This window comes from Grampus griseus (genome assembly GCF_964374135.1).
Source record: "Grampus griseus genome assembly, chromosome: 18".
Taxonomy (NCBI): domain Eukaryota; kingdom Metazoa; phylum Chordata; class Mammalia; order Artiodactyla; family Delphinidae; genus Grampus; species Grampus griseus.
This window is the reverse complement of record NC_139012.1, coordinates 31329911-31906626: the sequence shown is the minus strand read 5'-3', so window position 1 is coordinate 31906626 and position 576716 is coordinate 31329911. Positions and strand designations below refer to the sequence as shown.

Here is a 576716-nt window from a genome sequence, read left to right as displayed (position 1 = left end):
TCTATTTTCCAAAGGAATTCGAGGTGGATTGGTATTGTTTCTTACTTAAACATTTGAGAAAATTCACCAGCGAAGTCTTCTGAACTTGGACTTTACTTTGAAGAAAGACGTTTAGTTACTAATTCAATTTCTCAATTTGTTATAGGTCTAGTCAGATATTCTATAATTATTGGGGGAGGGATATATAAATATGTGATTTACAAACAGTTTGTACTCACTGGTTTTTAGAACTGCTACATTTTTGTGATTTACAAATTGAGGAATTCTGATAAATTCTGTTTTGTGCAATTCCATCAAAAAAGGGAGAAAAGTGGGAAAAAACTATGGAACATTTATAATTGCATACACTGTATGTTTGAGTATGTTCCTGACAAGAGACAACTTCTGTTTTGCCTAAATGTTGGTGAGAACAGAAGCCTCTGTTTATAATTTTACTTTTCTGCTGTCTGTAAGGTTTTGCCACAGACTAGCTTCTGGTGCTGTATAATTCATAACTAAGTTCACTTCCACTATGCATATGCCTTCAGTGCTTGGTGCTGGGTACTCAGGTGCACCTTCATAAAATATAAGCTCTGGTCTAGATACCATTGTGTCATGATACCATGAAGACTGGAAAAATAGTCAGTAGGATTATTTATTGAAGTCAATTATACATTGAGCCTGGTAGTAATAATGTAACTATACACAGAAGTGATTACAAACCACGTAAAAACATCCCACAAAATCCAAGCTGAAATTATCCCCAACTCAATTTTCTTTTAGCTGTAAATGCCTGTAGCCACTTCAATGCCAACAAAAAGAGAAAAAGCATGACAGAATAGAACTGGAAAGAAACAGTTTTCTATACCAATTGTGATTAAATTATCTAAATTTTGCAAATGTTATAAAAATTTTGGCTCTGTGAACGTATTGCCTTTCTGGGTCCATCTTAGAGTCTTGGAAGGGGTCCATGCAAATGAGGGACTCTGAAATTCAGTATGAGTTTCATGATAAATGGGAAATCAACCTCTGGGTAAAAGAAAGACTGACTCCAAAAAGTATTGGGTTCCTAATCTTCTTGGCACCTTACAAGTTGTGTAACAAACCTATTGAATAAAACTACTGAGCTTTAATTTTCTCATGTTATATAAAATTAGCAACAGTAATTTTTGACATTATTAATCATTTCCTGCATGCTATGCACTTTAAGTGCATTATCTCAATTCTCACTACATTTTGAAACAGGCTTTGTTAAAAAATCCCCATTTTACAATGAAGGAAACTGGGTCACTTTCCTGAAACATACTAATGATTACCTCATATTATTGCTCTGTGCAGTTAATGTGAAAATAAATAATCAATGTACATTTTACACTCTGCAACATTACACCAGCCCCCAATAGAGAGAGCCCTTGTAGTGTGAGAAATTCATCAGCTCACCTGTAAGTCAGAGGACCATTAAGTGGCCAATCAGACTGAGTAAGTCAGGTCCTGGAGCATCTCCAGCCTACCATTACTACCCATCAAGATATGAGTCCAGTGGGCAGAATAATTGCACACACTATAGTGCAATAGTTTTCAAACTTACTCAACATTAAAATCATGAAGAGGAAATTGTGCTTGTTGAAATAAAGATTCCAGTGACTTATCTTCAGATATTTTGATTTAGTCGGTCCAGAATTTGGCTTCAAGATCTGCATTTTTATTAAGTATCCTGGGTGATTTTGACGTAGAGGTTCTTGGGTTAGAGATTAAGCACAGAAGAACTAGCTCTTAGTGAAAGAAGCTACTAGCTTACTTGGTGTTATTTTTTTCTTTATATCGTGACCTCAAAAAGAGAGAATGAAAGAAAAATTTGTTTACCACTTAACTTGCTGGTGCACCTAGGAACTTTGATACCTCTGGAAAGGTGATCTTGTATTGTTATACGTTATTTGTATTTTACTGTGACTGAAATTATTATGTTTTCTTGCGAGGGCAGGTTTTGATAGGAAGAGAATCTGAGGACACTAGGCCGTTGCAACTGATGAGATCTTTCAAAGGAAAGAAAAGGCATGCAGCTGGGAGAACAAACGTGCCAATTTCTTCATTTTACCTATACAGAGTAATGTCAGGCAAGGCCAGAAAGTAGCTTGTTACCTTATGGGACAATTACGGGTATATCATGGCAATAATTCTGCCAGCTTGCAATCCAACTAAAGGAATAGGAAGATCTGAAATTTAGGACCAATTATTAAAGTTGGAGCCTAAAAAACAGACTGAAAGTCACCATCAGATGGGACTATATGTCATATGTCACTAGATTAAGGATATTGATATTTTCTATCAAATTTGTTCACATATATTACTGTGACCAAATATCACTGAGGTACGTTGTCCTTTGAGATATAAATAAAATTAGTTGGACCATATTCCAGGTGAATTTAGTGAATTGGGAGACTCTGAGTTCTCTTCTTCATAGAGCAGGAGCCAGCAAATTTTTTCTGTAAAGGGCCAGAGAGTAAATATTTTCAACCTTGTAGGCCATACAGTCTCTGTCACATAACTCAACTCTGCCTTTGAAGCAGCCATAGACACAATGTAAACAAATGAGCGTGGCTGTGTTCCAATAAAACTTTATTCAAAGAAACAGGTGGCATCCAGATTGGGCCCAAGGGCATAGTTTGCAGACACATGTTGTAGAAGGTGGAGTTGGCTTACTGCTTACCCATATCTCTAATTCTGAGTTTCTGCTTCTGCTGAATTAGTTTGGTTTATTGGTCATTTTATCATCCCACGCACGTCTCCTTATTCCACCATTTGTAAGGCTAGAAATGGAGCTCAAGCAGCCTGTGCAGAAGCTTATTTACACTGAGACCCAATCAGGCACCCATGTCTAACCATGAGACATGTTTCTTGCTGGTAACTTGTTCGGCATGCTTCAAACTGTTATATAATTCTCAGGTGACTCACTGGTTCTGATGTGAAAAAACAGGTTGTAACACGTCATTCATGCTGAAGGAAGCAAAAGTGGAGCTGATTGCTTCTCAGCAAATTCTTATGATAGGGAGAGACATATGGGCTCCATATATTACTCTGTAAACCAACAGTGGTCAAGCAAGTGCCCCAGATTGGGCTGGTCTGCTATCAAATTGTCTCCTCCAACTGAGAGAAGTATGAGTTGCCCCATGACAGTTGGAATCCAAGAAATGTCACATTTCTGCATTTTGCTAAATCATATTAAAGACAAATTGAGCTTTTTATTTTCCATCATTTCTGAGAAGTCCAAACTCAGTGATTTTCAGTTCTCCTTTCTCTTGCCTTGGGCTATAGAAGGACCTCAAGAATTGTGGGGTAGAGAAAAATATAGGACAGCATCACTCCTCAAGTTCTGTGGGCTTATGGCTGCTATAGCCCATGTTTTAGTGGTTTGTTCAAATATGGGCAGCTGTCAGGCAGCCCCAGTTGTTCCATCCATGAGGGACTTGAGGGCCTTCACCAAAGCTCCCAGGATCACTGGGCTTAGTTTTCAGTCTTTCCAGCTGCAAGGGGCTGCATTTTTTTTTTTAAGGGGCTGCATTTTAACTGGCTCTGATCTATGTCTCTTGTCCAAACCGGTGCTCTTACCCACTTCAGTAGCAAGAATCAAACCAATTTTGCAGGAACTTGGCTGCTCCTTTTATCAAATTTTAAATCACCAAGACTCTGAACACCTTTGTTTCTCAGAAGATCAGTTTAATATTCTTGTTGGGTCCAGATGTCAGAGGTACAAGTTGTTTGTCTTCCATAGTGATTTACTTTGTTTTAATTGAACTTCAATACCCTTAGACTGGACATGTCATTTCCAGTTTTCAAGCCCTACCATTCTCTATTATCTTGCTCCAGCTAGCCTTATTTGTTGCTACTTGTCTGGTCTAGGAGGAATGGGAGAATAATTCTCTTGATTCTTCCTGAAGAGTTTATACTTAGTAGGAAATAATAGAATTTGTTTTCTCTATAGGGGATTTTACTACATAAATTTTTAAACAAACCACTCTTGTAAAGTTCTGTTTATTCTAGCCCACTACTTAACCACTTCTCAAGTTATGGGTCTTGGACTAGAAGTATCAACACCTCCTGGGAACCTGCTAGATATGTAAATTCTCAGCTCCGACCCCAAATCTACTGAAGTAGAGTCCTGGAAGCCCAGTAATCGACAAGCCCTCCAGGTGATTCAGATGCATGTGTTAAGTTTCAGAAGCACTGTTTTAGAATATGTGTTATACTGTGAAAGTGATAATCCACTAGAGAAAAATCTGTCATTTAGAACTAACAGTCATTCTCAGATGAGTCCTTTGTCCTCTGTCCTTTTCTTTCCATACTCTCTTGGAGTGCATATTCTCTCAAAGTTTTAATTGATGCCCTCTTGTGGCTATGAGAATTCCCAAGTGTGTAATTGACCTATTATCTTTCTTCTGGCTTTTTACTATTGTTTCATTCCAGCAAAGCTTAATTATAATGTTCTGACATAATTGGAAACTATATTCTTCATGTAGACCTCCCACACAAATTTTCCTTCCTTCTTTACACCTTAATCATCAAGGACCCTGTAGCAGGGCTGGACTTAGCTAGGGTAAGTTGAATGAGTCACTGACCTCAGGTGCAAAATTTAAGGGGACACCCAAGAAATAAACTTAAGCACTTATAATCAACTAATCTACGATGAAGGAGGTAAGAATATACAATGGAGAAAAGACAGTCTCTTCCATAAATGATGCTGGGAAAACTGGACAGCTACATGCAGAAGAAAGAAATTAGAACATCTCTAACACCATATACAAAAATAAGCTCAAAATGGGGTTTCCCTGGTGGCGCAGTGGTTGAGAGTCCGCCTGCCGATGCAGGAGACACGGGTTCGTGCTCCGGTCCAGGAAGATCCCACATGCCGCGGAGCAGCTGGTCCCGTGGCCATGGCCGCTGAGCCTGCGCTTCCGGAGCCTGTGCTCCGCAATGGCAGAGACCACAACAGTGGGAGGCCCGCGTACCGCAAAAAATTAAAAAAATAAAAAAAAACTCAAAATGGATTAAAGACCTAAATGTAAGACTAGAAACCATAAAACCCCTAGAGGAAAACGTAAGCAGAACACTCTGACATAAATCGTAGCCTATTTTTTTGGATCATTCTTCTAAAGCAAAGGAGATAAAAGCAAAAATAAACGGATGGTACCTAATTAAACTTAAAAGCACAGCAAAAGAAACCATTGACAAAATGAAAAGACAGCCTACTGAATGGGAGAAAATATTTGCAAATGATATGACCAATAAGGGGTTAGTATCCAAAATATATAAACAGCTCATACAACTCAACATCAAAAGGACAAACAACTGGATTACAGAATGGGCTGAAGACCTGAATAGACATTTTTCCAAAGAGGACATGCAGCCAGCCAACAAGCACATGAAAAGATGCTCAACATCGCTAATTATCAGGGAAATGCAAATCAAAACCACAATGAAATGTCACCTCACACCTGTCAGAATAGCCATCATCAAAATGAACACAGATAACAAATGTGCACGAGGATGTGGAGAAAAGAGAACCCTCGTACACTGTTGGTGGGAATGTAGATTGGTGCAGCCTCTGTGGAAAACAGTACAAAGTTTTCTCAAAAAACTAAAAATAGAGTTACTAGATGATCCAGCAATTCCATTCCTGGGTATATAGCTGAAAAAAACAAACAAACAAAAAATCTAATTTGAAAAGATACATGCACCCCGATGTTCATAGCAGCATTATGTACAATTGCCAAGATAAGGAAGCAACCTAAGTGTCCTTCAACAGATGAATGGATAAAGAAGATATGGTATAAATATACAGCAGAATACTACTAGGCCAAATAAAAGAATGAAACTTTGCCATTTGCAACAACATGGATGGACTTGGAGGGCATTATGCTAAGTGAAATAAATCAGACAGAGGAAGATAAATACTGTATGATATCACTTATATGTAGAATCTAAAGAATACAACAAACTAGTAAATACAGCAAAAAAAGAAGCAGACTCAGATATAGACAACAAACTAGTGGCTTCCAGTGGGGAGAGGGAAGTGGGGAGGGAAAATATAGGGGTGGGGATTAAGAGGTAGAAACTATTATGTATAAAATAAGCTACAAGGTTATATTGTACAACATGGGGAATATATCCACTATTTTATAATAACTATAAATGCAGTATAACCTGTAAATTATATAACATTGTACAGCAACTATATTTCAATAAAAAAATTTAAGGAAGCACTAAAAAACTCAATAATCAAGATAAATATTTTAATGAAATACTTTTTTTTGCAAAGTTAAAATTAATGCAAGAAAAGCCATGATAAACAAAATAAAAAATGTTTGAAAGAGAGGATTGGGACCTTATCGTACCAAGCCACATTAGCTTGAGGCAAAAGAAAAAATCAGTCATACTGTACTGATCCTGGCCTTATATAAAATTTTGATATTCTGTTCATTACAGATGTCTTTCCATAAATTTTTATTTTATTATGTCATAGTTGATACTTTGGTTTCAGAGGAAATAAAACACATTTTGGTTCCAGGTTCCAAAGGGGATACAGAGAAAAGGCTTGGATCCCGTAAGTCTCCCTCGTACCGGTTCAACGAGTGATGGGGCTCCTGGAGAGCAAGTTCCCAGTAAGAGGAGAGCTGAAATGGAAGGGAGGACTCTAGAGGAGATGAAAAAAATCACCACTTGCCCAGGGCTGATGGCTATCTTCTCACCAGTTCTCTATCAACTGCAAGCTCAGTGTATACTAAACAATCTCACACTTGTCACAGACTGCTTTGCAATCAGTCTCTAGATAAATCAGACCTGTATATTTATCTTCTCCAACTAGATTGCACTTCTTGATGTTAGGGATCATGTTTTCTCTCTTTTTTTGGTATTTTTTTCTTTAATGAGGATGAACTAAGTAGCCATTCCAGAAGCATCATCTTTGCTACGTTTGACTTCATTCATTCAGTCTTTTCTTTATTCAGTTCGCAGTACACTTGAGATCAAAGGGAATTGAGGAGATGTCACTGAATGAAGCAACTCAGCATTAGAAAAAGTTAAAAGCCTGGTTGCCTTTGGTGTGTACTAACTGTGACAGTTACGTGAAGATAATCTCAACTCTCCAGGAGCTTCTAAAGCTTGGAGATAGATGCGTCCAATGCAGACGTATATGCATAGTACATTACAAAATGACTTAAAACAGTAAATCAGTATATCCAAGTAAATTGACAGTTAAATCACATTCTTAAGGAATAGCAGTGTTTCTTTCATATGTTTCCAAACCAAATGCTACATGTACCCACAGTCAAACTCATGGGTCTTTGAAGATGCAAACATTCTGAGGACAAATTCACCTTTCATGCAAAAATTCCCAAACCCAGATCATAAACATGCCCTTCATAAATCACCAAATAGTCTCTTCAGTTGTAATACTATACCAATTAAATTGTCAAGAGTTTTTTCTTTTATAGCAATTGATTCAGTATCTTTTAAAGTCCTCAAAGCTGTCAGATCTCTAAAGTTTAAGCTCCAGTAAATAAACTTATGCCTTCCTTTCTATTTAGAAGTTTACAACGTAGAATTTCAAGCTCTGACCTGTTGACAAAGTTACCTTCATAGAACGAGATTTTATTACTATGGTAACTTAACAAGATAGAGGTATTAAGAGTAATTTTCCCTAGCACTTTCAGGAGAATTTGCCATTTCTGACTCGAAATCACTGTCTTACATTTAACAAAATGAGAGATTAGATGAATCATTTATTTTTATATTCTTTTACATTCTAGAATAAATGTACAAGTGTATTGAACAGAGTAAGTACCTTCTGGAACATTTTTTGCACTGATGAAAAGTTGTTCCACTACTGTGAGGCTTTGTGCCGCCAAGACAGTGAAGATGCCAATCCACTCTGCTTGGCTCAGCAATTGCAACAGGCAAGGAGGAAACTGTGTCAACTGCATGAGAACTTAATTTACTTTGAGCTGATGAATGGCCAAGGGAGATGCCAACGATTGACGGAAGAAAGTGATTCCCACGTCACTGTGAGTCCTAGGGATTCACCTAGAGAGTCACGTGTATAAATATCTTCTAGAGGATAATGCCCCATTGCTCAGTTCCCTGGGACATGGGACACACAGACCTCACTGCAGTTGCCCTCCAAATCCGTGAAACACAGGAGCACAAGCATACAAAGGACAAGATGTCGATTTCTATGTATTATATTTATAGAAGACTCGGTGGAAGGGCTCATGGTGGTATTACACACCTACTTTTCAAGTCTGTGAAACCCATGACCTGATGCAGGGAAGGTCCCTTCCAATTGCACTACTATCCTCCTGAGGAGATTTTGGGTCATACTAGGAAGAAGCCAAGGCCTTCAGAACCACCTTGCACAGGACTATGTATAAGCAAGTCACAAGACAACTTTGAATGGTATGAGGTTGAAAGGAACTTTTTATTTTGAACGTTTTAAAATGATCTCCAGGCATCATCACAGCAGAAACGGGAGAGAAAAATTAATAAAAATACTTGTGTGTGTATGTGTGCTTGCCTGTGTGTGTTTTGCTTGGTTCTGAGTTTATTCCTTTGAAAGTCATCCTTCCAGGGTTTGTTCGCTCTGACAATATCTGCTGAGGGTGAGTCAATTCCCTTTCATTTGGAGGTAATTTGCAGCCACATTATCCTGTCTAATAGGAACAAAAAAGCAGCCAGAAAGATTTCCTGAGGAGCAGCTGGCACATGCAAATGTGAGGCTGCTCATTTTAATTTTGGTTGTCATGACATTTCTTCAATTACCTCATTGACCTGAATCACACTTCCTTACACTGCTTTCAGCCTTACTGTCTGGAAGTTACAGACTTGTTTTCTTATTTGGATAGCCCAAAGAAAAACCATAAGCAAGTCTGGATGTTACAGTTCTCGCAATGTTGGACGTATGCAGAAAACATCATTTGAATTTGTAACGTACTGAGAGTATATCTGAACAAGCCTGCCAATCACACATTCGTTGGGTTTATTTCTTTGCCAAAGAGCCATTCCTGGATGATATCTTCATTTTACAAATCAAGAAAGATATGCTCATAAATGATAAATGTGGATGGTGGAAAGTACATATGGCTAAGAGAAATAATAAAATATAAAGATACTCATGTGAAACCTACCGGACAGCAAGGACATAAATTTATGTATGTTCTATAAAGCAATCTGCTCTCATTTCTCCGGGTGGATGCTTAAGAAATACTATTCCTCATCTTCACTATAGCTGGCATAAAAGGTTTGGTAATAGCTCTCAGTTGTGTTTCAAAACACAGAGCAGAAAAAGATTGGTCAGGGATTCCTTGGTGGCGCAGTGGTTGAGAGTCCGCCTGCCGGTGCAGGGGACATGGGTTCGTGCTCCGGTCTGGGAGGATCCCACATGCCGCGGAGCGGCTGGGCCCGTGAGCCATGGCCGCTGAGGCTGCACGTCCGGAGCCTGTGCTCCGCAACGGGAGAGGCCACAACAGTGAGAGGCCCGCGTACTGCAAGATTGGTCAAACCTTTGCAATCACTATAATTTGTCCTTAGGAAGACAGTACATATTCTTGCTTCTCTCTGATGGTAAATATCAAAGATTTTAGTATGCATTAGACACATTAAACAGTCACACATAAATATGAGAAACAAATTGAAAATATAAGATTTGTTTCATTTCAAGAGATATAGCATGGTTTTCAGTAATAAAGAAAGAAATAATTAGCCCTGATTGATAAGCACACGGCCAAAGAGTCATATATAATTAGCCTTTTGGGTAAGCATTATTGCAAAATAGATGAAATCACTGATTACAGTAATAATTATCTGCTTACATTATGAATGCATATGAAAAATTTTAATTTCTTTCCTTATTAGTAGTTTTCCACTGTGCATTGCTAATGAATGGAGTTTACTAAACTAGTTACTGGTGGAAATGTCGACATACAAATGCAATCTCTGTTCATTTTCATTATGTCCAACCCATAAGAAAATTCAGGCTGGTGTTTCCCAGAAGTGTTGAGGGTACATTGTGTCTGAGATCAGACGGTCAGGTGTGCAGCCTTTGTGAATAGGCCTGTTCTGCTAATATTTACCAAAGACCACAAGTTCCTGTAGCTGGAAGATCCAGGAGTTAGCCTATTGTTTGAGCAAACTGAAGCTTTCTTTGGAAAATCTTGGCAATGGGAAGTGCATTTGCGTATTTATTTATAAAAACTGTCATACAGTTTTCTCTCTAAAGAAAAAGAAGTCTTTAATTTCCTATTGAACTTTTTCAGTTGACAGAAAAAAATTTTTTATGCAGCAGGCTTATGTATAAAACATGAAACAGGAACAAACTGCTAGTACTATATGGAAATCTTCTGAAAGAAAGATCTTTTCTGGTTTGAGTCATTTACATTGAAAACACAAAGATGATCTTATTGAAAGCAGTGCCGTTATGAGGTGGATGGCTGAAATAATTTTCATGTTTCATGTCTTTAAAGGCCAGATAATAGGGTAGTAAATTGAAATAGGAACATGGTGATAATTTTAGGAATGGGTTTGCAACCCAATTATGACAACATTTCTTTCATAGCATCTCCTATGAAATATCAGAAAATACTAGAGAACTCATCATAAAGATATACAATCTATATTATCTGCATGACTTTTACTAGTTCATATGCAGCTACCAGCCTAATTCATTTCTTAGACTGTCTTGGTACTTCAGCAGTGTCTTAACATGCAAACTTGCTCATATGGAGATGCCATTTGAGGAAGGAAATCTAGCTTATCAGAGCACTCTAGCCTCAGTCTAGATTCTAGAAGGCTACCAAACCCCTTTAGTATTTCAGATGCTCCTGAACTTGCCTTACGGGCTACAGCCTGGTCTCTGGTTTCCACAATTACTCCTTTAAAGCTTTGGGATTGGCTCAAGCCAGAAAGCCTACAGTAATACCAGCAGGTCCTCCTGGCCTAATACCTTTTTAAGAAATTCAGAACACTGCTTATTTCTCTGCCCCCTGTGCCCATCATTAATTGGGACCAGAAGAAGAGCTCAGTATTTAGACCCAGGCTAAAAGCACATTTCAACAGTGACCTGGAGACCTAGAAATAAACCTACAGCCTCTAAAATGGACCTACGATTTCTGAGCAGGTCTTGGCTAGCTTGAGCAGCAGTACAAGAACTCTCTGGAAACAAAACAAAACAAAACAAATACAGTACTTTGCCAGCTAATTAGCTTTCTGATTGCTGATAAGGAATTTTAAGTTTCCATCTGTTTCTCCTCTCCCTCATGCTAAATTGGTCTGGTATTAGTATAGCCATATTATGGCAAAAGACATGTGTCTTAGCCTAGCTGTGTAAATATCACCTTCTGCCCGAGTCGATCAAATATTTTTATTGCATTCCTTCCATTGCTAGCACTGTGTGAGGTGCTGTGAGTTATACAAAGAGGCGGAAGATTCAATCCTGAGTTTCAGGTTTATAATTGAGTTGATAAGAGCAAATTACTGGAAGTCAAAAAAGCAATATACTGCTAAACTACCTGGTACTGAATTTAGCATGGTAGAAGTTCACAGAATAATGGACCGATGTGTGAGAGTTGAGTTGGTGGAGTTTCAATGAATAAAGTAACACTGGAGCTGTTTATGGAAGGATGGACTCAGGCAGAGTAGTGGAAAGACAGCTTTCCGGAAGTGGACAACAGCATTTTAGCAAATTCCCCCAAAAGGAATGAGCATCATAAAACCAGAGAATAGGGAGGACATCTACTTCACTTTTATTCCATATTTGTAAAAATGGAAGACAAGTCATACTTTTGTCCCAGACATAATTGTCTGTCTTAACGATGTAACTTTTCTTCCAATGCAATAATTTATTCCAGATATAAAATGGTCACCTGAAAGAGGAAGAATCTTTTCCTCAGCTTTTCTGAAATGTTAAGTGCAGTTTTTTTTTCCTTTAAGGCAGGGAAATGGTATGTTAAATATGCTAAACTTTCTTCTTAATGTAGAGTATGATTTTGGAGATGTAATCTTATCAGAGCCTAATACTTGGTAAATTATTGCATCAAGTTTTAAATTCCATGATGAAAAAGAACACATGTCTTATTAATTATATCAAAGTAAACTACCTTTAAAAGTACGTTAAGCTTTTCAGAGATCTAAAGGTGCAGAAGACGACTGTGATTGTAGTTCAAATTCCAGTTGTTCCCTAGAGTCCGACATACGTGCACTGTGCCGATGTGTTATCATGTCCTAGGCTTGGTAAAGCTGTGGCAACCTTCCCATGGCCAGTTTTTTGTATAAGAGCAGTGCCCCAAAAAAGTCAAAAAGCCTGGCTTCCTCATGTTTTTTTCACAATTGTAAAAGTCATGTGAAACATCACTAAGGATATTATAGTGTCATAGAACTTCAGAGTTTGAAGATATCATAGAGGACTTCCCTGGGTGGTTAAGACTCCATGCTTCCACTGCAGGGGGCATAGGTTCGATCCGTGGTCAGGGAACTAAGATCCTGCATGCCACGGGGTGCAGCCAAAAAAAAAAAAAAAGATATCATAGAGGTCATTAGCCAACCTTTCGGATCACAGTGAGGAAAGTTAAGGTGTATTAGAATTCCCATCTCCTCTGCTTTGCTGTAGGCTCTGGCCATGATGGACTCCCTTCTGAACCTCCTTATCTGTAGGTTCGGGGTGGGGGACAGAGACGGGGAGGCTTCTCTGTGCCTACTGACCCTGGGTAGAGAGTGGAGACCACAGCGCTCCCTGGTAGTCAACAAGAGAGGAAGCAGCTTAAGCCAATGCGTGAGTGACAGTGACTATGCTGAGTTAGAGGCCAGAGGAAGGTCCTGCTTTACTCTCTTTCCATGTGAAATTCAGTCCTGTGACTAAAATTTAAAAACACAAATCTTAATAAATATAGACGTGGAGGAATACTATCATTTAAAAGTTGCAATCGGGGCTTCCCTGGTGGCGCAGTGGTTGAGAGTCCGCCTGCCGATGCAGGAGACACGGGTTCGTGCCCCGGTCCGGGAAGATCCCACATGTCGCGGAGCAGCTGGGCCTGTGAGCCATGGCCGCTGAGCCTGCGTGTCCGGAGCCTGTGCTCCGCAACGGGAGCGGCCGCAACAGTGAGAGCCCCACGTAAAAAGTTGCAATCTATGTTCTACCTTTAGAGATAGAGGCTCAAATTGGTATAGCAACCTGGGAGAAACCGCATAATAGGCATTTTTTGTTATGTAAAAGGTAAAGCAGAACTATATCCTACTTCTTAAAGGGAAATTTGAATATAGAGAAATAAATTAAATTTAGATGTTTCCATCTGAGAAGTTAAGTTCTCTGTTTAACGTAAATTTGGTTAAAGTACGTTTTAGCAGTTGCTACCTAGAGGCCAATGTTTGGTTTTTTTCTGTGCTAAATTAGACTCTTCTGACATATTTATTATTGAGTGTCCTTGAAGAATGATTTCTTGTCTGAAGATCCCTTTCCCCCCACGCGCTCCTCAAGGAAAGTTGGAGCCATTTTCAGTGAAGAATGGCTTCAAATAAGGAAATATATTACTTTGGAGGCGTCAAGAATCTCATGGGGTTTGGTGGTATGCAACCTGGAAGAAAAGACTGGTGTCTACTGAAGACTGAATAAGCCAGATTTGGGAAAACAAATTAAAGTTGCAGTGCCATATATGGGTCAGGTTGAGTCCATAGGACCAGACCATACTCCTAATGATGGGAGTTGTGGTTTCCCCTAAAAGTAGCGGATGACCTGGTGTGCATCACCCTGGGAAGGGGCCAACCTTGAGGCAGCAAGCAAGAACTCAGGCTTGTGGGCTTTAGACTGTGAGGTTTGGGAGAGGTACTAGGGTCTTTTCTCCTCTCTCTGAAACCTCATGGAATCCAAGTAAATTAGTCATGCTAGAAGGCACCCCTGTTGAAGGGTGGTTGGCTGTCCTTTTCCAGATGGCAGCTGACTGGGAGGAAGGTAGAAGGTTATCATTTAGGAACTCCCTGAAGAATGTCATCCTGGCTTTGAGGTTGAGGACTCTGAGCACATCCGTGTGTAACTTGTAATTTATTCTGTATGTGGACAGTCCCTTCTATTTTCCATAAACTTTCAATGAAGACTGATTAGAAGTTACCACCTGGTGTCTTCTTTGCTGGAAGGAAAAAGCAGTGTTCCCTCTCAGAAAGAGCTCAAAGACACTTTGAAGTTGACTAATTTATGGTAAACAAATAGGTAAGACCCAAACTATCATTTTCGAAACTTTAAATGGAAATATGTTATTATTTTATATTTATATGTATCTGAGGCTTAAGCATTTAATTATACATATTTGTGTAGTAAGTACAAGAGACTGCTTCCTTCTTCTCTCCTGGTGATCATAGTAAATCATCATGTAACAGACCATTTTCTGGAATTTCTTGAATGATTTCCTTAGATAAATAAGTATAGGATGACTACTGGGCAGTCTTCACCTGGGTGAAGGGTATCATGGGAATTCTTTGTGTCCTGACCAAGGCTAGCTCCTCACCACACCTCTTTTTTTTTTTTTTTTTTTTTTTTGTGGTACGCGGGCCTCTCACTGTTGTGGCCTCTCCCGTTGCGGAGCACAGGCTCCAGACGCGCAGGCTCAGCGGCCATGGCTCACGGGCCTAGCCGCTCCGTGGCATGTGGGATCTTCCCGGACCAGGGCACGAACCCGTGTCCCCTGCATCGGCAGGCGGACTTTCAACCACTGCACCACCAGGGAAGCCCACCACACCTCTTAATTGACATCTTTGGTCAGTAGAGAGAAGTCTGATAAATTGTAGAAGGAACCTAGGGATTTTTTGAGAAAAAGGGCCCCCAGCCCTCTTCACCTCTTGGACCAGGACAGGTAGACCAAATTTTGCAAGAAGCACATGAGGATTCTTCAAAGAGAAGCATACAAAAAAAAAAAAAAAAGGATATGCATGGTTATCCTTGGCATATACCAGAAAAAGGCTATTTTAGAAAAAAAACATGTAGCTGAGATTGGCATGCATGTAAGATCTAGCTATGCTGGTACATTGTTGTGGTTTTGGAGCAAAGCCTGAGCATTTGAACATGTGATGCTTTTTGGTTTAGGTATAAGATATCATTGCAGGATGGACACACTTCCATGGCATGGAAGAGGGTTGCTTTTGAACAATGACATTCAGTGGTAGCAAAATGCAGAAGAGTAATGCTGGATCAAACTCTTTCCCCCATGGTACTGAGTAAGTCTTGAGCTCTTAAACTTAAAAAGGGTCTGAAAACGTGTGGGAGGGGAAGGCTTTCCAGGGGAAGTCTCAAGAGTGAGATGCTAGACTTCCCACTAAGAAGTCACATGGATAGTAACTGGAAAAATAAAAGAATATGACTGCTTTGTACCCCTGTGTTAATGAATCAGGGTATGCTTGCTACATTTGTAAAATTAAAGAGAAATCACAATGGTACATTGTGTGGGTAATCCCAAATCACAATACATACTGTGATTTCTCCTTTATGTTTATTAATTAATTGTTTTTATTTTTTAAAGTCTTTATTGAATTTGTTACAATATTGCTTCTGTTTTATGTTTTGGTTTTTTGGCCACAAGGCACGTGGGATCTTAGCTCCCCGACCAGGGATCAAACCTGCACCCCCTGCATTGGAAGGCGAAGTCTTAACCACTGGACCACCAGGGAAGTCCCTCTGTTCATTAATTTAAATGTGCAGTCCAGGGAATTTTACTTAGATCAGCAGAAACCCTAGAAATCTCAAAGAAGATTTGACCTCTTCTGGGAGGTCTATGAGAATAAGTCACAGCTAAGAAATTCCCTTGCATGGATCACTGCAGACTAATTCCTAAATCTCCCTTTCAACTGATTTCATTGGAAGTCTGAAAGAATATAATGTGAATGCTGAGCAATCTGTCAGCCTGTGGCTTCTCATTCTATAATTGATTCAATATTTTGGTTTGTTGTATTCATCTACCTCTTCATAACTGACGATGCCCTTTTGCATATATTATGTTGTTTGTGCCTCACGGCCACACTGATGGATATGCAGAGCAGTGACTACTAATTCCACTTAATACATGAGGACACTGGGGCCCAAAGGGATTAAATGATATAACCATAAATGAGTGCAAGAGAGTTTAAATTTAGAGAATAGATACTTGTTAATTGCAAAGGGAAAAATAGCAACTTTAGTGTGAGGACATATGGCAGACGCCACTTAAACCAAGTGATCAGGGTTAGCATGACAGGTAATGAGACCTATCAGTATCATGTGCCTCCTGATATTACGCACTGAGAAGGGCACAACATCACTTCTGTAGGATTGCTGCCAAAAATACTAACCTGAATCATGAGGAAACATCAGACACACTCAAACTGAGGATCATGCTCCCATATTGGCCGGTACTATTCAAAAGTATCAAGATCATAAAAGACAAAGAAAGACTGAGGACTGTTTCAGATTGTAGGAGACTGAGAAACCATGACAGCTAAATGCAATCTGAGAACCTGGATCTTGGGTCTGGAAAAGGACATTAGTGGGACAATTGGTGAAAATGGATAAGATCTGTAGATTAGTTAATAGTATCATTGTCAATGTTAATTTCTTGATTTTGCTAACTGTACACTTGTTAGGTAAGATGTTAATATTTGGGAAAGCTGTGAGAAAGGTATACAGGAATTTTGTGTACTGTCTTTGCCACTTTTTTAAGTCTGAACTTATTTCAAAAATCAAAGTTAAAGTAGAGAAATAAATAGATTTTCTCCTGCAGCCAAACCAATTTTTAAAAAAAATTGTATTGGAGTATTTACAGTGTTGTGTTGGTTTCAGGTGTACAGCAAAGTCATTCAGTTAATATTCATATACTCATTCTTTTTCAGATTCTTTTCTCATATAGGTTTTCACAGAATATTGAGTAGAGTTCCACCAATTTTTATCTTCAATGAGTATGTACATAAACTTCAAAACTCAACTAAATAAATGGCTTTTTCATTATTCAAATGAATAATTTGAATTTTTTAATTATTCAAATCCATGGGTGATGCTCCTAGGGAGCTCTTCAATGTTCTACTGTAGAATTCTGGGAGGATATAGAGCATGGTGGTACAAGACTATAGGACTTCGATTTGGAGAGACATCCCAGCCCTGCCAGTTTCTATGTATTTCAACCTCAGTTTCCCTATCTGAAAAATGGGGATAAGCAAAGGTATCATAGGATTGTTGTGGGATTGAATGAGTCGATGTATGCTAGGTCCTTACCACAGTGCTAGGTATGAGTTCTAGCTTTTGAACTATGATTGATTTAAATAAAAGGGTGAGAAATGATAGCTTCCTGAGCCAGTCATCACTTTGTGTCAGAATGCTTCCTTTGGTTGGTATTTCACTAACATAAATGGACACACTTCCTCAAAAGCTGTTTAAAGCGTGCTCATTACTGATAAAAAAGGGAAAGGATGTCATTTACAAAATTTCCCCAGGGATATGTTGAAAATGATAAGTGAATTGCTAAAAGCTTGCCATGGAAAAGATCTCAGCCATCACCACCGCATCAGTAGTCTGTCGGGTACCGTCCATTGAAGAGAGAGTGGAAAATGGGAACTCTGCCCAAAATTTCACAACCTGTGATGGAGAGCAGGGAAGAAACCACAGCTGCTCCAGGAGCCCAGCAAAACCTGCCTGAGTGGGCGGACAAGGCTTTAAACAACTTGGAAAGACTCTTCAAAGAACAATTAAAAACAACCTCCCGCGGTGGGAGGTGAAATCTGGCTGGGAAACTCCTGCTTTCTTTCTCCAGGGTAGAATTCCCAGGCTTCTGGATCCTGGTGGAGTGCCCTTGGCAGTGGACACTGATGTTCCCTTTACACTTTCCCGGGACTCAAAGTGATGGTTTTGAGTACACAGGGTGAAGAACATCTGGCTCTCCTGAAGCTGAAAGAGATTTGCAGTCAGCAGGCGGGGGGTGGAGGTTTATGAAAATAGTGGGGTGAAGTTCATTTTGTGGACCACTCTTGGCCCTGGGTGTTATTTATTTCAAATTTTATACTGCTGGGCTCCTGTGGGCTTATTACAGATCAATTCATAAACAAACACACGCTAAGTTGTGTCCTGGGGATGCATGATGAGTTTATGTGACTTTGGGGTTGTGTTTTAGAGGTAAGAGGGGAGCCACAGCTAAGAACTCAGTGTAATAAACTGAAATTCCAAGCTACACCCCTATCTGGGTAAAAGACTGAAGAGAAGTCCATGAACTATGCACAGGTTTAAGGCACTGAATTAATATCTTCAACATTTCTAAAAAGAATTACTGTGGACTGAGGCAACAAATAATCCCACAGAGCACCCAGCTTTCCCTAAGAGTATATGAAAAGATAAAATAAATACTTTGGAGACCTGACATGTTCTTTAAAATAACTTTAATATGCATTTGATATGAACTTAATTTAATATGTATTTCTAATAGTAATGACCTAAATCATCATTTATTCAATCATCTCACAAATATCTATCGTGTGTCTACTATATGCCAGAACTATATATAAGCCAAGATTCTAACTAATTTATGGTTAATATTTTTTGATGACAATAGTTATCCCTTCAAAAAAAGTTTCTATTTTCTGATGTAATGAGCATCGAGAGAAACCCTTCCCCACTCGAAATACATCCCTGTATAGCAATTCTGTGTGCACACACTGTTATCTTTGTGTGTTTAAAGTGGTGGAAACTCATCGGATGAAAGGATGAGTCATCATGAGAGGGTTATGTACAGCAGTCCTGTCTGAGCAGAGCCGTAAAAGGGAGGCTGTATATTCCCAAATTATACATGAAACTGAGAGATGTTTATTTCTCACTGTGAGGTCCATCTCAATGAGATCTCAGGAAGAGACACCATCATCAAAGAGGAAGAATCATGATTCCAGGAGATCATTTAGTTTGCAAGTCTAGTGTCATTTTGCAACACAAAATGTAATAGGTAGGCAAAGATATAATTGAAAGAGAAGAATGAGGGGAAGATTATATTGGAGGGGAAGAGAATCAGAAGACAGAGATTAAAAATAAGAGAAAACAGAAAAGTGGACATGCTTGGAAGGATGGAAAGTGCCCCCCGATACCTCCCCAGATGTGATGCAGTGCTGGTAACATAAGATGCCCTTCCTGCTTCCATCCCTCACCCTCCAGAGCAATTCCTGCCCAGAAAGAATGGTCAGAAGCTTTAGAAATGATACAACGCCAAGATATGACATTAAGATCAAGGAAATATCCCTCTATGGAACTGACTCTAGATGAACAGCAATATTCATCGAATCACTTTGCTGTCTGTGGAGTAACCCGGAGTGGTAAATGGTGTGTAACTGAGTTGCTGGGATCAGCATGGTTCTCAGTTCACTCAGTAGAACACTTCATTATATTATGATGTTTTCAGAATGAGATAATAGTGATTTTGATTACTAATAAAATAATAACTGTACAGTTAAGAAGTGGTTAGTGATGATTTAGCCTAGTGCATGGGAAAGAGGGATTCTATCTGACAAAAACAGTTACTCCAACCACTACAAGGGTGAATTTGGTACTCTGAACAAGAATTCATTCATTCATTCGTCCATTCTTTCTCTCTCACACACACACATCTTATATATCAACTGTATTCAATTTCTTCTTGCCATTACAGATTTCTGGTCTTCAACATCAGCTGAGTGTTCCCTGTTGCCTTATTGTTCTCACCACCTTCATTGAGTTTATTACTCTCACTACCTCTGCTTTTTTTTTGTGTGTGTGTGGTACGCAGACCTCTCACTGTTGTGGCCTCTCCCGATGCGGAGCACAGGCTCCGGACACGCAGGCTCAGCGGCCATGGCTCACAGGCCCAGCCACTCCGCGGCATGTGGGATCTTCCCGGACCGGGACACGAACCCGTGTCCCCTGCATTGGCAGGCAGACTCTCAACCACTGCGCCACCAGGGAAGCCCCTACCTCTGCTCTTGAACTACCCATCCTCACTGTTTGGGGATACTCCCTCTAATTCCTTAGCCCAGCATGTAAGGCCTCAGTCCTTATAGTCCTGTAGTGGATTTCATTGCCTGTCCTCCCCTTCAGTGTTACTGTTTGCTACAACTCTGTCCTGGGCTCTCTTCCCTCTGTGTGTTCTCACTTGGAAACTCATCTTTCCTCCATGGCACCCACGTATGCGCTCAGCACTCTCAAATGCAGACCACTGAACCGGTTTCTTCTCCATCATTTCAGACCAAAGTAAGTAAAACTCAACATGTCTGAAAATCAACCCATATTTGTCCTCCCAAACATGCTTCTGCCATCTTTCTTAGCTTGGTGAATAGTATGTCCATGCACTAAGTAACCTAGGGCCAAACTTGGGTTTCTGAGACTCACCTCCTCTGCTCATCTCTCATGTTCAAACCTTTACCTCCTTAACCTTTCCTAAATCTGTCTTTTCCATTCCATCCTCACTCCTAGGCTTCAGCTCAGACCCTTTTCATTTTATTTTGGAGAATTTTAATATTTTCCTAACTGATTTTCCTGCCTCTGTTCTTTCTACTTTTTTTAAGTTTTTTTTTTTTTTTTTTTGATGTGGACCATTTTTAAAGTCTTTATTGAATCTGTTACAATATTGCTTCTGTTTTATGTTTTGATTTTTTGGCCGCGAGACATGTGGGATATTAGCTCCCCAACCAGGGATCAAACCCACACCCCCTGCATAGGAAGGCGAAGTCTTAACCACTGGACCACCAGGGAAGTCCCTTCCTGCCTCTATTCTTGCATACCGCTAATTGATTACCCACACTTCTGCCAGAGTGACTGCTTTAAAATTCAAATCTAACTAAATTACTTCTCTAACTTGCAACCCTTAGGGGCTTCTCATTGCTTCATGGTTCTCCAATGCTCTCAGCATGATGTTTAAGGCCTGATACAGCCCGCCCTCTGCCTGACCCTCAGCCTCTTTTCTTCCCTCTGTCACAGGCTATGGTCCAGCCATAGCCCAGAATAAAGGTCGTGAACTGAACAGCTGGAGCAGAATATCCTACAGGCTTTTATCATGTCTAAAAAGATAGTCTTAAAGGCTAAGAATAAGTAGACTTGATATTTCCTATGCTTCCATCAGCATACACTGATTTATACATTTTGTTGAATTTTGTCATTATTGGATGTTCTTTCCATAGGCTTCGATCTTATCTATACTGCCTGTTGAGGGCTCATGTGTTGATCTTACACCATATCTGATATTTGCTCCCACTGAGTAAAGAAGACTTCTTCGTGTTCTAACAAAAAATGGAAACATTTCACATCACATTGCCAGGATCTGAGGATCTCTAGCAATAGCACATGTCATTAATTTCAGCCTTTGATAATCCAAGAAGTATGGAAAATTCCCACCTCCTACTCTTTTGCAGGATTCTCAGCTCTGCCAAGTTTTATAGCTCATCAGGATATTTACAAGCTATATGTTGAGCTGTGGAAAAAAGACATCTTCACATCTTTAGTTAGAAGCTTTACAAACAGCGTTCAAATCAAGCTTTGCGGTGAGGGAGGCGGAATACTGGATTCCACTTCCAGCTTTTCCGGGAGCAAGGGGTGTGATCGTGGACAAACTTCTAAACCTCCTAGGACTCAGTTTCCTCATTTGTTAAATAGCCTTGGCTGATCTCTAAAATTCCTTCCAGCACCAAAACAAAACAAAACAAAAACGTTGCCAATTTTCTTACAAATTCCTGCCCAGCTAGGTGACTATAGAATGTTTCCTTTGTGGGGAAGGAAAATATAAATAGGTTTTTGTTTTTTTCCAAACTAAATGGTCCTTCTTTAGAGCCCTCAGCCCTCATGGCCTACAAATCAAGTTATGTCCATTTTTAAGTAGTTGCTGAAAAATTGAGGGCACTTTTTTTTCTCACCAACTGACCCTGTGAATAACACCCTTTCACAAACACTGACAGTGTAATGTACAGCCTGAAGGGAATTTCTTTTGCTTGCTTAAAAAGGAAAATCAGCTTTTCATCTAGCTTTTACTACCCTGAATTTAGCGTGGAAAGATGAATGTTTAAAAAATTGTAACCAGGTTAGTGGTTGATCCTGATGAGTATGAGAAGTGAAAAGAGGGAGGTAAACCTAAAGGAGTGATTTTTCTAGAGGTTTTACCATGTCACCTTAACATCCTCAATTCTTCGACAATTCCCCAAGAAGAATACAGGGTTCACCTCTTTTCTTTCAGAAATGTATAGTGATTGCACTAAAACCAAACAGAAACCACAGCCAGCACCTCAGCCTCATCCAAAGTGGAAATCATGACATGCTCTGGGTGACTAGGTTTTCTCTCACCCGGAAATACAATTACAACACAATTTAATTATAAATCATTAATAAATATAATCTGAAAAAATCTCATACATTTGGAAATTAATGCATATAACATAAATAAATATAAGTAATTGTAATGTAAATGAGAAAATACTTAGAACAGAAATATTTAAAAATTACATATCAAAATTTGTGGGAAGAAACTAAAGAAATAATGAAAGAAAAATTTAATTTTAAATATATATAGAATGAAAATTAATGAGTTAAATGGTCAACTCAAGAAGTTAGAAAAAAATACAACTGGGTAAAACCCAAAGGAAAAAAAGGAAGAGAAGAAACAAAAAGAGCAGAAATTACTTTAATGCCTGAGAGAAAAACAACCAAATCGATAGCTTATCCTCTGAAATGTTAATAAAATAGACAAATATTTGGTGAGATGTCTCAAGAATAAAAAGGAGAAAAGAAATAACAAACAATATTGGAAGTAAACAAAAAAAGGTGAAGTATATCTGCAAATGCAAACTTGGTAGAAAATAATAAGAAAATACTATCAATAATTTTGTGTTGATAAATCTACATATTTGAATGAATGGACAATTTCCTGGAAAAAAAACATAACTTATCAAAACTGACTTAAGAATAAGTAATACATTTGAATAGTCTGCACCTCAACACACACACACACACACACCAAGAACTCTCCTGACCATTTTATGAGTTACACCAAACTTTCATGAATCAGATCATCATATCACATCCAGGGAACACTATAAGAGCAAAAGCTCCTGATACTTTGCATGGTCTCATGTAAAACTTGGTCCTTTAATCAGAAAAAGGTAATATTAGAAAAAAATTATGCATTTGTCTCCTCTGTCCTCATAAGTGTAAGCTTTCTTTTAAACAGAGTAAGCCAAAATCTAGCAATACATTTATTTAAATACATTTCACTACATTCACAGATTAAAAGAATAAAAATATATGATTATCTTAATACATGTAGAAAAAAATGGATAACATTTAGCAACTTCTGATCTGATGAATACTCTTAGCAAACCAAGGATAAGATAACATGCAACACTCTTCAGGCAAAATTTTCAGTGGGAGATTTTTATTAGTCAGGGAAGTGTCTTGGTGGCCAATTAAATTATAAAGTTCCCTTTGCTGCTGTTCACTCTCCTGCTTGGATCTGCCAAGCACTCTCTCTACTCCTGCTCTGAAAGAAAGAGTAGTCACAGAAGCTGAAGATTATCCACTCCTTTGCATGGGGTTGGCTTTATACCTGATGAGAAGCACAGGAGCTTCTAGCTAGGCATGTTCCACCTTAGCCTCAACCCCACTAGCCTAGAGAACCTGTCCCATTCCTTATGCTTCTCAAATGAAGCCATAGGTCAAGACTAAGATGGCAGCAGGGCTTCCCGGACAGCTGGTGGAACCTAGCCTTTCTGCTTGGCTCACAGACATGGCTGAGAGACAGTCCTCTTGTTCAGGATTGAGACTGTCCCTTTATCAACAGGCCCATGACTAGTGCTATCCGTGGGCTGTGGCAGCAACAGACATCTAATCCCAGAATCGAACAGTGGGGGAGAATGTAGTGAGCATTTCACTGTCTCTCTTGAAGCGTCTGTCTTCGACTGTTAAACGTCTTTCCTTTCTCTTTTTTTCCCCTCTATCTACAGTCCTTTTTTTCCTCTCATTCTCATCTGTATAAATCTTTCCTGGCATTTTCACTGTTTCATTATTCTCTATCTTTTTTTCTCTTACTTTTCATCCCCATTTGCTAACCTCTACTACCTCTCCCTACCATATTCTCCAGTTTCTGGGTATGTACCTGTGTCTCCACCAATTTCCCTAGGCTCTCTTCTTCCTGAACCTTATTCTTGGGCTCTTCTAGCATACACTCTTCTAAAACCTTTCTACTTATTTCATGACAATATGTAGGCCACCATTCTAACAGGAAGCCCAGCAGATGTGTGTAATAGAACAACAACATCATCCAGATGAGGGTCTGTGCTCCACGAACATCCAAGCTTCCTCCTCTCTTGGCAAACAGATTTCTTTATTTTCTTTTTTGTGTAGGAGATAATGTTTCAGATAACACCCCAGAGATTAATTACCATGAATTAGCCCAATGTAGTTTTTATAGCTATGTTTTTGATTATTTCATAGTTAATATTGGCTTAGTTAGGAATACAGAAACTCTCACCAGAACTCTATACCTAAAGGGTTCAAACAGAGTGAAGTAAGTCAGAAAGAGAAAAACAAACATCGTATATTAAAGCATATATGTGGAATCTAGGAAAATGGTACAGATGAACTGGTTTGCAATGCAGAAATAGCGACACAGATGTAGAGAACAAACGTATGGACACCAGAGGGGGAAAGCATGACGGGGACGTCTGATGAATTGGGAGATTGGGATTGACATGTATACACTGATGTGTATAAAATAGATAACTAATAAGAACCTGCTGCATAAAAATAAATAAATAAAATTTTAAAAAAACAAGGCAGTTACACAAATAACTGGATTCTCACGTGTGCTTATGAAAGTTGTAATTATTTATATGCATCTCAAGAAATTAAAGGTCAATAATTAGCCTGTATTTTGGAGGGAAATGATATCCTGGCTGATTGATTTGGAGAATCATTTCATTTTGTATCCTCAGTACCTAACAGTTCTTGGTGTCTAAGAGAATCTCAGAAACTGCTGTTAAAACAAATATTGGTTTCTATCCAAGGCATCCTCGTGGGATCCCTAAATACATAACTGAAATGGTCTCATATGATTATGGATTTCCACTTCTGCAACAAATAACAAAATTTGCACGTAAAAGACGAGCATGACTGAATTATTTCTTGGCGTTTGAATAGTCATGTACAATCGTAAGTCACTTGGTAGTTTTTTACAACAGTCTATTCATCATAAAGACTATAGAAAAGGGATTTTTACAAATCTACTGATGGAAAATCCAAGGAAGAAAAATTCACATAGATCTTCACTAGGGACAGTTTTCCCCTTAGCTTAAAAAAAATACTAAAGACATAAAGGAAAATGATCTACTGTGACATATTATACAAACTTAGCTTTTCTGAGCAAAGAAAGAACATGAACACATGGTATGAACAGGAAAAAGATATTAAAGCAACCCCAAGTAATCTCAAGAAATCTCTGGATTTGCCTAGAGCACTTGACTCCCAGCTTTCTCTCAGTTTCCCTCTGGATAACAAAAGACAAACAAAAACAAATAACAAAAAACTGCAAAGCCCAGGTGGGATTGCCTGGTAGTCACTATTATCATGTGCTGGGAGAACCAGCAAAGTAGAACTATTTTTTAAATTAATTAATTAATTATTTTTTTCCTGAGATATGCGAATTTCATTTTATTGCTGCTCTGAGAATACATCTAATTACTCAGAAGAACTATTTTTTAAAATAATATTTCAAAAAGACTTTCAAAATAGACACCCCAGGAATCAGAATTTTTTTCTTTTTTGGTCTTTTTTCCTATAGTTTATGGATTTTTAAATACATTCTAAATTTTATATAGCAGAGGGTGGGAGAGCTGGAGTGAGTGATAGTGTAGGGCATCTAAAAGGCCAGTCCAGGCAGGACCCAGTTATAAAACTTGGCCATTGTTTCCCCTCTAAAGGTTTTACTAAAATTTTTGTGCTTTGAGGAGACAATCTTACACATGAGCAAAAATGAAAAGGCCAGGTATCCATAAAGAGAATAAACAAAACTGCCAAAAATATTGATCTGTCCCATAATGAATACTACACACAATTGTTATAGTACTATTAAAAATATTAAGCAAAGATAGTGTGAGAGGGTTGGTGGACTCCAAAACCAGTCTTGCTCACAATTATGCCCAGGACCACTTCTGGCACTTAGCTCTCTCGTCCCCGCCCCACTATTATGAAGCTGAGACTGGAGATTTGCTAGCTAGGCTGATCCTGGGTGGATCACAGGACCAGGATGGTGGGGAAGAGGACAGCAGTGTAAAGTCCTAAAGAACAATGGGCTTAGGGGGTCCTGGCTCCTTTACTTATAAGCTAGCTGTGTAATCCTGGACAAAATTTTTAAAGTTCCTGACTTTTTTAGAGACAATAAGACCACCTCATAGAATTGTTGGGAAGCTGAAAGGCATAAAATATGTGGAGATCTAGAAAATATGTGAAAGCTGACCTGGTAGATTGAGTAGGTGTTCAATAAATGGTACCTGTTGCCACACAGTATTCACAGCTCGGTGACCTAGACAAGAAATCATTCATTTATTCAACCAATATTAATTGTGTACGTACTATGGACCAAACACTGAGTTAGGTGTTGAGATGGGCTGTAGATGATTCCTGATGTGGGGGGAAAAGTAGTATGGAAACTGAAATTGAGGAAAAGTTGTGTGATATACTAGAAATTTGCCCTCAGCCTCTTGACAGGGATAGTGAGCTATCTCTGCTTCTACAGGACAAATTATCAAGAATCAGAGGGTCTGTAAAGTTGCTGAACTCAACACTGGGTATTGGTAAAACAGGTATTTCCATTTCATGCATGATTTCCTTATTTTAAACTCTTCCTTTCATGAGTGAGTTAGCTCCAGTCATTTGGATGCTAAAACCAGGCTCCTACCAACTTTGGTTGGATCTCAGCTCCAAACAAAATTGATTGAGAAGAGAAAGGAAGAGAAAGCAAAGTAATTCCTGCCCATTCCCTACAACAGAGAAAAGTCTATGAAGATATTCCCTCTCTCCTGTGTCTTTGGAGTAGATAGGTCTACTTCAAAGAGAACAATCTAGTTGAAATCAAAAAGTATCTATCTATCTATATATCTTCTTCTACAGCCAGGTATTCTATCTGTTAGAATTTTTTTTTTAAGGTTTATAATCCAGTGCTACAAGAAACTATAGACTGTCAGCTATTACAAACTTAGTGTGAATTTATTTCACTACTTTCTCCATAATTCCCTTAGCCAACAGCTGAGGGAATGAGAGTTTTGCTGGAATGACAGACTTTATCTCCTATAAGGAACCTGAGAGCTCTAGATACCTTGGTGCAGGAGACAGAAGAATAACTCCCAAAGATTGTCCTAATCCTCAGAACCTGTGAATATGTAAACTTACAAGGCAAAAGTGATTTTGCAGATGTGCTTAAGTTAAAGATATTGAGATGGGGAGATCGTCCTGGATTACGCAGGTGGGCCCCATCTAATCACATGAGCCCTTAAAAAAAAATGGAGAGCCTTTCACAGCTGTGATAAGAGAAAGCCTTGTGACAATGGAAGCAGGGTTGGAGAGATGCTACATTGTTGGCCTTGAAGGAGGATGAAGGGGGCCACGAGCCAAGGAATATCTGGGCCCTGTAGAGCCTGGAAAAGGCAAAGAAATGGATTCTCTCCTAGAACACTTGGAAGGGATGTAGCTATTCTGAAACCTTGCTTTTACTTCAGTGAGACGCATGTTGGAATTCTGTCCTACAAAATTGTAATCAATTTGTGTTGTCAATAAACATTGTAACTTGTTATGTCAGCAATAGAAAATTAAGGCATAGGGGACAAGGAAGTGAGGACTCTAAGCAAAGAGGAAGGAAGAAGAGGTTCAAGACACCTCTCTAAAGATCTCTGTCCTTATTGTATATCACCATTGCTATTTATTACCTCCCTAGAGCTTCTCATGTGGTCACTATTTTGTTTCCTTTCTGGATTACTAGTTTAATACTTATTTCACATTAGAATACAAGCTCCCTTATCCCACATCCAAGTGCAAGGTCCAAGAACAAAAGGACTGCATGTATCTATTCACCATTGTGTTGGCATTGCCCATTCACTGAAGAATGAATGGGAATATTCCACCTGTCTTCTCAGCCAGTCATCACCTCCAGACCTCTACTGTCCTCTAGGCCCACATGGTCTACCATGGAATTCTGAGGAAGATAAGCATGAACAAAGAAGGAAGTTTGTCCTTCAGTATTTTATGGTCAAGGAATTAATTTTACAGAAGCTAAATCATTTATTAAAATGATTAAAGTTCATTTTGTATTGTTCTTTCGGGTTAACCTCGATATTCATATATGTGAACCATGGAGTGTTAACTTTTAATATGATCACAGAACAATTTTGAGAATCAAAACACTAAAATAGTCACCAGACAAGGGCAAGAAAATATCTGGTTTCATTCAGTGACTTAACATGACATTCAAAGTCCTTGAAAATTACAAGAAGATTGATCCTAAGGGGAGCCAAAGGCTAGTAGATTGGACCAGCCAAAGGTCATATATAAAAAGACTAGGTGGAGCTAGAAAAATATCTAGGACTCATGATTTTTAGTTTAGATGTTCTGGGTTGTTTTTTTTTTTCCTTAAGCAGCATTGTTTCCCAGCAGGCCTATTTGAAAGTGGGTGGGACCCAGAAAAATCCTGGTTGGCTTTTTTTTTTTCAATACTTCTCTCCCACTTCTCCAAAAAATATATTTATATCAGTGAAATTGGGTAAAATATTTATGAGCCTCAGTTCTTAAAAACAGTATTTAAGGTAGAGAGGTAGGAAGTGACCCCTCCTTCATCAAGCTGGGGCTGGTGTTATGAAGCCCCGCTCAACATTGTCCAAGAGGCCCATGTTTGGTCCTTTGAAAGATGACCAACACAGTCAGACTCACCCATAGGAATTAAGTATTTTGCTTTTCCCTTCTCTCATTTCCTCTCTGTCTTCTTGTTGGTGTCTCATGTTTGCCCTCAGACTGTAGTTTTGGTACCTGCCCTAAATCAGCTCTTGGCCTTTCTCTGTTCTAACTTTCAGAAAAGTGATTCTGGCCTTGCTGGACTACTCCACCTCTTGCTTCCCAGACAGGACTTGCTATTCCTCCCTGGCTTCCCAGCCAAGAACCAACCTGCTCCAAGTTTCAGTCTCATTAACTTAGCATGTGACAGGTTTGCTGTGCTAGGGACATCTCTCTGTTTTATTATTTTCCGTATTTTTCCACCTCCTCTGATAATCAATGGACGAGGTACTCATGATAGAATTCTTCTCTTTTCTTTCCTTAAAAAAATGTTTTTTCCTTAGAAACATAAAGTAGAATGGTGATTATCAGGGATTAGGGGGAAGGGGAAAAGGAGAGTTGTTTACCAGGTATAGAGTTTCAGATTTGCCAGAAGAAAAAGTTCTGGAGATATGCTTCACAACAATAATGAATATGCTTAGCACTACTGCACTGTAGACTTTTTAAATGGTTAAGATGGTAAATTTTATGTTATGTGTGCTTTTTTTAAATCACAATTTATTTTTATTTTTTATTGAAGTATAGTTGATTTTCAGTGCTCTGTTAGTTTCAGGTAAGCGACAAAGTGATTCAGTTATACATACATATATAACTATTTTTTTCATATTCTTTTCCCTTGTAGGTTATTACAAAATATTGAGTATAGTTCTCTGTGCTATACAGTAGGTCCTTGCTGGTTATCACAAATTTTTTAAAAAGGAAATTAAAAATTTACTTTTTCTCCTGAGTTCTGCTCTTTATGCTTTTGGGTGTTGAAGTGGGTACTAAATTGCGTCAAATGCCTATTCACCAGTTCTCTTAAAAATAGAACCTACCAAGGGGACCTATCTTGGGGTTTGCTCAAATCATGATTTCTTACTTCACAGACTTGATCCTAACAATACAGAAGTATACATTCCAGGAATAATAGTTGAGCGTCAACTATTTCCTAAGCACTGACAGAAATTCAAGGATGAATTGCACACAAGCCCCTACTTACTGAAGTTTATATACCTAAACAATAATAATGATAGTAGAGCTGCCATTTATTATGGTTACTCTGTGCCGGGAAATATACTATGCATTTTAATACATTACCTCTTTTATTCTTTAACAACCTAATGAAATAAGTAATTTTTCAGAGTCTCTAGTCTTTAAATGGAGCTGATATGTATGCACTTAGAAAGTAAAAATAAAATGAAGAACTATTTAAATGGAGTGAATGTGTATTAACATCTGTGTGCCAGGCAGAGTTCTGAAGAAACTTATACATAACATTTTATCTCCATTTTACAGATAAGGAAGTTGAGGATCAGCCAGGTTCAGAGACTTGCCAAAGGCCATTTAGCTAATAAGACAAACATGTGTTGAAACCAGCGTCTGGCAGATCCCCAAGGTCGCATGGATCATCTCACTTGGACTTCCTATTAGCGATAATATAAGTTGGAAAGTGGTTGTGTGCTAGAAGTCTACATGAAATAACGTAGGAAACAAGAGAAGAAGAGATTTACCTTTCGTTGGAGTTGGTGAGATGAAGAAGTAATCTAAGGGAAAACAACATATTTAAAGGAGCAAAAGGAAGAGTGCAGTGTTTGGATGTAGTAAACAAGCAGTACAATTGGCTGGAATCTTCCAGGTAAGAGGTAGAGCAGTAAGAGATCAGACCAGGAAACCACACAAAGGCCTGGGCCTCCAGAACCTGGATGTCTGTCTAAGGGATCTGGACTTCACTGTCTGTGTGATGGAAAACCATTGAGATTTTTCAAGCAGAGAAACTGCAGGACCAAGATCTATGTTCATTTAGCAAAACAGTGTATGAGATTAACTGGGGAGGGCTCAGAGGAGTGAAAAAAATCTAGCTAAACTTCTTTCTCCTTAATTCTCTTTTTAAGTTAACATTGGCCTTGACACTGAAAACACATTCTCAACATGTTGAAATCAAAGATTCAATAGTGTATTTGCCCGAAACTACTTGTTTTTAAATGAATTAAATATGATTTTTTTAACCTTTTCCCTTAAAAGTCTGTAGGTTTAAAACATAATTTGAAGTTCATTTTCCAGGGAGGAATCCAATTTGGCTTTTGTTGTTTCTGGTCAGATATTATATTATTATTTTTTTTTTATTGCAAGCCTTTAGAATGGTTCACAGATGTTGCTTCTAAAATAGATCCTCCTGGAACTTTTTGCGTTGAGGGAATCTTTGTTGCCATGGATTAAATTAATAGGAGACCTCATGTTTAAAATTCAAAACTGTACTCAAATTTAAGAAATAATAATCTTTCCTTAAATTTATATAAGACAGTCATGGGGACAAGTGACATATGGAATGCTATGCATAGGTCCACATCGTTGCACTTACAGTTGAGTTATACTTTGTTCAAATTAAAGACCATCTCTCCCAAGGAGAAGTGGTGGGATAGGGAAGGTGGGAGGGAGGGAGACGCAAGAGGGAAGAGATATGGGAGCATGTGTATATGTATAACTGATTCACTTTGTTATAAAGCAGAAACTAACACACCATTGTAAAGTCATAATACTCCAATAAAGATGTAAAAAAAAAAGAAATTCAATGTTCCTGCTTGGTCAGTTGTACTGAAGAAACATGGTTATTAAAAGAATACCTATGGCTTAAATTATACACATGGGTATGCTGAAATTTAACAAACCACTAAAAGTAATTTAACAAAATATGTTCAAATTTAAATAGCAACTAAACATCAATTGAGTCCTGCACAAACTGTCATCACACATAGGCAGCACCCAAAATGTGCTGGGTCTTCTCTTTCACTTTTCCTGTTAGTGAGCTCAGCCACTGCCACTAAGTTCAAGTCCTCGTTGCCACCCACATGTGAGGGATTTGCATGTCTACATCTCCAATCCTGACCTATCTCTCAAGATCCAAATCTATAACCTTCTATTATGCATCTTCCCATCAGGCATCTAACACTCAAGATGTCCAAATCAAATTTACCATTTTATCTACAATACCGTTGCTCCTACATCTGGTGCCCAAAGTAGGACCGCTACATCAGCATTTTCCAAATTGTGTTCCAGGAACACTAATCCCCAAAAAGCTTAAATTAAAAAAGACTTATGGTCAACTAAGTCTGGGAAATTGTACATACTATATCACAATTTCTTGGAGATTCACAATGAAAATTAAGCTTCTAAAAGCTCTTACATTTCCTGCAGTAGAAAACATATTTACCTTGTTTATCTTAGTATTCTATTTGATATGGGGGACCCCTTTCGTATACAACATCTATTAACATTCTGAAAAAACTCATGTTTACAAAAGATACGTTGAAAACTGCCACTATTGATCATTTTTGACCCATCCTGTCCCTTAACCTCTGCATAAAATTCATCACCTCCTTCTATAGTTACACCTAGGAGTACATCCAAAGTGAGACTGCCTCAGTTTACTACCTGGCTTCACCACTTAACCAGTTGTGAGATCTGGGCAAGTTACTTAATCTTTCTTTGCTCATGACCAGACTTCAAAATAGTTGACACGTCTTAAAGGATTGTAAGGATTAAATAAAGTAATGCATGCAATGCACTTTAAAAAGTACCTGGAACATAGTACCTGCTCAATAAATGTCCACTTTTATTACTATTATTGTTATCTCTAAAATGTCTCTCAAATATTTGCTGTTTCCCATTGCCTTTGACACTTCCATGGTTTAGGTACTCATCATTGTTTTCCTGGACCATAATAATAATAAAAGCAATTTGAGAAAGACAAATATCATACGATATCACTTATATGTGGAATCTAAAAATAAAGATACAAATGAACTTATTCACAAAACAGAAATAGACTCACAGACTTCGAAAACAAACTTATGGTTACCAAAGGGGAAATGCGGGGGGGAGGGATAAATTGGGAGTTTGGGACTGACATACACACACTACTATATATACAATAGATAACTAATAAGGATCTACTGCATAGCACAGGGAACTCTACTCAGTATTCTGTAATAAGCTTTATGGAAAAAGAATAGGTATATGTATATGTATAACTGAATCACTTTGCTCTATGCCTGAAACTAATACAACATTGTAAATCAACTATACTCCAATATAAAATAAAAATTAAAAATATAATAGTAAGAGCAATTCACATTTAGTTTTGTTCTTTATAAATTTACTTGATGTTTTCATATACATTATCCAATTAACCTAATAAATACTTTATTTACCATGTTCACAAAATTTCTACTTTGCAATTCATTCACCACATTGCCATTTAATTCTTTTAAAAACACAAATCTAATGATTCCATTCCTACGGGCAAGAGCATTTAAAGATCCTCCATTATCTAAGTAATAAAGGGAAGTAACAAGCTCATCATGGTGGACACACCCCTGACTTCGTACTCCCCAACACAGAGTTTTTTAATCTAGCCACACTGCACCACTCCTTGAGTTTAGAAGACACGATAGGCTCTCAGACCACTTGGCTTTGCTGGTGCTATTTTTTGTTTTGTCTTGAATACCCTTTCTTCCTTCTTCTATCTATTAAAGATCTTACTCTTCTTCTAAAGTCCACCTCAAATTTTACCTACTCCATGAAATATTTCTCACATCTACCCAGTTAGCATTCTCTTCGTAATTCTACATTTTTTTCAAAAAAATATAATTTATACAGTATTATGTTCCATCTCATACAATTAATTGCACAGAGACTATCTTCTCCATTAAATTGTGAGCTCAATGATAAGTGATGTCTGATTCATTCTTCTGTGCTTTCTGCGTCAAAAACAAAGCCTTACAATGTAGTAGGTGTTCATATAGAAACTTATTGACTAAATTTGCCTACATAGAGAGCGTCTTACTACTCATTAACGTATACCACATCTTAGACAAATATAACACTTAAAAGAGTCAATTGGCTGGTAATTCTTTCCTTACCAAAAGTTTCTACTCTTTACAAAAGAATTCACAGTAGGCATCCTTTAATAGGGAAATGAGCCAATATCTTTACAGAAAAACACAATCACATGGAATATTCATAAAACACACCTACAGTACACACCTGTATCCACCAACCATACCAGGATTCTGGCTTCTTGGGATAATACCATGTTTTTGCTGGGATTCTCTTGGAGTAAATATAAAAGCCAATTAATATACAGGCCTTATAATAATATCATGTCTTCATTTTTCCAATCAAGACTTCCTAGTTGGCTCTTATGTGAGCTAATCTATATATAGTCTTACTCCCTAATCTAAATTCACTTTCAGGTCAGATGTCCCCAGCTTGTTTCTGATTCAATGATCTCATCTCCTTCAAGGTAGCTACTCTTCCTTCAATGAGTGCTATTGGAAAATCACCCTGGAGACTTACCAGCTACAGAGACAAATTTTCCAGATCTGAAGGGCAGTATCCCCACTGTGCATTGTTCTCAACGTCTCCTTTCCCACCTATTGGTTGGTCTTGGAAATACTGGCTGGAAGTAGAGGAGTAACTCTTTAATAAACCTTCCATTTTCCTATAAGTGCATTTAATTAATCTGTTTCCCAAAGAAGTTTAAATGCTTATGCTTGAAAAGCCTATTTTCAAATCTCTTCTTACCCTATGACTACCACAGGACTCGTGTGGTAGGTTTAAATAGGAGATGTCTTTATGGCATGAAGAAGTTTGGGCCAGTGTTACACATCACATTCTCTTTATTCATCCTAATATTTACAGATACACACCTATTACGCTCGATTTAATTACTGCTTCCTATGACTTGGGTATTTTGACTCCATTTTGCTAGTTAATGATAAACTATTATCTATCCCTGCTACAACTCTGCCAAGAGCTTTCTTCCAGATATTACTTTACAGTTATTATCTAATCTTTATAAAACCATGGAGGAAGTTTTCCCATCTAACTGAGGGTAAATGATTAAGGAGAAGACAGTTAAATAACCTGCTCAAGGTGACATGGTAATTCAGCAATGAAATAATACTAAGTGTTCCCAATGCTCATTTTCTAACTGTTCATTTTCCATAGATCAATCTGTAAATCTCTTAATATTTTCTGAGTTGAAATTTGTTTATAGTTGCCTTACATTTCTTAAAAAATCAATAAATGACTAAATAAAATGAGAAGACGCATATGAATGTATGGAATAGAGTTCAAAGTGCTCTATAAAGAGTTATATGCTGATTCTATTATTGTTGTTCATTAACTTGACTGGTATTCCCATGTTATTTAAAATAATTTCTTGATTATGAAAGCAGTTACAACCATAGGTACAATTAAGTACATAAAGCTTTTAACACTTTTCCTGGAAATTTTATAAATTACCAAAATAACTTTGAAGGCTACATTTTACCTTTTTTAAATTAAAAAAATTGTAAATATTTATTTCTAGAATATATTTGTATTCACTTCAGTGGTACCTCTACTTTTTGTTAACAATTATAATTTGTTTTTTTAAATTTTATTTATTTATTTTTATACAGCAGGTTCTTATTACTTATCTATTTTATACATATTAGTGTATATATGTCAATCTCAATCTCCCAGTTTATAATTTGTTATTAGGTACTAAGAAAATGCTCAATTAGGGGTTATTTTCACAATTCTGATAGCTATTCATTATAGCAATACTTTGTACATAAGTAGTAAATACATAATTAGTAAGTGTTAAGTGTTTTTGCTTTTCTTTTAAACAAAGTTAATTTTATCAGACTTGACACAAATTTAATTTTATCAGATTTGACATGCTCCTCTTTTTTTTTTTTTTAACATCTTTATTGGGGTATAATTGCTTTACAATGGTGTGTTAGTTTCTGCTTTATAACAAAGTGAATCAGTCATATATAAACATATGTTCCCATATGTCTTCCCTCTTGCGTCTCCCTCCCTCCCACCCACCCTCCCTATCCCACCCCTCCAGGCTGTCACAAAGCACCGAGCCAATATCCCTGTGCCATGCGGCTGTTTCCCACTAACTATCTACCTTACTACGTTTGTTAGTGTGTATATGTCCATGACTCTCTCTCGCCCTGCTCCTTTTTTTTTAAAGAAGTTTAAAGAGCCTAAAATCATCTTGCCTTTTATAATTTATAATAGTACAGTTCCTTCTCATTCTACAAGTATTTATGAATTTGAACACTAGGCTAGATACTGGAATGTAAGCCCACAAGAATATAAGTCTCACAATAGTATGTAGCCTCCATAAACAAAGGGAGATGGTCATTCCTAATGGAGCCCCAGTAAAAAAAGGGCCTAGAATATGGTAGGTGCTCGATAAATATTTGTTGTATAAATAAACAATCTTGTGGGGAGGGAGAGAGGGATGCAAAGGTGAATATGATGGCTGCCTTATCTCCTAGGGTGTCTCAGGAGCATTTGGAGATGGTTTTACTATTGTTACTCAAGAGCAAATCAATTTTTTAAATATATATTTCATTCTACATTTTTTCAAACCAACAACATTTTGGTGTGTGCAGTTATAAACAGTGCATTTTTGTTTTAGTTTTAAGACACTAGTAGGTCTGTGACAAAGCGAGAGAGTGGCATGGACATATATACACTACAAAACGTAAAATAGATAGCTAGCGGGAAGCAGCCGCATAGCACAGGGAGATCAGCTCGGTGCTTTGTGACCACCTGGAGGGGTGGGATAGGGAGGGTGGAAGAGAGGAAGATGCAAGAGGGAAGAGATATGGGAACATATGTATATGTATAACTGATTCACTTTGTTATAAAGCAGAAACTAACACACCATTGTAAAACAATTATACTCCAATAAAGATGTAAAAAATAAAATAAAATAAAAAACTGAAAAAACAAACCAAAAAAAAAAAAAGAAAAGAAAAAGAGTCTATGCATTTTGTCTGAATGAGACAGAATTTTTCTAGTGAGACTGTTTAAATTATTGAATTAGAAACACTTACTGAATTGGTCTATAATATCATATCACTATGTAACATTGTGGGGACTTTTGAAGGAAATCAGATCAGTTACAGGAAAAAATCAAGAGAACACTTGTGGTTGCCAAGGGGGAGGCGGTTGGGGGAGGGATGATTGAGATTTTCTCTACACATTTTTCTCTACACATTGGAGTGTAGTTCAAGTACATTTATCGCCTCACTGGATATTTGTCATCATTTCTATTTTCTAGATAAGCAAACCAAATCACCAAAGTCAGAATTATATCCATGACACAGCAGACGTTAAACCTCTTTTCAAAGCTCAGCCCAGTGCTTTTTCTGTAGACTCTGAGGCTTCTTGTCCCCATATTTCATATTTACTACCCTGCTTGTGCCTTAGACCTCAGATGTAAACCTTGGACTCAGTTTTGGGATCTAGTTAGAACTGTAATGAGGGAGAGAGAGAACGAGTAAACGGTGTTTCTGAGGAATTTATCACAACACACACACACACACACACACTCATATAGATATGAACAGTAAATATTTTCTATTTACACATACACACAGAGACAAACATCGCAGGGTACACGTGTGCATGGGTACAAAGTGGTGTCATAGCATGTAAAGAATGTATTTTCATACCGATTCTGTGGAACTATGGATACCTGCTGATTTTCTTAGGCTTCGAGTACTTGTTGTTCCTGTGCCCTATGGCAGAATGTCTGAAGAAGAATGTGCTTTGTTTGCAAAATACTCTAGTCACCTGAGGTCCACCACTTCTAAGAGGGAGTGAAGGGTTCTCCCTTGCCTTGCCCTTAGAGAGAGATCCTTAGGGAGTACAAAACTCACCCAAGAAAAAAGAGAGTTAGGGAATCTAGGACCTGCCGCTGAGAATCATAAATGAGTAAAATCGCTGTTAATGGTGTGATATCTTGCAGCACCATGTAGATTTGCTTCTCTGAGCAACTTTATAAGACTGTGGGCATTCTTTCTAAGAATTATGTGGTCCTTGTGGGCTCAGCATAGCAAGGATGGCTCTCTTCATGTGGTGGGGTAATCCTCACAGCGGGTTTCAGCAGCTCTTGGCCAAACAAGGAAGTGAGAAACAGTGGCAACTCCACAGAAGATTGGCTAAAAGAAAGTGCTTTTATCAACCATTACTCAAAGGAGTCCACACAGAGGGGAACAGCGGCCACAGGAACTGTAAGTGGAGCCAATGGAGTGACTAAGGAGAATCACAGAGAGAGGTGGCTAGAGAGGACTTCTTCCCTATGGCTGTCTTTCAGGGTGGGTTTTACTTAAGAGAGAAGGAAGTCAGTCCACATTTTCTACTTATCATCATATTGGGGTAAAAAGTGAATTTTCTCATTAAAAAAATTGGTGGAGTTAGAACCTCAGAATCTCCATGTTAGAGCTTATGTCAGCATAGAGACTCTGCCCGCAGCATCTCAGCCTTGAGAGTAGCCTCGGGGAAAGAGTGCAGGATAAATATAAGGTGGTGAGTGGGCAATGGCTGCTTTTGTAACCTTATATTAAAATCAAGAGAACAGTCCTTTTCTTCTCCATTCAAGAGCAAACTGGAAATCTGTTGACTCTGAGGGCTTATTTTGAACATTGCTGCCACCTAAGAAAGAATATTTTTTAATAGTATCACTCCTGAAACAAAGCCAAAGAGCAGCAATCTCCCCAATTTCTAAGAAGCCCCAAAAGTTATGGAAAAAAAAAAACCCCAGCATATAAGAGAGGAGTGTTCAGTTACTATATTGAGTCTTACTTGACTTCTAAGGTTTAGGTATGAAATTCATCTGTGCCTCTGGTCTTTGTTCTTAGGTATAACCACAACTCTTGAATTACAGTGAATCTCTATCTTCTAATTGACACACATGTTTTAAACGTTAAGTTAGTATAACTTACCCTCAGACTCATTTTTCAGATACATTTTTTTCAAATTTTAACTATCTAAGAAGCCAGCACGTTCATGCTAAGCACAGCTGTACTTTTGCTACTTTGTAGGCAGTCTAACCACTTGGCAAGTCTCCCACAATCTTTCTGGGTTTTTTTGTATTTAATATCTTTTGACCCAATAGATTCGTTTTATAACGACAACCTGACTTAAGAAGAAATCTAGGAACAACAGCAATGCCCCTTTTGGAGTGCTTTAATCGCAGACTAAGCAAAGAATCAGAATCAAATTTGAAAGATTTCTTTATTTCTATTTCAGAAGCTGTTTAGTAAAATAAATCTCTGACCATATTTTTTATGAAAAATAAAGAAACTGGAAGCAGCAGCTCTTTGGACTATGGTGCTTGGCTTTGCTGAATGATTGGAGTCTGTGATTATACTGGCTCTTCAAACTCCAGGGATAGTAACCTTCATAGCCTGTTGCCTAAGGCAAATATTGTCCAGCAAGATCCTTTTTAAAAAGAGAAAGAAAATTCAGCCATTTTTCATGCAAGTTTCATTTTACCTTTCCCTCTGCAGCAATGAATTTCATGTAGAATAGATGTGTGCTTGATCCAATCAAATGACTCCTATTGATTTTTTCTTCTCAATATTCAAGAGAGAAATTGAGAGTATTGCTCACCTATCCTGATTACATATGGTAACAAGAATGTGAAATATGGTTGTAAGGGAGAGAAGGGCAAGTTTTAGAGCTGAATAGATAGAAAGACACTTTTAGGATCCACTGGAAACAGGAAGGGACACACTGGCCCAGATAGTTAAGTACATGGCAAAACAGAGGGAAAGAATATGGAGAAAAAGGGGGAAAGGATTTAAGTTTTCCTTCACGCTGGCAACTGTAGATGAGTCTTTGATGAAAAGTAAACTACATAGGCAAGAGCCACTGTGCAGTCTACGCTCTCCTAAAAGACAGGAAATGAAGCCACCACAGAACTCGAAAGGCAGGGAAGGAAAAAGGGCTACGCCAGTGAAGAGAAGAAAGCTGACAAAAGGGAGCTTAAGGAAGATCTCTGGCCACTTTTAAGACTTAGTGGATGCAGTTTGGTCTTGAGAAACTGGCAGACTGAACAAAGAAGGAAATATATCCTAAGGTCATGTGTTTGCTTGAGAAAAATAAAACGTCTTCAAGAACGGTGAATACGTTTTGCAGAATGAGAATTCTGAGGAATCTTCAATATTTGTATGTAACCTACTCCTTTCATGAGTGTATGTGCATCAGAAAGAGATGAATAATTGAAATATTCAACAAGGCAAAGTTAAAAGTAAATTCGTTTATTTGTTCAAAAATTTCTGATTCCCTACTACTTACATTCCAAGCATTTGGGACTCAGAAAAAAAATGTGACTTTGTATCCTATAATCTTATTTCTGCTTGCTATCTCTGTCAGGTTATGCTAGCTGCACATAATGAATGAACTACCATGTCCGTACTCTTATGTGCTCTGTAATAGCTTCGTTAACATAAACATAATTTATGCTAGAAAGATTTTCCAGAAATTTATCGTATCACCTATGGGGAAGTACAGGAAAAAGAGCAATTCTCTGACAACTTTGTTGATTTCTTTTCGTGGTTATTTGTTCCTTTGCTGTTTTGATTTTTCCATGCTTCCATTTTTTTAATTTATATATTTCCTGGAATAATTGAATATTCCATCAAGTTTTACAAATAGATTAACAAAGGATTGTGAAGAGTCTTCTTTTATAATTTTTAATTTCCTATGGGTCTGTGGTTATATCATCTTTCTTACAATCCTGTGTATTTATGAGTTTTTCTGTTTTTCTTGATTAAAACAGCCAGACTTTGTCTATACTTTTCACTGAAACTGATCTTATTATTTACAAATCCTAGTTATTTCTAACATTATTATTTTCTGCTTTAACATTTATAAATTCTTTTTCCCTGCTTTCTTTGGATTTATTTTGTAGCTACATTCCTAGCTTCTTGGGTTGAAATTTTAATTTATTTAATTTTATTCTTTCTTGCTTATCAAATAAAGTATTTAAATTTCTTAATACATATATCTTGGTTATGCCTTATCAGCATACATATTTTATATAGAAGTTTATACACAAACAAGCACAACTTCAAATGTCAGTTTTTGAGAAATGTACTTAAAAGCCTTATAAAAAGGATGTGAATATGTAAGAAAGTATGAATCATTTGAGAAGTACAGTGAAATTTCAATTAGCTATAACCAACTAACTGGAACAATCCAATTGGATTTGTATCTTGTTTTCTGCTTTTAAAGGCAAGTTGAATGGGAAAAAAAACCTCACAAAAGATAATATTAAAATTTCAAAAAATCCTCTAGGGGATTATTTGCATCAGTGCATGATTGATTCCAAATTCCCATAGCTTTTTTCAGTTCTTTATAATAATCAATCGTGTTCAGAATGCTATCCTGAGGCATTGTAAAATTATCATCAGAGATTACATTATTTTTACTGTAGTAGTCTTAGGAGATGTTATGAGTACATTTTTATAAGGATCTGGGTAATATTTATAAGAATTTTGATAAAAAGAACTTTCTGTATGATTCTTGATCATTCACAAAATACCCCACTTTCTGAACATTTAAATGAAACATGATGTATAGTCATTGTTATATACCAATAACAATAAAAATGCCTATATTTACTGAGCACTTACTATGTGCCGGTTTGCGGTCTACCACTTTTGGCAGAATTATCTTATTTAGTCTTCATAACAATATAAAGAGAAAGACAGTGTTGAGGAAACTGAGGAACAGAATCAAAAAGCATCAAAGTCAGGACTCAAACCCAAACTGTCTGCCTCTCAAGCCCATGTTCATAATTCTTTATTACACTACCTACCAATGGACTGAAAAAAGTAAGGCTACAAAATCACAAGAGAATTTCCCTGTGTAAATTTACCATTGGTGGGGATGAGACGGGACAACACGACCCAGCAACATGGCAGCATAACTCTTTTCAAAGCAACTTCACCACTGTGGGTGAGAGAGTGCCCCCGCCCACCCCCGGTGCAGAGACACAATTCCTTAAAGAAGGTCTGTGACACTTTTCCTGCCATCCCACGGAGGAATTATGTCCATGATCGCATTGGTATGAACACCTAGGCTGTTTCTGGATTGTCCTTCAAGTCATGTACAAATTTTACCATTCAGAGGAATCTAATCTAAAGGAGCCCTTGCCTCAGTCTGGTGCCACACCCAAGTATGCGGTTTTATTTGTCTGTGGCATCAGTGTTGGGAACCAGGTGCAACGTCCCTAGCAGATCTCAATGTGCCCTCAACACCGGCCACCCTCAACGGATGTTTTCTTTCACTTCCATATGTCCTTTCCAACTTGGCCTGGGATGAGAACTCAGGTTTGCTTCTCGAGCATCCTTTGTTTTTTAAAAGCTAAAAAGCATCCTTTGATTTTAAAGACCATTTCCTCATTTTCCTTGGCAAAAAATAAAACAACAATAATAGTAATAACACTTGGCACCAACAGTGAGAAGCCAGAGAGAGATTAAAAGTGGCAACTAATTAAGCTACTCTACTGGATAACTGCATTCAAAGGGACACGCTGAAAATTCAGTTAAAAATGCCAATCTGTACATAATCGCAAATTTTTCCATTTTCCTATATTCATCATGATTTTCCCACACTTCAATAAAAATTAGACTAAAGATGATGATCTTATTATGACTCTTATTCTGGATGACCTGTTAAGTTTTTGCCACAGCAGAAGTCTTTGCAGAGACCAAATGTGTGTCACTTTTATCATGCTTTCTACCTTTCCTGACAAATGCTTCTGAGTTTCTCTTAGTTCTTGTACTTGCATAGTCACATAATGTCTTTTTTAAGGACGAAAAATAAAGGAGCTTGAATAAAACAAACCATTGATACTGATCTAAGCTCACTACAAAGGAAAGTAATTAAAGGGTGGATCATTATTTCTCTGATGCAATTTTGAATCACCCCACAATAAATTCTCTACTCTGATTATCCAGCTACATTCAGAGATTTGGGCTCTTGTGTTCCAGGTTTCGTGCAGTATCATTCAATTGAATGACCTCATGAATGCGGTCAAAGCAGGTTTATTTAGTTCCTGTTTTAGTAAGTACTGTCTTAGTCGTCAGCTGTTTTTTGTTTTTTTTAAGACCCTGGACAAATAATTTCAATAATGAGAAACGGTTTACAGAAATGTAGCTGTGTCAACAAGAAATGAATTTCCATTAATTGTTCATCTAATTATGTTTCGTATTACTACATTGAATTCAAGTGAGAGGGAACAAAGTCTCCAAACCTAAGCTGTATCTATAGTAACTTTCCTATATTCTATATAGCAGAATAAAAATGCAGTAGTTTAAGTTCTTTTTGAAAGGAAATTAATTTTATCCCAGTATAACAATCTTTAGAGTATACTCCTCATTTAAGAAAAATAAAATTAAAATAAGTAGGAATTTTTGTTTTAATTACATTGATTTTCTGTTTATTGCCTTCTCTTCTAAATATTAAGCTACTCAAAATTTTGGAATAACAGCACTACATATTGTAATACAGCATTTTGTATTTAGTGTGGTTTCACCTCATTTCTTCATGTAAAAGTCTATTCTTTCTATTTTTATCATTAAATTATTTCATTCCTAGTCTAAGTACAGAACATGACTGCCAGGTTCTGCCACTTACTGTTCTTTGGATATGTTTTCCTGCTCAATTACGTTATAATCCCCTTGTAGCAAGAGAGACATATCTTTCCCTCCTTGTATCTTTATCATCTAGATCAGACCCCTAAACAATAGATAAACAAAAAATGTTTATTGATAATGATTTGGAATTTGCTCAATGAATATTATAAAAAAGAAGAGTGAGAAAATATAAATGTAATACATGTAAAATAGCATTAAAACAAAGAGGATCAATACTTGTAAAGCAAGTATGATATACTAGGCACTCTAAATACATTATAAGGTAGTTATTTATTAGTTTCATTTTTCAATGTGGAAATAGAGACTCAGTGAGGTGAGGTCAGGAACTTGGTCAGAGTCAGTTTAAGAGCTGCTTAGCCAGGTCTTAAGTCTGGCTGACTCCAGAGCATGACCTCTTCCACTGAGCCATGCTGCCTTTTATGAAAACATTAAAACACAACCTCTGTACAAAACCAGATCTTACACTCGGTCTGCAAGAACCAAAAGGTGTTTCTTCCTACCAAGGATGGCAATGTCTTTTCTTCTTCTATTGATGGTTAGAGGGAAAAGCAATATGTCACCATACTATGCCAAGTTAGGTGTACACTATAGACTATTAAAGGATAGTTTTTGAAACTGAGAGAAAAGAAACTTCTGACCCCCAAATCACAGAATTCAGTTGGGGAGATGACTCGATGAGGAAAAGAAATTCCCAGCAAGGAAATTGTGGCATTCTTATAAAGAAAGGATAATAGTATAGGAAAGAACTCATATGATGTTACTATTTGGGTAAAAAAGGAGGGGAGAGGAGAAAGGATATATATGAATGTATATAGAATATTTCTGGAAGCATCCATAAGAAATGTTGGCTGCCCCCAACATTGGATACCTTTAAAATGCCCTAGTCCCAGAATGAAATCAATGTTTTTATTAGATTATGAATTCGTTTGCTAGGGCTGCCATAACAAAGTACCATAGACTGGGTGATAAGTCAAGAACAAGAATTTTTTTCCTCACAATTCTAGAGCCTAGAAATCTGAAATCAAGGTTTAGCAGGGTTGGTTTCTTCTGAGAACTCTCTCTTTGGCTAACAAATGGCTGTTCTCCCTGTGTCTTCATATGGTCCATCCTCCATACAGGTCAGTGCTGAGCCAGGTCTTAAGTCTGGCTGACTCCAGAGCATGACCTCTTCCACTGCGCCATGTTGCTTTTTATGAAAACGTTAAAACACAACCTCTGTACAAAACCAGATCTTACACTCGGTCTGCAAGAACCAAAAGGTGTTTCTTCCTACCAAGGATGGCAATGTCTTTTCTTCTACTATTGATGGTTAGAGAGAAAAGCAATATGTCACCATACTATGCCAAGTTAGTTCAAATTTCCTCTTCTTCTAAGGATACCCATTGTATTGAATTAGGGTCTACCTTAATTACCTAATTTTAACTGAATTACCTCTTTAAGATCCCATGTCCAAATACAGTCACGTTTTAAGGCACTGGGGGGTTAGAACTTCAATAGGTGAATTTCGGGGGATACAATTCAGCCCATACAGATTAAGTCAGATTTCTTTTCATTTTAATGACAATACAGCTGAAAAGAAGAAAACTAACTACCACTTATTCTTCACCATGATGAAGGAGTGGTATGTTAGAATCAACTATAGCATTTTTCCAAAGTATGGTCTCTGTCCCCATCACCCACACAGAGATTTTGATTATTCAATATTCTCCCCCTGCCCCACTGGAGAGCTACCATTTTGCATTTTAAAAAGCTAACATTTATTGAATACTTACTATCTATCAGACACAGTTAAATGCCTTATGTGGATTATTTTTATCTAATCCTCATGAAATCTCTGTAAGAAAATCCCATGAGATATTAATATTACCCTCATTTTATAGATAAGGAATCTGAGGCAAAGAGAGGTTAAGTAACTAGCACAAGGTCTCAAAGCTAGTAAATCAAAGCACCAGGTTCAAACCCAGCATATCTGGCTTCAGATCCCATACTTGTAACCATCACACCATCTTCTCATCATAATGTACCTGAGATTCAGCAAAGTATTTCTCACAATGTCTCATGAACACAATGATAAAATGGAAACTGAATTATCAAATATTGAGGTAGGTCTATAACTTGTGAATGACTTTTCCTAAAACACATTAGTGAATTGAATATGATATGGAAACATGGTCTCCCCTTTCACACCACAGGCCATTCTCCTTGGTCCTGCTCTGGTCTATAGACTTACAGAAGAATATAAGAGTGTCAAATTAACAAATGAGATTAAACTGGGAAGGATGGAAAGTATTTGTATTTTAGAATGAAGATCTGTATTTCAACTCTACATGGGAAACATCTGTGAGGTAATACACAAAGGTGATCATTTCTTTGAGGGGTGAGGTCAATGGAATGGGGGTCACTTAGCCTGTGTGTTCTCAGAGACATTACAAAGGGAGGCCTCTAGACCTAGCTTGACGTTACCTTTGAGTCCTCCTGGTAGAAAGGTCATGAAGAACAGGAGGACATGGAATTAGGAGGAAGAGATATGAAAGAAGTGACTTAGTGAGGCTCGATATAGGCATAGAGGGATGAGGTCCACTTAACACCTCACTCATCAACCAAGATCTTAATTCTAAGACTTCTGAAGCTTTGAAAATTTCCCATGTTTGTTGTTGTTGTTTTCAATCATGTTTCTTTCTTTGTCACTAGCAGAAGGATTCCCAAACCCTTGAAATCACAAAGGGCCTATGTGATAACCTTTGAAAAGGGCAAGTAAAGGAGAGCCAAGGATGTGGTTTCTTGGTCCTCAAACTCCAGGGCAAGAATAATGGGAAGATCCCAGGGAACAGAGTGACTGGTGACAGGGGTCGTGTGTGAGGTCCGCTCACAGGCAAGAAAGGAAGGTCTGTGTACTGTCCAGGGCTGCGAAGGGCCCCCAGGACATAAAAAACAGAAAATCCGGGCTTCCCTGGTGGCGCAGTGGTTGAGAGTCCACCTGCCGATGCAGGGGACGCGTGTTCGTGCCCCGGTCCGGGAAGATCCCACATGCCGCGGAGGGGCTGGGCCCGTGAGCCATGGCCGCTGAGCCTGCGCGTGCGGAGCCTGTGCTCCGCAACGGGAGAGGCCACAGCAGTGAGAGGCCCGCATACCGCAAAAAAAAAAAAAAAAAAAAAAACCCCAGAAAATCCTGATAGGGCCTCTAATAATTAGAGTTATTCAGTAAAAGGACAGGAGTGTTTTTAAGGTAATGAGTTTCTTGCAGAGGATGGATAGAGTTGTAGAGAGGATTTGTGTTGAGGATAAGGGGTTGTTGTAGCTTCTATCATGAATCTATTGCTTCTGTTGTCTGTGGTCTATTACCTCTGAGGCATGGAAATTAAATATAGAGGGATTAATTATTTCAAAGAATAGTTCCAAGTTCATTTATTCATGTATTAGTTATGCATTAATAAAGTCTCCTCTATATTCCCAGACCTCTTTACAGTAAGGTGTTTTTACAGACTTTACATCCAATATTATCTCCTTTAATAGTCAAGTCACTAGTCAAATCATTCAATCTCACTCCTTCTACCAACCCCTTTACTGGATTATTTTCAATAAGTGACTTCTTGTTTTCTACATAAAATCAATGTGTTTTTTATTTTTATCTCACTAGATTCAAACTCTCTCCAATCCTGCCTTCCGTAATGGCACACAGTTCCAATTACATTCCTCTCTCTCTGACCATTCCTTCCTGATCCCCTAATGCTATTGCAGGCTCTTCTTGCATCTTAAAAAGCTGAGGCTCCTCGGTGTTTTATCCTTGCTCCTGTTTATTTCTCAAGCTCCAAATTGTCCTTGGACAATCACATCTAAACCCCTGGCCTCAGCCAACAACTAGTTACTGATGTTTCCCAAATATATCCAGCCGAGTCACTATCCCTGACCTTCACACCAGTTTTTCCTACTGTATGCTGAGCACCCTCACTTGCACATCCCAGAGGATTTTGGGACCTGGCATGTCTAAAGTGGAATGAATCATCTGGCCTCCTAATTTCCTCCTTGCTCCTCTCACTGTTTCCAGTGTTGTTGGATTAGAGCCTCGTTTCCCAGTTTCCAAGCCATTAACCTGGGGATTGTTCTGGATCTTTCCCTATTTCACACTCACAATCAGTCACCAAATGCTGTTGTTTCCTAATCATCTCTTGAACCTGTTCCCTTTCGCCACCCCCTTGGCTATTGCCATAACACTGACATTGACCATCTTTTGCTGGACAACTGTAATTACCTCCCGCTGCAGACTTAGATTTCATCAGCTGTACCTCCACATCACAGCCGAAGAGGGCTTTCAAAACCACACACCGTATGGTGCCACTGCTTTGCCGCAGTTGTTCACCATTGCCTTCAGGATTAACAAACTTTTCACTGGAGCATGGAGTACATTCTGACACATTTCTACTGTTGTACCTGACCACCCATCCCTCCTTCACAGACACCACATGCACAAGGCACATTAGGCTCTAGATAGTTCCTGATCTCATCATCCTCTGCCACATCTCTGTACACGTTATCCTCTCTGTCTTGACCATTTTTCTCATTCTCTCTTCTACTCAGCTCAGACATCACTTCCTTTCTGACATCTTCCTTAGCTGTTTCTTCCCCATGAAGAATTAAGACTTTTTCCATGCTCCTGTGGCTCCCCATGCAAAGCTCTATATTTGTACTTATTCTGTATTTTAACAGCCCACGTATGCCTCTATTTCTTTCAAAGATGTAAGCTCCTTGATGCCACGTTTCAATTCTCTTTGTGCCCCAGCAGTGAATACAGTGCCTGACTGATGGTGGATTGAAGACTTCTGTTGAATGAACAAAGCATGTTCTGCCTAGAAAAAAACTTAGCCAAAATTTAAAAATCATTAGGAAGCTGGGACAAAGTGAGAGAGTGGCATGGAAATATATATACTACCAAATGTAAAATAGATAGCTAGTGGGAAGCAGCCGCATAGCACAGGGAGATCAGCTCCGTGCTTTGTGACCACCTAGAGGGGTGGGATAGGGAGGGTGGGAGGGAGATGCAAGAGGGAGGGGATATGAGGATATGTGTATACGTACAGTTGATTCACTTTTATATACAGCAGAAACTAACACACCACTGTAAAGCAATAATACTCCAATAAAGATGTTAAAAAAAATAAAGTTCACACAAAATATTTACCAAGAAAGCCCATAATCTAGACCATAAAATATTCTTTTTTTATAAAAAATTTAAAAATCATTAGGAGACATGTATAAAAAATGATTGATTTCCATAGCAGAGCATTAATGCCGTTCATGCAGGCAGGCATGCCTAGATTGCATGAGATTAGTAATTTCTAAAATGCTCTCTGGCCTCTAATGATCACCTGGGTTATGTCAATGCCCTTGACGAACCTCCTAGATACCCCAAACTTCACCATTTTTGGCTTTCACAAGAGACAATGAAGAGGATAAATAAGGCACAAGTTTATAAAATGAGGTGGGAGGGGCACTTTGGAGATGCCCAACATAAGCAAACGTGCAGCAGAAGTTCAGCTCTCTAGAGAAGGAAGGGAACATCACGACCCATGGCCCCCAACTGCGAGGGGAGCTCAAAACATAGTTCACAAAACCAAGTCACAGATCCAGCAATGCCCCAGAAGGGACACGCTGCATGTCACCTGGCAGAGCAAGAAACTCAGAGGAAAAGTGGCATGGGCTTCCCTGGTGGCGCAGTGGTTGAGAGTCCACCTGCCGATGCAGGGGACACGGGTTCGTGCCCCGGTCCGGGAAGATCCCACATGCCGCGGAGCGGCTGGGCCCATGAGCCATGGCCGCTGAGCCTGCGTGTCCGGAGCCTGTGCTCCGCAACGGGAGAGGCCACAACAGCGAGAGGCCCGCGTACCGCAAAAAAAAAAAAAAAAAAAGTGGCTTATCTCACCTAAAAGTGGGTAATTCGTGACCTTAAAGAAAACTGCCCAGCAGGTCACCCTAGGCAACGACAGCAAGTTTATGGTGCAGTTGTCAGTTGCATGGTCGCTGTGAACCTTCTGTGGACAAACAGTCACAGTGCCTGTGGGAAAAACCCCATGGTCTATTTGTGAACAGTCTGTGAGCTAAAAGACTTTTTACATTTTAAAACTAGAGTAAAAAAATAATGAAGAGCATATGACTGCAAAGCCTAAAACATTCACTATCTGGTCCTTAAGAGGAAAACTTTCCTAAACCTTATTCTCCACTCACATGCAGAACAGTTTATAGAATGACATGCACTGGGATGAAGTTTTTTAAAATTATGCTCTCATTACATTATTATGGCCAACTTGGATTTCTCCGTGTAGAAGGTTAAAAAGGAGATGTTTTCTTGCCTCTATGGATCACCATTTGCAGACACCTCTATGTTCTAGTGGGGGAAAAGCATAGCACAGGAAGGGAGGCGATCCGGTTTCTGGTGACAACATCAGGACCTGTCTTGGATCTCAGGCAGCTCACTTTAACATTGCTGCGTTTTAATTCTCTAATCTGCAAAATAGGGATAATGCCTGCTTTGCTATCTTCACAGGTGTGAGGATATAGTGAGATAATAGATGTAGCACACTTCACAAAGTTGAAAGGAAGATACAAATCGAGGTTATTTTTATAGGTGATGACACCATCAACCATTAATTATGGCTACTTTGGGGGAGGATGAAAGATGAATAAACTAAGTCGTTGGTTGTTAACGGAACTTTCTACTCATTTATTCTTTTATCTCTTTCCTCATCAAATCTTTAATAAAACTAACAAGTGTCAGGATTGATTGAGTTTAAAATTTTTTTGTCCCTTCAGTCAATAAGTTTGTGAATTTGTTGATTGTGGATTGTGTGCTCAGTACCTTTGGGAGGAGGGAAAATGAGCCATCAATGGCCAAAAGACTTCATTAGAATTAGAGGAAGAAGGAAGCAAGAAACCTAGAAAGTTAAATAACAAAACAAAGGGAAAAAAACACTTTTATGTCAAAACCTATCTCTTGAAAGCTGGTTAGAATTATTTCCATTCAGGACTTAAGGTTAACCTGCCCAGCAGTGCTACGAACTCAAACACTGTCTGATTTATTCTCTTCTCTATCAGAGACAATGCATTTTTCACTACGCCCATGCCTTTCCCCTATCCTGAGCACACAGAAAGAATGCATTTTTCAATGTCCCTCGTGGTTAAGTTGGGACACATGACTAGTTCTGGCCAATGAGCTTAAGCGTAAGTAACAGGAGTCACTTCTAGGACAAGAATTAAAATGCTGTGAGTTTTCCAAGTACTCTCTTTTCACCTGCTCTGGAAAGTTCGTAGACTCTCCATATCAAGATGGCAGAACCATAAAATGGAAATCGCTTCCATTGCTGAGCCATTATTTGAAGGGACCTTCCTGGTGGGATGAAAGCATCCTTTTGTATGAAGAAGAATTTTTTTTCTTTTTTTGCATTAAGCCACTGAGATTTCAAGACTTGTTGTTAATGCAGACTTACCTAGCCTATTCTGACTAAGACATTTTCCCTCCAAGTTTGGTATCACAGTCCATATTATTCTTCATTGAAATACACACTTCTATATTTTAAACAACCCATTGTCATTACTGAGACTTTAGAAAGATTTGCTATTCCATGTATGCCTTGTACACAGAAGGACATTTCTAACACTAGACCCAATAAATCACAATTCTTTGTGGGTTAGAGCACGTTCAATGGCTGCATATATACACACACACACATATATACACAAACACACACACATATATATGTATATAAATGACTCCTGTCTTATATATAGTTATAAAAATACAAATATAAATTTAAATATATATATTTATAATGACTCCTGTCTTTAAGCCTTAGTTGTTTCCTCTGCCTAAAATGTACTTTCCCCAGATATGTCCTTGGCACTCCCTCATCTCCTTTACTTCTTTGCTTAAGTTTCATATTCTCAATGAGGCCTACTTTGACTTTTCCAGTGAATACTACAGCCTGCACCTACACACACACACACACACACACACACACACACACACACACTACAAATCCCTTGTATCCTACGGCAACCATGTATGCGAGTCTGGGAGTGGATCCTCCCTCAGCTGAACCTTCAGATGACTGACGCTCGACCAGCATCTTGACCTGGAGCCAGAGGACCCAGCAAAAGAAGGCCTAGATTCCTAACTCATGGAAGTAAAAGTTTGTTGTTTTAAATCACCAAGTTTGGGGCTAATTTGTTACATAGCTATAGATTAATATACTCTGCAAGATTTTGGCCCCAAGGACAAAGCATTGGCCATTGACTACTTATTTCCTCTATCTCTGTCCCACCTTTTCTCACTCCCTCTTGGAAGAGAGTGTATGGGATTTCCACCTCCTCCTCCTGAGTGCTCAGAACTCCTTTTATTGTCAATACTTCTTTTTTCTTAAGGCAGTGAGCCTCACGGTCAAGCTACCACAAGTAGGAAGAAAAGTTTCCCTACATTATGGCAGAAACTGAATAGTCCTTTTTTTTTTAATTGAGATATAATTGACTTATAACATTATATTAGTTTCAGGTGTACAACATAATGATTCAATATTTGTATATTTTACTAAATGATCACCACAATAAGTTTCGTTCACATCCATCACCACAGATAGTTACCAATTTTTTTTCTTGTGATGAGAACTTTTAAGATCTACTCTCTTAGCAATTATTCAATACAGTATTATTAACTGTAGTCACCATGCTATACATTACATCCCTAGGATTACTTATTTTATAACTGGAAGATTGTACCTTTTGTATGGTTCTTGGTAGATGGTCAAGACACTAGGAACCAAGGAGTGCTGAGGGGAGAAAAGGAGAATTATTTAAGAGCCTTAAAGTTCTCTCTCTCTCTCTCTCTCTCTCTCTCTCTATATATATATATATATATTTTTTTTTTTTTTGGTTGTGCCAGGTGCCTTGTGAGATCTTAATTCCCCAACCAGAGATTGAACCCAGGCCCACATCAGTGAAGGCACTGAGTCATAACCATTGACTCACCAGGGAATTCCCGGTAATATATTTATTATACCAGGAAAGATGACTTAGAGCAAACTTTTATCTGCTCAGGAATATACTCTAAAGTAAGAAGGCAGTTCTGTCCATAGAGAAAACATGAGTCAAATTTTCTGAGTCAGGAAACTATTCACTCTTTAACTCTATAATTATTTATAATTTCCTTCTGTCTGCCAAGCAATAGGTTAGGCACTGTGGACATAAGTCCATGTAAGTCTACATGTAATTAAGACCCCATCTATTCCCCCAAATCACTTATAATCTAGTGATAGAAACAGACAGGTAACCAGACAGTTACATTTTAGTGTGATATAATATGACCAGAGATGGATAGCACATAGGGGCCTGTGTAATACTGTCCTGGAGTCTAGGAAGACTTCCTGAAAGAGGGGACATCTGAGCCCAGCCCTGAGGGACTAGTGGGAATCAGTTCAGTAAATCTGTGGCAAGAGTATGCCAGGCCAAGAGAAAAACACATGCAAAATCCAGAGGGTTAGAGAGTGTGTAGCAAGCTTAGAGGCATGTGAGCAATTCAGCAAATTAAGATGTGAAGAGATGGAAGCATTGAGAGTTGAGTTAGAAAATTCTGGGGAATTTTCTAACACACTATGAGAAGAATTTTAAACTCTATTCTGAATAATAGAAACTCATAGAAGGGTTTTAAATAGCTTAAATCAAATTTAATTATAAATATATAAATGTGAATGGAAAACTCAAACCTGAAAAAACTAAATGTTTGAGAATATTTTCATGATAGTGGGTGGGGGAGATGAGAAGGATGTTCTAAAACAAGATCTCAAAGACCAAACCAGAAGGAGAACTAGTGGATTTGGTTGCAGCAAAATTAAAGATTTCCACTCAAGGAGGGATTGTGTAGGCAAAGTTAATGGGGAGAAAGAGATATCTGAAAAGGAGGGAGGGGATTACATGTAGAGTATATAAAGGGCTCCTGAAAATTAGCAAGAGAAATGCAAAATGGGGAGAGGATAAAAATGAGCAATTCAGGGGCTTCCCTGGTGGCGCAGCGGTTGAGAGTCCGCCTGCCGATGCAGGGGACACGGGTTCGTGCCCCGGTCCGGGAGGATCCCACATGCCGCAGAGCGGCTGGGCCCGTGAGCCATGGCTGCTGAGCCTGCGCGTCCGGAGCCTGTGCTCCGCAACGGGAGAGGCCACAACAGTGAGAGGCCCGCGTACCGAAAAAAAAAAAAAAAAAAGAGCAATTCAGAGAAGGGAATGCTGACTGGCTTGACCTCACTAGTAACTGGAGGACTGTACATTAAAAAAACTGTGAGATACCCCTTTTCACAATCAGATGGACACAATTTAGAAAGTTGAATTTGGTTATAGGTAAGGAAGAGAATGGAAATTCTCAGCCATTGCTGCTGAGACTGTGAGATGGTACTGCCATTTTGCATAGCACTCTGTTAGAATCCAGTGAGGTTAAATATGCTGACACCAATGCTAACACAGCACGGGAATCCTACTTCTGGCATATGTCCCAGAGACTTCTCCTTAAGTCCACAGGAGCTGCAGATGAGAGTGATGATTGCAATATATGGTGGTTTGTGGCAGCAAAGGGTTGGAAGTAACCTAGGTGTCTATCACTAAGGGTCTATATGCTTATCCGTGGTATTTGCTGATGATGGAATATGGAGCAATGAGAAGAAATTAACTAAATGGATACCAACATGGAAGGTCACAAACATAAAATAATGAGCAAAATAAATATGAAACAGAATGAGGTTTATAGCACAACTCCATTTATTTCCATTTAAAGACTCCGTTGGTATAAATTTAACACCGCATTTTCAAGGAGGCATACTTATCTAAAGAAGGAAAGTGGAATGGGAGAGGGATATGTATAAAATATAATTAAATATTGCCATCAATAGGAATGGAAGAGAATGGGAGGGAGGATAAAGGAGAAAAACAATAATGAAACTTAAAAATAACACCAAACTGAACTGGGTTGAATAGTACCCCTCCAAATTCATGTCCTTCCTGGACCTCAGTATGTGAGTTTATTTGGAAATAGGATCGTGGTTGACGTAGTTAGTTAAGATGAGGTCATACTGAAGTATGTTGGGCCCTTAATCCAATATGACTGATGTTCTTATAAGAAGGGACACAGAGAGACACAGAGAGAAGACAATGTGAACATACACAGAGTGATTGTAACAACGCCTCTACAGACAAGAAATGCCAAGGATTGCCAGTCACCATGAGAACCTAGGAAGAGACAGAAGGGTCTTCTCCTAGAGCCTTCAGAAAGAACATGACCCTGCTAACATCCTGTTTTCAGATTTCTGGTCTCCAGAATTGCGAGACAATAAATTTCTGTTGTCACCAAATTTGTAGTACTTAGTTATGGCAGCCCTAGCAAATTCATACAAAAACAAAATAAGGTCCTGCCTAGACCCATGATAACAACCATGAGCTGATATATATGCACCTGAATTACTAGAATAAATAAAGGCTACAGTAGAATTCTTTTTAGTCTGGGAGACAGTATATAATATTGGGCGACAATATTAACACCCACGTGAAAAGCCAATACTATGCTAAGACTTGTGCTGCATAGAATTGTTCTTTGCCAGAGCTGTTGTGTGATTCATGCTACCTCCGTGGTTGTGTAAGAGTAGCTGTCATAGAAGGGTGCTCCTTGCTCTGTATTTAGAAACACAGCCAGAACTTACTTAATTGGGGTATGAGTAGAAAAAAAATGTCTAGACAAGTTTGTGTCAATCATTTCTACAAGAGGTTCTTGGGTCTCTAACCACAAACTTTATTTCTGAGAATGGCTATTTTAAATTCTGATGAGGAACAAAAGCACTGGAACGGATCCCAAACCTCAGCTAACTGTTAGTGCTTAAAGAAAGGTAAGTGAGCATCTTAGATTATCCCCTGAAATCTGACTTGTTCTTAGAAAGAGTAGACACAAATTCCCCAAGAACTGATGCTCTGAGCATCTTCTTCTTTATAGCATTATTTGAGACTTTGGAAGCAGAGGGGGCTGCTTCACGACTGAGGACCTGTATTTGTTAATACAGCGGGTACTCTCTGTCCTGCTTCCAACCCCTTCCACCGCCTTTCAGATTCAGACGTCAGCAGTATCAGAAAGTCTCAAGACATATTCTCTAAAATGCTGGCTCTCAGTTTACTTTTTTCAGCTTTCTTAAGGTATAATTGACAAAGTTGTTAAGATATATAAAGTGTACAATGTGATGATTTGATATAAATATACATCATAAAAGGACTTTCCCCAACCAGTTAATTAACTCCTCCATCACCCCACACAGTTATCCTTTTTATTTGGTGAGAACATTTAAATTCTACTCTCTTAACAAATTTCAATCATACAATACAATGTTATCAACTACAGTCACCACGTTTTACAATAAATCCTCAGACCTTCTTCATCTTACAGCTGACAACGTGTACCCTTTACAAACCTCTCCCTATTTCCCCCACCAGATGGCTCTCAGTTTAGACACGCATAAAAGTCCTTACTGGGTGATTGTTAAGCTTTACTTCCTCAGGCTCACATCCCACCCCACCTGTCCCTCCCCCAACCAAAACCCTCCCTCTCCCGCAGAGATCTTCATTCAGGCGCTAAACTGGGGCCAAAAATCTGCATTTTATTAAACAGAAGAAATAAATACCTCAGGTGCTTCTAATGGAGGTTCTCTGACAATACTTTGAGAAACAGTTTTCTAGATTTTCCCACTTTCCTATGCCACCAATTCATGTGGAGTCTTGGGAAAGTGCAGGTTCAGATTCCCTGTGGGTCTAGGATGGGATCTGATTTCCAGTATTTCTTAAAAGTCCCCAGGTGAACACAGCGGGTCCACAGACAACACTTGAGGTGGGAAGCTCTTAAAATCCGATGCCTCAGCAGTATCTCAGACCACTTGATTCAGAATCTCTGGGAGTGGCCCCTGGTGTCAGTACTCATCTAAAGGCCCCAGATGATCCCAGTACACAGCTAGGTATTCAATACTAAGTGACAATGCCAGTAGCCGCTTGCAGATGGCAATAGTAGCTTCTAACTCACAGATTTTCTCCAGACACAGATTAACAGTAACTGATATTTCAAAAGAAGAGATGACTGGTTTCAAAGGAGTGCAATTTAAGAAAAATAAAGCCTTGACATAACCATAATATTTCTTATTTAACAAAATAATTATTTTTATACTTGTTTTACTGCCTCAAAGAACACTGGAATTTCTCTCAACTATATTATTTCCAGCTAATTAAAAATTGATAGTTATGGATAGACCTTCTTATGTTTTTGTCAGTTGAGAGAGTTCGTTGTGGTATTTTTCTTTTTTTTTTTTTTTTTTTTGCGGTACGCGGGCCTCTCACTGTGGTGGCCTCTCCCGTTGCGGAGCACAGGCTCAGCGGCCATGGCTCATGGGCCCAGCCGCTCCGCGGCATGTGGGATCTTCCCGGACCAGGGCACGAACCCGTGTCCCCTGCATCGGCAGGCGGACTCTCAACCACTGTGCCACCAGGGAAGCCCTATTTTTCTTCTTTTTGTCTGGATTTAATCCTGATTTCTGAGCCTCATATTGTACTGGTTAAGCTGCAGGATGGTGGTTCTGAGATGTGGCTAGACAGCCCTCCATCTACCCTCGTGCATTAATAATGATTAGAATGTGAGGGACACAGGGGCAGTCACTTAGTAGAGTTACCCCCCATTTTCCCCAATTTCCTCCAGCTGAGTACTCATCCCTGTCAGGAAATGCCTCTGACAGCACATATTCTGATTGTTCTACCCAAATCTGGAATCCTGGTTCCAAATCTTTTTTTTTTTTTCCCCTTTTTGTGACCTTTTTCATTCACCAAATGATTAACAAGGAAATGATTTCTAACATTAAATTCTGATTTCTAAATCCTCCACCTGTTTCTTCCAGGACATTTGCTTACAGGAGCCAACCTTCTTTTCTTCAGTTCCTGATCACTAAAGGGAATGACGTATGTAGAAAGTACCTTGTATTAGACTAGTTCCTCTTATTGTCGATAGCAGTAGTAACTCAAGAGAAGTCTTCTCTTGAGTCAACCAGGAGTAGCATTTGGCTGGATAATCAAAATATTTGTCTAAAACAAGGAATTGTTTTAAAATGATGTAAACTATGAAAATGTTATACTTTAACCTAAAACATTTGTAGGCACGGCTGACATTCAGCCAGCATGTGTAATTGTTTAAGTCTGAGATTCCTTTCTGATTATGACAGACATTTATTCTGATTGATCAGTGTCAAAGCCATACCAATTATTAAAATATTTGGATATAATCCCTCTATATTTATCAATCTTTTGACAGGATCAAAGTCACTTCTTTGAGTATAGGTCTTCTGATAGGAATTCTGATTCTTTCTTCCCATAAACCATGCCCAAAACATATCATGCTAAATTTCCACTCTCAGTTTCTTTGATGTACAGTGAGAATTAAAAATCACTTAAAATGCAATGCACTCTACAACCTTAAGATTCCCCTCCCCAAACTTTTAGAATATCTCACCTAAGCCTCAGTTAAAAGCAATTTTTAAATCTCACCATGAGTATTGACAAAGCATTCAATCTAGTTTTCACAGAATCCACCAACTTTCTTTCTATACTCATATTCATATTCTATGGGTCTACATAATATCTAATTAAATTATGCAATTACAGGAATAAGCACAACTGTCATAAAATGCTTAGGAGCAAATACAGTTGATTCTGGTCAACATAATTCAACTGGTGGGAGCAGAAGTTTGCAGACATACTAGAATGTAGCCCAGTAGCCCCATGGTTCAATCTACCAGGGTCACTGATATTAGGTAGAAATACTTGAAAATGCTGGTGTTCCATCATTTTTTGACCTACAAAACCAGCAATTCAATATGATTCAACCAGTATGTTTTACAGTCATGAAAAGCTGATCTGTGAGTTAAGTGCATGTCAACTAAGGCAGCTTCTATTATGATATTAAAAGAACAGAGATGCTTTTCAACACTGTGCTTCCTCTTTAATATTTTTTGAATTGCACTTATTCATGGTGCTCATTCTTCTGCCAAGTATTTCACAAAAGCTTCTCTCTGACCCCCAAAGAAAAGTTCTCTCCACCAAAATACTATTGTTAAATAAGTTTGGGGAACACCACATACCATACCCATCTAGGAGATTCATATTTCTCATTAGCATATTAAAGGCTCTGAGAAGTCCTGTAGCAAGGCCTTTGTTTAACTTTGTTTACCTTAGGGTTTCATAAATGTATTTGACAAAAGTAGGCCGTTTCATGTAACATCTAATCCTGAAAGGCTAATGTTTAATGAAACAAACGCACTTTAGTAAACACGACCCAACCAGCGTTAAGGACAGTATTATTCTGTTTTTGCAGTAGATTAAACAAAGACCATCTTAATATCCATTTGAAATGGCACAATTTGTCCAGGTGTCCCAAAGCACTATACAAATTTCACTTAGTGGTAATGTTCTCCTCTGGACAAATAGAGAAACAAAGGTATAAAGAAGCATTAGGTTGTTTGCCAGAACACACACAAGACTGAGACAAACTGGAACCAAAACCCTCATGTCTGAACAATGATTTCTAAGCTGTGTTTACAAACAGAACCAAATTGCAAATTGTAACCACTCACAGTTTCGAACCAGACTGAACTAAGTCAAGTTGTACCTTGGTAATTGGATTTTCACGTAGTGGATTTTAACTGGACGCACTTGTAAAATTCAAACATATATTAATTTTTGGTTCTTTTTGTTCACATATTTCCCTCTTTAGGGGTAGTCAACAGCTAGTCCCTTTTGTTAACAGAGTGGTAAGTTAGGTAGAAGGGAGCCTACCTCTTACTTACACATAAGTCTTGGTGGTGAATAGATGACATTTCTTCATGTTATTTTAACATGAAATCAATGAAAAAGATGAACTAAGGTAAAACGTGTGCTCCTTGAACCAGAAATATCAATAGAAGACAAGACTTTGGAGTTCAAGGGGCAGAGTCACATTGACCTGTAGATTTGATCGCTGGTGACTTCTATCAATAATCGAGAGCAGAGACTCCAAAAAATCTCTGACAGCTACAGAGATTCAAGGATCCACTGTCTTAGCTCAGAAGCTCTTCGAAAAAAACAAGACACGAATATATGGCTCTTTGTTGGCAACATTCCGACCTTGAGAGAATGAATCTCAGTCATTTATAAGGTTAAATAGATTTATGTGTTCTGAAGCTTGTCAGAATAATGGGTGTTTCCCAGCATTTGGGAATTGCACGATATGTGACAGGGGAATAGCTTTTAGAGCATACCTGCCCACCCCTCTGCCAGGGTGGGAGGTGGGGAACAGTGATGGGTGACTTAAGAATCAGATTTATAGACAGCTTTGCTCTGTATACATTATCTTTGAGTACTCTCCAACACCACAGGGCCCTACGGCCTCTGTCACAAACAATATCTGTTCTTTCAGAACACTGCAATGCTTTACTTCAAGGCCGAGCGAGAGTTGTCAAACAGAGATGAAGAGCCTTTTGGCAAAAAAAGTGCTCTTAAAATGTTTACCTTCTCATACCTAATGGTTTTAGATCATATCTTATTAGCCTAGGAGACCATTATATAAAGTACAATTAAGATCTCCTTGACATTTTCTAGGAGTTCCAATTCAGCTGTGCTAATGGCTATAACTTCATTGCTTTTTTTCGGTTGTTTTAATTTAATGCCATACAGTGCTGGAAATGCAGTTTACAATAACGTGGGCTACCCAGGGTGCACTTGCGGTAATTACACAGAATGTCAACAGCCTCTCAAGCTGGGTCCTGTGTTGATTGCTGCTTATGACGTTCACATTTGGTCAAATTGTTGGAATTACACCTCTGCCTGCAGGCGTCTGCCCCTCCAAGACTTCCAAAAGTGTTCTCCAAACTTTTAATTTGATCTCGACTATTAAGTTTCACATTCCCCAGATTGTAGAAAGAAATTAGAGCCAGGCCTCAGGGTAGGAGAATTGTTCCCATGGTCCATATCCCACCCATATTATCAGTAATTTTTGTTCCAGAAACATCTACTGAGTGTCCATTTTATATTCAGCCTTGTTTCAGGCACTGAGGACACACTTTTGTGCGGAGGTAAGAGAGTTCAGAAACATCTTTACACCCGCAAAAGAATTTCTTCACAGAAAAGAAATCCCACAGGAGTTAAAACTTGAGCCATAGAGTTCTATTCCATACTCCTTTTCCCTTTTTCTTTTACATGTTTTCCTCAGTGGGCCCATGCTATCCAGACCTCTGGTTATCAGTAGGCTTTAGGTGGTTCACAATTTGGTGAGTAAACAGCTAAAATGTATATAGTGCCCATGCTAAACCGGACTGTTATAACCTCTTATACACACCAACCCATTTAATCCCTACAATAATCTGTCCCATAAGACAGATATTACTATCTCCATGTTACAGACAAGTAGACTGAGGCACAGAGAGGTTTATTTTTTACATTTCACACAGCTGGTGAGCAGAAAATCTGAACTTTGAACCTTGGTTATTTGCAGTCAAGGACCTGATACATTCTGCCATTAAAAGGGAAGTGCTGATAAAGGATCAGTATGGTAAATTAAACAATATAGTCCCCAGAAGATGATTAATGCATGTCATAAAAACAGGATGGCTGAAAATGAAGAAGGTCAGGACAGGAACAGAACAAAGACTCTTCTCTTAGTCATCCTTGCTTCAGCTCCTATGCACCAATTCCTAAAAGAGGGATAAGGGTTAAAACAAGAACAGCCCTGTATGTGATTTGTAATTTGTTTTGAAGTTGCTAATATTTAGGTTAACTGCTTAGTGTGCTGTATAGTTGATCCTGTATGAGAGGTTCATTCAGTCAAACTAGCCACTTTTGTTCTATTTATAAAGTCTTGAAATAAAGGAACTTCTCCCAGTATTATTAAAGTAGAAGCCTGACAGATAAGGTGCACCTCATCTAACTGGTGCCGGGGTTCTAGGGAGGAAAGGGGGCAGACTAGGAAAGCCACCCCCTCACAGAATCTGATTGAACCAGGCTCATTCAGGTATAGAAAGACTCCATTTTGTATGTACAACTGATTATTTTGGTATTAAATTAAAAACAGGAAGCCAGAAGCAGGTCTGAATTATATTATTCTCCTAGTAGACTAAGGAGAGGCTGCACCTTTGGAAATGCCTGCCAGGAGCTTTTCCTGGGACACTCATCATTTTTCAGCCCATTCTGAATCTGGAAAGAAAAAGTGAATAGGCAGGTCAACTGCTCAGGTTAATGCGAGATCTCAGAAAGCGCTGGATTAGACGCTGGGAAGTGTTAGACCATTGATCAAAGAGATTCCCTGCTTGTTACCCAAGAATCGCCTTCACTCTCAAAGCCAAAATTGCTGGGGTTAGGTTTTCTCTTTACAGTATCGATCATATTTTTTACCTGCTTGACTGGTTAAAGAACAGGTTTGGTCTTGTCACTAGATTTCTTCACGGTTAAAACGTGAAAGAAATTTAAAAGAGTTGTGCCTATTTGAATGGGCTCCTATTTAGTTCTCATTGTCTTTAAAATTTATTATAGCTATTTATGTTCTTTTAAAGCTATTTGATTACCATTTTCTCCGACTACGAATTCATTTGAGCCTGGCTAAAATAAGCTCCAGTGTTTACTTATGACTCTTTTGGCCATTGAGTTAGACATTTTTTTTCTTTTTGGTCATGCTTTAGGTATTATCATGCTGCAAGTTATTGATTAGAAAACCTATGTGCATTCTCATCATTGTGTTGGTTAAAAAAGTTAATAATGTTTTATCAATATATTTGAAAGAGTCATAGATATATAAAAAGATAAACTGTTTTAAATTTTTTTTTGCCATGTATTTATATTAAAAAAGTCTCTTTACTATGTTTTATTATACTTCATTACAGCAGGAGGAACAATCTCTATGCTGAACACTGAGTTTTTAAAGTTTTAGTGCAACTTCTGAAACTTTCTATAAACTAATATAATGTGGATATATTTATAGTGTTAAAAGTAATTAAAAGGTAGAGTCTTATTACGGATGACACAGCAAATGTAAAATACTACCTTAAAGTATTCATTCAGATGAGATGAATTAACTGAAACTGTTAAGTTATTGCTTTTTGCTCTTGCATAAATGACAGAGTATATAGGACAAACAGATAAAATACGAAGAAAATATAATGTCATAGCGTCACTGAGATGTGCTATAATAGCATTTATGGTGAGAAAATGACAATAAAAACGCATGTTTCCCTGAACTGGTATATATATAGAATGGATAAACAACAAAGTCCTACTGTATAGCACAGGGAACTATATTCAATATCCTGTGATAAACCATAATGGAAAAGAATATGAAAAAGAATGTATATATATGTATAACTGAGTCACTTTGCTGTACAGCGGTAATTAACACAACACTGTAATTCAACTATACTTCAATAAAAAATAAATTTTTTTAAAAAGGTATGTTTCTCAAAAGAAACATTTAGAATTGTATGCCAAAAGTTATACATCTGTTTTGTTTGTCAAAACTTGCTGGCCTATACAGTTAATATCTGTGCACTTTACTACACATTAATTATTTCTCAAAAAATTATACATTGTTTCAAAACTTATGAGATGGTGGGTAGTATTACATGGTGAGAATTTTTAAATTTTATTTTTTAAAATAATATACAGTAAAAGTGTTTTATGCCATTGTATGAATCTTAACACATGGATAGATTCATGGAATCACTACCACGATCGTGATACAGGATAGTTCCATCACCCCCCAGAAACCCCTTCATATTACCCATTTATAGTCATAATTTCCCCACATCCTTAACCGTTGTCAATCACCGATCTATTCTCTCTTCCTATAGTTTTGTCTTTGGGAGAATGTCATATAAATGGAAGCATACAGTATGTAATCTTTTGAGCCTTGCTTCTTTCACTCAGCTTAATGCCTTTGAGATTCATCCAACTTGTTCTGTGTTTCTATAGTTCATTCCTTTTGAATTGCCGTATGGTATTCCATTGTATGGATGTACCATACATGTTTATCTATTGAAGCCACTGAAGAACATTTGGACTTTAAAATTTGGGGCAATTATGACTAGAACAGCTATAAACATTTGTGTGCAGGTTTTTGTGTGACCATAAGATTTGATGTCTTTAGGATACATGCCTATGGGTGAGATTCCTAGGTCATATGTATGTTTAACTTTATAAGAAATTGCAAACAGTTTTCCAAGGCAGTTGTTCTATTTTTGTATTTCCACCAGTTCCGGTTGCTCTGCATCCTTGCCAGTACTTGCTTTTTTTTTTTTTTTTTTTTACTTTAGCCATTCTAATAGATATGTAGTGGTAACTTGATGTGTTTTAATTTGTGTCTCCCTAAGGGTAAGGATCTTGAACATTATCAAGGACTATAAAGGTTTGAGATATTATCATGTTTACACATTAGCCTACCAGAGCTTCATGAATGCTGACAAAAGACATGCGACTCCTGGGTCAGAGACAAAGGAGCTCATTTATGTAGCGGCTGCAAACTTTTAGCTCTAAGTGAAATTTTCAATTATAGCATTATGAGAATATTTAAAATTAGAAGTATTTGCTTGTTGTAAATATTTCCAATTAGGACTCCTTCCTGGACTCCTTAAATTGTTTAAGGTAGGTGGTCTTGGTGGGAACAGACATCCAAAATTTCTACTGGATGAGCATCCGAAGTTGGACCAGAGGTATCTGCCTGCGTGGAAGAGTGCCTTTTCTAGGCTTCGTTGTAGCAATTGGCACAGACAATTCTGAATTGCCAGGGTGGTTTCAACTGTGCTCAGTCAGTTCCTTTCTTTTTTTTTTTTTTTTTTTGGCCAGATGATAGCCTGCTCTGGGTCACTGTAGAATATCCTTTGATGCTACTGCCACTGACCACATAAGTTATGTTGCCGATGTCCGTAGAATAATCCCTCATCAGTGCCCACTGATCATGTCCACACTACAGCTGTATGCAGTGTCTGTCCTGAAGCTATTCATGTCCAGGACATGGAGTTCTGTGTAAGGCTGTCTTTATCTTCCAGAGCCCCTGGCAATGTCTTTCGTCATGCTAACGCTGCTGGACCAGGGTTGCCACTTTGCACACTTAACATTCCAAGCAAATTTTAATAAATTCCTTTCCACTTATTCTGTTTTGTTTTATTTGATTTTGTGTCCTTTTCATTGCCACACCATGCCTTTTGGTCAAGTATTCTTTAGGAGCTAGGTCAAATATCTTAGTGGCAGACATGCGTGGTTCTCACAGTCTCTTTTCCCGCTCCAACATCAGCCCTGTGTCCTTGAGTCATTCTCTATTACTTAGGATAAGTCTTTTCATAGGATTCCTTTTAAGTCCTTCACTCAGCTTTAAAGGGCTCTCCTCTGTTATCCTGCAGACCTGTCTAGATTTGCTGAGTCCTAAGTGCACAGATCATCACTGGATAGATATATACATATATACTCCCAAGGTTAGTTACCTTTTGCATTTTTATTAGAAGTCAATAACATTCTCAGTAGACTTGTTTCCTATATTTTTGAATAATATAAGCTAATATTTATTACATACCTCCTATTTAACAAGAACTGTCCTAAGTCCTTTACAGGCATCATCTCATTTAATACTCTCAACCCCAGGTGGGAGGTGCTTTTGTTATCAGATTTACAGATGAAGAAAATGATGCCCCAAGAGGTTAAATACCTCATGATCATAGACCAAGAGTGACAGAGCTGAGTTTCCAACTCCTGCTGTCTGCCTCCAAAGCCTGCAGCGTGAAGCTCCACCCTGTCTCAGGCCACTAGAAGGATCCATATTACAGCTACACATGAAGTCTGTAAGGAGAGCCCCAAGATTGATTGAATTTTATTTTATTTTATTTTATTTTTTTATTTTTTTTTTTGCGGTACGCGGGCCTCTCACTGTTGTGGCCTCTCCCGTTGCGGAGCACAGGCTCCGGACGCGCAGGCTCAGCGGCCATGGCTCACGGGCCCAGCCGCTCCGCGGCGTGTGGGATCTTCCCGGACCAGGGCACGAACCCGCGTCCCCTGAATCGGCAGGCGGACTCTCAACCACTGTGCCACCAGGGAAGCCCTGATTGAATTTTATTTTAAATATTGTTTCTAAATTGACATCATTGTGTCTAATTACGGTTTTTCTAGGCTCAGCTTCGTCGTTCTCACGTTGTTTCTCAACTTATGTTGTAGTGCAGAAGAAAATTTTGGTAAAGAAAATATTGCATAAAGAAGTTCATATGGTAAAATTATATGAGTTCTTTCCAGAGTTTTACATCCAATTTGCCCCCATTTTGTTTAAATATGCTGGAAAATGCTCCCTTAGCTGGAATGAAATCGGTCTTTTAAAAAATCAGAGACAAATCCAGACAAATAGTTAAGCATTGCTTCTCTTTAAACTGCTAGTAGAAACCTCAGGTCAACCAGAAATGCCTCACTCTGGAGCTCCGTGGGGGAAATATGCATTGTGGGACTTGGAGGCGGCTCCTGACCACTTTAAGCTGAGCCAGGAGATGGGAAGTTCCTCTGGCCAGGTCTGCAAATCTTCCGTCTTGTTGTTTGGCAATACGTGTGTGTTAATCATTCACTTCAAGGATTTCTTAAAGAGTATTTATTCCCAAAATAGAGATGTGGAAGTGCACATTTACCACTGGGCAATAATTCCATCTCCTGTAACCTTCCCATAGGAGTAAATCTGATCAATGTCACTGTTGTTGAAATTATACAACTAGAGAGTGGAATTCTCCGCCCCCGCCTCCGGCACCCTCCCTCTTGTTTTCGTGTACTTTGTAACCTGAGGAGAAGTTTCCATGAGGAAGCAAAGTCTATATTGAGGTTACTGGGTGATGTATGGAAGATCTCAAACACAGAAGCTGCCTTTAGACTTTAAAAAGGAATAAAACTCTGTTGTGTCCACGATTGACCTGAGTAAGCAGAATGCTAAACGCTAAATGTTTTCCTTTGCAGAGGCATTGGCAAAGGCATTGGTTCGTTCCCTCACGTGAGGATCTTACAACATGCCCACTGTTCTCCATTCTAACGTCCCCATGGTGATAGGACTACCTAAATAACGCTGCCCATGAGGGACTTTCAACCCTTGGCAATGATACTCATTCATGATTGTGTGGGCAGCATTCTTTGATTTACGTAGGAAAAGCTTTCCTACTTACTATATAGATGCCTGCCTAAATATAAGATAGATATAAACATAAAATGGAGAAATGAGTTAATTATCTAGATATTCTGATTAGTATTTAGATTATTTGAAGCAAAAGTGAGTTTTTCTTTACTTTTTCTGGAGTATTTCTTCAAGACCATGCAACTTTGCATATGTAGTTATACCTGAGATTAAATCTGTTGAGGCTTTTCTCCCCTGTTTCTTCTTTATTCAAGATCATTTTTTATCTCTCCCATTTCAATTTTATTATGGAAATTAGTATCATCACATGAACACTTCTGAACCACACCATTTAATAGAATTGAATCAAGAAGAAAAATATTTTACTTGGAAGCATTGACATTTGACATATGATGTTTACATTTTATTTACTTTCTAAGAGAAATACCTGAAACCTAACTTGGGACTTAATTTCGAGGGTCTTGCTTTGGGTACTGGTGTTTCACCTCTGGAGCCAACTTGGTTCCAAACTGAGGAGAAATTTATGATCATAAGTACAGTCTACTTCCATAGAAATCAGGAACAACTCCTGGATCCCCACATGCATCACATAGGGGACTTTTTCCTACTCCTTCTGTATGAGGTGAAATTGCATAGAGGGAACTCAGGAGGGCGTTAAGGTGGGATATTGGATCCCTCGTTTATCTTGAATAGGCACCATGTACTGGGATCAGTCCCTCACACAGAAAAATAAAGGTTACCTGAATGAATAGGTAAAGGTTAAAACCATCTAAAGAAATAATCATTCATTTATTTAATTGTTAATTTATTTCATGTGTTAGATTTTGCCTGTTGGCATTTTTATTCTCAGATGAATGGTTATGTCATTGAATGGAAGCTGTTGTTCCCACTGGGAGCTAATGCTTATAGCCATAAGAGGGATAGTACCAGCTAACAGCAACCGGGTGCTCCAGGGCTACACACTTAACACGTAATCACTCACCTCATGCATGCAAACACCCTACAAAGTCGAAGTATGTTCTATTATAATCCTCATTCATAGAAGAGGAGTTTGAGTCACAAAGAGGCGTTTATGTTTTGAGTGCTCATTAAATTTGGTCGATGGGGAAAGTAGAACAGAAGGGAAATGAAAGTAACATGCATTGAGTTCCTGGTATACGGAAGGCATATTACACTCACCTTTTGATTGAAACCAAATGAATACCTAGAGGAAGGAAGTTTAACCCCCTTTTAGGCAGGAAAACTAAGATTGAGGAATCAAATCATTTTCTGAATATATTGATACTTAGCTAGAAAATGAAAGTAACGAGAGAAATCCAGGACTCCTCAGAACATGCCTATTCAAGACAAACAAGGGATCCAATGAGTAGTCCCCCAGTGCCTGGTGTGCAATTTTACCTTATACATAAGAAAGAAAGAGTCCCTGGGGTGTTGGATGTGGGGATCCAGGAGTTGTTCCTGATTTCTACAGAAATAGACTGCACTTATGATCATAAATTTTTCCTCGGCTTAGAACCAAATCAGCTATAGAGACAAAGTGTAAATGGAATTTGTATTCGCTTCCTAGGGCTGCTGTAACAACAGACCATAAACTGGGGGGCTTAAACAACAGAAACTTATTGTCTCACAACATATGGGATTAGGGCCCACTCTAATGACCTCATTTTAACTTGAGTACCTCTGGGAAGACCCTCTCTCTAAATAAGGTCACGTTCCGAGGTACTCAGAATTACAACACCAACATATTCTTTTTTTTTTTTTTTTTCTTTTTGGAGAAGAAACACAATTCATAACAGAATTTAATCTCAGATTTACAGAAAATGAGATATAGCAGGCCTGTCGTCTAGGGGCCTAGGACTGTGGAGGCTTATGAAGCATCTCACTTGGCATTTAATCCTGATATTCAGGCTGGGTTGAGAACTAACCCGCTAAAAACTGAGAACAAGAGAGATAAATGCAGAGTGCCTGGCTCCAGACACTAGAACACGTGTTATTGAATTGCTCTCCTAGCTGAGAGGTATGCAGAAGACCCCAGGAAGGAAAGGGACATCTTGCAAGTGTTCCCTCCCCACAAGTCCTGAGTCCCATTGCTACAGTGGTCGACATGCTTCCACACCCTGAAGCAGTGCTGAAGTGGGTGTCTACTGTACTCGGAGGGGCTCTGTTGGTCTGCTGCTTAAGCAGGAAGATCTGAACTGGTTTCTCTCCCTTCCGTTCTTCAGATAAGGCCCTGTAACCACTGGTTTCCACACCGCTGTGCTTATCTTTGGAACAGTGATAAGCTGTACCCCTCTTCCCTTAGAACCTTGGCCTTCACATTTTGCCTAGTCAGCATGTAAGATAAATATAATTTTGATCTTCATCTGATCTATTGACGTGGGACACGAGGAAGAATCCAGGAGACACCTTTAGTACAAAGATATTGAGGAGCAGGTTTACCTGGAAATATTTTCACGGATCAAAGACTGTGTTCTCTGTAATAAGATTCTGAAAGCTCACAAGAAAAAAGATAAAGATTTCTGAGGCCAAATTGGTGGTAAATATCACACTGTTATCTCTGCTGATAACACACGCTGCTTATTATGGGATGTGCGCTACAATGGTGACTGGGTAAGTGAGGAACTGAGAGAATATTGGAAAATGCTAAAATAAGTGAAGAGTTCTTTTTTTTTTGCATACACGTGTATGCCCATGTGAGCGTCAGAAGCAGGCGAGTGAGAGAGATAAGAGGAACCCTTTAGAAGTATTTTTGACACACTCATGGCCTACTCCTAGAATGCACAAAGGCATAATTAAGTCAACAAAATCCCCTGAGAGTCTTCAACCCAGAAAAATCTCAGTCTATTTTTATTCCAGGATCCGAGGAGCCATAGTTACTAAAGGGCAGAGATTTCCTAGTAGTGGGAACCCAGTCATAGATTCCTAAATCTCCCAAAATGTGGCTTCTCTCTTACCTGATATTCACTTTCTCGGTCGGTGTCCTATCTGGAGATCCATCTCCCCCTGGTGATGGACAGAAAGAATAACCTTTTCTTTCATATGAGATCCACTCCTGATTCAGTCACGATCATACTGATACTCCATAATCTCAGTGTCCTTTTCTACTCATTCTTTTTATTATTATTATTTTTTTGCAGTACGCGGGCCTCTCACTGCTGTGGCCTCTCCCGTTGCGGAGCACAGGCTCCGGACGCGCAGGCTCAGCGGCCATGGTTCACGGGCCCAGCCGCTCCGCGGCATGTGGGATCTTCCCGGACTGGGGCACGATCCCGTGTCCCCTGCATCGGCAGGCGGACTCTCAACCACTGTGCCACCAGGGAAGCCCTTACTCGTTCTTAATGTTGTTACTGTTATGGATTGTGCCCATTAGGTTGCTGGCTTTATGAACTCTGGCATATAAGGCCTGCTAAATGCCTTAGGAGGGATGGAAATATGTTCAGATTTAGAAGGGAAGGGCTCACGGACCAGGTGCTAAAGCCCACAGGATTCAATTGACCAGGTCTTAGAATCTATTGTGGATGAAAAGTGTCACCTATCATAGCAGTAAACAAAGGAAGTTTCTCAGACAACAAGCCAGCAGTCACTGCAGCCGCCCTGACTGTGCACCCTGAGGGGATTCAGAATGGAGAAAAGCAGGCTACTGGCCTAGATAGTTAAGGTGCATGTCAAAGGAATGATTTCAATGAGCCCAGACTCTTGCATCTTTCCATGCATAGAAAAGCACTAAATTCATAATGAGATGTCTGGTTTTCTTTAATGAACGGTCATCTTTTGATATTCCGACTACCTGGTTTTTTTTGCAAAACTCCTATACATCCTGGCTCCTCCCTTACCTCTTCTGAGCGGTCCCTCAGAGTCATCTGCGAGGCTGTCTTCCAGGCTAAAGTCCTCAGAGAATCCTCTGCACAAAACATAATTCTCAACTTTTAAGTTGTGCATCTTTTTCAGTTGATACTGTAGCACATTCTCCCATCTCCTGACCATCCACAGCTATCGGCGATGACCAGAAGAGAGAATCTAATTAACTCCTATTTCCCAAGATCCAGCCCCAACTCTTCTCTCTTCAGGCCTTTCCATTTTTAAAGCTGCTCATTTGCAGGGACTTCCTTGGTGGTCCAGCTGTTGGGACTTTGCTTTCCAATACAGGGGGTGCGGGTTTGATCCTTGGTCAGGGAGCTAGGATACCATATGCCTCGTGGCCTAAAAACCAAAACATAAAGCAGAGGCAATATTGTAACAAATTCAATAAAGACTTTTTAAAAATGGTCCACATCGAAAAAATCTTTTAAAAGAAATAAAATAAAGCTGCTTATTTTCATGTGTAAGTTTTCAGAATCACATGAGGGAGCACTAGATGCAGGGTTTACTCTTTCAGTTGTTTGTTTTAATGCAATTATTTGAAATAAGTATTTCTCTTTTTTATACAAAGCATATCAACACATCTGTACCCTTCTTGGAAGATGATTCCTATAACTGTACAGGGTTTTTTTGACTTCCTAATAATTTAATTACCTTATGTTTTAAAAGTTTCGAAAGCACTACTGGAGTATGAATTGATTCAGAAAGAGGAACATTGTCTCAACTTTTTTATTAACAGGATAAAAATATTTTTCTCTGTTTACCCAATTCTCCAGATTTCAACAGCTATTTAAATCGAATCTAATTAACTCCAGACTCTCTGTTAAGGCATGAGGGTATAAGAGAGCCGTGTGGTATAGAAAAAGGTATAGCAATAAGAAATAGTGACATATAACTGGTAATATGCTAAATTGTAGTTCAAGGGGGTTTTATGTGTTTCTGTGTCTATAAGTTTATCCAGCTTGTCTCCTTAGACACATTCTGGGGAAGTTAGGGATTGTGATTTATTATGCATTAAAGAAACTAGCCCATTGTTGGTACAAAAAGGATGCACAGGCATTTTCTTGTGTATATTTTGTCTAGCCAATAGAAAAGAACCTGGGTTTGAAGGGGATAATATTATTTACAAAGCAACCATATATGAGACTATCCTAAGGGGTATTTTTGATAACAAGCACCATTCCAGATCTGGGCACATAGCCCTGAAGATGCATAAAAAGAAAGTCAGTCTTGGCATAAGTTACGATGAGATGTAAATATTGAACAAAAGCAAAACTTCCAAGTAAAAACAGTTCGACAATATACAAAATGTAGGAAAAGCTTCACTAACTTCCCCCCCAAAAATGTAAAGGATTTAGGAAAAGAATTAATATACTCTTTTGTATGTCTTTTGAATCAGAATCTTCCATGGAAATGGAGTATGGAGAATTCAGAATATTTACACAATAAGGCACAGATTTCTTTATATTTTGGGTCAAACAATGATCTATGTTTTATAACCAGGGCATCTTGTCACTCAAAGGATCAACACAAGGATTAAAGAAATTGCAACAAGCTCATATTTTCAAAAATTGTGAAACCTAATAAAGTCTAAATTAATGCCATGTGAAAAGTGAGAATGAATCAACATTTACATCTGTTTCTATTGTGGTGGCAATCCACCCTAAGGGGACATCTGAAAGGATAGCAGCAACAGCAATAGGATAGGACCATAGGGTGGTAGATGTTGCTGTGATACCATACCCCTTTCCTCTGTACCTTATTCTTAAACAGAGTCACCATTATATGGATCTGTGAACTATCTCCATAGTTTACTAATGGCAAGCCAGACATTGCTTACTTTTTTAGCATTGTCTTTAATAGTACATAGCAGCAAGGCACCTCTACAGAATGTGAAGCTATAAGAAAGAAATTTGGAGCTAGATGAATAAGAAAAGATCTGTATCCAGGAATGAGAGACCCAGACAAGCCTGAAATTTCTTTGCAGCACTACTTACAATAACCAAGACATGGAAGCAACCTAAATGTCCATTGACAGATGAATGGATAAAGAAGATATTTTATATATATATATATATATATATATATATATATAATGGAATATTACTCAGCCATAAAAAGGATGAAATAATGTCATTTGCCCCAACATGAATGGACCTAGAGATTATCATACTCAGTGAAGTAATCCAGACAAACATCATATGATGTCACTTATATGTAGAACCTTAAAAAAATAATGATACAAATGAACTTATATACAAAACAGAAATATACCCACAGATATAGAAAACAAACTTATGGTTATCAAAGGGGAAAGAGGTGGGGAGGGATAAATTAAGAGTTTGGGATTAACATATACACACTACTATATGTAAAATAGATAACCAACAAGGATCTACTGCATAGCACAGGGAACTCTACTCAATATTTTGTAGTAACCTATAAGGGAAAAGAATCTGAAAAAAGAATAGGTATATATTCATATATATATATGTAACTGAATCACTTTGCTGTTCACCTGAAACTAACATGACATTGTAAATCAACTACTCTTCAATTTATAAAAACACAGTTAATTAAAAAACAAAAGAAACCAACTTGAATCTAAACTCTGCTTGTGAAACGCTCCTTGGAGAGGTCCATTAAGGCCACAGAGCTTCTAGGGACACCACCAGCAAACTCCAGTGTCACTGCCCCATGCTTGCTGCCCCCCAGCAGCTCCTCAGTAATGGGATCCCACCCTACCTGAAGTTGTATACATTTCTGTGATAAAATGAGTTTCCATGTCTGAGTGCACACCCACTAAAAGAAAATCAGAAATGTGTCGGATGTCAAAGGTAGACAACTTGCATTTAAAAATTGGAGATTTAAAAATTGGCCTGTACACAAGGAAAACATGGACCACCACGATCAGATATTGAAGGAGATACTGACCAACCGATTGTTTTAATGCTTCTGGAGTTTATTTTAAATTAATTCCTACCTAAATGCACTTAGAACTCACTTCAGGTGGCACTCTTAGTTTATAAGCCACAGGAGGCCCCCCAAAAGAGTAAGAGGAAAGAAAATCCTGTGTTTCTTGAGGAATGTCATATACAGGAAGGAGAAGGCACATACTCAGTACACACACCGTTAATTAGGACTTCATTAAAACACTGTGTTCACTTTGAGGTCTCATCAATGAGATGTAAATTGGAAGGCTGTGTAGTCAATCGTTTAAAAAAAAATCCTAGTGAATAAAAATTAACTTTATAGCTCTCATCTCCCATGGAAGCCTGAAAAAGAATGGAGGATATAAATTATTTTGATGTTACTCTGTTCACTGAAGGATAATTAAGTCAATGCAGTTTAAGAAATAATGCAAAAAAAGAAAGGCTAAGTCTTAGAGAGAATGTACTTGATTAATAGTTGTGAAATTTGGGTCTTTTAGTAAGGAACCTTATTTTTTGGAGGCTATTTAAGAAGCAGCTACTCAGTTGACGTTATGGATGGTTTTCATATACTTGTAATTTAAGGGAGATGGTGGGTTAGATGAACTCTTGTGTTATTTCCAACGCATATGACAAGTAAGGTTTAAATTTATAACAAAACACTGTAAGAAATACAAACATATGCAAATGTCCAGCTGGCCCTAGTAAAGTCATTAATTAAAGTAAAATTATGCCTTAATATTGCTGATTTATTTTAATAGGACCACTCTTGGAAGAGGTATTACCGTGGAAGGTTAAAATGGCCTGCTTTGCAAGCACAACTTAATAGTCTAGGGAAAATCCAACCACAGTCAATCCTACCTGATTTGGATGTTGATATTATGATTTGAGTTGGTATGCTGCAAATGCATCTTTGAAATCAAGAGGGTTTGCCAAAAGAATTAGAGGATGACTAAACGTGCTTTGGATTTTAATAACAATGTGAAGATTGAAAAAATTCTGGCCTGCAATGGTGTGTCTTTTTCTCAAGACTCATCTACTCAGGCCAAATATTATCAGCATCATCCATTCATTTATTCATTCAATAAGCATTTATTGACACTTACTATGAACCAAACACTATTTGCAGCACTGGAGCTTCAATGGTGGACAAACCAGCCCAAATCCCTATTTTAGACTTGTAGCTCAATTGGGAGCTGAAATACTTGTGAGAGAAGACAGCCAATAAATAATAAACTAGTAACATTATTTGAGAGTCTCATGGAGTCAATGAAGGAAAAAACAAGGTGATTTGATAGAGAAAAATTAGGTGAGGTCGGGGAGGTAGGGTCAGGGGCTACTAGATAGCGTGGTCCTGGATTGCCTGGGCTAGAAATCAGGAAGGCTGGATTTTTCACCCAACTTCTGCCACCAACCAGCTGATTGGCCTTAGACAAGGGGCATCTGTGGAATGAGCAGGTTGGTTAGACTGAATAATTCCAGAAGCATTTTAACAGCCTGTGGCAGAACAGTCTCCTTAAATATCACCCCCTCCCCATCTTCAGGCCCCCCTGGAACCTGTGAATAGATCGAGTTCCATGACAGGACTTTACAGAGGTGATTAAGGTTAAGGACCTTAAGGTGGGGAGATTATACTAGATTACCAGGGTGGGCTCAATCCAATCCCATGAGTCCTTAAAAGTAGAGAATTAGGGGGCTTCCCTGGTGGTGCAGTGATTGAGAGTCCGCCTGCCGATGCAGGGGACATGGGTTCATGCCCCGGTCCGGGAAGATCCCACATGCCGCGGAGCGGCTGGGCCTGTGAGCCGTGGCCGCTGGGCCTGCGCGTCCGGAGCCTGTGCTCCGCAACGGGAGAGGCCACAACAGTGAGAGGCCCGTGTACCACAAAAAAAAAAAAAAAAAAAAAAAAAAAAAGTAGAGAATTATATCTTCTGTTTACAGAAGAGGAAAGTACAAGAGAAATGCAGCTGAGAGATGGCAAGAAAGAGGATGCTGGAGAGATTCGAAGTGTGAGGAACTCTGCTGTTGCTGCAGAGGTCTGTATGGAGAGCATGTTAAGGAACTCAGGCAGCCTCTAGGAGCAAAGACCAGCCCCCGGCTGACAGCCAGCAAGGAAATGGGGTCCTCAGTGCTACAACCTCAAGGAATGGAATTTAACCCATGGCCTGAACGAGTTTGAAAGCAGATCCATCCTTGAATCTTTCAGAAGAGAATGGAATCCAGTCTTACTGGACTCTAAGCAGGGGACCCAGCTGAGATGCACTTGGAGATAAAAAATGGGTGTTGTTTTAAACTACTAAATTTGTGGTGATTTGTTGTGACAATAATAAAAAAAATCAACACACAGTCACTGAGCCAAAACATGGGAGTCATCCTTTAGTTCAGCGGTCCCCAACATTTTTGGCACCAGGGATAAGTTCCGTGGAAGACAATTTTTCCACGGATGGGGGTCGAGGGGAGGATGATTCAGGCGATAATTCGATGGGGAGCGGCAGATGAAGCTTCACTTGCTTGCCCAGCTCTCACCTCCTGCTGTGCGGCCTGGTTCCTAACAGGCCACAGACCGGTACCAGTCCGAGGCCCCGGGGTTGGGGACCCCTGCTCTAGTTCTCCATGACTTCCACCCTTCACACTCTCCCCCCCAAGTACAAAGGACATTTGCTACCAATTTTACCTCCAAAACACGTATTGACCCATCTTCTCATCTCCATAAAATTTGGCTTTATCTTTCAACTGAACTGCTCCCAACCTGGCCCTTCTACCTCTATCTTATTTTCTCTTAAAACTCAATGTGTCCTCCAAATTGTAGCCAGTAATTAAAAAAAAAATGTGACCATGACATTTCTTTTCACAAAACCTTTCAATATTTCTACTCAGCCAACAGATTCAAGTTCAGCCTCCATGGAACACAAAGGCATCCATGGCATGACTCTTATCTACTCCTTCCAGCCTCTTACCCCCCTCTTTGCCTTAGTCTCTATGCTCTCATAATGGAGAATTTGATTTCTCTTTGGTATCACTCTTAGATCTGGACACACAGGGTAACCGTTCTAAGACCTCTGTTCTTTAGGGCACATGGTTCTGGTGCTCCCTGGTCGTCTTCACAGTTGAGAAGTCCATGTATTTAGGGGAGGCACTCACTCGGAGGCCATGCTTCCTCCTTGCGGACCATGCTACTGGTCTCCCAAATTCCCTGGACAAATAACCCAAAGCCCTTCCAGCACCTGTATTGTTCTCTTCCCTGAGTTTAAGCTCTGAAGGATAGACCACAACCTTAGGCAGGTCTGAGGTGGGCTGGCCAAAGGGCAAATGTTAGCATTATTGCCAAAGAAAGGGAGGTGGGTGATGGAGCCAGGAATGAGAAAAGAGGAAGATGGGCCATGGGCTAGGGGCTGACTCTCTCCTCAACATCACATTTCTAGCCTGGAATTCCAATAAGTTCCAATATTCCAACTTACAGCCCAGCCTTCTAGAATGTTATGAAGGTATATTTGTCAAGATAGGAGGATAAAACTTATTTTATATAGAAGTTTGTTAGCTTCGTTAATAACTTCTAAATAGACATAAGGTATGCGGCCGCCATTTGCATTCTTGCCCTGATCCCTGCAAATGCCAAGGTTGTTTTGGTTTTTTTCCCCACACACAATGTCTTCATGCTGTTTCTCCCTGTTCCAGGCTCTTCCCACTGACTGGAAAGACCTGTGCATTATTCTTCCCCTAGCTGACTCTCACACATGGTTCAGGATTCAGCTCAGTGGTTGCCCCCTCTAGGAAGCCTTCAGTGGCTGCCCCCTCTAGGAAGCCTTCAGTGGCTCTCCAGTGCCCCTTCCCAGTCAACATCCCAGTCAACATGTGCGAATGTGAAGTTCTGAATTGTCTCTCTTATGCTCTAAGATGAAGAACACAGAGTTTTATTCATTGTCTTGTCTCATTACCGTGGTGTCTGGCCATTGGTTTAATTAAGTTTTATAGAACTGAAAAGTGAAAGCAAATGGTTCCTTTAGAATACATTCATCAGGCATTTATTAGGGAATAAAATAGCACAAAAGGAAGAAGAAAATGGGGGTGGGGGGAGAGAGCAGATGTGGCAAATTCCTTGTTTCAAGTCACATAATAGTAATAGTTGACATTTTTTAACACTATTTGCCAGAAATTGCACTAAGTATTTTACATTGAATTCTTGCAACTCTATGAGGTAGAAACTATCATTATCTTCATTTTATAAATAAAAAAATTAAGGCATAAGGAGGTTTGCTTAAAGACCCAAAACCAGTAGGTGATAGAGCCTGGAGGGGCTCCAAAGCCTGAACTTTGACCTTCAGAGCCTTCCCCTTCCTGATACACCCGTACAAGAAAAGGGAGCTGGACCCACAGTGCCTTTTTGAAAAAGACAAGAAACCGGTGGTAACCCTCAAGGGCATGTGTAAATGTTAGCTGAAGTGCATGTTAACTGCATGCACTTCAGGAACAAATATGGGAACAGCTGAAATGTGTAAATAACAATAACACTGTAAAGTAAGAAAGACAATTTGGATCAAATAATAAAATGATCATGTACTCTGCTGAGAGTGGGCTGGGGGTGTTTCCCAAAGGAAGCTGGGAGGTCTTGTTGAGAGGCCCTCAGTGCAGCAGAGTTTCTGGAAGCTTCCTGAGACAGGATGTAAGAGGGGAATGTATGGGGGCTGAGTTGGTGTTCAAGTCCAAAATGATATACCAACACAAGTTTTACATTAAAATGTTTTAAGACATAAATTGTTCCTCACAACAGTTTTTCATTTAAAAGAGGAGTTGCCATGTTTCCTAAAATGTTATTTAAGGGCATTTTACATGTCAAATAATTGGATTAAATTACTTTTTAAGTTGAATTCAGAAAAGAAACTCTTTTGCCATTTGGGGAAACTACACTCATGCCAAGTAAGCAGTAATATTTATAGTGGGCAAAAAAAGTCACCCACAAACTCTTTGGTGACAAGAAATTTCCCTATTTTGTTGTAACTGAACTTAATGTTCATTTCTATTCCCCATTTGGCCAAATGGTTGGAAATTTGATCTCAGTCTATATAATGTGGTCTCCTCCCTGTCTCCCACCTTCACCTACTCTCTGCTTCCCCAGGATTAGGCCTAAATTTAGGGTGACTTACAGGGTGTTGAGGCATGGGAAGGGCTGGAGGGGGGACAACATCCACCCTGGCGTCCATGAGGCACCCTGGTCTCAGCCTTGCCTCTGGTCATCAACTACCCCTGCAGGTTACTGCTGCATCCCTCCTCATTCACAACCTCAGACCCCTCTGACTCTCCCACTCTTGTGTCACATCCATCCCTCTTGGGTGCAGAGGTTCAGTTCATTGGTGTTGTGACAAAGAGTAGGATGCAGAGCTCATTGAGGCTGTTTGGGGCCTGTCTGCCCAACACTGCTTCTGCGTCCCAGCCATGAAAGCCAGAGCTGCTAGAAACTTGCTTCCTGTCCAGTGGCTGAGGACTCAGACCTGCTTTGGGATACTTGAACCTTCCAACTGCATCCTGGGTTTCCATAACACCCTCTCCCACTAGGTGTTTGGTTAAGGAAAAGCAGGTCACATGGTCCCTTCTCAGAAACCAACCATGTCTAAGCTCTCTGCATCTACTTTTTGAACTTTTCCTTCCTCATCCCAGATAATCTTTATCCAGCCTGGGGCAAGAAGCCTTGTTCTTCACATCATTATGCATTGCTCCAAAGCATTATGCATTGTGCCAGGAACTAGGCTTATGAAACCCCAAAACCAGGAATAGACTTTTTTGACTGTGATTTCTTCTCTCTGTGGACATTATGTAAGAAATTTCCAACTTGCCTAGGCTAAAGGAACAGCCAAGGAATGGGGGAGGGGGAAGGGATGTCCTAATACTTTCAAAGCACTATGTCACTGCCATAGTTCAGAAAAAAGCACCAGACAAGGAATCAGAAGATTGGAAGTTTGCCCGCAAGATCACAGAAAGGCCATTTCCTCTCTGAGATGGCTTCTTCATCCATATAATGAGAGTAAGAAAAGACAATTTTCCATGTTCTCTTCTGACTCTAGAAATGCTACTTTAACTGATTATTTTTAAAAGTTTTTATCTAGTTCTGTGCCTTTAAAACTCTGTGATCATGTGTTCACGGTAAGTAACATAGGGCACCGTGATTTACACCCCACTCCCGCCTCTTTGCAATACTTAGAAGTAGGATCCCTTGTAACCGGGTTCAGAAAGATTTAATGGAAGCTAATATCTGATTTCCATAGCTAAAATAAGTTTACATAATGGATTTGTCTGATGTACCTTAAAAGTTTAATTCCCTAAAATGTGTGAGCTTCAATATGTATAAGTTTCTCATCACTCTTTTTTAATGTGTTCTAATTAGTAGCAATATTTCTTGTTTACTTTCTATGAACTTTTTAGTTTCAAACGGGAAAAAATTTAACAAACTCAACGACTACCTGGCTGAGAGGCGTTTTACAAAAGAATTATATTTTTATGAATATCTGAAAAGTGTTGTTTTCAGAAATTGTGGACTGATTTAAACAAAATTTCCAATTTAAAAAATAAATGGGGCTTCCCTGGTGGTGCAGTGGCTGAGAATCCGCCTGCCAATGCAGGGGACATGGGTTCATGCCCCGGTCCGGGAAGATCCCACATGCCGCAGAGCGGCTGGGCCCGTGAGCCATGGCCACTGAGCCTGCACGTCTGGAGCCTGTGCTCTGCAGCAGGGGAGGCCACAACAGTGAGAGGCCCGCGTACCGCAATAAATAAATAAATAAATAAATAAATGACATAGTAATCCATCAGACATGGTCAAGTGTCCATGTGAGAATGTGTTCCAAAAATTCAAAGAGAAAAACATCCACCAAGTAAATAATGAAAGAATAATGGCTGGCTTCTAGGCCACCAAGAGAAGTAGGAGTGAAATTATAAATACCACGTAAAGCTCTAATCAGTGCTGCAGAAAGTCTCTTTATGTTGCCTGATAGCTCCCTTGTTATTATTTCACTCTTACTACCAGAGTTGGTATGTTGTATATAGTATATGTGCTATAAAACACCAAGGCCATGTTTTCCGTTTTCAGGCGGTATGAAAAGAAAATTCAAATAAAAGTCTAATTCTAGTGTTGATGCCAATTACTCCTGTCACTTTGAGGAAGTTCTTTAACTCCATTTGCAATAAGAGTTTTAAAAAGTGATTTCTAAGGGCAATGCCAGCCCTTAAATTACTCGATTCTGTACTTTTTTTCTTAGCTCTAAAATAGAACCATAATATTTGTATTATTTCACAGAGTTAAAATGAGAATGAAAGCTTTTTTTCACTCAATAGTAAATGTAATTTTGCATCCATGTAATTATTTGCTGAATGCCTATCACCCCCGGAGGCCATTAGCCCCCATGAGGGCAGGGGGAGTGTCTGTCTTACCCACTAATGTATTTCTAGGACGGTACCTGGCACATCACAGATGCTCAATTCGTAAGACTGTTGAGTGAAGCCTCAACCTAACATGGGTATTTATACAGGGCATTGAAAGCGGGTAAGCCACACCTCTACTCTGCTTTCTCAGAAGAAAAATTATAGAAACATGTGGCCATGTTTTGTATCAACCATTGACAAAAAACATATTACTTTTCTAAAAGAGAAATACCCTAAATTTGTGCTGCTCAAAGTATGGCCTGTAGACCATCACATCAGCATCAACTGGTTAGAAATGCAAATTTTCTTTCCCCACCCCAGACCTACTGACAGAAATTCTGGGAGTGGAGGCCAGAAATCTGTATCTTCACAAGGCTTCCAGTGATTCTAACGTACATGAAAGTTTGAGGACCACCGTCTCAAACAATCGTCTTTATGTATCTTCTTTACTTATTATGTACATATTTTTACTTCCCTCAGGTTAGCTTAAAACAGTCTGCTCAAAGTTAAGTTCTCTAGCCTCATCTTAGAAAATTATCAACAACAACAGTAATACTAGCTTACGCTCTTGAACACTTACTATGTTCCAGGTCTTGATTGTAGCACATAAGTCTCATAAAAATTTATTAGCTAATAATGGCTATTCTACCTACTTTATATATCAGAAAACAAAGATTTTATTAGATTTACCTATCACCAACAGCTTGAAATCTCAGGAGCCTGGTGCCACAGCTGGGCTTTTAACTACTGCATGACATGGACTAGCTCCTAGCTCCTGGCTGAAGGGAGACCCCTTATGTGTTGGACTCGAGCCATACAATGAGGGGCATGTGTGAGCAAGTTCATACAACTGACTCGACTCCACATTCAGATAAGGAGCGAAGCACCTTCCCAGGAGATGGTCACGGGATGTCTGATGTTGAGGTCAGATTTTTCCTTAGGAATGATCTTGGGATCTCTTCTCATGCAAGGGTAAAATTGTTTAGTGTTGTCTACGCAAACTTTGGTGAGTGCCAAAAACTATGATGATTTTCAGTTTGGCAGATTTGATACTAATCGGTTATTTCTGGAAATACTGAGACAATGGAATCCATTGTTTCTTGAGCTTTATTTTCTCCCTCATCAACCTCAAAAGAGAACCTAGAAAATGGAAGAAAGGAATAAATTGAGGAGGGATGTGGGAAAGGAGGGGGCAGGGCAGAATATGTAAGAGGAGAAGGAAAGTCCGATGGTGATGCTTTATCCTTGGTGGTCCTTAGCTACTGGTGTAGGAAGTGGAACCCAGGGATGAGTCAGGAGTGGGGAGGGGGACTGGCCCTGCCTGGTCAGAGGACTGTGACAGAGAGAGTGACGCAGAGGTGCCAGAGGCTGCCCAGTTCTGCGTGAGCCTGGGGAGACCTTGCCTATTCTACTGGCTGGAAGAAGTCCAAGGCTAAATGGCATCTGAAAAAGAGGCAAGGAAGGCAGCAATGGATAACACTCAGAGGCAGGAGCTGATGGCGTTTCCATAGAGAAGTGAGCTCGTGGCGCTGGCTGCCATGGGCTTCCTTGGAGAGCTCTCTTCCAGGACTTGTCTTTTCAACACCATCCAGGGTGCTCTCCTCAAGGGGCCCAGACCACGGCAGCAAGAGAACGCAGAGAACTACCATTGACTGAGAGCCCACCACGCAAGGCATTTTCCTACTCACTTTACGGATCCGAATCCAGTTAAGCCTCTCCACATATCAACAGGTAGGTGGTATTTTATCCCTCTTTTTACATACAAAGATTCTGAGGTTCAGAGATATTAATTAACTTGTCTAAGATCACCAGCCGGTAAGTAATAGAGCCCCTTAGCTTTCTCTAACTGTTTTTCCCTATCGGACATTGTCTCTTAAAATGATGGGAGAGAAGAGAATGGGAAATAGGAAATAGTTTTTAGGAAACACTGCTACTTCCTCAGGCTAAATAGGAAACTGTTGAGTAAGATTAAACTTCTCCATTTATTTGAGTTGTTGCCCTTTTGAGTGATTTTTTGGAACTTGATTAGGCCCCTGGTTGGAGATAATAAAAAAGTAGCCTGTGAATTTAAACAATCACTATATATAATATAATTTTATTATTTACATATGTATGAATATCATATATATTATATATATATATATATATTTTCTCTCTCTCTCTTGTTTATAAAACTGATCAGTGTTTTTTAAGCACATCAGTCCTGGGGTAAAAATGAGACCAGACTGATAATTTTTCTTTGCCTTTCCTAGTCACATACTATCATGGGCCCCCTCAAGGTCACCTTCAGTTATTATGAAGCGTCTCCAAGGGTGTCTCCTGTGGGCTCACTGATAAGTCTTCTTATCTACCATGTGGTATCCACTGATTTCTTCTTTCCTGCTCCCAGTGATGTCAGCTACTGGTCCTCTCAGCACTACAAGCAGAGAGGAGTTGCTTGAGTTGGGTTCACAATTCTCATGGCTACCCATGCCCACCTGGGGAGCACAGCTGGCCATCTGGTGCTCTCAGAACTGCCAGTGTTGCTGGCAACACTTCCTGTGCCACGGATCAGGTTGACCACTGCCAGGAAGCATGGATATGCCTGCGTTTGGCCACCAGGAGCATTCTTACAAGACGAAGTCCATGGCTAACATCTGTCTCAGGATGTACCTCATGCTTCCATCTAAGGAGACATTTTTCTTGCATGGATTTTTCCACCAGCTTGCCACATGTGACCAGATGTGTCTGAGATCAATAATGTATACTGCATAAGTTCAGAATGGAACACACCTGCGCGCGCGCACACAAACACACACACACACACACACACACACACACAGCACATTTCATATATAAGTGGTCTGGTATTGTTGGAAAGCTTTAAGTATAAGGAGAAATCAAGGTTATGTAAAATGTGAGGTAGTAATGACTGTACTTTCCAATCATATAATTACACTAACTTATCATTAACACTGAAAGACTTGGTCAAGATTTAGGATGATGAGGAAATCCTATTAGACTAGGACAAATAAAATACACAACAAGAAAATATTCAAAGGATATGCACTTTTGCTCCTCTTATAAGTTATGTTTTCTGCAGGAGGCATGAAGCGAGTTGTTTCTATGAAAATGGGATACTCATATACTTTGGATACTGTTATTAGGTATTATGGCCAAGGTGTCCTAGAATAGCTAGTGGGCCCAACCAGCCTTGGCTACAGTTCCCTTGATATTGATGGGACAATGGCAAACAAGGCAATGAAAGGTACAGTATTCTACAATGATATGCTGAGTCTGGGGTTGTGAATGCCAATGCCAACTTTTAATGAGCTATACGGAACCATGTAGAAGTCTCCTTTTTCCTAAATGAATAAAACATAAACATTATCTAAGTAAAAGAAACCAGACACAAAAGGCCATATATATATGATTCCATTTATATGAAATGCCCAGAATAGACAAATCCATAGGGACATAAAGTAGATGAGTGATTACCAGGGGCTGAGGGAGGGGAAATTGGGAAGTGACTGCTAGCGGGTAAGAGGTTTCTTTCGGGGTGATGGAAATGCTCTGGAATTAGATGGTGACAATGGTTCTTTAACATAGTAAATATACTAAAAACCACTGCATTGTACACTTTCAAATGGTGAATTTTATGTTATGTGAATTATGTCTGAATAAAACTTAAAAAATAAAAAGTTTTGGTTTTAAAGGAGACCACAAGGACTATTTTGTTCTCTTCACTCTGTCCCCTATTCCAAAGCCAAAACTCAGCTCTACCCCTATAATGGAAGGAAAGGCTAGAATCATGTCCTTCTGCCAGGAACAGGGAAAACTGAAATTAGAAAGAAAATAAACAGCAACAACAAAAATAAAGTGGAATAAAAGAAGCCTGTTTACTTGTGGTGTTCACAAACAAGTTGGCCTGAGAGTCTTTGGCTACCAAGCTAGAGGAAGAGAAAACATGAAAGGACAGCCAGAACCAAAACAAGATCCCAAGATCCTACATCCTCCCCTGAGGGAGCAGCCTGGCCCTTAACAGGAAGAGACAGACAGAAGGTGGCCATGTGGATGAGTCTGGTGATGCTTGTCCCTTAGAAGATATCTTTCACTCAGCACCTTGGGAGCAGACAGACCCAAATCAAAATTGCTCCTCCTTCGGGGAGGATTAAAGGAAGAAGATGGCAGAGATCACTTCCCTTTCTCCAGAGTCAAAACACACGTTGGTAACTGCAAGTAAAATAAATAAAGAAACTTACAGTAGAAAATAGAAAGGTGGGCTTCCCTGGTGGCGCAGTGGTTGAGAGTCTGCCTGCCTATGCAGGGGACACGGGTTCGTGCCCCGGTCCAGGAAGATCCCACATGCCGTGGAGCGGCTGGGCCCATGAGCCATGGCCGCTGAGCCTGTGCGTCCGGAGCCTGTGCTCCACAATGGGAGAGGCCACAACAGTGACAGGCCCGCGTACCGCAAAAAATAAAAAATAAATTAAAAAAAAAGAAATTGGGACAAAAAATTAAGACTCACCTTGGTGTTTTCTGTTATCCTTTAATCCTCTGAATTCAAGGGGCTGCCATGCTACGCTCCTCACATCAGGGAATGGTTATTAGCAGCAAGTTTTGACTAAAAGTGTAGGTCCTGAGGGAACTTGAAAGAATTCAGAGTTTAGACAATGTAGAAGAGAGAATACATAACAAGTCTCCACCCATCATTCTTCCACTAAATAAAGACTTCCTGCGTTGTAGGAAATATGTAGAACAGGAAGTCAAAGGAGAAGAATCTAGGTGCTGGTTGGTCTCTGAAAAGGACCCTGAGCTTCACTCCTTCTCATTTTGAGTAACATGAAGGTGGGGACAGCAGAGTCTTTTGAATGGGTTTTAGAAAACCTAGAGAAGAAGAAACCTGTGTTCCATTTTATACACTTACTCCAGAAGATGTCTTAGGATCCTCCTAAAGAAATAGCTTCCTCCTGTGTCTAAGTAGTATAAGGGAGCAAAATTTGCCACCCCAAAACGTGTTTGTTTGGCATGTGAAGGCCCAAGACTCAGGAAGAACCTTTGACCTTCCTCCATAACTGCCTAAAAGAATTTAGATAGAGGGCTCGTTCCCAGAGTCCTTCCTCTCCTGTGAAATCCCTGCTTTAGGACTGGCAGCCCCTTGAATTCAGACAAGGATTAAAGGGTAACAGAACATCTACCCCCAACATCTTTTGTCTTTAGCTGAAGATGGTATTTAAGTTGAGGGCTTCGGCCATTTTGGTGAGATACTCAGTTTTCCTGGTCTCTCCCAAGTACAGTTGCTCTAAAAGTTTTGTTTGATTTCCTCCTGTCTATCTGTCTCATGTCAGTTTAATTCTTAGACCAGCTAGAAGGACCTAGAAGAGTAGAGGAAAATTTCTTCCTCTCTGACAGTAGTTAGTGTCTTAGCCTCATTGGACCCCATACCTGAGTATGGCTTCAGTGAAGTAGGTTGGTTCCTGGAGCACAAATATGGCTCACAGAGCAGGTGGAAAAGGTTGAACCCAATGGAAAGGGACCTGTATAAAGCGGTGGTAGAGGGCCAGAGGGGGCAAGTGCCATCTCAGAGAGGACAGCCTTCCACAGGTGGTCAGTGCTCAGTCCTTATCTCACTCTTGCTACCAGAAGCACTGATTACAGCTTGTTGGCCCCTCCTTCTTGAGGCACTTTCTTCACTGGGTTTCTCGCTTTCCTCCTACCTCCGGAACCTATTCTTAGTCTTCTTTACTGATACTCCTTTTCTATTCCATCTGGAAAGCCCCAGGGATCAGTCTTATCTTCCCTTCCCTTTCTATTTGCATATCTATACTAATTCCTTCTGAGTACTCGCCCTTTCCTAGGGCTCAAATATCACCATATCAGAAAACCCTGTCTTGACTAACCTATCTTAAATAGTAGCTCCCACCTAGGATTTCCTGTCCCCATACACCCCATGCTATTTTTCTTCATAGCATGTATCTCCACTTAACAGTACATACACATGTTTACTCACATATGTATGTATGTGTATATTTGTTTCTATGAAAGCAGAAACTTTCCTTTGTTCACTGCTATATCCCAGAGGCTGAAACACTGCCTATCACACTGTAAGAGCTAAATAAATATTTCTTGAATGAATAATGAAAGAATGATGCCAGAGGACCCAAAGCCCAATTCTGGAGAAAAAGAGGTTGGAACCTCAGAGAAATTGCAATTGTTTTACCACTTTCCTGGTAAAAAGGAACTTGTATCAGACTTAAGATAAATAAATCCTTTTTCCTCTTGCAAATCTGAGTTGTGATTCATTTCATAATCACTCATAAATAAAATCAAAGTTCAGTTGAAACATATTTATATAGTACTGAATAGTTTTCAACTTTTTACTTTTTTAGTCCCAACACACTTGATAGACATAAAAAACATCCATCTGAAATGGTGGCTAGTTCTAAAATAAAGTTGGGTAGCGTGAGGAAATGGGAATCCCATAGACTCTCTTGATGAGGATATGTAGTTTGAAAAAGGCTTAATGATTTTGAGACAACTTGCTATACTGTTTGAGGATACTAGTCTCAGGATGGTAAGATGATTGATACAGGTGAAAATAAAGGCAAACCTCAAAATGCTTCAAAGTATGCAAGAAAAACGTAAAAGGGTGATGCTATAAAAACAGATTCTGGTGACACCGAAGGAGAAATTTCATATAATAGATAATCTTTTAAGAAATAATTTTAGGAGGGAAAAAAGACATCAAGAGAAGGTAAAAGTGGGAATAAAAAAAGGTTTTATGTGGGTAAAGTAATATACAGCATCTTATTTAATGTTAGCATGACGATGAAAGAATGAAGAAATGCACATATTCATTTAATAAGCATCTTTTCAGAACCCGCTCAGGCTCAATACTGGTGTCAGTGAGACTGAAGTGACCTCAGCAGGAGTCACAATCTAAATGGGAAGGCAGAAAAGCCCCAGGACAATGGCCATATAGTATTGGAGGATATGTATACACACACACACACACACACACATTGATCTGCACACACAGACAGAAGCACCTGTCATAGCCTTGGGGAGAAATTGGTGTTATACTTACCAACAAAAGCAAAGAACAAGGTGGAGTTAGCCCAAAAAAAATGGGGGAAGGTTAAGGCACGCTTGGGGTGGAGGAAAGTGGTTCACAGTATTCAACCAGGTAAAAAGTCACCCAGACCAGAGAAAGCAAATGACTTGGGAGCAGAAATTCCAGCAGAAGAGCAGCCTCCTGGGTTGGCTGACGCCATGGCTGAATTCCTTCTGAAGGGTTGCATGCCTGCCTGCCCACACCTTCAGCAGTTCTTTTCAACTGCAATGGGAAAAAGATGGAAACTACCAGTCTCCTAATGTAAGGGGTGAGGGTTAGAAAAAAGACAGAAGGAAGATAGTAGAAACAGATGGATATTGGTTACAAAATCATGTGACATGTGACTTTAAGGGATGGTGGCTTAGGGAAAATCATGGGATCTGCTTAAATAAGAAAGATGCGGAGAATAATATGGTTCAAGCAAGAAGGCAAACTAAGGTTTTCCATCTAGAGGGTTTAAAGCTGCAGGAGTACGGGGGATGTTAGACATGGCAGTGGGTGTGGCATCTCCCTTCTCAGAGTAAGAAATGCAGGAGTGCACAAGGTGACCCTCTCAGCTCCTAACTCTGGGCTCCATGTGTCCCCCCAGAGCCATTCTGTTACCAAACTTGATGTTCAAAAGCCAATACTTGAGAGAAGAGTGTTGGTTGGAAAGGAAAGTTTGCTTTATTCAGGAGGCTGGCAACCTGGGGAGAAGGTGGACTCATGTCCAATAACCAACTCCAAAGATTCTGCCCCACCATGAAAGTGTTTAAAGGGAGAAAGGGGAAGTTAATCACAGTTAATCATTTGGGGAGGGGGTGAGAGGCTTCGTTATCTTCCACTGTGTGCAGGCTTTCTTCTGATTGTTTGGTGGTGAGGTAGCAGGGCGGTGTTCCAGGAATCTTGTGCTCAGCCTGACTTTACCATCCTCCACCTGAGGGGCGGGGGCCTTAGTTCCTGCAGAAGAACTCAAAGATATTGTTATATATATATCCTTTGAGGAGGAGCCAGGACCCTGCTTTATCACTGTACTATTTATTTTTTCTTGACTGCTCCTCTGTGTTTCTGCATTTTCTTCCTTTTCTGATTAGCAACTGTTTGAATTTGCCCTTTGGAACTCAGGGAAGGTCAAGGGGACTGAATGAAGCCTATTTCCTACAAACAGAAAACGGGGGACATGGAAAGGATCTGCACCCGGCAGTGCTCCACAGGGTCCTGCTTTGTTTCAATCCTAAGGACACTGCTTGGGAAAGGAAAGGAAAGGAGGAAAGGAGAGGAGAGGGGAGGAGAGGAGAGGGGAGGAGAGGAGAGGGGAGGAGAGGAAAGAAGGAAAGGAAAGGAAAAGAAAAGAAAAGAAAAGAAAAGAAAGGGCTTCACTCATGGACACCATCCCCTTGCATCTTTGGCAGGTGATGTCATTATGCATAATGTTTAAATACATATGGGTGTGTATTTGAATGACAGTGACTAGAGAGATCAGGAGTCAGTTAAACCCAGGTAAATCCATCAAAGTGAGTGATAATAATATTGCAAATGGAAAAATGGAAGATGTGAGGATGTGTATATAGCCTGGACATATACTTTAAAAGGGAAGAAACAAAAAGAATCAGGAAAGCAGAAACAAACAAATGGGGAAAGTACCTAATGGTGGAAGGTGTGTGTGTGCAGGTGTGTTCCATTCTGAACTTGGAAGTTGCTGTAGAAAAGAGGGCAAGGCCGTCAAGCCTTTTCTGGTGCCAGGTCTCCACTGGACACCTGTTTTATGACATCTAGAGTTAAAGGCAGACGGTTAGAAGGAGGTTTGTGTGCCCGTGCCAGGAGAAGGAGGATTAAGAATGATGATTACAGGGCTTCCCTGGTGTCGCAGTGGTTGAGAGTCCTCCTGCCAATGTAGGGGACGCAGGTTCGTGCCCCGGTCCGGGAAGATCCCACATGCCGCGGAGCGGCTGGGCACGTGAGCTGTGGCCGCTGAGCCTGCGTGTCCGGAGCGCTCCTCAATGGGAGAGGCCACAACAGTGAGAGGCCCGCGTACCACAAAAAAAAAAAAAAAAAAAGAATGATGATTACAGAATTGTTTTATAGTTTAGTTTAATGAGACTCTCCTTCAACATTAGGAGACAATGACAATGTGTGGCAGTAGTGGACGAAAGATTTTTGAAGGCTTAAGAGCAACTTATGTAAAAATGTAGTGACTACCCTACTTCTCTGCCTTCCTTCTCTGAAATCCATGTCTCCAGGCAACACCTCTTCCCGGAGTCCACACCCATAGAACCGGCCACACCACGACAACCACCTGGATGTCACACAGCACCTTGTTCACCAGTCGGGCTCTCTTCCTATGTTTCCAGAAAATACCACCATGATCTAGTTGTGTTGACCCGAAAGGTCACTCTCCCACCCATTCAATCCACATACCTGGTCAACACTCAAGTGCCTTTCAACGGTCATTTAATGCTCACACCAACCACATATGGCTTACAGTTCTTCTACCCATTTTAAAGATGAGGAAATTGAGGCACAGAAAGGTTCCAGTTACGTGCCTAAGTATGGCTAAGTTAATTAGTAATAAATGGATCACAAAACATGCAAAACAGCTTCCATCGTACTCAGAGTAAAAGGTCTTTTAAATGACCTCCAAGAACTGGCCCTCTAGACGCCCCTGCTTGCTTGTCTCCTACTGCTTTCACATTCCTGCTCCCTGTTCCAGAGTCTAACCATTTTGCTGGTCTAAGAATTCACACTGAAGCTCCTGACTTGGTACCTGCTGGCTACTCATCCTGGAAATATCTCCCTGCTGGGTCCCCAAGCTTGCTCCATCATGGACTCTTGTGTCACTGTATTAAAGACCCCCACTGAGTTCTCTCTCTGAGACAGCAGCTCTCACCCAGGGCTCCCTTTTTCCTTCCCAGCTATATTATTCTACAGCACATTCCTCACCACCTAAAATTTCCCCCGAGGCATGATCTTTGGTAACTGTGTTCACTTTGTGTCTTTGGTACCTAGAACAGTTATTGCCATGGAGTGCACATTTTATATTGAACAAATGCGGATTCAGCTAGGCAAATGCCGCTTGGACCTTATCCTATCTTCTCATTCCCACTGTTCTGCCTTGGGTCAGGTCATCTTCATAGCTTTTCAGGGTTCTTGCCATGACTCTAAATGATCTTAAATGATCTCCCCACTTCCAGTCTCTGTTCACTTGAATCCATTATTCACTTTTATCTAATTTTATACTGGTGTCACAGTTATCTTCATATTATACAGATCTGAAATGTCATTTGCCTCTTCAGAGACCTTCAAAAGCCTCCACTGCCTACAGTAAAACCTGCATTTCTTACTTTGGGATTCATAGTGCTCTATCACTTTCCCTCTAATTCCCGTCACAAAAAATTCCCCCAGTAATATGCTGTGTTCCAGACACACCAAGCTGCTCACTAGTCTTTGCAAATATCATAGATGGTCAGATTTGTTGCATCCTCTACCTGCTGAAATTCTTCAAGAACCAGTGCAAAGTCACCCCCCACCCTCCGCCCCGGCAAAGAAGGATGTTATGGGATAATATTTGAAGAAAAAGAAAAGAAAAGGGAAAGTAAAAAGAATAAGTCTACTGATCTTAGGGCAAATGAGAACTAACCCATCCATGGAGCCAGGATTGGAAAAAAACATGGAAAAGGATATAAGAAACAGACTAAGAACATGTTGACTATAAGAGAACTGATACTGAACAAAAGCTGTGTGTGTTGACTGGCAACTTTTCAGTTTTCCTTTTATTATAATAATTACTGATTTATCTACCTTGTTTCAAAAGGTTTAAAGTTTACAATAGTAATGCAGTTTCTTAAGTGGACATATTTCTGGGCCAGCTACTTGGCTAAGATGCTTTGCATGCATTAACTTATTTAACACTCACAACATTATATGGGAGGTGATGGAACCCTTTTTTTTCAGTAGAGAAAAATGAGGTTTACATTATTTGCTCAACATCACAGCTGGTAAAGGGGAAATCGGTTTGGGGACCCATGACAATCTGAATGCATGATCACACCATGACACCCATGAAATTTGGAGGCATGTCCTGAGTAGTTCCTTTTTCTGTTTCTACCACAGTTCCTTTTTCTTCTCTTTCTTCTCTGGCAAAGCCATCATGTCCATGGCTTCACAGAGTAGCATACTTAAAAGTACAAAACTGTATTATATTGCAAAGTACAGAGCCACAAACCAGACAGCTAGTATCTTATTACCACGACTACACTGGAATTTCTCCTAAAAGGAGAAACTTCCCTGTCTTTACTCAGGTTGGCTTCAATTGTCCTCTTTTAGCACAAAGAAATAACAGCTCTTGTGCATTGCATAAACAACACCTAAATTTTAAGCAGAAATGCTGAAATGTATACCTAGTGGAATAATTTACATTTAGGGGATAGACTACAGTGAGGCTACTAAGTGAATCAGCTCTGGAGTCAGAGTGCCTGAGTTCAAATCCCAGCTGTGCTATGTACTTGCTATGAGACCAAGGGCAATTTTCTGAATTTCCTTCTAAGCCTCAGTTTCCCCATCTACAAACTGGGGACGATAATAGCACTTATCTGAGATTCAGACACGTCTGACTATGTTCGTTGAACTGGTAATATTGTCCCAAGGAGTCTTAGGGGGTAAAAAAAACCCCTCACAACGAAGGAAGGAGTCAGGTGAACAAGATTAAGTCACTGGTTGGAGCGTCCTGAAGATGAATTGATTATAAACTTGGATTCGTCTTCTGATTCAGTGTCCCTCACAACACCTCTACAACCAGTGGAACCGTGATTGGTGGGAATGGGAGGCAGGCCATATGGAAAATGTACAAGTGTGTTCTCAAAACACTATGAGACATTTGGTATTCCACTAACCAAGAGTGGAATTGTGAAAAGGGAAGGATGGCCTTCTCCCAGCAGTGCCACAAGACACTGGGTAGCTTTATGCCTGAAAGACTCTGCTGTACCAGTGATAAAGGAGTTAGATTAGCAAGCAGATTAAATGCCCATGAGGAGAGCAGCATCTGGTAGGTCTGGGATATCCAATGAGGGGAAAGGAGGCTGGTGCAAAAGGGAAAATATCTTCAAGTAGGAAGCAACTGAGAATAATGAGACACTCTTTGGGGGACCCCCAGGATGTACCCTCAGGACTTTATAGGGAGCTGGAGATCCTCAAATAGCAAGGATGTGAATGGTAAAGGATTATTGCATTATAGCCGTGGAAACTTAGTCAAAGAACTCTGAAACAATTTCCATATGAAAGAGACTAAGCTAGCCCAGGTGGTGGTAGATTACAAAAAAATGGTCACAAATTCTTCCCATCCATTTGCGATATGACTTTGAGCTCCTCCCATCAAAAGTGGAGTTTAGTTTCTCTGGTCCTTGAGTCTGGAATTGTCCATGGCACTTGCTTTGGTCAGTGTCACATTAGCAAACATGATGAAGGGAACAAAAAGTGCTTTCAGTGTAAGTAGCCCTGTTACACTGCTCTTGAGAACCCTACAACCTAGGCTAGCTCAGTTACCTTCTTCGTCCCTGCCAATAGCCAACAGGCAACCGAAAATGTGAGTGAGGTCATTGGCTTCCAACTGACAACAAAGCATGATTGACTCTAGCTAATACCAAATGGAACAAAAATGAGCTGTCCCAGCTGAAGTCATTCCAGCTGACCCATTGAATTGTGAGCTAAAAAAGGGTTGTTGTTTTAAACCACTAAATTTGGGGGTGGTTTATAATCAAGGTCAAGGTTATACTGATCGACGTCCATAGATCCATCCATGCATCCATCCATTCATCCATTTGTCTATCCATCCATCTACCTATTTCTTATTCACCTTTTTTTTCCAAAAGAAACATAAGATTGTTTATAGTAAAGGACTAAATATTCAGTAAGTTAATATAATAGAAATATTAGAAGATAGTGAAAGCATATATGCTGGTCATGAGGTGTAATAGGATTTCTGTTGATTAGTATTATATTTAACTCTGAACTTCCTGCAATCTAAAGAAAAAAATTAATATATGTGAGTAACGTAAAGAAGGTCAACCACGAAGTTCGAGTTATATGCTAGCATTTTATATATGTTTACTAATGTTTACAGCTTTGTGAGCTAAATATTGCTATTCCCATTTTTTTTTTTTTTTTTTTTTTTTTTTTTTGCGGTACACGGGCCTCTCACTGTTGTGGCCTCTCCCGTTGCGGAGCACAGGCCCCGGACGTGCAGGCTCAGCGGCCATGGCTCACGGGCCCAGCCGCTCCGCGGCATGTGGGATCTTCCCGGACCGGGGCACGAACCCGTGTCCCCTGTATCGGCAGGCGGACTCTCAACCACTGTGCCACCAGGGAAGCCCATGCTATTCCCATTTGATGGATAAGGAACTTGAAGACTTGAGATATTGCTCTACTCAGCTAATATGTGGAGAGCTGAGATTTAAACCGAGGATTATCTGATTCTAAAATCCATGCCCTTTCCAACTCAGGGCAGACAAGAAATTTTCTAACATTTTATATAGGGGACAATGAAGGATACTCTAAATCTCTTAAATATCTCTCTTCTTCAAATATTAATTACTTTCTTAGTTCAAGATCCCATCATTTCCTACAATATACTGCTGGGCTCACCTTATAACCAGTTTCTCTGAATCCAGTCTTACCCCCTCCTACCTATCCTCTACACTTCTGTAGGAATGACCTTTCTAAAACTCAGGTATGATTGTGTCGAGCTCCTGAATAGTTTTTCAATGGCTTCCCATTATCTTGAAGACCACAGTCCTCTATCCATGTCTGGAGTCCCATTTCCCACAATACCACTAGGCTTCCCCCATTTTCCAGCCATACTGACTCCTTGCCATTCCCCGGTTAGTCACCAGCTCTATTTCTTCATGCTCTGTGGTTCCAATTCCTTTTATTATTTCTCACTCCTCATCTGCCACTCAATTCTTCCTCGTTAATACTGCTACTTCAAGACAGCTCAAACATCTCTGAGATTCCCAGGCTGAATCTGTGCCTTTTTTAAAACTTGTGCTTTATACCACGTTATACTTTCTTGAGGAAGATGGTGTGCCTTATTCATCAGTTTGTCCCTAGCCCTTAGCCCAGTGTTTGGCACAGAGATTCCTTCAATAAGCATTTGTTGAGAGAAAGAAAAATTGCCTTCAACAACAGTCTTCCCAACAAATTTTACAGAAGCAGTTCTGTATAGCTGATTTGAAGAATAACCTCAATTCCTCTGTAAACTCTGGGCCCAATTACATTAAATATGGAAGTGATCATATTGCTTCAACTGTGTAGCCTTTCTAGAGCAAATACAAAAAGGGTACACTTTAGAAGGAAGGAAGGGAGGGAGGAAGGAAGCATTCCTGAATGAGAACCTTTTAGCTTTGGGCACTTTGACCTGCTTCTCTTGCACTGGCCACACCACCTTAGCTCCTTCATTGACCATCATGCCCCCGAATGATGCAAACCTACCTCTCCCGCTAAGTCCACCCTAGGCTTTCCATGGTCACACTTCCCATTCAGGGTCACTAGTGAAGCATCATAAGCCACTCCCCCTACTGAGGCACCTCAGAGAATCGTGGGAGAAAACAGAGAATTCTGGGACAGACAGAATTTGGGGAGAGAACGGAGAATTCTGGGGGAAAAAAGAGAAATGTGGGAGAACATAGAGGATTGTGGGAGAGCACTGAGGAATATGAGTGCCCACAAAGCACTGTGGGAGAAAGAAATGTGGATGAGAACAGAAAATTATGGTAGAGGGAATTACTGGAAAGAAGATAATGTGGGGAGAGAGAAGTAATTCACAAGTGCTCTTCTACCAGCGTTTCCCACAGGGTCCACCCCCATCACTTCTGGCCACTGCCCTCACAGTCTGTCTGAGTCAAGCCCTTCCCTCTGAAGCCAAGCCACCTTTACTCCTTCATGACCCTCCCCCTCCTGCCCCACAACTCCTGCTGGGGCCACACACAGTGGTTATCCATGGCCATATCCAGGACTCCATCATAGCTGCTGAGAATTGTAGTTGAGACCTGGAATTATGGGAGAAAACAGAAGCTTTAAGGAAAGAGAGAACTGTGGAAGAGAACAGAGACATGTGGGAGAGAATTGTCAATAAGAACAAAGAATTATGGAAGAAGGAAGGGCTTTGAGGAGAGACAAGGAATTGTGCTAGATATAAATTAATGGACTTCTGTGCTTCTCATGGTCTGGTAGGAGCCATATCCCCTCAGTTATGGCTACGCCCACCTCCGCACTCCCTCTAGACCATGCTCCCTCATGTCCTTAATTCTACTCCCCTCTGGGCGTGGCCACTGCCAGTCATGCCCCGGTGCTTCTTTATGGCCACACCCAACTTTCTGAGGCCATGTCTCTTGGCTCCACAGGGCCATGTGCTTTCTGGCGGGACACATTCCTTCTCCCCTGTATATCGTGCTTTTCTTTTCCAGACTAATCCTCTGTGCTTTGCCTTGATTCTGCCACAACCTCCCAGGCGAAGTTCTTTTTGTTCCTTACAGTATGCTCCCTACCTTGTATTACTCTCCTGTGGCCAGACTGGGTCCTCTGAATACCCATGCCCCTTGGGCCTCACTCCTTGTGCTCCATTGTAACCATGCCCCCTCCAACCCACCACACCCTTTTCACAAGGCCATGCCTCTATCCATTGGGTCTTGGCAAATACACTCTGTTCTAACCTCATCTCCTCCCTCACCCACCATTCCTTTCCCTCCAAGGCCACTTTGCTGGTTGGGCGCTGTGTTAGTCCATGGTCACTCCCCTCCCACCAGAATCACATCCCGTTCACTTGGCCTGGTAGTGCTTCTCTCAATCAGCATGCCCCTTCCCTAGTCTCTGCCACACTTCTCCAGCCAGGACCATTCCATTCTCTCCCCACCCACCACCTCCCACTTCATCAATGCCATATCCCTGCAATCTGTCCTGGCCACACATATACAGTAGGTGAGCTCTGTCCCAGCTCAAGCCCTACTGTAAAGGGCCATGCCTTGTTTTTCTCCAAAACCCTGTAGGGGGCAGAGTCTCCTGAGAAACCCACTCAAACCAGAGCTTAGGTCCAGTGACATTCATGGAGTGAGCTGAGGCTTGTGGACCCATGATCCTTGCTTTAAAAATGACTTTCTTCAGGTTTCTCCCAGCTCCAAAGACCACCACTTGATTGGCAACTTCATCAGTCAGTGCAGACAATGGTGGATGGGTTGTGGACTGTGTTTTATCCAGTGATTTTTCATATCCATGAAAACCATGTTCCTTCCAGCCAGGTTTCATCTTCCCTAACCCAACGTGTGTTCCTTCCAGCTCTGTAGTGGACCTTAAATGCTAAGCAGATGCATAGGGTAAGCACACACCTCTACTTCCTGAGTCTCTGCTAGATGACCTTTCCTAGGCACCTAGTGTCCTGTTGCTGTCTAGGATCTGTCAAGACAACGCTGCACTTAAACTGATCCTCTGGTTGCAGCCTGAGCTCTGAGATTATTCTGATATCCTTACTCCTTCCATTTTCAACTCTGGTTTTACAAGAAAACTATGAAGAGGTTATGACCAGCTTTCTTCCCTGTTCAGAAATCTCTGAAAATACTTAGTAATAAACTTAACCAGGAAGGTGAGAGACTTCGTGGTCTTTCAGAAGGGGAAAACTATATAGTTGACCCTTATAGATGAAAACTATAAGGCATTGATGAAAGAAATTTAAAAAGACACAAAAATGGAAAGATATCCCATATTCATGGATTGGAAAAATTAATATAGTTAACATGTCCATACTATCCAAAGTGTTCTACAGATTGCATGCAATCCTTATCAAATGTTTAATGGTATTTTTTACAGAAATAGAAAATTCAAAATTCATCTGAACTGCACACACACACAAAACCTGAATAGCAAAGCAATTTTGAACAAGAAGAACAAACCTGGAGACATCACACGTCCTGATTTCAAAATATATTACAAAGATACAGTAATCAAAACAGTATGGTACTTACTAGAAAGTTAAGGAAGGTATAGTCAGGGGCTGATAGGTGGAAGAAGACTGGGTAATCACAGATCTTCTTGATCCAATTAATAGAATTACTTTGGAGTAGCAGACATAGGAAGCTGATTTTATAATACTTACACTGTCTTTTACACAATAAATTCTCAATCAGTCTTCACTGAATCTGAAGAAAAAGAAGGAGGATGCAGAGGGGGAGGGGAAGGGAAGGGGAAGAAAAGGAAGATGCTTTCCTCTTTGATGAAGAAACACTAGTAGTGAGGTTTGTCACAAGTGTATTAGTAGCTAAAGTTCCAAATATTGAAAGCAAATTGCTTTTTAAAATAAATCAGAGTGGATTCACGATTATCACTATTATAGTGTCACTTTCAATCATTTGCTTTGTTAACCGTGGAGAGAAAGGGATATAGTTACAGTCTGTGAATGGGAATTAAACAGGATACAGTCATGGGAGAGTATCATTAAGGTGAGCTTCATCCAGCAAGTGCATGAGGGTCAAAAAAGGTGGAGAATTCTGTTTTGGATTATCTTCTCTACCATTTCTCTCATTCGGGCATTTGAAAGGATTATGCCAATAACAACTGGAAGTTACACTCTCTAAAACTGTATTTCATACAGAAGCTGGATCCCCATGCTCTAGAAACTAGAAGACAAGTAAAAAGTTAATATTCTACCTTCAAGTCAAGAAGCTAGATAAGCACTCCCTTAGCGTATTCGTTTTCGGTGGAAACCCTAAAAACTTAGTGGCTTAAAACAACACAAAATTTTTACCTCAAGTGTTGGAGAGTTAGCTGGGTCCTTGTTCAGGGTCTCCCCAGGCTGAAATCAAGGTGTCAGCCAGGGCTCTGATCCTATCTGAGGCTCTGGGTCTTTTCCAAGCTCACTGGTTATTGACAGAATTAGGTTCCTTGTGGGTCTAGACTGAGGCATTCAGCAACTAGAGCCCCCACAGTTCCGTGCCACAAAGCCCTCTCCGTATGATGCCAGTTTGCTTCTTTAAGACTGACAGGAGAGTCTCTCTGACTTCTTTAAGGGCTCACCTGGTAAAGTTAGGTGCAGGATAATCTCCCTAATTTAAAGTCAGCTGATTGGGGACTTTTTATATCTAAAAAATCCCTTCACAGCAGTACCCTAGATTATCATTTGGCTGAATAACTGGGATAATGTACATACTTAGAGTGAAGAATCTTGGGGCTCTCTTAGAATTTTGTTTTCCACACTTGAAATGGAAAACATACCCCTATTTAAATATGTGTTATCACTAGTGTTGCTGCTAAGATTCTTGAGGATCCAAGAATTGCCTTTCACAATTTTCATTTTTGGGGAGAAAAATTACCTCCACAAAACTAGTGCAAAGAACAGTTGCCTCTTCTTAGCTCCTTGGATATACTTCAAATTGAAGGAATTTAAAAAAAAGAAAAAGATTTTCTATGACAATTAAACTGTGGGAAGTCATGTGGGAAAATAAGACTAGTTAGTTGCAAGAAATGTAGATTATGAAAGGGACTCCACAAGAAGAGGTCAAGGTACCACTAATTAAGAAAAGATTGTGTTGAATAGCCAGTCACCTGGATTAAATTAAGTCCATTTCCTTGGATACAAGGCGCCTGGACTCTGACAACCAGTCTGTTCTAGAATCCCTCTGTGCCTTTTTAGTAACCCACAGAAAATTTGGTATTCAATACTTTGAGTCCATAAATCCATTAAAAAAAAATAAGAATGCACATTACTTTCTGGGAGGTCTGCTTGTTCTAATGAGCAAAGAATAAAATAATTATCTCACACAATGCTGCAGGTGTAGAATGTAAGAGCAACTTCAATAACTATATGTGCAATTGATAATAGGTCTCCAGTGAAAGAACATATTTAGATCTCCATTTTCTCATAGTTTCTTTTCTTGTGAAATAGCTAATGCCAAAATTAGTTCAATTGCTCTTTTTGGAAGCCTTCAAAAACTGCAGTCACATTATTGGTTCTTTTGTTTAATACATTCTATCCATATGCTGCTGGCTGGCCTATTCAGAGAGCTCAAACCTTTGTGTATGCCCTTGGGAAAAGATGTGTGGCCTCAATTTCTAATCAGGAAGTGCAGTTTCTCAACTTGACTCTGACTTATGTTCAATTGATTTGGTTCAATTTTTAAATGCCAATAAAGCTGAAAATATCAATAGTGTTCCAAAAATAAATTTATTTTTGTCCACAAATAATTGTGAAGTCCTTGTATTAGGATTATAAAGTCTAGTTGAATAGCGTTATTCAAAGATCTGTCTCTGATGTGATAAGCCACATGCAGAAATGGATTCCTTTGTAAATCACTGTCCTTTCAATAGTTTATAAAATGCCAATTGCTTAAGTAAAAAACAAAAACCAGAGAAAATTTTTTTAAAAAACTTGGCTCTGGACTTGGAAAAATTAGAAACAGAAGGTTAATTCTAAAAATGAAAACACTTTTACTGGATTAGCCAACAAGTAAATTGAAAAACAATAAAGATTATTTAAAACACTTTCACATTCTAGAAATACAATTACTAACTGCCTTACTGTCTAACTCTCCACCCCTCAGCAGATGATTTATTTCCTTCACTGAGAAAATAGACCATCCCTTCAATGTCCAGGCAGAATCCCTTCAAGTTCACTTCCCAAAGCTTCACTGCACACTTACCTGCAGGCACTTCATGAATGGCTGTTAGGAGAGGAATGGATGGATGAGTGCAGATCTTCACTCTTGACTCCTTTACTTTTGTCAAGTAGAAGAGATCCTCTCTTGTTACTTAACTAAGCCTTCTGAAGACCAAGTCCTCCTCCTGTTTTTTTGGCTCCATCCTCCAAAGAAGTTCTTGGATCCTCCCTCGTCAGGGACATACCTGGCTGCATCAGTCAATCCTTCTCTTATATACCTTCCATCTCTCCTGGATCTTTCTATTACCAAGTCCAAGCTCATACTGCTTGCTGTATGACAGGCCAATAAATCAAGATACAAGTTGTTGGGGCAAACAATAGTGACTTTATTCAGAAAGCCAGCAGACTGAGAAGAAGGTGGACCAGTGTCCCAAAGAACCACGTTACCTGAGGTAGAATTTAGGCTGCTTTTATACTAAAAGGGGAGAGGGTGTGGCTAGTTGCTGCAAACTTCTTGGTGCAGGAATTCTTTGTTCTTGCAGCTGTCCATGTAGGCCTGTTCATCATGTTCCTGTAAACCTCCAACAAGACAAATGTCATTCTCTGTTCTGCAACTATTCATCTCTATGTGAATGGAAAAGTGTTATACCTTTAAAGGTCAGAGCCTTGAGTATGGACTATCATGTGTATTTCAGGCTAGAGGCAACATTCTTTTACAAAAGGTGCAGAGCCAGCACGACTAAGCACAGGCAACAGAGCACAAGGCTTAGAGCTAAAGGAGTAGATCCAATGTGGAGTCAAGTTTGTTCTTCTCTGTTACATTTGCATTTTTCCATTAACAAGGAAACATGCTTCAGCTTTCCTTTCTCTGATGTGTGTGTCTGTGTGTCTCTGTACACGTATATACACCTTTATTACATTTACAAACGCATATGTCACATTGTATTTAGACATTCCCTTGTTGATAGCCATTTAGTTTGTTACCAAATTTTTGCCTTTATAAACATTTCCCTGTCTCCTTGCACACAAGTGTGACCATTTCTCTGGGATAATGGTCCTCAAGGGTCATATCCCAGACTTATTAAGATAAGATCTCCAAGCCTGTCTCTTAAAAGCCTTGCAGATAATCCTAATGAGCAGCTTTCAGTTGAGAACTACAGCTCTAGAATGAGAAGCAGAAAATCTGGGTAGGAAGGTATGCACACTTTACACTTTATTACATATTGCACAATTACTTCCCAATGTAATTGTACTTATTTTCTATCCTATTAGTATGGTAAGATTTTTTTTCTTCTTTCTTGCTACCATGTGGTATTGCCAGACTTTTTCATTTTTGCCAATCCAAGTATGAAATTCGATTTCAAATTATTTTTATTTTGATCTATCCCAATTACTAGCAAGTTGGATCATCTTTTTGTGTATTTTTCCATGCTGGTTCTTTCTTCTGTAAATTACCTGCTCATATTGCTTGTCTATTTTTCTGGTGGTGATTTGTCTTTTTCTTATTGATTTATAGGTGAGGTTCAAAATATATTCTGTGTAATAATCTTTTTCCTATATGTGCAAAGTATCTTCTCCAAGTGTGTTGCTAGTTTTTAAAACTTGTAGGGTTTGAGTGATGCTGCCTAAGTTCAGTTTCCAGCTCCACAGCTTCTGTTAAATTGTTCTTTTTTATAACTGGAATTGACTATTCTTAGACTTTTCCTCTTTCATATGGATTTCACTGCCTTTTTTTTTTTTTTTTTAAATTCATATCACTTTCTTCAGAATTAAAGCCCAGAAAGGAGTGTCATGTGTTCTAATCCTGGCTGCCAGGGGCATGGATCTTTTCAGCTTTGGAAGTGGAAAATGGGCCTGTTCTTCACCAGAACTTTTGAAATCAGAAACCCCCCAAACAGCAAGGGGAGTTTAGATGCTGAGCAGCCAAAAACATGAAAAAATCCATTGTAGCTTCTAAAATTTAACTAAAGGCAGTAGCATGCTAGTAAATATTTAACTGGCACTCCAGGGGGAAGAAGCATGGATTTGGAGCATTTGTCAATTTCTGGGGTGTATGTATCCCACTATAACAAATTTAAAGCTACCACTGTGATGTTTCTTAACATAGAGTTGGGAAGTGATGAACTCAATCCTCTCTCAAGAGCTGGTATGAGCCTGCTCCTGGACAAAATTGCAACAAGTATAACGACTGTTATAAGTTTGATTTCTCCTTAACAATAACAAAGAAAAAAAAATCCCAAGTTCCCCTTTAGTTACAGCCCTTCACAGATGATTGTCATGGAAGGATTGTCTACACCTGCTAACCCCACCGCCCCAAATCATTCATTCTTCATCTCTGCTCTAAGTCCGTACACTCTGATATATATTATCTAATTAGCCTGTGGCAGCTTAATTCCCTGAACACTTTCCTGTACTTTTGGAGCAATCTCTACCATGAACTTTTGTGTCTATCATGAACATTAGAGTCTTCAATACCGCATTCTTCTGTGGTCTGATAATCAACCTGATCTTTCTCAGTCTCATTTATAAACATCTTTTTTTCTGTCCTCCCCTTGAATGTCAGGATTCCCCAATTCCCCTATGGCTCTATCTTGACCTCTCTTCATACTCTACACCACCATCTATTGGGTTGGCTGAAAAGTTCATTCAGGTTTTTCTGCAAGATATTATGGGAAAACCCGAACAAACTTTTTGGCCAAATAGAGATTCCTGATTCTGTATCTTCAGCCCTGTCCTTTCCGTTGAGGTCCAGACCTATACAGGTAGTTCAAACTGCTTTTGGGCAATTTTATCTGGACGTCTTCTTGGCACTTCAAATGATATGCTTAAAACTAAACCTACCATCTTCCACTCACCTTACTCCTTGATCCAACCCCCTCCCTCTTCCACTATCCCAAGCCAAAACCTTCTCCTCTTCATATGTTTCTTATCAAAACCAGAAACATGTGAGTGGCTTTCAAGTCCTCTGTTTCCCTAACTCACAGCAAATCATCACCTAGTCTCTTAGACTCTTCCATTTGCCCTACTATGGCCTAAGATGAAGCCACCATTAACTTTTGATGAATGCAATATCTTCCTCATTGGCTTTCTTGCACTACACTACAAGTTATTTACCTCCAAAATCTAGTGTTCTTGTTCAAAGGCACATCTGATGTTGTGACCTTTCTACTTAAAATTTTTCAATGATTCCTGAAAGCCTGCAGAAAAAAATACTTTAGCAAGACATTCATGGTTTGTAGTGCTAATTGTGATTGACTCCATCCATTCCCAATCCTATCCTCCTACTATGCAGCAAAATAATTTTAGGAATTGACATTTGCTTCAGAGGCAGATCTTGCTTAGTCTAACCAGTCATGATGATCCCATCGCCCTCGCCAATAATGGATTTTGGAACCGAGGACTGAGGTAATTGATGCTGGACATTCCACTGGTGACATTTATTGATGGAGCTGTGGATATGGTGACTAAGGTGGTCCACTCTAAGACTGAAGTTAGGAAGTTTTATTCCACAAATAGGAGAGTTCTCTCTTCCCATATTGAGGTAAACAGTAAAAGGATATAACCTTGATACTCTTGGCTGCTATCTTAACAGGCTAAAGTTGATGCTGTGGAAGACAAAGCAAAATGATGGAAGAAACCAACCAACAATGAACATACTATAACTTACTTTTTTAAAGCTGATATGAAATCATCCTAAACATTATAAGGCTCTTCATGACCTAGTCCCTAATTACCTTTCCAGCTTCACCTCTTCTTATCTGTCTTCTTACACTCAGTGTGTCATCTGAGGACCAACAGCATTGGTATAACCAGAGAATTGGTTAGAAATAGGGAACTTAAGGTCCTACCCTAGACCTACTGAATCAAAATTTGCAATTTAATAATTTTTCTAGGTGACCATATGCACATGAGAGTTTGAGAAGCACTGCCTTTGCCAGTGGTTCTCAAAGTGCAGCTCCCAGACCAGCAGCATCAGGATCAATATCCGCTGGGAACCTATTAGGAATACCAATGCTCAGGCCCCCAGACCTACTGAATCAGAAACTCTGGGGGTGGTATTCCCAGCAATATGTGTTTTAATGACTTTCTCACTTCTCCAATACCATGCATAGGATTTGTATTTTTAGGTGATGCTGATACTGTCTGTCTCTAGACCGCTCTTTGAGAACTATTGGTCTACACTACTGTTTCCTAAACTTGGCTGCACGTTGAAATCACTTAAAGAGCTTTACAACTTACTGATGTCTGCATGACATGCCCAGAGAATCCTGATGTAATAGATATGGAGTACAACCTGGCCATTGGGTAGTTTTCAAAGCTCCCCAGGTGACTCTAATTTTCAGCAAATTTGAGACCACTGATCTACACCCTAACCATACTGAACTACTTCTGCTGTTTCTCCAAAACCACAGAACTTTCTTTTTGCTGAACCAAATCACTTGTTTCTCCCATCTCACCTTTCCATTCTTTACCTGACTGATTTGTATATGCCTTTTACAACTCAGTGCAGGTATCACCTCTTGCAGGAAGACTTCCCTGATGGCCAAGTTTGGATTAAGTGCTCTGGCCATATACTTATGTGGCAGCCAGAGCAATTCTCACACGGTAGTCCACTTTGTTTCTTCTGACCTATCTTCTTCATGGAATTAGCAGTCATTCTGAGTGCAGTAACTCAGCCATAGACACCATTTCATTCCTGTGTTTAACAAGACCTTGCACAAAAATGGGTGCTCAATAAGCATTTGTTGAATAATACACGTTAGGGCAGGAATTTTGTCTCCAACTTCCTTGGTGATGGTCATAGCTCTACAAAAAAATATTTATAGAATTTTTATAATTACTTCTTAAAGGAACTCTTTCCATTTAAAAGCCTCCAAATAGAAAATGCTATAGATGTAGGAAAACTAGGGGAAAATAAAACTAGGGAAACTTGGTTAACACCATCGATTTACTGCTGAATGAGGTCTGGACATTGTGTAAAAGTAGTTATTTTTCAATGGGCCTGGGATGTGGATTTTGACCAAGACTGGATTACCATGATGACTACATACAGCATCGATGTGATTAAGAGCTGGGTTGGGGGCAGAAAATTCCAGCTTGGCCACTAACTCATGATGTGTCTCTGGGCAGCTGCTTGCTTTCTTTAAGCCTTACAGTCTTTACCTCTAAGATGGGTAATGTTTGCCTCACAGGGATATGGAAAGCTTAAATGAGACAACATTTTTCAGGCACGTAGCACAATACCTGGTACATAATAAGTGCTCCATGAGTGGGAGCTAAGTGTTAAGAAGGTATTTCTAAATTCCATTTAGACTTGTGGGTAGAGTTTGGCACCATCTTTGCTGACCAAACTGTTTTTCAAATATAAGCTTGGTCTCTTGAGAATCTTTGCATTTTATATTGAACTCTTGATTACCCAGGGGAAAAAACAGAAACTGTTTCCACACCTAATCCTTCCCGGCCATCCTCACAAATATCCTCTTATGGATATTACTTCTTTCTCCCGAACAATAGCTGCATTACAAAGTAATGAAAACTCCCTTGAAGGGGGTTGAGGTGGGATGAATTGGGAGATGGGGGTTGACATATATACACTACTGATACTATGTATAGAATAGATAACTAATGAGAACCTACTGTGTAGCACAGGAGACTCTACTCAGTACTCTGTGGTGACCTAAATGAGAAGGAAATCCAAAAAAGAGGGGATATATGTATATGTGTAGCTGATTCACTTTGCTGTACAGTAGAAACTAACACAACATTGTAAAGCAACTCTACTCCAATAAAAATTCAAAAAAAAGTAATGAAAACCCCCAAAAGATGGCCCAGAGGAACAGAAGGATGGGAGGGCTTATTTGTGGATGATTGGCCCACAAGCAACAGATTATGGTTCTAACTGAAAGTCCCAGAAATGCAGACCTTCACAGCAGACGCCAGCCTATGTAGGAGGAAAGGAATCACAATTTACCTGGAGGTCGAGCTGTGTAACCCACAGCTATAAAATATAGCCCTACGTGTGTTAAATGCTGAACCAGGGCACATTTAGACAAGAAATGTTTATTTATAGGCATTAATAAAGTGAAAGCATAAACTGTATGGACAGAATTGGGCTGGTCAAGGGCAGCTAATTCCTGCAAGTACCTTGTTACTCATTGAAGGTAAATGATCTACTTCTGCATTTTATCATGTTTACACAGTGATATTTTGTGGTAGCTGCTTCCAGGTTTATGTGTATCTTTAATCTGGGAAAGTCCAGGGCTTATTCACTCTTATGTTGAATAAAAGGTCACTGGTAAAAATCAGGAACCAATCTAAAACAAGAGAGGGATGGGAAGTTTTGCCAAGTGTGTACATACCAAGTTATTTCAATATTTTCTTAAAAATCCATTGTCTCTGAACAAGACATGGCTTCTCATATTGCAAATAAAAAAATCAGACATTTCAATGAGGCAAGCAACTATACCAACAAAAACAATACCCTAAATAGTGCCCTCAGCTTTCATTAGAGCCACAGAGAGGTACCTTTGTGTGAATATAGTGGGTAAAAGGGGATAAGTAGAGTGAGGTGAAAATAAACAGAACCCCGAACTTCAGATATCGTATTTTATTTAAATGATCTAGCATCCTATGATGCTATGTGTTATCCCCATTTTACAGATAAAGAATCTGAAGACCAGCAAGTATGATTTACCTGCCTAAGACTCACATGGCTAGCAAGCCACAGGGCTGGTCACCAAGTCTGGGTTATTCAGCCTTGTCAAATCCTGAGCTTTCCTCTTTAATGTGATTTTTTTTGTTGTTTCTTCAGAAAAAAAAATGTTGTGAGTATGTGTGTATGTTTTCTTTATTCATCGTACAACTCAATATCTTTTTTTTTAAAATACTGAGAAGAGGCGTTTGGGGGTATTGGATTTTGTACGCTGAATAAATGTGTTTGACATACCTGAGAATATTTTCTACAGCTCTACAGCATGAAAATTCATCCCACTGAATTTCAGCTTATTAATATTATCACACTGAACATTCTGTTCAAGATGGAAAAAAAAATTGTGTTTCCCAAATGACAGACACTGAGTGGTTAAAGAAGTTAAAAAGGACACTGAATGAATTTATTCATAAGCTCATAAATATGACTTTATTCTTCATATATATAAAATCTGAAATCTGTTTTGTGATGCGACATTCCTAATGTAAATATTCCTGGCACGATATTAGCAAGTTTTTTAAAAAAGCTTTTAATAATCCTTTTGCTGCTTTGACCAGTTCTCAACCACTCCCCTGCGGGATATTCAATTCTCCTAGAAAAAAGAACGGGAGTTTACAGAAAAAAAAAGTACAGTTCTCCTAACCTATGCTTTTGCATTTCTAGTCTTCATCCCATTTGCTCTTTTGTTAAAAAAAAAAAAAAATGGCATTTGATAGCAGTTTGCAATCAAATAGCAGACTGAGTAGTGAAAACTATCAAATCAGATTTGATTTGCCCAGAACTCTCAAATAAGCGACATACCTTCAGTGAAGTAATTTGTAGAAAACTGTTTTTCTAAACATTTTCCATCTGTGTGTTGGATGGAATAACCAACCTGGGTATTAGATTGCATGGACTCCAGTGCATGAAAGTGTATTTTGACAAATCCCCCTAACTCAACAGGGACTAAGCAGATGAGTGACACGTTCTTTACTTCTTAGGCAGACTCACCCTGAGCAAAATTATAAGCCAGAAAAAGGTTATTTTCCAGGGCTCTTGTCTCTCCTTCCTGAACCTCTGCACAATTCTCTCCTTACCCCTTGCCACTTCTGTAGCTCCCAGCCACCGCAAGCAACCACAATGACCACCACAAAAAGCACACAATCACACGAGGGAGGTGTTTGTACTAACTTCATTCTCCTTCTTAATCTAAACCTGCTCTTGTAAATACATCTCCAGGCTCATTAATATTAAGGTGTGACTGTTGACAAGGCTACCACTTTTGCTCTTCAGGCTTATTTCATAAGTGATTAGAAGCCTTAGGGAAATAAATGAAGTCTAATGGGTAATTTCAAACACCAAGTGCATAAGTAGAGAATATACTTACTGAGGAGGTGGGTTAGAAGGGGTATTTTTAGCTGACCCCCAAATAAAGTAGCTAATAATCTGTGTATGCTTAAGGCAGATACCCTTTCATACTTAAGTAGCTGTGATCTCCTTTGTTCCAACATTTAAAGCCCACACTCACAAAATAAAATATCGCCTTTACCTTCCTGGAGATCGCAGGGAGATGGCCCCAAACTCTGCAGAAGACAATGATAATGATAAAGGGATCTTTGCTGTAGGTCTGGTTGAGAACATGGGCGTTCTAAGGGCAGGGTATCCTGAGAGAGGGAGAGGGACTGAGCCACCGTGTGTTCACTCTTTTAAAGTTCACAAAACGGAAAAGTTACTCCCACTCCTCTGGAGAGGAAACACAGAGGGGTGGAGAATGGCTGGGGTCGATCTTGCTGAACTTTCCTTCCTGTGGAGTCAAGTGGAAATCTCTTCCCTTTATGAACTTGAGGAACGGGGAATGACAACAAAGGCTGACTTTGGGCAGGCTCTGCACTGTCATTTTGTATATGTGATCCTGTTTATACCCCACAACACCCGAGAAGGCGGTGTTTTCTTTACCCCCAGTGTTAAGATGTGTCTCCTTAGGCAAGGAGCTTACAGGCATCATTCTGCCGGTAAACCGAATAACCAATATCTAAAAACACCCCCGTCTGACCTTAACACGAATACTCTTTCCATCGTGCCAATATTTTAAATATCTTCAACGTCTATGACACAAATGAACTTATCTACAAAACAGAAACAGGGCTTCCCTGGTGGCGCAGTGGTTGAGAGTCCGCCTGCCGATGCAGGGGACACGAGTTCATGCCTCGGTCCGGGAAGATCCCACATGCCGCGGAGCGGCTGGGCCCGTGAGCCATGGCCGCTGAGCCTGCGTGTCCGGAGCCTGTGCTCCGCAACGGGAGAGGCCACAACAGTGAGAGGCCCGCGTTCCGCAAAACAAACAAACAAAAAACAGAAACAGACTCACAGACATAGAGAACAGACTTGCGGTTGCCAACGGGAAGGGGGGAGGGGAGGGAAGGATTGGGAGTTTGGGATTAGCAGATGCAAACTATTCTATATAGAATGGATAGACAACAAGGTCCTACTGTGTAGCACAGGGAGCTAGATTCAATATCCTGTGACAAACCATAATGGAAAAGAATATGAAAAGGAGTGTGTATATATGTATAACTGAATCACTTTGCTGTACAGCAGAAGTAAACGCAACATTGTAAATCAACTCCACTTCAATAAATTTTAAAAAGCCTTCAACCTTCTGTAACAAAGACTAAGGTCGTAGCTCCACCAGTATATTTTGTCAAAAGTTTCTTTCTTAACCTCTGTCCTCAAAACACTCACAGTTCCAAACTTCTACCTAGATCCTCTGGCACAAATGGAGAAGAAGTCATCCGATTTGGGTAGGAAGTCTTTTTTTTTTTTCTCATCATGGAATCGAAAATGCCATCATTACACCATTTATCAACAACCGAGGCCAATCTCAGTCTTCTTTACGTTTATATCAAACATGTCCTATTTGTGAATTGATTCCAACAGCCAATGGCATTATTTTCAATCTAAGGTAGAGGAATCTTTCATTGATAATACATTCAAAAGAAGTAGGACTCTAAGAAATATGATGGGAGGGTCCTTTAGTTGATAAGGAAGTGAAGAGATGCCAAACACCAGTGCCTATGTGAAGCTTTACGGAGCAGTTAACCTTGAGACTTCACTGTATGTAAAGATTAAACTGCAATTTCTGGTTAGCAGGTTTATAGAGCTTTACAAATACCCTGGTTTCACTGTTTGTGCTTTTATCTACTTCTGGATTTTATTACTGCTTTCTGTCCAGTGATAGTCTTTATATACACAGAATGCCAAGAGATTAAGCAGTGAAAAGGAGTCAAAAGGTTTCCTTTGTCATCTTTGATGTCTTAAAGGTCTTGATAGAGAGATGCACCTTCCACCAGTTAGACAGCCATAGAAAATGCCACCCATCTCCCCTGCATGGGTGACAAAATTTTCATAAATCTGTCTCCACAAATAAAGGTAAAGAAAATGTTAAAATAGTAGCTCTCCAGGGTTATGGTGGAAAATAACTAGTCCCTGATTAGCAATTCACTGCATAGGCACAAAATCAAATTAAATACTTTATATGATACAGTCAGCATATTGGTAAATAATATATCACAGTTACATGTCATTAAAAAAGGGACTACGGTTATGGTTTTATGTGAATAAAGACAGCCACATCAGTGTAGAAAATGAATTTTTAAAAAAGGAAATGCAAAATTTTTAGACCCCATCTGGGCTGAATGATTCAAATATTAAAGAATCTTTCACAAAAGACAGGAAATGACAATGTTAGCATAAAATACATTAATATTGGAAGAAGAAAGAAAACATCCATTAACAATGTGAAGAGGTGGCCTGTTCCTACTTGCCCTGGCTATGATGAAGTATTGTGTATGCTCGGGCCTCCATGCTCCTGAGTTGTCTACTGTCACAGGGGCAAGCTACCAAGCCACCTGAATGCTATGACTTGAAGGTAAACATTTCTGACTAGAAAACTGTTTCTCAGCTACAGTTCTACCTGCTCAGCAAAAGCATTATAGTCAACGCATTTTTTTCACTTGAAGAAAACAATTTATTTTTTGATTGCACTGAATTCTGTATACCAGCTGTCATTCTGAGTTTCAAAATTCTTTATTATATAATATGTTTTTAAAACCCAACCCTAATCAAATGATCAAGTGAAAGCTATTTCTAAACAGAGACTCATACATGAGGTATGGTATCAATTTAGGGCTTACCGAATGTGCATTTTCTTAAAGGATTTCTTTGGAAAGATGCAAAAGTATTAAAGTCACAGAATTAAAAGACTTTTTTTATTGTCCTAAGACTCTGTGGATTGAAATAATGAAAAGGTAATCAGATGCTAATAAGCGTGGGCACTGGCAGAGTCTCAGCAGAAACTTTTAGGTAAATTGGCACCTTGTAATTTTCACAATATTTGAAAATTTCAAAATATTCTCTCCCTATAAAGTGCTTGGTAAGTTGATAAAATTCTATTTTCTAATTATTGAAAAAAGGAATTTTATGCTTTATAATTTTATACTTATACTTTACCATAAGCCTATATATATATATATATATATATATAAATTCCAGTGAAAGATTACAGAATACAAGTTGATAAGCCTCCACTGATGTTAATTTTAACATGTGAATAAGTTTTAAACTATCAGTTATTTTATTATGCTCCTTCTTTAATGGAAAACCTAATATATTTGTGTGTGTGGAAGTGTGTGTAAGGGAGTACATTTAAAATATGACCTAATTTTCAAAAGATTTATCAAAACATTCATTTTTAGGAATAATAATATTACTCTCTATTGCCTAAATAATAAAAGCCAAAGTCCACAATTTAGCCTTTATGGCCCTCTGTGATCTAGTTCAAAAATACACTTTCAATTTTACTGTTTCTATTCCCTCATTAAAATCCTATTTGTAAACTGGATCATTTACGTAGCCATCAAATATTTAACGAGTGCTTACCATGTTCCAAGCTTTGAGACCCAAATATCAATAAGGTACAATTTCTACTTTCAAACAGCTCGCAGTCTAGCAAAGAAGAAGATACGTAATCAGCTACTGACAGTATTAAAAGTGCAATATTTGATGTGTGTTAAAGGCACAAAAGGAAATGCCAGTCACTTCCTGGCTGGATAGATAACAGTCTTGGGGAATATTATATAGGCGGGGTAATGAGTAAATTAGAATTCACCACACAGAAAATGATGCTCTGTACACAGGCACACAAGTCTGAGATAGGAATGTAGATCTGTTCCAGTACAGATGTTTGACTATTTCTGGAACAAAGAGTGCAGGGGTTCACCATCTTCCAAATGCCATTTATCCATGAAATCCTTTGATTATGGCTCATCCTGCCATTTCTGCAGACTAGAGTAGACGATGATGGTTGCTTATGGGAGCCTAATAACTATGACATGACCTTGGACCAGAGTTGTTCAAACTTGGTACTATTGAGAGTTTGGACAGAATTCTTTGTTATGGGGGACTGTCCTGAACATTGTAGGATGTTTAGTAGCATTCTGGGATTCTAACCACTAGCTGCCAGTAGCATCCTCACTCCCAGTTGTGATAATCAGAAGTGTCTCCAGTCATTGCTCAATGTCATGTGGGGGAAAAAATTGTCCTCAGTTGAGAATCACTGTCTTAGATTTGTGTGTCCAAGTAATCACTTTAATATTGGTAAGGATTTTAACCCTACTAGATAGGAATGATTATAAGAAAAAAAATCATCACATTCGAAAGTCTTTAGGACTGTAAACAACCTAACTTCACACCTAAAGGAATGAGAAAAAGAAGAACAAATAAAACCCAAAGTTAGTAAAAGGAAAGAAATTATAAAGAGCAGAACAGAAATAAATGAAATAGAAACTAAAAAAAGAATAGAAAAGATCAATGAAACTAAGAGCAGTTTCTTTGAAAAGATAAACAAAATAAATAACCTTTAGCTAGACTCATCAAGAAAAAAAGAGAGGGCCCAAATCAATAAAATCAGAAATGAAAAAGGAAAAGGTACAACCAACATCACAGAAATACAAAGGATCAAAAGTGATTGCTGTGAACAAATATATGGCAATAAAATGGACAACCTAGAAGATATGAACAAATTCCTAGAAATGTACAATCTTCCAAGACTGAGCCAGGAAGAAACATAAAATATGAACAGACTAATTACCAGTAATGAAATTGAATCACTTTTTTTTTTTTTTAAAAAAAAACTCCTCCAAAGCAAAAGTCCAGGACCAGATGGCTTCACAGGTGAATTCAATCAAACATTTACAGAAGCGTTATCACCTATCTTTCTCAAACTATTCTAAAAAATTCAGAGGAAGTATTGCCTTTGAACTCATTCTACAAGGTATCATCACCCTGATACCAAAACCAGACAAAGATATCACAAAAAAGGAAATTACAGACCAATAACACTGATGAACATAGATGCAAAAATCCTCAAAATATTAGCAAACCTAATCCAACAACACATTAAAAGGATCACACACCATGATCAAGTGGGATTTATCCCAGGGATGCAAGGATGTTTCAATAACTGCAAATCAATAAATGTGCTACACTACACCATGTTAACAAACTGAAGAATAAAAATCATATGATCATCTCAATAGATGTAGAAAAAGCTTCTGATAAAATTCAACATCCATTTATGATAAAAACTCTCAACAAAGTGGGTATAGAGGGAACATACCTCAACATAATAAAGGCCAATTATGACAGACTTACAGACAACATCATACTTGATGGTGAAAAGCTGAAAGCATTTCATCTAATATTAGTAATAAGACAAAGATGCCCACTCTCACTCATTCTACTCAATATAGTATTGGAAGTCCTAGCCCCAGCCATCAGACGAGAAAAAGAAATAAAAGGAACTCAAATTAGAAAAGAAGAAATAAAACTGTCACGATTTGCAGATGACATGATACTATATATAGAAAGACACCATCAAAAAACCATTAGAGGGACATCCCTGGTGGTGCAGTGGTTAAGAATCTGCCTGCCAATGCAGGGGACACAGGTTCGAGCCCTGGTCCGGGAAGATCCCACATGCCGCGGAGCAACTAAGCCCATATGCCACAACTACTGAGCCTGCACTCTAAAGCCCACGAGCCACAACTACTGAAGCCCGTGCAGCTAGAGCCCACGCTCTGCAACAAGAGAAGCCACTGCAATGAGAAGCACATGCACCACAATGAAGAGTAGCCCCCACTCGCCGCAACTAGAAAAAGTCCGCACACAGCAATGAAGACCCAACACAGCCAAAAATAAATAAATTTATATTAAAAAAAAACCATTAGAACTAATAAATGAATTCAGTAAAGTTGCAGGATATAAAATTAATATACAGGAATCTGTTGTGCTTCTATATACCAACAGTGGGGCTTCCCTGGTGGAGCAGTGGTTGAGAATCTGGCCTGCAAATGCAGGGGACACGGGTTCGAGCCCTGGTCTGGGAGGATGCCACATGCCGCAGAGCAATTAGGCCCGTGAGCCACAACTACTGAGCCTGCGCGTCTGGAGCCTGTGCTCCGCAACAAGAGAGGCCGTGATAGTGAGAGGCCCGTGCACCGCGATGAAGAGTGGCCCCCGCTTGCCACATTAGAGAAAGCCCTCACACAGAAACAAAGACCCAACACAGCAAAAAATAAATAAATAAATTATACACCAACAGTGAACTACCGGAAAGAGAAATTAAGAAAACAACCCCATTTACAGTTGCATCAGAAAGAGTAAAATGCGTAGGAATAAATCTAACCAAGGAGGTAAAAGACCTGTAGTCAGAAAAGACACTGATGAAAGGATTGTAGAAGTTTGGTGAATCCAAAATCTGACGGGGTGGGCTGGCAAGTTAGAGAGTCAGGGAAAAGTTGCAGTTCAAGTGTAAATGCGTTTGCTGTCAGAATTCCTTCTTTCTCAGGGACAGTCTTTGTTTTATTAAGGCCTTTAGCTGATTGAAAGAGGCCCATCCACATTATGGAGGTTAATCTGCTTTACTCAAAGTCCACTTAGTTAACTGGTAATCTCATCCAAAAAACACCTCACAGAAACATCCTCAATGATGTTTGACCAAATATCTAGGCACCATGGCCCAGCCAAGTTGACACATAAAATTAACCACCACAGTGGATAAATTGCTCAGTGTGAGAAATTAGCGCAACTGGATTTGCCATGGGAGATGGGCAGGAGAAAAAGAGAGAGAGAGATCAGTCAACTAGAGGCTTTCAAACTGTATTTTTTACATTGTGCCTTGTCACATGCATGCTCTTGTGTACATAACTGAAACAAAAGCTACGCTTCATCGCCTCTGCTCTTTCTTCTCTTCCCTCTTCTTGCATTCCATTACACTCCATTCCATCCTGTCCTATACCATCCCATTCTACTCTTTATTTAATTTTTGAAAATTTTCATCCTGACCCAGTAAATGGATTTCTTTGCCACTAATGGATCACAAAACTTCAGTGTGCAAACAAATGAATGTATAATTTACGTGTGTGTGTGTGCGTGCACATGTGCATGTGTGTAGTAAATCAAAGAAGAAGCTGACAGGTCAGAAAACAGAGACAGCACACTTTAGACCTTGAAATGATCCATAAACCAAGAGAATGAGGTGATTGTGATGATGCGAGCAGCCTTGCCTCCTTTACCCCCGGGGCTGCACATGCCCTCAAAGTTCACGGAAATCCTGGGGAGGGCTTTGGTCTTTCACTGGGCGTGGAATTAGGGATCTGAGCAACTGCACGCAAGAGAAATCTCAGGGGACATGGAAGCCCCGCTGATTACCTGTGTTACAGAAGCTATTCTCTCTAACCTTTCACAACACCTTAGCCAGTTCTGGTTGTGCTTATCCATTTATATTTTATACTATAGAAACTGTGTATTTATCTACTCCAATAGGTTGAGTCAGGGATCATGTCTGAGGTACAATTTTTATATCCCATATTGATTAGTATAATACCTCCACGGAGTAATAACTCAAATGTGTGCTTTATTTTATGCATATAAAACTTTTTACTAGTAACCATAATAAAATTGACTTGTTATGGGTGGCTGAATAAATAAACTGTATGAAATCTCCTAACCATTCTCCTATGGTTTAGATATAGCAAATATAATTTAAGTTCTCACTTAAGTTACAAAATATTGTTTTATATATATATATATATATATATATATATTACAAAAGAATCAACATCAATGCCCAAGTGACTGTGTGGATTCATGCTGAACATATTACAAAGTAGTGGCTCCAAGTTAGCCATGAAAGGTGAGGTAGGGTTCAGCAATGGAATGTACCGTCCGTACTAATGTAAGCTTTAAGGGCCCTGAGGATGATCAAGTATGCTAAACCTTCATGACCACATCTACCTCATGAATTGGTCTCTGGTCAAGAAGAGACCAGAACTCAGAGGAGTCTGGGGCACAGCAAGGCTGCCCTTGAGATGTTTGAAATGACCTGAGCCTTTGGTACAGTCTGAAAGCTCTAAGGGATCTGGACATCACAGTAGCTCATGGCACAGACTTACAGTGCCCTGCAATCCTCTCCAAGGTAATAGATTACAATATATGCATGTAAACTGTAGCTCTAATAAAAGCGGGCATCATGATGGCTATATATATTTTTAAGCAATTCTGGAGTATTCCCTGAGTGAACCTGTTTTTAGCATACCAGCTTAAGTCTGATGTTGATATTATCATGGCCTCATAAAACTGAGTTACACACACACACACACACACACATGAATTTACCACAGTGAAACTATAAAAGGGAAAGATCATGTAAAAGTTGTTCCTGTGGAAGGAAAATGTATTTTATTTTAGAAATAGACAATCATTCAAGTGTATGGGCTGTGTAGGTGTTCATTGGTGAATTTAGACTAAACAGGAAGTGACGTAAATTATACTTATTACACTACTGGGAGAGAAATATATTAAATCCAGGCAGCACTTGGACAAAGCACAGGGAACTCATTGTGTTGAAGGAAATCATGCAACTTTGGTGGCAAGACAATGTACTACATGGTATGAAAACCATCAGTGGCCTTTTGGGACTGAAACAGTTTTTTAGGGAGTATAATTTTGTTCTAGCACTGAAATAGTTCTGTTTTTTGATAAAGCTCCAAGGTATTCTCATCTTAATCACATTGCTATTTCTATACTTTTAACTCTTTCGTGCTGTTGCTTTGTAGTCATTAACGTGGAGAGAAACAGAAACAGTGAAACCATCAATGTTCAGATTAGAAATCTCAGCGATGGCAAAACACCCAGAGTAAATGTAAGAACTGAGGAAGTTTCAGAATAATCCAGCACCCATACAATTCCACCTACTGTTGAAGTATCCAGGAATCACTTGGGAGAAGAAACACTGACAAATAAATTACCTTGAACGTAGAATAGTATCGGGTGATCTATTCCATGAGATTTGCTTCATTGGTCTATGCTTATGACCAAGTTTCCTAAGGCAGACTGGAAAACAAACAAGAACAAAGCTGTAGAGCTGGCTTAGCTGCTTGTGTGGCCTAAAGAGAACGCTCAGGAAATCAGGCCAAAGACATGGAAATCTGATGTCCAAGTTCCCACTTTGTTACAAAGTCACATCCAAAAATGAAGTAAGTGAATGAATTAGGCTCAGCCTTACACGGTGCTACCATGCTTCACCAGAGTGTTAAACAACAGAGACTATCCTAATTTACTGGCTTTTGCCTGACTGGATTATTTCTAAAATGGCACGACTAAAATATTCATAAATAGTTTAGTAAAAAAATGTACTTACAGTTTGTTGCCTCAATTGTCAAAGAATCTTATCATCATTGAGTGAGTGATTTCTTCTGTAGAGTTGGTGTTGTGATCACCATGAAAGTGCCAAGGAAGCTCGCCCTGGGAGAGGAATCATTCTCTTAGGACCCCTTCAGATGCTCAAAGAAACCAGGCTTGGGAAAGTCAAATATACAGTGCACTGAGCCTTCCAACCTACATGGAAGGAGCGGCCTGGATGGAGTGGAGAGTGACATGCAGCCCTCATGGCTCTCCTTGCACAGCGTCTCTGAGTGGAACCCAGTGATTTCACAGAACTCAAAGTTCATTTACAAATGGATTTGAGTCAGCAATAAAGTGAGTCAAAATCAATTTCAATCTCTGATTTTTATGAGTTATTAAACTACACTACGGTTTGCCAAGTATGAAGAATAGCATTTATTGGATTTATTTTTATTTATTTGTACATACATAATCAAAGGTATTTGTCGAACATTTCTGTGATATTCATCACTACTTATTCTCTCTATCACCTGGACCCCCTGCTCTCCACCTTCCATCCTTTCTCCATCCCCTTAACTCGTAACCCTTCAGTAGCCTAAGACACCAATCCTGGAACCAGACTGACTGGGAAAGTTGCCTGAACTCATTACCTTACTTTTACCTCTGTAAAATTAGGATAATAACAGAACCTAACTCAGGATGTTTGTAATGAACAAAGGGAGCAAATATAATACTTAGAACACTGCCTGGCATCTAGGAAGTACTCAAATATTGTTTTAATTATCATCTTCTTATATAATTGTTAGTAGCATTTACTACCATTCTCATTGTTGAATGGATTCTTCTAGTAGGTCTCCAGTTGAAGGACACTAATAGGAGGATACAGTAAGTCCCCTACATATGAACCTTTAAGTTGTGAACTTTCAAAGATGCGAACATGCGTTCGCATGTCGAATCACCGTGTCTGGCGTACGTTGTCACGTGTGTGCATTCTCTACAAGTGGTTGTGCTTTTGTGTACTTTATTGTACAGTACTGAATAAAGTACAGTAGTACAGTATCTTTATTCCAAACCCAGGATATCTGGAAGCATGGGTAAAAGCAGAGGTGATATAGCTGGTACTACTGTATTTTTCAGGGTACTGTACTGTAAGATTAAAAATGTTTTATTTTTTGTGTTTGTTTGGTATTATTTGTGTGAAAAATATTATAAATCTATTACAGTACAGTACTATATAGCTGATTGTGTTAGTTGGGTACCTAGGCTAATTCTGTTGGACTCAAGAACAAATTAGATTTACGAACGTGCTCTTGGAACGGAACTTGTTCGTATGTAGGGGACTTACTGTACTTAGATTTTTCAAGTGCTTTTTTAGCAGTTATTTAAAAGATAGTCTATTCATTAATGGTCTTATTTTCAAAACCCTTATAATTGTTTTCTTAAAAAGTTTACAGAAATAAACTAGCGTTGGCATGTGTTAAATGGATCATTCTACACTTAAATGATCCACAAAGTCTGAAAAATATTATAATTCATTCAATTATAGAGATTTAATTTTAGGCTCTGAAAAATATCTCATATTTCTGGACCACTTTTTAGTTTTACATTCATTAAAATATTGTTAGGAATCCCTCTTTAGGTCCTGGGTGTTATGAAATAAAACCCTGTCCATTTTTTAGTATAGAGGCTATCTTGTTCTGTGTTTTAAATTACTATACACAAATGGTAAAACTTTTCATAACAAAGGTTTAATTAGAATGGTTAATAACTATGATTTCCAAAGTGTCTGGATCAGCCTTAGTAATAATTAGGGAGTTTCGTTCCATACAAAATGCTTTATTTAACCTTCATGCCTTCATTCAGATAATTATACAAATGCATACAGTTAAAGGTTTAAACTCTATTTCGGTTCACAGCTCAATTCATAGGAAAGTTGAATACAGAAAAGCAATGCACCAACAGAATATGTCTGAGACACCATTAAAAACGATAACACTTGTTCATTTACATCTCTGAGAATAGACTGGAATAATCATCCTCTGAGAGAATCTCATTAGGAGGGTCTCCCTTTACGTTATCATAGGGCAAAAAAAAAAAAAAAAAAAAAAAAAAAAAAATCACCATTTTACAGTAAAAGGAAAAAAGCTCTGAGCATATTTACAATACATACACTATACATAAATACAAGAACAACACTTACATAATATTAATAAACTTATAACAGGGGTTGCCTAAACACTACAGAGTATATAAATGCAGAGGAAACTATTGGGAAATTAGATCTTTAGATAAGCTGGAGAAATAAATTCATTTGCAATTAAAACTCTGAACAGAAAACTAAATGAAGATTTAAGAAATTAACACATTTGCTTGCCAGCATTATTGGGGGGGGGGCGGCGGGTTTATCCTTTAATTCGGAGGACCTCCTCTGGGCATTCTAACTCTCTGGGGTCAGAGACCCAGGAGCCTTTTGTAAAATTACACCTGTAAAGTGAATCAGACGCAGCACATCTATTCAATTTGCTGTTCAGAGGCTTCAAGCCTAGAATAACTGTTTTGTAAACGAAAGGATGTTTTTTGTATTTTTACACAGCTCTTGTAATCCAATCACCATGTATAATGAGCTAAGTGTCAAGGAAAAGGAAAAAGATGCCTGCTTGATTTGGTCAAAGATGATATTTTTCTTTATTCTCATGTGTTTTTTCAAATACCACCAAGAGATTTATTCAAAAGAAGATGACGTTTGAATTGAATCCCACACACCAAGAGCAACGTCTAGACTACTACTAATTATAACTAAGTCATTTTAAGTGGCAGGTGGGTATCTTAAACGTGGTCTGTTCTCATCGTTTCACAACACAAAGTTCTGAGTACATTCTTCTATGGACAAACATGAATTTGCTGGTTTCTCTCTTTTTTTTTTTTTTAAATGAGCATGTTATGATACACATAATTGCATTATGATACAGGATGACATAATACAGAAGACGATGTTTTCAAGCTGGTTTTGTAAGTAGTTATCTCACATCCATGGGGAGTTGGTTTGCCACGTGATGCAATGTGTCCCACACAGACATGAACAAAACAATACAGCCACCATTCCATGGGTCGGGGGCGGTGATGGTAATTATTTAAAATGAAGTTTTAAACACAACAAAGTGTGGACAGACAAGTTGATAGGAAAGAGCCTTGAATATAGGCACCAGTGCCCCAGTTCAACAATACCCATCCAATGTAATCAAGTCTGAGGGACGAAATATATCCTGTAGTCTGGATGTAATTACAAAATTCTGTTATGGAAAAACTAGCAGGGCAAACACAAGTAGGACAAAAGCATTTCCTATAAGGTTTTATGCTATAGCTTAGGAGTATGAAATTAGCAGAAAGGGAAGATGTTGGGATATCCCTAAAATACCCTACTTTTTGATTACTTGAGCATTTTGACTAGAATTTGACCCAAATTCTACCCTCCTCTTCACCCTTACTTGGAAAAAGCAAGACATAATAATTCACACAAGGAGTCCATTCATTGGTTCTTGCTTTGCACAAAGCAACAAAGACGGTTGCCTCAAACATTTAAAATTTCTAGAGAAGTAATCCAGAAAGAAAAAGTACCGATGTGACTATTTTCACTATTCACCTCTTTTCAACTCACTTAAAGTTGTGGTTTTGTTGTTGAGAAATTATTGCTTGTGAAACCCAGTTCACTGAGGAGAAAGCCCCTTTCTGCAGTGGGTTGTGTGCACACGGAACGCTTGCTGTCAGCATGGAAGGGAATTTGCTTATACAGGTTTTATCTCTTCCCTCAGCCAAGTAACATGGAAAACGATCATAATTCAGGAGATTCATTTTCAGAAAAAGAAATACCATGAGAAATGACATTCTCTTAATGTTTTCTAAAAGTCCATTAGTACTTCCATAAATCAATACTGTCAGAGACCTTGTTCTACATAGAAAAGGGGGGTCGGGGTCATTTCTCTGAGGTTGGACAGCTTCCTACGTAAAATTCAATTAACCTAACAACAATACTAAAAACAAATTACTTATAAGGCTACTGAAAACATTCCAAGGTGGTCCTGTTAGGTGAGAAATCTGAAAAGGAATTGTCCGTTCTCTCTTCTTGATCATCTGAATGTTCAAGATGGTCTCCCCATTCTCCACCGCCAAGAGTGGGCTCTGTTATTAACGACTAGCTCCCATGGAGGTGAACATTTCAAATGTAACTTAAACATACTCTAGAAGGTCTATACAGGTGGAAAGCCTTCTAGTAAACCTACAAAGAAATATGCAGAATCGAGAAAACCTGCTCTGTTGAAAATGCTACAAAGTGGGAAGAGTTTTAATGATTTTGGATCTCCGGGCCAAACATTTTAAGAGGCAAGTGACAAGCTCAGGGAGACAGCTGGCTGGTGCTGTTTGTTTGTAATAATCCTCCATGTGTGACTTTCCAGGAGAAGACTGATTTCAAATATTATGTACCACGGTTAAGTCACGTGCTGTATCATGTCCCTATATCTTATTCGGAAAATAGATGATACACATTCATAATAAAACTACTTAAGGGGCTTCCCTGGTGGCACAGTGGTTGAGAGTCCGCCTGCCGATGCAGGGGACGCGGGTTTGTGCCCCGGTCCGGGAAGATCCCACATGCCGCGGAGCGGCTGGGCCCGTGAGCCACGGCCGCTGAGCCTGCGCGTCCGGGGGCCTGTGCTCCGCAACGGGAGAAGCCACAACAGTGAGAGGCCCGCGTACCGCAAAAAAAAAAAAAACAAACAAAAAAACTACTTAAGAGTTAGATATGGAAACGTGGCTTCTGGGAACACACGTACTGTGGTGCACTGGGAAGAATACAGGCTTCAGAGCCAGAGAGAGGTAATGTCACATTCCCACTCTGTCGCTATTTCTGTTTGTGGACAACTCAGCCACCCATAAAATCTGGTACTGTTGTACAGATCAGAGGTAATATGTCTAAATATTGCCTAGTATAGTGCTTGGCACGTAGTAAGGGTTTACTAAAGAACAGCTATTATTTTCATGGTTTGCTGAACTTTTGACCTTTCAAGTTCTTTTAGTTCTTTCAGACAACTTGCAGAAAACAGCCCAGTCAGAAGACTTGCCTTCAGTGAGATTACGGAACCCAGCAGCTTTCCTTTGACACTTAAATGGTTATTTTATACCCTATCCTGGCATATTTCCTTCTTTCCCTTTTATTCTGAAATGCAGAGGAGGAAACGGGAGATGGTTTTCTAGGCCTATGATCTGGTTCTGGAGAACACTGTCCATCGTGGATGTCTTCACTGTCTAAAGCCTGAGTGTTTAATCACAATTATACTTTTAAAATTGCTCTTACCAAATGTTTGGCTCTGAAAGAATATGATTTTACTGATAGCTTGTTTGGGTGGATTTGTGCTCTGAGATGGTAGGGCTGGTGAATTTCCAGGGCTCTTGTCTATTCATATCATCTCCTCATATATTTCTATTCACGACTCCACTTTTAGCAGTGAAATAATGATAGGAAAATATTGTGAAGTTCTGAATGTGAATCTGGTCATTTCCAGGACTAACTGTAAAGCTTAGTCAAAGACTAGGCCTACTAAGTGTCAGTCATACCTTTGTGGGCTTTTTGGGGAGAAATGATTGTGTCAGTATTCACTCCAAAATGGTTCTTAGATGATAACAGGAAATATTAGGGGAAAAGGATATGAAGAAATGTAAAGACGGATTTGTGCAGTTGATGTCAGTGAATAAAATAAAGGAAAACAAACAAATATCTCTAGTGTTTTGTTCTAAATAAACTGGCTTTTCTTAACCAAGCAAAACTTTTTGAGCCACACACAAGTGCTTCATAAGATTGTGGCAAATCACAGTGAAGTTTTCCTCTCAAAATTATAAATGCCGTGTGCCAGAGTATATATTGGAGATAATCATAAAGTTCAGATTTGCATTCTTACATTCTGTAGTTAAGAAAGATTAAATTAAGAAATGCTAACATAAACAAGATTAGGTATATTTAAAACACACCAAATAATTTTTGAGGGGGTATACGAACAGATTCAATTTACTGTGTGCATATATTTACTCTGTGTGCATGTGTTTCGCAAAGGTGGAGGAAAAACCCAGTCTGATGAAGAATTATTGCTGTGTAAAAGTACAGGAATATCTCATTGGTCATAATGTTTATTGACAGGCACTTTCAGCTTTTAATTCATTTCTGAAAATTGGCATTAGCTTATTCCTATTGCCAGCACAGATTCATTTCACATGTGGCCATATCCATGGCACTCATCTTGCCAACAGGTAGCTACTGCTAAAAGTATTCCCTCTGGGATTCAACAGGAATAAACACCTGTAGAGGGTGTTTGTTTCTTTTGATAGAGAACTACTTCATGGAGGAGGAAAGTCACTGAGAAAAGAGAATAATTGCTAGATGCTTCTATTTTAGCACAAGTAAAATCCTTTGCAGCTGTTTTTCTCTTTTCAGGCAAAGACATTTTGAGTTTGGAATCAGTTGGCTGCAACTTAAAATGACTTCATTGCGTTCTAAACCATCCTGGCTAAATTGAGACAAGTGGCCACTCCATTTTGTCAGGAAGCACAAGGGCTGTGCTCTGACAAAGCAGAACAGAGTCCCCATGGCAATATCACTAATCGTGTGTAAGATACACAAGGCATATCTGAACAAGTTTTTTTTTTTTATTGTGATGAAAACTAGAAGCTCTTTTTCCCAACATACTTCATCAAACTATTTACAACCTCTGTAAAATTTGTGAGTTTGAAAATACTTTTTCCACTATCACACATGTCACGAATACAGTAAAATATCTTCACTCTATTTCTTTAAGATGCAGTATCCTCCTGTTTCATTTTCTTACGCAAATCTGAATTTCTATTGCAGTTGCACAGTATTTAGCACATTTAAAGTACCAATGGACATGGGTTGCTAAACAGACATTATTCTATAATGAAACTGTGAAAATATAGCATTTTAAACTTTTATGTACACTTCTTAACTATAAAATGCAGGCAAAGTCATATATAGCATTATAAGCTGATTCCCTAGTAAGGTAAATAACTTACATTTCTAGACAGCATGGATTATTACAAATTCATTCTTTTAAAAAAGTTCTCTGTTGATATTTATTAGCCCCCTGGCTGCTGCATATACAGGTGTGTACACAGGTGTGCATCTGTCGGGGGGCCTGTACAGGTTAAGTGGAAGGCAGTGTGGAGATAAGGAGAAATGCGATATGGAAGACACATGGCTTACCAAACCCCTTTTCTAAACAAAACCAAATCCAGTTGAAAGATTTTTTCATGAGATGCACTACCTCAGAAAAGTGGAAGGCAGAGACCTGATCAGTGAAGTTGCAGAATACATTTACCTCCTAAATTTATAGGCATTAATTAGTAAGGAGCAAAATCTAAGCTTGGATTATGGACTAGGTGTATTAAGGCTTCCTGGGCCTATTATGATTCGTAAGAGTTATCTCACGTTCAATCCTTTACACAAAGATTGTAACTCAACGTATAATGAATGCTGGTATTCTTAACACTGCTTAAATTCTGTCAATCCTTACCGTAAATGTTAAGACACCTTTATAACAACATCATGGCTACATTTCTAAGCAGTTGTAACAATGTAACAAAGGCGTATTAATACATTTGAAGGCCTCACCTCACCAGATTTATTCAATTGCAGCTTTGATAAGTATAATAAAGTACAGAATAAGGAATACTGCATCTTTATCCATATACAGGTTATCATTCTAATGAACTGATTTCAAAGTGCAGAATTATATTTATGTTTAAAACACAAATAGCAATTTGAAGTTAAAACAACTGTATAAAAATGAACACAATCTTTGTATAAGCTATTCCAAATTTCAACCATTATGAGAAGGGCCTTTTCAATCATCTAGAACTGGCATTTGTAAACACTGTAGCATTTTGCAAGTTTTTCCCCCATGACATTCCTCTTCCTATTTTCCACTTAAACTTTAAAGTGAATAAAAAGTGCTCTTTTTTAAAAAAAAATGTGGTTTATGTTATTGTTATTCAACTGCCTTTGAAAATAAATGTCCTATAGTGTTTTGTAAAAGTAATGCCAGGCAACAGTATAAATTTTATGGTAAAGCCATTAGCAATTTCAGTCTAAATGCCTTAATAGAACTTAAGACAAGTTATCAAGCAGGCTTCTCAAAGTCCACACACAATTGATGGGATGGGGCTGGAAGTGGATGGGGAAGTGTGAATCTTTTCCCAAACAACCTAAGATCAGGATACAAGGAGGGAATCTATTGAAACCTCAAAGTCTGTACCTCTTAACTTTTCAAATAACCCTAACTTCCTTGAAATCAGTCTCTAAAATGCAAAGAGACAGGTCAACTGTAGCTTCTCAAGCCATTGCAGCTACCTGTGTCTAAGTTCCCAGACATGCACATACGCCCAGCTGCAAACTGAATAGCTTCAAATTTGAAACCAAAGAATGCTTCTAGTTAGAGAACAACTGAGAAGTCCTTTGGATTCTACTCCTTTTCTGTTGTTAATCATCTACTGTGCTTTTAAAAAGAGTCTAGAATGGACATAAGATAAAATAGAGTAGGCTTTTCTATGCCTGAAGATATTCTTACTTAAAAATGTATTCCTTCTCTCCCAAACCACCTTCTTTTCCACAGGGAAACACTTGTAGAAAATTCACCAAGGAGAATTTGTTGTGTCCCAAGACAAGCCCCAGGTAAATTTCAGTCCTGCGACTAGATCAGCAACTCATTCACTATTTGTGCTTGGATCCCTCCTTAGAAGTATCAGTACATCAAAGGGGGGAAATGGCATAATGCTGACAGGTTCTATCAGTAAAATTACTGTCTCAGTTGGGTTGCCACTTTCAGGGGGTGAGCAGACGAGCTCAAGTCCCTGAATTTTTCCTATGTTATTACAGAGGAGCAGCTCATTTCGTTCTGTGCTAAATTTAAATCGAGCTGTCACTCAGGAGGCTCCCACTGCCTGTCAGTTCTATGAATTCTAAAAACCATTTCTACCTGTAATGCTCTCATGGTCTCTCAGCAGAGAACAGGATTGGCCCTTCTTACGAGAGCAGGCAGAGTTAAATCAAGTCTGCCCTTCACCTCAGTGATTCACCTACTATCTGCCAACTTGGTTCCAGGACTAGCATAGAGGGCTTCACAGCTGTGTTCACCATGCTCTGTGTTCGTCGTGCTCTGTGTTCTTTGCCACTGACCAGTAACCAACACTGGCCTTTCTATTCAAAATAGTCACAGGCAATGAGAAGTAGGAGTTGCATACAGTACAGATAAAAAACTTCCCAGTTGGTAAAAAACCCCACAAAAACCCAGTGCTTGGTGGGTAGTACACTGTTGTAGCTAAAGAAGCTATTTATCCATAGAATTGCAGCCCTTGTTGGAGGGAAACTGCCAATGAATTTTTCAGACCTGGCAGGAAATGTAGAGCACATATTTTTGAAGATAGAATTTGACCTGAAAATCATTATGCTGTTGCTTGAACATTAAAAAAAAAAAAATTCCTTTTAATGCCATCCAACACAAATCATCCTTTTTCAATGTTTATAGTTTTTGCTTCACCAAAATAAGATTATCTGAATTAGAAGATAATCCTAAAAAGGATAATTCTAGAACCAGAAATTATTTCAGAATGTTCACACCTTTAAAAATGAGCTAGTAATATTGTGAGGTTGATTTGTGCAATTCTCCAAATCAAGTGTTTGTAATTAAAATATATTGCAAAGGTCTATGCTGGCAACTTCTTATACCTAAGCTATAAAAAAAATCTTAATAACAACAACAACAACAACAACAATGACAAAAAAAAACCTCACCAAGCCCCTTAGCCACAGAAAGCTGAAAAAACCCAGCTTTCAGTGGGGAAAAAATATGATGATTTTTCTGAAAGAATGCTCATTGGTGATGTATTGCTTTGTTTACTATAGACTTTGCTAGTTGCAAAAAAGGCTCATAATTTTTGGGGGCTGACGGGACTATAATTTCCTCTCACCCTCAGCACAGGATGAGTGGGTTCCATATCCCTGCAGATGCCATTGCAGAACCACTGGGTGCTAATACAGTTTAGAAAATGAAATCTGTAGAGAAGAACCTATTGGAGAGTCACTTATCCTTGGCTCTCCAAGGGAGGAAACTAGCACCGTGTCAGGCTTTCCTTGGGGAGCATTCCTTTCCCACTGACTTGGTTCCAAGAACGGACCCATTCACCCAAGAGTTAATTCCCTGCTATGCCTCCGTGGCCTTTCTAGTCACCAAATAACTGTTTTCAAACAAGAAAAGGGGGAGCATAATCTTTAATTGTGGTACTCAACCAAGGAGGACAACAAACAGCAGAAAGATTACCTCAGTGCTGCAAATGTAACCAAGACCTCTAAAATGCTGGGGTGTTTTTTACAATCCCTTTAGTAAGTATGAAAATTGGTAACATGAGTCCTCAGTGAAGTTATTGTAGGCAAGTCCTTTTATTCATTATTGCTTTTCTCCTCAAGAGGCGCATTATTTCCATCTCTGCTTTGTCTGATTTTTTCATGTTCACTGACTGCCTGGTCAGCCCCACCTCTTACCTTGGTGCCAGTGTGTCTAAGAAAGTTTCCCCCCTCCCCCCGATTCCTTGTAATCAAATACTAGGGGCAGGAAGAGATGATGCCTAGGTGACAGAACACTGCAATTTGAAGTGGGGCAGTAGTTTTTTTAGACAGGCTCTTCCTATTCAACTACAGAACAGCTCTGTGCCCGTCCATGCCAGGGCAGACACCAGGACTAGACTCCAGCTGAAATGTCGCTGCCCCTCTGCTCGAACAGATGAACAAAACAGAAGCAGAACAAAACAAAAACGATCAACAACAAACAAATGAAAGAATCAATGTTGGTTTTCTCCAGGGCATGGATGGCATAATGACAAGTTGCGGGTGATATCTAGTGGCTGTCATCACTATTGCAAAGGGCTGCCTGAGCGCTCCTTTCTTTTCAGGTAATGGAACCTCTCCAACAGCTTCTTCTTTTCTACTTTCAGGCTGCTTGCTGGTAACAGATTGGAAGTGGGTTCTATCTTACTTAGTAACTCAAACTTTTGTAAAAACGGGTTCAGGGGTGGGATGATGGGAGAATAATTCAAATTTACAAGGTCTTGCTCTAGCCATCAATTTGTGGTAGATGACCTTTAAAGTATCAATAACAAAACGTCTGACAGCTCAGAAAATGTACAAACTACAAACATCTTGAAATGGCAGAGGACACAGCACGGAAAACAATGCCTGTCTCTTCAGCATTTGTGTCACCGATCTCCCAGGCCAGCATGAAGTTGTTTCTCGTGTAGTCATGATGGGGGTTACCTTCAGACCGAAAGGAGAAGTGTTACTACTTCTTTTTCCTGCTCTGCTTTCAGACATCGTGGGATGGTGATGCCCTTTTGTGTTAACACTGTGAAGGGGATTCAGCCCTGCTGAATTGGGTGCCGCTAAGAGATCCAGCTCTTACACTCAGCTGGACAGGTAGCCTTCCTCACACCAGCATATGCCTCCGGCGGTGCAGTGCCAAGTGATCTGACCGGGAAAAGCTGCGATCACAGTCTGCGCACTTGAATGGCTTCACTCCCGTGTGTTTGCGGTAATGCCTCGTCAGTTCATCCGAACGAGCGAATTTCCAGGTGCAGCCTTCCCAGGTACACTTGTAGGGTTTCTCTCCTGGAAGAAACAAAGGGACACACACTTTGGTGCTCCATCATTTCTCCAGAAAAACCATCCCAACGTGATATTTGGGGAAATGACTGTTCTCAATGGATTTTCCATTTGGTAATCCTTTGGTTGGGAAACCTAATCACTCCACCAGCTGGTGTTGGGTCAGACAGGTGGCGGTTCAATTTCGTCTCTCTTGCTGTGACACTGGGCAGGTTAGTTAACACTTGCATCCTCAGTTATGGGTAAGTTACTTTGCAGTCAAAATATCAAAAGGCATAGACTGATTGCTACTGGATATAATCACCATGGTAGACCGGAAAGGCGTGTTAGGGAGCTCTACCTAGGTTGACTGACTCCAGGGCTAAAACTCACAAAGAATTATAAAGGGTAGTGATTTATATGTTTTGTTGCAATATTCCTCCAAACAGTGTATCACTTAGAAGTTTAAAGGCTATTTTAGGGTACAATGTCCTTTTATCAGTCCCACAAAATTTCATTTAAAAGGTAAGCACTCTACCACCCCCAGAAATTAGGTATTAAGTACTTATTATTTATAAACATCTACTGTTTGTTTGTCTACTGGGAAAGAATCCTAGATACCTTAATAGTGCAAGTTTCAATATCTTCTTCAGTGACTTAAGAATTAGGGCAAGCCCTAAGGAATCATCAAGTTGGTCCTAGTGTTGAAACCCACAGTAAAAAACAGTCTGAAGAAGTATGTAATTTGACCAGATCCCTCAGTCAACTCGTAAGGACAGTAAAATATGCAAAGGCTTTGCTGGGAAAAGATATGCTATCCATTGTCCAAAAGAGCTCCCTGGGGGAACGGGACAATAGTTGACCTAGGTGTGCTTTTTCCTGGTTCTCATTCAGAATGGAAGTGCTGTCCTCATGCAACCCCACAAGAACTGATCTCTCCTCTGCCGCTTCCATCCAATAGTCAACTAAATGCTGCTTAGCCACACTTGGTGTCTGGCGAAAGGGCCTAAGACAGGGAAAGGAGCTGTTTGCTGATCCCAACGTACAGAGTTGCAAAGTGACTTTTGTTAAATCCACTTCACAGATGAGAAAACTGAGGTTCAATGGAGTAAGGTAACTTGCCTGAGGCCAGTAAATAGATGTGCTTGGTTCCAAATGCAGCGCTTTTCACTGTGTTCTAGGGGAGTGGATAATTCTTTCCCCATGTAAACTCTGTCACATCCTTAGACAACATTGATTCCACCTTCTTAGATACTTTCAAATTATTCAACTCCTATTTCTATTAAGTCGCCTACCACAATAGATCATACAGATTTTGTCTAGATGTCTTTCCCCTCTACCAGTTTCTGAATACGCAGAGATGAAGAATCACGCCTCTACTATCCTCAGAGCTTAAAAGTATGTGCCAAACAGTGTTTGAATAAATTAATAAAACTGCAGCACACACAGACATGCTCACACAAAGGCATGTACACAGGAAACTACTAAGCCCTGTGAATGAGATGTACAGGTGATGGGAAAACTAGACTAAACCAGACCCAGCAGTTTTTGTTCAACTGTTAAATAAATGTTAACCATAGGGGTCCTTTTAGGATCAAGTGGCCCTTTCACAGAAGTGAGTGAATAGTAAAGCCCAGTTAAATCTAGAAATACAGACGCACTAACTGTGGCCCACAGAAAGCTCCAGGTTACTCTGAAAGGGCTCCTGTCAGGTAGATGCCTACTGACTGGATTAATCCAAAACCTCAACTTCCGACTCATTCTGGATGTCCTATGGAGACAAAAATCTGCATTTACAGGTGTCTACTGATCAGAATTTAACAGAAATTTTAAAAAATCAGCAAAACCCTAACTTAAAAACAATGGCAATCCACTATACAGTATATCCATGGCAACTGTTAAAATGCTTTTATTTACATGTCATCACCATATGGGTTTTTTTTCTTGAAATTTACAACATGAGCATGGGTTGTAATAAGCTGAGCTTGATATAAATCATATCTTCAAAAACACATCCATCTTTGGGGCACTGAGCTCAGCCAGTTGACTCCTTGTCACCAACAGGTATCTCCTAGTTATCTCCTGTGTTACTAAGGAACCAACCACAGAGAGCATAGGCCTAAGAAGGAAAAAATAAACGATTTTCTTAATTGGGGAAAAGCATTGTTCAGTTGTGTGTCAGGAGGACGTCTGTTTCTATCTTGGTGGGGAAGTGTCATCTGAGTATGACTGGGGTTAGAAAAGCTGCTGGACCCTCACCTTGGCATTGCAGATGGAGAGGCAGGAAGGGGCTCCATAACTGGGATGGGCCCGGAAGTAAAGAGAGGCAATAGAAGGAGACAGGGCTTCAGTCTCACCTCAAGAAGGATGATGGAGGCTGGTATGGCCACCGTAGGGACGTCCTGTTGTCTCAGGGGTTCTCTGAATTTCCTTGTACATCCAAGTTCGGCACTTAATATTCTCCAATTTCTTCCTCCAAATTATAATAGACGTACTTTTACTTTCACTTGGGCTGTTTAATAATGGTAGTTGTGCCCTTTTCACTTGAAAATCTATAGCAGGGGTGGTAAACTGTGGCCCCCAGGCCAAATCTAGTCTGGTTTGTTTTCTGTGCAAGCCGCAAGCTAAGAGTAGTTTTCACACTTTTAAATGCTTGAAAAAAAAAAACCCCAAAAGAGAGCTCTCTCGTGGCATGTGAAAAGTATATACTTTTCATGAAATTCAAATTTTAGTGGCCATAAATAAGTCTTTATTGGAACACAGCCACACTCATTTGTTTGCATATTGTTTACGGCTGTTTTCCAGGGATGGAGGCATTGAACACTGCAATAGAGAATGCATGGCCTGCAACACCTAAACCATTTACTATAGAAGGTTGGCCGACTCTTGATGTAAGGGATGGGCACCTCAGCTTTTGTCAGGCTTCCTGGTTATGTTAACTTAATCAGGATATATAACACACCTTGTTAGTTTGGGATGGGTGGGTGAGGGAATATTTTGGCTATTAGATAATCACTTATTCTTAACTCAGGCTCCTCGATTAAAATTCTAACTGTCCTCTTGGTAACGAATACACGTGATAGTTCATGTCCGATGCTTTAAATAGAGAGTTCTGGACAAGGAGAAATCAGGGCTTCTCTGAAAAGGCTCACCCAATTCAGTCAGGGTTTTAAAAGTCTTCGGGATCTCCTCTGCTCATTATAAAAGCACAATAATGAGTAAGGCTTTCGCTATGAGGGTGAGAGGGGTCAGGAATGTCTCTATACACTTTCCCCGCTAACCAAAAGAGCACTGATTCTACAGTGATGGAGCCCGACCCTGCCCTACTCCACTCCAACCCACCCTTTCAATACGGTTGTGTTACCATGGCCACCGTGCTCAGTGATGAGCTGCGATTAATTCTACTTAGTCTGAGGAGGACATAAGGAAGGAAGGATCAGAAAAGAGGAGCTCAGATGTTTGGCATCATTTCTAAGGTGGATGTCTTAAAGGCGGAGAGGCAGAGAAAGCAACAACTATGGTGAGAATTTCTGTGGGCCCACAAACGTGCAGCAGGAAACTCAGTGCAGAACCTGAAAAGTATTCCGCGAGGTGAAATCAGGTACAGTAAGTGCCTCCAAAATGCAAGATGCAGATACGTCCCTACTTCATGAGTAAAACCAGTGAAAATGATACATAAGCTTATAAACCATTAGGGGCTAAGTGATGAATGAAGGCACGTAAAAAAGAATGAACACATTCTCATCTGGGGGTGGGGGGAGGGGGGACCTATATCAGAAAATAATAAACTTAATTATCTGAGTGATCGATGAGTTTTCCTTGAAGCTTTTCTTACAAAAATATATGCTTTCTTTTTAATATCCCCAAATATTTCTTGTATAATATTTCTTGCCCCCATTTCCTCATGAATAAAACCAGAGTTTGGGTATTCTCTCTCCATACTCAGAAGAAAGAAGAGGGGAAAAAAGAAAATAAGATCTTCAAATCTCTCTTCACAGCTAGAGGCTGAGCTATAGGGGTGGCTCCACTCTATGGAGATGACATGGCTGCTTGGACGAGGCAGAGAGCAGGCTTCTGCCCCTCCCTCAAGAGGGACCTCGGTTTCCATTATATCCACCTAGTGCCTAGCATTTCATTAAAAAAAGTCAATAAGTTCTCTCACTGGACTAGTTAAGTTTTAGAAGTGGATACAAGAACACTGCTAGTGGCTACTACATTATGTTAAAACTGAACGTTATAGTTTATGCTTGTGCTTTGAAGCTATTTAAAGGGTACAATCTTATAAACAAATTAAGATAAGAGACACCAACTTTATGATGTGAGTAAAAACTAATTAAGATGATAAATAAGTTTGTAAGATACACTGTAATACGTATAAATGAGCCCTGAAAGGATATAATAAAGAACAGACAGAATCCTTCCTCCATCCCCCCTTCTTTCCTTTAAATCTTGCTAGAAAACAGAAAGCTCACTTTAAAGTTTAAAAAGTCAGTGGTGAGGACAGAACGGTAGGTGAATTTTCCATGAACATTTTCCTATGGAAAGAGTTGGCTTGGACACTAATAGGAGTCAAGCAACTCCCAGGGTCTGCGCAGCTATTGTGCACAGCTGCTCTGTGTCAGGCTGAATGGGGGTGACAGTAATCACTATTTCCAGTGATTTCTTCAGGAATAGTGAACGGTCCTTAACGGTCATTTGAATTAGAATTCTGCAAATGTGTTATTCAACACTGTTTTCACTAGAAATAAGCTAAAAATAAAAAAAGCATGCCCACCTTTTTTGTTTGGTCTAACCCACAAATACACTTAGAATCCTCAGTAGCAAAGTCTTTGAAAATGTATTTAAATATTTTTCAAAATAATCAGAAGTTTTGACTCCACCATCAGATCACCTTTGATTTTTGTTCCTTATATTAATCCTGTGAAATAAAAAAATGATAGGGAATGGTGTGGTATATGTCCTTACCAATAAGTCTTAGTAAGTGATTAAGTCGAGACATCAAGTTGCTAATGTACAGGAAAAAAATCAAAGGACCTGAGCTGGGTAATTGGTAGCTTAACACTACACTCACCTTGGAGTGTAGTTATTAACTTTTAGACTTTCAATTCTGAAGTGAAGGTCTCTATGTCCCATGAAAAACCCGTAAGCCACTTGCACCTTTTGACCATTTTTCAGCACAATCTGTCCTCTTTCAGGTCTTTATAAAACCTGAACTAAACTATGAAACCTCTGAAAAAGAAAAATGTTAACTGAAACTAATAGCAAGCCCTCCTATTCTAAAGTGAAAGAGTCCTGCAAGGATTAAAAAGAGAACATACCAAAAAAAGAGGGTTTGTTAATTTTTGTTCGAAAACACTCTTTTTAACTCCTCATTTGGGGTTCATGTTAGAAACAGTTTTATATGCACACTGGCCCGTGTGTGTGTGTGTGTGTGTGTGTGTGTGTGTGTATTCACAGGCATTATTTAAATAGTATTCTAGTATTCTAATTAAGTATCCTGGGAAAATGAAAACTCTCATCAGGGTTTTTTTCTTGAAACAGTCAAGAAACTGATTTATTATGAGAACTGCTGCCTCTTTCAATTTTGGTTAAAGAAAAGGATTAAGAGTCACTCAGTGCATTTCCATGACATTTACCCAGCAGAAGGCATAATAAAGTCTAAAGAAAACATCAGGTATTGAATGGATTCCCAAAACCCAGGAAACAAAAATAACTTTTTCGGGTACCTCCCATTTCACCATCTGAAACGCTGAAAGGTAAATGTGTCCTGAGACAAAAGACAGGTGCCCTTTCATATTAAAATGACGTGTGAGCAACAACAGAAAAGGAATGTGCAGTTTGCAAAAGCTCCCCGTCAAACAAAACGCCCATGTCCTCACATCAGCTTCTCTGTATTATTTTCTCAAGCAACCGAAAAAAAAAAAAAAAAAAAACACCTTTGGCAACAGGAAACATAGGCATTTTCTTCAGTTCAGAAGTGCATTTCTGAAATGTGTCCCTGTTTAACTTTTATAAAGTCAGGGGGCCCCAGACACTGACAAATGAGCTTCATTACACTCAAGGCTCAACATATTTGCTGTGACAATCTGTTTCACTTGAGGAATGGTATTTGCATATGAGGGGAAAAAAAAACCCAGAGTCAAGATTCCTATCTTGTTTTCTGGTTTCTGTTACATTAGTTCATAAAAGTTCACAGAATTTTAGATCTGGAAGGAAATTAGGTTCTTTGAAAATGAGGAAACAGAAACCTAGAGCTGAGATTACAAGGCCCTTGACTTGTCCAGGGGTAGACAAGGCTGCCTTCCTTCTTGCTGGTGTTAAGGGGGCAGAAAACAGCACAGGCTTTGAAATCAAGCGGAATGCACGGTCAAATGAGGCTCAGTCTCCAATCTGCGACTGGATCTCAGGCTAGAGAGTTAAGCTTTCTGAAACTCTGTTCCCCGTCTGTAAAATGGGAACACTGTTCCCACTGTGAAACTTAGAAATACACATGCCATGTGCCTGGCAAATGACAGGTGCTCAATAAAGGATACTGAATTCTATAGTTATGAAGTTCATTGTTTTTCTGTTTCTGCTAAGAAATATAAATAACATAAAGTTAAAAATAAATCCCATTTGGCTTTTTTTTTTTTTTTTTTTTTTGTGGTACGCGGGCCTCTCACTGCTGTGGCCTCTCCCGTTGCGGAGCACAGGCTCCGGGCGCTCAGGCTCAGCAGCCATCGCTCATGGGCCCAGCCGCTCCGCGGCATGTGAGATCCTCCCGGACCGGGGCACGAACCCGTGTCCCCTGCATCGGCAGGCGGACTCTCAACCACTGCGCCACCAGGGAAGCCCCATTTGTTATTTTTAAGGAAGGAATTAAGATTTGCAGGTAAAATGGATGCCGATCCTGATCCTGATTTTTTCTAAGGTTTTAAGTATACAACTCCTTTATAGGCCAAGTAGACCAATCTATTCTATAATTTGTTTGATCCGTTTGGTCTTGTCAATTCAATCAAACAAGTGATCAGTATGTTAGTATCTGCCCTATGGAACTGTCTGGACTGAATTAATTCTCCTTTTCATTATGTGTAAACAAGACCAAGTGGGTCTTTTTTTTCATGCAATTATATAGTGGATTTCTTTGATGAAAATAATATTTGCTACAGCATATAGCGTCTTCCATCCACCACACTTAGCTATAAGAGTTTTATGGATCTGAACTCATTTAACTTCGACCCTAACTGTAGTTGCTGTAACCAACCCCACTTCACCCAGAGTTAGTATGTGGTGGATGGAGGGGGGATTTCAACCCAGGGAGTCGACAGTCCTAACCACTACCCTACAATGCCTCTCAACACCTTAAATCACTGCTTTCGTAAACCAAGATATCCAGTCAGAACTGGCCAAGCAGACTGACAGAATATGAGCTAGTACTCACAGGACAAACACTGTGTTAACCCAGAGGCTAGCCCCTCTCCTCTAGAAATCAAATGTAAATGAAGTTAAAAATACCTTATAGGGCTTCCCTGGTGGCGCAGTGGTTGAGAGTCCGCCTGCCGATGCAGGGGACGCGGGTTCGTGCCCCGGTCCGGGAAGATGCCACATGCCGCGGGGCGGCTGGGCCCGTGAGCCATGGCCGCTGAGCCTGAGCGTCCGGAGCCTGTGCTCCGCAACGGGAGAGGCCACAACAGTGAGAGGCCCGCGTACCGCAAAAAAAAATTAAAAAAATACCCTATAATTAAAATGTACTTTACTGGAAGTAAAAAGTTCAAGGTCTAAGGATAATACTCTATGTGGCTGAGTTTATATTTCTATGTAGGGACAACGTTTATCTTCCTGGTTCTGGTTACCTTTTCCTCAGTTTCTTTTGTAGACGCCTTCCTTTACCTGTCACATAAATGAGGGGTCCCCAACCCCCAACCAGTACTGGTCCGTGGCCTGTTAGGAACCAGGCCACACAGCGGGAGGTGCGTGGTGGGAGAGCGAGCAAAGCTTCCTCTGTATTTAGAGCCGCTCCCCATCCCTCGCATTACTGCCTGAGCCCCGCCTCCTGTCGGCATTATGGTGAGTTGTGTAATTATTTCATTATATATTACAATGTAATAATAATAGAAATAAAGTGCACAATAAGTGTAATGTGCTTGAATCATCCCCAAAACATCCCCCGCCCTGGTCCGTGGAAAAATTATCTTCCTCGAAACCAGTCCCTGGTGCCAAAAAGGCTGGGGACGCTGACATAAATATTTACTGAGATTTGGGCTTTGACATCTTCTCACTTGCATAGGTTCTCCTTGGTTTCCACAGCTTCTACCACAACTTATAAGGGAAAGATTCCCAAGTGTCTACACCTCCGTCTCTCTCCCAAGCACCATGGAAGGGGAGACAACATTTCCAGTTGGCAGCCCGAAAGCAACCCCATGTGACCAAAACGTTATTCAGCATCTACCACTTAGATGAGACATGTTCCTCCTTCTATTTTGATATCTGGAAAAAAGACAAGCCCATCTACTCAGGTATCAAGTCATACATCTCTCCAGTTGGCGAGATTTCTTGGACTCTTTCCTATCGGTTATTTTCTACCTGCCCCAACCCGATTATTACATTTGCCAGTTCTGCCTTCCAAATGTCCCCTCCAGTTCATCTCCATGAAGATGGTCTGCCTCTTTTTAGAGTTTCACCACCTTTCACCAATACCAACATCTACTGCTCTGTTTTCCTGTCTTATGTCCTGCTACCTCCAGTTTAATTATTAATGCTCCTGTTAGAAAGCCAGTCTTCTCACTGGCTTTCTAACAAAGCAAAACTTTAGTCGACTTTCAAGAAAGACTGGGAATTCCCTGGTGGTCCAGTGGTTAGGACTCCATGCTTCCACTGCAGGGGTCCCAGGTTTGATCCCCGGTCAGGGAACTAAGATCCCGCAAGTCACACAGCATGGCCGAAAAAAACCAAAAAACAAACAAAAAAAGATCAGTTCACATTATGATGAAAATCCTTAAAAATAGGCCATTTACCAATCACTAGCTATCTTGATACTTCCAAGTACCTTAATGACCAACTCTAAACAGGTAGGAACCGCTAGCTAGACCTGCATGGAGTGTGGCCCTAGTGGGAGAGACTGGCAGGTTATTAGCAAACTTGTCTGAGACCAGGTGTAATGACAGCAGCACAGGTTCTAGAGAAACCGGAGTCTGCATCACAGCTCCACTACTTCCTTGTTCATTCCATGACAGTGGACAAGTGCTCTAACCTTCCAGGGGATTTACAGATGTGATTAAAATATGTAAAGCACTAGCAGAGCGGGGCACTGTGCCTGGGACCTGGCAGGTCCTCAGGAAATATCAGTTCTCTCTCACTGCTGGTCTCCATGTCTGTTCACAGCATTCCTTCCTCCTAACCATGCACCCCAGATGTCTTCAAAGTCTCCCCTTCCCCTGCCCTCACGTCCAAGCAGATGCCATGCCCTCCTGTCTCTACTGCTCCACTGTTTCCCACATGCTTTCCTCTCTGCCCACTGTGCTGCTGCAACAAGGAAACGTCCAAGTGTTCCAGGGTCACGGAGGAAAAAATTCTACCTGCCCAGGGAAGGAGGGTGGTCAGAGAGCTTCACAGACAAGGTGACACTGAGGCAGTTTCCAAAAGTAAATAGGAGTTTACCAACTCAAGAAGTAAGAATGGAGGTGCCCAGGCAGGCCATTTCAGGTAGATGCAAGAACATACAAGTGAACTCCATACAGCTGGGCATGTCTGGAGGCTGCTTCATTTGCGTGGGTGGGGAATGGGGGAAATTGGGACGGGGTCAGCAAATGAGGTTTGACGGATGAAAAGGAGTCAGATGAGAAGGGCCTTGCATGCCCAGCTTAGAAACGTGTCCCCAAATTCTCTGGCCATAACAGACAATGCCCATGGTGTTCTTTTGTTATTCTGCTTGTATCTTTATTATATGACTTTGTAGACCTGGCCTTCGTTGTGACTGTTCAATGCATCTTACCTAGTACACTTATGGAGAAGTTCATTGAAGATGGGGGTTCTGCCTCTTTCTGCCTTTTTCAAGAAAAATCTATAGTGCCTTAGACATGGAAAATGCTCAATAAATATCTGTCTTGTTGAATCTGTCTATGAATAGGTCCTTTCAAATAAAAGACTACGTTTTACTAAGTATTTAAAATACGTTCCTAAAAAGATTATTTATACTATCATTATAAAAATGATGACAAAGGGCTGATAAAATAATACTTTTACTCCAACTTTTTCTGCATTATATAAATATTAAATTGGTTGAGTCTGAAGTAAAGAGATTATATAATTACAGCTGATTGTGACGATACATTAAATTATCCAAACTTTTTTGCCTTGAACCTACTGCTCATATTAATAACATATATCCACATCAATATCCAGGCATACACAATTTCAATTCAACAAATAATGATTGGGTCCTTACAATGTGTTAGTCACTGTATTCACTGGGGATATAACAATGAGGCCCCCTGTGGTAATTATGCAACAACTTGCTATATTTATGTTCAAAGTTAAAAAAATAGGAAACCTGAGATACACTGAGTTAAGTAGCTTGTCTAAGCTCACAAGCCAGTTAGGGGCCACAGGCAAATTTCTGTCGCCTGACTTCAAATTTAGTGCTATTTCTATGATAGTTTCCTATTTCTTCACAGTTACCAATATGGAGCGTATCTGTGAGCTCTCTGGCCAAGATCCGCAAACAGCTTATTTGCAGAGGATTTTTACCTGAAAAACGTCAGTTTGTTCTTCAGTGATTCATTATCCTGGCATCGCTAAGCCCTATGCTTTATCTAACAATGAATCTAGACAGAGGGTCTGACGTGGAGCTTTATATGGAACGAGTTATTTAATTAATGAAGATAGATGTGAAAGTGTAAGTAGCACCCCATCGCCTGAAGGTAAGATCTAGCAACCCCAAGACTTGTGAACAAAAGGCCACCAAGATGCACAGCTGTCACATAGCTCATGATTTTCTTTGTAGGATATGATCAAATCATTTCAGAATCTCATCCAATAAAATAAGATGTCAAATTAGAAGCAAGAAATATAGGAATAGCAATGAGAAGTAATGAGACAAGAAAGAAAGTGAAAAAGCATGGAATCCACAAGCATTTTGGACTGGGGTGTATGTGTGTGCGCGCGCGCACGCATAGTCATTATCTGATGTTAATTATAGCATGTGATATTAGTTACAAAGTCTTCATTCCTCAAGGGAAGGGCTAAATAATACATCATCTCTTTCATTTGTAAAGGTAGGGAAGGACATATTTTAGAGACGTTTAAATAAAAATTGGTTAAAATTTTTAAAGCATCCATGAGTTAACTTCCTTGATGTGTAAAATTCAGACATGAATTATTTTTGCTAAAGCCAGACATAAGAAACGTGGCTGCTCTATATTTACTAACTTTTAGAACTTTGGTGTATTGTTTTCATATGAATTCAAGTGATTATTAGACAAGATTGGCTAAATGAGCCTCAGATTTATTAGAGAGCAGGATACCAAGTTGAAATTTTCAAATTCAGATTCATCTGAAACAACATTTTTATAGGTCAAAACTACTTATTTAAAAATCTGGTTTTAAATCTTTATCTTGCCGTTTTCCTTGTTCATCATTAAATTATAATATTCTGCAGAGCAGTGATCATCACGCCCTGTCAAACGTACCACTAGAGGGTTCTAGCTGACTCTTCCTTGGACCCTCTTAGACTAGACCCAACATCTGGTTGTAGTGCGCCATCTAGTGGTTGTAAGAATCACTGGTGCCTGAGCGTTATTGGCTTGAACTGCATTTTAGAAAACACAATGGCATACATTTTTAGAAAGTAGTAAGAATTCTAAACAGCAATATCAAACTCATAAACCATTTTTTCTAAAATTCATATTTAGATCACTTAATAAGTAATGAAATTCTTAAAGTGAGGGAAACTCATTGTATTAATACATAGTAGTTATGTTTAGCACAGATTTAAATGACCTTTAATTTCAGTACACTGCATATTCATTTAAATACACTGCACACTGCTTCATGCAGAGGAAACATACAATTTAGACCAGTGAGTAGGAACAACGTACCTGCTGACAAAGGGGCGGATGTGATGACCGAGATATATTTTTTTCCTTCTACTGAAAGTGACTTAAACAACTTACTACAGACAGGTGTTAGTAGGCATTTAAAAATATTTGGTCAAACCTGTATGTTATTATCTAAACTGCATATTTATGAAACGATAGTTAATTATTTTTAAAAGGTACTCTTCAGCATGTCTTTTTTTTTTTTACTCTAAATTCCTTGTTAATATATAGGAAATGATCCTCTTTCACGCTCCTACAAATATGTTTAATTTACTGTACGTATAAGTCCTAAACAGATGACTGATCATGTACTAATAAAGCACAAAAGATCAAGTGTTAAAGGTAGAATTAACGTGACTTTCTCAAAGAAAGTGTCTTCTTGTCCCTTGCTCACCTCCCATCGCGTGTATAGTTCTCGTAAGTCATCTGTTATAATCCCAAACTTCACATTCATTATTACTGGTCACACACAAATAACTTACGCAATATGCCTGAAGCAAAGGTAAGGCTAAGAAGATATTTATTAAAATCAAACAAGTCAACCCGAATCCCTATAGAACTAGTGTTGATTTTACTTTGAACCCGAAGTTATGAAATCTTGCGTGTAATTATAAATCAGAAACCAGTATGGGCTCACTTTGAACCAGTGACAGCAAATCAAGCAAATTTCATTCTTTCTTTTTGAAAGTACTGTTATTTGACTGGTAGTTTAGGAGACTCTGCCTTGAGCAGAGTAAGTATTTCTCTGCTAAGTGGATGGATGAATTTGGCATATCTGGGTTTGGAGCAGGAATTTCACAAGGACTTTCGGATGCAGCTGTGAGATCAAGAAACATGGATTGGAGTAGGACAACTAAGTGGATTCTTAGCTATAAGTAAATAAATTAAGAACCACTTGGATGGAAGTCTCCAACATCACATCTCAGGGCTTTTTCCTTGAACCTGTTCTACTTAGTACTTGGAAAAATGGAGAAGCTGAAGGAGAAAGCTAAAAAAGTAAAAGCAAGGTGGGCAGGGAGCGCTCCAAAATCTTTTCAATTTATTAGAATAATGAGCCCAAGTCAATAAAATGGATGCAGTATAATTATTTCCCAGACTTGAAAGGGTATGTGCAGGCCCCATAGTAATGACTCTGTCCTGTATCTCCCACAAGAGGTCACCCAGCCTGGGGCAAAACACCTCAGTGATGGGAAACCCACTATTCCCAAGGGAGCCATCATCTGAGGGACAGGTTCAATAACAAATACAACACTGTGCGTTTAAGTTGAAAAGAAATCCGTTATAGGTACAGGGGATGGGAAGATCCAGTTTTCAGCAGTTTTTGATTTAGATGACCTAACAGAGTCAACTGCTAAAAGACTTATCATCATCTTTATGTCTATTAAGAGACGTCCATTAACAAGAGCTCTTCCCTCAATTTGTGGTGCGAAAACGTTAAAAGATACTGTGATATGTTGGCATATAGGAAAACGTGGCTGAGAGAACAGCGGGTGTCTAGTTTGGAGAGATGAAGATACCAGCCGTTCATGACAGTGCTGAGAAGAGCACCAGGGTGCCGGAAGTGAAATTTACACTGTGATGGCTCGAGCGATTCCCTTGGACAACGAGACAACGGGAGCCAAACAACGCCATCCGAGACAATTCAATGCTGTAAGAGACGAGGACTCCGCCCTCAGAAATGTCACCCAACTTGTCTTGCACAAGAAAAAGCTCTCTGTCACGCGAGGCATTTAAGGAGAGATGGGAAATAATACTTGACCGGGAGTCACACTCATACCAAGGAGGTAATGACACTGGTTATTGTGTGGATCAAATGAAAGAAAAAATATGTTAAGTGTGCAGAATACTGCATAGTATAGGGACTGGGTCTCTGTGAAAGATGATACCCAAGGACCCCTCTAACTAGGAAACCAACTAGACTTGGTGACATATAAGGTCCATTCAGACCCTAGGAGTCGATGATTTCATCTTATTAATAAGCCAAACTAATTACTTCTGCTTCAGCATTAAAGGTTTATATTGCTTTGAATTATAATGCACACATCACATCTCCCCCACTTTCACAATCTATATTAAAACCTATAAGATGCAATCCTATCATGCCATAACATTCAATCCTTTAATAGTACCTCATTAAAACTTTTCCTCTCTTTCACTGTTCATCACTTGCATAAATGAAATAGAGGGTACCTATGTGAAAATGGGGATAATAAGTATTTTGGAAAGTTCAAGGAAAACAGAAGTAACTCAAAATATACAAGGATTCACTGAAGAAAGGTCATTCTTTTTTTCCTTTAACTGAAATGCTCCCATAAGAAGTCAGTAATATGAGCTGATCATACTTAGTCCTCTGATTTGTGTTCACTGTCTACTGATAGATGAAACATGCTTATTCAACTTTCATGTCTCTATATGCATTCTTGGCCTTAATGAGAAAATCGAAGACACAGTATTCTATATAAAATAGATAACCAACAAGGACCTACTATATAGCAAGGGAACTATACTCAATATTTTGTAATAACCTTTAAGGGAAAAGAATCTGAAAAAAAAAAAAGGTATATGTGTATGTCAAACAGAATCACTTTGCTGTACACCTGAAACTAACACAACATTATAAATCAACTAACTTCAATGAAAACTTAACTTGAATATTAAATGACTTAATTTTTCAGATCCAAAAAAAAAAAAAAGAAAGAAAGAAAATTGATTCAAAAATAATGCCGACGCAACGGGAGAGGCCACAACAGTGAGAGGCCCGCGTACCGAAAAAAAAAAAAAAAAGAAATAGTGCCGAAGAAATAGATGAAAACCTCTCCTGGGAAAGCTCTGGATCAATGGAGAGGAAAGAATTTGGAATTATGTAGAAAAGGGATAAGGACTGGGGATAGGGAGGAAAGATGGAAGCGACAGTTTTCACACTGCGTTGAATTCCCTTAGAAACAGTAATAGTATTAATGTATTATATAAGCAGAGGTAAACTTCAGATTCTATAAAGCTTTTCTGACTTCAGGCAAGCATCCCATGCTATAACTTCATCACACACACAAAAAGATGTCCCATCTTAACGATCAGAGTCATGAAAGTCTCTGTAAAGCAGCTTTCAAATAATCTGATATAAGCACATGACTCAATAAATGGCAAAGAATGACGATTTCAATGATTTTGCTACCTCAGCTGAGAAACAGTTTATACAGTGTGGTCGTCTCAATGTATCTGAGATGGGAGCACGATTTACGCAGCCCCACAGGAGTCTGTTACACGTGAAGCTCCCAGATAGAGGCAGGTGCTGGAGGCTGACTCCTGTCGAGGGTAGTTACTGGCTCTATAGCACGTTGCTACCAGGAATGAGTGTGAATGAATTTCTCTCTTCTCTCTGCTTCTTTGAGGTTCACACATTCCAGTCACCAGTCACTTTTCTGACCAAAAAGTTCTGTAATTGGGGGTCTCTCCTTCCACCTTTGGTCTCTTCCCAGAGCCCCCCATTGATGGTACCCAATGGGATCCAGAAGCCAAGGAAGCCAGGGGATGCCAGGTGAGGGACACACAGGGTAGAGGATTGATGGGGTGGGTAGGGAGCTAAGTGAAGAGTCACTGGCTTCTTTCCTGGGTAGGTGCATGGGTGAATGGATGGTGACAAAGTCAGCGGATCACTTGTGATCTCAATTTCCTTCTTTGCAAACTGTGAATACGAAAAATCCTCTCCTTATACAAAAAAATACCAGTGAGAATCAAATGGAATCATGTGGAAGTATTGCTTTAAACTCCCCACAGTGCTATGTATATGTTAATCTTATTTCATTTTTTGGGGGGGGGTTATCTGTTTGGTTATTTGGGGGATGAGATCAAGGGGAGAAAAACATGATCTAAGTGGTGGTGAAAACGATAACTTTAAGAGAATGATTTTGTTCAGCTTGTTTGGTTGGTATGTTATGTGGACATTTTAAAACCTAATAACTAGACAACAATTAAGTGGCAACGCTGATTATGAAAAAGACTAGACCACCGTGTTCGTACTATTATTTTAAAAGTCCTTAAGACACAAAAGAAATACTTCTTTGCTTGCGAAACTTCACGAAGACTTAGGCCTTTTTTCAACTGAGAGAGGGAATGTACTCCACTCGGAAAGGAACATATGATGCACATGTGAGGGGTGAGCACAGAACATTCCAGCACACTCATGGCTCCAAAGCCAAGCAGCTGGCCCTTTCTGGACTCTCAGCGACCCTCAGGTGAGACGCCCTGCAGAGCTGTACCTGTATGTGTCCTTCGATGAGCCTTCAGGTGAGAACTTTTTGTGTACACTTTGTTGCATCCCTCAAAATCACATCTGTGGATACGCCGTTTTCTGGAGTCTGGGGATTCAGACCTTCTCTGGCGTCTTGTGCTCTCAATACTAAATGGTGAGATTGAACTGGAAAAAGAAAAAGATTTAAATGGTGAGCAATACAGCACTCTGTTTGGTTCCATTGCCATGACACCTGAGGCTCATAGCCTGCAGCTTCATACAGACTCAAGGTCCCATGTCCACATTTCCCGCTGTCACCTTCTGGGACACATTTCATTTCTTAATCTTGAAGGCAGGCAGCTAGACCTATTTTTGAGGAAACACTCTTAGGGAGAGAAAGACATGCTTAAAATAACAACAAAATGACAAGAACAAAAACTAAATGAAAGCAGTGGTGAGTGAGTAGATCCCCATCATCAAAAGAAATAATCTGGTGGTGTTAAAACTATCCCTCAAAGTTTTGAACTTGTGAAGACACTTACAGAGCATATTTTAGGAAGACCTGCCATAGACAAATGACAAAATGAATGCATTTAATAAGTAACACGAGGGTCTGAATTGCATGTGACAACATATACAATCGTGTAAAATCACAACGTAATTTCAAAACAAGTAAGGTCGGGTTGAAAGAAATGACATCAGTACATCAGTAACATGACTCATGACAAGCTATTTCAGCTCTGTAAAATGCACCTGACATTTGACTTTTCTCGTTGGTGGTTTTTCACGGTGAGGAATAAAGTTCACTGTATTGAAAGATTAGCTGTACCACATTATGAAAAAAAGTTTTAACCATGAAATTTGGCCCTGACTTTTACATTGTTTAACCTTAATGCCACAGTAGAAAAACAGGATTAGTTTGTAATGTCAGGTAACTGATTAACATGTACTTCTTCCAACCTTAATGTCTTTTGATTGAGATAGAAATGAAGAGCATGACTCATCTTCTTTAGTTATTCATGAAGTTCTTGAAAATTACAGTGAAATACACTACAAAAAAGAAATCACCCATATTCCTACTATAAAAAATTTACCACTATTAATACTTTGACATTACTTTCTTCCAGGTTTTCCATGCTTTGATGCTTTTTTAAATTCCTTTCTATTAATAAATCAATCCTTGAAAAACCTGAACTCAACAGATAAAGATACCCCTCCCCCCTTCTATCATTATCCTGGTCCCTTCTCCTCTCAGGGAAAACCTCTATCATCAGCTTTCTTTAAATTCTTCCAATTCTTTTAAATCATGCTTACTGATATATATCTGCATTCATGGAAACTCATTATATTGTTTGGTGTTTTTTAAGAGACAAATAAATAATATGCTGTTCACATCATTCTGCAAAGTGTTCTACACTTGACTTTTGTTCACTTGACACGGAGGATCTGAGATCTGTTCATATGGATACACTGTATTGTTTATTTGAAATGCGATATACCACAGTTCATTGATTCTAAGATGAATATTTTAATATTTTAATGTCTCTAAAAGCAGGATGCTTCTGACATTTGACAGCTTGTCATAGGTTGACAGACTTTTTTTTCTTTCTTAGTGGTATATAAAGTAATGGTGTATTTTACAATAGATGGTGTTTTAACCTAGATCAGGAGTTGGTAAATTGTTTCTGTAAAGGGCTAGATAGTGAATATTTTATTTTGACTGAGAGTCATACAGTCTATGTTGTAACAAATCAACCCCGCAATTGTAGCATGAAAGTAACTATAGATAAATATATAAACAAATGAGTATGGCTATGTTCTGATAAAACTTTATTTACAAAACAAATAGTGGGCTGTAATTGATCCACGGGCTGTAGTTGCTTGATACTTGACTCAGATGAAATACGGGAGTAGTCCAAAGAATATCATCTCAGCATTTTAAAATCCATTTCCTAGGTGATGGACATATAAATTATTTCTAATATTTCACTATAACATTGCTCCAGTGAACTTGTTTTGAATGTCTCCTTCCATGTACTTGCCTTTTAGGTTTTCAGTGCATCTTTTCACTTGTACAAATAACAGATTCAGTAGCCAAAGCTTCATATTATTAGATGAGATCAAATATAAATGATGTTTATCTACTAGTATCTTAAACAGTTTTGTGCAAGGTTTCTAGTAGTTGAAGGAAAGAACATATGGGAGAGCTAAGCCACTTTTTCAGCCTTCTTATCACTCAATACGGATTTGTGATTTTCCACACCATTGACTCAGTTGTAGGGATTGGAGCCTATTGTGAAAAGAGTCAAAATAGTGTGACAGGTGTGCCCATGAGAGAACAGCTTTAGTCACTCCCAACAAGGTATGTGCTGGCATAGGCTGTGATTTTTGCAAATAATTAAGACTGTGTGTGTGTGTGATAAGAGGGCAACAGTCATTCACTTCTTGAATATCTAGTCATAAAACCAAATATGGATCTTGTCACTGGGGGCCCTCAAAAATAGAAACTTTCACGTTGTGGTATGTTTGACATCTTTCAAATTGAGAATATGATATGGTATTTCTTCCCTTCAAATTATAACTTAAAGTCTATAATAAGAACCCTCTGTTTTGTACAATAATTTCTACACACTAGTATGCAGAAGTCTAAATGTAACTAAGCATAATCACACACACATATTGTTTGCCCATAGTTGACTTTAGCTATTTATCTTGCTATGTATACATGTATACAGAGAAAAGTGAAAAATAAATCTGAAATAAAAAACTGAGTAACTACTAAGTAGGTCTTTAAGGGACTGAAGTAATGCTGCTATATAGTCAATCAACTACTGAACTATATGGCAGGCAGAGAAGGGGAAGCAAGGGCTATAGAATGGTATAAAATTACTGCACTCAGATTTCTGAATTTACATTAAATGAAGACAGGTTAGGTGGACAGCCTTAATGTTCTACAAAACTTCATACCCTGGTTTTCCTCAATTTAAAGTGAAATATTTTTGGACACTATGAAGAACAACCACCTAAAGGTATATGTGTAAAGATGATGATGACGATAAAAATAATTTTTAAAAAGGTATGTGCAATGAATAGCTGGACCCAGCAAAAACTAGCTTTAACATGATATTCAGTGGGTAAAATTTTCCCTGGTTCCCCTTTTTAAATGGTAGAGACAACCTCAGAAGACATCAAAGAACCTTAGGCTAGCCTGTACCTTTCAGAACTTATTTGATCTCTTTGTGGAAAGGCAGGAAGGTAAGTGGGGCTGAAGTGAAAAAGAATGAAAAGTGCAGAAGAGTTTAAAGAACACAGGAAGAGGAGAGGACAACCCAACTCCACAGAGGACTGCTGCTGTACTGGGGCCCACGGCATGATCCTACAGTTAGGGGGCACTGTAGGTGGAAGACAATTGTGGGTTGGGTGTTTGGCCACGCCAAGTCCATGGCAGAAAATCTGATAGTCACGGTGCTGGTACCAAGTATTTTTGTGTCTCTGGAGCCTAGAACATTGTGGGCATATAAGAAATGTTTGCTAAATAGAATGAACGAATAGATGGATGAATGGAAGAGTGTATTAAGTCAGGTATTCCTAATTTTTAATTTAATATAATCAACTAATTAATGAATCTTTAATTGGTTAATTAATCCTTACCAGGATCCTTTGACTGCAAATCTTCCAATAATGGTCACTCAATTCCTCACTCTTACTCTCATTTCCCTAAATTTCATGTTTTAAATGCTATAGTATACAAAGTGGCTACTGAATATCTGGGATTCTGGGTAACCATTAAAACCACATGTACATATAAGTGCCTTGGTTCTTTGCTCTAAGTTCAAGAGAATGGCATTCTAAAGCACGGCTTACAATTAAAATTCTCAGTGGGAGACTGCTGAGATCCCTCTGAACACGTATAAGATGCTGGTGAATGAAAGAAAAAGCTTCCCTTTGATCCTAGGTAAGCATCTAGGTGAGCGCAAAAGGGTGAAGGAATGATTCTAACTCATCCTGTCCCGTCTCACCCTGGGGCTCAAAAGCACGGTATTTGGTAACAGAACAGCTATAATTACATGTTGGGTGTTTCTATCCTGCCCTTCCTATGCTTTCTGAAAGCCATGTGCCCTTCGTTTCCAAAGCACTTCAGGTATCCTCAAATGCACACACACTGACTTGTGTGCTTTGAAAGTTGGTCTTGTTCTGAAGAATGGAAATGCGCAAGAAACTACTGCCTATGCCAGCAGAGGATTCTTCCAATAATCCTTGGTAATAAGCACGGTATGATGAAAATGGTCAGGGTAAAAGAGTTGCTAGTGTGTTCCCAGACACTGCACTAATAAACATATCCGTGCAGTTCAAAAGAACAATAACTAAAGGCCCACTCCCTTCCCCAGAAGGTTCCACCATTTAGAAAAGTGAACGAATGCCCGAGGGGGCCTCACGGGCACTGCATGGTGATAATTAGACGTAGAGAAAACAAATGAGTGCATCACGCCTTCAGTTACACAACAGTCCCACTTGGAATGGCAAGTTAAATTAGAATTAAACCCAGAGAGGCTCGAAAAGTCATATCCGGGAACAGCTCTATTTAAATAGAAGGCACCACACCGCTGCCATGAAAGAAATGAAGGTTAACTGTAATCAACATGTAATAAAAGGCCATTTGTCACGTGTGACCTGAGTGTGACGAGACACCCTTCACTGAAATTGGAGTTTCTATAGGAGTTAGAAAAAAGAAGCCAGGACATTCGTTTAAGGCTGGGAAGGGAGGACACACACATCCAACATTTTAAAACAAGAGCAGAAAACAGAGGGATAGAAGGTGCTTCAGCAAATTCACACGTATCATCTCAACAGAACGCCAAGGAGTATGGCTGAGGATAACCACGACGGCTGACATTTACAGAATGCTTACCACGTTCCAGGCACTGCTCTAAATGCCTTACGCTTTTTCTTAAGCTTCAAAGCAACTCTCTGTACTATTATTAGTACCTCTAGTTTACAGATGAGGAAACTGAGGCAAAGAGAGAGGTTAAGACCGAGGCCAAAACAAAGTTGGTGACCACACCAGAATTTGAACCCAAGTGGTTGACTGACTCCAGAACCCAATCCTAGTTAATATGTTCTACTGACTCAGGTAAACAGGAATATAAACCAGCATATAACACACTATGAAAAAGCAACAAAATAATCTGTATCATTTAAATTTCCCCTCTAATCCTATTATAGAAAACAACAGCACATAAAAGCATTCTTAAACGTAGTCTGCTATAATGTACTTTTCTCTTGAGAATTTTAAGGTAAACTGTTTTATTTGTAGAAGTACTCAGTATTACTTACTATTAATCTACCTTAAAAAATACTGTCTTCAGGTTGTTGTAAAATACATATTTCCTTCCAGGGATATGTTTTTCGAAGACTGAGTTTGGCAGTGGTATGCGATTAACTCTTCCTTGACCATCAAGACCACAGAACTAGTTCCTTCCCTGCCATTTTAGTTTATTTACAATTGTACCAAAAAGCATTTAGAGTTGGTTGCATGACACAGTTACCTTAAGGGAAGGGGGAACATTCAGTTTTAAGAGTATATTTTGTACTGTTTTCCAAAGTTTGCTTTAAAATCATTTTCAACAGGAGATAAATATCACCTATGGGAATTCTGAATCAGCTTCTGCCACAGAAGAGACGGAAGCAAGAACTACTTCCTTGTTAGTAAATCAAACACCACACTGAGAATGAAATATCGAGGCCACACCATCAAAAAATCTAGAAACAATAAATGCTGGAGAGGGTGTGGAGAAAAGGGAACCTTCCTGCACTGGTGGTGGGAAGGTAAATTGATACAACCACTATGGAGAACAGTATGGAGGTTCCTTAAAAAACTAAAATTAGAACTACCATACGACCAAGCAATCCCACTACTGGGCATATACCCTGAGAAAACCATAATTCAAAAAGACACATGCACCCCAATGTTCATTGCGGCACTATTTACAATAGCCAGGACATGGAAGCAACCTAAATGTCCGTCGACAGATGAATGGATAAAGAAGATGTGGCATATATATACAATGGAATACTACTCAGCCATAAAAAGGAATGAAATTGAGTTATTTGTAATGAGGTGGATGGACCTAGAGTCTGTCATACAGAGTGAAGTAAGTCAGAAAGAGAAAAACAAATACCATATGCTAATGCATATATATGGCATCTAAAAAAAGGGTACTGATGAACCTAGTGGCAGGGCAGAAATAAAGACGCAGACGTAGAGAATGGACTTGAGGACGCAGCGGGGGACGGGGAAGCTGGGACGAAGTGAGAGAGTAGCATTGACATATATACACTTCCAAATTAAAATGGATGGCTAGTGGGAACCTGCTGCATAGCACAGGGAGGTCAGCTCAGTGCTCTGTGACCACCTAGAGGGGTGGGATAGGGAGGGTGGGAGGGAGGCTCAAGAGGGAGGGGATATGGGGATATATGTATACATATAGCTGATTCACTTTGTTGTACAGCAGAAACTAACACAACATTGTAAAGCAGTTATACTCCAATAAATATACAAAAAAAAATATCGAAGTCACATGCCAAAAAAAGAATTGATGAGAATTTCAGTTAAACCGGAGTTACATAAATCTTAGTAATTGAGATTCTATTCACGTGGACAAGCCAGACATTTGTGGGTTTTTTGCAGGCTTTCTCTTAGCCAGCAGATGGCTCTCAGAAGCAGGAATCTTTATACTTCTCTTCCATACTGTCACAGGCTCTATCTAGCTTATATCAAACCATGTCAGTGCCTTTTCTATGACATGAATTGGGGAAAAGGCGTTAGATGCATTCACCCTCCAGTCTCCAGAAGCTACATTCCAAGGCAGCACAGATTCACTGATTCACAGATTCACCTCTTTCATTCCAGCCCATAGTTTCCTACAGAAAACTACTTTCGAGCAGACTTGAAATTGTAAGATTAGTAGTTGCCAATCTCTCCAGAAGCTGTGACTAAAACATTATACACCACTTTACATTGAAATCTGGATTCAATAAAAATAAATCCATTTCACAAAATGTGTAAATCAAGAGTAATACATTTGCTGAAACATGTCCCAAAGCTCAATCCTGGCATACATTCCACTAGAATTTGACACTTTTTCATATGAACAGAATGTGTCAAAGTGTATTTCTAATTATTATTCTAATATATGAAATCTCCTACTAATTAAAATATAATGGGTTTACCAACGAAGTTTTTTTAGATGGGTCTGCAGATAGATTCATAGTATATCATGATTTTCCTTAAAAATAACAGCTGCTACTAAGTATTTTTCACTACTATCTAGGACCATTAAAATACTCAGAACTGTTACAGGCTCTGTTACAGATCTCAGAATCTCCTGATTCATCATATTTTAGCAAGTAAGTAAAATCATAAGCTGTGTAAGCAAAAAGTAAAATAGATAAACAGACAAAAATGAATCATTAATGGCATTTGCTGTGATTGCTTATACTATCAAACTTTCATGATGAATTGATATTACAAATTGAGAGAGGATTATTTGTTAACAAAAAAGATCCATTTCCGACATGCAATATCTACTCAAAACTTTCTTTTGGGGGAACACTGTAGGCATCGTAAAGACTTTTCCCCATAAAATCAGTTCATAATGCCGAATGGAACAAGGGTCCTGAAACAAGTGCGGATTTCTTTTTTTTCTTTTTCTTTTTTTTTTTTTGGCTGCACCTTGAGGCTTGTGGGATCTTAGTTCCCCAACCAGGGATCAAACCTTGGTCCACAGCAGTGAAAGCACGGAGTCCTAACCATTGGATGTGAGGGAATTCCCACAAGTGTGGATTTCTGAATTACACTGGACATGGAACAGAAGACATATAACTTACTGAAATATTCAGAAGAATGTTTCCACAGAATTTCTTTAGGAAACGTTGGGGTTTAAATTATGTTTCATGCCAGGAGATATAGCTTGATGGATCATTTAAACCTAAAAAAAAATACTTTCTAGGTCTGAACAGGATTAATTAATCAGAATGCCTTTAAGGTAGGCGCTGTCCTCCTCAGGTTGGCACGAGCCCTACAACTCCCTGTTGCCTTATAAGGACAGCACTATGCATGTATCTTATTGGTGTGGCCCTTGAACCCATCTGATTTTGAGACCCTCTAGAATTGTGCTAAGTTAGAAAAGTAAGTTCTCCTTATTTCATTAAAGATAAACTTTAAACTCCTCAAGAATGAAGATGTGGTCACATGCATGCCTCTCTAGAAGCTGGCATATCAGTAGGTGCTGGAAAGGGTGACGGGAAAGGGAGAGAGAAAGGAGCTTGGGAAACAGTCTACCCCGTGAGGACGTTTCCAAGGGCACACACTGGAGTCTCACCATAACACTGCTCTAGGGCAGAATTTGATATAAACAGGTTAATTTTTCCATATCAGAAGGATCTTCTTATAAGGCAGATTCAGTCTTAAGGTAGTTGTTTGGATATACCCTAGGCAAGGACAGTATATAAAAAGATTCTGTGTCTTAAATATTAAAACATATATAAATTGTTCCAAATATACAGTTCTAATGAGATATTGTAAGGGAACCATAAATAAACTTTTTAAATGACCATCCACACAGCCTCCGTCTATTTTATGTTTGTCATTAACCAGGTCTATGTTCCACTAGAGATTTGTTTTATTAAAGAGCACTGAAATTATATCAGTTAACTATCTGGTACTTACATAAATTATTGAAATAGTTTTTTTTTTTTTTTTTGTGGTACGTGGACCTCTCACTGTTGTGGCCTCTCCCGTTGCGGAGCACAGGCTCCGGACGTGCAGGCTCAGCGGCCATGGCTCACGGGCCCAGCCGCTCGGCAGCATGTGGGATCTTCCCAGAGCGGGGCACGAACCCGTGTCCCCTGCATCGGCAGGTGGACTCTCAACCACTGCGCCACCAGGGAAGCCCCTGAAATAGGTTTTAATTGCTCATACAGGTATATATAAATAACAAGGCCAGATTGGTTCAAGATGGCGGAGTAGAAGGACATGCGCTCATTCCCTCCTGTGAGAACACTGGAATCACAACTAACTGCTGAACAATCATCAACAGGAAGACACTGCAACTCACCAAAAACAGATACCCAACATCCAAAGACAAAGGAGAAGCCACAGTGAGACGGTAGGAGGGGCGCAATCACAAAAAAATCAAGTCCCATAAGTGCTGGGTGGGTGACTCACAAACTGGAGAACACTTATACCACCTAAGTCCACTCACTGGACTGGTTCTGAGCCCCACATCAGGCTTCCCATCCTGGGAGTCCGGCAACAGGAGGAGGGATTCCTAAAGAATCAGACTTTGAAGGCTAGCGGGACTTTACTGCAGGACTTCGACAGGACTGGGGGAAACAGAGACTCCACTCTTGGAGGGCACACACAAAGTAGTGTGTGCATCGGGACCCAGGGGAAGGAGCAGTGACCCCAATGGAGACAGAACCAGACCTACCTGCTAGTGTTGGAGGGTCTCCTGCAGAGGCAGGGGGTGGCTGTGGCTCACCATGAGGACAAGGACACTGGCAGCAGAAGTTCTGGGAAGTATTCCTTGGCGTGAGCCCTCCCAGAGTCCGCCATCAGCCCCACGAAAGAGCCCGGGTAGGCTCCAGTGTTGGGTTGCCTCAGGCCAAACAACCAGCAGGGAGGGAACCCAGCCCCACCCATCAGCAGACAAGTGGATTAAAGTTTTACTGAGCTCTGCCCACCAGAGCAACAGCCAGCTCTACCCACCACCAGTCCCTCTCATCAGGAAGCTTGCACAAGCCTCTTAGATAGCGTCATCCACCAGAAGGCAGACAGCAGAAGCAAGAACTACAATCCTGCAGCCTGTGGAACTAAAACCACAATCACAGAAAGATAGACAAGATGAAAAGGCAGAGGGCTATGTACCAGATGAAGAAACAAGATAAAACCCCAGAAAAACAACTAAATGAAGCGGAGATAGGAAACCTTTCAGAAAAAGAATTCAGAATAATGATAGTGAAGATGATGCAGGACCAGAGAAAAAGAATGGAAGCGATCGAGAAGATGCAAGAAATGTTTAACAAACACCTAGAAGAATTAAAGAACAAACAAACAGAGATGAACAATACAATAACTGAAATGAAAAATACACTAGAAGGAATCAACAGCAGAATAACTGAGGCAGAAGAAGGGATAAGTGATCTGGAAGACAGAAAGGTGGAATTCACTGCCACAGAAAAGAATAAATAATGAAAAGAAACGAAGACAGCCTAAGAGACCTCTGGGACAACATTAAACACAACATTCGCATTATGGGGTTCCAGAAGGAGAAGAGAGAGAGGAAGGACCAGAGAAAATATTTGAAGAGATTATAGTTGAAAACTTCCCTAACATGGGAAAGGAAATAGCCACCCAAGTCCAGGAAGCGCAGAGAGTCCCAGGCATGATAAACCCAAGGAGAAACACGCTGAGACACACAGTAATCAAATTGACAAAAATTAAAGACAAAGAAAAATTATTGAAAGCAACAAGGGAAAAACAACAAATAACACACAAGGCAACTCCCATAAGGTTAACAGCTGATTTCTCAGCAGAAACTCTACAAGCCAGAAGGAAGTGGCATGATATATTTAAAGTGATGGAAGGGAAGAACCTACAACCAAGATTACTCTACCTGGCAAGGATCTCATTCAGATTCGATGGAGAAATCAAAACCTTTACAGACAAGCAAAAGCTAAGAGAATTCAGTACCACCAAACCAGCTCTACAACAAATGCTAAAGGAACTTCTCTAAGTGGGAAACATAAGAGAAGAAAAAGACCTACAAAAACAAATCCAAAACAATTAAGAAAATGGTAATAGGAACATACATATCGATAATTACCTTAAACGTGAATGGATTAAATGCACCAACCAAAAGACACAGGCTCGCTGAATGGATACAAAAACAAGACCCATATATATGCTGTCTACAAGAGACCTACTTCAGACCCAGGGACACATACAGACTGAAAGTGAGGGGATGGCAAAAGATATTCCATGCAAATGGAAATCAAAAGAAAGCTGGAGTAGTAATACTCATGTCAGATAAAATAGACTTTAAAATAAAGAATGTTACAAGAGAAAAGGAAGGACACTACATAATGATCAAGGGATCAATCCAAGAAGACATAGCAATTGTATGTTATATGCATCCAACATAGGAGCACCTCAATACATAAGGGAAATGCTAACAGTTATAAAAAAGAGGAAATCGACAGTAACATAATAATAGTGGGGGACTTTAACACCTCACTTACATCAATGGACAGATCATCCAGACAGAAAATTAAGGAAACACAAGCTTTAAATGACACAATAGACCAGACAGATTTAATTGATATTTATAGGACATGCCATACGAAAACAGCAGATTACACTTTCTTCTCAAGTGCACACGGAACATTCTCCAGGATAGATCACATCTTGGGTCACAAATCAAGCCTGAGTAATTTTAAGAAAACTGAAATCATATCAGGCATCTTTTCCCACCACAACGTTATGAGATTAGAAATAAATTACTGGCGAAAAAATAGCATAAAAACACAAACACATGGAGTCTAAAGAATACGTTATTAAACAACCAAGAGATCACTGAAGAAATCAAAGGAAATCAAAAAAATACCTAGAGACAAATGACAACAAAAACAGGACAATCCAAAACCTATGGGATGCAGCAAAGGCAGTTCTAAGAGGGAAGTTTACAACAAAACAAGTCTACCTCAACAAACACGAAAAATCACAAATAAACAATCTAACCTTACATATAAAGGAACAAGACAAAGAGCAAACAAAACCCAAAGTTAATAGAAGGGAAAAAAATGATAAAGATCAGAGCAGAAACAAATGAAACAGAAACAAAGAAAACAATAGCAAAGATCAATAAAACTAAAAGCTGGTTCTTTGAGAAGATAAATAAAATTGATAAACCATTAGCCAGAATTATCAAGAAAAAGAGGGAGAGGACTCAATAAAATTAGAAACGAAAAAGGAGACGTTACAACAGACACCGCAGAATACAAAGCATCCTAAGAGACTGCTACAAGCAACTCTATGCCAATAAAATGGACAACCTGGAAGAAATGGACAAATTCTTAGAAAGGTATAACCTTCCAAGACTGAACCAGGAAGAAACAGAAAATATGAACAGACAAATCACAAGTAATGAAATTGAAATTGTGATTAAAAATCTTCCAATAAACAAAAGTCCAGGACCAGATGGCTTCACAGGTGAATTCTATCAAACATTTTTAGAGAAGAGCTAACACCCATCTATCTCAAACTCTTCCAAAAAATTGCAGAGGAAGGAACACTCTCAAACTCATTCTATGAGGTCACCATCACTCGGATACCAAAACCAGACAAAGGTACCACAAAAAAAGAAAATTACAGACCAATATCACTGATGAATATAGATGCAAAAATCCTCAGCAAAATAGTAGCAAACAGAATCAAACAACACATTAAAAGGATCATACACCATGATCAAGTGGGATTTATCCCAGGGATGCAAGGATTCTTCAGTATATGCAAATCAATCAGCGTGATATACCATATTAACAAATTGAAGAATAAAAACCACATGATCATCTCAATAGATGCAGAAAAAGGTTTTGACAAAATTCAACACCCATTTATGATAAAAAGCCCTCCAGAAAGTGGGCAAAGAGGGAACCTATATCAACATAATAAAGGCCATATACAACAAACCCACAGCAAACATCATTCTCAATGGTGAAAAACTGAAAGCATTTCCTCTAAGATCAGGAACAAGACAGGATGTCCACTCTCACCATTATTATTCAACATAGCTTTGGAAGTCCTACCCATGGCAATCAGAGAAGAAAAAGAAATAAAAGAAATACAAATTGGAAAAGAAGAAGTAAAACTGTCACTGTTTGCAGATGACTTGATACTATACATAGAGAATCCTAAAGATGCCACCAGAAAACTACTAGAGCTAATCAATGAATTTGGTAAAGTTGCAGGATACAAAATTAATGCACAGAAATCTCTTGCATTCCTATACACTAATGACGAAAAATGTGAAAGAGAAATTAAGAAACACTCCCATATACCACTGCAACAAAAAGAATAAAATACCTAGAAATAAACCTACCTAGGAAGACAAAAGACCTGTATGCAGAAAACTATAAGACACTAATGAAAGAAATTGAAGATGATATAAACAGATGGAGAGATATACCATGTTCTTGGATTGGAAGAATCAATATTGTGAAAATGACTATACTACCCAAAGCAATCTACAGATTCAGTGCAATCCCTAACAAATTACCAATGGCATTTTTTACAGAATTAGAACAAAAAATCTTAAAATTTGTATGGAGACACAAGACCCTGAATAGCCAAAGCAGTCTTGAGGGAAAAAAAACTGAGCTGGAGGAATCAGACTCCCTGACTTCAGAATATACTACAAAGCTACAGTAATCAAGACAATATGGTACTGGCACAAAAACAGAAATATAGATCAATGGAACAGGATAGAAAGCCCAGAGATAAACCCACACACCTATGGTCAACTACGCTATGACAAAGGAGGCAAGGATATACAATGGAGAAAAGACAGTCTCTTCAACAAGTGGTGCTGGGAAAACTGAACAGCTACATGTAAAAGAATGAAATTAGAACACTCCCCAACACATACACAAAAATAAACTCAAAATGCATTAGAGACCTACATGGAAGACCGGACACTATAAAACTCTTAGAGGAAAACATAGAAAGAACACTCTTTGACATAAATCACAGCAAGATCTTTTTTGATCCACCTCCTAGGGTAATGGAAATAAAAACAAAAATAAACAAATGGGACCTAATGAAACTTAAAAGCTTTTGCAAAGCAAAGGAAAATACAAACAAGACGAAAAGACAACACTCAGAATGGGAGAAAATATTTGCAAATGAATCAACGGACAAATGATTAATCTCCAAAATATACAAATAGCTCATGCAGCTCAATATTACAGAAACAAACAACCCAATCCAAAATGGGTAGAAGACCTAAATAGACATTTCTCCAAAGAAGACATACAGATGGCTAAGAAGCACATGAAAAGCTGCTCAACAGCACTAATTATTAGAGAAATGCAAATCAAAACTACAGTGAGGTATCACCTCACGCCAGTTAGAACGGGCATCATCAGAAAATCTACAAACAATAACTACTGGAGAGGGTGTGGAGAAAAGGGAACACTCTTGCACTGCTGGTGGGAATGTAAATTGATAACAGCCACTATGGAAAACAGTATGGAGGTTCCTTAAAAACTAAAAATAGAATTACCATATGACCCAGCAATCCTACTACTGGGCATATACCCAGAGAAAACCATAATTCAAAAAGACACATGCACCCCAATGTTCATTGTAGCACTATTTACAATAGCCAGGTCATTGAGGCAACCTAAATGCCCACTGACAGACGAATGGATAAAGAAGATATGGTACATATATACAATGGAATATTATTCAGCCATAAAAAGGAGCGAAATTGGGTCATTTGTAGAGACGTGGATGGATCTAGAGAGTGTCATGCTGAGTGAAGTAAGTCAGAAAGAGAAAAACAAATATCGTATATTAATGCATATATGTGGAATCTAGAAAAATGGTACAGATGAACCAGTTTGCAGGGCAGAAATAGAGACACAGATGTAGAGAACAAACGTATGGACACCAAGGGGGGAAAGTGGTGGAGGGGGTGTGTGGTGGGATGAATTGGGAGACTGGGATTGACATATATACACTAATATGTATAAAATGGATAACTAATAAGAATCTGCTGTATAAAAAAATGAATAAAATTCAAAACCAAAATGTATCATTAGCCATTCTTACCTAAAAGTGACTATTATCTGAAATAATTTGGTTACCATTCACTTGAATTTTTGGAAAAACATCTAAAATTAAAAAAGAAAAAAAATAACAAGGCCAAATAGAACTCATTAGTAATGTCCCACTTGAGTTTTTGTTGACCAGAATGGCTATCTGGCGCCACAAATAGGCATTTCTCCTACCATAAAATGTGGCTGTGGTTGAATTTTGGAGAAAACCAAAAACCTTCCCATCTAACGGAGGGAATATTTTACCTGTTTTTTATTTCCATCTTGAAAACTCAACTTAATCTTTGAATACTTTGCGAAATTAATGTTGGAAAAGTTGGAAGGTATATTAATGTGACCCAAATTCATATTTGAAAGACATTTAGAAGATGAGGAAACCAAGGCTCAGAAAATCAATTAAACTAACCTATGCCAAGCCCATACAGCTAAACAGTAGCAGAGGTGGAACAAGACACTCTTTCCTGACCCCTCAAGCTAGGACTCTTTCACTCTCCAATGACATTGGAGAAAGAGAGAAAAAGCTATGTTATATTTTTTATTTGGTATGGAAGAAAATGTGCTTGGTAACACTGATGTATATATATATATATATTTTCACCAGATAATTAGAAGTAAAATCCCCACCCTATTTACTTTTTTGCTTTGGCTACCAGGAAACTCAGCCACAATAGCCTAGGATCTGGTGTGTTTATTCTTCACTTTACTTATACAACTCCCAACCCAAAAGAATATAGTTTTAACTTTGTAAAGTCATTCTTTTTTTTTTTTTTTTTGCCGTACGCGGGCCTCACACTGTTGTGGCCCCTCCCGTTGCGGAGCACAGGCTCCGACGCGCAGGCTCAGTGGTCATGGCTCACGGGCCCAGCCGCTCCGCGGCATGTGGGATCTTCCCGGACCGGGGCACGAACCCGTGTCCCCTACATCGGCAGGCGGACTCTCAACCACTGAGCCACCAGGGAAGCCCTATAAAGTCATTCTTAAATGTATGTCTCATAAAGTTCTTTCTGAACTAGGCCAAGTACTCGTGGTACACAAGGAAAACAAAACAAAAAAACCCAGAACATGCTGATCTTAAAAATGGAGAAAAACATGTGAAATTTGAATCTGCAGACTTCTAAATTAAAGTTTTGTGATCAATAAGTTCATATTATTATCTTTAAGAGAAAAAACAAGAATCCTATTTTTTCTTGTGTTCCCTAGAGAAAAGCATAGACTGTAATCTGAAATCTATGCATGAATTATAGTTTATTATAATTTATTAGTTATGGTATCTTAGATTTAATCTTTTGGATTTTCAGATTCCCATATTTCAAATGCGGAGCTGTCAGGAAGATTAACCTAGAGTAATGCAGACCTGACTCAATGTCCAATATACCACCAACACTTCTTAGCCTTGGGCTCCTTCTTCCTTTTTTTGGTTAATAATAACTTTATTAAGATATAATTCACATACCATAAAAATCACCCTATAAAGTGTACGATTCAGTAGCATTCATTATATTCACAATGTTGTGGAACCATCTTCTCTATCTAGTTTCAAAATATTTTCATCACCCCAAAAGGAAACTCCATACTCTTTAACCGTCATTCCACACACCCCCTCCTCCCAGCTCCTGGCAACTACTAATCCAACTCTCTGTCTCTATGGATTTGGCTAGTCTGGTTATTTAACAGAAGCAGAATCATACAATATGTGGCTTTTTGTGTCTGGCTTCATTTACTTAAGCATAAAGTCCTTAAGGTTTATCCACGTTGTAGCATGCATCAATACTTCAGTCCTGTTTTCTTCCAGTTTTATTTAAATATAATTGACATACAGCGCTGTGTAAGTTTAAGGTGTACAGAATAATGATTTATGTACATCATGAAATGATTAATACTTCATTCTTTTTAATGGATGAATAATATTCCATTAAACAGATACATCACATTTTATTCATTAGTTGACAGACATTTGGGTTGATTCCACTTTTTGATTATTAAGAATAATGCTCCTATGAATATCTGTACAAGTTTTTGTGTGGACATATATTTTAAATTCTCTCAGGCATACACCTAGGAGTGGAATTACTAGATGATATGGTAATTCTATATTTAATATTTGAGGAATTTTCAAACTGTTCTTCAAAGTGGCTACACCATTTTATAATTTCACCAGCACTGTGAGAAACTTGTAATTTCTTTTTATCCTCACCAACACATTATGTCTGTCTTTTTGATTTTAGCCATCTTAGTGCATGTAAAGTGGTATCTCATTGTGGTTTTGATTTGTAATTTCCCTAATGACTAATGAAGTTGGGAATCTTCATATGCTCATAGGCCATTTGTATATCTTCTTTGGAGAAATGTCTATTCAAATACTTTGCCTATTTATAAATTGTCTTGTCTTTTTATTGTTAAGTTATAAAATTTCTGTATATTCTGGATACAAGTCCCTTATCAGATATAAAATTTACCAATATTTTCTCCCCATCCATGGGTTGTCTTTTTACTTTCTTGTATCCTTAAAGCACAAAAGTTTTAAATTTTGGTTTGGTCCAATTTGTTTAGTTGTATGTGTGTTTATTGTTATATCTAAGGCGGCTTTAGCTAACCTCAGGCTCAAAGATTTACTCCTATAGCTTTCTCCTAAGATCTTTACAGATTTAGCTCTTACATTTAGATCTATGATCTATTTTGAGTTTGTGTTTGTGTATGGTATAAAAAAAAAGGAAGGAGTCTAATACCATTCTTTTACATGTGGATACACAGTTATTCCAACATTGTTTGTTAAAAAGATTTTCTTCATTGAATTGTCTTGGCAACTTTGTGAAGAAAGCAACTGACCATAAATGTAAGGGTTTATTTCTAGACTCTCATTTCTATTCCATTGATCGATATGTGCATACCTGGCCTAGTACCACACTGTCTTGACTTTATAGTTTTGAGGTGAACTTTGAAATTGCAAAGTGTTAGTCCTTCAAATTTATTCTTTTTTTCAAGATTGCTTTTTCAAGATTACTTCCATATGAATTTTAGGATCAGTTTGTCAATTTCCTCAAAAGAAAATGCAGTTGGAATTCAGATAGAAATTACACTGATTTATTTACCATTTTGTGGAATGCTACCATTTTACACAGCAATAAGTCTTTCAATCTATGAACATGGAATGTCTTTTAAGAGTTAATTGTTTTAAAAATAATGCTTTATATTTTTTAGTGTTCCAATCTTGTACTGCTTTGGCTACATTTATTCCAAGGCATTTTTCTTTTTTCCATGTTATTGTAAATGGAATTATTTTCTTTTTCATTGAAGTATAGTTGATTTACAATGCTGTGTTGGAGTTATTTTATGAATTTTATTTTCAGATAGTTCATTGTTAGTGGATAGAAATAGTTGATTTTTGCATATTGATCTTATGCCCAGCAATCATGCCGAACTCGTTTATTAGTTCTAATAGTTTTTGAAGGGATTCATTTGTGTTTTCTATATACAAGATCATGTCAACTGCAAATAGAGATAATTTTACTTCTTCTGTTCCAATCTGGATTTCTTTTATTTCTTTTTCTTAATTGCCCTGGCTAGAATGTTGGATGAAATTGGTGAGTATAAACATCCTTGTCTTGCTCCTGATCTTAGAAAAACTATTCAGTCACCCATTAAGGATGTTAGATATGGGTTTTTCACAGATGTTCTTTATAAGATTAAAGAAATTCCCTTCTATTCCCAGTTTGCTGAGTGCTTTTATCATGAAAAGATGTTGAATTTCATCAAATGCCTTTTCTGCATCAATTGAGATAATCATGTGGTCTTGTGTTTAAGTCTATTAATATAATGTATTATATTGATTGATTTTCATGTGTCAAACCAGCTTCATTCCTGGGTTAAATCCTTCTTGGTCATGGTATATAATCTTCTGTATATGTGGCTAGATTCAGTTTGCTTGTATCTTGTTAAGGGCTCTTGAGCCTATACTCATAGGGATATTGTGTAGTTTTCTTTTGTCTTTATCTGGTTTTGGTATCAGGGGAATGATGGTCTCATAGAAGAGGTTGAGAAGCGTTTTGAGCTCCTTCTTTACCTTGGGTTCCATGAAACCATGTTTATACCAAGAGCCATTCCTTACTAAGTTCCTATTTGCTGATACTTACACTTTCTTTCCAACCTCAATTTTGCTCTTAGCCTGCTTCTATGGAGCTGATGTTTCTGTCATTTCTATGCTATTTGCCTAGAACTTCTCACCTAGAATTTCATATATCACTAAAATCTCGGAGCCAGACTATCTACCAAGAGTACAGCCCTGGCCCATCTTTCTTAAGAAGAAGGGTTAGATAAAAACTTTGCAAGCTTTGAAGCATCATGTAAATATCACTTACTTTCCTAACTTCACTCTTCTCCATTATTGGTAAAACGCTGTCCACAGCTCTCAGGACCAGAGTATTATTAGATACGATTGGTAGCCTCTCAATATGTACTGTGCTGTTTATAGTAAACTTACTGTGTACTATCAAATACTGCAGATGGCATAAGAATGACTTTTATATCACCATACATAAACTTAGACGATCATCACAAAAATTACAGAAAGCTTGGCAGGGTAGATATTGTTATTGGCAGTCTAAGAGCTGAGAAACAGCCGAGAAAATAGATGCTAAGAATGGTTAAATGCCTGGGAAATGATAGACTCAAGACCTCCAGTCTACACTTCCTCCTACATCACATCAGTCCTAGAGTAAGATGGAAAACCTATAATATATCAAGATGACAACACCAAGTCTCGTGCACCATATTCATTGATGATTAAATATCATTTGCACTGTTGGTATTTTTTTACTTGGCTTTTTCCCACTGAGAAAATCCATAAGATGAGAGTTTCAATAAATAGCAGTCAGGTGTATAGGTATTTTTCATCTTAACACTACATATTCAATCAAATAAAACAACAAATATTTTCTGTGGGTTCACCATAGGAAAGCAAGTGGGCATACAAAAGTATCCTCGGAGAGTTTATAATCTGGTGAGGTGTAGGATTTGGATATTTATCTGCCTCAGACAGGTGACAAAGGACTCAAATATTTACCCATTATATGACATGTGGAAGTCCAACCCTCACTCCCAAAAGATGTATGTAAATTTCTGGGAGGTTTATATTCTCAGGGCTATCTTGGCCTCTATCATTAATCCGGATGTAAAAATCAGCACCTTCTTCAATCTTCACATCAAGAACCACCACAAACGTTCATCAGAGTTCAGTAGCCCTTTTTACTATAGACGTCGAGGCACTCCTGGAGCTTTGTCTTTCTCTTCCTAGTGTTCCTGTATTTATAAAATGCTTCGGGGTACTTTTGTGCTGCTCACTGGTCCCCTCCAGCCTCAGGCAAGTGTACATCTTCCCGGCACTCTCTCTCTCCTTCATCTCTTCTCTGGTTTCTTCTACCCCCATCTCATCTTTATTCAAGAGAAAAACAACAAACTCCTTCCCTTGGCACACGCGGGGCAGATTTCCCCTACTAAAAGCCCTGGGGCTAAGGTTATATCCAAATCCTTGGCCGGGAAATAGGAGTGGGGTTCAGCTGTCAGTCTACCTCCAAGCATTCCTAAAAGCACATTTTCTACACCAAAGGAGTTTTTCCTGCAGGAACTTGGTGCCATCTGTTAAGATAATAAAAAATTGCTCCAACTTATGTATGTGAATCATAATTATAAAAGCCGTAGAAATGATATGTGATAAAGAGAGGAATAATAAAGCGCTATGGGAGTAAAGGGAGAAAGTGTCTAATTCTGAGAAGAACAGAGCAAGCTTAATGTAGGACACCGACTTGTGGTCTTAAAAGAATGTGTGAGTAAAGAAAAAGCAGAAGAGACAAGAACAGGATGACCAGAGCCAGATACCACGGGCTTTGAGTGTTTCCTTATAAGGAACCGTATTTTATAGGTCCTGGAAGTGTCAGGATTTTTTTTTTTTTTTTTTTAGTTTTAGGAGGAAACTTCTGGCTTATAAAAATAGGATTCATTAGTGAATCAGCCTTTATCCGTTAGAGAGCTATTTACTGCCATCATCTAATCAGTGGATTCTAAGCTGAACCAAAGTACTGTCTTTAAATCTGAATCAGAGGGGACCAATTCCAAGACACTTCAGAAGTAGATCTGTCAGTTCTTGGTAACTGACTGGATGATGGCAGATAAGGGAGAGGGAGGAATGACCCCAGCAGCTTAGCCTGGGTGACCAGGATAATAATAATGTCCTTAACCATCCTAGCGTCCCCAGGAAGAGCGGCAAGATAGGAGGCACTAATGATTAAAATTAATCTACGTATAAACAATAGACTTATGTTTAAAAAACAGCAGAGGGAATTCCCTGGCGGTGGTTAGGGCTCCACACTTTCATTGCCAAGGGTCTGGGTTCGATCCCTGTTCGGGGAACTAAGATCCCACAAGCCAAGCAGCGCGGCCAAAAAAATAAATAAATAATGATCATAAAAAAAGACAGCCGAGTGGCACTTTCTTTTCATTTGCCAGACAAGCAATAATTTAAAAGGGTAGTATAAACTAGGTTAAGGTAGTATTTTCAGGGATATCTTGAATGCAGTTTATAAAAGAAAGCTCATAAAATTAATTTAATAGTAATGGAATTTCATTAAATGCTGTCCAATCTGTAAATTCTAAAGGCCAGGTACTCTGTAGAGAAAATTAGACTACAAATGCACAGTTTTTGTTTATTCAGTCAATTAACATTCATTAAATTCGTTTAGGGATATTACTAAGTTTACAGTTGGCAGTTTACATATTGATGACCTCAGTGATTGCTTTTCTGATTGGTTTTAATTATAGGAGTTTGTTTTTCAGGACTTCAAAGAGACTCACTTAAGTGGAGGGGAGGACAAAGAAGGGATGAGAGAAACGGATTTTGAAGCACTTACTATCGCCTCAGGCAGCTTGCTGAGTATTTTACATATTAGAATGGCTTGAAATATTGGATGGACTGAAAGATGTAAGTTCAGAACTACCCGGGTAAGAATCTTGCCAATGAAAATGAATTTTTAGCTGTGTCTTAGAAAAATTTATCAGCTTCCCTAAACTTTATACCTACCTTACAGGGTTATAAGATGAATTAGAGTTATGAAAATAAAACACATTGTATAAACAGGTGGATAATCAGGAAATGTTTCAAGTTACTGTTGTTTCACTTTGTGTGAACCTCAATGATTAAGCCCATTTTACAGATGAGGAATCTGGGGTTCAGTCAAGTAACTCGCCCAAGAGCAATAGATAATATTAGCGGGGGGGGGCTGCCTTATTTTAGGCATTGCTGTCCCAGTCACCTCCAACAGTGCCTGGTAGAGGAGGTGCTTAACAGAAACTTGCTAATATTAGTGAAAAGCATCTCACATGTATGTGCCTCTGAATGCTGGAGGGTCCCTGAGCTCAGGCCTCTGACCACTTCTCTTTCAACTCCTTGGGTGATCACATTCGCCCCCATGCTTCATAGAGTGTGCTGCATAGACCATCTTTTTGCATGTCACCCATCCATTTTTATTTCTGCAGGCTCTCTTCCCTGAGCTCCACACTCATACATCTTGAACTTCCACTCATGGGTCCATTAGACATCTAATTTAACATGTTGAAAGGTGAATACGTGATATTTTCCCCCAAACTCTCTCCTTCCCCAGTGTTCTCTATCTCAGGAAATGACCACCGTTCTCCTGGTGGCTCAGAACAAAACTACGAGTCTTTTGTGATTATCCTCTTCCATTTACAACCTGTCAGCAAGGTCCTACTGGCTCTACTTTGAACATGCATCCTGAATTTGAATACTTCTCACCATCTCCACAGCCATGTATTTCTTATTTGGCTTACTGCCACAGCATCTAACTGGAATTTCTGCTTCCACACCCTTTCCCCCCATAGCCTTTTTTGTTTTTTATTATAGTAAATATATATAGCATAAAATTTACTCTTTAACTACTTTTTTTTTTTTTTCCTGCGGTATGTGGGCCTCTCAAAGCTGTGGCCTCTCCTGTTGCAGAGCACAGGCTCCGGATGCGCAGGCTCAGCGGCCATGGCTCACAGGCCCAGGCGCTCCGCGGCATGTGGGATCTTCCCGGACCGGGCACGAACCCGTGTCCCCTGCACCGGCAGGCAGACTCACAACCACTGCGCCACCAGGGAAGCCCTACTCTTTAACTACTTTTAAGTGTACAGTTCAGTGGCATTAAGTACATTCACACTGTTGTACAACCATCACCACTATCCATTTCCAGAACTTTTTCAATACCCTGGATAGACATTCTGCTCCCATTATATAACAATAACCCACCCTCTGGTCCCTCAGTCCCTGGTAACTTCTACTGTACCTTCTGTCTCTCTGAATTTGCCTAAACTAGGTATCTCATATAAGTGGAATCATACAATATTTGTCCTTTTGTGTCTGGCTTATTTTACTTAGCATAATGTTTTCAAGATTCATTTACTTTGTAGCATGTAACAGCATTTCATTACTTTTCAAGGCCAAATAATATTCTGCTGCATGTAGTTACCATGTTTTGTATATCCTTTCATCCACTGATGGGCATCTGGGCTGTTTCCATCTTTCGGCCATTGTGAATACTGCTGCTGTGAACACCAGTGTACACGTATCCCTGTCTTCAATTTGTTGGGTATATACCCAGAAATGGAGTTGCTGGATCATAGGGTAACTCTCTGCTTCACTTCTGAGGAACTGTCAAACTGTTCTCCACAGAGGCTGCATCAGTTCACGTTCCCATCAACAAGACACAAGGATTCCAATTTCTCAACATCTTTACTAACAGCTGATTTTTTTTTTTTTTAATAATAGCCACCCTAATGGCTGCGAAATGTTCTCTCATAGTCTTCTTAATAAAGAAACAGTGTCCTATCAAAATGCCAGCGGTTTCCCATTTCACTGAAAACAAAGCCCGAAGTCTTTATTATTACCCACAAGGTCCTCTAGGAACTCTCAGACCTTGTCATTCCTGCTCCAGCCACAGTGGCCTTCTAACTGTTCTTGGAATATGTCAAACTCATTTCAACTCAGGGCCTTCACTCTTGCTATTCCTCTGCCTAGAACTATTTCTTCCCATATGGCTTCTGGCCTCACTGAATTCACGGCTCTAATCAAATGTCACTTCTTCAGAGACGACATACATGTCCCCTCCCACCCCCTTTCCCCCCACCCTCTCACTGTCCATTGCTTTATTTTCCTTCGTGTCGCTTATCACTCCTAACATTATATAGTATATTTATCTATCATCCATCTCTCTCAGCAGAGATATGGGTGGGGACTTTTTCTTTCTTGTCTTTAATTAAAGACTTAAAAAACTGATGTATAGCCGCTGTACAATATTATGTAAGTCACAGGTATACAATATAGTGATTCCCAGTTTTTTTTTTTTTTTTTTTTTTTGTGGTACGCGGGCCTCTCACTGTTGTGGCCTCTCCCGTTGCGGAGCACAGGCTCCGGGCGCGCAGGCTCAGCCGCCATGGCTCACGGGCCCAGCTGCTCCGCGGCATGTGGGATCTTCCCAGACCGGGGCACGAACCCGTGTCCCCTGCATCGGCAGGCGGACTCTCAACCACTGCGCCACCAGGGAAGCCCGATTCCCAGTTTTTAAAGGTTATACTCCATTTATAGTTATAAATATTGGCTATATTCCCTGTGTTCTACAATACATCCTTATAGCTTATTTTATACCTAATAGTTGTACCTCTTACTCCCCTGCCCCCATCTCACCCCTCCCCCCTTCCCTCTCCCCACCAGTAACCACTAGTGTGTTCTCTACATGTGTGAGTCTGCTTCTTTTTTGTTATATTCACTAGTTTGCTGTGTCTTTTAGATTTTTCTTAATCACTTTTTCATCTGAAGTACCTAGAACAGTGCCATACAAATCATGGCATTAATTATTGAAGGAATGCATGGTTATATGTTCACAGAGGTTTAATACTTTGGGATAGTTAAGATAAAGAAGCTTAATCTACTTGTTTTGTTATTTTCATTAGAAATGGCAAAATATTCTTTGAAATTTCAAACATATATGTCTTTTCCTCTTTTGGGGGGTGGGGAGAAGGGTGGGCATTTGCTGTTCTCTACTGATCAGTTAAGAAGTATCTACTGATATATATTCTGTATAATAACAACAACATCATGAAGCATTTACTTGTGCCCAGAACTGTGCTAGGTGCTTGATACATATTACTACTAATTTTCAAAAAATTCTATAGGGTATCTGCACTTTACAGAAGAGAAAATTAAGGCTCAGGAAAGGTAAACTGCCCAAGATCACACAGCAAGGAAGTGGCAGGCTAGGAATCCCAACCAGGCGCTGTCTGGCTCCAAAGCTGATTACTTATTCCACTAGGCCACTCTGCAAGACCTCCTACTCAGCGATTTGGGGGCCCAAGAGCATCAGACCCAACAACCTCTACTTTAAGGCATATGCTGCTTAGTAAGTGGTATGACAAGGCATATATCTATACATATAATTTAAAAGACACCCGACAACATAAGGGACAACAAACTGGTGTTCCAACGACTGTTCGTGGTCATTAGAGGAATTCAGAGATGGGAGCCACCCCTGGGGGCTGTGGTGGTTAGGACCTCATCCTGGGAAAAGTGAGATTTGAGCAGGACCCTGACTTTGAGTGGGAATTCGAGAAGGGAGGCGTAGGGTAAAGTGGAGAGGGTCACACTCCAGACAGGATGAATCAGCTGAGCATTGGCGCAGGGATAAAAAGGAATGAGGGGTATTTGGTCAAACGTGGGTAAAGCAGTCTACTAGAAATTCAGAGTTTACTTCTGGAGGAGTAGAAGAAGAATGCTGGCTGGTATTTATCGAGCACTTAATAAATGATGCCAAGCACCGTACTAGGTATGGATTATCTGTTTAATTTTCAGAACAACCCTATGAGATTAACACTACTATCCCCATTTAACAGATGGGAAAACTGAGACTAAGGGTGAGGTAGGGACGCACAGTAAGAGGTAAGGATGGGTAGGCAGTCTTGGTAAAGATTTGGAATGCTAAGACAAATTACTTGTCTTTGGTCTGTATGCACCGAGTTTTTTGGGTCCCTCCCCCGTGAAGTTCTACTCCCATCTTAATAACCACCAGTGGTGCTACTTAAAAATCACCTCCTCTCTTCCCAAAGCTATCCTGAACATGACGCATGCTTCCAAGCATGCGTGCATCAAGACAAGTCTACTAGCCTGCTAGTCTACTTAAGCCCTACTAACTGAAATTCCTCAGTTGCCCCTAACACGTCCCCTGGATCCTCCATTCAAGGACATACTTTCAGCCATCAAAACCTACATAATGCAACTCATGTATAGGGAAAATGGATGTGTAGTGTGAGAACTGTTTCATAATCTAGAGACATTAATTAAGGATAATGTCTCCAGAAAGCCTGGAGTTTCTGTGAATTACAATCTATTGCTCCTAACTCAGAGTTAATTATCAATATAATAAATATTTGATTCTTCCAGCTGCCAATATAAACTAAAATACTTTAAGACTGTCTGATTCCAAGAGTCAATGAAACGATTCAAACACCAGAAAATTCACCATTTTAAGATTTCTCTCATTATCTCATAGTTTCCACAGGTTTACATAGTACCAGGAGATTTAAGTGCCTGTATGTTAAAGATCACATTGTCAAGCAGAAACTGTATATATTTCTAAGTGTTAGTGGTGCTTATGCTACAGGGAAGGTGCAAATCTCCACGTGCTGTGTATTACGGCTTCCGAAGAACAATATAGGGGCTGGTTATCAGATGGGTTGTTGCCATGCAGGATTAACTGGTATGTTGTGATCCACTGTTCAGACTTGTTTGACATCACTGGTGCAAGTTTGGGTTCATTCAAAGAGAAAGTAAAGCAGAAAAATAAAGTATTGATGCTTATTATAAAGAGAGTGACCAAAACAGAAGCGCTTCCCAGGGGAAAATTACATATTAATAGCTATACTCCAGCATATGACATTTAGAGTTTCTAGCTTTCATTTCTTAAAAAAATTTTAGAGCAATAGATGAAACATTATCTGTTTGACTTTTTAGTTCTCTTCATTACACACTAACTTCTAAGATTAAATTCATGTTCTAACAAAAAGGATTATGTACCACTGGTTTCGAAGATTTCTTATCCTATTTTCCAAACAACGCAATGCATTTATTCTTTTGATTCCTATCTAGATTACCTGAGGGCAAATTCTGAGACCCTTCAAAAAGATGATGTGCCTATAAACCTAATAAGTATTCAATGTATTACTGGCAATGACATTGCATGATTAAATATGAGTTATCAGAAGACATCTGTGAATCAGATACAAAGTTCATACTAATTACCAGCTTAATTTTCCTTGTTTATTGGGTAATAAAAATACACTTTAATGTAGAATAGCAAGGCTTTGACTTTTTAATTAATTCTGTGCATTAATATTAGGCATTTGTGGAAATATCTGCAACTGTCTCATTTAGCTTTATCTGGAACCTGGGGTTTTGTTTTTGTTTTTGTTTTTCAGCAAGAAGTTAGTTAAAGAATATGTATATTATCAGTGAGAATGTATTAAGCATCTTCTTTGGAGAAATTTCTGTGAGTCTCTCAGAAGATGACCAAATTGGCCAAATGCATGTTGGCATTAATATGTGACTGAAAACCAATGATACCAAATTATCTGAAGATTACACATTTTGGCAGATGTAAAAAATAGCTTAATAAAAACCAAATTATTTAACTTTCTTAAATCCACCTCATTCAGTATACATTTTTCAGTGCTTACTCTATTCTTGTTTTTCCATGTCTTTTCTTGTGGAAAATAGACAAATAGTAAAAGACATTGTCTCTGATCTTTAGAACTTAAAATATGGGTAAGTCAATGTGCATTATGTTTATGAAAAAACAACAACAAAAGACCAAATGTAAGCAGCTATGGAGTGATTAAAACAGAATCTACGAGTGCTGAGGGAGTTAACCAGGGTGTAAGATTACCCTTAAAGGGCTGCATAGCTGAAAAGACCATGATAAACATAGCCAAGATGATTTCATGAAGCTTTCACTTATGATTATATTATTTGTAAACTCTGGTCTGTTGGCCATCCCTTATGGGAGAAGGTCTGTGGTTAAGTGCTTGGGGCTGTGTGGGAGTCAGATCACCCAGCGTTATTCATCTAACTGTACAGCTGTAACTGGACAAGGCCTCAATGCCTCAGTTTCTCTTCTATAAAATGGGACAAATAAGCAGACTTACAGGGTTGTTATAAGGAGTAAATAAATTCATACATGTAAGGCATTTAAGACAGTGCCTACTACTTGGTTAGCCTTTGCTACTGGGTGAGCCTCAATAAATCTTACCTCACGCTGTCCCCTAATTTTGGGCTGGGAATGGATTAAGTATTGTTGTTAACGTCAAAGACAATAACAAAAGTGTGCAAACAAACTTCAGTTAGAAAAACACATGTCAATATAGTCAACGATACTGTATTAGAAACTTCGAAGTTGCTAAGAGACTAGATCTGAATTGTTCTCATGCAAAAAGAGAAAAGATAATTATGGAATGTGATGGCGGTGTCAGTGTTAAGGTGGTAGTCATACTGCAATATGTAAATGTATCAAACCAACACCTAATATATGTCAATTACATCTCAATTAAAAGTAACAAAATGTATGTCACATAGCCCATATAGGATGTAGAAGTGAAGGTATAATGTCAATAAAAAAAGTAAGAAGTTTTAAGTCTCTAAGAAAGTTCAAAGTGCTCAGGGGCAGAGCTTGGGGAAATGAACACACCACTTATGCCTCTTTTCATTATTGTTATCTGATATTCTCAAGAGACTTTTGCACCACTGCGGACTATTAATAATTTCTGAATCATTCTCACATTTACATAGAGATAATGATAAATAATCAGAAAACATATTACACTCTCTTTGACAATGATCAAAACATTTGTAAATTTACCTGGGGTTAGCACATTCTTGGATAATTGTATTTTTTAAGTGAGCTGTCTAGTTTTCAAATCCAAACAATAATTTTTCCTTTTAGCAGAAACATATCACCTTGTGAGGTGTGATAATTAAAAATCGGTAAGGTGGTGCACAGGAATAGGCACTCAGCTATTTTTTCAGAGCTGATCTGGTGGGCTGCAAGGGCACAGACCTTGTAAAATTATTCAATTTTGTGGACTGTGTGAGCTAGAGCCTGTGACCTGTTTGCATGCTCTCCAAGTACCAAGAAGCGTTCCCAGAAATAGTTACAGCAGAGAGTGAATCACAGTTGAGTGCTGCAGGGTAAACCTGCTTAAGCCTCGTCATGGGAGATGATTTAGAAGTAGCCATGTCATGCATCCTTTAGTTTGCTTAAATGAGTTCAATTCTTGATTTACTGTTTCAGAGCAACTAGTTAAGATTTTCTTTGCCATATGTTCTTTTACCTCAAGAAGCAGGAATCAGGGAAAGTATTCTTGATACACCCTCTACGTGTCCCAAGGGGAAAGCATTTTGTGCTCTGGCATATATTAAGTGTGAGTCTACCGGCGTGGGGCAGACTTTGAGGAAAATCAGGAGAAACAACAGAGCAATCTGCTCTGACAGACAGTGCAACTCATGTATGAAAAGCCCTCCCCCCGCCCCACCCCCCAATGTGATCTTCGCATCCAGAAGACAGGCCTAAAAATTCCAGGGGCAAAGGCAAAACATAAGGAGCAGAATGGGGACGCATTCTCCTCAAAGTGCTAAGAGCATTTTTACATAACCATTTTTTAAAAAGTTTATAATAACTCCTTCCATTCCTATAGCATCTTTCCTTGGAGCAGTTAAACTTCCTCTAAAAATGTTTTATTCATTTTTAAAGTTCCAGTTCATCCTGACAATGTTTCCATGGAACAGAAACTTTCCTGCATCTTAGGGGAGAGAAAAAGCAAAGCACAGTTAAGTCGAGCACAGAAGGAGAGCGACAAAAGCTCAGGTGTGCTCTGCCATGGAGCCACGATGCCTCCCAAGCACAAGAGAGCCTATCAGGGTTGGTCCCTGCCCACAGGACTGGGTGGCACCAACAGTGCTCCCAAGACCCCCAAAAGCTTTGGGCTGGTCAGACATAGCTGGGGTTTCAAAGCCGTAAATGCTGGTTTCCTTGTGGGATAAGAATCTTGCCTTCAGATTTACAAGGAGTAACAGCAAAGACTTCTATTGTGATCCCCTGGACCACAGTTCTTCTTATAATCCTTAGACCAATGCCACATTCTCTCTTAGCTCCATGACAGTTGTCTTAAACTACGTACCATGGAATCTGCAAGAGCTTCAGTGTCACTGTTTCGAATTATTTTAATTTCAAGTATGTACAGCTAATATAGTAAGACTTAAACTCTCACCTTTGTCCCTCCAGTGATGAATTTCAGCAAGTTCATTGTTCTCAGTGGTTGACTTTAAAACAAGAAATCAGACATTTCTCCAAAGACACACAGATGGCCAATAGGCCCAAAGGGGAAAGTAGGGGAGGAATAAATTTGGAGTCTGGGATTAGCAGAACCAAACTACTATATATAAAATAGATAAGCAATAAGGTTCTACTGTATAGCACAGGGAACTATATTCAGTATCTTGTAATAAACTATAATGGAAAAGAATATGAACAAGAATATATATGTATATACATATAAAACTGAATCGCTTTGCTGTACACCAGAAACTAATGCAACTTTGTAAATCAACTATACTTCAATTTTAAAAAAAGAAATCTAAATTTATAGAAAATAAGTTTATACTAACCAATTACCACTCTTCTCTCTCTAAATATTCCATATGAAGTTTAGTTTTAAAGTTTTAAAAAATGCAGTTTAGTTGCTTTGAAAAAAATCTCAAGATGTCATTGTGAGATCAGTCACTTCTCCAGTATTTCACAAACGTTTCTTGAGCACCCACTATGTGTGAGCACAGCTCTGAGTTCTGGGGGTTCAGCAGCAAGTGGGGTTGTGACAGTTCCCTTCTGTCATCTGCTGCACATCTACCCCAGGCCACCAAGGGACAAGAGCCTTCATGTTCCTGCGGTCATGCACACTGACCTCTGAAAAGTGGCTGGAAAGCCTACTGACATGGTGAGTTTCAAGCCCAACCTGCTGACGGTTCTCTCATTTTGTGGATTTTGAACAGAGCCAACAGGGTCAATTTAATGAAATGCTGGATATTTACAGGTATAAGAGAAGCAAAAAAAAAAAAGTGACAGAAGCAAAGGCAGTGCTTATTATTTCAAATTCTTGCTACAGTCATTAGACTCAGGGAAGATTTCTGAATATTTAAGGTATTCTGTGGAACATGCACAATTTTTCACTTGGAAAAGCAGAAAATTTTAAGAACGGAACCAAATTTCTGAAATTACTTGCTAGCTTTACTCCAGTCAAACCTGAGCTCAAAACACACAGCATATGGATTTTAGTCTCTACTTAGAGCATCACAAATAGAAATTTTCCTTTCACTGAACTTTTATGTGTTCAAATCATAATAGCTCACAATAGCTAACATTTATACAACAAATTAAGGTTTGCCGGATGCTTTGTTAATTCTTTTACGTGTATAATTTTACTTAGTTCTTCCAATACTCTAAGATGATGGCATTATCACTCCCATTTTACAGATGAGTAAAATAAAGCTTAGGCAGATTAAACAACCTTAAAGAGGTCAAACAGTAGAACGTGAGTAACATCAATCCTCTTAGCACTGAGGATATGAAATGGCAGCGCGTATATTTTCAAATGAGAGCTCAGCATTCCAATCTGCTTTTCCCTTAAGAAAACAGTTCATCCAGAAGAAACAATAGTCACCTCTCCCTGTGAGGGACTGAAATGGCTCAGCTTCCCCCTGCTCAAAGGAGTGACTGTTTCTCAGTTCTTTCCATCACCACCTTAAGTCTGGGAGAGCCATAGTATAGTCATGTTCTCCTGAGCATAAAGAAAAAAGTTAGCCTTGAGTCTCAACCCTCCTCTGGTTTTTCATTCTCTTACATAAGAAAACCCCACATCTTTCCATTAGTTTCTCCACTTACAAGAAGAGTTGCTAAATGAGGCAGGAAGTAGCCTGTTACATTTCAGATGGGTTGAGGACATCAGCCTTGATTTCTTCAGCTCTGGCTACGCTCCATTTCCAAAATCTGAGCTTAGAATATGAGCAAATTTGGGGACTTCCCTGGTGGTTAAGACTCTGCGCTCCCAATGCAGGGGGCCCGGGTTGGATCCCTGGTCAGGGAACTAGATCCCACATGCCGCAATTGAAAGATCCCGCATGCCACAATGAAGATCTCGCACGTGGCAAAGACCCCGCGTGCCACGATTAAGACCCGGCGTAGCCAAGATAGATAGATAGATATTAAAAAAAAGAATATGAGCAAATTTGGAGGATGCATATTCATCTGTGAATTATCTAAGTACTGCATGTGCTGTTACTACTACTCCCTCTTGCCGAATGTTGGCGGAAGGGGTTTATCTTGACTTCCTGCAGGACCAACTCTTCTTATGCAGTCTTAAATTCTGTTGTCTGATCAGTGCTATGTTCCTTAAAATAGCCCCGTTTTAAGATCCAGAAAGCACCCGAGAATTTAGCTTTGCCAAAAGACTTACTATACGATTATTTAACAAGTTGAATATTTTTAGAAATCAAGAGGGGTGGCGGGGGAGAAGTACTAGAAGAAATGTTTTCTCATTCCATTAAAGTTACATGGAAACTTCTTTCGAAATGGCTTCTCAAAAACTACCAAGAGATATGTATGTTGTTATATGCATAGGTTTATGTGCATTTATTTCTATTTAGAAAAAGTTGATCCAAGAAGTACATCTTAAAAATCGTTTTGGTAACAGTGTGCTTCGGAACCATGAATAATTTCAGAATAATCACCTTAGTTTTGGTTTTTTTTTTTTTTTTTTTTTGCGATATGCAGGCCTCTCACTGTTGTGGCCTCTCCCGTTGCGGAGCACAGGCTCCGGACGTGCAGGCTCAGCGGCCACGGCTCACGGGCCCAGCAGCGCCGCGGCGTGTGGGATCTTCCCGGACCGGGGAACGAACCCGTGTCCCCTGCATCGGCAGAGGGACTCTCAACCACTGCGCCACCAGGGAAGCCCTCACCTTAGTTTTAAAGTCCCATTGTGTTGATGAGAAAAACCATGATGGTGGTTTCTAGGAAGTTGTGGTGTCCAAAAAAAAGGAGAAAAATCAGACGACTATAGAGTACATTGAGAGTTCTTGTAATTCCCTAGTTCCTTGAGGCAGGATTGTATGTCAAGCATTTCAGAGAGAAAACTAATCTATACCTTTAAAAAGGTTTTGAAAATCCGTTTCAAGAACCTCTGTGACCTCTCATGTTTATTTGGAAGCTCATCTTTCCCACTTCTACAAAATATTTTTCCAAACTTCAAACAAAGCCAAATGCCAAGATCTGTGGCATCTTTGTACTGAAATAAAATAGAGCTGATGTGTCTGCTTTGAAATTCTCCTTCCACAAATAAGAATTCCAGCTGACTCTAGGCAGCATGGGTTAGGAGATCCAGTGCTAAATTTGGACTGAGATCTCAATGTGCCGGCTCTGTTCCACAGTGGCTTGTTACAGAGAACGAATCACTGAATCTCTATTTTGGACCCTTAATTTCATCACTGACAAAATGTGCTCAGTGATACCGAATGTTAATGTCCCAAAGGTTGACTGTGAGTTTCCCATGAGAGAATGGGTTAAAAAGGATTTAAAAGGATAAGCATAGGCCCCCTCCAGTAGGGATCTTCTCAAGACAAGTTTTTATAAAACCCTTTTTGGCAAATCAATAGTAGGAGAGGAGACCCGGTGACGGGGGTCTTTGTGCTGGACCACCTGAAGCCTGAGTCAGCTACACGGGAGCTGGTCCAGTATGGGGAGGTGTGGTGGCAGCAATGGGAGTTACACCAGAGCAGGGAGCACAGGAAGAACTGCTGTAACGCCCCAGGGCTGCAGGAGCAGGTGTGTAGGCACCGGAGAGCAATGCAAGAATGGAAAGTACAGCAGCATGTGCTGCTTAAGGCTAGCATGACGACAGGATGCTCATCACATGCAAAATCTGTACCAGGATATTAAGAAATAAAACTGCAGGGTGAGATCGATATACATACAGGTATGGATATACACATATATGTGAATGTGTGCGTGTGTCCCTCTACATTATTAGAGTTTGTTATTTCCTGAATGTAGCTGGTTGAGGTTTACCTTCAACGAAGGCTAGTGTTTCAGAAATAAAGAATGCTGACATCCCACTCCTGGGCACATATCCAGACAAAACTACAATTCAAAAAGATACGTGCACCCCTATGTTCACTGCAGCACTATTTACAATAGGCAAGACACGGAAACAACCTAAATGTCCATCAACAGATGAGTGGATAAAGAAGATGTGGGGTGTGTGTGTGTGTGTGTGTGTGTGTGTGTGTGTGTGTGTAATGGAATATTACTCAGTCATAAAAAAGAATGAAATGATGCCATTTGCAGCAACATGGATGGACCCAGAGATTATCGTACTAAGTGAAGTAAGTCAGACAGAGAAAAGCAAACACCATATGATGTCACTTATATGTGGAATCTAAAATATGACACTAATGAACTTATCTATGTAACAGAAACAGACTCACAGATATAGAGAACAGACTTGTGGTTTCCAAGGGGGAGGGGGGTGGGAGAGGGAAGGATCGGGAGTTTGGGATTAGCAGATGCAAACTATTATATACAGAATGGAAAAATGACAAGGTCCTACTGTATAGCACAGGGAACTATATTCAATATCCTGTGATAAACCATAATAGAAAAGAATATGAAAAAGAACATATATATGTATAACTGAATCACTTTGCTGTACAGCAGAAATTAATACAACATTGAAAATCAACTAGACTTCAATAAAATAATTTCTTAAAAAAAAAAGAAGAATGCTGATGTTTCTGCATCCTAGTGTTAAATCCAGAGATGACAGCTGCACCTAGAGGCACAGAGCCTTCTAGCTTTAGCCGGCTACATCCTTTGGACCAAGGCCTGATAAGAGAATCAGTCACTTTTAGGAATGCTTAAAATGATAGTTATTATTTATCAATGAGAATAAACATTTTACTCATTCTGTAGTTAGGAGAAGTTGTGGTCACTACATTTGTATTCATTTTAAAAATATGGCTCATTACCATAAATCATCTGCAGTATGGAGTTATTTTTGGACATGTGTTCTTGAGCCCCTGGGGACATAAAAGAATGTACATTGCAAATGCACGTTCGTTTAAAGGATATGTTTCATGTAGGAAAGTCACTACTCTTGCCTCATTGTGACTAAAATCGTGAAGGTGTGAAGGAGCTCACCATGAAGGGGTCTGGGTCAGGAGCCAGGGAGCAGGCTTTGGTTTTCCTCTTCCAGTGACTAAATCATGTGACATTCAGGTCAACTGGAATGAGGGCTGAAGGACATACTCTGACCAATCTAATCCTAATCATGCATATTGATACATATTAACTGTAATTATTATTATCCCCAACATGTATCTAACAAAGGACATATTATGTCCAGATTGTGACAATGAGTGGTTCCATATTTTATGAAAGTATCGCATGCAAGAATTACCATATTTCACACACTAAGCCGAAGTACCAAGTGCAAGAAGAGAAGGAAATGCGCCTTTGTCAACACCTGTGCTTCACATCTACAATCTCCACCATCAGAGGCCTCCCGATCTACTGATGATAAGCACCGTCTTGTAAAAGCAAATGCTGTTTCAGACAACGCCGGGCAATAACAGCCATGATTTTGCTTTCACTTAATGCTATTTTCAAGATGCCCAACAGTTTGAAAGCATGCAAGTCAAGGGCATGCCACTACACAACTGAATCAATAACAGCGGAACAACATTAGTGGTCATGAGACAAATGATGTATCATTTTTACGTTTCAAGGATAGTAATGTCCGACTACGTAGGTAACGCAGGCAGTCTACACCAGGCAAAAGTCTATTACTGAATGCCTGACACCTTCAAAATGGGTCTTTACACCCAGAGAGAAATCAGCATTCTAATGACATTCCAATGTCAATAGAGTGGAGTAGTATCAGGCTGGCAAAGATCCACAGATAAAACCCACAAACAAAAATACTGCATTACCACCATCAGGAGTGTGTATATGTGCATGTGGGCAAACAGTGACGGAACTGTATTAGTTCAATTATTTTTCAGTTTACAAACATGGAAACCACACTAGGAAAAGGAGACAATGGAGACACTTTTTTAAAAACTTTTAAATGAAATGAAAAAGTGCAAATAATTTCTATGCATGAATTGCACTAGCTCAAACAGTGCTGATGCCCAGGGCCAATACATGACGCAATATCTAAATATGTTAAATTGCTGAGGTGTAGACATGATTTTTACAGAAGACCATCAACACACAGCAACAATGTAATGTTGCTAACTCATTCTTGGGAGTTTGAAATCTCCCCCAAAGACAGACATTCCTTGAGGATACCTTTATAGTCCTGGGATTCGCACAGTGACTAGCACAGAGTATGTACTCAAGATAAGTCAGACTTCTGATAAGCAGATTATTTTAATTGAGCAAATCTTGGAAAAACTCTTAAAACATTCCAGAATATTCTGGAAAGTATTCTAGGAGGATTAGAACACTTCAGTTTAAAACCATGCCCCATCCCTTTTTTTCTTCCTTCTTCTAAGATTTCCAGAGTGCCTGCTATGTATGGGCCAGACCTTTTGTAAGGTACTGGAGACTTACAGTCTAAAAGAGAGAGGCGCGTGCGCGCGCGTGCACACACACACACACACACACACACTCGTGCTTGCGCTCGAGCACACACACACTCAAGGGTTTTGACAGAAAGACTCGGTGGGCACACAGAGGAGGAAGTGGTCGATCCAAGCTGTCACTGGCAAAAGGGTGGGGACTTAAACTGTGGAGAAGGCTGTTATCATTAAGAAAGATTATGCAAAATGAGATGGAACTTTGGAAAACATGAACATTTAAAAAGGAGGTAAAGGAAGAGTGAACAGGAGGGATGCAGTGGAAATACTGAGGTCAGCTGCATGTATCATGTTGGGATCAGTTAACGTAGGTCTCCATTTTGTTATCTGTAAGAGGGTCAAAATACTTTCTAGACAGTAATGAGATAACTAATGCTACCTATATATTAGCTGTGGTCCTGCATAAATTAGGTTTGCTTTCCCTTAAAATACTAATAGTCAATATTGATTGAGTCTGCCAAACACTGTTCTTACAGTTCTCTAGGTATAAGTACATTTAATCCTCACAATAACCACGGCACAAGGATTGACAGCAAGTCCCATTTTATAGATTAGGAAACTGAGGCAGAGATATTAAAACATTTGCCTTAAGGTTACAGTTAGTATGTGGTAACTGCAACATGAAAATAAGCAGACTGATGCTTTAATCCCCACTTTGTTCTGCCCTTCTTCATTTTAAAGATGAAGATAGTAATATCTTTTAAGATATCTCCCAGAATTGTTATGAAGAATAAATGGAATGATATGTATGAAAATGCGTAAAACTGTAAAAAGCTTAAGAATGTAAAATATCACTGAAAGGTGGTTTAACCAAGTACACAGTCCATTTCCTGAGGAAATCAGGCTTCATTGTTCCCGTTTGGAGAGAAGTGTTAAAAATGAGGAGTTTGTGGAGAATCACTTTGGAGACCTACCTTCTACCACCAAAGGATGAATTATTTACCAGCAATATAACCAGGCATGCCTGAGAGCAAATCATTGATTTCAGGGCCCATTTCTAATTCTGTATCAGGTCCCCTTTGTCAGGAGGTAGTACCTAACCCACACAGAAGGCAGAGTCAGACACAAATGATGTTTAGACGATTGTCTTTGAGGGAGGACATAATTAGGAGTTGGCATTTGATAAAAATAATAACTAACACACACAATCCTGTTCCAGCTGGATCGTTAACCTGAATCCACACATTTAAATTTTAACTTGCTGAGCTCTAGAAAAGAGATATTTTTGTTATATTTTTACCCCTGAGGAAAACGGTGGTGAGGAATCTGATGACTCGCTTAAGGCCAAACAACCAATAAATGCAGACGACACGACCTGAACTAGCACCCCCTGATCTTAAAGCCTGTGCTTTTATCCATTGAGTTGCCTGGATTTTTATTTTTCTATTTATTCATCCCAGGTCAATTTTAAAGGCCTTAAAAACTTATTGGAGAATAGAAATCTACATTCAGTACTTCCGAGGCCACATCTCCCTCTGTGGCCAATTACAGCCCTAGATTTGCTTTGATGGACATTTCCTATAGAGTAAACGACCCTCCCTTATTCTCATCAGCAGGCCCTTTCTGGTGTGCGCTCTGGGACCCTGGGTCCACAACTGCTATGATCCTGGGGAGGTCCAGCTTCTTAGCCCTTGGGAAGATAAGTGCTTTAACTCTTCACACCAACATGTATTTGATATTCTTGCACAGTGCCACTTAAAATGCAGGACCTGTTGAGTTAGCTAATCGATTAAAAAGAGAAAAGGCATTTATACTTTGTTCATCTGACAATGTCCCATGCCTTAATCCTGTTAAACCACAGAGTCACCACTTAAATCTCGTTCCAAATCCTATTTCCAGAGTTGTGATGTTTGTGGGTGTCTGTGTCTTTGAAGGTGTGGCAATAAAAACCAGAAGCTTGATTTTCAAATCCATCAATATACACAAGGAACAAAAAGCCATGGAATTAGCACACCCAAAGGACAACGAATTAAAAAAAATTACCTACACAAAGCCCATCCAGGAGGTGACCCCTTTTTATTGGACTAATTACGAGGAAATATAAAAGGGCAAGCTTTTATTAATCAAGCTCTTTTCACTCTACTAGGCAGGAAGAACTACTAGGCAGGAAGAAAGCAAAGAGACAGGGTGTTAACGTAAGCCTAATAATTAAATTCAGAATCAAGTAGATCAGAGGGAAGGGTGTAAATGGAAAAGTCAGGTGGAGGTAACAACTGGAATCTTAATCCTTTATAAAACTACAAGATTGTGGAAACAAAAAGAGAAATGGACAGCTGTCAAATATATGTATTTTTAAAGTACCAATATAGGAGGTTACATTTAAGAGAAAAGTGAACAGTGACCAAAAAAATACCACTGAGGCATTCTGGAGCATCTTGCCTTCCAGAGCATTAAGTCCTTTCCTACAAAATCCCTTCTATTTATTTTCATATCATCTCTGTGAAATATATAGGCAAGAGCAGGCATGAGGGACTCAATCTTGCCCCAGATGAGATAATTAAGAGAGTGACAGATGAGACCCCCAATCTCTGAAATTCAGGTCAGTATTCTACAATTATCCTTCAACTATTTTGTTGAGTATAATAATTATAAGCAGAGGAACGGCAGAGATGATGTAATTAATGTCTAAAGATGTTTCTAACATGAACAAATTTCTTGTTGCTCTCTGAATCTGAGTATTTCTACTTTTAAAAAAATACTGAATAAGGAACAGGAAACAGCCGTGAAAAAGTGGAAGGGAAACCATCAAAGTCAGGAGACAGAAGGTCTAATCCCAGCTCAAATTCGCTGTGCAAACTTGGACAACATTTCTTAAACTCTCTGGGGGACATGTAAACGATGGCAAGGCACTGGCAGAGTTGTACAGAAGGGCAATCCCCTTTGCATTTTACAAACATCATTGTAGGCATGGTGAAGACTGAATACAGCAGGGAGTAGAAAGAATCAGAATCCAAGGAGGCCATTAGGAGCTCAGGTCAATACTTCAGGCAAGAGGTGGGATGAAGAAGAACCAACACAGCCAAGAAAGATTTAGAAAGAGGAATGCTAGATTGGGTGATCAAATAGATGTTGGTTTTGACAAAGTTGAATTTACTGTGAGGCTTCTGGCTTGGGTGACTGTGTGGGTGGAGAACAGGAAGAAAACTGGGCCTGGAGGAGCCGAGCAGATAGATTCTTTTCCAGTGCTAAGTCTTTCCATGGAAGAAAGGGGTCAGGGTACTTGGTGTTTTGGGAAAAGACGCCTTTGGGTATTAAGATCTATTTATTTAGTTGAGGCTGAGTGTCTCACCAAGCAGCCCTGGGCTGGACATATACCGGGGCAGGTGGCATCATTTTATGATGGGCTGTTGATAGCATACGGAGGTGGGGCAAAGAAAGTGACAGAAACTCACAGTAGTAAGTTTGCACGCCGAGGACACGGCAGGCGCCGTTTAGGTGTACCGTGATAGTTTCTGTCTGATTTACCTGTGGGTGTCTGTGGCTACTCACTCTTAATCCTTTCTCCACAGACTAGCCAGAGAGAGCCTTGCAGATAGACACATATCTGGTCATTTCATTCTCCTCCCGTGGTCCCGTTACACTCAGACCACAGGCTGCAGGCTTCTGTCCTGGCCAACCTCTCCGCCCTTACCTTGTTTCACCTGCTCCCCACTCACTTTTTTCCTTGGATTTTCCAAATGTGTTCCCATCCTAGGGCCTTTGTGTGAGCTGTTTCGAGCACCTGGACCATTTCCCCCAGAGGCCCACACAGCTGGCTCCTTTTCATGCATCTTCCAGCATGTGTGTCTCCTTCTTTCAAGAGGTTTTTTTCTGACCAAGCCCCTGGGGTGGCTTTCCAGTCGTCTCCAATCATCCCCCCGTTACACTTTCATCAGTGCACTTATCACCTCCAGACATTTGTTAGTTATCTATCTTACTCGACTCCACGGTAAGCTCTGTGAGATCACAGGCCCGTTTGTCTTATTACACACAGTGTCCCCAGAGTGCAGAAAAGTGGCCAGATCATTGCAGGTGCCATAATTTCACTGAATAAGGGAACAAATGAATGAACACAAATATTCTAGAAAAGCGATGATGCTATCGAGTACAAAACAAAAAGCCCACAAAACTTCTGGCAGTTTCAAAAGTGATCAGGTTTGCAAGTGACATCGAATGTAAATACTTAAATTGTAACTTAAAATTAAATTCAAGCTAAGAAAAAGAACAAAAAATGGCAAGCAAGTACGTCAAGCCCCACCAGGCAGGTAGGCAGAAAAGAGGTTCAGCTAATGCGTTCTAGGGCAGCAGTCGGGTTTAAAATAAACAAGGAACACAGGAACACTCTGCTTGCTATCCTCATTTTCTAAAAGGTCTCGCTGATGTCTTCTGGTATTTTCTGAAGCCCTTTCTTCCGCTTGAAAACCGTCATCACAATGATCCACAACATTCGATCACGTCTCCCATTCAGGAGAGGAGAGAGGGGCTGAGGTATAAACTCACACAGATATTCTCTTCGTCTTGTCTCACCTTTCCATGCCAATATGCTTTGCTTTAGTGCCCCAGGAGGTACCCGACACATAGGCTACAATGGGAAGAGTGCCCCCTGGGTTTGTGGAAAGAGAGAACCGCCAGCCAAGTGTGGCAGCACAACATTCCTGGATGCCTAAGCTTCTTTATGAGGGAGGATTTTCCGTTAAAAATGTCCTGGCGAGACAAAAAAAACTGTCACTGCTATGTACCACGAGTTCCTAATAACCAAAATGAAAATGGGCTACATTGTATATTATTCTCGAGGCTGGTGCTGCATTGGTTTTAGGTTTAGGCATAACTCAGGGGAATCTCTGGGTCCCTTCCTCTCAGTGGTATTCCCGGGGCTCTCTGCTCCCATCTCAATGGTCTCCCCGCTACCTGAGCTTTCTTGAGACACAGGAGAGCGTCAGCCACAAAATTCAATGAAAATGTAGTCTTCGAGGAGCTTCCAAGGTAACATTTGAAATACATGGCATAGATTATGGAAAAGACATTCTCTATTAGCCAAGATAATAAGGACTCCTCCAAATAATTGAGATTGCATGGTACAGAGGACTTCCAGTAACTTCCAAAGACTTAACAGACGGTTTCATGATCAATAACAAGGCTACTGTCCACAAAAATAGAAAAACCCATGAGGGTCAGCAAAATCTCATAGGAAATATTGGCGCACTACCAACGGGAAGGGGAGGGAATGAGTCTAGTCACACTTAGAGGCAGAGACTGGGTCAACTGGCAGCATTTCAGTCTCCTCTCAAGATCACTCCATGAGCTTTCACACTACACCCTCCATTTACCAACTTCTACCTCTAGGTGGCAGCAACTTCCTTCTGTTCTCAACACCCTCGCCTTTGGCCTTTGCTTCCTACCTTCAATACAATTCCACCCTTCCTTCTCTTTCTCAAAAAAACACTTCACAGCCTGTAAAGTTTGGGGAAGATTATTGTAAGCCACTTGCACTGTAAGAAATCAGTCCACTCTTTCGGTTAAGCTATAGGGTTCTTCAAAGAGTACGAAATAAGAAAAACAAATACCATATGCTAACACAAACATATATATGGAATCTAAAAAAAAAAGTTCTGAAGAACCTAGGGGCAGGACAGGGATAAAGATGCAGACGTAGAGAATGGACTTGAGGACACAGGGAGGGGGAAGGGGAAGCTGGGACGAAGTGAGAGAGTGGCATGGACATATATACACTACCAAGTGTAAAACAGCTAGTGGGAAGAAGCTGCATAGCACAGGGAGATCAGCTCAATGCTTTGTGACCACCTAGAGGGGTGGGATAGGGAGGGTGGGAGGGAGGGAGATGCAAGAGGGAAGAGATATAGGAACATATGTATATGTATAGCTGATTCACTTTGTTATAAAGCAGAGACTAACACACCCTTGTAAAGCAATTATACTCCAATAAAGATGTTAAAAAAATAAAAGAGTACGAAATAATTCAGGTTTAAGGTGAAAAATAATAGAAAGCTATTTTCTTTCTTTCTCCAGACCTATCAACTACAAAATCTAAGGAAAGCAATGTTTCTTTTTCTTTACAGTCCTCTAAGGAAAGAAGGCAATGAGTAGAGGAATGGGAAAATAGATGGAATTGGAGAGATTTCTATTTTACAAGAACATTAATTTAATCCCATGGGTAATTTAAATCATTGCTTTCTAAAGGATATAACCCAATATGTCTTATGTATGAAGGCATTCCAAATGTAGGGTGGAAGAGAATAATTACTAGTCACACAGAATTAGTAACATACAGAGTGTTAGTTACCCTTCTGTTTATTTGGCCTTCACAGAAACTGAAGTGGCTCCATCTGTAACCTAAAAAGCTATCATTTCTGCTTGGATGTACCACCTGCTCTTCCTGGAACATGTATTCACCTAATGTATCAAACCACAGTCCTACCTACCTATACTCACCTGCTCAGGATTCTAAACTGTTACAGTTAAGAAGGACCCAGGAGAGTCAAAGTAACTTATAGCCTCATTTGAGATTATAATAACTACTGGGTATGTCAAAAAAATCACCCAGGTGGTAGAAGATTCCTTTTATGTGAAGTTGACATTCAATTGTGGGCTAATACCTAGGGTTTATGAAGCACTTTCTTTCAAGGTGATACTATGACGAGTATTATCTCTGTTGCACTCTTCCCAAGACTGAATCTGAATAGTTTGGGTGAAACACCATTCAGTCGTTCACTTAACAGAAATACTGGGGTGAAAGGAGCAGAAAGATCGATTTAGTGTAAGTGCCAAATTTATACTAGAACCCAAGCCTGCAGACTTCAAGCCCTATTGATTTCATAGGAGCTTCCTCTATTTTATATCTTCTCACAATAACTGTGTTTGTTTTTTCCATAAATTTTTATTTATTTATTTATTTATTTACGGCTGAGTTGGGTCTTTCTTGCCGTGCGCGGGCTTTCTTTAGTTGCGGCGAGCGGGGGCTACTCTTAGTTGCGGTACGCAGGCTTCTCATTGCGGTGACTTCTATTGTTGCGGAGCACAGGCTCTAGAGCATGCAGGCTTCAGTAGTTGTGGCTCGCAGGCTCAGTAATTGTGGCTCGCGGGCTCTAGAGCACAGGCTCAGTAGTTGTGGCACATGGGCTTAGTTGCTCCGCAGCATGTGGGATCTTCCAGGACTAGGGATCGAACCCGTTTTCCCCAGCATTGGCAGGCGGATTCTTAACCACTGCGCCACCAGGGAAGCCCTTAAGTGTGTTTGGTTTTATTTATTTTCTACTTTTTTGGCTGCGTCTCGTGGCATGCGGGATCTTCGTTCCCTGACCAGGGATTAAACCCATGCCCCCTGCAGTGGAAGCGCAGAATCTTAACCACAGGACAGGCCAGGGAAGTCCCAGTGTGTTTGGTTTTAAAAGCTGCTTTGGAAAATACATGATCTAAAGCAGGATTTCTGGGAAAATGGAGAGTCTGAGGGGATTAGGATCAAAAACTGTTAAGTTTCAAGAATGAAGTCTATTTTGACTAAACACTCTTCTTGGGCTTTGAACATTCAAGAGTGAGGCCGGAGAGAAGCCACTTATTCTAGTTACTAATTGCAGGGGTGCCTCCATTATCCAAAATATAAGAAAAGCCTGCCCCCAAGGCGCAACAGTGAAGGTCAGTAACTGCCTTTACTGGTCGCTTCTAGTTCTTGGGATGACAGGGCAAGTGGACGGTGCTGGTTTATGAAGCACCCTCTTTCCCATCACTGTTTGGTACCAGCAGCTCCTCTTCCTTTGGGACATTCCTCCTTACGTGTGGTCATAACAGGACAGTCAACCACCTCGGCCAAGGGCTGGGCATCTGTGCCAGGCTGGGGCTCATCAGACTCTGACCTCCTTGATTGAGATCGGGGAGCTGGAAAACGAGTCCAGCTCCCGTCGTTCTGGGCCTGCACCTGCTTATTCAATCTCGCTCCCGGGTGCTGTCCCGCTCCCTGTGTGTCCTGAGGCCCGGCTCCTCTTTCTTCCTTTCACTCCCGTAACCCACCTCATGTCCTTCGACAAAATTACCTTTTGCTTAAGGTCAACAGACTCAGTTTCCATTACTTCCAACAAAAGAAACTCACCTGATAAAGGAGACTAAACTGAATGAAAATTGAGACACAGGTAATGGCTACAGACAGCAGATTCCTGCAGGGTCCTCAGCTCTCCTGCTACTTATTAGCTGAGGGTTTATGTGCAGCAGCTGTGACTACAACCCGTGTGATATGGGTTGGTTTTAACTGGGAGGGTAAATAGGGTAAATAGGTCACACGCTATCTACTGCTCTCTTAGAACCGATTAAAGGAAATATATTCATTATGAGGATATTGGTCCTTCCTTAGGTAATCTAGTACGGTACCAAGAAATGTAATAAATAGAAACTTTATGAAATTGTTAAGAATTGTTAAGAAACTTCATGAAAATCTAGGGGTCAGCTGAGAAAAATTATAGTAAGATGAGGATATATTATTTAATTTTAAAATTGCTAGTTCACTGTCCATGTGTATACAGATAAATCTCCATGGCTAGAACGATTATACTGGAAATATGACTGAAAAACCCAAATCAAAACAAAACCGCTGGTACCCCAAGCATTCTCTTAAGATTTATGATCCTGAGTGGTATTCCCAGCACATTCAAGAACACATTAGGATTTTTGACTGGGTCCCAATATTAAGTCATTATTCTTTCAAATATATATATTTAGAAGTCAGCTTTGGTTAGCTAATTCTTTAGCCCAAAAATATCCACTGAAAAATACTGTAAAAGCCTAAGAAAGACTGAGGCTCCTCTAGAGATATATAAAATAAGATCTTTCACTGTTTTAATTTCATACATTAATTATAACAGAACTTGTACTGGTGCTAACAGTAGGTACATCATTTTTTTCATATTGGGACAGTTTTTTCCTTGCATTATTCATTAATGACTCCCTAAATCCCCTTATTCTGCCTGTTTCATTACAACACAACCATTATTTTAAAGGTCTCCATCTGAACAAGTTTAACAGGGAGGGGATTGTGATGGAGGATAATGCACACTGCACACTTCAAAACTATAAAAAGCTGTAGTTTAAGTAGCTTTCCCAGTAAAATCATGATTCCTGATTGTGTGGATTTTAAATACCCTTAAGCTATATAAAACCAAGCTAAGAAACAACAATTATATGAAAAAAATATGCTACAAATCCCAGAATTACAAACAAGTCATTTTGTTTTTTCTTTCTGCTTACTTTGGATTTAATTTGCTCTTCTTTTTCTGGTGTCCTAAGGTAAAAACTTAAGGATTATTGATTTTATAGAGACACAGACGTACAGAACAAACATATGGACACCAAGGGGGGAAAGTGGCGGGGGGTGGTGCTGTGATGAATTGGGAGATTGGGATTGACATGTATACACTAATATGTATAAAATGGATGACTAATAAGAACCTGCTGTATAAAAAAATAAAATAAGATAAAAAAGATTACTGACTTTAGATCCTTCTTTTCTAACATATGCTTTCAGTGCAATAAATCTCCTCCTAAACACTGCTTTTTGATGCAACCTACAAAGTTTGATAAGTTGTGTTTTCATTTTCATTTACAGCTGACCCTTAAACAACACAGGTTTGAACCGTGTGGGTCCACGTATATGCAGATCTTTTTCAGTAAGTATGTATTACAGTACCACACGATCAGAGGTTGGTTGAACCCATGTATGGGGAAGCATGGATACGGAGGGCTGACTGTAAAGTTATACACAGACTTTCAACTACACAGGGTCAGTGCCCCTAACCCCTGCTTGTTCAAGGGTCAACTGTAGTTAAAAGTATTTTTAAATTTCTCTTGAAATTTCTTCTTTGACCCCTGTAAGTATGTTGCTAAGTCTCTGTGTATTTTTTAGATTTTTCCAAAAAAGTCCTTTTGAATACTGAATTAATATTTCTTGGTCATGCTAAAATTAGTTAATACAACAGAGATGTTTTAATACACAATAGTACCACACCTAGCTACAGCACTGAGAAGATGTCACAAAGAACAAGGAATATATTGACATGCCCAATAAGACACTAATATGGTCCTGAGCAGCGGGTTGGTAAAAACAAATTACTAATGAACTTTTAATAGAAAAACGTCTCAGAAGTGGTGACCTTTTAGCTCAGCATGATCTTATAGCCTTAATTCTCCCATAATTAGAAAATAATTGTAGAAAATAACTTACTTTAATTTTTTCCCCAAATCATCTTTATTGTGATTGAAGTAATACTAGACACAAAAATCAGCTGATATTACAGGAATGTGAAACAATTTTATCGACCGTTCTTGCTGAAATTCTGGGTAATAGAGAATTGAAGAAAATTAGACCAAAGGTCGTTAAGAAGGGCAATCTGAAAGACAGCATATAAGTTTAATTATACATAACTGTCACCAAGCTAAACTTGAGGAGGTGGTGGAAGTAACGAATTTACTAGCAGACACTGGATTATAACATAAGAAAAGATATGGATTTGGAGGGATTTTAAATGTGGCAACACTGTGGAAGTACTTTTCATTGTAATTCAGGATACAGAGAACTCGCAAACCGGTTTATGATTATATAAACTACGGCCCATTTTCTGAATCTGTTATCAAACACTGGAGAGACCATGCTTCCAAACTAAATCTAAAGGCAACCTGCTGTTATTTATTTGCCAACACGTATGGATTTAAAAAGAAAAAAAAAAAATGAAGGCCAGGCAGGCACTCTGGGAACTGGAATTTTCACATATTAAAGTTCAGACACAGTATCATAATTTTTGCCCCGTAAGTCAAGAAGCAGGCGCTTCCCTGGTGGCACAGTGGTTGAGAGTCCGCCTGCCGATGCAGGGGACACGGGTTCGTGCCCCTGTCTGGGAAGATCCCACATGCCGCGGAGCAGCTGGGCCCGTGAACCATGGCCGCTGAGCCTGTGTGTCCGGAGCCTGTGCTCCGCAACGGGAGAGGCCACAGCAGTGAGAGGCCCGCGCACCGCAAAAAAAAAACAAACCAAAAAAAAAAAAAAAACAAAACAAGAAGCAGTGAAATGCTCTGGTAATTAAAATAACATAGTCAATATTATCTATAAATAATGAGCGTGCAAGGATCTGCAGGATGATGAGTAAACATTTTGGCAGGGAGCAACTGCTACATATTGGAATGGAAAGCAATGTCTTTATCAGGCCTCTCTCTCCTCCTGCTTTCTCTCCCCCGGCACATCAATCTCATGGGAATTTCCCAGACAAAAGCCTTCTGCTTAGCTTGTAATGAATTAAACATCCATCTGATTTAATCTCTAGCATTTCTCTTGCTCTGCCCACAGGTAACTAACTGCCACGTAGCAGAAAGCTGACTGGACAGGAGTGCAGTGAACTGGTTTTATGCCCACACCTGACATGGAACACATTTCTGTCTTTGGACCTCCATTTCTACGTTTGTAAAAGTGAGAGGTTGAACTGAACTTGATAATGCTTACAGTTTCTTTTCAGCCCCACAGTTGATAACTACTGCATTTGGACATGTAGAACATGGGTTAGTTCCACCTCAGCTTTCTGAAAGGTTTCCAATATCAACAACTTGAGCACCTTCCTCTATTAAGGCAAAAAAGTTTAAGCAAGAAGGAATGTCCTTATTCTTAAGACAAAAATCCATACTGGTTATACCCTTCAAAAAGTCTCAATGAAGTCATGTCTAACATTTGCAACTATATGCATATAAATATTTAAGTTCATTGTAGCACAGCGTATCAAACAATAAAACATCAAAGCGTGCAAAGGCTCTTCCTGCCCTCCCCAAAATCGGTGACACAGAATTTTTTCACTTCCAAATGTGAAATGTGATTCACACCCAGAATGTGTCACAATTTGCATGGACAGGCTACTAAAACTGGAGCTTCTTTTGTAGACAGCTACGTAACATCTCAGGCATGTTGGTAAGAAAGGAATCATGACTGAGACTGGTGGTGGCAGCAGCCGGTTGGTTAGAGAAAATTAATCCTATCTTACTATTGGCAATTCCTATTCACAATGCCTAATTTTCTCCATTATCGTATAAATAGTCCACAGTGTCTATTACGTGACACATACCTCTGTCACATAATAGCCGTACATGGACGCTTTGGGTGCATAGTACAACCATGACTACACCATCATCAAACAACCATATACACCCAAGTCTTTGAAAACTTTGGGACTGGAGCAGACTGGAAGGAGAAATGAAGAGAAGAACGAAAGAAAAGCTATAAATGAGCATATACTACGTGTATGTTTTTGGAATCCTCCCACGGATCCTGGCAAGCTTGGAGCCTTAAATCAACTTCGACGTTCAGTTCAGAGCTATTCCCCACCAAGCCCCTCCCTGTCCTGGTTCAACCTACACACCAAACACAGGTTCCAGATTTCTAGAGTAGCTTTAGGAATAAAAGAGCTGAAAGATGACTTGGAAACAGCCACTCTCTGTGGGTTTGGTATCAGAATACAAGAGCTTCAAGCAAAAAGATCTGTGAAGAAGAAAAGCCTATCTGTACATTCAACTCTCTAATAAGACTTGCCCCATGTGCCCCCCCATGGAGCAAAATATCTTTTTTTCCTGTCATTATCATATGTAAGAAAAAATACCAAATGCTCTTGAAAAGGTTCACATTGGACAAAGGAAGGTGTAAAAGAGGAGAGCTGTGACACGTGACATAGAGAATGAAGTTCATGTGCTGAACCTCAAAGGCTTCATCAATCCTCCAATCAACAAATATTACTAGAGCGGGATGGCAGTAAGGGGAGAGCCATTCTAATAGAGTTTATGTCTGGTCTGGATTGCTACCTCTGATTAACTGAATATTAAATGAGTTGTCCAGTGATCTCGTGTTCTCTACTGGGGTGCTAATAGATCTTGCAAGGGGTTCTTACTGCCATTTCTTAATCCTAAAAGTTAGCAGATAGTTATAACAGACCTGGCTCTATCCTAACATCTGTCATGGGACCCTTTACAGTCTGGTGCTTTCAGCTCCTTCCTGGTTATGTATATTTTTTTAACCACATTTTCTTTCCATTCCAGCAGGTTTGTTTGTCTTGAACAGACATTCTTTTCCACACTTTTCTTCAGCTCCAAAGGAAATGCTGCCACAGGAATGAGGCCAGTGGATGGGTGCTGCCTCTTGTACTGACATTGTGCAAAGAAAAACACTACTTACAATTTTAAGCCATCTTTACTCAATAATAAACAGTGGTTTGATAGTTCAACCACAGCTGTTGACATTTACAACCAATTGTCATGCATTTCCTAGGCATAACTTACAAGTTCAAGCTTTTTCATCTTTTACTGAGGTTTAATGCTTTATGTGATGAACAATATTTTTTAACTGATTGCACCACTTGCTGGCTTCACAGAAGCACCCAACATCACTCACATATAATGTCTGCGGATCTAACTCAAGCCGGAACCAAGTTAGTGCTGAACTTGCCATCTAATTCTATAAACTATCCCAAACTTCTATTCTGCGGAGAGCAACTATCACTTTCATATCCATGGCTAGCATGAGCATTTAAAACGTCTGGATTTTCAGAGTCAATATTTCACAAAGAAAGAGCGAGAGTTTATCACTTAAGTAGATGTGGATGCTGGGCGATTCACTGGCGTCTTCCTAGCTGGGTGACTTATTTCCATACACCAGCCTCACAGTATTTAAGTAAGAAAAAATTCAAGGTAGCATATATGCAATAGGATTTTTAACTAAACACATGACCAAATAATTTAGAAATGTCTCCAGGTCTTTGTATATGTATTTCAATCAATAAAGGAAGTGCTGTGTCAACCCTCTGCTTTTCCTATTAATTCTGGGTCTTTACTCAAAAACCTTCTTCTTGGGGATGGGTTTTCTGACAATCCTCTTCCTTCCCCTATACTTTTCCCCTTCCCAACGGCTCACTTCCAAACTAGCCTTAAACAGAGCTGATAACATTCTCCTCTGAACATTATACTATGAATGTATCTCTTAGAGCATTATTAAATTTTATTAAATATTATTTGTATGATGTCATATTGTATATTATATATGTGAGGCATCACACACGCCCCTCTCCTACAAGACAGTGAGCCCCGTAGAGACAGAAAGCATATTTTATTTATCTTTGTAATCTAGTGCCTGAGAGTGTAAATAAATGTTGCTGAATAAATAAATGTTGAATTTTCTCAAGCCTAGTAGTAAAGATCCCGTTTGTTTTTCATGGATTATTTCTCTGGAGATAAAAGTGGTTTAAACTTACTAACCAAATACTGTGCTATGAATTATGTAGGAACAAGTTACTGTTATTCTAATACTCCAGAAAGGAAAAGTGAAGGAAAGAAAATGTGTTATGTACTCGGTGTTCCACCTTTAGCCACTGAGAAATAAGATGTAGAAACTGGATTTCATACCTGACAACGTGGTACTCTACCCATTAGCTTATGTCACTCACTTGAACAGCTCCTATTCTCTATTTGTAATAAAGTTTCTTTAGCACAATATGCTTTGGACTAAGAAGGAATATCAGTTCCATGAAGTTAAAAAAGGGCCTGATTTCTCCCTTTCCTTTTATGTGATGGCAATCAGCATTATTATCCTCTCAGCTTTCCAGGTTTGACAGGGAATGGTATGCTTTAGTGACTGTGAGAAACCATGAGGGATGCCCCAGTTTTTAGGGAGTGTGTAAGCAAATGGCTGTTTCCTCTGTACTCCATTTCCCACTCTGTGAAAAAGAAAAGCATAATATTTAACATCACCAAGCTACTGTGAGGGTTAATTAGATTTAATGGGGGAAGGGAGGCAAGCTGATCAGGCACTATTCAAATTCAAAGAATCATTATTTTGTGTCTAAAAATAATCCTGATTTAGGAGTAAAATTAATTTGGAAGCTCAATCTTTGGTAATCATCTTCCCATACCTAAAATAAAAAAAAAATGCCATAGTTTTTAATCAAAATCCCATTCTAAGCGCAATTCAATGAAGTAAAAGAATGGAGACCTGTGAATGTCCATTCACCTTTGAAGTAAAACAGTACACAGATCAGTTCTTTCTTTTTCTTTTTTCTTTTCCCTACTTCTCTCCCTCCCTTCCTTTGCTCCTTCCTTCCTTTTTTTTGAAGATACACTATGTGTGGAAAGGTTAATTTTGGAGAATGGAGTAACGTAAACAAATATAGATTTTAAATTTACATTGACTTTTGTTCGTTTGTTTCATACGAAACATTTGTGAAACACTTTACATTCCCTCTTTAAGCAATCAGTAATCAATGTTCTGTGGTTGAAATAACTCTTCAGGTCATATCTGATAAGTTCCATCTCTATTTTTGTTCAAGAACTAGTCAGTCCACCAAAAGGGGTAGGATACGCAGGGTGGGAGGGAGACGCAAGAGGGAGGAGATATATGTATATGTATAGCTGATTCACTTTGTTATAAAGCAGAAACTAACACACCATTGTAAAGCAATTATACTCCAATAATGATGTTTTTTTAGAAAAAAAAGAACTAGTCAGTGAAAGAAGATCTTTGTATTCCCCAAATTAAAAAACAAATCCCTCGATATTTAAGGCTAAGGTCATAAAAAGGGCATCTAAACAGTAGTCATCATAATTAATTTAATAGATTAATTTACTATGAAAATCTTCATGAGAAGTAGAAGCTGGTACCTGAGAAAAATCCGAGTTGTTGTCTAAATCTTACTAAAAAAGTGAGTGTCTTCTAAAAATGGAAAACATTCTTTAAAAATGTAACAGTTGATAACCCTTGGAAATATGCCATATCTGTTAGGAAAAAAATGTTGCACTCAGTTTTTGGTGAGTGAAGACGATTTGGCTGGAAAGGAACTCTATTCGTGTTTGTTTAGAATTTTCCAAAGGAAAGGGAAATAATGTAGTTCAGTCAGTAGAAATGTATTCTCTACAGAGAAAGCAGGAATAATTCTCTTTTAACACAGTCCTATTAAAAATTCCCATAAGACTTATAAATTCTCATCACATGGACTCTATACTCACCAAGCAAACTTCTGATTATTCATTCGATTTCCCCGGACCCTTGATACTGGGGACGGATGTACCCTGTAAGAGATGAGAGTAATCCAGTCATTGAAAAAGCATTTTCCTGATTATAAATGAACAAATAAAAAGTGATCTGGCTTATAAATGATCTCTTTTAGATTTGCTGAATATAAAATGCCCCAGAACTTGAGCACCTCTTAGTAAATGGATGCAGTTAAGTTCCTATGCCTACAGACCAGCAGTCAGTCTCTCTCTTTCCTTCTGCACCACTTTTAACATACAAAGTGTTTGTCACAATGTTCACTGTGAAGACCCCCCAAAGGTAGGACCAGTTTTACTAAGTTGATTCATTCATTCAGTCCAACAAAAAGTTACTGCTGCCTACCTAATCCTTGCCAGGTTTAGGAGTGCATAAAGGTAATGTAAGGTCTGGTGCTGGCCCTCAGTGAGCCCTTTCTGCTACTTGTTTCCATAAGAAGGACACGAAGAGACAGTCTAAGTATACACTCCCTCAGTCAACTTCCAGATTTAAAGCCCTGAAAAGCAAGATAATGAAGGGGATCAGTATACGCCACCCCAAAACACGCTACTGAGGCATAAGGATTATTTTCATTTGAAGGCAACCACAAACACAAACAGGAGGAGGAACTCTCTACCTTCCCTTTATATGCCTAAAAGCAGGGCATACATTTCCCTTTTGTAAAGGAAATTTTCATTTTTAAAGGCGTTCCCTGCCCCCCCCCCCACCCCACCGCCCCATACCAGGAAGCAGAGTACAATGTACAACTCTTATCACCAAAAATGGTATTGAGATGAGCTGGCATAAACAACCCTTATTTACCATTAGTTTCCCCCATACATTTCCTAGTCACCTTCCTAAAATTTAGCCCCCCCTAAACGTCCAGACCCCCTTTTCTTTTGACAAGGCACTTCTCTACAATTTATTACCCTTTGTTAAAATGGTATATAAGCTTCAAATTTTAACCACCCCTTTGAGTTACTCACCACTGAGTATTCCTGCATGCATGTATGTACGCATGTTTTATGTGTAAATAAACTTTGGATTGTTTTTCCTCTTGCTAATCTATCTTTTGTCAGTTTAATTTGCAGGCCCCCAGACCCTAAATAAGGAGAGGGTGGAGGAAAAAAAATTTTTTTCCTCCCCTACAATAACTTCATCCAAATGTCCAGGCACAGAATCTGTGGGAATGGAGGAGAAAGGAAAGGTGAATAGTTATTTCTAGGAGGAAGGTCTTCTAGATGTGATACTCTCCAGCCGGGCTTTAAAGAAAACAGTCATTTCAAACCTTTAGCTAAATTATGGGGAAAAGATAGTAAAGACTATATTGTTTTACAAGCTTCCGGGGTTGGAGTCATCCACTGGAAATAGTTGAAATTTCTAGAAACTGCTAATATCTTCCAATCAGGAGCTAGCTGCTGAAACTCCGTGAACCTCCACCTCTTTGTGGGTCACTTACTGGCAGCACAATTTGCTCTACTTCCTGTCCTTGTGGACACCTTCCTGCTTCCTAGTAAAGTACCCATCTTTCTTTACTAGGTACCTGTGAGATCTAGGCAGTCGTTAAGCTTGTGTTATCTTTACTCTTTATGTCTCAGACATTATTCTATTTACAAGACAAGAAACAAAATGGGGATTTTAAATTGGTCTTAAAGTCCACTTAGAACCAAGAGCCCCAAGGTTGATTAGAATCCCAGTTCTCCATAGTTGTTCAGCGAGTGAGAATCATTTCAAAACGGACAGTACAGGGCTTCCCTGGTGGCTCAGTGGTTGAGAGTCCGCCTGCCGATGCAGGGGACACGGGTTCGTGTCCCGGTCCGGGAAGATCCCACATGCCGCGGAGCGGCTGGGCCCGTGAGCCATGGCCGCTGAGCCTGCGCGTCCGGAGCCTGTGCTCCGCAACGGGAGAGGCCACAACAGTGAGAGGTCCGCGTACTGCAAAAAAAAACCCCCCAAAACAAAAAAAAACCGGACAGTACAGTTCTAGCCCCTCAGAAGGGCCAAATGCAGTCTTTCCGTAAACCCAGAGCCAGGCTGCACTTTGCACTCAGAAGGCTTATTTCTTCCAACATCCCTTATTAACATTCTTTTCCTCACAGCACTTCTCAATGGATTCTGCAGCTGAGCCGCTCAGCACAGATTTTCTGCTCTGTATGGGGGAGGGGTTGTTGATGATGCAGAAAGATGGAGAGAGGCCAGACAGCCCCTCTGGTGAACTGTCTCTTTCAAGCACGGCCCACTTCCTGCTGTTTTGCAGCTACAAGGATCACCTGTTGGTCTTGGCATCCGGCCACAGGGGGGCCTATCGGAAATGACAGACTCAGCTAGAAATGAAAGCCAGCTCATATTCCAGTGCCCCAATTTGGGGAGAGAGAGAACAAACACCCAATAAAAATGCATAAGAATTATACACAAGGTAGCAAGTCTCATTCTTTTTGCTTTCTTTTTTCTTTCAGTCTGTTTGAAACACAGTCATCAAAATGGAATTGTGAGCCCAAAACTGTCTCTCCAGTTAAAGTTCCCTGACCTAAGGGAAAATGCAGGAAATCCTCGTGAACCTTGCCTGCATACCCCCTGGGGTGTCAGAATCCTACTGCCTAAATAAAATGGGCAGGAGTAATAGACCACATACTCACAGTTCTTTAATTCACTCTGCATCCTTTAAATGTTTACGTCACGTTGCTTCCACCTTAACCCTATTTCTAGTCATCATGATAATTCCACCAGGTGAAGTTTGATGATATAAAAGTACCGATGCTTCTCACTGCATACATCAGTGGGAAAAAATGGGTCTGTTTAACGTATAATTACAATATTCTCTAAGTAATTGTATCTTTTAGCAAAACTTCATTGATCCATAGATCAAATATTGTAAGTTGATAATTTCTTAACTGTTTAACAGTCTTCAAAGAATTCCTGATTGTGTATGTAAGACCAAATAATTATAAGGTTTCTTGAAATGGTAAAACAAGAAAGGTTTTTTCCCTTCCCAAAGCGAGTAAATTGATAACCTGGAGCTTACTTTATCTGATAAAGTACACCGTAAAGGTTTGCATTTCAGCTACTCCCCAATTTCATTTCTGCAAAAGAATATGCAGTGTTTCTATGAGCTCTGTCTTTAAATTGTGACACTTTTTGCCTTCTCTACCTTCTTTCCACATATAGCAGCTAGGCAGGTAGCAAAGTCAAAACCCCAGTAGGAGAAACTACCATCTAATCTGCATGTCATGCATTATTCATGGTCTCCTGATTCCTGCACCTGCATCTAGGCAGGAAGCTTGCAGGGAATGTTCATTATTCTTCTCTTAGCCTCACACAGGCTTGATTACTGCTAAGCCACTTTGTTCTGTAAGTAAGGGTTTCAGGCCTTAGTACTAACCGCTGGATATGGAAAGAAAAAAAAAATCACCAGGCTGAAGAAAAGGGCAATCTTGGTTGTTGTGTAACATGTATTCAATCCTACAGTGTGCTCTTCGGAGACTGACAGTTTAGGTCAGATGGAAATGCTTGCATTTGGTAATTTACATTACACAGAAAGAAGGAAGCTATAACATTAAGGTCATGCACACCAACTGTTCTATTTATATACACTTACTCATCTGAGGCAGACAGCATGTTTATAATTTTACCCAACACAAGGCTTAATTTAGCTTTTTTGCTTAGCATGTGAGAACTTTTTAGATACCTTCATACAAAAGCGATTCTTCCTTCTTTCGGTATAAGCACTAAAGGACCCGACCCTCAAATCTTGTATTTTAATGACTAACATTTATAGTTAATCAAGAGAATACGATCGGTCTGTTCTTTTTCAATGTTTTCCTGAACCTACCCGAATGGCTGGTGGCCGGCGGTGGGATGTGAAATTTCCATCCCCAACGCAAATTATTGATCACGGATGAACTGCCGGGAAGGGCACCCATCCTACCTTTTTACTATCCCCATCGCAGAAAAGCTGTGACAATTTAAATCCAATCTTATAGCCCCCAGTGGAATCAGGATGAAGTGGTAAAGAGTACAAACTGTGTAGCTGCCTGGGATTGAATTGCGGCTCCACCATTTACCAACAGTGTCATCTTAGGGCAAGTTACTTAACCTGTCTGCCCTTCTGTTTTCTCATTTCTGCACAAATGGAGGCAATGATAGTGGCCACCTCCTAGGTCTGTGAGATTTAAATGAGTTCATAGTTTTAAAGTGTTTGGAACAGTGCTTGGTACACAGGAAGCAGTTAATACATGCTAGCTATTATTAGCAGTGCCGACTGGATTGGAAAGGATGGGAAGATGGAACTGGAATATCCAGTTAATTCCAGGGGGTTGAGATAAATGTGCTCTACAGAGCCTGCAGTCTCGACTACTATGCTTATATGACTTCACTGAAGGCGAGGAAATAGCAAAGAGAAATAAACACCCATAGAGTAACATGAACCAAATACCCTGGTTTCTAAGGTATGACTTCCTCTCTGGCACCTCATTTTGTCTTATTAGAAGACCTATCTTCTGTTTACTAAATTGGATAGTATTTCAGCTGTATCCCATTCAAGTCAGTAATCATAGGAATAAAGTCATCCCCATTACTAAGCCTTTACTAGGTGCCAGACACCATGCTTAGTTCTTTAGCTACATTACCATATTTTCTCCTCATATCATTAGTATCCACATTTTACCTTTGAGAAAAATAGGTTTAGAAGAGTTAGATAAGTTGCCAGAGTTGCACGGAGAAAAGCAAACTCAGAACTTGGACACAGGTATGTCTGACCTGTCTTCCTGCAGATTATCAACCAATACTTATAAACTCATGTATATTCCCTCCCCACTACCCCAGAGGATGCAATAAAGTGAATTAGCACCAGGGGCCTTAACAAGACTTAGCATTTATTGGAGCCCAACCGAACATTCTATAGTATAAATAGATGCAAAGTGAATGTACTTGTTTTCCTGGCCTAAAATTGGCACCGGGCTAAATATTAAGCCTTCGGGGACTCACCAGAAATAGAGTCACAGTCATATACTTTGTTCTCCCTTTAACTCTTCATGAAAATTCCGCATTATTTGTGTTACCATTTCAACACATAATGTATATATAACACATGTAAGTTTTTGATGGTAAAATGAATCTACCTCCACTTCCCATTTTTTCTAGAACCCAAACCAATCCAGTTTGGGACCACACGTATCTGATGAAACCATCGATGTCACGGTCATCAATGGCCTCCATGTTTGCAAACCTACTGGTTAAGTCTCAGTCCTTATCTTCTCAAATTCTCCACAGTGACTCACAGAACTGATCACTCCATCCTTGAAAAACTTTCTCTACTTGGCATCAGTGACATTTTTCCAGCCTTCTTACTCTTTTTTTTTCCCTTTGCCTAAGCCTCTTCCTCTCATTCTTTTGAGCTCTAAATATTGGTATGGCCTGGGGATCATTTTCCCATGACCTTTCTCTGCCCTGTTTCAGCTCACTCCCTGGATAAAGGAGTCTCCAAAATAGCTCCCCTCACCCCCTTGATGATTTCGTCCCATCCACAGGCCTTAGATACCACCCATAGAACAATGACTCCCAGATTTCTATCTCCAGCCCTAGCCCCATATCAACACCAGACTTAGGGTTTTCAGCCCCGACCAACCTTTCCCTTAAAAAATAAAACGTGTTCCTTTTCTTATCTTCCCAGGCTCAAAACTGGCAGCATCATTCACCCAGTTGCAACCCTGAAATAATATTTGAGCCGTTTCATGCTCTCATGCCCCATATGTTAGAGAGGCTGCTTAAGTGAGAAAAATCAGAATAAGTTATTATTTCAAAGACCAATAAAATATTTATTGTAACAAATTACTCATCTAGTAAGATTAGAGATTTTCATTACAAGATCATAAGAAATTATTATATATACATATTTCCTATTCTTAAATCCACTTTTTTCTGTTATGTAATAAAATGAGTAGCCCGTACTCTCATCCATAAATTGATCCAATTATTTGACAAAATACACACTTTAACAACCCAGTTTACTCCATTTGGGGAGGCAAAGATTAATCTCTAACTCCACGATTTTTCTTAAGAATCAGAATTTTCCTACGTAGAACCACATGAAAGATAATTTTAAAGTAATTCTTGGTATTGCTGCCTTCTTACACACAGTTGTACTGAATACAAGTTCTCATGATTATTCAGGTTGGTTTGGATGTTTTTATCATAATACACACACACACACACACACACACACACTACACTTGACCAAATAAAAATATAAGCATGACACTTATTTAAACTAAGTGGGCCCTTTTATTCTCAGTTTTCATCAAGTCACTGATTAGATGACCATTAGGGATGCCATATATTTTCTAAGAGTTCTTTTGCCCTCCCATTATATTTAATTCTCTCTATGCAGAGCCATTGCTGTTATTTTCAGAAGAGTAGGCTGAATTTAAACATCATACATAATTAACGTGATCATTTCTTCACAGTTAACTTTAACAGTATAAATTTTGTTAAAAATATAGTGCTTTGAAAGGAAAAACATGTATTTCTGCTACACATCAACAGAATGAGAAATTCTAAAAAGGGAACATTTGGTTGGTATAATTACGTCACATTAATTAATGCCAGGTTCATCTCCCAGCATCCTCACTTGCTCTCTCTGTGGCAGTGACACTGAAGATTCTCCTTCTTCCCTTGTCCCCTGGTTAGGGAATGCTCAACTCTAAGAAGCCGTCCCAAACCTCTAGGTCTAGGCCAACTTGCTCCAAGGTCTCACAGCCCAGGATACTTAGCACACATTAACTAAAGATTACAGTTGTTTGTACGTTTAGTTTATTTTGTCTGCCTCTCCAAGTAGATGATATGCTCTAAGGGGACAAGGGAGCTTTTCTCTTTTCACTCACTGTCATTAACTCCTTTACCTGCCACAAAGTGGGCACCCAATAAATAACTGTTGGAGCATTAGCCCTATTTCCCTACTAGACCAGAACTTCTAGGATGGGTGGCAATGGCTATGTCTAAGTCACCACTGCATCCTCAGAGCTTAGCAAAATGCATAATACAGAGTAGGCATATAATAAATACTTGTTAAGCAATGAGATGCAGAAAAAGGATAAAATATTTTAGATTTACAAATCTGAGCTATTTTACTGAGCACCTCCAGAGCACCTAGAGCTTCAATAATTGATCAATATTAACTAAATCCAACACATTTTCCTTAACAGCTACTACCCATGAAGTCTTGCATTGTGGGCTAAGACAGAATCTCTGCCCTCAGGCAGCTTGCAGTCTAGGTGAAATAAAGAGGGAGCAACTACCATAAAATAGGGTAGGAAAATTAAAAGGGATTTCAAGTTTTATTGGAGGGAAGAAGAGGTTAGAATTAATTCAAACTGTAAAGTAACAGAGAAGGTTTTGAGGAGAAGATCTTTAAGCTGGGCATGAAGGAAAAGTAAAAATTTCATCGTCAGAAGTGAATGACAGTAGCAAGATACTCCAGGAAGAGAAACGTGAATTGAAGGTGTGAGGTGAATAAAAAGATATGCCTGGAAGGGAGAGTTTCTTAGAAAAATTGGGGAAAGATGAGCTAGAATGTTAAGGCAGGCGTAGAACACAGATCAATAAATGAATGTGTGAAAAGGAATCAGTAATTGGGACAGTCAGTTGTGGGACAATAGCAATCTTTACTGGACAAAGCAATGTATATACTTCATGTATATATATATATATATATATATATATACACATATATTTAACATCTTTATTGGGGTATAATTACTTCATGTATATTTTTAATTTAAGCAACATTTATTGCATACCTAGTATTTACTCATGAATTCAAATATTACTTGAGCGTCTATTATGCCAGACACTTCTAGGCTCTTAAGCATGGTGAACTGTGTTAGGGGAGAGGATATTACATCCATTAAAATGTGATTCCTGACATCAGGAAGCATACAGCACGGCATGAGTTTAGACAAATGATTGGCCATCAGGGTGCAGTGTGATAGCTGGCCATGGGAGCAGATAAAAAGGGCATCAGAATTAAGCTTTGGAGCAGACAAAAGACTTTTCCTTGGATTATAAATACGGTAAGTTTTAAAGGAAAAGTTTTCAGCTATGGAAGAGGAAAGGGGCATCCGAAGATATGAAGAGGCATGGAAGGGTAGAAATAGCCATAGCAAAACTACAAATTGTTCAGGGTGCCAAGGGCTGGCAGGTCTGGAGGGGCAGGAGATTATGTAATAACAGGGAACCCTGGAGATTCCCACATATGGATGGGAAGTTGGAGTTTCATGACTCAGTTTAGGCTCATGTGATCTCACGACCAAGATTAAGAGACTTGATCGTCTCTACCCTTCCCTCAATGCCAGAAAAGCCCCAAATAATCTGTTTCTCCCTCAGTATCACCTTGGGCAGTAAATGACACCAACCACAATAGCGTTTAAGAACCCAGCAGCCCAGGAATCATCCTTGACTGAACCTCTCTCCCAACATCCAACCCATTTTCAGGCCCGTCTGCTACCTCCTACCCACTTTTCATTTCCACAGCCATCAACCTATTTTAACCCACTCTTCTCTCCTACCAGCACTACTCCCTAAACCTCCTCCCCCAATCCATTCTTTACACTAGCACCATAGTGATCTTTTTAAGAGGCAAACCTGTTTTTTCCTCACTCTGTTATCCCTTTAGTGGCTTTTCATTGCTCTTCAAATAGACCCAGATCTCAACACAGCCTAAATGCCCACGATCGGGCCCCTGCCTACCTCTCTAGCTTCACTTTCCAACAATATCTGTGCTTTCTGTGATCCCATCACCCTGGTCTCCTTTCAGTTTTGGTGCCTTTGCTTATGTTCCTCCTTTTCTATAGAAGCCCCAACAGGCCCTCCGCCCCTTCATCTGGTTAACTCTTACTCATCCTCAGCTCTCAGCTCAAAGAGCGCCTCTCAGGGCACCTTCCCTGACTCACCAACCTGCATCATGTCCGTACTACAGACTCATTATTCTCTGCATTTATCCTTCTCATCAGGCTCGTGGTAATTTATATACAGATGCAATCATTCAATGAGAAGCAGAAATGATTTTCTCCTTAGCTCTCCACTATATGCCCCGTATTGGACCCTACATCTGTTACAATTAAATATTGATCTTTAAAGAGAAGGAGATGATGAGAATTAGGAATAGTAGCCTTTTTTATTTTCCCTGAGATTTGTTCTTGCAATAATCTGGAAAGGTAAATAAGTAAATGTACATAATAATTTTATACACAGATTTAATATGCATTTATTTTTATATTTAATATGTATTTATATGATAAAATATAAAGTGGAAGAGAAGGTGAATGAAAATGGAATGGGCCTGGGTGTTGTCTCCTGGGTCCCACAGGAGATGGGTTCTTTGGACCCTGCATCAGCCCAGGCCCAACACAGTCTGAGCACAGGACCCATCCAGGGCCAGGATGCCAAAGCAGATGTGTCTATCACTTCCTCATCTCTGGAGAAATTTGTGGAAAATTAGTGGACACTGTGGAGACACTAGTGAAATTTAAATGAGGTCTACAGTTCAATTAATAGTGTTGAACCAATAATAATTTTTTGGTTTGGACAATTGTACTATTATTATTTAAGATATAAAGCATACAGAAACTGAGTGAAAGGGATCTGTGAACTCTCTATAGTATTTTTGCAACTTTTAAATATTAAAATTATTTAAGACTAAAATTACTTAAAAATAAAACATTCTTAAAGTGCTATTTCTTTGCTGGGATAAGAATATAAGCAATACAGATCTTCTAGGAACTCCTTTTTCCCTGTTTTATTTCATGCTTTTCAACAGTTAGTTATTGTTGATAGCATGCATTTTATAAGTTTATAAATATGAGTATATCTGTGTGTGTACATTCTCTCTCACACTTTTTTTTTAGTTAATTAAACTCATCAATCAACAATTCTAATGCTTTCACCATCATCTTTTCCATGCCTTGGGTAGAGAATTACTAATAACAGGTGTGCTAAGAAGTGGTAGAAAGGAGTAGAAGAAAAAAAAGATGAAGTCATTTTAAAAGGTTAACCAAGGGCTTCCCTGGTGTGCGGTGGTTAAGAATCCGCCTACCAATGCTGGGAACACGGGTTCGAGCCCTGGTCCGGGAAGATCCCACATGCCGCGGAGCAACTAAGCCCGTGCACCACAACTACTGAGCCTGCGCTCTATAGAGTCCGCCAGCCACAACTACTGACCCGACATGCCACAACTACTGAAGCCCGCGGGCCTAGAGCCCGTGCTCCGCAACAAGAGAAGCCACTACAAGGAGAAGCTCGCGCACCACAACCAAGAGTAGCCCCCGCTCACGCAACAAGAGAAAGCCCGTGTGAAGGAACGAAGACTCAACACAGCCAAAAATAAATAAATTAAAAAAAATAATAAAAATTAATAATTAAAAAAATAAAAGGTTAATAAAAATAATGCTATGGGGGGGGATTTAGATCATGTCTACAGAGCAACAACCTATATTGTGGAATTGACATTTATCCAGGTAATATAGATTCCACATGCCTGCTCTGACCTGAGCTACCCTGATAGTTGCTTCAATTTTTTACTTTATTTTGCATCTACATAAGTCTGACACATTATTCTTCAGCATTCAGTATATGGTGCGTTAAGGCTCCCAACTTTTAATATGTGAACTGAAATACTTTGATTTAGTTGTTAGTATGGATGGCGCTGAAAATTTCATGAATTGACAGACATTTTGATTGGTAGTTATTCTATTAGTCACACTGCTAATGCCTTTTATTTGGTGTGCTCTGTGGAGAAATTGGAGTATTGGAAGAATTATTTCAAACGCTTTTACTGCCTCTGGTTGCATTAATTTTATGATGCCTCATTTGTGCTGAAAAAAGAGGCAAAGTTAAAGTATGTAATATGGGCATTCTGTCACCCCAAATTGGACCTATTACAATTCAGCATTCTCTCAAGAAGGGGTTATAGCTCACTGGGCTGCACCATTTTTCCTTTGAGTAGGACAAAATTTTACATCGTTTGGTTCACAGGCATAATGAAAATGCCATAAAGTAGACCCCAAAGGTGATAAGCAATTGCTAAGAAGAAAATGTAGCTTACATTTCCCTTAAAGTAAAACTTCAAATGCTAGAAAAACTTCAACCTGGTAATTAAATGTAACTGCTATCTCTATTTTAATAAGGTGCTTCAAAGAAATGGATTTATGGATTTGTATGTGTGTATAAAGCCTGATTTGTCTTTAAGTAGACACCAAATAAATCAAAAGGAATGGTATCTAAGAGATGGACTCAGTACTGAATCAGAGAGCAGTCTGATCTGTAGACGGCTGTAGAGGCTGTCCTTTCACTGCCAAAACTGAAGGCCAAGAAGCTTGGAGGACTTTAAGGCAAAAGAGCCAGGAAATGACTTACTGGCTTATGCAGAGACACATTATTTTAGAACTTAGCATCGCAGGCCAAGAGCTGCCAAACACATCAATCAGTACCCACAGGGCTAAAGGTGCTTGTGGAGACTGGCGAGGGATATATGAAATGTCACACACCCACTTACCGACAGAATCAGACAAAGAGCAATGCACCCACCACATAAGCACTTCCAAAATGCACCAGGCCTTCTACGATTGAACACGATCATTTACATTAATTGCATTCACATTCACCATTCCCTCCTCTCCCACCGCCAGCCACTGGTATTTTCTTTCCACTGCTTCATGTAGCACTGATCCAAGAGGTGACAGAGTTTTCCTGCAGAAACACCTATGGGATATTATTATATTAACAAAAGAGGCAAACCTAAGCACAGCTAGTTTCGTTATTTTGGTTATTTCTGAATTTGACACAGGTCGCAACATCGTCGTTCTGGTTGCTTATGAAGCACCCAACCATTCCTGTGACTGAAAAAAGGATAAAGAAGAAAGAACTGATTAAAGTGTATTAAGCACTGTGCGCCTGCCAACCAATTTAGGTGATATTAAAGTAATCCAAGATATGGCCTCTGACCTTAAAAACAGACTAGTTCAACTGGGTGAGTATACAATCGCCTCAGAAAGGTTAAATAATAATATAAGATTAAGAACGCCAGTTCTCCAAACAGAAGAGTTGGCGCAAGACAGTAGATGTTGAAAAAATGGAAGCACTGATTACTTCAAGAGGGCAGTGGAGAGAAAAATCACTTCAAGCTAAGGGTATGAGATGGGGTCAGGTCTCCCAGTCTCCATCTCCTGAGCAGGCGTGAAGAAGCCCTCAGGCGTGCAGGTGTGCAGATGAGGATAAAAGAGGAACAAACAAAAAGAGGTGGGAGAGGAGAAGAGCATGCGGTTACCTTAGGCAGAAGCAGGAGTTCATGCAAGGGAGTGCAGCCCAGAAGGTGGAATGTCTTTGATGACTGGTGATAGATGTTTTGGGATTTTTCTCCCTAGAAAGTGCAAAACTGATGGAAGATTTCATTTCACAGGAGAAAGGGTATCACATAAGAATTCATCTGCCTGTGGTGCACAGATGACTAATATGAAGATAATCTGGATATGTTGCAACGTTCAGATATAAAGGGACAGAAGTCAAACCCAAAGAGGTCCTGAGGGAACAGGGAGAAAAGAATTGATGCGATAACAAGAAGTAGCCACGTGATCTGTTGACACCAGATAAAGGAAGGCAGAGGCAAGACTCGAGTTCTGAGAGACTAGAGGAATGGTGGGACACATGGTTTTAATTTTAGGCAGCTGTAGGGCAGACTTGCAGGAATGGATCCGATTTTCATAAACATAGTGCAGAAAACTGTAGCTGAAAAAGTAAGTGAGATTTCTAAAGGAAAGCTACAAAGGCAGAGGAGTTCGGAGGCACTGACTGAGATACCTTATGGCTGAGGGCAAGAGGAAAAGGAAGAATCAAGGAGTTAGAAGGGCTAAGACAGATAAGAGGAAAACGAATATAAAAAGATCCTGTGAGAAGTAAACACAGCCACTTTGTCAAATTGTCTAAAAGGAATGAGAGTGGGAAATGGGAAAGGCCCATTACATGGTCAACAGGTAACCCTCCTAAGAATAGTTTTCTTGGGAAAGCTACAGAAGGAATGAGCGTCAGGCTCTAGAGCGTTAAATCCTCAAAATGGGGATGACAATCTCTAGGTCCATCCATGTTGCTGCAAATGGCATTATTTCATTCTTTTTTATGACTAATATTCCATTGTATACGTGTACCACATCTTCTTTATCCATTCCTCTGTCCATGGACATTTAGGCTGCTTCCATGTCTTGGCAATTGTAAATAGTACTGCAACGAACACTGGGGTGCATGTATCTTTTTGAATTATGGTTTTCTCTGGATATATGCCCAGGAGTGGGATTGCTGGATCATATGGTAGCTCTATTTTTAGTTTTTAAAGGGCCCTCCAGACTGTTCTCCATGGTGGCCGTACCAATTTACATTTCCACCAACAGTGCAGGAGAGTTGCCTTTTCTCCACACTCTCTCCAGCATTTTTTGATTGTAGATTTTTTTGATGATGGCCATTCTGACTGGTGTGAGGTGATACCTCATTGTAGTTTTGATTTGCATTTCTCTAGTAATTAGTGATGTTGAGTATCTTTTCATGTGCTTTTTGGCCACCTGTGTGTCTTCTTTGGAGAAATGTCTATTTAGATCTTCCGCCCATATTTTGATTGGATTGTTTGTTTTTATTATATTGAGCCGCATGAACTGTTTGTATATTTTGGAGATTAATTCCTTGCCAATTGCTTCGTTTGCAAATATTTTCTCCCATTCTGTGGGTTGTCTTTTTGTTTCGTTTATGGCTTCCTTTGCTGTACAAAAGCGTTTAGTTTAATTAGGTCCCATTTGCAGCAACATGGATGGACCCAGAGATTGTCATAATGAGTGAAATAAATCAGACCAAGAAAGACAAATATCATATGATATTGCCTATATGTGGAATCTAAAAAAATGGTAAAAATGAATTTATTTACAAAACAGAAATAGAGTCACAGATATAGGAAACAAACTTATGGTTACCAGGGGCGTAATGGGGGGAGGGCTAAATTGGGAGACTGGGATTGACATATACACACTACTATATATAAAATAGATAACTAATAAGGACCTACTGTATAGCACAGGGAACTCCACTCAATACTCTAATGACCTATATGGGAAATGAATGTAAAAAAGAGTAGATATATGTGTATGTATAACTGATTCACTCTGCTGTACAGCAGAAACTAACACAACCTTGTAAATCAACTGTACTCCAATAAAAATTTTTAAAAAGAGAGAGAACGTATGTCCACACAAAAACCTGCACACTGTTGTTTATAGCAGCTTTACTGATAATTACCAAAACTTGGAAACAATCAAGATGCCCTTTAGTAGGTGAGTGGATAAATAAACTGTGGTACATCCAGACTGTGGAATATTATTCAGTGTTAATAAGAAATGAACTATCAAGCCATGAAAACACATGGATGAACTTTAAGTGCATCTTACTAAGAGAAAGAAACCAAACTAGAAAGGCTACAAATGGTATGATTCCAACAATATGACATTCTGGAAAAGGTAGAACTATGGAGACACTAAAAGGATTAGTAGTTGCAGGGGGTAGGGAGGGATGGATGAATAGGCAGAGCACAGACGATTTTAGGGCAGTAAAATTATTCTGCATGATACTACAATGGGGGAAACATATCATTATACATTTGTCAAAATCCATAGAATGTACAACAGCAAGCATGAATGTAAACTATGGACTTTGGGTGATGATGATGTATCAGTATAGGTTCATCAGTTGTAACAAATGTACCACTCTGGTGTGGGATGTTAATAGCGGAGGAGCTTGGGGGTACAGGGAGTATACGGGAACTCTCATTCTTTTCACTCAATTTTGCCATGAACATAAAACTTCTGTAAAAAAAATAAAGCTTATTTTAAAAAGTTTAAAAAATGGGGATAAAAGAATATTGGAAAACAACTTCTGTTTGAGAAGCTTTCCCATGAAAGAAGAGAAACAGCTGGAATAGCCAGCTGGGACCAAAAGAAGTCATTTGTGTTTTCTTTTTCTCTTAAGAAAAGGGAAGCTATCATTCTGTATGTTAGGAAGAAAGCACAATGGAAAAAAAAGTGTCCCTGACACACAGCAGCGACACATACACAAAGGTTTTCTTAAAAGTCAGCTTACCGTGAACTGGGTACATGGTCAGAGTTTTACTGGACAGTTTCACTTCTCCACACAGCAGCCCATGACATAGACATCATCATTCCCACTTTGTAGTAAGGAAAAGGCAAGCTTAGAGAGCTGTGATATACCTAGCCCAGGGTCACAGAACAGTGTTGAAACTCAAGTCCAAGCCACACAGACTCCACGCCACACTCTTAAACAATGTCCCACTCTGTTTATTTTATGAGCAAAGAAGTAACTCTATTTTTTTTTAAAACATGTCAAGTGGAGAACAGCTAAAATAGTAGAACATATTGCAAAATTTTCTTGCTTATAGTTTCGTGTTTACCAATGTTGCTTGAAATTGAGAATTACGTTTATAAGTAGTCATGAAGTAGCCTGAACTCTTTAAATGACCACCTAACCTCAAAATATTGCTTATAATACATACAGTGGTCCACATATACCTGGTATAAGAAAAGATATATATTTGGTCTTTGCCCCAGGTGCTTGCACAGAGCTCCTAAAACCCTTGTCATTTCCTAAGTGATAGCGTGTCTCTTGTTATTCCTCAGAAGCCCCTTTTGACTACAACTGAGTTTATGGTAATGAGGTGACTCAGGGTCAGGCTCCCAGGTAGCTTCTGCAGGAGGGCTGGTCACCAGAAAGACCAAGCAATGATTAGAGGGAGAGAACTTTCAGACCTACCCCCATGGAGGGGAGAGGGGTTGGGGATTGAGTTCAATCACCAATGGCCAACAATTTCAGCAATCATGCTTATGGAATGAAACCGCCATAAAAGCCCCTAAATGATGGGATTCAGAGAGCTACCAAGCTGGTGAACACAACAGTGGGTAAGGAGGGTGGTGTGCCTGGAGGGGGCATGGTAGCTCCACACCCTCTCCCTCATACCCTGCCCTTTGCATCTCTTTCATGTCACTGTTCCTGAGTTGCATCTGTTATAATACACTGGTAATCATGAGTAAAGCACTTTTCTAAGTTCTGTGAATCATCCTAATGACTTTTTGAGCTTGAGAGAGGATCTTAGGAACCCTCAAATTTGTAGTTGACCAGAAAGCCTGGGGCCCCCATATGTGGCTGGCATCTAATGTGGGGCAGTCCTATAGGACTGAGCCCTTGACCTGTGGGTCTTTGCTAGCTGTGGGTAATTAGTGTCAGAACTGAACTGAATTGTTGGACACACTGCTGGTGTCAGAGGATTGGATAATTGGTTGCTGTTTGGAAAACAACATATAATTAATATATGTATGTGTGTGTGTGTGTGTGTGTGTGTGTGTGTGTGTGTGTATGTATATATATATTTCAAACAATTTTATTTTATTATTATTTTATTATTATTATTATTTGCAGTATGTGGGGCTCTCACTGTTGTGGCCTCTCCCGTTGCGGAACACAGGCTCCGGATGCGCAGGCTCAGCGGATGGCTCACGGGCCCAGCCACTCCGCAGCATGTGGGATCTTCCCGGACTGGGGCACGAACCCGTGTCCCCTGCATCGGCTGGCGGACTCTCAACCACTGCGCCACCAGGGAAGCCCTCAACCAATTTTATATTGAGCTTTCATAGTACTTAAATTTCCCATGTGGTCTGGCCAAACATGAGAATAATGCATATAACGCCATTGTCAAAAAGTGAAATTATGATTTTAAGTCTGTAAGTTAAACGATCTTTTAAAAATTCTGCAAAATTTTGGGGGACTATTTTCCCTCAATCTCATTAGAAAATGTGGAAGCACGAATAGCCATTAAACAGAATTAACCCATATTTAAATCTACCAATCCTGATAGTCTCTTTTAAATAATCAAGACAAACTGAATTTACAAAATATGATTAGAGCAGTTTGCTTAAATTTGTAGTCCCTGATTAAATACAGGTGTTATGCAAAATAGGCTGGGTCTGGAAACTGCTCACAAATGCATCCTTACTATTTAGCATTATTTTTGCTTTGAAAAGAAAGCAAGAGTTTTTATAGAGTCCCTGCAAAATCTGCAGAAATGAGAACCAACCTAGAAAAAATAATTCCACACATGTACTAAACAATACCACACAAAGTATATAGGCCTAAAAACTGCATATTAACAAACAGTAAAACAGAACTATTGTGATTTTTTTTTTTTAAAAAAGAATGGATAAAATTGAAATAGAATCAGCTGATGGTTTCACTCTTGCATTCCTGCCCCGGAGATCTGAGAAAGAAACCAATATGATTCAGCTAGTTGTACAAGGGATAAAACAATTCAACATTCGAAAATAATAATTAACGAATTGAAAGAATTTCTTAGTTTCTACTGTTTGCCAGGCCTTGTGCTAGACATTGGTGATGTACAAATCCATAAAATATTGCTCCTGCCCTGAAAAACTTTCCAGGCTCAAGAGTTCAAACATCACAGAAATTTCATAGCAGGGTTACATAGTGCATGGTTAAAAGTACGGACTCTGGACCAGGCTGCCTGGGTTCAACCACTACGAGGTTCTAGCACTTACTGGTTGTTTGGTCTACGGATAAGATATCTAATCTTTTAGATATCTATCTATCTCAGTTCTCCCATCTTTATAGTGAGGGTAATTACATCCTCTCATTCAGAACAATCCTTGGAGCACAGCATGTGCTGGACAACTCTTAGCTACCTGACGATCCTGACCTTCCCTAGGCGAGTCCCACATTGCAGTGTCGATGTCTGCTCAGGGCTGCCCTATGTCTCTGTGTCTCACTTTCCTCTGAAGCCAGGGCAATAATACGAGGATGTATGTCTCTGGGTATTAGGTACAGTCTAAATGCTAGGAGACAACAATAAAGACTATCTCAAAACAGCCAGCTCTCAATTTGTCCATAACTAGGGAAATTCATCATGAAGAAATGTAAAAGCTTAATTTTTGAATAAAAAGTCACCAGAATATTGCAACAACCTGTTAAATATAGCAAGACAAATTCAAATCAGTATAGCTGTAGTAGACAGCATTCTGTTAGAATCCCAGAGTAATGGGTATTTTGGAAATTAAATGTGAAACTAACTAGACAAATTCTCTGCTGATCAGAAGTATGACCCAGTGGCTGTGAGGTGACTTTAGTTTCTTCTGAGTTTATCCATATTCAAATTTGGTGTTGACTGCATATCAGAGGAATGGCTGCCATGAGAGTCAAGAAAGTTTACTGAAGTGGTGTCAGGGGCTCTAATTTGCTAAGTCATCTACTAATTGTGGCTGTGTTTATAAAAGCAGCATCATTCTGGGCAGGGCAAAACAGGACAGTCAGTTGGACTGATTTATTGCTTTCTGTATGCTGAGTAGTGCTGAATAGCAGGGATCCTGAGACTCTCTTCTGCTCAGACATGTATCATTATGCTAAACACACACTTGCTCCCCCATTTGATTCATTCACACCACGGGAAGCAAATCATGGATGGATTAAATTATGCTTTTTTTTTTTTAAGGTAACAGCATTACCAACATAAGGGTTCAAGGGCTTCAAAGAGAGAATATTTCTATTTTGCCAATGTGAATTACTGCGGAATGCCAGTTGTAAGTCACGTAAGAGCCTGTATACACCCTTTTTTTTTTTTCACCTTGACCATGAATTAATCCACAAGTACACAGCTTGGAAATATATTTGCACAGTCTTAAATTCAATTATGCCATCCGGTTCCTCATATTGCAATAAAGCGAGTGACACAAATTCTGGGGTTTCCCAGTGCACGTACAAGTTATGTTTACAATATACTGTAGTCTATTATTAAGTGTGCAATTTTATGATGTCTGAAACACAATGTACATACCTTAATTAAAAAATACTTTATTGCTAAAAAACGCAGACCGTCATCTGAGTCTTGAGTCGTAATCTTTTTGCAATAGCAACATTAAAGATCACTGACCACAGATCACCATAATAATAATAATGAAAAAGTTTGAGATACTGCGAGAATTAAGAAAATGTGATACAGGCAAAAGTGAGCAAATGCTGTTAGAAAAACGGCACCAACAGACATGCTTGAATCAGGTTGGCACAAACCTTCAGTCTGTAAAAACGCAGCATCTGTGGAGCACGATACAGCGAAGCACAACGGAATGAAGTATGTCTGTATTACCCTGTTTCCCCTGAACCTCAACAATACGCAGAATAGGCTTTCTATTAAATAAAAAGAGGGTGGAAAAAAACACAACTTCTGCTGCTTCTTTACAACTTACCCTCTGCGACAAGCGGTTAATTAACATCTGACCCTAGTTCTTAGGCATTACATTTCTTTTTTAACCTCTTGTGATCTGGCTTCTACCTCCACTACTGTGGAATTGGTTTTAAGTCAGTATAAATTCACTTAATAATTAGCCTGGCTGAGCCCTCACTTCCCTCACGCCAGGCCTGAACCCTGCACTTCTCTTTTCTTTTTGTTAAAGGTTATACTCCATTTATATTAGTATAAAATACTGGCTATATTCCCCGTGTTGTACAATATATTCTTGTAGCTTATTTATTTTATTTATTTATTTTTTGTAGCTTATTTTATACACAATAGTTTGTACCTCTTAATCCCCACCCCTATGTTGCCCGCCCCTCCCCCCATGGTAACCACTAGTTTGTTCTCTATATCTGCAAGTCTGCTTCTTTTCTGCTATATTCACTAGTTTTTAGATTCCATATAAAGTGATAGCATACGGTATTTATCCTTCTCTGACATTTCACTCAGCATAATGCCCTCTAAGTCCATTCATGTTGCTGTAAATGGAAAACTTCATTCTTTTTTTATGGCTGGGTAGTATTCCATTGTATATATACCACATCTTCTTCTTTTTTTTTTTTAACCACATCTCCTTTAGCCATTCATCTGTCGATGGACACTTCAGTTGCTTCCACATCTTGGTTATTGTAAATAATGCTGCTCTGAACATAGAGATGCATGTATCTTTTTGAATTAGTGTTTTCATTTTTTTCATTATACACTCAGGAGTGGAACTGCTGGATTATATGCTAGCTCTATTTTTAGTTTCTTGAGAAACCTCCATACTGTTTTCCACAGTGGCTGCACCGATTTCCATTCCCATCAACAGAAACTTGTACTTCTCTTGACGGCCACGTCTCATGACACCTCTGACACACCCCCATCACTTTCTTTTGCTCCACCTCTCCTGCCTCTCCCCTTAGTTTCCATAGACTTCATTAAGGTACATCATGCTGGTATCTCTCACAGTTACGTTCTTAGTTCTAGCCTTGCCCAAATTCTAATTTTGCATTTCTAACTCCTTACTAGATCTGTCCACTTGTATATCTCACTATTAATACAAACAGCATTTATCTTCTCTCCATTACCAATTCTCCACCCATATTTTTATTAGTAAAATGGGTGTTTTTCAAGATACCAGAGTTCAGAGCTGTGTAAATATTGTTGATCTCTTCTTTCTTACCCCTTATAGCCAATAACCACATTGTTGATTGACTCTGAACTGTCTCCACTGGCCTTTATTTTCTATGTTCTTGCAACCCCTCTAAATGAGGCAGGTGGTTGTTATCTTACACTTTGCACATTTGTTTCCACTGGATGGCATGCATCAACCTCTGTCCCTGCCAATCCATGTGACATCCTGCTACGAGATGAGCTATCTGGGCAGATACGGATGTTGGCTCACTCAGCACTGTGCCAGCCTCTTGTTTTTTGCCTTCCTAAAGAAGAGAGTCTAGAAAGCGAAAAGCGACATTTCCCAGAGGCCCTTGTCACTACATTTCTGTGTGTGAGCTGTTTCCACCAAGTCCCCGAACAAGGCAGATGTGAGCAATTTAAGGAAGCAACCCTGGGCAGAGACCCTCGTCTCCCGACAAGTCTAACAGTAGAGGCTTAAGTTCTTCTGGGCCAGCTGGGAGGAGATCCTGGCATCCAGGTCCACTTTAAAGGTGCAAATGGTGGGTGGGGAGTATCGGAGGTATTTTGCTAGAAGTGCCCTCTGGTTGCTCTGTTGGTGTATCATTTAATAACTCCCTTTCATCATAAATTGTTAGAGTGGATTCTGTTATCAGCAACTAAAAAGCCTGAAACACTTTCCTAAACCACTCTCCTCATTATATCAACCCTCAGTTCAATAACCATCAAAGGGGTCCCTAATGTCTATAGTATGAAGCCCTAACTCCTTATCATCACATCAAAGACCTTGATATTCTGGCCCTCACCCACTAGGTACTATTTCACACAACTTTCTATAAGAACCTTTCCGTCTAGGCTTCTGTTTTTTTGTTATAGGGCTTACCCCATTTCATTTACTGGAAATACCTTTCTCCCTGTCTCTGACATAAACTCAAGCTAATTTTCAAAGCACAGAATAAGCCCCACCTCTTCCCTGAAGCCCTCCTTGACCACCTCATGCGGGAGTGATTTTTCTCTTCTGCCTCCTCTAGACACACAGGACATATTATATTGTCAGACTATATATTTTTCACATATGGCTTTGTATATTCTTGATAATTTTCTTATACAAGTTCATAAGGGTTCTCTCTCTAATATTCATTCATGAGGAACCTACATTATATCATTCATAATAACAACTAAATAGCTAATTTACTGAGCACCTACTACAGCCAGGTGCTGTTGTAGGCACTTTTTATGTCCCATCCCTGGACACCCACCACGTGACAACCTTGTTCATTTAATGGATGCTGAAACAGAAACAAGTTCTGGGAAGTTATATAGCTTGTCCAGGGTCATGGAGTTAGAGAAAAGATGGTGCTCAATAGATATTTTATCCAACTACCAACTGAATAATCAGGAAATTATTTTTTCAAAGGAACATTTCTTGAGCACTTACTATTTACCATGCTTTATGCTGAGCACGACTTTACAAGTGATGTTTTATTTAATCCACTCAACCACCTCAAGATTTAGATACTTTACATGTTTTAAAGATGAAAAAAACACACTGCCACCAAGAGAAATTAAGTAACTTGCCAAGATCTTAGTGCCAATCAATACACGGCACTTGGAACCCAAGCATTTGACTCCAGAATGCATGCATTGCATCTTAGAATAAACACTTCTGTTCTGAAGGATACAATGATTTGACTGGGAGACCATTCAATGAAATCTTTTGTTTTTAAGCAAAAAATAATAAAAATAAGGTACATCATAGCACATTTTCTTTATTACAAGAGTCATGATTACTGTGACAATTTAAATCTTCTAGTTTGCAAGACACGGAAGTAGCCTAACATTTGAAAATTGAAAAGTCAGGGAAAAGAGAAGAACAGGCAGGGCAAGAATAACCTGGCAGGGGGGGTTCCCTGGTGGCGCAGTGGTTGAGAGTCCGCCTGCCGATGCAGGGGACACGGGTTCGTGCCCCGGTCTGGGAAGATCCCACATGCCACGGAGCGGCTGGGCCTGTGAGCCATGGCCGCTGAGCCTGCGCGTCAGGAGCCTGTGCTCGCAATGGGAGAGGCCACAACAGTAAGAGGCCCGCGTACCGCAAAAAAAAAAAAAAAAAAAAAAGAAGAACCTGAGGAAAAATAATCTCAAAGTTTGAGAGGATGTCACCTGACATGTTAGTCTTCCCCATAGTAGCCCACATATATTTTATTTAAAAAAAATAATTACTGACTAAATCTCTCAGGGTTCTCTTGTTAAGTCTCCTTGCTGAACAAGATGCTCTTCTTTGACTGATTCTTTCCTTATGTTAACTTACTCTTAATATGCAAATTTGTAGTTTATATATTAGTTTTATATAATACTTTTCCCTTGTAAAATTATCACCATATTAAATTTTGCAAATGCACATAATTTTATTTCCTTAAAGAATTCATACATAACTTATTTCAAATCTTGGGTTTCAAAGCAACTGAATTTGAGCGGGTAATTCTAGTTCAACCCAAATTTGTCATCCTTTCATGAGGGTCTTTTTGTTCCTTTCTCCACATTCATTTGTCATTCAGGAAGTCAGTGAAGAGGTAAAACAATGGCCTATAGAAAGTGACAAGTACACCCACACGTCAAATGCATTTGAAAGCAGATTTGTTTCAGGAGCAAACCTTCAGTTCAGTAATACAGGGTGGTTCCCAGTGACTGCTAAGAGCAAGTCTGTCAAGGACAGCTCTGCACTGGGCATGCAGAAACCACTTCTCTGCTCTTATATCAAACACATGTCACGTTCCCTTTGTTTACATGTCTGCTCTCTAGTTATGTTTAAAATGAAATTGCTTTCATCTCTTTTTGCATTTTTGTTTCAGAACATTCCAACCTTACATATTAACTTTCAAATTAAGTAAACAGCTGGGCAAATGGAGTTCTCTGCAATTCATTTTCTTATAAAGTGTGAAACTTGCACCTACACATTCTGCTAATTATGATATAAAAGTCATAGTCTAGTGAAAACTGACTAGTTTTCCTGCCTTGAGTCCTATATATCTGTCATCTAAGCAAACTGCTGAGTTCTGTACACATTTCCAAATAGTTTATTGTTACTTCTGAAAGCTATTAAGAGACTCCACTTTTTTTCCGAATTGTAACAGTTTGAGTCATTAATAAAACTCAAAACTACTGAGAATAAAGTTTCCTTTTACTCTGGTGAGTTAAGAGTATAAATGCTCTTGGGGACACATAATGGTCTCACAAATTGCATCCTATAAGGGAAGGTTTGCGCACCTTTGTTTTCCTACAAATATTTTCATCCATTGGTCTTTAAGCGGGGCCATGAATGCTGGATCAGAGATAGTCTCCATTTGGGAAGTGCCTTAGACTGCACAAAACACTGCTGTCTCATTCGATCCTCACAAAAGCCTGCGGCAGGAACACAGGCATTACTATATCTGCATTCTGTAAATGAGCACCCTATGGCATTCGAGGACTTGCTGGGTGTCACCATGGTCACCATGGTACCAGTCAGTAAGAAATGAGCACCAATTCTAAACGTTTCTTTTTTCTACTACCCAGACAGAACTCAGAGCCAGAAAGCAATTTGGAGATCTCCCTCATCCCCAATGGTGAGTGGGACTCTGGCTACACAGGGACTAAGGACGCCCTCGTTCTTCCCCAATGTAATGAAAAGGAAGGCTTCAGAGTCAGACATAGCTAGGTTGGACCCTATTTCCAAAATATACTCTGTGATCTTGTGCAAGTGACCTACATTCATTTGACTTTTGGTTCTTCATCGCTTAAGTGGGAAAATTAACACCTATTTTCTGTAGCTGTGGGAATGAAAAGAGATGAGATGTGGTGTGCCTGTCTCATGACCACTGCTTAGAACACATTCTTTTCTTGCCCTCTTTTCAACTCACTGTTTACATAATGGTACTCAGTTTTCACATTTTATTTCATAAACTAAACATCTCAGCAATCCAGCTGCTTACAAAAGCTGGTTTTAAATGTATCTGTTTCTGACTTTTGCAGGTAATCCTTATGTTTCTTTTAATTAATTGTTCAATCTTTATTATATATAGTCCTTTCCCTTAAAATACTAGACCAAACAGTAAGCATACTATCTTATTATAATTTATTTTAAAATGTAAGTCAAAACCCACATCAGTCTGCTCTGGACAATACATTTGTCTTATATTTATTTTTGTAATTTCTTTTTAAAATTACACTGTTTTGTGCTTAGAATGGAAGTTAATCCTTCCAATGATCAAGTATTTTGTGAAGTCACCCATGCTGACACTACTTTGCAGCAATAAAAGTCAAGACTCTCTAGGGTGGCACTCAAAACCAATTAATAGAGATGCATAGAATTTTATATTGCATCCTATCTACTGCATGCAGTGCTGGGCATGGTCCTGGAGTCAAAATACTGCTTAGAAAGCATGCTTAGAGAATTTTCCGGGGATGCCACAGTGCATTTAGGAACAAGTTTACAAAGAAGCTGCAAGAACTCTCCAGCTAATCCTGGTGTTTCCCTCCTCTTGGTCTAATAACAGAGGAGGGAGCTGGTCTCCTCATCTCCATTCTGCAGATGTGAGTGAGTGCTGAGGCTGGGCAACCTGAAAACAGGGCCAGCAGAACACAGAGGGGAAGTGAAATTCAGGACCAAGGACTCACAGCTCTGGGCTTCCACAAACCACACTCCTTCTTCCATGAAAGTCCCTCCTGTCCTTCCAGGAGATAAAACTAACACATTGAGTGAACAGAACATTATCTATTCTGATCTTGAAATTTTTGATAATAGGGGGAACTAACCCTTGGAAAACATGTTCTGCATTTCAAACTCACCAGAAATAAATTACAAAAAAAATTCTTTTGCATTCCTCTCAAGATCCCTAAAAAAGCTTCCTAGGACTTCTTTCATTTTCTTAAAGTTATCTGAAAGTTAAACGGACTCAAAATACGATAATCAGAGTGAACAGATATGTGCAGTCTATACATTTTATAAAGACACGAGAGCAGAAATGTTTACCAGATTTAGTAGTAAAAGTACATATTCATGTGACTACTCAGACATAGTAAAAGCTAAAAATCATTATTACACTATTATCTAATGATGCAGTTGGAAGTATTTTTCTATAAATAATACTGTAGCAGAATTTCAATGCAATTTGTCTTTCTTCCTCATTGAATTGCCACTTTTTTTCTGCCACATTACCTGTTTGTCATTCCAGATAAGTTGTCAGGTCAGAAAAAATCACTGTCTTCTTTAAGAGCAGTACTTCTGTGGCTATTCTCCTAGAATAAAGCCTTATTATAGAAGTGACCTTTAAGTATATATGGATGACACCAGCATCCTACCTGTATTTATCATGCAGAATCTCATGCTCTGCGTATCTAGGTATTAACAGTTCCCTAGCTTTATCTAACAGTTGTTGCATTATTTTTCCTGTATGTTGATTTGTTAGTCCAGTTGTTAATTTTTCAATTACACTATACTAGGTACATTTACATAGATTATGGCAAAATTTCTTTTGAAATGGGAAAGGGAATAAGTAAAGAAATATAGTATTCGGCCTTGTTGTCATGGCTTCTGTTCTGGGATTATGATCCCTGTGGGCCAAAGAATACAATCATCAAAACAGGAATCCAGTTCACTGGCATCATGCTGGAGTAGTCTCAAAAATTATTCCCCACAATGTGCTATCCTGGTCTGCAGAATGCACTAAATATGGCAAGCCAACGACCTAAATCAGCTGTTTTTAACTGCTTTTCCCCCAATATTCATAGACATGTAATTCTCATGTTTATATACAGAGTCAAACAGACACCAGAAAATAGACCCAAATAAACCCAGATTTTGAAGGTTGCTCATTATGGCTATGGTACAGACAGCAGGTTAAATGATATTTCCAGTTAGCTGCAACTCCACTCTTTGAACCGATTACAATATACCAGTGAGTCCTAACCCACCAATTTGTATCCACATCTTAGATGAAAACTGCTACAAGAAGCCTTTTTGCAATGAAATTGAACACAGAATCTCAAAGCGTAAAAGAGACAAAAGCAATATGTAGCTATAATAAACTTATTTTACGAATAGAAATTCTTACTAATTATTACAAAATGGATATGAAAAGAACAATTATGTGTTTTAATATAAATACTAAAATGTGAGGGTTTTTCTAAGATCATGGCAGCATCCACATGACCTTGCATTTCGTTCCAGTGAGTGAGTCTAAAAGAATCTGGAACCACTGAAATTCACAGTTAAAAATGGTCAGACTGTTTAACAGGCCATTCTGCAATCTCCGAATCCTCTGCCATTAGAATAATGTCGATTTTCACTGGGTGGAGAGGTACTTGAATAATTTAAATTTGTACTGAGTGGAAGGATGTAAAGGAACCCTCTGAGGTATTTGAAATACTCTATATTTTGATCTATACGAAGGTCACATGAGTGTGTTCATCACTGAGCTGTACACTTAAGATCTGTACACTTAACAATGTACATGTCACATCTTAATAATAAAACAATGACCCAGAAGCCTGAAAAACAGTAAACTTTTGTTTTTAAGTTAGTTAAGAAAAATGTCTAATGAAAGTGTATATTATCATTATTATTAGAGTTAGAAAATAAGAACCAAAATGATTTCTAATATATTATCTTGGCCACACATGCTATAAAGATTCACTTGATACAAATGACTGCTAAGCCATGAAGTCACATGTTGAACACATATGCCTGACTCTGCCTGACACTTAATTGAGCCTGGCACATGTGTGCTTCAGTAATGTACTCAGCTGTGCAATTTTATGTGAGTGGACATCTGTAGACATGAATTTGAAAAGAATTCGTGCAAAGTGACAGCCTTTATAACTAGCAATGTATGATAAAAAGGGTCATAAAGAGAAGCAGCAACAACTAACATTTATTGAGGTTTTACTGCATTACAAGCACTGTGCCGAGTTCCTGCATTCAGCACCTCAAGAATTGCATTTACAGGATTTTTAAACATATGAACAGAGAGACAGCAGGAGATCTGTTTTGCAATCTGCCCCTAAAATAAGATAATATGGCAGCACAAATTAATGCAAGTATAGGCTCCAAGTTTGTAAAAAAAAAAAAAAGTTGTTTGGCAACTCTTATACGTGATTGTATTATAACTGCAATTTTAAAATTTACTGAATTTCATTAAAATGAACCTTAAGCATTTAAAATCTAGCATTCTATAGGTGTCATCTTGAAAAGCATCATCAAAGGAACTTTTCTGACACCAGAACATATCTTCTCATTCGAAGAGTTTATAGCTCACAAACTCCTTTCCTTAGCCCGCAGAGCAGTGAATAAGCTTGGAGACATGATGGGAATGAATTTCCTGGCTTAGGACTCCTTTCCTAAACAACTACTGTCTTCGTGATTAATATTTTTCATATGTAAAGCAGGTTCTTGATATTTTTTTATTGGATCTCGTATAAATCATCTATTATCATTACATTAAATCTTATTGAAGTTTCAATTCTAAAACTCTAAATTCCAAACTCTTACTTGATTACTTAAATTCAAGTAATTTTTTAACATCTTTATTGGAGTGTAATTGCTTTACAATAGTGTGTTAGTTTCTGCTTTATAATAAAGTGAATCAGCTATACGTATACATATATCCCCATTATCTCCTCCCTCTTAAACTGGTTTTAAAATCAATAACGACTGGGTTTTACAAGCATCGGATTTGCTAAAAAGGAAGTATTGACACTTTTTTCCCCCCTTAAATTGGGAAGACATGTGAAACAATCTTGAATCTTTTTTTTCCCCTGTGATAAAGATGGGTTTGCCTGACCCACGCAGACCTTCCCCAATGACTGGTGATTTCTGGCATATATTCGATGCTCAAGTAACATGAGCTTCCATGAAAGATAACAGAAATTACTGCAATGCGTGGAAGAACTTAAGTTCACTGGAAATTTTCTTTGACTACAAATATCCTAGTTACTGTGGTGGACAGAAAACGAAACCACTCTTGGCGTGTTAGAGATGACATTCTCTACTTGTCTCCTTCACGAAGCTGAGGGTGAGGTCTTTACACATGGCAAGCATTCAATAAGCACTGAATGAATGCAGTGTAAGAAGGAAATAATCCCCTCCTGATGTCTGTCATGTCATTAAGCAGAACAATAAACAACAATAAACAGTCATTCAAATGACGTGGTAGGAGTATCTGGATGAATCAGTAATATTTACCTGCAATTTTGACTTTATACTTTTAGTTATGTAACATAAAGAGGTAACTATAGTTCCTGGGCACTCTACAAGCACAGAAATCTGGAAAATGCTTGAGACTCTCCCTATCTTTAATGGATAAGAAATGGGAAGGTTGGAGAGTTATAAACTATTATGGAGTTAGCAAATGGAAGAGCTATTACTAAAAGAAAAGCTCCTTATTTTCTCATTGGAATAAACCAAGACCCAACCTCATTTGGGGTTTAAAGCTTACAAATACTTATTCACGTCTTAAGTTAAGAGATCAGAGGAAGAATTTCAAAGTTCATGTGGATAAGAAGACAAAGAGGTACCCAGAATGAAAACAGAGAGGGGGAGATACCAATGACGATGGCATTTACTGGGCCTTCAATCAGTATATTCTGAATGGATAAAAATTCATAATTGCTACCTACATTGATTTCTCCGATAGTTATCAGATAATCAAATTTATATATTCAGACAAAAACATGTTGTAATTAAGTTTGTTTTTTTTCCCCCAAACACAGTTATTTGAATAAGTGTCTTAAGCTTTCTTTTTACTCTGGGTTGATCTCTAGTCTACAGAAATGAACATCACTCCTCTGGCTGTCATCCTATTTTTCTCATCTCCCTCACAGTTATGTGTATACGTTTGCTTCCTCGAATCTTAGGCTCCTACCCCTTCAGCACTCATGATTCCTTCCTATTAACTTGCTGCATCCAGGCTTATAAGTCCTTTCCACAACTCGATGAGATCTGTACTGTCTCTAGTTCATTTTTTGCTAAATTGGTTAGAGTTCTCATTTTTCACTCTCCTGAAACCTCAAAGGGACAGGATCTGGCTGAAAATCACTCCTCCCTATTTTCCTGATGCTTCTCTTAGCACTTCTGTCCATGTAACTTTATCTGTCTCCTCACCACGGGTCTTCCTCCCAAACTTGTCCTTGGCATCTTGTTCTTCACTGAGGAGGACTGAATAGATCTTCTTTGAAAGATTAAGTAACCAAGAGAATGCCTTAAAAAAAGACTATGAATACCAAAGGTAGCTAGAGATGTGGACTGACTGGAACTCTTGCACACTGCTGGCGGGAATGTAAAAGGATACAGCTACTTTGGAAAACGGTTGTGTAGTTTCTTACAAAGATAAACATACATGTTCCCTTGACCCAGCAATTCCTCTTCTAGGTAGCTACCTAAGAGAAATGAAAACATGTCCACAGAGGAGTTGCACAGAATGTTCATACAGCCCTAATATAATAAACCCAAACTGGAAACAACCCAAATGTTCATCAATGAGTCAAAGAATAAACAAATTATATTACATCCAAGTGATGGAGTACTACTTAGCAATGTAACAACATGCAAGAATCTCAAAAACATCATGCTGAGTGAAAGACTGAAATCAAAGAATACACAGTATACGATTCCATAAAGGAAGGTCTAGAACTACTCCATAGACAGACATCAGAAAGTGACTGGCTGGGGGTTAGGGGGAGGTACTGAATTTACTGGTGGGTGCAGGGGGCGAAGGTAACATTTTAGGCGATGGAAACGTTCTGTATCTTGATTCAGCACAACTACTGAAGCCCGTGCGCCTAGAGCCCGTGCTCCACAAGAGAAGCCACCGCAATGAGAAGCCCGCGCACCGCAATGAAGAGTAACCCCAGCTCGCCGCAACTAGAGAAAGCCTGCGCACAGCAACAAAGACCCAATGCAGCCAAAAATAAATAAATTAAAAAAATAAAATAAAATAAAGCTAGTTAAGCAGGGCATCTTCAACAACCCCCCCCCCCCACTATTTCTCTCTACCCATCTCATACACATACTTCTACTCTAACATTAATTAAAAAAAAAAAAAAAGTTGCAGGTGTATGAGTACAGTCGCCCCCCTCCCCTCCAGACCCAACCCCGGCTCCATGCCCACCCCATCCAAGGGTTCTGCATTTGTGGATTCAACCAATCGTGGATTGAAAAAAAAAAAAAATTTTTTTCCATAAAGTTCCAAAAAGCAAAACTTGAATGTGCCAGGAGCTGGTAACTATTTACATAACATTTACATTGTATTTACAACTATTTACATAACATTTACATTGTGTTAGTATTATAAGCAGTCTAGAGATGATTTAAAGTAAGTATAAGGGAGGATGTTGTGTAGGTTATATGCAAATACTAAGCCATTTTCATAAGGGACTTTAGCATCCTCGGATTTTTGTATCCGCGTGGGTCCTGGAACACAATCCCCATGGACACCAAGAGGCAACTGTATATACAGTTGTTAAACCCTTTGAACTGTATTTTTTTTTTGAATTTTATTTTATTTATTTTTTTATACAGCAGGTTCTTATTAGTTATCCATTTTATACATAGTAGCATATATATGTCAATCCCAGTCTCCCAATTCATCCCACCACACACCCCCTCCACCACTTTCCCCCCTTGGTGTCCATACGTTTGTTCTCTACATCTGTGTCTCTATTTCTGCCCTGCAAACCAGTTCATCTGTACCATTTTTCTAGGTTCCACATATATGCGTTAATATATGATATTTGTTGAACTGTATTTTTAAAATATGTGTGTTTTATTGTATGTCAATAATACCTCAAAAAAAAATTAACCTCAATAATCATTCTTATGCCAATGACTGCCTTTCTGTATTTCCAGCCTTCTCTAATCGGTTCCAATTCCAGATCTCAAAATTCCAACAGGATGGTTCTGTTTGTATGTTTCACCATTTTATCAAACTCCACCCACTCTACTCAATTACATTATTCAGTGCAAAGGCATGGCCATTCCTTCTGCCTTTATCTTATCCTTTAGAGTCTAGTTATCACTAAAACTGTCAATTATTCCTTTAAACCATAAATCATAAATCCTTTCCCTTCAAGACAGAATGCAGGAAGGAGCACTTTTAACATGTACTGTAAAATATATCTGATCGGGCACCGTTAGCATCACTACTTATTAGTTTTATGATGCCCTACTAAGTACTTAACTTTCCTGAGTTACACTGTCCTCATCTGTAAAATGAGATAATTCATTCCCTGCTACGTTAGGAACATGGTGAGATACATAATAAAAATAAACGGAGACTTATAAAGCACTATATTTTTAATACAACACTTAGGGTTATTGTTACTGGTTCAAAAGCCACCACTGGAGCCCTGGCCCAGGCCCAGAGGTGCTCGTGTCTGAACTACTTCAATAACTTCCGATATTGTCTTCCTGAGTTTTTTGGGCATGTGACCAACTTGTTACTCATTTTCATGACTAATAATTTATCGTGCAATCCCTTTTAAAACACTAGGATAATCTTGATCTTTTAAAGATACATATGGCAAGATTTATGAAACTCCTGATTTGTTTTCAAAGTAGCTGTCAATCTGGAAGCTTTGGTAAAAATGTAGGAGTAAAAAGCCAAGGCTATAAATCTATTTTTAAAAAACCAGGTTGATTTTAGTCTATGAAGAGATTACATGCTTTTAATTCAACAATTACTTTGTTTGTTTTCTTGACAATACTTTTGCTGGATATTCTCATATTGTAAAACCTTTACTGGTCTACTGACTTTACTTGAATAATAAGCCTCATAAAAAGCTACAGTGGGGGCTTCCCTGGTGGCGCAGTGGTTGGGAGTCCGCCTGCCGATGCAGGGGACACGGGTTCGTGCCCCGGTCCGGGAGGATCCCACATGCCGCGGAGCGGCTGGGCCCGTGGGCCATGGCCGCTGGGCCTGCGCGTCCGGAGCCTGTGCTCCGCAGCGGGAGAGGCCACAGCAGTGAGAGGCCCGCGTACCGCAAAAAAAAAAAAAAAAAAAAAAAACCCCCAAAAAAAGCTACAGTGAAAAATTAATATCTTAACCCCAACAATGTAATCCACCCAAGTAGAGAAGAAGATATTCTAATTTCTTGATTTTAAGAAAGACATTTATTTTTTCTAATCAATTTCCTCGTTTGCACTTTACTATTATATACTAGGAAAAGTTTCTCTAAATGTACAATTTAAAATGAGTTTTAGGGCTTCCCTGGTGGCGCGGTGGTTGCGAGTCCGCCTGCCAGTGCAGGGGACATGGGTTCGTGCCCTGGTTCGGGAAGATCCCACATGCCGCAGAGTGGCTGGGCCCGTGAGCCATGGCCGCTGAGCCTGCACGTCCGGAGCCTGTGCTCCGCAACGGGAGAGGCCGCAGCAGTGAGAGGCCCACGTACCGCAAAAAGAAAATAATAATAATAAATAAATGAGTTTTATATTTGCATTAGAAAATCAAAACTACAAGAATCAATTCCATGTTTTCTATCACTTGTAACAGTGATTACATATACAGAACAAAATGGAGAAGGGATGTAGAAATGAAGACCCAAACACTTTTTGCTGAAAGGTCACGAAATTTTAGCTCAAAGATTTTATCTTCTCTTACCTGTGTAATAGTTTCAATTTGATGTTTTGTATTTTGTCACTCTCACAGTCCACAGCTATCTACTTCCAGAAATCAGGGGAACAGGCACATTAGCTAATGTTAATTTTTTTGTCACTTTGTGCACCACTTTGTTAATCAATGTTAATTTGAGTTTAGAGACTGAACATAACTACATTTCACAGATTTTGCTTATTCAGCTAGAATCAGCCTCTTGCTACGTGCTACATCTTTTGTAACACCACTCCATTACACTTGGCAAAATCAAACACTTCTGAGAGTGTAAGCCCTGGAGGTAAGAGTTTACACGATGAAATCCAGATATCAAGACTCAATAAATGTACTTGTTATTAATTTTAAAACATACATCATTAAGTAGATATAGAAAGAGGAATTTATGAGATCCACCAGGGCCATCTAGAAATTTCATGAGAACATGACTAAACTTTGCTAAAACTTAGAAAATAAGATTTCAAAAATAGGTAAATTAATTTCAATTGCTTCTGGAAGCAACAGCCATTTTTTCCCGAAATATTAGTACACTAGTCATCACTCTCCTAAAGCTTTGCATGTCCATGGGAGGAATATATTTCCCCACCCCATTGATGCTGGGCTTGGTCATGTGCCTTGCTTTGGCCAATGGGATGCTAGTAGATGAATGATGTGAGCAAAGGCTTAAAATCTGTTTGTACTATAGGGCTCGTCCTCTTGTGTTCTAGCCACTGCTGTGAGATATACATGCCCTGGGCTGCCCTTTGGGTTAAGAAAAATGAGTGAACAGTACTGCTCCAAGAACCTGCAGACCTGCTCCAAATGACCAGCTGATACATGGAAGAGAAGTAAATGTTTTATGACGGTATTCCACTGAGTTCCGGAATGACTGGCTACACAGCATTATAGCGGCAATATATGATTAGGAAAAAAAAAAAAAAAAACCTTGATATTGAATTTGGGGTGATGCCTTATTTTTCTTAGGTATTAAATTAATATTTGGTGGCAGACATTACTGATTAATTGAATCAGTCCTGTCCATGTTTTTCTTTTCCTTAGCCATACTCCAATAATTGGGAACAGGTAAATTAGTTTTGGCCAATGAGATATAAGCAGAAATCACATGGTGGGTGTCCTGGGAAAGCTTTTTAAAAGTGACACAGTTGGTTGCTATGTTCTTCTGGTTAGTTTGTTTTGCTTTTACTCCTCCTCTTCTGACTATTATAAGGGCGGGATACCTGGAGATGCAGTTGACTTCATATAACCATTGGAAAGCCACAACTGAAGGACAACAAAACAGGAAGAGAGAAGAAACCCTAGGACAAACCTTAGGACACTCCATCAGCCTGTCCTGCTTACTCCAGACTTCTTGTTATCCCAGAAAAATAATTCCATGTTTAAGTTCTCTTGTAACATTTATTGTTATTTGACACCAAAGGTAACATTAATCGATATTTGAAAGGATATGCAGATAGGTAGGTAAATAGATAGAATTTTATTCAAATTAACAAAAAAGATCCAAAATTGTACCCAGAAATTTGCTGGCATTTTTACTACACTAACTGCACATGGTTTGGGATTTAACTTTTAGGATAAGCCATAATGTGTGATGTACTAGATTTCAACTGAGGGCAACCCTCAACTTTGTGACTGTGAAAGTAGATGGCACAAAATCATGGTAAAATGTCAACCTGATAAGATTCATTCTGATCCAAGCTATCTTTTTCTATCTATGTCAAATTTTTCTTTATAGCAGCAGGTTCTCCATGAAAACGTATCCTTCAATTTTCTACTTTCATTTGACACATGTAAGTAAACATATTCAATGAGATTCAAGTGTGGGAGAGTGCTATAAAGTGAAGGAAAATTATGGTACAATGGCAATAACTCATGAAGAGTAATAAGAAGAGAGTGCCTAGAGCATTTGACTGCAAATGGAAGAGATTATATCCTGGTGAATTGAGTTAATTTCAAATATATTACAGTATGGTTTTCTGTCATATGTATACTCTCTCTGACTATATTAATAAATGATAGAGTGATGAATAGTTCTGGGAACTTGTAGCGAAACATTAATATTTCAACATCATCGTTGAGTATCTGTGTCAACACACATCAAAAATGCATGAGAAATGACTACCTGTACTCACTAGTTATACTCATTAAGAATATATGGATGAGAAATATAAATGGTATACATAAATTTGCAATGCAATTACAGGTAGAACATATAGAAAGAAAAAAGCTACACAAAGATCTCACACAGAGAAGTATGTCAAGCAATTGGCAGCAAGTTAATACTGGCAATCAGTTTGGAGTATACTGTATGACCACATGAAATACCACTTTATTTTAAATTATGAGTCACCTCAGTAACTACTGGCACTAAATTTTTTTTAAATATACAAGTAGCAAAAATAAGTCGCCATTCTCAAACAAAAGCGGCTCTTCACTCTGTCTATGATGTAGCTTTGGAATCCCCTTGTTAAAAATAAATATAAAAACAAAAGTTTGGCTTTAAAAAGTTTGATTTCTATCTATTTTTAAATTGATCACCTAGAAGTAATTAATTCACATTAGAATGAGGCACGGCAGTTTGAAAACAAATCAACACTCAGTTAACGATAATTTCCAAGTGGTTAGGAAGGCTAAACAAATAATCTGTTTATATCTGTAGTATACAGAAAGATGATGTTCAATTCAGTTGGGGAGGGAGAAGGTCAAACTCGCTGTTTAGCATTATGTATGGAGTATCAAATGCCTACCAAAGAGACAAGATATAAATCACTCTCAAAACAGCAACAACTGGGCTTCCCTGGTGGCGCAGTGTTTGAGAGTCCGCCTGCCGATGCAGGGGGCGCGGGTTCGTGCCCCGGTCTGGGAAGATCCCACGTGCCGCGGAGCGGCTGGACCCATGAGCCATGGACGCTGAGCCTGCGCGTCCGGAGCCTGTGCTCCGCAATGGGAGAGGCCAGAGAAGTGAGAGGCCCACGTACGGCAAAAAAAAAAAAAAAAAAAAAAAAACACACCACCAGCAACACCTGTGTAGTAGCTGTCATATATGGTGCCATTTATTTTCTTTGCTCTTTTTTGTTTGTTTTGTTTGTTGGTTTTCGTATTTTCTGGCGTTTCTAGAACAAATTGTATTACTTGTATTCTTTTTTTTTTTCTCTCTCTCTTTGGCCGTGCCACATGGCTTGTGGGATCTTAGTTCCCTGACCAGGGATTGAACCTGGGCTCTCAACAGTGAACGCGCGGAGTCCTAACCACTGGACCGCCAGGGAATTCTGGTGCCTTTTATTTTATTTTACTTTTTAATGATCAAAAAGATTCAAGCATAAAAAATTCTGAGGGTAAGCTCTCACTTGGAACAACAGTTGCATCAATTTTAGGGAAAAAGTACGAATGTTTCTGTATCCTAGAAGATACAGTAACAATATACAAAAAAAAAAACTTTCTAGGATAATAAATATTTTTGACTTATCAGGGGATACAAAATTAGATTTCAAGAACCCAGGCCCAAAAGAAGTAAGTACTTCTTTGAAAGAAATTTTGAAAGAAAAATTTTGTTTTGCATTTATTTTTTGTTTTTGTTTATTGATTCTTGTGTGGGTTAAAAAACTGCAGATTCCCTTAGAAAAAAGAAAAGAACTTGTATCACAGCATAGAGGGAAAAGTATGAGTGGATAAAGAGATTCAGTCCTGAATCCCTCTCCCTAGGGATGTAATGGGAGAATCATTATTTGGCATCAACAGAGCTCAGTTTCTTCTGTACAATTAATGTTCTCTATTGGTCAGTGAGTTTGTTTATTCATTCCAGAATATTCCTGCCTTAAGGTCTCTGCACTTGTTATTCCCTCTGCCTGGAGGCGGTTCCTTTAGATATCCTGGGGACCTGACCTCATGCCTCTTTAGGTCTCTCCTAATATACAATCTTATCAGAGTTCTTTAAATGCCTTACGTGAAAGAGTAAATGCTGTCTACCCTCGCAGCTCACTCAGCACCCACACCCTGTCTCCCTCACCTCCAGAGCACTTGCCTTCTTCAGAGGTACCATATGCTTACTGTCTGTTTCCCTCCCACCTCCTCCACTGGAATATAAGCACCATGAAGTCAGTGATTTTGTCTATTTTATTCAATGCTGTTCTAGTGTTTAAAAAAGTACCTGGCCAGGCACTGTGCTAGCAGCCCTGGAGATACATGGAAGACTAGAACATGTTATCTACCCTCTGAACAGCTCACTATATTGGAGAGTCTGACATGTATGGACACAGGGGTGTCTATACATATACATATATATATACCACAAGCTCCTGTGTCTAGCTGTGGACAGCTAGGCAGCGCTAGTCATATAAATGGCACCCTTTGGGATGTACAGTGCTCAACCCGCACCACCATACCCAGCTTCCTTGAGACTGAAATCTGTAAAACACAAAGCTGATGACGCCATTGCCATTTAAAACCTCTTGATGTCTCCCCATTGTCTACAGAATAAATTCACCCTTCCTGATCAGGTCCCTACCCACCTCCCCAAGCAGCTGCATCTCCCAGCTCTCCGCCACACTCACTTCCGCGCCAGTTACTATGAACTCACACATTCCTACCGCATGTCAATGCTTTCCTCTACTCCAGACTGAGCTACGTGACCTTCCCCCCTGTCCTCACTGCAGCCCTTCATGCTTTTATCCCATTGGGCTTTGATTTGCCTCATATATGTTGATTCTGAGCTCCCTGTGGTAAGGTTCTATGAATCATTCATCCTGTATCCCCAGCATGTAACACAGGGCTAAATAAATGAATTAATTATTCACCAAATACAGACATGACTTAATTTGCTAATTCACAAAACAGCTCAAATATCAAATTATTATCAAAAACTGATCAGACTTTAAACGAAAGTGGGACCAACACGGTCCCATCAAAGCGATAGAAATGACTGTGTATGGGTATACAGTCTTCATCTTGCTATTAAATACCCAGGGACTGAGTTACTCAGTGATCATTATATATATATTTTTAATATTGCTAGAATGTTGGGTTGATGCAGGCTAAGTATACACTTTAGACTCTACCTATGTTCATTCACATCAAATCAGGAGCTTTTTCTGACCTCCTTTAGAAGAAGAGCAACGTAAAAGTGTTTATCTCCTTGGCAAGACAGCGAACGCCTCTCAGATTTACCCATCAGCCATGATGTCTATTATTAGTCTATTAGAGAGCTAGACTTCCACCTACAGAACTGAATCAAAGCTATTTCTTTGTTAAGGCATGAAGTGGGGATTTGAAGGCGTCCCAAACACATTAGGCTTATTAAATAAAAGTATAGCTTCTTTTAATGAGACAAGAATCTGGGAAAGATTTAAAAGAAAAAAAACCCCTGAAATTGTTTGACATACTGAGCTCTCTGGCTTCTTCTCTGGGCACAATCAGCTCAGCTGGGTTCGTTCTAATCAGCAGACAAGGGAAGAGGCATGATCCAAATACCCTCAAATCTTTCAGTCAAGGGCTGCAAAATTAGATGACACAGTACCGTTTCAACCCTTGGACAAACATTTCCTTTTATAGATTGACAGAAAGCAATTCTAAAAAGGATGCTCATTTTGGGAATGTCAGCACATATGTATATACTGAAACAATAATTTCTTAAAATAATAGCAACAGTGAAGTTTATAGAAAGAATGCTCTAATGTATTTGTACTTTATTTCTTCACATATCAATATAATGCTGTGTGCGATTTACAGAAGTGGAACACCTTTTTCAGAACTATTTCTGAGAAGGCATCTGATAGAATTATCTCTCCCTAAGTCAGATTATATTTAAAGTGACAGCGAGTTTAAAGATGAAAAAAATCTGAAATTATTTCATAAAAGTTATATTCTTATTGGGATTCAGGTGTCAAAAAACTTTGCTAATTTTAGAAAGTTACGGTTTAGAGATATTAAAGCCACAACATAAAAACAAGAGCTGCCTTAATAAAGGAATATGGGTTTATAGTCAGACAAACTCTGATTTCAATACGAGCTCTGCAAATTATCAGCTATAGGACCTCTGGGGATAGAGTAAACCTCTCTGGGCTTCCGTTTATTTGTGCATAAAAACAGGAGCATAGGGCAAATTAGACGAAAACTATGTAAGTCCTCACAGAATCTGCCTGAAAGAAGTCAGTCAGTAACAGTTTTGTTTTCTCTTTCTTCCTTATCTCTAGGACTGTTCTCTACTGTAATTTAAAAGACATTAACAAAGTTATACATGAGGAGATTCAGAAATAAGGATCAAGAATTTTAAAATAAGGAAAATGAAAAACACACACAAAAAACCCAAACCGAAAACCTCCAAGATTTCTGACCCTTCTCTGATCATCAGATGCAACCTTCTAAATTAAAAACCATGATGTTTGAGCCAGCAGCAGACTCTGAAGGAATAGGATATCCAACTTGCTACCATATCTGTTCTTTCAAAGAGCATCTAAGTGCAAATAAAGATGGGACTCTTCATTTCCAGAATTCACAAATTGTTTTCCTTTAAGAAGAAGGGCACTTGACACAGGCAATATAATAAAAACAGGGGGAGGAAGCCAGTGTTTTAATTAGCTTAAATGTAATTAACAAGGAACTATTTAAAAAGAATATCCTTTTAACAGGTTCCAATTTTAGGGATGCTAACCAAAGCAAAAAGCTACTAACGCATGTTGCTTCTTTTCCACTCTGACAGTTACAATCAAGATCAGAGAGGGCAGAGAACTCAGATATGGTGTGAGTTAAACAATCACATGCATTTACCAATTCTGCGAAAACTGACACTGAGGAGAGCTGGTCCATCTCCTTAAAATCTTCATCGCCTTCTCCCACCCTCTACTCCACCCTTCCCCACTTCACTCTTACTGAAAGTATCACGTCTAGACCTTTATTCTTTCAGTTTAAGGCTTGCGCCTGGTTGAACACTAATTCCTCTGAGGAGGGCCCGCTTTCAGATATTCTTATTCATTTACACTTTACTTTGAAGGAAGTCGATTATTCTACCAGCATCAACAAATGAGGAGTAGGAAGGTTTGGAGTTAGAGAAAAAAGAAGAAAAAGGGGTACAGAGATTAGAGGCTCTGAGTAAGAGAGCCAAATTTTACCTATTTAAAAAATATCATTGTTTTGCCTAGGGTTAGAGTTAATTATAATAATTTGCTCTAATCATGTGCCTGTACCTCTCTTTTTCCAAACACTTATTTCATAATTATGTTTGTCAAGTAGTTAAGGGTAATGATCCTATTATAGCATCAGAGGGGAAAAAAAACAAACAAACCAGACCTAAGCAAAACAGATGTTCTATGAATTGCTGGAAGTTGGCTTTGTCAGAATTACTTGAATACACTGTCTCTGGCTCGGACAGTATCTCTACAGTTGAAATACAAGAAGGGTAGAGCCTGTCTGTAGGCCTCGCTATGGCCGGTTCTTCCCATTTGTCTGAATTCACTGAGGCTGAGCTGATAAACGAGAAGCAAGTGAATCAATGAAAATAGTTGCAATGATTGGTTCAAGCACAGTTCAGGAGCCTTGCTATAAAAATCTATTTAAATGGAAGTGAACTTAGGTTGCAGCTCTAGCCACCAAGCATTGTTCCTTTTTATTCAAAGACCAAGAGTATCTGAATATTATATATTGGGGTGGGGAGAGGTGCAATGGCTAACAACTTCTGCATTTCAAATCAAAGGAAAATTTCTTGAACTGAAGATTTAATAAACGTTCATTTTAAAAACCAGTAAAATGCATAATACCAAATATTTAAAAAGCGCATTTATTAGCATATTAAGGTTTATGCTATGTAAATATAATAATGTCAGCAAAGTAAGCCACCAAATTAAAAATTCAAACTATGGTGATGACTGCATGAAGCAAGGCTATGAACCCGAATGGGAAAGGAGACAAAGAAGAGATTCAGTTGTAGAGAGTCACCTTGTGGGTTCGGATCCTGACCGAAGGGCTGGCCTAGGACAAGGCAGTTTCGCCCCTCTCTAGTGTCAGTCTTTCCTAATAGCTTCCTTTCTCATTTTCCCGCTTCTTCCTTGACACTGCACTGGTGGCCAATGAGATAAGAGGAATGCCTTCAAACCCCTCCTAAACCATGGCTTTAATTGGAGAGACGTGTTTTGGTTGCCCAGGGCTTCTAAAATGTGCTTCCTCTATTGCACATAAACCCTTGATTTTATCACCTCTCTACCTGCAGGCATCCTTCTCACCTAACTCAAAGTTCTGCAAGTGCCAGAAACAGATGCACGGATGTCTTTTGAAATCCTCTCATCTCGTACATGCCAAGATGGTGTTCAATCCTCTTACGATTTGAAGCATTATTTTATTGATCATAGTATACTGGAATTTTTTTGTTTGTTGGACAGCTTTTGAGTTAATAGAAGCCATCAAGATCCAAAGGCAAACAGAAAAAAGAGGAAAGGGAAATTAATAGTGAAACAGAGACATGCATTAAAAATCAGAGAAATTAAGAGCAGGAAGACATATCCACCGAGAGTTAACTTTGGGTAAACCTAAGTACAGATTTTTTAAAAAAATTCTCTAACAAGGACTATATACTTATTTGTCCCAGAATAAAATTTTCCTCAACATATTGTTTTAAGTTTTGAAATACACCTATATTTAAGACGTCTCTGCAGAACATTCTTTTCGCTTCATCTAACAGTATCTTAGCACTTCTCAGTGTTTACACACACATACTCCTTCTTGAGTGATGGTTAATTAACTATTGATGGGTCCTGGCATTCTAGGGCTTCCCAAGTGACAGCTCAGTATTCCTTACTAATCGTTTAATGAAAACACTTACATGAATAATGAATCTGGCACTTGCCTAGATACACGTGCAACTTTTGCAATAGTAATAAAGGCAGGCGTAGGCACCGTCAGAACAAAATATTGTGGGGCTTACAAATGTTTTCACAAAGCAAATCGGAGAGGTTATGTTGAAAATGAAGCTCCAGTTCCTAAAGGCTGCTATTAAAAGTTTCATATTAAAATATACTATTATATTCTCAGCACATAATATTAAAAGCACAACAAATGGTTATGTTTAAGATGTTAATACCATGATTTGCTCGATAAGCCCGAAATGGAGTAAGCATAACTTAGATTTTAGTAATCACAGTGCCAAATTTACAGAAACACACATATCTATAACACACACACACAAATTATGTATATATTATATGGTGCAGGAAAACTGTGATTAAAATGTCTATGAAACTTGTGATTCATCTCAGAATTGAACTTTGTCATCATTTAGTCTAATTTTGCAGGTGAGAACATGGAATCCTTGATCTTAAGATTTAGCTCCCACAAAACCACAATCACTGTGCTGATCACTGAACTGGTGATGAAGTGACCGGGCATGCTAGCACTTAAATATGATTTCAGCCATCCTTCTGATCTAACGCTTTGGAGAAACTAAGTTACTACAACCAGTTACTGGAACAAATGAGAGAAAAAAGTGTTTTTATACATGTTCAAGTGGAAGAATATGACTGGTAACAGACATTACAGGCACTCCTGAGAAAAAGATATGTTTGGGGAGTTAAAAGTCCTAAACTTTGTCTCGTCACCACTTATTATATGACTCTGGAGAAGACACTGAACCTCTCTCATCCTCAGTATCTTCATTTGTAAAATCAGCATGACACTTGCCATATTTATATTTACTAGTTGTCATGTACTTATACTACACACTATTACCATTATTGTTACTACTACCACTAATAATAATATTAATTTCACCCTTGAGGCTCTCATCTGTCAAAACTTTGCAATTCAATTTTCATGCCTTGTAACTATACCACACTCTCACAATGGTCCTATAAAGTACGTATTCTTTCTTATTACAGATGAAGAAATATCTCAGAGTGGTTAGTTAACTTGCCAGATGTCACATGGCTATTAAGTGACTGAATGTGAACTTGAATCCAAATCTTTCTGACTGCAATTTCATTAGATTTTCCATATCCTGTTTCCTCTAATATATAATATACCTAGTACCTATTTATCATAGAGATTCATTTTATACACCCTCACATATACACACACATAGGCTTTAAATTCTAAAATGCCCTACTAATTTTTTTTTTTTAATTTCAAGGCCTGATTCATGAAACAGAGTAGATATTTAGTCAATACCTGGGAAAAAAGAATTAATATATGGAAGGTAACTAAGATCATTTTAAGTAAAGTGTTAATTAACTTTTGTATTGGCAGTAACAGTGGCTTAATTTAAATCTTCCTCTTCTTTAAAATTATGTTATTAAAAATTATGCTAGAGAAAAAATACACATGGACTAGTCATAGGTGAAATTCTAGACACAGAATTGACAATGATGAAAAAGCAGCTATTTTCAACGAAAAAGGGCTAAACTCTAACTCTGTGTTACAGTTAAAGGAGTGAGAAACGATCCCTTTAAAAATTACATATGATTTGAATGTTTCAAAGGGGTAACATAGTATCTTCCAAATTTTAAATTTCAAAAAAGCTGTTCTGTACTTTCCTATCAACACAAGATAATACTGCCTGTCATATTGTACCTCTCTTGACTGTTCTATATGAATAATGAAAACAATGATGATAATTAGATAGTGACACTCGAAAAGAACAATTTTTTTTTTCAGAGTTAAGGAGAAGGGGCGGGAAGTATTAAAAAAGAAGTCTCATTCCTATTCAAAATACAAATTTTCAACTACGCAAAACACTCCATGTTTCCCCTAATCTCCTCCCAGAGAACACAAGGCTGAATGGAAAGATGCTGACACATGTGCCCGTTCAGAGCTAGAATGACAGGTCTGGGGAACAGGAGATGCTGCTGTTTCCATTATCCATTGAACACCTTGGCAATTCTTATTTCATCCTGAGAATGTGATACTTACTCTTGTACTGCTCTGGCTATGGAAAGGGCCGTAGATCCAGTTTCATTAACGCTATCTAAGGTCACATTTGGCAGGTCATCATCATCACTGTCACTTTTACTTTGTCTGGGAGATAGGCCTCGGGGGTCCATTTGTGCTGGGAAAAAAAGGCATATATAATGAATTAAAATTAGTGTGCAGAAAGTTAACCTTGTCCTGGACCAACATCAAGCATGGAATGTCTCTTCTGTGTATGTCACACACATGGAATTCTCCAGAAATCCCAGGAATTAGTGAAAGCGACGTATGTTATGGACTGAGCACGCACTGACTCTTATCCCTTGTTCGTCTGATTTATAAAACCTCCATCAGCTCTCGGTAGTTTCAGGGGATGATTATGGAATAGAAACTGTAAAATCTACAATATTACCAACTTCTGAGAAGCTGATTAGGTAGCTCATGAGTTACTGTTCTACCCTCTGGCTTCTTCTTGCTTCTGCAACCAGAGCTCTGGCCATTTCGTTGCACATTAGCACTTTCCCTGGAAGGTGGAGAGCAGGAGGGAGAGAAGGTTTTATTTGCTTAGGGCTCCCATCAGAAGCTTAAAGAACGACAAGGTTTACAAGACTAACATAAAGGTTTAGTTATTCTTCATACTACAGTGAATCCTTGTTCACAGTTCGTTGTTGCTCTAAGTGGAGATCTGAGTGCAGGAAAATGACTGAAGTAGTAGCATTTTAACTGTGTCTACATGTGCTAGAAAGTGCCCTTCATCTCTATGCTGATCTCATTTTCCAAAAATGCATTTCTAGATAAGATCCTCCTTCCGCTGCAAACTGGCCAAAGCAGGACATAGCCTGATGTTCTGACTCCTGTTGATGGGGACCACCAGATCCTTTTAAATGAGAGGATCACAATCAACATTTAATATACTAATGTATATTTTAAAAAATAGATTTCATTCCCACCGCCTTCTCTTTATGAACAGCTTTAGCAACCACCGCCTAGGATTTCCATCAGCCCTCTCAGCTGAGGCACGGAAGAAGCACACCTTCTAAATTAAAAGTACTGCGCTAGCTACATAATTGCATTGCTAAAACATATGACTTCAACCCTCAGCCAGCTCCCTCAGCCTGCTCTTCCAAGCTGCCTACAAAAGATTTCTGAAACCACCACTAGCTGTAAAGAGAAGCAAAATACACTTAAAATCGTGGTTACAATGACATTTGGGTACATTTACAGTTTCATTTTTTTTCTCAAATCATTTTTTTTTCTTGCTGTTACTGTGCATCATACATTAGGTAGAGCCACAGGAAAATGCTGATATTTTCCCATTTTTTAAACCACGAAAGACAATTTCTCATGATTCTACCTAATACTTACCATATGAATAGAAAAACTATACCTAGAGAGTTCTGATATATTTCTAACTAAACTTGGTTAGGAAGGAGCGAATATCTGTTGAACCTAGGGTGTGAGTGTACTTGACATACATTCTGCCTGTAAGTATAAACACGAAAATGTACTTTGAATAGTGGACGTGTTTGGTAAATGTTGGCTAAATTAAAGAGAAAATAATGAAACTAATCTAAAGCAGTGGTCCTTTGCTGATGACAAATTTGCCCCCCGCCCCCGGCAAAAGACATCTGGCAATGTCTAGAGACACACTGATTTGTCATAACTTGAAGGAAGGGGGATGCTACTGGCACCCAGAAGGCAGAAGCCAAGGATGCTGCTAGACATCCTACAAAACACAGGACAGTCAGTGCCCCATGACAAAGAATGAACCAGTCTAAAACGTCAATAGCACCAGGCTGAGAAACTTTGACCTAGAGATTTAAGAGTTTGGACATAACGGTGTTACATCTGATGACTTTCAATTGCATAACTATGTTCCAGTTTCAAAGTCACTAGCGACGAAATTAAATCACACATTCGATTATCCATCTTTTCTGGTTCTATCCTCAAATAAAACAATTCACTGTCACGTGACTTGGCACTCGTAACTTCCACCGATACAGCACTCACTCACTCCAACGCCAGGAATGAATTATGCAGTGACGCTCATTAAGAGTCCTTGAATGTTGTCTTTTTACCACATGGTGGGACAAAGACTTTCTTTTCCATCTGATCTCTAGAGATTTCTTAGGAGAGGGATGTTGGAGAAACTCTTTGTAGAGTAAAGTAACCAGTCCCACAATTATGCAATAACAGAGAGCTACTTAAGTATTCAGTCATTCCAAAGGCACTGAAGGCATCAGACCATTTAAGATTTATTTTGGCTACAGGCAACAGAAACTGGCTCGGGCTAACTTATATTAAACGAATGTACTGGAAAGATACTGGGCAGCTCACAGAATGGAAGGTAAAGCTGAACAACCAGCACTCAAGTAGCCCAAGACACAGAGATGATACAGGCATTTCAACCAGGAATTCATCGATGGGTTTCCTCTGGGCCCATCTCACTGGAAAATGATTCATTTAACAATCGTTCACAACTGCTCAAATTCAACCAAGAAAATGAGTAATAGACCTATCTAGGCTTCCAAATCTCATACTGTGTGGTGTTACATACACCTGGAAACATCAACAAGTTAACATTTCAAGTTCCTGAAACACCATGCACGAAGACTCCTTTGCCAAGATATCAAATTAACAGATAGCCAGAGAAAAGAGAATATTCTGGTCCCATCTTTAGCAAGACAACTAGAGCTCTCACAGGTAAGTAATACAACTCAAGGAAGACACAGGCGGTTAACCAATAAGCAATTTGGCTGTGAAAGTGAGTCTCGCTGTATGAGATTCCAAATAACTGGTGTGAGAGTTGATCATCTAAATTATGTTATGTTGCTATCTTAATGAGAGTTTAAAATATGTTAAATACGATGTCTTTTTTGATGTACTTTTCAGGAACATTATAATTGAGGATTTCTTTCCAATAGTTTCAATAAATATTATGAAATACATCTGCTGCCATCATGCTGGGAAACTCTTTTTACCGTACCTTCAGCCAAGTTGAGGAAGTAATTAGAAAAGCTTCTTAAAATGTGCATTGCTGGGCTTCCCTGGGGGCGCAGTGGTTGAGGGTCCGCCTGCCAATGCAGGGACAACGGGTTCGTGCCCCGGTCCGGGAAGATCCCACATGCCGCGGAGCGGCTGGGCCCGTGAGCCGTGGCCGCTGAGCCTGCGCATCCGGAGCCTGTGCTCCGCAATGAGAGAGGCCACAACAGTGAGAGGCCCGCGTACCACAAAAAAAAAAAAAAAAAGTGCATTGCTGATTAGGTCAGATGATTAGCTTATCTACATACTCGCATAATTCCACTCTATTTTTATTAAATGTGGGGTAGGGACATTTATCCTAGTTAACCTCCATTAGTCTTTGAGTTTCTCAGCTCATTTAGGGAACACCAATTCTTTGGGGTGCCCATGCAGAGAAAATGGAAAAGTTACCTGGGCACCAGAACCAAAAACGTACCTATTTCCCGAAGTAAGAGAGCAGCCGGAGAATTATAAGCACCTGAAAAGGATTTACATTTGAGACTTTATTCCTCTTAAATGAAAAAGGGATCAGACACGGGTGGGTACTCCAGCTCATTGCTGGTGGAAGTGTCATCCCCGAGGTGGAGGTACTGGGGAACGCGGTGTGAACTTCACTCCATGTCACACAAACTCTGGAAGATAACTGCAGAACCCCCAACACCTGAAGTTGAACCCATCTACCCTTTCAAACACCCACCTATAGTCAATGTCACTGTAAAGATCATCCCAATGAGTCGTGTCTCCCTGTAGCCAGGCTCTCGTGGGGCTCCTTCCCCCAGTGACTCTGGCCTTGGCTCAATGACTTGAAGTCACTTTAGACCGAGCAGACACATTCCAGACACCAGATGACCACGTTCATAGGAGTGACCAGCGTGAGAACAGCCCGGCTAAACCCATTCCAAATTTTTGACTCACAGAACTGTGAGCAAAAAAAATAGTTGCTATTTTAATCTACTAAATTTGGGAGTGATTTGTTACACAGCAATACAAAATCAATGTAGTGAAATAGGAGGGAAGGGGGGCAGGGCACAGCATTTGAAAGAATGACACATGCCGAGGACATGACATAAACTGATTAGAACAAAATGGGTCCAAGATGGTGGACAAGTCGACGTCCACTAGACCTTGAGCCTCACTATACACTCACTGTAACACATCAGCAAGCTAAATGACACACCCACAGGCGCCATGACAGTTCCAAGGATCCATAAGGATCAAAAAGTGGGCAGTGGCACAATTCCTGGAAATCCCCGCCCCTTCCCAAAATAGCTGGGAAACTCCTCCCACTCATTAGCCTATGGAATTACCCTCCCCTATAAAAACTGACAACCCCCATGCCCTGGTGCCTTTCTCACCTTCTGAGATGGCCCACACTCTGTCTGTGGAGTGTGATTCTCTCTAAGTAAATCCACTTCTTACCCATCACTTTGTCTCTCGCTGAATTCTTTCTGCGATGAGACTTCAAGAACCTGCTTCATTAAGTGCTGAAACCAGGTGTGTGATCTCAGTTGGAAGACTGTGGGTTTTGGCCGGGTTCGAGTCCCGGCATGTGGGTTCAAGTCCCAACCTGAGGTGCACGGTTTCAATACCAGCTACTCTCCCAGCTCCTTCCAGTGATTTCCTGGCAACGATGTGGAAAGACTTCTGCTACAGTTATAGTCAGCCTATCACACGCCTCTCTTTCCCTCCCAAGAGGTAATCTGGCCTCCAGTGGCATATACTTAAGTGGGCTATAAATACAATAAAGGAAAGTAAATGCCACGTTATTTTACATTATTTACTTCTTAATCCAAAATGTGCAAAATGGATTTACAGGCATTTTGTCTTTAAAAGCGTCTTCTTTGATCCTTGACCGTGCCTCATACAGGCTTCTATGGGAAAGGGGCCATGAGTTGGCATTATTGCTCTGGTGGACAAAGCTTTTCTACCCAAGTTCATAGTTCACAGGAGGCTCAGATGGGCAGAACTCCCAGGTACATGATCACCCAAAGCTACACTCCCTATGTTTGCCTTTCTAGAACTCCCATGAAACATGGAAACTTTACTTTCCCCCCACATAACAGTGGACTGACACAGACGCAGTGGCATCAGCATCCCTTCTCACCTCCGTCACCTCAGGCGAGGTGCTCTTCTAACCTCCTTGGAAAGGAACTGGTCCATTCAGCTATTCTTAAAGGAAAGGAAGCTTTCCCGTTATGTCACCATATTTACTATGTATAATACAATCATCTTTGAACACACATGGAAATTTACAGACGAACATTTTCTAACCAGAAGGAATGCATTCAATCGCCTTCACCTCCGCCCATCAGGGCTGGAGGGTAGAGGGGTGCACGTGGATGGAAGCGGGGTGAGGCAGTCGGATGGGCAGCTGCCGTGCTGCCAGCCTTTCTCTTCCCCTGTCGGCCACTGTCAGGTTGCCTGCTACCTGCAGATGTCCTCATTGCTCGCCCTGCCAAGGCTGAAGCGTGCCCCAGTTACAGAAACCTTGGTTTCCAGGAGGGCCGCTGCTTCCCTAGAAACAAGGGCAGTGGAAGGATGAGGGGGGGAAAATGGAAAATGAATGTATGGGGGGGAGAATTCCTAGCATCCCAGAGTAGGAGAGTCTCCTTCAGCACTTCAATGTAGGAGTGCTCCAAAAATGACAGTCATAGAGGGTTTTTAGAATAAAAACATGGCTCTGGCTTCAGAGAACATGGGTGAGACTCCTGGCCCCGCCACTCATCATTTACAGCCATCTGGCCTTGGGCAATTGATTTCCCACCACTAACCCTCAGTTTTCTTCCCCTGCCATTGCCGCTGTGAGGAGTAAAGGAGATAATATATGCAAAGTGTTTAGTACCCTGCCCTGCACTTAGGAGTCAGTCATCATTCTGTTTCATCCTGGCAGTACGTTTAGTACTACTACTTCAGCCTTCCCTTATATCGATATAATACTATTTACAAAGCCCTCATCTTCCCCTGGACTTATTCAAATCAAGCATTTTTCTTTTTAAATGTACCTAAGCTGAAAATACTACTAGAGAATATATATACCTAAGTATATAATACCTAAAACCACTACTTCTTTTAATCCAAACATTCCATACTTAAGATGGTTTGAGTTACGGTTTTTCAACTTTACAATGGAGTGAGAGCGATATGCATTCATTAGAAACTGCACTTTGAATTTTGCTCTTTTCCCGGGCTAGGAATATGCCCTACCAGACTCTCTCATGATGCTGTGCAGTGAGCCCCAGCCCCCAGTCAGCCACCCAATCACAACTGTTCACAACCGATACACTTACAACCATCCTGGTTTTCACTTTCAATACAGTATTCAACGGACTACATGAGATATTCAACACTTTATTATAAAGTAGGCTTTGTGTTAGACGATTCTGCCCAACTGAAGGCTAACGTAAGCGCTCTCAGCACGTTTAAGGTAGGCAAGGTTAAGCTATGATGACCAGTAGGTAAGGTGCATTAAATGCATTTTTGACTTAAGATATCTTCAGCTTATGGTGGGTTTATCGGGATGTAACCCCATCTTAAGTCAAGGAAGATTTGTATTCAGTCAACAGATATTTATTGGGTACCTATGAGGTACCAAGCACTCTTCTGAGTGTTGGGGAGAAAGGAGAGAATAAGGTAGATAAAAATTCCTGGTTTTGTACTGGGGCCGGGGCGGGGGAGACAGATAACAAAAATAAATAGATAAGAAAACCACATCCTCTGTTAGACAGTCAGTGCCATGGAGAAAATAAAACAGGGAAGGGAGGGTAGGGGTCGCTGAGAGGCAGGTTGACAATTTCAGACAGGGTGGCCAGGAAGGTCTCACGGAGAAGGTGACACCTGAGCCAGGACCTGGGGGAGCTGAGGGACGCTTGCAGATGTGGCTTATTTATTTCGGCGGATGGGGTAGGATATTCCAGGCAGAACAAACAATAGGTGCAAAGGCTCTGAGGTGGGAGCAGGTTTTACGTGCCTGAGGACCTGCAAGGAGGTTATAGCTGGAGCTGAGACATGGAGGGCAAAGTGCATGAGGCCAGACAGAGGAGGGTGGGCACGAAAGCCTTGATAGCCAGTGGAAGGATTTTGAGTTTTGTTCTGGGTGGGAAAGGAAGCCACTGGGAAAGATTAAGTAAAAGGATGACAGGATCTAAGTTACGTCATTTGATCAGGATCACCCTGGCTATACAAGCACAGGGGGAGATCCAGATGGAGATACATGCAGGAGAATCATCAGTGATATTAATATTCCCTAAAAACTGCACTAGCTTTTCTCTCTTTGGTCACCTCATGCTGGCCACACACAGTCAATTAAAACTTAGGTAGAACTTTCTTACCTGCAGGGCTATGAAGTACGCTTTTCATAATGCATTTGTACAACTGATGTTCTGACCTCATTTGGTTTCAGAGTATCAGTTGCTCAAATACATACTTGATTTTTCTAGCATATCAAGATAGATGATGAGAGAAAAACACGTAAGTAAATAAAGCTTGACTCAAAGGACGGTGGACTCCAAGCTTAGAACCAGCTCTCCTGGGTCCCACTCTACTTACTGATGTTTCCACTACGCTCTGCTTCTTACTTTCTTTACTTTTGTTACTGCTAATGTGACTATGCCTCTACATAGTAGTAACTGTGATTGTTTAGATAACCCCCAATGGAGATTTAAAAATCCAATCAATTATGCAAATCCTGGGATGTTGGTACTCTGCAGATACAATACGCAACTTACTTTTTTTTTTCCCAATTCCTCTCTGCACATGTGTCAGTGTTATGGCTTCTGCCCCCATTATATTAAAAAATAACCTCATAATGTTCTTATGATTCCCTAGTGCAAGGTCCCCTTCTCAGTGATAATGCCATCGGACCTCTCTGCACCTTTCAAGACTGTTGGTTCTCTCTCTTCATTTTCACTTGCAGCCTCTTCTTGAATCTCTCTCCTGCCTTGATTTCAGGGGTGGGCACACTGAGGCTTGCCACCTTCTTTTTTTTTTTTTTTTTGCTATACGCGGGCCTCTCACTATTGTGGCCTCTCCCGTTGTGGAGCACAGGCTCCGGACGCGCAGGCCCAGCGGCCATGGCTCACGGGCCCAGCCGCTCCGTGGCATGTGGGATCTTCCCGGACCAGTGCACGAACCCGTGTCCCTTGCATCGGCAGGCAGACTCTCAACCACTGCGCCACCAGGGAAGCCCTCCACCTGCTTTTATAAATAAAGTTTTATTCCAGCATGCTCACGATTTTGTCTCTGGCCGTTTTAGGGCTCAGACGGCACAGTTGAGTAGTTGTCACAGAAACCATATGGCTCACCATAAAATACCACCTGGCCTTTTGGAGAAAGCATTTGCTGACTCTGCTGTAGACTGTTTAATTCTCTTGGGTCTCTCTCCCTCTTACCTTCTTCATCTCCTCTCTCTGCATATACCTAAATGTTAGTTACCCCTTCAGACTCCACTACCTACCTTCTTATTTCTGCCTCTCTTTATTGGTGACCTTCTCAGTAATTCCAGACAATTCCACAATTTCAATTACTATCTCAGTGGAGATGAACACCAAATTCATGTTCCTGTCTCTAACCTCTGCCCTAAACCCCAGTTTATTTACATTTATATTTCCAGCATCCTACTTCACCTGACTGTCGGAAAGTCATTTCAAACTCCGGTCCTATACCTCTTTCAAGTCTCAATGGAAAGACCCATCATTCTCCTGGCCACCCAGGTTCAGAGCTCTCATCATTTCATGTGTGTCCCCTTCATTCAACCAGCTGCTAATTGCTATTGCTTTTACCCCACAATTTTTCTCGAGCCCCTTCCTTTCTTTTCATAATAAACTCAATAAACTCCCTCAAAGTACTGCTACATAAATTTGTCTTCTATAGTATTTCTCTAGTAATTAAATGAATGCAGGACTTTCCTCAAATCACTCTTCATTTGAAAGCCTTGAATTTTCCCCACCACGTCAACAAATAAGGTACAGCAGCGCCCGCTAACCATTCTACAATTTCATTTTTCATTTGGAACACTTATGTGTCTTATCTGCAAGGCCCCTGAATCCAGCTACATATCGGTATTCCCTTCTACCCACAATTCAGTCAACAAAAAACCTTCCTTCGGGCTTCTCTGGTGGCGCAGTGGTTGAGAGTCTGCCTGCTGATGCGGGGGACACGGGTTCGTGCCCTGGTCCGGGAGGATTCCACATGCCGTGGAGGCTGCAGAGCCTGTGCTCCACAGAGGGAGAGGCCACAGCGGTGAGAGGCCCGCGTACCGCAAACAAACAAACAAACAAACAAAAAAATCCTTCCTTCATCAACCTTCTTTTCATTTTCTAAAAAAATATAAACTTTCCTTTTTAAAAAATACCTATATTTTGTACTTAAATATTTTCATGGCACTCTTGCACTTCCCATTTTGAATTCTACTTAAGCATGTACTTATTTTACATCCCTTTTTATTCCATCTACTCCTTGAAAGGAGAGACCACATCGATTACATTCCCTTGTACACAGTCAAAAGTAACATTTACTGATGAAGATGATGGTAATAAATGCAGATCTCTACTTGAAATGATCACAGTGGTTCCCAGCTGGCAAAAGATTCGTCAGTATAATGATAAAAGTGTATGTTTCACATTTTATTTTAAAAATTACATTCTGGCTTATATTCTAATATTAACATTTGTGGGGGGAAAGTCACAATCATTAAATTTCTATTCCTCTATGAAGTCTTAGATAATTCTATATATTTTTTGGTTTGTATAGGTCACAGGGTAACATAGGAATGAAAATGTTCTTAGTTTTTCTTCATTTTTTAAACTAAATTACATTTAACAGGCTTTTCTTTCCTTTCAGGAAAATATTTTAAATACATCAACATACCTATCATTTCTATAATATGAGTTACTGCTTGGAAACTGCAATAAAGGAATTCAATGCTTTAAAATACAGCTTAAAATTAATGCTTGTTGAGATTATCACAACAGCAACTAGGGTTTCATTTTCTAAAGAATCATGACTAAAACTACTTTTCTTATTTATAAAAAGAAAATGAATAGAGATTTACAATTGTCTTGTGTTCACTGGAAGTATGCCTTAGCTCATAAAAAGCTTTTGTGATCAAAAAGAATTCATAAAATTTTCCATTAATAAGTGGAGTTTTACTTACACTAGCCTTATGTAACTCTCCAGAGTCAGCCAAGAGCCCTGAACTCTAGGAGTCCTCTGAGATATCACTATACCACTATTTCCCACTACCTTTCCATTTTCTCAATTCATTACAACTGCTCAAAACCCAACCTAACCAGCTCCAATTGATTTATTCAAAACTGAATCTACTTTAGTCAGAGATGATTTAGAATACTTAATAATAAAGTGAATTTGTGGTGAGTACATATGGTGCATAATGAGATCATCAAACTCATTCTCATCTGTAAGGCACAAAGAAGATGATTTTAGGCATTAATCCGTGGCATTTTAATTCACTTTTCTTATTTCACTTAGTTGGTCTCTCTGCTCTGTGTTTTCTGCTTCGTCACCTGGGTACAACTGAATCTTGCAAGAAACAGATCGAGATCTGATATAATGATTTTAATACCACTAAATCATAATCCTCAATTTAAATATAAGGTGCTTAGATATAAGAAAAGAAATACTTCAGAAATGGCAGAAAATCTACCTTGAACTTAAGAGTTCTGTTTCTATATCAACTAAGCTCTGTATAGTTAGTTGGCATGGAAATGATTTACACTTACAAAGAAAGATTCTTTGCTAGTTTCAAAGTAAAAAGGTTAAAAAAGTGGGCACATAAAAGTACCATGGCATGTTTCCAATCAATGTTGCTATTGCTTCTTACCCCTCTTTAAATGGTTTGCTTTCCGTGCCTCATTTTACAATATACTTAAACCTGCCAGATTAAAAGTAAGTCATGGGACTTCCCTGGTGGCTCAGTGGTTGAGAGTCCGCCTGCTGATGCAGGGGACACGGGTTCGTGCCCCGGTCCGGGAAGATCCCACATGCCACGGAGCGGCTGGGCCCGTGAGCCATGGCCGCTGGGCCTGCGCGTCCGGAGCCTGTGCTCTGCAACGGGAGAGGCCACAACAGTGAGAGGCCCACGTGCGGTAAGTCATGATATGTAACAGTGATTTAATTCATCCTATTAGACATACAGTAGACCTTTGGAATTCTTGAAGATTTGTTCCAAGACTAGTAAAAATCCTCAAATTTGTAAATTACTGACACACGCTGTTGGGTCTCTCTACAGCTTTCAAGACAATTGGTTACGCCTCTTCACTTTCACTTCCATCCTCTTCTTAAAACTCTCTCCACCCTTGGCTTTGGGAATGGGCACACTTGTCCACATACCCTGTAATACATTTCCATCCGGAGTTATATATCTCTTGTGCACACCTTCCCATCATATTTTTTAAAATTTTATTAAAGTTTTCTTTCTCATTTAGCAATTTACCCACATACCCACACACACGCCTCTCCCCGCAGCAACTCACTAGCGTTACTGTGTGGTCCACAGGTAGAGAGCACAAAGCATCGCTGAAATGAGTCCTGCAGTTTGGAGGCTCAGGCAAGAACTGACTCCCATGTTGACGTGACTTGTTAGAAAAAGTTTTAACTTGTGACTTAGCAAAATATAGGTACTACATAACAGACTTGTAGGGACACTTGTGAAAAGCCAACATCTTAGATGTTCTACCTGTCAATGCCAGGGTCTACTGTGTTAAAATCCCGGAAAATAATTTTTTTTATGAGGGCAAAAGCCAGTGCTAACTCTTCTCTTTGCGGTGCATTGTTTGGCTTCATCCTAACCTGGGATGAATAACTACTCGAAAATGACCTGTAAATATCTTTGGGCCAAAAAGCAAGTATTGTTACATTTTCTTCCTCTGTTTCAACCTAGGCTGAAGGATGTGTTTGCTCACATCCTCATTTTATGCAAACTCCAAAGAGAAATATTTGCTCTGCAAAACTGGATTAAAGGTGTTTTCCATATCAATTCTATGTTTGATATGCTTTTAGAAGAAAGGACAATTCTATTAGTTCCCCTCAACCCCTAAGAAGCATGCACTCTCTGTTTGGGGGCTTTGTTTGTTTTTAAAGAGATGTTATTTTGATGCTTTGCCTAAAAGCCCCCCTTGGGGATGATAAATTACCTAGCCTCTGAGATCTCCACCATCTGGAAATGGAATCATAACTTCCTTTGGCTTCGGGTACAACCACTACTTTGGGGCTCATTTGCACAGACCCCTTCCTGAGCGCATGGTCAGGGAAGGAGCCCATACAGGCAGGTGACGCTTTCTCCAGAAATGACTCCAAGAACAAGGTCAAACTCAAAATTCTACCTAGAGACAGGCCAGGTGAAACAATATATGCTAATTAATACATGCTATATTGGAAGAGGGTGTAAAAGGCATACACTTGTCTTTTTAGCTTTCTTAACTTTCAACTGGGTTTACACTAACTTCTTTACGAAAGCCCATCTCGGTTCCGTGAGGAGAAGAAGATAAGGGCTATCGTAGAGGGTGAGGTCTCAGACTTTCCCAAGCCAATGTCTGGTAGATTGCATCATGCTTGAGGTCAGTATGCTTAGATGTTAAACAAACACAAATATTCGATATTGTTTTCTTTGAATATAGTAATAAAGAAAAATAGATTTTTCTTTTTGGTAAAAACTACTGACATTTATGTGTGGATGACTTCTAAAACGTATAATGCTCTAACAGTGTGCATTCTGAATATCATCTACCCTGATTCCCTTCACGAAAGCTGCCAAAGCCACCTCCTCAGCACTAAGCATCAGCTGGCCCTGAGGCCAAGCAGAGAGCTGAGAAGCCCGGATGGCTCATTATAATCCATGCACATTAGTATGCTAAAAATAGAGCTCCTCCTCTGTGTCTACCCCATTCACACTATCAATTAAATAAGATGTCAAGGACCAAAGCAACTAGTCGGTATTGTTATTCCTTTTTTCTCCTCCAACCACTCCAAATCCTGAAAACTGTTTCCTCCCATTGTCTCTCCCATCCAACCATCTTTGACATAAAAATCACAGTAAGATCCTTTTTGACCCACCTCCTAGAGAAATAGAAATAAAAACAAAAATAAACAAATGGGCCCTAATAAAACTTAAAAGCTTTTGCATAGCAAAGGAAACCATAAACGATGAAAATACAACCCTCAGAATGGGAGAAAATATTTGCAAATGAAACAACTGACAAAGGATTAATCTCCAAAATATACAAGGCGCTCATGCAGCTCAATATCAAAAAAAGAAACAATCCAATCCAAAAATGGGCTGAAGACCTAAATAGACATTTCTGCAAAGAAGATATACAGATTGCCAACAAACACATGAAAGGATGCTCAATATTAGAGAAATGCAAATCAAAACCACAATGAGGTATCACCTCACACGGGTCAGAATGGCCACTATCAAAAAATCTACAAACAATAAATGCTGGAGAGGGTGTGGAGAAAAGGGAACCCTCTTGCACTGTTGGTGAGAATGTAAATTGATAACAGCCACTATGGAGAACAGTATGGAGGTTCCTTAAAAAACTAAAAGTAGAACTACCATACGACCCAGCAATCCCACTACTGGGCATATACCCAGAGAAAACCATAATTCAAAAAGACACATGCACCCCAATGTTCACTTCAGCACTATTTACAATAGGCAGGACATGGAAGCAACCTAAACGCCCATGAACAGATGAATGGATAAAGAAGATGTGGCACATATAGACAATGGAATATTAGCCATAAAAAGAAAGAAAACTGAGTTATGTGTAGTGAGGTGGATGGACCTCACTACAAATAGTCTGTCATACAGACTGAAGTAATGCAGAAAGAGAAAAACAAACACCGTATGCTAACACATATATATGGAATCTTAAAAAAAATGGTTCTGATGAATAAAGGAATAAAGGATAAAGATGCAGACGTAGAGAATGGACTTGAGGACATGGGGAGGGGGAAGGGTAAGCTGGGACAAAGTGAGAGAGTGGCATGGACATATATACACTACCAAACGTAAGATAGATAGCTAGTGGGAAGCAGCCTCATTGCACAGGGAGATCAGTTCAGTGCGTTGTGACCACCTAGAGGGGTGGGATAGGGAGGGTGGGAGGGAGACGCAAGAGGGAGGGGATATGGGGATATATGTATACATATAGCTGATTCACTTTGTTATACAGCAGAAACTAACACACCATTGTAAAGCAATTACACTCCAGTAAAGATGTTAAAAAAAAAAAAAAGAAAAAAATTTAAAAAAAAGGAAGATAAAATAGGAAGAGCCATCTCACATACGACCCAACAGTTGCTCTCACACACTTACTTATAAAATTTGAGTTAAATTATTTACGGCTTTTTTTTTTTTTTTGCGGTACGCAAGCCTCTCACTGTTGTGGCCTCTCCCGTTGCGGAGCACAGGCTCAGTGGCCATGGCTCACGGGCCCAGCCCCTCCGCGGCATGTGGGATCTTCCCAGACCAGGGCACGAACCCGCGTCCCCTGCATCGGCAGGCGGACTCTCAACCACCGCGCCACCAGGGAAGCCCCTACGGCTTTTCTTTGATGCCATTTTTATTTAAGAAATTCCACACACATATATGATAATCACCTATTTATTCTCCCAAAAGATTAAAAAATCTCAACATGCACAGTATATCTTTCAGATCATTAAAAAAAGTAAAATATCACACAGTTGACTCTTTGCATTTTTTCCCCTATTTTGTTTCCCTCTTCCATAGTGTCCTAGTGTATATAAGTTTTAATGCTTTAACTCTACTCTGTATATATCAATGAACAACCACCGATGCAGTTTTGCTCTATAAAAACCGTATATAATATCATATTCTACAATTTCACATTACATTTGAGATTTATTTATAGTCTTTTCATTTAAAATTCTGCTAGTCTAAAGTCATTCCATGTATATCTTCTCCTAAACACAAGAAGGACTCAGCCCAGTGAACATTCCCACCTTCCCCAAGTTCTTTTTCATTATAGTCCAAAATTCTGGTTTGTTTCACTGTTAGGAGTTAATTAAACTTTCTCTCTTCATGCAGATATTTATCTATATTTTTAAAACCAGTTCTAAGCTCACCTTCCCTTTCAGGTTCTTTTCTTCTTTCAAAAACATATCCTTTAGTTCTTTCAGCATATTTGTGTGGGTGGTAAATTTAGCCAATATATGTTTGAAATTGTTTTTCATTTTACTGTCAGTTGAATTGACTTTTGTTGAGAATAGAATTATAGGATCCCTCACTCCGTGCTTTGAAGAGACTACAGGCATGCTTTCCAGCATTTGTTGTTGTTGACACCCTCTGTCATTCTTTAATTCCTTTGTAGAAAAGCTTTTGAGATTTTCTTTATAACTCATGCTTGACAGTTTCCCTGCTATGTGTCTAGATGTGGATTTATTTTTACTGACTTGTCTATAGTCTAGGATTCATGTCATCCCTTAATTCTCCAAAGTTCTCAGATCTTCCTCTGAATACTGCTTTTTTGAATATCGTATTCTATCTATTCCTATTTTATGGAAGTTGTTTTAGATAAATGTTGGAATACTTTAATTCATGCCCATAACTTTTCTTTTATATTTTTGTCAATTTTTTTTTACTTTGCCTTGTTTTCTGGGTAAAATTCTCAGTACAATCTTTCAATTCATATATTCTTCCACTGAAGAACTTTCTCAACATTGCCAAAACAAGAACCTGGGAACTAGCCTAGATTTATTTTTTCATTCATCCTTGACATCCATTTGGGCAATGAGTTCTGTCCATCAGATGTCCAATTCATACTGCCTCTGCAGTGGCCTCTGGGAATTCTTACCTGGCTTCCCAAAACAGCCTCCTACCTTTTCTCTTTTCCTTTATTGTCACTATTTTCAGTCCTTCATCCACAATTTTGAATATTACCATGTCACTCCCATCTACTTACAAGTCTCTCTCCCTATAGTGTTTGGTAAATACAAACTCTTTAGTTTGGCATACCAGGGCTGTGATGACCAGATCCATGGATACCCCTGGAACCCCATTTCCATTTCTGATAAATACCCTTCACTTGAACCATACCAACCTATCTACTTGTATAATCTCCCTATCTACCAGGATGCAGTATATGCTCTTTCATATTTCTAGGACGTTGCATCTTTTTTTTCAATTGCCTTTCCTTCCTCATTTATGTGGATAATATAAGTAACACTTTCCTCTGAGAAACGCCCTTCTCCTGAAGTCACAACCACCCCCTTCCAACTCCCCAGCTTCGTGCTCCTTTATGATATATCACCGTGAGTCTACACTTATCTGTATTACAGCACTCGTCTCACTATAGTTGTCTCCCTCATCCACTTGACTATGCACTTCTTGTGGGCATTGTCTGTGCATTGAACTTGTGGCTGAATCATAAATGTGCATTAATCAAATGAGTAAGTGAACGGAAAGGAATACATTGGATAATTCCTGGGTAAGGCAAAAGTTTAAATAAATAAGAATTAAATATCTTTTAAAAATTTTAATCTGGTAGTTCAAATTCATTTAGTTTTGGTAAAAGAATAAGAAAGCAAGAAAGAAAATAAATGGTTTTTATACTCATCATGTTCAGTCAATAATTCATAAATATGAAGACTTTTTCCCCTATTTAAATGGCACAACATCGGGAAAAAATTCAAGAAGTTCATATCATGAGTCAACTAATTTCATTTAGTTTACAAAGTATTAAATACAACAGTTTCTAGGTGGTATCATTTTATAATATGAATATATATACATACATACGTCTCATGTATTTATATCTATATATACATGCTTAAATAAGGTACAGTTCCAAGCTCTTCTTTGAGTGCATTCTAACATGCCCAGATAAGACATGACCACTGCACCCTGTACCTTACAAATAGGCAGAGCCCCTCTAAATAAACCACCCACTGGCTGAGGTATGGAATAAGTAGTGTTAACAAGTAGAGTCTAAGTGTGACAGCTTACTCCTGCCAATTAAGCATAACTCTAGTCTTAGTGTTTACCATGATAAAAAATACAGAGCACGACACTGAAGGATCACTATAAACCGTTCAGTGGCTTACTTAGACTTAGGAACTGAAAAAGTTGTCACTTTCCACTTATATCAGATCATGCAAAATTCTACAGGTAAAACTAGTTTAAGTTACAGCTGAAAAAGGGTTTACTTTTTAAGTGTGAGGGGCTTATTGTGGTGATTAACATAAAAAATGATCACAACGGGCCAAGGAAGGAAATAAAGGGGCCTGTTAATAAGTTGTCCTACTTGCAAGGTAGATAATGAGGTAGTAAACGGGAGGTATATAGTACCTTGATTACTGTAGATCATACCAATGGGCACAACGATGCCAGGAATCAAGGGCTCACCAGTTAGTGCCCATTTGTTAGATGAGAAATGGGTCATGTTCCGTGACAACCATGACTCCGAGAATATACTGGAAAATATTTACTTGCTATCACGTATCATGGTACCGATCAATTTTGGAAAGCATACAAGGTGTTTTACTCTCTGCTAAACTTCATAAAATAGTGAGAGAACTATTGAAACAAAAACATAGAAAAATAGTATATGAGACTCTGAAGAGAAACTGACACAAAAACTGGAAAATGTCAGATCTTACTCTGAAGCTATTCTCTGTAACCAAACACACATTTTATGGAATTTATTTTCCAATTCTAAAGCAGGCATTTTGGAACATCTGCTACATAAGCTAGGATAATTCTAAAGCTGTAATGTTGTCATGATTATTTGCTATTGACTAGTGCTCAGAATTTTACTGAACTCATTAATCTAAAAAAATAAATATAATTATAACGATACTAATAAACGCTGGCTGTATCTTTATTTTGTAGTTTCCCCTTGTGTTTTTCAGAAAATAACCACTACCAGAGCGAGGCAAGACAGAACAGGCACATCTGTGTTGTATATGTCTGTCTAAGCAATTCCCTGCTCACGAGAGCTCCAGGCAGGAACCAGATATGTCGAAAAATGACACAGATGTCGATCTCTGAAACTCAGTGAACCACACTTTGACAAAATTTCCCTGCACCTAGGAAATGTTAACCTATAGCTCAAGGCTGTTGTTTTCAGTGCTGCGAGATGCTGGAGAAAATGGAAGTACATAATATGGTACCATAATGTCAATATTTAGCAACATGGAATTACCTCATGCATTTCATATACATACTTGATTTTATTTATTTATTTTTTATTTTTTTAAAGTTTAAGAGTGTATAGCATTGTCTTTTTTTTAAAAAAAAATATTTATTTATTTATTTTTGGCTGTGTTGGGTCTTCGTTTCTGTGCGAGGGCTTTCTCTAGTTGTGGCAACTGGGGGCCACTCTTCATCGCGGTGCGCGGGCCTCTCACTATCACGGCCTCTCTTGTTGCGGAGCATGGGCTCCAGACGCGCAGGCTCAGTAGTTGTGGCTCACGGGCCCAGTTGCTCCGCGGCATGTGGGATCTTCCCAGACCAGGGCTCGAACCCGTGTCCCTTGCATTGGCAGGCAGATTCTCAACCACTGCGCCACCAGGGAAGCCCATACTTGATTTTATATATAGATAATTTCATATGTAATATTTTACACCTTGACAGAAATAAAATGATTTAAAAATACAATGTACCTAATTTGAAAAAATATGAAATTGGGCTATTTAATATTGACAAATTTTCTAGATAACTAAGGCATACCTTTTTAATTAAGGCAAAGTATGGCAAAAGTATTAAAAAGTTGTGATTTTATTCAAGGCTCTATCACTAATAAGCTGTAACCTTGTAAGAAGTAGAGGAAGGTACATGAGTCTCAGTTTTCTTATCTGTAAAAGACAAGCAATAAAACCTATGCACTGGTTATACTGTAAGACTTAAAGATGATTGATGTACGTAAAGCACAAAGAACATATAAGCATTCAATTAAGGTTAATTATTTAAATGATTTTTAGTAAATACAAGATTTATTACATACTTTGTCTCCTACTTCAAACAGACTGACCATAATTCAGCCTTTCCTTCATTACTAATGGTCATTATTTCAAAAGCAATTATTATGCTGTAATAAAGTATTACCTCCAAGGACTCAAGAGCTGTGTAAGCCTATTTACTGCAATCCCGAAAGACCTTGCTGTGATTTTTCAAGTTCTTATCTTAATAATAATTTTGACACCTCCTTTGTTAGCTGCCACTCTTTTGCCCTAAGTCCACCTACAGATGAAGGGAATTTCCTATTTTGACAGGGGGGTTGGCAGATGAGAATCTCAGAGGGTTTTGAGCATCTGTAGATTGGTAACGCAAAATCAGTAACTTCTTTTCCTAAGGAAAACTACAGAAAGTGAAATGCTACAGTTTTTGTGGCTATTGGGAATACATAAAACAATCTATTGAGACAACATTTCAGGGGACATGAGTTATAAAAATAAAAATTGAGAAATATACCTCTCCTATATTTTTCTTTTGCCATTTTTATTCACTATTTCCTCTCTACACACAGCAGGAAGAGTCATATTCACAAAGGATGTAAGAAGTACATCTAAACTAAGAGTTAAAAGGCTTTCTCTTTCAGAGAAGGAGAATCTCAGGTCCTCCCCTATAAGTAATTCATAGTATATATCACGTATGCAATGTATATGTTATACCCTATGCCATGTGTGTGTGTGTGTGTGTGTGTGTGTGTGTGTGTGTGTGTGTGCGCCTTATAGCCTAAGATTCAGTAAAGCTCCACTATTCTTCATTCTTTACGTACCCTTCACTCTCTGTCCTCATTGTTCGCTCTTTTCCTTGGCTGGAATACTTCTGCCTACTCCAAGTAGCAAAGCCTTATGCTTCTTTAACTTCCACGTCAAATGCTACCTACTTTACCTTCATTATAACATATGACTTCCTCCAGGGTCTAATTCATGTTCTTTGCAGATTTACAACCTAAGTCTCTGGAAGGTTTCCTCTGTTTTAAAGGGCTCTGTGTTTACAGAGGACTGACAAAACATCTACTCCTAACAAAGGCCACACCAGAGATGATTAAGGAGCTCTTGGATTTAGCACAGATGAGACAAAAATGCAATCATGAAATTGACAATTCCTTCTAAATGCAGAAAATTTGAAGCAATTTAGCAAAGCTCTTTTAGATTTGTGCTTGGGTTTGCTTAATATACCTTTAAAATTAGAGATTGGTGGAAAGAAACGAAATCTTTGTTTTATGGCTGCAGCAAACGGGCCCCACCATGGTAAAAATGTCATTATTCTTTCTCACAAAGAGACATTCGGTGCATAGTGCAAATTAAAGTAGCATTTTCCTTCTACTTAAGGTTCCTTAGATGAAACTTATGTTTTTAAAATGCACTGCAAACACCAAAAACTGATTATACCGTTATCAGCTTTTAAATCAAAACAGCTTGCTATCTGGTAAGGACAGAAGAACTGGTCGATTTATTTCATAAAACTTTATGTACAAAGAGACAGTGTCTATGAACTTCATGGAGACAATATAGAGTCTGGAGGGGTAATTTTTATTGCAATTTATAGTGGGATTATCCATACTCCACAGTCTTCAGATTTTATTGAGATTTTATGGTACTGTGATGCTGACACAGTTAACTGCAATGGGATAGGAGGTGTAATTTGTTTCACCTTGACTGGGAAATGAAATTGGCATTACTATTACATAAGAAACCTCACAGACTCTATTAATTGCCTGGATCCAATCAAAGCCATTATTTATCCTAGTTTCACAGGCAAACTATTTTACCTGAGAGTAAAACAATAAATAAGAACTGGCTGTAATTTTCATACAGCGATATCTTTTCATTAAGACTGTTCAGAAGCCATAAGAATATGTCTCACCCACAGGGGTTCAACTCCAGAAACCATTAAAACCTAAATCATATCAAGCATCTATAATGTGCCACCAAATATTATTCTTCAGTATTAAATTCAATGAAATAAAACAAACTTGGGAAACAGTAGAAACAATACACTCAAAAACACCAGGGAATTACAGATGGCCCACTGACATAAGAGAGTAACAGCTCTGGGAATGATATTCATTCATTCTGCAAACATTTATTGTTCATTGTGTGCCAGACACTGGACAAAGCAGTAAGGCCACGATATAGATATCATTATAATAAAATTTTATATTATATATATTTGAGCCACATATATTGAGCCAAGAGAATATATTTTACATATATGTATATCTATGTGTATGTGTATGTATGGCATAAATTGTAATACAATTTGGTATGTGTCTTTCTAGAAGAGAAGGCATCTGAACCAGGTCTTTTTCCAGAGAAAGAAAAGGCTGTCCAAGAAAAGGAAACTACATGGATAAAGGGAGAGTTGTCCTCATGAAAAGCCATGGAAATGGTGGCTGAGACATGAGACATATTCAGTGGAATGGCAACAGCCTGGCGGGGAGGGGTGCTAGGATCCACGCTGTGAGGATATGAGAACCCTGCTGGTTTCCACTTTATGTTGTTGCTTCTTCTACTTGACCATACAGGGGAAGGTTCCTTTTATGTTTAGGGTTTAGGACTAGAGACCAGCACTGGCCATGGCATTCTAACTGAGCACCTCATATAAAACACTGCACCTACATTAATTAATTCATTTGTTCATTCACTAAGTATTTATTGAACATTTACTAGTGTCAGGCACAATGCAATGTGTTGAAAAAATTGTAGCTAATGAGGCCCAGATGGATTTTGGGAGATGTCAGCCTATTTCATCCTGTGAGTGAGGATTTATAATAATATATACTGCATTATATAAGCAACTACAGTTTTTGTCAACAGAAAAGTTTATTCTTATTGTAGGTCATCCCAGTCCCACTAGATCTTTCTCGCACTGAGAATCTGAGAAAACCATCCATGGGAATATCTTTCGAATTCTACTCCGTTTCTACTGAGCTTTTCGTAAGTTCCTAGCTATTGAGAAGCTGATGAATTCTCTGATTGAATTCTCTGATGAATTCTCCAAGGGCTACTCCCAGTTATCAGTTTCACCAAATTCTCCTATTTTCTGTCTTCCTGAAGTCCTGCTGTCCCAGACATAACTCTCTTTTTATTTTTTCTCTGTGACATTCAATAAAACTTAATAGTTCACAAGTCGGCATATACGTGCGTCCACTAACCCAACAAACACAACCCATAGTTACAAAAAAAACTAAGCAAAGATACATAGAAAGTAGCATTTCATTTCTACTAAACAGAAGTCACATACAAATGTGCAGGATGGGAAGCAGGACAAGTGAGTAGAAGGGATGCTTCTTAAAAAAGGAGATAAGTTAGGTTTCGAATTCATGTTCGAGTTTCACTTTAAAAGAGCATATTCACTGAACTCCCTGACAACCCTAAACCAGCTGGGAAAACCCGAGAGCAATCATAGAAGAAATAACTTGATTCCATAGAGTTCCTCCAACTCTTTCCGTTCACAATATTTTAAAATCCCACCACTAGATGGCAGTACACAGGCTATCATTTTCAATATAGGTTGCTTAGTTCCATAATACGTCACTTCTGGGATAGGTGATTTGGTTACATATAGAAGAGAAAGAAGAATCAAGCTTCAAGAAAAGGTAGAATGGTGAAGGGTAGAGGGAGATGGAGAAGGACACCTCGGAGAAGAAAGAAGACAGAAAGGGAGAGGAGATGGGAGAGTGAGAGGGTAGAGAAAAGAAGGTGGAATCAAGAAGGGTATTCGAGAGGGAGATGGAAAAAAAGAGAAAGGAAGAGGGGAAAAAATCTGAATTAAAGGTGACGGAACTCCATGTAGTGCCGTTCAAACTTCTGAGACAGGAACTACAGTAAGAAATACGTATTTCAATATGACTCAGTACACAGACAGTATACAGACACACACAGTACTGCACTTGCATGTACGGAAGTAAAAGTTTCATGATATAATACTTATTTGGGTGATACTCTCATATTTCTTCATCAAGTCCATCCTATTTAATTTCTTTAAAAGGCTGATTATAAGCTAATAAACTGATTTCAAGATTCATCAACAGGAAAATGACTCACAGTGTGAACAGTATCATTTTAGTGTATTGTACACTAAAAAGCAGGCTTTTGAGAGAAGTTATTTTAAAAATCGCCATAGTGACATTTCTGGCCATATAACTGGTCCATAAGACATTTGTTGATAAAATGAAGAAAAACGATGGTGAAGACGCCTGGTCATGAAAAACACATACAACTGGCCAATGATCAAAGCAGCATTTCCCCCACATGAAGGTGGCTGGAGGAAAGATGGAGTACGTAATGATAACTCTGTAAATTGGTAGCTCTTCTTTTATTTATTAGACAGAAAGACAAATATCAATTTGTTCTTTTCTAAAGAACACAAAGTGGAAGAACAGTTAATCAAATTCTCCATTAACAATGGAGAACGGGCAGAGAGAAGGGGCTGAGAAAATAGTAACAGAGCTTGGAATAGAAAAAGAATTATTGTTGAGGGAGTGAGAAAAAATCGGGAGACAGAAACCACAGCCAGAGGGTTATAAATAATTAAAAAGCCAATTTAAAACAGTGCTGGCAAGGATTCTAAGACCAAGTTTCCCTTTTGGATCTTATATTCTTCCTTCTTTCATTTGTTCTTTCCAGGTCTTAAGAGTCACTAGGTAAAATGCCCATTTGCAAAAAATAACTATATCTATACAGATATATCCAGATAAGGATAGATATCTATATCTCTCCATATAGAGATATATCCATCCAATACCCAAAGGTTTCTTGAAATGAGTATATAAGTCCAAACATCATCAAAAGAATCCTATAAATATCTGCAATCTGATATGTAAAATAAGAATTTCCTTGCAGCATAACAGCACCTGTACTATTTGAAATTAGAAGCTTTATATTTAAATAGAACATGACTTCAGGAAAGAAAAAACTTGTTCTTAAAAAAGGAAACTATAGAGGAAAGGAAAGATATTATATTTCAAGATCCAGTATGTTAATGTTCAGTGTGTTAAATATTATCAGAGAAAACTTTTCAGGTGTGGTGAAAAATGAATATAGAGACTAACCTTAGACTAAATACTAGTAATATATCACATTTAAGCATCTATCTATTTAAATATAAATTAGACCACTTTATCATAGGAGGCACTTGACCTAACAAATTAAAATGGTGTGCTAGGTATCACTTTATAACAGAATGGACACAAATGCCACTTTGGTAACCCCTTGCTTTAGCTACTTTATCTATTGAATGGGTTTGTCTCCTGTCTATTATCTTTGCTTCCTTACATAATATCTATCTCTGAATGAAGTATCACCCTCTCTTAATGTGGATCCCCTCTGCAGGCCATACTTTTTTCTCTTCTTTTCCCCTTTGTAATTTTATTTACTATTTAACTGCGCGGGGGAGAAGCCAAACTCATTCCTTGACATTTTACAGTTTACATTTACAGTTTTCTCTTTTCTGCTAATTCTCTTAGAACAGAACATACAATTTCTGTCTCCTCTCTCAAGACAGTTATTATCATCAAATTTTAGACCCAACCCAGTCTATGCCAGATAAAACAGCGGAGTCGACAGATTGTGGGTATTTCAGATAAACAAGAGCATAAGAAGCCATTTTTTTGATGGAATCCATTCAACTTCCTATGGATGCCCAGAAGTGAAAAAATACAGATAAGTTTCTACTCCTTGTTGAAAGTCAGGTAAAAACAAACAACAAATGACCAACGTTATCGATATAAAATATTCTGACCTCCTATTTAAAATTCAGTTTTTCATAAATATTGGCTGCCTTTCTCTTTGACATGTTCCTGTCTTATGACAGTAATAAAACACTCAAGTCCTATCAAAGTCTAAATTCAAGAATAATAAGCCCAAAGTCAGCAACTATCCAGTCCTGCTTCCCAATAAGCAACATTAAAAAATTAACAATAAAAGATGCAGTAACTAGATGGTTTGTCAATAGATATTAAATTCAGATTTAAAATAGGAATCTCTGTCTAGTAGTTATCATACTTAATTAAGCATAAGTAGAAGAATACATTTACCAAAGGAAGCTGTGATAGTTCAATCACTCAAGAAGCCAAGACAACCATATACATGAGCATAAGTCAGCTGCCCTGGACTATCCTGGTCCTATGGACAGATGACACCAGGAATCCATTGAATGGTGAACTAAAAGAGGACAGTCATGTGTAAGGTAGACAGGAGAAGCAAGTCTGTGACAAAATGAACCTGGACCTGAAAAAAGATACCACAAACATCAACGTTGGGAAAGCTGACAGCAGAAGAAAACTGGTGACACAAAGAGATCTGAAATGCAGAGTTTCATGGGAGCAAAACTCCAGCTGCATTAGACGGTCAGGAGCTACAGTCACAACCTCCAACCAGCTCTGCAGCAATCACTGCAATGACCAGATTTTCCTTCACAAGTATAAATGGCCTAAGACTAAAAATACACTTGTGGCTTCTTTCCGTGGGCTGCTGAGAAAAGCAAAAGCCTATAGGAAGAAATGGGGTTTGAGTATTTCAGATTTGCTCGTAGCCACGGCCCTTTGAAATTCCTGAACCAGTGCTGTGGGAAAAGGTATAGTTTTGGAGGATTCCTCACTTCACCCACAAATAATATAAAAACAACACGCTTTTATTAAAGGAGATGACGAAAGAAATGACATGCTCAAATGGCTGCTGGCTTCTTAACAGCAGTAACAACATGCTCTAGTCAGACATCTGGGGGAAAAAGTACTTTAAACTCAAGGATTTTATCCTATAAATATATGGGCAGGAATAATGCACTTATGACCCATAATGAGTTATTTTTCAAGTATGACACCATTATAATAAAAAGTCTTGATGCAAGAAACATGTTTTGTAAAACTTCTGGTAGGCTGGGCTGCCAGGGTTGCATTTTCAGGAAAAACAAAGTGGCTGCATAGGAAACAAGCTGAGCTTTTTCCGCTGGGCAATCTCCTTTTTACAGTCACGGGGACATCCGGTGGGTTTGGGTGGCTAAGGAGAAGACAATATGGGGAAAGGGGGAGACGACAGACCAACAGACCATCTATATAACGTAGTAAAGAAGGATGCAATAGTGGTCAGGGAAGAAAATTGGGCAACAGTGAAATACTCAGCTGGCTTTTCAGTTCTGGCTGTTTCAAAGCCACTGGTCAATCACACCTTGGCTCGAGCCTCATTCCTGGGCATCAAGGTGATATTACCTATTCCTTTAGCTACACGGAGAAAGGACTAGCTCACATATGGGAGGGAGAAAGTAAATCCTTTTTTTTTTTTTTTTAGCTCTTTAGTTGGACGGTCACAGACTGGTTACGGCCTTGCTCTTTAAGTGTTCTGCGTTTCTGAAATGTAATATCTATTAATATTCAATTATAAAAATGTCTTTAAACAACAAATTATTTGGGGGTTACCTTTTTCTTTTAATTATTCTGTACGTTCCAGTATGTGGTGAATGAGAAATGTTTGATCTTATATTCATATTAATGCTGGTATCGTTTTTATAATTCTCAGTGGAACCCACATTTTGCTGAACTTCTGTTTGCTTTTCATTGTCAATCCTAGATCATTATCTGCTGTTTTTTGCATTTTCTTTCCTTTTCCATTATGTATCTTTTTTCCTAAAACTTGTGTCAATCTAATAAATTGACTTTAGAATTTGGGTTAATTACTGCAAGATGCAGGTTACTTCCACAAAATTATATAAGCAACTAACGTGCAATTAACAATTTTGCTTCTGTAATTCTTCCCTCTCTAGAATTACCCATTTTCAACTGTCTACTGGATTATTCTTGACAGAATACAAACATGCTATACTTTCTGCCTCTTTTAAAATTCCTCCCTTGAGAGCGTAACGCCTCTCCAGCTATCATGCCATTTCTCCAAAACTCTTCCAGCAAAACTACTCCAAAGAGTTGTCTGGACTTTGTCACCCCTGTCTCACCTCCCATCTGAACATGAACTCACTTCAGTCCGCCCTTTGTCCCCACCACTCCACTGACACAGTGTCACCAGTAAACTCCATCCTCCCGAAATGCTCCATTCTTAGTCCTTATTTTATTTGGCCCCTTAGAAGCTTTTGATACATTTGATGAGTCCCTCGGTAAAACGCTCTCTTCACTTGCATTCTTTTAAACACTCCTTCCCTCACCTTAGTAGTGGATCAAAAGGAAGGAAGGAAAAGAGAACCATAAAAGTGCCTACTTCTCCATCAAGGCAGTAACAAACCAATCACTTTGCTTGTGATTTGTTTTTTGACCTTCTATGCTTCCTGTTGCTAAATATCTGTAAAAACTAATGAAAATCTCCTGGGAAATCTACCAAAAACTTCCCCAGGCTGAACTGAAATTCCTTTACAAGGTCAAATAATTCCTTTAGGGTCTTGTTTATAAATAATAGGTCTCAGGTTCCGTGGAGAGCCTTCTACCCCACAGCACTATCACTTCGAGGGGCTAACTGCTACTTTGTCCTGTATCAAGCAGAAAAATGTCTTCCTCTGGAGAACTTCTCTGACAGCATACCTCTAATGGCTCTAGTCTACACTGTGTTTACTGTGCCTTCCAGAACATCATGTCATTTTCCTTCATATCACAGATTACATTCAAGACCCAACTGAGATCTGTTGGTGCCCTGGGCTAGCTGACAACTTGCCATTCCTTTAGACCATATTCCATAGATACTGGATAGGCTGGAGTCCTCTCCTCATTAGAATGCTTTTTCACATCCAAGCATACCGTGCGGAAGTTCCAGCCCACCACACTCCCAAGCCCCGAACACCCACTTCTGAGCATAACAGCAAAAACATTTTTTCCAACCACATATAACACCCTGTATGAAAATACTTTTGTCATATACAACTTTCTCCCTCCGCAGTTATAATTAAACTCTTTGCCCTAGGCACATCCATGGCTGGTCTACATTTTAACCCAACTCTGTCCACAGTTATCAGTTAATTGTACGATTTTTCTGTTTGATGTCAAAATCTCCCAGTAGACTACAAGCACTCAGATAGAAACAGCATCTGTTTTGCTCAACACTATGTCTCTGGTGCCAATAAAATGCCTGACCCATAAGAGATGCTCAATAAATACTTGAACGGACAAATGACTCAATTCATGGTATTTTAGATACAGATGTATTCATTCACAGTCCCTTGTGTAGTGTGATGTAAGGTAATCTATTTCTCTACCACAGACCAGATATGTTATACCAACTTTAAAGGTAATCAGCTAGTACAATCACCTACATTTATAAGAGTTAGTTTTGTATTTTTATTAGTAGCATTTTGAAAAACCAACTCCCCTATTGTATTTTCTTTTGCTCATCCATACCAGATATACAAGTCCTATTTGAGAATGGAAATAGGGCTCCCTTTATCACCCAGCCATTTCATTGCTGGCCCAGTGCCCAGTGCATATGTGCAAAATACAGACGTGAGGAATCACTGAAATGCCCTTTCCTTTATTCATTCTGTGAGGTAGGCAGACCTCCTCCATTAGAGAATTTTACCATCATCTAATTAATAAATTAAACAATAAAAAAACTTATAAAATGTGTAGCAATATATGTGTAGAATGTGGGGATTATAAAAACTTAATAGAAACTAATAAACATAGAAAGTATGGGATTTTCCAGACAATTTCTCATCCTAAACACTCATCCCTTATAATTTGTTGTAACAACTTTGAGAAGCATTTCTATACCAACTTCTTGGAAACAGTTTTTCACTTTTAAATTCAATAAGTCTTTTTTCCTCCAACTTTCTGTTTTTATAAGACAGAGAAAAAATTTCTGAACATTATTGCTTCAGGTATTTTTTTGGGGGGGGATATAATAATGATAAATAACTGCAAACATTTATTGACAGTTGATCAGTGCTAGACATTTACACATAAGCTCTTACTCTATCTTCCCAATAATCTTGAAAGATACATACTTTTATTCCCATTTTATCACCGAAGAAAATGAAGATTAGTGAAATTAAATAACTTTGCCCAGTTACTGCCCAGTCCAAAGCTGGAAGTGAGGGAACTAGGATGCTAACCCATACAACCTTGATCCCAAATCTCATGCTGTTAACATCCACATTATAGTTTAGTGTGTTTATGGTTATATAAATGTTTACTCTTGATATGAGGAAACTACTGAATAGAAAACACTGCATGAAACTAACAAATATACTCATGTAGAGAACAAATTACAGCATGAGTCTTACTTAACACAGTTCTTCTGCAAAGATAAATTTTCCAGAAAATTAAATTTTGGCAGTAAACTTTAAATAAAAGTAATCTCTCCCATCAAATAATGGCAAATAAAAGAGATATCTCTTTTGTTTCCTTCATTAGAGCATGGAAATTGTAAAAGCAGGTCATGAACAGTGTTAAGATCCTTATCAATCACCTTCACAATAAAAGCAATATTTTTCATAAGTGTTATTGTAAAAAGATTGGGTTCTATGGTGTACACATGTATAATGTAATACGCAAGGTTATAATTTTTCTAGTTGTTAATTCCTAATTCTTAAAAAATTTAAAGCACATATGTAAATTATAAAAGAAAATAAATACCTAATGTGGCCTTTAGTTATGTTATTATTATTTGAATCGATTAGCTCACTTGGATCAGAAGTATTAGTAATATCAAAGAAGGTTCGACTCAAGAAAAATCTATGTAAAGACTCACTTCTTCCTCTTTTTCTTCTACCTGCTCACAAAGATGGTGGTGGGACTACTTCCTGGCCTTTGCCCATAAAAGCACCAAAAAAAAAAAAAAAAAGAAAAGAAAAAATAGGTTGTCAGGTAAGCAGAGCGTCTGGATCTCAAGTTTGCAGTTTAAACCTCTGACTGCTGTAAAGCACTAGATTTTTCAGGTGGTAAAACTGGGAAGATGAAACTTGCCATGTGCTATGAAGAAACTCACTGCAGATAAAACAGTAACTTGCAAAAGATGAACGCACAATTCTGTAATGTATGTTTGCAAAAATTTCTCCAAGTTCACGACCAAATGTTATTCCTATGCACTGAATCCCACCTTATACAAGAACCAAAACAACTATGTTTACTAGTATTTTACACGAAGGCAGTGTTTTATGTATTCACCCATCATATTTTAATTACGGACCTCGGAAGTAATATGGTATCAAAGCAAAAAGTAATGCAATCTAAGTCTTAATTCATCGTCATTTCTAGGCTCTGAAGACAAAATACACACATGAGTTGATGATTATAGGCATTTTACATCTCTATAGAAGGGTGACTTATTTTTTTCGATTCATAGAAAGGGAAGAAAAATCAACACCATGATATTATTACAATTCCCTCTATTTAAAAATGTAACAAAAAGAACTTAGAAGAAGAAAAATAACTTCATGATCAGTTAACTATCATATATAGTTAACTTGGTATTATTACATACAGTCATGTAACAAAGTATCTTTCTGCCTTCTAACCCCCAGAAGGAAATATTAATACTGCATTTTGAATTATTTCTATCATATGGAGGCTTCCTGCTATTTAAAATAAAAACTTAGACTTGTATGAAGATAAGAACTCAAGCTACGTAACACATTTGTAGCCAAACACCTAACTTTAGAATTACTTTAATGGCGACTTAATTTACAAGTTACTCAAAGGTTCCAACCACTGGAACTTCATGGAATTTTATATTATTGCCAGACAAGTAAGTTCCAGCCTGAACAACTGAAAGAAGAAACATCCTGACACACTTTGTAAAAATTTCACAGTGGTTAACCTCTACGAGGGATTTACACATTTACATCTCACAAGCAGTTACGCTGACTATAGGTTGAACTTTCTATTTGAGCGCTTGAAGGTAAAAATACTTTGCAAATTTAGGTATTTGAATTCTGACATTAAATGACTTGATATATAGAAATATGGACTAAGTAATACTGAAGCATATACCTATATAAATATGAGGTTAGTTTCTACTAAACTGTGCTCTACTCAGCCGTGGATCAGCTGGCTCCTGTGTCGTTCTGCACAGAACTTCCTTGGATGTAGTGTGTTTGCCTATGACTTGGGGTCCTCTCACTGAATAAATGAAGAGTTACTGCTGAAATAAATCAAGGCTTGCTTGTGTCTCTTACCTTTGCCATGGCTTCTCCCATCCTCCAAAAGTGGTACGACGATAGTGTTGTTCACATTTCCAGGTGACCGCACAGCTGTGTAGACGACAGGCACCGACTGGACCACCACGGGGATGCGGTGAACGTGACTCAGTTTGTTAGACTGTAAATTCATGGGACTTGAAGGCGGAACGGGATGGATAATGTGCAAAAACTGCTGGCCTCCCACACCAGAGGCAGAGGCAACAAGGGGCCCTGGAGTTAATACCGTTGACGAAGATGATGCTGAAGATACTGATGTTATAACAGTTGGGGATGAGGCTGGACGACTAGAAGACGACGAAGAGGTTGAAGTTGAAGAAGGGGAGGAGGCGGACGCTGTCATGGAAACGGGGGAGGAGGAAACGGCTGTGGGGGATGTCCTGGCTTTGTTGATGGACAAGTCCACTGGCTCAGTTTGTGTCTGGAAGTGATCTACGCATAACGGGTCCTCCGGGGGTTCCCCTTTCACATTATTTAGCAACAGGGGAACAGCTTCCATATCGGGGTAGTTGTGGACGTTTGGAGACTGTGGGGAGAAAAATAGAGGTATGATTGATGACTTGAATGTTTTTTAATTTTTCTCTTATTGCTACAGAACATTAATTCGCTCTCCAAATATCTGAAGAACCGCTCGGACAGTCGTCATAATTAAAGTGGAGCGTACAAAAGCACAACAGAGTAAGACGATTGGGAGGGCGACAGACATCATTGTCAAAATCCAGGGAAATACACTAAAACAGGGCATAAAATTCTCCAACTTCCCACACCCGTTTGCTAAATTACTGAATACAAGCCATTTCTAATAACTGGATTACAACTGAGCTCATAGCAATGAAAAAGTTTTTCTCAAAATAATATACAGAAATACTACAACAGGTATTTTTAGGAAATAATTTTAGGAAAAGCTTATTCTGTAAATTTAAGTTGCCTATGCTTGTGCTGTGTAATTTAAGACAATGATAATAATTTTGTCCAAGTTTGTATTCATGCTTTCAAGTTTTAATGAGCAAAATTTAATAATAAATAATAATAAAGAATCCAAGATTCCACCCAGACTAATGGGCTCAGTGTGTTATTACTGAGCATGAATATAATTTAATTTTATACCTATTCACTCATAAATTCAAGAAACAGTTACTAAATGTCTACTTCCAAGGCCTAAAATGGCCCCCAAATTAGCAGGTGTCCGTCTAGCCTTAACAGAGAGTTAGACTACAAAAGATTATTTTTGGTTATATCTAATTTGACCAGGCTAACGTAGACATTATTGTTCTATTATATGAAGACCCAAACCTTTTTTTTTTCAGCTTCACTATGGTATGAGAACAACAATGCCTAAAATTATATTAATTTGGTTCATTTCATTCTTTGTTTAATAAAAGATTTTGGTTTGTTAGTCCCCTCAGAGCTTGAGCATACACTTAAAGGAACAAAACATGCTTCTTCAAATCTTTCTTTATAGAATATAAATTATAGCTCCATTCAGGAAATACAATAGTGCAAGGGCATTTTATTTAGCAACAATGAGAAAAGAAAGAAAATAAGCTAAACAATGGTATCAGATCAATAAACAGGAAAATGGGTTGATGTTTTATTGGTTTTTTTTTTTTTTTTTGCTTCTAAGCTAACATGGTTACTTACCCACCAAAAGAAAAGAATTAGAAAATATCAAAATGAAGCATCCAAATATCTACTGCATAAAATTCTAAATGACAAGATCTCATTTCATGTGCTGAAATTGAGAAATAAGAATTTAAATATTCTCAGATATTAAGAACCAAAGAAAAGAAACACCATAAACGGAGCAAGTTTTATAAAAAGCTATTAGCATTATCTACTCTTCTAACTAGAACACTATTTCAATTCGCACACAGTATTATCATTTAATTTCTCTGTAGAACAATGTAGGATGTTTCTTATTAGTATGTCATACCCATATAGAAATTCTTTGTTGAGGCTGCTTTCATAAAATATCCCAGTTGGTTTGTCATTAACATTATAAAATATGTCATTAAGCACAAATTATCAAACATAGTTTGCTTTCAAATATAGCCTTGATTAATTTCTCTCCAAAATTCTAATTTTGGAAATAGTGACTATTTCCATCACGAATTTTTTTCTTCCTAATTACACTTAGACACAAGGTTCTAACATAGGTTTATAAACCAAAGGCTGAGGTGCAAACATTTCATAAAGTAAATGGAAGAGTACTTTCGTAGACTACGACAATACAGGAGGTAAACATGGAGTTTATCTGTAAATAGATGGTTTCTGAGGCATCAAGCTTCACTGAGATTTGCAAACTGCTTTAGACTTCTGTAGATTATGAACACGAGTCCATACTTTGTAGGTATCTGCTTAATCCCTCACTAAAAAAATTTTTACTCCTTAAGCTGTTTTACAACAATAGAGGAAGAGCACTCCTCTTGTAATTCTGCTGTATATACAAGAAAGCTAGGAAGACCCAATACTAAGAGCCCCTAGGTGCTTTCAAATACTTGAGAACTACATAGCTTTTGCACAAGCTCAAACCAAAATACGGAAAATGCTCATAAAAATTAGGAAGAATCAACCAAACCTTTGGACAACAGACATATCTTATTTGGGAGCGTTAGACATGTTATGCATGAATTTATAAGTGTAAACATCACAGAGGCACATGCTGGTTCCTATTTCACACGTAGCAGTTGAAATGCAACCAGCATATCCAAAAACAATGCCTCATCAGTCTAAGGAGGACAAAACCCTGATCATACCATTCATCCGTTTACACTATTGACATAATATATTCTCATAGCCCATACCAATCATTTCTACTGTGATAATGTGGCCAGTAAACCATCCATAATTCCAGCTTCAAGCTGCACGTACGTACACGTAAGACCAGCAATACTGCATAAATATGTTTCCCAAACAGTTGAGGTATACACTTCCTCCTCCTTTTAGGAAAAAGAAAAGACCTGAAAGGCTTGATCCTGAAATCATGATTAGAATTCATTTCTTGGCTTCTGGACAGTGGAAAATGGAAACACATTGGTTCCGAGATATGAATCCATAAACGTGTAGCAATGGGAGAGCAGCCAAGAGACAGAAGGAAAGCTGGGGAAACCACGGGAAAACACCAAACAAGCAGCACTTATAGCACTTAGAAACTAAATAAAAGGACTGCACAGATTTGAGAAAGTGAGAAAAGATATGGCTATGTTACCAGGAAACAGCCTCTAAGAGGCAGGGACACTGAAGAGACCAGCTATCACAAAGAAAAGTTTTATGCACAGTTAGGACATGAAAATTTTGTAAAAAGGAACAAAGAAAGGATTTCATACTAAAATTCTGCCCTTGGTCACTAACTACTCAATTCTTGATACAACACTGATGGACGACTCACAGCAGCATCCTCTAAGCACTGCTGTTGTTTTGTTGTTTGTTTGTTTTAAATAAAAGCCCATCAAGATTTTTGCCTGGGAGCAGTGACTTTAGCTGAATTTTTGCTGTTGATGACCCTGGGGTGGAAAAGATGATCAAACACTTAAACTATATTTAATAGTATCAACAGAAACAGAATTCCTTCTAAGGATGTGAAGATTGAAGGGCACGCTGCATTTCTGTCAAAGAGAATGAGAGTAATTAATTTCACTTTCCAAGAGATGATATAGTATTTCTTGGAGGGGGTCCACAATAAAGTAATTTTTCAGCCTTTCATACATACCTTAAGAAATAAACGCATAAACACACAGAAGTCTGACAAGGTAAATGTAACAATATACTTCATTAAAAAAAGGTGTGTGAAAAACATAAAGATAAATATAAATAGGATTATACTGCTGCATAATAATATTTCTTCAAAAGTCTGAAGGCCAGTTTGATTCAAAATAATCCACTCAATAAAATATAATGCACAATATCCTAGTGAACGTATTCCCTTCAGTGATCTGGGGATTACGTGTGAGCTGTTCTAATGAGATCATCTTTTTCCTGAATAAACGTTTTAAAATGTAACTTCAGCTTTAGGCATTTTGTTGAATAAATGCAAAAATGTATCTAAAACTTTCTCTGTGTGAGTACTCAGAGTACCTGATGTGTTTCCTACAGTCAGCCGTTGCCATCAGCTGAATCTTATTACAGTCCTCAAGTGAATATGGGTTTTTAAGGCTTGTCATGTATTTTGATCACCTGGCAACCTTAAAAGGAGAAAAAATATATATGAACACCACCTCATCTTTGGAAAGCCCTCCAGAGACTCTTACGTTTGGTTGAGGACCACTTGGGTAATATTCTGCTAAATGTTATCCAAGATTTATAAGCTGTTTCATCTTTAATGGCATCAGGGATTGTCAGAGAACTAACATAATATTTATGCATATACACACGTGCACACACAAACACACACACAAAAAGGATGTGCCTAACTATCTATCCATCCTTCCATCTCTCCATTCATCTACTCATCCAGCCAGCCAGGGAGCCAGCAGGTCAGCAAGCAGCATTTAAAGCATAAAAAGATTATGTTTAATTCTATCTTTCCAACTTTATAAAAGTTTTTTGAGAAATCATTTCATGGCAGCGTTTAGAAGATTGTAGAGTGACTTGCCTACTGTTACAAAGCTCATGGCTTCACAGTTATAAGAATCCGCGCTTTATAGCCTGTTATGTGGTTATTAGAGACAGAAAATTTGATTTGGACACAAAAGACTTGAATTCATGACCTGCCCTGTTACTTATTAGCTGTACAGTCATGGTATCATCATGAAAATTCTCTAGGTCTGCGTTTATCCACCTATAAAAGAGTATTAAATTCCAAACTCACACAACTGCTGTAAAGATTGAATTTAGGACATTGAGTGCTTTTAAGTAATACTGAGAATTGTGGGACAGAAGTAAATGAGATTCCCCTTTTAGAACTAAAATTCCAAACAGAACCTGATCTATTACTATAGCTCCATGAACTCAGCATAAGATATATTCTGAGGCAGGATGGCGTAATACAGCCACCGTAGAGGGGCAGTGTTTGCTAAACAACCAAACAGATATATGTTACAAAAGTAAGCTGAACATGTAGAAATACTGTAAGCATTTTCAGGTTCCACATAAAATTTTAAACAAACACATCTTCTCTTAAAATGCACAAGGACAGTCATTTGACATTATTCAAATTTTTTTTGCTCTATTTTTTTTTTAGCTTAATTAGATTGGCCCACAGGATGAGCATGTAATAGTTGACGGAATACATTTTAATTGACTGGTCTGATTTGTTAATTCCACTATATAAATATCGCCTATCAATCCATAGTTCAGTTTGTATCCATTATGACAATAATACATAAATATATTAAAATAATTGTTTTGGGAGGTTGGCTATTCTTCAACAGTCTTATCATGAGATGAAATAGTAGAGCTTTATTTGTTTCTTGTGTCTCGGTAGAAATTTAGTTTGTGTAAGTTTCACTGACTTGGTGAGTAGTTGAATGTGCACTTTCTACGGGAGGTGCTTAAAGAAACTTACTGTGCACTTCATGTAAAAAAGGGAATAAACTATGACTCCATATCCTGTTATCACTGAGCTTTTGTTATACTGCATTATTTTAAATGCAAATACACTTTATTTAAAGAGTAGAATTCCTCTTTGTACATGAAATGCACAATAGGTACATGTCTTAGTTTTCCACATTAGTAAATGAAAATTTAAAAATATGAGCATCATGGTTCAAGCAAGCAACCTGCTCAACTCTGACAGGTCATTTTTGCTCGAAGTGTGAAAGGCACCAAACATCAATTTGTGAAGAAACAAGTACTTCGCTTTCCTCTCTATTGCGTTATTTTACTAAAAAGGAAGGCCTTTTTTCAAAGACAAATTTTTCAAAATTTGTCTCGCATGGGCCCTGATGGTCATCGTTCACCTTTCTTTCAAGCCTAGTGATTTTTCTTCTTTATTCTTCATGTTAAGAGCAAACTCTTAACTACAGTTGCTGTACAAGTGTGAATCTGTAAACCTGACCAAGAAAAAATTAAAGCAAAGTATACTCAAAAAAGGAAAAACAAATGGTAATTTTTCTAAAAGTACGGATGAGAGAATAAAAGGCAACAAGTAGAAATAGCCTACGTTTACAATCTGGAACTTGGTTTCAAAAGTACTGAATGAGTTAAAGAGGAAGATTTTCAATGAATATTTAATTCAACTGCTTTATCTCAATCTCTCAAGTGCTGGTTTAAGAAATGATTGATTCCTTAAGAAAATTCAGAACATATGCAGAACATAATGGACTCTTTGTGCTTTACATGTATGTTTTTATGCTTTCACAAATTGAAAATGCCAGCCTTCTAAAAGGATTCAATGCAGGCATTTAAATTTATCCTAAATTTTCCTTATTTCCTAGTTATTATACTTTTCCATGACCTATTATTTATTTCCCAGGGCTTTCATGAATCATATTATTTACCCAAAGCCATCAGAATTTATGTTAACAGTTGACTGCACATCTGAAATTCTGGTTTGGCACTTATGTGTTGTAAAGTTAGGGTCATACCTGAGGTGGGGAGGATTCTCCTACAGGGTGGTAGAGGACAGAGGCATTTCTATTTGTGCATTTAAAAAATTAATAGCAGACATTCCTAACCAACGAAAAGACTCACAAACTTGTTTGAACATGAATATAATGTGTTACATGTAAATTACTATTGTGTTCTACCACATAACATAATCATTGAAGACTCAAACGCATTTGTTAGATGAGAATATTTGTGCTCAAGATATTAAGCCACTTAAATCCCATTTACCTGGTCAAATGAGATAACGAAATAGTGTCACAACAATAAATGTCCAAAAAGGAAGTATAAGAAGGTAGTTTTGTTCCTATTTTCTTATAATTACTGTCAAACTGAACTTCACAAAAGCATGCAAATACGTCTTAAAAATAAATTTTGTGAATCCAACTATATGACATTTTGGAAAAGGCAAAACTATAGAGACAGTAAAAAGATCAGTAGTTGCCAGGGGCTTGGGGGAAGGGAGGGGAGGGATGAAAAAGAGAAGCACAGGGGATTTTTAGGGCAGTGAAACTCTTCTGTATGTGACTGCAATGGTGGTTACATGTCACTATGCATTTATCAAAACCCACAGAAGTGTACAACACAAAGAATGAACCTTAATGTAAACTACGATGTATCAATATAGGTTCATTAAATCATTAAATCTAACAAAGTATTACACTAATGAAAGACTTTAATAATAGGGGAGACTGCGAAGGGGGGGTAGGGTGGGTATATGGAATTCTTAAGTACAATCTGCCGAGTTATTCTGAAAGTATAAATCTCTACTGAAAAAGTAAAGTCCCCTAATGATTTTAAATTAACTTGAATGTAATATTAATGCTACTGATAAGATTCAATTTTATCTATTATTTTGTTTATAATTCTTTGCAAAATTCATAAACCAAAACCATTATCATAACACTTGCAATTTTTTTTAAAAAGAGGTAACTGTTATAGACTTATCTTGACTACATCACGGTTAAATTTCTTCTTCTTTTGGTTTTAAATTGGTATTATTATTCAGTGACTGATGTAAGATATTAAAGTTTCACTGTACGTGAGAGGAACATGTCTTACAGACTTTTAGGGATAAAAAGTTCATTTGAATCTTCACCCTAAGCCACAGTCTTAGTCAAACGCCTGAGGCAAATGTTCTGTGCTAGTTACATATTTTAAAATATGCAATAATGTTTACCATTCTCAAACAGATTAATCTTGTCTGCTACCAGATGGACTGTGCTTTTGATTTCACAAAATATTCACCATAAAGAGTTAGTTTTATAATGAGATTTTTCATAGTACTGGAATACATCAAATTTCAGAGATTAGAAGATGACCTCAGAGAGGCTGAGATACCCAAATGATACAACTGGAAACCCTAACATATTACAAACATATAAAGCAATAACGCAATCTTTTTATGTAAAGGGAGGTATATTTGCAAAATGTAGGTTTTACTCTTTGGATATTTAAAGCAAGCAAGTAGTCCAGAGAAGCCTGTATATGCTTCTCTACTCATAGAAAATGCCTTTAAAGAGAGATCAACAACCAAGCCAAAACAAGACAAGTAGCAAAGTTGAGAGAAAGCCACCTTTTCTCACCTACCCCTGGAATCAGAGGGACCTACCATGAGAATGTGGCAGAAGTAGAAAAGCAATAGTGTTCAAATGCTCCAGAACTTGTTCACAAGCAGTGGATTTAATTCCATCCCAGCCCCCTACAAATCAGCAAAATGCCCTCATGCAAACCAACTCTTTGAGCTTCATCTTTTGGCTTCCTGGTAAATGGGGTATAGATGCATGCAGGTCTTTCTAAGGATCTGAGAGGGTGAAACTGTCTAAAGGTTTTTTAAAGTGGTCCCGTCCCGTTAAGGTGCAACTGCCACAAGGCACACACAGGCGTACGTAATTAATACGTTTAGGTGTAGAATTAACTGTACAAATCGAGCCCCCATTGATTTTACCCATCGAGATGAGTGTCTGAGCAAAAGGGGAGAAGGGGCAGGCTAGAGTCTCAGGGAAGACAAAGGCAGGAACAGGGAGGCAGATGGAGGACAACTGATCTGATTGAAAAAGAGGACTTGCCAGCCAGACAAGACTCCTGCTAACCAGCTATGATTTACAGTGACAGGGGAAATAGCTCAGTATTCCTCCTGGCTGGGACACAGAATTCTAAGAAATAAAGATTTAAAAAATGATACTAGTAATGCTGACAAGCTTGTAGTAAAACAGACACTTTATTATGCTGCAGGACAGCAGTGTAAATGGATACACACTTTCAGGAATGCTGGTGAGCTGTGTCTCAAGAGTCTTAAAATACCTTAAAACAAGAATTAACATTTTTAAGAATGATATAAATGAACTTATTTACAAAACAGAAATCGACTCACAGATTTCAAAAGCAAAACTTATGGTTACCAAAGGGGAAAGGTGGGGAGGGATAAATTAGGATTTGGGGATTAACATACACACACTACTATCTCTAAAACAGATTAACCAACCAGGACCTATTGTATAGCACAGGGGACTCTACTCAATATTGTGTAATAACCTATATTGGAAAAGAATCTGAAAAAGAATGAATATATGTGTATGTATAACTGAATTACTATGCTGTACAGCTGAAACTTCCACGACATTATAAATCAACTATACTCCAATAAAATTTTTTTTAAAAAAGAATCTAGGGCACTTCCACCTCCCTCTCTCTCTTCTTCCCTCTCTCCCCTCTCCATATACATGTAAATAGGTCTCTTCAAAGTCTATCCCCAATCATTCTATTTTGAAAAACAAAATGCTATTTTGAAAAGCAAATTCTCAATCAACACCAGTGTTGACTTTTAGAAATCACCAAAGAGAATATGCTTAAAAAAAAAAGTCAAGGAATGTTAACACAGATTTAGTCATGATTCCTGTGAAATGACCTCATAATTTCAAGTGTTGGAACTGTGAAGAAGCTTTCAAAAGATGGTCATTCTGTTAGGGAGATGACATATGTATCAACCATTTCAATTTTATGCAAATAAGTACATTTTACATAAAATGTGATTTTGAATTTGTTTTGCAACTAATTAGTATATTAAAATATTATAACTATTAAAGTTAAATTATCTACAAGTTTATATATTCAAGTTGGTTATAAAACTTTCCTTCTGGGATACAGGGCATAACTTAACGCAGGGACTTGCCTTTAGACATAAAGGGCAATTTGGGATTTTGACAAAGATGTACACACAAATATTTAACTTTGCCTTATTTACAGGAATAAAAGTTAGAAACAACAAAGTGGTCATAAAAACAAAATAAAATTTGGAACAATGATTTTAACCCTAACTATGAACCAGAATCATACATGGAACATTTTAAAGGTACACAGGCCAGAGATGAAATAGGTCTGGGATATGGTGTAGGTACCAATAGTTTAAAAAGCATCACATGCGACTACAATGATCAGACAAGTTTGAGAAACAATACTCAGTGGCATGGGGAACTATTATCTATGTAATGTTAAGTTTAAAAACGTTAGGATATAAAACTGCCCATAATAAATGAGTTTAACTTTGTTCCACCAAAATATTTTTATACATGAAAATAATAAAAAAAGCCTAGAAAAAATACTCCAGAATGGTAATAATAACTTCTCCATTTGGTGAATTTGTGGGTGATCCATGTTTCCTTTTTTACTTCTTTCCTGTTTTCCATATTTTCTACAGTGAATCTACTACTTTTTCTTTTTTTTTAAGATTTTTTTTGATGTGGAACATTTTTAAAGTCTTTACTGAATTTGTCACAATATTGCTTTTGTTTTATGTTTTGGTTTTTTGGCCGCGAGGCATGTGGGATCTTAGCTCCCTGACCAGGGATCGAACCTGCACCCCCTGCATTGGAAGGCGAAGTCTTAACCACTGGATCGCCAGGGAAGTTCCACTACTTTTAAAACAAAAAGAAACAAGTTACATTTTCAGAAAGATAAAAATGAGTAGTGTACAAAATATATTTTAAAGAAAAAAAACCTAGAAAGTGAATGGAGGTGTTTTATAATTTTCAATCTGGCTTTTCCAAGATTCTAGAGAACCGTAATGTTATTAGAAGCAAATCACTATAATATACTGTTATTAGAAGAAAACTGCAAATTCTCTTAAAATCTCAATTTGCCAAGGGTGTTACTACTATCAGTCCTAGATTGTTGGCATGGTTATTCTACATAAATTAACGTATCTACCTATAGACCTTGCAATTAGACTAAGAAAAAAGTTAAATGTAACTGGTAACTAAAAGTATGCAGTTGTAGTAACCCTAGTGGGTTAAAACTATGAATTCTTCTGGAAACCTCAAGCTTCCGCAACACAGTTTACTGGGAAAACATTCTCATACTTGAGAAGCTAATGTCAACAATTATATATAACAATGTATGGGTACTACAAAGCTTTGTATGTTTCTGATGAAAAGCTTTCACCCCAAATCTGAGGATACTGCAAAAGGATTTTAATCTTGACCATGATAGAAGCAACTCTTCCCCCACCCCCGTCCCCCAGAGCTTTAATGAGAGTTTCACCACTTTTCTAGTGAACTGTATTTAGAAAACATGAAATGGTATGAACAATGGGGAATGTTTCATTCAACCTTGTGCTATAAAGAATGGAGGACATTTTAAATGAATTTGAGAAAACAAAATTGTGCTCTTTAAATCAACAAGTAAACATTCAAAAAAGTATTACAGAGAACTTGCAATCATAAATTAGTTAACTCAATACTAATTAATTGAATGATAATGATTGATTTTTAAAATACAGGAAAAGTAAATATACTTAATATTTACTACAACATTATCTGGTAGAATTTTCTCCTCCAGTTTTATAAATAAAGAAATATCATCTCCCAGGATTTGAAAGAACTGTCCAGGGCCACAATGTAATATGGATCTGTGATCTAAACCTAAGAGTGATTCCTAAGACTGAACTTACCCCCATGCGGCCCTTATCAGCCCTGAAAGATGGAAAAAGAGTGAGAACCTGTGCCTTTGAGAAATATTTTCTTGCAGTTCATGTGAAATTAGTACCTGGCAATATTAAACTGAAGACAGTATAAAAATGAGCACTGCTTGGATAGCTGTCTGGTGGGCACCAACTCACTTTCCCAACATACCTAGCACACAGCAAATTTAAGGGCAGGAGGCAGGTATCAGTAACTCACATTATAACGTCTATTTCATGTTTATTTCCAATTTGTTTTCACATTAAGTTTTAGGATAACCATAGCTAGAATCATCATTCTTAGGAACAGCATCCTGCATTTGGTGCTCTGGCCAAACTGTATGTGATGTAAGTTTGAAAGAAATGAGAAAAGATGGGGGGAAAAAATGGAAAGACCAAAGCCTAATTAGATTTGTAAGCAACACCTTAGAAATGTAAGTGAAAAACAACCAGCTCATCATCTATTTAACTTCTTTTGTTCCTTTTCTTGTAAACCAGACACTCAGAAATGAAAAAAAATGCTTCATTTTTGGCCAGTGATGCATGCTCCTTGATAAAGGTAGCGTAATAAAGTGTAGATCTGGTAAACGGAACACTAAGCGAGAGGCAACGCAGTTTTGTAAAACGAGTGCTTGCCTGAGTTTTAGTAGAGGTTCTATTTTAGGCAGGTAGCTTACTCATCATCTCCCTTCCTTTAATTTCTAACTGAAAGTGCCTTTGATTATGCTTTTGCACAGTCACATGTCTGTTACCACCTCGACCTTTACCAGATTCTACCTGTCCTGATGAGATACCACTCTTCCGTGCTTCCAAAGCACTCCAGGCTCCTGTGTCTTTTCTCTAACCAGGCTGTGAGCCCACACCACTTTTATTACACTCTTGTCACCCAGCACCTATCAGAGTCCCTGAAACAAGCCCCAGTTGCTCTCTGAAGCCCTTATTAATTCTAAAATTCAATAAATCTATGAAACTTAACAAACAGTAAATATACTTATTAACTTAACTGTAACATATGAAAATTAGCATTGTAAGTTTCCATCTGCCCATTCCTTCCTTTAAAAAGAATTTAATTGATTGCCATTTTATTAATTCCTCTCACAAAAGAACAGTTTCATCTGCATATCTGACATTCTTTCTTACAGCTAAGGGCGCAGTTCTCAGCCTGGGTAATTTTTCCCCCAGGGGACACAGCACTGAATGTCCGAAGACATTTTTGATTATCACGACTGAGGGCAAGGGCGACAGGCCCTTCTCTACCACAAAGACGAAAGATCAATAGGGCTGAGGTTGAGAGACCATGCACTGAGCTACCATCCCTTTCTTTCTATGTTTTCCCCTCTACCGTCCTATTTTTTCCTTTTTTAAAAAATTTATATTATTTTCCTCTCATTTTTCCCTCCTCAACTTCCTCCATATGTATTAATCAGGTAAATCCATCTATACAGTTAAAACATCAGTAGATGCATCTCTGTGGGCAACTGGGTATGGTTTGTATATTAACGTGAATGCTAGTTAGAACTGGGTATGGTTTATATATTAATATGAATGTTAGTTAACATGCATACATTCTTGTGACTTTTACCATACGGTACACTTAAAATTACAGGAGGGTTGTGTGTGTGTGTGTGTGTGTGTGTGTGTGTGTGTGTGTGTAGTGAGAATGTGCACAAAAAATAACCTGAGTTTATGATCTATATATGCAGATGTGTGTGTATGTGTGTGTGTTCACATGCCTTGAGTTTATAAGTATTTACTGTTTACCTCTCATATTTGTGCTTAGTTGCATAAATAGAAGAAGGCAGATATATTTGTTTTGTGTAAAAGTGAAGGGGGACTGGGGCTGAGTCAGAGAGCTGAAGTAACAAGTGTGGTTGATGATCCGAGCTCCGTTAAGCATCTGCCTTTCTACTGAGGCTTTTGGTATCAGCCAAAGGATGGCTACCCTGTCTAGGCCTCAAACCTGAATCATCTTCACCATACTTAAAGGTGAAATGGCATGTATCTCACACTTACCGACATGTGTACACATTGTGATATATCCATTTAATCCTCACATCCCAATATAGGAAACTATTACTAATCACACTTCACAGATACAAAATAGAGACTTGGAGAGGTTAAGAAATGTGCCAGTGGCTCTACAGTGGTAAGTGGCAATGTCAGGACACAATTGTGAGTGATCCCTGACAACAGAACCCATTGCCTCGACTGTAATGCAACACTGATCTCCACGTCCGATTCTATACTGTATGCCTCCAGCGGATCAGGAAAGACTGAAATCACTGTGTCAGTGCCATAGAACATTTTCCTTTAATTTCATGCAATTTAAAGGTGACTATGTTTCATAAAGAAGGGGCTAAAAAGGTTAAGTAAAAGCTGTCATGGACTTCACAAACATGTATTAACAGAATTGTTTTTCCTTCATTGGTTTCCTTATATCTCTAAGAAAACAACTGTACATTATTCAATTATGCATTACTGAATATATAAGGAAAAGAAAAGAATCAGGCATATTAATCACTTCTTTGATTGAAATAATAGAACTTTAATTCCCATGAGATAAAGTTACTCTGTGTTTCTGGCTTTAAATGATTCCTGTGATGAAATCTCAAGCACATTATTAAATAAATAAGCAAACTCACATTTACATAGTTCATTTTCTCCTTAGCATCAGTACCTTCAGCTGCAGTAAAATAGCCAATGTTCAATTATCTACCGTCTTATAAGGGATCGCAGTATAAGTAATCCCAAGTGACAGATAATCCAAAAAGCATTTATGTTGGGTTTTAAATTCATTATATGATTCCAGCAGATTTACCACCATAATTATATTCTTTTTCTCAGGCTCATATTAAAATTCATTTGTATTTCTTGAGCACAAGCCAACTGTCAGCAGAAGGGAGGATCCCAGATACATGCTGGATGACAAAAGGAAGTTGATTTGCTATTAGCATGTTTTTCCCATAGGTAATTGACATGAAGATAATCAAGAGTTGGTTGTGAAATTGCATTTCATATTTATTAAATGTCTTATATGATTAATTAAAAAGGATATATTATAACACTATAGCAGAGGTGTGAAGGGCATGGGCTATAAACACTAATAGACTTAGGTTTGTGCCCTGGCTCTGCCCCAGTTCTGTGACCACAAAGCAAGTTGCTTATCTGCTAAACTGCAGTTCCTCACTTACGAATGGTGCTAATATTTCTACCTACATTTGAAAGGAGTTCTGAAGATTAAATTATTGAAGGTACACTGCCTGACACAAAGTACTCAATTAAAACTGTGGTTGTATTTCTTGCTGTAGCTATTATTTTTATCATTTTACTCTAGTGCTAAAGCTAGAGATGACTATATCTGATAGTCTGTAACAGTTCAGCTTCCATAAAATGACACTGCCTTGATTACTCAATAAATTATATTAGCACACTATAGGGTCAAATGTTGAAATTTGTTCATTATCTTCTGCAGAAGACAGTTGGACATATTTATGATATAACTACCAAAACCAAGTGGAAAATATTAGAAACACACAATTTCTTGTTTTCAACGCTTGGGGCAATATACGTTAAAACTTTGAGGATTTTAGGAAGGTAATAGCACATCGCCAAGAGGGTTCGGAGTGGAACTGCATTCTCAGACATATTAATATTTTGGCAGTAAAACAAAAGAGCATTTACATCGAGTTAGAAATGAGGACTATAAATATCTGCACATTGGTTAGGTCCAGATTTTAATTCTAAATGAGTTTTTTTTAATTTTTAAAAAAATTTATTTATTTTATTGATTTATTTTTGGCTGCATTGGGTCTTCATCGTTGCGCATGGGCTTTCTCTAGCTGTGGTGAGTGGGGGCTACTCTTCATTGTGGTGCGTGGGCTTCTCATCGCGGTGGCTTCTCTTGTTGCAGAGCATGGGCTCTAGGCACACAGGCTCAGTAGCTGTGGCACATGGGCTTAGTTGCTCCGCAGCATGTGAGATCTTCACGGACCAGGGCTTGAACCCGTGTCTCCTGCAATGGCAGGCAGATTCTTAACCACTGCACCACCAGGGAAGCCCTAAAGGAGTTTTTTTTTTTTAATGTTAAATTTTCCTAACTTTTAACAGATAAGAGATTGTGAAACTGGATTAAATGATACTGATAATATCAATTCTACATTTTTTCATTAAAGCTGTGTTGCACATCACAGAATTATAGGTTAAGATAATTGAAGAATAAAAAAATTCTTCCCTTGGTTTGCATAAAATGGTGCTGGATAATTTCTTGCTAGTGCAACTCTAAACAGTAATTCCAGCTTATATGATGACTCCTTAATTGTATAAAGGATATGGCAGATATCCTGATTTACAAAAAGGTGACATGTAGATGGCATTGTCCCTTTCCCCTTATTTCAATTAGGAATTGATTTCTTTCATTATACTTTACTGGTTAGCTAGATTAAATTATTAGATTTGAATTTTAATATGCTGGAACATTTTTTGATACTTTCCCTGGTCAGTAGATGAGATAGAACCTAAGCAATACCATATGAAAAGGGGGTGGGGCCTTAAGAGAAAACACTCATTTACACTTTTCCTACAAATACACACAAATTATATCAGATTGTAAATAATTCCCCAAGATGAAGTGGAAAGGTAACAGAACAAAGGTAACAAAAAACATACAATAAGACTATATTTAAATGTAAAAGAGTCTACATTCTGCAATTAAGTAGTCTAGTTTTTTATGGCTTTAAAACCTTTTAATATTTTAGATTTTGTTAATACCTTAAAATTGAGAAATCTTGAACATAAGAATATAGAAGTTGAAACTGAAAGAATGAAAACAGACTCACATAGCTATATGAATACCAGAAAAAGTATACTGTAAACTCAAATAATTACTATAAGAGGGACATTTCATTTTGACAAAATGACCTCACAAACAGGAATACATATAATTGTTCTCAATTTATAACCACCTGAAAACAGCCTTAAAAACATAAAGGGCTAAAAATGAGAAATAGACAAATCCATAATTATAGTGTGAGATCTTAGCACACCTCTCGTAATAGCTGATAAACAGGGAGCCAAAAGTATAGAAGATGAAAAAAAAAAAACCCAACACAATTAACAAACCTACCTTAGTTGATCTGTTTACAACAATATACCTGGTATCTCCCCAATAAACAGTGCTTTTCAAGTACTCTGAACCTTTTACCAGAATCTGACCACAGGGTAAGCTGTAAACTAAGTCTTAATAAATCCAAAGAGTTAAAATTATTCAGCATATGTTCTCTGACCACAGCAGAATTAGGCTAGGTATCAATTACAAAAAGATACCTAGAAAATTCCAAAACACTAAGAAACTAAGCAGTACACCTTAAAGTCAGCCTGTTGGTTGAAAAACTATCACAATAAAAAGAAAATAATTTGATTCAAATAAGAATAAAAATATGATATGTGAAATCTGTGGCATATAGCTAAAGGTGTGATTAGATGAAAACTTATGCTAAAACATAATTACAAAAGAAGAAAGGTTGATAATCAATGATCTAAATATCTATCTATAGAAGTTAGAAAAAGAAAGCAAATTTATCTTAAATAAAGGATAGGAAGAAAACATTGAGTATAATAGAATTAATTAAATAGAAAACAAATGCACAACAGAGAACCTAAACAAAACCTAAACCTGTTATTTCAATAGACCCATAAACTAATAAACTCACAGTAAAACTGTTAAAGAAAAAAAGAGAGAAAAGGCAGTCATTACCAATATCAGGATTAAGAAATGGGGATGTCTCAATTAAAAACATAAGAGAATGTTAAGGATAGATTTATGCTAACAGATTTAAAAATTCTGATAAAATAGAGAAATTGTTTAATAAGTACAATTTACCAAAACTGACACCAAAAAAAGGGAAAATCAGGGCTTCCCTGGTGGCGCAGTGGGTGAGAGTCCGCCTGCCGATGCAGGAGACACGGGTTCGTGCCCTGGTCCGGGAAGATCTCACATGCCGTGGAGTGGCTAGGCCCCTCCCGTGAGCCATGGCCGCTGACCCTGGGCATCCAGAGTCTGTGCTCCACAAAGGGAGAGGCCACAACAGTGAGAGGCCCGCGTACCGCAAAAAAAAAAGGAAAATCAAAGTATCTTATACTATTTCAGAAATTGATTTAACCTTCTGACTTAAAAACTCTAGGCCCAGATTTTGCTTCATGAATTATTTCAAACATATTATGATGAAATAATTTAAAAATAATCCGAATCATATGCAAAATCTTCCAGAATTAAAAAAAAGGAACACATTTTAAATGTTATTATGAGGTTGGTATACTTGTGATCAAAACCTAACAAAATTCAAGAACAGGCAAAACTAAGCTATAGCTTTAGAAGCCAAGATAGTCATTATTTTGAAATCGGGTAGTGACGGTGATGCAACGTCAAAGGGACACATAAATTCCTCTTTTTTGATCTGGGTGGTAGTTATGTGTCTGCGTCACTTTGTGGAAATTTCACAAACAGCACACTTGTAATTTGTGAACTTTTCTGTATGTATATTATATATCAAATTTAAAAGAAGAAACATACCTAGAAAAATAAATGAAAGAGCTAAGTCCTTAGATTAGACCTCACTAAAGGTCAACAATAATCCATAAAACATTACGTGTGAATTGTCTGAAGAATAAAGTTGTTACCTTGATACACTATTATTCAGAGTATTTTTTCTGCACATGTCCATGAAAAACAATTATAAGAAAAAGAGAATGCCTTGCTGAAATCAAACCCAGCTACAATGATGGCATTTTTCCAATGTCAAAAATGTGAAAAATAACATTTGATGTGATTTCTCAGGAAATCCATTTAAGTTTATATGGATATCAATATTCTTTCTAAACACCAACCTAAACTATGTGTTTAACAATATAATGTCAATTTCAACAAATATAGCAGTACACCTTTCCAGAGTTTAATTTTACATTTTGAAAATTATAAAAGAAATATCTGTCCAATCCTCTGTCCAATTTCTCCTCAACTTTTCTTAGATTTTCCATAATCATCCTGAAATTACATAGGTAAAATTTATCAGTATACATATATGTAATGTATTCAGCACTTAACATAGTTTCTGGCACCTTGTCCTTATAGGAACTCATTAACAGTCATTAAATGAAGGAATGGACTTCATGACAAAGCAGACAGTCTCTTAACAATTTATCTTCCATTGAAGACTTCAATTCCCTCTGAAGAAAACTGGTCCCTCCTTTTCTAAAAGTTAGAGAATTCTTCTTTGATGGAACAAGTATTGAACAGTTCTATCTCTTCCCTGTCCCTGACTAACTTATCTTTTATAACTGAAATAAAAAAGCTCCTAGTAGAGCCACACTGATTACTCTGAGTCATAGAACTTCTCATTTATTTTGAACCAGAGTAACTTTTTTTGCTGTTTGCAGCCCTCTAAAACTCCAGCTTTCCTACGTTCTCCCCCCACTACCATGTCCAGTATTTTTTCCCAACGTTTACAAAATTCAATATAAATTTCCATTCTCCCCAGGTTTCCATCTTTTTGACATCCCTTTTTATTCAGAACCTAATCAGAGCATCATCAGTTTCACCTCACTGCTTCCTTTTCCTATAACTGTAGCAAGTCAGAGATTTACCAGATGTCCTAACACTACACTCCAATAATATTTCACTTATACGAGTTAAACAATTTACACATTATATCATTGATTTTATAATAACATTGTAAAACACATGTCAACACAAATTTGGTTCCATTCTACAGTCACCACTTTTCAAATATTTCCCATTTTGAAGTCCACAGCTTGCTTTTTATTCTGGTATAGAGGAAAGATATTCTCAAAAGTACTTAAAGGTAGCTAGAAGTGTGTGTGTGTGTGTGTGTGTGTGTGTGTAGATCAGTGGTCTTAAACACAATCTTAAAGTGATCCTTTGTCCTCATGCCTATATGATCATTCAGCTTTATGAAATGCATAATGTCAGAACATTTGCCTTCAGAGCTCTGAGGAGGTCTCAGTAGAGAAAAACATAAGGTTAAAGTAGAAATTAGTGTGAAGGGATGTTCACTGAAAACCACCTAAAATTAGCTATAAAGAAGGTTTCCCTGTAAACCTTGCCATCCTTTTGGTCCGTCAAATGTACTTTTCCCCCCACTATCCTAGCCAGGGTCTTTTCTTCTCCAGACTTCTTTTCACTCCCTTGTTGATAACCTTTTTATTTCCTTTCTGGTCACCTTCATACTAAAGGTAGATTGTTTAGGGAGTCGGGGAAAAACCATATTCAGCATTTTATACACTATATAAACAAGTACAAAACAGAATATTGTATTTGATGTGATTAGATTTTGCTTATCATCTGTTACTACTGCTCACTTATATCTCCCTGAAACACAGGGGTGGAACATCAAACTCTCTTATATAGTAAGGTTCTAGATTCTGCCAGTGAGATGCCCTCATGCAAGTATTAGAAGTCAGAAGTGAGCTGGAGGTCATCTTCTGGCTGGGGTGGCCGCTGACAACAATGTTCCACGTTGTAGGGTTGAATAATTTGTGTGAGAAGCATTTGTGTCCATAGCAGTAATGGCAATACCAGGAGCTTCCCAGTCTCTGCTTTACAGCTATGATGGTGTGTCCTGAAATCAATGATAGAGAGGCAAACCCACCTTCAACCCCTCCCTCTCTTCAATGGATTACATAAACAACTAATTCTCTACATTAAATTCCTGGCTGCTTGAAATTCCACTCAATTCCTAGAATGGTTACCATTTCCTATGTTATGGTCTGCAAACCTGTTAGGAGATTCGAAAAATATATATGAATATAGATAAGAAATGTAAAGGAAGGTGTAAAATGCACAGTTACCCATCACCAAGCATATGCATTCTAGGTTCTTTAACACAGCATAAATGATAACCTTTGATAGTCCCACACCCACCTCTCATATCCCTCCACTCTCTCTGTCTCAAAGTGCATGGAGTTTCCTCACATTATTGAAAATTCTGGGCTCCTTCACACATTCTGTTACCTCTGAAAAGAAGTACACAATTCTCTCCCAACCACTTTTTCTCTACCCTCAACTTTTCCCTAATTTCTAGACATCTTTAAGATGAAATTCAGATGTCCCCTCTTCCAGGAAGCTTTCTCTGAAGCTCACTCTAGTCCTATTAGGAGCTTTCTTCTTGTATCCAACCAATTTTTCCACCTACCATGCTGTATTAGAATTATCTGCCCATGTATATGTCCCTCTTAGAAGACTGTTGAGTCCTTGCAGTGTGGGATTACTTTCAATAAATATTTGTCAAATGAATAAAAGAGACAACGAGTCTATATTTTTCATTGCTCTATCTGCCTGAAGAGGCTATATCAGTTAAAAAATACATCCCCCATTCGGCACAGTGGAAGTTTACATTTTTGTAGGGTTCAGTTTTTAAAGGGAATGAGGAAAAGTCCATGGAATGGATTTCATCAGGGCTTGAGTCAAAGCAAGATTTCCCAGAGAAACTTTCAATTCTCCCCGTAAGCTATTTCCCTAAGTGTGGGAGACTACGTACTTAGGTCCTGCACCCTATAGAAAGGGAAACGATTCTAACAAGTCCTATGTGTGGTAAATGATGGCATTTTTTTGTCCAGATTTTATGTCTGGCCATTCACACTACAAATACATTTCAAAATTTAATCTACACACCTTATGTCAGCATCACCCACCTTCACCCTGTATAAACTCATTTAGTGGCCAAAATTTCTCACTTAGGTCTTCAAATCCCTTTCAGTATAATGATATATATAAACACAAAAATAGAAATGAAAAATTAAGAACTATAAGTTTCATTCAGTATTTTGAACTCAAGTGTCTGCAGACAGTTTATGGATTACGAGACTCCTCAGTCCTTACCTGAGGACAGGTGTAAGGCGGGCAGGCAATCATGCTAGAACTGGGACTGGAGAGATGGACTCTGCCAGGAACCTGGACCACTGTCCAAAACAGAACAGGGAATGGGAGTCAGACTCCACTGATTAGAAGAAAGGGGATTAAATCTGGGAGCACCTAGGAAGCCACCAGCCATTGCTAGATCTTGCCAAGCTCTGGATTAGTAGAGTAGTTGGTTCTTTACAGCCAGAACCCTTTTTGACTGATCAATCATTGTTCTACCTGTTCTTAAATAGTTCTGATATCTCACTTGGCTAAGATATCCTCATAAGTGGGTACGGGAGAGGTAAATGGAACGAGGAAAAGAGGGAAGTTAAGTATTGTCTGATAAATTTTTGAAACAATCAGGAAAACAGAGTCAAGCTTTTAGGAGTAGAGGTCTCAAGGCTCAGCTGTGGGAACCAAAATAATCAGAAGAAATGACTGAACCTTCATGAGAGTAGAGATTTTTACTTCCTTCACTGATATGTGCCCAATATCTGGAATGTTTGCTGAATCAATGAATGGAATGAGGCTGGTGCTATTATATGCTTTCCTTTATCCCATTTGCTTATTTCTCTCTTGGTATCTCCTTTGGTCACTGAGAATTGCCCATTGCACCTACCATATTTTCATGGTTTTAGGCCTAAAGCAAGACTTTCATTATGTCAAGTTTGTGTGTTAATAGTTTCATTTATGTCAAGTTTGCACATGGGTAATAACAAATATAAGCTGAATCACATTAAAATCAAAGGTGAAAAACTAATCACCTAATTTTACCATAGAACATTACAATGAATTCAGCAACTGATCTAAATGAGTGATTTTATTAGCCTTGGCCATTTGATAATAGCCTGTTAAAACAACCTAATCAATGATCAATTTGACCTGGTTTGCTCTCATCTCTGCTTCCCTATTAAGAACTTCCATAAATAATCAGAGAAATCACTTTAGTAGATTTAACCTCTAAAAATAAATAAAAGGGAGGATAAGCCTAAACATGAAATGAGCCAAGAGAATCATCTGTCAGGCACTGAGAAGAGAGGCTTCCTAAGAAAGCTTTATTAAATATGGTCTGAGATTTCTATCATTTTACCATTAGCCTAATTTTAAATAGATGACGATGCTCAAAATATTGTTTGTCAAATTTTCTTTTACTTTACTTTTGGTATGACTGTTGTGTTTTTACTTCTAGAAACAACATGCAACTTATATATAACACAGCTTAAAATCAACTTACATCGTAAGTTCCCAAACAAAAGTATATGATGTAATCAAAGCACTGGGAAATGAGCTATTAAACCCAACTTTATTATTCTTTCCCTATGTCCATATTTGTTTCTGTAGATTTTTCTGAAAACTTTTGCTCAGCCTAAACTCTTTAGTGAACTATTTTAAAAATTATAATAATACATTTACTTGAATGTGTTTTATTTCTGCTCCAAGTAAAAATATGTGAAATGAAAAGATTTAATACTCTTTAATAATTCTCAGAGGAAAAAAATGTAGGGCTATGAAATATCAGTAATATGTATTAATATGTTTCAAAATATCTAAAAATAATTCACACTGATGATGTTTTCAAAAGCTTTACTATAGCATTTAAATTAAGAAGGCATTCAGAATTTATAATGAGGGTAGTAAACATATGACACCACTCAAAAGAAGGCATTGAAGCAAATAATTCATTAAAAATGCAAATGAATACAAGTGAACTTGGTTAGAAAGGTTACTATGGAAGTGGAAAAGGCAAGGTTGAGGACTGTGCACTGGGGAGAATTCTGATGAGGTCAAGTGCAGCCTTCGGAGCTGCGGACGACTTATTAAGGAAGTAGCAGCTCTGAATTTTTATTACTGAGCTTTTCTCACACTGTGATGATTTCAGTTAAGGTTATTTATGAATTCTCTGAATATCTGACCTTGGGACTTTAATGGACACTAGATATATTGCTTTTTATGGGGGAAAATAGGCAGTTCTATGAAGGTAAATCATTCAGATTATTGAAAGAGAAAAGAGGGGAAACATCCCCTGTGAAACATTTGATGCCTGTTCAATAAGTTTAAGCAATTATGCACTACAGTAAATTAGAATAAATTATAAATCAGTCAATCTTACTAGAAGCCATAATGTCATGTAAAATAAATGACATGATGCCCTTTTCACAATAAAATTCAATACTGACAAATTCAATTATTTAGGAAAATGTAACTGCAGCAATGTCAGTCTATTCTGAATTATAATATGCCCAATAATGAACTTGTATTTTCTTTAGCACAGGGCACTGACTTTATACCAAAGTGAAGTAAGTACTTGTACAGGCTTGGGAAGCAGACAAGGACATCCTATTACACCACCCACCAACTTGGCAATAGCCTCCCTCAAGTGAAACCATTACCAGTTCAAGTCATCAGAACTAAGAGACATGGGACAACTGACTGTCACAACTTAGTAATTATATTATTTTATTTGCTTTATTATCAAGTGATAATGAAGTTTTCAGTGAAAGCTTTCTTTTAAGTAAGAACTTACAAACACTATCCTTTGGATTAGATGTTATCTAAAGAGAAATTTTAAGAACGATAGCTCCTTGTCCTTAATATATTGCAAATATCTAGTCATTGCTAAATATGAGATGGTAATTAGGAATTTCAATGATGAGATATAAAATAAAAACATGATTAAGAGCAGCTTAAATGTTGTTTACTACACTGTTTCAACAGCACTGGTCATCTCTGTTTCAACACTGGTCATCTTAATTTTTCATATATCATCTGCAAAAGAACACTTATTAGAAGAGAACACAGTAATTATTGCCAAGTTAGAAAGACCACTCAATATTAAAAAAAGATTGTATCAGTATTTATTTTTATAATATTTGAAATATGCAAAACAATGCAATTAATATAGGTAGGCATAATAAATATTAAATTTATATGAACCATAAGAAAACGAACATCCATAATTAGTTTCTTGTCTAATATATGCCTTTATTCTCTTTTAAGGTTATAAGTACCAGTTTTACAGCATCCTATAAATTCTGATCTATAGTATTTTCATTATCATACAATTCTAACTATTTTTTAAATTTCCATTATAATTTGCCTGATTCATGAGTTATTTATAAAGATGTTAAATTTCAATTTTTTTCACATTACTGACTTCTAATTAAATGCAGTGGTCAGAAAATGTGGGCTGTATAATAGGAATTTCAGAACTGTGATGAGGCTTGCTTTTATGGCATTTTTTTGGTACATTTTTACAGTTTTGAAAATATTGAAAGAATGATTATTTTCTAAATTATTGATGCAAGGGTCTATATTTTCTATTCCATTTACCTTATGACTTATGTTTCAGAATTCATCATTATCTTTACTAGTTTTTTCTGACATGAAAATAATTGACAAAGGTATACTAAAATCTCCCTCTGTATGAGAACTTTCCATCTAAAATCTTTCCATCTAAAAACTTTCCATCTAAAATCTCCCTCTGTATGAGAACTTTCCATTTTTTACGTTTAAATCAATTTTGCTTTATATATTTTCATGCTACTTTTTTTAGCTGCCTATAAGTTTATAATTGTTATATAATCCTGATAACATGTAATATATGTAGTGAAACTCTATCACTACCTAATTATATTTTCTGTACTTAAGTCTGAATGATCTAAAATAAAATGGATACAGTTCCATGGTAAACTTGTCATCATTCCTTTACTTTTAATCTTTATATGTTTTTATGTTTAGGTATTTCTCTTGTAAACCATATATAATTACACTTTTAAAATCAAACTAACAATCTCCATCGTTTGGCTTTCATGCTTAGTCCAATGTATTAGTGTTCTATTGCTGAATAACAAATTACTGCAAACTTAGTGGCTCAAAACAACACAAATTTATTATCTCACAGTTTTTGTGGGTCAAGAATCTAGCACATTTTAGCTGGGTGCTCTGCACAGGGTCTCACAGGCTAAAACCAAGATTTCAGCTAGTCAAGTCCTTTTCTGGAGGTTGGATTAGCATGCACCCTTGGGTGGGGCAGACAGGAAAACTTGGAGGTTGGCCAGAATGCAGCTTATCACATTCATTTACATTTATTATAACTAGTGATATGTGGCATTATTTTTATCATCTTACTTTTGGCTTTCCATTTGTTCTGCCTTTCTTACCTACTTGTTATCATTTCTGATGTTAAAAAAACACATAGAAAAAAAAAGATGCCTATACTTTTTTGTTTGCTTCTTGTCTTACACACTTTTTTCCATTCTACTGGGTTTGGAAATGATTTACTGTACTTCTATTCTTTTAGTAGTTACTCTTGAATTTTTACCAAGCATAATTAACAGTGTCGTAGAGATATAACATAAGGACCTTAGGAAACTAATTCCCAATATCCTCTCTAAACTTATATGTTTTGATAGTCCAACATTTCAGTTCTGTCATTATATAAAAATCCTACAAATTAAATATTAGTAGTAGTATCTCAAGAAGAAAATGTGTGTGTAAATTTATGTAATGCTCACCAACTTCTTTGGTCATCATTCCTTTTTAGATTTCAGATCATCCTTTTGGGATCATTCTATTACTTCCTCAAGTATTAATATGTCAGAATCATTTAGTTAAATACTTTTAGGAAGTCCTTTACTTTAGGTTCTTGGTTTTTGTTCACTCAAAAATGTCCTGAGTTTTGCTCATATTTTCGGAAGCTATTTCACAGAATTATAGTGAGTGATAACACAACTTTATGTTGACATGTTCTCTCAGCATTTTGAAAATACTATCCCACTGTCTTCTAGCTGCCATTGTTGATACTGAGAAGTTGGATGTCTCTATTGGTATTTCCTTTGTAAGTGATATCTTTTTCTTGCTATTTTTATGAATTTCTTTGTCTTTTTTTCAGTTTTGACATTGTAGTTTATCCATTGAGTCAATTATACTTCTTATTTTTAACAATTCTATTTGTTTCTTGATCTCAGTCAGCCCTAGTCTAATACTGACATTGTTCCCAGGGTAATTCCAATTATGACCTCTTGATATTTTAGTGTGCATGGGAAGGGAACAACTAGGAATGGTGGAAGGACCTGAAAAATCTGCCCTATTTTTTCTCTTCTCTAATTGTTTTGCAGTAGGATGACTTTTCAGAGTATTTACTCCTCCATACTACTGGAAGTATCATTGTCTATAAAGAACAAAACATCAAATCATTTAGATTAATCATGTTTTTTTTTAAGTTGTTTCCTTCATTGCTCTTGGAGATTTGTTTTATTACTACAACCTGTACCATCATAAGTAATACAATTTCTTATAATGCTAAGTTATGTCCCATATTTTGAATAAAGTGCATGCCAAATATAAAATCCAGGTGACCCAGCACACTAAATCTCACCTGAGAGAGTTAAATAGGCCATCAGAGCAACATTTGCATACAACTAAAATGACCAGAGTACTTTTCTTTAGGCATAATTATGTAATTTAGGCAATAAAATTGGAAAAAAGTGACCAGTTCATGCTCAGTGATACACTGCTGACATACTCTCCCTCAAACATTTCCCTATCATGGTTCACTGTTTGATATGTGAATAGAAATAAAGATTAAAAAAGGAAAGAGTTTGGGAATTCCCTGGTGGTCCAGTGGTTAGTACTCTGCGCTCTCACAGCTGAGGGCCTGGGTTCAATCCCTGGTCATGGAACTAAGATCCCACAAGACACAGGGCAAGGAGGAGGAGAGGGGAGGGGAGGGGAAGGGAGGGGAAGGGAGGGGAGGGGAGGGGAGGGGAGGGGAGGGGAGGGGAGGGGAGGGGACGGAAAATGTTGGCTAAGCTATTAACCAGGAATCACTACGAATACTCCTGTGTTTATTCACTTCTCCCTACAGAACTCTCACAACTTATCCTGTGCCCCAGAAAAAGTCAGGGAGCCTCGTATGGAACATATAACAGCTCAGTTGATATAAAATAGTTTTTTGATGTATCCTTTCCTGGATCTGGAGTATTTTTATCTCAGAGAGATGTGTATCTAGCTAATAAATCCTTATTACATACAATTTAGTTGTACTTTTCTTAGTGTTTTAGCTGTCATAAAGAACCTCACGATAATATAGTAATAACTCTACTGGCATTTTCTCTTGACCTTCAAATTTGAAAAGGTGCTAATGGATATCTCTCATGAATCTTAGACTCTTCATGGATTATAAGAGTCATACTGACTTTATAGCTGGTTTTGGAAAAGCATAAACTCAAAGTAAATTTAATTAAATTATGTACTAATTCTATTCACAATAGAAAATTACATTTTATATGAATAATGACCTAAAATTATACAGAGGCTAATAAAAAGGGAAAGTTCTTTTTACATTTTCCTATAGAGGCCACATAGACATAAAATTTAACCTTAGAAATTTGATGTTTCTCACCTAAAGATAGACTTTCTCATTTTGACATGCTTTGGGAGCTGTTCTAAGAAGGCAAAATTAAAAGAGGAATGAAGAACTGGTAAAGAAGGTGCAAAACTTCTATTAATTATTTAAAAGTATTTCTGGCCTGGAATATCCAGAATTTGCTCTGTGTTACATTTTTCTCCTAATTCCTCAGCCAAGGTCTTCAACTATTGTGCAGTCCCACTTCCACAGTGACATCAGAGTTATGTTTTTAAGAGATTTTCTATCAAGAAAGAGACAAGATAAGAGGCCAGAGAGTTTCACGGAAGAAGCTTCTACTTAGATTGGGTGTTCACAGAAGGCTCGTCTGATGAAGTGAGATTGGAACTGAAACCCGGATAAAATAAGGGAGACATCCTTGAGAAGAGTGCTCCAGAGGATCTATGAGCCGGCAGTGTGCCGGGTACACTTGAGAGATCTCAAGGAGGCCCGTGGAGGTAGAGCAGGAAACATGGGAGAAAATGAGTTCATACAGGGGAGTAAGGGGTCAGGTCATGGAGGATCTTTTAGGAGATGGCAAGGAGTTCTTATTTTATTTTTTGAGTAGGAAAGTCTTTGACCAGAGGTGTGATACCATCTGATTTACATTTAAAAGCAATCATTTTGGCTGTGAGAGGGAAAACAGACTCTGCAGAAGGGCAAGAACATTCCACAGGCTGCAGGAAAAACCCAAACAACTAAGACGGTCAATTAAGATACTTGAAAACAGAGGATAGATCTATACCCTCCAGGTTTTCTGATGTTCTGGACTATGTTCACTGAGTACTGCACTGCCTTTCACGACTTTTTATTTCTGCTGATGCTATTTCTCATGCCCAAAATATCGTTTCTTTTTTTCACTGCTTGGCAAAATTATACTTATCCCTCAAGGGCGAGCTCCAATGTTATTGCTTTGAAAAGCCTATGTCTATGACCCTTGGATAGTCAATGTGTTTTCTGCTACTCTTCTACTGTGACACTTTCAGTGTGACACAAACTTAAGAAACAAAAAGAAAACAGAACAAAAGATATGAAGGTAATGAGACACTGTGAGCAATTACTATATGTAAGTATGCTAATAAATGTTAGAATCTCCAGAATGGAAAGCAAATATCAGATACTAAAACACACAGTAAAACTACAATATTTAAAATACAAGGAAAAAAAAAGTTTTAAAGGGGAAGTATATAAAAGTTTTCCTTAATTCTATCTACACTATGCCATTCAGACCAATCTTATGAAGGTATTAACAAAAGCAACAAGAAAATTACTCAAAGCAGTAGAGGGTTGTGGTGCTTACACAACCTCTACACCAGTGGTCTGGCAAGCTGGAGCCTTAGGGCCAATCCAACATGACAATTTTTGAAACTGTCATCATAGAACACAGACAGCCATGCCCACTCATTACATACTATCTATGGAGCCACTGCATCAGATCATATGGTCCATAAGATTTGCACAGTCTAAAATATTTACTATTTGGCCCTTTACAGAAAGAGTTTGCTGACCCCTGCTCTGACACACTTCACCAGAAGCTCCTCAAGACTTAGGGTACTACTCAAATAAACCCTGTTTTGTTGGTTGTTTCGTTGGTTCTCACTGACTGTCAGTGCTAATTTTGCTGCCTGGAGCAGGGTTCTCCACCTCCTCTGCCTGGCTAAGTCCATGTCTCCTTTAAGACTTAACTCAGGCCATCTCTCTAACAGAAGGCTCTTCACTGTCCAACATGCTAAGAGTCCTCCTTTCAGGTCCCTATTGACTAATGCATACCTAGAACTTCACACATAGCTTTTTTGATTTTCATTATTTATATCCTTGCCACCCTAATTAAATATCAGATGGCTGAGAACAGGAAATGTTTTGTGGACTTTGCATTTCTTCTCCAAATGAACAAATATTCAACTTTTCAACAACTTAGGTGGTTGGCATTAGACCCAGACTGAGAGAGAGTTAAATGGGCCAGAAAGAAATTCACATTCACTTTACTGCCTCATCCTACGAGTCAGCATGGTAAATTTGTCACATGCTGTAAGTTTAGGAAAAATGTTTATAAAGGATTATTCCTATAAAATGTATACGTAGGGACTTTGGTCCTTCTGAGGAATTACTTCCAACCTGTGATGAAGGTTCCCCTGTTATATTCAGCGGCTTCCAGATGCTTCTGGCCATGACTCAACCATTCCCTTCCTAATTTGCTGCTTTAAAACTACTTTTAGAGCTGGAAAACAAAACAAACATGGGGTAACACTGGTATCCAAAATTAGAATAAATAGGCTTTTAAGGATCTATGGGATTTTTTTTTTCCTACAGGTGCATGAACAGGGCTGCTCTTCCAAAGATAATTTTTCTAAATTCCAGATTCTTGGCTGTGTTCTAAATGGGTGTTTTTCTTGAATCAGAAACTTAGTACAATTACTTGAACTATTATGGAATGGAAAACTACACCTTGACATTTTTAAAGAAAAAAATCTATAAAGACCTACTGCTTTTACAAAGAGTAAACTTGATGTTATATTATTATTCTGTTAAAAAATAAAGCATGTACCCTACTTTAAGCAAGCCTGACACCTAAAAATGTTAACGCTCAAGACAGATTAGAACCCTTTTATGTACCTATTTACAGTCATTAATTCCTAAACATGCTCTCTAGAGACAACGAAACAAAAATCACAGTTCAGGAGTCATTGCCAAGCAAAACTAAACAGAAATTAAGGGGACGGAGTTTTGGAAATGAAGGCCAAATTAGCGGAAACAATTCCATTTTTATAACTCAGATTTATAAATCATTATTTACAAAGCCATAGATTTCATTTTGATGTCTGTATTTTGGCACCAACATAGAGTCAGTAAGTGTTATTTTTTTTTATAGAAGATAAAAAACACATAAAGTAACATTTTCTCTTTAAACTTTCCTAAAATCTTAAAGTGGTAAAATAACTGCTTTCATCTATTTACCAAGGAACACTACTTTCTTATATTTAGTATGAGAGGTAAAACAATTTCAACCAACTTATTCACACACACAAAACAACTAAGATCTAGTCAAAGTTCTCCTAATTTATAAATCTAAGAAAACAAAATATTTAATACAAAAATAGGATAATACAGGTATAATTATAGTTTGGCAAGGTCGAGGGAATTTCATTTTCTAAGCTTTGGCACAGAACTACTGTCCCATATAAAAAGTTTTTCACACAGAGTTTTGCTCTCATATAAACTTTTCCTCCTCTGTAGACACTGGATAGGTGGGTTTTTGTTTGTTGGCCTTTGGCACACCATGGTGCTTTTCCTTTATGATTTTTTTAAAAAGCAAACTATGTTGTTTATAGATAGAGCTAAAAAGAATCCACTGCATACAAGACCTAGTTTAGACTGACAAACTTAAAACAAGCGTCCACACCAGCTTAGCCATTCCAGTTCATTAGTAACTTTAGAAATCTGGGCCTGGCACAAGATCATGAATTTTCTACTCCCATTTTTTACTGTTAGTGCTAATGAAGGGGTGGAATGAAATCTTAACTCGAGTAATGTGGCATTACGTTGTTTATATGACACTAATAAAATTCATTATAAAAATAAGTCAGGTAACCAGGTCTTTTTCATCAGTATAACTTGAAATAATCAGCATGATTTATGGCTTTGTCCAAAAAGTGAATAAAAATTAAAAACTAAGGGCTTATGGAATGTTTTGTTGGCTCATTTAATCTTGCTTTCACTACATTTTTAAAGGTAAAGTGAGGGCGTGTTCTGCTTGACTAGAACAGCAGCTGCTTCACTCTCCTTGTCGTTTACTTGGTCAGCCTTTCCGATTTTTTTTTTTTTAGGATGTTCCAAAAATTAACTGGGTTTTTAAATATGTTTATATATTTATATTTCATACGGATGTCATTAATTTTCTTTTTTTTTAACATCTTTATTGGAGTATAATTGCTTTACAATGGTGTGTTAGTTTCTGCTTTATAACAAAGTGAATCAGCTATACATATACATATGTTCCCATATCTCTTCCCTCTTGCGACTCCCTCCCTCCCACCCTCCCTATCCCGCCCCTCTAGGTGGTCACAAAGCACCGAGCTGATCTCCCTGTGCTATGCGGCTGCTTCCCACTAGCTATCTATTTTACGTTTGGTAGTGTATATATGTCCATGCCACTCTCTCACTTTGTCACAGCTTATCCTTCCCCTCCCCTTGTCCTCAAGTCCATTCTCTAGTTCAAATAGAGTCGTGAACCAAAATGTTCATTGCAGCTCTACTTATAATAGCCAGGACATGGAAGCAACCTAGGTGTCCATTGACAGATGAATGGATAAAGAAGGTGGGACACATATATACAATGGAATATTACTCAGTAATAAAAAGAAACGAAATTGACTTATTTGTAGTGAGGTGGATGGATCTAGAGTCTGTCATACAGAGTGAAGTAAGTCAGAAAGAGAAAAGCAAATACCGTACACTAACACATATATATGGAGTCTAAGAAAAAAAAAAAAAAGGTCATGAAGAACCTAGGGGCAAGATGGGAATAAAGCCTTTCCGATTTTTGCCGCCTACATATCAATCGCAGGCATGAGAAATACTGACTGCTGCAGATAAAGCTTGAAGTTTAAAAAGCTCCTGTTCTTTAACGTTTGAAGGACCTACCTTTTGGAGTTTCTAGAACTCTATGTTTTTCCCAGTTTTATTGAGATATAATTGACATACAATACTGTATTAGTTTTAGGTGTACAAGGTAATGATTTATATATGTATTGCATATACTGCAAAAAGATCATCACAATAAGCTTAGTTAACAAACATCACCTCACACAGGTACAATTATTTTTCCTTGTGATAAGAGCGTTTAAGATCTACTCTTTTATCAGCATTCCAACATACAATACAATATTGTTAACCACAGTCACCATGCTGTATATTACATCCCCAGAACTTATTTATATTCTAACAGGAAGTTTGTACCTTTTAAGCACCTTCACCTACTATGTGCGTGTACACACACACACACACACACACACACACACACACACACACCACCTCTGGCAACCACCAATCTGTTCTCTTTATCTATGAGTTTGGTTTTCTAAATTCCACATATAAGTAAGATCACACAGTATTTGTCTTTCTCTGTGTGACTTACTTCATTTAACATAATGCCCCCCAGCTGCATCCACATTGTCACAAATAGCAGGATTTCCTCCTTTGTTTATGACTGAACAGTATTCTTATATATACACAAACACACTATGCTGTCTCAGAACCATATCTGTCAATGTCATTTTCATTAAGGTCATTTATTAATTTTATCCAAATTATACTCACACAGAATATATTCACATACAGAATATACTAAAATAGGGAAAGAAATTTGTGCTTAGATTTTAATTAATTATACCAAAGAGATGTGGATTTAAATAATTCTGAATTTTAAAACAAGTACATGAATTTCATGAGTAAGCATGAAGATATATGTAAATCACTAACAAATAAAACTTTAATTTTCAAAGTACAGTCTGTATGAGGAATATCGAGTGCAAAACAATCTTATAAACTTCAAATTTTTGTTTTACTGACAAAGGATACTTATGAACAGACCAATCACAAGCACTGAAATTGAAACTGTGATTAAAAATCTTCCAACAAACAAAAGCCCAGGACCAAATGGCTTCACAGGCGAATTCTATCAAACATTTAGAGAAGAGCTAATACCTATCCTTCTCAAACTCTTCCAAAATATAGCAGAGGGAGGAACACTCCCAAACTCATTCTACGAGGCCACCATCACCCTGATACCAAAACCAGACAGAGAGATGTCACAAAGACAGAAAACTACAGGCCAATATCACTGATGAACATAGATGCAAAAATCCTCAACAAAATACTGGCAAACAGAATCCAACAGCACATTCAAAGGATCATACATTATGATCAAGTGGGGTTTACCCCAGGAATGCAAGGATTCTTCAATATACGCAAATCAATCAATGTGGAACACCGTATTAACAAATGGAAGAAGAAAAACCATATGATCATCTCAATAGATGCAGAGAAAGCTTTACACAAAATTCAACATGCATTTATGATAAAAACCCTGCAGAAAGTAGGCATAGAGGGAACTTTCCTCAACATAATAAAGGCCATATATGACAAACCGACAGCCAACATCGTCCTCAATGGTGAAAAACTGAAACCATTTCCACTAAGATCAGGAAAAAGACAAGGTTGCCCACTGTTACCACTATTATTCAACACAGTTTTGGAAGTTTTAGCCATGGCAATCAGAGAAGAAAAAGAAATAAAAGGAATCCAAATCGGAAAAGAAGAAGTAAAGCTGTCACTGTTCGCAGATGACATGATACTATACATAGAGAATCCTAACGATGCTACCAGAAAACTACTAGAGCTAATCAATGAATCAGGTAAAGTAGCAGGATACAAAATTAATGCACAGAAATCTCTTGCATTCCTCTACACTAATGATGAAAAATCTGAAAGTGGCGTCAAGAAAACACTCCCATTTACCATTGCAACAAAAAGAATAAAATATCTAGGAATAAACCTACCTAAGGAGACAAAAGACCTGTATACAGAAAACTATAAGACACTGTGACAGAAATTAAAGATGATACCAACAGATGGAGAGATATACCATGTTCTTGGATTGGAAGAATCAACATTGTGAAAATGACTCTACTACCCAAAGCAATCTACAGATTCAATGCAATCACTATCAAATTACCAATGGTATTTCTCACAGAAGTAGAACAAAAAATTTCACAATTTGTATGGAAACACAAAAGACCCCGAAGAGCCAAAGCAATCTTGAGAAAGATAACCGGAGCTGGAGGAATCAGGCTCCCTGACTTCAGACTATACTACAAAGCTATAGTAATCAAGACACTATGGTACTGGCACAGAAACAGAAATATAGATCAATGGAACAGGATAGAAAGCCCAGAGATAAACCCATTCACATACGGTCACCTTATCTTTGATAAAGTAGGCAAGAATACACAGTGGAGAAAAGACAGCCTCTTCAATAAGTGGTGTTGGGAAAACTGGACAGCTACATGTTAAAGAATGAAATTATAAGACTCCCTAACACCATACACAAAAATAAACTCAAAATGGATTAAAGACGTAAATGTAAGGCCAGACACCATCAAACTCTTAGAGGAAAACATAGGCAGAACACTCTATGACATAAATCACAGCAAGATCCTTTTAGACCCACCTCCTAGAGAAATGTAAATAAAAACAAAAATAAACAAATGGGACCTAATGAAACTTAAAAGCTTTTACACAGCAAAGGAAACCATAACAAGACCAAAAGACAACCCTCAGAATGAGAGAAAATATTTGCAAATGAATTAACTGACAAGGGATTAATCTCCAAAATTTACAAGCAGCTCAATACCAAAAAAACAAACAACCCAATCTAAAAATGGGCCGAAGACCTAAATAGACATTTCTCCAAAGAAGATATACAGATTGCCAACAGACACATGAAAGAATGCTCAACATCATTAATCATTAGAGAAATGCAAATCAAAACTACAATGAGATGTCATCTCACACTCGTCAGAATGACCATCATCAAAAAATCTACAAACAATAAATGCTGGAGAGGGTGTGGAGAAAAGGGAACACTCTTGCACTGTTGGTGGGAATGTAAATTGATACAGCCACTATGGAGAACAGTATGGAGGTTCCTTAAAAAACTACAAATAGAACTACCATACGACCCAGCAATCCCACTACCTGGCATATACCCTGAGAAAACCATAATTCAAAAAGAGTCATGTACCAAAATATTCACTGCAGCTCTATTTACAATAGCCAGTACATGGAAACAACCTAAGTGTCCATCAGCAGATGAATGGATAAAGAAGATGTGGCACATATATTCAATGGAATATTACTCAGCCATAAAAAGGAATGAAACTGAGTTATTTGTAGTGAGGTGGATGGACCTAGAGACTGTCATAGAGAGTGAAGTAAGTCAGAAAGGGAAAAGCAAATACCGTATGCTAACACATATATATGGAATCTAACAACAACAACAAAAAAAGGTCATCAAGAACCTAGGGGCAAGACGGGAATAAAGATGCAGACCTACTAGAAAATGGACTTGAGGATACAGGGAGAGGGAAGGGTAAGCTGGGACAACGTGAGAGAGTGGCATGGACATATATACACTACCAAACGTAAAACAGATAGCTAGTGAGAAGCAGTCGCACAGCACAGGGAGATCAGCTCGGTGCTTTGTGACCACCTAGAGGGGTGGGATAGGGAGGGTGGGAGGGAGGGAGATGCAAGAGGGAAGAGATATGGGGATATATGTATATGTATAGCTGATTCACTTTGTTACAAAGCAGAAACTAACACACCACTGTAAAGCAATTATACTCCAATAAAGATGTTGGAAAAAAAGGATATTTACATAATCATATTCCATCAGCCCATATTTTATTGCTAAGAAGGGACTCAAATAAAAATTATTGTGTTTAAATCATAAGAGCCAATACTAAAACCCAAAATAAATGCTGCTAATGTCTGATATTTCGTCTTATAAGCATTTTAAAACAACTGCAATTATTTCGAAACAGAAGCAGTACAAATTAATATACATTAACAGAGTCCATCATTACATACAAGAAAGCAAACTATCAAAGGAGACAAATATCAGGACCACGTATAGACTGGCTTAGGGAACTATCTCATGCTCGGCAAACAGCATTTATGGATGGAGTCATACTCATTCTTCATTTTTCTTTTCAGTGAATTGTCACATTGGTGCCTTTGTAAACTGTCTTCTGTGCAATGAAAACAATCATCCCTGAATATGAAACTTATTAGCCCAGTAATTTTGATGACTGCTAAATTAAGAATACCTTCTATAAAAAAAAAAAAGACCCTTTTTCAAATAATTACTATGGCTAATATCTAGATTATATTGCCTCCTTATTTTTACACATTCTGAAGTTTGTTGTTAGCTATTAAACAAAATTCAATTATGCCTTATTACACATTTTTTTATAAATAAGCAACTTTATTGAGAAAAGCAGTAAATTCATTAAAAACTAAGTTACTTGCATGAGAAAAAAATGAGTGATTCTATCAAAGTTTGAAAAGTTCCTCTTTGTTGAAAAAGAGAGAGCACCAATTCTTATCATATAAGCCTTACGAATACGTGGCAGAGTCCTCTAGAACAGTGGTCCCCAATCTTTTTGGTACCAGAGGCCAGTTTCGTGGAAGACAATTTTTCCACAGACTGGGGTTTGAAGGGGGATGGTTTCGGGATAATTCAAGCACATTACATCTATTGTGTACTTTATTTCTATTATTATTACATTGTAATATATAATGAAATAATTATACAACTCACCATAATGCATAACCAGTGGGAGCCCTGAGCCTGTTCTCACTTGCCACTCACTGAGAGTGTTTTGATATGCGTCTGCAAGCAATCGATTAATTATGGTCTCTGTGCAGTCAAACCTCTCTGTTAATGATAATCTGTATTTGCAGCCACTCCCCAGCGCTAGCATCACCGACTCAGCTCCACCTCCGATCATCAGGCAGTAGATTCTCCTAAGGAGTGCGCAACCTACATCCCTCACATGCGCAGTTCACAGTAGGGTTCATGCTCCTATGAGAATCTAATGCTGCCCCTGATCTGACAGGAGGCGGAGCTCAGGCGGTAATGTGAGCAACGGGGAGTGGCTGTAGATACAGATGAAGTTTCACTCGCTCACCTCCTGCTGTGCAGCCCGGTTCTAGAGCAGGGGTTGGGGACCTCTGCTCTACAAGACATATAAATTTAAATGTCCTTGCCACATTGATAACTTGCTAATTACACAAACAGGATGACATTCAGTGGGGAAGACTACAAGGTAGTATAGTTAGGGATGTTTCTTTTATTGTACACTGGAGAGATGTGACAGGGAAGGGCACCATAAGATCAAGCACAAAAGGAAAGAGAATAGGAAATAATTCTGCTCGGAAACTGATTCAACAGAAGTAACATAGTACTTAATTCAACCCAACCTGCATCTATTCAACATCTAACTATCTGCAAAGCTTTGAGCAGGGCACTCCAGGGTAAAACAAATACACACCCATTTTTACCTCAAGGAACTTATAACCCAGTCTGAAAAACAGGCATGGACGTAGCAAAACCCACTGTAAGGCACAATGTGACAAAAGGTAGGACATTTGCCTCTGACAGACAGTTGATAAAATAATTAACTCATAGTTTTAAAAAGTGTTAATTTTTGTTAGAAAATTACAATTTGGGCATGTGTTATATGACAATGTGTGAGATAAACCACACTCCTGTACCACCGTGACTAGCTATTCTACTACAAAGGACAAACTGATAAAATGGAATGACAGCCAACTTAATTACAGATATAAGTTATGAGAGAAAACAACAGCCTTTCAGGGGCAACTTCCCCAAATTTAATACAGTTGAAAAAACAAAGTCTTTTTTGTACACTATGTTAAAAGTTAAGTCCCCTATTTGGTTTTCAGAGATCCACAGAATAGGTCCTCAGTTGACTTCCTATCAATCTCATTTGTCAGAATAAAATGGAACTCTTCTCATCTGGATAACAAGGATATTAACAATACCTACCTCCTAAAGTTGTTCTGAGGATTCCATATGTCAGTATGTCTAAAACACAACCGCACTTGTATTCTTCTCTTCCCTCAGTTGAAGGGCATATCAATACTCCTTTGTGGATCTGAGTTTTATTCATCTTCCGCCTAGCATGAAGTACTGTCTACAGAATCAAATTTTCCCAGACAACACGCTTCGCAATCACCTCCTCAGGTGTCCTTGACCTCCCAGGAGTGCAACTGCACAAAACAGTGTAACACTTATAGTCAATAAAAGAAAAGATCTGCGGTAATCGCTTCCACTGTCTCCTAAACCAGAGAGATCTACAGCCTGTCTGCACTTCTCCAACTCTTCTGAACCTCTCCAATCATGCTTTCATCTTCACGACTCTACTGGGCACTATCCCCTTAGGTCAGACCAGGTATACCGGATCCAGTGCCTCAAGGACTCTGCTCCAGTCTTTCTCTGGCCACATCCTTCCTCACAGGGAGAGGAGTCTGTCAGGCCAAAAGAGGACACGCTCAGAGCTGCACTTGCCTTCTAGTCTGGCAGTATCCAACAGAACTTTCTGCAACGATGGAAATGCTAGATAGCTACAATGTCCAATGTCTAGCTACTAGCCCCCTGTGGCTATTAGATACATGAAATATGATTAGTGTGACTGAGGAATATTTAATTTTATTTAATTTGAATTAATGTACATTTAAACTTAAAAAGCCACATGGGACTAGTAGCCGCAACACTGGCCGCTCAGAATTCTCTTATCAAGACCACCCATGACCTTGCTGCCAATCTATTATTTACTTGTTTATTTTCATCTTCTTTGATGTTGCAGTAACATTCAACACTGCTGAGCAATCGCCTCTTCATTAAGTACCTGCTTCTTTTGACCTCTGAGGCACACTTTCCTGGTTTTCTGCCTATTTCATTGGCAGTCTTCTTAGGCTTCCTTGCTGGCTCACTTAGAGTGCTCAAATTTTCAGTACTAAAATTCCTCGGGGCCCAGTCCTGTACCTTCTATTCTATTTACAATCTTTTAGGTAACCTCTTACATCAATATGTCAATCACTATGAAACCTTCAACTCAAAATACAGATTCTCATAGCCAATGATGTTCCTGAAATCTTCACTTAGCATCTAAATGTAACTCAATTTCTCTCTTCTGCAAAAAGACATCTCCTAATTTAGTCTTTCCCCCTGTCACTGTATAGCATCAACATCTACCTAGTAGCTCAAGAGAAAACTAAGGGGTTATCCTTGATTCCTCTTTCATCAGCTCCAAAATCCAATCCGTAAGTGGGATCTTTTAACTAAACCTACAGGTACATCGCAAATTGGTTTACGCGACTTTATCTCTAATACCACAAACCTACTCCAAGTCACCACCATCTAGTCTTGACTATTACAGAAGTCTGCAAACTTGTCTTCTTGCATCCACATTTGCTTTCATTACCACCCATCCCTACAACTCTTCACCCAATGAAGCAGCTGCACTTTTAAACAGGTGGTAATGGAAGGGTTTAGTCACAGTGGCCGTCTGAATCAAGACTTGAAATAAGAGAAGGAGGAGTGAGCTAGGCAGATACCTAGAGAAAGAGAAGTCTATAAAGGAGGACAAGCAAGAGCCTTAAGCTATGAATGAAAACTAGGTCTTATTTTTAGGGAAATGAAACGATGCTGAAAGGTTGTAAGTTGGGAAGAGAAACCTGCTCTGTGGAGAATGGGCTGACGGGTGGTAATGGAAGTTAGAGAAACCTGTTAGGAGGCTATTAGTTAGTGAGCATTTGGGGAGGTGGAGATGAATTCAGATAAAAGGCATATTTAGAAGTTATTAATTGAATGTGGAGGATGCAGGAATGAAGGATAGCAAGGATGGCTTTGGCTCCTTTGGCTTTGGCGTCAGAAACCTGATGAAGATTGGTGCCCCCTACTGAGATAAGGAAGGTGCACTATGGAACCTACCATTTAGGTGAACGCTGGTGGTGGAGGTTCTGCAGGGACATCACATAGGTAGGTTCCAAAAATGGACAACAAAGGTCAGCTGGCACGAATCTAGGAGAGTGCTACAAAGATGGAACCCTGAAAACTCTAACCTCCAGTGCCACTTACCCACAATATGCCCACTGATATTTTGTATACCAGGGGTTTGCCATTCCTACTAGTTAAGTAGAGAAGCCAGTTTTATTCATGAGCATGGAACACACAGAATCTCTCTGATTCTCTCCAGCTGCCATCCAGGACATCCTTTAATTCTGCGTGAAATCTGTGCTCAGTGACAGAAGATCTGTGCTACTTCAGTAATAACCAAATAACAAAGTTAACTAGGAAGTAGCAATATGGCAGACAGCAAGGGCTCTTTTTGTAAAAGGGCATAGCCATCTCACAAGACAGAGAATCAAATCTATTGGATATGTCAAAAATATCAAAATGTTTTAAAAAATTAAAGTATAATTGTTGTTAATGTATACAGTCAGATCAAAACTGCTCACTCACTAGCTCTGATCACACAACACACTCTCACAGTTAATCATCATTGGAAACATCAAATATCTTCAAAAATAGAAACTGTGCTATGTGCATATGTGCTACTGAGTAAGCATAACTGCCCAATTTTAATCTATATAGTCTAATCTAGATATACTGCTCAAGCCATCCATAAATACAATAAATATAAAAAAATAAAGACAGTAAAGCTAATAAAAGTACCATTTTCTTTAAAAAGTTCATTTTGTTTAAACTGTTTTCTTTAAAAAAAACTTCTTATCCATTTATTCATCTAAAGCACTGTTAAAATTTTTGTAAGCTCCAAATAAACATTTATCTGAAGTTGGTCCAATATTATCCCCATGAATTAAAAAAAAAAAAAGAATCCTGAATGAGCTTTCTTAGGGAAACCAAGATAAAGGATTGCATGACAAGAAGTGACTGAATACATAAGACTATGACGGCCATTTCTAAGTTTGCTTTATTTATGAGAGAAACACTGATTATTGATCATGACATTTAAATATCTGATAAAAAAACCTTATAACTTTTAGATGAAAATAATTTAGACTAAAATGAATTTAGGTTACCTCTTTTAATATTTTCATTATAAAAGTTTTGTTAAATCATTGACTGTCTTTTAATTACGAAGGCTTTGGGTGGGGACATTAGTGCTCTGAATAGCATCAAGATCTAATGCCAAATCTCAGCATGCATAATTCTATCCTTCATTATTTCATGAAAACTCTTTGCCTTTCACATGTGTTAGTTAAAAAGAGAAGGTTATTGTGCTTCAGTTTCTTAAAAACAATATGGTAAGTAATTGTCCAAAAAAAAGGAGAACGGAAAAGAGGTAAGCACATATCTTATTGAAATTGTCAAGAAAGAAACAATCATTCTACAGGAAATCAGTGTTTGTATGCTTATGAGCCTTTCTTCCAAGAATGAAATGTTATTTGAAAAGTAAGAAATCTCCTCAGATTTTAGGGAACTTGTGAGACTCAAAACTCGATTCTTTGCTACTGTCTGTCATGCTTTGTACTCTTCCTTTATCTTCAGAGAGCTTAACTGTGCAGGCTGCACGGCATTTGGAAGAGTCACTGAGAAAATATGGTCAACATCTGAGAAACCACTAAAAATTCTAGAACTGTGCTCCTATAAATCTCCTGCAGGATAGGAACCACACTGATCGTGTAAGCTAATGGGTCTTTACAGATTATTTTAGATCCAGACTGATTTACTTAGAACTGCCAGAATCTTTTCATATCATGAGTCTTCTTTCATTCTAGTGTCTAATGAAATCCAAATGTATGCACGTCTCCCCTACTTTTAGAAGGGAGTTGGAGGGTTGGGTAAAGGCACAGAATGCTGTAGGATAGGCAGAAGCTACATTTATGTATAAAATATATATGCATATAAATGCGGATACCTATGCACATACGATATGTACTCAAGTCAAATCTCCTTTCCTTCCTTTCTCCCTTCCTTCCTTTCTCCCTTCCTTCCTTCTTTCCTTCCTCCCTCCCTCCCTCCCTCCCCTCCTTTTACAGTGACTTATGGCATTATGAGTCTAAAGTTCAAATTACACTAAGAAGCAGTGATAATAGTGTCTTTGAACACCTGGGTAGGCACACAAGCCGTATAATAGCTCTTAACATCTATAATGTGAGAATTATTATGTTCACTACACACATTGAGAAACTGGAAATCTGAGAGGTTACCTTTAATTTCCCACCATATAAATTTAGAATCCAGGCAATCATGCTTTGTTTTTCTCAATGACCATGTAGTAGGATTTTTTTCTTCAAGTTTTATTGAGATATAATTGAGGTACTATTATGTAAGTTTAAGGTGTACAGCATAACGATTCGACTTACACACATCATGAAATGACTATCCCAGTAACTTTAGTGACCATCCATCATCTCGTATAGATATAAAATAAATGAAAAAGAAAAAATATATTTTTTCCTGTGATGAGAACTCAGGATTTACTCTCTTAACTTCTACACGTAACATACAGCAGTGTTAAATATATTAATCATGTTATGCACTGCCTACCTAGTAGTTATTTATCTTATAACTGGAAGATTGTATCTTTTGATTGCCTTCATCCAGTTTCCTCTCCCCCCCACTCCTGTCTCTGGTAACCACAAATCTGACCGCTTCTTCTACGAGCTTGTTTGTTTGAAGTACAACTGACCTACAACACTACATTAGTTCCTCATGTGCAACATAGTGATTCGATTATTTCTATACATTAAAAATGACCCCCACGATAAATCTAGTTACCATCTGTCACCGTGCATAGACATTACATAATTATTGACTATATTCCCCACACTGTACATTTCATACCCGTCACTCATTTATTTTGTAACTGGAAGTTAATACCTTTTAACTCATTTATTTTGTAACTGGAAGTTAATACCTTTTAATTTCCCTCACCTAATTCACTCATTCCCCCCCAAACCCCTTCCTCTCTGGCAACCACCTGTGTATTCTTTGTCTCTAAGATTCTGTTTCTGTTTTGTTATGTTTGATCCTTTGTTTTTGTTTAGATTCCAACTATAGTAAAATCATATGGTACTTGTCTTTCTCTGGCTGACTTATTTCAGCCGGCGAAATACCCTTTAGGTCCGTCCATGTTGTCACAAATGGCAAGATTTCACTCTTTTTTTTTTTTTTTTTTTTTTTGTGGTACGCGGGCCTCTCACTGTTGTGGCCTCTCCCATTGCGGAGCACAGGCTCCGGACGCGCAGGCTCAGCGGCCATGGCTCACGGGCCCAGCCTTTCCGTGGCATGTGGGATCTTCCTGGACCGGTCACGAACCCATGTCCCCTGCATCGGCAGGAGGACTTTCAACCACTGTGCCACCAGGGAAGCCCAAGATTTCATTCTTTTTTATGGCTAATATTCCATTGTATATATATACCGCATCTTCTTTATCCATTCACCTATCAGTGGGCACTTAGGTTGCTTCCACTTCTTGGCTATTGTGAATAACGCTGTAATGAACATAGGGGTGCAAATTCTTTTAAAATTAGTGTTTTTGTTTCCTTTGGAAAAATACCCACAAGTAGAATTGCTGGATTGTATGGTAGTTCTATTTTTAATTTTTTGAGGAAACCTCCATACTGTTTTCCCTAGTGGCTACACAAATTTACATTCCCTTTGGGCTGTAATTCAAAAAATTATCACCCCAAAAATGCTTCTTTCTACCTAGAAGAAATGAACTAATTCCTAGAAACATACAATCTTCCAAGACTGAATCAGGAAGAAATAGAAAATCTGAACAGATTGATCACTAGTAATTAAACAGAATCAGCAATCAAAAAACTCCCAGCAAACAAAAATCAGGACCAGACAGCTTCACAGGTAAATTCCACCAAACATTTCCAGAAGAGTCTATTCTCAAAAAACTATTCCCAAAAATTGAAGAGGAAAAAATGCTACCAAACTCTTTCTATGAGGCCTTTAACATTACCCTGATACCAAAAGTAGACAAGGACACTGCAAGAAAAGAAAATTACAGGTCAGTATCCCTGATGAACAAAGATGCAAAAATCCTCAATAAAATACTAGCAAACCAAATTTTAAAATACACAAAAAGGATCACATACCATGAGCAAGTGGGATTTATTCCACATTTATTACATAAATCCCACTTGATCATATACCATGATCAAGTGGGATTTATGTAAGGATATCCACAAATCAATCAATGTGATATACCACATTAACAAATGCAAGAATAAAAATCATATAATCATCTCAATAGATACAGCAAAAGCTTTTGACAAAATTCAGCATCCATTTACATTAAAGTCTCAGCAAAGTGGGTATAGAAGAAACACACCTCAACATAATAAAGGTCATCTATGACAAACCCATAGCCAACATCATACTCAGTGGTGAAAAGCTGAAAAGTATTTCCTCTAAGATTAGGAATAAGACAAGGATGTCCACTCTCACCACTTTTATTCAATGTAGTTTTGGAAGTCCTAGCTACAGCAATCAGACAAAAAGAAATGCAAATAATACAGAATAGAAAAGAAGAAGTAGAACTGTCACTATCTGCACATGATATGATATAGAAAAAAATATAGAAAGTCCCAAGTACTATGATTTTAATGCTTGATTACTAAAGCGTATCTATAGAAAACCCAATGACAGATATGTGGTTTAAATCTAAAAAAAAAAGAGGAATTTACTCATTTTCCCTAGGCATCTCCCATATATACACAAAGTATACATGTTAATAAACTTATTCGTTTTTCTCTTGTTAAAAAAATAAATATATACATGCATTTAGAAATCCAGTTTTGAAAGACTAGTTTTCATCTAAGAGAACCCAAGAGTATCACTAAGTTTTTGAAGCATTTTTTTTTGGCGGGGGGGTGGGGGGGGGTGGGGTACGCGGGCCTCTCACTGTTGTGGCCTCTCCCATTGCGGAGCACAGGCTCCGGACGCGTAGGCTCAGCGGCCATGGCTCACGGGCCCAGCCACTCCGCGGCATGTGGGATCTTCCCGGACCGGAACACGAACCCGTTTCCCCTGCATCGCCACTACGCCACCAGGGAAGCCCTCTGAAGCATTTTATACATTTAAATGTATGAGCAAGGATAATGTAAAATAAGGGGGTTATACAGTAAAAAAAAAAAAAAATCTAGAAAAGTTGGGTAAATAATTTTTTAAAATATTTAAGCAAAATATCACTTTTGTGTAGATTATTGCAAAAATAAAAGGAACTAAATATAATCACATTTTCAAATAGTAAGTTGTGAGAATATCTTTCAAGTACAAGATAGGTTTTGAATTTTTTTCAAATAAAAAGAGTAAAGAATTAATTAAAACAGTGAATTTCTGGGCCTACTTTTTACAAGATTTCCTCTAAGTAACGGTTTATGAGACTAAATTCAGAATATTCTTAAGATATAATTTGATTTATCACACGTATATTGACCTTAAATATATTTGAAGCAGAGAACACACAAGGATATTGTCTTTAAACTAAACATATCCATAGTAGGAGAGTATCTAGTGTTATTTGTAGTTTATTATCAGATAAGTAATGATAAATTCCTTTGACTCATTCCCACCCACTAAACTGTATTATTTATCTTCTGCCTCATGTAAGTGTTAAGGGTCATGAATTTTACAAGCCTTACTTTGGGCTATAATTCAAAAAATTATCACCCAAAATGCCTCTTTCTACCAAGGAATGAGAAATTAACCTTATAAAGGTTCTTTGTGTTTGCTTAAACTTTCTGATCAGAAATCCCAAATACTCTTACCATAAAAAAAAAAAAAGCAAAAATAAATTCATTTGATGTGAGGATTTTTCCCATAAGGGAAAATAATCCTTTTTATCCCATTAAGTGTTATTTTTAAAAATCACTTTACATACTTGTAAGTGGAGTTGTTTTTGTATAATTTGAAACAATGATGACTAAAGGGGAACAAATTTTAATTTTCTAGTGAGAGCTTTAAAAACTTAACAGACACACATTTCAATAGATTTTAACCATGTATAATCCAATGGTCTGTTCTATATAAAGAAGTGAGAAGAAACTAATTATTTTATACTTTTAAAGACAATGTAAATGTTGAAGATGGAAACAAACAAAAATACACATTTATTGGAATGTGCTTAAAACCTCTGTAAACGTCTCAAAGAATCTGAATTCCAACTTTTTAGCTGAAACCTCAAAATATGGAATGAATTTTCCTCGGCTATTCCAACACTGCTTTTCATCTGAAAATGGAAAAAAATTGAAAGGACAAAAACAAAACCAAAAAAAAACAGAAGTATTTACAATAGAAAGCTGAAAGCAGAAAATATTGTGCTACGGCATTCTACTTTTTTAGGAGATACGCACATACGTACAAATAAATTTTCATGAGTATGGCTAAGTTAGAAAAGACCACAAGAAAAAACTTTGGTCAAAAAATTTACATTTTAGGTCTTCCCTGGTGGCGCAGTGGTTGAGAGTCCGCCTGCCGATGCAGGGGACACGGGTTCGTGCCCCGGTCCGGGAGGATCCCGCATGCCACGGAGCGGCTGGGCCCGTGTGCCATGGCCACTGAGCCTGCGCGTCCGGAGCCTGTTCTCGGCAACGGGAGAGGCCACAACAGTGAGAGGCCCGCGTACCACCAAAAAAAAAAAACAAAAACAAATTTACATTTTTATATTCAAAATCAAATGTTATTTAAAATATATTTTCATGTATTTCAAAAATGTAGATTGCCTCTCACACTTTTGCTATATAAGGACAAAAATCCCATGTGTCTAGAATGACCTAGAGTAAGAACCATCTCCTCTTCTCTGAACAGCTGAATGCATTACAGTTGGGACAAATAAAGGTCACTTTTTCAATAAAATTTTTAATATTAATACATTCAGTAACTGAATTACTTCTGCCCTAAAAATGAAACAAAAATTAAATGAAGATCCATAAATATAGTTTTCAAGAACCATGGGGAATAACGAGTTCTGGACAAGTATACTTTCAAAATAGTTATAATCAAAGCTGGTTTCGGAAAAAACATTTCTAAGATAATTATGCACTTCCTTACCTTCTTAACCAAAATGGAGATATTACGATCTTTTCTGGGCAGAGCCTACATCAATTTATGTCTTCTTCTAAAGATGTAGTTGTTGCATAGAAATTGACACACTCTACAGTTTTCTTATAATTTTTATTTCTAAAGAAGTTTCTGCTGATAAGCTTGCATTTGTAGATCATTTATTTCTTTCTTATTAGTAAGGCAGAGTAGTCATGTACAAACTCCTAATCAATCTAATATGACTATCTTCTAACAGAAAGTTAAAATATTGAATTACTGAATTAAAATACTGATTCAAAAGGCAAAGTAATATAATTTCCCAAGTAGTCACCAACCTTCCTCGCTACTGCTGTGTATGGCTGATTCGTCAATAGCATTCATTCACAATGTTATTTCTATGTTACTACAGGAAGAAACTTTGTGACAAGAATTTATCTTATCGCCCCAGTTTGTTATTTTAATGGTATTAACTTATAAATTCAAAGACTTTGGATTTGAATATTTTACAAAGGCCTTATTTTAAATCTAAAAATTCTTCTTCATCATCAGAAATCTCTTCTGAAATATTTTGTAATCTAAACATTACTCTGTAATAACCCATGAAAATAACAGGACAACCATGGAAGTAAAGAGAGTAAACTATTAAGAAATAGTGATCTCACTTCTTCAGGATGAACTCTAACTCCTTACAGCAACAGAACAGTATTCCTCTTCTCAAGTAATAAAAAACTTTTAGTGAAGATTTTAAAAGATGCCAGAATCAGAGGTCCACATATATATTCAGGTGTATTTGAAAGCTGTAGAAATTTCACAGCTACTATGGTTTTTATCAATTCTCGCAGATGTTTATATAAAACAGGAACATTATGAGAACATGGACAAAAAAAGTCAAACTCTTCTTATTTTGTTAAAAGTTGCCTATTTGCTAGGGTAGAAGCGACTGCCAAAAATCCAATGCCAATCAATAAGGAATCTGACAATTAAACTGGGCTACATCCATATAACAGAGCACTATGCAGCTATTAACATGAAAGGCAAAGAGTTCTGGATTGCTAGAGAGAGATGTCTAAGTTATTCTCTTTAGTAAAGAAAAGAAGCTATAAAACAGTATACCTTGCAGATGCAATTTGCGTATTCTTAATATATGCAGAGACCACTGTATGGTGGTTACAATGCACCATTCACCTAGGCTACATTTGTAGGGATGGAGGTGAGTGGGATGAAGCTACTACTTTTTAGCCACAACCTTCTGTGAATATTTTTTATCACAAGAATATATCACTTTTGTTAAAATAAAAATAAAGGGATAATTAAAATCAACCACTTTGCCGGCAATGTAAATGTGTTCAGATGATAATATACTGTGTTCAGAAAGAAAGCTTCGGAAGTAAAGGCAAAAACAGAAAAACCCTAGCCATTTCCTGTTTTGCTGACTGCTTATCAGCCCCAAACCTGATGCCCTAACATCATATTTTGAAAAGGCACTCTTCAAAAAATCCATGACCCACACCTCTGCATTACTCTTCCAATTAGCACTGGGTCAGAGAGAGGGGGCACCCTCCAATCTCTTCTCTAATGACTAAATAAGCACAATCCATGTGATCTAATTTAATTATGTGAGTGATGCAGATCTTTTCATTAGCTTTAGTTGACTGAATATCTGAAAATAATTTGATCCTTTTTCCTCAGCCCCATTGTTTTAGAATATGTTCAGTCAACAATATTGAGTGTTTACTATGTGCCAGATATTGTTCTATATAGATTTTTTGAAAGGAAGGAAGGAATGAAGGGAGGGACGGAGGGAGGGAGGCAGGAAGTAAAACCGTGGCCTTCTCTAAATCAGGACCCAGTCAAGAAACAGGTGCCATGCTGGATATTCAAAGAGAGGAAATTTAACACAGGTGACTGAGAAGCCAAAGGGGGAACAGAGAAGTAACTGCAACAGCAAAACCTCCAAAAGCCCCTCTCATCTCTAGAACTGGAAAGACAAAGGTCAGAGAGGATGTTATAAGAATCGAGGCTGGCTCCGTCCAAAGGCAGCTAGATCCACAGCGAGGGCTGCCTGAGGAGCTGTGTACAAGAGACACAGCCACTGGAAAATGGCTAGGAAGAGAGCTAAAACCCTGGTTTTCCCCATTCCTTTAACCTTCGTAGTTGTCTGCTAATGCTTCCCACTAGCTGAACTTCTTGACAAGCCAATGGGTAAGGGAATTTGGAAAACATAGCTTGCAAGAGAATGGATAATGCAAAGAGACACTGAGACTTCAGTAATGATTACTTAACGATTAATTAGTCTATAAAACGTTTCACTTTCCAGATGTCCACAAACCACAGACATACATACACATGCACACCAGCGCACACATGCGCTATATAATATGTGCTCAGTCACAATGACAATGAAATGATGCCCATGAGTATACAGAGAGCACAGCCTGGGGATCAAAGAGACTCTCTTGACTCCCCCAGTCTCACTGCCTTTTTCATTCTTTCATCAGCACAATTTATCTCTAGGTAGTTCATAATAAATTGCCACCATGAATGCCATTATATTTTTAATTTAGTTATTAATGAAGCATAGATATGCTATTTACTTTAGCACCCTTACTTTACTAAACTCAAGTTATTTAATCCTAACTTAACCACCTTTTTCTCTAATTTGAGGTATTCAATCACACTCTCTCGAAATACTGTTTTTATCTAAGTTTATCTAGTGCTTACTCTTTTTATTTGTGTTCCAGGTACACACTGAGTAGATTTTCTAAAACAAAATAATGATGATTGTGTTAGCAGGTTGCTTCTTTTCTGATTTTAATGGAAACTCTTGTTTTTTTCCGTTAAATATACCGTTGACTACTGGTTAGAAGAAATACCTATTAAGTTTTATTTTTTAGTATTTTTCTAAGGAATGGCAGTTGAATTCTATTAAATGTCAGAATTTATTGAGAAGATTACAGAGTAATAGCTCTTCATATTTAACAACAGATTTCCTTTTTATTCATTCTATCTTCTTTTTCCTCTTAAACCTCCTATATTTCTTGGCTTATACACAAAATGCCTTGGCATTACAAAAAAGCCAGCCAATAAAAGTATTTCTTTCTCTGTGGTTATTCCTCTGTTCAGGAACCACACAATCACAGTCTGAGCTCTATCTGTGGTTCAACATGTCTTCACTAGTTTTATCATGGGTGGAAAACGAGAAATTTCTTTTCCGCCAAATCCTTGTTTTTATCCAGTTGCCAGATTCTAGATGGCTGAGCTTATGTAAGGCCTAACTTCTGTGTCACAAAGGAATTTATTTTTATAGATCTTAGAACTGCTAAAGAACTTAGAAACAGTGAAAACAAAGAAACCAATCACCTAAAGCCCAGAGAGTTAAGTAATGTTTTCCAAGAATATACAGAAGTATCTAGTAGTCTTAGGCTAAGATCTCAGCCTGCCAACCAGGTAACATTTTTCACTTACCATAATTTTCCTCTTGTCCATTTGGTTTGGGTAGAACTTTTCCCATATGAAATTATATTTAAGACTTGAAACATCAGAAAAGGAAATGAGGGGCTTTGATCTATGCCAGCCATTCTAATATCTTCATGGTGGGTGGTTAGCAATGCTGACATCGAACAGAAGGTTACAGAGTGAATTACGAGCCACATGTCAAAGAGTGGATGGCAGTACCTAGGGCACAGAGGAGTGTAGGGGATACACCAGGAGGAACGAATGATGGGGAACAACAAAGGACTGACCTCACTGGAATGGAAGGAATGGACAGTTAGGCAGTTTGATATTAGGTTTAAGTTTTGCTGCCCTAGATTGGAAGTTTGATCATAATGAACAGGTCAAAGAGAAACCACCACAGGTCCTACAGATGGGATGAAAACAAAGTGGCTACGACAGAAGATGAGTTTTTGAGGAATCCTGTCCCAAGCATGCTTCACATTCAGAAGAAGCTGATATCAAAATTATCTGTTATAAAGCAAGACACACTGCCTCTTTCATGTTCATTATAACTCAGATGGTAAGTTATGTCGAACAAAGAGTTCCCAATTAACTGATTTTATTTTATTTATTTATTTATTATTTATTTTTGGCTACATTGGATCTTTGTTGCTGCGCACGGGCTTTCTCTTGTTGCAGTGAGCAGGGGCTATTCTTCGTTGCGGTGCACGGGCTTCTCATTGTGGTGGCTTCTCTTGTTGCAGAGCATGGGCTCTAGGCATGCGGGCTTCAGTAGTTGTGGCACATGGGCCCAGTAGTTGTGGCACGTGGGCTCAGTAGTTGTGGCTTGCAGGCTCTAGAGCACAGGCTCAGTAGTTGTGGTGCACGGGCTTAATTGCTCCGTGGCATGTGGGATCTTCCCTGGACAGGGCTCGAACCCATGTCCCCTGCATTGGCAGGAGGATTCTTAACCACTGTGCCACCAGGGAAGCCCCAATTAACTGATTTTAAATCTTTGGATAAGAAAGTTTCTGATGAAATCAAAATCACATTGAAAACTATGTTTTTTTCCCAAAAGCAATGCAAATGTGAGGGAAGGGAATGAACACTTCCTGAAGGTCCACTATGTGCCAGCAGTATGCTGAGGGTGACCACTGAAGTCAGCTACAGGGTCAGGGAGCCTCTCAGTCTTTCCCCAGGACATAATAACAAGCTGACAGTAACAGTGTGGCATATTCAGCTTCATCTATGAAGGAGTAGCTCATATAAAAATCAAAATCATCAGAGGAGCATAAACTAGGTCTGAGTTTTCATCCCCACCTAATTCACTTCTTCCTTGAAGTGTTTTAATGTCTATTCTCTAAATCTAGGCTTTCTTCTCCAGAATTAGCAATTCTCTTCATGTTTTGTCCTTTACCCTAAAACTTAAAAAATTTTTTTTGTTGATAGAGATTCATCAAATCCATATGTATGAGCGCTAAATAATGGACTCAGGTTTTCTGCTGTAATATAACGGCTAACAGTTGGTCTCCTCCAAGAGAATGAGAGACTGGAATATTGAAGACTTGTGCTTTATTATTTCTGTGTTTTATCATGCTAAAAATTCTAAACTCATAATACTAACAGTTCTTTTCCTGGGCAAAGGTTTTTGTCATATTTCATATCCAGTCTCAACCAGGCAACAGGCTTGCAAAACTAATGGTTACTTTTAGGTCTAGCACTTCTTTTTTTTTTTTAAATTAATTAATTAATTTATTTTTGGCTATGTTGGGTCTTCATTGCTGCGCGTGGGCTTTTCTCTAGTTGCAGCCAGCAGGGGCTCCTCATCGTTGTGGTTCACGGGCTTCTCACTGTGGTGGCTTCTCTTGTTGCGGAGCACAGGCTCTAGGCGCGCAGGCTTCAGTAGTTGTGGCGCATGGACTTAGTTGCTCCGCGGCATGTGGGATCTTCCTGGACAGGGCTCGAATCCATGTCCCCTGCATTGGCAGGTGGATTCTTAACCACTGCACCACCAGGGAAGTCCCAGGTCCAGCACTTCTATCTTGGACATGGTAGCCACATTATGTACACTCACACTTGTGCTCTAAATTTGGTTCCCATGGCAAAAATCACCTTAAACTCTTCAAGTTATGGTGGAAATAGGGAATATAAAATTTATAGCATATTGAAAACATTTAATAAATCATTTTCATGGGGGGGAAAAACAGCCTCAAATGAAAAAGTTGAGTTTGCTAACCCAAGCACTGCAACTCAATGATAGAGCAGTCTGCTTATTCTTACTTTGAATGAGCTAACAGCTTAGGTAATGAATTCAGCATTCCAAACACAATCTGCGTTTGCAGGCCAAATACCTCCTGATACCTCAATTGCCTACCTGACATGTCCATATTTTTGGCCTTTGGGCACTTCAGATCCTGTTGATGTATAAAACTCAGTCCATCATCTTCTTCATCCTGATCAGGTCTTCCTTCCACCGGTGTCCTCTATCCCAGGATAGACTAATATCAAACTACCTGGCATCTCAGGACAGACACTGGTACCTTCTTCTTGACTCCTTCCTCTTCTTCAACCCCTACTTGCCATCGGTCTTCAAATGCTGACTACGTCACATGCCAAACTGCTCTCTAATTTGTCTATTTCTCATCACACCAGCTACCCAACGCTATTCCAGACCACCATCAATCATATCCTACACAGATCACTGCAATGGCTTTTTAACTGATCTACCTGCATTCCTCACGCCCTCTTCAATTCGTTGAACCCAACATAACAGTGGTCCTTCTAAAATACAAATCTCATGATGCCACGCCCACACTTAAAACGTTTCACTAGTTCTCCAATTCTCTTAGGATACTTTTTTTTTTTTAATTTATTTTTGGCTACGTTGGGTCCTCTTTGCTGTGCGTGGGCTTTCTCTAGTTGCAGTGAGCTACTCTTCGTTGCAGCACGCGGGCTTCTCATTGTCGTGGCTTCTCTTGTTGCGGAGCACGGGCTCTAGGCGTGAGGGCTTCAGTAGTTGTGGCACTTGGGCTCAGTAGTTGTGGTGCACGGGCTTAGTGGCTCCACAGAAGGTGGGATCTTCCCAGACCAGGGCTCAAACCTGTGTCCCCTGCATTGGCAGGTGGATTCTTAACCACTGCGCCACCAGGGAAGACCACTTAGGATACCTTTTAAAAAAAATTCTCATAATCTGGTTTCTGTTTATTTCTCTACAGTCATGTAAGACCACTCCAATCAGTCCCTACTTGGCCTATAAGTACTGCATATTCTAGACCTTCAGGACCTCAAGGTTGCAAGTCTTCTCTTCATTCTGGGACCTTGTAAAGATAGTTATTATGCCTGTCAGGGAACACTTTTTTCCCTTGCTCCTGTCACCTGCCTAATCCCTACATCTCCTTTAATCACTTACTCAGATTTCACTTCCTGCAGGAGAGAGACCAACCTCCAAAATTCTGGGCTAAACAACCCTCCTTAATGTCAGCTTCCTATTAAAGCTTTTCTCTTTCTCTTAACTAAAATCTTTCTCTGCCTGACACACAATAAACTCCTAAAACAATGTTCAAGAAGTAAATTAACCTATCTTAGAAAGTGATCTTCAGGTTGGTAATTTCAGATACAAAGGGCAGCAATACATATTTTATCTGCCCCCCAGCCCTTTCCTTCTTAAAGAAAACCTTATTGCAGGAGACTTGTAGGCTCTTCTCAATTGTCCTCAATTTATCCACTAACACAAAGCTGAAGACAGAGAGATAAACCACTTAATGTTTAAAGAGGTTCATAAATATCTAGCACCAGACAATTCCCTCGGGACTTTTAAAATTGTAGCTGAAAAAAGCTCTGCTACTCATGACCATCATCCAAGTCTGGCCCACTTCTGAAGTCCTTAAGAAAGAGACTACGGAGGAAAAGAAGAGAACTGTGGAATCACGTGTCCTCTGCCTGGTTGTCAGGACAGGGGACGAGGGGGGATTAGGAGCTTACCCCAACCAAAGGTGAATGCGATGGACAGCGACCAAGTCTATTATGAATATCATACTTATAAGAAGGGGAAATTTTATATCTCAACCCTTGGCTGGACATGCACTTCGGCAATACACTTATTATCCTTCTACCTATCCAAAAGTGTGAAAAGAGAAATTAGAGACCAACAGGTAGTGAAGAGTGGAGGAATGAGCACACAGCCTACACTCCCACCTTTTGGCATTGTAATAGGTACAATAGGTAATAGGTAAGAGTCCCATGAATTAAGGAACATTGCAGAAGGAATTTGGGCTCATACCTCAAAAGAATGTTTAGCAATGAAAGGCAACTGCAAGAGAGAACAGCCATAAGGTATGCTTCTGATGGCAACAATTGAGGGAGGTGGGTGAGAAAAGATCATGCTAGTAGCATCAGATGTCCCCCATTAGGGAACCGTACAATGGGGCTGCCCAGGAGGCTACCAGCAAGGGGCACCCTGCCCAGAGAGGGGGATGGAGGCACGGACCACTGGAAGACTGAAAGGAAACATGGCTGCCCTGCTTTGACAGGTCCTCTGAGAAGGTGAAATAAAAGTGAACGCCATCTATACGGAGAACACCGCATCACTGAGGCCACCAGCGGTAAAGAACTAGATCAAGCCGGATCAAACTGTAGAGTGTCACTCATTACTGTCTTCTCTCCTCTCTCCCCTCCTATTCTCACCTATTAGAAGGAGGGGAGGAAAGTGACCCAGAAACCAACACTGCCCTCCTCCCCACTCCTTGAGACACATTCCAAGTTGAGGAATAAGAAGATGAATTTAAAAAACAAAACCAAAAACAGAATTTCCTTCCCTCCTCTGAGCCATCTGCACAAGAGCTTACAGTTGGATATGAGGTTCAAGTATGAAGCTGGACTGAAAGTCTTTCTTTAAATGATTAGTGAAAGTCACTAATAAGGTACAGAAAACATTTGAGATGAGATGTCAATTAAGGGATACAAATGGGAACTTCTAAAGACTCAGGAAAAATATAAAATTTCAAGTTTATACTTTACCAAATTCAGATTTTTCAATAAACTGATGAGCGATCTCAGTCATCATACAAGAAAAACCATCCAAATGAGACAACAATTTGCTAGAGTAGAACTGGCACCTAATTAGACTACATATTAAGGGCAAAATTTTTTTAAGCTATTCCATAATACCCAATAGACAAATCATTCTGTTCCTAACCACCTCTATCTTCAATAAGTTTTATTAACTGCTAGTTACAGTAACTAGCAAAATAGGTGTTTACAAAATACGAGAACCTATCTTAAGCCTTTTAATACATTTTTTCAATTTAATACATTATCGAATGATGCAAACGTCAGTGAAATTCATTCAGAGTTCTACGTCTTAATGGGATGATTACATGATTTCCAAATAAAGTCTTATGCAACTACATTATTACTCATGAAAAATCTCACTAAGTACATAGACTAAGGACTCAAACTGTAATTGAAAACTATAGTTTTTAACTTCTAAAAAACTAATCATACATAGTAAGAAACTGTTTTTTGCAACACTACAACTGAAATCTCATGCTTGAAAAACAATGAAAACATTCAATTGTGTCGCCAAAATTAGCCAAATTTCTACATGTTTTTCCTTTTGTAAAAACATTGTATTGGCTTACTTGGTATACTGCTCATGGCTATAAATGCAGGCATACTAAACACTTCACACACATCCCAATCAGAGTGGGATTCCTGTTGGCCCATCTGCTTTAAATTGTATGCCAAGAACCAAGAAAAATCTTGGAAGTTCTGAGTCCCAGTTGTAAAAACAGAAGATAAATTAGGAATCATAGACTGGAAAAACACTCCAATGACAACTTGATTAATTCAATGGCCATTTTGACTGAAGTGAAGAAATAACAGACTTCTCTAAACAGTGTAACTGCATACACACTAAAATCATTTAACATAGACCCATCACTCTGTTTTTTTTTTTTTTTTTTTTTTTTGCGGTACGCAGGCCTCTCACTGTTGTGACCTCTCCTGTTGTGGAGCACAGGCTCCAGATGTGCAGGCTCAGCGGCCATGGCTCACGGTCCCAGCCGTTCCGCGGCATGTGGGGTCTTCCCGGACCAGGGCACGAACCCGTGTCCCTGCATCAGCAGGCAGACTCTCAACCACTGCACCACCAGGGAAGCCCAGACCCATCACTCTTAATTATGCTTTTGTGTTGCTATTTATGTTGTCGGTTCAAAGACTTCATCCTCATTCAGCAAACATCCTATAATTAGCTATGGCTTCACCTCCAGAGACAAGGAGCACAATGATCTCAGGTTCTTAATATTCCTTTGAAATTTTTCAAAGCTATGCTAAGTAAATCAGTCAGAAAGCCTCAGCCAAGCAGTGCACCCACGTTCAACAACCTTTCTCTACCTAATGATAATTACAGTCTGTGAAACAGGCAGCCTCTGATAAACAGCATCAAGTTTAGAAGACAGATATCTGTAGGGGCCTTTCTGTTGCCATAGAAATCTCTTCAAGCCACCTTGTCCTCAGCATGAAACATCACCTTCACATTAGCCTGCTATTAATGGCATGTGTGCATGTGTATATGTGTGTGTGTGTGCGTGTGCACGCACACGTGTTGGGGTGGGTTGGGGGCATATATTAGCCCAAATTAGAGGATAATTTACCCTGTCCTGATGGTTATAAATAATATGTGGTCCTTAGTTCTAAAACATTCCCCAAAATGGAGAACACAAATCTTCTCAGTGACAACAGTCCCTGATTAATGGGTTCTTGCTCCCTTGGTTCAGCTGAAAACCTCCATAATGCAGCAAAGCAATAATTCAGCAAATAATTCTCCGTATCCCTTTTCTTCATTCTAAGCTCTGGGGTCAGTGGCTTCCGAAAGAAAAGGTATCAGCAGCTGCCTTGAAATGGGGAAATAAATCTCACCGTGTCAACCCAAACATGAAAAACATTTTAGGAATCATTAATTCAGGGTGGGGAGCCTGGGATACTGTTTAATAAATTATTTTAAAGGTTGTTTTTAAAAGAATCAAATGAACTTCCCTGAGGCATATTAATGGCTTAAAAGTACATGATCATTTCACGTATCTGTAAATAACTTTCAGTGGAAATCCACAGTATACCATTTGGGGCCAGAGGAACGAGACAGAATTTAGTCATCTCATTGCTTATATTTTAATGTGCTTATTTATAGGGCCACTTAAACACAAAATCTTAACTAAATATGGAGGAGAGTTTAAAAAGTAAAATTACAAAAATGTAATTACTTGGACTTCTACTGTCCCCAAATGCTCATGGCGTATATCAGGGAGCAGGTAAGAAGGGAAGGCACGGAGATGTGTGTTAGAAGGGTAAGAGATTCAGAAGCAGCAGAGAGGGGTACAAAAGTTTTAATGCTCAACTACTTTGAGGCAGGTATTCTATTTCTTGGTCACTTTACATACGCAATTTGTTTAATTCAAGAATTCCTGGCATTAGATGAGGCCCTTTGACATCTGTTCTCTCAATTATTTCTAAAATACTACAAAAGGAGGAGGTGGAAGAAGAGTGAGTGTCTTGCCATCTTTACCGAAGCGGATACCAAAGCTCAGGAAGATTAAATGATTTGCCCAAGTTCACAGACGTGCTTCACAGGGCTCCCAGGAAGCAAACGTAACTCGAAAGCCAGGGAGCTTTCCAACACTTCATTATGGTATTACTTTCGGTGTCACTTTATTTAGCACAGTAGCCACACAATACATGCTAAAATATTCTTTACACAAACAATGAAGAAACTTTCTCAGCACACAGTAATGATTCACTGTTAAATCAAGAATATTAAAGCTTCTTTCTTTCTGTCCTTTTATTCTCAAAGTACTCAAGATCCAATCCATCAATAGTCCTCTGTTAGTTTCAGTGAGATGATGATATAACTAAGATTAGTGAAAGTCTTACTAAAAAGACTAAAAATAAGTGCTGTCCAGCAATATGACCCTGAGTTGGGTTAGTTAATTATTTTTTATGCCGTTTCTTTTGGAGAAACGTGTACAGTCTTCATTAGTTTATCCTAAAAGGATACAGTTGCTTTATTCAGATCACTGCCTCTGCATGCGCCACTGGAAGTTTTTCTTTATAATTTTTTAACTAAAAGGTTAGCCCACAAATCAAGACATTATACTTTTTTATATGCGCTACCGAGAGTTTTTATGTAATGTGATCTAATAGAAGATATCATCTCACTTGGTCTATGTCTAATTGATAGCTTAATTTTTAAAGCAGTACCATTTTTTTTATTAATAAAGATGCTGTCTGTGTGTGACACTTGTGTGGGCCAGAGCATGCTGAGACAGTGACGAAGTGATCGTCACCTCAGGAGATGGGCAATAAACACTAAAACTAACCACAGTGTCTAAAGTCTTATTAATTATGGCAACCCACAAATACATGATACGCCTGTAACTTCCACAGTACAAGGAAAATAAAAGGGACTGATAAATTTGGCATATTTGAAAATATACTAAAAGAATAAAAATCTGGCCATCTTTTAAGAAATTCATATTACTATGAAGAATAACAGGGTTTGAATCTAAAACCAAATTTAAGAATAGGACTGTGTAATTTTTTTCTGAAAGCTTCCCTATCCACATATCAAGTCCATTTTCAAACAGGTAGATCAACTGAATTTTAATAAATGGGCATGTGGGAAAGTTAATGCCCCAGAAGTTTCAAATTGTTCCTCTGCTCTTGCGCTTAGTCTGCAACAAAGCCAAGCTAAAGATACACAAGAGAATATAAGAAAGTGGTCTGCATCAAGGAGGACCATAACCAAATACTTTTTAATGGCAATCAACAACCTTAAAGTAAACTGGGTAGCAGTTACAGGCAAAGACAAGGCTACAAATGCATACTCAATATATCAGAAATAAGCAATCAAAGTCGTCTCAACCACAGACTTCAGGGAAAAAAAAGCCAATCAGGTTCAAAGGTTCTATATGCTAATTATAGCTACTGAGGGTCATTAATAAAACCTACTACCCTACGGTTCCTCCTAACACTGATGCAACACATTTGTTTTCTGTGATGTGTAGGCTGACTTACGTAACAATCATTTCCCCCAAATCTCTGGATTCTGTTTCCTTGGATCATTCGATATATAGCAAATGCAATTTTCATTAGAGAACAGAATAATGCACTATTTAACTTTATCAACTTTACTAAGAGATGGAAAGGTATTTTCTCATGTGTATTTTTTAAATTACAAACTGAATTTTGATTCCATTAGCTCACTGTGAAATTTAGGTCCAAACAGGCCAAAGGACACAACAATGTCAGAAATCCTAGCTATCCCTAAGAAATTCTGTCACTCCATTTCAGTGACCATCTTAAAAATTAATATAACTATATTCTGGATCATTTTATTATAGGACCATCATGTGATTTCAGTGTCTGCATCTGCACCTGTGTTTAACATTGTAATAGCAACACTCTAAGACACAACTCTAACATCCTGGGCTAATGCAGTGGAAAAGGAATGGAGGTGGACTTAGTAGTGATGCCTGTGACTCAAGCTTAGACGAGATGGCAGCGCTGGGAGTCATGATGATGGTTACCCGGTAGTTCCAACTGAGAAACATAGCAAGAAGACCCAGAACTCAGTAGATCAGGATTGCCAGACTCCAGAAACCTGGGCTTTAGCAGTCAGAAGCCATTCACATTGATGGCAATTGACACACTCAGCAAAAAATCATCATCCATCACAGATGGGATATTAATTTGAAGTTTACAGATTTCTGAACTGTCAATTTAACCTGCATATCTGTTTAGTTCGTATGGCTACTGTTGGATTGGCCAAAAAGTTTGTTTGGGTTTTTTCCATATCAGCGTACAGAAAAACCCAAATGCACTTTTTGGCCAAGCTGATATATCTATTTAATGCAATATCATAAACAACAGAAAAAATCATATACGATTTTAGAGATATTGAAGTTTTTTTTCCTTTTTTAGAAAGAATCCCTTCATTACTCATATTTAACCTGCAGTTTACCCTTACTCTTGTTCTTCAGTTACCTCTTAACTTTCAAATTATTGTTTTACTTGCACAAGTGAAAGGTTTTTGGTTTTTTCTGCCTCGCTGAAACCTGAGGCAGCAATGACCTTTTTTAATTTTCGTGAGACTCTGTTGAAATGTTATCATCATAGTTAATCATTCCATTGCTAAATTAGTACCCTGGGTAAGTAACAGTACAATAGCTTTAAAAATACACATTTCAGAGTAAAATCAGCATATTTGTGCCCAAGTCCAAGAATTTCTACAAGCGTTAGTTCCTGTAACTCTTGCCATTCTTAATTTGTGCTAACAAGAAAATGTCAATTCCAGAGATTTAATTCCCAATTAATTTAGTAACTGATCTTACATTGTATTGTCTCCTTTTCATTATACCCTCGTAATACATACATAAAAGCAGGGAACATCCTGAAATACTGTACTAAAAGTGATTCTGATCATTTTAACTCTCAATATATAATAAAATAAATCTTTCTGGTTGTGTAATACATTTTTCTTCAGATTAAACATCAGAAAAAATTTTAATGTTCATAAGGATGGGTTCTCTTCATGAAATTTTCCTTGCATTATGCCATCATCCCCCCAAACTTAATTAACTTACCTAAAATCAGGCACCTCTTTCCCCCACAATTATTTCATCTCAACTTCCTACAATTGATCAGTAGACCCATGACTTATACGTGAGATCTTTCATGGATTTACAAAATCTTTGGAAGATAAAGATCAACCTTCCCAGACCAAGAAATCCCAAGTAAAATCTGTGCAAAGTATTCAACTAAATTCTGTTCCCGCACTACCAGTGACAGGGCACAAAGCACTCATCAGAAAGAGGATCTCATTTTTCAAACAATTCTACTTGTTACTAAGCTCTTGCTTCCTCATATATATCAATCCTGACTTCCTATAACTTCTGGTTTGTACTAACACCACCTTCTGAACTAAAGTTAATTACAGATACATCATCTACAATAAACTTTCAAAAATCTGAAAGTCTATTGAGTCTCCTCCTATGTCTGTTGCTCTGTGGGCTAAATCTCTCTTTGCTACCTCAGTTATGTTTATGTGGGATGACTTCAAATCTCTCACCATCCCGACCACTTGCATCTAAAGAGATTCCATCTTCTCAAAGTTTGTCGCCCTAATAGGACATGTGCAGCATTTCCAGCACAAAGTCAAAGAAATTTTAAGAGTTGTGATATCCAGCCAGCCATTCACCATCAATCTACAATGGATGTTAAGTGAACATTCATTATGTCCTAGACATGACCTAAGTGTATTTTAAAAAAAAATCTCTGAATATTGACGTTTCACTGCCTATGAATCTACTCTGCGTTACTCTCGTTCAGTCCACGTTTTCCCATCTTATCTAAATAACTTAACGGACGATTCCTTTAGCATTTTCTTAAATTGCTGAAATCAAAAAAGTCTTTGGTTTTTCTTTGATCCACTACTCCAATAAGCTTTACCATTAGGTTGTTTTGTACACCATCACTCTAGAGTGGTACAGTTCCCTACAATTTATAAATTTTTAAATTTACGATAATTTCCAACCTTAATTTTTTTGGATGCATCCAATGGCTCAGCAATATGAAGAGAATAGCAATTATTAGCCCCTGTTATAAAAGGGTAATCAGCTCAGAGGTTGCAGCATGTTAGGTGTAGGGCTGGTATTAAATACCAAGGCTTTTGATTCCTCATTTGTACTAGGTCTCCTGCACCCTGCCCAGCTTCTGAGCTCTGCTTTTAGGAAATATCCACGTTCACTCCATGTTAACACAAACAATCTATTTAATATTCTCCAAAAAAAATTGGAGGCGGGGGGTGTTTTACAATTACTGTAACATTCTATAGCTTTTGGCACTTATATATTTGCTCTATATTGAAAGGTTGAACATTTGAAAGAAATAAAAGCAGATTTAATCCTGTTTTTCAGTCCTCATGTGTTCTAACACACAAAACACCTAAATATATTGGACAAAATTGTGTAATCTCAACATGAATGTAACATTATATAATAAACTAAAGCTACAGATTATTCTGCTACCTGTATTAAGGCAACTTGAAGCTTAGCCACAAAATTTTTAGCTAATGGGAATATTGAGCTATACAGTAATGAATTCAAACTCATGACTCTTAAAAAAATAACCTTACAATAATTATGAGACAAGAGGATAAGGTATGGTAGTATATGAGTGAATGAAAACAATTTTTAAAAATCTCCTGGCTTATTAAAATGAAAAAGTCACATTAGGAAGCTATTTCAGCTTTTGTTCATAAGGTCAAGAGGGAGGGGCTATGGGAATATATGTATGCATATGGCTGATTCACTTTGTTGTATAAGAGAAACTAACACAGTATTGTGAAGCAATTATACTCCAGTAAAGATCTATTAAAAAAAAAAAGATGATATGAAGTAATGGCCCCATCTAAAAATATAAATTTAGTGGAATTTCAGGATAATCTTTAAAGATACAATTCAGTGCAATTCAAAACCTCAATACTGTCCATGCACCCGGGAGATTAACAGCCAAACACGTTCCTACAGTCAGCAACAGAGAAACATAGAAGAGTGGTTTTTAAGTTCACAGAAAAGACGTGTTCCTGAAAAATGCACAAATTTCTATAAAGCAGAGGATATATATTCACTTGTTCTAATCAAAGAATTATTTTAATGTACCTAGAATAAATATATCAGGAGTTACAGAGATAAGAAAAATATTCAGATGAGAAACAGTACAAACATTAGACCAAAACTTAACATTCCCTGTATCCTGAACCACAGAAATGCACACGGTGTCTTTGTGCTTTCATTCTATGACTCTGTTTATTTCCAAGCAAACATAACCTTTTAAATAAAACTGTTTTGTAGGCCAGAGGCCCCACGGTTTTCTCCAGTGTTTCTGCTCCTTTTATGCTTCTATAAGGTACAATGATTTAGGTTAGGATGCGTCCAGGGTTTTGTGGTTTTGGGTTTTTGTTTTGCCCCAGGTAAGGCTCTGCTAAAGGCCTAACTACTTACTGCTCCTTCACAATAGCTCCCAGAAGGTAGGTTCTAAAATACCTTCTCAGGGCTTCCCTGGTGGCGCAGTGGTTGAGAGTCCGCCTGCCGATGCGGGGGACACGGGGTCGTGCCCCGGTCCGGGAAGATCCCACATGCCGCAGAGCGGCTAGGCCCATGAGCCATGGCTGCTGAGCCTGCGCGTCCGGAGCCTGTGCTCCGCAACGGGAGAGGCCACAACAGTGAGAGGCCACAGCAGTGAGAGGCCCGCGTACCACAAAAAAAATAAATAAAATACCTTCTCAGAAAAATGCTACCGATTGTTTACTTAACAAGGGCTACTAGAGCTAATTTAATGGTTACTGTTCTTTTTCTAAGTTCATTACGTCAAAGTTTGCTGATTTGTCCTACATATGTTGTTTAAAAAAACTCACCACAGTTTATCAGGCCACAGGTGTAGGTTCCCACTGAGTGGCCTTCCTTTAAGCAATGCCCAGGAGAAAACACTCCTTTGTGGATACTGTTCTGGGTGAACTGTGTCCTCCAAAATGATATGTTTAAGTCCTAACCTCCAGAACCTCAGACTGTGATCTTATTTGGAGATAGGGTTGTTCCAGATGTAACTAGTTAAGATGAAGTAGTACTGGAGTAGGGTGAGACCTTAGTCAAGTATGACAGGGGTCCTTCAAAGAAGAAGAGACACAGAGACAGAAATACAAAAGGAGACCGGGATTGGGGTAACGCATCTAAATGGCCAAGGACCACCAAGGATTGCTGGCAAACACCACAAGCTATAAGAAGTAAGAAAGGATTCTCCTGTACAGCTTTCAGAGGAGGAGCCATGGCTCTCCCAACACTTAATTTTGGACTTCTCCAAAGGTGTGAGAGAATCCATTTCTGTTATTGGAAGACACAAAGTTTGTGGTAACCTGACATATACCACATGTCTTTCTTAAGTCAATCTTTCTTCTCTTTCTTCAGTGTGCTGTATTCCTCCTATGCTGCAAGCTACGTACACCGCCCTCACTCACGGCATGCAGCCTTATGCTTCCTCCTCTTTGCTTGTAACATTCTCTCTCTCTTGACTCTCTTTCCCCACACTTCTTCATGTCATTAACGTACCTTTCAAACTCATCTCCGAGTTACCTTCTCCACGTAACCTCACCTAATCTCTTCCCAGGCTGGGTTTTGTGCTGAGCTTCTCTTTCCCCCAAGCATAACAAACAAATCTGTGACACACCTCTGCCTTCCCCAACGACTGTGGGCTCTGAACTCACACTGACTGCTTCTCACCACTGCACCCCCAGGACCGAACTTAGTACTAGGCTCAGAGTACTTGCTGCACGGTTGAACTACTCCTATCTTGCATTATCCTGTGCTTTCCTCTCTTTAGATCCCCTTCGGCTCATGCATCAAGTAATCCTCAATTTAGAATTTAGCAGGTAATTTTAGGGCTTCCGTCGAGAAAATCCTTAGATGCAATTCTAGGAAAAAACCAGCTGATGCGGCACTTGGGAGCCACAGCCCAGCTACAGGGACCTGGGCTATTCCTCAGATTTGCCATAATTTTAATCATCACCTGTAAGTCATGGTCTGCATTCTGTCCAGCCTGGCTGTCTGTTCTGTTGATCAGCAGGCAGACCAGCAGAAGCAGCACCGTGAGAGTCTAAGCACGAATACGAGAACCCTTTCCTTCCATTGATATAAGTGACCATGTGTGGATTTTCACCCTTTGTGATGGAACGGAACTGGATGGCTCAGCAAGTAAAAGCAAGCGTTGATGCTGGTGATGACCAAAAGAGCAGATTTGAGCTTAGCACACACAAAAACAAAAGAAGCTTTTCATACCTTTCAAATAAAACACACGTTGTTAACATTTATTTATATTTTAAAAGCATTTTTATTACCATCAGCATATTTTCATCTGTTCTTGTTTTAACTGTAGCACTTTAAAAATGATACAATATAAGCAGTATATGCCAAACTTCTAAACAGGGCAATACACACTATAATGGCATCTGAAACAGCTTTACAAGTATTTTTCTTGTTGAAAGAAAAATGTCAGTGCAAAAGGATGAGCGCAGTCAAGTGTTTTGTAAGAAACCATGTGCACTGCATCTCTATGAATTAAATGAATTGATTTTTTCATCTTTGCTGGTCCCTGGCCAGCCCAGCCCTGGGTCTGTAAGCCGACTGGCTTGTTCTTGCTAACATCAACAAATGGCCCATGGACCTTGATTTTCCCTGTGAATATCCCAAACCACTTTACTTCGACCAACTTTAAATCCCATTGACTTACGTCTGATAGCTGTTCCTCACCCCTTGGTTTCCCACTGAAGGTCTTTCTCTTGCACCCCGGCTGTGATGACTCTCTTAGATCCACCAGCACAAAGCCCTGGCTGTGTCCTCTTTATCCACCTCTCACAAGCCCGCTTTGCCCGTGCAGCTCATCCTCCCGAGAGTCCTGGCAGCCACGAGAAGACCCATCCACTCATCCTCTGGGACCTTAAGCCCGGTGGTACAGACCCTCACTGCTGGAGGGTTGTAGGGTATGTTCCAGGCTTAGGAGTTTCACTAAAATGAGACATTTTCACTAACTCCTACCTCCAATGCACTTAGAATAGTGCACCCAATAAACACACGTTGAATGAGCAAATGAATATTTTCCTCTAAAAAGAAATGAGCATCTACAAAGTTATAAATATCAAAATAGCTAAATTCTCTGGCTGGCTTTTGACTATAAGCGTGAGACTGGAAAACCAGAATAAGGTTGGCAGACGCCACAGAGAAGGGCCTCCACTTTCATGTTCTTTCTTCCAGGGGAAAAAAATGCAGGAGACATTACACAAGGCTATGAGAGCACACTCTCTCATGAGCCCTTCTGTGTCGTTTTTCTGGGTACATTTTACTTTGAAATCATTTTAAACTTACATGAAAATTACAACAAGATATTAAAAAAAAGTCCCATATACCCTTCAACCTGGGTTTTAAAATGTCACTCTTTTTACATGCATTTGGGCATGACTATACCCATTTGCTTAACCATCCATCTCTTTATATATCTATATCTATCTAAAAGCATTTGCAGACATACACGCACATAAATGTGTATACAGGTACGCACACACACCATTACGTATGTGTGTACAAACATATCCATTTTGTCCTGAACATTTCAGAGTAAGTTTCAGATATACTGCCCCTTTATCCTTAATATGTCAGCATGTATACACTACGAGTGAGTACACTCTTACATAACCATAATCTAATTATCAAAGTCAATAATTGCATCTAATCCACAGTCCATGTTCAAATTCAATGAACGCTTTCCTTCAACATTGTCAGAACATCTATGTATTATTCTCCCACTCATGGACCCACCTTTGTTTTCAGGCTTAGAGCTACAAGTAAATATAAATGCTCACTCTCACATCATTTTGCCAAACTTTTCCCAGGCATCTCTTGGTTGCCAAAACTCGTTCTCTTAACATTTCAAGAAGGGCTCACTGGATGCTGAAGTCCTTGAGCTTTTGCATGTTTAGAACAGTTTCTCTATAGCTTTATACTTGATGAAGAGCTTGGCTGGATATAAAACTCATGGTTCACACTCTGAATTCACACTTGAATTTCTTGAATTGCTGCTACTTTCTGCATGTTCTTTAGAGATGTCTGATGCCCTCCTAATTACTTCTGAATTATTTGGTTGATTTTTTATTTGTTTGTTTTTGCCTGTAGGCCAGAAGTCAGCAAGCATTTTCTGTGAGGCACCAAGTAATAAATTCTTTTAGGCATTGTGGGCCACATACGATGTTATCTGTCACGTATTTTTGTTTTGTAACCCTTTGAAAATACACCCAGAGACAGTTCTGAGCTTGAATTCTACATAAAAACTGGCCATTAAATGTAGTTTGCCAACCCCTGCTATATATAAGATTATTTGCTTTAAAGTTCACTACTTTTACTAGGAAATAATAAGAGTTGATCATTCTTTGTCAATTTCCCTAGTTACTTGGAAATCCCTTTCAGTATGTGTACCTTCAGGTCGTCTTTTAATTCAAGAAAGTTTTTTTGGGTTATAGTTTAAATGTTAGTTCTGCATCACTGTTTTGCTTCTCTTCTCTATCCATAGGCTAGATCTTCTCTGCCTGTCTATTTCAACAACTTTCTGTGAGACTAATTTTACCTTTATCTTATTTTCATTCTCTTAGTTATTTGCCTATGTCTTCAATGCTCCTTATTAAGTTTTCCTATATTAATCCATTCCCCACCTTGCACGTCTTACAATTTAGTCTTTACAATATTGCTTATGATTTTACCTATTTCTGTTTCTTTCCTAGGTTCAATTAAGTTGTGTTTCACTTCTTCCTGTTTTTAGTCCATTTCTGTTCTTAAGGTTTTGACATAAAGGTTTTCCCCCTTATAGTCCCAAATAATTGTTTAGGAATATTTAATTCAGTTTGCAGTGCTGTGTTCCAGTCTTCTGCTACTTTATGGCTGGCACTATGAGGGGAATTTTCATCAACCAACAGGTTCTGATTCTCATTTTGTTTTTATCTTAGAATAGTTCTGAAGGCTGTTTATAATTCCATTGCATGAACGATGGTGGTAGTTTGGAGTGATTAATACAATTTTAGATTAAGAGTGCCCTCTCCTGTTAGTGTAGCAAAAATGTACTTTAATTTGTACAAACTGTACAAAACGTGTACACTGTAAAACATACAAACATTTCTCCAAGAAATCGTTTGTGCAGATGATGGGCTGTGGGAGCTGTGTGCTTTCCATCTACTTTCTGGTGTGTTGTGTCTTTCAGGGGCCTAAATTCCCCTCTGCTCTTCATGCTTTCACCACAGAGTTCCCAAAGGCAAATTTCCCATTTAATCTCTGTATTCATTTCCTTTTGATGCTACAACAAATTACCAGAAATTTAACGGCATAAAAATAACAGAAATTTATATTCTCTTATAGTTCCGGAATCCAGAAGTTTAAAATAAGTCATATGGAGCTAAAATCAAGGTGTCAGCAGAGCTGGGTGCTTTTGGGGAGGCTCTAGGTGAGAATTTATTCTTAGTCCTCCAGCTTCTGGCGGTTTGCCAGTGTTCCTGGGCCTGCGTGGGCATCACTCCAGGTCCATGTCCTCACATTGCCTTCTCTTCCGTGGTCACATCCCATCCTGCCCCCCTCTAATAAGAGCACTTATGCTGTCACTTAGGGTCCCCCCAGATAATCCACGATAATCTCCCCATCGCATAATCCTTAATGTAATCATATCTACAAGTCCCTTTTTCAGAAAACACGGTAAAATTCAAAGGTTCCAAGGATTCTGACATGGATAGCTTTAGGGGCCATTATTCAGCCTCCCGCTTCTTCTCCCCAGATGCGTTGCCTTTCCAAGACTGCTGGCATGGGTCACCCGCATTTTAAATCCTTTCCCTGCAGTCAGTGCTCTGAGCTACCCAGGCCGCTTGTGCAGTGTTTTTGAATTTAGGACTGATTTTATCTCTTGAGGGTTGACTGTAGCTCAATTACATCTTCGCTTTTCTGTACAATTTTGCGAAAAACCCAGTCCTCCACAAAGGCTTGATAAGGGAAATAAGAAATATCTTTTCTAGACATTGGTGTTTACCCTCCTACTGCAGATAACGTGAAGTTTGTAGTGTTCTGTCTTCCTATTACGTCTAAAGTATGAGGTTTTACGGTTTCATCTGTTCTTGCTGATCTGCATAGGCTTTTTTTAGTTGATGTTTGGAGTGATGTGACTGTGATAATTAAGAAGTATAAATCCCGTGTGAAACAGACAAATAAATAGTATTCCAATTTGGTGACGATCTGTTACTTACACACAAAAAAAGGCTTTAAAAAGTTAATAATCTAACATAATGGCTATTATTTTTTATAGTAACTCAAAGAAGTAACGACTAATTAAACTATGGACTTATTTCATTCCAGAACTGACACAGACCACAAGGACCAGAGCTGTCAAATCTAGTAAATATCTCTAGCTGCCTATGGCAGAAGAGCCACAACAGACTGTCTCCTCTGCAATAACCTACCCTTCAACCATCGCAGAACCCCAAAATTTAAAAAATCCAGAATGCAGTTAATGTCATTATGTTGAACGAAACATTCTAGGTATAATGCTTTATACTCAACGTAAATAAAGACTGTCCGTGTCGTTGCCGCCTATTCTCTGCCTATAAAATAGCAATTCTAATATTTAAATGAGAACCGTTAGGAAGTGTTTTGACGAATTAGCCAGAATGTGCAAGTTACTTTGTAAATGAAGGTTTAAGTACCGTCATGTAACTCTGATGTATGGGGAGATGAAGCAGAAGTGCCAGTGGCTGACTGTGGTCGTATAAATTAATGTATTAATATTTAACAAAGAAATGGGAGATAACGAAGCAGAATGTCTGCATCTTGCTCTTAGTACTCTACGACTGGCTTTGAGATCTTACAGTGATATAACTGTTTTTATTTAATTGTTAACTTCATCTGCCCCCAATTAACAGGTATAAAACACTTTCAAAATGTTGTAAACAATTATTTTGAAGGTAGGAACGTGAACACTGGTATTCCCTGGGCCACTACCGTACCCAGCTAAGTCAAACAACAATCATGTCTTTAAATGAAACTCTGTAACTTACTCAAACCAAATTTGAGTAAGCATCACCAAACATATACCATCCGAGGTCCAGTATGTGTTGCATACTAAGTGTCTGACTGGCCCTGACTTGGGAGAACACTCCATTTTCTTAGTGTCCACTTTATATGCTAGAAAAATGATTATTTTTTATAAGAGATACTAAAACAGTTGGCACATATCATTCGTACTCAGAGGCAGACACTTACACTAATAAATTTCAACACCCTTCTTGATGCTGTTCCCGCTACTGAGACTGACTCCTCTCATGCCTGTACTAACCTTTTCCTGGTGTATATCAGTTGGCATCACCTTGGAGCTTTTCCAGATCTTCTAAACTAGAAATAATCATTCCATGCTCAGAAATCTCTTGACAGTTTTTAAAACCCATATGTTTCTACTTGCCCTACTGCTTATCACATACATATATGATGGTACCACAGAGGTATATTTAAGAGCCTGGCTTTGGTTTACACCAGGCACCAAGCTGAACCCTGCCATCTACTTGTAGTTATCACAATGATTGGCATATCTTTCTTGAGACTCAGTTTCTTTAAGGAAGCAGAGGATAATAATATCTAACCCTCAGGTTTACCAGAAGAACGGAATGAAATAATCTATGTCAAGTGCTAAATCTAGCACATCAGTAATAAATACACATTAGCTACTATTCTTCTTCCTGCTACAACCTCATTCTCCTTTCTGAGTATAAACTCTCTGCATATCAGAGATTATGTATTATGTACTTGGTGTGCCTACAGCACCTAGGACAATGCCTTATACACAACTGCTGGTCAGAAGGCACTTTTACATTGAAATTAAATGAAAAATAGTGATCAAACATTTGTTGAGCTTTCCCATTGTGAAGGCACAGCAAGAAATGAAAAAGACATCATTCCTGACCTTTATTTACGTCTTTAAGGGCTTAGTCTAGTGAAAAAACGGAGTCTAGTAAAAAAGCTGAGTCTAGTTAAAGAGCAGTTAATCTTTAAGTGTTTAGTCTAGTTAAACATATATATATATATATTTTACATACAAGACTGTGAGTGAAAAGAACCAGGCGGGCAGTACAAAAACAAGTGCTGACTCGGCAAACAATTATAAGTGCGTTAAACTGAAAACTTATTTTTCCTTACTTCATTTTTTCCAAATATACTTCCCTCTGCAATCCTTACCTCTTCTTACTCCTACTCAAATCTTTGTTTCCATGGCAATATGTTTCTACCCTGAAATTCCATCACTGGAATGTCTACATTCAGTCTACAGTATTTCTACTGCTCTCTCTCTTAAATTGCTCCTAGAAAAGCCCAATTCTCCCCTCTGTGATGTAGATGAGCTACATAAATGTCTACCAACTTAAGGCACATTTCTCATCTCATCCCTTTGTACTACACAAGAGTTCTTACACCGGACTATAATAATACTTTTAATACTTCATACATTTTTTAAAAGATTTTTTTGATGCAGACCATTTTTAAAGTCTTTATTGAATTTGTTAAAATATTGCTTCTGTTTTCTTTTTATGTTTCGGTTTTTTGGCCACTTGGGATCTGAGCTCCTCCACCAGTAAATCAAACCCGTACCCTCTACACTGGAAGGCGAAATCTTAACCACTGGACTGCCACGGAAGTCCCAATACTTGACACATTTTAATACTTGATAACAAAAGAAACAAACACAGACCCTGTGATATGAACTGCATAGAATCCAAGCTTGTTCAGATTTAAACCCTTTACCCAATGCAAAGAGAACCTTTAGAGAGCTACTTAACAATCAAAACCAGAAAAAAAGAAAGACTGCCAGTAAAAGAATTATTCATCAAGGACTTGTTTCCTACCACCTGATGCTGAGTTTGGCTAGACACTGGATTTCTCCTGCCAGAACCTCAGAATTGTTAAGGGAACCCTATTTGCTATTGAGCATTTCCGCTGATGTGCTCTAAACCCTACTCCTATTAGACTCTTTAATGTTGCCTAATTTACTCTTAATTCCTCTGTTTAGAGTTGTGCTGCCAAAGTCCTGAAGGTCGGAAACACGCCATTACCTCTGAATGGATGGTCGACTTGACTCTTCTGAAAACCAGTCAGATTCTGGAGAACACCCGCCAAATGCCGCAAGCAAAATGGGTGCCCTGCGATCAAACTGTGGGTAGTAACTCATAGAGCAGGTCTTACCCTGGGCTTCAAGAGCCAACGGAAGTCCTTGTTAACTACCCCAGGAGTGCAGCCCAGGCTGAAGGAGGCCCCCAGATGTCAAACGGTCGCTTTAAAATCCCTCAAAATTGATACAGAACTCAAAGAATAAGTCCTTCAAGAATTCTAATTCTAACATTCTTGAAGGTGTTTCTTCAAGAATTCTAATGCCGGGAGCTCCTAACTAAAATTTGAGCCACTCAAGAATTGTCATGAACATTTCTAGAATGGTTATACACAAATGGGATCAATACCCCAGAAAATTTGCTGACCCCCATGATAGAATTTTGACTGCGACAGCAAGACCTAGCACTGACTCTACCGTGACGACTCAAGGGTATGATCTCTCTAGACTGCACAGAGGTAACGTGGATTTTCTCTGTTGACTTTGCTTATCTTGACACACGGAAGAAAGCTGTCTTTCTCTAAACCCTAAATCCATCAATAGAACAGCATAGATAGAAAATTAAATGAAACTTTTTTTTTTTTGCCTACATTGCATAAACATTTAAAATTCCCTCAACAAATAAAAATTGGCTACCTTACTCTGCAGTTTGTCCTGATGGGTCAAATGATCCTGCTTATTTCCTTGTTGCATTTTACTAATCTTCAATTTCTAACTACATTATCGATATTAACATAATACACCATGCTGTCATGAATTAATCCTTAGCATCCCATTTGAATGCATCCCGAATTCTGGGTATTATAATCAATACACCATGAAAAGCAAAATAACTCCCCAAGGATTTGCAATGTTGAAAAGCAAATGTTTTCTTTCCTCATATGAGGCGTATTCTGGTACATCAGGGTTGCCCTCCAACTGACTTTGTTGTATCCTTAGATTCTCAAACTTCATCTGAGAGACAGCCAAGCTGATTGCTACTCTCAATGCTTTATCTCTTACAAATCTTTATCCTCTAAATTTTCTCACTATATGGCAAGAAAGGAAGTCTAGCCAGCAGCAGCAGTTACCCCAGATTCCACTGAGGGTTTTCACTGTCAGGGTCTTCTCCATCTCCTATCAGGGGCTCCAATGTTGGCACCTTTTCCCCTTCAAATTTGGAAAAATGTAAAGTAGGTTGAAAAGCCTGTTCTAAACAATACAACACTGCCAATACTGTGAGAAGAGTTTGGTGTTTGTGCATACGAATTTATTTATGTGATGTGTTAAATAATTATAAGTTATATAAATATTCAATAAATCAATACATACACAAATATGTACACATATATATATTTGTATTTTCTGTGTGTATGCATAAATATATATTTACATATGTATAACTATATACATACATGTATATATGTAGTGTGTATGAGTGTGTGTGTGGACATGTGTGCGTTTACTTTTAAATATACATTGTAACCCATGTGGAGGTGAGCTACTGCATGGGCCAGGCATGGCAATCTGCTCTTTAAGGAAATTCCAATCCGATATTCAATAAACAAGTTAGATGTGTAGTCAAGTCTCTGGACAAAAAAATTAAAAGTTAAAATGTGATCACAGGGCTTCCCTGGTGGCACAGTGGTTGGGGGTCCGCCTGCCGATGCAGGGGACGCGGGTTCGTGCCCCAGTCTGGGAGGATAGCACGTGCCGCAGAGCGGCTGGGCCCATGAGCCATGGCCGCTGGGCCTGCGCGTCTGGAGCCTGTGCTCCGCGGCGGGAGAGGCCACAGCAGTGAGAGGCCCGCGTACCGCAAAACAAAAACAAAAACAAAAACAAAACAAAACAAAACAAAAATGTGATCATAATACACAAACTAGCAAAATGCCCTTTCCTCCATTTTCAAAAAATGAAACACTTGGCAGATCTATCCCTCCCTGCCCACTACTTTTTAACTCTCTATCCAAACTCACCAAAGCTTTCTTCTTGGCTCTAATGCCCCATCTCCCTACCCTGATCTCTGCACACGCTTTCAAAATCAATTATTCTCTCCCTCAGCAACAATGCTCTGACCTTTCCAGAATAAATGAAAGCATGCTGGTTTCCCTGTTCTATCTCTTCTACCCACACCCCCAAAAGTCCTCTTTCTCTGCTCATCCAGATTTTGTGTAACAAAGGCCCACAACAAAAAAGAAGCTGGCAAAAAGGGGAGGCAATGAATACTTACACATTATGTTTCCCTACCTTACCTGTCTATCAGAGAACACATTTAAGATAGCACTTTTTCATTTTCTGTGTGTAGTTGAAAGAACACTCCTAAGATTTGATGCTGGATGGGGCACTTATACATTCGGAGACTTGATTTCCTCAACTGAAGATGTCACTGAAAGAATCAAATGTAATCATCCACGTTAAAAGACTAAACAAATATCTTAATAAACACTGGTCTCACCTGCCCTGTCAATTCAATAATATCTCCTAAGATAAACTCAATTTTTTTTTAGCTTGATTAGTGTTAGAGTGACTCAAGTATTTTAAAAGTACCTCCCTTATGGAGTAAATAAATAGCACACGTATTGAAAAGCCATCTGGTAAGCTTTCTGGATACCATGTCTTTTGAAATTATTTCTGTTATCTTCTGTACCCTACTTTCAGGTAAAAGGAAGAATCCTCTTCATCTGATATGGATCAAAAGAAATATTAAAACTCTATTATCACACCCAAAAGTTATAAAGAAAACAGGAGCTTCGGAATCTGTGGACGTGCTATTGTGCGCTTGCAGGACCAATAAATAACACTGCACAAAATCTCTTTTTTTTTTCATAGGGAAGTCCTATGCTTCGAGCAGTACAAATAATCTAATTTCTACTATTGGATGATGTCTTTTGGCACCTACTTTCCATTTAACTGAATGAACTTATTGTCTAGTTTCAACTGAATTGTTTTCCATTTATATTGACATTACCTCCAAGGAGTAAAGTCTTCATATTCTATATATACTGAAAATTACTTGATTCTTGTCTTTGCCTTAAAGATTTTACATATGAATTGAGGGTCAAAGCTGTGTTTGCCTTTTTCTTTCCTCCCTCTTCAGTGGGCTATGCTGGAAACCCTACAGATACTCTCCTGGTGTCATAAATAGATCATTTGTGTATTTCAAGTTCACTACAGGTCTGAAGATGAGCTTAACATCTCTGTATCCATGGAAAAGGCCCAGAAAAATCAAGAAGGTAGCCTACTGTGTAAAAAGTTTTGAGACATTTGATTAACAAAGGCTTTGCCAGGTTTTTCTTCAATGATTCTAATTTTCCTAAAAACTCCAGACAACAGCAGTACTGTTCTCACCTCAAGATTATTTCAGCCAGACTTAATACCAGTGATAGAAATTATAAGTGACTGTTGCTGTTTTGCCAACAAGAGAAATAGTTCACCAGTTATCACACGTCTCCAAAGAGTGTTCACAATTCAGGGTTGTTCTACTGTGGCTAAACAAAAAGTCACCTGCCAGGTATTAAAAGAAAAAGGAAAATAGAGAATTAAGCTATTACTATCAATATTATTTCTATTATTCAGAAAAGTTAAAACTACCATGTTCTCAGTAGTTCTGGCAGATTTTTCTGAAACCATGGTTATTTAAATAAATGTCATTATTCTCCTTTCCTTTAGCTAAGGTGTCCTAGACTTCTCTGTCTCTCTCTCTCTCTCTTTCTCTCTCTCTCTCTCTCTCACACACACAGTATTTATGAGACAATTATTTTCCATCTTAAAAAACTAAAACGTCAACTTAAAAAAACAGACACTGGGGTACTTGTGTTGATTCTCACGCTAACATTCAACTGTCACCTACACTCATCTCTGATTGCTAAGGACTGACAAAGGCAGATAAACAGCACTGCCAAAGGGACATCCGAGACTGGATTTTAGAAAATGAGAGGGAAAGGGAGAGAGGGGAATAGTGTGACATAGGTCTTTTAAGACTTGATAAAATTTGTTCATTTATTTGTTCAGGTCAGGGGGATGTGATCTATCTCTTCTTACAGCCAAGAGAAAGGCGGACCCTTGGACCATCCATGTCAGAGGTGACAGAATCAGGCTTCTACACAGCAAAACCTCGAAAACCGTGTCACAGGAACATAAACACAGAATCTCAGACTTCTAGTCAGGCTCAATGAAATAAAACGAAAGAAACATTTGTCAAGAACCTACTTCACGCATTATCGTAAGTATTGTGCAAGACTTCGGCTAAACCCAAAGCCCTTTGTTGTTTGAGGAAAAAAATCAGAAAAAGACACCTATTTAGAGGAGTAACTAGAAAAATTTACCCTAGAAAAATCATGTGCTGGGGCTCCTGACTGGCCCGGAGAGCACAGGGTGAGTATAACCCATGGCCCCTCTGCAGGGTGGCTTCATGTGAAGCCCCTCAGCCTCTGCAGCCCCTACCACCAGGCTCTCAGGGGTGAATTCAGAATCTGACACCGCAGCTTCACTCCAATAGCGAGTCCCATTCTGTACAAAAGAGGTGGAATCTTCGGAGACATCATTTAAATGCCAATTTTCATGCCTCCTCTTCTAAGTTATGGCACTTATAAAATCAATATTTTTAAAAGTTCAAATATTTTTTTAACTTCCAAATGAGTCACTCACTCTCTTAGTAGAGAAGATGTAAAATAAAATGTCAATGCCTGAAACGTGAACTACTTCTTCAAAGACAGAGTTAAGTACGTTTCTCACAATTCAACGGTAATTGGCTTAGAACTTGAAAACACAGTGCTGGAACCTGACAACGGCAATTCACAGGGCTCCACAGGAACTCAAAGGCTGCTGGAGAAAGTGGGCCCAGAACTATCCGTATCCTGCTCACTATACTTCTTATGCAACGTCCTCACAACCCTCACTGAGTTTTAAAGGAATCATCTGGGCCATTCAGAGTTTACATGCATCCACTAATCAATTTCAGGTGTTAAAAATTCCTAAGCTGCCTGCAGACTGCAACATCCCACTGGCTTCTCTAACAAACCCAGTGCACCAGCCAGGCAGACCACACTTTGAAAAATGTTGCTTTCCGTGCCCTAGCTCTCTGACTCCAGAGATTGACGTAACCTCCCACCAATTCAACGCGGCTCACAATCTCACCCAGTGTCATACAAGAACCCTGCAATCTCTGGCCATCCTTTGGGATTAACAAACCACACTGCTCCTGAGTGTACCAACTTAATTTCTCAGTTTTCCATTGTGAAAAATGGTGATTGCAAAGCTCTTCCTATTTGACCTTCTCACTGAATTGATACAGACATCAAGCTATAATGCACAGGAAACTGCTCTGAAGCATGAAAAGGACATTCACAGATGTGAAGTAGTACTCAGAGACAGCATGACCAGCTTGTTAAACAGCAAAGTACATCAGTACATAACAAAGTGTAATCTCCTAAAACTTGATATATACACATTAACTTCATATTTTCAGGGTTCTCCCAGGTATATCTACTCAGTGCCCTCCCCCAGTATTTTTTTTTAATGAATGAATAAATAAATAACTGAGAACCAAAGATGTTGCAGAAGGGTAACTTATCTTGCAAAACTAATCAGACTAAATCACTCTAACTCGTGAAAGACACAATAAATGGTTCGGTTTCTAGCGCATGTGGTTTCTCTGCTTGAATTACCCAAGTAATTGTAGCTATGCAGAATCAGGCTAAATTCACGGCACGTCTATAGTACTGTATGATTTCAGTAAAAAGGAGCGTCTCTAGAATCACACTCACACCATTTTAAGACTCCAGATGAGAACATGACAGAGCAGTACTCTGGGTCCATAAAAATAATGGGCCCAAGGCAATCCCATAGCTGATTCCCAAAGTGTTACACAGAATTATAATGAAATCATACTGGATAAATGAAATGGCATAAAGAATTTGAAAGGGTGGGAAGCATGGAACTCAAACGTCTAGCCACTTAACTATAACACAGCTTTTATGTGAACGAGTATCAATAATTCCAAATTTATCTCATCTGGCACAGCCAAACAGGCTTGAAAATCCAGTACCACAGCAAAAGTGGGGAATAACATAAATGAGAAGGTGAGGAAGAGAAGGAGAGAAGCCAGTAGGTCAGCTAAGAGTGGGAGAGTCCCAAAGAGCATGGATCACCCCCAAAATCAGTACTACACCAGCATCCTTCCTTCATAGTACAAGTAACAGAGTTCTGTTGTCCAAACAAAGGGATGAATTATACCTCTTTCACTCTGCCCTCGCTGGTGAAGTGGAGATGATCACTCCACAGTGACAACCAGGAATGTGAGACGAGATGATATAAAGGACCAGGCCCTCAGAAGTACCCGTAAGTGGCACCCTCCACAACTAGTCTTTTGGGGAAATTTAATACTAGGATCATCTTCCTAATAAACCATGGAGCTCTTTCAAGTCAGGCTATATACCTTGATCCCTAACAACCAGCACCATAAATGATTGTTCTGAGACTGAATTAACAAATAAATGTGCTTGAAATCAAGCTGAGAGTTAATATGCATCATGCAATTTGAGCTCAATTAAGCGCTAAATTGGGTGGGTAGTGACTACAGATAGATTCAATAAAAGTGCAGAGAAGAGAGAGATCAATGGGAATGCTTTATGGAAGAGAGATTTTTGTCCTGGGACTTGGAGGATAACCATGACCTAAACAAACTACAGGAACAGAGAGGGTATTAGGTTGAAGCAACAGCTGGCAGCAAATGGATATAATACACATTAACTCCTTTATCTTCCCCAAAACTCCAGTAGGTAGGTACTCTTATAATCCCCATTCTACAGATGAAGAAAATAAGACAGAGATTTAAGTAGCTTGCTCAGGTCACAGAAAAAATGTTAGAGACAGGACATAAGTACAGCCAGTCTGGCTCTAGAGCCCACACATTTAACCATGGAGAGTCACCAAGGTAAGTCCCAAAATATTTAAGCAGGAAAGTGAGTAGACCTCATTGTATCAGCTGTAAACAGAACCCACTCGGAGGAGTTTCAGTGGAGAGAAATATATTTTTTAAAATATCAGTTCATAAAATCTTCTGGTACATCAGAGAACCAGGCTTAAATACTACATAGCCAGGAACAATGTGGGTGGAAGAAAGCCCAACCACACCTCAGGTCTCCTCCAGTGAAAATTCCACAACTACTGTCCTCCAGCATCTGATGCCAAAAAGTCTGTTACAACCTCCCCCAAAAGCCGGAAGTTCTTGCCACTGCACTCACCCAAAGAGCATCAGCCTTGCACTGCCTCCTTCTCGTGTCCCTCTAGTGGGTGGTGCAATTCACTGGCAACAAGTCGTAGCTGCAAGAGAGTCTAGGAACTACAGGGTGTTTTGGTTGTGTTTTTGCTATTTTTAAAGATTCTATCAGGGGAATTGGAATCACAATATGGAAGCTAACAGGAAGTCAAGATGATAAACAAAAGATGTCAGGCAATCACAAAGGGCCACTACACATTCTGATAATGGGCAGGCTGAGAAGTTTTCTTGAATAATGTCAGCTACATAAAGGAGAGTCAGATCATGTAGGTAAAACTTCATTTCATTTGGGAACAATTTACTCTTTTCTAACAAAGGCCATAGGTCTCTTATAATAGCAAGACGTTTCACAAGACATAAAGACAATAACTCATGTAATTCAAAAACTAATAATACCAACTACTTGGTGACTGTTCTCCCCCAGTGATTTCAGAATGTTACAGCATAACAATATGCATCATTTTTCCTATACGAAAAAGCAAAAGATACTAATTTAGGAAACTGGTCACATTCCATAGCATGTACTATTTTTGCCTCTTATAGTTCTCCTATACTTCTGTAGAAGAAACATTTTCCAAGACAATGGAGATTTTGAATGGTGGCAATATAACTTTGTCTTTGTGGAAATAGGAGTTTGAAATAAAATACTTTATAAATATTCACTAGAAAAGAGTTAGTTTAGTTTTGTTTTACAAAATAGAAAGTTATTTTTAAACCACTACTCCTTTAACTATCATGGCCACATAATGTTTCTGAATAAAATTTCAAGTGCTTTCTACAGTAACAATTGTTTCTTGTTCTTTATGCTTAAGGAAAGTTAGCTGCATACAATAAGATATAGTATTTCAGAGCAAAACTCAAGAATACAGAACTAAAGATTTATTTTTAAATGTGAATTATGCATAAAGGCAGGTATTAATAACACAATATATATTATTTCTCTTGTGTAAACATAAATTGACAGTTCCATTTTTTAATTGATAATGGTGTCATATGAAACAGTGTGACTGTGGAGCATCACCAAAATCCATGTGAATAAATGGACATATATTTTAATTTACATATGCAATGTACTTTACATAATGAAATTAAGGAGAAATTCAGACTTAACAGTAACAATTCCAAGAGCAGTTACTTTTTATTGATTACTTAATACACAGTGTACTATGTTAAGCATTATGTATATAATTTCATTAACCTAGCTGAACTCTATACCCTTTATTACACCTGAATTTAAATATAGGAAAATGTTTCACATCCTTTTCAGAAACATTTCAGTCATCCAAAAACACTGCACAGAAATGTGAATATACCCCCAAGAACAATAATCCAAAGAGGACAAAGGCAAAATCTCCACTTTTACATATTTATGGAATGTCAACGTGGAAATCAGAAGTCACTGTGGCAAATAAAATTTGGTGGGAGGGAAATGAGAGCAAATTGAGGGTATACAGTCACGCAAGGTGAATGGAAAGAGATAACTGTCTCTACATCTATTTTATGACTTGATAAAACAACAGACATTAAGGGTTTTGTCATATCATTGGTATTTATTTACCATATTAATAATGATGATGGGTATGAAAATCACGTTCCTTTGCAAAATAGTTGATGGTAAAGACTGAAGAAATTTTCAGCAAGATATATAAATTTTTAGTAAGTACAATATTCACTGGGGGAAAAAATATGTGATCTTATACCTGAGAAGGTCATACGTATGGGTGGGAAAATAATGTCCAGACTGTCAGGTCCCTAAAAGGTGCCAGTAGCCGCTGCATTGTTCATAGAAAATACTTCACCTCAAACACTTTGCCTCTTTATTTTTTTCAGTAAATAGAGTAATATATTGATGATTCATTTGTAAATGGTTTGAATACTCATCTTTATATGAAATTTATCACTTGAAGTGACCCAAGAGACTTATTCTACTACCCTGTTATAACTGACTTAGCCAAGGGAAGTTGCAGATTTTAAACCCACAGTTGTATTAATTTCTTTCAATCTGAAGGTAAAAAAAGTATATAACTGAGGTCTTTAAAAAACGAACCTAAGAACAGTACATTCTTTATCTTAATTGTAAAGAACAATAAGATTGTCTTATTTAGCAGATATAGGCTTTAAGACTAAATAATCTCAATCATTATCTGCCTGGCTTTATTGAAAAAGATATAATTAGTCATGACAAGAGCATAACAGTGAAATTAAAAGTGGAAATAGAATTGGTCATGGAGACTATGAGTCATCTGAACTTCACAGCTCATTTATGACTGACGAGAAGTACATATTTCTTCGTTAAGAAAATCTCCGGACAATATGCCCTTAAGAGAAGAAAAAGGACTGACCAGCAGATTAGAGACAAATTCATTTTCCCACAGGCCACAGACACGACCATTCAGCAAGACGTTAAATTGATCAAAATTATCACCAGGTCGAATGTGCCTTGGTGGCAAAGTATATATTTTCCTCAGTGATGACTCTGACATAATTTGTAAAGCAATGAAAAAAAAAGACAACTGTTGACATTCTGATGTTACATATTTATGAAATTCTGGGTTCTCAAAATACTAAGACAGAGAGACAGAGTTTTCTAGAAGGTGCATCTAATGTGTGCTGTCAGCTCTGCTCAATTTGTTGATTTCTAAAATTGATAGACACACAGTGAAATAAAATTTTGCCAATGTGATGAGCAGGGAGTATTTTTGCACATTTTTACTTACTATTAAACTTTTGAAAACATTATTTTATATTAAAACAAACATACACTAAGTAGTAAAATATTTTTTAATCCTATGTAATTAAGGTAAAAGAGAGATTCCAAGAGTTCATATTTATTTATTTATTTATTTATTTTTTGTGGTACGCGGGCCTCTCACTGTTGTGGCCTCTCCCGCTGCGGAGCACAGGCTCCGGACGCGCAGGCTCAGCGGCCATGGCTCACGGACCCAGCCGCTCCATGGCATGTGGGATCTTACCGGACCGGGACACGAACCCGTGTCCCCTGCATCGGCAGGCGGACTCTCAACCACTGCGCCACCAGGGAAGCCCAAGAGTTCATATTTATTTCGTGGTACTGTGTGCACTGGGCATTGAACCTCTGTTGGTAAACCTGCATTTATTGGAGTACTGAATTAAAACTTTTCATAAGATCTAAAATTTTTCTTAAACATTAATATTGTAGTGGAAATTATTTGAAATCAGATCATTTCCAATGTGATGACTAGTTATAATACTGTCAAGGACAGCTTGCAATATGAAAAGATTCTGATTCAGAATACATGAACTCCAGTTACATGCCTGTTACTTACTGGTGATATGACCTTGGACGTACAATATCTCTGCAATTTTAATGACTAATAGGGCTAATATTATATCGACTCAAGGGTTTACTAAGGTAAAAAAGCAACTTGGATTGTTGAATTGACTCTCAATGAATTGACTCTCTTATATTATGAGATGTTTTATTTTATCTCTGGTTCCCCTTGTCCCTAAGTCTATTTTCTCTAATAATAATACAGGCACTGCAGTTTTGTTTTTTTGTAATTATTTGGTGTATACATGATGCATCTTTTCCTATCCTTTTACTTTTTGTTTGTTTAAAAGAATGTCTATTACAGAATTATTAATTTCCTGGAAGAAAAAATTCTAAACTATTAACAGCTTTTATTTCAAGGTAGTGTGATCATGCCTTTTATTTTTTTCTCGATGGGTTTTTTATATATTTGAATTTTTCAATGACAAAAATGTTACCAGACATAAGAATTACGTTTCTGATCTGGATGATCGACAGGACCCGCAATCTACAGGACTGGGATGACTAAACACAGACACAGCTGACTCTGGAACAGCATGAGTCCTCTTCCGCGTCAACTGTTTTCAACAGTAAATACTACATGATCCACCTTGCTTGAATCTGCGGATGCGGAACACAGATATGGAGGAACGCCAGATATGGAGGGCTGAATACAAGCTATACTTAAATGTTCAGCTGCTCAGAGGCTTGGCACTCATAACAACCCCTGCCTGGTTCCTCAACTGTAACCTCACTTTTCACATAAAACTTCTTCCTCCAGAGTCAGAAGAAGGGTGTTGTCAAAGCCAACATTCATTTAAGAAGCGGCCGTTTTAAGTAAAAACAGGGCCATTACTCACACATAGTTGCTGCTATAACAAACAGATTTTTTTAAAAGTCACTTCCCATTTGAACTGCCTGAAGCAATTTCTGCTGAAATTCTCCTTCAGCCATTCAGTTTAGTAATCCATACTAAACTGTCCCTTGGACAATTGTAAACATCAGCTCCCTGGGGTTTTAAATGTTTTTTTTCATTGTGGTAATGAATACATACTATAAAATTTACCCTCTTAACCATTTTTATCTGTGCAGTTCAGTAGTGTCAACTGCATTCACGTTGTTGTAACAGAGCTCTACAGTTTTTTCATCTCACAAAATGTAAACTCTCTCCTCATCAAACTACTCCCCATGTCCACCTCCACCTAACAACCACCATTCCATTTTCTGTTTCATAATTTTGCCTACTCTTGATTCTTTTTCCTTTTAACCTATCTGTATCTTTAAAGGGAGTTTCCTGTAGATAGAATGTAGTTGCGTCTTATTTTATTTCCAATCTGACAATCTGTCTTTTAGATGAAGTGCTTAAACCATGTGCATTTCACACAATAATCAAGGTGTTGTGTTTAAATGTACTACCTTGCTATTTGTTTTCTATTTCTCCTGTCTGTTCTTTGTTCATTTTTCCTCTTTTCTTGCTCTCTTTTAAATACAGTTGAGTACCTTTTCAAATGTTTCCAATTCATCTCTACCATTGATTTATTAGATACTATCTGGTTGTTTTCTTTTGTGTGTGTGTGTGTGTGTGTGTGTGTGTGTGTGTGTGTGTGTGTGTGTAGGGGGGTTGCTCTAGGATTTACAGTGTTACACCTTTAACTTAACACAGACTACCTTCAAATGATACCACAACTCTTCACACACACAACAGTATCCTTCCTTCCATCCTCCCATTTCTGTGCTACTGTTGTTACTCATTTTCCTTCAATATATGTTATAATGTATTGTTATTATGTTTGCTTTGAGCAATTTTTCTTCTAAAATTTTTTTTAATCTCATATTTGCCTAGGTATTTGCCATTTTGAGTGCTCTTCATTTCCTTGTGTTGATCCAAATTCCTACCTAGTGTCCTTTTACCGCTACCTAAGGAAGTTCTTTCTTCAGCCCTTAATGGTGTCTGATAAGAAGTCTGATTTTTGTTCCACTGTATGGCAGGTATATTTCCTCCTTCTCCCCTGGCTGCTGTTAAGACTACTCTTCATTACCTGTTTTCAGCAATTTGATTATTATATGCTTTGGCGTGATTTCTTTTGCTTGGGGCTGAACTTGGATTTGTGGGTTTATAGTTTTCATCACGTTTGGAGCATGTCCAGCCATTTCTTTGTTCAAATATTTTTTCTGGCCTCCCCTCCTCCTGCGAGTCCAATTGTACATATATTAGACAACTTGGGATTGTTCCACAGGTCACTGAGACTCTGTTTTTAAATTTTTTTTCTATATGATCGATTTTGATTAAATGCCACGACACTGTTACTTTTACATTATTGAAGGCTAGATCTGTCCTCCTTTGAGACTGTTGGATTTTGTTCTGGCACAACTAAGTAACCTGCAGATCAGTCTGATCCTTTCTGTCATGGAAAGGTCCAGACCAGACTATTATGGAACTAATTCAGCTCTATTACTAAGCTGTGGCCCTTCTGAGACCTCTACCAAATGCCCATGTATGAAGAGGTCTCTCCCATATGGTTTCTGTGAATTTTATGTGACATCCAAGAATCGTTCCACCCGTTGCCATCCTTGTCCTTTCCTTGCCTTCCTCCTCACACAGGCAGATCATTACTTAGCAAAACCCTTAAAGGGACCAGTTTGAAGATCCCCAGAGCCCTCTTTGTACAACCCCGTCCTCTCTGTTATTGTTCTCTTTAAAAATTAATTGCCTTGACCTCTCTAAATTCCAAACCCTGCCTGCCTAGCTCAGTGTGACTGCTAGACCCTCTCTGGGTCCGCCCTCCCTCTTTGCCTCCAGGCAGGAGGTTGAGGCAAGAGTAGCATCACCCCCTTTCTCGTCCCACGTTCCAAGGATCACAGTCCTTAACTGCCTATTGTCCAATACGTGAAAAACATTTCATGTATTTTGTCTGGTTTTCTAGTGTTTATGGTGGGAGGTTGATACCCACAGCAGTTAATCCCTAACAGTCAGGAGCAGAAAGTCCTCCAAGGGCTACATAAGATATTTTTGTGAGGCACTTTATAGACTCTGAATCAGTATATAAATATTAGGATAAGAAAACACACCTAGACATAGAGCAATATACACCTCATGCTCCAGATTTTTTTTTTCCTGATTCTACTACAAAGACTAGTACATGAAGGAGAACACGATCGTCCATAAGCTGAAATATTTTGGAAAGGTTAATTTCCCCCAAATCAAGATTACTCAGAGCATGAAATTTCTTTTAAAAAAGTTCCTTTTTACAAAGCACTGACGCTGTGCAAATGCAAATAATGCTTGGAAAGAATAGCATTTCACATTCTCCTCAATTAATACGACTGCAGTTAGAACCGGTCATCTGTGGATACCAAGAACTAACACTGCACAGAGGGGTCAAGGGTGTCTGGATGGCAGGCGGAAGGGAATAAAGTTGAAGGAGAAAGTACATTGCTAATGGGAAAGAAAGGGGGCAGAATTATCAGCTTCATAGCTTTGCCCAGGGCAGGCCCCGAGGGAAAGGGTCTGGCTGCCTGCTATATTTCCCTTGGGTACTATCTGTAATTACTATCACAGCTCATTGATTTTCAATTCTTTCTATTAATATATTTACTGGCCATTCTGACATTATTAAAATCAGTCCAACTCTGCTTCTACAGAGGAGGACAGCTCTTCCCTAAAATATGAGTTTTGCAAGTGCAGATATTTTTTCCTGCTTTTAAAAAAAATAATGGTCTTCTTGTATTAGCAATAATGTAGCTTCTGCGTATGCTTTTCTTTGAAGCCAGGTAGTGACATGCAAAGACTGGACTACGGATCAAAAGATCTCAAGTAGTGGGTCATCAGAGAATATTAAGTGATAAGCAACATCGTATGTCTAAGATAATTCTACCAATTTACTAGCTATGCTGGCCCCTGTTCCCAAGGTAGAGGGGGTAATAATGAGGCACTATGGAAGGGAAACGCAAGTGGCATTTTTACAATGCCTTCTCGTGCTCGTCTGATAGTCATTAAAGTAACACTGTCTTACTAAGCCTTGACACACTAATGTATATTAAATCTTCTATGTTAAGTTAAACATAGTGGTTTACTGAGGAAAAAGAAGTTAGACGTGTTGTGGAGTGTTTTTCTCTAAAGCCACTGAATTTTAATGTAACTGCCTGTCTCCAATCAGCACTGCATAGCACACATGTAGGTTCAGCTACAACACTTGCACCTGTTTCTCTTTGTTTATCAAACCTAAGAATTGGCGGCTTTTCCAAAATGGCACCTGTCTCGAAATCTCAATTCTGCCATTGACACTGGCTCCCACTTACAATAAAGAGCCTCTGAATTGATCGCTCTTTGTTGAGCTCTGCCTAAGCATCAGCTCCCTGCGCTGGGAGGATGAGGAATAACGAGAAACAAAAAGCATTAGCTCTGCTCTTAAGGACGTGACAATATAGTCGCCTTAACGTCGCTACTTCTCCTTGATACAGAAATGTCTTCAACACCTTGCTATGAATGTCCTACTGAACGGTTTGCAAAAGCACTGCAAGCCTCCAGGGGAAAGAACCATTATTCTCTTTTGTCCTACCTCTAAAATTAGAGCGCTCAGAGATCTCTGGTCCGACCAGGGCTGATATTTTCTGCTAGGAAGCCATGGAACCATACCTATCCGCTGCCATACCTGTCCCCTCCCCAGCTCCCGGGCTGTGGTAAAGCGACCTTAGGCCGTCTCCCACAGTGTAACACAGAGGGGTCTTTTATCACCCAATTACCAACTGCTCGGAACACTTAAAATGGGCAGAACATCCCATCTCCTTCTCTCCCTCAGCCACGCTATTGCCACCTCCCTGTGCCTACAAGCCCGCGGATCAGGGCTTCACCTGCCTCTACAAAGAGGAGAGAGAGGAGGAAAAACCAAGGGCTCCAACACCCTTGTGGTTGGAGGAAGGACTCAGGTCCGCTCCATCCCTGTGGCAGACCCCTCAGGCCTTAGAACACGAAGAGCGAGGGTGACTGAGTGAGGAATGATTCTTTCCTGTCTCCCTCTGACGCCTACGTATTTTTCAAATTTTTATTGAGAGAGCTTTTTTAAACATTTTACTTTAAAGAATTTCAAACATATATAAGATTAGGCAGAAGAGTTAAATAAGCCCTCTTGCACCCATCATCCAGCTTCAGTAATGATGGAACCATGACCAATCTTACTGCATCTCTATCCCCATCCATTCCACCCTCCCCTTTTATTTTGCAGCAAATCCCAGACATCGAATTATTTCATCTGGAAATATACCAACAAGTCTTTAAAGTATGTGAACTCAGACTCCTTTTTTAAAAATTATGGCCAAATAGCATTATCACACCAAGCGGTATCACTTCTGTGTTAAAATAATAACTGATTTCTGGCTTCATCATTCTATTTTTTTTAATTTTTTTTTTATTTTTTTGCAGTATGCGGGCCTCTCACTGTTGTGGCCTCTCCTGTTGCGGAGCACAGTCTCCGGACGCGCAGGCTCAGCGGCCATGGCTCACGGGCCCAGCCGCTCCGCGGCATGTGGGATCTTCCCGGACCGGGGCACGACCCGTGTCCCCTGCATCGGCAGGCGGACTCTCAACCACTGCGCCACCAGGGAAGCCCCATCATTCTATTTTTTTACATGATAAAATCTAAGCAGAATTTGCAACGTTTCTCCAGATGTGCTTAAATAAAAATTAAAATAAAAAAACAAAGCTTAAGATTTACCTGAAGTCCTCTCTTAGGATTATAAATTAATGCAGATGTTGAAACCTCTACTAAGTACCTATGAGAACTGCAGCAATGGAAAGTGAAGCAATGGGGCCCTTTATAATCCTATTGTTCGTCAAAAGGAGAACATTTCTTGAGCACCCACCACATGCAGTCAGGCCCTTGTGAGGCTGGATGGTTTGCTCCACTTCCCAGGCGAGGAGGAACAGGTGGACAGAGACGGCTGAGGAAGCATCTTAACTCAGGTCTGTCTCACTTTAAAGTCTGTGCATTTCTACTTCCACACACAGGCAGTTTCATTGCAGTATCACTCTTAGACTCGTCACTGGAAATGCCTTCGCTCACTCCATGCCTGTGACCAGAATCAAAGACCGTCAGACTGAATTTGGAAGGTCTCGTCTCTAACATCCCCACTGCACAGATGAAGACACAGAGGCCTGGAGATGGGCAGTTCCTTCCCAATGCCGTTCCAGCTAGGGAGCTGCAGGGCCAGGAATAAAATCACGTTTTATGTCTTTGAGGTGGTGCCTGTTCTCTGCACACCACCTTACCTCTGGGTTTACAAATTCTAGCATTCCTCTTCCTGCTTTAGTCCTGGGCTTAGTAACACCTTAGAACATCCCAAGGCTGAGAGCACACTTGAGAAGCTCTTAGAACAGCAGGACACAAGCACCAAAGGTCACAGACAAAGTCACTCCACGCTGTGCCCCTGAAGTATATCACAAGAGCACATGACCTTGCCACGGACCACGCAGCAGCATGCGCTGTATCACCAAGAAGGCTGAAGAAAACTTAGGTCACATTTCAGGAGACTGCAACAATGATCGACTTCAATACCACAAAACTAAGGGTTCCAAAGAGAAGTAAGGCACACAGAGACGGGCTGAATTAGCCACTCTTATCCATCCAGTTCACATGGCTACAAGATGAAGACTGCCACCAAAGGGAATCTATTATTTCCAATATTTCCAATTTTTATTTTTATGTTCACAACAACCCTATGAGGTAGACAGAGCAGCTTTATAAGCAGCTATTGACTAGTTTCATATTTTGCACCATGCCAGTTACAATGCCTGGACAAGTTTAATAAAGCACGTATTTTCTGAGCACTTGCCAGGAACTATGAGAAAAACACAAGGAATAGTTCTTGCCCTCTGAGAGCTTAGAATCTGATTAAAGAGATGGGGCCACGTACACACCACGGAACTATTTAGAGGAAGAGGCAAGGCAGCCAGAACTTTTCAGAGAAGAGAAAGCAGAGTGGCCAACCTCGGCCTGTTCCACAGTCTTTCTTTAAGCTCTGAAATGTGCTCATCCAGTCCTGAATTCCTTGGAGAGGAGGGGGCACATGCAGAGACCAGCTGACAGCCGAAGACCTAAGGGACTATTTATGACAAGAAAGAGGGAAGGAGCAGATGCCTTCATGGTGCCCTGAGACAGGAGGTCCATGTAAAGTAGCAGATCTTTACAATACTGCCTGTAGCCTGAAAGGCAGACTGACTCTTTTTCCCCTTAACGCTGATGGAAGAGTCTCAGAACTAGGTTTCCACAGTGATTAGAGAATCCCACTAACGCGCAAGCTTCAGGCTTTCCCATTCATTGTTGTGATGCACAGATACATTTCTATAATGTTTTGTTCACTGTAACTAACATCTCATCTTTTTCAAAAGCCCATAATCACACATGCGATGATTTTAATGTCACCAATATGTTCACATTTTCTTATGAAGAATCAAACTTCAAACAGCCTTTAATACTCAATGAGGAGAGTTCTGTAAGATGGAAATCAAGAAATCTTCAGAATTCTAGCACTCCTTATCTAAAAGTAGTTCTGAGATTCTGAAATTACACAGGATTATCACCCATCCCATCACCTCCAATAAAAAGCTCCAGTAAAGGGACGAAAAATAAAGTTCACTAAAATTCAAGATTTCAGCTGTTTAAAGAAGAGTTGATTTAAAGTATTACAAATGACTAAGTACAAATTAATTGTATTCTATAAATAGTTAAATCATAATACATTTCATTCAACACTGTGGTCTGCTTCTCTTAAAGCTTTGCTGTGAAAGAGAACAAAAGTTTGCGTGTCATATACTTAAGAAAAGTATATACGAGACTAAGGAAAAGAAAAAATGAAGTTTCTATTCCCGTCCAACACACACATTCTAAATTAGGGTTAAAGTACCAATCGGCTCCATTCACAAAGAAGAAAACGGATTTTAATGAACAGGCATTAAGTAAAACCTAGAACCTACAATTTTTCCTGTCCCTATTTGAGGACAGAAAAATACTTTCTATAAATAATGTGACATGAGTTTCTTATTCACATGTAAAACCCCTGGGAATATTGGCTTTTGTTTTTTGTATACTTAAACCTTTCATGCAAACCTTACCTTAAAACTGATAGTAAAGGAGAGAGAAGTACCTAGATGTTCTTACAGATTCCCAGGACTGGTGACAACAATGCACTATTCCTGGCTTTGCCTAATAGCCCAGGTAACATATTCTGACTGGTTTTCTGTACTTTTTTGCCTCCCTCCAACATGTATGATTTGAACAGATTTACTGTTATTTAAGTGGAAGAACATACTGTGAAATAAAAGCGACATTGTGAAACATACCATTTTCACTTTTCCATCAGGCTACCTTCTCCAAATAAGATGTTACAGTCTGTATGTTTTGTTAAACTTAAACACGGGGTATGTAGGAATTTATTTTATTAAACTGATGCTAATGCATTTAGATTAAGAAAACAGAACTCCTAAGAAATAAAACACATCCTTCTGTGGTTTGGTTAAGAAAACAAAGGTAAAGAACTACTTAGTTTGGAGGATATAGAGTTTAACTTGATGAGTGTCAGGCTAGAAAATCCAGGTGAACACATGATTTTTTCTAAAGGTTTGTCTACAATGAACAAGCAATTATTAATAACCAACACATAGTCTTTTCTTTCATGATGCTCTACTGCCTAAGTTTGGGGTTGAATCTCTGTGACTCAGTCATTATGTCACGCAGACTGTGGGGTTATGTTCTCGGTTGACATACTCCACAATGTGCATTTCAGAGCTACCACAGTCTACGCTGAACATAAAGATGAAATGATATGCTCTACAGGATGGGGGTCTGTTTCAGACACTGACTTACACGGAAGAGAAATATATCATGAGATGCCATACACCCTGCCACATAGCGCTCAGGAATGGGGACGTTACTGGAGAACCCTCTAAATGCAACCATCGAGATCCCTGCCCTCGAGTGTCCTCATTACAAAATAATTTTGGTACATCAGTATCCTAACCTCTTGAATGGGGTCCCAGAGGAACTCATGCGTACTGACTGTTGTAAGAGTGAGAGTTTATTAACACTTAAATTTGATTGCTCAATTACAAAACACTGCTAATGTTTTGTTTTGGTTTTTTTGAATAAGGGATACACAAATAAGATTAAATATATATTTAATCGATGTCCTTTTTGCGGTCACGTGTACTCGCCTCTGTGATGCTGTTTTAGTAAGACAGGTAGGCAGTGCTTTCTCCCTTAAATACAAAAGGTGGTCAGCCAATGCTGCAAGGAATCACGTCGCGGTGATTATGATTTTTACTAGTGAAGCTATAGATGTTAACAATTATAAAATCACCCACATCGTTTTAAAAAATCTAGCTGTGTTCTTAAGTCCTTACACTTTCAGTAGCCATAAACTGTCAATTTGGCTACGTTATTGCTCAATAAGCTTTCTTTTGCTTTTATGTGCTTTTCAAACTCACTATCAACTATAAAAAACGGTAAAAACAAATGTCAAAAAGAGAAATCCATCCCAAAACAGTAACATTCCCATAACTGTACTCTGTTATTTCCTAACTTAGCAAGAACCAAACTACCTTGACATTGAGGTTAGAGTCCCATCTTATTTTTTTAATTCTTCCTCTGCGAGTTGGATTTGAATTAGTTTTCCAAAACATTCACCAATTTAAATAAAGCCGTATGGTCACTATGCCTTCCTAAATTCAAGAACTTATCTTTTCTAAGTTAGTAATACTTGAGGTTGCAAATGGGTGAGAATCAACCATGGTCTCAGATGATTTTTACTCAAGAGAGAAAAGCTGAAGCAAGTGAAAAATCAGAAGTGTTCTGCAAACCTTAGAACACTCTGGAGGTAAACACTGCCACTCTCTTAAAGAGAAGGGGGTGGGGCATCGTCGGAAACTTCTGCTTACCCCTTGTTCAGATTCCAAAAGCTCTGTTTTGACTCTGACTGCCGGCATCCCATCAAGCATTAACATTCTGTTCTCAAGGGTGTTGATATTCTGAGAATAAAAAAGAGAGAGAGGGAAATTCAGCTATAAAGCGTTCAGAAGAGGACAGCTAGTAGAGTCTGCCTTCATTGTAGTACATTTAGTACTGCTAACCTAATTTTTTAACAATATAGTATAATTAAAGGAGAACATCAGCACAGCCAATTATCCCCCCATGCTGAACTTTCATTTGAAATAATGACCAAGAACTTGAATTAATCAGTCTGATTCTATGACCCCTGGGTTGGAGGTCAGACGGTAATAAACTGAAGTAAGGCAACCTTACGTTAATTTATACGGGGCCGGAATAACTCATCACACTTGCAATCGTGGAAGGAAATACCAGGCAAGTTTCTTTCTTCCTTAGCTCTGGAGGTTGTACTGTATACAGAAATCCATAAAGGAAAAGACAGATCAAAATAATTTATATACTCTCATACTACTGTCAAAGTGGAAATAACTTTAAATACAAGATACTATAATGCTGGAGAGTGAATTCCGGTATCATGGTATATCTGATCAAATGAAAATTTCTACCTTTCAACGGCAAACATCTGCTTTAAAAACAACTAACATAAGTCTTGGATTAAGAGCGAATTCTTAAGCTGAAGTCATAATCAAAGAATAAACGACAATTTGGTTTCTGTTCCAGTATATGTTTGCCTCCATTTAACACCTCTTGAAGGGAAAACCTTACTTCTATTGTGGTGCAATAGAATTTCAAACATCTATAAAAAGATTAAATCAGGGTTATTTTTTGACTAATTTCCACAGCTTCGGGGATTTTCTGAAGTCAACAACCTAGGAAGGGGAGTCAGAAAGCCACACATCAGTGCTTGCTTCAGGCCAAAATCAGGCTCCTGCTTTAAAATATGTTGAGAATGCCAACTTTACCCTCAAACACTGACTAAACCAAGAAATTAAAATGACTAAGTCTGACTGAGCTTTTAGACTAGTGTCTTTGCTGTTACAGAATGTAACCACATGACACTAAGGTGGTCTTATTAAAAGAAAGAGACATTTCTAAATGTTTTGCCTACATGGTGACAAAGGTTAAATATCACTTCTAAACCTTCAGGTTTTCGCCATTCATGGAGTTGCTTTTCTCCCCAACAGACAGTTAAATAAAAACAACTCTCACTTCAACACATCATAAATTAAACGTTTTTATTACCAAATAATACCAACAGAGTGCAGTATAGTGAAGCTCTAATTATTTCTCCCATTTCTTGACTCTCCTTTTTGTTTAAGAAAAATACTCTGAGAAATAAAATGTATGGGGCTTCTTATCACAAATATTTGCTCAGAGAAATCAACGGCAAGAAGAAAAAGCAAATTTACGCTAGAGCTAACTAATGAGCATTTAGAAATCCCATGCTACCTAGTCTGTTAGGTAATAAAAAGAAGAAAAATTACTGTCATGTTCCTCTCTTAGAAATGTACAATATTATTAAAACTGGCAGGATACATCATTGTTTTTACATGTTTGCTTTTGACTTGTCCATATTTTGGGGGGGGGGGATTTTTGCATCCTAATAGCTTAGAACAGAAGGAACTATGGCATTACTGGTGAGCTCAGTGCATTTGTTCCAAGCTTAAAATCCTTTCGCGGAGGCTGGTGGGTTGTTTGCATATCAGGCATGGACCTCAAATCCCAATGTGTCACTTGCTTCCATGCTTGGAAGCAGCCAGCTTGGTTTGCTACCTCCCAACCTCAGGAAAGTCTTCCTGCTGCCAGCAGCCCTCAACTGCCGGGCCTTTCACAGCAGCATGGAATCCACCCTAACAAAGCCTCCCGTAGGCTGTTTGGTTGGTAGACAATGAAGGATGAGTTGATACTGCTTCCTACCCCGGAGGAGGTCTTGCCCAGATGGAAAGGGAAGAAGATGCCTTGCAAAGGAGGGGAAAAGACAAAGAGCGATTCTGGAAAGGCACGTTTAATGAACTGTTAGAATCTGATTAGAGGCTAATGCCCCTTTTAGTGCTTTGTACCAATTTACAGCTGATAGACTTCAGCCGTTTTCCTCGCTGGCTGTGATCAACCCATTCATTTAAAAAAAAAAAATGCAAGCTAACCAGAGTCTTTGAAGTTAAAAACGGATAAATCATAAAAAGCTGACTGGGTTCACATGCTATTTAGTACATTTAAATATCACTGTTTTCATTATAATTTTTGTTGTTGTTGTACTGGAATAATTCTAGATCGTTAAAGACAGGGTTACACTTCAGTTTCCTATAAAAGTGAAATAATTAAACACATTTTCAAGCATTTTTTTAAGAAATGAAGTTTGCCCGGCAAATATTTCTCTTTCCCTGATTTTTCCAGGATCAGCGTAGCATACCCATAATAAACACCATAAATAACAATGTTCACAGCTAAGGAACCCAATCCTTAATTATTAAACTCTTGCAACTAGTGCAGATTCGATCAGTACATATGCCTGAAAGTTATACTGTATATACATGAAGCATATTAATCTCTGCATTCCTGATTCTGACCTTGTTTAGCCTAAAGAGAAGGGCCGAGCATCACACCATATCCCAGACCATCCAAGAAGGTGTGTGGTTTTTACGGAGCACATGGTAATTATACAGCATTGAGGACATAGTCCTTGGAACAAAATATCAATAGATTTATCTCTCTAAGCTAAAAATCAGATACATACAATCTCAACGGACTTCAGACTTTAAATATGTAATAAACTCTAATAATTTGAAATTGCTGTCAAACATATCTTGTCGTGATCTTGATCAAAACGCATTTGCTGGGGAATCCAATAGCTCAGTTGATTCCCAAGAGGTAAATAAGATTAGTCATCAATTTTAGTAACATGGTACTCTCTATGTTGTAACAAATATTTTGATATTATACAACCCTACATAATTTATGTATATGTGTTTATATTCATGTACACGTATCTATACACTTATGTTACTTATTTCATATGAGTAAACTGTATCAATTACAGACAAATTTATCATCAGATTTATTAGCTGGCTGTTGATCAATTACACGTGTACTGGATGAGAACAGTACTCTGGATACTCCTATTTCCCAAAAAAGATTTGGCAACACAGCAGTCCAGCTGATAGTAGCTCTCCCGGTCAAAAGCAGTATAAACACAACTGTCAAGAGACCTTCAAGATGGCGGAAGGGTAAGACGTGGAGATCACCTTCCTCCCCACAAATACATCAGAAATACATCTACATGTAAACACAACTGTCATCAACCCTAGCATCTCACAATATTTTGAATGGAACCTGCAGGAAGGAAAAGGACTGATGCTCAATAATCCTCTCTCACAAAAATATAGAATGGGGGGGACTTTCCAGGGCAATTACTACAATCCGCCCTCCTACTCCCAGAATGCAGGTCTCTTTCCTCTCCCTCCTCCAGACTGTGCGTCATCCACTTTGCACAGGTGGGGTAATAAAGAGCCAGCTAGTCAACATTCAACAGACCAAAGTTTTCAACAAGGCTTCCCTTCATAAGCCAAAAATATCTACTGGGATTTGTTCCGAGTTCTCAAGATACAGGACATATTCACTTAAACATATTTCCATCTTGAATCTCCATGTTTGGCTACAGGTAATGAAAAATATGAATTGCCCTCACCCCTACCCGTGTTATGTTCAACAGTGATCAAAGGGACATTTGAGAAGCAATTCAGGATTCACTGCATCAAGCTGATTAAGGCATGTTCGGAAAAGATTCTTAACGGGTTATAATGCAGGCATACCAACCGGTTAAAAGTATCATCCTCTGAGTACTTTTTCCTACAGAAAAAGCAGAAGAATCAGATTATAAGGAAATTCGCCTTTTGCTTGAAAACCACGTCATAAAGAAGTCAATCTCTCCCCTCTCTTGACTCACTTCTACCATAACAACAATAAAAACCAACAAAAATAACAATTGTTTTCCAAGCCTGTATGCCAGTTCAACCAATACGTCCTTTCTTCAGAGAAAACATAAGTGTTTTATACTACCCCCAAATTTATGCTGAAATGCAAAAGAATGAGTGAATCCCTGCTCTTCATAAGGATCGACACACCTAAGAGATTAGAATTATGCCCAGCCAACAGTTTCCATTATCTATTGTTATGCAACAATAGGTAGCATAACACAGCTACCATTTTATTATTATCTTGCTAACAAACATAATAACAGCACCTACTATTTGCATATTTACTATGGACTAGACCCTGTGCTAAGAGACGTGTACTCATTCAGTCCTTACAGCTACCCAAGAGGTCAAGGCTTTATTATCCGAAGATGAGGCATCTGAGACACAAGGAGGTTAAACTGTCCAAGGTCACACGATTAGTAAGTGGTGCCGCTCGATTCCAAACCAAAGGAGCCTGAGCCCAACCAAACTAAGCTCCCAACCACTAAACCCCTCTCTCCCTTCCTCTCCCTCTCCTTCTCTCTCCATCTTCCTCTGTGTGCTCCCTAAATCGACGTGGAAAAAAACATGAGCACCTTACTGAAGGCCCCAACAGAGGAGCTCTGGAATCTCAGTCGATGGCTCCTCTCAGGGCTGAACTGATTTAGTCACTGAAAGGAATGCGCAACTTCTGGTCACCGGTGAGTATCAACAGTTTGGGGAATAACAATAAGAGATCAAATAAGCCCCTGGTTTCAAAGCTATTTCACGTATTTTTTTCTTTAAATCAATCTTTCAACATATTTCCGTAGCTTGATAAGATTATACATTCCTATCCTAGAAACATCTCGTAATTAATTTAGCAAGTCAGTCCCATCCTGAGTTCAACATCCAGAAAAATCTATGGTAATCTCATCTGCTACCCAGTGTTTTGAAAATATTCATATCCTAGATGGCTCATGCGATATTTTCACAATAGTTTGAAGTACTTGGATTATACAGGAACTTCATCTTCGACCTTTTATACTCAAAAGAGATACATTCGGGCCTCACACTCAATTTATAAGTGCTTAGATTAAGTGTAAAATTAGATTTTTCTAAACTCACATACCCTCACACTGGTAAGTCAGTTTTGTAGAGGGCATATGCGTAATTAAAGTACCTCTGATGGTACAAAATAAGTATCAGTTGAAATGTTGACTTTGCCATTCTGGCCCAGGCTTTCATCTTCCCTTGCTTTGCAGCACAGGAGAGTGGATATCACACTGATGATCATATTTTACTGCGAGAACTAGAATCCAAACTATAGACCTACTGGGACTTGCAACTTAAATCCCCTTCAGTGGTTTCAATGATCCATATACACATTATTCTGAAATATCTGTCATCAGTCTCAAAAACAAAACCCTTCCACAGTCACCTCACATTGAAACATGGAACTGTGTCTTTCATAAGAATTGGTAAAAACTGCACATGCAATGCAGCAACTTATATTTTCCTGATAGCAAGAATCATTGTTTTCAGGCTTCCCTGGTGGCACAGTGGTTGAGAGTCCGCCTGCCGATGCAGGAGACATGGGTTCGTGCCCTGGTCCGGGAAGATCCCACATGCCGCTGAGCGGCTGGGCCCGTGAGCCATGGCTGCTGACCCTGCTCGTCCGGAGCCTGTGCTCCGCAATGGGAGAGGCCACAACAGTGAGAGGCCCGCGTACTGCAAAAAAAAAAAAAAAAAATCATTGCTTTCTTTGTTGGTAAAGTGCTAAATTACCACAACAATGGATCGTTTACACTAATAGTTTTAGAAATGTCAACTGAGCTTCTAAATAAGTCTTCCACCCCAGCATTAATACAGATTGTAATAAAAATTATTTTGTCATTCATATTCTGAAGAGCTGCACACACTTGGGGGTCATGAGCGGGCCAAATTTCTCCTTAAACACGCAGTGACGGGTCTCTGCTATGGCAGTCATCTCATTCTATCCGTGCCACATTCATGAACCATGAGGCACTACAGGAGGTAACGGGCAGAGCCAGGACTGGAGAACAGAAACCAGGTCAAAAAATCAGGCAATTATCATGGCAAGAGACGTGCCAACTGACCACCAACCAAACCCTAGAGAGGGAGCACAAAACTTCAGCTCAGCTGCGCAGATATTAACATCCCAGGGAGAGATCAAATGTGTAGGAACTGGTATCAGGACAGGCTAACAAGTGGTCTGGATGTCAGGTAAAGTATAAGGGAATTATTCAGTCGTAAAAATGAAGGAAGTCTTGCCATCTGCAACAACAATGGATGGACCCCGAGGGCATTATGCTAAGTGAAATAAGTCAGACAAAGAAAGACAAATACCACATCTCGCTTAGACATAAGATCTTAAATGCACACACACACACACACACAAAATACCAAAAAAAAAAAAGAGAGAGAGAGAGCGAGCTCATAGATACAGAGAATAGATTGGTGATTGCCACAGGGGTGTGTGTGTGTAGTGAGAGAAGGTGGTCAAAAGGTACAGATTTCCATTTATGAAATAAATAAGTCATGGGGATGTAATGTACAGCATGGTGACTCTATTAACAGTATATGTCAATTATAGCTCCCACCTCCCCCCAAAAAAAGAGGATGAGAAAGAAAAGAGAGAAGTGAGTTCAGTCCTGGAAAAGGAAGCCAGAAACAAGATTCTCTGAAGGGAGCAGGGCTAGCTGAAACTAATTCTGGGTGCCTAGCCCCAGGAGAAGCCAGAACTGGGTAACAGATGCAGACAAAAATCAGAGAGCTAGCCACGTGCCCAAGCCCAGGCACACACATGGGCACAAAAACCAGGCACCAGGAGGCTGGGCAGAAAGGCCGATGCAGTACACAGGACCCACACATGGACAATTACACTTGCAATACAACCACAATATGACCACAGCATCTCAAAATTTTTAAAATAATTATACAACAATTATAATAGCAATATACACATAACCATATTCGAACAATGATAATAACAGTAACTACTATTTACTAAACACTTACGTACCAAGTGTTGTCTCATGGGCTTTACATTTGTTATATCACTCGTTCATTCAAAAAATACCTACTGAGTACCAGGCACTGTCTCGCTATTTAGGAAACATCAGTGAACAAAATGGGGAAACTTACAGAGTTTCATTCTTTTCTTTTTTACTACGTCCATTTCAGACAAGAAAGTTCAGGTTCAGAGAGATTAAGTCATCTGCCCAAGGTTATGAAAATGATCGGCAGTCTAACTCTGGGGCTAATACCTATTTTCCATTGCTACCTGGGATAGAGATTCTCAACTGCTCGGTACTCTGACATTGGCTGCAAAGTTTGGATGAGCCCAGAAGTGTCCAAGCCACTCTGGCTAGTGTACTTCAAGCTCCTGTTATATCAAAAGGCTGGGAACCAGGGCTGAAGTGGGAGCAGCAAGGCAAGGGCAGGCTGATCACAGACACACTGAAGGGAGATGGTGTTAAGGTCATTATGGAGTCTTTACCCTGTCCTATAGTGGGTACCTCTAACTATTTACCCAATGTGCCTCTAACCAGTTACCCAACCCTGTTTTCCACCATTCTGCTCAGGGTACATCTCAACCATGTGAAAAATGCTCTCTCCTCCAGGCCTCTGTATATTCGATTCCACCCTTGTATTCATCACTACCTGACAAATTCTTTATCTGTTATTACACTAGAATGTACGTTCCAGGAGGGCCATGACATTGCCTTTTTGTTCATAAGTCCCTATCCCCAAACTTATAACTGTGTCTAACACATGCTATGTGCTCAGTAGATGTTTGCTGGGCTGATGAAAGAATAAATGTAAATAAATCTAAAATCAGTTCATTCCCTGGGTTCACCTGACCCAGGTGATATAACTGATTGTTGAGAAACAGATGGCAAGAAGAGCATAAGCAAAGTCGTAGGGCAATGAAATTCTCCATGTTTGTGAACAGTAATAAAGGATTTCATGTGGCTGGAACACAGGATTTATTGGAGGAGAAACTGGAGATGAGACCATATAAGTAACTTGGTGTTAGGGGGCAAAAGGTCTTATATGTTATGGTAATTCATTCATTCATGCAAAAATGTTTCTTTAATGCCTGCAATGGGCTAGCTGCTAGGGGCCCAAGTGAATAAGAGAGAAAGATTCCCTATCCCAAGAAAACTTGAGGTAAATGGGAAAGAAATGTGTTTGGGTATCACACAGCAGGTGATGGGGCATCATGAAGCAAAAGCATAATGTGTTTAAGCTTTGTGTTTAGAAAGCTAGCCCTGGACTTGCTTTGGAAGATGGCTTATAAACAGATAGAATTTGATGCAGAGGGAAGAGCCACCAGTTCACAGGCTACTGCAACAACTCAGGGGAGAGCTGGGGAGAGCCTGACCCAAAACAGTGGCAGTGGGAATAAAGAGGAGGAAAATTATTTGAGAGAGAGTACACAGGAAGAATAAACAGCTTTTTTTTTTTTTTTTCGGTACGCGGGCCTCTCACTGTTGTGGCCTCTCCCGTCGCGGAGCACAGGCTCTGGACGTGCAGGCTCAGCGGCCATGGCTCACGGGCCCAGCCGCTCCGCAGAATGTGGGATCCTCCTGGACCGGGGCACGAACCCGCGTCCCCTGCATCGGCAGGCGGACTCTCAACCACTGCGCCACCAGGGAAGCCCATGAACAGCTTTTGATGACTAACAAGAAGGAGGAAGTGTGGGGTAAGAGCTGAGAGGATTGTCAAGGATGGCACTGATTTTCTACGTTGTACATGAAGCTTGAGGCAGGAAGCCCAGCAGGAAAAGCCAAACGTGTCATATATTCCTCCAATATCCCGTAAAGGACCTATTGCACTCTGAGATACATGAATATTTCAGTATATTCTTTAATTTCAATACATTTTTGCTTACTCAGGATCTGTTATGCATCGAAGAAAATTCCTCTCAAGCTGAGTACATTCGAATATTATAACAGATACTAATAGAGTCAAATTTATTCAAACTTGGAAACACAGGTTTGGTTGAAATAAGGAAAAAACTATAAATAAAGAAGTCATCTTCTTAGCTGCATTTTCAAGACAAGAATTAACTCTGTCTTCACTATCATTTTTCCCGGGATTTATCATTTTACAGACTTCCATGGTTATCAAAACTTAAAACAAAATAAATATTTGCCAAAGTACAAGTTTAAGAGTACTGTACATTAACATATTCATCGCTGTTTCCCTTTATGAAAAGTCATTTGGATAGTAATGAAAAAAATATGCAGAACACTGAATGGAATATGTAATGAAATAACTAACATCACCGGTCCTCTGTGCCTGGAGACAATGAAGATTACTATCAAAAATAAAGTCATTTATTTTCTGTAGGAAACAAAGGAAATGACTATTGACCTATATTTCCACCTTTCCTGACCTACAATGATGTCAAGTGGCTCCTTATCAAACCCAAAATGGATTATCTTATTAGAACACGAGCTGTTGAATATCTGTCTCCTGTACAGCCTGAAGAAATAGCACTGAAGAGTTGGGAATAGGCAAAAAAATTTTGAGGAGAAATAAAAATCCAAGTTAACTTTTTTTTTAGTTAGAACTTTCTAATGAAAACAAAAAGAAAAGATCAACCTCATGGGTCTCCTCAGTGGCCAGAAAAATATGTAAACTGGTAAACTAGGTCTTATATTCAATGCCTTCCTATTTTATACATATTATTTAGTTAAGATTTTGTAACAAATATAAAATATCACATTCCTTGAAAACCCTAGGCATGATACTGGTTTTAAATGTATGTTTTGAAAAAGTAAAGCTAGAACAAATGACCTTTACAGTTTATTTCATCTAAGAAGGATTGTCAAAGCATGTGAAAGCGCTAGGTAGTATTCGTCCTGTTATTAAAAGGTGTAACAAAAGTGCTTTAAAAAGACTATATCAAAAATACAAAGGTGCAATTGTTTGCACTGCCTGGACAATCATGTAAGACACATCACTGGAATGGCCTTTCCCCTCTCTTTTTTCCTCAACACTCTGGGTCCTGGGACTGCAGTGGAGAAAGACATTAGTAGTTGGCTGCCAAATGGCCAAATGCATTGGCTCAACCCAAAATGTAATCTGTCAGCTTCCAAGTATACCCACCTCTAGCTGTGATCTCTCCAGATTCCCCAAATGATCTCTTTAGTTGTAATAATTAAATTTTACGTATAATCCAAATCCTGTACTAATTTGACATTTTTATTGGCAATGCTATTTATTACACATCTACTTTCATTTTATCCAATACCATCTCCAAGAATTCTGACAACTTTATCTTTTACCTTTTTAAAAGCATTCTATCTTCCAAGTCTATGCTTTTTTTCTGTACACTTTCATGACTATATAGAAGTGTAAGTTAGAATAGAATATTGCCCAGAACATGGGCCCATAACATGGGTTATGACCTTCTCATGGTCTCAGTTTTCTTATCTGTAAAATGCAGATAACATTCTATCTCACAAAATTATTTTACGGATTTGATGAGTTCATGCACGTAAGATACTTTAGCACAAAGTATTTTATATTAATTGTTAATATTAAGTAATTTTAATTAATAGTAGTAATGGTTATACTATTTCACCCATTCTACTAAACTTACTTTTAGGAATGGATGTCCTAATCTGATTTTTGACTCTTTGCAGAACCCTCTTGGTTTTATGTGTGAGATTTCTCTATGTGAACTATTATAGAACTAGAATGGAAATGGTAGATTTGATAAAAATACTAATGAAAGGAATTGATAGAAGACTGATCTACACAATTAACATATATTTCTCATGATGCATGGCAACAGTGAACTATTTTATCTGTTTAAAACTGTGAGGATGAACACCAATAACAGAGACCCAGCTCACCTCTCCATGGACATCTCTAGGACAGTTAATATTCTCCGACTGCCGGGCACAGCCGTGAAGTGTCTGATAGCCCTTCCTAGCAATCAAATGTTATTTGATGCAGTGCTCAAAGCCTTTTCTATGGTTCCCCTTCACATGATTACCCACAAATACACTGTTTTAAAGAAAGATATTCACTACCACAACATATTCTCTGTAGGAGAAGATACCTACAGAGTGCCCTGTTATTTGAGCTGTGGAAAACTTGCAAAATTATTTGAGGAAACCAGAAAAACTACATAGGAGGTAAAATAAATCCAAGGGGCTAAAAATTTAAAATCTGTCTGTATTCAGGGCAATACAATGCCAGTGATATTAACACCGCCATGCCATTACCCATGCTGTTGTCACCCTGAATGACTTTCCCCCATCTCTGCACCTCCCTCATTTTATCAACCATCTTTATGCCTTCTTAGAATTTCTATAAGGGGTGTGTGTGTAGAAAAATTAAATCTAGGGTTATTTTTTCCCATAAGCGGTACTTCTAAAATTCTAAAATGCGACGCAATGCAATTCAGAAAGGAAAATTTATCCAACAGAAATCTGAGGCACACTTTTTATTAAGGAATTAAATAACTATCGGGCATTTACTCAGGCTTTGTTACTTCCTCCAGCCTCTTAATAAACCTGCCCCATAAAACCAGAAACAGTATAATTTTCAATCTGTATAACTTACTGTATCCAGGAAGTTTCTATTACCTTTTTCTGCTACTTCACAGTCAATATGTCTAAATTAAATTCTGCTCATAGAGAGAGGAAATAGGTTCTGTTAAGGAAGTCCATTGTCATAACTCCGGTATTCTTTTAGACCAGGGCTTTTCAACATCTGTACTACGACATTTAGACCAGATAGTTGTTTGTTCTGGGGGCTTGTCCTGTACATTGTAGGACGTTCAGCAGCATCCCTGCCTTCTACAACTAGATCCCAGGAACATTCCTTCACCCCCACAGTTGTGGCAATCCAAAATGCCATCAGGGGCTTCCCTGGTGGTCCAGCGGTAAGACTCCGTGCTTCCAATGCAGGGGACGTGGGTCTGATATCTGGTTAGGAAAGTAAGATCCTACATGCTGCGTGGTACGGCAAAGAAAAAAAAAACTGTGAGAAATAGCCAAATGTCAAGGGAGAGGGGCAGAGGAAGGAGAAGCAAAGGAGGGTGCCCCATCTAAGAAGCACTATTTTATAAGTATTGATATTATGAACCCATTAGAAAAGAATCTTAATTTTCTGTTGAATTATATTGCCCAAGAGTATAGATACAACCTGAATATTAAAAGAAAATAATATCTGATTATAAAGAATATTTACAGTTTACCTTAAAATACACCTAACTGGGAAATGAGAAACATTTTACAAGATGGCTTTACTATTTTGTTCGAATTTCTTCTCCTCTTTCTGCATATACAAATTTTCCCGCTAAACAAGGGCAAAAATTCCAGAAAGGAGCTGCAAGAATTTGCTCATTAGTTCAATCTATGGCAACTGAAAGAAACCTATAGGGATTTCAATATTAATATAACAACTCAAGGAAGATCTCTCACCTCATTCCTAGACATGGCCAGTGAGTATCTACCAAATTAGCCTAGAAAACCCCAAAAGTAAGAAACTGTAATCACCTAAATGAATATGCTGACTATGAACTGAAATATAAACCTGTCTATATTTTCTCAATTGTGTTAGTAATGTTACCTTTTAAGTAACAATTCAATATACCCTTGTGGTAATACAGGAGTTAGTTCCATCTAGTTGTACCGGACCAAACAGATTTAAGTCATGACCAAGGTTATGTAAATTAAACTGCCACAATGTCCCTGCTAAAGAAGAAGAGGAAGGGTGTCTTCTCCTGAAAATGAAAATTTTTGAGGGCTAGTAGGTTCTTAGAGCATCTCACTGCTGATTCAGAGTCACAGGAATAAAAGAAGGACTTCTTTTTAGAAGGTGGGAGAACATGCTGGAAAGCAAACCACAAATTCATTTCCATTAGGATACACACAGTCTACACCTATGATGCCTGGGTAGCCACTAGCTATACGCAGCTATGGAGCAGCTGAAATGTGACTAGTCCAAATTAAGAGGTGCTTTATATATAAGATACACACTGGATGTGGAAAACTTCGTATGCAAGAGAGAATGTAGAACATCTCATTAACTTAATTGATTACCTGTTGAAACGATATTTTGGTTACATTGGGATAAATAAAATATATTATTAACGTTATTTTTAAAATTTTTAATGTGTCTAGTAGAAAATTAAGAACTACACATACGGATTTCATTCCATGCCTACCGGACAAAGTCGTTCTATGCCATCACTTCAATAGACCTCAACCTCTACTGGGATCATGGTCTTCCCTCCAGCTTCTACCCAATCCTTTTGGGAACTGGGGTAGGGGCAGGGTGGGTAGAGAAGTGAGAAGTTTTGAATGTCACAGAATTGGAGGAGTGTCACTGGCCTTTAATGCCCGGGGATGCTAAAATTCCTCAGTGCAGGAGTCATCCCCGTAAAATGAAGAATTCACCTACCTACAGTTGTGTCTCCATTGAAAAAGGGGCAGGTGATATAATCGGGCAGCCAAATGGCAGCAGCTAATTGCTGGAACCCAACTTTGTATTTTCAGCTCTGACTTCTTTTACTTAAGACTATATTCCAACTGACTGGTCAACATCTCCAATTGGACATTCCTTGAGTAGGCCATGATTTACAAATCCAAACCAAATACAGTGTCTCTGATCTCCATACAGCCCTTCCCAAAAAAAGGAAGGAAGGAAAGGAGGGAAGGAGGGAGGGAGGGAACAGGAAAATCTTACTCTGCTTAATGAACTGTCCCTCAAGGAATGACTTCATAATCAACCCTGCTTCTCAGGCTAGAAACCCTTCATGAACCGTGCTACCAGACCCTTAGCCATCACAGCCAGCCTTTACTCTCAGTTCCCATTACTCTTTGTCCAATAAGTGACAGTCTTGCTACACCCTTCTTCTACTCTGTTGCCAGAGACATCTTGGGACAGAGGGGAAATATTCCCCTAACTAGGTCTAAGGCTTAACTAACTTAAACTTAGCCAGATCAGAGGGAAAACTTCCCTGATCTTTGATGGTAGATAAAATTTAAGGTGACAAGGAAGCCTTAGAAAATTTGACTTCATTTTAAGCAAAAAGGATGAAATAAGGGAAAAATAATAAATTAAGTATATTAGTACATAAGAATTAAAAGTGACTTATAAAGCAGTTTAAGTATTATATATGATTACGTATGGTTACATATTCTATATGGGTCTATATATAACACATGTATATGATTATGTACTAAATGTATAATATATATAATAAATTTACATAATATATAATTAGCATGTATGGTTATTTGGACTAAAAATAAAGAGATTTATTTTAGGCACAGTATTTTTCAACACAATATCAGATAAATGCTATCTTTAAAAACAAAAATATCTCTGCTAGATTTTAAAAGGACAAAAAAAAAATGGTAAAGTTTATCTTGCTCATAACTACATGGTTTATCCCTAAAGATCAGACCATGATGACCCATAACCACATTTTGAATGCATAAAATTACTGGAACAACAGCCTCAGATACTGCAAAATGTAGGTTTTTCTTTTAACATTAACTTGAAAGCCTACTAAACTGAAAAAAGCTGGAGATACACAAATGGAAGAGAAACATCAAGGCCTACTAGTATCCTGGTAAAAAATAATGAAATTAACAGAAACTGCTATTCTAAGAAAATGACTGAACAAGTACATACTTAAGCATGTACAACAGTGCCCTTCTTATAGTATTAAAAGAACCAAAAGGAATCAATCTAAATGCCAAACCACAGGTAATTGGTTGAATGGACTATGGGACATACAAACCCGTGAATAATATTTATTCACTGAATTTATGATATGCAGCTTTCTGTCTTAAAGTAGATGAATGATCATAATTAAGCGAAAAAGAAATGACAGAAGAATATGTTCCTGTATCTTTTGTTTTGTTTTGTTTTGTTTTTGTGTTGTTTTTTTTTTTTTGCGGTTACGTGGGCCTCTCACTGTTATGGCCTCTCCCGTTGCGGATCACAGGCTCCGGACGCGCAGGCTCAGCGGCCATGGCTCACAGGCCCAGCCGCTCCGCGGCATGTGGGATCTTCCCGGACCGGGGCACGAGCCCATGTCCCCTGCATCGGCAGGCGGACTCTCAACCACTGCGCCACCAGGGAAGCCCTGTTCCTGCATCTTTAAAAACAATGCTTATAACAGACAGAGAGATAGACAGAGAGAAAAGTGGGGTGGGGGGAAGGAAGGAAGAATGGGAGGGAGGGAAGGAGAGAGGGAGGAGAGAGAGCTAAAAGGATATACATTTCAAAATTGGACCTGACAAGACATTGACTGATTTTCTTCACATGTTTTGACGAATTTTCTCACTTTTTATGAATTTCATATATTATCTGTGTAATTAAAAGAAATAATTGGGTATTCAAATTTTGAGGTTAAAAAGAGCCAAACAGGTTAAAAGAAAAACAGATGGGAGAAATGAGTTTTTAATCCAGATTAACTTTCATAAAGTATAAAAAAGTCATATCAATTTTCTAACAAGGAAAGTACACACACACACAGAGCTGCATATTTGTGCTGCAGTTAAAATTTAACTACTACAAATCTAAAAAAAATATGTAGGTGAAATTGAAAGGAACTTACTGTCTAAGTTATATTTGTAATTGACTCACTGAATTCTGTTATATTGCTTCAAGTGGGATATCAACTGACATTTGCAAATATTTTTATTATGCAAAGAGCTATGATACATTGTTATCTAATTTGCAAAATCTATAATCTTTTTAAAGTTCTATTCAATTCCACAAAAAAAAATGGGCACATTATACTACTATCTTGAGCTAAGAATTTAGCATCCTGAAAAAGGAAACTATGTGCCAAATATTTTTGTTTTTTCCACTACATTGAGCAGTCAGTGAGTGTATTTTACAAGATTTTAGTCTTACGGAAAAATCAATCCTTTCTGTTCTTGTCTGAAAAAGTACTGGAGCGAAAAGATTTATACTTGTCAGGTTTTTAAACAAAATATTCTATCTTATAATAACCACAAACTACTATACTCTCTGCCCTTTGTGTAGATCTCCCACTTCCCTGGACCTTTAAATGTTAAGGCCACATTCTCTGATTACATAACAATGTTGGAATTGTTATTTGAGAAAATTCCTAGAGAGTTATGAGGAAAATAAATAGAAGAACTAGGTTCTAAACAATGCAGTTTTGGAAGAACTAAAAATAACCTCAGGGACTTTCAGTTTCCGGTCCACCATGTAAGAAGCTTAAAGTCATCAACCCACCATGACAACAAGTAAAAAGCTCAATAGACAGACACCACAACTTCTGTTAGATCCATCAGAGAAGTAAGGTCATAAGGCAAACTGCTGTTCCAAAAACTGGAAAGACAAGAGGATGCAGAGAACCCCAACTTGCCAGAGCAAAAGCCCCTGAACCAAAACCTCTTTGGGAAGTAGTGCTCGGGTAGAGAAACCTGAACTGTAATTGAAGAATTAGTGGAAGCTCAGGATAGACAAACCGGAGAATTAAAAACTCCATTTATAGGGTGTCCACGCACTTTTTGAGTTTTATTCTCTGGGAGTTGTACCATGTCCTTACAGTGAATATTGGAGAAAAATCCTCTAATACTTCCATCAGGGGGAGGATTTCCATTTGAAAAACATGTTGGAGCACTAAATTCTTCTTAACAAGAACTTCCCTTAGGAGAAACTCTTACCAAAGCCTAACCGGCTGGGTCTTATAAGCACCTAACCTACCTGCAGGGAGGGGAATACACAACTCCAGCCCCCTCTAGCCATCCTGTCCCAAGTAAGGGGATGGGGAGGACTCAGAAGCACTGGTGATTTACACAGCTGAGAGGCATAGGCTCTCCGAAAGACTAAGACCTGACCATAGCACTATACCTTACCACTAAATTACTAACAGCCTATTAACTGTAGTTCATTTTATCCAGTATCTCATGTCTACCTTTCAACAAAAAATTACAAGGGTTACTAACAGGCAAAAAGCACAGTTTGAAGAGACTGAACAAACATCAGAACCAGAGTCAGATGTGACAGAATGTTGAAATAACCAGACCAGGAATTTAAAAAACTACAATTAATATGCTAAGAACTTCAATTTTAAAAGTAGACACATGGAAAAACAGATGAGTAATGTAAGTAGAGAAATGGAAATGCTGAGAAGGACTCAAAAAGAAATACAAGTGATCAAAAACACTGTAACAGAAATGAGGAATGCCTTTTATGGGCAGACAAAGGAGAGAGGAATCAGAAATATATTTTTTATTATAAGGTACTTTGCATTATCCATGACACAGGACAGTGTTATTTAAAAGTGGACATGGATTAGTCATCAACATATATCGCAAACTCTAGGGCAACTACTAAAAAAAGTAAATAAAGAGATATAACCAATATACTAAGAAAGGAGAGAAAACAGAATTATATAAAATGTTCAGTTAAAACTATAAAAGGTAGAAAAAGTGTGAAAGACAAAAACAAGAACAAAAAACAATGGCAATAAATAGAAAATAATAACAAATATGGTGGATATTAATCCAACTGAAATAATTACTTTACACATTAATGATATAAATACACCAATTAAGACAGAGTTTGTCATAGTGGATCAAAAAAATAAGACCCAACTATACGTTGCCTATAGGAAACCCAGTTTAAATATAAAGACATATAGGTTAGAAGTAAAGGGATAGAGGAAGATATACCATACTAACATTAATCAGAAGAAAGCATAAGTAGCTATATTATTTCAAGCAGATCAGACTTCAAAGCAAGGAAAGTTATCAGGGATAAAGAAGGACATTATACAATGATAAAGGGGTCAATACTCCAAGAAGACATAACAACCCTTAATATGTATTTGTCTAACAAAATGTCAAAATATGCAAGACAAAAACATAGATAGAACTTCAAGGAGAAATAAATGAATCCACCATTACAGTTGGGGACTTTACATCTCTGTATCAGAAATGAACAGATCCAGCAAACAGAAAATCAGTAAGGACATAGCTGAACTCAAAAGCACCATCAATAAACTGGATATAATTCATACTGTAGCCTACTTTATCCAACAACAGTAGATTACACATCCTTTTCAAGCTCCCACGGATCATTCACCAAAATAGACCATACCCTGGGCCATAAAATACACCTTAATTAGTTTCTAAAAAAGAAATCTCACAAGGTCTACTCTCAGACCACACTAGAACTAAACTAGAAATCAGTAACAGAAAGATAGCTGGGAATTCAAAATAACACACTTCTAAACAGCAAATGAGTCAAAAAAGAAATCTCAAGAGAAATTTTAAAACATTTTGAACTAAATGACAATGAAAATACAACTTATTAAAACTTGTCAGATGCTGCAAAAGAAGTACTTAGAGGGACATTTATAGCACTGAATGTATTATAAAAAAAGAAATATAAAAAATCAATAATCGAACATTCCACCTTAGGAAACTAAAAGAAGAGCTAATTAAATCCAAAGTAAGCAGAAGAAAAGAAATAATAAAAATCAGAGCAGAAATTAATGAAATTGAAAACAGGAAATCAATAGAGAAAATCAACAAAACCAAAAGCTGGCTTTTTGAAAAGATGAATAAAACTGGTAAACCTTTAGCCAGGCTAACTAAGGGAAAAAGAGAGAAGACTCAAATTAATAATATCAGAAGCAAAAGAGGAGACATCAATACAGATCCCATGGACAATAAAAGAATAAAGAATATTATGAACAATTCTATGCTCACAGATTTGATAACCTACATGAAATAGATCACTACCTTGAAAGATACAATCTGCCAAAACCCACACAAGAAGATACAGACAATATGAATAGGCCTGTATCCATTAAAGAAAAAAATGTTTTGCTGGGTTTTTTTGTTTGTTTGTTTTGGTTTTTGTTTTTATTTAAGTATATTTGCCATATATATTATATGTTACAGGTGATTGCACAATTTTTAAAGGTGTAGTTATAGTTATTATAGTTATTTATAGTTATAAAATGATATAATTTATAATTAAAAATTTTAATTTAATTAATTTTAATAAATTATTTTTATTTATATAGTTTTATTATAAAACTATAAAACATTTATAGTTATTGTAAAATATTGGCTATATTCCCTGTGTTGTACAATGTTTCCTTGTAGCTTTTTTTTTTTTTTTTGCGGTACGCGGGCCTCTTACTGTTGTGGCCTCTCCCGTTGCGGAGCACAGGCTCCAGACGCGCAGGCTCAGCGGCCATGGCTCACGGGCCCAGCCGCTCCGTGGCATGTGGGATCCTCCCGGACCGGGGCACGAACCCGTGTCCCCTGCATCGGCAGGCGGACTGTCAACCACTGCGCCACCAGGGAAGCCCCCTTGTAGCTTATTTTATACCTAATAGTTATCCTTCCAAAACTTAAAGTACCAGGTCCAGATAAGTACATTGGTGAATTCTACCAAGTATTTAAAGAAGAAATTATACCAATTTTCTATCCTCTTCCAGAAGACAGAATCAGAGGGAAGGCTTCCTAACTCATCGAGGCCAGTATTACCATATTACCAAAACCAGACAAAAACATTTCAAGAAAACTACAGACCAATCTCTCTAATAAACACAGCTGTCAAAATTCTCAACAGAACATTAGCAAAATGAATGTAACAATGTGTAAAAAAAATTATACACCACAGAAAAGTAGGATTGTGAGGCTGATTCAAAACTAGAAAATCAATGAAAACAATCCCTCACATCAACAAGCTAAAGTAGAAAAAAAATCACATGATCATACCAATACATGCAAAAATAGCATTTCACAAAATCTAATACTCATTCATGATAAAAACTCTCTGTAAACTAGGATTAGAGGGGGACTTCCTCAACATGACAAAGAACATTGTGATCATTAATTTTATATGCCATCTTGACTTGACTAAAGAGCATGCCTAGATAGCTGGTAAAACATTATTTCTAGGTATGCCTATGAGGATGTTTCCAGAAGAGATCAGCATCTGAATCAGTAGACTGAGTAAAGAAGATCCACCCTCACCTATGTCAGCAGGCATCAACCAATCTACTGAGGATCCAAACAGAACAAAAACGCAGAGGAAGGGCAAATTCTCTCTCTCTCTCCTTCATTTGGGACATCCATCTTCTCCTGCTCTGAGACATCAAAGATCCTCATTATTCGACCTTTGGTCTCCAGGATTTAACACCATCAGCTCCCCTGGTTCTCAGGCCTTCAGACATGGACTGAATTACATCAACAGTTTTCCTGGTTCTCCAGCTTGCAGATGGCATATTGTGGTATTATCTCAGCCTCCATTATTGTCTGAGACAATTCTCATAATAAATCGTCTTAGCTATATATGTATCCTACTGGTTCTATTTCTCTGGAGAACCCTGACTTATACAAATATCTACAAGTAACCTACATCTAACATCATACTTAATGATGAGAAACCAGAAGCTTTGCACTAAGAGTAGGAACTAGGCAAGAATGTCAACTCTCACCACTGCTTTTCAATATCATACTGGAAATCCTAGTCCATGATCTAGTAAAGATAAGAAAGGGAAATAAAAAGTATACAGACTGGAAAGAAATAAACCTATCGTTGCTCGTAAATTACATGTAGAAATTACAAAGAATCAACCAAATACTCCTGAAACTAATGAACAATTATTACAAGGTTGCCAGATACAAGGTTAATACACAAAAGTCAAGCATTTTCCTATATACCAGCAATAAACAAGTCAATTTGAATTTTAAAACATATTATCATTTACATTAGTGCTCCCCAAAATTAAACACAGATATAAATCTAACAAAAGATGTACAAGGTCTACATGAAGAAAACCACAAAACTCTGACAAAAGAAATCAAAGCACTAAATAAATGGAGAAATGCCCCATGTTCATGGATAGGAACACTTAATATTGTCGAGATATCAGTTTTTCCCACTTGATCTTCAGATTCAACCCGATCCCAATCAAGCTTCTAGCAAATTATTTTGTGGGTATCGACAAACTGACTCTAGATTTATATGGAGAGGCGTAAGATCTAGAAGAGCTAACTCAATATTGAAGGGGAAGAAAAAAGTCAGAGGTCTGACAACACCCAACTTCAAGACTTACTGTAAAGCTTCAATAATCAAGAAAGTGTGGTATTGGCAAAAGAAGAGACAAACAGATCAATGGAACAGAATAGAGAGCATAAAAACAGACCCACATAAATATAGTCAACTTATCTTTGACAGAAGAGCAAGGCAAGACAATTGAGCAGAGAAAACACAGTATTTTCAACAAACACTACTGGAAAACTGGACATCCACATGTGAAAAAAAAAAAAAATCACTCTAGATACAGGCCTTATACCCTTCACAAAAAATTAACTCAAAATGGATCACAGGCCTAAATATAAAATACCCAACTATAAAACTCCTCCAAGACAGGAGAAAACCTAGATGACACTGGGTATGGAGATAACTTTATAGATATAACACCAAAGGCACGACTCATTAAAGAAATAATTCATAAGTTGGACTTCATTAAGTTTCATTCAAGGGAATGAGAAAAGAAACCACAGAATAGGAGAAAGTACTTGCAAAAAACACATTTGATATAAGACTGTTACCCAAAATATACAAAGAATTCTTAAAACTCAACAATAAGAAAATACACAGCCTGGTTAAAAAATGGGTCAAAGACCTTAACAGACACCTCACCAAAGAAGATATACAGATGGCAAGTAAGCATACGAAAAGATATTCAATATCATATATCATTAGAGAAATGCAAATTGAAACAATGAGATACCACTACACACCTATTAGAATGGCCAAAATCTAAAACACTGACAACATCAAATGCTGGCAAGAATGTGGGGCAACAGAACTCTGATACATTGCTGTTTGGAATGCAAAGTGGTACAGCCATTTTAGAAGATATTTTAGGGATTTCTTACAAAACAAAACATACTTTTACTGTACTGTCCACAATCACAATCCTTGGAATTCACCTAAATGAATTAAAAATTTAGGTCCATACAAAAACCTACACATGAATGTCTACAGTAGTGTTATATTCATAACTGACAAAACTTAAAAGCAACCAAGATGTCCTTCAGTAGGTGAATAAATAAATTGTGCTACATCCAGAAAATGGAATATTAAACAGCACTAAAAAGAGCTAACAGGCCATGAAAAGACATAGAAGAAACTTAAATGCGTATTACTGAGTGAAAGAAAGCTATCTGAAAAGGCTATACACTGCATGATTCCAACTATATGGTATTCCAGAAAAGGTAAAACTACAGAGACAGCAAAAAGATAACTGATTTCTAGGAGTTAAGGGGGAGGGAGGAATGAACAGGGAGAACATGAAGGATTTTTAGGGCAGTGAAACTATTCTATTGCTATATGATACTACAATGGTGAGCACATGGAACTTATATATTTGTCCAAACCCACAAGATTTACAGCACCAAAAGCAAACTCTAATGTAAACTGTGGACTTTGGGTTATGATGACGTGTCAATGTAGGTTCATCTATTGTAACAAATATACCTTGTGGTGTGCGTTGTGCATGAATGGGGACAGGGGGTACACAGACACTCTATACTTTCTGCTCAGCTTTGCTGTGAATCTCAACGGCTCTAAAACAAACTTTATTAAATAAAAAAATTCTCTGCTGTATGTTTAATCACAAATTCTATTTCTTTAATTAAAAAAAGAATACATTCTTTAAAGTGGTCTCAAAAAGCAGTTAAAAAATAAATGGGCGGGGCTTCCCTGGTGGCGCAGTGGTTGGGAGTCCACCTGCCGATGCAGGGGACGCGGGTTCATGCCCTGGTCCGGGAGGATCCCACGTGCCGCGGAGCGGCTGGGCCTGTGAGCCATGCCCGCTGTGCCTGCGCATCCGGAACCTGTGCTCTGGGACGGGAAAGGCCACGGCGGTGAGAGGCCCGCGTACCACAAAAAAAATAATAATAATAAAAATGAAAATAAATGGGCAACTCAAGCACGCATTTCTTACTTCATTCAGAGGACATCAGAAATAATATTTGTACATAGAAAAGAATAATGATTCCTAAAGGCAACCATTACTACCAAATCTATAAAACTATCAAAAGTTGCAAGGTACTATCATAAGAATTGTGAAGAAACAGACCAGTCTCCAACACTATTTTATATTAGTTAAGCATACTTATAATAATGATTCAAATGTTAGTCTATTACTTTACATTAATTATAAACACATTTTGTCAAGACCAACAGAAGAGATTGGTTAATCATCTGAAATATGAGGCAATGTGGGCAAATATATCATTCTGCATTTAATCACTTTTCTCCTGGCAGTAAAGAAATTTGTTACCCAGTGTATTTGTTATATATAAGACTAAAATGCAATTGAATAAAGCAATAAAATTGTCATTATTATGCCAGAAGATAGAAGGATATAAGCATATGTACGTCTGAGTGTGTCTGTATATAAGTTATAACTGTTATATATATATATGACTTTGATTTGCATGTCCCTGAAAAATGTCCAGGGGGAAAAACAACTGGAGATTTTGAGTCACAACACTTTGCCTTGACTAACCTTTTCAATCTGTTTCCAATTCTTGAACGCATTATATAAACATGAAAAAAACAGTTTTAGGTAGTAAGTCTGACTACTTCTAACAAATAGGACAGGTCACTCAACAATGTTTTTAGAATGTTTCTTTCTGGGCTTCCCTGGGGGTGCAGTGGTTAAGAATCTGCCTGCCAATGCAGGGAACACGGGTTCGAGCCCTGGCCTGGGAAGATCCCACATGCCATGGAGCAACTAAGCCCATGTGCCACAACTACTGAGCCAGTGCTCCAGAGCCCACGAGCCACAACTACTGAGCCCACATGCTACAACTACTGAAGACTGCATGCCTAGAGCCTGTGCTCTGCAACAAGAGAAGCCACCGCAATGAAAAGCCCGCACACCTCAACAAAGAGTAGCCCCCGCTCACCGCAACTAGAAAAAGCCCGCACGCAGCAACAAAGACCCAAAGCAGGCAAAAATAAATAATTTTTTTTTAAAAGAGCTTATGGTTAGAATGTTTCTTTCTACCAATTATCCTTTAATTTTAAAAACAGCTAAACAAAATAATTCTATTTATCTATATGGAAAAGTTTTGTGATGATTTAGTCCTTGGTATAATACAATAAGCACCAAGAGATATATTTTCATTTTAAAATACTCGATTGGGGGGCTTCCCTGGTGGCGCAGTGGTTGAGAGTCCGCCTGCCGATGCAGGGGACACGGGTTCGTGCCCCAGTCCGGGAAGATCCCACATGCCACGGAGCAGCTGGGCCCGTGAGCCAGGGCCGCTGAGCCTGCGTGTCCGGAGCCTGTGCTCTGCAACAGGAGAGACCACAACACTGAGGGGGCCGCGTACCGCAAAAAAAAAAAAAATCTTCCAACAAACAAAACTCCAGGACCAGATGGCTTCACAGGTGAATTCTATCAAATGTTTAGAGAAGACCTAACACCCACCCTTCTCAAACTCTTCCAAAAAATTGTAAAGTAAGGAACACTGCCAAACTCATTCTACAAGGCCACCATCACCCTAATACCAAAAGCAGACAAAGATACTACAAAAAAAGAAAATTGCAAACCAATATCACTGATGAACATAGATGAAAAAATCCTCAACAAAATACCAGTAAGCAGAATCCAACAACACATTAAAAGGATCATACAACACAATCAAGTGGGATTTATCCCAGAGATGCAAGGATTCTTCAATATACACAAATCAATCAATGTGATACACCATAATAACAAACTGAAGAATAAAAACTGTATGATCATCTCAATAGATGCAGAAAAAACTTCTGACAAAATTCAACACCCATTTATGATAAAAACTCTCCAGAAAGTGGGCATAGAGGGAACCTAACTCAACATAATAAAGGCCATATATGACAAACCCACAGCAAACATCATTCTCAATGGTGAAAAACTGAAAGCATTTCCTCTAAGATCAGGAATGAGACAAGGATGTCCACTCTCGCCACTATTATTTAACATAGTTTTGGAAGTCCTAGCCACGGCAATTACAGAAGCAAATGAAATAAAAGGAATACAAATTGAAAAAGAAGTAAAACTGTCACTGCTTGTGGATGACACAATACCATACACAGAGAATCCGAAAGATGCCACCAGAAAACTACTAGAGCTAATCAATGAATTTGGTAAAGTTGCAGGATACAAAATTAATGCACAGAAATCTCTTGCATTCCTATACACTAAAGACGATAGATCAGAAAGAGAAGAAAACAATCCCATTCACCATTGCAACAGAAAGAATAAAATACCTAGGAATAAACCTACCTAAGGAGGAAAAAGACCTGTCTGTACCCAGAAAAGTATAAGACACTGACAAAAGAAATCAAAGATGACACAAACAGATGGAGAGATAAATCATGTTTTTGGATTGGAAGAATCAGTATTGTGAAAATGACTATACTACCCGAAGCAATCTACAGAATCAATGCAATCCCTATCAAATTACCAATGGCATTTTTTACAGAACTAGAACAAAAAATCTTAACATTTGTATGGCGACACGAAAGACCCCAAATAGCCAAAGCAGTCTTGAGGGAAAAAAACAGAGCTGGAGGAATCAGACTCCCTGACTTCAGACTATATTACAAAGCTAAAGTAATCAAGACAGTATGATACTGGCACAAAAACAGAAATATAGATCAATGGAACAGGATAGAAAGCCCAGAGATAAACCCACGCACCTATGGTCAACTACGTATGACAAAGGACAGAAGGATATACAATGGAGAAAAGACAGTCTCTTCAATAAGTGGTGCTGGGAAAACTGGACAGCTACGCGTAAAAGAATGAAATTAGAGCCCTCCCTAATACCACACACAAAAATAAACTCAAAATGGATTAAAGACCTAAAGGTACGACTGCACACTATAAATCTTTAAGAGGAAAACATAGGAAGAACACTCTTTGACATAAATCACAGCAAGATTTTTTTGACCCACCTGCTAGAGAAATGGAAAGAAAAACAAAAATAAACAAATGGGCCCTAATGAAAGTTAAAAGCTTTTGTATAGCAAAGGAAAACATAAACAAGACGAAAAGACAACCCTCAGAATGGGAGAAAATATTTGCAAACGAATCAACGGACAAAGGATTAATCTCCAAAATATATGAACAGCTCATGCAGCTCAATACTAAAAAAACAATCCAATCCAAAAATGGGCAGAAGACCTAAATACACAACTCTCCAAAGAAGACATACAGACGGCCAAAAGGCACATAGAAAGCTGCTCAACATCACTAATTATTAGAGAAATGCAAATCAAATCTACAATGAGGGATCACCTCACACCAGCTAGAATGGGCATCATCAGAAAATCTACAAACAACAAATGCTGGAGAGGGTGTGGAGAAAAGGGAACCCTCCTGCACTGCTGGTGGGAATGTAAGTTGATACAGCCACTATGGAGAACAGTATGGAGGTTCCTTAAGAAACTAAAAATAGAATTACCATATGACCCAGCAATCCCACTACTGGGCATATACCCAGAGAAAACCATAATTCAAAAAGACACATGCACCATAATGTTCATTGCAGCACTATTTACAATAGCCAGGTCATGGAAGCAACCTAAATGCCCATCGACAGACGAACGGATAAAGAAGATGTGGTACGTATATACAATGGAATGTTACTCAGTGATAAAAAGGAACGAAACTGGGTCATTTGCAGAGACATGGATAGACCTAGAGACTGTCATACAGAGTGAAGTAAGTCAGAAAGGGAAAAACAAATATCGTATATTAATGCATATATATGGAATCTAGAAAAATGTTTCAGATGAACCGGTTTGCAAGGGAGAAATAGAGACACAGATGTAGAGAACAAACGTATGGATACCGAGGGGTGAAAGCGGGGTCAGGGGAGTGGTGGTGTGATGAACTGGGAGATTGGGATTGACATATATACACTAATATGTATAAAATGGATAACTAATAAGAGACTGCTGTATAAAAAAAAATAAAATAAAATTCAGAAATAAAAAGAGTCTGAGGTTCAACTTATGGGCCTATTTTTATAATTTATTACCAGTGAAGCCAACAAATATGGCTGAAAGAGCTGATAGATCCTTCCTACAGTATTATTACAAATGCCTAATGTCTAATTTTATACCATTCAGAATGCTCCATTCAAAACTTAGACAATGAGAACATGATCTGTGCTATGGTACAACTTTTAAGAGCAAACCTAGGTATTCAGTACTTTTTCACACCTACAAAAATTACAGGCAAGGATGCAGGGATACACAGTCTGCAAGGAAGTACAAATACTGACATTAAGAAGAAGGTCTGTGCAATGGGAAGCTCCTCAATAGCTCTTAACCACGACTGATTATCTCTGCAACTCCCAGTGTTTGTAGTACAGTTCATAGAACACAGGACTGCAAAATTAAGCCTATCTAGGTCATTTTTCCAGGGCAAAGGGCACTGAAGATACCAAAACTACCTCTTGAATTTCAGCATCCCTCTATGAGAATCTTAGGTAACTCTCGTTCTACTCTAGTTCTAGTGAATACCTCAAAAGTTTTTGGATCCCTCAATTCTCCCCCAAATGGTATCAGAGTAATCTATAGGAGACTGAATAAGGATGCTCAGACACGTCTGTGCTGATCTGAACCTAGAATATAGTCTTCCAAAGAAGCCAAAAGTCACAATTCATGGCTCTACCGCACAGTGGGTTAATCAGACAAGGCTGGCCTTGGCAGACAGTCTCAAACGCTCAAGGGATGGATACCTGTAACCCATCTGTGGCATACCAGTGTGACTTGATACCATACTAGTTGAAAGGCTTTGCCTTAGGATCAAATACCTTCAGCATGGCTAGGTTATAGACAAAACAAAAAATTAAAAGGAACAGTGCTACGAGACTCACAGATATAAGAGCAAACTAGTGGTTACCAGTGGGGAGAGGGAAGGGGGGAGGGGCGAGATGGGGGTAGGGGAGTAACAGATACAAACTATTAGGATACATTGTATAATACGGGGAATATAGCCACTATTTTATAATAACTATACATGGAATATAACCTTTAAAAATTGTGAATCACTATACTGTATACCTGTAACTTATATGATATTGTACAGCAACTATACCTCAGTAAAAGAATAAATTTTTTAATTTAAGAAAGTAGTGCTATGAATCAAAGCACCATCAGCATCTTTACAGTTCAATATTGTAGATATTATAGAGAACTACATAGATAAATATTGCCACCATTAAAAGTCCATTTCCTAAGAAAATTAATTTCCAACATATTTACTTCAGATGGAAGACTCCTTAGGGGACAGTATTTTAATAAAGTCTCCATAAGAAGTACTGTATTTTAAAAGCACAATTTATTTTTGATAGGCCATTTCTTTGTTCTTCCACAAAATTTGGAAATTGTAATATTAGCCTGATTTTTCTAACATATACAGAGCTTCCAGTCTCTAATTACCTCTGTTTCAGTCCTATACAGAGAGAGACTGATCGGGTTCGCAGATCGGGATGGGATAGATGGGAATCCTAGTTGTCACCCATTCGGAGACCTTGCACTCATATCTATGTGGCTGTTTACGATCCCACTGCCCACAGTCCACAAAGGTACATTCTGGAAGCTGATTCAATGTCCCTAGGGTAGGAAATGCAGAGACCATTCACACACACAACTGCACATTGCTCCAAAACTCCTGTTCCCTTTTTACTACTCATCTTTCCTTTTTATTTTATTTTTATTTTTATTTTATTTTTATTTTTTTGTGGTAAACGGGCCTCTCACCGTTGTGACCTCTCCCGTTGCGGGGTGCTCCGGATGCTCAGGCTCAGCGGCCATGGCTCACAGGCCCAGCCACCCCGCGGCATCTTCCCGGACCGGGGCACGAACCCGTGTCCCCTGCGTCGGCAGGCGGACTCTCAACCACTGTGCCACCAGGGAAGCCCTCATCTTTCCTTTTTAAAATAGAATGAATATATTAAAATTTCCCACTCTGACCAAAAGGCATGAGGTGACAGGAATTTCAGTAGAAGAAAAGGATGATGGTTATTGAGCACCTATTATATAGCCTGCTCTTCAACCTAGACAATGACCATTCAGGCCAGCAAACTAGCTTTTCCAAGTTCTTGAATACAGCTGCAATGTAAATTAATTAAGAGCAGGCTACTCTCATAATCTAGTGGGTGGGGCTGTTAACTACAGGGCAATTTGGCAGAAAATATTAAAAGCCATAAAATGCATATGCCTTTCGTTCTAGCAATTCTAACTCTTGGAATTCATCTTAAGGAAATAATTAAGAGCGTGCAAAAGAATATTTATTTCTCTGCTATTTGTAATTACTAAATCTTGGAAGCAAACTAAATGTCCAAAAATAGGATGGCGGTTAAATAAATTATCACAGAGCTGTAAAATAAAATACCATAAAGGGTCATTTCAAAAGATGCAGAAATATGCCCACTGACACACAAAGGTTTGTACTACATATGCTTAAGTATAAAAATCGAAATACAAATAGCATATAAGAAGTTATCTCACTTCCAGTGTAATGAAAACTATGTAGGTTTACTTTTCTTGTCTCTGACTTCTTTTTACGTTTTCTGATATTTCTCTAATGAGTACATAAAGAATATGTATTGTTTTGATAAAGAGAAACTTAAAGGGGAGACAGAAAACAGTAAAAGATTTTTTTTTTTTGTAATATGCCAGAGAAAAGAAACTAACTGAAAGAGGAAGGACTAGGAATGTGCTTTAGGAAGAACTCCTTACAAGTGTGATTGAGAAGCTCTGAAATGTGCAGTCAACCAAGGTCATGGAATCTCTTTTCCTTGGGGATTTGTAAGAAAAGGGTAGCCAACTTTCATCCGAGGACAGCTTGAATGCAGGCGTAACCTCTGTGGCCTCTTGCGCCTCCATGTGCAAAAGGATTGAGCCAAAATACAATTTGCACTCGATGACGCACAAAGTAGTCCATTCCATACAATGCCCTTGATCCCCCACAATCCTTTACCCTATTCAAGGGAACTTAACCCCGAAGGTCTTACACCCAGCACTGACACCCAATGACCTTGAATTTACACGCCCAGCCACTTGCCAGCGCTTTACTCAGGAAGTACAGTAAAAAGTTAGCTAATATTCGGCAATGCACAAATAACTTCTGACTTTTCCACATTAATTTAATTCTAATTTCAGCCACTCATATATGCCAAACTGAGACAAAGAAAATGATAGCTCTATTTAAAATCTTAATGTGTGTTTCCCTCTAACTTTTACAGACAAAAATATTATAAATAATGACCAAAATAAATGCCAGGATATGGTTAAAGACAAATAAAAATGATCAATTCTGACAAGCTCCTTTACTGAGAAAGGCCACTAATTTTGTTTTCTGATAACTTTCTATGAAGACAAATGTAACATTTCCCAAGCCCATAATTAAATGCATTTTTGTCTCAGGAATCAGTTTCCTAGACTAGTGAAAGGGGTAGAAGGTGGAATGGTTGACAGCCAAAGGTGGAAGGGTTGAACCAAGAATGACCCGTTAAAATAGGGTTATGCTGGTCGCCAAAACTGAGAAAACGAGTTTGAATCAATGCGAGAGCCACAGAAATGTCAAGATGAAGGACTCAGCCAGGACTGGAATACACAGCCACATAACACAACTCAAGCATGGTGGTGTTCAAGGACAGAAGAATGAGGTAATCAATGTGTGATGGGAGTTTGTAAGACAAACTCAGGTGGGGGGCAGGGGGGCGGGACCTCCTCCTGAGGTTCTCATGCCTCCTGCCCAGGATGAGCCTTAAACCATGAGCTTGGTAAACGAGGCATCTAACAGAGATCCCTCCTCCCTCTAAATATTTGAAGGCTTCAGTCCTAAATAAGGTCATGCACTCTTTAAGGTATTTTACTCTCTGCACCAAACGTGTAAGTCTTGTCATTTTAATGAGAGAGCAAGTACAATGCAAGAAAGATCTATCCCTTCATCAATAAGCCTCCCTTACACAGCATTCTTAGAATACTGTGTTCTGGAGAGTTTCGTTTTCTGGATGGGAGAGAGTGTATCTCTTTTGTATTTTTTTGTGTTTTTTTTTTTTTTGCGGTACGCGGGCCTCTCCCTGTTGCGGCCTCTCCGCTGCGGAGCACAGGCTCTGGATGCGCAGGCTCAGCGGCCATGGCTCACGGGCCCAGCCGCTACGCGGCATGTGGGATCTTCCCGGACCGGGGCACGAACCCGTGTCCCCTGCATCGTCAGGTGGACTCTCAACCACTGCGTCGCCAGGGAAGCCCGAGAGTGTATCTCTTTTAACTTCAAATTTAAAAGGAAAAAATACTAACTACTTGGGATGGAAATATTCCTAATATATTTTACGTAGAAGGTAATAGGGATATAACATTTTTTTGATGACTCAGACCAATAACTATGAACCTCAATGACTATGCAATGCTGCATAAAGACATAACTTCAGGGCCCACTGAAGTGTGTCTACACTAAATGACCTGAAACTCCTGTGCTCCTTGAGTTCTTGTATCTGCATTTTATAGTCTGTCAGGCTTTTACTTCTCAATATTATTTTTTTTTAGTAAAAATGAATGCTCCTTCTGCCCTATGGTAGAACAGAAAGAATATCAGACTAAGAGTTAAGTTGATTTAGGTTATTATTTAGCTAAATGACCTTGGATACGTCACTTAACATCTCTGGGCCTAAGTAAGATGAGGAAATTTAACTAGGTAACTCTTTCAATCCTTTTCTTTGCTAAAATGCTTAATGCAAACTTGCTGCTTCTCATTTGTTTTATATATTTTTAAAATAAGCCAGCTGAAGTTAGATGGAAAGTAATACAGATACTTAAGCGTGCAATATACTCTCACATAAGCAAAGTGAATATACCTTGTAATGTCTAGTTGTCTTCTCAGATGTCTTACTATATAATTCCCAGTAGTTGGTGGGGTCTAGTACGGCTATGGTTTCTGGATAACTAAGACCTTACCAATGATATGCCACTATACTTCTGTATGTCTCTACTTGGCCTAGTATTCTCAATGCAAATAACTGCTTATTTGAGAGGGCTCTTTTTCAGGTCACCCAAAAGCAGAATCTGTATATGTCATCATCTATGCCTGTCAGTAAACTAACTGTAAAATGAGTACTCAGTTTTGAGACTTTCTTTGCCTTATGTGTTTGGATGACAGAATTACTTAGGAAGCTTTCTAAAAGATGGTTTTGTGAAAACACTTAATATAAAATAAAGTGCAAATGTAAAGGATATTTCTGCAAACGCAAAGGAAAGTAATTTATTCATCTTTTATTTTTCAGGAGTCCCTCGCACATGATTTCTATTACACACTTCAGTGTCACCATCAGGAGCCTGAAAAACCCATACCTCAGTCTGTATCTCCTTCTCCTTCCACACATTTTTCCCTGAGTAATCCAAGTCATGCTCACCGCCATCATTCCATCTCTATATGGGTGACCCATCTCCAGCTCCCACCTCCTCCTGAGTTCTAGATCCCTATTCCCTAGCATAACCTCTACTTGGATTGCCCTAAGTTAAAAAGTGTCCAAGGAAGCTTATAAAGGCTCATCTCACTTATTTCTTTCCCTACCTCATACTTTCAAAAACCTACTTTCTTCTCCATTATTCTCTATTCATGTTAATAACATCAACATGCACCAAATGAGAAATCTAGGAGCCCACTTTTTCTGACTTCATGATCAATTACAAAGTTGTATTGATGCCACCTCTGAAAGACCTCTCCACACCACCCATGCTTACTAACTCTACTGTTGCAGGCTTAATTCAGGTCATCATCTCTTAATGATTATTAAATAGCCCCTAACTGCCTTCTCAGTTGCCAACAGTTTCCCTTCCAGTCTATGTATAGATCAGCTATGAATCATATTTCTATAAAACATACAGGTTGATTTTTTTACATATGTATACATACACACATATGTAAAAAAACCATCAACGTACATGCATATACATATATATATATATATATATATCTTCTTATTGTTCATGACACCTATTCGCAATTTTTTCTGCCATATTGGAGCTAAATGATACTAATCCAAGGGAAATACTAGGCTGCTGCTGAGTTTGGCCTCACATTGTATGTGAACGTGTGTGTGTGTGTGTGTGTGTGTGTGTGTGCGCACGCACACACATACGCGCGCATGTGTAGGAGAAAAAGAGGGAGGAGACATAATAGCCAAAAAATATGGATCCAAAATGATGAAGGATCAGAATACAAAACCTGTCCTCTCAGAGGTTCTAAAACATATCATAGACAACTACTGTGAATAATGACATTTTATACTGCCTGCAGTAAATCGAACATATGAAGATACAGAATTATAAAAAAGGGGTAAAAGTCACTAGACTGGATGTTATGTGCAATGGCCTCCAGTACATCCTACATTCGAGAGGACAGCTGGCAAACAGGCCCCAGCTTAGCTTCTAACTTCTCCTTCAATCCTCCCAACAACATACTACCACCAGAATTTTTTACATTCCCTTCCACGCATTAGGACATGCCCACACTTAGTTCATATCTTGGGAGGAATACCTTTCCTCCTCATTTGGTGACAGAACTTTTACTCATCCTTCAAGCCCTTGTTCAAATGTGGGTCTATAAAGAGTGCTCTAACTCTGCTGTATTAGTCAGCACAGGCTGCTACAACAAAATATCACAGACTGGTTGACTTAAACAACAGAAACTTATTTCTCATAGTTTTGGGGGCTGAGAAGTCTAAGATCAAGGTGCTGGTCTATTTGGTTCCTGGTGAGGCCTCCCTTCTCAGCTTGCAAAAAGCCATCTTCTGGCTGTGCCCGCACATGGGAAGAGAGATTGCTCATCTGTCACATCTCTTCTTCCAAGGGCACTAATTCATCATGAGGGTTCAACACTCATAATCTACTTAACTTCTAAAGACCCCACCTGAAAATACTGTCACACTGGGATTAGGTCTTCAGCACGTGGATTTGGGGGAGACATTTCAGTCCACAGCATCTACCAAAGTGAAGGAGTCATTTCCTCAACCCTATGTATTCATCATCTTTGTACCCCCAGTACCCGGCATATTGCTTGACACCAAGCACATCCATAGAAAGCACTCAGTGCATACACGGGACAGAAGCTCTTCCACTGATCCCAGTTAACTAACAATATGCCATTCTCAAAACTTTCCTCAAGGGATTATATCAAATCTTCTTCCTTTTAATGCAGTAAAGACACACACACCCGGAAAACATATTATTTATGTCTATCTATTAGATAGATACAAATCTGCATCCTCACTCATCCAGTTTTTGTTCTTATCATATAGAGACCTACTTATAGTTTTAGATCTCATCTAATCGAAACTTTACAAATCCCATAGTGCTTAGTTATGATCAACAACAAACACCTTGTTGCCAATTGACCACCGGAGGTTGGTGGTACAAGCAGCATTCTTGGGTCCTTAATCTGATACCTATTTGACGCAATCTTGTATTATACTAGCTCAGTCCATCTTCCATTGGCCAGCCCTTATCTCCTGTGTAGCACAGTGAGAAAACACAGAAGATGGGATCCAGTGACAAGGATTTAAACCCACAATGTCAGCATTTCCAGCTTGTGTGACTGACTGATTTTGTATCTATAAAATGGGTATAACACCATCTACTTCACAAGTTGGTTTTTTTTTTTTGGCTGATCAAATGAGAAAACACATGACAGTGCACTTTATAAACCACAGAGCACTACAGAAGTATTTTTTACCATAATATATCTTTGTACAAAAATGACATATTAGACCTCAGTTGTACTAAATGTTTTAACTACTTTAGATCCAACATGACTGAACAAGTTGCTCTAAGAGTTCTGATTTCCTTGGATCAACATCACAGGGGATCTAAGCAGGGTCCTCAAGCCACTTTGGACAGGTAGAGGAAGCTCATTAGTATTTATATGCTTCCAGGTTATAGATAGATGCTTCCAGGTTCCTTCTGATCAACTTCTGCTGGTTCTAACATATGCCAATTGGCTACACAAAAGAGCATTCTAGTGCCACCAACTCCCCATAGACACACCCACTTCCACTCCCTGAGAGGTACCAGACTATTGGACAACTTGGCCGCCAGCCTATAAAAAGGTGGAAACACTGCAGAAACATTAGCCAATAAAGCACATACTGGCAGCTGAAGCGAATATTTACGCTCTGAGATGTACCTAAATAAATCGTTTGTGTGTTCTAACAAATGTTTTGCTTGGAAATCATTTCCCAGTACAGATGCTATCAAAAGTACCCATTTTTAGTGGGTTAAATCAAGGGCTAGAAGTAGCAGAAGGGCAGGGAATGTTTTTTAAACAAAATTTCATAAGCTGCAGAAAAAATGTTAATGTCAACTGTGGGAGGGCGTCCATGAAAAACAAAAGAGTTGTTAGTGGTTTTCAAAGTTAAGTTTACACAAACTGCAAATGGTAAAAATTTATAAACATTAATATCACAAAATGAGAAAGTTACCAGAACTTGGCAAGGGATAAAAAACTGGGCTATTTTTTAAAAATATGTAATATATCAATAAAAATAGATGCCAAAGAAAGATAAAATCAAGCAGGGAGTCAAGAAGTTAATAAGCATTATAAATTAAACCATTCACTTGCCAGATTGTTTTAATAAGCAATCAATTACAAACACATTTACGGGTTCTTATACTGAAGTTAATAATTTGGGGGAGAGACATAATGCAATCCAAATACATACACTTCCTTAACAAAATAAAACTCTGGGACCAAAAGCTAGACAGAGGCTCTGATAAGCTGCCAGACTCCATAAAGACACAATAATATACCATAAGAGACCGGAGAACTATTGACCCCTGTTCTTAGGCAACACTGTGATGCATATATAATTTATCTGGGCTACAGCACCCTTTTCCAGGTTAGTTCACCTATATGATGACATGCTCCAGGACAGAAAAAGTTACTAAACCGTAAACTATGAAGTTGATTCCTTTAAGGCCTCAGATTAAGAAATGCATGATGAATATTTCTCCTGAGACTCAAAACAAAGAAACTTCTTCATTAACAGTGGCTAAATAGGTTTCATCACCACCAATTTTCTAGATTTTGTGTATAACTACTGATGACATACGTTCGTGGTGGCAATATGAACTACAAATAAATACAGCTAATAGATTTTTTTCCTAGCTGAACAGATAGGAGTTTTAAAAGATTTTTTGTCTGTTTGCTAGTTTCCCACTCACAAATTAACTGGTTGCACAACTCCACTGGCCAAATCAATCATATTTTTTGGTATTATGCAATCAATAAATGTTTATTAAATCAAAGTTAATGGTACAAAAAATACTTTTGGGAAAAGAATGATGTAAAGTTATGATGCCAAAGAAAACTTTAAAATTCTGAAATCTTTACTCTGAGAAAAAGAAGAGAAAAAAATTTTAAATGCATGAGTATATAAAATCACAGCAACCTGTTAAAGATAATATAATTACAGCTTGAGAGTTTATGACTGTTCTAACACTGAGTTTTGAGTAATCGGGATGAAGAAACACTGACAATAAATGAAACTTTCCCCATTATGCTGATACAGTTTCATTGTGAAGGTACCTTTAAAGAAGTATGGACAGTCTTTAAAATAGTCTTCAAAGTTTGATTCCCTATAATTAATCCAATCAATAACATTATCAATACGATTGATTAGTAATAATCATTTAGAACAGCATGGTGGTTCCTCAGTCACAGATAGTCAATCTTTATGACAGATGACAAATAGTTTCCTTACGGGCCATCTCAGTAGAAGGGAGTATAACATCAATTGCATTAAACCATAATAAACTGCACATGAAGCTTGACTTCCTTTTTTTTTTTTTTTTTTTGTTAAACTGTATACATTTCAGTTTATTTTCTCATCTTGTATGACTCATATGGAATTCACAGTCGTCACAGCTGCAGTGGAGCATCTTCAAACATAAATGAAACAAATAACTAGTAGATCGATAGGAGGTGACAGACTCCCAGCTAAAATCTCACCCTAGTGTAACCCACCACTGCCCTTCTGCACTCCAAAGACTTAATGAATCACCAGGAGCACACTGGAGATTGCGTTTTGCCCGTGTGAGAATGGATTTATGTCAGCACCAAAAAAAGGATCATTCCCTTTCCTTGAGATAAAGTTTCTACGAGGTGCCGGACATAATGATTTAATACAGCTTATGTACCTATTTTATGAATACTTCATTTTAAGTTGAAACACCAAGAATGACAGAAAACCAGGATGCCTAACGAGCTAATAATTTAAAATGATATGCACTTTAGAGTAAGTTGTTTCTATGTTGGCAACAGGAAATGGTGCAACAGCAATACATACAGGAGAAATGCAAAGCCCTTTCAGTATTTCTGAAGATGTTTTGCTCTAGAAAATGTATAAGATGACATTGTTATTTAAAGCTGATGATGTTCCTACAGGGCCCAAAGTAATCTTAAATACTTAAAATAATTACCCTGTGGAGAGATTTTCAGCTCTTGAATAAGTAAAGATGTATGCAACAGGGCTCATACGTGTAAACAGGAAAGCCACAGGATGAAACAGAACACCACCACGCTCCCTAAAGACTAGCTCCGTGCCCCTTAGCTGAAAGGTGCAGAAATAGTTTGCATGCTTTCATAAGGAAGTATTGTATCTGAGATCTCCTTTGAAGGGCATCATTGTGTACGCACGGCCATCTGGGGAGAGAAGTCACAGAACATTTTGACACAGCTCACACTGCCAAGCCCTTCCCTTCTTTCATTCCCCACAATAAGGCCATCCCATTCCTCACCTGGAATTAGAGCAAAATGAAAGGGACAACTAATTCTCAATACGTAGCAACCAAGGGAAAATAGATAGGTCTCAACCACAGAAGGAAAGAAGGAAAGAAAGATTCACCAACACTGCATCTCAGCAAACAGACTCTCTGCTTACATGACAAGATGAAGCAAAACAGGAAATATGGAAACATATCATAGAATAAAGGAAGTAATAAAAGAAAGAATGGGAGGGAAGGGGAGGAAAGGAGGGAAAAAGCACTCATTCCAAAAGAAAACACAACCTAAAAACAAAAAGCTTCCCATTATAGCAGGATTTTTTTTAAAGGATTATCAGTGAAGAGGGGATCAAAGATGAAATGATGAAATAACAGAAATTAAAAAGATGTTGCAGAGCCATCAAAACAAACAGAAGATCAAAAATTTATCAATTCAGAACTAATAAAATAAAAACAGCAAGGGAATGAGGTGACATGGCTAGAAATGAGAAGATATGGCTAAAAATTGAATTATTGATCTTTTAAAAAAAGGACTTAATTCCAAAGAATACAGAGGAGAAAGATAAATACATTTTTTTTTTAATGGAGAAAAGATAAGCATGAAAAACAAACTGAAAACTGCTGACTCTGTAGAAAAGAACCCAAAAACTGGCTAGAGAAATATTTCAAGTAATGATAGTATGAATTTTCCATAACATGAAGGAAGAACAGATTGCAATAACAGTTAAAAATTGATACAGAACGATCCAAAAGAATTATATCCTTGAGTCACTGAACTTCAAGATAAAGGAAAAACGTTCTGCAGGTGTTCAGGCAGAAAAGAGCAATTCACTCCCATGGCGTGGTGAGGAGGTCAGACTAGCCTCACTGTTCTATAGGAGGAACACTCAATGCCGGAAGACAAAGAAGCCATGTCTACAGATTTCTTAGTAGGACCCCAAAATGTTACAACAAAGCAAAATATCCTTTGAATATAAAAGAAACAGATACTGAAACATGCAAGAAGTCAGGGAACACAGCATCCATGAGTCCTTCATAAAATAAACTATTCAATAATAGAATCTAGCCAAACAAGTTATTAACAGACGCTATGGCAAAAGGACTACTTCAGCACTCAAGTTTTACAAAGTTCTGAGGGAAAGTATGGTCCAATTCTTTTATTAAATCAACCTGGCCTTAGGGTATAAAAGCAGCTGTTTAATGTGCTCAAACATAAAATATCTTAGGGAATGCAGGGTGTTATGATATTTTCTGAAAATTACTTGACAATGAAATCTAGTCGACCAAGAGATAAATTAAAAGAAACAACTCAGGATGAAAAAGCCATGGAAAAGGACCAGGATGAACATCAAACTAATTTAACTGATTTAAATCTTTTGCTGCTTAACTAGTTGATGAACTGTTAAGAACACAGTACAGGTGTCCTACTTTTCCAGAGGCTCAGGTAGAGAGCTCTACACAGTCGATAAAGTTTGCTAATTGTTCAATTGATTCAGTAAAAGGCAATCTTGACACTTAAGAACTGAATTTTCAACTGCAACATTATCACTGTATACTCATTAAAAATATTAATTCTTCCATTAATAAAACAAGTGTTTTCATCCAAAAATCTAAAATTCCAATCACCTACATATCTACTTTGTAATTCAAAAGTATACTTTTAACTCTAGAAGTCCTAATAAAATGTATGCAGAAAGTTTGGAAAGACAAAAGTTTATCCCACTTATTCACCCTCAATTTTTTGTTACTATTTGAGACCTGCCAACTCAGGTATGTCTAAAATTACCTTTCATCATTTCAACCACTTTTTTTTTCCCTCTAAACACTAGAGTTTAATAATTAATGCATGCTTACTTATATAACATAATGAGTGAAATCAGATGAGTGAATTCAGTGTTAATAAATTTCCTTAAATACAACCTGAGTATTTCTTTTAAAAAAGAAACAGATTTTCAAAAAGCATCTCAAAAGAATTTCAATTAATCACATCAAGGGGAAATACAGTAAGAATAAAAAACACCTACAGGGCTTCCCTGGTGGCGCGGTGGTTGAGGGTCCGCCTGCCGATGCAGGGGATGCGGGTTCGTGCCCTGGTCTGGGGGGATCCCACGTGCCGCGGAGCGGCTGGGCCCGTGAGCCATGGCTGCTGAGCCTGCGCGTCCGCAGCCTGTGCCCCGCAACGGGAGAGGCCACAACAGTGAGAGGCCCGCGTAACGCAAAAAAAAAAACAAACAAAAAAAAAAAAAAACACCTACAAACTGTTAACTGTGACCTCATGGTTAATAAAATAAATAAGAGACAGACATTTTTACAAGGCACACTAATGGAATTCATTCAAATACCTTGAACTATACTCTAACATTATAATGCATTAGGTATTTTATAAAATGGCCCCAACTGACCTTTCTGTTCTGTCCTAAACTAAATTATTCTTTGGTTTCTAAAGTTATGCTCTTTTTTTCCTCCCTCTGCGTGATTGCTTGTATAACTCCTTCTGGTTGAATCATTCTCTTTCACAATTATTCAATATTAGCCATCATTCTTCAATGATCATTTCACGTGAAGACTTTCCTGTTCTCCTAACAGCAACTACCCCCTTTAAAATCCCATCAATGGTTTATATCTTCTTACTGCATTTCATCATATTATTATATTATACCCTTTTGTACTTGTTTTGTATCAATTCTCTCCATGCTGACCCTCCCACTTTTCTCTTCTCTTTCCATAAACATTACTTGGATGATCTCATTCACTCCAACCGCTTCAAGCGCCATCAATGTACCACTGACTTCCTAAGTTCCTAGCCCAGAACTCTCTCCTGAGCAACAGGCCCAAATATACGCACTGGAAAATCCCTTTGGGTTTCTCCCAGGGCATTCCAATCTCAAAAGTTTAAAAGATCTCATCATGTTTTGCAAACCTGATCCTCCCAGTAGCACCATCCACCCAGTGACCCAAGCCCCATCTTGCTACCATTTCTGACTTCCTTAATTTCTTCAACATCACATACACTGAATAACTAAATCTATCACTTTATCTCCTAAATATCCTCCGAATCTATCCAGTTTTCTCCACCTCCACAGCCAAGCCTAAAGCCAGTTCAAGACAGTATCAAGTATCATCATCAGTCCTTTATCTGGTGGTCCACCCTTACTTCCCAACCCAATCCTTTTTATATATACTCAAGAGTTCACTAAAATGCAAAGCTGGTCATGTCAATTTCTCTCCTAAACCTCTTCACAAGCTCCTCACTGTTTTCACAATAAATACCAAACTTTTAAGTTATAAGGCACCAACATAATTTGAGTCCTCCTTTCCTCAAACAGGTACTATATCTCTTAGCACTCTACTATCAAATCCTAATGATTTTTCAACAGTTCCTCAACTTTGTCATAATCTCCTTCTCGCCTATGTTCTTTCTCCAAAGTTCTTAACTTTTCTCTGGTGGGGCTCTTTTAGTCTAAGCTTCATTTTCATTTGAAAATCTTCACCATACTTACTGGACCATATCTAGGTGGGTGTCCCTGCCACGTGCTGTCACAGAACTGAACACTTCTCTCACCAAAGCTCCTCCCACATTGTGTTGATACATGAGTCTGTGCTGATCAGCATTTACTACTAAACTCAGCACAGACACACACTCTACTCACCGTATTTACCGCTGCAAGCCCAGAAAAAGTGGCACTGTGCCTGGCACACACTGAGTCATCAAAAAAAAAGTTAAGGAATTAATAAATAGGACTAGACAGAAAGCTCTTTCATAGCATCCCCATACACGAATAGGCTTATTTTTATTCTTTCTAAAGCAGCAAGTATGAAAATTATTCTTCAGAGACCCTCAACATTTTTTTGAAAAATAAATGCAACATGTACAAAAATGAATTGAAGGAGCACAGTACTCTACTACTTTAAAATTGATAAATGATAATTTCAAGGAATGAGTTGCTCAAGGTAGAAACTGAAGCTTCATCATTTATACATTGTCTTTCACATCACCCTTGACATCCATCACCAACATCTGTCAATTAATTCTCCCTCTGAATCATATACATTCTCTTTATCTCCATCTCAGGTGCTAAGACCCCAAGCCAAGCCACCACCATCTCATGCTGCCCTATAATAGCCCAACTCCAGGTTTTTGCAACCTTCCAATGCCTTTTCCATACAAAAGTCCATGCCATTTTCGCAGAACTCGACCATATGAACCTCCTGCTTGCAATCTTTCAAAGACTCTGACTGCATTTAAAGTGAAATGGAATAATGTCCTCACAATGCTGAAAGACAGTAATAACTAAGTAGCTGGAATATGTAAATTCAGACAAAAGAAGCATACAGACAAAATGCATTATGAAAGGAAGGGAAAATGACTAAGTAATGAGACACAGGATGTATTTCCTAAGAGTATTAAAAAATTCTAAATGAGTATGCATCTATTAGCATAATTCAAAATATACACAGCCAAAATTTATAGAAATAACAAGAAACTAAGAGAGTCATGATTTTTAACCCATTCTTTCAGTCATGGATAGATTAGCCAAGAAATGGAGATTATAACCCATTCTTTCAGTCACGGATAGATTAGCCGAGCAAAAATCAGTAAGGCTACAAAGATTTTGAGCAAAACAATTTAAAAGCTTTATCTACTGGACAAATATAAAACGATATACCTAACAATAAGAGAACATACATCCTTTCCAAATCCAAAGCATTTACAAAAATTGTCCTTGAAGTAGGCCATATAGTAATACTATAAATAATTAATAGCAAGCAGACAACATGCTATAAATACAACACAATGAAGCTAATGTTTGGTAATTTAAAATTAACTAAAAGTACATTTGTAAATTAAAACTTCTACAGAGGGTCCCCAACTTACAATGGTTCAATTTGCGAGTTTTCAACTTTATGAATGGTGTGAAAGCAATATGCATTCTCTAGAAACCATACTTTGAATTCTGAATTTTTATCTTTTCCCAGGTTAGTGATATGCAGTATGATACTCTGGTGATGCTGGGCAGTGGAAGCTGTCACAGCTCCCAGTCAACCACGTAAACGGGAGGGTGAACAATTAACACACAAGCTTTCTGTACCCAGACAACCATTCTGTTTTTCACTTTCAGTAACAGTATTCAATAAATTACATGAGACATTCGACACTTTATTATAAAACAGACTTTATGTTAGATGATTTTACCCAACTTGGGCACGTCTGTGCCCAGGTGGGTAAAACGTTAAGTGTCGTGGGCACGTTTAAGGTAGGCTAGGCTAAGTTATGATGTTTGGTTAGTTAGGTATTGATATATTAAGTGCATTTTTGAATTAGGGTATTTTTTTTTCTTTTTTGGCCATGACACTTGGCTTGTGAGACCTTAGTTCCCTGACGAGGGATCAAACCCGGGCCCCCTCAGTGGAAGCACAGGGGCCTAATCACTGGACCGCCAGGGAATTGCCAAGGATATTTTCAACTTATCATGGGTTTATCAGGACATAATCTCATCATAAGTCAAAGAAGATCTGTAAATAACTCAAGACTCTCAGAAAAGAATTATAGTGGAATACAGAAAATAAATAGGTCTAAATGATATAGAAAATACTTCATATCAAAACTCATGAAATACAGTTAATGCCGTGTTTAGAGAGAAATTCTATACTGAAATCCTTAGAGTATAAAGTTAAAAATTAATTAGTTCAGTAACTAAATTTATCAGACAACGACTATGAGAAGAAACTCAAGAGAAAATTAAAGACAAATAAAAACTAAGAATACATAAAAAACAAAAATACAATAGAAGGAAACAACAACAAAAGGAGCTTTTGAAAAGACTACAAAATTGACAAATCCCTGATAAGACTTACCAAAGGAAGTAAAAAGAGAAGTAAAAAACATAAAAATAATCATTTTGAAACAAATAAAATGAAAAGAGAGACATAAGTACAGATACAACAAGATTAAAGATATAATTAATGGACAACTGTGAACATCCTTGCTATGGGCTGAATTGTGTCCCCCATAAATTTATGTTGAAGTCCCACTATCTCAGAAAGTGACTGTATTTGGAGACAGAGCCTTTATAGAGGTAGTTAAGGTAAAATGAGGTCAAGTGGGTACATTTTAATCCAATATGATTGGTACACAGAGGAAAGACCATGTGAAGGCACAGGGAGAAGAAAGCCATCTATGAGCAAAGGAAAAAGGCCTCAGAAAAAATCTACTCCATCAACACCTTATCTAGGACTTCTAGCCTCCAGAATGTAAGAAAATAAATTTCTGTTGTTTAAGCCGTCCAGTCTGTGGTCCTTTGTAATGGCAGTTCTGGCAAACTAATAAAATCTTTATGCCAATAAATTTGAAAACTTAAACGAACAACTTTATAGAATACACAACTTACCAAAACTGACTGAAGAAGAAACTGAAAACCTAAATAGTCTTATTACCACTAAAGGAAATGAACTTCAAGTTCAAATTTTACCCACAAAGAAAACTCCAGTCCCAAATAGCTTTACAAGTGAGTTCTACCAAATATGTAAAGATAAGATTATTCTAGTTATTCACATGCTCTCAAAGAATAAAGAAAAAAGATTCTAATATTGATACCAAAACCCAGTCAGAATATTATAAGAAAAGAAAACCACAGGCCAAACTCACTTAGTAGATACAAACATCCTATATAAAATTATCATGACAAAGTGCACAGAAAAACACTAACCATATAATAAATATATATTCAGCCAAATAAAAAATTAAAGCAATATTATAAAAGTGAAAAGACGGTCCACAATCTTGGAGAAAATATTTTCAACACATTTAATTAGCCCTGAATATCTACTCCAAGGCGAGAAAAAAATTGACTACCATTCAATAGAAAAATAGGCAAAAACACATGAAAAGGAATTCCACAGATGAAACTAAATAACCAGTAAACATATAAACCATTAGTAATAGAAAAGTGCAATTAAGGCCACAAGGAAACACTATTTAACACACACCTGACTGACAAAACTCTAAATGTCAGCAGAAACCAAGAGTCAGTAAGGATGTGGAGAAATGGAACTATCAAACAGTGCTATTTAAGTGTTGCAACAATATGGGAAAACAACTGGGCATTATCTAGTATAGCTGAAAATGTGCATACTCTACAATCCAGCAATTCTACCCCTAGAGATATACTCCAGAGAAACCCTTCTACTTGTGTACCAGGACACATTTAAGTGACTGTACACAGCAGTATTGTTTAAAATAGCAAAAAAGCTAGAAAGAATAAAAATGTCTATGGCTGAAGAATGGATAAATTACAGTATGGTCATATAATATAGTTCTATTCAGTTGTGGGAATGAATAATTTTACCTACACGTATCAGTGTGGATGAATATCAAAACACAAAATTTGAGTAAGAAAAGCAAGTTACAAAGGAAAAGAGTATAGCACTACTCATCTGATGTCCCAAGACAAGTAAAAGTAAACAATATATAGTTCCTGAATACATACTTATATATGATGACAAGCATTATAAAAAGCAAGGAAAGTACAATAAAAAATGCAGGATAATGCTCATGCCTGGAACTAAAAGGGGTCTTTAAAAATATTGGAAACATTCTATTTCTTAAGTTGGGTTTCTCTTTATCATTATGTCTTAATAACTTACATATACATCCATCACATATATTCTTTTACATCTACCAAAAACTTCATAACTTCAAGAAAGCATCTACCCCTACTCTTTCAACTAGAAACACATTGTTTAAATTGATTAAATAAGAATTTTCAAAGTTATTGATTCTGAAATAAAATGACTGTTAGCTAGAATTTGCTTTGTTAAGACTACATAGTCATCACACAACACAAGCAATTATTTTAAGAATCAAAATTTAATTTGCAACACCAAAGCATAAGAAGAAAAGTAGAGGGGAAATCCTTAGAACACTCAACTTACCAAACTAAAAAAAAAAAAAAAAAAAAAAAGCATATTATCCATTAAAAAAAATCATGTTGCTAGATACATTAATATAAAATTTTGGGGCTACCACAGATGCATAGACTAATAATCATAAATATTTAGTATAGGAAAGTACCCTCTTCATATCTGTTATTTTATTTAACCATAGTCTGAGCAGTAAATTCAGAATATTTTTGCCATGTCATCAGCATAGCTGTGTAGGGTAACTGTTTAGGAAAATCCTGCCTTGCCATTTTCCACATAGTTAGCTCCTGTAAACCAGACCTTTTCCCTCAACCACTTTTCCACTTACTGGAAAAGTCAACCTTAATAAATTTTCAGTGTTTCAGGTTTTGTGTGACCCATTTGCCAACTTTTCAGGGCCTCATCTTTGTCACTCTTCCATCGCACATGATCACATGATGACAATCTTTAACACTTTTTTCAAAGAAGGAAAAAGTGAGAGATCAGACTCATTTTCTTTCTCATTCTCTTTCTTTTATCCTCATTCATCCTCCATCCATCCGTTTATTCAAACGTCCATTAAAAAGATATCCATCCATTTTGCTTTAAAATCAAAAATAGGCAAAAGTTAAACCTACTTGCTTAAACTGGGTTTTAAAAATCCGTGAACTACAAGTCACCACGTTCCCTTTAGCCTTCCTTTCTCCCAAATCTACCCCTCTACACTGGGCTATGTAACCATAACCTTCAGCAAATTGCTTCATTTTTATTGATTTTTTTCCTCCTATTTACATTAATCCACTTGAATGAGATATTTCTTATAGAAACATCCAACTCCAAATTTCTACATTTCTAAGATATATGTTTGAAATTTTCAGCATTGCTTGAGAAGAAAAATCTAGAAAACAGCTACTCTTTTTTTATTTTTTAATTTTTTTAATTTTTATATAATTTTAAAGGTTACTTTCCATTTACAGTTATTATAAAATATTGACTATATTCCTCATGTTGTAAATACATCCTTGGGCCTATCTTACATCCAGTCGTTTGTACCTCCCACTCCCCCATCCCTGTACTGCCCCCCCTGCCCACTGGTAAGCACTAATTTGTTCTCTGCATCTGTGAGTCTGGAAAGAAGCTGCTCTTGAGGGCAGCAATAACATCATCCCTTTGAAGCACAGACCCTGCATCCTGAACTACTGAACAAGACTGAGCCAACATAAAAAGAATAACAATTCGCTAACCCACTGGTCCCATTTAGTCTCCCCTCTCACCCGGTCAACATATTTCAACATGGAAAGAGCAACTAACGTTACCAGCAGTTTCTGCTGGGGCTTTAGTAGTATCTGTTTCACAGTTAGAGGCAAAGTAAGATGGAGACTTAATTTCTCATTCAAAAAGCACTAGAGACTTCTCCACTGTAATTAAATTCTTACATACAACAATGTATATTGTTTCTGGCAGAACAAAAAATAAATGCTGTTGCATAATTGATTAGAACCAGGGAAGAGACCTCAATTCACACTGAGTTGCAACACAGAAATCTCTTGGCCTTTTCTCTCTTTGCCGCCCCTTGATTATTTACACCAAGCTGGCCAGAAGTGGGCTGGGGAACTGCCAGACTGCATGCCCGGGGCCACCTCTGAATATCTGATATCTCAGTTTTTCTTCCAACTCTATGAGGAGAATTAAGAAGTGAGGTGAGGATACAGTGATTACCTAGTTAGACAAGCAAGCATTTCAGATGCATAGATGTCCTAGAGTAGAACCAGAAGAAATTATAAATGGAAATCATTTAGTTGCTTAAAACAATAAATTCTGCTTACTCTCCTCTACCTGTAATCACTCAACCTCTCCTCCCACACAAATATCGTCACAAGTAGCTCCTCCACAATTATTTCTCTACTGGGGCCTTTCTAAATGGCACTTTTAGAAATGATGTACAAATAAATGTTTCGAAACAAAGATTAAATGTACGCCGTTCTACTATCTGCAGTGCAACCTTACGCAAGTCCCTCAGGATGTCAGAGAATGATAAAGGTTGTCATGGATGGAAATAACATATCTAGCCAGAAGCCAGACACCCACCTATTTCCATCATTTTCTCCTTTTTAGAATGAGTATATTCTGGAGGAGAGAAGAGTTTACAAGCATAAATAAGATACTCTGTCCTTCATATCTATAGGTTGGCGACATTAATCTCCGTGAAAAGTAGTCACCACTGGAAAGAACTGAGTCCACAAAGGGAATAACCAGATCAAGTGTCTCAATTCATGTGATCTTGGTGTTCAAGGACTGTGAATTCGATCTGCAATTCAATTTAAAAGGAATGGAGTAATTAAATTTAAAAAGTAATTAAAACTCAGAAAAATCTAGCAAGCGTTACCCATAAACTAGAATCAATCAACCTCTCTCTTCCACACACACACACACACACACACACACACACACACACACACACACACACACACACACACACACACACACACCATGTAAATGTAAAAATATAAACTGGCATATTCTACCAGTATCTGAACTTCTTTTTTTAGCAACCTAATTGTTCTTACTCTCTATCTGATTAGAATGCTATTTCTGAATTTACTCTAAATCACATATCAGAGTCAAGTCCTTTCTGGGGTTATGGATGGAATTCTGGGAACTGAAGGCAGGTTACCTTCAAAAGCTTTTCTTCTTTTTCCCCCCGAACCCAGTAAAGGGCTAATACCCTCTCCCTGTCTACCTTCACCCACCTCTCCAAATGCTCTCCTTTACCTCTGTTCCAGGAAGGCCCATCATACAGGATTTCCTGGTCCTGCACCAGGGCTCAACACAGACCTCCGGGAAACCTCCCAGCACAGGAGAGTCGACTTGTGAGATAACGAGCCACTTGCCCTTCCAGCCTGTTGCACGGGCCTCACCTTTCTTGGTGCCAGCATGCTCCTACTTCGGCAGTCCCGCTGGTGTTGCCCTTTGCCCTCTGACACCACCCCCCGCCGCCCCCCATCCTCCCCTCCAGTCTTAGCACCTCCTGTCCGGAACCGGGCGTGAATTAACATATGCCTCCTCGTTAGCTGCTCTCCAGCAATTCTGTTCAGTTACAGCCTGTCACCCTCAACTCTAACGTACGCTGGCCCTGGCATCATTCATTCTTACTCTGGATATAATCTCTCAATCTCATTCTTGCTCATAATTTTACTCTGAACTTTACTAGCTGGATAAGCCCCTAACATCCGGATGACCCACCTAATTTCCACCATTTTATATCAGAATCTCCCCTCTTCTCATGCTATGTTCGATCTTCCTATGCTCTCAAAGCTCCCCATGGCCACACGGCCCTGGCTTGAGCCTGACCGTTCTACATTATAGATGGACAGTCAAAGTCCAGGGAGCAGAGTGATCTCAGCTACTAATGACACCAAAAACGAGTCAAGTACCACATGAGGCCACAAACGATCCTGCCGTTCCTCAAGAGGTGAGCAGAGCTCAAAAACAGTGAATCCAGGCAGGTGGTTGTCCAGAGCGGGTGAGACTTCTCTGTGTGCGACATCATCTCCACTACAAGCCTGGGTCCCAAAGACAGTGCTTCCGTCCTTGGACGGGAATGGAAGGATCAAGGAAAGAGGACGTGGATCAGAAAAGGTACGACATACAACACTCAGGTGGAGGGAAGGGTGAGGAAGGAGACTCCTGCAGGAAAATGGGGAGAACAGGCAACGTGGGACTCAGTGCTGGGTATGAACTGTCACAGCTTAGCTGAGCTCCACCTGCATGGTCCAGCACTGTCTTCCCTGCAGGGTTCCACAGCTCCTGGGTTATAAGGGACACCGTGGTGAGACTCAGAAGGCAGAAGTGCGGCAGCCCTCGTGTTCTCACCACACTTGGAAGATCAATGCAGGGCTCAGGGGCGGGTGCAGCTCGTGCCCGCTGTCACTCTGTGCTTGCACACCATGCTGGCTCAGGGGTGGAACGAGCCCCCCAAATCTCCATCAGCTTATCTGATTCTCACACGAGATACTTGTGACTCGGAGAAGGCGCCAGCTTCCCCTGCAGTTCGCAACATCCTTGAGGAGACGGAGGCTGGTGAGCAGTGAGGAGTCTGTGTGGACTCAGCTCACCCTCACGGCTTCCGTTCATCCCTGCTCTCCAGCACCTCCTGTCACCCTTTCTTCCTGACTGCGTGCCCTGCTGACGTCAGGCCTAGCACCCAAAATACAGAAGCAACAACCACACCTAACTTGCCTAACTAGCTCCTAAAATCAGACGAGGTCAAATCCTGATACTAAATTCCATATTCTCTACCATTCCCGTGGTTCTGTTCCTCTGAGCCAACCCTAGCTCCAGGAAAAAAGCATGTTGAATATGAATAACCAACTGATTCTTGAATTGGAATATTTGTGAGTCTTACTTCCATTAGGCCTTAAGGTATACTAAGGACTAAACTATAAGATAAAGAATCATACTCATTGTTGAGTCAATAATCATTCATGATTTTATTAAACGTCTCTTTAGAGAACAGTAAGAGATTAATTCTCAGCTAACATCAACTGGAGAGAGGCGAAAGAGGTTACAATTTTTTTTAAATGCACAGATGTTGTTAATAACAAAATTAACCAGATAGATATTATATTTCAACAAATGCTTTCAATAATCAATCACTACGTTGCTTTAATACTCTGATGTTCTCATTAAATCAAAACTGGTTAACTAAAATGGTTATGTTTAAAAGATGCTCATATCATTTTTATGATCACTCCTGAAAAGTTCTAGTAAAACGCATTATATAAACTACTTGGGTAATGTACCCTAAATAGGATGACATAAAGCTTAGCTGAAGAGCCACTATAATCAAAGGGCCGGAGAATGAAAATGAGAGAGAGAGAGAGAGAGAGAGAACACAAAAGTACACCAGAGCATGGGAGACAGAGAGAGAGAGACATAAAAGGGGAGAGAGACAGAGGGGGAAGCAAAGAGAAAATCATTTGCACACATAAACGAGCCTCAACAGATTTTGGCTGAAATATTTAATGGTATCACTGAGTATTACATTTATCCTTAACTCCAAAAGGAAATTCTGCAGGGCACTTTTGTGACCAAGAGAAAGAAAATATACTTTTGTGTTTACTTAGAATTTTTTTTGAACAAAAAAATTGTGACTTTTACTCCTATTTCTTCCAGAAAATGTGACACCATCATTCGAGGCCCAGGTCAAAGGTCACTTCACAAGTGAAGCCATCACCAGCTCCCTAGGTTTCATTATATATATTGTAGCACTAATCATATCAGATAGTAGTAGCTCATTTGCCTGTCCCTGAGATGATGAAGCCTTGAAAACAGGGTCTAAATATAATTTGGCTTTGTAGGCCTGTGTCTAACAAATAACATACTCTAAGTATAAGATTACTAGATTCAATCAGACTACAGCATAGGTGTCATGATTAATTTAATGTATCAACTTGACTGGGCCACAGGGCACCCACGTTAAACATTATTTCTGAGTGTGCCTGGGAGGGTGTTTCTAGATGAGATTGGCATTTGAATCAGTGGACTCAGTAAAGCAGATGGCCCTCCTCAGTGTGGGAGGCCATCGTCAAATCTGTTGAGGGTCTGAATAGAACCAAAAGTGGAGAAAGGGAGGATTAGCCCTTTCTCACCTGCTTAAGCTGGGACACTGGACTTCTCCTGGCCTTGGATTCACACCACCGGCTCCCCTGGTTCTCAGGCCTTTGGACTTGAACTGGAACTACACCACTGGATTTCCCAGGTCTCCAGCTTACAGATGGCAGATCACGGGACTTCTCAGTCTCCATAATCACATGAGCCAATTTTTACAATAAATTACATATATTATATATATATATGTATATATACACACACATATATATGTGTGTATGCATACATATATATATATATATATATATATATCCTATTAGTTCTGTTTCTCTGGAGAACCCTGCCTACTACAAAATAAGCTGTCAACATTCTGTGAGGGAAATGAATAGCATGTGTACCAACCACTGGAGTATATCCAGTGAGTGCAAGGATTTTATTTCCTCCGAGAGAAAGCCAGAGGTATCTATTTCTTATCAATACAGAGCAACAACTTAGAAGTCCCCAGTCAGATCCTGAAACTGGAAGCTGACATATTAAGTCAGAGACCCGGTACCCCCTGGTATGCAGGTATGTTCCAGCAGTATCCTCAGTCCAAGGAAACAATATAGATACAATTACTGGCCTGAACAGCAAATCTTCCTAAAGCAAATGGACATAATTAACGTGACTTAAAATGATGAAATGGCTATTTTAACGAGCACTTAGTAACTAGCAGACAATATGTGAACGCTTTAGCATTTTACTCACTTAACTTTCATGACAACTGTATGGACGAGACACTACTATCATCATCATCGTCATCCACATAGGACTGGTGTGACAATGAGCTACAGAAGCAGGTGAAGCCCTGGCAGAGCTGGGACTGAAAGCCAGGAGGCCTGCATATAGAGCCAAGCTCTTAAACACGTCAGCAAGTTCAACAGTCTCCATGGGTCCCTTAAATGTACCTAAAATGCTACCTATTAGAAACGGTGATGTTAAGGCATTTTTATACCCTTCCTTTAAAACTCACTGAAAACTTTTAAAGCCAATTTAGAAAAAACAAACAAACAGAGAAAAACTCCATCTTAAGTGAAAGTAAAAACAGTCAGAAACTCAGACTGCCAATCAAAACATACTCATCGAAGACTGTGAAATCTCGGAGTCCTCGGGGAACGGATGCATACCTCCTCAGACCTGGAGCAATTTCCTAAAAGTGAAGATCACAGCGATGAAATGCCTATCCAGTGAAAGCAGAGAAAGTGGTGCTAAGAGAGCAAACACACAGATGCAGCATTTTCTAGAGTCTAGCTCCATCATCCAGGGGGTCACTGAAGTGCCAGAAGTGCAGGAGCCTTTGTCTCCAGAGGCTCTGCTGTACAAGGGCAATTGAGGGAGGACTCTGGAAGTAACACCTTTATTTAGAGTATCCGAAACAAGAAACGCAAGACAAAGATTTGGACTCATCTAGCACATGCCCAAAACTGTTGGTGCCCCTGTCCACAATACTACCTGCCATACTGGAAACTACCGGCCCCATTCAAAGATAGGTAAAAACCAGAGAGAGGCCACAAGGGAACTGTGCATGAAAGCAGCAAATATTAAAAGCCAGAGAGAAATGTAAGCAAGAGGCCAGTGAAGAACAAACACCGCAGGAAGAATTACCCAAGGAAACAGATGAAGAATTTGGATAAATAGCACCACTTCACAGGCTCAAAAATAATAATGGTTCAAACAAAAGGGTCTTGCTTTAAAAGAAAATAATATTCAGGAAAGTACAGGGCTCAAATGTTAAAATGCAGGACATGTGAAACAGATGAAAGTAAGCAGACAGAGTTATGAAATACTACAGAGATGATAATTAACTCCAGGAACTAAAAAGTAACAAAGAATTTGACTGAAAAGATAGTAAGAAAAAATGCTGACTGGGAAAGCACAGTTAAGTGAAATAAAAACGTTAAAGGTGAAGACCACAGATACAAAACGCCAAGGAGAAACATTATACCTATCTTCAGGGTTACTAAACAAGAGAACAAATAGAAAAGACACCTTAAATATAATATTTAAATCTGAAGACATAAAAACAGAGTCTACTTCTCAGAGCTGAATGGGAGGATCCAAGAAAAACTGACACAGAATGATAAAAACCAAGAAGCAAAACTGATGAAGTTACTGAACTTCTAGCTTACTAAAAATAGTCCATGGACATCTGAACAAAAAGCAAGACAAGAACAAGTGCAAAGACCAGTTTGCTTCAGCCTTCACAGTGACACCAAATACCAGATGACAGTAAAGTAGTGTTTCCATATTTCTGAGAAAAATAAGAATTAATACTAATTGGCTTTGATAATTACAGTTAACAATCAGAAAATAAATGTTAATAAACCTAAGTTTTAAGAAGAGAGTAAAACAAGAAGAGGGAAAAGAGTTAGAAATGTCATTAATTTACCCATCTTTCATAGCAACAAGTCAAAAGATGTTTGAAGTTAAATTCAGTCATTAAAAAAAATCCACAGAATTATCAGAACTCAAAGTTTTTTATTTTCTTTTTCTCTTAATTCTCAAATGATAGCATCACTTTGGTGAAAGGACGTTAACTTGAAAATAATAAATTCCTTTGGTTTAAACTCAGCTTCTATTTCTTCCATTACATCAGAAGCAAACAAAAATAACTCTATATTAGAAATACAAAGTACAAATATGATCCTATTTTTGTAAAACCATCTCTCTTTACTTGTATATACGTACACAGAGAGGCTGCAAAAAATGCTCACCAAATACTAATAGGTGTGAGACAGGGAGGTGATGGGACTTTGCATGCTTTAATGTTTTCAAATGAGCAATACATCATCTTTTCAAAGAATAAAGCCATTATTCTACTTCAATAACTGCATAATCTTTCTCAAATCCCTGTATATCATTTTGTTCTCGTATCCCAGGTCTAAGAAATCAGACACCCAAGGGTGATGGGACTTCACCGAAGAATGACCTCACGCAGGACTATATTTTAATAAATATGCTCTACACCTACTAGTTTGGATCATTATCACATCTACTGATTAGGCTCAATAAAAGGAATAACTTTTAATATAACTAGATATGCCTGGAAACAGGATGAACTGCCACATGCAGTAGGAAATTCCAAGCAGTACTCAAGATATAGCGCTGAAGTAACCAACCAACTCTTATGGAAAGACAGCCATGTACCAAGCACAGATTAGAGTCAATGACCTTTGTGGGCACTTCCAATTCTGAAGATACTTGACTTTGTGATGTGACGTCATACAACAAAGTCATGAATCTCTGTCTTATGCTGTATAAATAATAGTAGTAAGCGCGACCCACACTTTTAGAACTCTACAGCTCTGAATTACTTTCATAAATATGTCATATTTTCTTTCACCCCATAACGACTCTTGAAATAGGTAGGACAGGTGTTATTAGTTCCACTTGGCACTTGAGAAAATTAAAATTCAGCAAGAAGTCACTGGTCCAAGATCATACAGGCAGAGAATTGCAGAGCGAAGACTTGACTTTTTGTGATTCCATGTTTACTGCCCAGGCAGCTACTCTACATAAATGTACAGTGGCCTAGCGCTGACAATATATTTCACTTACATCAACTGGGGCTTTCTCAACAACTATGCCTACTTAGCTCAAAATGGAAGAAAGGCTGGATTGTTGCTATTACAGTCTTTCTACCTTGAGTGAAGAAAGAGCCTTGAAACTTCATGGAAAACAAATTTAAAGTAACCACCCTATATATGCCCATCGCTATGAAGCAAACTTTTTTTCTGTAGGGAATTAAAGCTTTCCCAGAAAGGCCTGCTATCGTCCTCTTGCTTTCCAAATCCAAAAAAGGAAAACTTACCCACTGTTAACGCTGAATGGTTTAAGCAGCTGTTCATCAGAAGTAGTCACAGAGCAAAAGTTTGAACATGAAGTCTGATAAGCTGGACTAATGTATATGCATGCATATGTTTTGGACACCTGCTCTAAACCAGCTGTTGAGAGCACTTGGGAAACATACTGAAATGGATGGAAAACAATGGAGCAAAGCCAGGTTTGTGGAGTCAGGTCCACAAACATTCACAATGAGAGCAACTGCTAAAATATGTTAAAGAGCACATAGACAAGGTTTTATGCCGATATATGTGAATAGAAAATAATGGATAACTGGAATCTTTTTAGAATTTATTTAATGTTATCTAATGGCAAATGGTAAAGCGACAAATCCAAGTGCAATGAAATGGAGTAAAAGAAAGAACTTAAAAACTGAGTAAAGAACTTAATGTGAATATATACACACACACATATTTTGATATAAATATATTTATATATTATTGATTAATTGATTGATTGACTGGTTGAAAGAGGAGATGAAGGCAGCACCTGAAAATAAGACTATTGATACGGCCACAAAATAAATTTTACAAATGCTATTTAGGCTGTTTAAATATTAGAGCATAAGCAGGAAGGCATAGCATGATATTCTGTGGCTCTTGGCAAGATTTTATCACTGCTGGCAAACTGGAAATGTACAAAATAGTTTTAAGAGCCATATTCAAATCCCTTTTCAATTATGTAGACAGTGGCAATGTTGCATCCACTGCTGACATTTTAAAAACGTCATCTTAAAACTGACCTTGGGAATATACATGAAATATAGAAGAGATAAATTTCCAAACTGCAATTTTCTCTCTGAATCAGACCTTACTAAAACTAACAACACCTGATTCAAGCAGGTTTAAAAACAAGCATCAATGTACTCTTTGTTCTAAGGCATCTATAACTGAAAACACAGATTGAGAAATATAAGGAACAGCAAGAAGAAAAACATAATTCATTGGGACAAACACATTAAGTGAAATACTCACTGCTCCTTCCTCTATAAAGACTTCTGAACTCATGAATTATGAGCTATGAGGCACGATCACTTAGAATGAATCACACATAATATATTATACTTAATCAAGATAATATTTTCAGTCTACCCTCAGGGTAAGTATTAACACAAAGATTCTCTTTGCGATAATCTTCAGTTGTCATAAAATTAGTTACAGAGCAATGACACTGTCAAAATGCATAAACTTACAAAGCTGACACTGATCCATTCAAACATAAAAATTTAATTACAAATGAAAACATAAATATAAGATCAACATCATACGTAAGAAAAGGGATAAGTACTTTCTGCATGATAATGAGTGAAGGTTTCCATGTTTACGCAGCGATGAGTCAGGAAAATTTGAATTTACTACATTTGCCCTATTTGTCTTAAGGAGTATAGAAAATTGTTTAACGTTACATTATACATGAAATTATCAATGGTTTGCTGGAGCTAGCTCATCTCCAGCTCATGAGAGCCAATTGTTAAATTTTAAGGAATCTTGCAAGCTCTTTGTTAAACCATTGAAACCAGCCGTAGTGGGAATATTTACACCATGGGAATTGACAAATATTACAGATCAGGCCTCCCCACCCCATGCCCTAGAGCCAGTTTACTAGCACACCACTAATCCATATACAAATAAGTACACAGTACAATTAATTCTCACAAAGTAAATGTACCCATATAGGTAATACTGAGATCATAAAAAAGAACATTACCCAGAAATCTACCTTATATCATCTCTGAATCAAAACTCCCTCTAGAGGGCTAAAAACTTTCCAGAAACAAATACAACAAAGGAGAAATTTTAGCAAGGAAAAAAGGAAGGCTTTTTTTTTTTTTTTAAGATGCCACATACATGTAAAATCATACAGTATTTGCCTTTGTCTTTATTTCACTTAGTATAATGCCTTCAAGGTCCATCCACATTGTCACAAATGGTAGGAGTTCCTCATTTTTTATGACCGAATAATACCCCACTGTGTATATATACCACATCTTATTTATCTTTTCATCTGTTGACAGACAGGTTGCTTCCATGTCTTGGCTACTATAAATAATGCTGCAATGATCACGGGGGTACAGGTATCTCTTCAAGTTAGTGTTTTCATTACCTTTGGATATACTCCCAGAAGTGGAACTCCTGGATCATATGGTAGTTCTGTTTGTAATTTTTTGAGGATCTTCCATAATGTTTTCCATAGTGGCTGCACCAATTTACAGTCCCACCAACCAGTGCACAAGGATTCCCTTTTCTCTACATCCATGTCAGCATTATCTCTTATCTTTTTAATTGTGGCCACTCTAACAAGTGTGAGGTGATATGTCATTTCTCTGATGACTAGTGATATTGAGCATCTTTTTATGTTCCTGGCCTTTCAGATATCTTCTTTGGAGAAATGTCTATTCAGACTTAGGACCATTATTTTATTCAGTTATTTGGGGGGGTTTTGCTATTGAGTAGTACGAGCACCTTCTATTCGGGGATATTAACCCCTTATCAGATACACAGTTTGCAAATATTTTTTTCCCATTCTGTAGGTTGTCTTTTCATTTTGTTGATGGTTTCCTTTGCTGTGAAGAAACTTTTTAGCTTGATGTAGTCCCACTTGTTTATTTTTTATTTTGTTGCTTGTACTTTAGGTGTCATATCCAAAACATCATTACCAAGACCTATGTCAAGAAGCTTTGTTCCTGTACTTTCTTGTAGTAGTTTCATGGTATCAGGTCCTACATTTAAGTCTTTAATCTATGTTGACTTAAGTTTTGTAAGTGGTGTAAGATATGGGTCCAATTTCATTCTTTCATACATGTATATCCAATTATCCCGGTACGATTTACTGAAGAGACTGCCTTTTCTCCATTGAGTATTCTTGGCTCCCTTGTCAAATATTAGTTGACCATATATGTTTGGGTTTATTTCTGGGCTCTCGATTCTGTTCCATTGGTCTATTTGTTGGTTTTTATCCTACCAGTACCATACTGTTTTGATGACTATAACTTTATAGTACAGCTTGAAATCAGAAAGTGTGATGTGACATCTCCCATTTTTTGTTTCTCAGGATTTCTTTGGTTATTCAAGGTTGTTTGTGGTTCCATATAAATTTTAGAAATGTTTTTTCCTACTTCTGTAAAATACATAATTGGAATCTTGATATGAATTGCACTGAATCTATAGATGGCTTTCAGTCATATTAACATTTTAACAATATTAATTCTTCCAATCCATGAACATGAGGTACCTCTCCATTTATTTGTGTTTTCTTCAATTTCTTTCATCAATGTCCCGTAGTTTTCAGCATAGAGATCTCCTAAAATGTATTCTTTTTCATCTCCTTAAATTTATTCCTAAGTACCTTACTGTGTTTGATGCTATTGTAAATTGAATCAATTTATTCCTTTTTCAGAAACTTTGCTGTTAGCGTATAGAAACGCTACTGATTTTTGTTATGTTGATTTTGTATCTTGCAACTTTACTGAATTCATTAATCATATCTATCAGTTTTTTTGGTTGAGTCTTTAAAATTTTTTATATATAAAATCATGCCATCTGCAAATAAAGACAATTTTACATCTTCCTCTGCAATTCTGATAACTTTTTTCTTTTTCTTACATGATTGCTCTAGCTAGGACTTCCAGTATTACGTTGAATAGAAGTGGTGAGAGCGGACACTCTTGTCTTGTTCTCGATCTTAGAGGAAAAGCTTTTGTACTTCCACCATTGAGTATGTTAGCTGTGGGCTTGTCACATATGGCCTTTATTATGTTGAGATATGTTCCTTCTAGGCCTAACTTGTTAAGACTTTTTATCATGAACGGATGCTGAATTGGAAGAAGGCAATTTCAAGTGAAAGATATAATCTGGAAAATCATTTGTAAGTATCTATGAAGGTGGGCTGGCAGAAAAAGACACGATGTACATTTATTTGAAGGTAGCAGGAGCAATGGGGGAAGGAAAATATGAAACTGTATGTGTTGTGCAGCTATATAAAGAGTTATGAGGCACATGCCTCTGTACTAGACTTTATGAAATAGAAATGGTTTAACATATTGTCATTTTCTTAGTATTAATTGATGATGTTTATATTATGACCAGTATGAAGTACACAAAAAGTTCAAATAAATACTACAAAGTGATAGCCAGCACTTGATTACTGTTGAAATTCCCAGGATTTTTTTACCCTCTAATTTACACCAGTATTTGTCTGTGAAAAAACAAAGTTAAAAGCCTTTCATAATCATCCCATGCCCTTGATGAAAGCCAAGACTGCAGCTGCAAAGAGGACAGCATTGACAGCAATCATATGCCATAGAGCACTAGGATTAGGCTTAGGCTTGTGGTAGGAATTGAACAAAATCTGGCTTTTTTTGTTTTTGTCCCAGTGATCAGTTGTATCAAGTGTTTTTCCATTTTTTAATTATTATCTGAAAGTTGATTCTTAAACCAGCTTCAGTTCCCGAAACTGACAACAGCTAGACTTGAACAAAGAAGGGCTGCCTCTTTATAATTTTTTTTATATATTTAAGGGTTTAAAAACAAAAATTAGGGCTTCCCTGGTGGCGCAGTGGTTGAGAGTCCACCTGCCGATGCAGGGGACACGGGTTCGTGCCCCGGTCCGGGAAGATCCCACATGCCGCAGAGCGGCTGGGCCCGTGAGCCATGGCCGCTGAGCCTGCGCGTCCGGAGCCTGCGCTCCGCAGCGGGAGAGGCCACGGCAGTGAGAGGCCCGCGTACCGCAAAAAAAAAAAAAAAAATTACACTTTATAGATAGATGAATGTCTCTAACCATTGACCTCTGTCTCACAGTCAGACAAAGAAGTGCTCTAATGAGAATAACTGCCCAGAATTAATGTTCAAAATAGGACTGCCACTGCAATTATACAGTTTGACTAACCAACCTTTATTGTTTTCCTCTTCATATGGATATTCATTCATCCATTTGTTTCCAGAGTCACATTGATCCTGCAAGAAAAGCACACACAAAAAAACCAAATAATTAGAACCAATAAGGGGTTAATATCCAAAATATATAAACAGCTCATACAACTCAACATCAAAAAATAACCCAATTAAAAAATGGGCAGAAGATCTGAATAGACATTTTTCCTAAGAGGACATGCAGATGGCCAACAGGCACATGAAAAGATGCTCAACATCGCTAATCACCAGGGAAATGCAAATCAAAACCACAATGAAATATCACCTCACACCTGTCAGAATGACTATCACCAAAAAGAACACAAATAACAAATGTTGGCAAGGATGTGGAGAAAAGGGAACCCTCATACACTGTTGGTGGGAATGTAAATTGGTGCAGCCACTGCGGAAAACAGCATGGAGGTTCCCCAAAGAACTAAAAATAGAACTACCATATGACCCAGTAATTCCCCTCCTGGATATATATCTGAAAAAAAAAGAAAAACACTAATTCAAAAAGATACGCTAACCCCAATGTTCATGGCAGTATTATTTACAATTGCTAAGATATGGAAGCAACCTAAGTGTCCAACAACAGATGAATGGATAAAGAAGATGTGCTATACATACACAATGGAATACTACTCAGCCATAAAGAATGGAATTTTTTCATTTGTAACAACATGGATGGACTTGGAGGCTATTAACGCTACGTGAAATAAATCAGACAGAGAAAGACTGTATGATATCACTTACATGTGGAATCTAAATAATACAACAACCTAATGAAGATAACAAAAAAGAAGCAGACTCGCAGATAAAGAGAACAAACTAGTGGTTACCAGTGGGGAGAGGGAAGTAGGGAGAGGCAACGTAGGAGTAGGGGAGTAAGAGGTACAAACTATTATGTATACAATAAGCTACAAGGATATGTTGTAGAACGCAGGGAAAACAGCCAATATGTTGTAACTATAAATGGATTGTAACCTTTAAAAATTGTGAATCACTATATCCTACACCTGTAACTTATATAATATCGTACATCAACTATACTTCAATTTTAAAAAATGAGAAAAAAGTTCCACATGTTGGTAACATTCTTCCACTGGAGGAAAGAAAAAGAAAACCTTAACTCTGCAATTTTTGAAGCTCTTGATTAGTGGAGTGACACAATAAAAGTAATAGCTGATGAACAGTTTTGGTTTTTGCTTCCTCTTTAGCAGCCATGTAAAGGGCAAAATGGAGAAATGAAGAAACAGAGGCAGAAACTCCAGCTATGACGCTATGACAGATCCTGGGCACAAGATATGAAAATCTGTATAAAGATAAGGGAAGGAGGGGAGAAAAGGAAAGGCATGCAACAGGGAGAGAAGGCTGGGGAGAAAATGGCAGAAACTGCTTTAGAAGTAAATTTAATGTAAGAAAGAGAAGTCACAAATGTTCCGGCTGGAGCAGTTGGCTCTATTATTCTTAGCAACTAAGAGATTGTTAAAGGAATGCTGTTCTCCCTCTTTATAGCTGATACAAATGTGCAGAACGACTAACATGAATACTTTTGGGTGGCTCCATGTTACCCAATACCCAAGTAACTTTTTAAAAACTGATCTAAGATATGTCACTCAAAAATTAAACAAATACCAAGTAAATATTTATGTGATTTCTGAAAGCTTCCAAATCCCCAACACCATTTGGATCTCACCAAACAGAATTAAATATTGCTGTATTGGAGAGTTCTGATTACAATACACCATTTGCCCCATTTGGATAGATCTTAAAAGTCCTCCTATTTATTCTCTCTCAGTATTATGTAACTTGCTTCAGAATTTCCATTTCATGAGGCAAATTTTCTTTGGCATTCAGTTAAGCCAGCTTATTAGGCACAGTTGACTTTTTTTTTTCATTTGGAATTGCACTCAAGAGGGGACACGCCTTGGAGTTCTTAGCAGCACCCATTCTGTGCCAATGTCTACACAGGCAGTATCCAGCCAGGTCTCCTTTGTGTGTGTTTCCATACATTTGAACAGAAAAAACAGTTCACTCACTCATAAAGCCTTAAATGAAATGTACCAGAATGTACATGTTCCATGGGCTTGGCCTGTAAGATGAAGTGGTCTTTCATTTTATTCCAGCTTTAACCCCATCAATTGATCAGTCAGTCAATGACTCTCCCTCCCTCCATCTCTCCCTCTATGTCTATATTGATATAGATATGTCTCTTATGACTCAAAACACATCCCCTAAAATATAGTACAGCTTTCACCACTACTAGAAATGCCACTAAGAAGCAATGGAACATAAATACAATATTTTAATATGACAGTGGTGAAATATTCTCTTGAAATTCAGAGGATAATTCTTCTATTTTACATTATGAAACCATAATAAGGTACCCCTTGAAAGAACTAAAAAGTCATCTAAAACACCATGTTCTTATCAAAATACGTCTTGTCCTTTCTATTCTTCAAAATATATTATCTCAATCCATCAGTTCCCACTTCTCAGCAGAATGTACCAGGTACTTCAAAACTGGTTTCAATCTTACATTCTGGTTCTATAATTTTTTTTCACACTTTAATAAACCATGAGAATTTTTACATGACACTCAACTTATTAATGCTTCTCCCTAAATTCATAATACTCCATTGTAGGGATACAGTATTATTTACTCCCTCATTTTTGTCTACTAGTTTATTATTTTTTACTATTACTGATAACACACATCCTTCTACGTAAATCTTGGACACAAGGACCTCTGCTAGCCTGGAGGATGCCTTTGGACAACTAGAAAGGATGCCCTCTCTGGGAAGACACAGACAGACTCTAATCAGGAGGTGGGGCCTGGCCAGGGAAGCCTAGTGTAGATTTCCACGACTCACCCCTCAGCCAAGCATCCACATCCTACACCACTGTACTTAGCTGCCCTGTCTGCACCTTTAGTTACCTTAATTGCCTTAGAATATAGTTATATAAGTATAATTACTGGATCATAACAATATGAACTTTTTTCACTCTTTCAAAATATATTACCCAAATCGTTTTTTATACAGACTACACCAATTTATATTCCCACCAGAAGAAGCTTTTTATACAGACTACACCAATTTATATTCCCACCAGAAGAAGCTGTACCTGCTAACCTAGTTCTATTACCATCTATGGTCCAATACACAAACCACTGCCCAGCAAACTTTAGGAGATAAAATAAAGGTTTGTCAAATGAATAAGAGAAGCTAATGATAAAAACAAAAGAAAAATAAACTCCCCTTTATATCAATTGTGTGGATATTTCTTAACCAAGTAACTAGGGCCTTAATTATATAATTTGTATTTTTTTGATGCAATTAAGCTACAGACCACAATAAACATTAAATTTTGTGAATTATACATAACACAACATCACACATTTTTACAGCATTTGGAGATTTACCAAGTATCCTAATGATAGTATTTGTTCTGAAAGTAGTTCTGTGAGTTGAGCACATGAGCATTTTAAGATCCATTTGACAAAAAAAAAAAAAAAAAGATCCATTTGTCAGTGACGATCAGAGGTTAATTTCCTATGCAACGAGTCAGATAATGGTGGGGTCCTTTTAAACCCCCTGAGTTAGTCCCAAATGTTAGTGGACGGCTCTTTGTATATATCTCTGTAACTACCTATAATTTAAATGTACACCTCAGTATGTTTTAAACCTGGGGACAGCTTGGTACAATGCTAACTTCTGTTTTCCATTCAATTGAAGCTGTTCAAAGCACTCAAGGTCATCTTTTGCTCTGTAGCACCCCCACCCCACAGAAAACGAAGACACAGTTTAGGATTGAGAAGACCTGTCCCTAGTTTCACCTCTGTCATCTACTGGCTCTGTGACCTTAAAAACCTCAATCAACCTCTCTGAGGCCCAACTTCCGTCTCCACAGAAGCAAGGATAATACCTGTTTTACCTACCCGATATACCCTAACTGAAGTAATGTCTATACAACAATCTGCACTAACATATACGTAAGCACACGTAAGAATTATCACTCTTTAATCAGTGGACAGATATTAAACAGGAAAACAACAGAATTTCCCCAAATTAAGACCACAAGATAGAATAGATGAAGCTCCAATTTTATTCATGCTAAGGGACCTTTGGGTTGTTCCCCAAATTCCCATCAAAACCAAACCACGATATAAAATAGGAAATTGGCACATTTCCAATAACAGTTATTATATCATCAATTTCCTAATTAAAAGATTATTTAACTCTGCCAAACAGGTTTGTGAAATTATCCAGTAAATCTTCCCTAAGTACCGAAGTTCTAAAGGGCACTGTCCTCATCAAAAAACTCATCACACGTGTTTTGGTCCTCACTTTCCTGGCTCCAAAAATGATTCTCAATTGTCAGGTGAAGAAAAGCAAAGGGTTAGTTAGTAGTCACTTATTCCAAAATGAAAAACATGAGAAATAACAAAAGGCATAAAGTATTGTATTTTAGAAAGAATTTTAGATTTACTTTTAAACAAAAATATTGCTGCCTGGAACCACTGGTAAATACTGGTTTGTTTTTCTTTTAGTGGATAGTCTGGAGAAATTCTACTTACACCTGTTTCTCTCTTCAGTAGCTATAAGCAATAGAGAATAATTGTCCAAATTCTTCACTTTCTAACTCTTGTTTTCTTCCCTAAAATTTCCAGTTGGTCAGCCAGCTTCCATAAAAATTCAAAGAGAGTATCCTGGATAACAGAAATGACCTTGGCCAGAATGAAAGTGGATGCTATCCTCCTTAATGAATAGGGAGTTACTTCAGAATAACTACCTCGGAGTACAAGCATTACATTACCCTCTAGTAACAGGCTCTTCATCACATCTTAAATGATCTATTATGTTCTCAATCTTTAAAGGCTAGTGTTTAACACATTCAAAATACTTCAGGACCCATAAGTACACTTGTTGCTGGTTCCTCTGATAATCCCTTTATGTATCTTTAAGCAGAGACACAGAAACACATTTTAAAAGTGTTTACAGACACCTGACTAGTCAGGGTATACCACTCTGCCCACAGGTAATTTAGTTTGCTCTGTTTCAAATAATTGAATCCTGATGCTGGTATGGCAATCCCATTTGGAATTCCGTCTTCTGGATTCAACTTTACAAATCACTACTTCATTAGTTGTGATCTTGTGTTTTCAAGTGCTGATTTAAAAAAAAAAAAAAAGCCAAGTAATAAACGTGTAATATACCTATTCAATTCAGTTACCACAACTTTTAAAGCTGATTAGGGAACTCACTGGCAGGCCTGTGCATTTCAGTCTGAGATATTATATAACAGGATCCATGTTGGCCTTACTCTGTACCAAGGTTTCTGATATATAAGTTGCCTTTTTTTATTGAAAGTTATCTCTGTTTCATCTGTCGTGGTGAGTTATCTTGGGAACTGAAAATGTTTGAAGGTTAATCTAAATATTTCAGGAGATAAATGCAAATCTAAGCGCTACATTTTCATAACTATTTTGACTTAAAATGAAAAGAGACACTAAAGACACAAAGCAGTAAGCTTGTTGCTAGGTGACAGGTGACACCTACAGTATGTCTTCTGAACCTGTACAGCATGAGACATCTTACTGCTGAGAAAAGACACACGGATTTCCATGGCACACACATCATTCTCTGTAGAGAAGCAAACTAATGTTCAGGTATTTTTAAATATAGGCCACAGGTAGTCAGGAAATTACAACTGTATGAATATGTGATTTTAGATATGCCTCTCACAATAAATAGAAAAGGATAGCTCTTTATTTTCCATTTTGAGTAGATGTGGCTCTAGAATCTAAATAACATCTACATATGAAATACATATAATTTTCATGACTCGTGAATAAAGATTAAAGAGTGATAATTTTTCTTTGTATCCCACTTCGGAATTTTCACACTTTTAATAGAGATCACGTCAACTAGGGTAGGCAGAATCCATAGAGAAAGCATATCCTGATAAAAAGGAACCCAATTTGTATTAAATTTATTAATACAAGAACATCATAGCAAAGATCTGATGAATGCAAAAAGAGAAGCACAAAAAGCCTCAATGTAGATTATTTCCTGGACATAGTTTATAATTACACACCTACTTTGTAGCATTACCTCCCTTCCTTGAGACAAAAACCCAGGCACCAAGTTCCACCCCCTCCTTTACTCATCAGGCAATCCAAATGATGATATGGAAACGCCAAGGACGGTTTTATGCCCAGAATTGGGACCTCACATGAATGAATGGTATGTTCCACTCCCATTAGAAAGGTGGTACTGATGGTCACGAAAAAGATCCAGGCATGAACGCCAGACAGAATGAACACCAGCTTTAACATCTGGGGTCATATAACTTGGGGCAGGTTGCTTCACCTTATGTACTCCCTTTCCTGAATTTATTCAACTGGTAACATAAAACCTTGTGGGGTGCACTGAAAAGGAGAATATAGACAATGTAGCTACCACACTACCTGGCACATACTAGTTACTCAGCAAATGTCAGTCCCGCCCCTACTCGCTACATTTATCATCAAGTGTCCAATCTCCTATTTCCACTTAAACTTTCCTGAGAACTAGGAACCAGCAATGACCTACTCTGGCCCAAGTTCCACTTCCTCGATACCACCTTCAACCATGAGAGTGTGTCTCTTACAGGAAGATCCTGGGAATACAAAGACGACAGGATCTCCACTCTAGGGTGTCACAGTACAGTGTCTATAATGCACCCATTAAGAGAGTTCAATGATGTAACAGCTAACAGAAATAGGAGAAAGGGAATTCAAGGTCATTAATAACCCATATCCCATAATAATTCCCTTGGAATTCTGTTAGTTACATACAAATCATTTGAAAATTCTCCATTTACAAAACGGTTCTTCCCCATTTCCAGCTCTACGTTTCTCTGAAATTATGTTTCCACCCAGGAATTCTTCACTATTAAGAAAAACAGACAATACAGAAAGAGCAAACTTTAAGAACTAAGGTCCCATGTGGAGTAACGTATGCTTTGCACAATCATTTAAGAACAGAGTTCTCGGGCTTTCCTGGTGGCGCAGTGGTTGAGAGTCCGCCTGCCGACGCAGGGGATACGGGTTCGTGCCCCGGTCCGGGAGGATCCCACATGCCGCGGAGCGGCTGGGCCCGTGAGCCATGGCCGCTGAGCCTGCGCGTCCGGAGCCCGTGCTCCGCAACGGGAGAGGCCACAACAGTGAGAGGCCCGCATATCGCAAAAAAAAAAAAAAAGAACAGAGTTCTCTGAATAAACAGCCCATTCTCTGAGGGAGGAGGCGGAGCCAAAGCACACTGACGTGGAAATTACTCTCTCAATCTGTTTGCGGCTTCCGTTACACCCCATCATTCTGCGCAGACGGAGAACAAATAAACCCTTAAAAGAAAGCAACCATAGCAAATGAATTAAGCCTTTCTTTTACACATATTGTGCTCAATATAATGGTTTGAAAAGTAATGTATGCTATGCTCGTCTTCCAGTGTAATTGCCATTTTACTGGGACTGCGTAGTCAAAAATCTGATTTGTATTGCAAAGGACTGACAAGATGATTAAATCTTGTCTTCGTATGTCTAATTTATGTGATTTAGATTGCAACACAAATATGAGCATGTGCAATTTGTACTTGCATGGAAAGCTACCGCATGTAACACTACGTTCTGCCAAAAGTAACTTGGCCACACACTAGTCTGCACCGCCACGTGGGGGACCCTAACATCCTTCCCCAACCCTCTCTGTCAGGATGTCTTAAACCATCATGCCAAAGATGTTAAAAATCTTTGGGGTTTTTAAGAGGCTGGTAGGAGAAAAGGAGTCACAGGGTACCCAGCTACTTATTAATCTCCAGTTCACTTCCCAGCACTTTCTATAAATATAATGTGGTTGTGTTAAATATAATGTGGTTGTGTGATTTATATATAGAAAAGCAAACTTCAAGTTTTGAAAACAAATGAAAATAAAATCATGGTAAACACACATTTGGTACCACTTATAAATGCATAATTCACACAGTCTAAGAACTTCTTCACTACTTTACTTCAATGGGTGTTATCTGGACATAACTGGGTGTATATATTACTGGGTAATTAAAATTTTATACACTAAAGAGCTATGACACAGTCAGGAAAAATAAATGCCTCGGGCTTCCCTGGTGGCGCAGTGGTTGAGAACCCGCCCGCCAATGCAGGGGACATGGGTTCGAGCCCTAGTCCGGGAAGATCGCACATGCCGCGGAGCAACTAAGCCCCTGCACCACAACTACCGAGCCTGTGCTCTAGAGCCTGCGAGCCACAACTACTGAGCCCACAAACCACAACTAATGAAGCCCGCGAACTTAGAGCCCATGCTCTGCAACAAGAGAAGCCACCGCAATGAGAAGCCCGCACGCCGCAAGACAGAGCAGCCCCCACTCGCCGCAACTATAGAAAGCCCACGCGCAGCAACAAAGACCCAATGCAGCCAAAAATAAATAAATAAATTTATTTAAAATATAAATAAATAAGTGCCTCATTCAGTATACATATTTGGTTTTCCTATTAATTATTGCTTTCTATGTTTAGCTTGCCAATGCTAAGCAAGATAAATCCCACTCAAAGGCATAGTAAACTGTTTGCGTACGGAGTAAATTTATTTTCTAGTCCATCACAACAATAGTTGATTAAAATATGTTGCTCTTATCCAGTTTTGAATTAATTCACGTGAAATAAAACAATATTTATTAAATCGTGGGGAAAACATTCCATCAAACTGTAAAACCTGAGTAGGAAAACAAACGGCACACAATTACAGTTGACATTTAAATGAAATTTGCAATCTCGAAATATTTAACAAGAATTAGAAAACATCAGACCTGAGGTATTTTAAGGATACTTTTATGTTCAATCTCTTCACGTAACTGGGCGCAAAGAAGTTTTAACACAGGCAGATTTTAAAATATAATTTGAAGATGGATCAATGAAGTAAGTAGATTTGTTTCAGTGACATTTTGACATAATGATACAGAAACAAGAGGGTTTATTTGATATTTTTAACGAAAATCTTGCCTTACTGAACGATAGTTTTGACCAGCTGAACTCATTAATCCAGTGTGCATATTCAGACATCATAATCATTGCCCCACGTAGTTCATAATCTGATCCATAAGAGATAGCTGGCTGTCATGGCAAGTACATAATCAATAAGTATTTCTCAATGATGAGCAAATTAGTAGACTGTCAAATGTATTACATAACCCTATGCTTCTCTCATAATTAATTAATACCAAAATATCAAAATAACTATTTTGCTGAGAATGACAAATGATATATTAGGTTGATTCTTGTTCAGAAGGATCAAAAAGACCACTTGAAAAACTGAAAAATACTGAAACTGGACCTCAACTCAAGTACAATCCAAGCAGTTTATTGATGAAGGCCCACTGACATTTACTACATGGTACATATATTCTGTTATTAATTCATCTGTGAATCACCCATATGCCAGAAATTGAGAGCATTACAAATTATATGCCACAATGCCTAATTTAAAGAAGCTCATAGACAACAAAGGTGAGACAAATATAAATAAGTAAAATAATTATAACAGTAATAGATACCATCTATTGAATGCTTACCATACGTTTAACATGAACTAGGTGTTATTATATATATTAGTTAATAAATGCATGTACAAGGCGTAGCTATTCTAATGACCCTGAATTAACACCCACACTTTAAAATGAAAGTAACTGTAATTAAAGTCCATATTCTCTAACTTATATCAAGTTGAAGAACTAATAACATCATATGAGGTCTGGTGAAAAGAATAAAGTACAGCAGGAAGTTGAGGGAACCCACAGCAAGGTGAAACAAAGCTGAGTCGTGAAAAGTGAGGAAGAAAAGACATTTCAGGGAAAGGGGATGTACTAGGAATGAGTACATTTAAATCTGAGTCTGAGAACACTCACACATATATGTACAGACACATATAATTTACACACACATATATGACCAAGCGTCCTAAGAATCAGCATACCAGCCAGCCCATGTCACCCAACGAGGGGCTCTAAGATAGAAATCTGTAATGTGGAGAGAAGGTCCATTTCAAATAAACGATCAAAACAATTGTGAAAGCATAACTTCTAGTGTCTTAGGTGCACATCTGTCTTACAGTATAAAGGGATTTATATTATATATGCTAAACCAAGAACATTAAAATATGATTTAAAGAAGCTAATTCTATGGAAAAAATGACTTTAAAAGTGCTTTCTCATGAACTGTGCTATGTTCCATGATTGAAGGTATTGCTGACATTTCTGACTCTCATGGATCAAATATTTCAAAATATTTATTAATCAAATACAAAGCAATGAAAATATGCCCATAGATAGTAAGTATACTATCTTCGACATGCTTCTACCTTCAGGTTCACAAAATGCTTTGACATATAGGCCTACCCTAGTTATCCTTTTTAAAGGTGTTTTATTTGGTTGAGGGGCTTTAAAGTTCCCTCACCACATCTGGGCTCTCATTCTGTACTCCTCTCCGGCATATGCATCTTCTCTCCTACCTTCAAAATATTCAGATAATCTCTGTCTCAATGCTAACAGTCAGCCAGCTCTACTACTAGATGTAACTTCAGGTAACTACAGAACAATTTCTATCCTTCCTCAGACATGTGATCACAACTCATTAACTCTAAGTTGATCCACCTTCCCCGGACCATGAAACGGTCTCTTTGATGACAGATGTATATTTAGCATTACAGATAACCTGCACCTGGAAAGAAAATTCCCCTCCCCCGTTTCAATGAGGTCTCTGATTCTTTTCTCCAGTCTCTCTACTACCATTGGATGTCTTTTAAATAGTCTACCTCCCTACAAAGGGGTATCTTCCAAAACTCTCCTTAATTTTACAACGGGCTTTGATCTCTTAGGAAGTTCACCCACCAGAGATTTGATTATTACCTCTCAAATGAACATCTCTAAGCCTAAACTCTTGCTAAAATCTTGCTCTACCTTTTTTCCCACATAGATATTACAGAATCGTGTCCAGTGTATGCAGGAGTCACTCCAAAGCTAGCTATCACCCATGGACCAATCAGTTATCAAGCGGAGGCTACATGAGCTACTCTTGATTACAGAAGGGCAAGCAACTTGAAACACATCTAATGCTCCAGCTCTCTTGAACAACCCTTTCTACCCAGCATCAGTTTTTAATGCAAGCACATTGTATGATACATTTTGTTTGGAGTTTCTATGGTTCTTAGCAACATGCTGAATTCCTGTAGCTGACCACTAAACATTATTTGGTGAGATTCGTGTCCCATTAGATAGAGTAAACAATACCACAGTATATGGCAATACTACCATTATCAACTGTGTGCTAGTGATTAGCTAACCGATCTGGGCCTCAGCTCCCTTATCTATGAAATTAAGGGGCTGAAATGTCTTCAAGTTTCCTTTCACTTATAAAGTTCTGGAATCTACAAACCCTCTATTTTAAAAATGCACAAAAAATGAGAAAGAAAAGAATCATACGAAATCACCAAAAATAATTTATGGAATGCAATTTACTGAGTTCCTACTGTAAAAGAAGGTATTTATATTAGAACACAGGAATTACTTGGAGAGTCCAATTCTCTGAAATTCTTTTAAAGTGGAATAAACAGCTGTTGTTGAAAAAAAAATGCACAAGCCTGCAAGGCATATGCTATGAGCTGGAATACATTAATATTGGTTAACAGAGTTTGAGTTCTATCTCTGAATTGATGAACTCAGTGAAATTTATCAAAACTTCTCCTTCCCAGTGGCTCCTAACCTGGCAGAATATAATGGATGACTAATAGGTCAGTGGTAACTTAGCACACCACATCTCTTTACTATGTGGTGCTCTGGAGAGAAAAGCTTAGGAGGCAAAGAGGGGACCATGAAGTGAAATATTTTCACTCTTTCCAGAGCTGAGCCTGTGGACACACCAGTAGCTGAATGATCCTCTGGAGGCGGTCTTGAACAATTCCAAAGGTGAAGAGGGAGAATCCCTTAAGTAATTTCTCTCCCTAGGGTTTTACGATGGCCACTTGGAAGGCTCAGAAACGTATCTGCGACATTGTTTTGTGTAAATTAAAGGAATATATTATTTCCAACAGTATCTCAGCAGCAAAAATGTACTCTATATACCAGGTACGCGCCAGGCAGCGTCGCAGGTACTTCATACACGTTATCTTAGGGAGTCCTCACCATGAAGGAGGGATATTAACCTCCACTTTACCAGTGAAGAAAGCTTCATGGCTACTGAACTGCACAGTGGGGATCTGAACACTCTTCCGTCTGATTCCAAAGTCCATACTCTTTTCCTCACACCACAGTGCCCCTCACTAGAAGCTCCTGAGGTGTGAGCTTGATGAAAGCGCTATGCCAGGACAAATTTATCCAGGTACAGATGTGGCCAGCTTTCAGGCACTGCTGATCACTTTGTGGATCCGGGCAGCCACTGAAGACACTGCTGTTCCCATTCTCAATTATGATCAGGAGCCACTGATGGCCCCAGTGTTGCTATTGCTACACTTGGGCAGCATTTCTCCACCTATGTTCTGTGGACGGAATGGGGTCTATATTAAACAAAGGACATCAGAGCTCCTTTCGCCAATGCATTTTGTTTTTAATGTAGCTTTTCTCAGAGATATTATGCAAGAACACTCCCCCATATAGCCAGAAGTCCCAGGAGCCTCAGAAGTTTCTGGAAAGTTAACCCTCCCATTTTTACAAGACCATGAACAGTAACTGCAGAGTTCTTCAGAGCTGGATGACATCTAACATCCTAGAGACCTGAATTCGAAACTCAGCTTTTCTATTTCCAAGTTAAACGGCCATGGCCCAATCACAATCTCTCTAGAATTCAGGTTTTCAACGTCCACAAGAATGGCTAAAATAATGCCTACCTTGCAGCATGTTTGTTACGTCTAGAGAATCTAAGAAGTGCAATTTGCAGAAGGCTCTCGATAAAAAGAGTAGTTATTATTAAATTATTATTTTTCATAATTTTAAGTACTACTTTGGTTTTAAAACACAGAACTAAGCAACACTACTAAGCCACAGAACCTGCTGGAGCCAGAAAGAGATCAGAAAACAAGCCACATGAACTTCTCTGGGTATCCTGTATTATTAAATGATACTAATTTAAGAAAAGAGAAAGAGTTACTAAAGACAGCCAGGTTTCCAGAAAACCGGCATGCGTATGCCATACTCTTCTTCTACAGGGAACAAGGCAACAGGAGATGGGTTTCCAATTTTTCATAGTAATAGGACCCAAATAAACTAAAACCCATAGAAGTGAAGATCATTCTGAAAATCCATCATCCAGAACTCCTGTTTATGGAGATTATTTGGCTCCATCTTCTAAAACTTAACAACTTAATATTATATCTACTCCAGCCTTAGACGCTGATTTTCAGTAACTTCTACACCCTCTCTTTTACTGCCTCTCTAATGTCGTCCATCTTATCCCTGTAATTATTCGGAAATCCACACCTTGATCTCTGTCCTATGAACGTTAATCACTCATTCACGGGATCAACAAGTACTGCTTCTCCTTCCTCCTCTTTCCAACTAAATCCCTCGTCGAGTTTAAAATAAAGGAGGGCTCTAGGTTTTAGAAAGCACTGATTTCAGAATTTTGTTTTTTGTTTTTGCGGTACGCGGGCCTCTAACTGTTGTGGCGTCTCCCGTTGCGGAGCACAGGCTCCGGACGCGCAGCCTCAGCGGCCATGGCTCACGGGCCCAGCCGCTCCGCGGCATGTGGGATCTTCCCGGACCGGGGCACGAACCCGCGTCCCCTGCATCGGCAGGCGGACTCTCAACCACTGCGCCACCAGGGAAGCCCCTCAGAATTTTGTTTTTAATTACCATGAAGACATACAACGGAACAGCATAAAATCTCTACTCACAGTACTAAGGAAACTAAACGCCACGCATTCCTAGTGGTTGCTCCAATCGCCACCAGTTGTAGCTGCTGAGCGTCTGAAACGTGACTGGTCCAAATCAAGCTGCTCTGCAAGTGTGAAATACACTTGAAGACCTTTTACCAAAAAGCATAATTTAAAATACTTCATTTATCATTTTATATTGATTATGTGCTGAAATGGCAACACTTTGGACATACTGGGTTAAATAAAATATATTATTAAAGTTAATTTCACCTATTTCTTTTTACGTTCTAACATGGCAATCAGGAACTCTACAATTACTGAAGCAGCTCGCATTATATTTCTATTAAACAGCACCGGTCAAAGGTCCTACATTTCAAAGCCTTGTACAACACACTGGGAATTTTCTTGGCCTCTAATTGTATTTTATAGAGACCATAATGACTTCTCTTCCACTGAATTCCCCAAAGATATGTTTTCTTGTTTAATCTAGCATTTAATGTATCTGGATGTGAATATATCCCAACATGTACTGTTAATTGAGCACAGTCTTCAGGTCCTTGGAAAGCTATAATTGTGAAGAATGTATTTGATGCTTGTTGGTACCTGATTTTTATCTCACCAGATTATCAATCTTCAGATCTTTGAAAACTCTGCAAAGTGATCTCAAAAGTGTCGTGTGTATCTTCCAAAAGCACAGTCATTCACGCACAGCCATGCCTGAATTCAAGTGTCGAGGGCTTTCCTTAATCCTCATAGCCTATTAAAACTAAAAGATCCCCAGAGGACCAGAAATACAACCCAACATCCACTTTGTGTCCTGAAGCATAGCTGTATTTAAATTGATAAAATAAAATGTAACGTATTCTGCATCACATATCCACTCTGCTGCTGATGGGAAATACGCTGGACAATACATACATCATTAAACTGAACACAGCCAAGCATATTATGTTACAGCATCATTTGGAAACTCAGGCCAAACAATCCTCCGAAATTTCTAAATGTCAAAACTACTGACAATAACATTTTCATTCATTCTGTGTCTCAATGTTGCTCTTTATGTTTCTCCTGAGTAACAAATTTGATTAACAGAGTTTCTCATTTTCATAATGTGTAAAAGTGGTGAAAGAACTCATTGTACATTTAAGGAATTTTTCCAGCACTTTTATTGACAAGTAGCAATACCTAAAAAACAATCACATATTATAACTCATACCAACCCTCATTTTTTTCATGGAGTTACGTGTGAAGTCATGTTTTCAATCGTATGATTTCTACCAAATATCCCTGGTGGGTCAGTTCCCGCCAGATGCTAACTTTATGAATAAGTGTGATACCAGGCAATGTGAGCAGGGCTAGACTCAGAAGACACTGGTTCACTGGCAATAAAACCTTTGACTTGAGAGAGAGGATCTGCTTGACAACGAGCACATGCATTTATTTCTTCTAATTCTGCAGAGGGTCTTTCAGAGTTGACCATTCTCCACATGGTGGTATAAACACAGAGAGGCCCTCCTGTGTAAAAACTCCCGGAACCCACAACCCTTGGGGCATCTTAGGGGCGGAGGTGCCAGGCCACACATGAAGTTACCAAAGGCTAACTCAGTGCTTCCCAACCCTTTTCAGGGCATCCTCAACTGTTTAAGGAAATCAGTATCTCAACACACCTGGAACCGACCCCCAGCACATCAGTTGGGCAGCTCTGGGCTAATTTTCTGAGGGAGCTACAAACCTCCATGCTCCCAGGAGCCAAGAGGCTGAAACAGTGGAGCCACCCAACAGAAGGCTGGAAGCGGGACAGAGAAGGGATGTCCTCTCTGCAGAGGGCCGCTGGTCCTCACCTGCTGACAGTGGTTCCCTCGTAGTTATAGTCAAATGAAATGAAGCCTCTATACCCGTTTACGAGATCTCCTACTTTATAAACACAGTACTGCTGTACTGACAAAAACCAAACAAAACACCATCCACACATCAATCAGTTCATGATATGTACTGCACTGGCCTGACCTTCAGATTCAAAACATCTAGGAGGCCAAGGAAACTACAAACTATGGACACCCTAGATTTGTCTGGGCCTTTGCATCGGGGTGCCAGGAAGAACATAAATTCACATGATAAACATGGACTTTCTAACGGAAGCATCAATTTCACTTTTAGATTTTTTTTTTTGGAGAAACTGTATTAAAACAAACTGAGTATATTATGAGCACAGTTCAAAAATCACATGATTTACTGTAAAATAAGAGAGTCAGTAAATTCACTGCTTGCGGCAGGCTACTTTCAACCACACACCTGGAATGATTTTCCCTTTCTGAGGAAAAGTTTGAAAAGTAAACTACTGGGCAACCCTCAGAGGGGACAAGAACCCCTTAAACAAGCTCTGAACAAAATAAGATTTTTCAAGGACTCTTCCATAGTTTGGAGTGTGTATCAGCTCTGGGCCACTTAGATTGCTAATTCAAACATAATTCATATTGTCGACTTGTTCTAGAAGGCTCCTGGAACACTGCATTTCAGCATCTCAGGTTTTCCAGCCCAGTGGAGAGAGGGTACCCCACAAACACAACTGATTTACCCATTGTACATTCATCAACAGTTTTCTTCGTGTGTTCTGCATTTGTTTACTGTAATGAATAAAACATTAAAATGGCTATTTGGAATATAAAACATTTAATAAAACAAATGAAAAATACAAAACAAATAAAAAGTATTTGTAGTTCTTGCAAACGGTAAAGTTATGCTGGGCTGTAGTTTAGAGTACCTAAGGCTGTTATTTACGGAATAAAACTCATTATCGTTACTCAAATATTGAACAAGAATAGTTTGTATTCAAAGATAAAGTTGCCACAGGGGACTACTGATATAGGAAATAGGCTGCAGCAATAGGAGATGCATATTAAAATTTAAATACTGAAAAGGAAAAATGCATTTAACAGGTATATTTAATATTCCAAGAGCATCAACTAGAATTGTTAAAGTCATATTTGCTGACATTTCAATTATAACCTTCTATTTTCAGTGCCTTCAGCTCAATCCAAAAATTGTCTGCAGTCCCCAAACTAATGTACTTTACAAGGTCTCTGTTGGCAAACGATCTTTTTGTTAGCGTGCAGCACATTGAAACTTTCAAGAAAAAGACCAAAGGCAAATCTGAATATTTTTCCTCACAGGACCACAAAATTTTGAATTGAATATATTAATAGTAGGGATTTAAAACAATATTTTTCCAAGTGAAGCACATAGGTTAAGAGTTTGCCATGCTTAGTTTAATAATAAATGGCAGAGTCAGGAATCAAACCAAGGATTTCCACTCCAGAGTCTGTGCTCTCAGGTAGTATAGTTTATTACCTGTTTATTATCATGTGGATAGAAATATTTTATACACAATAATTTATATACAGTATTAGTATAGTACATATAATATACATATAGTATTATATACCTATAATTTTTTTAAAACACTAAAAAATGTTTATTCTTATAATCTACTCTGGTTATCATATACAGACCCATATCTAACTTATTGTTACTGTAACCCTCCCATGCAATTACAATTGGTATGTGTAGTTCTTTGTGCAATTTCTGAAGTCCCCAACAGATTTATTTTCAGTGGGCATAGAGGCTTTCTAGGTTTACTGAAGTTATTTAAACTCTGGAGGACCCTGTTTTCTCAAATATAAAACAGGAATAACAGCTGTGCCTATGTCACAGAACGGCTATGGGAGTTCAATGAAATAATGCAGGTACAGAGCTTAGCACAGTGCACAGCACAGGAAGCACTCAGGAGATATTAGATATTATCATTGTTGTGGTTAATAATTTTATCCACCCTTGTGTCCTTGCAATTTACACAGGGTTTGGCACATGAGAGGTGCTCAGCAAACAATAATTAAATAAATCGATGAATACTTTTTTCAACATCCCCCCATCTACATGCAAACACATCCTTCCTCTCCACAGACACTGCCATTTTTTCAATATGATTTTGCTTCTTCCACCTAAAACACTATTCCCCATCTTCATTTTCATCTGGCTAACTCTTATTTTTCATCTAAATTTTGGTTCCCTTTCTTCTCTCATGGGAAGTCTTTTCTTAAAAACTCTGAGTCTATTATGTGCCCTGCTTATGCTTTCTCATTGGGCTTTCTCCTTGTCCCTAATTAGCAAAGCACTTAACCTTCAGTCTTCCTGATGTCTTTGACATGCCTTAATACCCCACTAGACTGCAAAGGCAGACACTACCTTTATACCATTGTAAAGGTATAGAACATAAGAGATGTTCAATAAACCTGTGTTAAATGAATGAACACATACATATTTCTACCGGAATAACCTTTCCATGATCCTCACCCTCCCCAAGAAAAGTCACACTGGATTTAGGATATGGTTCAATTTTAGAAATGAACAAAAATGGAAAAGACAGATAAGCCAGTTTTTTTAATGGACCGAAAAAACAGGGACAAGTTTTTCCCCAAAGAAGGCTAAATGGCCATTAACATATGAAACGTATACACCATCATTAATTATTAAGAAAACGTATATTAAAGTCACCTCTAAGACATCAACACACATCCATCAGAATGACAAAAAGAGAGTGAGAAAACACAGAGTAGTGAGATATGGGGCATCTGGAACTTTCATAAAGTCTAAATTGGTATAGTCACTAAGGAAAACTGTTTGGCAGTATCTACTAAAATGAAAATACATTCCTGAAGACTCAGCAATTCCATTCCTACTACTATGCTATGCAGAAATATGTACATACACGTGCCAAAAGGCATTCACAAGAATATTCATAGCAATATATTCCTAACAGCTGAAACCTGGAAACAACCGAGATGTCCACCAACAGTAAAATGGATAAATAAGTCTGTGGAAGGTTTCTGATAAATTCCTATAACAGAATATTATATAGCAATGAAAAAAGAACAATAGGAATGAATCTAAAAACGTAATGTTGAGACAAATACTGCATGATGTCACTTATATGTGGAATCTGAAAAATACAACAAACTAGTGAAGACAGCTGAAAGGAAGCAGACTCGCAGATACCGAGAACAAACTAGTGGTTACCACTGGGGAGAAAGGAGGGTGGAGAGACAGGGGAGGGCTAGGGAGGGCTCGGGATTAAGAGGTATAAAGTAGTATGTATAAAATAAATAAGCTATAAGGACATACTGTGCGGCATAGAGAATACAGCCAATATTTTATAATAACTATAAATGGAGTATAACCTTTAAAAATTGTGAATCACTATAATGCACACCTGTAACATATAATACTGTACAGCACTGTACTTCAATTAAAAATTTTTTTCTTCAAAACACAATGTTGCACAAAAGAATCCAGACTCAAAAGAGCATGTGTATTATGCAGCATCAGGGACAGACAGTCGTCTACGGTGATGGAGGTGAGACAGCAGCCGATTGGTGCGTGAGCAGCTGCTGGTCATGTTTCATGACTTGATCTGAGTGGCAGTGGAGTGTGTTATGTTCACTTTGTGGGAGTTCACCCATTTGTACACCAGCGGTGTGTGCACTTTTCTGCATGTGAACTGCACTCTGGTGAAAAGGTGAGCTAAAAATAAATGAATAAGTAAATGCACTCAACCTTAAAAATAAAAGTCAACAGAGATGATTCACACAACTCCAGGAAGTCTGAAATCCTCTAAGCCTGACCAGTCACTTGATTCTATTTGAGATCTCATCTTGGTCTTATTTCTAACTCTTCTCTTTATTGGGAAATTCTATTTTAACCTATTTGCTAAATATAGACTACGTATACACAGGTTTAACACTGCCATAAAAAGGGATGCAACAGGGCTTCCCTGGTGGCACAGTGGTTGAGAATCCGCCTACAGATGCAGGGGACACGGGTTCATGGCCTGGTCCGGGAGGATCCCACATGCCGCGGACCGGCTGGGCCCGTGAGCCATGGCTGCTGAGCCTGTGCGTCCGCAGCCTGTGCTCCGCAACGGGAGAGGCCACAACAGTGAGAGGCCTGCGTACCACAAAAAAAAAAAAAAAAGGATGGAACAGCTGAAATGGGGTCATGATCTTTTTACTCCAAATGGAAGAAAAAGAAGGAAAGCAGTTTTCCTGAGATAAGTTGGCAACTGTAAAGAGATAGAAATGATACACACACACTCCATGTACTTATGTTTATAGCAAAACATAGCTGTCAAATGGTCTGAATTGAAAGTAATTGGCAAAGGGCATTGAAAAGACACAGAAAAGCAGAGGTCTGGACATATGAACCATTGGCCACCCTCAGGGATGAAGCAAGAGGGGGTAAGAAAGCATCAGAGCAGACAGGTCCAGAGCACTGCCGACTCGTACAGACTGGGAGAGTGCAGGGGAAACCGGATTATACAGAGGTGCCTGACCGCTCTGTGCTACCTACCAGAACACTATATATAAGAGAAGGTGAGAGGGAGCTTCAAGTTGGCGGAAGAGCAAAACGCAGAGATCACCTTCCTCCCTGCAAATACATCAGAAATACGTCTACACGTGGAACAACTCCTACAGAACACCTACTGAACGCTGGCAGAAGACCTCAGACCTCCCAAAAGGCAACAAACTCCCCACGTGCCTGGGTAGGGCAAAAGAAAAAAGAATAAACAGAGACAAAAAGATAGGGATGGGACCTGCACCAGTGGGAGGGAGCTGTGAAGGAGGAAAGGTTTCCACACACTAGGAAGCCCCTTCGCGGGCGGAGACTGCGGGTGACAGAGGGGGGAAGCTTCGGAGCCACGGAGGAGAGCACAGCCACAGGGGTGCGGAGGGCAAAGCGGAGAGATTCCCGCACAGAGGATCGGTGCCGACCGGCACTCACCAGGCCGAGAGACTTGTCTGCTCACCCGCCGCCGGGGCGGGCGGGGCTGGGAGCTGAGGCTCGGGCTTCGGCGGTCGGATCCCAGGGAGAGGACTGGGTTTGGCTGCGTGAACACAGCCTGAAGGGGATAGTGCACCACGGCTAGCTGGCAGGGAGTCTGGGGAAAAGTCTGCACCTGCCGAAGAGGCAGGAGACTTTTTCTGGCTTCTTTGTTTCCTGGTGCGTGAGGAGAGGGGATTAACAGCGCCGCTTAAAGGAGCTCCAGAGACGGGCGCGAGCCGCGGCTATCAATGTGGACCCCAGAGACGGGCATGAGACATTAAGGCTGCTGCTGCCACCACCAAGAAGCCTGTGGGCAACCACAGGTCACTCTCCACACCTCCCCTCCCGGGAGGCTGTGCAGCCCGCCACTGTCAGGGTCCCGTGATCCAGGGACAACTTCCCCGGGAGAACGCACTGCGCGCCTCAGGCTGATGCAACGTCCTACCGGCCTCTGCCGCCGCAGGCTCGCCCCGCATCCGCACCTCTCCCTCCCCCTGGCCTGAGTGAGCCAGAGCCCCCGAATCAGCGGCTCCTTTAACCCTGTCCTGTCTGAGCGAAGAACAGACGCCCTCAGGCGACCTACACGCAGAGGTGGGTCCAAATCCAGAGCTGAGCCACGGGAACTGTGCAAACAAAGAAGAGAAAGGGAAATCTCTCCCAGCAGCTTCAGAGGCAGCGGATTAAAGCTCCACAATCAACTTGACGTACCCTACATCTGTGGAATACCTGAATAGACAACGAATCATCCCAAATTGAGGAGGTGGACTTTGGGAGAAACGATATATATATTTCTTTCCCTTTTCCTCTTTTTGTGAGTGTGTATGTGTATGCTTCTGTGTATGATTTTGTCTGTTCCTTTTACCATTTGTGCCAGGGTTCTGTCTGTCCATTTTTTTTTGCCTTAAAAATTTTCTTTCTTAATAATAATTTTTTATTTTAAGAACTTTATTTTATTTTATTTAATCTTCTTTCTTTCTTTCTACTTTTTCTCCCTTTTATTCTGAGCCACGTGGATGAAAGGCTCCTGGTGCTCCAGACAGGCATCAGGGCTGTGCCTCTGAGGTGGGAGAGCCAACTTCAGGACATTGATCCACAAGATACCTCCCAACTCCACGTAATATCGAACGGTGAAAATCTCCCAGAGATCTCCAACTCAATGCCAAGACACGGCTCTACTCAACGACCAGCAAGCAACAGTGCTGGACACCCTATGCCAAACAACTAGCAAGACAGGAACACAACCCCATCCATTAGCAGAGAGGCTGCCTAAAATCATAATAAGGCCACAGACACCCCAAAACACACCACCAGACGTGGACCTGCCCACCAGAAAGACAAGATCCAGCCTCATCCACCAGAACACAGACACTAGTCCCCTCCACCAGGAAGCCTACACAACCCACTGAACCAACCTTAGCCACTGGGGACAGACACCAAAACAACGGAAACTACGAACCTGCAGCCTACTAAAAAGAGACCCCAAACACAGTAAGTTAAGCAAAATGAAAACACAGAGAAACACACAGGAGATGAAAGAGCAAGGCAAAAACCCACCACCTAACAAATGAGAAGGAAATAGGCAGTCTACCTGAAAAAGAATTCAGAATAATGATAGTAAAGATGATCCAAAATCATGGAAATAGAATGGAGAAAATACAAGAAACGTTTAACAAGGACCTAGAAGAACTAAAGAGCAAACAAACAGAGATGAACAACACAATAAATGAAATTAAAAATTCTTTAGAAGGGATCAAAGGTAGAATAACTGAGGCAGAAGAACAGATAAGTGACCGGGAAGATAAAATAGTGGAAATAACTACTGCAGAGCAGAATAAAGAAAAAAGAATGAAAAGAATTGAGGACAGTCTCAGAGACCTCTGGGACAACATTAAACGCACCAACATTCAAATTATACGGGTCCCAGAAGAAGAGAAAAAGAACGGGACTGAGAAAATATTTGAAGAGATTATAGCTGAAAACTTCCCTAATATGGGAAAGGAAATAGTTAATCAACTCCAGGAAGCACAGAGAGTCCCATACAGGATAAATCCAAGGAGAAACACGCCAAGACACAAATTAATCAAACTATCAAATATTAAGTACAAAGAACAAATATTAAAAGCAGCAAGGGAAAAACAAAAAGTAACACATAAGGGAATCCCCATAAGGTTAACAGCTGATCTTTCAGCAGAAACTCTGCAAGCCAAAAGAGAGTGGCAGGACATATTTAAAGTGATGAAAGGGAAAAACCTACAACGAAGATTACTCTAACCACCAAGGATCTCATTCAGATTTGACAGAGAAATTAAAAGCTTTAGACAAGCAAAAGGTAAGAGAATTCAGCACCACCAATCCAGCTTTACAACAAATGCTAAAGGAACTTATCTAGACAGGAAACACAAGAGAAGGAAAAGACCTACGGTAATAAACCCAAAACAATTAAGAAAATGGTAATAGGAACATACATATCGATAATTACCTTAAATGTAAACGGATTAAATGCTCCAACCAAAAGACACAGACTGGCTGAATGGTCACAAAAGCAAGACCCATACATATGCTGTCTACAAGAGACCCACTTCAAACCTAGGGACACACACAGACTGAAAGTGAAGGGATGGAAAAAGATATTCCATGCAAATGGAAATCAAAAGAAAGGTAGAGTAGAAATACTCATATCAGATAAAATAGACTTTAAAATAAAGAATGTTACAAGAAACGAGGAAGGACACTACATAATGATAAAGGGATCAATCCAAGAAGAAGATATAACAATTGTAAATATTTATGCACCGAAAATAGGAGCACATCAATACATAAGGAAAATACTAACAGCCATAAAAGGGGAAATCAACAGTAACACAATAATAGTAGGGGACTTTAACACCCCACTTTCACCAAAGGACAGATCATCCGAAATGAAAATAAAGAAGGAAACACAAGCTTTAAATGATACATTAAACAAGATGGACTTAATTAATGTTTATAGGACATTCCATCCAAAAACAACAGAATACACATTCTTCTCAAGTGCTCATGGAACATTCTCCGGGATGGATCATATCTTGGGTCACAAATCAAGCCTTGGCAAATTTAATAAAATTGAAATCATATCAAGTATCTTTTCCGACCACAACGCTATGAGACTAGATATCAATTATAGGAAAAAAAATCTGTAAGAAATACAAACACATGGAGGCTAAACAACACACTACTTAATAACCAAGAGATCACTCAAGCAATCAAAGAGGAAATCAAAAAATACCTAAAAACAAATGACAATGAAAACACAACTACCGAAAACTTACGGGATGCAGCAAAAGCAGTTCTAAGAGGGAAGTTTATAGCAATACAAGCCTACCTTAAGAAACAAGAAACATCTCAAATAAACAACCTAACCTTACACCTAAAGCAATTAGAGAAAGAAGAACAAAAAAACCCCGAAGTTAGCAGAAGGAAAGAAATCATAAAGATCAGGTCAGAAATAAATGAAAAAGAAATGAAGGAACAATAGCGAAGATCAATAAAACTAAAAGCTGGTTCTTTGAAAAGATAAACAAAATTGATAAACCATTAGCCAGACTCATCAAGCAAAAGAGGGAGAGGACTCAAATAAATAAAATTAGAAATGAAAAAGGAAAAGTTACAACAGACACCTCAGAAATACAAAGGATCATGAGAGATTACTACAAGCAACTATATGTCAATAAAATGGACAACCTGGAAGAAATGGACAAATTCTTAGAAATGCACAACCTTCCGAGACTGAACCAGGAAGAAATAGAAAATATGAACAGACCAATCACAAGCACTGAAATTGAAACTGTGATTAAAAATCTTCCAACAAACAAAAGCCCAGGACCAGATGGCTTCACAGGCGAATTCTATCAAACATTTAGAGAAGAGCTCACACGTATCCTTCTCAAACTCTTCCAATATAGCAGAGGGAGGAACACTCCCAAACTCATTCTACGAGGCCACCATCACTCTGATACCAAATCCAGACAAAGATATCACAAAGAAAGAAAACTACAGGCCAATATCACTGATGAACACAGATGCAAAAATCCTCAGCAAAATACTAGCAAACAGAATCCAACAGCACATTAAAAGGATCATACACCATGGTCAAGTGGGGTTTATTGCAGGAATGCAAGGATTCTTCAATATACGCAGATCAATCAACGTGATACACCATATTAACAAATGGAAGGAGAAAAAACATATGATCATCTCAATAGATGCAGAGAAAGCTTTTGACAAAATTCAGCACCCATTTATGATAAAATTCCTGCAGAAAGTAGGCATAGAGGGAATTTCCTCAACATAATAAAGGCCATATATGACAAACTCACAGCCAACATCGTCCTCAATGGTAAAAAAACTGAAACCATTTCCACTAAGATCAGGAACAAGACAAGGTTTCCCACTCTCACCACTATTATTCAACATAGTTTTGGAACTTTTAGCCTCAGCAATCAGAGAAGGAAAAGGAATCCAAATCGGAAAAGAAGAAGTAAAGCTGTCACTACAGATGACAGGATACTATACATAAAGAATCCTAAAGATGCTACCAGAAAACTACTAGAGCTAATCGATGAATTTGGTAAAGTAGCAGGATACAAAATTAATGCACAGAAATCTCTTGCATTCTTATACACTAATGATGAAAAATCTGAAAGTGAAATTAAGAAAATTCTCCCATTTACCACTGCAATGAAAAGAATAAAATATCTAGGAATAAACCTACCTAAGGAGACAAAAGACCTGTATACAGAAAACTATAAGACACTGTGACAGAAATTAAAGATGATACCAACAGATGGAGAGATATACCATGTTCTTGGATTGGAAGAATCAACATTGTGAAAATGACTCTACTACCCAAAGCAATCTACAGATTCAATGCAATCCCTATCAAATTACCACTGGCATTTTTTACAGAACTAGAACAAAAAATTTCACAATTTGTATGGAAACACAAAAGACCCCAAAGAGCCAAAGCAATCTTGAGAAAGAAAAACGCACCTGGAGGAATCAGGCTCCCTGACTTCAGACTATACCACAAAGCTACAGTAATCAAGACAGTATGGCACAAAAACAAAAATATAGATAAATGGAACAGGTTAGAAAGCCCAGAGATAAACCCACGCACATATGGTCACCTTATCTTTGATCAAGAAGGCAAAACTATACAGTGGAGAAAAGACAGCCGCTTCAATAAGTGGTGCTGGGAAAACTGGACAGCTACATGTAAAATAATGAAATTAGAACACTCCCTAACACCATACACAAAAATAAACTCAAAATGGATTAAAGACCTAAATGTACAGCCAAACACCATCAAACTCTTAGAGGAAAACACAGGCAGGACACTCTATGACATAAATCACAGCAAGATCCTTTTTGACCCACCTCCTAGAGAAATGGAAATAAAAACAAAAATAAACAAATGGGACCTAATGAAACTTAAAAGCTTTTGCACAGCAAAGGAAACCATAAACAAGATGAAAAGACAACCCTCAGAATGGGAGAAAATATTTTCAAATGAAGCAACTGGCAAAGGATTAATCTCCAAAACATACAAGCAACTCATGCAGCTCAATTTCAAAAAACGAAACAACCCAATCGAAAAATGGGCAGAAGACCTAAATTGACATTTCTCCAAAGAAGATATACAGATTGCCAACAAACACATGAAAGAATGTTCAAAATCACTAATCATTAGAGAAATGCAAATCAAAACTACAATGAGGGCTTCCCCGGTGGCGCAGTGGTTGAGAGTCCACCTGCCGATGCAGGGGACACGGGTTCATGCCCCGGTCCGGGAGGATCCCACATGCTGTGGAACGGCTGGGCCCGTGAGCCATGGGCGCTGAGCCTGCGCATCTGGAGCCTGTACTCCGCAACGGGAGAGGCCACAACAGTGAGAGGCCCGTGTACGGGAAAAAAAAAAAAAAAACTACAATGAGATCATCTCACACCAGTCAGAATGGCCATCATCAAAAAATCTAGAAACAATAAATGCTGAAGAGGATGTGGAGAAAAGGGAACACTCTTACACTGTTGGTGGGAATGTAAACTGATACAGCCACTATGGAGAACAGTATGGAGGTTCCTTAAAAAACTACAAATAGAACTACCATACGACCCAGCAATCCCACTACTGTGCATATACCCTGAGAAAACCATAATTCAAAAAGAGTCATGCACAAAAATATTCATTGAAGCTCTATTTACAATAGCCAGGACATGGAAGCAACCTAAGTGTCCATCAACAGATGAATGGATAAAGAAGATGTGGCACATATATACAATGGAATATTAGCCATAAAAAGAAACAAAATTGAGTTATCTGTAGTGAGGTGGATGGACCTAGAGTCTGTCATACAGGGTGAAGTAAGTCAGAAAGAGAAAAACAAATACCGTATGGTAACACATATATATGGAATCTAAAAAAGAAAGAAAGAAAATGGTCAGAAGAACCTAGGGGCAAGATGGGAATAAAGATGCAGACCTACTAGAGAATGGACTTGAGGATACGGGGAGGAGGAAGGGTAAGCTGGGACAAAGTGAGAGAGTGGCATGGACATATATACACTACCAAACGTAAAATAGATAGCTAGTGGCAAGCAGCCGCATAGCACAGGGAGATCAGCTCGGTGGTTTGTGACCACCTAGAGGAGTGGGATAGAAAGGGTGTGAGGGAGGGAGACGCAAGAGGGAAGAGATATGGGGACATATGTATATGTATAACTGATTCACTTTGTTATAAAGCAGAAAATTACACACCATTATAAAGCAATTATACTCTAATAAAGATGTTAAAAAAGAAAAAAAAAAAGAGAAGGTGAGAAATTAGGGTTGGAACAACCAGAGTCGTGAGAAAACATTTGAAAGTCCTTATAATTATTGTTTTTCCTATTTTTTTTTAAAAGAAAAAGCATAAAGGCAACATCCCCAAGAAGGAAAAAAACTTCAATGCAATTTTAAATCAGTAATTATGTTGCTAAACAATGAATTCTTCATTTCAAACCCTTGCTCACTAAAAATTTTCCAGGATCTCTCCACTTCTCTTCCCCACTCTCTCCAGGTATCCTGCTTTCTTATGCATAACACACAGCTAATTATCTCCTGCAGACATGACCTAAGATGCAGAGATGCCCTAAGAGGAAGCTCACCCCTGTTGAACAGTTACACAAAATAGATCCACACATACAATTTCAACAAGGCAAATTCACCTTCGGGAAGGAGTCACTGTTCAAAACATTCACACATGTAGTTTTTACCAGACATTTCATTTCTGTTTCATTAAAAATTATGTCTAACTCCATAATATTCAAATTTTTAGGCAACATCCTAGTCTTGTCATAGGTGACCTGTTACTTTGAAAAGCTACAACATGATTTTATTTTTCACTGATGAAATCAAAGAACAAATGTCAGGCATGCTTTATTCAACTAACAGAAATTACATAAAGTGTATGTATTTCCATTCGCATACTATTAACGCTCCATATGAAGACTTCAAACCTAGAGTTTCTTTGGCTCTAAAGTATTTGATTTTAATTCCGTTTCGAAATAACTCTCTTTGGATAACAAATATATTCCTCATAAATCAGTACAATTATTAAAGAACTATCACAGAGAGAAAGCAGTTTCCATTCACGGTGTTCGCATAGAAAATCAGATTTCACTGTCAAGAAGCTTACTTGTAATAGATCTTTTTAACTTCGAAGTACCTTGCAATCAAAGATCTGTATGTTTAAATAAAAGTAGGAAACAGATCAATTTCACTTTGCATCTCTTCTTGTAATCAGACTGAGAAATAAAATTTTTTCTTTTCTGGGAAATTTCTTTTTCTGGTGGAAAACACTTCCAATTTTAATATTTAAGAAGATAAAATCTACTCCTTTAACTATTTATTTCCTCAACAAAAGCAAAATAAACTACCCGCACTGCAAACCACACTGGAACCCTCTGGGGTTTTCTTTCACAGTCCTCTGTAATACTATAGTAACATAAACTCCGCCTATGGTCCCCATGCCCATCTGCTCTTATCACTCAGTGGCGTGGCCTGCACATTAAATACAAGTGTCAGACAGTCATAAAATCTCAACAATTCCAAATTCTTTGGGGATCAAACATAAAATGACATTCTGTTGAATGGGAAATCCCATGGCCTGTGGCCATGTCTTCAAGGGGTCTGACGTGATGGAAAAGAAAAATGCAGCCTGCCTTTAAAGCGAGGTCATTCTTACCCGGAATTTGGTTATAAAGGAGACTCTACAAGCCTCGTATTGATATTCACTAAAGTATTTTTTCACGCATAGATAAAACTTCAAGAAGCAATTTTAGAAATTTTGTTTAACAATTTTTTTTTTCAAATAACACAGGACTCATGGACTAAAGCAACTTCTGTATAAGTCAAGTAATGAAGAAGAAGCAAGCAGCCCATACCAGTGATGGATTCAAGCACTCTCTACTCCCAGCCACCTATCACAGCTCTGCTGGAGAAAGAAGATGGGTACCCTAATCCCTACAGGGCAAATCCTAAAGACATGGCAGCAGCACTTCACGAACGCCTAATACATCCAACTCGAGGTCTCAGCAAGGGCAGGGCAGTTGACAAAATGCAATGATTCTGAATACACTCCAGTTTTTAAGAAAGTCAGTGTTACAGCCAGAGACAGGATAAATGAGAAGTCTAAGACACGTGTTTTCTGAGATTTATAATCAGGTAGAAATCGACAAGGGGAAGGAGATTAGACAAGTGTTTAGACTTTCCATCAAAATATGCAATGGGAGGGAGATTTTAACACCAGCCATTTCCTTTGCAATTATGGAGAAAGATGACTGATTTTTCTCATGGGTTTTCATGACCACTGAGATCCAGAACCCTTCCAAGTCTGCTCCTACATTAGCTGTGTCAGGCAAATCCTATCCTGGAAAAAAAGTGGTTTCAGGTAAAGGCTATGCAGAGGAAAAGGAGGCATGGAAAGAAAAAATCGTTTTGAATCAAACTCAAAAAGAACGGTTGTTGGCAATGAAAGAATGCTCAACATCATTAATCATTAGAGAAATACAAATCAAAACTACAATGAGATATCATCTCACACTGGTCAGAATGGCCATCATCAAAAAATCTAGAAACAATAAATGCTGGAGAGAGTGTGGAGAAAAGGGGACACTCTTGCACTGTTGGTGGGAATGTAAATTGATACAGCCACTATGGAGAACAGTATGGAGGTTCCTTAAAAAACTACAAATAGAACTACCATACAACCCAGCAATCCCACTACTGGGCATATACCCTGAGCAAACCATAATTCAAAAAGAGTCATGTACCAAAATGTTCATTGCAGCTCTATTTACAATAGCCAGGACATGGAAGCAACCTAAGTGCCCATCAACAGGTGAATGGATAAAGAAGATGTGGCACATATATACAATGGAATATTACTCAGCCATAAAAAGAAACAAAATTGAGTTATTTGTAGTGAGGTGGATGGACCTAGAATCTGTCATACAGAGTGAAGTAAGTCAGAAAGAGAAAAACAAATACCGTATGCTAACACATATATATGGAATCTAAGGGGGAAAAAAAAGGTCATGAAGAACCTAGGGGCAAGATGGGAATAAAGACACAGACCTACTAGAGCATGGACTTGAGGATATGGAGAGGGGGAAGGGTAAGCTGGGACGAAGGGAGAGAGAGGCATGGACATATATACACCACCAAGCGTAAAATAGATAGCTAGTGGGAAGCAGCCGCATGGCACAGGGAGATCAGCTCAATGCTTTGTGACCGCCTGGAGGGGTGGGATAGGGAGGGTGGGAGGGAGGGAGACACAAGAGGGAAGAGATATGGGAACATATGTATATGTATAACTGATTCACTTCGTTATAAAGCAGAAACTAACACACCATTGTAAAGCAATTATACTCCAATAAAGATGTTAAAAAAGAACGGTTGGTATTGTGAATAGAATCAGTTTGATTTGTTACTGATAAGTTCATAAAATTGTTGCTCACATCTGGAATGATCAGGCATTTCACTTGATAGCATACTCAAACACTTTTCTTATCAAGAATAAAAAAGAGACAACTTAGTATAATAAACCCTATTAATTCGACTTCAATTTAAAGCAATAAGGGTCCTAGATGTTGACATTTGATGATAATTCCATGTCCCTAAGAAACTCTTAATAGAAGAAGCTACAAACAGGACATGATATTCTTGAGATAGTGATACAGGAGATTCTGTAAAATAACTGCCTTGGGGGGAGCAAGGAGGGAGAAAGAACAGGAAGGAGGGAAGGAGAGAAGGAAGAAAGGAAGGGAGGGAGGGAGAACAGAAAACACAATAGAAACATTAGCTTTGGTGTAAGAGCCAGAGAAGAGTTGGAGCTGCTCACAGAGGCACATGAGAGCTGACTGTGTACATCTCTGCACAACCCTGTGACTACACTTTTGTAGCTTGGAATTCATCACAGTCAGTACATTTATATCAAGGAAATCAGCAAAGGTAACAAACCAGAGCTTTTATTCAGAAAGCTATTTATCAGTATATCTGGTTAGATCCAAATTACCATGCTCAGTGACAGTCTCCTACCAATTAAACAGAAGTACTCTCATCTTCCTCAAAAATTCATATGAAAATTAAATACAATAATACAAGAGTGCTTAGTAGACATACAAGAACTTCAGATAGCTATGACTATTATTACTTTCAAGAATTAGCCATCAAGTATACATCACAGAAGGCAACCTCAAAGAATTTCACCTAATGAGGTCTCCTTCATGGTAGCGCTGGTTCAGACCACAGGCTTCCAGTGGCTGAAGAGCAGCTGTGAGAGCAGCAGTGGAGTTTAGAAACAAATACACAAAAAGGAACATAGGTAAGGTCACTGGGAAATAGCAAAGCATGCACACTTGACAAGGAAACCAGCACAAAATGGGAAGTCAACACGGAGGCATTCATTCTGAGCCTTCTACATGAAACAGACCCAGGTTAAATTTGTCGCTTTTATGTCCTCCTAGGTATTTTAAATATACCATCCCTGTGTCAGAAATGGCAACAATGAAATACTAGAAATAAGCCACTAGGAAGCATCAGAGGTGTTAACCAGCTCTCAGTCCGTAACACTAAAGGCACAACCCACTCGTCAAGTCTACACAGTAAAAGGGGGATCACAAGATCAGGAGGAATGCCGTCTCATGAAACCATCACTTGATACAATGGTAACATTCACTACGAACAGAATTTCAGAAAAAGGAATGTGATTCACTATATGCACACATTTCTATGTCACAAAAGAAAATCATTCCCTAGCTAGATTTAATATCAGTACTAGATACTAGATAAAAGTATCTTCCATACTTTTTTCAACTCTACACTTTCATCCTCATCTCTTTTAATGTGGGCCCAAAGCAGGTTTTCAAACAGCAGAAAAAGCAATGGTAGAGAGAAGAGTCCATCTAAAAACACCAAGCCCCACCCTAACCAACATGCAACCAGCAGGGACCATTCCAATCCTTCGACCACATAATTCACTGGCCTCCTTTATCAGAGATGTCTGGGAAATCTTGCATTGTGAGAAAGAATCAGATACTAAATTTGTTTCTGTCTTCTTGAAAGTTAACATTAATCTAAACCTATCCATTGCATAACAAAAATCATCATCTCCATAATCTCAAAATTTTTAAAGTAAGTATCCCTGCTATTCACTGGGATAAAAAGACCTTTAAACCAGCATTTCTCAACTTTGCCTGCACATCCCAATACATTAGGAGCTTTTAAAGTCCCTCTGAGCCACCGAAATCCCTGACCAATGACCAGAGAATCTCTGGGGTCCGTGCTCGGACATCAGTGGGTCTTCAAAGTCACCCAGGTGATTCCAGGGTGCAACGAAGGCTGAGAACCGCTGCTCTAGACAGAATGGTTCTTACTCCGCGCTCTGTGCTCCTGATTCTCACTGCAAGCCACATGTTTCCAGATTCCCTTGGGAAGCTTAAACATACAGATGCCGGAGCCCCGCCCTAAGCCAACTAAATTAGAATCTCTGAGGCATGGAAACACTTTCCCACAAGATACTGAGCTAAAGCTGCGGTTGAAAGTAACGCTCTTCCAACTAGAGATCCTCAGCTTTGTTTTTGGAATTCCTTCAACTATTATAAGTTTCCCTATTTTATGTTCTACTTTTGTACCATTTCCAGTAGGAGTAACGCTTATGGAACTTTAAAATTACTTAAGCACTTGTCTCAAAACCAGACTTGCAATTGATAAACTCGGAGACTATTCTTTGCAGCTTATTGGCAGGTTTATGGGTTTCCTAGGGCTAGGTGGCTTATAATAATAGATACTTATTGTCTCTCAGTTCTGGAGGCTAGAGGTATCGGGAGGGCCATGCTCTCGCTGAAGGCTGTAGGGGAGAATCTGTCCCGTGCCTTCCTCTTAGTTTCTGGTGTTCCCAGCAACCCTCGGTGCTCCTTGGCTCGAAGACTCATCACCTCAATCTTTGCTTCCCTCGGTACATGGTATTCCCCCTGTGTGTCTGTGTCTCTGTATCTCTTCTAACGATACCAGTCATATTGGATTCAGGGCCCACCAAACTCCTGTATGACCGCTTCTTAGTTAATTACATCTGCAACAGTTCTATTTCCAAATAAGTCACATTCTGAGGTCCCATGAAGGACATGAATTTTAGGGAGACATCAATCAACCCAGCACAGCAGGAAAAAAGGTGAAAAAAACAGCAACTCTGGTCAGAAACATCAGGTGTTGCTTGCGAACAGGTAGTAGATCAGCCAAGTTTCTGGGGATCTCGAAGAAAATAAAGAGGTATGCGAAACAGAGCTAGAGTTAAGAGTGTCTCTAAAAGATAACCTGGAAAGGGGTTCCAAGCCCTAAGAGTTTATCACCACCAGTGCAATGGAACCCCTTCCAACTTCCAGCCTTTAAAATACCAAGTGGCCTGTGACGTATAACTTTCCTTATTTCTGTTGTCAGAGTTACAGCAATGTTCCTAAAAATTGATATGAGAATTCAAACAATTCCCAAGAGATACACTGTCATATATATATATATATATATATAGAGAGAGAGAGAGAGAGAGAGAGAGAGAGAGAGAGAGAGAGAGAGTTATAATGGAAGTAGCATATTCTTATCAGGCAGGCATTATAGATGAAATGTGCTTTGTAGAATTAACCACCTCTAACAAGCACATACCCAATCATGTTTCAGGGACAATACTTTCTGAATTCCAACTTCATACTCTAACAAATACCCAGCAAAATAATAAACTTTCCATGATTCAGCACTTTGGTTATCCATCAAATGGTTTATATATTAATCATCCTCACCAGCAATAGTTAGCACAGACATTTTGTTTCCAATAACCAAAGAAATCAAAAAATATATGGGTCATTTTGTCATGCTCAAAAACTTCTCTGTGACACACTAAGAAGAGCCCCTACGATGTTAGCAGCCATCAGTTGGACTTCTGCCAAGAGAGAGAAAAGGAGAATGAGAAGGTATAATCAATACATGTAGTGCAAAAACTTTTTGACGAAAATCATTAGCCCATGGACACAAATTAGTTTGGTCCCTGGTCATCTTTTTTGGCCTTAAGCATCCTATAAATTAACTGGCAATATAAACAAGTTAGTACTGTTCATTTAAATACTATTTTAAGGGAGATGGGCAGAATCATTTATTTCAGCCAAATTTTGTTTTTCAACATTAAGGAAGAAAAAAGCAAAAACTCTCTAAAATGTAGGAAACTAGGAGAAACTCCAAGTAATCAAATAAATTTTTATTGATTGTTTTTTTCTTTCAATAGATTTCAAATATTTGAGATTCCTGACGTTTTTCAAACTTTAATAACTCACTGTTTTCCTAACTACATTAAGTTCTAAACAAAAATAAGGCAAAAGAAATCTCCCTTTATAACGTAGCTCAGAGAGAAAAAAAAATCTCTTCTATTTACTAGGCTGACATTTACTTTGATCTCTTACAGACCCTTTCAGGTAACAATTTATATATAACAGAGCAAGCAAACTCCTTTGGGAATGTAGAATACCTTAGAAGTCATGAACAAATGCAAATAAACTGAAAACACAAGGGGGCTGTATCTTTACTGCTTGCCTTTTTTTACTCTGTTTGACAGCAGTGTTTTAAAAAACAGGCAAGGAAATAAATCCTTCAGTTTGGCTGTGATACTTGAAAAGAAGCTTAAAGTGGTTTAATAACGGAGTAAGATTAAACCATACTTCTAAAAAAAACAATTCCAAAGGTAGCAAAAGGAAGTGCCTTTATGCAAATGTCATTCCTTCCCAACTACTTCTACTTTCTGAGAAGAGTTGCTAATCCACTCAGGTGAAGTGTCCAAACACATCTGATGCCCCAACTACTGCTGTAGCTTCAAAGTCGATTTAAAGGTTCTTAATGGTGCTACTAATTTAGCTATGAACATTAGTAAATTATACATGGTGGACATTTCATTTTTTTTTTTACAGTTTTATAAAATCAATCTAAGTAGATGCAAAGGCTCTGGTGCTTCATTGCCTTAGGTCTATCAAGCCCATAATAATAATTTACTAACATACACTGAGCATGAAAGATACAAAAGGGAATTCACAATCATAAAAGTTTATGCTCTGCCTTTATATAAACAGTCACTGTCATAAATACAAAATAATAGAGATTATATCAATCAATAAAGCAAAATGAAATGCATTAGACTGATCTGATGAGATAACCAAATGACTGCAGATACAGCTAAATGAAGCAACCAAGTAGATATGTCAGGCATCTAACTTGATTACTGCCATAAATCACACCTCTACCGTCCTTATGATACAAAGAAAATATTATTTGGAGAATGCAAGTTATCTTCCTTAAATAATTTAGACTTGCTAAGGTTTACCCAGCAAAACAGCTGTATTTTAGGAAACCTTACTCAAAGCTTAACTTTATTAATTAACATAATTCATGCCAAAAGAAACACATGCAAAATTATTGATTTCATATTTTTATTATTATAAAATTATTGTAAATAACTGCACATGGATTGCAAACCCATCCCATGAAAAAATTATCTTTTCTTTTAGACCTTGATGGGGAATAAAAAAAAAAAATCTCCACATTAGAGGAAAAACAGGTCTAAAATAACTTGGCAATAGTTCAGCTACCAAAATATATGTGTAAAAAATGCAGAAAGGCGGAAGAGGAAAGAAAATCAGTTATTTTAATTCAAAAAAAAAGTAAAAGATTTGCAAATCAACTTCTTTTTTAGCAGTATGCTTCTGTCATAAAACTTTATATAATTCCCCCTGATGCTTAAATTATACAGTGAATAAAAATCACCTTGAAATATCCACTTAAAATGGCTAAAAGGTCAATTTTATTGTCACATATATTTTACCACAATGAAAAAATAAAAATGAAGTGCTATTTAGAGGTTCATCTATTCATAAAATAGGGAAGGAATGGTTTTCATCTTTGTAGCTTACATATGCATACACATATTTCCAAGTTAGATACAGTTATCTGAAACTACGTGGATTTAACTCTACTTCTGCTGTTTGAAGACAAGAATCAGGTTCTGTTCATTTTGAATTTCCTATATTTAGAAAAGTTCTTTGCACAGTGTGAAAAGCTATAACTTTGTCAAATAAGTGACACGTTTTTTAAATGATTAAAAAGGTAAATTTTATGTTATGCAAATTTTACTACCACAAAAAAAAAATCACTTTATTTTGGAATCAAGTATCAGTATCATTCACCTTGATTTCAATCCAGGTGAATCTAAACATCAAATCTAACCTTCCATAATTTATATTCTGGAATATGGTTACATCAGTTTTTAACTTTTCTAGCCACTCTAATCTCAGATCCCTGGGAGGCCAAAAGGTATGGGATAGAAGGGACCGATTTGCGCACCAAGTTGATCAGTTCGTCCCACCGTGAAGTCATGTGCCCTGTCAGGTCCTTTCCTGTGTGAGTCGCCACCTAGAAATGTCAGGGGCCTGCCTTGGGCTTCTGACAGGAAACGGTTCCCCTGAAGTGCAAATTCACACGGAGGCAGGGCTGTGGGTGCACTGACAACAGGGCAGAAAGATCCAGAAACTCAGACTGTGCATTTCTTAAAAATAAAGCAAAGAATCTGAAAAGTAAAGAAAAAAGAGCAAGGGAAAGAGATGCAGAATTAGTTTGACCAAAAATACAAATCAACTGAGCCTATCGTAAGGCTTACAGAGGAAATGGTGAAGAAATTTGAAGGCAATGATAATTCAAATCTATTTCCTTCCATATGTGCAGGTCTTTCTCCCTTCTAAGTTTCTTCCCCTTGTCCTCCTCTTTTGTTCTCACCCTTTCCTCCTTTCTTTTTTTTTTTTTAAATTTCCTTCCAATTGTACATCTCACGGACATTCCCTTGCCCCTTTAGGTCTATTTGTCCAAGCTGCTGTGGGGAGGGGAGGGGAGGGGGTGGGAGGGTAGTGTGAGTAAATACTAAGATCTGTCCTCCTACAAATCAGGTGAAAGAGAGCAAGCTAAGAAGAGTAAGCAGTTGGCCTGAAGAGTTAAACTCAAGATAAGGATCCCCTGAGGTTATTTTTAACCACCCATGAAACCAAAACAGTGGTTTCCAATCCTACATTTAGTGACTGGGACTGCAGACAGAAAGAGGTTACAGCAAATGTTTCATTAAGTCAAATAATCAGTAATTCGATCTATAAACCGGAAAAACATTTTTTAAGTACTTTTTTTTTACTTCAAAGACTTTTCCTATAAGTAGTTTCAACTGTGAGCATACAAATTCATCATATAAAAGTCAACAAGTTGCATTAAAGAGTTTTTCTTTAAATTAGTTCCAGCAAGATGTGCTTTATTACAACTATACAACTAATTCCAGAAAACTGCAAGACATGACCAGATGTCTTGTCTTAAATCAGAAAGTAAGTACATGTCAACAAGGTCACTTTCGCCCCTTGTAAAGAAATAAGAAACTGTGAGATATCACTAAGCATCAATTAAATTAGCCAATTTAAAACGAACACCTATTATATTCATTGTTAGAAAATGGTAGAACCATCTTACTCGTACATTGTCTATGGCAATACCAACTACCAGAACCCTCTGAAAGGCACTCATGTTTTAAGAGTCAAAATATCAATAGTTAATAATCTGTGACCCAGTAATAATATTCCTGAATTAATCCTACCCCCTTAAAAAAAAGGGAAGGGAGGGAGGAAGGGAGGGGGTAAAAAACAAAAGAAGGAAAACTACACATATAAAAGGCTCATTGAGGGGGACTTCCCTGGTGGTACAGTGGTAAAGAATCCGCCTTCCAATGCAGGTGATGCAAGTTCCATCCCTGGTCAGGGAACTAAGATCCCACATGCCGCAGGGAAACTAAGCCCACACACCACAACTACTGAGCTTGTGCGCCTCAACTAGAGAGCCTGCGTGCCCCAACCTACAGAGCCCACGTGCTCTGGAACCCACGCACCACAGCTACAGAACCCATGTGCCCTGAAGCCTGTGCACCACAACTAGAGAGAAGCCCGCATGCCTCAACGAAGATCCCACGTGTCGCAACTAAGACCTGATGCAGCCAAAAATAAATAAATAACATAAAGTTATAAATAACAAATAAATAAGAGGCTCATTGAAACTCCATTTGTAACCTAAAAACAGTTCCAGTTCTTTTCCGTTCATCACAAGGAAATGGCCGACTTAATTATGGTAAAACAATGTAATGAACTATTATGCTACCAATATAAACTACGTTTAAGAAAGATGGGGAAAAGAGCAATACTAAGTAAAAATGACGTGCACATGAAGAATTAGTAAAATACACAAAAGTATCTGTTGAATAAATGTGGTGTGGTGGTCTAAGGTTTCTTCCCTACCTTACCTTTGCATTACTGACATACCTTTGTAATGTTTTTTTAAAAAACTACATACACTATATATTTTTATAAGTATATTTCCTAATACTATTTTTAAATATTAATAAACAGATTTCAAATAGCAGTGTTTATTGAAAAGACTATAAAGATTAACAAGGTCACTCCCAGAATTTGTCTTGACATGATGAATAATACAATAAACATGGCTCTTAAGTGGAAAACACTTCAAGATTCAAAACGTTCAATTAGTCTGCGTGTTAACAGGATTACCAAAAAGCATTTTGCCAGGTGCTGCAGAAAATGACAGTGTGTAAGAGAAAGAAGGTAAGAGAATCACATCATTATGAAAAGATTACACTATAAGAGAGAAATAAAGAAAAAGAGCCTTTTCAGTTTGTTTAAAAAGGACATACATGATATGACCAATTACAATACTCTAGAGAAACAACCAACAATAATGTATAACGTAAAAAAAAAGGAATTTGCAATTATCGCTTACTATTTTTAATAGTTATCACTCGGGGGGGTGGGAGGAATTGGGAGATTGGGATTGACACATACACACTAATATGTATAAAATAGATAACTAATAAGAACATGCTGTATAGCACAGGGAACTCCACTTCACTGTACAGTAGAAACTGACACAACACTGTAAAACAACTAGACCCCAATTTAAAAAAATTAAAAGAAAACTATAATGGATTTTCTTTTTAAGTACAGTAAGTCCCCTACATATGAAACTTCAAGGTGGACAAAAAAAAAAAAAACAGTTATCACTCATTGAGTACTAATTTCCAGACACCTTGCCAGATGTTCTACATACTTATCATTTCACACTCAGTACAACACTACCGACTAGACAAGTTTAGTAAATGCATTTCACAGATGAGGAAACTGAAGCTTAAGTAGGAACTATAACTTGGCCAAGTTTATACAGAGGACATCCAATCAACAAGAAAGGGTAGAACTAGGACTTGAACCATGTTCTGATCCTTTATTGCATGCTTTCTCCAACGACTTCAAAAGAAAAAAAATGTATAAACCATATAAAAACAGCACTTTTACTTATATTTCTTTTTTTGGGGGGGTGGGGGTACGCGGGCCTCTCACCACTGCAGCCTCTCCCGCTGCAGAGCACAGGCTCCGGACGCGCAGGCTCAGCGGCCATGGCTCACGGGCCCAGCCACTACGCGGCATGTGGGATCCTCCCGGACCGGGGCACGAACCCGTGTCCCCTGCATCGGCAGGCGGACTCTCAACCACTGCGCCACCAGGGAAGCCCTACTTATATTTCTTTATATAATCCCACTAGATTTGCTTTTTCCTCAGGTGTTCGTATCTATTCCTCTTAAAAGAGAAGAATTCCTCAACTATACAACAAGAAAACTTCATCCATCATGGTTAGTCATCTCCTTTATTTTCAACAAGTTTCCTACTAAATGTTTCCAACTAAATAGAAATTTTATCTTTAAGATCACAAAATTAATACAGGCATGTTTCCTGATCATATTACTGTTTAGGTCAGACTTAGCTACACCACAGATGATTTGCCAGAATACACTGGATCAGATGTGTTTTTAACTTTTTCCTTTGGCATCTAAGTCACTCATGATTTCTAAGGTAAGTATTTAGGAAGATCTGTGAACAGGTTTGGGCATCTAGGGCACCCAGTATCACTCTTCCAATTTGTTCTCATGTATTTTTCTAAGCATGTCTTATTCTAAACACCAGGTAATTCCCAGCCTCTAGAAGAAGCCTTGCATTCCAATATTAACAGCTCCTTCAATCATCTCCTGAACAGTTACCTCCTTCCTAAACAACATGTCTGGTTCCCTCTGAGTTAAGTTCTGTAATGTAATCTCCTAAAGGCACTGCCTTATCAACTCTTACCTCTAGACCATGGCTAAGTGCAGAACCAGGGCCAAGTGAAAGGCCATGGGGAAAGGAGGAGAGTGAGTTGCTACTGCCGGTAGAACATGATTCACCCTCACATGGGTCTTAGGGTACCTGAAATTTTGTATTTTCTTATGACATGAAGTTTCTTCAAAAAATTACACAGTAGATCTTTTATATTTTATTTAAATCATTTTAAATCATCACCTGTCTTGAATTACCTGGGTAAGTTGACAGGCAAACATGAAAGTCAGGATGCCCTCGGAGATGTGGACATCCCAGAGGAGGATGACGCAGAGCCAGGGCTGAGAGTTGGGGGAGGGGAGAGCATGCTCTGCTTTACCCGGTAGGGTAGAGGGTTTATTGGAAAACAGGAGACGAAAGAGAAGATGGCTGACGACAGAGTCTACTGGAGATAGAAGGGCTGCCTCTCGGGAAAAAGCATTAAGAGATCAGAAAAGCAGTCACTGGGGAAGAGCTGGGGAGGAATGGGCAGGGCCCTGCCCAGCACTGTGTGACTTCCCTCCTATGTCACTGCCTCTCTTTTCCTCTCCCTGCTTCAGACTCTGTATTTACTCATGTCAACCTCCGGCCCAGGGAAATACCAATTCCTTGCATTAGCACAGTGATCTCGCACCCTACTTTAAATGGGCCTTAACAAAATTTTTAAATACCTACATGGGGAAGGGACAAAAAGTTTGAACAGCTCCACTGTTCCACAACAAAACCTGGCCATCATTTACTTACCACCCACACCCGCCCTATTTCTGACCCACATCCAACCAACATAACTTAAAAAGAAAATAAGAAAATAATCATATTCTACAGATAATAGTCAAGCCACTAAGCATCACGTCTTAGAAGCTTATGGCAGGCCATAAAGAATACATTTACATGTTAATGCAAACCACAAAAGTAGCATTCTGCCGCATCCCACATCTCTTTTATTTAAGGTTAACATTTAAGCTAACACAGTACTAAAGGCTTGCAAGATTTATCTCACTAAAATCACAAGTTAGGAACTTGTGGTTAGGCACTCTTTACCACTTGACAGTAGAGGGAACTGTAACTTGAAGGTAACTTGTAACTTGCTCAACATCACAAAATGGGAGCAAGTAATTAAGGCAGGAGTCAACTTCCATCTCTCCAACTCCAAACTGAATTCTGAACTGCCAAATTATACTGCAAGTTGTTAAAATCTACCTTCTACCCTTTTTGATATCTGAAAGGCACTATATTTAATAAGGAGGAGGAGGAGGAAGTAGAGGAGGAGGAGATGACGGAGAAGAAGAAGAAGAAAAGAACTGAGCACCAATATGTACAAGGCACTATGCCGTATCCTGGAAATGTAGAGATTAGGTAAACAGTCCAAGTCTTGATGGGTTCATAGACTCCAACAATTCACCATTCCTTCTTATGTAAACCTGCCTTGGTCCACTAATGCCCATATTTATGCTCTTTCAAATTCTTGTTCCCTTTCTCCATAATGTCTTTCTTAACTAATTCTCTTTTTTTTTTGCGGTACGCGGGCCTCTCACTGCTGTGGCCTCTCCCGTTGTGGAGCACAGGCTCCGGATGCGCAGGCTCAGCAGCCATGGCTCACGGGCCCAGCCGTTCCGCGGCATGTGGGATCTTCCCGGACCGGGGCACGAACCCGTATCCCTTGCATCGGCAGGCGGTCTCAACCACTGCGCCACCAGGGAAGCCCTAATTCTCCTTATTTATTCAATCAGTCTAGCAATGCTATTGTATATGATATTATCTTTGATTTAAAATCAATTCCTGTAGTTTCTTTTGTTTGAATGGCTTGGTACATAAAATTTACATTCAACAAATACAGAGAAGGTGTCTTCTACTTTGTTCTAAATGACCAACTATACCTACAATACACTGTATACTGAATATCAAGGAGAGTATACAACTTAGTTTGATGGGGTGTATCTCAGGTACAAAGAACTGGATTAATCTTAATTCTAGGTTTATGAAAAACTATCATCATAGGTCTTTTTTACTTAGAGGATGTATGTGTTACTGGTAATAATCTAGTATTTGTGTGAAGCACACAAGCATTTGTTAATTTATTAATAAATACAATCGACTTGATTTAAATTATTACTAACAAAGAAATGGATCTTTTATCAAACCGGAAATGAATACTTTTTGTATACACCCTTAATACGCTACCTGTCCAGTATTATAAAGAGTACACTGTAAGACAATAAAATAGTTAATATCTATAGAATATAAACATGATATACTTAATACGTTATAATCACACCAAAAGATCAAGTGACATTTTATTCGTTACTTGAGAAAGCTAACTAAAATATTTATGAAGGCACTGACAAAAAACAATATTCAATTTGCCAGATTAATTTAAGAGATTTAAGGATGCTCCTTCACCTTGCAATGAAAGATTAAATGGTTTTTAAAAAAGCATTTCAGGGACTTCCCTGGTGGTGCAGTGGTTAAGAATCTGCCTGTCCGGGAAGATCCCACATGCTGCGGAACAACTAAGCCCGTGCGCCACAGCTACTGAGCCTGCGCTCTAGAGCCCACAAGCCACAACTACTGAGCCTGTGTGCCACAACTACTGAGCCTGTGCTCTAGAGCCCGTGAGCCACAACTACTGAGCCTGCATGCCACAACTACTGAAGCCCACACACCTAGAGCCCCTGCTCTGCAACAAGAAAAGCCACCACAATGAGAATCCAGGGCACCGCAGCGAAGAGTAGCCCCCGCTCACCGCAACTAGAGAAAGCCCACGTGCAGCAACAAAGACCCAAAGCAGTCAAAAACTAAATAAAATTAATTAATTAATTATTTTTTAAAAGCATTTCAAAGATTAAATTACTTAACTGGTAACTTAGTATTCTACATGATCCTTTCCAAGTATAAATCTTCTAAAAAGAAACGTGGTGTGTGCTTTTAAATTTTTCTTCAGTTATAAATATATGTTTCAACAGATAAAACAGGCTACTTCAAATTTTGGTCTAAGCATCAAACACGTCTTCATCTTCATCTTTCTATTCATTTTAAACAAATAGTTAGAAATAATCCCCTTTGGGGATTATCATAGAAGAAATCTCTTTACTGAGATGAGAACTCAAACTAAATGATGTCTAAAGCCCCATCCAACCAGAGTTTCTTAATTAAGAACGCTACTTACAAGAGCTCCAATCAGATTGATCAGCTACACTACTTCTCATGTAATATCAATGGGATGTTATATAGCATAAAAACACAGTTTGAAAACGGAAAATAAAACCCTGTGGTGTACAACAGGAACTTCCAAATCTGTTAGGCATGGACTCTTCTCTCTCTCTCTCTCTCTCTCTCTCTCTCTCTCTCTCTCTCTCTCTCTATATATATATATATATATATATATTTATGGCTGCATTGGGTCTTCATTGCTGAGCGTGGGCTTTCTCTAGTTGTGGCGAGCAGGGACTACTCTTCGTTGCGGTGCGTGGGCTTCTCATTGCAGTGGCTTCTCCTGTTGTGGAGCACGGGCTCTAGGTGCACGGGCTTCAGTAGTTGCGGCATGCGGGCTCAGTAGTTGTGGCTTGTGGGCCCCAGAGCACAGGCTCAGTCGTCGTGGTGCACGGGCTTAGTTGCTCTGCGGCATGTGGGATCTTGCCGGACCAGGCCTCGAACCCATGTTCCCTGCACTGGCAGGCGGACTCTCAACCACTGCGCCACAAGGGAAGTGGCGCAGTCCTTTAATCTTCTTGATTAAAGGAACTTCCTTTAATAAATCTATCGAACTGAAGAGAAACTTTTGGAAAACTATTATAATTAAGCCTGTAGACAGCCTCGAATTTTTTTTTTTTTTTTTTTTTGCGGTACGTAGGCCTCTCACTGATGTGGCCTCTCCCGTTGCGGAGCACAGGCTCGGGACGCGCAGGCTCAGCGACCATGGCTCACGGGCCCAGCCGCTCCACGGCATGTGGGTTCTTACCGGACCGGAGCACGAACCCATGTCCCCTGCATTAGCAGGTGGACTCTCAACCACTGTGCCACCAGGGAAGCCCCCTCGAATTTTTTTTTTTTAAATCTGTCAAACTTTCTACATAAATGCTTCACACTGGAATCTCTATAATCTGCCCTCGCCTTACTTTACTTCCCACCTCCTGCCAAACATTACTGAACTAAACGCCTGCTCCCATCCTGCTCTCTCTGGCTTCGACCACTTGCTCAGGCTACCTGCCACCCATCCTGTGTTCAGTGTCAACCCAATCCTTACTTTCTCCATGTACCTTCCCTATTACACATGAGTATTATCCAACCCTATCCATCTTACACTTTATAAGCATACTTGTATAGTACTTTTATAGTACTTTATATACAAGTATATACTTATATACAACCCTACCCTTATGACTCAGATTTCTGTATTTTCATCTGAAGTTTATCATTTACCACCTGATAACATACTGTTTTAAATACATACAGATTATCTGTTTCTGACGTTTTGTGTCTACAACTAGATTGTTAATTCTGCACCTTACACTTCTTCTTTATTCCTGGAAATTCTCCATATTCAGTAAATACTTAATGGCTTGTTGATAAAAATAAAATTACCTTTATATGAACTCTTTCCTTTTTTGACTTTTCAAAATAGTACTTAAAATTTTAAACTGATAAATGAGTCCAATGTTCAATTGTTTTTATTCTTTAAAACTCAATCTTTGTTGTATCTACCCTAAAAAGTACCACAGGAAACATCATTTACTAATTTCCTAATATGCAATGTCCCATGGGTGTTATGAAAAATGCCAACTATATATGCTCATCATTCATAGTTTTCTTCAACTCTTCCTCTTAAAGTAAAAGTTGACACACATTGTATACAAATTAGAGGTAGTGTACCTACCCTTCTAAAAATCTAAAAACTGCTACTTATAATACAAACATTAAAAAATAAAAATAGCTTTGCTTTTTCTGATGAGAAAAGTACAATGTGCATATTCTAAAATCCTCAGAGAATGCCTAAAGGTATAAATAAGAAAATTTAAACCACTTGACATACTAGTAACGAACAGGAAGCATTGTTACCATATTTGCTGTGCCCTTTCATATATGCATACACACATACAAAAGTTTAATTCCGGAAGCTACTCATTAAATCCTGGCTCTATACCTCCTACTGCTGCAACCTTGAGCTATTTATCTTCCGGATGCTTCTGTCTGTTAATCTGTAAAATGGGGCCAATAATATTTAGTAGGAGGAACGTTGTGGTTACTAAGGGAGATAATCAATGTAAAGCACTTAGCAAAGGATCTAACATACAGCACATTTTCAACATTATTATATATCCTTGACATAAACGCCATTTTGTAACCTGCTTCCTTCAGTTGACAACACTTCACTGACAAATTTCCCTATCAACAAATTCAAAACTATGTTGTTTTTAACAGCAGCTTAGAGCTTCTTCTATCAATGTACCATATTTAACTATCTCTATTTGACGTTTTGATTGCTTCATAATTTTTAATGATAACCATACTCTGGTGAACATGATTGTAGCCAGATCTTTGCACATATTCATAATCACATTTTTGGAATAAATTTCTAGAAGTAAAATTTCTGGTCCAAAGGGTACTCACATTTTAAATGTTTATACATATTTCCACAGAAAAGTACACATTTACTCATGCTTCATCAATGCACGTGCCTGAGTATTTACCACATCCTCCCCAGCGTTTGGTATGGTCTTTTTCTTTTCTTTTCTTTCTTTCTTTTTTTAATATTTATTTATTTGTTTGGCTGCGCCAGGTCTTAGTTGCAGCATGCGAACTCTTAGTTGCAGCATGTGGGATCTAGTTCCCTGACCAGGGATCAAACCCAGGACCCCTGCACTGGGAGCACGGAGTCTTAGCCACTGGACCAACCACCAGAGAAATCCCGGTATGGTCATCTTTTTAATCTTACCCAATCTGACAGCAGAAAAAAAATGGTTCTAATTTGAACTTCTTGGACTATCGATGAGACTAAACATGAATTCATCAGTTCACTGGTCACGTGTATGTCTTCTTCTGTAAAATCCCTGTTCAAATCTTTTCCCATCTTCATACTGGGGCAGTTGCCTTATTCTGGTTAAGAGATTTCTTCCCTTAAAAATATGAATTTTCGGGCTTCCCTGTGGCGCAGTGGTTGAGAGTCCGCCTGCCAATGCAGGGGACGTGGGTTCGTGCCCCGGTCTGGGAAGATCCCACATGCCGCGGAGCAGCTGGGCCCGTGAGCCATGGCCGCTGAGCCTGCGCGTCCGGAGCCTGTGCTCCGCAACGGGAGAGGCCACAGCAGTGAGAGGCCCGCGTACCACAAAAAGAAAAGAAAAGAAAAGAAAAAAAAAAAAAAAATATATATATATATATATGAATTTTCACTGCTATATATATTTCAGATAGTTTTTTTTCCACATTATAATCTGTCATTTCAATTCACCAAATTTTTATTATAAAGATGTGTTTAGATTTTTTAGTCAAATATACCCATCCATTTCCAATTTATGATTTCTGGATTCAGTGTCATCCTTTAGAAATTCTTCACCCATACAGATTTATAAAAGTATTAATCTAAATCTTACTTTAGTACCTTTTATACGTTACTCTGATTCAGTTTTATGAAGCAAAGTATTAGGAAGATGTATGTGAAATCTTAGAGAATTATTTCTGAAAATATCTCAGGTTGGACAAAGCATAATGCTTCGCCAAACCACTGTATTAAGGATGATATAGAAGCGGCTTTATCTAAGCTTCCGGAGCAGAATATTATAAAAAGGCAAGTCAGATACAGTGGCTTCATATTTTTAGCAATTAATTTTTATCTCAATCCATATACCTCTGTTCTGCTTTCCAGGCTTGTTGATCCCACAGCTTACTTCACATCTGTACTCAAATTACTTCCTCAGGGAGAACGGCCTCACAGGTGCCTGTTATAAAGCACTCAGGATTTTTCCCTCTATCCTACAGTAGGTCTCGGTTGGAAATGAGACATTTATTTTTATTAATTTGATTACTTGAATCACGGCAGAGATGATGGGGATTTTTGATCCCCACTGCAGTAGCTGGCATCTAAACATGTCCTCGAGGGCGAAAGGGAAGTTCCTTTAGCTTTAGTTCCATATAGCTTTTTGTCTTGTTTGCTGGCATTTGTTATTCTAGGAAAAATATCAAGTCAGGTTGAAACCAAACAAAAAGCTGTCCTTCCACAGTCCTTCTTCGGAAGTAATCCATCTTTCCCTCACACATATTTAGAAAAGCTGAAGAGGGGCACCATCATTCTAAAAATTCATTCCTGACGGGTCGAAAGGGGAAAACATATTTCATCCTAAAGTGATCTGCTAAATCGGGCTATTTCAGTACCATTTCATGCTCTTAAATATAGGTAAATACCAGTGTACTTTCCAATGCTCTGCAGTTTTAAAGCGTATACAAAAGAAATAAAAAACCTTTGATTTCTAAGACTGATAATCAAAGAGCAAGAATTCAAATCTGTGTAGGGTTTTGCAGTTTACAGAGCTTTTTTGTACACATTATTTAGTATTCACAGCTTTAGGACAGTGTGAATGAAAAACATGGCCTGCCATATCAATAAACAAAGGATGTTGCAGCCATCAAGCCATCACACACAGTGTCCCCAACAGTGAGCCTTGAGAGAACTCAGGATAGAAACAGGATGCCCGCCGCCTAGCAGTCAAATGCTGCAGCCACCCCTGAGGATGCACCCTCAGGGGACTCAGGATGAGAAAGTACAGGATACTGGCGACAGACAGCTGAGGTGCATAGCAAAGGAATGATTTCAGTGAGCCCAGACTCTTGCATCTTCCCATACATAGAAAAATGCTAAATTCTTTAACCTGAGATATCTGGTTTTCTTTAATTAACAGTAATCTTTTGATGTTCCGACTATCTGGTCTCTGCTGCAAAAACTCCTATACACCCTGGCTCCCCTTCTTGCCTCTTGGGAGCAGTTCCTCAGAGTTATCTGAGATGCTGTATCCTGGGCTCAAGTCCTCAGTTTTCCACCAAATAAAATACAAGTCTTAACTTTGAGGTTGTGCCTATTTCTTTTTTCAGTCGACAGCAGGGATTTTATAGTCAGTGAAGGAACTCAACTTGAATTAAAAAGTCCAGCAAGGGGCAGGACCTGAACCCAGGACACCTGCTCACCTCCACACCAGTGCACATATTAGCCGAGGCCCCCCTTCTTCAATGCCCAGCAGTCATCCACTCCTTGTGAACTGTCTGGAAATGCCCCTTCTCTAAGTCTTCATAGATTGCACCCAGACCACTTCCATCAGGTTAACAATGTATTCTCTCAGAACTTAAAATAGTCCGTGGCCTATTATTTTGCATTCCTGGTAAATCTCTTTTTCTCCCACTAGTAGATAAATCCTCTGAAGAGACTGTTAGCTCCTCAAAGATAAAGGCTTTTTTTTAAACTTCCCACAGCACCTAGTGTAAGGATTTAAAATTGATGGTTAATAAACTGGAACAGGGAGGTTATATTCCAAAACACGAAAAACAAGCTATTTTTAAAGGCTTAGCCAAACACTAACCCAGACGTGGTATCCCCACGCCCACCTGCAGACTCCCAGATCTGCTCAGAGCGCACGCACAAACCCACATTCCACGCCCAATAGGGGCTCAGTGTGCCCAAGACAGGTTGCAGGGTTTTCACCCTGAGGAGGTGGCAGTACTTTTCTGATCCCAGATCTGGGGAGTGTCACCTGGAGGCTTTTCCTTACAAAACAGGTCTTTCACAATAGCTCCTGGCCCAGCAGGTGCTCCAGGGAGAGGCTAGAGAAGGAAGAAAGGCAAGAAGCAGAGTCAGCAGGGGAGGGTCCTTTCACTCCCCGTGATGAAACTCCCAAGCCACTTCCACCACTTTGCCTTCCAGCATAATGAAATGAAATGTGAGAGAATAAGTAGGCGAGGGAAGGAGGAGAGACACTGCCTTCTCTCTCATATCCAGGCACGAGATACAATACAATCTCTATTGTATTGAGATTCATTTTCAAAATTTCAAACTACTTCCTAAAGGAAAACATCCACAAGCATCTGTTTTTTCCCTTCTACACCAAAAGTCTCCTCCATACTTATATAAACATAGGTGGTCATATCAGCGACCAGCCTGCTATATTCACCCCAAGGGACAGATTCCCTTTCAACACATAAAGTCACACGTTTAGACACACTAAGCCTACTGCATGCATCCATCCTTACAGCCTCCATCATGCACAAGGGATCTGTGGTCACACCAGTTAAGACCCACTGGACACACCCATTCAGGGCACATGAGACTGCATCAGTTTTTCGGTCTCAAGATCATTTCCTAAGATTCACCTGTCAATATCTAACTCATTAACACTGTGGATCCCCATTTTTAGCATTCGATTTATGTTTTACAACCTCACGCATTTTCTGGATAATGAATATACCATGAGGTCTCTAAATTCCAACAAATGGGAGTAGACTCCCATGATGATAATGTTGATGATTCCTAACTTTGGGGAAGCCAACTTTAAGGTAAATGTTTCTTTAAAATAGGAAAGATGTAAACTGTTCGTGGGTGAGAGATGACCTACAGACTGGGGAACAATCACGAATGCTATCACTGCTGCTCCCTTTTCTTGAACAGAAACTAATTCTTTTACGTGCCACAGTTAACGCATAAGTGAATGCAAAGCAGAGTCAGCACCTGTTGCATGGGGGTAGGCAGGTGAACAATAAAAGGGTAGCACAAGGAAGCCTTCTGCCTGTGATAGCAGTTAAATAAATCTGCACGTGACAAAACTGCACAGAACTATACACACAAGCACACACAAATGACTGCATGTAAAACTAGTGAAATCTGAACAAGCTTTGCAGATTGGACCAAGGTCTTGGTTGTGATTTTGCACTACAGTCAGGCAAAACGTTACCACCGAGGGAAACTGGGTAAAGGGATACAAGATGTGCTTTGTACAAGACCCAGGAGAATTCCTAGGAACCTATAATTATTTAAAAAGAAAATTTTCAGAAAGAAAACCTGTCAGTAGCAAACACTGTTTGCTATACATACAGACATACATTTAGTCATATTCATTCAATTTATTAAGCACATACTATTGCCTGGCACTGCTGCACATGCTGGGGCTATAGACACAGAAATGATATCACCTTTGATCTTGAGAAACTCACAGCCTGGTCATCCACCAGGAAAGCAAAGTATGGAGGGAAGAGAAGGTACAACGGTACTCTACGCGCAGAGGTCACGTAAGGGTCTGCAGCTGGTACATGTCATAGTCAAGCTTTACATGAAAGCAAATGTATTTGCCAATCACCACTCCATTCACAAAATAAATGACTATGTACGACCAGAATAAAATGGTCATATTAACGTAAGGTTCACATCATTAAAAAATCTCAACCCTGGGGCTTCCCTGGTGGCGCAGTGGTTGAGAGTCTGCCTGCCGATGCAGGGGACACGGGTTCGTGCCCCGGTCCGGGAAGATCCCACATGCCATGGAGCAGCTGGGCCCGTGAGCCATGGCCGCTGAGCCTGTGCATCCGGAGCCTGTGCTCCGCGACGAGAGAGGCCTCAACAGTGAGAGGCCCGTGTACCGCAAAAAAAAAAGTATTCTTATTTCATCGTCAATAAAATGGGGGAAAAAAAAAATCTCAACCCTGGAGAAAAGTTTCTGCTAAAGGTATTTCTATCTTAAGAGCAAATAAATGTTCAGTTAAAATAAGCTGACTGCTTTCATAAGAAAGGGGGTTGTGTTTGACTTCAAAATGTCAATGCTTCCTTTAAATTGCTTTTTGAGATATGTCTTTGGAAATGTTAAAATTATTCAAGTTAAATTTACAGCTTAGTTTAAAACATGTAAAACTGAGGGGTGATAAAGAATGTTAACTTGGAATAGAAGTTGCTATTCTTTAAAACACAGCTATGGATTCACTTTGCGTGTTACGTGCTTTCCTGGAAAACTTTTGTAAAAGCAAACAATTTCATTTTAAATCAATATGATCTTTTATTTAAGAGGTACTTCCTCCCTGATTCTGATTTTCCATTAACAATATGTCAGTATCTTAACTTTTATTTATCAGTCCCTCTCACAAGTTGGCCTAATCAAATCCTTGGGTTCCCTCATACTTCTAATATTATATCTGGAAACTGCTACACAAGAAAACATAATTCTGTAAAAAATTTTTAAACAAAGAAATAATGCCATTATTGTGCTTTGGCCTTATTAAAGATTTACTACAAAAAATCTTACTTTTGGAAATAGGAGAAAATAATAAAGGACAAATATTAGCTTTCAAAAACTGAACGCAATTAAGAGAAAAACGGAAATTCTACCAATCTCTCTAGCCTCAGCTTGGATGATCACTGGACTCAAGGGGGCAGAAGCAAAGATGGCAATGCTGACTACACAAAACTCCTGACTTACACACAGTACCACCTGCATTGCCCCGAAACTTTCACACATGACCTATCGTCCAAAAAATCAATATAAAACAGTATCTTACAGTCACTGTATAAAGTACACAGTACGGCTTGTTCAAAAACCAAACTCAGGGGGCTCCCCTGGCGGCGCAATGGTTAAGAATCCACCTGCCAATGCAGGGGATACGGGTTCAAGCCCTGGTCTGGGAAGATCCCACATGCCGCAGAGCAGCTAAGCCCGTGCGCCACAACTACTGAGCCTGAGCTCTAGAGCCCGCGAGCCACAACTACTGAACCCGCATGCCTAGAGCCCATGCTCCACAACGAGAGAAGCCACTGCAATAGAAGCCCATGCACCGCAACGAAGAGTAGCCCCCGCTCACCACAACTAGAGAAAGCCCGTGCACAGCAACGAAGACCCAACGCAAAAATAAAAAATAAATAAATTTATTGAAAAACAAACAAACTCAGGAGACCAAACCCTAAGAGTTCTCATCACAAGGAAAAAGACTTTCTTCTTCTCTCTCTCTTTTGTTTTTTTTTGCTATTTCTTTCTATTGTATCCATGAGTTGATGGATGCTAACTAAACTTACAGCAATAATCATTTCACAATATATATAAAGTTAAACCATTATGCTGTACACAAACTTACACAGTGATGTTTGTCAATTATATCTCAATAAAACTATAAAAAATGATATGCAGGCAAAATTAATAAGACTTACTATGTTACAGAATTTTTACTGTTTCCATTAAATAAAATACTTCTTATCTAAAATAAATTATCACAAGACATTAAATAGACCTAAATAAATGATTAAAGATACCAAGTTATGAGACTGAAAATATTTTTTTATTTTGAAGATGTCATTTCTCTCCAAAAACATGTCATATCAATTCAATGCAACCCCAATAATAATCCAGAAAGGGGTATTTATTTATCTTTGTTTTGTGGACCCTTATAAGCTGATCAAAAATATATTCATAAGTATAGTGGGCCAATAAAAACCAAGACACTCTTGCAGGTGGGAAAAAACTCATGAATGTCAAAAATTGGGTATAGTGTTAAACAGATATTCTGGTTGAAATAATTCAACTACAGGTATCACATACTGGAATACATAAATGGTAAATCAGACATACAGGTTCCTTAATTCACACTTTCCCTAATAAAGAGCCATCAGAATACCATGTTTGAAAACTTAATCTGCCACAGACTATGGGAACAGCTCATCATCTCTTCACTTTTATTTTTCTGATTCTATCATGTATCTGGCATGGAGCCAAGTGCCAAAACGCAACAGCCATCCAAAGCAGACAGGGTGCGTGCCATCATGGAGAGCATCTACAAGGAACAGAGAACGGTATGCTCTCCGCAGCCTGCGCACGAGACACAGGGCTGTGCGTGCAGACCGCCCACCACTCCCGAAAAAAGCACTGATGCTCCAAGTGGCTGCACTGAACAGCCACAGTCCTAGACTGGGACACAGGATTCCAGAGACCTCTAGACCTCTGGAGCTTCCATCAAGCCGAGAACAGTCTCAGGAATGAAGTGACTCCAGTCCTATAAACTCAGTGCCAACGCCAGTATGCCTACAGCTTCTCTCCCTTATTTTCAAGCCACTTAAGACTGAACAAGAGACTCTTAGAATACCTCATGCAGAAACAGCGAATGTGCTACATAACAAAGCTGTTGTTGTTAAGAGGTATTTTCTCCACAACGCCTTTAGGGACCTGTCCCCTCTCCCTTTAAACAATATTAGGTCGTATGACTCAGGTTTTCAACAGCTGAGGTGGTCAAAAAATGTTTATACCGAATATCGAAATAATCCTTGCCTCAGCAAGCTGGCTAAAATGAAAACCAGCTCTTCTGATCTCCATCCACCCTCTCAAGTCTGCTTGACTTAAAAGCCCGACACCATCCTGAACCCCCCTTCCTCCTCCCAGATCTTTTCCATTTTATTAGTTGTCAAGTCTTAGGGGTCCTGAGAATGACTCTCAAATTGATCCCTTCTCTTCCATTCTCACTGCCACAACAATCATCCAGAGTGCCGTTAAATGGAATTCCCATCATGACCCCAAACCACAGAATTATTCCCCACCTCGTACACATTAAATAAAATTCACATTATGGCCCCAAACCAGAGAATTATTCCCACCTTGTACACATGGGACCCAACAACCACACGCGACTACTCGCGCACACCCTTCCTCCTGAGCGCCACTGATCACCTGGTTCCCTCCACCTCAAATATCTCTGACAAAAATCCCATCTCACAACTTAGCTCGAAAGCAACTTCCGCAAAGAAATTATGTCCTAATTCTTTACCATCTCTGAACCCCCAGAATACCTTGTACCATTCATATGCCTTGCAATGCAGTTACTCACCTGAGTATTTATCATGGATGTATTTTATGTAAGGGTAAGGCTTGCCTTGTCCCACCCAGTGCAAGGACATATCCTGTGAACACAGTGCACAGGAGATGACTGATAAATATTTATCAAATGGAACTGACCTTGACCATTCATGTTAAAATGCTGGCTTCTTCTCAAATGCAAGCATTGTGTAAATGGGGCTAAAATGTTGATGAGTGGGGAGGCAGAAACTCCAGCAGTTCCAGTGATCTCAGGAACTGTGATTTCCTAAAACTCATTATCAAAATCACCAACACCCACGGCTCAACTTCATGAAAAAGGAATCCAACATCAAAGATATGGCAATAAAATTCCCCAGGCCTCTGAATTACACACACACACCCTCTCTCTCCCCACCCCCTCCTTCTCTCTCTCCCCACCTGCCCCCATCCCCAAGAAAGGGGTAGACCTCAGGGCAGGACAGTCAAGCTTTTATAGCAGTCTCTGGAGTCAGAATGCCTTGGTCCAATCTTGCCTTGTTACTGTGTGAATGTATTCAAAGTATATAAATTACCTGCGCCATAATTTCATCATCTGCAAAATAAAGATTATGACGTAGTACCTCCTTCATATAAAGCATGTATATGCTAAATAAGTGCTACAGTATATGAGTGTTTGCTACTACTATTTTCCGGAATGTATATGATTTATTAATAATTTACTTAAATATTTAGAATGAGATTATCTACTGGCTGATTCTTAACAGATAAGATCTCATGTGCAATTAACAGCATAAGGACCCAATCCTGAAAATGGATCTGACCTGGGGGCATCTCCCAGGGCCAGGCACTATTCCATGCTTTTTACTGTAACAATGAAATCAAAGGGTCAGAGGGTCCTAAAGACTGCTAAAAAAGAAGCAAACCCAGAACAGGATCTCTGTTTTGATTCAGCTATGTTGAACACTGCAGGAGTTAGGGCTACAGGGATCCTAGCTACAGCCTGAGTTTGAACTGACTGAAGAGGCCTTAATGGATTGCCAAGTCTTAACATCAATTAAGACCTGATAGGTATGTCCAACAGAGTAATAAAATAATTCAGAAGGACCTCATAAATATGAAACATTAAATATTTGCAACATGTCATTCAATCAAACAGTTAAGATCTATGCTTCAGAGAACAGAAACTCATAAAGCACTTAAATGAACATGAGAAAAGCATTAACTGAGGCACAAATTAAAACTGAGACAGCACAATGCTCTCTATGGGCTGGGACCTTCTAGTACCCAGATATTCCAGGAGACACAACAAAGTAGGGAGAAACTGTGTAAAACAGGAATCAGAGTGTCAAGAAAGCAGCAAAGACTCATCAGGATCTTTCTCAAGATCATCCAAATACAAAAAAAAAAAGAAGAAGAAGAAAAGTATAAATAAGATTCCATGCATGATAAGCAACGTCCGACTGACTGAAGAGCCTCTCCACAAGGTTAAACTGAGATTCCCTTTGTGAAATATTATTTTTTCATTAACTCTGTAAATGTGAAAGATTGTATGAAATGGGGGTCTAGCACTGCTCAAGCTTTTCTAATTAGTCCCCTAATGGCCAGAAGGAAAATAAAATTAAGAACCTCATCCTTTGACAAATTAAACCATTTCAAACATCAAAAATTAATGCATTCTGGGCTTCCCTGGTGGCGCAGTGGTTGAGAGTCCGCCTGCCGATGCAGGGGACACGGGTTCGTGCCCCGGTCTGGGAAGATCCCATATGCCGCGGAGCGGCTGGGCCCAGGAGCCATGGCCGCTGAGCTTGCGCGTCCGGAGCCCCGCAACGGGAGAGGCCACAACAGTGACAGGCCCGCGTATCGCAAAAAAAAAAAAATTAATGCATTCACATGCTTCAAAAGAACAGAACGAACAGAATATGTTTAGTGATGACTAAATATGGGTCTGTGGAAGGAGGACAAGGACAGGATAATTCATTGTGGCCTGATGGAGGGCGATTCTGTCCGGGCTAACACAGCAGTAAGGAAACTGAGACAAAAGAACTCACTCCAACTTCCTAACAGACACACAGAAGGCCTCATGGAAAAATGGAAATTAACCTCTGTGTGTGCATGACTGTGTGTACACTCTCTACTTCCATAATGGCTTCAGTGTTTCTTGATACTTTACTAAAATACAGTAAATCCAGATTACAGAAGTATCTTGGTCCCTGGACAGGACAACCAGTTAAAGCTACCACTCTCCCATTTCTAAAGAGCACTGATTACTTAATTAACGAAAAGGGACAAAAGTAGTATTTGCTGTACAAAGACAGACGAAGTGGGCTTAAATTTTTCTCTAAGTAAGCGTTCCTTGAGGAAGGTTGGCATTTCTCTACTCCAGATAATATTTATGTTTTCAATAAAGACTGAAATGTAAAAATTGGACTATGGATCTAGTTATAATACATTAGACAAGTCCTCAGAGCAACTGCTGTTTACGTTGAAAGAAGCGAGTGAGAGAGCATTACATTACATCCATTAAACACTCCTAAAGGGTTCCATGTTTCCCAATAATCCTGTAAGGATTCTAGTCTTATTGTCAGAAACAATAAACAATACTCTTGAGCAGATCATATTTCATTTTATGCCTTTTTGGCAAACTGCAAAAAGAAAAAAAAAAATGATGTGGTCAATAAATGAATAACTCCTCCAGTCAGAACATTAATAAAAACCCTCTTACACTTTGCCCTTAGATAAATGACTCATGAGAGGGCCCAGGAAAATAAACCACCTCACAAAAACATCAGTGAGAGAGAAAAACCTATTAGTTCCCAACTGCAGAGGAATGGAAGAAAAACTACCCAGAAACAAGGCCTCTTATTCCACAATGTGACCACAACTACTTCTACCCTCTTCCGTTGCCACCATTTTTATTTGGGACCTCCAACTTTACATCTGTAAAATGGGATAATAAAAACGCCCCGGCAGCAACAAGCACACCGTGTACCCAGATCTTGGTTTCTAGTATCATTCTCTAATAACAGGAACCAGGTCTCCTTGGAGAAATGTCTGATTCTAGGACTGAGGCAGGAGATATATAAAATGAGTATGTAGCATCTGTAGCGACAAAAAGTAAGGAAGAAAAGGAGGGAGAGGGAAAGGCAAGGGTAAAGGGAAGAAAAGAAAAAAAAAAAAAAACACATAGGGAATTCCCTGGCCGTCCAGTGGTTAGGACTCCACGCTTTCACTGCAGAGGGCCCGGGTTCAATTCCTGGTAAGGGAACCTAAGGTCCCACAAGCTGTGCTGCACGGCTAAAACAAACAAACCGCAAAAAAAACACAATAAGGGGGTTTGTCAAAGGGATACAAGGACCAACTAAAAGAGTCCCCAATGCCAACACTAGAACAATCTGAGTAACAAAATTAAGTAGTATTAGGGGCTTCCCTGGTGGCGCAGTGATTGAGAGTCCGCCTGCCGATGCAGGGGACATGGGTTCGTGCCCCGGTCTGGGAAGATCCCACATGCCGCGGAGCGGCTGGGCTCATGAGCCATGGCCGCTGAGCCGGCGCGGCCGGAGCCTGTGCTCCGTAACGGGAGAGGCCACAACAGTGAGAGGCCCACGTACCACAAAAAAAAATAAAAATAAAAATAAATTAAGTAGTATTAGATTATAACCCAAAAGTATAAAATAACCATGAGTCTATATTAATATGTGTTTAGATAGATAGATAAAAATAGACAGATAGATAAATAAGGGACAACAGACAAATCTCATGAGTTGAAGTAGTCCAAATAATCTTTGTGTACACTTCACCCTCAAGGAGGAAGCGCACAACTCCCCACTCTTCAAGTGTAGGGAACACAGGGCGACTTCCTTCCAAGAAGTAACGGTAAGGAAAGAAAGAAAGAGGATAACTTTACAGTGTAGAAACCTGACCAACCCTATCTCAGCCAGGTAACCAAGGTCAGCATCGACAGTGATAAATCATTCTGACAGCATATACTGTTGATCTGATGTCATGACAATGGCACTTTAGCTCTGTGATCCTCCTCTTAAAGAGGTATAACCCCAGACTAACCATGAGAAGGACATCAGACAAATACCAATTGAGACTCACTCTACAAAATATTTGACCAGTACTCTGCAAACTGTCAAAGTCATCAAATATAAGGAACGTCTGACAAACTGCCACAGCCGCGAGAGGCCAAAGAGGCATGACCCCAAAATGTAGTGTGGGGTGCTGGATGGGATCCTAGAACAGGAAAAGGACAGTGGGTAAAAACTGCAAAGATGGGAATCAGGTATGAACTTACAATAATGTATCCATATTGATTGACTCATTGTAATAAACATACCATAGAAATGTAAAGTGTTTGTAACAGGGGAAACTGCGCGTGTGTGTATGAGAACTCTCTGTACTATCATCACATTTTTTTTTCTGTAAATCTAAAGTTTTTCAAAAATAAAGTTTATTTTTAAAAATGCCTGACTAACCTTCTACGCAAGGCTAAGTTTTTTTTTAAGTTTATGGAAGGGGAGTTATTGTTCAATGGATATAAAGTTACAGTAATACAAGATGAGCAAGTTCTAGAGATCTGATGTGCAACATAGTACCTATAGTTAACAACATCGTGCTGTGCACTTAAAAATATGTTAAGTGAATTCCCTGGTGGGGCAGTGGTTAAAAATCCACCTGCCAATGCAGGGGACCCAGGTTCAATCCCTGGTCCGGGAAGATGCCACATGCCACGGAGCAACTAAGCCCATGTGCCACAACTACTGAGACTGCGAGCCACAACTACTGAGCCCACATGCCACAACTACTGAGCCCATGCGCCTAGAGCCTGTGCTCCACAACAAGAGAAGCCACCGCAATGAGAAGCCCACACACCGTAACAAAGAGTAGCCCCTGCTGCCGCAACTAAAGAAAGCCCACTCACGGCAAAGAAGACCCAACACAGCCAAAAAGAAAAAGAAAATAAAAAATGTTAAGAGGGTACATCTCATTTTAAATGTTCTTAACCATTAAAAAATATAACAAAGGGACACAAACTCTTGGGAGGCAATGGATATGTTTACTACCTTGATTATGATGAATTAATTATTATGAATGTACAGATGTTCAAACTCATCAAATTATACACATTAAATACATGCAGTTTTTTGTGTGTATCACACCTCAATAAAGCCATAAAAAAAAGTTTATAGAAGTATTTAGTTTGTTCACAAGCTACAACACCTGTAGTCTTAAAACATGTTTTAAAAATTATACTTTTCCATTTGTTTTCCAAAAGAAACAACATATTCCGTTTCATTTTGAGGGGCTCTTAGAGATTTGCTTTTCCACCTGATAAAAAGAAACGGGGGTCAGCTGTGACACTGCATGGGGCCTTTCGAGAGGCTCACAGGAGAAAAAGAAGAGTTACTTGCAAAGATTACAAATTGGAATTGAACCATATAAGGTTGTTTCTTGACTACAGTTGAGGCAGTCTGCTCAGATATACTGTAACCACTCTAATAAGGAATGCTTAATTATCACTAATAGAAATGACCTCTATTTAGAAAAACATTATTATGATTTTTTTTACCACCGATATTTTCACCTGATCATCTTACTACTGTATTCTATATAGGCAAAGAATGCTTTGTACTTCCTTACTACATCATTCATTTCATTTATTATTTCTTTACTGTCATCGATTTGCCTAACGAATAAAATCAGTCATTTTAACATTCATTGCATTCTTTGTAAAGGACTACTGAAAAACAGAAAAGCAAGAAATTTACATATTTTTTAAATCACAGCAATATGAAGATTAATTATCCATAACGCAACTAGACATATATAATATTTATCTTCCCAGCATCTTCTCGGAACCAGCCCTGCTTCATCCTAGAGAAATTCTGCTTAGTCCGTGTGTTTGGGTACGGATGTCCCTCCGCCTAGAGCCCAGGAATGGGCATGTGACCCTGGCCTAACTGATCTGAGCATTCTCCCCCATGGTCACCTCTGACTGGTTTAGAGAACAGGTGACAGGAACAACTGTTAAGTTATCAGAAGAAGTGCTTGCTCTTTCTCTGAGAATATAAATGTCTTTATGATAGAGGCAACCAGCAGCCATGCAGTTACCACACTTGAACCGTCTGAGAATAAAGCAAGCAGAAGCGACAAACCTGAAAAGTGAATAGAGAAAGTGAGCACTAATGACATAATTTAAACTGCTGCATGGGGCAGGACTTAAAAACAGCTTCCCCTCTTGGATGGACCCATTCCGTAAGCCAATAAACCATAAACCTGTTTTTGATTAAGCAAGTTTGAGGTGGTATATCAGTTAAGATTGGGTTTAGCTGCAAATGTCAGCCAACTTAAAAGGACAGTGGCTTAGACATGACTGCAATTTCTATCTGTAGCATTCAGAATGCAGAGTCAAGGGCTGGTATGGAAGTTCTGCTCCCCCAAGTCTTACAGAACCACGCACATTCTAGCTCACGGCATCACCATTCCTAGAGTCAGACCCCCTCTCATGAGTTTAATCCTACAGTTAGACCTCCTGCCATTGCGTCACATGTCACACACAGAAAGGAAGAAGGGAGGAAGATGTGAGGTAAAGGGAATGCACTAGGTGACTTTACAGGTGGGTTCGTAGCAGCTACTTACAGTAAGTTCTTACTGGCTAGAACTTACTCGGCCACATTCAGAGGCTAGAAAATGTCAGTCACCTTTCTTCTGGGCAGCCACACACACAACTAAAAATTCTATTGTCACAGAAGAAGGAAAGAACAGAGATTTTGGGACAATCAGTCCCTGCCAATCTGGGTGTCTACAATTTCCAACTAAGGTAACTTATACAAATCATATACTACGTAATAGGTGTTCTTTCAATGACTGTAATTTAAAAGCAAGAAACTTTAAGGCATTAAATCACTGCAGTACTTACATTTTGGGAATCCCACACAACAATGACACATTTAGAATCCAGCAATATGAGCATCTAATTTCACATTTTAGAAAACCAAAATTTTGAGAGTAGAGCTTTATCATGTGGCCCAAGTTGTTAACATAAGGATACAAATTCAATTAGGAATTAACACTACAATATCTAAAGAAATTCTACAAAGAAAAAGACAAGAGACTCAACAGAAAAATCTGCTAAAACATATGGATACATGATTGACAGAAAGGGAAACAAAAATGGCCAACAAGAATATGACTGGGATTAAGAGCAGACTGGTCATACACATTGACTTTCACGCTCTCCTCTACTCAAATGAGAGGTAATAGATTTTTCTTTTGGCATAGAACGTGAGATGAGTCAATCACAGCAAAAAAAAATTTCTGGAAAGGCAAAAAGCAGATGGAAGAAAGGTAAATGATTTAGCAGACCCTAGAAAGCTGAATGAAGATAAGCCAATTGTGAGGAAAACTGAGAAGCAATCTCACTTACCCGACAAAACCTTCCAGGATCTGGGAGGCTGTCAGCTCCACTTGACTCTAGAAAAGGGGGTAACATTCAGCTATATCAAGGGAAACTGGCCGAGAATCCCTCTAAGAGTTATTTAGATCTCCAGATGCCCTACCTTATTGAACACAGATGACCGCCCTCCCCAATCCTAGAAGACCGGTGGTTCACTCTCGGGATAGAGGAAAACACGGGGCTTCTACTGGGAGTCCAGGGACACCGTGTGAGTGAGGGAATCATACGGAGGACAGAGTACGGGGGGAGCAGACTGCTGAGGTGTCATGTCCAGTTTTCTTCCCAGTCAGGTTGCAAATGGCTGCCTGGCCTATACCTGTAGGCAGGAGTCTGGAAGCTCTTTCTTTGAGAACCTAATTGGTCCTAGAATCAAGCCTACAGATATTCCCTGCCATTCGGGGCTCCACAAGTAGTAGCCCAGGGAGGTGACTCTGCTGAGAAGCCCACATTCCAGTACAGAGCTTACAGGAAGCTGCTGAGTGCTCCAACCAGAGATTACAGTGATTATAAATGCATTCAAAAAACAAGAGGACATCATTAACAAAGGATTACTGTAAGAACAAGTGATTTTTAGAAATTAAAAATGTGACAGTAAAAAAATGAAATAAAAGGATGGGAAGATGATGATGACATGCTCTTTCAGAAAGCAGAACTGAACACAAAGGAGGAGCAAAACAATAACTGGAATTGAAGAAAATTGGAATTGAAGTCCAGGATGTGCAACGTGGGAATATGGGAGTTAAAGAGAAAACAGAAAATGGAGATGAGGACGGCATCAAACAAACACAACCGTCCTGCTCCCCAAACTCTGGTTGCCTGAACTGAATAGATAATGAAAATAAATTTTGAGGTAGTACTCTCTGGAGGAAACACTATTCCTGGATCCTCTGACACGTTCCGCTCTGGTTGCTTGCTACGTGAACTCAGTAAATGAATCAATTTGGATAACAAGGGATGTCTGCATTTGAAAAAAGAAATTTCCCTAAAACAAGGGTTTAAAAGTTGACACAACTATAAAACCAGCTGCAAATGATAGAAACTGCAAGATTTGATGAAAACCGATCACACAGAGGCACATCATTGAGAAATTCAGAACACTTGCAGCAGGAAGACACTTCTGCAAGATTCCAGAGAGAGAGAGAGAAAAAGCAAGGGGGTGGGGGGAGGAAAGGAGCAACAAAAGGAAAGAAGCAACAAAAGTACTGGGAATCCTGAGGGCATCCAAACAGAAGCTGGAGTGGAGGAATGCCTTCAAAATCCCAAAGGAAAATCATGTCCAACCCTGAATTCCAGACCGAACCACAATGTCAATGAAATATAAAAGTAAAGGTATGTTAGGTGTCAAAAATTTACATCTCCTACAAGGACCCTTCTCAGGAAGGAGGAGGTGCACAGCAAAGAAGGAGGTAAACAAAGGAGGAGGAACCATGAGATAAGGGAATAGAGGGCTCAAGAGAGAGGAAAGAACTGACAGCTATGGGGCCCCAGAACCGGAGCTGTGCACGAGGCAGGGCAGCACCATAGCCCCAAGAAGAAGGATCTGACACAACACCCCAGGAATCTAAACGCACAGAGGGGAGAATCAGACAACTCGGGGATTGGAGCAATGATAAGAATATTCAAAACTCGGTAAACAAACAATCAGACAAAATTTATAAGAAAGGAAGAGTAAACGCTGAGCACAGCACAGCTTTGAGTAGTGTCTCCAAAGGTTTAATTACGTAAACACTTAATATGGATTGAACCAAAGCTGACACAACTACACTGGAGAGACAGCAAAGCTGTGGGTTTGGTGGGGGCAGGCAGAGGGGTGTGGAGAGGAAAAGGGCTCAATCCTGTATTACACACTGGGAAGTCGGCAGGTAAGCGCTAACACTAAGGGAAACAAAGAGAGTAGTTCCTCAGAGGGCAGAAAAACAGAGTGAAGAAAACAAGCAAAGACTTGCTGCTGCTTCTTACCCAGCTGTGTTGGTCAATCTGACTGTTTAAGCTATGTGCAAACAAAATTTTAATGAAAACTAAGAAACCAAATGAGGATCCCGGACAGATGTGGGAGGGCGTTCCACGTGGAGTGATGCACAGTGAGGAGACCCTACCATGTGTCAGGGGTCATGGGGGACTGTAGGAGCCGAGACTAAGAAAACACCATGGACCAACCACACCGTGGTGGTGAGGCCAGATGCGGGCGGGCAATTCACAGAAGAAGAGCTGACCTCATACACAGAGGATGTAAAGCCATTAAGGGATCTGGGGTAGAAGATCCATGAGACACATTTAGGGGGATGAATCTGGTAGTGCTGAGCAAGGGGCACTGGGGAATGAGAGGCAGAGGCACCAGTTAGAACGATATTTCAACAGTCCAAGAAGAGTTAATGAGCATGAGTTTCCATAAAAAGGCAAAGGATAGTATAATGAGGGAGAGAGAGTAGGAGAGAGGTTAAAACTCACTAGAAATCAAGGAAATACACATCAGAACAACAACCTATTACTTCAAATCTATCAGAATGGTGTAGAATGAGAAAGGAGAATAATATCAAGGTTTTGCAGTGATTTGGAACAAGGGAAAATTTGACATGCAGCTGCTGCATGTTTAAACTTGTAGAGCCATTATGGAAAAAATAAAAATATGGCAGTAATTAGTGAAATTAAGTATGTTTAAGCCCTATCTGATCACTCGTTTTAAAGATACATGTTTGGAAACGTTGACGGCAACACTGTAGTAATGGGAGTTGAAGGCATGGAGGTATACACTAGGGAATGGAAAAGTAAAATATAGTAGGTGAATGTTACAAAATACTATGCAGGAGTAAGAACTGATACCAAAGTAGATATAACTTAAAAATACAGTGTTAGGTGAGAACCGTAAAAAAGAGAAATGAGTTTTATAACATAGAACCATGTATGAAAATCAACCACACACACTTACAAACACCACTGACAATTCTGCAAGGGCTCCTGCACATCTAGGGACATAACGCCACATCTAGGGACATAACGCCACATCGGAATGTGTGCTTGGCTGGTTGTGAGAAGCAGGGCGTGACCAGGGGAAGAGGAGTGCAAGAGGGCATCAAAGACAAAGGAAGTGAAATGACTGAAACAGGAGAGGAGCCTTCCAGGTAGCAATAAGGGAGGTAAAGTACAATGGACTCAACTGTCTACAGCAGAGGATCAAAAACACCAACACTGCTCAACACTAAACCCCACCCCCAAAGAAAGACAGAAAGACGGACAGAATTGGGATGAAGTAGAGAGAAATATAAGGGGTGTCAAGTACAAAAAAAAAAAAAAAGAGGATTTAGAATCAGAAGACATGGATTTCAAGTTTGGCTCCCAAATCTTCTAGGTATATGGCCTAAAATAAATATTTTACCTTCTATGCCTCATTTTCCTTATGCATAAAAAAGGAAGATACTGTAACTTCTGCTTAGAGTAACTGTAAGAATTAAACTAGAAAATTTTCTATAAATGTCAGGTTGCTTTTAAGCCCAGAAACTGGAAGACAGTGCAAATTTAAAGTGGCCCTTATGTGGCATCACAAATGTGGTATACAGTGTGTCGATCTCTGGGATACAGTGCCATAGACAAACAGTCTCGTGGTACCCACCTGCTGCCCAGTAGATAATTCTGAGAATTACAGTTTTGAATCAACTGTTGTGTTTTTTTGTAAGTTTTCTACTGGTCCCCACCTTGAGAAGACTACTTCTACTGAAAATAAGTTTTCTGACACTCCATGGAAAGGAAATCACAAAGCGTCCATTTATCAAAGCTGAGAATCACATTAATAGCCAAGGAAGCAGGCTACCTACCCTGCCCAACATCACACTCCATCACCTTGGCCTGGATCACAGCGCACACAATTCAAATGGGAGAATTCTTTCCCCGAAGCAAGTTTCCATTATATTTCAGTTCCCTAAATTTTAAAGGCAGTGTCCCTTGGACATGAGTAGGCCACTCACAGCCATGAGTAAAGAATCAAGAAGAATCAAACATAATCCCTTCTAGAAAATGTCACCCTTCCTGATGTCTGTCCTTTTCTCCCATTGCCACAGCTGAGAGGAAAAGCTGCAGGGCAACTAGCCTCCTCTCCCTTGCATATAATCTGCTCATTTCTTCCTCAAATTTCCAAAACACTCCACTCCTCAGCTGCTAGGCCTCTCTTCATCATCTCTGCCAATTAACACCTTGCTCTCCCTCTAAAATCTTTGCAGTCTTCCCAGCTGCCCTGTGCTCTCCATCCACCACAGTCATACCAGCAATAATTTTAAAAGCACATGCATATTAACTTACACCTCATCAGTAGAAAGCCATTGTTTCAGGAAACTCTATTATCTAGAGTTTTTTTTGTCCATATGTTTACAATGAGCATCTTCAGATACTTGCTATTATAAACTGAAATATCCAAAATAATTAAGGATGAACTATGTATCAAAGTAGGTTATTATCTAACCTAATTCTATTAAATATAATATTTATAGAGAAAAATCTCATTTGTGGTGAAAAACTGTATTCCAAAGCGAGAGAGTGGCATGGACATATATACACTACAAAACGTAAAATAGCTAGCTAGTGGGAAGCAGCTGCATAGCACAGGGAGATCAGCTCAGTGCTTTGTGACCGCCTGGAGGGGTGGGATAGGGAGGGTGGGAGGGAGGGAGACGCAAGAGGGAAGAGATATGGGGACATATGTATAACTGATTCACTTTGTTATAAAGCAGAAACTAACACACCATTGTAAAGCAATTATACTCCAATAAAGATGTAAAAAAAAACACATTGTATAAAATTTTTTAAAATTAAAAAGAAATATATGTTAAAAAAAAAAACCTGTATTCCAAACAGAATTTATACTTAATACATATTCCTTATAATAGAACTCTCAACTTCCCATGAAACTGAAAGAATCATGATGGCAAGAAATACCACCTACCACTTTCAACAGTACCATTACTACTATTAATGAATGATAGTAATATAATAATAAACAATAAGGATTATCATGTATCAGGCACCATATTAAGTCCTTTCCATGTATTAATTCATTTAACACTCAGCAACCCTGTGAGATAGAGTTGACTTCCCTGTTTCATAGACGAGGAAACCAGCACAGAGAGAAGGTAAAGACTGGCCAAAGACACAAGCCGTGGAGTAGGATGAAAAGCCAAGCAGTCAGAGGCTAGCGCTGTTCACCATTCAACACACTGCCCGCACTAGCTTCAAAACAGCCAGAACACAGCTTCCCTGGTGGCGCAGTGGTTGAGAGTCCGCCTGCCGATGTGGGGGACACGAGTTCGTGCCCCGGTCCGGGAAGATCCCACGTGCCGCGGAGCGGCTGGGCCCGTGAGCCGTGGCCGCTGAGCCTGCGCGTCTGGAGCCTGTGCTCCGCAACGGGAGAGGCCACAACAGTGAGAGGCCCGCATACCGCAAAAGAAATATATATATATATAAACAGTGGAGCTTCCCTACGTGGGTACTGGACTTCACACACTGCAGATGTTCAGTAAGTATAGAATGAATGTGTGAAAACTTAAATTACTGCATGAACCTCTCTGGATGAGAAAATGTGCTAAAAAGATTGCTTTAAAATTATATTATTACATTGTCGAGAAGGAAGATGAAGTGGAGGAAAAGCAGAAAATCTTTTGGCATATCACTGTGACTCTTCAGAAGGGTAAATGAGACTAGAGACTCATATTCACTGACAAACGGGAGAACAAACTCATTTTGTGGGACTAGTGACTACAGAGTATTTTTAGGAACATTTCAAGGCTTATTAGTTCTGGGGTGGGGTGGGGTGTGATGAATTGGGAGATTGGGATTGGCATATATACACTAATGTGTATAAAATAGATAACTAATAAGAACCTGCTGTATAAAATAATTAAAAATTCAAAACTTCCAAAAAAAAAGTAATTTAACTTATAATTTCTTATATGATATCCCAATCCCAGTAAACTTTTCCATGTATTCCATCATATAAAATAGGATAAAGATATGTTAAATTTAAAGCTGCTCCTATCTTCAACATGTATTTCAGACAACTCACAGCATCAAAATTCTTAGACCCAAGGGGGATAAAAACCAAACACAGAAAGTTCATCCCTAACTCCAAAGACTTACAACCACCAGGCTACGCAAAACAGCTAGGACAATTCATAAAAAGAAGTCAAAGCAACTAACTCAGAGTGATCATTTAAACTTCTAGACGCTTTAGCCAGAAATAATTTATACATGATACAGAATACAAAAAAAAAAAACAAAACAAGTTGAGGGCCTTATTGTCAGGAGCTGGAGTTTCTTCATCAGCAACTTTAGTGCTACAGAGACTCAGCTCACAGAGGTCTGCATCAGCTCCCTTGCAGGGGCCAAGTCCAAGACCTGACACGGGCGGGAGGAGCAAGCAGGGAAGGGCAGGGAAGTGGATACTTGGTTTTAAGATGACAGAACACAAGGGAACTCTGGGGCTGGCAAACTGAAATGACTCATTTTACAAATGAGAAAATACCTCATGACTTACCCGGCAGCACAGAGCTAATGTGAGACAACTTCAAGATCAGAGCCCAGGGCCATTCTCGCGGCTGTGCTGCCTCACTGTTCATGGAATTTTTTGGTGTTCTGAACATAGTAGTGTGCCTACATATTTTACTGACTACATTAACTCAGGGATTTTCATTTTCTGGACACTGTACAGTACTTTCCATTCTTGACAGAACTGCTTGTTCCTCATTTGCCAAAGTAAAAACAAAAGGAATACACGAGGACCTACTGCACAGCACAGGAAACTCTACTCAACACTTTAATAACCTATATGGGAAAAGAATCTAAAAAAGAATAGATATATGCATACGTATAACTGAATCACTTTGCTGTTCACCTGAAACTAACACAATACTGTAAATCAACTATACTGCAATAGAAAGTAAAAAAATTTTAAATAAAACAAAAGCAAAAGGAATATGCCTATTATCTTATTAGGAAAAATGACTCACGAGCTTAAACATCTTCAATGCACCACTGTCCTAATTAAAAATTAGTGAGCAAAGATTGACTTTAAAGAAAATAATAAAAATCCATTATACTGTACTTTGTATTGACGCATGAACTCTACTCCAAAGCATCATGACATCCCTATAAAAAAAAAGTGGGGAAAAATTATAATAATTAAAATCTTATGGGCAGGGAAAGAGAAGTTAAATTTCTTGCTCAAGGGCATCTAGCAGGATGGATAACACTGAACAAAACTTCTCATGCCCCAGGAAAGTAACCATTGATGACAATACTAAATATTTAAAAAGCACCAGATGGTGGAAAAACTGGACAGCTACAGGTAAAAGAATGAAACTAGAACACTTCCTAACACCACACACAAAAATAAACTCAAAATGGATTAAAGACCTAAATGTAAGGCCAGACACTATAAAACTCTTAGAGGAAAACATAGGCAGAACACTCTATGACATAAATCACAGCAAGATCCTTTTTGACCCACCTCTGAGAGGAATGGAAATAAAAACAAAAATAAACAAATGGGACCTAATGAAACTTAAAAGCTTTTGCACAGCAAAGGAAACCATAAACAAGACAAAAAGAAAGCCCTCAGAATGGGAGAAAATATTTGCAGATGAAGCAACTGACAGAGGATTAATCTCCAAAATTTACAAGCAGCTCATGCAGCTCAATATCAAAAAACAAACAACCCAATCCAAAAATGGGCAGAAGACCTAAATAGACATTTCTCCAAAGAAGATATACAGACTTCCAACAAACACATGAAAGGATGCTCAACATCACTAATCATTAGAGAAATGCAAATCAAAACTACAATGAGGTTATCACCTCACACCAGTCAGAACGGCCATCATCAAAATATCTACAAACAGGGCTTCCCTGGTGGTGCAGTGGTTGAGAGTCCACCTGCCGATGTAGGGGACACGGGTTCGTGCCCCAGTCAGGGAAGATCCCACATGCCACGGAGCGGCTGGGCCCGTGAGCCATGGCCGCTGAGCCTGTGCGTCCAGAGCCTGTGCTCCACAACGGGAGAGGCCACAACAGTGAGAGGCCCGCGTACCGCAAAAAAATAATAAAATAAATATCTACAAACAATAAATGCTGGAGAGGGTATGGAGAAAAGGGAACCCTCTTGCACTGTTGGTAGGAATGTAAATTGATACAGTCACTATGGAGAACAGTATGGAGGTTCCTCAAAAAACTAAAAATAGAACTACCATATGACCCAGCAATCCCACTACTGGTCACATACCCTGAGAAAAACATAATTCAAAAAGAGTCATGTACCACAATGTTCACTGCAGCTCTATTTACAATAGCCAGGACATGTCAACAACCTAAGTGTCCATCAACAGATGAATGGATAAAGAAGATGTGGCACATATATACAATGGAATATTATTCAGCCATAAAAAGGAATGAAATTGAGTTATTTGTAGTGAAGTGGATGGACCTAGAGTCTGTCATACAGAGTGAAGTAAGTCAGAAAGAGAAAAACAAATACCATATGCTAACACATATATATGGAATCTAAGGGGAAAAAAATGGTTCTGAAGAACCTAGGGGCAGGACAGGAATAAAGATGCAGACATAAGAGAATGGACTTGAGGACATGGGGTGAGAGGAAGGGTAAGTTGGGATGAAGTGAGAGAGTGGCATGGACATATATACACTACCAAATGTAAAATAGATAGCTAGTGGGAAGCAGCTGCATAGCACAGGGAGATCAGCTCGGTGCTTTGTGTCCACCAAGAGAGGTGGGATAGGAGGGTGGGAGGGAGACACAAGAGGGAGGGTATATGGGAATATATGTATACATATAGCTGATTCGCTTTGTTATACAGCAGAAACTAACACACCATTGTAAAGCAATTATACTCCAATAAAGATGTTAAAAATAATAATAATAAATTAAAAATTAGAAAAAAAATAAAAATCACCAGGAAATTCATGTCAAGAGAAACTACCAAAGAAAAGTTAACTGCAAGTTTTAGTAAGTCAAATCCTGCCCCTTACTCTCTCACCAAAATGCTTTGCAGTCTTAGCATCAAGCAAGTTGGAAATTTAGACTTCTACTTCTCAAATCCATTCCATTCACTTAAATGACTTTAAAAAGAAAAACCCTGGCTGCAAAGCAATTTATTAGAAGAAAAGAATACATGATGCTTGTGCTAATGGGCCACAATAACAAATCAATGCAAGGCATTTACTTTGCCATTAAAGTATCTGAGGATACTTGTAAATTTTACTTTCTTGGTTCTTAACAAGATGTAACAGAAAGCAACAAGGCTTGCTGCCCCAGTTAAGTGTGGTTCTACACCACTGTGCACATATGATGCTCATCTCCAGAGTTCGAAAGCAGACTGTAGGCACAATCAAGATTCTTTAACCTACTTCCCATGGTAATATTACAAGGCCCTTCAGCCTTTGCACAGGTCTTAAGTTCTTTGCAGGCAGAGCCCACTGTGGCCCAACACATGAAACAGTCAAGATGCATCCAAAGAGGGGTTTTCATTTAACGTAGGAGGGTATGGATAAGCAACCGTGACAGAAGAAAAACAACAGCATCAGTCCACCCCAAACACAGTTGTTCCAGGCAGCAGGCAGCCAGGAAGCAAGGGCTATAAAGCACCAAGCCCAGGACCAGGATAAACGGCGGCACGGTAAGGCCCAGGAATGAGTCCAACGTGCAGTTGGCAAAGCAGGCATGAATAACAATAGCCAAAACCACCACCCCAAGAGCAACAGTGGATTGTACAGATGGGCAAGGAAGGCAGAGGACACAGAGACAGGAAGCATCAAGCGTGAGTGGGGCCCAACCACTTTAAAAGCTATTCTCCACCCACCGCAGGGAAGATGGGCATGCTTGGGACCACAGATACAGATGATGGGCCTGCTTGGGACCACGGATACAGATGATGGGCGTGTTTGGGACCACAGATGATGGGCACGCTTGGGACCACGGATACAGACAAATGGAACACCTGCCTGAAGAGTGGGAAGGAAGAGGAAAGGGGCAAGCGGTTCCCACCCAGAGAAGATGTTTTTAACAGGAGTTAAGAGGTGTGGGAAGTATGGGAGAGGACGGAAAAGAGAGAGATGGAGGGGAAAACGGAGAAAAGAATGGAGCCCAAGCTAGGATTTGAAGTGAAAACCATGGACCATATTGAGGGTACACACCAGGGCATCAGTTATGCAACATACATGTAACCCAAATTTCACTGACTGTCACTTCTTTCTGAAGCATCTGTTAGGGGATTTTTTTTTTTCCTGTATGTTTGTTGGTAGTTTTTTAAGGCCTGCTTTTATTGCTCACTTGTCATTCTACTTACAGTAAAGATTAATAACACTGCAATATGGTGTGTGATGAATAAGAAATCCAACTTATATGGCACTAGGTATAAAATTATGCAGTATATCCCTTTGAGTGTATAAGAATCCCACTTAACATGAAGAGTTTCCTATGCAGAGAAAAGAAGTGAAACTTATTTGTGTATTTGTCATGCTTTGGTCTGCAAATAGGCTCAGAAAAGTAATCTGTGAAAATGAAAACTGTGTTACCCGACGATACTGTCAAACTGAAAAACGTTTTTTAAAGTTACAGTAAACTTCAACTCATCCAAAATCTACTCAACCAAAAAGCCAAGATTAACATAATTTGTTTTGGCTTTAATTCTACATGTAAAAGAGGACTGGAAAAATAAAAGCCATGTCTGCCTTCTTTGGGAGGGAAGGGGGATGAAATTCAACTCAGTGGGAAAAAATCTGCCTACTTCCCCTTTCATTGTGAGGCCTCTAAGAGAAAGGGGAAAGCAAAGATTTGGAGTTAGAAATTATTAATGATTCTTTAGATAAGCAAAAGGAGATTCAGAACTGGGCACCAGGGTCAGGGGAAGTTGTAGTGCTCTGTATAACATAAGAGCTCAGAATTATTTTTTTAACTTACTGGGAGCCATTAAGGGACGAGAGAAGGAGGGTCAAGGTGAATGATGGGTGGCCAGGCACAAGTTGTTGGATCCTGACAAGGGAACTTTTAAAATATGGTCTAGTATTCAATTCCAAGCTTTTTTTTGTTTCTGGAGGTCTAACTTTTCAGTTTCCCTTATCTTCATAAAGTTAATTCTACATGGTCTTCTGATAAAAAGGAAAAAGCAAGGGCAAGGGGTTGAGTGCTTGTGTGAAGAGGTACAAAGTGCAACAGGATAGCAGGTTCGAGACAGTGAGACAGAGACAGGCTGGGGCCAGCTGTCCCTAGCCTCTGCCCAGCCCCAGAGCCCGGGAGGGAGCTCTGACCTCCTCCCGTCGCTTTTGAAAAGGGTCCAACTAAATTCACTGGACTCTCAAAGAATAGGTTACAGTAGGTTTTCTACTCCTAGGAGACAGATGTAAAGCAATCAAAATGGTAGCTACTATAGGATGGCCTTTTAAAAGCAGAGCACTCTGTTAGTATAAGTAGAATTGGCTGTCAATGAAAAAGAAAATTTTCAAGATATGTATCTATGAGTTGCCTCCATCTCTTAAACAAGAATAACAAACTACTTTTCCTGTCAGCTAGTCATGGACATGCAGGGGAGGCAAGTTAAACTGCTGGCCACAAAGTGCAACTTAATTTAACGGCTTTAAAAGAAAATGTATTCTCTCCTTTAAAAATGGGTATAGAATTCAAAAATCATTAGAGACAGCAACTCTTAAAAGTTGTTTTTGTCATACATAAGAGAAATGAGGAAAGACAAAACAACAGAAAAATAAAATGAGGAAAAATAAAATAAAATACAAAGGGAGAAGAATAAGATGAAGGGTGAAAAGGAAGGAAGCCAAGAAAATACAGTGAGGAGAAGAATCGGATGAAGAGAGAGATGGAGACACGGGGGAGAGAAAAACAAAAAGTGAAACAGAGTTAATGCAACCACTTCTTCACAAGTTTCTCAGAGCCTCAGTTTTCTCATCCATAGAACAGGTACAAAGAAATCTCTCTCATAACTTTACCATCATCATTTAAATAATATATGCAAAAATCTCACATAAAAATGCATACCCATGAGTACAGGGTCATGAGTAAGAAGTGGAAGCAAAAGAGAGGATATCTTAATATATAAAATGACCGTGAATGAAACCTGCCATTGTGAACTTGGGGGTGTTCCTACAACCTACTCCGAAATGTTCACTGACCTCTATTCACAGGTTTTAATGTCTTGAACTTTATTACTGATAGAGCATTCATTTCAGCCCACCAGAAAGAAAATTATTTTCCAGTATACAGGGGTGAGGGCAAATGTAGACCTTGGTCCCTCATGGGGTCCAATACTCAGACGGAAATGAAACTGAATCCCTCAAACGAGGGCCTTGAGGTATTGAAGAACAAAATAACATTATTAGTCATCTTCCGCACAGGCCAGATTTATTTTGCTCCTTCTACATACCAGACGCCACACTAAGGCATTTCAGATCTGTTCTTTCAAAATGTCACAACAATCCTTTTCGGTAGGTTCGTTTATTAAGTTCATCTTACAAATGAGGGAACTGAGGCCCCAAATATAAGTCACTTGCCCAAGGTCCCAGCAATAAGGGGGAAGTTAGATTTCAAGCCTGGCTTTTCAAAACTATACCAAATTTCGTGACTCTCAAGTTCCTTCTAAGTACCAGAGAAAGAATAAATTATAGCCAAGAGAGCTTTAATATAAGCATATTACAGTTTTCCTTAATTTTCCACCCAAATAGCAAGTCTAATATTGAACATAAAGTAACCCTCAATTAGACTCATTCATCTAATTTCCATTAATACTTCCTAGATTACGAGATTTCAGGTAAGGAAGACACTTGGGGGTCCGAGTTTCTTCACCTGTAATTGAAAATGTTCCAAAGGATGGCCCCAATTCTATCAAAAAATAGAAAATGACTCTGCAAACCCTCCTCGACCTTCCCAGAAGTTCTAAGGCAATAAGGAAACACCCACCTAAACAAAGGTTTCATTAACTTCGAATTCGTAAAGTATTGTAGAAATCCAGGCCATGCACCGTCATCCTTGACTTACATGAGAGCTTTGCTAAGCTGTTCACCGTTACTGAATAAGAAATGTAAGGATTGTGCTTTTTAATTTAAAAAATTAAGAAGTAAACAAGAGCTCTGTGAGCTTTAGCAGTATATAAACACCTATACCAAACACTTTGGCTTTTTCTTTTTTCCTTGCACTAGGGCTTGCTATTCAGAATGAAAGTGCCAGCAAAACCTTCCTCACTTGCCTGAGACTGTGGTTACCCTACTTCTAATAAACAAGGCAGCTTTCTGTCTCTGACATCCCATTGCTCAACAGGGTTGAATCATGGCAGCTTGCACAGCCATGACCCCTGAGTGCACTCATGCTAAAGAGTGTCTGCTTTGATTCACTCCTATTGTAGGAAACTACTTATCAGAGGACACCTCTTGCTTTCTGAATTGAAAATACTTGCATCACTGAAGCTGAAAAGGAGCGAATTTCTCACGCTCAGGCTTAGTATCTCATTATCTCTAAATTTATCTCCATTTGGTTGATGTCCCTGGACTTTTTCTAAGTCTCTGAAGGGCTAGAGCTCCGTGTACACTTTTAGATCATTTCGGAAGTGGTTACAACAGCATCCGGTAGATGATTCTCTAATCAAATATTCATTTATGCCTTTCTGAAGGATCTTTAGAGGCAGAGCCCACAAGGCAGAGTTCAGAATTCAAAAATTTAAATGCAGTTCAGGTTACAGAAAAAAACTGTTTCCAAGTGATAGATCTTTTTCTTAAGCGTTTAAGAAATACAACTGAACAGTATTTTCTCCCACATTGGGGCTGTTCTGGGGTCATTTACTGTCCAGCATAGTATCCAACTTGTTTTCAATACGCTGATAAATTATACATGATGCACGTCCCACTTCCTTTACTTTGCTCATAATCTCCTACAGGACTGTGCCAGCAAAAAGGGCAGCCTTTGCATTTCTGACCTTTTTGAGAAAGAAAGAAGGTGGGGGGGGAGAGGGAGAGAGGCAAAGAGAGAGAGAGGGAGGGAGGGAGAGAGAGAGAGAGAGAGAAAGAGAAAGACAGAAAGAGAGAGAGAAGGAAGGAAGGAAGGAAGGAAGGAAGGAAGGAAGGAAGGAAGGAGGGAGGGAGGGAGGGAGGGGAAAAGGAATCTGTCTTGCTGCTCTGTAAACAAAAGATTTCATCTCCAGCACCATCTTCCTTACCCAGGGCCACCTATTCTTTCGGACAATCCTGGCACCTTGATATTGAGACATCCCTTCAGATAACCTGGAAAGGCTAGAAAACGCTCCCAGTCCTTCTGCCTGGGCTGTTACACAAGCCCTCATGCTTCCTGGAGATGTCGGACGCTGTCAGTCAGCAGGGAAATTTTCTGCTTCTGAAAACCTCTCTCAGAGCTTCCTCTATGCAGCACCTCCAGCTGCCTTAGAGCACCATGTCAGTGCATGAAAATAGCTCTGGTCTGATGACTTCACTAATTCTCACAAACAGGCCAGTTGGCAGAACTCACATGCAGTCTGCTCCTGAGGGGAAGGCAGTGTTTCTTTCCCCACCACCCCCTAATATGAATATTTAGTTTCATTTTGACTCTGGAAGAAGTCTTCTTGCTGAGGTTAGAGTCAGCACACACCTAACGCCAGAATTTCAAAATGCTGGAAGGAGGCCTAAAGGAAAAGAGCTCACCGATAGCCAATATGAGACATCCAGAGGCTATTAGTATTTTTTATGCTAAACTTTAAGAACATCAAAACTGCTTGGGAAACCAACCTTATATAACATGTTCTCATTTCATTCATTTCAGGGCCAAATCGCTTCCTGAAGAACATTTGCAATAGTTAATAATGACCCACATTTTTTAAAGTCCGATTTCTCATGTTTACTCCTTTTCTACAAATAAGAAGGCTGACAAGGTATCAAAGTAAGAATTAATTACCACTACAGCTAATCAGCCGAAGCTGACTAAGGGCCTCTAAAGGCATTTTTTGCCATCACAGCAAGCTTTAGTGATGAATGCTCAAATGGATTTTGAAATTAAAAAAAAAAAAAAAGTACAAGGCATTTCATGCAATGAAAAAGGTGTTCTTTTGTATTAGATTACCAAATTTTCTTTTATTGTTTATAATTTTCCCTTATAGAGTTTTTCACTTCCCTTTGTAGTAAGAGAATATTCTAAGAGAAAAGTAGGACTGTCTGACATTCCGGTACCATAACTCAGTGCTATGTCCGCACTGAACTTGGATTCCAAAAGAGAGCATTTATATGAACTGCTTCAGTGCCCTATAGACACAAGATTTATGCCCAGAGGAAAAGCTCCCATATGATTCTATGGACACAGAGCTACTTAAATCAGTGGTTCACTGATTTAAGATGGTTCCTCTAAAAGGGGTGCAATAACTGTTCCCAAAAGGCAGAAAAGCAGTAACATTCTACTCCCACCATCCCTAAATTCCACACCCTGTCTGTCACAGTTACCAAGAGCATCTAAACAGTACTGCCATCTTACAACCATGATGGTAGGAAACCACCCTTCTCCACCATCTCCAAGCAAAACATTGCAAAGGAATCTTGAGAAAACACATGGGCACGTAGATAACAATGAATTATTTAAATGTATTTTATCATATAATTTGTTCATTCCATAAATGTATGCTGAGTATGTAGCATGTGGCAAGGGTTATCTATGTACTGCCTACAAAGATGAATACTGCCTTCAAGGCTTTCACTCACTCAGTCCTTTTAGTTAGGTATTAAATAGCCAGGTAGCCTTAACAAGATGAGACAGATTGCTGCAACATTTTCTTTATGTTAATGCAAGGATTTAGAAAATGTGGTTTTGACAGTACATCCAAGGAAGTGTTGGATTCCCTTAATTATAAAACCAGGGGCCATTTTGGGCATAGTTCAGAAAAATAACCATGAAATTAGGGTTACCATGTCTCGCTCCCACAGAAGCTAATAAACAAAGATACAACAGAGATTCTGAACGCAGAAAGGTCAGTTATAAATGTCATTATAGATAGAATAACTCACACAGTGATGGAACAGGCCAAGTAGTTTCAGATAGTGACTGCACCAACCATCAAATTTTAGAACCATAAAAGACTGCAGTTAGATCTCGTAAAAATCTCGCCTAAATTGTGCCTAGAAAGGTTGTGTGATTCACACAGAGTCATGCAGGTGTTATCATTTTGGAATCATCATAAATTTTATTTATCCTGTGTTTTTCCAATTATACTACTCTGCTTCTCCCACACACACTTACTTTATACTACTATGTGTCTGAATCCTGTACAAAGATACAAATGCACACATATGTATCATGCTTGCCTGTCCCTGATTCTTACACACACACATTACTCTGTGTCTGATTCACACACACACACACACACACACACACACACACATTATATCACTGTGTTCGACTCATATATACATACACACACATATATATTACACTATTTGACTCTTACACATTTGATTCACATGCATACATACACATACACATACGTGCAGCAATCACACAACTGTTTGATCTGTACATACAACTTACTCATATGTATCATACTACTTTGTGCCATACACACACACACACACCTTGATAATACTGTGTATGTTATTTATATTCACACACTTACATACTGGCATATAGACAGACACACTAAAATTTAAAGCAGTAAACCATGTTCGTATTCAAAATACATATTTTTCAATGTGAGAAGTTCAAATGTGAAACAGACACTCATGTTATGATTTCAAAGTTACTGTAACTGATACTATGTCGTAATTTACCTGGACCCTATTCACCTCTATGGGAGTTCCTAACTTGAAAGAAGGAGACATATCTAGGTAAATATGATGACATGGAAACTCCCTGAGCCCATACCTATCCATTTGCATGAAGACTGTTGTTTCTTGGCTGGAGGATGAGGGTATTCATATTGTTTGTGTTGTAGTTGTCCATCATATGGGGTAAGGAATGGATATGCACAGCAGCCAGCAACAGAGAACAGTATTATATGTACCTGCTTCAAGACAAATTCCCAGTTTCTAAGCCATAAAGCAGTGTTAGGAGTGACATGAAGGAAGTACATAATCAACATGGCTTAGGACCCCAGCTACCTGAAGGAACATTCTCCCTTCTGTTCAAGGACTGACAATCTAGAGAGCTCTGAATGATGTCTCTAGACATACAGAATTAGGATTCTTTCTTACAAGACTTATAACCAGCAAGGATGAGGCCCTCTCAGGGATTTTAGGAAAAGAGGATGTAAGCAAGCAAGAGGCCAAAACGGAGAAGACTCTTCATGGTAACCAGCGGACGGAATAACTCATCAGTACATATAAGATGTCCCTGGGCACCCAGACACAGAAGGATTAGGGGACACTTTAAAGGAGACTGGAAGTGCTACAGGAGCAGGTAGGTGCATCAACAGGAAATATGAGCTGCTGTGGATGATACGGTCCATCCACATCCACACTCTAGTAAGGCCAGTGGACACAGAGGTGATACTGAGAAGGTGAAACTTACGTAAAGAGGAAATGGAAACGCCTGTGTGTGTGGGTTTTAGACTGTACTCTATTATTCTCAAAATGTCTACTGAAGCAGACGGTGAATGTTTGGAACACTTGCTTTCTCAAGCTACTTGCTCTAATAGTCTAGCATGCTTCTCTTTATCCATAAATAATTTTCCTTTATTATGAAATATAGCCATTTCCAACTCATATATACATTATACTGAAAGAGCCTGTACAGTCAACTATCAGGTCCTACTTTTATGATCCATTTAGAGAACAATTTCAGAGTTTTAAATAAGATAGTGAAAAGAAAACACCAAGAATAATGGTAATGCAATATGAGTGTACCCCTCTGGGTGTCAGGCAGGAGAGTTTCACCTAACATTGAAAATCAAAGACTGGGAAGGAGTCCTGCCAAAACAGAGATTATCATACAAAGTCAGTCAGAAAGAGAAAGACAAATACCGTATGATATCACTCATATGTGAAATCTAAAATATGACACAAATGAAATTATCTACGAAACAGAAACAGACTCAAAGACGTAGAAAACAGACTTGTGGTTGCCAAGGGGGTGGAGGGAAGTTTGGGATTAGCAGATGCAAACCAGTATATATAGGATGGATAAACAACGAAGTCCTAGCGTGTAGCACAGGGAACTATATCCAATATCCTGTGATAAACCGTAATGGAAAAGAATATATATATATATATATATATATATATATAACCGTATCACTTTACTGTAGAGCAGAAATTAACACAACATTGTAAGTCATCTATACTTCAATAAAATTTTTTAAAAAAAGCATCATCACTCCAGACTTGGAAGACAGCTATAACAGGTCACTAGCCAACTCTTAAAAATGGGGCATTATTCCTAAAAAGGAAACACGCAGCTTAAAGAAAATAAACCTAGGTACTTTGAAGACCATTTTAAAGACCTTATCCATAGCTCAAGATAAACATCTGCCAACGATCAAAACGGTTAGGCCCTGGGTAGAGGCTTAGGGTACAGGGACAGCGTCGGAGGCGACATATATAGCTAACTGCTTTTCAAAAAATGAAATCAGAGCCCTATCAAGGGATATAGGGAAACCCTCAAAGATTAGAGGGTCAAGGAAAAACTACTAATCAGGCTGCCAAGTAAGAATTTGACAGTAACCTTACAAAGTCCTCCAAAGCCAATAAAAAGAATGTTGCTTAAAAAGATAAAACCTCAGGAAGTAAAGTAAGATTTTCTGCAAAGCATGTACTATAGATGAGAGACAGAAAGACAGAAACTGAATAACTGTTTCCTTGGTCTTTATTGGGGAAAGTATCAAGAATATTGCAAATACCAACTTATCTTTTGAAACAGATAGGCATGCAGGACTTAATCAAAGAGTCATTAGTTCGAAGGTGGGTCTAAACCTAATTATTAAACAAGATGTAACAAAAATTCGATTGGCATTATCACAGAGTTAAAGATTCAAAGTGGAATTTGTAAACTGTTGGCTCAAATGTAAAATTCTAGTTAGACAGGCCACTGGACAGAAGGATGCAGTTGCTAACAAGGATGACGAAGCAGAATTTTCAAAATGAAGGCCTTTTAAATAGTCAAGAAAACAACATGTTGAGGGACAAAACCAAACAGGAATTAATGGTAGAATACTGCTGAGCACTCATTCTACTAGAGAGCAACCAACAGACTGAAACAAACCAAAGAGCAGTTTTAAAAATTGCATTTTGCCGCGGTTAAAGCAGGAGACAAATGACAGAGAAACAGACGTACAAACGTGAGAACGTCCAGGAGACAGGTGCTCACCGTGGTCTTATTTAACATTTTTATAAATGACGTAGAGAGAGTGCACACGAAAGCAGGCACGTTTCTATCCAGCTCTCTTAGTTACCAAAATGCCAAGTAACAAAGATAACATCTTTTAGCATCAATCTGACAAACATGGTAGAATGCTTTTAACCAACTTCCACTTAACCAACTGTCCAGATGAACCAATGATCTCCACTCCCTTTGTAAATCATACTGACTGATGCACCTGGAATGCTCCCAACCAGCAGCCTCCTTCCTGAGCAGAGCAACGGCCTCTGCTGCCATCAGCTGAGCCATATCTGTAGCAAGAGTAGTTCTGATCCTAAACCTGTTCAAGCAGTTATACTTTATTATAGTAATGTGATTTTTATTCAATGATATATTACTTAAAGCAGTGAAACTGGAGTACGAAAAGAAGCACAATATTTGTTTCTATGAAAAGTACGTTGAACGCTTTCAAGATTTTCAAAGACTAGACCTAATAAAATACTAATATTTAAAGCTGCCATTGAATAAGGCATGGGCAATCATAATTGTACAATGAGAAAAATAAATCAAAAATATCTTCAAAAGTGTTTCTAAGGTTTTTAGTTTCACTCTAAAAATAAACAAATTGGAAATAACAGATAATCCATTATTAGTTTTGATACGAAAGATAACACTGAATCCCATCTGTGAATTGAAACTGGAAGAAAAAGTCTTGGCTTTATATCAAAGGGTTGCCAAAAAATGCATTTGTAAGTTTTATGTTTAAAATATTTAAGATATGTATACATCATTTTTATGTTTCTCTATTTTAATAACTTTCCTGACTAACTGACCAACTACTGATTCTTACTTCATTTGTTGAGAAAGCTCTACTGTACTTATCGGTATGCCTACTATGTGCCAGGCAGTAGAGCAGGGGCTGTGAATACAATGAAGAAGAAGGCTTCAGCCCTTCAGTAAGTCACAATTTAATGGAGTAGATGGATGTGCTAACAAAGAATAGCTATCCATTATACCAAGCACTGAAAAGAAACATGAAGTGTCAAAAAGAAAGTAACTTAGTCTGAAGAGCAGTAGGGTGAGTTGATAGTGTCAGTGAGGCTATAGCTGTGCGAGTTCAGGCACACGCAGACAGAGCCCGTGTGCCAAAGCAGAGCCGCATTAGAGAGCACCACAGGTCCCAGTCACTGAAAGTTCCCAAACTGTGGAAAGGCTGGAAAGGGAGGGTGGGAGCCGCGTCACGAGGGACAAAGTTATTTAAGTTTCAGACTATAAATTATGGGGAATCATTATATGTTAAACAAAAGAATGACACCATCATACTTGTATGTTAGCAAAGTTATCTTTCCAGTTTAGCAAATGGATGGAGGTAATACAGAAAGAGACCAGCCATGACACTAGGTTATGAAAACAGCCTATTAAAAAAAATAAAACAACAGAAGAACAATATTGAGGAGGTAAAATCAGCCTGATTTGGTGACTGATGAGAGATGTAAGTAGTGAGTCAAGTATGGTTCCCAGGTTTAGGGATGGATGTAGCACCTGGTGGTCAAAGATTCATTAATAAAAACAGGAATTTGCAAAGCAGAAATAAAGACACAGACGTAGAAAACGGACGTATGGATACGGGGGGAGCAGAGGGGGGATGAACTGGGAGAATGGGATTGACATAGATACACTATTAAGTATGAAACAGATAACTACTCAGAACCCACTGTATAGCACAGGGAACTCTATGCAGTGCTCTGTGGTGACCCAAATGGGAAGATAATCCAAAAGAAGAGGGGATATATGTATACACATAGCAGATTCACTTTGCTGTACAGTAGAAACTAACACATTGTAAAGCAACTATACTGCAATAAAAATTAATTTAAAAAAATAAATAAAAACAAGAAATGCGGGCTTCCCTGGTGGCGCAGTGCTTGAGAATCCGCCTGCCGATGCAGGGGACATGAGTTCGAGCCCTGGTCTGGGAGGATCCCACATGCCACGGAGCGACTAGGCCCGTGAGCCACAACTACTGAGCCTGCGCGTCTGGAGCCTGTGCTCCACAACAAGAGAGGCCGCGACAGTGAGAGGCCCGCGCACTGCGATGAAGAGCGGCCCCCGCTCGCCACTAGAGAAAGCCCGCGCACAGAAACGAAGACCCAACACAGCCAAAATAAATAAATTAATTAATTAAAAAAACAAATGAATTAAGAAGATAAATGACTTAAGAAAATAAAATTAAAAAAAAAAAAAAAAAAAAAACAAGAAATGCAGGATTCTAAAGGAACAAATAAAGAATGTAGCTGTGGACATGATGAGTCTGAAATGCTACTATATAACCAAAAGGAGATATTTAATTAAAAGCTGGCTAGAAATAACTGGACAGTTATTCCAAATTCCAACTCCAGAGGCAAGAAGGAAAAGATAAACCCATACAGGAGTCTTAGAAGTAACAGTCAGAAAGGAAGAAGCAAGAGCTTGGGAATGATATGGGAGCCAACAGAAGGGAATTAAAGAAGCAAGCAATCAGCACATCAACTGCAAAAGCAAGGTCAAATAAGATCACCATGACACCACTGTACTTAGCAGTTACGAGACCATTAGCAAAGGAAGTTTGAGCTTGGTAGCAGGTACATAAGCTCAAGGGTCTTGAGTTGGCGTGTGAAGATCAGGAAGTGGAAAAGAGCTCTTTTAAGAAACATTCCTTCAACTGAAGTGAAAGAGAAAGTGAAGGTACTTCTTAGAGAATGGAACAACATAAAGGAAAAAGTTGGTTTTTTTAAGATGATATAACCTGAGAGATTTTCATAAACGGAGGAGGAGATGAAAACAGTCATGGGAGACAAGGTGAGGGGCCCAACTCCCCAAAAGCCAGGAAGGACCCAGATTCTAAGAGGACCGACGTCAGGACACCCCCAATTCAAAGAACTCGCCTGTCTCAGAATGGGAAGGAAGGAACGGGTAGAGAACTAGGCTGTGGTAAGCCCACAAATGGATCAAGTGAAAAGCTGAGAAAGTTACTCACACAGAGACCTACTGTCTCGGTGATACAGACATTATCTATGAGGGTGAGAGTGGCATTGTTTGGGGAAAAGGAATGAGAAAGGAAGGCAACGAAGTCTTAAACGCCCCCTGTGTGCAATGCAGGGGCCCTCCTGAGACTCTGGAAGTGGGTCTGTAACATTTCCCCAATAATTCATTTCATGAGGAGAAAAAAAAATCAGTTTTAGATGTTTATAGCATCATGGGTGGCAAGTTATAAATAAACTTAGGAAATGTGCCCAAAGGCACTATGAACAACTCGAAGGTATCTCTCTAGGACACTCTTAACTCACAAAAATATTTTTAAAATTTAAACATGACCCAAATAGAACTAAAAATAAAGCATACAACATTACCTTTACAGAGTTGTGATGCCCTTCATAGTGTTAACCACCAGACCTTACTAAATAATGCATGTTAAAGGCGATACCTACTCACAATTTAATGATCATGAGAATGTGGGAGGGCCATATAAAAATAATGTGATGTCTTGGTCTAGAAACAGAAGCCAAATAATTTATGGAATCGTACCTGCCCCATGGTATGATTTTATAACACAACCTGCCCATCTAATCCTGGCTGCAGTACACAGGTCTACCTCATTAAAACCTGAGAGAAATATACATAAGGTTTAGGAAAGAAAAAGTCATTATTTTGTAAGGTAAGGCAGGCAGGAGACCTACATAAAATAATCCTTTAACCTGTGAGACTAAATTTTATTAAGTTAAAAAAAATAATAATGAATAGAAAACTAAAGTGGATTCAACAGAACCAAGTAGTAGTTTAAAGAAATTAAGATGTCAGTGGACTATTTTCAGGGGCAACCCAGAAACATGACCCTCCTTGATTGGCCGTGAGTCTGACCCTATACAATGATTTTTATTTTAAATCGATGCCAACGGAAAAGAATGAGAAATTCTACATGTGTTACCAGAAAAATGTAAAACACAATGTAATCTAATAACATTTCCTAATCTTCCTTCCCCCTAGAACAAGTAGGCAATACCTCATAGACACTTCGATCACAAAAGTACAGAAAGCAGGGATAGTATTCAAACCTCCTTATGAACCCTTAAGTTATTGCTACAAAAAATAAAACTTTTACCTGAAAATACAAATTTATCTGGAAATAAAACAAATGAAAGCAGATCTATGCCACTTACCTTCTCCCCAAATTATATTCCACCTTTATTATTACTTAACTGTTTGCATATTATCATGCATTTCTTTTGTCCCTGTGAGTACTTAACAGAGTGTCTGCTATATGGTAGATACTCACTAAAAAGAAAAATTAATGAAAGCATGATTATGATAAAAAATAATGAAAGCATGATTATTTTTTTTAATGTATGAATGGGTCTTCCCTGGTGGCGCAGTGGTTAGGAATCCACCTGCCAGTGCAGGGGACATGGGTATGATCCCTGGATCGGAAGATCCCACATGCCACAGGGCAACAAAGCCTGTGCACCACAACTACTAAGCCTGCGCCCTAGAGCCCACGAGCCACAACTACTGAGCCCACAAGCCACAACTACTGAGCCCACGTGCCACAACTACTGAAGCCCGCGCATCTAGAGCCCATGCTCCGCAACAAGAGAAGCCACTGCAATGAGAAGCCCGCGCACCACAACGAAGAGTAGCCCCTGCTTGCCGCAACACAGACCCAATGCAGCCAAAAATAAACAAATAAATTTATTTTAAAAATTTAAAAATAAAATGTATGAATAAATTCTTGCCAACTCCTGATCTATACCATTTCAAAGATCTCTACTGAAGCAATATAATTATATAAAAGATTACTCCCCTTAACTATCTATGAGAAAAAAAATAACATGTAAAAATAGCACACAATCACTACAACTAAGCTACAATTTTTGAAACTTTCTTAAATTAACCAGCATTTGTGTTTTACACTCCTCTGGCATTACTAACGATTATCTAGCTGATATGACCATGTACTTAACTGATTATTTCTTGTTTTTCTGTTTGTTTTTTGCTTACAGATGCTGATCCTATGATTTTAAAATACGAGATTTTTTTTTAAAGGAGTCAATTACCATGAATCGGGGGTGGAGGAGAGGAATTACACGCAGTAATGTAGACCTCTGCACTTCCGCAAACCTTTCTAAGACTTTTTTGAGGCATAGGAAGTTCCAGATCCTGCTCAGCGTTGCTTAAGGAAATGCTTTGTTCAAGCTGTTTTTAAAGAAAACAGTCGATAACTATGCTTGTTCCTCTGAATTCAGCTGCACCAGCTGCTGACTCAATGACACTGAAATTAGGAAGCTTTGTTTGAATGGTGGCCACACAGAAGCTCCTTTGGTATACGTCTAGCGCCCCAACAAACAAAAGTCTTTAAAAGGTAAACGCCAATCCACACACGCCCAGAGAATAAATTCTTTGCAAAACAAAATAAACAAGTAAAACGGCCCCAATAAAAAGTGTAGGAGTTGAGGGCGGAATGCAGTGTGAGGGAAAAAACCTCAACAACTAAATATTTCATTTACAAAGTAAAAGCAGAATGTATTTGTTAAAATATTTTCCTAAAAACATGGGACATGCTATGACTCTAGATATTATTACTCACTATTGCATATATAAATTTAATAATGCCAATGGTGGCAGCAAAGACTCAACCAGGAGGAAAGCCTTGTTAAACCTTGCAATCTTTCTTTCTTCCCATGTGTTATATTTCCATCAGGAGCACCACAGCAAGATACAAAAGCCAGCAACACACACCCACTTACTCTTATTCAGAAGGTATTTGCTATATGCTGAAAGGCTGGAAAAGCTAAAAATAACTGAGTGTTTAAAAAAATCACTGCTTAAAAAAAACAAACTATTGCCCCATCTGCTTCTGTTTTCTCACTCTTAAATATATGTGTGTGTGTATGTGTGTGTGTGTGTGTGTGTGTGTGTGTGTGTGTGTGTGTGTGCTGGGCTCACATGCACACACATGGACATTTTACTATTTTGTTCTAAGCTCTCTTTTTTTCCATAAGTAAAGTCAACGCTAAAATAGTCAAGCAACTGTATAGGGAAGCACAGGAGAGATGATCAATCCAGTCAGATCGTATAAACTCCTACAGAAACACACCATTCCTCTTCCTCCCCTGCTCTCAGAAAAGAAAATGTGCCATGGGGTTGAATGGAAGCCTGGCTTCTAAGACCAAGTCCTCCAGGGACAGACTTCTCTCATTTACAACCCCCAGTCCGTGTTCCCCGTCTCCGTCATCTAACTTGACATTAAGCTTCCCCAAAACTCAGTCGCTGGTAGGACCTATGTGTTTGTGATACATGGAGAAGTGAGACCTAAATTACTCATCCTAACCAACTCTATCCTGATGACTCAAGCCTGGCTAGATGTGGGGGTATCCCTGAGCAGACAAATGAGGAAATGACAAACAATGCTTGGAATGTTCCTGGATATCAAAAAGGCATAATTTCTACAAAGGATCTGAGGCACTGCAGAGCAGTACGCCAAGAGGGCTCAGCTGTGATTCTATTCAACTCAACAAATATTTATCATGCATCTTTTGCCAACTCAAATGTAAGAAGGCCTCCAAATTGTATTTATATCCTCAGGGTATAAAAGAGCGCTGGAACAGACAGTAGGCACTTAATAAATGTCGAAGGAAGGAAGGAAGAAAAGAAGGAAGGAACTTCTACAGAGCAGGCATTTGCTAAGTACAGAGGATGCAAAGACCAACAGCATGGCAAATGAGCTTCAGAGGTGCTGCCTGGTGATCTACTCAGGGTTCCCTCTCCTACTTTCTAATCTAGCCTTGATTTAATCAGTTCTTTTTCTTAGGCTTCAGACAGACAAAAGGTAAAATATCTTCAAATAATGTTTTTGACAGCAGGAATCTAAAACAGGTTTTTAATCTGGCCATACAGGAGAATCATATAGGAAACTTAAAATGGGCCAGCTCCTGGCCCTTGGGTCCCATGCTGAATTAAATTATCAATTCAATTACAATCTCTGAGGAGTAAATAAAGGTGCTAGTATTTTTAAATACTCACGTGATCCTAATCTGCATTAGATTGAGAACTACTGCCTGATAAATAATGCTACATAAAATGTTCTGCCTGCGATACGCTGTGAACCTGATAAGCTAAAACAGAAATCTAACCATGTGTATGTTTATAGCTCCTACAGTAATATATGAAAGTCATTTGTTTAAGCAAACATCATTCACTTCACCTTCCTGACCAAAAACTTACAAAAACAGCAACAGAGAAACACTAAGTCACTGATATAACCAAAAAAAAAAAAAATTTTTTTAAGTTTTTCAGCTCAGCACACTGGCACAAAATGTCTCTAAATAGCTGAGAAATAATTACAATATAATTAAAGGTTTTCAAACATACGATTCTGACATTAATTTAAAGATTATTTTGTTAAAATTGCCTATTCTTTTTCTTTTAAAGCAGCTCTATTCTTAACAGCCAAAAACTGAAAGCCACCTGGATGTCCCTGAACACTCTACTTTTAAAAGTAGGTATTCTATGTTCTAAAATTGATTGTGGTTATTGTTGTACAACTCTGTGAAAATGCTAAAAACCACTGAGTTGTACCCTTTAAATAGGTGAATTATATGGTATGTGAATTATATCTCAAGAAAGCTGTTACAAAAGAGAAATTTTTTAAGCAGGTTTATTTTCTTAGCTACATTAAAAATGAGTTTTTTCATAGTTGTATACAGACTATAGGTATTCCACAAAATATTAGTATAAATCTTAGTTTCTTTTGCATATTCTCCTAAAATCACAGGTATATTCCATACTGGAAGAATTCTGGCTTCAACAGCTTTTCAAACTCACAGGCTACAGCAAAAATTTTTAACTATAAAAATTAACATTAAAATACTGAAATAAATGATATAATTAGGGAGGGAGCAGGGAACAAAGTGTGATGAAGTTATTAGTGAATCACTAAGTGTGATGTGGTGGAAATGAAATGGTCCTAAGAGTCAGAAGTCCCAAATCCTAGCTCTGACTAGGATGAGTATTCTTGGACAAATTACTCAAAATTTCCTTAAAAATTATACATCAGGGCTTCCCTGGTGGCGCAGTGGTTGAGAGTCCGCCTGCCGATGCAGGGGACAGGGGTTTGTGCCCCGGTCGGGGAGGATCCCGCATGCCGCGGAGCGGGCTGGGCCCGTAGGCTGTGGCCGCTGGGCCTGCGTGTCCAGAGCCTGTGCTCCGCAATGGGAGAGGCCACAACAGTGAGAGGCCCGCGTACCGCAAAAAAAAAAAAAAAAAAGAGTGTTGAAATTATTTTGGCTTTCTTACAAAAAGAGAGAGGACAGAGTTCAGAAAGAGACTGTAACTTTCTCCAAGAACCTTTCAAACTTTGTTCTCCACCCCCTTTTTCCTGTAGCATCACTTAAACTACTTAAGTTTCTCTTGTCTATGCACTCTCATCTCTAAAAGAGAGACATATGTCTTTTAAGAGGTTTTTGAACTGTAAATTAAGTCCTCTACTCTGGAAAGTAAGTGCAGCTGATGAAACAAACTAGGGGCTGACTTCCTTCATTCATCTGCCTTTTGGACCTAAGACAATACTGTGTGTTTTTATAATAGTGCAATTATATACTGCAAGTGGGTTTTGTGTGTTTGTTTTGTGGTTTTCTGACAAGAATCCAGACAGCTATGGGAAAGGGAAAGAGCTGGAAGGAACATTATTATTAAAAATGCTTGTCATTTACAAATAGAAGACACAAGTATATGGAAATGTTTCTACAAACTTTTTCAAGCATTACTGAAAACTTTTGTAAGGCATAATTATAAATGGTCCTAAATGTAATATTATTTAATTGGATCTTCAACTCTGGTAAGGACTGATTCTTACATTAAATTTCCCTCATTGTGTGAGGATATGGAAATACATATACCCACACATGTGTGAGTTGCTCTACTGTAATTAATGATGCACTTTTATTCTCTATTATTGTGTGGAAAACATTCTGACACAAAATAAATGAAGCATAATCATTCAGAGTAATGATTCGAATGTACTGATTAATGATACCTGATAGCTTTTCTGTTCTTTAGTTAAATTAAAACATTTACTGGGCATTGTAAGGGCATCCCCTAAATGAATGTTTTCTAGGTAATCATTTTACCTTACGGAAATCACCTACCCTACCATCATCGAAAACAAGTACCCATCAATTGTAAAATGTACCATTATTTTATGTGCAAGAGACTAAACCTCTGTCAAATTAAACTAGTATACAATGCTAAATTGCCTTCAGAGATGTTACAACGTGTGTGAGGCCGATCCTGGGGGAGGGAATGTGCAGATACATGGCATTCTATTCCCAAAGGACTCAATAAAGGTTAATTAAAGAAATATTTTTAAAATGTTGCAACAAAATATTTTCAAATTTGAAATAGACCAGTCACAAAAAACTGTTATGATTTCACTTATATGAGACACCTAGAGTAGTCAAACTCATCAACAGAAAGTAGAATGGTAGTTGCCAGGGGCTGGAAGAAGGAAGGAACAGAGAATTATTGTTTAAGGGTACAAAGTTTTAGTTCTGAAAGATGAAAAAAGTTCTGAAGATGGCGGTGATAACTGCACAAAATCTGAATATCCTTAATGCCACTGATCTAAACAATTAAAAGATGGTAAGATGGTAAATTTTATGTGTATTTTATCACAATTAACAATAATAATAAAAAATATCTCCACAAGAAAAAAACAGTATGCAAAACAAAATCACAAGACAATGAAAATCTTAAGCTAGGAAGTACCTAAATTCAACCCAGCCAATTAGCTAACTTGATAAGGTAACTTTTCCTGAAAAACTTCTATTTTTGAAAAAACACTGAGTCATCTCTCATTGGACTAAAGAGGAAGTTCTATACACTGATTCCTGAAGCTGGCACTGTTGTAGTCTCTGCAATACAAAGATGTGCTCAGATAGTGGTTTACACAGTTAATCTACCATCAGACTCACCAGTGGGCTTTTAGAAGATTTTCTGACACTTCATAATACCCAGTGGGAAGGCCACAATGCAAAAAAAAACAAAAAGAAAAAAATTAAATAAAATTAAGTTTTGGTGAAGATATAGAGAAACTGAAACCCTGCACTGTTAGTAGAAATATAAAATGTGTAAAATGGTGCAACTGATATGGAAAACAGTATGAGATTTCCTCACAAAATTAAAAAAGAACTACCATATTATCCAGCAATCCTACTGCTGGGTATATATCTAAAAGAATTGAAAACAGGGTCTCAAAGAGATGGCTGCACACCCATGATCATGGCAGCACTATTTACAACAGCCAAGAAGTCAAAGCTCCCCAAATGTACAGTGAGAGATGAACAGATACACAAAATGTGGTATATACGTACAATGGAATATTATTCAGCCTTAAAAAGGAAATCCTATCACATGCTACGACATGGATGAAACTTGAAGATATTATGCTAAGTGAAATAAGCCAATGACAAAAAGACAAACGCTGTATATTTCACTTATATGAAGAATCTAAAATAGGTAAATTCATAGAAACAGAAAACAGACTGCTGGTTACCAGGACCTAAGAAGAGGAAGAAATTGGGAGTTGTTTTAATGGATATAGTTTCAGTTTTGTACAATAAAGTTCTGGGTATCTGTTGCACAATGTGAATATACACTACTGAACTGTATGTTCAAAAATGGTTAGATGGTTTTTTGTTGGTTTTTTTTTTTTGCTGTACGCAGGCCTCTCACTGCTGCGGTCTCTCTCTCTCTAACCGGGAAGCCCGGTTAGATGGTTTTTTAAAAGTAATCAATCCATAGACTTCCTGACCCCCATCACAAACCTACTGATAGGTTTTCCGGAGATTGGGTTAAAATACTAGTATGTGGGGCTTCCCTGGTGGCGCAGTGGTTGGGAGTCCGCCTGCCAATGTAGGGGACGCGGGTTCGTGCCCCGGTCCGGGAAGATCCCACATGCTGCGGAGCGGCTGGGCCCGTGAGCCATGGCCGCTGAGCCTGCACGTCCGGAGCCTGTGCTCCGCAACGGGAGAGGCCACAGCAGTGAGAGGCCCGCGTACCGCTACAAAAAAAAAAAAAACAAAAACAAAAAAACTAGGATGTGTAAAAAGCTCCCCAAGTGAGAGACCAAAACCAGCAGACAGAGATCTATCAATTTTATCAGTTTCCTAACCGAAAGTGACTCAAAGACAATGGCAGCCATGTTGAACCTTCAGTTTGCTTTTAACGAATGTTTATAGGTGTATGTAAAATATTTCTTATAATGGAAATTGATACAAACGTCACTAAAAATGGATGACTTTTAATACTGATACTTATGACAGAAGAGACAAAGGCAGTCCCTTCAAGTCCCTCTACAATAGTCCCTCTCTCCATCACTGAACTGATAGCAATGGGTGGAGCCCCAGGTCCACTGACAGCAGTATCTGCTTTACACTTTTGCTTTAGGAAGAGCCCCAAGAAGTCTTCTTTTGCATCTGTGGTGTCCAGAGAACTCCTGGTACCCAACTACCATCGTGGGCCAATCCTGGTCCAGACAGTTCTAGAAAACCAGAAAAGCAATTATACAGCAAAGCAGTAAAACAGGCAGACAAAATAGGTCTCACAACCTAGCTCTGCCCCCTAACTGCCAGGTGATTTGAGAAAGATACTGAACCTTGATTATTGCATTGAGGAGTAACAGGAATAATCATCACAGAGTTATTATGAAGATTCACTGGGATGATATATGTAAACCACTTAGCACAATAAATAGTGCAAAATAGGTATTCGGTCATTAGTAAATGACACTATCTCTACGGTTGCCTCATCTCCTTTTTTATTAAAAAAATTACTTTAAGTACTATAGATTTCACTACAAATCACTCTCCATGAATGCACCGATTTTTGTCTCTACTTCTAAATTACAACCTCAAGGACCATGTTTAATATGTTTTTTCTATGTTCCTTAGAGCTCATCACATGGTATTAAGCAACTAGGTATTTTATTTATCAATTCAACCATTCACTCAACAGGTAATAATTATGGATTTGCCGTGTGCAAGGCACCGTCCTAGGCATAGGACATATACTGATCTCTACCCCTGAGTTTACAATCCATGCTCAACAAGATCTAGTGCGTTTTACTGAATTATTCATTGGAACAATACATGCATACAGGCATGGAAAGCTTCCTTCTACGCAGTTACAATAATCTGTTCCCTTACTCCACTCCTATCAGAGAATAAGTCACCTTATTTAATTGTTATACTAATTTCAACTATATAGATTATAGAATCTCATGTTCCAGCAACCTCAACTACTGGGATCTGTCTAAAAATGAAAAATGTCTATACATGCCTCAAGAGCTTGTAAAAGAGCCCATCAGAATTTTTTTTTTTTTTTTTTTTTTTGCAGTACGCAGGCCTCTCACTGTTGTGGCCTCTCCCGTTGCGGAGCACAGGCTCCGGACGCGCAGGCCCAGCGGCCATGGCTCACGGGCCCAGCCGCTCCACGGCATGTGGGATCCTCCCAGACCGGGGCATGAACCCACATCCCCTGCATCGGCAGGCGGACTCCCAACCACTGCGCCACCAGGGAAGCCCCATCAGAATTTTTACCCTAACTAAAAGTATTATATGACAAAATTGTTGACACAAGAACAAAAGAAGTTCACAAACCCATATTTATGCATGATGCTGTAAAATATTTCAATATATTTACAGACGGAGCTTTCTTTCCAATTCCAGAATCACCTTTTCTCATGTAAAATTTCTTCTAGTTAGGAAAAAAGCGTGAGTGAGCTAAAACAGAAATGTCTTGAGGAAATCACACTGTATTGCAAGTAGCTAAGAAAGAGATTACATGTTATTAAACTAACGAATCTGTCAATAAAGAAAAAAAGCATAATTTTCTCCATTTGTTCAGCACCATCCTTTCTTCCCCTCCAACCCCACCTCATGGGCCCCAGCCCAAGATTCCACACTACGAGCTGCCTTAGACTTCTACCCCTCTACCAAATACAAGATGTTTTTAGTGAGGATGAACATGCACATATTTTTGTACAAGATGAGTATCTAGTTTGCTATTTCTGGCAAACGACAGAGAATGTCCAAGGTTGTCAGTACAACTTTTATCTCCTGTGATTTAACTGGACCTTTAGCAAGCACAAAAATATTGCAAAGGAAGGAAAGGATTTTTTTTCCCCATGGCTAAATAAAGCAAGCCAGGGAGGATTTTCTGAGGAGGGGGACACTGACAGACCTTCAGCCAAGAGTTAGGTGGGTAAAAAATTTTGAGAGGAACATTAGAAAATAAAAGAATTCTTATTTTTGCATTAAGTAAAGCAAAATAAGACAACTATAGGCAAAGGAAAGAAAAATATTTCAACCAAGGTAACAATATAAAACTAAAACATAAGTAACAGTGACTGAGACAAGAAGTTTAACTTTACGTGTGTGACAATACTGTAATGGTTTGGACAATGTACACCAAAGTATACTGTGGACTCCTGTATATGCTGGCATTAAAAGGGTGTGGCTCACAGAACAGGTCTCATTTCTAAATCAATTATTAGCTGTTCATAAAAAGTAATGATTTAGACAGTCCAATTGATTTCATTTCAACATTTCTTGAACACATTTGTCATGTCCATAACTCAGCAAGTGCTCTAGAACAGAGATATGTAAATCCAAGTCCAAGATGTGTTTTAAGTAACTCAGATCATCATTTATTTTCATAAGTTTGTGCAGTTCATGATGAAATACGTATGAGGTTTGACCTTATTAACTTGATGTTTTGTAGCTCAAAAATAGTTGAATAATGGTAATTTCATATGGTTCAGCCTGATATGATACCTGTCAGTGAAAACTAACAAAATAGCTGTGAAATAGAAGTCTAGGCAAAATGTCTCTTTCTGACATATAGAAAGTACAAAAATTAAAATTCAAACAAAAGAAATCATTCACTTTTGACTTTGGAAAGCAGGACAGCTTCTCGGAGCAGATGGCATATGAACTAGGCAATCAGGTTTTGAAAGTTGGAATAGTTAGAAGAGGGAATAGAGTGGGGAGGGAAGTAGCAGATGGGAATTTTAAGCTGAGGAAAAGCAAGAACATAAACACAGGATCATAAAGTATAACAGAATAATTCAAATGACAGAATCATGTATTTTAATGTCACAGAACATGTACAGAAGGTTCACTATTAAAAATAATTTATATTCAATTCACTTGATGAATTTGACGTTATGTCTCAAAATCCAATTAAAATCTGGGATTCTGAAACAAATATAAAGGTTTTCTGATAAACCATAAAAGGAAATTGAAATAAGAGCGTCAAGTCAGTCACTCCCTATAAAAGGGCTGCAAACATTCTCAAGTTCATAGAAGTCTCAATACAATACAATACACGAAAAGCTCCTTGCTCTGCCTCAGAGGCAGCAAAACAATGCATTAGATGATACTGTTTTCTGTTCAGTGATGGGCAACAGATTTCCCCTTGACTATTGTCCTTATGGGTACCTCTGCTTCTGCTTCAAACATCAGGGTTTTAGAGAGGCCCTATTGGATTTAAAGGCCAAGTTCTTCCCTCCACTCCACTCACAAATAACTGCAAGTAACCATTATAAACTTGCCATGGTACTGGCAAAATTTAATAATCACGAGAACTTACTGAGCGCTTTGTGGGAGCGCTGGCTTTTGCATGGTTATGAGGATGGTAATGAAATCTAATCTACTGCTCCATTACACATATTATTCTTAGCCACAATAACAGTGTTCCGTTTAAGCTTTAGGCCTGTATTTAAATAGATGGTCTAGGAAACAATAAGGCCTAAAAGAATACTGTAGGTGTATTCCAAATTTAGAGTGAGTAGGAAACATCAGGGGAATTTTATCGGCTCCATCAAGCAATCAAACACTCGGAGCCAGCAACATAAAGAGGCCAAGAAAACAGGGGACGGGAACTCTCCTTATTAGAGAGTCTGTGAGCGAATAAAAATATTAATCAAGAGACACATAAAAGGACTTTTAATTATAGTTTGGCAGGAAGCTTTTTTTTTTAAGAGGAACATTTAATGCTATGCTGGTTATACTTCATAAACACTGGACCCAAGGGGTATACTATATATCATGACTAGTTAGAGAAGCAAGACCCAAGGGATATATACCTATCATGACTAGTTAAGGGACAAAAGGAAGAATGGAGTTAGGGGACCAAGTAAAGGAGGAATGAGACGCACACAGAGAAAGACACAAAACACCAAAGAAGTAGAAATATAAGAGAAAAGCAACCTATAATCAAACCCACATGAACACAGAATAGCATTCTAATTTCTCAATCTCTCCAAACATTTTTACTGACGACTAAGAGATGTCTGTCTTACTATCATGAACATGTGCAAAAATGGAGACACCTCATCACCTGCCCCAAGGGGCATGAGGAACTATGCTAAGGAAACAAATGTAAAAACCACAGTGCAGAGGTTCTTTCCCAACTAAAGCCCATCACAACGTTAGAGGCTCCAGCAAGAAGGATGGAATTTGGACTTTTGGAAAAATGAGATATTCCTGTTATTAAACCTGCTGGAAAATATCAAAATGTTGTAAATTAATTGTCGCGCGTACGCTTGAGCCTGATACCATACTTGTTGAACAGAAGTCTAGGCGGTGACCTTAATTTGTGAAATATAACCACACATTTCAACAACTGTATCTTCACTTGGACTTTTAGGTTTAGAGAATGAGGACTGCAATTGTTTCCATAAAAGCATTCTTCTACAGCTTTACGTCAATTTTGGATTGTTTTCTCTCATCTGATAGTTGGGCTTGGTTGTGGTTTCTAACGTAGAAAGGGTAGGAGATGAATGATAACGCGTTTCCAGAATTCAATGTAAACTCAAACTTGGCAGTGAGAAGGCCCACCAGGGCACATGACTCGACTGTCTGCATGTTCTCTGGAAACTGGTTCCCCTTCCCATGTTGCTATTTGTGGGGACTCTAACACCTGAGTCCTGGGCGGTCTTGAAAGCATTCAGGCAGCCAGCTTCTCGGATGCTGAAATGGTCCCGGTCCCCGTCACTGCTTTTGAGGCCGAGTGAGAAGGCAGTGGTAGAAAAGGCCCGAAGAAGGGCTGGCGCTGCGTAAAGACGTGAAGCAGCAGGTGTGGTGGGGGCACTGGCCGCTGCCACCAGGCCTGAATTATCACAAGGCCTGACTGCCTCTGCACCACGGATGAACGTCAATGAAGCTTCCACGGAAAAACCACATTCACAGAGAGGAGAGCGGGAGTCAGCGAACTTCTCCTGTCAAGAGCCAGAGAGTAAATATCATTGGCTGTGTAAGCCAAAGGGTCCACAACAGCCACGGACAATGCCTAAACAAACGGGGTGGCCGTGCAGCAATAACGCTCTTTGTAAAAACGGGCCGTGGGTCTGGCATTGACTTCGTGACTCTCCAAAGTTATTTTTCTGGGAACACTCTCACAGCCTTGCTTGGGGGACGATGAGTCCTAGCAGCTATTATGTCATTTGGGTGCAATGCTAACAGTAACGAGCATGGCTGTGCCTGCCCTGCCCAGAATTGCTTAAGCACTTGCTGTGGACCAGACGCTGAGTTCACTGGATCCGTGCACCTCCTTGAGGTAACTACATCATCCCTATTTCCACGTACAGATATGGCAGCAGCCTTAAATGTTGCAGCGACTGAATCCAAGATCTCCGTGACTCTGATCTGTTGCTGCCATCTACTAGCCAGCCAGCTTCTAACTTCAGAGCTCACCACAATCAACGGGGAGCTCGTAAAAATGCCCATTCCTGGGCCTCACATCCAAAAGGTTCTGATTTAGTCATGTGGGGTTAGGCCCAGGACTCTGCATTTGAACACATACTTCTCGTTAAGTCTGGTGCAAACTGTCAGTGGAACCAACCCTGAGAAACACGGCAATCCCATGCATTTTCCAAGCAAAGAGCCAAGCATCTGTACTGGAACAGGGATCGTCAGTGCCTGCTAAAGCCATACTTGAAGTAGATGACTAGCCTCAATGAGGAAAAGCTGCAGTAGACTGATTTCAGCTAAATTTTAATTTCAGCCTGCTTTCTCTTTTTTTATGAATTAAAATTATGAAAACTATACTGAGCTTTTAATATTTTATAGAAATGTAAAAGTGCTTTAAATTTTAAAAACCAGTTTTTGTTTAACAAAAAATAAGCTAAACTAATCACTGATATTTTAAGCACAGCGAGAGGTTGATGATCACCTACCAGCAGGTAATCTTTTGTTTTAAAGAGGTAAACCCATTATACCTCTCTCCTGTATCTTCCAAAACATATACTGTCTAGAACATTCTACATATGTGCCCCTGAGGATGCTGGAGAAAAACTATGATGTTTTTGGCAACGACTGCACTTGGAGTTAATTCTGACAACACAACTTGTTGAGTAAGTAACGGAAAGCCTGGCCCAACATGCAAGTTCAGATCCAAAGCAGCAGCTCCATGAATTCTGCCATCAGTAGCACAAGGCACAGAAGCTTGGCCACCAGCAAGAGCACGTGATGTGAATGTTGACACAGGTCCTCTGTCAGAAGTTATGTAGGTCACAGACAAGACAGCAGAATGGCTTCAAAAAAAAAAAAATCTTGGCAGGATTTTCTCACCTCTGAAAGCAGCTGATGTCCCTGGGCCCTAAGAAGAGAGCCTCAGGTTCCCTGTAAAGAGTCTGGAATCTTCTGCATAAGCAATCTCACAATAGCAGAATTGGGGGGAGCCACACAATATGGAGCGGAGGCTCAACATTTATACAACACATATCTGGGGGATCCAAGTACGAGCCAAGATACATGCTGAGTGCTAGGGCTAAAACACTGATTAAAATGTATTCCCTGTTCTCAGGAAGCTTAAAATCTGAGGGAAGTCAGGTTCCTAGCCCCAGTTTGTACCAGCTTCTGGTCCTGTCATTCAAGTTCCTGAGCCTCAGGGGTTTTTTATTTGTAAATTAGAGACAGAAAGTTCTTCCATTGTTAGCATTAAATGAGAATCTCTGTAAAGTGTAAGGTACTAACACATAATGAGTTGGTGTTCCTCAGCGCACTGCACAGAGGAAGCCAGACCTGGGCTATCAAGGAAGCCCCACCAAACACACAAAGAGCTAATGAGCAGAAAAAGGATGCACCCAGGTGCACCCTCAAGCAGGAGAGCGCTCACGAGGGCATGAGCCAGGGTGGTTTTACCAATATGCTCTTATTCTTAGCAACTTCACAGGGATGAGTGATTGGAGGAGGGGGTGTTACAGACTGCGGACAAAGTATGGTCCTGCTCTCTCTCTCTCAACATCAGGGGACCCTAAGAAACAGGAATCTGCTAAAAACTCCATGAAAGACGGTGAGATCAGGCCCAAAGGCCAAGCAACTCTTACTACTTAGTAAATCATCTGCTCAGAAATTCCGCTAAGGATAAATACCATCCTTCAGAGGAATTTAATCTACCACAGAAACTACTGCGCTGGTGACATTGTTGGCTGCGGCTTTCTTGCTGCTCTAGCACACCAAGGACAAAAAGAAAAAGGCGAAGGCCATTCAGAAATCAGAGATGGTCGTTAGATGGTCCTTTTATGCAGATCATTTGGTTTATAAAAAAGAGCATATGGCTGGGATTCTGAACATCTAGGTTACTATGTTTCTAATGTCACTTCATAGATCTGCAACCTTAAGATCTCTAAATGACTGAATTTGTTTGTCTGACAAGTTCAGATTACAATATTAACTCTACCATTTTTACAAGGTTTTGATGATGGCCAGAAAGGATGACAAATGTGAAAGCATTTTAAAGTGTTAAAATCACTCACAAGGAACTATGATTAAAGAAACAAACTTGCACGCATATGGGGATGTTTGAAGACAATAAGCTTTAATTTTTTGGATTGTATTATAAACAGCTGTATTGTGTTCCAAGCTCCTAAGAAATAAGAAAATTGTGCAATAAATTATTCTGCTACCTGCAGTGGAACTTTGCAATTATCATTTGTAAAATTCTCATGTTCTAATCATCAAAAAAAAAGCAATAAAACCCTAAATACAAATCCAAACTTAATCTCCAAAAAATTAACTTTATCTTATTCATAATATAATATATTCATTGCTTTTCAGGTAAATGATGGGGTAAATGAGTCCTATAAACATACACACAAAGAATCAAAAAACACTTCCACCAAACAAAAAAAACAAATAAATAAACTGTGGAGAGAAAACACACTAGGTTCATGAATACAATAAATTCTGTCATTCCACTGCTACAATAGGTGCTACTGTGCTCCCTTTCCAATCCTAAAAAAAAAACCTTCAAAATATGATAATAGAGACTAATTCATATGCCATTTTATTTAATGTGTACACTTAAATAAGCCCATAAAGAAGTATTAGTCATCAATGACATGTTAAAAATTCCAGCTAATCTAAACTAGGCATTTAAAAATGAATTATTTCCAACAAAGACTTCACAAGAAAGCTCTAGGCTGGTATGTTTTATGCATATGAATACAAAATCATCAACAAAATACAAGCAAACAAAATCCAGCAACATATAAAAAGAATTACATATCATGACAAGTCGGATTTATCTCAGGTATGCAAGGTTGGTTTGATATATGAAAATCAATTAATGTAATAACACCGTATCAAAATACTAAAAAACCCCACAAAACACATGATCATATCACTAAACACAGTAAAAGCATCTGACAAAATCCAATTCCCTTTCATGATAAAAACTCAACAAACTAGGAATAGAAGAGAACTTCTTCACATGCTAAAAGGCAGCTACAAAACACACACACACACACACACACACACACACACACACACACACACACACACACACACACACAAATTACATCACACTTAATGGAGAAAGACTAGACGCTTTCCCCCGAATCAGGAAGAAGACAAGAAAGTCTGCTCTTGCTACTTCTCTTAAACACTGTAGTGCAAGTTCTAGCCAGAGTAATTAGGCAAGAAAAAGAAATGAAAGCCCTTCAGATTGGAAAGAAAGCAGTAAAACTAACTCTATTCACAGATGACATGACCCTGTATATAAAAATTCCTAAAGAATTCATTTTAAAAATTAAAATAAATGAGCTCAACAAGGTTGCAGGATACAAAAATCATTTTACAAAAATCTACTGTGTTTCTATATACTTGCATGGACAATCCTAAAATGAATTAAAAAAAACATGTCTACTGGTAGTTAATAACACTGTACTGCACATTTGAAAGTCGCTAAGAGAGTAAACCTTCAAAGTTCTCATCACAAGGGAAAAAAAATTTTGTAACTATGTGTGGTGATGGATGTTTAGACTTACTGTGGTGATCATTTTACAATACATACGAATATCAAATCACTGTACTGTAAATCTAAAACTAATATCGTGTTATGTCAATTACACCTCAATTAAAAAAGAAAACAATTCTATTTACGATTGCATCAAAAATAATAAAATACTTAACAATAAATTTAACAAAAGAAGTACAAAACCTACACTCTGAAAACTAGAAAATACTATTGAAAGAAATTAAAGACTATCTGAATGAATGAAAAAAACATCCCATGGTCACGGTGAATTACAGCATCTTCCTCACAAGTGGCATCTGAGAAAGAAGCTTCCTCACCTGAGAGTGCTGCCAGGAGCCAACTTCTTCTCATCCTACAAGTGAAAAACCAGATACCTTCCTTCTCACTCCTGCACACTTGAGGAAGAGCCAGAATGACGTTAAAGCTGACACAGAAAGACAGAAAGAAACTGGATACATCCTTGATGATACTACTGAGACATTAAACCAAACTAATCCTGAAGACCTACCTGCCTCTGGACTTTCTATGATCAGACCAAAGTCTCCTTTATTATCAAAGCCAGTTTGAGTTCATTTTCTTTACTCCTAATCAAACACATCTTAATTGACTAAATCACAGAGTTAAGAAATGCTAGTGGATAAGTGGAGCAGAAATATCATCTTGGAGGCAAATGCTGAAACAGCTATTTTTGAAGAAAGGCAAACTATGTTTCCCCCTTGTGTATTGAATCATGTCTCAAAGCTTCACTCAGAACTCTACTCTCCAAACTTTTTCCAGCTCAAAGATCTTACCTGAGCTCCAGTTCCAGTATTCTAACCACGTGAGCACAGGTCCACTCAAATGCCTACCATCAGCTCATACATAATCTGACCATTACTGAGCTCAGAATCTAACTCCAGGTCAGCTCTCCCACAATCTCCCCATGTGAATGGCATCTCCCAATCACCCAACGCTGAAACTTCAGAATCCTCTTTCCTCTCTCCCTCTCTTTCTCTTCGTTTGTAGTCTCAGGAGTCAAAACACCCTTCATGAAATGCTCTTAATTCTACCTATTTCTTGCATTCCAACACTCCCTACCTAGTCTCCTTGATTCTAGTTTCTCCTCATTAAACCCAATCCGCATGCTGCTCAGATTAAGCTTTTCGCATTATTTTCACCATGTTGCTGCCTTCCTCGAAAAGTTCCCTTACTGACTGCAAAGTAGTGCTTCATAATCCACCCCCCCCAAGTTAAGCATCTGCGAAAGATTAAACTAGATAGTGGTAGGAATGGTAATGGCTGTTTCATTTGCTCTGCTGAGGTACAAAAAAGTCACCATGGACATCTTTATAGGTGGCTAAATCATCTCTGAGGACAGACTGGGGGCAGTTAACCCAAAACTTGGGAAAGAAAGGTCACTCGACTCCTACTTTTTCTTTAAGAAAACATTCAATTATTTTCTTCACTTTTCCCATGCTCCTGCCCTTCCGTTATCAAAAACAGGTCTTTCCTCTTCTTTCCACCACCTGTATGAAGAAATCAGACCCAGTGTCCCTTAGTTCTTACAACTACTTCCCATTTTATTAATCAATATAGTTTACATGGACACTTACACAAATCGAAAAAGTCTCCCACTTCCCATGGAAATTCCATTGTTCTTTTTTTAGTCATCTTTGCTGACTCTAATGTCCAAAATAACATGACACAAAGAATAAAGAAATTAAAATACAGAGGTCATAGATTTAGGCAAAGCTGGAGCTCCATTTAATGAAAAAGAACTCTGTAAACTATAAATGACCATAATAGAATCATTATCATTTGCTTACAAATAACTTTAAAGAATTAGACTCCATTAATTTTCAAAGAATTCTTTTCAAAGAATCCCAGCTCTAAAGTTATAATTCTAAGGTTTTCGAAAATATATCATCATGTGCCACATATATGTGTGTGTGTGTATATATATATATATATATATATATATATATATATATATATAAATACACACACACACACACACACACAGTGTCAAGAAATGACTGTAAAATAATATACAGTGAGAGGGACTATTCGCCTCAGACCCATTTCTCTAGATAAGTAAAACAAAGAAAAATACAAACTAACATAAAGGAGCATTACTTCGGTTTAAATAGCAATTCAGCATTTAAACCACTCTGTTTCAACGCTTAGGGAAGAACTAGTTTTCCCAAATATTTCAAAGTATACTAGGTGTACTAGTGAAAAACAATTTCTTTAAAAAGCTAGGGGATAGTCCATATTTGTTACACAAACATGTATTCAAAAATTTAAATCGGTATGTTTTATAGATTCTGATGTATATAATTTTATATATTTTAGACCCATCTCTTACACGTGTATACTAATAAATATTTGTCATACACACACAAATACATACATACACACACAGCAGAAAAAGTTTAAAATCCTGCTTATTCAAATTATTTATACTTTAATCCCTTGAGGGCTGGGAAAGTAAAGGACACTGGTTTTATTATTAATAACTCTAAAATATACGGATTTAGAAAACTACAGCTCCTGGCTTTAAAAAGCCAATGCACGTGCCTTTGTGGCGGTGAAGAAATGATCCGAGCACAACTGGCTTCCCCAGTGCTCTGCACTTTCCCTTATAGATCACATGGGTCATCTCCTTCATCAGATGTGCACTTCTGAGGGGAAACGACTGGGCCAGGAGTCCCCAGAAGGAAGCACAGGGCTGGCACATAGGAGGGACTCAGTAAAAATGTTTTTTCCCACAACCAGAAAGGCTTTTAGATCTATTGTTCTACTGATTTGGCTACATTTTTTAAGCATTTCTGAAGCTACCTGCTTTCAGCGTTAAATACCCTGCGTAAATAATATATTCTACGATTATTCTACTCACTGTGTACAGTATTATTTCATTTCATTTGTTTTATACTTAAATATCTTTCAGATTTCAGAGGAAAACTCAGTTCTATTACAGATTTCTGAGATTTGATCAATTAAGTCGGCATCTTATAGGCTCTGATCATATACCCTCCAGCCTGAAAAGTTCACATTTTTCAAATCCCCAGGTAGAACAAAAATCAGTTCATTTCCCTTCTTTCAAATCCATATATTTCTTGAGATGTGATTGAAAACCCCACGTGGGATTTCAGATTAGAAGTGTCAGGGGGTTATGACTGCATTCAGTGAAACTTCAATTATCTAGACTCCTCAAGGAATAAGTCCTCCGAGATGACTGAATTTTTGTTACACTGAACATTTTCAGTGCCTCTATTTTTTATTGTAGTTTTTAAAAGACATGTTTATAAGCTGCGTTACATATTTCCAATTCCTTACAAAGAATGTACTGAAAACTTAAAACTATTCATAGTGACTTGGGGTTACCATTTTGAACGTGAGTTACAGTGATGACCTCTGCCAATCCTCATATCTGATTCCAGAATCGCACTGGGTGTGTTGGGTTGTCTTCAGCATGGTATCGTGATACCATCAAGGACACACAGTCCCCCCCCCCCCGACACACACACCCACACCCACACACACCCGGTATCTCTCACACCTTCATGAAATCCTCTAATGAAGGTAGTGGCTTCCCCACCCAGATTCCTACCATCTTCCATCATGTCACGAACTCGCTCTTTTGGTCTGAAGAGGCTCAACTTTTACACGCACATCCTGAGCAGTTCCTTTCAGTTAGGTCAATTTGCTGACAAGTGCTCAGAGGCTGTTTCTGGAGGTTTTCTTCTTCCCCTTTTAATTATAAAACTCGAAAGGTTTTCATCTGAATTGGTGGAACAGAAAGGTACCAAGTTCAAACAACTCCAAAAGTGTGCCTGCCATAAGACAGACTACAAGAGTTCATCATTCTAATTAAACGCTAAGCTGCATCTTAAATTATGTTTACCTTCCTTTGTACCCACTGCCCCTTTCACACTGGCACTCAGCACAGTGCTCAGAAAATCAAAGGGTGACTGACTAGACTGTACTCAGCTACAGGAAAAAAAAAAAAAGGTCCCCCATTTCTCCAACAAAGAAATCACACAGGCAGCAAAGATTACAATCAGAAACCTCAACGCAAATTTCACAGAAACACCTATTATGCAAGATGCATTCTCCATAAAATGTGATCATTAAAGATTCAATTATTTAACTTGCTCTCTTCAGAAAAACTATTTTAAAGGCAGAAACAATGGCCTAGGATTTCCTCCAAGCTTTTTCAAATCAATATTTGTAAATCATGTCTGTTTCCTAGGAAACTCAGCAGGTTAACCTAAGGCAAGGAAACTCTACCAGTGTCATTTCCCTTTTATCCTCAGCTCACATATGTGGTTACTGCCTATTAGAAGAAAAAAATGACCTTCCAGTATCAAAGAAATCACAATGAAATGAGAAGGGAGCTAGAATATCATTTTCCCAGCCTGCTTCTTCTCCTGGGGTGGATGGAAGAACAAACAGAAGAAAAGTCTGCCCAGAGAGCTCCAAAAAGCTGGAAAGCGGTTTATGATCTAGTTCAGTAAGTGCCCAACACAGTTTGTGGCATTTAGCTTAACTCACTATGTGAAAGGCGAGACAAAAAATGTGTAAAACCTGGATTTATTAGAAACACTGGGTCAGACATTTCTGAGTTCAAATTCCAAATCTCTTTCCCTGGGTAAGTTACTTCACTACTCTGAACTACGGTTTCTAACTCTTAAAAAAGGAAAAATACCTAGCTCATATTGTGCTAATATATATTAGATTTAAAATGAATACAAAATACCAAGTTCAGAAACAATTTTGTCTCTGAAGAGTCTCCAAGTGCTATATTCAAAGACGGCAAAACTGGTAGTTTCTCAAAGTCTTTATGCTATTGTTAAATAAGGGTGTGATTTTTTTTTTTTCGGGGGGGGTGGCTTTTTTTTCTTCCTCCTCTTAAAGGGTTTACAGGGAGACATGGCGTTTACAGAAAGTACAATGGAGTATCACTTCTACAAACATCGGCAAATGAACTTTTTAGCCCTGAGAATATGGTTAGTATTTACTATACATCTTTGCTGGGTCCACAGTACCTGGACTTTTTTCTTTAATCAACAACCAAATACAGGAGGAAAACTAAGGCACAAATCACAACATAAATGAGTTTTAAACATGACTGTAGAGCTTGTTTAAACAGTTTCAAATTTCTAAAAGCCATTATTAAATCACAGTAATGTGTAAGGCATCACAACCCTGGCCCAAAGATCCAAACACTACATATGCTGCTGAGACTTGCTGCTTAACAAGATTCAGACACTATATCCCAACATTTTTAACACATTTTTAAGTATTTTCCCAAACATTTAACCACACAGCATACTTTAAAATGTTATACATATATTCATGTGCTTGGATGATTTAAATGTCTGCAATTGCAAAGCAACTTTTCTCTAAAGCAGCAACTTAGTATTTTTCCATACTCCAAGCCCCAACTCTACAAAATGCTCCTCCAAATACTTGTTTGAAATACTCCTTTTGACTTATAGGTGCATCTACTGGCCCACCACACAGATATTCAAAATTCAATGTTCTCTTCTCTCCCTTTTAAAATACATAAAAATCCAAAAAAGAAACTAGGAAATGGAAACAACTAGCTAAACTAACTTTCATAGGCCACATTCAGCATCTACTACCAAATGACAGACACCACAGCTCTACATTTCCATCTGTACCATTCACCTCCTAATAGCCCAGAAATCCTGATCCCAGGAATGTACCATTTCAGCCATAATACCAAAGACAATTCAGATTTTCAGCTTCTCAGTCACAGATAAAGCTGAACTCACTGATCAGATTCTTGAAATTAAACATTGACAAGCGAACATTGCTCCCATTTTAATTAAGTGCTAAAAATGGTCCAGGTAATTACTAACCATCGGTATTGCTTACCTTCTGGCAAAAGCTTGGTGTTACAAACTGTTAGGCTAATCAAATAATAATTATATAATATACAATTATTTATGTAACTCATTTTTATAATATATTATTTATATAGTTATTTATAAAAATATAAATGTTAAACTGTTATGATCATAAAACGCATTGTTATTATTATTATCACCACTACCATCACCACCAAATCCAGAAGCACTAAAATCTCAGGCATAGATTTTGACTTAGAGCCATGAGAGCTAAATTTCTGTCTGGGCCCCTGGCTTTACTGCATTCAAGCTCTATAACCTAGTACAAGTCACTTTACCTTTATCTACAGAAGACAGATGATTTAAAGCTCCTTTAAGCTTCCATTACTCTTTAGGCCTCATGCCCTGGAGAGCTGTATACTGAATAATGAATGGCCGTATCAAACCTCATACATGGATTTTGCCACAAGGCAGGAATGCATACTTCCCAGATATTTAGTCAATACCACAGGAAAGAGCCATTATATAAATCAGACCTTGGTAACCTTTGTTTTCAAATTTTTACGCAAGGAGTCTTCATCATAGGCTTAACAATTTTTAGAAAATATTTTGCTAGCTTGTTTATGTAGCACTGAACTATTATGAAGCAATTGTGTTCAAAATGTAAAAAGGTTTTACATTTAAGCGAACAAGTAAACAAGTTCACATGGGACACTGAATATTTTCAAACCCTTAAAGAGACAACATGTTATGTGCTACAGGTCTTGTTTTACAACACAAATGAGTGAAGTTTCATTAACAGGTGTTTACTTTCTAAGGTTAGGAAAGGGCATCTTTATGACTTTCTCTATCCTAATTATTATTCTATAAATGGCTTTAGAGAAATCTCTTTGCACTGGGCCAAGCCCCATAAGCATACAAACCTTTTACGATACAAATCTTACCTGGCTCAGAAACATCAGCTAGAGCCCTCCCACCAAGCAGAAAATGAGTCATAAAAATAGCCTTTCCCCTGACCAAGAGAGGAAGACTATGAAAGACCATCAAACCAAGGTGCTGGTCTCATACCCAGAGTCTGCAACTCTCCAAGCCTTTCCTCTAGCCTGGCCACATATCATATTCACACCACAAATAACAAATAATCCATTCAGTAAATCTTGGAGGAGAAAGAAGACACTAATACGGGGTACTAGGGAAGCATGTTCAATGTACATCCACAACATTCGTTCTTCCCTTTTTGTAAAATTCATCACATTTAATTCAGTTGTTTCACCCGCTAGTCATGGTCCCATAATGGGTGGAGACTGTGTCTATCTTCATTCTTGTAATACACCCAGCGTGGTGCCTCACACAGGGTAAGCCTTCATTGAAAAAAAAAAAAAAGTGTTGATTTAAACTGGAAATTTCTTTGAAAACACATTCTAACAACAGTGCTAAAGGTGCTGAAATGGTACAAAGCTGACCATAAGATATTACTGTGTTGTTTGCCCAGAAGCACCCAAGGACATGGAGAGCTGCAGGGGTGGGGAGAGAGGATGGTACATGCAGGTGAGCATGCCCGCTGGCCCTGAGCACCCGGAAAGCCCAGGGCAGAGGGGAGCAGCTGAGCTGATGCACGTTGGCAGCTATCCACTGGTGACTAAGGACACAGGGCAGTGGAGGTGGACAGTAAGGAGACAGCACACTATGTGACAGAGAGTCGATAGAGAAAATAGGTAAAATGATTGAGCAAATAAGGACGTATGCTGAGGCTAAGCAGGGCCAGGCCTCACTGCTGGAGCAAGTATTTACAAACATAGAAAGGGCAACGGCTAGAAAGACATGTTGGTTTAGAACTGGAAGTATAATTACGAACTTAGTTTTAAATATATATATATATTTAATATGTATATATATGTATATATAAATATATATATAATATGTATTAAATATATATATTTAATATGTGTGTATATATACACTCACACAGATGTACGCGTAGCTATAGATGAAGTGTTTATGGGTGTGTATATGTGTGTAAAAATGCTTGCATACGTGCATACATGGACGTGTTTCCTAGCGTCTGTTGGGAGGGCCCAGATCTTAGTTCCTGAACACCATACAGAAAAGGAACCACGGTTACCTTAAGAGATACAGCGTATTGCAAGGATGGGGCAGGGAAAGGGCAAGATGAGCCTGGAACAACTTATTCTGTCACAAAATAAGGAAGTGCTCCAAGATTGATGAGACACATAAGGGGTCCCCATTTGCCAAATCTGGGACAATATGAGCATCAAAATAAATAAGGATAATAGTGAATCGTAATGCCCTGAATAAACTAGAAATCTGTGACACATAAAAAAAAAATTAAAAGATGAGGAAGAAGGGAAAGCTCTTCCATAAAGGAGATTACCAGTAGAAGGAATGACAGAAAACTAAAGTCACCATTTGGCAACTATCACCGTGTTGGCTGACTCAGGCAGAGCCGTCAGTGGAGAATAAGCCTGGTGGATGGTGCTTTGATGAGGGAAAGGACCCTGACGTAATCTCAGATTACCTCCCTTGACAGCGCTCATCAATTACACAGGGGGGAATGGTGACTTTGGAAGGGAAATCCGACATACACTCACATGACCAGCTGATCAAAACTAACAGTCACTAAAAAGAAACAATCTCCAAAGTGGCCCAAGCACACCCCTCAGAGAATTCTGAAGAACAAAGTCCAACCTTGAATTAGAGGTATTATTTGGCTAAGTTAGAAGTGCTATTTGTATCTGACTTTATAGATCTTTTTGAGGGAAAAAAATAATCACAATTAAGGAAATGTTTCATTGTCATTGAAATGATCCAAAAGGAAAAAGACAACTTCAAAATCACTATGAATATGTACTGATGAGCCATAATTCAATTCTAATTTCAAAAGGCTTAATCTAGTATGATACTATAAAGTACAATGATTACACAAATAACTCATCAACACAACGTAAGACATACTTTATCATAGCATCACAGTTTACACTATGATTTAGAGACGATGATAGAAGTTCTGTTAAAGGTTGGTGAAGTTATTAGTTAAAATATGACGCTATAATAGATCCTAAAAAGTTAATTTAATACAAGAAAAGTGAGAACAATTTTCCCAGTGGAATGATTACCTTTCTAAAACTGGGTCATAAAATTGATGTTATCCTGTTATTAAAATACACACACACACACACACACACACACACACACACACACATCATACAAAAAATAAAGAGGCATATACAGATAAGGAAATTTCCCAGATAAGGTGTTTTTTGGGCTTGTGAGTCATCACAGTTGAACATATTTTTAATACATTACTTCAATGATTTGTACATTATTCCTCTGTGGACAGGTAGAGATATTCAGTGAATGATTAAACTCATGCACTGTGTTATACCACATTCATTCAACTGTAACTTTACAAACTGACATTTCTGCACATTCACATAAACTGAAATTCAAAAGGATGAGTAAGATACCAAAATTTCCTGACTTGCGTGACCTCCGAATCATTAACGATTAAATGCTTGGTCAATATCATATGGTTTCAGTGAATCCATGTACCCGATGTTTTGAATGACCAGAACCCCACTCTGCTGGTTAAGTCAGATACGGTTTTTACTGTGTTTATCTCCAGCCCCCTACCTTCCTCTCAGCTTCTCCTTATTTCTGTTCATGACACCACCATTTTCCCAGTCTCACAGAGTGAAAACATAATATAGTAAAGCTAGTATACAATTTCAGGAGTCAACATGTTCTATCAAGAAAACATTTTCCTAGTTTAGTACATAAGTCCATTAGTGCTACTAATTAAATCTATTAACTTCTAAATTCATTAGATTTAGTTTAGGAAGCAACAGACCAGCAATGTGAAATAGAAGAGCCATAAGAAACCACGGCGACTGGGAGATAAAATATGGAGTAGATAGGCTCTCGTATTTTAAACTTGATGAGTAGACACTACTGAAGTAGGTTAGGTCCCCCTTGACACTCCATATAGGTTCCACAGTAGCTCTGTATACTTCTCCTCTATAGCTCTTCAGCCACCTTCATTAATTTAATTAATTTCTGAGATTACTTATTGTCTTTTTTTTAAGACCCTAAGCTGCACGGTTCACAGCAGGTTGGGTCACCATGAAATTTGGCACATCATCAGGGCCAAGTACAACATAAGTCGATGATTATTTCAGTGCTGATAAGAGAGATCTGTTCTTTCACTAAATAAATATAAGGTTTGCTGGATGACTGTATTTATAAATCTCTTAAGAAAGTTGAAGACAAAACTATGCAGTTTGATGGTCTATAAGAAAGATCAGGAGATAACTGTCAAAGGAAATAGTGACTGATTTAGCCATTTCAGAATTCTCAAGAGACAAGTATTTTCTAGAAATACAATTACCTGAGTTTTGTATCCCCAACAGAATTGAGTTTTGTTCCTAATTATCGCTAACTTTATCACAGGCTCTTTGTTTAAATTTTTTGAAAATATCAATCTGATCGATGAAGGGAAAAGGGGAAGCAAAGCTAAGAATAAAATCACGTCATTATTATATTTGAAATACTTTAATTAGAAGCATCATACAATACACAGAGAATAATTTGACATTATTGAAGGTTTATCCACAAAGCAAAAAAAAAAAAAAAAAAAATTACCGAGAAGGCAAGAAAGGGGAACAGAAGTTAGAAAAGAAAGGAAAAGGATCTTTGGTAAAAGAGTAAATTCATACAGGATGGAATGCAGGGGCTGAATTCTTGGCTTCTCTCATCAGTGTACAAGTGAAGACAGCATTACTTGGCTTCCAACCTAAATATGTTAACAGAAACAGAGCTTCTGAAGGACTTTTTTTTTTTTTTTGCGGTACGCGGGCCTCTCACTGTTGTGGCCTCTCCCGTTGCGGAGCACAGGCTCCGGACGCACAGGCTCCGCGGCATGTGGGATCTTCCCGGACCGGGGCACGAACCCACGTCCCCTGCATCGGCAGGCGGACTCTCAACCACTGCGCCACCAGGGAAACCCCTGAAGGACTTTTTTCCACGAAAGGATGAAGTGCTTGTTCAAATAATGCAATATTCAAGCACTGACAATAAAAGGAGAAAAACTAATACACATTGTGCCTACTGATCTCCAAAGGAAAAGAGGAAGAAGGCTTTTGCAAAGAGAAAGGCAGGGAAAATGACTTTCATACTACGTGTAAGGAGAAAGTGTGTAGAGGGGGAAAAAAAAAGAGACTCAAGCCCAGACACCGATGCTCTCAGCATCATCTCTTATTGTAATAAAATTAAGGTGGTTACGAGATAGCAATTTCTTGTCAGCTTTAAAAAGAAATGATGTAATTGAATTTTACACACTCGGTTGAGCCTCTACTCTACGTAGCTTGTACCCCAGCTACTGGGAATTCAAGGCTATTTATAAAGCACTGTCCCTGTCCTCAAGGCACTCACAGTCAATTATATTTCATAATCACATTTGGTGCTTCCTAGCTATTAAACGCTTCATCTGTGCTTTACCTGTAGACAGGAAATGCTCGCAGACGCGTAAACCGGTATCTATCGAAACTGATATTTAGGACTGTTTTGACAATACAGGTATTTCAACAGCTGTCTGGACCAATTTCTGTTTTAAATTGGACATCTTAGATATTAAAATTGAATTCAAATACTTAAAATAGAATTTTCACATAATTATCTGAAAAGTTCATTTATTATTTTAAATATTGGTGAAATCATGATTATACGTCACTATAAGGGGAAATTAATGGCTTCTAACATAATAGACTAATTTAGGGCACTTTATAATTGAATTCCCACTTCTCCTACTCAACAATACATTTCAAGACATAAATTTTTTTTTTAATTATCAAATGCTCTAAATCTTTCTAAACATTCACATTCAAAAAATAGTGACATTTTCTGGAGAACCAAAATCAACGCAACAAAACTGCTGATAGAAATTGTGCATTCTTTCATTGGGTCATCAAGACCATAAATCAAATTATATTCAAAAATGTAACTGCCTAGAAAATATATGATTGTGTTATGTGAAACAGATGATTGTAGACGCCAGCTCCAACCCAAGTATTGTTAGGTATTTTTCTCTGTAAAGATAGCAAGGTGTTTAGCAACTCAAATCTATCTCCCACTAACCACAAAATACAGCCAAGTCAAACAATTCAAGAAAGTCTTTCCTATTCTTCCTCTGTATTATGATAGTAAAGTCTTGGCAAGGGAGTTAGTTCCACTTCAAAACAGCTCAAAGGAAAAAGGAATAAAGCCACCTCTATGGGACACACGTGTATTAAGGATTCAATTTCTAAGAGCAAATATCCTGGGTAGAGTCCCTGTGAAATTTTTCTTCAAACTTCCCAATCAAAATTTGAAATCACAGTGTTACTACACGAAAATAAAGTAATAAGCTGAATTTCAAGATAATCATATCACTACAGAAATAAGAGTAAAAAGAAATGTTAACTCATCACTTTTTAGATCGTTTTATGTTCTACTTCTTTAAGTATAAAGTCTCTAGGTATATGTATATTATATATATGTATGTATATGTGTGTGTGTATATATATCTCAATTTGAGGTCTCTGGGTATATGTATACATATCTCAATTTAAAGAATAAGAAGCAGATTAGAGAAATAAACCACATATCAGAAACAAGAAATCAAGTAAAGCTAAGACATTAAGACTTGCCCTGTACTTGAAGCATGGTGCACCTACAGAGCAGGAGCAAAGAGAAAGAACCAAAGCGAAGATGCACACACATGGCATTATTCACCTAAGAAACTGAATGTGTTACAGATGCATAATAATCTATAAAGATAAAAAAAAAGGCTCTTTAACGTATGTCCCTCATCTCCTTGAAAATACACACACACACACACATACATATATTTATTTATTTATTTATTTATGTTCTCTGCAATAGCAATAATAATTTGTCCATGTCTAGGTCATTTTGGCTTCCTTAGGATCTCCTGGGATCAACTTTTTCACCAAATTCCTACTGACTCCAATTGCTCTACGACTCTGAGCAACTCTAAATAATGTTCATTTACATATTATCTTTCTTCAAGAAGCTAAGCAGAACTCTTCAAGAGCAAAAGACAAAAGTTAGCATATTTATGTCAAATTTCATACTGAATAAAAACACTGTTTTTAATATAGAGAGAAATTTTACCTAAGTTAACCATATACACCATGACGAAGAATTTTAAATAAATACCAAAATGCAGAAATTGTAAATCAGATTTTCCAACTAAAAAATAACTAGATGTAAAATCCAAACACTTGGGAATAACCAATTAGAAAATGCAACAGAAAACAGAAAAAAATGTACTAAACTTGAATATTTTTTTAATGGTAAAATGAGTTATCAAACTAAAAAGCTTTTGCACAACAAAATTAAAAGGCCACCTACTGAATGGGAGAAGATATCTGCAAACAATATATCTGATGAGGGGCTAATATCCAAAATATACAAAGAAACTCATACAACTCAAGATTAAAAAAAAAAAAAAAATCCCAATTAGAAAATGGGCAGAGAACCTGAACAGACATTTTTCCAAGGAAGACATACAGACAGCCAACAGACACATGAAAAGATGCTCAACATCACTAATCGTCAGGAAAATGCAAATCCAAACTACAATGAGCTATCACCCCACACCTGTCAGAAAGATTATCAAAAAGACAACAAAAACAAGTGTTAGGAGGGTGTGGAGAAAACTGAACCCTTGTGCACTGTTGGTGGGAATGTAAATTGTGCAGCCACTATGGAAAACAGTATGGAGTTTCCTCAAAAAGTTCAAAATAGAACTCTCATGTGATCTAGCAATTCCACTTCTGGATATTTTTCCAAAGAAAACAAAAACACTGATTCAAAAAGATACATGGACCCCTATGTTCACAGCAGCATTATTTACAATAGCCAAGATATGGAAGCAACCTAAGTGCTCATTGACAGATGGATGGATAAAGAAGATATATATAAAATGGAATATTACTCAGCCATAAAAAAGAATGAAACCCTACCATCTGTGACAAGGACAGACCTAGAAGGTAGTATGCTAAGTGAAATAAGTCAGAGAAAGAGAAATACCATATGACTTTATTTACATGTGGAATCTAAAAAACAAATGAACAAATATAATAAAATAGAAACAGATTAATAGAACAGACAGGTGGTCGCCTAAGAGGTACAAACTTCCAGTTATAAATGAGTCACACAGATGAAATGTACAGCATGAGGAATACAGTCAACAGCACTGTAATGTCTTTGTATGGTGACATGGAAACTAGACTTATCACGGTGATCATTTTGTAATGTACATAAATATCAAATTACTGTGTTGTGCACCAGAAACTAACATAGTGTTGTAGGTCAATTATACTTCAAAACAAACAAACAAATTCATGGAAAAAGAGATAAGAGGAGAAGAGAGGGGGATTTGGATGAAGGCGATCAAAGGGTACAAACTTCCAGTTACAGGATAAATATGCATTAGGTATGCAATGTACAACATGATTAATTAACACTGCTGTATGTTATATATGAAAGTTAAGAGGATAAATCCTAAGAGTTCTCATTACAAGGAAATATTTGTATCTACACGAAACGATGTTCACTAAACTTGTAGTGATCACATGATAATATATGTAATTCCAATCATTATGCTGTACACCTTAAACTTATACAGTGCTGTATGCCAGTTACATCTCAATAAAACAGGAAGAAAAAATTAAAAAAGAATAAATCATAAACTAGTTTATTTCAAAGATATAAGATATAAAAATCATGAAATTAAGAATTGCTTTTAACTACCAAGTAAAAACTTTTTAAATATATTATGTTTAAATTTATGCTACTAAATTTTGGAGGTAACCAAGGCTACTAATCGACATTGATCTAAAAGAAGTAGGGGGACTTCCCTGGCGGTCCAGTAGTTAAGACTCCGAGCTCCCAACGTAGGGGGCCCAGGTTCGATCCCTGGTCAGGGAACTAGATCCCACATGCTACAACTAAGAGCCTGAATGCTGCAACTAAAAGATCCCACATGCCACAACTAAGACCAGGTGCAGCCAAATAAATAAATAAATACTAAAAAAAAAAGTAGGAAATCTGACTGAATCAGTAACTACAGATCCGATTCAGTGGGGTTGCAGGGGGAAAAGAAACAAAAAATTATTTTTAAAAGATATACACAAACATGAAGTTTCTCAACATTTAAAGAACAGGTAATATATTTTACAGTAACTTTTAAAAGAAAAGATCATTCTGATGCTCTAGAGTACAGAAAAACATGAGACACTTACTAATTTACTATAGAAAAAGAAACATACTATAAGGCAAAGCATCAACATGTCAAAAAGAAAAATCATAATGTAACATGCCCCAAAATACTTGATAACATTCAAAGTCTATTCTTAATGATAATTCTTAGTGAAGAAAGAAAAGAACGCTTCCTTAACATGATAAAAATATCAAGCCAAGCCAGCAGAGACTGCCTACCAGAACACACTGAATAAAGCAGCAATAATAACCAAGACATTTCTGAAAATAATGGAAGAAGATTTGAGCTATATTAAAATGCTAAAATATATTCATTAAAACAATGTGAGGCTAAGAAATGGTGATAAGCTTCAACCAACAGTTGTAAACAAATTGTTCAAGAAAAATTGGAAATGTAGATTTAAGTGAAATCTCTCAGGTTACTCTGTTGGCTTAAATTTTTGAAAGCATTGTATATTTCCAAAGAAAGCATTGCTGTGGGCTAAATCAGCTACAGTGGACCTCAGCCCTATACACACCCAGCACTTCCTGCCTCACCCTGAGCTCAAGCTGCTTCCTGTGTCTAGACAGCCCTTTCCTCTCCCTCCACCCATTCAAAGCAACCCACCCAACAAGGTGTGGCTCACAGGCCATTGCTCTACAGAGCTTCTTAGAATCTCTAGAAGGAATTACCATTACTTCCCCCTACTGCAGTTCTTATCACAGCTTTAACATTACAAGTTATTCAATGTGTTCTCTCTCTCTTCCTCTAGATTGGAGAGTAGAACACTGTCTAAGAATAATATGTACTACTATCTATTGGCCATATCTGTGCCAAGCGCTGTGATGAAACTTTGCACACAACTTCTATAATCCTCTCAACAAATGCAGAATGAACGCTGTCCCCGTTTTACAGATGAGTGGGTGTAAATAACTAAACAGGCCCTGGAAGAAATAGGATGCTAATTCTTTTTGCCAGATTTCACCAACTACATCACAGTTGGTCTGAATTTAACTGACTTGGTATTCTCCTCTGAAAGAAGGAAAGGGTGAGAGATAATGGCTAAAAGAAAAAGGAGACTGAGGTTAGGACTTCGTGGTGTTGGTAGGGGAGGGGTTTGTACCCTAGAAACAGGATATGAGTACCACATGAAGCACAAGACTGACTACTAAGTATTCTAATTCTGTATTTGAAATTGATTTCTATAATTTGTATCCAAAATTACCTTTTGCTTTAGAAATTTTTATTGATTCAGTTGAACTCTATGTACTCAGTGGGGGAAAGAACAAATGGGAACTGTACTATAGTCTGAAAGAAAGTCTGAGCTTTTGAAAAGACAAGCTTTTGAAATATCCGTAATATTCTTTTCATTTTAAGCTCAGCATAATGTTTTTATAACACCTAATTTGCAACAGTTTTGTTGGAACTAAAAATAAGTAATCTCTGAGGTAGCTATATAAGCTCACCTTGAAAGAATTCAAAATAATAATTTGTTGATAGCTTCTAAAGATAAAAGCACTTTGGGATGTTTCAGGAGCTGTGAGTGAAAAAAGAGAAGACAATCTAATGATAAAGTCCTTTCACAAGATGATCTGAAACGTCCATTTAATCATTCATCCTAAAGAACACAACCTTGTTGAAGCATCTTGAAAACTACAATACATCTCACATAGAGAAACATCTGTGCCGACGAAAAAGAAATGGTCTTTTAAAAGTGCTGTCAGTTACTAAACAGAAATGTAGTCTTTTAAAGTAGTATTATTAAAGAAATCATCAAGATGGCAAGCTTCCTCTTCTTTTCGGATCTTTGAAATATATATTTTTTAAGTTCCACTTATTTAAAAAAAAGCAAAGGTATTAAATAAAACTTAAGCATTTATCTGGCTGTTTCTACATTCGTTCAATCTTTGTTTGAGGTTAGAAAGCTATAAAGTTCAATCAGTCATACCTTGGCTCAGATTTTAAGCTGTTCATATTTAATATCTCTTCTTTATAGCAGAAATACTTGACTCTCCTTTTGAAAGAAAAAAAGACCCCTAATTTAAGATATTATTATATCATAGAACAAGAGTCAGCAGACCAAACAGAACCCATGACCTGTTTTTGTAAGGCCTGCTCCCCAAAAATAATTTTTACATTTTTAAAGGGTTATTTTATATCTATATCTACACACACACACACACACACACACACACACACACACAAAATGGCTGTAAACATATATGTGTGTGTGTGTTTGGAAAAATAAATATATATACACATATACACACACACCCCCAGACACCTTACATGGCCAACAAAGTCTAGAATATTTACTTTCTAGCTCTTGATGCAAAAGTTTGCAGACTCCCAATCACAGAGCATAGAGAGTCTTTATAACTGTGACCTCAGGACACGTAGGGCACTGACTTCATACTACTCTCTGAGCTGCCAAAGGGACTGATTTTTTTAAATATCTTTTACATTTATCACAGAGACAAACTACTCGAGCCCGGTGGCTTCAAGTTGACAATGTCACTTCAAGAAACAGCTCTCCTCTCAATACTTGAAAACACTGAGCTTTCAGATTGGGTGCTTGTCTCCCAGATGGAGGTTAAAGGAGCAGGACATGATACTTCCCACACATTTCTCCCTCATCCCCTTTCTTCCAGGCACACTCTTACTCCTCATTCAAACCCAGATGGAAAGTTTCATCCTCAATGAATCTCCAAACTCTCCAAATTAGCAAAGTTAGCTGTACCCTTCAATGCTCTCAGTACACTCTGTACAAACTTCTGCTACACAATTTACTGTAATGTTTTACTAGGCTTTTGTTTACATTTCAAACAACGTTGACTTCTTGGTGACAAGGACCCTGTCTTGCTCAATTCTGCACCCCTAGCATTTAGCAGAATGCCTTCCCCATGGCAGGGGAGCGGGGCGGGGATTAGTTTCCTGAAGCTGCCCTAACAAATTACCACAAACTTGGTGGCTGACACCGAAGTTCCGCTCTCACACTTCTGGAGGCCAGAAGTCCAGAATTAAGGTGGTGACAGGGACACGCCACGCAGAAGGCTCTAGAAGATAATCTATTCCTTGCCTCTTCGAGCTTCTGGTGGCTGCTGGCATTATATGGTGTTTCTAGGCTTGCAGCAGCATCCCTCCAATACCTGGCTCTGTCTTTATACTGCCTTCCTCTCTTCTGACTCTTATAAGGACACTTACGGGATTTAGGGCTCACCCAGGTAATCCAGAATGACCTCATCTCAAGGTCCTTAACTTTAGTGCATCTGCAAAAACTCTTTTTCCAAATAAGGTAACATTCACAGGTTTGACAAATTCAGAAATGGACAAATCTTTTTGAGAGCCACCATTCAACCCACTGCAGTAGGCATTCAGTAGATACGTGTTTTCTTGCCTTACATCCAAATGAAATAACCATCTTCCCAAAAAGAGGAAAAATGGATAAAGAATAGCCTTTACTTTGTTCCCTTCTTTGCTAATGTCCTGCTTGAAAAGCAACCACTGAGGCACAGCCAGAAGCCTAAGCAGCGTTTTCTTGCTGATCCCCAAGAATTACTCTACATAGTGCCAACAACAAATCTTTGGAGACCATATCTTTATTCTGAGGAAAAAAACCCAGTTATATATCCTTTCTCACAAACCAACGTACTTGTTCACATGGTAATTTTACAAAGACCTTCTCTGGGTGAGGTTCTGATCTCTTCAAATTATTTATATAAGGACATGAATGTGTAATTTTACTTGAGTGGTTGAAAGTCAAACTATTGACAACTCACTCTGATAGGAAACTTAACCAAGAGTTAAAGCCTTATTTTTCAAAAATTTAGGCTTTTGATCTGTTATGGACAGAATGTGTGTGTCTGCCCAAAATGTTTTTGTTGAAGCCTAACCCCCCAATATGACTGTATTTGGAGATATGGCCTATGAGGAGGTGATAAGGTTAAATAAGGTAGGGCTCTAACCCAATAGGGCTGGTGTCCTTAGACACCAGTGCACACTGTCTCTGTCATATGAGGACACAGGGAGAAGATGGCTATCTGCAAGCCAGGAGGAAAGTCCTCACTACAGACCCACCCTGGTCTGGGACTGTCAGTACCCAGAACTGTGAGGAAATAAATCTGTGTTGCTTAAGCTACTGAGTCTGTAGCATTTTGTTAAGGCAGCCCAACCAAACTAAGGCAAGATCTAAACACAACCCCATGCGCATTATACATACTCAGTGAGAATTAGCTGATTTTCATGACTGTGATTGTTCCCAGTACACAGTTTATGACTTCACAACAAGACTTTTCAGAAAATATTTTAACTATATGGAGATCAAAGATTGTTATGATTTCCAAGTTAAGGTTAGAAACTGGGATAACAATCTCAAATCTTTTTAAAACTAAATTAGGGCTAAAGTAATTTTTCTGCCCAAGGTTTGAAGAGATCAATGAACTACTCTTAAAATAGAAACCTCCAGCAAATTATGAGAAGTGCTAGCAGTACAATGTGTGCGTAGACTCCTAACCTTAGAATAAAACATCCCTGATATCGTACTCCACGATATCAGGATGCCAATATAATGAAAACTCACAAAGGAGAGAATTTAAGAAAAATGGCAATCACCTTGCAGTAAGATGTAGTGGAAAAGTTATTTCCTAACTCTTATCACAGCAAGCAACAGGCAACCAATGGCATCACATCTAAGAGGGGGCCCTTCACACTGTAGACACCAGAGATTTTTATGTCGGTTACTAAAATGTTCTGGCAATGGCAGTATATTACCAAAAAAAAAAAAAAAAATTTGTCAAACAGAGTGGTCTTAAGGAAATGGTGCATTTTCTTTCTCAGACATCAGCACTACACGAGCTGTTGGGGTTGGAATACTATTAGTCAAACAGCACAGTGAAGCATATCTTCCAAATTGATTGGGGTCATGTAGGAAATAAAAGAATATAAATCAATTTGATTAAATTCACAAAAGTATGAAGAAATGAATAAAAAATCATAATTAAGAAAAACACAGGGACAGTTATTATGTTAATGTGACTATTAAAAAGCTGAGATAATAAAATGGGTAAAAGAAAAAGCAAAATGCTGAAGAAAAACACTACTTTATATTATAAAACAAACTTAAAACAAATTAAAAAGGAAAAGTTAATGACAGAATAAGTCATTTAGTCCAGTAAAATCATATATATTTAAAGTCTCTCTCAAAAAGAAAAACAGGATACACAAATGGTCAATAAGCACATGAAAAGATGCTCAACATCACTAATTATTACAGAAATGCAAATGAAAACCACAATGAGATGCTACTTCAAACCCATCAGAATGGCTTTTTTTTAAAGTCCAGAAAATAAAAAGTATTAGCCAGGATGCAGAGAAACTGGACCCCTTGTGCACTGCTGATGAAAATGCAAAAGTGTTATAACTACTGTGGTAAATGGTATAGTAAGTCCTCAAAAAATTAAACGAAAAATTACAACAATATACAGCAATTCCACTTCCAGTTATATACCCCAAAGAATTTAAAGCAGGGACTCAAAAGACATTCAAACATCCATTTTCATGTAGCATGCATACAATGCAATATTATTCAATCTCAAAAAAAGAAAGAAATCTTGACACATGCTATAATATAGATGAACTTTGAGGACATCATGCTAATTGAAATAAGCCAGACACAAAAAGACAAATAATATATGATGCTAGTTATATGAGGTATCTAAAATAGTCAAACTCAAAAAACCAGAAAGTAGGGTGGTGATTGCCAAGGGCTGTGGGGAGGGGGATGGTTAAGTTTTTTTTTTTTTTTTTTTGGTTAAGTTTTATGTCACTTATATTTCACAACAATTTAAAATAACAAAAAATAAATTTTAAGTTTAATGAAGATGTAAAAATATGATTAGAATGTAAAACTCAATACACCACACTTTTTGAATTAATCAAATTTAACAGAACAGATATAAGTTAGAACATAAAATAATGTAAAATAAATCAACAAACAATTTAGCAGATGAAAAATAGAAAATCACATTCCTCAATGGAGAAGATACTGCTATTCAAATCTCTCGGGGATATTTATAAAAGTAAATCATATACTTAGACATTAAAAAAAATCTTAGTGATTTAAAAATGAGACTGTTTTACAGATTACAATCTCTGAATGTAAATCAAAATTCAGATGGAAATACAAAATTGAAGACCTAAAAATAATAATCAGAAATTTAAAAACACATTCCTAGAAACTCTTGATTCAAAGAAGAAATAAAATTACCAACTATCTAAAAACAATGAAAAGGGAAGTAATTCCTCAATAAGAACACATAGAATATAGCAAAGGATATATTCAGAACAATATTTCTAACGTCAATGCCTTCATAGTTAAAGGTTTTTTTTTGAAAAAAAGACAAAGCAAAAAGAAATAGATAAGGACAGAGAATTGAAAAAAAATAAGCAAAAAGTCATGAAAAAGAAAACAAGGAAAAAACAGAGTAGAAATGATTTTTAAAAACCAAAAGAATTTTTCTAAAAGAAAATTAATAAAACAGCAAAGTAACACATGGACCATTTATGGAAAGAACAGTTTAAAAAAAAAAAGACAATATTGGGAATAAGAAAAAAGTGTGTTACAGTAGAAATGTAATTATGCATTAGGGAATACTATAATACATGTTATCCCAAGGTAACAAATTTAAAAGCCTATAAAGCAAATGGGTACATACAGATATCCAGAGATCGCAGATACAGAGAAGAGACTGGTGGTTGTCAGAGGCTGAGTATGGGGGTGGGCAAAATGGGTGGAAGTGGTCATAAAGTACAGTCTTCCAGTTATAGAATAAGTAAGTCCTGAGGATGTAATGTAAAGCATAGTGACTACAGTTAACAGTAAGGTATCAGATATTTGAATGTTTTCTAAGAGAGTAGATCTAAAAAGTTCTCTTCACAAGAAAAAAGCTATTGTAACTAGGTGTGGTGACAGATGTAAACTAAGCTTACTGTGGTAATCAATTCAGAAATCACCTGAAACTAATACAATGTAATACATGCCAATTATATTTCAATATAAAATAAATAATTTTAAAAAGCAAATGGAATATTTCCTAGCCAAAACTTGATCCGAAAAGAAGCTGAAAACTTTAATGGACAGATATACAGACGAAATTGGAGAAAAGATTACATATGTACCACTGGGGGAACATAAAAAAAAACCCAACTATGATCCAGTGGTTCACACCTGAGTATTAGCCTTTAAGAGACAGTTCCAATTACAGTGCAAGGAAAGACATGAATACTTTCTAAGTTAATTTATGTATCCACCAAAATTATTATATAAAAATCTGATTCAGCACCAAGAAAAATATTATAGACCAATCTCACTTGTGAATACATATTCTAAATATCTTTCCAAGTTATCAAATAGAATCAAGCCAAGTTATAAAAAGTAATAAATTATTTTTTAAAAGGGTTTGCTCCTAATGCAAGGATAGTTCAATACTAGCAAATCCTCCAATGCTTGCTAACAGTCAACTAAAGGAAAAAAAAAATTTTCCATCAGTAGATTATATACACATACATACACACACACACACACACACACACACACACACACACACACAGAGTCCAACAGGTATTACCAGAGGAAAAGAAAAGAATGAAATCTAAGCACATTTAAGTTAAGCAGATATAGAAAGAAAATACTTATGTAAGATGAACACCCTACAAATTCATAATGTTTTTGAGACCAAAAAGTTTAAGTCACAAGGCAACCAGGTGAACTAGGTTCCAGTTCATAGGACTGACCCTTCATAGAGAAATAGGAATTGCCTTTGGCCATGATAATGGAAAAAGAGTGAACAGTCATAAAAGCTGATAAGAAACACAAACAGAAGGGTGGTTGCCAGGGTCCCAGGAGAGGGGGTAATGGAGAGGTGCTGTTCAGTGGATACAGAGTTTCAGTTGTGCAAGATGAAAAAGTTTGAGATGTGAAGCACAACAATGTGAATACAGTTGACATGACTGAACTGTGAGTTTAAAAATAGTTAAGATGGTAAATTTTATGTTGTTTTTTTTTACTACAATTAAAATTCTTCTTTTAATTTTTAAGCAATATAAAACCACTAAAATAGTGATAAGTTTTTAAAAGCTGAATGTGGGCTAGCAAAGTCACTTAGTATCCCAGGAAGCGCCAGATGCAAGGACACTCCACAGCCACTCACCTACTCTTCTGCATAATCCTCCTCCAGGTGCTAAGACAAAAGACTAGAAAAAGAACAGGAGACCTAAAAGAGCTACTCTTGGAAGTGTTGGCATGCGGGTAGGGATCAGCTACCACTGGGGGACAAGCATAAAAACTGGCTTCATCCAAGACTCTAACATCAAATGAAGCAAAAGCCATCTGCCACAGAGAAAGGGACAGTAAATACTCCTTCTCCCTCCAGGCAAAGGTGGACTGTGCTAGAGGAGGAGAAGAAGTTATCTGCCACTGGGAGAGAGAGAGAGAGACCCTCTGCCTAGCCCTCTTCCGAGGTTCAAAGGATAGTAGCCACTGAGTGAGAAACAAAAATCATGAACACAGCTGCCCTGCACTGAACACTAGGTAAAACTCATCTGATCCTGGGGTAAGGCAAGAAACTCACTGAGGCCCAGAATTCTACAGTGATACAAATAAGACATCAGCCATACTGATGTAAGAATAGAAAACTCACTGGCACAAAAGCCTACCATTGACACAAGGCAGAGTTTGGCTACCACAAGAGAAAGGGACAGACATGCTGACAACGTCCCAGCTCAGACTTAGTCATCCAGGCCAGCCTAAAACTGCATCTGGTGTAGGGAAACTGAGACCCCACACACTCATCCATCCACAACTTCACCCAGACTACTTCCAAGATAGACGCAAAAAGCACAGAAAGGGGTCCCTTGTGTCACTGGAGTTCAGGACTAGCGGAAAGTTGAGGGTATAGCAGGAACACTGAGAAGAAAAATTCTGTGGCACTCCAGGTCTCACAGAAGTCTCCAGGTAAAGCAATGCATTCCTGGAGAAACTTGAAGTCTCTGGTGATGTGACAGTTCACTAGCAACAACAAAGCAGTAATGCAGCACATATACTGAACAAACTGATTCATTTACCCGCCTCGACAGACACTAACACCTTGCAGAATAAGAGGCACATCCATGTCTTAGCATAATAACTTTTTATCTCACTATGCACTATTCTTTTACATAATGTCATGCAGCCAATCAAAAATTACAAGACACCAAAACAAAGCAAGGATACCCAATGTCAAGAGATAAAGCTATCAACATAATCAGACCCTGAGATGGCAGAGATGTTGAAACTATCAAATAGAGACTCTGTAATTAAGATGTTTAAAAATCTAGAGAAAAAGACAGACAACATGAATAATCAAAAATTCAGCAAAGGGCTTCCCTGGTGGCGCAGTGGTTGAGAGTCCGCCTGCCAATGCAGGGGACACGGGTTCGTGCCCCGGTCCGGGAGGATCCCACATGCCGCATACTGGCTGGGTCCGTGAGCCATGGCCGCTGGGCCTGCGCGTCCAGAGCCTGTGCTCCACAATGGGAGAGGCCACAACAGTGAGAGGCCCGCGTACCGCAAAAAAAAAAAAAAAAGAAGAAGAAAAAAAAAATTCAGCAAAGATGTGGAAAATTTTTTTAAGTTCTATGAAAATACTAGACAAATTGCTTTATCTCAAAGATGAAGAATGCTTTCACTGAGCTTACAAACACTAGACACAACAGGAAGAATTAGTAAATTTGAGCACAGATCAATAGAAATTATTCTGACTGAAAACTGAAGGGGGGAGTGCAGAGAATCCTAGACCTATGAAGCAATATCAATTAGACTAATGTACTTGTCAAAATAGTCCACAAGAAGCAACAGAAAGGAGGCAGAAGAAATATTCAAAAAGATAATGGATGAAAAATTAGGAAGGACAATAAGCTACAGATCAAAGAAGCTTAGAGAACCCCAAGCAGGACAATTATAAATGATAACACACCTATGCACTTTACAGCCAGGGTAAAAAAAAAAAGTTTAAAAAAAATCCTGAAGGCAGCCAGAGAAAAAGAGAAATATTACTTATAGAAGAACAAAGATCAGAATAATAAAAGACATCTCTCAGAAACTATGTAAGCTATGGGATAATAGAGCAATATCTTTAAAGTAATGAGGAGAAAACTGTCAGCCTAGAATTCAAAACCCAAATAAAATATTTCAGAAACAAAGGCAGATAGACTTTTTCAGACAAGCAAGAGCTGAGAACAGTCATTGCCAGCAGACCTGCTCTACAAGAAATACTAAAGAAATTTCTTTAGGCAAAAGTAACATGATACTAGATAGAAACATAGAACAAACAAATAAAGAATGCAGGAACTAGAAAAGACATCAGTAAACACACACACAAATATATATACATATATATGTATATATATATGTATATATATGTAATTGACTGTTTAAAGCAAAAATAGTATCTAGGAAATTATGGTTTATAACACGTATAAGTAAAATATATTAAGAAAATAGCATAAGCAAAGTGAGAGGAAAAAAATGACAGTATACCATTGTAAAATTCTGACATCATACAGGAAGTGTGAGAAGTTAATGATGTATGTTGTAAACCCTAGAGTAACCACTAACAATATAAAACAAAGAGCTGTAATTAATAAGCCAAAAGTGAAGATAAAATAGAATATTAAAAAATAAGCCTAAAGAAGGCAGGACGCATGAAAATAATAGCAAAGAACATATGAGACAAATAGAAAACAAATAGCAAGTTAGTAGATTGAAACCTAATCACATCAAAATGTTTAATGTAAATGATCAAATGATTCCAGGTAAAAGCTGGAGACAGTAAGACTGTATTAAAAACAGTAACACCCAATTATACGTTGTCTACACGAGAAAAAGGGGGATACTACATGATGATGTAGGGGTCAATTCATGGAGAAAACATAACAATCCTAAATTTGTTTGCACCTAATAACAGAGCTTCAAAATACATAAACAAAAGCTGATAGAACTGAAAAGAGAATTAGGATAATTCGCAATTGAATTTAAATACTTAAAGCCCGCTCTCCCAAAAACCTTCAGAACAAGGAGACAAAAGAAAAATCAGTTAACAATGTAGAAGACGTGAAGGACATTAACCAACTTTCCAAACTGACATTTGTAGGATATAGGTCTAATATACATATAGACTGCTCCACCCAACAATGCAGGATCCACTGTTTTCAACTGTACATGTAACCTTCACCAATACTGACCACATTCTAAGCCATAAAACAAATCTCAGCAAATTTTTAAAGACCCCAAATCATACATACCCTGAAAACCATGGAATTAAACTAGAAACCAATATAAGAAGTATATCTCAAAATGCCCAAGTATTTGAATATTAAAATACATAATTCTAAATAATCCAAGATCAAAGAAGAAATCACAATGGAAATTAGAAAATCTTTTGAACTGAATAAAAATGTAAAATAACAGAGCTCAGAGTAAAATGTATAGCATTACATACATTACGTTAGAAAAAAGGTCTCAAACCAATATTTTAAGCTTCCACCTTAAGAAACTATAAAAAGAAAAAAGTAAACCTATAACAAGCAGAAAGAAGAAAATAATAAAGATCAGGAATCAATGAATTAGAAAAAAGTAAAATACTAGAGGAAAAAATTAATGAAACCGAAAGCTGGTTCTTTCACAACATCAATAAAATTGATAATCCTCTAGACAAAGTGATCAAGACAAAAATACAAAAGTCACAAGTCACCAAAATTAGGAATAAAGTGTTATCAGTGCAGATCCTACAAATATTAAAAGAATAAGGTAATATGAACAACCTTATGCCAATAAATTCTATAACATATAAAAAGCCAAATTCCTTCAAAATCACTAACTAAGAAGGTTCACTCAAAAATTAATTTATAATCTGAATAGCCCTATATGCATTAAATAAATTGAAAACCTTCCTAGAAAGAAAAATAAGCCTCTAAATCCACATGAATTCTCTGGTGAATTCGTCCACACTTCCAAGGGAGAAAAAATACCAATTCTACACAAAGTATCCCAAAAACAAACAGGACAGAACACTTCCCAAGTTATTTTCGGAGGCTACAAATACCCTGAAAGAAAAATCAGATAAAGACACTACAAGAATAAAAGCTAACTTTTAAAAAATTCTTAACAAAATATTAGAAAATCAAATATAGCTATACATAATAAGATAATGCATCTAGACCAAGTAAGGCTTATACAAGGAATAAGGAATGTCTGGTACAACGTTCAAAACGTAAGCAGTGCAATTAATTCACTGTATCAACAAACTAAGAAAAGAAATTATATTATCCCAATAGATATAAAAGAGCCAAAAACCTATAATGTACTTAGAATTAAATTTAATTAAAGAGAAAACAATCATTACAAAAATATATTAAAATCTATTTGAAGTATAAAAAATAAGATTGAACAAATGGAAAGACAACCATATTTTTGAATTGGGCTGATAAAATGAAATAACAGTAGAAATAGAGATAACATTAAAATATTAATTGTCCCCAGATTATATATAAATTTAGTGCAATTAAAATCACAATAGGGTTTTTATGTATCTTTCGCCCAGGGGAGGTGGACAATGAATACAATACTCCTAAGACATGAATCCTAGTTATATGACTGAGAATATCTAAGAAAATCAGTTTTAAAAGGAAAAAAACCCGGTACCAGAAGATGTGACACATATATACAATGGAATGTTACTCAGCCATAAAAAGAAACGAAATCACGTTATTTGTAGTGAGGTGGATGGACCTAGAGACTGTCATACAGAGTGAAGTAAGTCAGAAAGAGAAAAACAAATGTCATATGCTAACACATATATATGGAATTAAAAAAAAAAACAAATGGTTCTGAAGAACCTAGGGGCAGGACAGGAATAAAGACGCAGACGTAGAGAATGGACTTGAGGACACGGGGAGGGGGAAGGGTAAGCTGGGACGAAGTGAGAGAGTGGCATGGACATATATACACTACCAAAGGTAAAACAGATAGCTAGTGGGAAGCAGCCGCAGAGCACAGGGAGATCAGCTCGGTGCTTTGTGACCACCTGGAGGGGTGGGATAGGGAGGGTGGGAGGGAGACGCAAGAGGGAGGGGATATGGGGATATATGCATACATACAGCTGATGCACTTTGTTATACAGCAGAAAGTAACACACCATTGTAAAGCAATTATACTCCTATAAAGATGTGAAAAAAAACAACCCAGTACTGTCATAGGATATACGAAAACAACTGTGGAATTTATATTTACTGGGAAAGGGATTCATTACCTTAAAAATGGTTCTGATTCAATGGACTGGATATGCATCTGAAAGTAAGAAAAAGTGGACCCCCTCCCTCCCCTCTCATACCACATATACAACTAAAAATTCCAAATGGACTAAAGATAAGATCAAAGTGGAAAGGAAAATTAAATCTAAGTATAGGACATTACATGTTTATTTTACCAATGGAGAAAGTCTTTTAAAAACGTAAAACAAAAACAGGAAACCAGAGAAACAGAGAGGAAAAAAATTGATTATATTAAAATTTAAAATGTTAGGGACTTCCCTGGTGGTGCAGTGCTTAAGAATCCACCTGCCAATGCAAGGAACACGGGTTCAAGCCCTGGTCCGGGAAGATGCCACATGCCGCGGAGCAACTAAGCCCGTGTGCCACAACTACTGAGCCCATGTGTCACAACTACTGAAGCCCACGCACCTAGAGCCCATGCTCCGCAACTAGAGAAGCCACCGCAATGAGAAGCCTGCACAGCGTAAGGAAGAGTAGCCTCTGCTCACCACAACTAGAGAAAGCCCGCGCGCAACAACGAAGACCCAACAAAGCCAAAAATAAATATTTTTTTTAATTTAAATGTTAACAATATCAAAAGATACTTCTTAAACAGACAAGAGGCCAAAGATTAGTTTTTGAAAAAATTATCTGCAATGCAGGCATCAGACAAATGGTTAATAGCTGTAATATATAAATAACTCTCACAAAAGGACAATAACCAAATAGAAAAATGAACAAAGAATAAAGGGCAACTCTTAGAAGAATACCAATTTACCTACAAACATAGGAAAAGATGCTCCAGGTCACTAGAAGTCAGGAAATAAAAAACTGAAGTTAACAATGAGATACCACTACACAACTATCATACTAGAAAAGTGTCATCTATTGCTGATGGAGTTTATGGGAAAGGGTATTTCCCTGCATTGCTGGTGGCAACATTTTGAATCCATAACGCCACCCTGGTGATCGATCCCACAAGTCTGTAATATAAAGATATTTATTACAATATTGGTTTTAGTAGCAAAAACTGGAAACAAAGTATTGCCCATCAGTAAGGTAACAGACTATAAAATAACCATACCTTGCAATATATACAACAGTTTTGTTTTTAATGGATTAGAGTTCTTGCAGCTAAGTGGAAGGATTTCCCTTAGGCAGGACGAAATGAAAAAAAAGAGTCTCCAAAAAATAATCTCATTTTTGTAAACGTGATCAAAAAACCATGTGTGCAGATGCATCTATAACTCTTATGGATATGGAGAAAAATATTAAGACACATAATACTGATAGTTATGATGAGGGTTATGAGGGAATATAATGCTATTGTTGGCTAGAGGAAGAAGGGAAGCTAAGTAAAAAAAAGAGAAAGGAGTTCACTATAAAATCAAGTTTAAAGTCTCCACACACGTGTACCTACTTTTATCAGAGAGAGAGATTTGTAAACCCTGCCCAACAAGTGAGTTTCTGCAAAACACAGCTTATTTCCTATAGATCTTAAGTGGTAATCCTTTGAAAAACTAAGTCATAAAGGTAAGAATAAATTCACATGTAAATATTATAAATATCTAGCTTTGAGTTGGTTGTAAACATTAAATACTACCTTTAAAACGTATATACACATTTTATGTACAGTAAATGTGCAATATAATTTTTGAAAGAGAAAACACTTAGAAAACCACGTTTAAATGGAAAAAGGTTTTCCAAAGGTTTTCCGATAAGATTGAAAGCACTTAAAAGAGACTATAACATAAATCTAAGAATATCTAGTGTATTATTTTTAGGCACATAAAAGATCTACATGAAGAAAATAAACTGAAGCAGAATACACTAGCATGGCCCTTCCTTTGGGCTTAACTGTGCTGCATTTTCCCCAATCTGCCTATACGTTGGGACAAAGCCCATGTTCTATTTATCTTAGTATTCTCAGCACCTAACATAAGCCCTGCTATGTGCTAAGTGATGAAGCATCTCCCTAATTTCCTTCAGAGTATGGATGCATTCCAATTGCACAGTCTCTTCTAGGATTAATTGGGTTGATCTCTCTAAGCTGTTATATTTGGGGTTTTATATACCCCCTTAAAGTATGTTTTGGAAGGAGATAAGAATTCATCCAATAATATTCACTGAGCAGCACCTCTTTTGTGCAATGTGGACTTTCAAAATGTTGGCTTATTAAGACTAAATGAAAGTTAGGAAGACAGCAGTGGAATGAAATGGGAACAAATTATTTTACTGGTGTTGGAAATCAAGGTTCTAGTTTTGACTTGGCTACCTTCTAGCTATTTTACCTTCACTGTGTCCAATCTACATTATAGGATTGTCAGGATGAAACTAAAACCACTCTGTAAACCACCAAGCACTAAGAAATTCTTTTTTTGCTGGCCCCTACTTCTCAAGAATTCTAAACTGTCTTAATTACAAAGCTACTTATACATAAAACACAACTGCTTCAGCCTGGAGCCTTGGTAGAGTCCCAATATACTCAACAGAAAGTTCAGTGTACAATAAAAATACCGTCAATGCTCTTTATAGACTCATTAAGAGTTCATTTCTTTCTTATTATACAGTCTCTCAAAATGAAGTACCTCGTGTGTTTGCTTAAGTGTCCTGTATTTATACCTACAGCAGAAAAGCTAATGCACATTCCAGAGGATATCACTCTTTAAATATTCAACCACTCTACTGTAAAGTTCCTTTCTAAATATCCCTTCAACTGACTCTGACCTTCTGTAAAACTGATCGATTTTCAAGTTTTCCCTTCCATTGTTCTTACACAGAAAAAAAAGACTTTATTCCTATATGTAAAGGCTTTTGGTCAAGGCTAAAATTCCCAACATTTATAAATAAAACATATATCAAACCTCTTCAGCAATATGCAAAACTTTTATTAGATAACTTCATATAAAGTGTACTTTTAAATTTTTATTAATCAACCACCATTATTTTTGTTTATCCAAATAAACCTTCTCTAAATTCACTGTAACACTGTGTGCCCTACTAGCCAAGCATATGCCGGGATCTATTTTTGGAAAAGAAAATTTTCTGGTGATACAGCAAATGACAGAAGTTCGCCAAAACACCATAAAGCCATCAGCTCTAAAAGATAACAGAAAAAGAGGTGTGAAATCACCACAGATGCCAAAATAGCTGTTTTTAATTTGCTCTCTTCCACTTGCAGGTTTGCTGTTTCTTTTCTATAAAACGTAAAACTTTTTCCATGAAGGATTTGTGCCACCTATCCACTTTCAAACCTTGAAACCTTTGATTTCCCAGCTAGGAGCAATTTTTCTCCCCTGCCTTTTGTTTAAGCAACTTATAGCACTTGATCCATGTATCACAAATTACTTTGAATTATAATTTTCTACAGAAGTCTTACTTCTCCTACTTGATTTTCAGCTCATTGGTGATGTCCTACCCATTTTCATATATAATTCCAGATACATGGTAGGAGCTAAATAAGCATAAGTCCAATGAGAAAGTAAGGCATTTTTTATACAGATAATATGTTTTTTATTAATTTTATTATGCCTCTGACTTTAATAGCTTTATCAAACAGAATGCATACTGGTCAGAATTTATTGGTCTACTATTAACATTATGGAACATCCTGTAGCAGTTGCCGCCTAAAATAATTTTTTGGATTAAGTCTCTTAAACACAGAATTGGCTTCTACACTGATGTAAATATTCTAGTAAAGGTATTCTAGTAAATGTGTATCAATATAATCTACAAATAAAACAGCCTCTAAAGACAATATTTATTTGTACAATCTCCCATTCTTTTGCTCTAATTCTCTACAATAAAATTAATTGGAATAGCATATTTAATGCTGAAGGGAGGTAAGAGTAACACAGAGGACAGTTCAAAGGTTTTCCAGTCTTCAAATCTTTGCTTTAAAGCTAACTGGTTATTGATAATGATGGCATTACTCTGTGAAAATCAGTTTCCACATCTATTAAATAGAAACCATAATATCGTACACATGTACTCAATGAATATTTAATAAAGGAAGGGAGGAAGGAATCTCATGTTTCTAATATATAATGCACTCCAAAAAACTTGTACAAAACTCAAATATGTGTAAGTCAAGGGACTAGACTTACATTTCAAAGGACACCCATTCCCAGAGACAAAGGAATATTACAAAATCTGTAATTATACACAATCTATTAGTGTCATTAAAAACAGATGTATAGCATTTTGTATGTTCTGTCATCTTATTATTTTTTTACAATTCATTAGCTTACCTCCGCTAAGCACTTTCAATAAAGATTTACCAATTTTCAGCACACCTAATGATTTCTTTGTCTCAACTGGATAATAAGCCCTGTTTCTCAAAACCAGAATCAAGATTTTCATTTTCCCCTTTTTCTACTCAGTTTGTTAATGAAAGGCATAAAAACAGTAAAATTCACAAATAATTTTCGAAATTATTATCAAAAATGGCAAAATCAGGGCGGGGGGAGGGGAAAGACTGTTACGTGGCCCCATCTTACAAGAGTTTAAAAAATTTCATTCATTCATGAACTGATGATATTCGTAAGTCAAAATCCAGTGTACAAAAAGGTACTTCGGCGGTCTCCACATAGAGTATTCAAAGTGTCAATTATTTGAAAGTCAACTAGGCATGCCTGTTTACTAAATAGTACATATTAAATAACCTAAGGGACTTTCCTGGCAGTCCAGTGGTTAAGACTTCGCCTTCCAATGCAAGGGGTGTGGGTTCGATCCCTGGTCAGGGAGCTAAGATCCCACATGCCTCTCAGCCAAAACACCAAAAACATAAACCCGAAGCAACACTGTAACAAATTCAATAAAGACTTAAAAAAATGGTCCACGTCCACAAAACATCTTTACCGTAAATAAATAAATAAGCTAAGAAATGAAAAGCACAGTGCCTAATTTCTGTATTATAGTAGCTGCACAATAAAGAGTGGTTGTTTTGTTGCTGCTATTCATTCTCAGTGGCTGCTTTTAAGAGAGGCCATCAATATACTAGAAGAGGGCTTCCCTGGTGGCGCAGTGGTTGAGAATCTGCCTGCTAGTGCAGGGGACACAGGTTTGAGCCCTGGTCTGGGAGGATCCCACATGCCACGGTGCAACTGGGCCCGTGGGCCACAACTGCTGAGCCTGCGCGTCTGGAGCCTGTGCTCCGCAACAAGGGGGGCCGCGATGGTGAGAGGCCGCGCACCACGATGAAGAGTGGCCCCCACTTGCCACAACTAGAGAAAGCCCTCGCACAGAAATGAAGACCCAACACAGCAAAAATAAATAAATAAATGAACTCCTACCCCCAACATCTTAAAAAAAAAAAAATACTAGAAGAGATGAAAGTTTTTTTCTTCCAGTTTTATTGTGATATAATTGATATATAGCACTGTGTAAGTTTAAAGTATAACATACACCATGAAATGATTACCACAGTAAATTTAGTAAACGTCCAACATCTCATATAGATACAAAAACATAAGACAAAGAAATTTTTTCCTTGTGATGAAAACTCTTAGGATTTACTCTCTTAACTTTCCTATATAACATACCGCAGTATTAATTATATTTATCATGTTGTATGTTACATCCCTAGTACTTATTTATCTTATAACTGGAAGTTTGTACCTTTTGAGCAGACTAATATTTACTGAGCACTAAGTATGTACAAGGTTCTATATACTGGATGCTTTGCAGGCATTACCACAATTCTGATCCTCAAAAACATTCTGCAATGGTGACATTATATGTTCTTGTTTTTGTTTTTATTTACCAATGAGTAAACTAAGACTTGCAGAAGCAACTTGCCCAGTTAGACGGCTAAAAACTGGGTAGCTTAAGGTTTCAAATCCAGTAGTATTTAACTCCACTGCAAGGCTTCATTTGGCAAGGAGAAAAAATTTTTCAGGAAAATGTAGTGAATTGTGGAATGATTAATAGACATGAATATACTGACTAGAAATGAAAAGGCTAGGGGAAATGACCATGATATTTGGCACTTAGCTACTGAAAGGACAGTCATATGGACTGTACTCCTCAATTTGTTCCTTCATTAAGTATTTTAGCACTATATGATCAGCCACTATGTTAGAAGCCATGAAAGTAACTATGAAGAAGATTCATTTCCTGCTCTCAAGGGGCTTATTATTGGGAAGGGACAAGACAAATCAACAAGCAATTACACCAGAAGGAACATCGTGTGTTATGGGGCCATAGATTACAGACTGGAACCTGGTGTATTCTTCAAGCAAGGGATGATAAATAAGAGTCCCACAGAAAGTGATGTTTACAGTGATAGTTGTAACATGAACAGGAGGTAGGCAAGGTGTATGTGTGACACGGAAAGAGTTATATTGATGAGCTAGTTTGAGTCTGTTTCTTTGCTACTGCAAGCATAGCAGTGTGCAGAGTGTGAAAAAAAATCGTTTCTTAACTGGAGGAAATGTAGCTGGGGAGAAATTATGTAAAGTATTATTGTTCTTAATTTTCTCAAAAATGTGTGTGTGTTTAAAAAATGTACATGGCCGGAAACGTGTGCATATAAAAAAATGTGTGCAATAAATTTTCAAATACCCATTTAAGATCCCCATCATCTACCTTCCTTTATTGTTCACACGTTGTACTGCAACAACATCTGAGTCTAACCAAGAGACTAAACCATAAATCAGACATAACTTAATCAACAGAATCTTGGCTTAACTAGGGATTTGAAGTTCAATAGGCTGTTCTAAATTATAGTACAACAGCACAAATTTAATGATTCCATAAAAAAAAAAACATTAAGGGCATTTTCAATGACCAGTCGATAGAGGTTTCAGTTGACTCACTGAAGAAGTAGCCTGGAGGTTTATAATCTCTAAATAATCCTTGCTGATCTTTATTTTCTATTTTCTATAAATGATCATGGAAACTGTATTGTCATGTATTTTCCTTTGGAAAAGCTCAGATACTTCACCTGCATTATATAAATGTTAACAGTCAGTAACTTTTATACCAGCTACATAAAAACTTTTTAAGAGTGACTTGATCTCAAGGTCATAGAGCAAATCTCTGGTGAGACAGGAATGGAATTCATGACCTTTGACTGCCAGGAGTTTTCTACCCACACTCGGAAATTCCTTCTCCATAAGCGTAATTTATATGCTCACTTTGAGAGGCTGGAAAGTTCATCCCTTTTAGGGCAGGGGGTGGGGGGACGGGGAGGTAGTGGTTTTCCTGTCAAATCAGTTGACACACCAGTGCTTTACAGTTTTACAAAGTGATTTTTACCTACATTATTTCTTCTTACCCTCACCACAGCCCTGTAAACTGCATATGATTTTTCCCATTTTAAAGACTCAGAGGCGTTAAGAAATTTAACAAAGGTCATCCAGAGTTGGTAAGCAAGAGAACCAGGCTCAAACTACAACATCTCTGCTTAAATCAGTCCTGATTCCAGGATGTATAATCTTAGCAGACACCCGATTATGAAATGAATGAAGGTTTTCTTTACAGTTATTTATTTCATTTTTTACAATCATTTACCTTGGTTGTCATGTAAGTCTGTTGGTTTGTTTTCTTTGGGGCAGGGCTGTTTTCATGTTTTAAGTCTGCTTGTTAAACTAAAGTGAAAATAGTATTATTAAACATAGAATTTGAAAAAACAAACTCGGCTTGTTCTTCTCCTCTTTTATGCAAGTGGGAAGGGGGCTTTTTACCATAATTCGTGGTCATAACGTACATGGTTTATGTATGGGGTATGTACCTATACAGGTAGAGAATATAAAAACTCACATTCATAAATATAAATACTATGTATGTACACATATATATGTACATACCTAAAATAGTGGCTATATTTTTATATATGGTATATACATACACATCATGCCAGCAATTATTGTGAAAAGCCATATATACTGTTAAGCACGGTGAATGTAGCACATGAAACACAATTCCTGGCTGTGGAGGCCAACAAGTTGTGATAGTGGCAGCTTCTATGGCCTCTGATGGGGGTGGGAAAACTACCCCAAAGCTCTGTAGTTTTTCCCCTCGTCTTCCACGCCGGAATACAGCAGCAAGGGCTTTCTGCTACTGCATCTGTACCTAAAAAGCAACACTGTTTGGACCAGTCCAATTACTATGCTTTTAGTAAAATTTCAAAAATATATACCATTAAATTAGCCACAAAATAAAAGTATGACTTTGAGTTGGAAAAAAAGACAGGAGGAAAGCCCATCCCAGAGCAGAATTCTTTGAGTGAATATCCTGTAATCTACTGCCAGACCAAAACAAATTTTCATTGGAGCAGCAGGACTACTCAAGTAGCCACTTTTATGACAATAAACACCCCAAAGCGAAAAATCCTTTTGTAACATAATTACTGAGAATATATAGAGAAAGTAACCATTTAATCCACAGCATGTGTTCCCTACCGCAAGAACTCAAAAGCTGACATCGGATGGGGTGTCGCTGCTCTATGGCCTGACAATGAACTCTGGCCAGCTGAAGTCAGACAGTTCTCTGCAAGGGCCTGGGATCTAGAAACCAAGCAGGTCTCACAGAGCCTAAGGCTGCTGCCCTTCTGGGCACGGGGGAGGGCCATCTGGTTACCTGCCTTTTGATTTGGGGACCCCTGGTTGCGGTGGATGACTTAAGGCTGTGGTTATAGGGTGTTGCCAGGGATTTAATCTTACTATTTTCACCCTTACATTTTGTCCATACGTAAGACTGAAAGGCGTGCATAATGTGTAGCCTGAAAAAATAAATAAACGTGAATTTTAAAATGGAAAATAAACGAACACTGGGCAAAAATACAGACATTTCCACTCCAGTACCACGTGGTATTTTCAAAATGTAAATGACAAAGGTGAGCCACTGCCATCTATTTTAGGAGTTATTTACAAAAATGAAAGTTGTTTTCTAAGAGAAAAAGATAACCATGGCGTTGATTCTGAATAAAACTCTTTGGAGATTTTTAGCTCTTGTTCATTAATCAACATGGACGCACAAGCGAGGAAACGTATTTATCCAAAAAAGAATAACTTTTCAAATAACTTTGTGCCACTTCTAGTTTTGCAGAATACAAACTTCTTTGTATTAATACACAGATCATCTACAGCTAGATTTATGAAGTTGACACTAAGAGGACTGTTACTCTCACAATATAAAGAAAACAAACCATTTGACGCCCCAAATTTAATGTGATTAGTCTCATGTTAATTCGCAGAAATATGAAATTCCACACTTTCCATTTTGTACCATGATGAAAATATCCAAGACGTTTATATGTTCAACTAGTTAACAACATCACCTCACTGGTCAAGTTACTCAATACTCTAGATTAACCAATCCTGGCTTGAGTTCAAAATGCTCTCATATGGGCTTAGAGGCCTAAGCACTTATGCCATCTTTATGGGGATAGAAAACACACCTATATTTAAGAACAAATTATTTCATTACGTTGATAGCAGCCTGCTTCATGATATGACATCTAAAACTCACTCTAAGTCTGCTGAAGTGCATGTTTACCTTTCCCAGGAGGCCGGAAAGTAATCCCCGAGGAACATAGATTTTTTTTAAAACGACCAGAACACTAACGCTATTACATGCCTGATGGGTGCTCTTCGGAATGACTGTCAAGCATCCTGATTTGTTTTTCCCTTGGTCTGGGGAGAGAGAGCGCACCAGTGTTTGCAGTCCCTCCCTTTCTGTACACACATAGGCTGCAGCTGTAGTAAACAAGCGCCAGCCAAGAGTTGCTGCTAAGGTCAAGGTCTCAAATGCTATACCAGGACCAATTTTCTCCCAAATGACATTCAGTTGTGGAAAAGGAATTTTCTGGAGGAAAAAAAATACTAAGGGCCCATTAGCGCAACCATTTTCATTCAGTAAATAGTAATTCAACGCATTCCAAAATAAAGTTTAGCTGACAGAAGTTTCTTTTAAATATGCATTACTAAGTAATAGATAAATAACTGAAGCACTTCAAAAAACAGAAACCCCTCAAGGATGTTTCTTTACCTCACACAGCTATAGTAGTTTTAGTACATAAGTGATTAAAATTTTATGTGAAAACATCCCAACTTTTACCAGCGCAAGTATATTTCATAATAGTTATGAATTAGAAGGTAAAAATAACAAACCTCTTCCCTAACTACATTACAAATTTCTGTCAATTCTTGTATGTTCAAAACCCTCTCTCCCCAACTCGGGCTCTAACTGACCAGGCTGCAGCCATAAAGATGTAACTTATGCAACCGAATGTTTGTCCTTCAACCTATTTCTAAGCTTCTAAAGTGAAACATTTTCTAGTCTAAAAGTATACCCCTTTATCACAACCAATTTCTATGTGGTTTTCAAAAATGTAAACAACATCTGAATGAGGTCTGCAAATAGCACAACCAGGCTTTTTTTTTTTTAAGGTGAGGGGTCACTGTTTTTACTGAATGCCAATTCCAAAGAGCATTTCTTAGAAGATGGAATACACTCACCCTTCAAAGTGACCACCCCTATTCCCCATCACAAGCTGCTGCCCGTTAAAAGCCACCAAATTTATTTCAAAGCGTTAACTTATCTAAACAACTCTATCCTCCAGTAAGAAAAGGGCACGAAGGCGTCTAGGTGGATTTGCAGAATGACGTGCGTTGATTGGCAGATGTCTACCGAAGCCACTAGATGCACACGCACTAAACGTAAATAGAGCTGCTCCTCTCCCTGGTGTTACAGGGAAACAGAGAATATTAAAGCTGATTTAAAATAAAATATTCGAGTGCTCGTCTGAGGAGGATTCTATTAGCCAGTGGAATTGCTTAAAACAATCCATACAGCACGACACTTAAACCATCTGTACAGTTAAATTAGAGAGCCGACAATACTAACCACACAAACTGTTTATCCAGATTACACATTCCGTTGTACTAATACTCTTTAACTCAACACAGTCAGCTTTTATCAGCTGAATAAAGGCTGTTACTATTAAAGTATGCAAAACTGGAAGCGCAGGGTGAAGGGGGTTGGGAAGCTGCAGGGCATATAACAAAGGAATTGGTACTTTTTCCAAGCATTTGCCTCAAATGCACTTCGAAACAGAACTGTTGAGTGCACCCCACCCTTTTCCCCAAAGATAAAAGTTTTCAAAGTTCTAATAGGCAGTTCTCTACCCAACAAAAGCAGGATTGATTCTCCCCGTAGGGAAGCATCTAACGCGAACACCAACTAATGTCGCGGAGGTCAAGTCCGAGTCCTCGGAGCGAGCCTCTTAAGGCAAGAAGTGGCTCCCAGGCCGTCTCCGCGGGCTTCCCGGCCCGGGTGGCCCTGCAAAGTTGCCCATTGTCAACTCTGGTCAGGCCCCTCGTAATTGAAAATAACAGCCACGGGCCAGCCCCTGGCTACTTCCATGGACCAGGCACTGTAGCAAGTGACAGTTACACATCATTACGACCAGAGACAATAATGAATGTAGCACCAGGACCACTATTCATGCCAGCAGTGTCATCTCCGCCTTAACCCCTTCCCCTCCGCTCTCTCCAGTGCACACCCAAGCCCACAAGGCCCGGTGCGGCAGCTCTTCACCCAACTCGCTCTCTTCCTGGGGGCACACTACTTCCACAAGCTCCCCCCCCCCAATTCAGCCCTGGTGTTTTATTTCTCATCCTTGGCAACTGTCAGGCAAGCACTGCAACCAACAATTCCACAAGGGGTAGAAAAACATTTGCTTAATTCACGCTACTTGATAAGTTCTTTTTTAAAAAAATTGCGAGGCGGGGGTGGGGGGGGAGAAACCTCCTTCTTTCTTCTCCACGAATCCAACCGACGCTACTTGCTCTGCAGTAGCATCGCCCTCCCTCGGCCCCCTCCCGCTTCCCAACACTTTCCCCCTTTACGAACACAGACCAACCAAAATGATTTAACTTGAGCAGATGACAGAAGGAAAATAAAACATGTTAAGAGAATACGGTCTGATCTGGGATGGCACAAAAAAAAAAAAAGAGGAGGGGGTTGTTTATTTTGATAAGAAACGGAATCGGCACAGACCTGAACAGAAGCTGCAGAGCAGGAGAAATTGTTTTCTTTCCCTCACACAGAGTCCCCCTCTCTCTCTCCCTTTCTCTCTCGCTCTCACACGCGCGCGCGCGCACACTCACACACACACACACACACACACACACACGGCGTCACCCGCGCACACTCACACGCACACTCGCACACGCACACGCACGGGCAGAGCCTCTCAGCTGCTCTCTGCAGTTCTCAGGAAATGAATGGGGGGCAACCCAGGGAACTGTTGTACTTGCAAATGACTTACCCGGATCACATGATGCGCTAAATGTAGGGTGGGCCGGTGGGTGGAGGCTGCCGAGACGCGAGCCCGGGTCTAGCGGGGGGAGCCTCGCCAGGCCCGCATCGAATTACCCCGGGGCCCAGCCGAGGGGGTTGCAAGACGCCGCTTCTCCTCCCTTGCAGCCCGCAGCTCAGGAAACCGGAGAGGCGCGGAGGGGGGGGAGGGTTGGGGGGAGCGGGGGGGAGGTGAAAACACCAAACCCCCAAACAAAAGAGCTCCGGGTCCTCCTCCCCCGAAACAAAGCCCCGCCGCTGCGGGCGAGCCCCGGGGTGGGGCTGAGGGCGGGGGCGGCGGCGGGGAGGGGCTCGCTCAGCAGGCGCTAAGTCGCTTTATTGCCATAAAATGGGGCCCCCGAGCCGCTCCGCCCGAGGATTAGGAGGCGGGCTCTGAGTGTGATGGTTGAAATCCCCTGTGGGAAACTAACCCCTCCCCGCTCGCAGAGGTAGAAGGCAACACCCACTGCCCGGCCCTCGCCTCGGCGCCCGGGCCGCCGGCTGGGGGGTGGGTCCGCGGAACCTCCACCCCGCCCCACCCCTGCCCCCGCCCCCGGCCGCGGCGGAGCCTCCCGATCACCTGCACCACCTTGCTGCGGCACCCAAAATAACCTACACATGGCCAACGCCGCTTTGGGAGCCGCGGGGCGAGGGGTGCCCGCGGGCCTCGCGGCGGGAGGAACCCCCGATTTCAACTCGTCTGGGGAGGACTCGCGCGGAGCCGCGAGAAAGTCCCCTCTTTTGTGTCAGCGCGCTAGGCAGCCTTAGGAAGGGAATTCGGAGACAAATAAAGCGCGGAGCCCGCTCGGCCCACAGCCCCCGCCGCTCCTCTCCCCTTCCCTCCCGCCCGGGTGAAAGCGTGCAGGGAGGGGGCCGGGGGCCCGAGCCGTCCCCGCGGCTCACCCACCAGCTAACTTGGAAAGGTGTGGGCGGAGCCGGCTCCAGCGGCCGGCGGAGGCTGCGGGACCGCTCGCGGGGACCGCCCCCGGACGCCGGGCATCGCCAGCGCCGGGCAACAATGGGGTCCCGGCCCGGGCAGGCGGTTCCCTGCGCGCGGGGCTGCGCGCGAGGCTGGGCTGGGCGGAGGGCCGCACGCGGAAGGCGGGGGAAGCATTGTTTGGGTTCTGGAGCGACGCAAGTTGCGGGCTAGGCGGGGGCGCCCTCCCTCCCAGCGGTTCACCTTGGCGGGATGAATGGGGGCGAGGCGGAGCCGCGCGGCCGGCTCGGGAGCCCGGGGAGAAGGGGCGTCCGCCCTCGCTCGGAATTTAGGCAGGCGGGCGGACTTGCGGGCGGGAGGAGCAGGAAGCAGGAGCTGCAGACCCGGAGCGAGGAGCGGCGGGAGAGGGGAGTCCAGCACACCCCCACCCCGCCCTGCGCCCCGAGATGCGGGCAGCCAGGAGCCGCGTCCTTCACGCCCTTCCCGGGGGCCCCTCCCTCCCCGCTTCCGCGCCCGGGGGAGCGGATCGGCGCGACTCTGGGGCGGGAGGGGGAGGAGGCAGCCCGTGCGGCCCGGCGTTCCCGCGGTGGCCCCTAGGGCGCGGGGTCAGCGCGGCGCTGGAGGGTCGGCGGGGGCGGAAGCCGGCGCGCGGGGCTGGGAGCTGGCGGGCCGGGCGCGGCCGGCCGAGGTGGCGATTGCGTGCGCCACTTTCTTGCAAAGCTGCGTGAGCGCGCTGGGGCGCCCAGGCCGCCGGACACCCCGGCGCGGCGCTCCTGAGCCCGCCCCGCGTGGGAAACCGCCCCGGTCGTGGGAAGGCAGCGAAGGGGAAGTTTACATTAAGGGAAGAAAGATTCGCAAGTGTGGCACGAAGTAGGGTGGGAAGAAAAAGGAGGCAGAGGCCGAGAAACAGGAAATGAGAGTGAAGGGACGAGTTCTAGCCAGGAAAAGCCATGTTCTACATTTTCTGTGGCATTTTCCAAACACTTCTAGAGGCCCGGTGTGCGTTATTAATGAAAACAAAGGCAGTGCACTGCCTGGTGTGCTCTCTACCTCCTGCCACATTCTGTAGGTGAGGAAGATCGGCAAGGTGGTCCAGACCGGAGCAGGATTCCACAGCCCACTTCTGGTCCTGACGGGATGAATCACTGGGCCTGCGCCTGAGAAATCAGGATTAAGAGGAGGGGTCTGTCCTGGTGTTAGGGTGTCGAAGAACAAATAAGTGAAGGTGGCCAAAAATTGTGCCCCACTCCTTAAGCGAAGTATCCTTAGACTAGGAAAGCAGCGCGAGCGGGAAGGCGATGGAAGCCCACATCCGAAGACGTGGGTGCGGCAAGGGAATCAGGAAGCCCAAAGGAAGATGGAAACTGGGGGCTGAGGGGCCCTCCTTGGGGTGGGGACTCTTCCGGAGAAAGCAGCCCCGAACCCCACCCCCTGGCCTGATCCTGGGCGCCGGGTAAACAGCCCTTTACATTCCTCTACATCTGGATAAAAACAACATGAAAAGACAAGTTTGAAAAACCGTAGAACATCAACAGATGCACAGCCTTTAAATGAAAAACTTGCCTCTACTGGAAACACTGTAAAGTTTTCCTCTAGGTGGGGCAGGGAGTGAAAGAAGTGAGTTTAACTGCAAGAGTGGAAGGATGCTATAAGACATTATGTCATCGTGGCAGTTCTTGTACTAACAGCTCTTTCTCGAAGAGAGCTGAGTGGCGGACTTACCATAAATATATTCTAGAGCAAGTGATTATGCACGTGGAAACGTATTCCAGACTGCACTTCCTTCCTATGGCTCCAGCCATGAGCATGTTAATAGAATGATGAAAGATAGATAACAAAGTACGGGGCTTCCTTCGTGGCTCAGTGGTTAAGTATCCGCCTGCCAATGAAGGGAACAGGGGTTCAAGTCCTGGTCCGGGAAGATCCCACGTGCCGCGGAGCAAGTAACCCCGTGTGCCACAACTACTGAGCCTGTGCTCTAGAGCCTGGGAGCCACAACTACTGAGCCCACTCGCCTAGAGCCCCTGCTCCACAGCAAGAGAAGCCACCACGATGAGAAGCCCGCGCACCGACACAGAGTAGCCCCGCTCACTGCAACTAGAGAAAGCCTGCATGCAGCAATGAAGACGCAATGCAGCCAAAAATAAATAAAATAAATTTATTTAAAAGAAAAAAAGAAAACAAAGTACAAGAATCCATTCCAGAGGGTTAACGAATATAGAGATAGGTCAAGGTTAATATCTAGAAACTGTATAGTGTGGTTAAAAGAGAGAAGTATATCAAGTATTAGAAAAAAAATACTAGCAAATTTTGTTAAATTGTTGACATAAGAAAGAATACAAATGTTAAATTAAGGCAACTCCCCAGATAGAAACAGGAAAAGGTTTAAGAGAGAGAATCACTTCATTGTGTGAGCTGGGGATGGATATGGAAGGGCAAAAACAGTAAGAAAATAAAGAAGCAAGGTATTATTGGCACTTAGGATACTGGAGACAATTGTATGTGAGTGTGTGTCTGTGTACAGGCATACATTTCCAATTCAGTTTGTATAATTCTATCTCTGCATAGAACTTGGATTTAAACAGTAGGGTGTGAACAGCTGGGAGGAGGTAGGAAAAAAGTCTACATACCCTGGCAAAAGTATGTGCACATCCTTTATGTTTAGTCCTTTCTCTTCTACTTCCATGTGTATGCAGGGATGTGAAAAAGCAGAAAATCTAAAGATGGCAAAGTTATTTTACCAAGAATGCATAATTCTGTCTGCATAAAAGAATGTGTTGAAATTACAGAATCATAAAATTTCAGTGTTGAAAGTATCTGTCAAATCCAATTCTATATGATACTATAGTTCTGTTTCAAAACAAGATGATTTGGGTCAAAGATAATGACCTGTTTTCCTAAGTTTATATACTTCATTTATTTAGTCTTTATTATTGCAAATACCAGAAGAATGAATTAAAGAGGATGTAGGTTTGTATTCTGACATTCTTATACACATAAACAGTACACACGTTGGATTTCTTTTCCCTAACATATTGGCCAGAAAGAAAAAAAAAAAAAAAAATACACATGCACCATCGAAGCAAATAATATACCTAATTCAATGTAAATACACAGCTAAATTTACAACTAGAGATGTTAAGTTGTTAATGTAAATGTTACCTACCCAGAAATTTTTTGCCAGATCTTCTTATACTTTACCAGTTGTGATACTCTTTGAAAAATTAATGTCAGTGACAGGAACTCTTTTACAGTATTAAGAGTATTACCTGTCCCATAGCCTGATTTCTCTAAGGTAAAGACTCTCTTCAATATCTATGTACATGTAAAGTTCTTAAGCCTTTGGCTGCATGATGCCAAAGATTGCATGGATGATTTAACACTAGTATAATTTGGCGGGGGTCGGGGGGGCGATGAAGTCCATTTTCAAAAGTAAAAGCTGTGTTGAAAGACTAGAACTGACTAGAAGTGAAAATGAAAGGTGATTCCCGGGGCTTTAAATAAATTAAAAAATATAACCTTGATTTTTCCTAGGGCCTGAAGTGAATATGTGCTATTAGGTTTTCAATGCCTGGTTGTTTTTTTTTTTTTTCCCTTGTGTCATATTTTGGCAATAATGTGCAGCAAAGGGAGATTTTCCTGTATGAGAAAGGCATCTAAAAGCCTTACTACAAATGCAAACAGCTGGTGATATTATGTGATTACATGCAACATCTTTTGATTTGAGTGAGGGGGTATCTAGAAATTAGGGGAAAACGACATTTCATAACTTTGTTTTGTTGTAGTCAATACAGTTTTTGGTCCTTCTAGCTTCAATATCTTCCTCACATCCTGAGATGTGTCTCTTCTTTTCCAAGATCCTGCATAGTCATTTTCATTCAAGTTTCCCCCTGTTCCCACTACCACATGCCCTCCTGGTACCCCAGCTCTGAACTTCTAGCCCCTCCTCTCATATGCAGTCCACCTCTCCTACAGCAAAACCTTGATTATAGCATACCTATATTTAGAAACCCAAAGTGGCACAAATTTGTTTCAATACAATACGATGACACTTAAGGGCCCCACTTAGCTTTTCATATCTCATACTTCCCCTCCCAGCACATGTGGCCATCTTACAATGCCCCATCCATCCTGGATACCTTCACTTAATAGTCCCCCTCCTTTTCCTCCTGTGGAATCATCACCAAATGATGACATGACACCCCATACACATGTATGCATCTCTTATTCCCTCACCCAAAACTCATCTTTCCCTTCTTTGAGCTTCTTCTGGTATAATGGAAAGAGTGCCTCAGCCACTGACCAGACGGTTTTTTCATCCTTTTTCTGATTCTCAATTTTTCTACCTATTTGAATAATATTTCCCTCATATTGAAGGATTAACGTTTATTGTACGCTTATTTGGACCGATGTGAAATATATTTAGCCTGAGCAGGCATCCAGCAAATGTAAATTCCCTCACTTATTCTTAAGGTACTTACACCTTTCTGCTTTCATTAAATATTGTTGGCTGGCCTATCACAGATAATCCTTTGTGAACAAGAGCAGTACCTGAACCATTTATTTAGCCTTCCTTTCACCCGGCACACTATTTTGCACATAGTAGGGAATTAATGAGTACTAGTTGAATCTATTCAACAATTATTAAAGTTAGAATGACATCATTAAAATACAATATAGAAGAAAACCTGAGTTTCCATTTGTGTACATATATTGAAAATAAAATTCTGGCATATGTTGACAAATACCTTCTGAACATTAATTCTGGCAACATTCTTCAATCAACTTTCTTCTAAGTTAGAAGTTTTTACGTAAAGGAATATATTAAATTTGAAGCATTTTTACCTAATTCCACTGTCCCTATCATATGTAATCATTTAAAAATTATCCAATCAATTATACTACTTTTCTGTGTTATTAGAATTAGAATTATACTGTATTGAATAAAAATTCAATTCTTCAGTATCAGAGAGGAAATTCACAACAAATTTGTTTTCTAAAATGGCACTTTGCAACTTTTTAGGTTGCAAACATTGGAGCTATAATTTTGTGATAGAGATAATCTACAATTTTAAATATAACAAATTGAGGCATATCAGATTTGAACTATAGTTATCCTTGCCTTTTAAAATTTTACAAATGAAATTTGTACCCTCATGGAAACAATTTAGCTCAGCTCAAGTATAGATCGTTTACAGAATACCACTTTAATTTCATGCTGAATGCAAGGGACTAGCCTCAGTATTATAAGCTTATGAAGATGAGCTCAGATAAAACTAATGAACAACAATAACACGAGGTACAATTAAAATACTCTGGATAAAGTTATATCTGTTTGGAAACTTTGTGGAGAAGGTTGCACTTAAAAGGTGGAAAGGATATTTTTATTTCTTAATAACATGAAGTGTATCATGTATGTAAAATAGTATATATCAGGTACATGTGGCTTCTCCCGCACTTAAGAAACATAGGGTTTCCAGTACTTTCTAAGCCACCCACTGGGGTTATCCCAGTTGCATCGCTCTCTTGTCCCTTCGGGGGTTACTATTTTTCAACTTGGGGGAAAAATTTCATTGCAGTTTTTTATTATTAATATTTTTGATCTTGACATAAAGTCTTCATATCATTATTTTTCCTAATAGTGATTTGCTATTACCTATTTAGGGTACTGTCCCTCCCACATTCGAAGTTTTCCAAATGTTTGCAATTGTACTTACTTTAGAGTAAACGCCTTGGCTTCTTTCTTTTAAAAATAACTTTTAGATAGTTTCCCCTAGTTTCAATAGTGTTACTGAAACAAAGATTATGAATTTGTTTTTATTATTCTAGAAACATATTGTTGAATTATTTTTCAAAAGTATTTTACCAGTTTACCATGACACCATATATATGAGAGTGCTATTTTCTTGTGTTCTTGCTAAGATTGGGTGGTGTTTTGACATTTTAAAAAAACCTTAGGTTGGTAAACAAGAATAGCTTGAATTTTAATTGTTTGATTAGTAGAGACTGAACTCTACTCTAGAAATATAAATGTGAAATTGGTGGGTAGGACGCTGGGACTGAGTCAAACTGCTGTTGCCACAGCCCGACTAAGAGGATGCCAGTCCGTCTACAATAGGAAATCAACATTGGAACAGCTGGCATTACAAATTCAGACTCTGAAATTCAACAACTTAAGTATTTAGGGGAAGGGGTACAAAGGAAAGAAAATAGGAAACTTTGTCTCA

The 576716-nt window shown here is 38.7% G+C and overlaps 1 protein-coding gene across 1 annotated transcript; it reads right to left on the bottom strand.

Moving 5' to 3' along the window:
* Positions 1–124773: 124773 nt before the first annotated feature.
* On the bottom strand, positions 124774–569454 carry KLF12 (KLF transcription factor 12). Its single transcript, XM_082675656.1, has 8 exons — positions 569253–569454; positions 427216–427279; positions 367116–367205; positions 273923–274469; positions 242809–242944; positions 198762–198824; positions 146118–146275; positions 124774–129814 (listed from the first exon to the last, which is right to left on the bottom strand). The coding sequence occupies exons 2-8, from the start codon at positions 427246–427248 to the stop codon at positions 129633–129635; spliced, it is 1209 nt and encodes a 402-aa protein (XP_082531782.1). The 5' UTR covers positions 427249–427279; positions 569253–569454; the 3' UTR covers positions 124774–129632.
* Between the last annotated feature and the right edge of the window lie 7262 nt (positions 569455–576716).

Excerpts from the sequence above, each read along its gene's own strand:
- KLF12 (XM_082675656.1), bottom strand. The coding sequence starts at position 427,248 with ATGAATATCCATATGAAGAGGAAAACAATAAAG. Across the intron at positions 242,945-273,922 it reads TGGGAGAAGCCATGGCAAAG|CACAAATGGACCCCCGAGGC; the intron begins GTAAGAGACACA and ends TTTTTTTCCCAG. Across the intron at positions 129,815-146,117 it reads TCATCGAAGGACACATACAG|GAGAGAAACCCTACAAGTGT; the intron begins GTACAGCTCTGC and ends TGTTTCTTCCAG.